The following is a 507,273-nucleotide window of genomic DNA, read 5'->3' as shown; positions in this document are numbered from 1 at the left end:
TTGCGTAGCGCAATTAAGGTAATGAGACGATCTTGTCCAGGTGTCGTTTTGTAGGCCTGCCACGCCCGGGTCTCATACACCCCCACCCGTGTAGCGGTACTTGTTCCACGGTCGAGAAATTACACTTTTGTTATTTGCCAAACATTCGGGCAACAAGGTATATTGACGTCCCTATCACTTTTTCTTCTGTGAGCACGTTCATGCAGGATGTGAAATTTCAGTGTGACAAGATGTTGCGTTCAAATGCAACTAATGTACACCTCAACGATAGCTCGATTCAAATTATTAGTTCCTTTACTGTCGTTAGTATATATACAAAATGTAAAAAATGTTATTCACCTCCCTCTATAATAATAGTCATTCAATTAAAAGAAATAATTTTACTCGTTTTAATCAAAGCAATGCCGACAGGAATCCCTAACTACTTGATTTCTATTGCAAAATAGGTACATTAGCATTATATTGTTGTATCCATAGATCATAATAACGTCCCTGCATCATTAAACATAATTACTGAAATGTATATGTCATGTACGTAGCTACACAAACACGCATGTATTCCGCCTGTACAGTGAGATGATCGATGCCCAAACCCTGGTCGTGCTGAAACTAACAGAGAATCAATCGAACATGCTTGTCAGTATCTATCTTACTCTCATCACTTATGGGCAGACGATGAGGATAAACGCGTATTATGATAGTGACGCGCTCGTGTTGCCAAGGTAACCAACAAATATTGTCGGCGCGTCACTATCATTTCAAATATAATTTTATAATTAAGGTGATGGACGTCATTGCAGTAACTATAGTTTTCGTCCTTTCAGAATCAAGGTATGTTATGAAGGCATGATTAAGGCTAAATGCGTGTTTTTACGGTAATTATTGACGTCGATATTCTGTCCATTTAAATACGACATATACAGGTGTGGGTGTGCAGAAAGCTTAATTGAAGGGCCTATAAATATCGCGGGTTTACACACCTGGATATCATGTCAGGGGTTTACACACCTGGATATCATGTCAGGGGTTTACACACCTGGATATGATGTTAGGGTTTACACACCTGGATATGATGCTAGGGTTTACACACCAGGATATGATATTAGGGGTTTACACACCTGGATATGATGTTAGGGGTTTACACACCTGGATATGATGTTAGGGGTTTACACACCAGGATATGATGTTAGGGTTTACACACCAGGATATGATATTAGGGGTTTACACACCTGGATATGATGTTAGGGGTTTACAAACCTGGATATGATGTTAGGGTTTACACACCTGGATATGATATTAGGGGTTTACACACCTGGATATGATGTTAGGGGTTTACACACCTGGATATGATGTTAGGGTTTACACACCAGGATATGATATTAAGGGTTTACACACCTGGATATGAGATTAGGGGTTTACACACCTGGATATGATGTTAGGGGTTTACACACCTGGATATGATGTTAGGGTTTACACACCAGGATATGATATTAGGGGTTTACACACCTTGATATGATGTTAGGGGTTTACACACCTGGATATGGGGTTAGGGGTTAACACACCTGGATATGAGGTTAGGAGTTTAGACACCTGGATATGAGGTTAGGGGTTCACACACCTGGATATGAGGTTAGGGGTTTACACACCTGGATATAATGTTAGCGGCTTATACACCAGGATATGAAGTTAGGGGTTTACACACCTGGATATGATGGTAGGGGGTTACACACCTGGATATGATGTTAGGGGTTTACACATCTTGATATGATGTTAGGGGTTTACACACCTGGATCTGAGGTTGGGGGTTTAAACCACATTGAAATGATGTTAGGGGTTTACACATCTGAATATGAGATTAGGGGTTTACACACCTGGATATGATGTTAGGGATTTACACACCTGGATATGATGTTAGGGTTTTACTCACCTGGATATGATGTAAGGGGTTTACACACCTGGATATGATGGTAGGGGGTTACACACCTGGATATGATGTTAGGGGTTTACACATCTTGATATGATGTTAGGGGTTTACACACCTGGATCTGAGGTTGGGGGTTTAAACCACATTGAAATGATGTTAGGGGTTTACACATCTGAATATGAGATTAGGGGTTTACACACCTGGATATGATGTTAGGGATTTACACACCTGGATATGATGTTAGGGTTTTACTCACCTGGATATGATGTTAGGGGTTTAAACACCTGGATATGAGGTTAGGGGTTTACACACCTGGATATGATGTTAGCGGCTTACACACCTGGATATGAAGTTAGGGGTTATCACACGTTGATATGATGGTAGGGGGTTACACACCTGGAAATGATGTTAGGGGTTTATACACCTGGATATGATGTTAGGGTTTACACACCTGGATACGATGTTAGGGGTTTACGCACCTGGATAGCGGGTTAGGGGTTTACACACCTGGATATGATGTTAGGGGTTTACACACCTGGATATGAGGTTAGGGGTTTACACACCTGGATAGCGGGTTAGGGGTTTACACACCAGGATATGATGTTAGGGGCTTACACACCTGGATATGATGTTAGGGGTGTACACACCTGGATATGAGGATAGGAGTTTAGACACCTGGATATGAGGTTAGGGGTTTACACACCTGGATATGAGGTTAGGGGTTTACACACCTGGATATGATGTTAATGGCTTACACACCAGGATATGAAGTTAGGGGTTTACACACCTGGATATGATGGTAGGGGGTTACACACCTGGATATGATGTTAGGGGTTTATACACCTGGATATGATTTTAGGGTTTACACACCTGGATATGAGGTTAGGGGTTCACACACCTGGATATGAGGTTAGGGGTTTACACACCTGGATATGATGGTAGCGGCTTACACACCAGGATATGAAGTTAGGGGTTTACACACCTGGATTTAATGGTTGGGGGTTACACACCTGGATATGATGTTAGGGGTTTATACACCTGGATATGATGTAAGGGTTTACATACCTGGATACGATGTTAGGGGTTTATGCACCTGGATAGCGGGTTAGGGGTTTACACACCTGGATAGCGGGTTAGGTGTTTACACACCTTGATATGAGGTTAGGGGTTTACACACCTGGATATGATGTTAGGGGCTTACACACCTGGATATGATGTAAGGGGTTTACACACCTGGATATGATGTCAGGGGTTTACACACCTGGATATGATGTCAGGGTTTTACACACCTGGATATGATGTCAGGGTTTTACACACCTGGAAATGATGTTAGAGGCTTACACACCTGGATATGAGATTAGGGGTTTACACACCTGGATATGATGTTAGGGGTTTACACACAAGGATATCATGTTAGGGGTTTACTACCTGTATATGATGTATGGGGTTTACACACCTGGATATGATGTCAGGGGTTTACACATCTGGATATGATGTTAGGGGTTTACACACCTGGAAATGATGTTAGGGGTTTACACATCTGGACCAGAGGTTAGGGGTTTACACACCTGGATATGAGGTTAGGGGTTTAGACACCTGGATATGTGGTTGGGGGTTTATACACCTTGATATGAGGTTAGGGGTTTATACACCTGGATATGATGTTAGGGCTTACACACCTGGATATGATGTTAGGGGTTTACTCACCTGGATATGAAGTTAGGGGCTTACACATCTGGATATGATGTTAGGGGTTTATACACCTGGATATGATGTTAGGGTTTACACACCTGGATATGAGATAAGGGGTTTCCACACCTTGATATGAGGTTAGGGGTTCACTTACCTGGATATGTGAGGTTAGGTTTTAGACACGTGGATATAATTTTTTAATTTGACGTTTACACGATATACGGCTTTTCCATTGGACGAGAGGTCGATCACATGATCGCGAAGTTGACGTTCATGAGTCAGACTCCGTCGCAGTGGTGACTCAGCATAACACCACTGCCACAGGCTAATTTGCATATCACGTGACCGGACTTTTCTCTTGTTTGTAAACAAACGCGCTTTTTCAGAAATCAGTATAGAACGGACTAATGCAAGTATTTGGGGCGCTTTACATATTGTTTTGCATAACTATATAGATATGCTACTACAACTGCGACAGTGAGTTGCATGACAATATATATTTATGCATCAAAGTGACCGTGTCGCTAGCTCTCCGTTGCGCTTCGATGACAGCACGTGGAGCCGTACAACCAATGTAAACATAGGATAACTACGCAAAAACAAGTAGATTTTTACGTATTTGCATACTTTCTCAATGAAAGTTAACCATTCTATGACATTTGCTTATGAAAATGTGTTGACTTGTCAAACATGAAACGGATGAAAAGCATATGCAATATCTTGAATGGACTGTGAAAGATGTGACGAATCGTCACATGGCGCTGGCCTGTGGCAGAGGTACTATGCTAGCTGGCTGCCGGCCGCATGGAACTCTGGGTAGGAGAGTGGTTCATGAGTGTATGAACGACACAATTTGACGTTCATACGTTTTTCACGAGACGGCGTTCTTGAAATGACGTAAACACTGACGGACTACTTCCACATTCCTGGGGAAACCCCTGGGAATTCCCTAGCACGAAAACATACATAAGCATTATTTCTGATCATTTAGAACCTTTAATCTTGGTCTCAGCATTTAAGTATACATTGAGAAACGTAAGAGAGCTTAACTGCATTATTGTTCAAGAATTTCCTCGCTACGGCCAATCCTAATGAACAAACGAAAAAATGCACATCCAAACTATCGTCAGTATCGACTCGATATGTGTCTAGGCTGACAGTGACCGTCTCCAGCAATCTACGAATTTACCTTGGTGTCTGTTTGACGCATCTTTAATCACCTTTCAGTAATCGGTCAGTTGATCAATTATGACTAACACGTGTAACCGCCACAGGTTCATTAACAACTTCGGAAATCCTAGGCTCCCGTCACGTTAATCGTGTCGGCCATTTTGACGTCTTGTACTTGATGTAAATGTATTACGACGCGCTGTCATTGTGACTGACTTACTGAGGTAGTTCATTACATACCTTTCTCATCTAATGGGGATATTATATGAACACATGTGTTGCGTAAGATGTTTCTGAAGAGCAAGTTCTGCATCCATACGCTCATGCCACCACCCTTTTTGGGGAACTATTTTATTCCGCAGTATAGCTGGTTGTTGTTTGGCTGTCGGTGTAAACATGAAGTCACACGTACTAAATAAAATTGTGTTTAGATCTTGGCCTACGTCCTTTGAGGAAAGAAATTGTGATAAAAAATTATAAGAATTGACTTTCACTTTGTGTGAGTTCATTGGAGTATGAACCTGCATAGAGTGAGGGCCAAACATTGTATGAACGTTGTCGCAAGCTCCGACGTTCATACAGTTTGGCCCTCACTCTATGCAGGTTCATACTCCAATGAACTCACACAAAGTGAAGGTCAATTCTTAAATGAGGTTAGGGGTTCACACACCTGTATATAAGGTTGGGGTTTAGACACCTGGATATGAGGTTAGGGGTTCACATAGCTGGATATGAGGTTAGGGGTTTACACACTTGGATATGAGATTAGGGGTTTAGACACCTGGATATGAGGTTAGGGGTTTACACACCTGTATATAAGGTTGGGGTTTAGACACCTGAAAATGAGGTTAGGGGTTTACACACCTGTATATAAGGTTTGGGTTTAGACACCTTGATATGAGGTGAGGGGTTCACATACCTGGATATGAGGCTAGGGGTTTGCATACATGGATATGATGACGGGGATTTACACACCTGGATATCATGTTAGGGCTTTACACACATGGATATGATGTTAGGGGTTTAAACACCTGGATTTGAGGTAAGGGGTTTATACACATGCATGGATATGAGGTTAGGGGTTTACACACCTGGATATGATGGTAGGGGTTTACAAACCTGGATATGGGGTTTGGAGTTTACAAACCTGCATGGATATGAGGTTTGGAGTTTACAAACCTGGATATGAGGTTTGGAGTTTACAAACCTGGATATGAGGTTTGGAGTTTACATACCTGAATGTGAGGTTAGGGGTTCACATACCTGGATATGAGGTTAGGGGTTCACATTCCTTGATATAATGGTAGGAGATTATAGCCTCTCTTAGATTATAATTAGACCATTCTTGAAAATACTCCATGCAGTGTCCTTTTGACAATTTTTACAGAGACTTTTATGATTCCGTCCAGAACTTTAAGGAAGCAAATCAGTTTTATAATATAAGCTAGACGTACGTGCAAATGTAGGTAAACCTGTGACAGTTCCTATGCTTCTAAATGAACTATTCCAAGTTTATCGCTGATTAAATCACGAAACACATGAGGACATTAAAACATGTGTTTCAAAAATGTATTTAATGTATCATATTTAGAATATATCCCCGATTTCTTATGCATATTTTAAATAGACCTAAAATATATAATTTTTGGAAACACATGTGATAATCTTCTCATGGGTGAAACTATTTTTTAAACTTTCTCTATAATAGAGGTTACATGGTTGGACCATTTGTGTTATCAACTAACAGTTTGTAAGAATTTACACGCTCTAACGGATCGCGATCGTAAACAAGATCAGGTGTTTGACAAATTTCGTTGTGACCGAAAGGGATAAGCTTAGATATCTTAGGATTAAACTTACCCAGCCACATTATCAGATATTTCAGATAACTGTATAAGATCATTGTTAATACTATCTACTGTAATTTGTGTAGCAATACAAATATATGTGTCATCCGGAAAAAAAGCCTATGCATATATTGCAGATTATCAGTTGAATCATTTACGTAAACAAGAAACAATAACGGTCCCAGCAAATACCCCTGAGGTACCCCGACGGTAACTGTACGTTTCGGTGAACAGCGTTAATTTACAAATACACAAGACTACACGTTGCTTCCTTTCTGAAAGATAAAGCTTCATCCGAGCCAAGAAATTACCATATTTTTTAAATTGTTTGATTGGCATTCTAGAAGTTGGTGAGTAAATAAGAAAACATACAATTGTATAGGGAAAAAATTCCGCTTTATTGCATTTAGCTACGTTTCGATGTACATTCTTACACCGTTATCAAGCTCTGATAAACGTGATGTGACATAAACGTGGCTGTATAAACACTTCGACACTATTCTTTAAAATACCTTGACAAACACAGAATTCAAATTGATAGATTGCACATTGTAATTTGCAGCATTTGATTTGTCGACTCCCTTAAAAGTAGGTAGAACATTAGATCTTATCCACTGAGCTGGAATAGCACACTCAGCTAATGACCGGTTAAATAACATTCATCAAGGAAAGAATTGCTAAGCTGTTTGAGTACTCTGAACCACTCTCCTACCCAGAGTTCCATGCGACCAGCATACTACCTCTGCCAAAGGCCAGCGCCATGTCAAGATTCATCACATCTTACACAGTCCATTCAAGATATTGCATATGTTTTTCATCTGTTTCATTTTTAACAAGTCTACAAATCTAGATAAACATATGTCATAGAATGGTTAACTTACATTGAGAAAATATCCAAAATCGTGGAAAACTATTTCCATTTGCGTAGTTATCCTATGTTTACATTAGTTGCTTCGGAGAGCTATCGATACGGTCGCTTTGATGCGTAAATATGTATTCTCATGCAACTCACTGTCGCATTTGTAGCAGCATATCTATATAATTATGCAATACAATATATAAAGCGCCCCTAAATATTTGCATTAGTCCGATTTCTGAAAAAGCGCGTTTGTTTACCAACAAGAGAAAAGTCCGGTCACGTGATATGCAAACTAGCCTGTGGCAGTGGTGTAATGCTAGAACATTGTATGGCTAAGTCACCACTGCGCCGGAGTGTGTCTTTGGACCACAGGATGTATTAGTTCAATTTAGTTGGTAATGAAATTATTACATCCATAATACCTTTTTTGGTTACCAATACCTGTGTGATACGATTCTTACAACTAGCATACACAGCACCATATTTCCCCAGGTGTGTGTTACTTTCAGTTACGCTTTACCCCCGGCGTTGATAATGATGGGGAGACATCCGTGCATAAAGCTACCCGGCGTGTAATCGGGCTTAACTAACCTTCTGGACATCTGTGAAAGCAGAAGGTATATTTGTTGAATCACTGACGTGATGGGCATAGATGCTGATAACTGGTATTATTGTGTCTGTCAGAGTCACTACTGTTTGGGTCGTGAAGTTCCCAAGGTGTGTCTTTCAATATCCCTAGAGTTTTAGTCACGACTACAACTGAGGGGATTTTGATAGATACACTTCTAAACGTGTGGGTACCGTATTTCCTTGACTAAACGCCAGGACTTAAATAAACGCCGGGGTCTCGAGTAAATGTCCAATAAACGTCTAGTAGTTTTTATGCACGGAATTATCTTAATAACTACCGTAAATCCTTGCATGAACGCCTGACACTAGTAAACGTCTGATACAGCAGAGCAACGGAGACATGGAGATATAATACGCTGGATAATAGAGGGTCCTCTAGGCTGGTCCTTCTTCAGACAATCAGGAAGTCTATACAACTGATACAAGCCATGTGATGTTATTTGGATGCAAGATTTCGACCTAGAAGATTAATTGTCATTATATGGCTATAAATTATATTTTGACGTGTCCCTGACAGGAATTGCATCAGTAATTCTAGCTGGAGGCATATTGAGGAAATCTTGTTATAATTCCTTCTGTGGCCCGGGGGGTTCTACGTACGTGATGGTGACTGCAATCTCTCTATTTATTATTTTTTTCGTGTGTTTCTCTGTACTAAATTTAGTTATTAACATATAGAGTCGTCAAAGTATGTGCGTTTGTTATAAATAGACTCACAATTAGTTTTTCTGATTCCAAAAATATTACAACTTTCATTTGAAATGATTTGTAAATAGAAACATTTTTCTGCATACAGCTTCACACTGATATTCTTATATTTTTAATATACTGAAATAATATAGCGGGAAGAGGGAAATCCATGGTACGTCTGCGAAAAACACGAAAAGGGGCATGGTAAACCACCCATCCCATTATTTTATCTAAAAGAATCTCTTTCATGGAAATGGTCAGGCTCGCTGACGTGTTTGATGCATGTCATCGTATCCCAAGTGCGTGGATCTATGCTCATGATGGTAATCACTGGATTGTCTGGTCCAGAGTCGATTATTTACAGACCACCGTCATATATCTGGAACATTGCTGAGAGCGGCGTTAAACAAAATAACCAAACCAACCTTTCGCGGAAACTGGTGGGATTTACCCTTCAGAAAGGAGCTTTTTCCATTGGTTACGATGGCGTCATTGGTTTATTTTTAGAAACATATATTCCCGTGACGTCATCACTTCGTGTGTGAATTCTCCTGACACAGCAAGGGACATAAGAACGAATTCGACAAAACAGACGAAGTGAAATATTCTGTCAGGACAATGTGTGCCTACAGACGGGACCCCGATAAATTCACAGTTACCGCCGGCAGAGATGGGTCTCGCTCGTTTGGAGGTATGAATGACTTTATTGTGTGATTCGTAGCTAAACACATGGATCAGTTCCTGTGGGTTACCTGCCGCCATTTGCAATCGTACTTGTCCGTATGTTTTTAGTAAACACTTAACAGTAATACCTTCGTCTCCTCTATTTGTTGTTCCAGTCCTTGACATGCGCAAAATTCACTAAATATAACTTGAAAACAACAACTAGACGTAACTAAAACCACAAATGGCAGCCACGAATCGAATATTTGAAGTCTATAGAACCACGGTGCATCAACCAAAGCAGCATATTGATGATTAGGTTCACAATCTAATGGGTGCACTTTCTAAATACGAAATGAGATATTACACAATTTTCATACCATTATTATGTTTAGAGCCCTAAAATAGAGTGAACACTTTAAACATTGATTTTGCTGAAGACGTCCAAACAAATAACAAAAAAAGACATGAAATTTGCATTTTCGTTATTTTGTCAACTTTTTTTCATACATCTTTATGTATCATCACCGTAATTTGAAACCAACATTTAGGATATATTGGATGACAGTAATTTACTGTCATCGAAAATAAATGGTTCTGAAACCCTGCATTTCAAACATTTATAACCATGATAAATAGGCCCGGTGCTAAGAAAGATTTCTGAAACGGGCCCTGCAGGAATAAATCCAGTAGATAGTTCTTACTGATAAATAATCACCTCAACAATTTGCCTGGTTGTTCACACGATCAACTACTGGTTTTCGGGACATGATATGTGTTTTTTTTCTGTCAATTCAGATCACGATGACAGATGGTCAGGTCCCCGATATGGTGGTGGCAACAAGTACAAAAATAAAAAATATGGGAAAGGTAAAAAAAATTCTTTTCAGCAATATTTAAATGATAAATAGCCATGCTTGATGTGATCAGTCATAACTAATAGCTTGCAGTAGTTGTTAATAATGGAAGGAGGAAATCCATACCTGTTGTACATTGTATGACAAAGAAGCCCATTTCAGTGCCTCCACCATAGTATTGCTGGAACAATGCTAAATGTGGAGTACTAACTCACTTTTTGTGAGAAAAGGTTTGAAGAATATGGTGAAATCGAGGATGCCCCAGGGTCCTTATCCCTGTAGGGATTCCGGGGTAGAACTGTCCCCAGTAACCTATGCTTGTCATAACAAGTGACTAAAGTAGATAGGTTAGTCAGGTTCTGTGACTTGGCTGTTTGCATCGCAAGCCCAGATGGCATTAATCATGCATTCAGTCAGCCTTATAAATTTGAAGTAGTAATGAGATGATTGCATCATTACTTAATCATATTCAAGATTATGATTTAAAATGCAATATCTACCTCCACAGGTCGAGGCTATGGTGGGTATAGTCGTGGTAGGGGGACGACAGGAGGTCGCCCAAACCCACGTTCCAGGTTTGAAGATGATGATGGTGACATCAACATGGATTCTGGTGGAAGTAAACCCCGATTGTAAGTAGAGACAATGGCAGTATCTTAAAAGCTAGAACCTAGAACTGCCACATATGTACAATGTGTGGAGCACATTTCTGGTGTTCCCTATTGTGATATTGATGGAATATTACCCAAATCATACTTACTCACTCCTTAGACTCGGGGACCATCTCTGTGATCTAGTGTTAGCGTGTCCACCGGGAGAGCAAAAGCCACGATCGATCCCCGGCTGCGTCACACCACAGACAGTAAAATGGTACTTGTTGTTACCCTGTCTGGCACTCGTTATTACGGGGCAAAAACAAGGTCTGGTTGGCTTGGAGTCAGTATTCTGTGTCTGATGTGGGTATTCATGTTAAACTGCAGCACGGTATCACACACGCACACAAGCATGCACGTTGCTATATAGTCGTGGATTTGACCAGTTGAGAGCTTGACATGTTACTGTTGATATTTCTTCTGATGATGGTGATGATTACATTGTAGCACTCCCTATAGCAGAGGAGGCAGGGGAAGCTCCAGCAGAGGAAGGTACAGCAGGACAAGAGACAGTGAGTAGACCAAGAGCTTTATAGACTAGTTGAACTTAAATTAGGATCTAGTGGCTACGGTGACCACAGCCTTTATTCTCAATGACCTTTTGGTGAAAAGGGGTCCTTTGCTGATGGTGTATATTATAACCCGACTGCCTCCTTGGTCTTGTGGTAGAGTGTCTGCCCGGAGAGTCGAAGGTCAGCAGTTCGATTTTTCTTTACGCTGTCTGGCACTCAGCATCAAGGGACTAAAACAAGGACTGGTCGGCTTGGAGTCTGTATACTGTGTCTGAGTCGGGGATGTTCATGTTAAAACTGCAACATGGTATCTCATGGGCTAGCACTATAAAATCGGCATTAGTCCGGACTAGTGCAAGCAGCCACACACACACACGTGCATGCACGCCGCTATGTAAGTGCAACAGTCTTAAACGCAACATTAAAGTCCATTTCACCTCACCCAGTATATCATAACCAGTGGCTTGTATCATTGCTTATGCAATGCTAATGTGCCTTGCCCCAATTTGATTGTTTACAAGCTGGCATGATGTAGCTTGAATATTGCTGGCTGCAGCTTTTAAAATTTTGCACAATTTCTTTTGTCTTATGATGTGTAAAGCTTAGGCTAAGAATACTGAACTATTTTGATGTGTGACAAATGATTTGCTGACCAATACACCACAAGAATACACCACTGGTTTTAGAAAAAAATTACTTGAATTTGGCAGCTGAAGATTTTGTTCAATTTAAACAACTTTAAATGGGTCAATGCCCATAATTGAGTGTTGGAATTCATGTAAATCATTTCAAACAGGCTTCTCATATTTTATCTTTTTCTCATATCAAAATAAGTGTAAAATCCCCACATGAAAGACATAAGTAACATATATTGATGTTATTATAAATGGCTTCTGAAGATCAACCTGGAGACCTGTCCAAACTGCCAAACTAACATACTATGATGTCTGTCTTGTTGCCTGTTGCTGTCATTGCTGTCATTTTTCAGGGGATAATAATACCCTACAGAGGTTAGGACTGCCTTTATCAGATGAGGCGAGATGGACCAAAGTCACAGTAAGTTACAGAAAACACTTTTAGAACTATGGAAAAAAATAGTTTGATACAAAACAATAATTTGGACTTTAGAAAAAAATATTTCCAAAACTAACGTAAGAGTTTTAACCATTAGCAATGTTAAGCGGAAATTATTCCAGTGTTGAACATGTATATATTTTATTCACAAGAACAAGTGAGCACACTTTTCTCCCTAAAAATAGTTTACAAGCCTGTTAACATCAAAACAGATTTGTCTACTTTAAAAGAATGATATTATATGGACTATTATTAGCTGAGCTTTCTGGACTGAACAGAAGTTTTACTTATCTCAGGCTTCAGAGTAGGGACAAGTTACTGACCCCTGGTGAACCAGGATGCTGTCCAACAGAATCTTCCTAGACCACTGTGTTTACACAAGAGTTAACAGAACTCATTTTTCTATCATGCCTTCTTTGGGACAGGGGAAAACGTAATATGTAATCTGTTTGTCTTACAGGTTCCACATGGTAAAAAATGTGAGAAAGATTTTCTATTGAAAACAATCAATGGTCAACTGACTGCACCCTTTGAGCCAGTTTATGTGAGTATACACATGTTCATTATCTTTCTCAGTAATGTTGTCAGCAAATTAATTTTGGCATTCTTCTTTGGATTTATCCATTATGACAATCTCCATCCTTATGTAAAATACTTGTCATTTTCATTAACCTTGTTAGCTGTACATGTGTGTTTAAGTGGTGTCTGTGTGATACTTCTCTAAGACCTACTTCACTTTGAGGAACTTCCCATGTCAAACTGACTAAAAATGCTTCACATTTGTTTACAATTTTTGACTTGTACGTAGATGAATACATGAAATGCATGAAACATGAAAAGCCATGTGTGGGTTCTAATCCCGGATGGGACTCAACCCCCAAAAGTAAGAGAATCTGTAATTTACTAAGAAAGTGTTATCACAAATATATCATTCGTTTTTGCCATTAAAAACACGAAGAGCCATCTAAAATTGCTATTTTATCCAATCTTTTGCCATTCTTTACCCTATATTATGTTCATGGCACAAGTTCTGGTTTTGTTACATCAATGCATGTGTTAGATCCGAATATGGCCCAGATGACAAGACATATACGTTCTCAAACTGCAACACTTTCAACCAGACTAATGACTAACTGTCATCCCCCAGCAACCTACCTCCCTTATCATGCTTATGTAACATATACTGTCACATAGAACATCACTTACCAGTTATATGTTATCCTGGTGACATCACTTGTTGACCGCCGCCATCTTGAATGAAGTCTTTTTCCTCGCGAGATCTTGTTAATCTATGGAGTAACTTTTAACATTTAACACATGTCATCTCATGCACAAGAATGCATGAAACCTTTCTTAGACAACATAAGTGAAAGGTCTTCATCACTTCACTTGAAATTCAGTGCAAATCTAATACCGTAACGAAGAGTTAATTGTCTTTACTTGTGAACATTTTCGTCCATGTTTAACAATCAATTTGCAGTTTCAGCAATTTCCTAAAAATTATCGGCATTCTGATAGGAAATCGCAGAGTGATCTATTTATAGAAATAATCAAGTGACCTGTAAAGGTCAACTAGAAATTTGAAAGTAGTTCCTACTTCAGGTAATATACCTGTTTAAGGTGTTGTTAAGCCCAACTCACTCACTCTACTAAGGCAGCTCCTTTGTTATAGTTTCACCATGAAGGGAAGAATGCAGTGTTCTATGTGAAAGACCCGGATGTAGGCAGTGCCATCAAGAGACTCTCCAACAGGATGACAATGCCAAATGGCTATAAGGTAGGCAGTACATATAGCAAAACATAGTTCAGAAGATAATAGATTCCCATGTTCTAATGTTTGGTTGAAGAAATAAAATCACTTGGTTCTCAGACACTGATTGTGGTGAAAAGCCTTTTCTACTTATTTAGGTAGGATTTTGTTGTGGAATATATGTCAGTGTCAATACTTCACAGGTTTGTATACTAGGGCTGGGACGAGTCCAAATTTACTACCTGGGTACCCACCTCCCTATTACCCGACCCTACTCGGGTACTCACTGTAGGTCTCAGGAGATGTCTCAAAATGTCCGATTGGGAACATTTTAGCATAGCCCTGGTAAAGCGTATTTAGATACATGTATTAAACAATCTGGTCATTCATGCACTGAAGTTGAATTAAGTTATATCTTTATTCAACCATATGAAAAATCAGAAGGAATGGGGGCCTAGTCAGAGAGAAATGCGAACATTAGTGACTTGTAGTTTAACCATAGAATTCTAGATAATTTTTGTCATTAAACATATCACGTGACTAAACATGGGTCTGGTTAGTCCTGTGGGTACCAGGGTCCTACTCAGTACCCACCCGGCCCGGGTACCCGAGTTATCCGTCCCAGCCCAATTGTAAACACTACATTCCTCCATCGCCCATGAATTCTTAAGTCTGGTTTGTGATGTTGTTTCTATTTTTCATTGTCAATTCAAATGACGATCCGGTTCGAACAAGAGGGAAAGTACTCAGACCAGACTGCAGAATTTGTCACTTGACATGCATGTGAACTATGTACCATGGTCTTGAGGTATCTGCTCCCCACATTGCTTCAGTGTCCAGCAATGTAGGGTTCACTTTGAGTTCATGTACAGAGTTATAAGCAGCAGCATTTCATTTGCTTACTACTGAAAATAGACATGTCACCATGACACCAAATATTAATCCAGTGAATTCACAGGTGATGAAGAACGTGGTCTATACTTACCCATGAAGTATTGACGAGGAAAAGAACCTAGATTCCATCTAAACAGTGTTTTGTTTGTTTGTTGTTTAATACCATGCTCAGTAATATTCCAGCAATATGAAATGGGTCTGTAAATAATAGTCTGGACCAGATAGTCCAGTGATTGACATCATGAGCATTGATCTACACCATGGAATACACTGACATGCATCAGCCAAGTCAGTGAGTCTGACAACCCGGTCCCATTAGTCGCCACTTACGACAAGCATGGGTTGCTGAAGACCAGTTCTAACCCGATATTCACATGCCTCAAGTGTGATATGACTATATTTAGATCATGAGAAGCTGCACTTTGTTGTGAACTTTCGGTGAAAGTGGTGATACATTGTTGTTGTAGATGGTCCTCCACGTCATGTACAGCAAACCGCCCATCATTCCCATGGACGAGTCGGCAATCAAGAAACTTCAGGTGTGTGAAACCTGATTTAGAGTTTGAATGTTACATCAGGAAACCTCCTTAGCCTGTTTTTGGTGAAGATAGAAAATCAATCAATTTGCTACCATGACCTCCGAATCAATTGCTTACATTACCAGATGAAATGAATCATATGTATAAAAAAATAAAAGAAACAAACATGTTTTCTATTGCAAATACAGCTGAAGATATGCTTGTTCTGTATCTACAAAATATTTGAATTTGTCCAAATGCATGCCGAGACCATCACACTGAAGATCATGAGTCAATATTTCTAAATTTGAATGTGCTGTTTTTCAGGAACGAATGAGTGACCGATATGATCCAACAACAAGATCTCTCAATTTGAGCTCAATGTTCAGTGATGAAGGTAATGGAACCAAACAATGTTTTTGTATAAAGGCAAAAGTGCCACAATTTACTGTGTAGAGTTACATCCCTTATTCATGTCCGGAGCTGATGATTATGTGTCTCCCTGATTATGACCCTTGGTTTCTCAGCACCATATCACACAGTTATATAACTGAAAAACTGTTACCAGCAGCATTCAACTTGAGACCCTCAATCACTAAGTCAGGTTTTCATTCTCATCATTGCAGCACAGTGATCCCTATGTGTCAATATACAGAACCAGCTGCAGTATGGCTTATCTCATTAAAGAGAATGCCCGCAGTAATGCAGCATCCATTCACAAGTACTGCAGTAATGCAGTATTTATTCACAAGAACCTCTTGTAAGAGATGACCAACATCAGATCTGTTCATTACTACGGTTTCTCCATAGCTCCTTCGGATTTTTAATAAAAACATGGTAATCAAATCTAGGTGGAAAAAATACAGATTTTAAGAATATCTTTTCAGTCAAGTTCTTAACTGATCCTTTAATATTACTTTGGAGTGAATTACAGTACATACAGTACATACCTTTGCTCAAATGGATACAAAACCTTTAACTAAATAAATTTTCAAATAGTTATTGATCATTATTGTTTTACCATGGGTGCTGCTTTCTTTGAACCAAGTGTGCATGACACAAATGTACCTATTAATATAGGGGTAATATATATTGAGCAGACACTTGGACTGGCCAAACGAAATGCGGATGGTCTATCAATGTCAACTAAAACTAAGCTATTGGAACTGCATTTTCAATCAACACAGCAATGCAAGGATTCATGTCATGAGATCTGTCTGTCTTACTCCTTCAAAGAGGGGACGGTCATTCATTGATTGTAGTTTGTGTGAGGTCAACTTCACCTGCTTGCACTGAGAGTAAGACGTTCCAGGAATGACTATCATTCAGCCGTGACCTGACTGATTGCCGGAGTCAAGCAATGTCACTAGCCCGAAAGTCCAAGACTAATGAAACTCTAGACAGACAATTTATTTATCCCCAATAGCTAATTATTTTACATAAGCCACTTGTCTGAAACATGAGCTGTGGGCTAGTTTATTTGACAATTGGTGTCTACCTCTGATTGTACTCCAGTATCTGCCAGTAGTTTGTCTGGGAGAAGCTTGTTTCTTGAAGGACATCCTTGATATGGCTGTAGTTGCTGACTGCATGTTTAGTTCATTCACTTTCATTGCTAATATCAGTATGTCTGTTATTCAAGGTACTGTTTACTATAGTAATCTGTTTGTTTACTGTTTTTGCCCTGGTGTTAACTTGAACCTCTGTGTTTGCAGTACTGAGAGCAGCTGGCATGTTCCTGGCTCTGAACAGAAGCAATGTTATGTCCAATGTCATCAAAGTCATAAAGGAAAACATACCGGAGGTAATGTAACACTGACATGAAAATAGGAATGTAGATGTTGTCTTATGCCCAAAAATGAATTGTTGTTTGGTCACTACGACCTCATGTGTGACCTGGTTTAGTTAATGTGACATCATGTGTGACCTGTTTAGTTAGGGTGACCTCATTTGTGACCTGGTTCAGGCAGATTTCCCTCATGTGTGACCTGGTTTGGCCAGGGTTACCTCATGTGTGACCTGGTTTGGCCAGGGTTACCTCATGTATGACCTGGTTTGGCCAGGGTTACCTCATGTGTGACCTGGTTTAGCCAGGGTTACCTCATGTGTGACCTGGTTTAGCCAGGGTTACCTCATGTGTGACCTGGTTTAGCCAGGGTTACCTCATGTGTGACCTGGTTTGGCCAGGGTTACCTCATGTATGACCTGGTTTGGCCAGGGTTACCTCATGTATGACCTGGTTTGGCCAGGGTTACCTCATGTGTGACCTGGTTTGGTCAGGGTTACCTCATTTGTGACCTGGTTCAGGCAGGGTTACCTCATGTGTGACCTGGTTTGGCCAGGGTTACCTCATGTGTGACCTGGTTTGGCCAGGGTTACCTCATGTATGACCTGGTTTGGCCAGGGTTACCTAATGCGTGACCTGGTTTGGCCAGGGTTACCTCATGTATGACCTGGTTTGGTCAGGGTTACCTCATGTATGACCTGGTTTGTTCAGGGTTACCTCATGTGTGACCTGGTTTGGCCAGGGTTACCTCATGTATGACCTGGTTTGGCCAGGGTTACCTCATGTATGACCTGATTTGGCCAGGGTTACCTAATGTGTGACCTGGTTTGGCCAGGGTTATCTCATGTATGACCTGGTTTGGCCAGGGTTACCTCATGTATGACCTGGTTTGGCCAGGGTTACCTCATGTATGACTTGGTTTGGCCAGGGTAACCTCATGTATGACCTGGTTTGGCCAGGGTAACTACCTCATTTGTGACCTGGTTTGGCCAGGGTTACCTCATGTATGACTTGGTTTGGCCAGGGTTACCTCATGTATTACCTGGTTTAGCCAGGGTTACCTCATGTGTGACATGGTTTGGTCAGTGTGACCTCATCTGCATTCAGGTTCAGTCTGGGTTCTGTTTATTGAGCTGCAGCGTTGAAAGAGTAGTCACTTGTTGTCCATGTATGTGATCATTAATTTCTAGCTCAACAGGACTTCTGAACAAAATAAATACTTTGCGTTTCAGCTTACAAGCCTGAACTTGAGCAACAATCGCCTGCTGTCATTAACACACATGTCGGACATGGTCTCTGCTGCATCTGGCATTACTTCACTAGACCTCGGCAAGAACCAAGTAAGGAGCATGACAGAACTTGTATAATTATTGCAGTTTCATGATCATGATATTGACAGGTTGAAAGATGAGTGACGTCACAAGCTAGAGGCATCAGCTACCCACCAAACCCACTAATGGATATGTTGTCACTATCAGCCACTGAGCTTGAAAAGTTAACACCTTCCCTCCCTCCTTCCCTGAAAATTATGTCTCTCATTTAACGTAAGACAACCTCATTCGAAACTACATTGTATCACTTTGGTTATCAATCAAGTGATTGATACTATGAGCGCCGATTCGCGCAGTTGGGCGATCAACCAAGTAATGGACCCGTGAAGAACCAGGTTAGAATGGGTCTTCAGCAGCACATGCTTGTCGTAAGAGGCGACCATCGGGATCGGGTGGTCAGGGCTGCTGCCTTAGTTGATGCATCTCGTATCCCAACTGAGTAGGTAAGAGGCGACTAAAGGGATCGGGTGGTCAGGCTCGCTGACTTGGTTGATGCATGTCATCAATCCCAATTGAGTGGATCGATGCTCATGATATCAGTCACTGGATTGTCTGGTCCAGACTCGATTATTTACAGACTGCCGTCACATAGCTGGAATATTGCTGAGTGCGGCGTTAAACTACAAACCAAACACAATTGAGTGGATCGATGTCCATGATATCAGTTACTGAATTGTCTGGTCCAGACTCGATTATTTACAGACCGCTGTCACATAGCTGGAATATTTATTGAGTGTGACGTTCAACAAACACACCAAGTCTACTGATCCATTAAGTCACATCTTCCAGTCGGGTTGCTGGGGACCTTGTCTCATCCAGAAACCTCTGTTTCAGCTGCGGAGCATCGAAGAGTTGGACAAGATCAGTGGATGGAAACTGGATCATATTCAGCTAGATGGCAACGATCTGTGTGACCGCTTCAAGGACCGTAATCAGTACATTAGGTAATGTATGGTAGCACCATTGTCTGACGGGATGCTGCACCATCGATCGGGATGACTCCTTGCCCCACCCATCCAGCCGAGGGACAGGTGACAAGTGAGACAACTCAACTGGTGGCAGCGGCGCCCCCTCAGCCTCCCTCAGTTGGTGGTGTCGGCAGCACGAGTGTGGCATGTGTTATACTACCTTACCCTAAAGCTGCAATACATGTCTCCTTACAATCATAGGAACATCATGTGACCATTAATATTGACCAACAGTACTGGTACAGTGACAAACAAGCATTTACTGTTAATAACCGCTGCTGTTCAAGTCTCCTTACAACGATAAGACCATTATGTTGACGTTAATGTTGGGTCAGTACTGGTAAAACTCTGCTTGTTAACTTGATATGGGGCATCTCTGTTTCACTGACAAATAATCATTTACTGTTGTTAAGTGTCAACAAGATAATAATTTGATGGAGTTGCTGTGGAACTGTTGTCTTCCCAGATATTACACAGCCTTGATGAATCCTCTCAGAGCCACTGAACAAATAACCTTCAATACATACTTTATAGGATAACAACAAAGTTGAACACATTCTCTGTGTCATTCCAAGCTTCAAAATTTGTTGTTGAAATAGGACTATGTTTGATTTTTTATGATTCCTATATTTGAAAAAGAGTCCATCCAAATTTCTGTGCCCTTTTTACTTTGCTATTGTTTGATGTTGTGGTGCCACTGGTCGTAATGTGCTACTTGGATGCAATAGTACTTTGTGCATCCTCATGAAGTTGTGGTCTGCAGACTGGGCAGAACTAACCTGGCGATGACCCCGACCATGAATACGCCTACATCCTTGCGTAGTGAGTAAGGAGGTCCTGTAGTGATGTATTTGTGGTATTATTTCAAGAGGAATATGGTCTGAAAACAAAAATATATATACAAGTCATTTATACATTGCATCAACTTGCAAGTCACAGTTAAAATAATCATGAGGAAGTTGTCCACACCCGAGCCAAAAAAGGAATACGACAAAATGATCACAACAGTGCCTGCGAGGTAGATAATGTTGCTCAATTTCAGTGAGCTCAAACTGAAGAAGTTTGATCACAATCCCTGAAATTGATATGGCATTATCCTAATAGATGAAGTCAGTAAACAGTGGCTGCTGCGTGACCCGAGTGATGCGATCAGCTCTGATGACGGGTAAGATCTCTCAGAAGGGGAGACAACCTAAGACAGGAGTGGTCGGGGCTCGGGATGGAGACGCTGCTTGCTATAACTGACAGGAAGTAGTCTAGATGCTGCTACACCTGGGATTTAAATATGTGTGAACATTGTAATATCATCACATTATCCTCATATTGTTGGTGCAGTATACAAATTCTTGCCACACTACACAATCAGATTTGAGCTGTTGTGGAGTGTTTACAGTGTTGAAGCATGTAAATGCATATCACAAATAGATATGTTTGAACTCTGGTTTGCCTGCAGACAACATTGTAACACAAACAACAGACACAATGTCATGGCAAAAACATGGAACATAGTAACCATTTCATATGTTTCAATTGACGTGTTCTTGCAAGAAGCATTGGACGAGAACTGATATCACCAGTTACAAACACAAATAAAGGAATCTCTTTTTAGTTTGGAACCTAAGATCATGATCATCTGGAAATTGAATTTGTATTGATTGGATGCAATTATTTGAATTTTTTCTTTTCTCTTTGACAAGAAAAATGGAATTTTCTTTTTAACTTAGGACCTTTAGGTCTGTCACGATCATCTGGGAATTGATATTTTGTTGATTGGATGTAATTATTGGAAATTAATTATGTTGTCTTCAAAGGAAGCAGCTTTGTTTTGTATAGAAGTGAATTACAATTAAAGACTTGTGATGTTGGTGTAATGCATCAACGACTTTTAATTTTTTTGGTATAGTTCCAAATTTGCATTAAAGTAAATGAGTTTTCTCATGCCAATTTAAAACAATGGCACCTCTCCCATGAATTTGGCTCCAAATGTGCCCTGTGGGGCAGGAGAATTCAGTTCCCTTATCCATCCTATTTACTTTAATCCACCATCTCTGTATTTCGTTGCCAGCTGCCATTCATCCCAGTCTGCAGACCACAGCTCAGGGAATGTTCAAAGATACTATTAACTGTCCTCCTGCAATTCGTTGTTGAAAAGTTGACATCTGTGTACCGGAAAAATTCAAACAATTTGTAACAAGAAGTATTTTTGCACAAAAGTGAAACATGATTTAATTCTGTACATGAAAGTCCCCACTTTTCTAGTAACAATATGTATGATAAATAAAGTACCGGTAAGCAGCTTTTCTTATGTTCAGAATATTCAGTGGAGAGATATAACTTACAGAAGTGTAATGAACATTAGGGCTCTGTTACTGTAAAGACAATTAACGAAAGTTCAGTAGTTCATTAATCTTATTGAGTAAAAATATTTGTCTGTGTAGCATATTCAGTATATTGAGAAAATTGACATGTGAAATTTTGCAGTGCCGTACGCAAGAGGTTCCCCAAGGTCATAAATCTGGTGAGTAGAGATGCACTGAAAATAGAACTTGGTTAGATTATTTGCATGTGTCATATCAATTTAATGAATTCACAGGCCTTCTCTTCACTCTTCTATCTACTCTCTTGCCCTCAATAGTTGTAGTTGTATTTCATTTTCACAAACCAACCCTAACCTGGAGCCCTTTTCACCATATTTATCCCCATCCATGCTAGTGAAAATTTGTCGTGCTTCACGATAGATAAACCAAGTGTTTCATCATTTGAAATAAGGCTTTTACTCGCATACCGTTAATTTTCATTATTCAAAGAATTTTGATAAATGCCAACAAACTACTCTATTCTTGGATGTGTGGAAATTGGAAGCACAAATTATTATCACATTTTTAAGCCTTATGGTTGTTTTGCTCACAATGTCAAAAGTCCTTTACTTAATTCATATGTGTAAGAAATACAATGCATATCTTATCACACAGAATGAGTTATGTTGCTTCTGTCGTAGGATGGTCACGTGCTGCCACCACCGATCACATTCGAGCTGGAAACCAGCACTGTGTTGCCCAGAACTAAGGTATTAAGCGTTACCATGGAGTTTGACTGTATAATACTGAAAAAAACTGTTGTTTTTTCCAAAATACTGCATCCCCAAAGGGGGTGCACATTATGCTTGAGTGTGCACTATGCTCTAGAAGTATGGTGGTCATTCGTCAACTATTACAAGTATGGGTTACTGGAAACCATTCCTACATGGGAATAAACTTGGGGTGAAGATGGTGGTTCAAATATTGAATGTTGCTTCGAACAGTAAACAAAGCTAGCTGTTGTATATCATGTGGTTGCAGTAAGGGCGGACTGTGGTAAGGGTGACACTGTCATGCTTGACATGAGATCTATCACACGCTGTAAACACAAGACAGGATGTAATTATCACGTACAGCGCTAGAAACTAACACTTTCAGACCACTAGTTCTTTAATGAAAAGATATAGTAAAGACTTTAAAAATGGCAAATTTCTACTTGTCCTTATGATACCGTAGTTATTGGGCAGTTTAGCAAGGATTACAGGACTAGTGCCAATTTCTAATGCTGATGTAATGATGTTTAGTGTAAGATTATAGAATTGTCTTAACCTTCGTTTCAGGAAAGTTACTTTCTCAATGAAGACATCCAAAACATTGTTGTGAAATTCCTGAGAGAGTACTACTCATTATATGATGCTGATAACAGGCAACCATTGCTGGATGCTTACCACGAACAGGTGAGTTGCAGGCACTTGTCTTTTACTCATAGGAATTCCATATATATGTGTTACTGAAGGCAATATGTTTTGTTTTTCTTGGGTTGCAAATTGTTTAGTGAAACATCCTGGTTGGTAGTTTTGAAAGATAATAAACTTAAAAAGATGTACTATTTGTTTGTTCTTCAAAATGCTATCATGGTTATCTGTAATGCCATCTGTTCAGTAGTTCTGTGTATTTGCAAAAGATTTCGATTGCAATATATTGCAATACAGGTATCTGTATTGTGATACATACAGTGATTGACACTGATTGTACGTGAAGATCCTATTTTCTACACACTGAAGTGAACATTAGAATGTCAAGGTCAACATGGTCAGTCGCCGCCATTTTGTAGTTGTACAGGGGAGATAACTTGAGAGAAAAATCATTTCTGCATTTCCTCTCTTTTGTCAATCAGTTTCGAAGAGAAACATCATTTGTGACTGAATACCTATGTAGATTTTAGGTTAAACAATTCAACTAACAATGTTTTTTTTGTTCCCAATATACAGGAACACGGACAAAATATTGTAATACGTATAGTTTGAAAAGTGTTTTGCAATATACCGATATACTGGTAATACCTTGGTGTTCAGTGTTGCTAAGGCTTGTTGTTTAACTTGTCATGCTTATTACAACATTGTCATGCAGTTTATACAATTATATACAATTGTCCTGTGTTGATCACATAAGTTTGCATTGATCACAAAAAAAGATTAGTTTTTACGGTCACTGAACCAATTGAAAGTCTTGCCTATACACATCATGCAGTGACGCATTTTTGCAGATTTTGATATGTTGTAATCCTCTTTCCAATCTGAAAGTATGGTGCAATGCACCTAATGAATGAAAATTTGCAATGCAGTTTTTCCTTTTCCTTTTTTGAAAGGGGTGGGTTTGGTAAAATTGAGATTATTTTGGTTCTGTTTATGTTCACATAGTATGTAGATATTTAGTATGTGTTTACTTTCAGGCTTTATTCTCTGTGACTGCTTCCTACAACCCTGCTAATGACTACAAGTAAGTCTAGCATTAGTTCACTCTGAAACCTTCTTTACATACACACTGTAACTTGTAGTGTCATGATACGACAGTACAGTATTGTATACGGGGCCCATGCTACAATACATTTACAAACCCCTGTTGTGATATGAAACATTACATTACAAGTTATATTAGTCTAAAAACATGAATAAAAACATAAACTGTTCACAACCAGATAACACAGATCATCTAGTATTTCCAGGTTGGCCCTCTAGCCAATATATATCTGCCCTACAATATCATGTCTTCGATCTGTGAATTTATAAACAAATGATTCAGGCTGTGATTCTCCTACAAAATGAAAGAATATCATCTTATGAAATAAAAGTACTGCATCGAGATATGAATCAGATCACACTCATAGTATAGTGGGGCACGGGTGGCCCAGTCGCCTAAAGCGCCACGATTCGCTGTGTAGAGTTGCGTCCCTTGGACACGCCAGAAACCTATGATTGTGGGTTCGAATCCCGGTTCACCCCGATTATGTTTCTAGGTTTGTCAGCACCATACCCGTGCTCGTGGGTTTCACCGAAGTGGTAAACGTCTGAGACCTGCATCCCCTCGGGCTTTCCTCCAAAATTAAGCTGACACGCCGTGATATAACTGGAATACTGTTAAAAGCGGCGTTAAACCCAACTCACTCACTCACGTTTGGTATAGCAACCTGACTGTAACGTTACACCTCTAATTCTCACATGTTGAGACACACTAGTCCCCAGCTGACCATGAGTGCGAGTGGACTAATAAGGTCAAGTGGTTACAGTGTGTGACATATTCATATTTAAATGCACTAACCAAATGAGATCATCAAATTACAAGTTTTGAAAATGTTCCATGGCAATACATGTTGTTATTTGTTTCCTTTGGCTCTTTATAGGATTTGAACCAGTACTTTCAGAATAATGTTTATTGTTCCTTTACCAATATTTCATCAGCATTCTGTATTTTTAGACGTTTATTAAAGTAAGATCACTCTCATATGTAAATGTGAGTAAAGCAAATGTGATTTGTATCTACTTATTTCCAGGCAAGCATCACTGAACGATTACATCTCTGAAAGCAGGAATCTTTTGAAGTGCAAAGACCCAGGTTTGTTGAAGATTCTAGTTATACCCCCCGACAAAATGTCGGGTTATATAGTTATACCAAGGTTCCATCCGTCCGTCCGAAACCTTTGTCCACGCGATTTCTCTTAAACTATTCAGTGGATTCGTCTCAAACTTAGTACATATAATCTGTGTCATATGGAGGGGTGCAGTCAAAAGAAAAAAATTGTTTTTATTAATTTTCCATTTTTTTATGAATTTTTCAAACCCTAACGTCTGTCTGAAAACTTTGTCCGCGCGATTTCTCTTAAACTATTCAGTGGATTCATCTCAAACTTAGTACATATAATCTGTGTCATATGGAGGGGTGCAGTCAAAAGAAAAAAATTGTTTTTATTAATTTTCCATTTTTGTATGAATTTTTCAAACCCTAACGTCCGTCTGAAAACTTTTTCCACGCGATTTCTCTTAAACTATTCAGTGGATTCATCTCAAACTTAGTACATATAATCTGTGTCATAAGGAGGGGTGCAGTCAAAAGAAAAAAAATGTTTTTATTAGTTTTCCATCTTTTTATGAATTTTTCAAACCCTAAGTTACCCTATCCTAGCTATTTAATTTGTAACTACTGACACACTAGGCGGGTCAGGGGTATTAGTGAGCCACGCTCACTTTTGCACTTGTTTAATTTAGTAATACTGTACACTGTATGTTCATGCCTTTGACATGTGTCTACGACATGAACACAATCTACTGTAGGGTTATTATGGAAACAAATGGTCCATCACGTTATCTGCTCATCAGGATTCCAGGTCACAGTTGGTGCCCAGCAACCTCTCAGTGACTTGGTTAGTTGCATGTTATCCTACCCTGACTGAGCTCACAATATCAATCACTGGTTTGTCTGGTCTAGGTGCAACTATTTACAGGACGTGTCATGTTGCTGAGTGCGGCGTTGAGCAACAAACAAAACATGTTTCCAATAATTTCTTTCTCATTTGCCCCTTGGGCTGGGACAATACACCAACTGCGATCAGATATGTATCATGATATCTTACTCACGATCTGATATGTATCACGATACGTGCATGTGCTCTTATCTGTGGTGCGTAAGCCATCATTTTCATAGACAGGATGGCAAAATATACCTGGCACACTGATGATTTACAGTTGGCAGTGTCAAGTATGGCGCAATGGATGAAAATATTTGTTTTCACTATTAACTTGCTTTCTGATTAGTGTTTAGTGGAACAGTTATTAAAGCAAACATTTAAGGTCAGAATCGATACTTTTTACTTAGTGTGTGACTGTGATCGATCCATATACATGTATCGAGAAGTAAAAAATCACGATCTACCGATGCATCAGTGTACCATCCCACTAGTATTTGCTTGCCCCCCCTCCGTCATTTGGATTCCAGTGGACAAACGAAACCGTGTATTCATGTGACGTTAAGAGTTGTCGTCTGTGGTGCTGCACACTATGCAGAGTTACATCACAACACAAACCAGATAAACTTGGCCTTTTAAAGTGTGAAAGATGTGCATTTGGCCGTCATCATTGTCATCTCGGTACAATAGTTGGGCCGATCAACCCTTGGATAACAGTGGAGATTCTGGGTTAGAATAGGCCTGCAGCATGTTATTCTGGTCGTAAGAGACGACTAAATGGATCAGGTTGTCAAATTCGGAGACTTGTTTGTTTGTGTTTTATCGTATCCCAACGGCATGGATTGCTTCTCACAATATGAGTCACTGGGTTGTCTTGTCCAAACTTGATTACTTACAGGATGCCATTATATAGTTTGAATATTCCCTAGTGTGGCGTTTAACAACAAACAAACATCATCCTTTAGTAGGGACCCTGTTTTATCTAATGTATCACAATGTATGAAGGGTTTGAAGTATATGATAAATACTCACACTAAGTACTTGCTTGGTACATTACTTGTCAAGTTGATTGTTGCAGCGAGGCGGGAGAAGTTGTTGCGGCAGGGGAAGCTGCCAGTGGTGTCACAGCTGTGCCTGTTGCCCAAGACAACCCATGACCCCAACTCCTTCATTGTGGACATAAGTCACGCCAGTGTAAGTACTCCCAGCCACCACCAGGTGCTGTATCTCTGTATAGAGTAGGACGTCTCACTGAAGGCGTCTCATATGTTGACAGAACTAAGCTTTTTTGTGCAATCTGGATGTGTTTGATGGCTAGTGTTGATCTTTTCATGTTGAAACTGATCAGCTGATTGAAATGTAGAATCAGTCTCATTCAGATCAGATCTTTTACTCCCTCATAATACCTCTCTGCATGATGATTTGTGACAAAAGGAGAGTCAGGTGAACTGAAGGATGCCAATCAACAGTCAGCTTCGTCTTCATTTCTGTACCTCCTCTATTTAAAAATTTGATATTGGCAACAGAAACACAAACATTTCTTCCATGGAACTCCCATTTGGGTGTAAATTCATGGCGCTCAGAAGTGACAGTGTATGAAATATCCATAAAGATTTAAAGGGGAACTTTTACATTCTTAACTGGTTTCTTTAAGTTCAAGATACTGAAATCAGATATGTTGGACTGAATGCTTCGCTTAGTATCCTAAGAATTGAGAACCCTTGGAAGTTCACCTGACACAACCTCCTATGGAGGTATAGTCAGATTGTCTCGCAGAGAGGTCCCATATTGGACTACCAATCTATTTACTCACTTGCTGTCATCCTGCACCAGATAATAGTCATCACTAAAGGGAAATGTTTCAAGCTGTTGAGGTACAAGGTTATGAGGTCGGTTAAAGGAGGAATTGCAAGCCACTGGCACTCAGATTTGAATTAAAATAAATAGTTTCTGTTTCTAGATGCCATACAGATGTATAGAAAACCAGTTTATACCATTTCTTTTTGTATTGCAGAACACACATCTCATCTTTGCACTGTCTGGTGTTTTCAAAGAAAGTAAGTCGTCAACTTAAAACATGTACATCACTGGTCATTGACCGACCTTGAACATAGGCCAACCTGCCAACAAAACCCTTCGAAACACCACCTTAAATAGTATACCCCGTTATATAAAAAAAACCAAAAAAACTGATGGACTATAATTATACATGCTGGCATTGTTTTGCTCATCTAGGCAATGACTCATCTGTACCATACAGTAGTCAGCTCAAAATCTTTCAGTGGCAAAGTCCTTGAGGTTGTATTGGTAATGCATTGACAATTTCCAAGTGTGTCTCTAATAAATTGGTGTGGATTCATTGTATTTTCAATGAATATTTTTGTAACCCATATATAAATGTCAGAAATATGTGGTAAGAGTTGAGAAACTGTATTATAAAATTTATTTGACAGGTGAGAGCAAGTCAGACAAGCCACCAATCCGAGCCTTCAACAGAGTCTTCTATACAGTGCCAGCAGGAAGCGGGTAGGTGTTCTCTGTCTTGGCTAATTAAGTGTTGCAGCAGTTTGGGATTTAGATTTAAATGTTAGCTGTTTGGATTCTATGAACAAAAATTCATCTGTCTGTAGGACTTTGCTTAAGTAATATGTTGTAATATGTTTGTGATACTGAGTTTGCTGTCTCTCTTCAGGATGGTGATTACCAATGACATGTTGACGGTCAGCAATGCCACGACAGAACAGATTCAGGTAGGGAATTGTCTGGCTTCCTGTTACATTTCAGAGGCATGTGGACTACCTAGTCGTATGGTGCCTTGATGTGTTGATTTGTTCAGAATTAGAATCCCAGATTCACCCTGATTATTATCCTAGGTTTGTCTGCGCCATACCCGTGTTCATGGGGTTCACTAAAGTAGTGACCATGCTACACTTTGGGCTTTCTTCCCACATTGCCGACATGCTGTTTTACCTTTAACTGAAATACTTTGAAATGTAATATTAAAGCCAGCTTACTCACTTACTACGGTAACGTTTCACTTACAAGGCCTCTTTCAATAAAATACAAAGAAGTACCATTTCAGTATTAATAATGTCTTCACTTTATATTCAAAATGATCCCAAATACACAACTGTCAACAATGCTGCCCTCTCATAGATCACTGCGTCATAATTTTTGTTTGTACATTTTCTGTCATTAGAGTAGTATGAACAAATAGTAAAAATCATGATTCTTCTTTGAAAGAGAATGCTGTGTATGTTATAGAATGCCTTCAAGAGTGCTGGCCCTACCCCCTCCTCTAGTCCAGTGACGGGTGTCCCCCCTGACCTGCCGTCCACAAGTTTGGGGGGGTCAGACCACCAGACTATGATCCAGAAGTTTTCATTACAGTCTGGGATGAACCTTGACTGGTCAGGAAAGTAAGTACCATTGTCAGCTGTACTTGCCCCTTAAGGGGTGTTTCATTAAGTTAACAGGTCCCATTAGGTGCTGCAATTCATTGTGCAGAGTTGCATGCCAGAAACCCTCCTCGTGCAGTGTTCGAAGTTACACATGAAAGTCAAGGGGAGCGGTCGGATAGCCTCGTGGTTAAAGCGTTTGCTCGTCATGCCAAAGACCCGGGTTCGATTCCCGACATGGGTACGATGTGTGAAGCCCATTTCTGGTGGCCCCGCCGTGATATTGCTGGAATATTGCTAACAATATTCCAACATAACTCCTTGTCATAAACCTAATGTTACAAGTTCAACCTTTCTAATATGGCAGAAAACCTCAAGTACCAGGACCCCCTTAATTACAAACACTGATTGTGTGTTTGGATCCAAAATGTGTTCCGAGTATGTTTTCGCAGTACAGTAACCATCTAAGACCTGCATCCCTTCAGGATTCCCTCCCACATCATGCTGCCCCACTGTAATATCACTGAAACACATTGATGGACAACCAAACTCACTCAAATCAACAGTTTTTGTAATGATGTGTCAGTGACAACATGAACATACAAACTGATTTCATATTGTTGGTGAATGTGAAACTATAGGTTGTCCTGTTGTAGGTATCTCAAGAAGAAGCAGAAATGATTATATCCACAATATGACGAACAAAAATACTCCACAGAAGCATTTTCCATGTTCTTATAGAAAATATAAGCATGTGATCTTTGTCTTTGTAGATGTCTGGAGGAAAATGGCTGGGACTATGACAAATCAGCTGCTGTCTTCACTCAACTCAATGTATGTATACAGGGAGCTGAAAAGATGCAATATCATATGTTTGTGTCGGAATTGATGTGGACAGGATCCATGTTTTTCCTCAAAAAAGGCCGCAATTTCCTGTGCAGTGTTGCTTCCCTTGGACACTCCAGAAACTTATGATCGTGGGTTCAAATCCCGGTTCACCCTGATTATGTTTCTAGGTTTATCAGCACCATACACGTGCTCGTAGGTTTCACCAAAGTTGTACACATCTAAGACTTGCATCACTTCAGGCTTTCCTCCAACTATAAGCTGACATGCCATGATATTACTGGAATACTGTTAAAAGCAGCATTAACCCCCATCTCACTCACTTAAATGGCATGTTTGCTCTGATAAGTTTGTTGGCATCATACCCTTGTTCGTAGGTTTCACCAAGGTGGTAAAAGTCTAAGACCTGCATCACTTCAGGATTTTCTCATAAAACTTGCTCACTCGCTACCTTTACTTTCTATTCTTGAGAAATCAGTAAAAACTTAAGATACAAATAAAGTTGATATGGTATGATGGAAAGATAATTTCATATTGCAGAGTGAAGGCAGGATTCCAGCTCAGGCTTTTGTGAAATGAGAGCCGCCAAGCCTCCATCTTCTTTGCTGCTGACTGTGACGCGTCTCAGCAACTAGTGACACACTGCCAGTAACACTCCATGCTTCTGTTGCCAGGAAGTGAGAGTGTAACATCTCCTCGACTGAAGGAGTATGTAGGAACATGTGTGGTTATCTACACAGTACACTGATGGAAATAACTCCAGAGCAGAATCAGAACCTGAAAGATAGATTTTGCTCATATCTACAGATCTCAACTCTCGCCAAATAAGAACTTACCCAATGAAAAATGTCCTTATCTGAAGTATATATGTATATGTGTACATTTTATTTTGTAAATAGCTGGTGGATGAGATGATTTTTTTCAGAAATTACAATCAAAAGTAAGAGCAAATTAATCTTGGGTTATACTGTTCATTTTGGACATCATTTCTGGGGAGACTTCCCCCTCCTTCATTTGAATTGTTGAAAGTGTTTTTAAGATGAAAAAATATTTTTTTATTCAAACATTTGTTGTATTTTGTTAATTATGTAAATGTTTTTATTTAAGTTGTGTGTTCTTGTGAGAGTAGTTTGGAAGGAGATCATGTTCTTTGAAACATAACTTAATTGGTCTGTGTTATGAAACAATAACAAGATTTTCATATAATTGCATTTGCAAGTGCTTGTTATTTGATTTGATTTATTTTTATTTTTTTCATAAAATCTTTAAATGATTCACAGGTGTGTTTAGGTTTAGAGAGAGCAAAGCCTTAGTCCTAAATGTGTAAAAACGTAAACACAAAAATAGTGCTATTTTGTTGACATTTCAGAAATAGATATTTATTTTCTTACAAACTTCACTCCGGGGAAACAAATGGCTCATTATTTTTCACAAATTTTGTTCTGTCAGTTACTTGGTTTACAGATTTATGGCATTCTATGTAAAGTTAGTTTTTACAATAACTAGATAGGACGAGGAACCATTTTGGCCTATTGGTAATGAAAAATATTTAAATTTTGAAAAACAAGTATTGGTATGAAAATTATCAGACATGTTTAAATGGCTCACCAGAAGCTTTTTTTGTCTTACACTTGGAAGTTTTTTGATCAAATACACAAATATCTAAAAGAGTGAAAAGGCAGATTTTTCAAATGTCTAAAGAAAATCTTACTTTGGGCAAGTCTATGACACAAAATGATTTTTTTTTTACTTTGTTTGTGTTGTCCTTGACCTCATGTAAGAAAATAATCTTGTAAAAATATCAGTAATCTTTCCTGAGAACTTCTACGATCAGCCATTTGGACACATCTGATAACTATCAACATAATTTTTTAAAGTCCTTAATTATACAGTTCCGGTTGGCAACTTTTTGTCGTCATACCTTGTCCTTTATTAAAACAATTATCTCCTAAATTTATTTTCGGAAGCATAAAATATAGAAAAATTTAAAGCAAAAGAAAAGTGGGTTACTTCCTGCCAACATAGACATAAACTAATGTTTTCGCATTGTTGAAGTAATTGACTCAGAGGGGGGAACAAAATAAGATTTGTTATCAAAATTGCATTATTTCTTTTACAAAGTTGGGATTGCTGATCCATTAACCAAGTAAAGAAACATACCTGAACAATGTATCATATCTTAATTTTAGAAGTTAGCTTTGTGTGGAAAACATGGACTTCAGTATTTAGTTAAAGATTTCAGTTTACTTGTTATGTAACAAGATGTGTGAAAGTGCAATGTTGTGTGTGTTGGATTCACAGTGACTTTATTACATGCCTTCTGACCATGCTGAGGCTTAGGTCCGCAGGCTTTCGTCCGGATGTTTTAGCATTATGATTCAACATTATGAAGATTGTGTAATTTTGTACAAATGTAAATAGTTTTATGTGATGCTTATGTGTAAGTATTATGTGTTCAACACATTACTCACAAAGTGAATGTACAGTATTATTGAAATGTGTAAATAAATAAATGCCATGACAACAAATCCAATATTCTCTTGTTAATTCCGCAATCACCTTCTACCAGTGAATGAATGTTGTTTAGTGTTGCAATAAGCCGTATTCAAGCTATATCACTGTATAAAATCCAAGTTGGGACCAGACAAACCAGTGATTGATATTAAGAGCAACACAATCAACCAGGCCTGATCACCTGATCATGTGTAGTCCCCACCTGCACTAAGTATAGGTTACTGGGGACCTATTCCAACCCAGGAATGTAGCTGTAGTGTAACGTCTGTGGAAACGTCTTGTCTCAGAAATGGGAATGTAGTTACTATCAGGGTATGAAACTCCCAAAAATTTTAGCCAGACCACAGGACTGGCTAGCTGAAATACTTGCCAGCCCTGACCAAAACCTGCCTGCCCACTATAATCATATGTTTCTCAGGATAATTTAATTAAAAATATGAAAACTGATTGCTTGTAGCATAAGCGCATCGCTAAATGTTAGGTTGTCTAAACGCTAACGGGGTTTCTTTTTGGTTACATTTTATCATTCATCTTTATATTTGAATTAATGCTTATCATCGGGAAATATTTAGAATATTTTCACCTATGAAATATACCCCGACCGTCGGGCAGGGGGATTTGAAAATCTTGCAGCCCGAGTTGAAATCAACCTGTCTCGGACAGTCGGGCAGGCAGGTATTTCGAACGCTGTTACTATAGACTAATGATTAAAGTCATGTCAAGTTCAATCCTCACTGTAATATTGGCAAAGGTGGCCTGACACCAAGTATCTCAATGTTTTTTAGACCAGGTCAGGTAGGTAAATTCCACATAATGAAACTTTCTAATTTAATTCTGAGGAGGTTTAGTCACTTAACTAGTAGACATTGTTGAATATGTGTAGGGGCCCTGCATGCTTACTTTGCATGTTATGGTTGGTCTTATAAATATTGATTCAAAGCATTTTGACTTGTAACAATGTTAATGTGAACATAAACAAGATACCTTGATGCAAGACATCAACGACGCCCAAAACACAGGTCTTGTGGCACACTACGATTGTGTGGTATCAGCATATTTTGATGTCTCACACACAGCTTAACTAGATAGTCACATGATAGGCATAGGCCTATAAAGTTGAGCAAACTAGTAAAACACTGCAATCAGCGCTGGATTAACAAATCACGTGAATGAGAGGGATTTTGGTTTTATGTGGCTTTTAGCAATATTCCAGCAATGTCATGGTGGGGAACACCAGAAATAGCTTCCACACATTGTATCCAGGTCTTGGCGTGACAAGCGAACGCTCTAACCACAAGGCTACCTGACCGCCCATCTGAATCAAGTCTCTCCCTTGTTATTATTGGGAAATGTCACAAAATACTGGAATTCAAGTAGTGTATAAATATCTTTTATTAATAGATTTAATGTATACAACACTTTTCCCATTAAACCAAAAGATAAAAAACACAATAAATTAACAAATGTATTCCCTAAAACAATAGCAAGAATCAACAGTGGGCGGTTAACATGGTTACAGGTATTTCTTAGACACTTTAGTGTCAATCTAACACATTTACATACACATTTTACATACAACTCCAAGACATACATGTATAGTGCAGATGATTGTTTTACTTTGGCTGAAAAAAATAATAGTCTTGGTTCTCAGGCACCACCCGCATCATCATAAAGCCACATGTTTCTTTCTTATTCCATTTTCAAACAAATATAAAAATCTAAATACTTAAAAACAATCCCATCCAATATAGCACACAGTTACTTCCTTTCGCATGTACACTGCTTTACTGCACATCTTGTGTTATGGTCATGGTGGCAATAGGAGTTTGTATGCTTGTTTATGTAGGGAGGCCCTTTCCCAGGTTGATGGTACACAACTGTCTATTTGGTTACTAGTTTGAACAAGAAAAATAAAGAACACCACCCACCCGCACTATATTTTCGAAAGTCATTGCCTGAGAACTAATTTTTTATTTCTTTTACGCCTTATGGAGACATTGTATTTAACATTTTTAATAAGAACACGTTGAATTTTTTTCCTTCAAATTACAACTTTTGGTGAGTGTAAGGACCCTGATAGGGATTCAGGATTAGAAAATGTCCCCAACAATCTATGCTTGTCATAACAGGTGACTAAATACATGAGGCGGTCACTCACTAACATGGTTGATCCCTTGTCATCTTACCTGAATGGAATGAGACAGTGCTCATAATAATAATCACCGGTTTGTCTGGTCAAGGCTGCTGTAATATTGCAGAGTGTGGCGTTAAAACAACAAACTGTAAGGACTGAACATGTCCGACTGCTTGGTCATGTCATACGAATAGTACTGGATAGCAGCTTGAAACGAAACATGCAAGTTGTTCTCACAGGTTTGTAACAGTATGAAGTATTGTCATATCCCTATTACTTGCTGAGTGGTGTGCTAGGTATCTGCATCAACAAGCATATCAACTGTTAAAGATATTAGATATAGAGAATTTCACCCTCGTGTTTTATTATATCAAAAGTGGAAAGAAAAAGTCCGAGGCTTGCTGAGGATCTTTTCCACTTTTATCAATGAGTGTTGATACATTTGATATCAAAAGACACGAGGTGAGATTTTATTTAGCATCCAACATCATTTGTCCAACTTTTTCAGTTTGTAGACAGTAATAAGCAGTTTCTTAAGTGTAAAAAGTACTGCTTACAGCTTCAGTAGCAGAGCTATTAGTGATGTCATTTGATTGTGACGTCATGGTAACCAATGATGTCACAATGGTCTCCAAAGCACTGTGATGCAATTTAATTGCAGCGATATCTACAATGTAGATATTGCTTGATCTCACCCAAGCAATATCTCCTGTTGGAGCCAGTTTTGGATGATAAAATATTTTAAATAATTTAGAAAAATGTGAAAACCAACAATATTGTTTGATACTTGTGACCATGTCTGTTTCTTGTCATCTTAGACCCATGATTGCAATACTTTAGTCAGGACCACAGCTAAGGCACTGTAGATGTGAGCGAGTTCGTTTTGCACAGTATTCCTGTTATATCATGGCATGTCAGCTTAATGTGGGAAGAAAGCCAAAAGTGATGCAGGTCTCAAATGTTGAAAACCTTTGTGAAACCCATGAGCCCGGGTAAGGTTCTGACAAACCTAGAAAAATAATCCGGGTGAACTGGGAATCGAACCCACGATCAATTGCAGCGCCTTTGACAGCTGAGCCATCCGTGGCCCCCTTAGTCCAAGCCTTCAGGGAGTCGGCATCCATTACTTTTGGGGATTCTCATCAACTCAATTTCACAATTATCATTAATAATAATATGGGCAATCTATCCGCTCTATCAGAGGGCAATTCAGGCGGATACTATTCCCCCTGCAAGTAATTTAACATTCATCTCTTTTTTGTTTTTTCATCATTCGTCTACTCTGCCAGGTACTCCTGGCGCTCGGGAGCAAGTCTTGGGGTGCGCGACTCCTACTTGTATTACTTGGCAGAGGTACAGCCCGCCGATCGGGTATATTTCTTCACCGTCCATTGTTCGTATACTCAGCCAAGTCTCAGTACGCTCAAACAGTATGGAGTGCGCTACTCCGATATTAGAGACTTGGCTGAAGTTAGTCTTCCATGTACTATGTTTATGTGTCATGTATATATGTATATACCGAGAATCCCCATATGCCAAAAATTTAATAAATGTTGTTCTTTTATATGTTGTCGTGTTGTTATTGACATTATAAACCATTCACTGTTCCTGGCCATCACAATCCCATGCTTGCAATGCCTCTCAGAAGACAGACTGATGCACCAAATATTATTTGTTTGTATTATCCTTGCTCCTAAACACGGTTTTGAATATTGATGAAATAGTATTAAATTTAGTACTATTCCAAAGCAAAACCAGATCAGAGAGCTGAGAGACAGCTTGATTTGTTCACAAAGTTTCATTCACATCAACACATGTGGGTACAACAGCAAAGCAGTGAAGAAGGAGGATGGCAGTCCTCAGATTTGATCGAAGAGATTAGGTCCATGCTGCACTCTCCCATACGGAACAAACACAGGATCAATGGCTGTCTCCACAAGGCTCTGTACCAGGCCAGACAACAGCTTCCTGAAATATACCACCATATATATACTAGACTTGCTACCAGGCCAGACAACAGCTTCCTGAAATATATCACCATGTATATATTCTAGACTTGGTACTAGGTCATACAACAGCTTCAACCAGTGTACACTCCAAAACTAACCAGGTTAGGAAGTGTATATTTTCCAATTTACCAAACAGTGAACACATCAAAACTAGCCAATAAGTGTACACCACCTACCTCACCTATTACCTAACTAGCCAATCAACATACACCACCTACCTAGCCAATCAGTGTATGCCACCTACCAAACCTATCACCTAACTAACCAATCAGTGTACACCACCTACCTAACCTATCACCTAACAAGCCAATCAACATACGCTCCTATCACTCACTGTGCACAGGCCGGTGCCCCATTCACTTCCAGCAGCCACACCTTGAGGTCACTGTCCACCATGAAGTCGAAGCCGAGCAACTGGAAGCTCCAGTAGTCAAGCCCTGTGGTGTTCAGACTCTGTGCAGTTATAACACATAAACCATAAATGTCCACCCAATTGATATTTATGATGACTGTAAAATCATTTAAGAATCAGTGATAAAAGGACTGTTATTCCTCACTCTTGAAGAGATCCCCCGTTTAATAACAATACATATGATATTTTTTAAAACAGTAAATATTTATTGTTGATGCCTTGAAGACTCTCCATGGTCTGGAGCCTACTGAAATATGACAGCTCAAAAAATTTTACAATGCTGACCATTCTCATTAAAATCAGATCTTTGTTCTCGCTTCCGCTAAACAAAGATCTGAGGACATCCCATCACGGGTCACGTCAGACCGACCTTGCGCGAACCTTGACCGACCAATGGAATGACCAATCAGAAGGCAGCTTTCTCATGCTTTACGGCACAAATTTCAAATTGGCGACTACGCTTCGAAACATATTTTGACAAATTCTCGATTACAAATTTGAAACCCGAACAAAAAATCATTCTTGAATGGCTAATAGATGTTCTAGATTGTAAGGATTCAGTCGTTAAACCCGTAACTATCGTTCGGAATACACCATGTTAAAGTTTTCAAGATTGTATGAGTAGAAATCACATTCCGACTGTCACTTTCATAACCTGGTAAGCGACGTACTGATTGGTCGGATGAAAGGTCGTTCTGACGTGATCCCTAATGGGATGTCCTCAGATCTTTGTTTAGCGGCAGCGAGAACTAAGGTCTGATTTTAATGAGATTGCAATGCTGACCATATGTCTGAAAGTGTTTAATACACAGTACGGCAATGTTTAATGTATGTAGTACTCACACTCTGGACAATACCCAGACAGCTCTTGATGATGGAGCGGATCTGTGGCAGGATGGCAGTGTCAAGGCCAACTCCATAATTGTCCTGGAGGAAGCTAAGATACAACACAGTTCAATACTTTGTTAGGGATTAATACATTTGACAAAACTAGTTTTCTTTTGTGCAGAGTTACGTCCCTTTGCTATGCCAGGATTTGTATCCAAAATTAGTCCTGATGATTATCCTTACTGGTAGTCTATCAGCACCATAATTGTGGGCTTTACCAAAGTGGTTGACTTCTCTGACCTATTTCCCTGTGAGTGTGACTCCCACATTAAGCTGAAATGCTGTGACATAAATGAAATAGTTTGACTAACTCACTCATTGTTCAAAGCAGCATTACTCACCAAATACAAAAGACCTAAGACTCGCATCATACCTGTCAAACTCGTCATAAAACATTTCATTCCCAATTTCGTATTTGCCAAAGTTTTCTGACAACTCCTGTTGCAGTGAGTGATTAGTGAGGTGAGCTGTGAGATGGTCCAGTCTGTCTGGGGCGTACTCCTCTGACGCCGTGCGCAGTACACCTTCTCTGTACAGGTAGATGGTGTATGTTGCGTCAAGCAGCACCCAGCACCTGCAGCAACATGTATTGATAGTGTAATCCCTGAAATGTAGCATGGAGTTCTGACGATCATACTGTATAGCCCTCACTATTTGAAGGTTCATACTCCAAACAACTCACACAAAGTTGAAGCATGAAATACTCATACCCCCCCTAATATGACATGTCCGGTTGTGTACGGTTTTCAAGATCTGATCCGGAAACAAGCACTATCTTCATTTTCAGTCTAAGTCAAAGTTGTTGCTATGGAAACTCGAAAAAAGTTCTATTTAAAATCCCAAACTACCAAAAGGCACCAGTTTACCACTATCTATGTGCCAAGTTTGGTGAAGAAATATTGTACGGTTTTCAAGATCTGATCCGTAAAGGAGCACTACCACCATTTTCAGACTAAGTCAAAGTCGTTGCCATGGAAACTCGAAAAAATTTTTTTTTTAAATCCCAAACTATCAAAAGGCACCAGTTCACCACTAGACCTATCTATGTGCCAAGTTTGGTAAAGATGTCTCTCATGGGTTTTTTAATCTGCTCCAGAAACAAAACATGATGGACGGTCGGACAGCACCCATTCCTATATCCCCCTTCCACTTCGTGGTGGGGGATAAAAATCTGCAGGCATTGTTACTATCCAATTTTAGTCACCCCCACCACCACCTTCACACAACATTCCTCTCCTAAGCTTGTAATAAGAGGCACCTTAATTGATCTGGTGGTCAGGCTCAGTGGTGCGCTGCGTGTCATCGTACCCCAAAAGTGGGGGCGGTTCTCATAATATGAACATCAATCACTGGTTTGTCTGGTTCAGACATGATTATTCCCAGGGAGACGTCGTAAAGTGCAATATAGCTGAGTGTGGCGTTGAACAACAACCAACCTGATGTCAAACTTGCGTCCGCCAGACAGCAGCAGCGGTGAGTCAATATACTGCTGTATAACATAGGCTTTCTTCTGACTGTCCACCATCTGGACCAGGCTCTCTACATCACTGGAGATCCGGATACCATCTCCTGGGACAGATGGAGGTGTGAGAGAGTTGGGTTGGAGCAGTATTTCAATTATCTCACAGCATGTCGGCTTGATAACGCGTACCTCCTCACACAGGTATTGTGTTCACAGACCATGGATCATACATGGTAAAAGTGGTAACCCACAAGGAAATGTACGTACGCCACACACAAAATTACTTGTTTGTTAGGCAACATGGACCAAACAGATAACGGTCAGAGTGATGGAGTGAGTGAGTATGGTTTTACGCCGCTTTCTCAATATGCCAGCAATATCACGTCCGGTAACACCAGAAAGGGCTTCTCACATTGTACCCATGTCGGGAATCGAACCCAGGTCTTCGGCATGAGGAGCGAACACTTCAACCACAAGGCTACCCCACTGCCCCAATAACGATCGGAAGGTAGGGTTGTCTTTTTTACTTTAATATTTTGTTCATGTTAAATACAGATGATTTATTTTGGACTGTTGTTAGTTGCAATATTTCACGAATTTGGAGGTCAAAATAGCAACAGCAACAATGATACATTATGTGGAAACATCTGATTTATTTATAAATGTTAAATATGAATTTCTTGCTGTGATAAGCATTGATAAAAACATTTGGGTCACACAGTCAGTTGGGCTACCTGAAACACACATGATTTTTTCACTGTACTCTGTTAAGCTGGAACCCGGACATAGTCGGCCTACAAGAAACACCCTAACCTTTAGCTCCACTGGAGCTCTTTGCAATCCATGTCACACGTGGCTTCCCCTCGGCAAATTTCTTCAGTTGGTCTCGCTCGTCACTCCGTGATCGTCTCCGGCGTACAAGGGTTTCATCACCAATGACCTTCACCTCCTCGTCGCATGGAGGGTAGATGACAAATGATGTCGTCATCCACTCAAACATCCGCAGTTTCTTCTTTTCGCAGTAGTCTTTTAGTGTTCTGGTGAAACAATTAGGACTACTGAATCTAAATGGCAGGAGCAAGTTGTTGTTTTATGCCTTAGTCGGCAATATTCCAACCACATCACAGCCAAGTTTAAAGGCATAACAGTGGTTGATAGCATGAGCAACAATCCTCACTGTCCACCACCCCTACCTCCCCTGACATAAAATGGAGGTGGCCAAAATTAAGAACAGATATGACCATAGGGATGACAGATCAAATTTAAAGAAGCATTAAATAGTTAAATTAATAATATTAGTAATATTTTAGGGCATCAGGTTGAAATTAAAAATATCTCATATGTATATTATTACTATGTCCATTTTGAATAAAACAACAACAAAATAGACCAAAGGCTGACAAATTGTGCCAGCAATGAAAGTTCTTTTTTCATGATCATGATGACAATTGTGGTATTATGATGATGATAATGTAATCTCAATACTTTACCTGACCAAAGATGCTTTTCGACAGATGATATCTGAGCCTCTGTAATAGTTCACAACTTGAGTAATACCTCGTATCTGACCTGTTGAGAACCAAGATATCTGGTGAAGCACATTCATGGTATTCAATTGATCTATCCCTTACTAAGCCCAAAAGTTATACATTGTCGAACCCCAGGGTATATATTACAATGAGTACTGTACTTCTGAACAGCCGCAGCCCGTGGAAATCATACCCAAACAATCATCACCCATGATTGAGGGAGGTGTATTAAAAAAAGAAGGGGCATTCATAACCAGTAATATTTTCCCAGCAACATGTCCTTTATGTCCTACAATAACAATTGTTTGCAAACTGTCATGGTTTACACCTTCAAGCTCATCTTTATTGGATTTATGGTAAAAAGGAGAAATGTTGTTAAGACGCATTCATCACCTATAGCATAAATCTTATTATCTGAAAAAAACAACCCAACTTATTACCTGTAAGTTGATTCAAAGAAGTATCTATGTACGTACATTGTATTTGATTGATTTTAATGAGTTAACAAACTTCAGTCCACCCTGGTTATAATGTCATGTTTTTCTCAGAACGGATTTCCGCAGTACAAAGGTCCCTGGTTATAATGCCAATGCCAATGTTTTTCAGAACAAACATTCCAATTCCTTGGTTCTGATGCTATTTTTTATAATTTTGACAAAAAATTGGTAATGAAGAAAATTATTTGGAGATCATTTCCTCTTCAAAATCAACAAACTAAGTGCATTGATCGCAGTTGTTTTCACAGCTAATCCTCACACAGAGAATCATTCACTTTCATTAAAATAACAAACAAATTAGTTTGATAATATCCTTGTATTGCCCCCATCTAATCTCTGAGCAATCACTTGTTACATGTTAAGATTCATTTCCTGCCACCAACAATAACAAACCACTGACGGCCCCCTGATGCTGGTATCATCCAATCGTTCAAGTCTCAATATCATAACCTCCAGCTTAATCATCTGATAGACGATCAGGTTATAATGCCACTCTTGGTGTAATGCTGGATGAAAAGTGGCATTATAAGCAGGGAGGACTGTAGTTTTATTACCTGCATTTTTCTCATGATAGGTTAGCAATGTTTAGGAATAGATTCTTACACTTTGTCATACATGCAGGAGATACAGTAAGTAAATGTTGTACAACCCCAAAGTTATCACGTTCCAGCTATATAATGGCATATGAAAACAATATAGTCTGGGCCAGACCACTGTGGGTTTATGTTGAAACACAGTCTCCCGGGTCACACAGTTTAGCCACATACACTCCCCACAAATCAGGAAGCATGGGGTACTGAAGACTTATCTTATGATGATTATTAATAAAATAGTTAGTATCTCCTGTATACTCTCCTTGCTTGCCAACAGTGTAAGAATTTGTACAAAAGTCAAAAGTCTCTTTGCTTAACAATGGCATAAGGATCTATACCGAAATGTTGCCTTTACAGTAAATAAGGAAGTTAACTTCTAAGTAATGCCTGTCAAACAATTGTACAAAAGTGTCCTCATTAAAAAGTCCATATAACATGTGTCTAGTACAAAGTTCAAAAATTCCAACAAACAGCTGACTTAAATTGGTTAAATTACCGTATTCAACGTAATAAGCGCCTAGGGCTCTCTCAAAATTTGAAATAGGGGGCTCTTATTAGAATATAATTTTGGTGAGAAAAAAAACAGAGTTGAAAGATTGTAAATTTCGTAGTTTATGCTGACAGCCTGAAATGATACAAAAGAAAAGTATGTGCGTATCATACATGACAGACATATTTTCAAGAATTTATTTGCCCATAATTAAGAGTGCATATAACACATGAGTGTGTATTATACGCGAATAAATAAGTCTTGTGTACTTTGATCAATCGGAAGGGGTGCTAATTGAGATTGTTCACTAGACAATATATTAGCAAATATTGCCGTGGGCGCTTATAAGAGCGGGGCACTTATTACGTCGAATAAGGTAATATTATCTCTGAATCCACATTTTAACCCTTGACATACAAGTCATTTTGAAAAGTCTGTATATTTCTGTTGTGAATGCAAATGTGTATTTCAAAATCATACAAAGTTATGAATTTGGGTTGAAATAGAATAATAATAAAATGTAAACTACCTACGTACTTTCTTCAAACGTGTTCTCTAACTTGTCCATCGAACGAGAATTGTGAATTACCTACCATCCCTAAAACATATTCACAAATACATAATAATGATTGGTATCCATCTGATCCAGCAATGCAGATGTTTACAGTACACTTCCCATATAATTACCAAGTTTGCTGTAGGGTAACTTGTTCCTGTCACCCAACATCAAATTGAACCTGGTCGAATCCTTCGCCACTTTCTTCCATGATTTATCTTCCCTTCTTTGCAGGTATTTTGCTACGGCTGCGTATACGCTGCTTTCAAGATCACGTTGTACAAATAAGTATGTAAGGTCTGCCATTTAGGAGCAACTACATAATGAAAGTGTCACCGATCACTGAACAGCTAAATCATATTGAGATATGCACACTACGTACATGGAACTAGGACAGGTGCGTGCTTAGAAACCAAGGGAGATAACTCTTTAGATATAAATTGCATACCACTAAAAATAACATTTTCCAAAAAATAAAACAAATTAGTTCGAATACTACGGGGGACTGCACGTTATTATGGACTGATCTAGATTACGGATTTTCCAAATTTTAATTGAGTAACACTGAACAGAAACTTAAGCCCAGGGCTTAAAAAACGAAAAAGGACAAAAACGTGAAGAATATGAAGAATATGAAGAATATGAAGAATGAATCTCCCAAGCTTAATGAAAACAATACACATAAATGAAATGAGAGAGCAACACTTTAAAATAAAGGATTTTCTTTTTTAAATTTAAAATTATGAGTCAAGAACACGTTCAAACATGAAATGACAGCAGTCAAAAGAGTAACAACCAACATCATTTTTATTTTGTGTATCTGTCATATGCGTCTAGTTTGTCACACTGAGGATGCAGGATGTCACCTACGTTGGGGGTCCAATGTGTTTTGGAAATGTAGAAATCTCTAACAGTGGTTAAGGTATAACATCAGTGCAATTGGCCATATAGAAGAGTGTTACAACAGAAGTCCTGGTAGTATCCTATACTGATGCATGATGACTGTTTTATGGTAGGAGCAGTGTGTGAGAAATAGCTCCCACCCACTAGCCTGTGGCCAGCAAAAATTCAGTCAGGCTCAAGGTTCTGAGATGTCTCAATATGGGAGATAATATTTTTTTTAGCCTAACAAACATGTTTTGATTGGTTGTAATTTGTAGTTTAACCAATCACAAGCTGTGTTACTAAACAAACCTTGACTACCCATGTCGAACATTGTAGGGACAAAAAATACGATAGCATTTTTAAGCTAGCGTCATTTAAAAATTGGCTTGGAACTTTTAAGGCTAGCTCACCCATCTGCCCAGCAATATTTTGTGACTATTTCACACACAGTATAGGAGCATATATACTGAAAGAATAATAATTCCATTTGTATTTCTTCAAATAATTGTTTTCCTAAATGTTCAGCACCAAATTTGAAATGGTGATCCTTGATTGCAAAGAAACAAACACAAACATACTTTTAATAAAAATCTATTTTTATTTTCTAAAGATGTTCGTAACTTGATTCATTACACATGTATGATTTATCCAGTATGCATAACATACACATTACAATATGCCATGATGATACACAAGAAATGGCATACATACTTATATTGGAGTATATGGCCACTGTCAGCTGTGAAGACCAAGTGCACACTGAAATTACATTGGTTAACAACTTGTAGAAACCTTTATACAATTATGATGTACTGTCATCTACCAGAAATCTAATGTTCTTCTGAAAGCATATCTTAGTTCTCACTTGGCCAAACATACTTAACATGCTTATTAAGAGCAGTGGGTCTGAAAACTTGAAATCTTGAAATATCTTGGAAAATGAGCAAGTTGGGTTTTAAGCCACTACAGCAGCATTATCCTGGCAGGGGATATCAGAATTGAGCTTTGCACTAGGAGCCATGTTGGAAATCAAACACAAGACTTCATTGCAACAAGTGAATGTGTTAAACTATGTATTGGTGAATTGGCAGTACAAACACATTTGATGAACATCCCTTAAATGACAGTTTCTTGGTCTGGTAGGTCTAAATAATAAACCAATTGAGCAGTTCATGACCCTACTTACACAATGTCCAAGCTCCACAGCTATCACAGAACATAGTCTCCCTCGGCTACCCCACCGCCCGTCCTGTGACGAACCCCATGCAACTGGTCTACACAGCGTACAGTGGATATTGATGTAATACTGATGTACATGATAGTGGTGGTGGTGGTGGTAATGCTGGGTGTCTGCATGGCCTGGATAACAACATGGCAGTGGAAACAGCAGGAAATGCAGGTATAGCTTCATAACCAGCAAGGAATGATTCCTCCGAGAAAAAACAGCCCATCTCAAACACTCACCCTACAGACATTCATCAAGTCATCACAAAAAATTAATAATAAATAATTATTTGAATTGAGAAAAAATTAAATAGGCTTTATTTTGAAATCTGTTAACAAAGGAGCTTTTGTATCTGCAGGGCAATGAAGATCTAGCTTGGTTTTCTTGGCTTGGAATGCTCAAGGCACTAGTTGGGATGTGTTGTGTCGTCAACAAACAGAATTCAGATGACAGTGCTAGAAATTAAGGGGGGTCCATGGGTCCTCAAGGATTTGGGCCAAAGAATTAAGCTTTCACATGAGGATTATGACAAGGACCCTTTGACTTCTTAATTTCAAACACTATAAAGAGAAAATTTTGTAAATGGTGAACATACAAATAACACAATACATGACTGACATCAACGATTCGTTTCAAGACATATGTTAATGGAAAAGCAGTTGCAGTTTGCAGAGGCACTTGTTTTATAATAGAAAGCTTGTGTTCATGTTTAAATGATCATGAAAATCATGTCAATGACAGAACTACGAGCCATGAAAATGTGACAAGATTGATTGTTCACATACAGGAGTTGGAACCTAGGACTACTTTGGCAAGTGGACAACATTGAGTCTAGGACAAAGCTTGAACTAATGAAACATTCAATATTTTAAATATCAAATATATACATTAAAAAGTAGCTGTTTTCCATCAAAATGGAGAGTTAACAAAAACAAATCACAAAAGTCTAAAAAGGTCCATTCCGAAATTTAGTTAAAAATTCAATTTAAAAGGGATTTTAAACATTATAACCAAATATGAGAAGATCAATTAAGTACCCACGCCATCCAGAGCAGAACTTATGTTTAAAAACTGGAACAAATACATTACGCACACTATACATGAAATATGTACAAATATGATAAACTATTTACATGGATTGCAATGATGGAGGTACGGAGCATGACTTATTAGACAGGTATTGCCATTATTTCAATGAATGGTAATGAAAATGTAAACTGTTTTAATGTTGTTACTCCCATTTAATACTTGAAATCAACAGTTGAGCAAAAGCAGCTGAAACAAAAGTCATTTGCATTTCATCCTCAATTATGAATAATTTACGCCATGACAGTATTTAATGTTACCAGTACACGCTGGCAGTGATGCGAGAAATTATTGCAATATCACCAGGATTGCCAATGGTGTATAATGATGTGATTAACATTCTAATAAAATTTCTATCAACTACCGATATATTCTAAGAAGTTAAAATTTTAAACAAGACAGAAACTTCATCAACAAATAGCACTCAGTGTATCATTTAAAATATCCCTATGGCAAATAAGCTCTAATCATCAATATTCAAGCATTTAAAATTATTTGCATTAAAAATAAAGTTTACTGTATATTGAATCTTATTTTTAAAAGTCATAAAATATCTGAAAATAGTGCTGCAATTAAAGATATTATCATCTCCATGTCCTTTGATTTTCCTCCCTGGTAAGCTGCAAATAGTTTTAAAAGAAATATTAATTGTGACAGTGTTGCATCCAGGAATTGCCAACTGAAGTTCTGATTTGATTTAACCATCACTAAACCATCTGATGTGATGCAAGCTTCAACCCTAACAGTTTGTTTTGTATTCCTATAATCTGTAATTAAATGCACTGAGGAAATGTTAATGTAGCATGTCAAAACTCAATCTGAAGCAATGGTTTAATTGTGTATCACTTTACAGTTGAGAATACAGGTGCTGATTTGTACCGAAAAAACATCAACCATGTCCTTCATATTTCTATGATGAATTTTTTTTTTAAAAATTCACATGTAATTTGACAGGCCATCCATGCCTGGGTGCAACACCACATTGAAGGTTAGGTTTGAGCATTATCAGACGGTGATGACTGGCTCAGTAGACGTATGGAATGATTCGGTAGGGGACCCGTTCACAGTAGCGGTTCCAGCTCGAGCCATACTTCTTCTGGCATTGGGCCCCGTCCCGCCGTTCACGATGCACCAGGAGGATCGCGAAGTACACAGGGTAGAAGTACGGGATGATGGACATACCTGGCAGGAATGGAAGAAAATAAATGGAAGTTAGATACATACTCAAGAGAAAAACAAAGTTTAAAATTCAAATAAATTCAAGCCAGACAGGCAAGTCCAAAAGATTGTCTAGGCCCCCTTGCAGTTACTGTAAATCTCTTAATTGTGACCAGTATCAAGGAAACTTCCATCAGAAATGAGGAAATAATTGTGTTTGATTATTAACATGTTGATGGCTTGAACTCACCACAAGGCAGGGACCAGGCCAGTGCCATCATCAGGTCTCCGAGGTAGTTTGGCTTTCTGCACATCCCCCATAGACCTCCAACCAGCAGGCGCTTCCCTGACGACGTGGGGATGGATTCCAAATCTGAAGTGTCATCATTTGTTATCAAACAGTGTCAAATCCTGAACATCATATGTGATTGTAGGACATTTTGATAACATTCCATAACTGTTCTTAAGGTCTGTGTTGGCCTGAACACATAAATCCGGACAAATGACTTAATGTTCTAAAGACAGAATTGTCTGAATCATTTATGTTCATCTCATTTGAAAAGCCATGTATTGAATCATACATACACTAAATAAGGTTGATGATATTCTTTTAATTTCAGCAAATAGGAAATCTTGAATATGATTTTGCTGTGATTAATTTAATCATAAAGTAATTATGGTGACAAATGTTCCTACAATGGGTGTTATCCAAGGGAAACAGCTCATTTCTTTGACCTTAGGATGAGTAACAAGACAAACCTGCAAGACTTGGATGGAATGGGTTTTTCCTGAATTCATTCTTCTGAGAGTTAGCCCGTCTGAAGGTCATGTAACCGAACACTAAAACAAGAGACAAACAAAAGGGTATTAAACAATATAGATGTACCATCGTATCAATCTTGGTAACACTGTCATTGCTGACGTAAGTTTATTTTACCTATTCATCAATGAGCAACAAGACAATTTGTAGTGTAAAAATAACAATTTATGTCATAAAGCTGATTTCAAAAGCCATGTTCCAAGATGCCACTTAATGACTGTGCAGTAAACCTATTTCCATCTGTCCTTCAAATTACAGGAAATGAATATTTGACACCAACAATATTATATTCAACCAGACATTTTGCATTTATCCAATGATCTTCCATTGGACGCCTTGCTGTTGGATCATTCTATTGAAGAGCTACAGCTTCCATCTTGGCTAGTTGCCTGTTTGAGTTATATGCAAGCTGTACACAACAGGATTAAGTGCACAGTGATTTTGATAGATACAAGTAGCATGACTTGTTAATTTATCAAAAAGATTTTTTGTCTATCGGAAACCTTAGCACATCTCCTGAATCTCACCATTGAGAAGAGCGATCCCGGCTAGAGAGTACCAGGCCAGCTTGGGGTCATTGTCCAGGAGGAAGCGGGGCTGGAGGCAGTAGAGGAAGGGTACCCAGGCCAGATCTCCAAACACCAACATGAAGCCAAACCCATCATGGATGATGTCCATCGTGGTTAGGATGGCATCCTGTATAGCAAGAAATACGGACCATTGCTTGTAGAAGTAGGAATTGGAGATGTTCATTGTGTTCTAATTCATTTAATATATGGGGATCAGCTGAGTGAATGTTGTTATATGCCACAGTCAGCAATCTTCTAGCTATAACAATGAACTCTGCAAATTACAGTAAACTATGGTTATAACCGGCTCGAAGGGACCATTAATTTTTGTTCATTAAAACCTTTGTTTGTTATAAGCATATATACAGCATATACACAGCAAATGGCTGAGACCAAAAAAAGAAAGAGAAGTTTTTAATATCCGTCGGTTCGTCATAAGTGTGTTTGTAATAAACGTAGTTACTGTATGTCTAAACCAGATACACCAGTGATTGACAATACGAGCACATGTTCCAGCATTGGCGTATTGACACTCAGCCTTGAATATAATCAGCCAGGTCACACCTTGGGACCACCTGATCTTCATTTTCATTGACTCTTTCATCAATCATCAGGAAATGGGAACCTATTCCAACCAGGAATCCCCACAATGTTTCCTGTTTTAAGACTGTTTCTCACCTCAAACCAGAGAGCATCAGCGACGTAGAGCGTCTGGAAAGCCACCACTAGAGTCAGTGCAGGGGGGAAAGCTCCGGTGTCCTGGTATGCCTTCAGCACGAAGATGAAGTTGAGAATAACCCAGCCGATCAGGCCTGGTCTCAGCTCACAGAAGAACTTGAGGTCGAAGCTGCCAATTCTGGGGTTTAGTTCATGACCGATGAAGAAGTCATACAGAGCATTTCCTGAAAGATAGAAATTTGGTTAAAACTGAAAAAAGATCATTATGGAACTGGGATTTGGAACTTTGTATTTCTATGTCAGGTACACAACCACCATGAACAGAGAATAAATCAAACTTATTGCCATGGAAACAGAAAAATTATGAATTCTAAAAATCCCTAAATAGCAAAAGGCACCAGTTGACAACCTGCACACACAGTTTCAAGAAAGAGTACCCATTAGAGATTTTAGAGATATGGTCCAGACAAACACAACACTATGAACAGAGGCAAAAGTCAAACTTGTTGCCAAGGAAACAGGAATAATTAATTCTTCTTCTTTAAGTCCTAATTAGCAAAAGGCACTACTTCAGCCCTTGGTTAATACATGTACCAGGTTTGGATGAAAAGTCTTTCACAGCTTTCAAGTTGTGCTCTGGAAACGACACCTACCCCCACCCTTTTGTCCAAATTGTCCAAATTGTTTCCATGAATATCCAGAAAAAGAAAAATGTAAAAAATCCCCAAATAGCAAAAGGCACCACTTCAGGATGTTTGATTTATCTGCCAAGTGTTGTTGAAAGATACTGAACGGTTTTGAGTTGTGCTCCAGAAGCAACACCTACCCCTACCCTTTTGAGACAAAGTCCAAATTGTTCCCATGAAAATCAAGAAAAAGAAAAATGCCAAAAATTTGTAAATAGCAAAAGGCACCACTTCAGGACCTGTTTGATAATATCGGCCAAATTTTGTTTAAAGGATATTGACATGTTTTCGAGTTAAGCTCCGGGGAAAAAATTATTACGGACGGACGAGGTGTCGACTATATCGCCCTCCCCCCACCCACCCCCACCATCATATGCTGGGGGGGATAATAAGGTTTGGGCCCTCACCACAACTGTGAATGGTGAATGGCATACCTGTATTTCCTCCTGGTGCTAGTTGGGTCACAGGTACAGCTCTTGCCTTGATGTACAGGAAGATGCTGAGGATGACACTGAACAGGATGGCGGACGTCATAATGCGGAAGAACTTGGCATGAACCATTTTCACAAGTGGCGCATCAAAGTACACACAAATACCAAATGCGATCAAACTTGCCACAAAGGCAAAGAAACCTGAAAACAAAACATCATTCGCATCATTGTCTGTGGGTTACTATCAAGGACATTGTTACTTTGAAGTTTGTAAAGTTTTTTGTTTGTTTTGTTTGTCGATTAATGCCACTCAGCAATATTCCAGCTATATGAAGGCGGTCTGTAAAGGGACCACTTTAGTTTAGTTCGTAATAACCATAGTTCATTATAAGCATATATACAGCATATATAGAACAAATGGCCAGGACTAAAAAATAAGTTCGATATATCGGTCAGTTCGTTATAAGCCACAGGCACAGCCAAAACACAGGTTTTCAAAAAAGATTTATGATGTTTATGTATTGCTTTGATATCAAATAGTGATGCTGTCAAGGCCTAACAAAAGTTGAAGCGAAAACCAACACAATGGTACTATTAACATTACTCTTTTTCACATGAAATTATGCCTTTTTACCCACTGATTACTCAAAAGCTTCAATTAGGGTTAACATATCTGCTTAAATCATGTGACAACAAATACACCACTTTGAATATCAAGAAATCAAACCCTGGTCGTGAAACAACAACTGGAATGTTGAACCTACCGTTACATCTGTACTTGAGACGCTTCCCAGAAGGTAATGGCTGCCCCTCTACGACTCGACCAACAGGAATCATGGCTAGGACAGCCTGGAATGCTAGCCAGCCGAAAAATATCAGTGTGGCCTCCATGTCAAACAGAATCCAGATGTTTTTAGGGAACTTTGGAAGTTCTAGGATGGTGCACTTGGTCTACAACACATATAAGAGAAACATGAGCAATATTAAAGCTAGCCAGCGTTTGAAATTATTCTTGAAAGTCAAGGGCTCCTTACGTTGAATGTTAGAGACTGAGGGAGTCCTAGGGAAAATACCATCGGAGCAAACCTCAGGGACCATGGGACACCCTTAAAATTGGAACACTTGTATCATTCAATATACAGCGTTAGAAACTGGCACTAGTCCTGTAGTCCTTGCCAAACTGCTCAATAGTTAAGGTATTAAGGACTTACAGACATTTACCATTATTAAGGGTTTTGCTAAATGTTATCATTATTAAGGACAAGTGGACTAAAACTGTTTCTATCGCTGATATACTGTATATTGCTGTGTATAACTAAAGGGAAGTTTTGCGTACCTACCATTAGGGGGGTTTCAAGGGGTGGGGGGGTTTCAAGGGGTGGGGGGGTTTCAAGGGGTGGGTGGGTGGGTCGCCCTATACACAGGGTAGAAGAGTTTTGATGTTTTTTACCTCCCAACAGAAAGACATTTCTGTGAGCAACATGTACCATGTCAACAAATCCTTAATGAAGTAGGCAAATTACTCTTGTAATATCCCTGTCTGGTTATTAAAAGTGTTCATTGTATATCTGGATTTATATTTGTAACCTATTTTACTAATGTTATTCAAAATTTCATTCAATATTGTTTACATTTATTTCTGCGACATCGTGTGTGAAGGGATCAGTAGATTGCATGCACAATCCACCATTTTTTACAGCAACCAGTCAAATTACTGCTATTGATGCCTTGAAACGAACTTTAGTAAATAGAGAATGGACATACATGTGATAAATGCAATACATTGACTCATTAAAAGTCATATTAGTTGTAGTTTGACTATTGTATGCCAACAAAGTTTTTGCAATCTTGAGCACAGGAGCATCGACGCTGATTGATCAAATTGTTCCATACAACAACAAAATATCCGAGAATAGCAATCAGCCTTACCAAAGTGACTATGCACATAGTCATTAATTTATTTCAAATATATATAGTAAAGCTGCAACTAAAATAACATGATATTGGAATGAATGAATATATTATTCCAAATAAAATAGTTTCAGATACAATTCTTCCGATCAAAATTCTTTACAATTATATTATTGGGTAATTTTTAACCCAATCACACTGACTGGAAATGATTTGCTTGAAGCATTAACCACATAACAATTAATGTCACAAACACACCGAATGAATGGATTTCACAATTACCTCTTTTACCCAAATCCCAAATCATTGAAGTGGAATATAATATATCCCATTGCCTAATTAATGGAAGGGAATTAGGCTAAACATCCAAATGCCCAATGCATGGAAGTGGAAGATATCCAAATGCCCAACAATATCCAGGTAAAAAATCATGGTAGGGGATTTGGCTATTTCTCTAATTTATCACCACCATGATAGCATCTGAACATCTAGTTCATAGTCTGCTACTTCGGCCACTAGTACGAAGCCCGAGGCTCGTAATAGTTGTTTAGCATGTTTAGTTCAAATGTTAGCACTAAAATCTCTCAAAAAATAATGCCAAGAGAGAATTTCAGGACAGTGGACTAAGATGTTTTGGGCACAAACTGAATGACCAAGGAGCCACTAAAATGTACAAATAAATAGACCAAAACATCTGACAGTCTCACATGCAAGATTACAGAAGTATATTCCATCTTGATGGTAAATGAAGGAAAGGTTGTGAACAGGGTTGTTGATTTGACATATTTTCAGGGGCAACAGTAGAAACTTGATCATTGTTGATAAACTTGATTTGACAAATTTTAGTGGAGGTGAAACTACAACCGATTGGTACTACCTTCAGCTCTTTTCTCTTACCTTAGTGCATGCCAAGTTGATGCAATACATGAAAAGTGGCAGAGACAGGGTGATGAATAGAGCCCCTACTGGGCCCCCAAACTCTGTTGCCCGTGTCTTGGCAGCAGGCTTTGCTTTTTCCTTCTTGTCGGCCATGTTGTTGCGGACTTCAGACTTTAACAGCTCAGAGGACCTTGTGGACACTCTTTTCTGGAGTAGAAGAGAGCCACATCAGTGGACTATGTTCATAACCACTAGTCTGAATATTACACAGTTGCAGATAATCAACCATGCTAGTTAACAAAGCTGGGACTGGCCAACAAATGAGAAAGCAAAAGGCTGGTCAGTTAGCTGGTAAATTGCAGGCTTTAAGATTAGTTCATTTTCCAGGACAGTGATTCCCAAACAAAATGCCCAAAAGACTGCAAAAACACTGAGGTTGACCCTTAGTGAGAATGTGCCACAGTTTAAATGCTATGTATCAGATATCTTAATATGAGAAGTGTTGGTGTTTAAATTAGGCCACTGGGACAATTTTCATTTCAATAATCTTTGCAATTAATTTATCTATTTTCCATGATAACTCTATAAACACTTTCTTCGTACTACAAAGTTAATCAGTCTACCTCGTGGTCAACAAGGTCAGCAATCCGTGTTGACTGCCTGGTAGGAGTGAGCACTATTTCCTTCTTGACGACAGTTGTTCTCTCTCGGGTCCGTGACGATCTAGACGGAGACTTGGACTGTGTCCTAGATGGGGACTTGGACTTTGTCCTGGCGGGGGACTTGGATGCTGAGCGTGACGTCTTCCCCGTGGATCGACCACGACTTCGGCTCCTACTTCGAGACTTGCCCCGGCTCTTTGAAGGCGGTGACTTAACCTGAATGCAGAGATCAGTTAATTTAGTGAGTGAGTGAGTATGGTTTTACGCAGCTTTTAGCAATATCACGGCAGGGGACACCAGAAATGGGCTTCACACATTGTACCAATGTCGGGAATCGAAACCAGGTCTTCGGCGTGATGAGCGAACGCTTTAACCACTAGGCTACCCGACCGCCCCAGATCAGTTAATAAATAATACAACATGACAATCATGTGTGATCTGACACATCTTTTGCGAATATAGGTAACCATGGTAATGTTAACCTTGAGTCAGATCTAAACATCATATCTAATTCTGTTTTCATCCGAGCCATGTATACATTTTCACTTAATAACGATAAACACAGTCACAATTTGATATAATAAAATATTGAATTAACCGATATTTCAGAATCAAAGACAAAAGTAACATACTCACGAATGAAAAATTGCATGATATACGAATTCAGAATTATATTCATACATCAATAAACATGATAAAAAATCAATGTTACCATGGACACCAGAAGTAATATGTTATGTGTGTAACATACAAGCAAAGGGACAAAATAACAATGTGTCAAAATCTTCACTTCCCCTGATAGGCCATGCTGGACACAAATTGACCTGGACACAGACAGACACAGACACACACACGATATGATGTAAGACTACCCCTATTAAACTACCTACCGACTTGCTAAGAAACTTAACTTATCCCAACTTGACTGAAAAACAAATATGCAGAAAAAATTACTTCTGACCTAAAGTAAATCTTGCACACCCTTATGATAGGAATGGAACATGTAAGGTGTTACGAAACATAAATCAAAGAGAAAGCACCTTCTCTCAGCTGATCAGACCACTCGAATGAGAAGCTACAAATAGACATGTGATACCACAATAACCTCCGACCCTTGATATTTGCATCAGTATCAGCTGGGGAAATAGTGAACTATTTATAGATCTGCCCAACCAGACTATAGTCTGTTTCAAGTTTCTTATACCAGGCAACACCAGACTGTTTTCTTCAGTTACCTGTTAATTTACTTATTTATTTAACAGCCACCATGCACTGCAATGAAAGGGGGCTTTCTTTCAATACACACATTGTTACCTTTCTGCGTGTTCATCACACAAACAACTTGGCAAAAATCCCATTGCACACGATTGCAAGTGGCTTTGTTTGTCATAGGACATTTTCATTATTTCAGCAAATAAAGACATTCAGTATCACCAAATTTGAAAAGTATCTTAGCCAAAATAAAAAAAATTAACCAGTCTGAATTTCTGAATATGACATTCTTTCATCCTCATGTTAACACAAAGTCTTCTTGCTCCACCAACAAAATTACTTTAATCTAACTTGCTTCTAATAGAAACTGTGATATTTTACCTTACTAGTGTTTTAATCAAGCATGCTCTTTCAATAATTTGTTCTTATTGCTATATGGCTGACTCCCTCAGTCAGACTCCACTGACTAAGGCCACATTAGCAATATTCCAGCTATATGATGGAGGTCTGTAAATAATCGAGTCTGGGCCAGACAATCCACTGATTGACATCATGAGCATCGATCCACGCAATTGGGATATGATGACATTCATCAATCAAGTCAGCAAGCCTGACCATCCAATCTTGTTAATCGCCTCTTACAACAACCATAGCCATTTACGGCAAGCATGGGTTGCTGAGGACTCATTCTAACACGTTCTAGCCCAGTATGTGCTAAATATGTATGAGTCTGATCGTAGCCTGATCTTGTATATCACACTGTTTCAGTAGATTTTAGTCTTAGTGTATTGACTAGAAGAAAGGATCTAGAAGAAATGTACTAGACTCAGGCTTCAGACTAGTGGCCAAAATCGCAGACTGCTCACCTGGAAGAAATTTTATTGAATTGTGCTATGTGTATTACCATATGTGCTCTAATAAGCACCCACTGCGATATTTGCTAATATATTGGCTAGTGAACAATCCCAATTACCATCCTTCTGATTGATCAATGTACACAGAACTTATTTATTCATGTATAATACGCACGTGTGTAATATGCACCCTTAAATAGGGGCAATTAAATTCTGGAAAAATATATCTGTCGTGTGTAATGGGCACAGACTTTTCTTTTGTATCATTTTAGGCTGTCAGCAGAAACCACGAAATTTACTATCTTTCAACTCTTTCACCAAAATTATATTCTAATAAGAGCCCCCTATTTCTAATTTTGGGAGCACCCTACGCGCTTATTACGTCAAATATGGTAGTGGTTAACGTGACAGACCGTAATCAAAATAATAAAATCCTAGAATAAGATTGTTAAACAAGTATAATGAAAACCTCATTCAACATGGTCAAAGCTAGGAAATGCAACTGCTCATCTCTGCTTCAACAGTGTTCAAGCACTAATAGTAACAATACATTATAAACCATACAACAGCATATATCATTCCACTGTTTTCAGTGTAGGGAATTTGATATGAGAGTGTACACAACAGGAATGCTGGACATTCAAGTTGGAGGCATGGACACAAGCATGTTTGTGACACTTGACATGAGGTCACCAAGTTGTCAACTTATCAGTTTACACGACCTGCTGGCCACTACCTTATTGATATTCAGGTCAGACGTTGACTAATCTCCGTTTAACTGGGATGGTGGATTAGAATCAGGGCACCAAGCCATCATGTTTTAAGGCATTTCTTAAACCTACTCCTTTCAAAATATTTTTTTTTTTGTACACATCTGTAAATCAGATAATGTTTGGTCCACAAAATTATTAATAAAAACTGTCTTAATGTGAAATTATTTGTGACAAAGCCATTTTCTTCTCATCAAGCCGATTCATGAGAACAATTAGTTCGTGAATCTAGAAATATGCTTTGTTTTCATTATAAAAAAACATTTTCCCCTATGTCTGCTTCACCTGACAGACAGCATGAACAGAATTGTTTTGTTAATGAGATTACTTTCCAAAACATTATCCATAGTTTTATTTCAACTAGTGTGACCACCAACCAGTATGGTTTGAAAATCAAATCTGCAAACCATGAGATTAAACAGAACAGGCCTAGGGGTGATCATATGCTAACCATTCTTACACGAGCCCCTGCCAGTGCGCTGTCAAAGGTATCCTAAGGGCCATTATGATATGTGATACATCTTCAAAGTCATAAAACTTTATTTATGAACATTACAGTAAACTTATCATCCAATTTCCCAGCAGCCCAATTTACCAGTCAATTCCATCTCTTATTTCGGAAGATTCAGCAACAAAAGCCCATGTCAGTGAAGAATGGGAGGTATTTGGCTTGCAGGTTCTGTCAAAAAGAGGCTATCACATTATCCACGCTTCACCATTCAACTGTACACCCCAGTGCACATTTACCTTGAAATTGAGGTCAAATTCACAAAACCCTTGTTGCCAGCTTATGATAAAGAATCTAACAACCTGAATATCTAACAGCAGTCAACAAAAACTGAAAAAGATTTTAAAAAACAACAAAAAACAGCTGTCAACTTTAACAGTTGACCTGAAAAGAAGACCACCTGCCTGAAAATCATCAGCTTAGAAAAATATTACAATAGAAAGAATGAAATCTGTGTGATTTAGAAATTCTAAACTAACATGTTATAGAGAAAAACACCATTTAATCAGCAGTGAACAAAGCCTCAACATTAAACCATTTGGCGCTACCAAAGCAAAAACTTGACAATACTTTCCATGCCTTATTAATATTGATAATACTTGATTGATAAGCAATGATGATCATTTTAACAAATTAGAAAAGTCATGTATTGTTTGCTGAATCAACATTATTTAAGGCAAGGTTACCACTAGTCCAGAACTACTTTACCTAGTTACATTATCATGATTACTGATACATACAAAAGTCCAAAATTAGCATGAGTGTGGACTTGTTACATTTTACTGATGGTGTTTACCGCTGCTAGGACTTATCAAGGACATAAAAATCCCAATTTGGATTTACAACTTCCCAGTACTTGTAATATATTATAAGTAATTTTATGGCTCTGTAGACATAACATTATTTCACATATACATGTATTACAGGACCAAAAAAACTAATTCTACTTGTCCAAACATGGCTCTCAACACTGTTTTCATTAGATTTTAGGGTTATATGGCAGGGTTAGAAATTGGCACTAGTCCTATAGTCCTTGCCAAACTGCCCAATAGTTAGGGTATCATAAGGACTAGTAGAAATTTGCCATTTTTAATGGTTTTGCTAAATATCATCATTATAAGGACTAGTGGACCAAAAATGTTAGTTTCTACCGCTGTATGGACTATTATTAGCGGAGCTTACTTGACCAAACAGAATTTTACTAGACTCTGGCTTCGGACTAGTGGCTAAAGTTGCAGACTGGTTTAGTGTTACATTCAGTGTTACATTTAATATTGCATTGAATGCAATGTGAAAAAAAACAATGATATAATACCAGTAAATTTAAGAAAGTAGGAATTACAATATGAACAAAATTAAATTTCCTCTCCTAATTTACCTGCCAAGGGCACTTAATTTAGAATTCTAAAATAATCCCAGTCCTGTTAAAGGCATTACCATTCCAGTCGCCATCTCTTCCCACTTGCAGTATATATATATAGGACAGTACTACACAAGACCTAGTCCCTGTTCCAAGTAGGTTGTGGGGGTGTAGCACAATGTCTCCTCTACCAGCTTTCACCACAGATTACATCATAAATATTGGGCACTAAGGATAGACCCTGTAAACCCCCCCCCCCCCCCCCCCCCCCCCCCCCCCTCTCTACATGTGTAAACATGTTGATGGCCACTCCATTATGTAATGGTCGGGACAATAAACAGGATTGGTCTCTTCATACAGCTTGCAAGGTCAGCCACTTATAAGGCAAGTTCACCCTACAGAACTGGCTTAAAATACATGTATGTGCTCAACAAATACGACCAAGTTTCGTCATGTTCATAGGCTTTGCAAACAAGTAGTCCACCCACACTGCTGAGATCATGATTATGTCAATACGAAAATGCACAATCATTTTCATTTGCTAGTTTATATTCAAGTTAGCAGGGATCTATCTAGGATTCTTAACTAAGTGACCCTGGTAGGCAAATTGGGAAATAGTCATTTTGTTCAAAACAGGGATTTTTTAAGAGTTCATATTTTCTTAAATTCAGAGGTATTTTGAGATTGCATGTAAACTAATAATATACAACAAAGCATTAAAACCTGTTCCTATTTATAAGTCTTGTCACAAAATCAGTAATTACAATATTAGTTACATATATTGTAACATGATTAGGGAAATGTTTACTTCCAAACTGGGAATTTTTAGTGACCTTCGCTGCAGACTTGGGGCGAAATATCGGCTTCTGAGCAGGTCGAGATAAATCCTTGGTTTGTTACGAGTGTCATGATCAGTGTTCCCCTTTTGCATTTCTGCTAATTAGTTTTACTTTAAGCGTAAATACATTGGACATTCAATATAGACCTAATTTTAAGGCTGATGGTAAATATACAAAACAAAGGAGTTGCGGATTAACAATTAGCATGCTTATTCGGGGATTAGCTTCTTGTAATTATAACAACTGAGTGACTGTAACATGTCATAGCAACATGGTAATGATTAATTAGCCTCTTGAATGAAATAATAATTTAGTCACAGGTTGTCATGAATATGTGGCTATGAACAATGATGAAAATGACACTCCACCACCCAGGGCCTTGTTCCACTAAGCGATCACAAGGCTATGTTAAAGAATGGGAGTAACAATCGTCTTAATGCTACAATCTCTTTGTGGAACGGGGCCCTGAACTTGATTGACCAAGAAAGGCATCCACATTGAGTCTATTCCACGTCTTCCTTCTAGCCATGATAAGAGTAGCATTGATTATTTTTATTAGCACATACGACCAACATCAATGTTTGGAATCCATATATGAAAGTCAAGGGGTCTTTGTTGTAACCTCAACATTTAAAGTTAAAGAACGAGGGAGGACCCAAGATTCACATACTACAGGAGCAAATCTCAACACCCCAATGACCACCTTAAATTCAAACTGAGCATTCTATCTAGAAATTGTGACTACCATACAAATTAGATGTACTGTTGTTAAAAATATGTCGGCAAATCCACAATTGTATTGGGTACCAGGTCACCACGTATCACTCGATAACTTATGAATATGAGCAGGTTAAAGACATAGCATCATTTTCTGATGTCTTGCTTACACATTAACCATGACAGCTTTTGCATCATGTTTGGTACATGCTCTCATCCTACTCACCCCAAACATTTTTTAAACAAATTCATTTGATAGCCAAAGAAAAAACAAAAATCAAAACCTAATGCTCTAAGTACAGTTTGAATTTTGTCGAAAAGTTACTTTTTCACAAATTTAGTAACAATTTACAAAATAAAAATCACCCTCAAATGTCATAATGATCTTTACATTTAAAACCAATCTTGAGAAATTTATGTGACTACCATCTCGAAAAATATGTTTGCCAACAACACAAAGTTCAAGCACAAAATAAACAATATGCATGAGTACATTGTGTTAAACACACATCTGTTACACTCACAAAGAGGGTGAATTCATTCATACACCTGTCAAATCGTTAAGTCATTTTATTCTTGAATGCATGGCTTCCAAAGAAATCGGGCATGCATGAAATAACTTAAGGCCAATAGCCATCACATGGGACATTACAACCAGCGGTCAGTCAAGTTACTTCAAGCATGGAACGTGGTATGCTGAAGCTGTCTTATACCTAATACACTGGGCTTTCATTGAAAACAGAAACATTGATGTCTACTTGATGCACATCAACACTTATAGAATATATGCTGAACTTAAGCATACACGCAACAAACAGGATTATCTTCGTGAAGACAAAGCATGTTTTTTTTTGTGTCAATTCAAAGATATAAAACAGATACTTCATATTCAACTTATTTTCTCACAATAATTAACCTGTTTACTAGGCTTGACAACCAAAACTCACAACTGTGCTGAATTAAAACAATGACATAAGCTCGATAAGATTTAGAGAGTAATCTTATCAATCGGTCAGAGATGAGAATGAAGAAACTTTTACAGTGATTGAAATCTTGAACAACTCTGGTAAATAAAATAAAAAGGGATGACGTAAATCCTGTTTGGGTACCACACAGGAAGACCAGGTACTGTAAGCCCACATGAACCCCAGTAGTGAGTGAGTGAGTGAGCATGGTTTTATGCCGCTTTTAGCAATACTCCAGCAATATCATGACGGGGGACACTAGAAATGGGCTTCACACATTGTACCCATGTCGGGAATTGAACCCGGGTCTTCGGCATGACGAGCGAAAGCTTTAACAACAAGGCTATCTGACCGCCCCTGATATCCAGTAAGGTGGCCGAGCTTTGGTTGCACACTTTCGACAGTGGTAGAAATTGGCACTAGTCCTGTAGTCCTTGCCAAATTGCCCAATAGTTAAAGTATCATAAGGACTAGTAGACATTTTCCATTTTTATGGGTTTTGCTATAGGTTATCATTATAAGGACCAGTTGACTAAAAATGTTTGTTTCTATCGCTTTTTCGATGCATTGTATTCAATTAACACCAGACACCAACCTTGCACAACGTTATGTTCAAGAATTCCCTTAAATAAGAACCAATTTGAGGAGTGCAAATGTTGTGAAACAGCACAACAAAAACATGCTAAACATAAAAGAATGTCACATAATTTCTAACATGTTCCAATTAGTCACAATACAAAAAAATTAACTAAAAAAATTCAGTGTTTCAGCTTTAGAGAACATTTTAAAAGACATACATGACCAACAGAAACTAATCCAAACTATCTCACCTTTCTAGCTGGAGTCGGCATCTTGATGGTTATTGAGTTGTCAACACGATCTGAAATGTCAGGACAACACAATAAGGTCATTTAATTCCAGGTGGGGGATGGGGGAGTACCAAAGGGACAATAAGGATTGCATCAGACTGGTATCCTTACACATATCACCATATTACACAAACAAGGCCCCTTCATTAACCGCTGTGGATGTTACAAGCAGGAAAAGACCACTGAATTGGCCAAAGACATTAGTATAGTTTGTTTGTTGATTAACGCTGCACTCAGCAATATTCCAGCTATATGACGGTGGTCTGTAAATAATCGAGGCTGGACCAGACAATCCAGTGATTGACATCATGAGCATCGATCTATGCAATAGGGATACGATGACATTAGTATAAAAAAATACATGAGGATGAGGTTAATCACAATGTTTGTTGAAGCTAAGAATTCAATGATTTATTGTCAAAATACCATAAGACCCAAAATACACGCATGTTTATGGTCACATGACTCGCAGTGTGGATGTGAACAATACGGAACAATCTGGGTGCTGTTGTACAAAGCAATCTTAGCGCTAAGGTGATAGTAGCTCCCATACCTTAACATAGACTTATGACAGTCGTAGCACGAAGGTTGTTTTGTAAAACGTGCCAGGACATTAGCAGCATACATTGTCAGATTCAGTATAAGCCCACAGTTCATTTCTCATATGAAATAAATAATAACACCATCTGATCACTTTATTATCAGCTGTTCTTAATGTCATTCCATGGGTCCTTATCAAATACACCAATAGAACAGCAGATAGGAAACCCTTTATTTTAGAAAATGGGAGCCTCCTGGGTACTTGTTCCTATAATATTGGAATATGCCATTAGTCCTAGTGGACTTACATTAATTTCTAACACAGCTCTTTGCCATATTTGTGCAAAGTGAAATAACAAAATGCACACCTAAACTTCTATGATCATGCCCTAAATCTACTAATGAAACCAATCTGTGACTTTAGCCACTAGCCCAAAGCGTGACTGTAGTAACTTTGTGTTGAGTTTAGTGAGCATAATAGCCCATAAAAAGCACTAAAATCTACTGAAATAATAATGCCAACAGACAAGTTTGGGCGAGCAGACTGAAATTGAAAAGGTTTCTACACAAACTCCTGAACAATTCTAGTATGTCAAAAAAATGGGTACAGTGTATGGTCTATTCAAGCAAAGAAATTTTTAACAGGGATACTTAGCAATAAAGATTCTAATTCTCTCACTTATATGGAAAGTTAGCTAACAGATTATTATTCACATCAATCCAGGGATTTATTTAGGATTCTTAACTAAGTGCCCTGGCAGGCAAATTTGGAACAAAATCATTATTTTCCTCAAAATTGGGATTTTTATAAGTTCACATTTTCTTAAATTTAGAGGTATTTTGAGATTGCAAGCAATAATATAAAAACAAAGCATTAAAACTAGTTCCTATTTATTGGTCTTGGGAATAAGTGAATACAGTTCATTTCTACAAAGCTATAAAATTAGTTATTAGTTATATATATTTTTACATTGTTAGATGAATTTGGAAGCTTTAATTGCAAATTGGGAATTTTTATCGCCAAATATCGCCCTCTGAGGTCTTGATAAATCCCAGCAATCATTACAACTCAACAAAGACCATGAATCATAATACATATCAGGGGTGCAACTAGGCACATTAAGGTACCCTGACATTCCTCAGGGCTAATAGAATTTCAGGGCTCTTATATAAGCATGTTAACATGGTTAAGGGTATCCTTATTTATCTAAATAGAATTATGTTCATTATCACTATTCAGAATGGAATTAAACTGTTTCAGGTTAATTTGTATCCTTGATCATAATAACCAAACGAATTTGAACTTAAAATCTATTGAAAACTCTATATGATGTTCACTGTACCCCTTTTAAAAGACTAGGCCTATATTAAATAACTGCTGTTTTTTCTAAAATAAATGCCCGCCCTGATAAACATTCCTTACACATCCTGTGAAATAAATTTATATAAGCCTGCAGACAAGGGGCAATTACTTAACCCTTCCCGATAAAGTAGGTCGCGTCACTGGCCTCAATTTAGCCGAAAATCAGCTGACAAGGGAAACACCGTTTTAGAAGAAGGATCTTGCAAATATTTCCTGCTCTTGGAAAGAGTACATTTAAATAAAGCATTCAAACATTACAACCATTTGTTCTGTCAAAAGTGTTTATTAACAAAGAGTGGAACTGAGGGCTAACGTCATTAGCATGGTCCGCATTTGGCCAATCCACTCGTTTGGGCATATCAACATTTTACAACCACTGTGCGCACGGCAAATACACACGCACCATGAAGTTGCACTGACCGACATTGTCAAGAGCGGAAGCCGGTGGTTAGAGATATTTTCATATTGAGGCTTTCGTTGTTATTGAATAATGTGGTAATTGTCTTCACCAAAAACATGGAACCTATATTTCGGAAATGGAGCGCATCCTTCTAAAACATGACAGAAGCCACAATCTTGACGCGCAACAAAGAGGTCAGTGACGCTTCACCCGAGACTTGAGAAAATGGAGTTGGCCTTGCGTGACATTTTGTCAGCATACTGATCGGAAAGAGTTGACACAAGAAATGTGTCATCCGCACATGACAACTGGACTTGCACATCAAAGTTTTAAAGAAAAAACATAAGATAAATCATGTTAAAAACAATATTAAATGGACACTTACGATAAGATTTCTTGACAGTAGCGGGAACCTGAGGACTGACGCTTGGCGGGCTAGCTTTTGATTGGTTGAACGGTATGAAAGGTCATGACGTAAGCGTTCCCACAAATTCGATTGGATTAGAAGGGGATACCCCGCGTGGACTTATAGCCTGTTTCAAAAGGTCGATGTTTACATCTATGTGTAGAATAAAAATGCAGAAAAGCATGGCATAACGGTATATATCATTGTTAAATGTTTATACCAAAATATACTACATATCTGGAACTCTAACACAAACAAAATACGTAACAATAAAATCTTAATGAAACGGTTTTAAAGTTTTTAACATTCTTCAAAACTACAATATAGCATCTCAAACAAACTGAAATATTTGTCTGTTTCTCGGCAACATTCCATCTATACCAGCCCATTAATTTGCTAGTTTTGTTATTTGTACACTTAACAACTCGCATGCACATAATACATGTGTTGGAAGACCTGTACACATTTCCTGATATAATCTGTAAGCCAAACCTGGCTGGCTGTATTAAGGTAGGATATGAGGCACATATTTGGCCCGTGTATTCTACACAAGTACGGGATCTGCATAATTTAAGATTTGAGCAAAACCTTTAGAAACTGAACTCTGAATGTTATCAGATATGTTCATATGAACATGAGAGAAAAGTTGTTCATTTCAACAATATAATGTATGGAACTTATGACAACAGTAAATGAATAGATTTGGACAATTTTCATAAAACTCTTTTTTTCTAATATGAGAAAGTTCCCAGCTGATTTTTATAGGATATGTACATAAAAGCATTACAAACATATGGTAAGAAATATTATTTTGATAACCGACTTGCTCATACTTGGATTTTTATTTGAGGTTTTCTCTCGATCATTTTAGCCATATTTGTGTAAATGACAGAAGTAGAAAACATGCTTGTGTATGTGTACGAAAGAAAATGGCAAGTTTTCAGCCATTGCAACACGTTTGATAATTACAATGCCATATTTCAAGTTTTCCGCAACTTTACAATTTGACATATCCAGTGGGCCTCCCCATCTTTTGAATTTTGAAGGGACACCGGTTGCCGAATGCTGATATGAGGCGTTGAATTATGTTGCTAGCCGGGCTAGCATGGGTTCGATATCTAGATTCCATAGGCGGACTTAGAGAGAAAATACTGGATCCGCCCTTGGATTCGCTACGGATATGATCCTTGGTCTGTCACACTCGTGCTTGAGAGATTCACCAACGTGGTATTTAAATTAAACGTCTTGGAACAACATCACTTTGGGCTTAATTTCCCTCGTCAAGTGAGTGAGTGAGTGAGTATGGTTTTACGCCGCTTTTAGCAATATTCCAGCAATATCACGGCGGGGGACACCAGAAAATGGGCTTCACACATTGCCCTCGTCAAGCTGACAGGCCGTGACCTAACTGAAATATACACTACATAAATTAGGTTTTACGGACATATAGGGGTGGAATGATGAATATCAGTTCAGTTGCTGGTATAAGCGAATCAGTCCAGTAAGTTGAGGACGCACTTCTCTTTCAGTGAAGGAAACAGGTATAGTTCCTCTAGTGCCGTTCAAGCCAACTAGACCCGTCGAAGATCCGGGATATAGAATAGGACTCCAGCAACCCATACTTGCCGTAAAGGGCGACTAACGGGATAGGGTGGTAAGTCTTGCTGACTTGGTTGACGCATGTCATCGATCCCAATTGCGTGGATCGATGCTCATGATGTCAATCACAGGATTGTCTGGTCCAGACTCCATTATTTACAGACCGCCATCAGTGCGGCGTTGAACAACAAACAAACAAAACAAACTCAAACAAACTAACTTTCAAGTGGTTTTATGTATAACCATGTCAAAATGAACCGGGTGAAACTGTTACCATGACTTGGTTATTTTTGTCGTTTTAACGGAGACACAGTCTCCCGTGCACGTGTACATGAAACTCACGCCTATCATACACGACATTGCATGCACGTGGGGTTCAAAGCGCAGTTACATGCATGTTGACTTTTTGTGTGGAGCACAGCCACATGACCTGTCCATGCATACTCCTGACACGTTGGAAGAATCCATAGGTCGTAGCGAATGCGAAATTGAAGCGCCCCATAAATGCCTATCTATGTCAATTACAACCATATTTATGTAAAGTTTGTTGGTTTGTTGTTTTACGCCGCACTCAACAATATTCCAGCTATATGACGGCGGTCTGTAAATAATCGAGTCTGGACCAGACATGCCAGTGATTGATATCATGAACATCGATCCACGCAATTCAATCGATTCAACCAAGTCAGCGAGTCTGACCACCCGATCCCGTTAGTCACCTCTTACGACAAACAAAGTCACCTTACATTTATATAAAGCCCGTTTAAGGTAAAAAAAAATAATACAAATGCGTATAAAAATTAACTGCTGCAAGGAATCTACGAATACAACGTAAACAAAACGATAAACAAACATATTTTATGAACGTAATTTTGTTAACGTGGGACCTCGACTTTTATAGTCAGTTGCCTCGGGAATATGGGCTAAGGGGTCCCTGTCAGCCGACAGGGTAACCGATTGGAGATACCTTTCACCCTAGCTGAAGATGCCGCTTCTGTTTTCAGTAGATCATTTATACATCAGCCAAACGCACAGGACGCAGACATGGAGAATGACCTCATCATTATGTAACAAATGTTATATTTGGAATAACACTTTCTTTGTAAAGTACAGATTCTCGTACCTTTTTGGGTTGAGTTGAACCCACACTGCCAAAGTGAGGCACCTAATCGCCAGCACAAGGGGCGGTCGGCTAGCTAAGTGGTTAAAGGGGAAGTGTACACGCAAAAATTACTTTCTTTCTTTTTCTAACAAAAACGCAATTTTAGAATTAGTTAGTATCTGTGTTTGAAAATATACACTCATTTTTTCACAGTGAAAGTAGGAAGCTCACAATAGTGTGAAAATGATATGCCGTTATGAGGCCTTCGTTTTTCGAGCTAAACAGGCCTGAGTTATCTCCCTTAGATTATGACGTAATTGGTGCCAATTCAACTGGGTCCCTGTCTATTCTGAACGCAAAAGATATCAAGTACAAGTTTTCGGTAAAACAACATGGCCTACGACACACTCCGGCGCAGTGGTGACTCAGCATAACACTATGCTGGCTGGCATCTGAGACGCTAGAATCACACACCTGTATCTACACCACGTGAAGCGGCTCTAACAAAGCATGATGACGTCATAATGTTTATCAATTGGCACCAATGACGTCATATTGCAAGGGGCATAAGCCATGGTGTTTTTGTTATGGAAATAGAACACTTGGTAAATGTGAAAAATATAAATCGTTTTAATGCAAAACATATGTTGATTAATTGTGATATTTTTATATTTTTGTCTATGACACTTCTAGGTTAACACTTTTAATGTGGAAAAAGTACAAGAAAATTAGGTTCATTTCGTCACGCTGAAGACCTGGGTTCGATTCCCGACATTGGTACAATGTGTAAAGCCCATTTCTGGTGTACCCCGCCATGAAATTGCTGGAATATTGCTTAATGCGGCGTAAAACTTCACTCAGGGGATCCCAATTGCGTGGATCGATGCTCATGATATTAATTACTGGATTTTCTGGTCCAGACTCGATTATTTACAGACCACCATCATATAGCTGTCATATAGTCTCGACAACAATATGGCCATTCTTATCAATACAGATTATTTCGTGAACAAACCCATAATCTTCGACAGAGGCATGACTATGAGAGACAGTATGCCTGTAACCCTTTTTTATTATTAATAATCATTTAAAATATTCCATTTCAAGACGCCATAACAGTTGTTGACTGTGATGGGAAATGACCATTTAGCATATTATACCCTTACTTGGAAACTGATGAGCAAAAGAAACGTTACCAATCAACATTGTTTCTTCCTAAAAACAGAATGGGAAGATCCTTGAATGGTCAAAAGACATGAATTAAAAACATCATTCCAAGTTACTCCATGAGAATTAAGTTGGCCTAAAATGTACCCTATTGCAGTTTGAGATGCATCAGTTGTGAGGATGAAGGGTTTGTTTTGGTCGAGATATGCAAGGATGGGGGCTGTTGTAAGGGCTTGCTTTAGCTTTTTGAATGACTGTTGGCAATTGTTGGACCTTTCGAAAGATGTGTCTTTTTTCAGAAGGTTGTATAGAGGGGAGCCGATGCCAGAAAGGTTTGCTACAAATTTGTGATGATAGGAAAAGAAATGAAAACATGCCATGGACATTTTTAGAGGGTGGGATCTGTGTGACTGAATCTATTTTTGAAGGATGACATGGATGCCATCTTGGCTGAAGATATGCCCTAAGTAGGTGACTAGTTTTGTCGTAAATTTACATTTGCTTGGTTTTAGAGTGAGTCCCGCTTCTTTGATCTTTTGGAATACAGCCTTGAGGTGACTCAAATGTTCCAAAAACGTTAACACGAATTCATTTCTTTATTGCCTCTGAAATGATTTGCAGAAATGCCATATATAGGAGCATTTGTGAGGCCAAAAGGGAGGTGATTCCATCCAAAAACACGTTCATGTGTAATTTAGGCAGACTTGTGTCTTGCATCTGGAAAAAAGTGGTATTTGCCAAAAGCCACTAAAAGAGGGAAAAACAGAGGTTTGGTAACTGCATTGAGGCGTCAATAATCTACGGCAAAGCGGTGAGATCTATCACGTTTTTTAACCATAACAATGAGAGAGTGCCATTCAGAACTGGGCTGAATCATATCGGCTTCAAACATTTCTTGCACATTGTAACATTATTTCCTAATGGGTGCGTTTTGCATATAGGAAGGGAGTCTAATTTTGTAATGATGTAAGTGAGTGTGTCCTAATTCTGACCAATCTGTGGTAAAAACAGATCTTTGCGATTGGAAAATGCATTTTACTGTGTACTTGGACTTTCAATATTTTTGTATTGCTTTTGGGGACAAAAGCGCCACGACGTTCAGGGGTATTGTTATGGTGCATGGAAAGTCGTGGCATCGGGAAGGCCGTCTCCTCACCAACAACATTGACGATGAAGTACAACGTTCCTTTTATATCCATATCTCTTGTAGGCTGGCATGCTGCAAGTGCAGCAAAAGTTTCACTTTGAACTCACGTTACACTGATCTGGGTAATGTAGCACATGCATTACTCAGCAAACTGGTTGTGGTTGTGTTTGTGGGATTGATTTTCTCAACCATTTTGTAACACTATTGGGGCTTGGACCCAAATTGTCCAACTTTCAGTTGAGTAACGTATCTTTTTTCGTCAGTTTACATCCAAAGGTATGCTACTTATGTCCATCATCCACATTATGTTTGTAATTGAAAAGTACATTCCCCCAGTAGTTGTGAGAAGAAAAAAAATCTCAGCCCCTAAAAATGAAGAAAAAAGCATAATTCTACCCCAAAAACCCCCCACTCCCCCTACCTAAATATCCAATAGCCCTTACTGGAAACCCTCTGTTGCCTGTTTGCAAGGTGTGTGGGTTGACGTTTTGTCTTTCAGAATGACCGCGTCCATGCTCAACGTGCTCGAATCGTCAATGCTCACTTCCAGCAGCACAACATTCCCCCCTCCTATTAACACGCCTGGGACATGATAGGGAGACCTGCGTCAACGTCATAGGCCACCAACCACTTGGCTGAACTTGACCAGGGTCTGCAAGAGGAGTGGGACAGATTCCCTCAAATCACTATTGGGAGACTCATAGGCAGAAAGCCTGGTCGAGTGAATAAATGTTTTGACAAATCGTGGCGGTATTACGCACTACTGATCCAAAAAATTCAACTATGACATTTCCCATTTTATCCCTATCTTCCTTCAAGATTGTTGGTGGTCATAACATCTACTGTTATGCTTCACTACCGATTATAATGTTTCCCCCAATTCGTTCATTATTATCATACAACTATTACTAGAAAGTAATATGTCTTACAATTTTGGAAATTTTAGGTTATTTCCAAGCATCCCCTATTATTTTTTTAAGTGTACACTTATGGATACTTGATAGTGAAGAGGACTTCTGTTGAAAATCTAAAGATTAGTATTGTGTGATGACAGCCAAAATATAGGATTTATGGCAAGGATGCAATAGAGGTTTTGTAGTTCCAGGATTGTTCTGGTTGCTGGGGTCCAAGTCTGACCTGGTATCCCAACTGGAGCCAAGATACCAACTGGTAGGGGTGAAACTTGTCATTCACGATCATCTTGCCATCACACAGAGAATGTCTACTCAGTTGAGTAACGTTTCTTTTTTCCGTCAGTTTACATCCAAAGGTATGCTACTTATGTCCATCATCCACATCATCTTTGTAATTGAAAAGTACATTCCTCCAGTAGACGTGAGAAGAAAAAAATATTTCAGCCCCTAAAAATGAAGAAAAAAACATGACTGTTCCCACAAAACCTGCCCCTCCCCCCTGCTAAATATCCAATGGCCCTTACTGTAAACCCTCTTTGTCTTTCAGAATGAGCACGTCCATGCTCAACGTGCTCGAATCGTCAGTGCTCACTTCCAGCAGCACAACATTCCCCCCATTAACACGCCTGGGACATGATAGGGAGACATGCGTCAACGTCATAGGTCACCAACCACTTGGCTGAACTTGACCAGGTTCTGCAAGAGGAGTGGGACAGACTCCCTCAAATCATCATTGGGAGACTCATAGGCAGAAAGCCTGGTCGGGTGAATGAATGTTTTGACAAATCATGGTGGTATTACTCACTACTGATTAAAAAAATTAATCTTTGACATTTCCAATTTTTTCCCATCTTCCTTCAAGATTGTTGGCGGTCATAACATCTACTGTAATGCTTCACTATGAATTATAACGTTTCCCCAAATTCATTCACTATTATCATACAACTATTACTAGAAAGTAATTTTAGAAATTTTAGGTTATCTGAGTACCCCAGACTTTTTTTAAGTGTACAGTTATGGATAGTTGTCAGTGAGGAGGACTTGTTGAAAATCTAAAGATTTGTATTGTGTGATGACAGCCAAAATACAGGATTTATCGCAAGGATGTAATAGAGGTTTTGTATTCCCAAACTCCTCTCAACCTGCCTCCCATCATACAGTCCATATCTACCACTGCCCAACTCTGCTACCATATGGTCCATATGTATCACTCCCATATAATAAATGCCCAGTTCCTTAGTGTATACAGTTGATTTTAAGTTTGATAAAAGAAAATCTCCTGCTGTGTCTTTCCAAACTGTCGAACCTGAACCATGCCACATATTACTCATGCATATTATAGGATAGTAATGTACATATAAGTTATGTACACAACACATGGTGATAATTGCTTCAGTCTTTCATTTTTGTCACAGTTAAGTTGATTGGTGTTTAATGTTGACCACAGTAGTGACTTAATGAGTTGCCTTTAAGCCTACCGTATTCGACGTAATAAGCGCCCAGGGCGCTCTCAAAATTAGAAATAGGGGGCTCTTATCAGAATATTATTTTGGTGTTAAAAGATCGTAGATTTCGTGGTTTATGCTGACTGCCTAAAATGATTATATATGCCAGATATATTTTTCCAGGACTAATGCCCATAATTAAGGGTAAATATAACACACGAGTGCGTATTATACACGAATAAATAAGTCTTGTGTACATTGATCAATCGGAAGGGGTGCTAATTTAGATTGTTCACTAGCCATTATATTAACAAATATCGCCGGGGGCGCTTAGAGCGGGACGCTTATTACATCGAATACGGTATTTTGAACTGTAGTTCATGCATGACGCTGGGTCAGCTCCATGTGGGAGCCCAGTGTGACACACATGATAGTTGGACAGGACAACTGGGCCACCTGTGCTTGTAAAATAACAGTATTCAGACAATAAGTCTCACACATGCAGATGTTGCATAGGTGATCTGTGACCATCACTTGGTGTCCTCCTATTGGACAGGTGTTGCGAGGCTAAAATCTGGTCTCTGAAATGAACATATTTAAAAAAAAAAAAAGTTGTTAAATTATCTTAATAAAACATAAAAAGAGCAGAGGCTCTCTTCATTTTAAGAAACTGCAGTAATCTAGACTTGCATGGGCTGTATTGGATATATGACTTTCAGGGTCTGTATGACAGACTAAGTCATTGTATGTGACTTTTATAGGGGAGTGTCTCAAAAGTCCACAGTCAACCATTGTATTAAAAAGATTAATCTAGACTAGTGAGACTTCTTTAACTGTTACCTCGCATTACAATTCACCTATCTGGCAGAACAATAGAAATATCCTTTAATAAGGGCCTGTCCACAGTAAGTGATAGATTAAACATGTTATATAGATCTTAAAGGAGAACACGAGAGAAATACAATAATTAACTGGGTTAAACATCAAGTCTTAATAAACATTAACATTAATTTCCAATGCAAAAATATTCTGATTTATGTTTTTCGTGAAGAAGTTTCAGTTTTCTCGGCTTCAGGCCATTATGCATATTCCAACCACCTAGGTCAATGCAGTGAATGGTGGACGTCTTTCACTGGTATATGACAATGAAGTTCACTTATCTGAAGTAATAATAGGAATAATCAGTTTTTAAGCTTGACGAAATTGATCACATTACCCGTTTCTGATTGGTTACTAAATGTGCAACTGTTTCCATGTACCCTTCCTGGGGATGAGGTTATAAACTTTATTGTCAAACTTCTAACCAATGTGAATACAATGATAATATTGTATTCTCTAAAAACTGAACACTGAACACCAAATGCAGTTTAGCAAACCCAACAAGCATATCTGATTGTAATGCAAGGGCTATCACTCTGGATATTCATGAACATTGAAAAATGAAAGTAGCATGTGGCTTAATGCAATTTAGTAAAGATCCCATTCAATACATTAGCATGAGGATGGACAGGTGTATCATAACTGTGATTCAAACCAGGATCATCTCATCCTGGCACTGCTAAGGGATGCAACTCTTGGTAGAACAAAGTCTTGGTATTATGAAAAAGAATCAGACAGAACAAACAAGCACACATCTCTTGAAATTTATTTGTACAGTAAAAATAAATACAAAATTAATAAAGTATATGTCCAGGCATATCACAAAAAATGTTTGGAAAATATTTCTGTATCAACTGTCTTTGCCGTATTTCATCATAAAGTCGAAGTCCCTATAGCTGATTCTGCCATCGCCATCCCTGTCCAGCTCCCTGCAACACAACGCAACACATGCTGACTGACACAGAGTTTGTGACTTGGTGGGAGAAGAAAGCGTTACAACATTCCATGGTTCAATAATAAACATCTGCATGGTAGTGAGTAGTTGTCCAATCTCATTAAAATCAGATCTTTGTTCTCGCTTCTGCTAAACAAACATCTGAGGACATCCCATTACGGGTCACGTCAGGCTGATCTTGAGCGAACTTTGACCGACCAATGAAATGACCAATCAGAAGGCAGCCTTCTCGTGCTTTTTCAAATTGGCGACTACGCTTCGAAACATATTTTGACAAATTCTCGATTACAAATTTGAAACCTGAACTAAAATACATTCTAGAATGGCTAATAGATGGTCTAGATTGTAAGGATTCAGTCGTTAAACCCGTAACTATCGTTCGGAATACACCATGTTAAAGTTTTCAAGATTGCATGACTAGAAATCACATTCCGACTGTCACTTTCATAATCTGGTAAGCGACGCACTGATTAGTCGGATGAAAGGTCGTGACATGACCCCTAATGGGATGTCTTCAGATCTTTGTTTAGCGGTAGCGAGGACTAAGGTCTGATTTTAATGAGATTGGTAGTTGTGCTGCATACAGCATTATGCAAGCCATGTCAGGGCACACCAGCAATGGCCTCACACATTGTACCAGTGTGGGGAATCTTCAAGTCTATAGATGGGACTAGGGAGGGAAGCTTTACAATTGCAATAACTATGGTAGGAAATTATGGCATCACTGACTGCAAGGCCACCTGTGCCCCCCCCTACATTGGGAGAACTGGTTTGCAGTTGATGATAGTCAGCAGGAGTGATGACTTACTTGAAGGCTGCTGCTACTGCGTGTATTGGAAGGTGGGGAGCGACCTGGCTGAAGGTCTTCTTCAGATCCTCAACAGTTAGGAACCCTCGACCTGAAGTTAGCAAGACCATAAGGGTTGTACTTTCATCATTCTCACATCCCACCACCATAACACAACACTGATACATGTTAGAAACACAGCAAGGTGCCCTTATACACTGCCTATTTCCCATCATGTTGGTGTCATTCACGATCATCTTGCCATCACACAGAGAATGTTTACCTCTTAACCCGCCTCCCACCATATGGTGCATATCTACCCCTGCCCATCCCTCATACAATACAGTCCATATCTACCACTTTCCCTCCCACCATATAGTCCATATCTACTGCTGCAAATGCCTCCAACCATATGGTCCACATCTCCCACTGCCCACCCCTCCCACCATATAGTCCATATCTACCACTGCCCAGCATATAGTCCATATCTACCAATGCCCACTCCTCCAGCAATAAAGTCCATATCTACCACTGCCCACTCCTCCAGCAATAAAGTCCATATCTACCACTGCCCACTCCTCCCACCATATAGTTCATATCTACCACTGCCCAGGATATGGTCCATATCTACCACTGCCCACCATATAGTCCATATCTACCACTGCCCACTCCTCTCACAATAAGGTCCAAAGATTTTATTGCCCATCTACAATTCATCACAAATTTCACCATGACAACCACTGTCCTTTCTCTACTACTGACATAAACCTACACTGCGTGTCGAAGGCCAGGAAAGTCTGTCTGATTTCTTCATTTTCATCTTGAGTGCTCAGTTTTGGTGCCATGGCATCTATGAACTTGGCCAATGTCAACACTGAATAAGAAAATCAGTTCATGGATAAAATTTGTAAGTCAAATGCTGACTCTACACAAGTAAAAGCTACATAACAAATTAGCAAAACATTAGTTCTGTGTCATCACTTGATAAACAGGTCTAAAACGATAGGGTCAGTTGTTAAAGTACTACTGATCGTCATGCAGAGAGCCCTTATATCGGAGTAAAAGATTTGAATTTTGAGGATATTGGAATAGGAAAGAACACGTGTATAAGTGTATCTTTCTCTAGGGGCCCTAACATGCAGTACAATGGTACCAAGCAACCCTACCCTGTCAGGCAAGTGGTTTCTTGGGAAATAAGTCAAACAGTGTGGCAAGTAAATATCAAAGGGTTACTTCCCTTCTCATATTCACCTCCATCAAAAGATGGAAATTAACAAGAGGTTGGCCAAGCAGGACAAAAAAGAAATTCAAGAAATGTTGGGTTGATCTATAAATCAAGTTACCATAAGAATAGATCTTCAAAGAGATATTTTCTGTAATTGGTTATCTTAACTTATGGAAAAATTGCACTTGGATAATGAACAAATTCTGATACGAAAAGTTAAAAACATATTTCAACATGATTACAAAAGAATAATGATTTCATCTGATCATACCTTTAACATCGTCTTGCAGAGATTCTCCGTATTTGTCCAAAAGTTGATTTACTTCATACTAAAGAAATAGAAGAGTGGGAATGTATGATTTACTCCAAAATACATATTTTCTGTTTACACATAAGGATTCATTATGGCTACAAAAAATACAAAACAAGGCTTATTATTATTTAATATTGTTGTGTGCAGGTGAATTGATTCAGTGTTACTATGATCTTTCTATAATGATAAATAACTTGGGCTCGTTTGTCATCAACCCTTCATCACAGAAATGTCATCCCTTTGTTCATCTCTTATCATTAGGGACCGCCTCTGTGGTCCAATGGTAGAGCGGGCGGCGGGTAGCCTAGTGGTTAAAGCGTTCGCTCGTCACGCCGAAGACCCGGGTTCGATTCCCGACATGGGTACAATGTGTGAAGCCCATTTCTGGTGTCCCCTGCCGTGATATTGCTGGAATATTGCTAAAAGCGGCGTAAAACCATAATCACTCACTCACTCCCCAATGGTAGAGCATCTGCCGGGAGAGCGGAAGGTCCGGGGTTCGATCCAGGGCCACGTCATACCAAAAGACATTAAAAGATGGTACTTGTTGTTACCCTATCTGGCACTCGGCATTAAGGGGCTAAAACAAGGACTGGTCGGCTCGGAGTCAGTATACTGTGTCTGAGTGGGGTATTCATGTTAAACTGCTGCAAGGTATCTCAGTGAGCTAGCACTATAAATTGGCATCAGTCCGGACTTGTACAAGCAGCCACACACACACACACACACACACACACACGTCGCTATATAACGGTAAGTGCAATAATCTTGGATGCAAAATTAAACACCATTTCACCTCACAACACCTCAGCTCTCATCATTAACTTCACTCTGGATTTTTCTTGCTCAGCATAATTGGATGGCTAATTTTAGTGGGTTGTCTGTTGAATACGGTTCAAAACAAAGCTATGGCAGCAAATGGGTTATTTTTAAGCAAGTACAAATAGGATATGTTTTAAAAAAAAGTTTAACGGTTCCCTATTGTATAAATATATTTGTTTTCACTTTCAGGCATTGTAAGTAATATCTCATTAAAATCAGATCTTAGTTCTCGCTACCGCTAAACAAAGATCTGAGGACATCGCATTAGGGGTCACGTCAGACCAACCTTGTGTGAACTTTGACCGACCAATGGAATGACCAATCAGAAGGCAGCTTTCTCGTGCTTTACGGCACAAATTTCAAACTGGAGACTACGCTTCGAAACATATTTTGACAAATTCTCGATTAAAAATTTGAAACCTGAACAAAAACATTCTTGAATGGTCTAGATTGTAAGGATTCAGTCGTTAAACCCGTAACTATCGTTCGGAATACCCCATGTTAAAGTTTTCGAGATTGCATGATGAGAAATCACATTCCGACTGTCACTTTCATAATCTGGTAAGCGAAGAACTGATTGGTCGGATAAAAGGTCGTTCTGACGTGACCCCTAATGGGATGTCTTCAGATCTTTGTTTAGCGGTAGCGAGAACTAAGATCTGATTTTAATGAGATTGGTAATACTTCCTGTGTGTCTTAGTCCAAACTTTGCATGTTGACATATCTATTGTTTGATGCAAATATATAGGTATTAATCTCTTGAAATGGTACCTTCAACACTAATGTATTTGTGACAGCTTCACATGGCCACGTATCAATTGCTATAAAGTATATTTATTACCCATAAAAGTGTGCATAAAAATTGTATGTGCACTAGTGCAAATATCCTTTCACGCGCACCAGTGTATTGCTACGTCATCTGGACATCATTGTTGACGTCAATCGAATTTTATTGTGGCTTGAAGTCAGAATAACGTCACACTAGGAATGAAGAATGTTGACGTCTTCTGCAATTGTGCTTTTCTAAGACGGCGGTCGTGATCAGTTAAATGTTTGAAAGGATAAAAAAATAATGGGTAATAAAGATATGATCACACTGGCATGTGTGCCAAACTGACTGTACAAAACTTGTGTAAGAATTAATGTATTACCCTCACTCTTGCTGGGGAAATAGAAGAATTCTGACACTTTTTTTGTAAAATCTGTATGACACACATGCTCATTTAAGAATTGACCTTCACTTTGTGTGAGTTCATTGGAGTATGAACCTGCATAGAGTGAGGGCCAAACTGTATGAACGTCGGAGCTTGCGACGACGTTCATACAATGTTTGGCCCTCACTCTATGCAGGTTCATACTCCAATGAACTCACACAAAGTGAAAGTCAATTCTTATAATTTTTTATCACAATTTCTTTCCTCAAAGGACGTAGGCCAAGATCTAAACACAATTTTATTTAGTACGTGTGACTTCATGTTTACACTGACAGACATACAACAACCAGCTATATTGCGGAGTAAAATAATTTCCCGAAAAGAGAGGTGACATGAGTGTATGGATGCACAGCTTGCTCTTCAGAAACATCTTACGCAACACATGTGTTCATATAATATCCCCATTAGATGAGAAAGGTCTGTAATGAACTACCTCAGTAAGTCAGTCACAATGACAGCGCGTCGTAATACATAAATTACATCAAGTACAAGACGTCGAAATGGCCGACACGATAAACGTGACGGGAGGATTTCCGAAGTTGTTAATGAACCTGTGGCGGTTACATGTGTTAGTCATAATTGATCAACTGACCGATTATTGAAAGGTGATTAAAGATGCGTCAAACAGACACCAAGGTAAATTCGTAGATTGCTGGAGACGGTCACTGTCAGCCTAGACACAGATCGAGTCGATACTGACGATAGTTTGGATGTGCATTTTTTCGTTTGTTCATTAGGATGGGCCGTAGCGAGGAAATTCTTGAACAATCATGCAGTCAAGCTCTCTTACGTTTCGCAATGTATACTGAAATGCTGAGACCAGGATAAAAGGTTCTAAATGATCAGATATAATGCTAATGTATGTTTTCGTGCTAGGGAATTCCAAGGGGTTTCCCCAGGAATGTGGAAGTAGTCCGTCAGTGTTTACGTCATTTCAAGAACACGGTCTCGTGAAAAACGTATGAATGTCAAATTGTGTCGTTCATACACTTATGAACGTCAACTTTGCGGTCATGTGACTGACCTCTTGTCCAATGGAAAAGCCGTATATCGTGTAAACGTCAAATTAAAAAATTATATAATAATGTTTAGTTCTTGTGGTTGGGCGACATGGACAGTATATTAGACCTAAATATGTCCTCAAGATGTTTGCTGACTACATGTAGAAGGTGATGAATAAAAACTTGGTTTTGTTGCATTCTGCATGGCACCGCTAATGTCAATGTTTGTGTGATAATGGCGAAGATGTGTTTAATATTGTCATTTATCGCAATACAGACCCGCATGTACTGTATTGAAGGCCACATAATACTGTGCATCAGTTTCGGTTTGTTTCAACCTTGGTATTTATCATGATATGTAAGATAGCTATGCGATAAAATGCAAAGAACAATGAAGAACAAAGCGTGTTTTTTTTCACGATAAAACATTGTTCTATCATGATGTAATTTCTGGAGATTTGAACATGCGCTTGCAACTTGATGATGTCATATATTGGATGACGTTATTTTTGAGAGAGAAGTGTCTAGAAAGTTGTTCCCAATAAAAGTAGCCACGCTATACAGATAAACGCAGTGGCCGAATGATCACATCCCAAAGTGGGAGAGATATGACAATCGGTATTAGGAGAAAAGGTACATTAATCGACATGGGGATTGTGAGAATATGTGGGAAATACCCAACTTAGCCTACATGTTCATAAAATAAACTTATCCGACATTTCCAAGGTCAGATTCTATTCAGTGAGTCATCATTATTAAACTTTGGGTAAACATTTTTAAAGCTTGTACATTTTATCAACATCCTTAAAGTGCCTGTACATGGTGTTGATATCTCATATAAAAAATAAAAGACTCGTGGTCATTGTTTATCGTACAATAAAACACTGCATGGAGAATAAACAACTCAAGGCTGTGCCCCTCATGGTTTATTCTCCCTACAGTGTTTTATTATACGATATACAACGACCATGAGACATAACACCCTGGATAATGGAGGATGTGTTCAAGTTACTGCAACAAATATATGTGTACCTTTGATGGTTTGTACCCGTACAGTGAGACAACAGCGATCTTGGTGTCTTCCCTCGTCAGGTAGCCCTTGTTGTTTGAGTCACAGTCATGAAATACCTGTCAGCAATGTAATGAGAGATGTATAGTATTCAGTGTTTCAATAATTCAAGAGAAGGAAAGATGAAGGGTCTCATTGTTATAAAACCGCAAATCACTCAAGGACCCCCTACACCCTCCATCACCTTAATTTCTAACATTTGTATACTTATTGAAGTGAAGTTATCGTTAGTCAGACATGATTTGAAAGTCAGAAACTGTTTCTAATGAAATCACTTATATAATATCTACTGGCTATATCAATGGTGAACAGAAAAGAAAGAATATTGCAAATTTAGTCAAATCTAAATATTTTTTCGGTTTGTATACGTATTCTGCATTACTGCTTAATGCATTTACTGCTTACTTTTCACAGAAACAAAGATGGTTGGGATCCAGCTGAAGAAAAAGTGGTTCCAACTAGTGTGAAGCAGGACCCATGTGACCATGGAAGTGATGACGTCACGTATAGTTCACCTTTACTGCTTACATGACCTTTACATGACATCTGACGAGATTGTGGGGAGGTAGGTCTGCTGCGGATGGGCCCTTAGACATAGTAATGCAGGATAGATTTACAAATGTAAACAATATTTAGATTTTACTACATGTTTTAACTTATCCTGCATGACTCCTTATTGCATCTGAATCGGATGAACAGTGGAGGGCATACCTTCACATGTGGTCCTCAGTAACAAAAACTCTCAAGTAGTTCGCAGCAGTTGTTGAGCGCTTAACTTGCGCAGATCTGCAACTACTCGACCATTCCTGTCCACGGAAGGTATGGGAGTATGGGGACGTCCCAGTAAAATACAGCAGGAATTAAAAGTGTGGGCTAAATTCTAGAAACTGGTTTACCAAGCCATCTGCTGGGTAGCAGAATAACGACCCTGTCGGGCATGCGAACACTGGGTAAGGCTGGCTCTGGACAAGATGAGCTCTTAATTGCAACAAGGATTGGTGACTTGCTGAGCTACCAATAGAGGGCCAAAACTATGAAGAGCAGTAACTATCCAGAGCCACCGCCCAGATCTCATGAGGACGGGAATAAACAGACGTTTCCGAGCACAATGCAGATTCTTGGAGCGACGGATAAAACTCACAGTGCATGCACAGGTTACAGTAGGAGTTCCTTATAATTTTCAGCGCCCACAATCAAGGAGAGAGGTGGGATGGCGAAGGATCGGTAGGGCTTTTCTGGTAGTTGATTCTTGGCAATAAAGTCTCGGCACAGCCCGAGATGAACAGCTCTGTGCTTACTACGCTCAAAGGGTACAGGGGTAATATCGAGCGTGTTAATCTCCCTAACCCTTGCTGCCACGGCCAGAGTCAAGAGGAAGATTGTCTTCTTGATGAGGTTATAAAAAGATGTTGCATGGAGAGGCTAAAAACGGAGGACCACGCAAACACCAAAGTACCACCTTCAAATCCCATGCGGGAGGGCAAAACTTGGCTATGGAAGGAGCATAGGAGGGCCTGCAGTTCCGGGATCTTGGTCATCCTCTGAACTGCCAACACCGAATGGAGAGCCACCAGATCTGTCGTTATGGTACCTCACTTTAGGTGACGCTTGGTACGCAGATAAAGGAGATAAAATTGAGGTGACGCTGCAGTCCTGATCCTTCTCCTTGCAAAAGGTTTCATAGGACGGCCACTTATCATCATAAAGGCCTCGGGTCGAGGGTCTGTGTGTCATAGCAATGGCTGCAGCTCCCTCTGCCAAATAGCCTTTTGTGTCTTGAGCTCTCTTAGGATGAACAAGGCGTGCAGATGAAACCTGCTTGGCGTTGGTTGGGTTTGGTAACCTGCTGTATGAATAGATGAGTAGGTTTGGCCACCCTGGTGGAGCTAGTGGAACCTTCCTACAGGACTTCTGAAGTTTATGAACCACCCTCTCGCCGGCCACAAAGGTGCGATCAAAATCAGACCGAGTCTCTTGGTTGCCCTGATTTTCTGCATCACCATATGAAGAAGTAGAGGGGTATGCATATGCTCTAAGTACTTACCAAGGGATGCTGAATGCGTCGACCGCCCATGCCTGTGGATCTGGAATTGGGGAGACATAAGTCTGGATCTGGTAGTTCTGGCAAGTGGCGAAAAGGTCAATGTTGGGATGACCGAGGTGCTGACACATGAGGTGAAAAGCCTCAGGATGGAGTTTCCATTCTGTGGGAGCCACCCTCTCTGGCCTGGAAAGAGCGTCTGCCAGAATGTTTTTACATCTGGAGACATGCTGGACCAGAAAGCGCAGGCCCAATCTCATTAAAATCAGATCTTAGTTCTTGCTACTGCTAAACAATAAGTGGTCGATTACAAATTTGAAACCTGAACAAAAGAACATTCTGGAATGGCTAATAGATGGTCTAGATTGTATGGATTCAGTTGTTAAACCTGTAACTATCGTTTGGAGTTAAAGTTTTCGAGGCTGCATGATTAGAAATCACATTCCGACTGTCACTTTCACGATTTGGTAAGCGACGCTCTGATTGGTCGGATGAAACGTCGTTCTGATGTGACCCCTAATGGGATGTCCTCAGATCTCTGTTTAGCGGTAGCGAGAACTGAGATTAAAAATGAGATTGGCACAGGCCAAGATAATCTACCAGATGAAAGAACCTGAACATTTGCTGAAGGAGGGAGTAAGAGTGTGTTGTCCCTTGGTTGCACAGGTACCAAACTACTGTGATGTGGTCAGTGGAGATGGCGAGTTGTGTGTACTGGAGGCGCTCCTGCCAGTGTGATATCGCCAAGAGAAGCGCCTCCAACTCCAGGATGTTGATATGCCATGTGCGCTGTGCACTGTGCATTGGACCACAGCCCTGAGATCCTCTGGTCCTCTTGATGAGTACCCAAACCCTGTAGAGAGGCATCTATGAACAGGTGTGACACTAGGGACAACTCTTTTAAGAAAACACCTCCAAAGACATTCAACTCTACCATCCACCAGATGAGATGACCCCTGAGGTGGTAGAAAAAGGATACGTAGGGGTCTTCACGTCTGATGTAAGGCGCCAGGTGAACTGTTGGATTGGGATAGGTATGGCGACCTCTGAGCGTCAGGTCCTGGTCCTGCAACTGGTGAAGTGTGAGAGGTTTTTGAAGGGCAGGCAACAGATGGTGCAGAATCTTGAGCCATCTGTCACATGGTACTGTTAGGAGATCCAGGTCTGTTTGGAGTAGGCCTCCTATGAATTGGAGTCGGTAAGATGGAATGAGTTCCGATTTCTCCTCGTTTACCATCACTGTTGATGGAGAAAGTGCCTTGTAATATCCCGGTGAAGGATCAGGGGCGAATGGTTCAGAAGAAAGTTGTCTTTGAACGACTTGAACCGAATGTCCCTCAGGTGCAGGTAGGCAGCTACTGGCTTGGTGAGGCGGGTAAATAACCACGGAGCCACTGAAATGCCAAGTAAGAGGAACGCACATTGATAGTGGACACAATTGAGCTGGAACCCGAGGAACTTCCGGTCCCTGGGATGGATCAGAGAATTGTAGGCGATGATTCTGGTTCTGAGCAGTCTCAAGGTAGTTAGGGGGAAGTATGGTGGACACTACAAGTAGCGCTTGTTGAACACGGAGTGATTGTTAATCATCCTCATCTTGTTGGGAATATTTCTTGGGTACAAGGAATATGGGATAGTAGAACCCTGCTGTTATGGTTGAGGTGTGCACAATCTCTATGGCTCTTTTTGCAACAGAATGTCTATGTTGGACACCAGAAACGAATGTAGCTTTCTCGGGTAGAGTGAGTATGCTTTTAGCAATATTCCAGCAAAATCACGGCGAGGGACACCAGATGGACTTCACATCCCAGGGTAGAGTCAATGGCAGGTCAGCAGCCAGGTTGAGGCAGTACCTGTAGCGTAGCATGTTCAAAATAAATGGGTCTGGAGTTGGGGTGGGAGTTCCCTGTCATGGTTGTCCAAAAATTCATTGTCTACCCCTCCTGGCCTAGGTCATGGTCAATAGCCCGAGCGAAGGAGGCCAAAGCTGACAAGGGTTTCAGTTAATGCCTGACCTCCGTCTTGATGAAGGCGAATGGAGAATCAGGAATCTTAAGGTTGAAGACACCATAACCCTATGAATTTCCTTGTCTAGGACATGAGCGTGGTCCGCCACCTCAAAGGCATGAATGGGGAAGTTGTCTTTCTTGAATCTGGGTGCCTTGAACACTGGAGAGAGTGAAGTCATCATCCAGCGCCTTAATCAAGCAGATAAGAGGTGGGATGCAACCAAATTAACAATCGTCCAGAAGAAGAGCATTATGATGTTGACCCATGTGATGACTGGGCCCAAGACGAGGATGGCGTACCCAAGCCAGGTGCTATGGTTGTCTGCGGCGCTGGAGGTGCCTAGGTAGGTGCAGGCGCTAGATACAGTTGAGGTGCAAACGTCTGCTGGAACATGGATTGCATAAAACTATACATCCAAGATGGGTCCATGTAAGATGCCGTGGTCCTTGGGTAAATGGGTGGTGCTGGCGGGAAACCGTGACCCCGGGAGACGGTCAGCGCAGGCATCATGGTGAAGCACAGATGGGCAGGCATTTCTGAGGTGGCCGGTGGCACAGGAGTCACCGTGGAGCCCAGAGGTGCAGGTATTGTAGAAGTGCCCGAAGGCTCAGATCTTGTAGAGGTGCCCATAGGCGCAAGTGGAGGTGCCTCTGAAGACGACTGTAGAGGTGCTGTCAGAGGAGCCTGGGATGTCATAACCGGAGTAGAAGATCTAAAGGTAAGTGGAGGAGGGAGGGGGAAGTCAGACATCCCAAGAGAGACGGTTAGCGCCCAACCCAACAGGTGGCTGGGAGGTTATCACCGCAGACTCCTGCTGAAATGATTCCTGGAGTCCGACATCCTCCTGGAGTGCTGCAGGTGCAGGGTCTTCTGAGCAAGGCACTTATGGGAGACCTGATGTTACCTGGTAAAGCTTGATTTGGAAAGAGGGGAACAAAATTCACACTTCAAATCCGTAGTACATATCTGCATAGAATCAAGACACTGTTAGTGGGGGTATTAGGTAGATTTCTTTCCACAGCAATGGATACAACGAGCAAGTATAAATTAAACAATTTAAGCTGAAGTCAGAATGATCCTAGATCACCCAAGTATAAAGAATAAAAAACCACTAAGTTTTAATTCAGAATAAAAGGGATAATTATATTACAATTAGAAAGTGAAAGCCAATTCGATACTTAATGTATTTAGCAGATAACAATACCAAGCCAAGGCTGAAAGACAAAACGTATGCCTTGAAAATACAAGACATGTCAGCAATTCAAAATGGCGGATTGAAACAACAACATGTATAGAACAAAGTTGTCACCTTCACCTACAAATATAGAATCAACTGCACAAATACATGTAATCTAAAGGATCCACTCGTCACAGGAAGGAGATAATTTATGTAGAAATGCAAGAAACAAGACCACAGATTTGACCAAAAGCTGGACAATTTATTGATACCACAAGTCTGTCTGGTGACAAGCAGTAATGTGAAGTACACGTGACGTCATCACTTCTGTGGTCACTTGGGTACTGTTGGAACCACTTTTTCTTCAGCTGGACCTCACACAGCTTCGTTTCATCGAAAGTAAGCTGTAAATGCATTATGGAGTAATTCAGGATAAGTTTAAAAATGATGTACCTGTGTACTTATGTAATTACGCAACTGGATAAATTTTGAATAAGGACAACAATAAAATCATCATTTATTTTGTACACAAAAATTAAAAGTGTTCAAGCACTTGAACTTGACATGAATATCAGTAATATTCTTCCAACATCATGGCTTGTTCATTGTAAGTTTCACATGCCAAATGACCATATCTGAAATTTTGTTCAAATCAGCTGTGAAAACATACCCCCTATTAACCATCCAAAATGAAAACAGGTTATTACATCAATGATCATACAAGAATATTATCTTTAACTATTCAACATATAAACTCAACAGAGTCGAATGTAATGGTGTGACAGTATAGTATTCTAATACAAGGCTAACAATACAACTACATCAATTTACAACCCCTGATTTATGATACATATATATATTACAAGTTATATTGGTGTTAAAACATACAAATAAAAACCCAAACTGTTTAACAACCACCTTACACTATTCTCTAGTATCTGCCAGTTTGCTATAAATAGCATAACATTCACAGTACCCTCTAACCTACGTGTTTCCGCCAAGCAAAATCCCATCTTTGGTCTCATAAATTTTAAAACAAATGATTGAGGGTTGTGAATCACCTGCAACAAGAAAGAATTTTAACTTATGAAATAAAGGTACTGTATGAGGGGCGGCTGGGCCGGGCAACTCAGGTACCACTCAGGTACCCGGGTCCTACTCAGTACCCGACCCGACCCGGGTACCCACAGGACTAACTGGACCCGTGGTTAGTCACGTGATATATTGTTTAATGACAAAAATAATGGTTACACTACAAGTCACTAATGTTCACATTTCTTTCTGACTATGCACCCATTCCTTCTGATTTTCCATATGGTTGAATAAAGATATAACTTAATTCAACTTCAGTGTATGAATGACCAGATTGTTTAATATGTGCATCTAAACACGTTTTGCCAGGGCTATGCTAAAAATGTTCCCAATCAGACATTTTGAGACATGTCCTGAGACCTACAGTGGGTACCCAGGTAGGATTGCGTAATAGGAGGGTGGGTACCCGGGTAGTAAATCTGGACTCGTCCCAGCCCTAGTATGAGGATACGAATTGCATCGAACCCACAGTATCGGGATGCGTATTATATCGCGGCCCCACCGTATCATGACACCTCTACAGAACTCCTTGCCAGAAACATTGAGTTACTACTACTAGTTCAGACCTGCAAAACTAGACCATAGCTGGCAGACTGACAGTCACTATCAACTTGTGATATGTAGGTCACAAAACTGAACTTTGAAACTTTGTGGACATTACTTCAAAAGTATCCATATTGACCCCACATGAAACGGTTGAGATAACTCTGGCACCATGCATGTTAAACCGAGAAACAGTACATGTAGTGTATTAGCATGATCAGACGATGGGCGGAGACTAGTCCTGCACCATGACCGTGGAATATATTTATTTTATGAAAAAATAATAATCTAGAAATGCATACAAAAGCAAGTCTAGCCATCTCAAGCTAGCTCTATTCCACTCTGAAATCAGCATAGAGAATTGTTTTTATTTTTAGAGTCAAGAAGGATATTGTGTAATATAAGATTTCAGAGACTAAATGTTAGTCTAGGCGGAGACTTGATCTCTCCTGCAACCATGATAGAGTTCATTGAAGATCAGTAGTAATTACTGCCATAAAGCTGTTATGTCATCACTAATTGTCATGTTTTTTTTATCATAAAAGCTAGATCCTGACCGAATTGATTGGTACAAAAAATGTCTGTACCATGTGGATATAGATCTATATTTCTTAATTTACGTTTTAGTCACAAGATATATATAGCGGGGTTTCTAGCAAAAGTCACAATTTTAGGTACGTAATAAGGAATCACAAAAATAAGTAAAATTCTGTAGTGAAGCATTGCCATGTAAATTATGTCAAAGACACGACTGTATCTTCGTGATTGACAAGGGTGGGGTTTGACAGATGAGTGATGATCGAAATCTGAACAACCTAATACCAACCGAAGACAGCAATTTTCTGTCCTCCGCTGTCATTGATTTAGGTATCACACTGTAGCCATAGCTTTTCAAATCAAATCCTGTGTATAATGACATCCTTAATCTGGTGTATATCGTATGCTATGTGTGCTTGTTTTTCAATGTTTGGTTTGACTCCGACCCAACAAATCAAGGGCGGCCATATTGGAATTCCTGGGCTATCCCAGTAGCGAAATTGTGATTGGACAACGGTATCACGTGGGCCCAACGGGTCGGTTTCATTCGCTTTCGGTCCAGTGTGATAAAATAGAACAATTCAATATGGCTTCTCATGGATGATTCTTTCTTTTCAACTGGAATCTATTTAAACAATATAAACTGTAAATCAGCTTATTATGTCCAACCCTTCGGTCCGTTCCACTAGGCTTAATGCCAGGAAGCGCCGAAAGAAGGCAAAATCGAAGCCAGTGCAACGGAAAAGGCGAAGTGCTGGTACGTAATGTTTGCTGTCTGAAAGTCATTGTCACAGTCTCGCATTTCTGAGTGTCTCCATGGACTTGTAGGCAGACGGCTTTATTGATGTTAGCTGTGTGTCTTTCCGCAACATTTGATGCACCTAGTTTCATTATAGGCCTATATGTATGATATTGGATATCTCGAATGGAAGTTTATCATATTACTTTGTATAACGAATTTAGCAGCATGTACACAAACGGTTTTACTCGGAAGGATCAACCTTTTGACCCCATCCATCCATTTGTGCATTTTGGATTACATGTACCGTTTTAGTTGCACAGCATAGTTTTAGTTTAGAATATTTATGGCACACACGATTTGCTTGTAGACACATTTTCCTGCAGTGCAGATAATAATCTATTTTGAAGAAAGGACTGGACTTTGCAAATTACTATGCGACCAGACCTATACCATGTATGTTGGATAAATAATAGTCATTGTGGAATATTATAAAACATCCTCTCTATATGGCATTAGAAGAATAGGAAAGAGGGACAGAGCGCTATGGATAATTCACCAGAAACCTCAATATTGATTATTACAACTAGTATGCATGGAGGGTCCATGATCTCGTCATTGTCTCTGCTGAGTTGGCAAATAGTTATGTGAGGGATTTTCTTATTTATTACCAATTTGCAGACACAGACATTCTGGAAGAAGCTCAGGTGATTCAAGCTGGACCAAGTGGTAGTAACAGCAATGGTGGCAAATACAACTTACGTCGAAGACGAGCTACTGATTTACAAACAAAGGAAGAAAAGAAGGAAACCAAGCCAGTAGTTCCCGTAAAACGACGGCGGAAACTAGCAGCTGTTAATCCTGCACTAGTTCCCACTGGTGAGTATTATTTTAATTAATCATAATGATCATCATGGGCAGTGGTCCACTTTACTTGACGTAGCTGCCAATAATCTTGTTGGATTCACCTGATCTAAGTAAGCTCACCTTTACAGCGTTAACCCTTGTGTCCTTTTCAATATCTTAGGGTTGTTTGTGTTTTACAAGTTTACAATATTTCATATTTACTATTTTAGCCCCATGATTCCCTTATTATATTGATGGGGAGGGGTGGGGCACTCATTATAAAGCATACAAATAGTGCACCTGCAGGATTAGAAATTGATTGGAAGTCTTCTAATCTGAGACCAGAACCATGAAGATCTGCAAATCTTTGCAAATTAGTAGAATAATAAATTAATTTCTAATCCCTATCTGGTCAATTGCATGATCCATGTTGTGCTTCAGACACCCTAACTGGCAATCTCATTAAAATCAGATCTTGGTTCTTGCTACTGCTAAACAAATATCTGAGGACATCCCATTACATGTCATATCAGAACGATCTTTCGCGAACTTTGACTGATCAGCAATCAGAAAGCCATTTTATGGAGCTACATGGCACTAGTTCAGGGTTCACTCCAGGAAATTTCTGACATGGGCCCTTATCTGTAAATTTTAAATATTCCAGAGGTACACCCATACTTTCCCATACAGAATGCTAAAATGACCCATTGCCTTTGAAAATTAGGGCCTTTTTTCAAATTTAGGGGCTAAAAGCAGAAGGCCCCATCCTAAAATTATCCCTGCTAGTTTCAAGCTGGCGACTTCCATTCCAGATGCCGTTTTGAAAACTAATTTGACAAAAAGCATTCTGGAATGTCTAATAGATGTTCAAAATGAAAGGTTGTTCTAACATGACCCATAATGACATGTCCTCAGATCATTGTTTAGGGGTAGCAAGAACTAACGTCTAATTTTAATGAGATTGCTGTCAATTGAGACTTGGCACAATTTCCTCATTGCACAAATCCATACAAAAACTACAATAGCTTTCAAATTTACTAAATGGTATTTTTATTATGTCCGTGATCCATGGGCATGATGTCATAGGTTCTATCATTGTTTTTAGCACTTGTATGCAGCATTTTACTAAGTTATTTAAGTTCTTCTCCATGATACCCTTGGGGGCGACCAGGTTAAGATAGGTATTCATCAACCATTGCTTGTTGTAGACTCATCATAATGGATCAGGTGATCAGACTTGGAGACTTGTTTGATTGTCAGACTCTGATGACATGGGACGTTCATAATATTTAAAACAATCACTTGTGTGCCTGATTTATACTCAATTATTTTTAAAATGTTCAAACCGAACATAAATTATTCCTCATGGCTGTTAATTTATTACCCTGTTGGGATTCCAGATCAGCATTAGTACCAAGTACCATGCTTATGTTAGTATAGTTAAGAGCTGACAGAAATGAAAAGGGGGTCAGACTGACTTTGTGTGTCAGTGTGACCCAGTGGCTTGATCTTTGTTCATGCAGTCAGCCACTGGTGAACATGGTCCAGATTCTATCATTGATAATCGATTGTGAGATTGCTGGAATGTTGCTGACTGCAGTGTCAACAACATTCACTTACTCAGCCGTAGCGATTTACAATATTGTATAAATATTTCACACTATTTGGTGCAGATAATACCTAAGACTTAAGTAGCAGAGGTTCCCTTTTCACCAAAGGATGAGTGTCATCATGCTGATCTATTATTAATGCTCTACTCATTTACCAAATATTTATACCCAATTCATATACACACACTGATACAGTGTTCAAAATTAAAGGCGGTCCTTGAGGTTTGCTGATATACTGTTTGAATCTTGGTATGCCTTCCATTTCTAAATTTGGCATTTGGGTTATGACAAGGACTCCTTGACATACATGCTTAATTTTGAACACTGATGTATAATTTGTCTCTCAATACTGTAGCATTACATTGTATGAACAACAGACACAAATACACATTAAGGTCCAGGTTAGAATTGATCTTCAGCAACCCATGCTTGTCTTAAGAGGCGACTAACAGGATTGGGCGGTCAGGTTCGGTGGATATCATCGTATCCCAATTGCGTATGTCGATGCTCATGTCAGTCACTGGATTGTCTTGTCCAGACTGGAGATATAAGCGGTATGGTGACATCACTGCCGAAGCTATGGTGAGGAATGGGTCCATGGTATTCATCAGTATAGAATGGTGATATGATACACTGGTACATCGACTAGATCTCACAAAGACCTTGTCCGAGGTAGTAAACACATTTGTGCTCTTTGTTCCGCTTGTTTAACACTGCACTCAGCAATATTCAAGCTATATGACGGCAGTCTGTAAATAACAAAACTTAGCACAAAATGTTTTATGCACATGGCATTAGTTTCAATGGTTTTCAGCATTGTGCTCAAACCAAAGTTATGGTGACAATAGTCCTAAGTATTTATCATATCAAAAGAGAGATATAATATACTGAATAATGGGGGATGTTGTAAGATATACACAGGCTATGGTATATGATAAAAATGAACTTAACCATTTAAACGGGTGATTGCAATGATTATGTTGTGATAATGTGATGATCATGTATTACTAGATGTAGTTGATTATTAAGCCTAATCGTTGTGTGCGCCAGGTGGTGTGGGAGCCAAATACCTCCAGGAGGACCTGCCTGATGAAGTGTTACTGAAGATATTTTCCTACCTGCTAGAGCTGGATCTCTGTGTTGCGGCACAGGTGTGTCGTCGCTTCAGGGACATTGCCAATGATCTGGAACTTTGGTAAGTAGCTTGGCCTACTGTAAGAGAGACAAAGGGATTTATTTAGGATTCCTTACTAAACATGCTAAATGTCCATGTTAGGGGATTTCAAATTGGGAATCTTTATTGTCATTTGCTTAAGACTTGTGGCTTCATACTGGCCTATGCCCAGGTCTAGATAAATCGCTAAGAGCCTGTCAGTTTACCTGTCGTACACTTTTTTCCTCATTAGGTTTGAATGGTTCAACAAAGTATTAGGTCTTTACTAAGCGTTCTTTACTAAACTGACTTGCTGTATTCTTTTTGTGTGTTTTCGTCAGTGTTATGGGAATACTGTTGAAGATAAACCCATGCATTTGTTTAGTTTGGACAATTATGAAGTACAGTAGAACACGGATATAGCGAACAAACGGATACAACGAACAAACGGATACAACGAACTGTTAAAAAATCCCCGATTTATCTCCTATGTAATATCATATAAAATTTACGTAAATAACAAACTCTCTACAGTGAAGTAACGGATACAGCGAACTGATATCTGATCACTGACAAGCCCATTTACCGCTAATTAGTGACGTGTATAGCGAACTGAGAAATTGGCTGTATGCAATCAGCGGTGACAATCGCCACGAATCAACACAATCAGTGGTGACGGATCAACCTTGCCAAACTTGCATTGTGTTAATCTTACCTGTACATGTAATCTTGTCTGTAAAACAAACATTAAACATATAAATTTTATGACATTGTGTCCAAGTGTCAGTTCACTTGCATATGCTATCATTGCAGGCAAAAGTAAGAGGAATTTCATAACAATGTTCGAAAAATTTATGAATTTAAAGTTTTTAAATGAATGTTATAAAATGTTATCAATTGAATGCTATGAAGTGATCACTGTTAATACAAATCAATGCTGCAATTACGTGTCTTGTGTTTTGTTTTATCCAAGATGGCGGACGTTTCCAAGCGAAAACGGATATAACGAACTGATTTCTCTTGTCCCTTAAAGTTTGTTGTATCCATGTTCTACTGTATTTGTTTTCCAAATATGTACATTTGAGTCCAATTGATAGAGTCGGATAAACTTTGCTTACCAACTGTCAACATCATCTTTGGTGGCACTTTATGTTGAATCTTTCTTACAGGAAAAATTTATACCAAGATGTCTTTGAGTATGATAATCCCTTGCTCAACCCTGAACCAAGAGTCTTCAAGTTTATCAACCCAACTGATTCCGAGTATGAGAACTCCTGGAGAGAGAGCTTTAAACAACTGGTCAGTATTCATCAGTTGCTAATGCTATATATATAACCTGTCAGTGTAATACTGTATACTGACGACCTGTGAAGATCCCCTGTAGATAGCTCATAGACAACCTATGCTGGCCGTAAAAGGTGACTATTCTTGTCGTAAGAGGCGACTAATGGGATAGGGTGGTCAGCTGACTTGGTTGATGCATGTCGTCGTATCCCAATTGCATGGATCGATGCTCGTGATGTCACCATTGGATTGTCAAGTCCAGACTCAATTATTTACAGACCGCCATCATATATTTGAAATATATCTGAGTGCGGCATTAAACAACAAACAAACAAAGTGTATACTGACATTTCTATACATTTATGATGTCAGTACTATTTATGTTATTATCATGAAAATGTAAGGTTGATTATTGTACTTTTTGTACATGTGTGTCTTCTTGCTCATACTTGTCCTTCCTCACCTTCATCAGTAGATTTCTCTCCTCACAGACTGTCCTTGTACAATGTTATGCTAGTACCACTCATGCTAATAGACTGATAGAAGTACAACTGGAGACACATGGCTAAAGCAGTGAGGATCTGTCATTTTATTTTGCTTTCACAGTATCGTGGCTTCCATGTACGACCTGGTTATGCGTCTCTCTACAACCCACGGGGGAAACGGTTAAAAGGAAGAAATCTCATGGTAGGTACACTCTGTCTGACATAATGAAGATGCTGATAACAAGTGAAGCATTGGGTGATTATTGTTTGCTGCTGAGTGTTAATCTGTCCCTGATCATGTTGATAGGGTAGTGGTTTTATGTTAAAAACATGATGACACGTATGGAAAATATTTAAGGCCTCACTAAGCATGTTAAAATGATGTACTTGTCTTTGAAATGTCATGGTCACGCTGCTGACAGTTGCACTGTTCATCTGTTTCAGTGTTTTGAATGTATAGAGCAGGCGTACAGTTACGTGGACACAGAGGAGGTGGAGAACCCTCTCATCTTTGTTCACTCTGGTCTGTACCAGGGGGAGTTCCTCCTCATCGATATCTCAGTGTCAATCATTGGAGCCGCTCCAGGGAACGTCATGGATCATGTGATAATTGAGCGGGAGAGTGAATCAACAGTCATGTTTGTTGACGGTGCTAAGGGAGCGTATCTTGGATACCTCACGTTGAAGGTTAGTGTGAGTCTGGAGATGCTGTGGAATCCTGTGTTCCAAATTAAGCAAGAAAGTCAAGGTGTTCTTGTCACCGCTCAAATGTTAATACTACAGGATTTAGTGGGGTAGCTGGATTAAAGAAACCACAATGACTGCCCTTACTTAACACTGCTGTTTATCTTTGTGCTTTGATATTTCAATCATCTAGACTAAGAACCTTCTCGACCAAATTATCTTAATGTTAACTTTCAACAGTATTGGTGCTAACATTGTTTGTGGGATAGGGTTGTGATAAAGAAGTAACAGATTTTGAAACAGATTAATGTAACAATGGGTCTGGTTTGGAACACAGAAGAAAACATGAACTAGTTTATATGCAAATTTCCAGCTGTAATCAGTCATGTGACTTTAAGGTCTGGATTAATAATGCTCCAGTTAAATGATGCAGGTAGTAAAGAAAGTGTCAATGGGTACCGTACATGTAGGAAAGAGCTGAACTTACTTTATGACTTTTGATGGCACAAAGAAGGCGGGACATTTTTGTTCAAGGGGAGGTAATTTGGATTATCTCCCCTTAGTAGTATCGAAACTGCCTCTGTAAATATCCAGAGTTATGACTACTGTGAATGCAAAATTCCCATTTGTAATTTGAATGAGATTATTTATTCCGATTCATGTACATTATCTTATTAAGGTGATAAAACTGTTGTAATTATTCACTTCAAGTTCACACCCGACATCACCTCATCCGTACCCCACCATCGGCATTACTCACTGGAGATAGCTGAGAACTGTACACCTACTGTCGACCACTGTCGCATCAAGAGCACATCTGTCGGTAAGATCAGTCATTATACGAATTTGTCAGAAGTGTCTACTTAGAGATGTGGAAAGCCGCTCTTCTGTTTGATAACAAACGTGGTGTTACAACTCGAAACATGTTGGAAGTATAATGTGCTGGTGTTACCTTTCAGTGGGAGCTGCAGTTTGTGTGTCTGGCTCTGGGTCGGACCCGACAATCAAACACTGTTTAATCAAGGACTGTGAGAATGTTGGCCTCTACATCACGGACTATGCTCAGGTGAGTGAGTGCATGTGAAGAGTAAGCCACCACCACTGATGAGGAGTGAGTGGTTACAATGTGTCATCTGAATTATAGTGCCCGTGTCATGTCCCTACAGCATTGCCTGGACTCCATGTACAGGATGGGATTATGTAAAACAACTCCTTCACGTTCACTCTCCCTGTGATTATTTGTGACAGTGCATTGATACATAAATGTCACGTTGCTATACAACGCTTTGCAGACAGAACTATTTGTGAGATCTAGCAAGTATTATGCTCAGTGAGAATCAGTTAAAGTTTTGGCGCTGCACTCAGCAATATTCCATCTGTATGATGGCAGTCTGTAAATGAGCAACTCGAGACCAGACAAACCAGTGATTGATATTATGAGCAATGATAAATGGGCTAGGATGATACACAAATTAATCAGGTCACCAAGCCTGATCACCAGATCCATTAAGTATCTACTCACCTGTTTAAACCTGGAACTCACTAGGGGAGCTTTCATACACTTTCATGTACACTTATATTGAAGAGACCCTTGAAGTTATTGTACGTTTTGACAAAAGGTATTAACAAGCCAATTAACAGTAACACCTCATGTATTGCAGGGTGTTTATGAGGACAATGAGATCAGTGGCAATGCTCTGGCTGGTATCTGGGTCAAGAACCATTCCAACCCCATCATGCGCAGAAACCACATACATCATGGACGGGATGTCGGAGTGTTCACCTTCGATAACGGCTTGGTAAGTACTAGCAGATGACTTCTTTCAGTCTTGGGTCCATGTGTCAAGATAAATATTTTTCATTTTGGCCTATTATAGTATTGATTATAGTATGAATTTGGAGGACCTTAGGTGATCAACACCAGCCAGTAGAGCTGTATTTTGCCTGACATCTCGCGATACGATATGTATGGCGATACCGACTGATGATACCACTGGTGGCATGATACACCACAATACATAGTAAGAAATGATGAAATCACTGAAATACAACTCGAAAACTCTTGCTTCATACTGAGATGTGTTGACTGCTCGCCACAATCTGCATACAATTTTTTTCCAAACCCCAAATTTGCCAGAACTGATGACTAATGTGGCAGATGCGTCCACTCTTACCACCACATCCTCATGTTCTGTCATGCTTATAGGCGGTGCTATGCTGATTCCGCCATTAAGGGAGCTAATCCCATCCGTTTCTTTTCCATTTATAGCATATCATGAGCTCAAAACTGACGATTCAAGTATCGTGTGTACCTAAGTATTGATTACGTCGTTGGTATTGGTGAATCGTTACAGCCCTGCCAGTTTCATTTGAATTTTCCTTTGTGGGACATAATGGGTACTTTTGACCTGTTAAGATCCGGGGTAGAATAGGTCTTCAGCAACCTATGCTTGCAGTAATAGGCGACTATGCTTGTCCTAAGAAGCGATAGCAGGATTTGCTGACTTGGTTGATGTAAGACAATTGTATCCCAATTGTCTTGATTGTCGCTCATGATGTCAATCACTGGCTTATCTTGTCCAGACTTGATTATTTGCAGACCGCCTTCATATAGCTTAAACATTGCTGAGTGGGGCATTAAACAACAAACAGACAAACAATAATTGGTACATTTCAGAATATCCTCAAAATGTTTTCTTTGTACATATTTGTTAGCTCTACAGTGGATACACACAATATGTTTATCTCCTAACTCACTCACTCACTCAAACTGGTCACCACATGAGGACTTTCTCTTTAGGGTTACTTTGATTCCTGTGATATCCACAACAACCGCATTGCTGGCTTTGAGGTGAAGGCAGGGGCCAACCCCACGGTTGTACGCTGTGAGATCCATCATGGCCAAACTGGGGGCATCTACGTACATGAAAATGGCAGGGGGCAGTTCATCGAGAACAAAATACACTCCAACAACTTCGCTGGAGTGTGGATCACATCCAACAGTGATCCTACAATAAGGTAAGGCTTCAAGGGAGAGTAAAAAGTCTAGTTTGAAATATCCACAAGTGTGTAATGGTAAATGTGATCGTAATGGAACTTTCCATGGCGTGTCATCCGTCTATGTTTGTGTCTTCATTTTACTTCTCCAAGTCTGAAGAAGAAACACACCTGAAACCGTCCCTAGATAATGGTCAGTTTGGTCAATTTTGTATTATGTTATTTGTGGCCATTAGTTTCCTTTCAATCAGGTATTTAAAAGAAATTTGGTGTGTGTCCACTGTGCAGTGTTTACCGTGGAGAGTTGTGTCCCTTAGGGCTGCCAGAATCCTGTGTTAAAATAGCAGATTTTCTTTGATTGTGATTCTTAATATGTGAGCCCCATATGGATAGCTATGATCTTAGGTTTTACCAGAGTGGTAATCATGTAAAACCTGCATCTCTTTGGTCTTTCTTCCCATTGTGGCACATTAAGCTGTGTGGGGAGCCAAACAGGAACTTTTCTACTAGGCTGCAGCTTTCCGATTTTTATTTGTTTCCCTTTTTTAACAAAACTAGTTTGGGGCGGGTGAGCTACAGAGCTCATAGCTGTATTCATGTTTTTTATCTTGTGTTAAATGAAGATCCTTGTGCAATAAGCTTCTTTCTTTTTTCAGAAAAAATGAAATCTACAATGGGCATCAGGGTGGTGTGTACATATTTGGGGATGGACGAGGGCTTATAGAACACAACAATATTTATGGTAAGTCGACAGAAAATAACATTTTAGCATGCACTTGGAAAAGAAATAACTAGAAAATACTGTATTGCTCTTTATGGTAATTAAGTAAATGATGCTGATAATTTTCTTCCAGGCAATGCTCTGGCTGGTATCCAGATTCGAACTAACAGCAACCCGATTGTAAGACACAACAAGATCCATCATGGCCAACATGGTGGAATATATGTGGTAAGTCTTCTGCTTGAACTGGGAGTGGAAAACGGATCTCGGTATCCAGGGCCCTGTTTCACAAAAGCTTTTTAGCACTAAGACCATTTTGTCAAACTGGGCCCTGTGTTTCAACACTTTAGTATATATACTCATTAAAGTTTATATAAACTACAACAATAAGTTGAATTGTTGAAATATAATTGGAGAAAAGAACAGCTTACTGCATTGTAGTTTGTGTTGTAGTGGTGCTTTGTTAAACAAAATATATGTAATATTGTTAAGAAATAAGGAAAATCTTTGAGTTTTTCTGCTGTTGTATCTTAAATAAAGAACCATTACATGTTGAAACATTAGTGCTAAGGGTCCCTTGACACTCATCCTTATTTTCCAACACTGTTTGTCTATCCATTTGTTGACGGTGGCTTGTTGTATTACCAGCATGAGAAAGGTCAAGGTCTGATTGAGGAGAATGAGGTGTATGCCAACACTTTGGCCGGTGTGTGGATCACGACAGGCAGTACCCCCGTGCTGCGCCGCAACAGAATACACAGCGGCAAACAGGTGCACTATTATTATTTCTGGCTGTTTTATTTCTGAAGGTTAATTTAAGAGGTTAAGGTTATGTTTGATAAGTATTTTCCAAAGGTTCAAACGTTATTAACAATCTGCTGGTCCGCGACTAGTAAAATTCATTAAGGACCAGTGACATTTCCCTAAGTACTACCCTTCACCATACGGTAGATGGAATTTTTATGGACCTCTGAAAATAATAAGTATTTCTAACCCTGTGTCCCAAACTTTGTTGCCATTTGATAAACATGATAAATGTGGCATAAATGGATGGTAGGTATGTTATGTCACATTGAAGTATATGTGTACTCTTGTATTACCATACACAAAATACGCTGGGAAAAACATATGATGAGGGTTGACAAAAAGACTCTGGTATTTAGATGTAGATGTTGACTTTAACCACCCCATGTTATCTGTTCCAGGTGGGAGTGTACTTCTATGACAATGGGCATGGTGTGTTAGAGGACAATGATATCTTCAACCATTTGTACTCAGGAGTACAGATAAGGTTTGTTCTTGCCTGTATATTACATCAGTCAATTTTCATTTGTCATACTCCATGGGGATGTAGGGTTAGAATAGGTCCCCACTGGGCTATGTTGTCATACAATGTGACTTGATGGATCAGTTGGTCATGTCCAGTTGACATGTTCTAGATGAAGACCAGTTAATTTTGACCCCAACCTTAAAGGGTGGGGGTATATAGTTGTACCAAGGAATTCCGTCTGTCCTTCCAAGGACATTTAATGTGTGCGACCTATAACTTGAAAACTACTGCATAGATTCTTTTCAAAATTGGTGGACATTTTTGTACCAATAGGAGAAATGCAATGTGAAGTTTGTTTTTAATATTTGGATTTTCAGAAAAATACAGCTATTTTCGTTTTTTAATTTAGAATGTTTTACTTTAACATTTGTGCGACCTATAACAAAAAAAAACTACCCCGTGTATTCTTTTCAAATTTAGAGAACAGTTTCCATACTAATAGAAGAGGTGCAGTGCAAAGTTTGGTTTTGATATGTAGATATTCTGAGCAAATATGAAATTTTTGCATGTTTTGAGCGTAGAAGTTTGTTTTACTTTACTTCAAAATTTGTGAAACCTATAACTTGAGAACTACTTCATGGCTTCTTTTCCAATAAGGAACACTTTCTTTACTAATGGGAGAGGTGCGGTGCAAAGGCTAATTTTGAATTATGATTATATTATGATCTACAAATTGTTGTGAATTATCTGTCTAGGACTGGGAGTAACCCACTGATTCGCCGCAACAAGATTTGGGGAGGCCAGAATGGTGGCATCTTGGTGTACAACAGCGGGCTGGGGATGATAGAGAACAACGAGATCTTTGACAATGCCATGGCAGGCATCTGGATCAAGACCGACAGCAACCCAGTGCTACGCCACAACAAGATACATGATGGTCGAGATGGAGGGATCTGTATCTTCAATGGCGGGAAAGGTGTGTTGGATAAGTCTGAGAATACTGAGATAATGTAACGTTTTTTATATTCCCTGGTAGATGTCGGGTTAGTAAAGGTCAACCGGGTGATGTCCCTAGCGATCTATGCTGGTTGTAAGAGGTGTCTTAGGGGATCAGGTGGTCAGACAACGTGACTTGCATGTCATTGTATCCCAATGAAATATATTGTTGCTCATGATTTCAATCACCGGATTGTGTGGCCCAGCTTTGTTTGAAGGCCACCGTCATAGCTGGTGTACAGCCGAGTGTGGCATTAAAAACAAACAATATCATGCACGTATCATAACTTCAAAAAAAGTCCAGATAGACTTTTATGAATACTAGTGCCCTAGAACATCTATTCAGTGCTTGTTGTGGTCCAGATTTCACTTGAGTGTATGCATCTGTCCTGTCCTTTGTGTATATGTCCAGGGAAGCATAGGTTCTTGTATTCCTCAAGCTGTCTGTGAATGGTGAATTGTTGGCACATGCTGATAGTGACCATCTGGTTAGACTAGGCAGTAGTCTTGGTGTTTCCTCATGCCCTCTTACTTATGTGGATCACCCCATGCTTGTCGACTATCACCTATTAATGAGAGTTGTATAGCCACAATGTGTAATCTGACTGATTGTGTATCCAGCCTGGCTTGTGTTTTCAGTCTCTGGTTTGCCTGGTCCAGACTTGATTATTTATAGGATACTGTGATGTGGCTGAAAAATGTGGACTGAGGCATAAAACGACACTCACACATATCCTATGATTTGGGTAGTAGGGTATGGTAGCTTTCTTGAGCATCACTTGAAGACCCAGGTTTTATTCCGTTAGGGTTTCAATGTGGCCATTCTGTGTGTCCACTTGATATTGCAGTAATATTTACAAAAGAGGCAAAAAAACACTTAAGATTATAAAATAATAAATAGAAGGCATGTCGATTCTAGAACCATGATGAATACCAACTTTCTGATGGCAGGGATCTTGGAAGAGAATGATATCTTCCGCAACGCCCAGGCTGGCGTCCTCATCAGTACACAGAGCCATCCTATCTTGCGAAGGAACCGTATCTTTGACGGGCAGGCAGCAGGTGTCGAAATAACAAATAATGCCACAGCCACACTAGAAGAGAACAAGATCTTTAACAATAAATTTGGAGGCCTGTGTCTTGCCAGTGGAGTCAACCCCAAACTGAAAGGTAAAGAAATCAGTGTTCAAATTAGGTACAGTGATACAACTGGGTGCTAGCCCACCTAGCTAGCTATGGTTAAGGGTACCGTATTCACCCTGTTAAGAGATCTTCTCAAGTAAGTGTTCTGTGACCAACTACTTGATGGATCTGTAAGTAGTCTTTAGAAGAACCCCTTAAATAAGACCGAAAATTTACTTGACAGTTCATATTTTCTTGGGTATATAACCAGGGCTTGATTTAGCTATATAAAACATGCATAAGTGCAACCTTTTATACACATATGGTAAATAAACCTTTGAGGAATTGAGTGTGTTCAAAGATCGATTTTGTGTGGACAAGTAAGGGTTAGTCAGACTTGCACTTGGTACATTTAGACATGAATACTAGGTAGCATTTTTCAAATTTGTCATGCTTTGTCAGGCTGTGGGTACTTCAAGAATGTTCCTATTACATTTTACAGCAATGCATCAATAATTTGTGACTCTGGCAGCAGACCGGCCTGTTTCAACTTATTTGATAATTTGATGGGAGCAGGGTGCAACCTGGTTTTGTTTGATGTCCTTGTATATGTTGACTGTTCTAGCTGGTAAACATGGTCAGTGTTTCAGGTTAAGTTGCAGCCCTGTAAGCATAAAAGTCAAAGTGTTCTTTCCATACCCAGGTGACAATTTAGTGGTCTCAGTTAATGCAATAACAGCAAAACTGAAGGGCCTCAGGTATCCAGTAATTTCAAATACTGTACTGCTGCCATTGCTGGGCTTGCCTTCAGAAGTATATGTTGGATAGTATCACAGTGTTTAAATCTTTCATTATATAGAGAGGCATGGTTTCTTGTGAAATTCAGAGGAATGATCAATATTATTACCATGTGTATTCCTGAATATTGTTAGCAGGATTCATGTATGCATTTACTTGTTTCATTGTTTTTCAATTGTTGGAAGTCATAGCTGTCTTCTTCACAGTGTAATACATGACTTGCATATGATTGGTCCCCTGCAACCTTACTTAGAGTCAACGGAATGGATGGGGTTGTTGATTCTGTGCCATGTTGCATATAACATCAATCATAGGTTTGTCTGGTCCAGACTCAATTACTTTCATGATCATTCCACCATATTTCTGGAAATATTGCTGAGAGTGGCCTTAAATAAAAAACTAAGAGAGGAATTACATTTGTTTAAACCTCTGGGGATGTGTCAACTGGGGAGTTACTTGGGATCAGATAATTACTTGAGAGTGAAGCTTCTTCATCTGTGGTATGTGCTTCAGACAACAACATCAGCGGCAACCACAACATGGTGGAGAAAGCTGTGGGTGCCGGCCAGTGTCTCTACAAGATCTCCAGCTATACAAGCTTTCCCATGCATGACTTCTACAGGTAAAGTAGTGCTGGTTTCAATAAACTCACTCAACTGAGCTGTATTGATCAGTATTAAGGTGTTCTGAGGACACCCTCATGACTTAGACTTGAACTACTATTGTTTCTTGATGTAACAGGCACCCACAGTTAAATGAAATCTTGAAATCTTCAAATGGTTTCTTTTGTGTAAGAACTGTATTTGCCAAGTCACACTCATTATTTCACCTCTGACCACCATTATGTGATGTTTGTCTTCAAGTGGACCCAGGGGTCGTGGGGTAGCCTAGTGCTTAAAGCATTCACTTGTCACGCTGAAGACCTGGGTTTGATTCTCCACATGGGTACAATGTGTGAAGCTCATTTATTAAATTGCTAAAGGTGGCGTGAAACCTTACTCAAGTGGACCAAATGTTTAAAATTAAATCACTTTATGTCAGCTTGGATGATGGGAGTAGTCAAATGTCAGGTTGATCGTTTACGGAATATTTCTCGTGTTTTGCAGATGTCGGACATGTAACACAACGGAGAGGAATGCTATTTGTGTGAACTGTATCAAAACCTGCCATGCCGGTCATGAGGTAGAGTTTATACGTCACGACCGTTTTTTCTGTGACTGTGGAGCAGGGACCCTGAATAACCAGTGTCAGCTTCAGGGGGAGCCCACGCAGGACACAGACACTCTCTACGACTCGGCTGCACCCATGGAGTCACACACACTCCGAGTCAATTGATGTGGGTCCCCTGCTGGGCTAGTTGTCGGTTTCCTGCAGCCACTGTGTGGCTGACTGGGTCCCATTCATGGGAGTCGCATCCAGGGTATCTCCTCACAAGCTTGGAAGTCTTCACAAGGATTATTGTCAAGATGATACCATGCCTTGAAGAGGTGTGTTGCTCGCCCTGTTTGGCCTTTTGAAGGTTTTGTGGGCATTACAGTGTAGGAGCATGATATGTGTCGACGTTGTTGAGGCAGCCGGTGTCTCACGGAGAACATTGTGAGGTGATCCTTGGTATGGCTAATGGAAGAGAGGGCATCTACTCTGTCCTAGCTAGAAGCTCAACATCTTCTCTGACTATGCAGTCAGATGTATCGTTGTATGAACCTACGCCTATATTCATGGCCTTTTTTATGATGTCCAAAACATATGCATCAAAATCTGCAACCAAAGACTTGTTTTGTATATATATCTACAATATTTATGCTTGAATGTGCTGTTTTATGTTACCGGATGACTGTACATACTGATCTGTAGAGTTTTGTTGTCCCCTCTGTTGTGATGAAACCAAGTCTGTTAAACATGACCGTTACCTCAGTTCTTCCACACAATTCAGGCCAGTCGAAAAGGATGGGGAGGGGGGGAGGAGAGGACGAAAGGGAAACAGGGGAAGGCCACCAGGAGGTAATACTATAGGATGGGGGTCTTAGTTAATTGGGGAGGGGAGGGGGGGGGGAGAGAGTATGGGGTGAGAGGGGCTGGTTGGTTATGGGTTTAAAAGTTGGTGCAAGAAATAAGTTGGGGAGAGATGGGGTCTTTCTTTGGAATTTGGGTGAGGGGGTGCGTGAGGGCATTGGGTTATGGGGTATTTACTTCATGCCGAAAAGGCATGCTATATTTATATGTTATACTCTGTTAGTTTTGCAGTTTTATATGCACATTTCTGAGGTCTGTTGGATGGGTTCACCGCCTTAATGTGTAGCAATGTTGATTCAATGTTCATTTCGGAAGCAATTCACCTCATATGAAGAATGAAAGATAGTTTGTTTGAATGAGTGTTGATATGTATGTTGATCAGGTAGACGTGGTCGTCACCGTGGCAGTGTATGTGTATATCAGTGTATTCACACACCGCACTGCCATAAGCACAGGCAATGTCCAAAGATGACAAGGAAATCAAATTCCACCAAACTCCCTAACATTAGCCATATGATGGATCAGCTCTTTACAAACACCATGCTCAACATGGTGCCAGGATGATCCTTATACCGCTAGCGCTACAGAGACACTTCACACTGGATGGAGATTGTGATTAGTCGGACACCAATGTGGGGCCTCAAGAGGGTAGGTGGGACAGAATAGTGCTATGACAGAGAGGACATAGTTAACAGGGGGCAGTGCATGCAGTGTTCAGAACCTTTCTGCCATAGAGATGACCTGTTTCAGATTCTTGATGGAAAGTGAGGATGTTTCCTGAGAAAGGTTTTACTGGAAGTTGCAGATCTTGGACTGGTGGGCTTAATTTCAAATGATTGTTGCCAAAGAGTTTGACAATTCTCCCTGGAATATAGAGATGTGTTTGTGTGTGCAGGCTACAAGAGGTCATATCTACATGCAGGGGAGTTGATAATGGACTCCCATGTTGTCCCACGGATTCTCTCAAGATGACAGATGGCGTGTCCAGGCGAAGATGGTCATGTCTACATTGATGCAAGTTCAGAAGATGGTGGACACCATGTGGTGTTAGTTCTCCCAAGATAACAGATACAGTGTGGTGTGTGCAGGCCACTAGAGGCCCTGCATCCCATCTCCATGCATGAGATACTGGTGTCACTTGTTTCAGCCAGTCACATGTCTGACTGATGATTGATGTCATGAGTCGGATTGATGTCATGTGTCTGATTGATGTCATGTGTCTGATTGATGTCATGAGTCTGATTGATGTCATGAGTCTGATTGATGTCATGAGTCTGATTGATATCATGAGTCTGATTGATGTAATGTGTCTGAATGATGTCAAGAGTCGGATTGATGTCATTAGTCTTTTGTTTCATGTTTGGCTGATGTCACATACAAATGTGATCTGACTGATTTTATGTGTGTTATTGATGTCACATGTAGCATGACAAGTGGCATGTTTAACTGATGACACCTGTCTGATGACTGATGACACAACTGACTGATACATGTCCGATGACACGTCTGACTGACTGATGACACATGTCTGATTACACATGTCTGACTGATACATGTCCGATGATACGTCTGACTGACTGATGACACGTGTCTGATTACACATGTCTGACTGATGACTGACAAGACATGTCTGACTGGTACGTGTCTATTTGATATGTCTGACTGATGACTGACATATGACTGACATATGACTGACAAGACATGTCTGACTGATGACTGACAAGACATGTCTGACTGACATGTGTCTATCTGATAATACGTCTGATGACTGACGAGAAGTCTGTTCCATGTTGTGGGTGATGTCACTCTGTAGCCTGTCTGTAGAACTTGACCTGAGGTTAAGTACAGTGTTCAGTGTGCTTAGATCTCCAACCGTTCATTCATTTCAGAAACAAATTATCATCACACCTACATTTTGTTTTCATAAATTCAGCTCAACAGTATTTCATTTGTGTTCATCCAATTATTTGTTTGATCAGTCCAGCGTATTTGATGTTACGGAGTACATGGTTTATATGTCCAATATGTTTATTGGTACACTGCAGTCAGATTCCTAGACCAATTTGTGTGGTGTGTTAGGTAACAGCCAAATTAAAATGAATTGCATCTATGGCTTATTCCAAACATCCGCAACCAAAGAATACCTTTAAGTCTTCCATAATTCCTATCAAATGTATGTGTTCGGAAGTGTATCTTCGCCTTGGGCCCATTGGACTTGATTTAGGCCATTCAACCTTGGGCCACTTGAGCTTGATTTGGGAAATGTGAGCTTGGGCCTGAGAACTGATTTGGGCCATGTGTGCTTGGGCCATATAGACCACCACTTTGAGAAGCTCCTCACAGTGTCTGTATGAATGCAGATTATGCACTGCTAAGGGCACCTTATTCTATACTTTTTCTATTGACCAGCGTGGTACCTGTGTATGTATGTGCTCTTTGGTTTTGGTCACAGTTATTGCCCATTTCAACATGTCGTATATATATTTTCTGATCAGCCGGTCTGAAAACTTTGTATCAGGTTACTGTTCGTCCTGCATTGAAGCAATGCTGTTGATGATGACATTGACACTGTATTTCGATATTTGGAAACTTATTCCAGCATACAGCCAAATCGCTCTGCTGGCCATACACATTTTTACTCATGTTTCAAAACATATGTATATAGATATATATATTATAAATGTAAATCAATATCATTATTATTTTTGGTGAAATTATATAAAGTTAGTGATATATAAGTAGTTGATTTGTGAATTACTTTTCCCGAAACTATTTGATCATAAACATCTAACTCTTTTTAAGCACTTGCTATATTACGCTATAACCAGTTTGAAGTATATGTTTTTGCTAATGCTCTCTTGTTGGTCCTACTGTTGAAGAAATGTGCGCAGTGTCTGCTGATTGCCACTGTAGGTCAGTGTACCATACGTACCTTACGTATCATCTATCAACACCTTTTGTATCCTGTACAAACCTCATGTATATATGAATGTACAAAAGACCGCGGGCCAAGTATTTATACGTAGCTTTCTGCTGTTAACCACTAGGCAGGTTACTGACCATGTATGTGCGTCTCGTTCACACAGCAGAAACAAATGTGCATGCTTGTTTCTACTATAACTGTTGACATTTTATGGTCAGAGTGAAACTTAATGTGCAGGTGACCTGGACAGAAAAGTTGAGGACAAAATTCAAGAACATATTGAAAATGAAAATATTTCTGTCTTCAAAGAATAAAAGTATTTATATTTCATGACAACTGAACTAAATGTTTGTTTTATTTTATGTTTTCATCGCCTAGAAATAATAATCATATTTCATTGGTAATACTAAAGATTTGTTTTATTGCATCATTTTATCATCACATACTGTTTCTGAGATGAAAGGTTTGTAAACAAGAACTGATCGTTCATCCATGAGGATGTATATATGGATGGACACAAATTTTACATAAAACTACTAACTGACCTTATGTATCGATCATTGTCATATTTGCTTCAACAAGTGTTTGGAACATTTTCAGTGCACCTGCATGTAGTTTTGTTCTGACCATGACATCGTGTTTCTGAAGGTTATTGGCTGCATGAACTATTGTGTTTTCATTTGTGTGTGTGTGACTGAGTGTGAGTGTGTGTGTGTGTGTGTGTGAGGCTGTTACCTCGTGGTTGTGAGCTGTGCAGAGCAATGTTACCCGTTGTTAGGTAGTTGATGTCTGTCGTTACCACTTGTCCATAAGTCACATTTTGTCAAAATACACACATTATCATTTATCATGTTTTATTTCATACCAAGGATGCAAGTGAGATTTTTGCCAAGAATGTCGATGTTTTTTTTTAATTTATCAAACTATTAAGAAGTGACTACTGGATTGATCCAGTTTTGTACTTGCTTTGAAGACATGGAATTTATTGGCATATAAATCTTAGTCCCCGTTTTCTTTTGATAAGATATCATGGCTGGTACCTTAGTTTTACAATGACACTTGAAGGTCCACATGGCTTTTACTTGGCCAAAGCAATACAGAGGCTGGACATCGCTGCCTTGAGGTTGGCAAAAATGTCACTGACATCCCCAGGTTGTATGATGTAAGGGGCTGGGAGATTGTTTTCTGTGATAAACTAGATTGTTGTTGCCTAGGATGGCAGACATTTGTTGTTCAGTCTTTGCCATGGTAACAGGGCATTTTTTTGTGCAAGTCTTATTCACCTTTATTTTGACAAGTTTCCTTTTAGACAATTCTTAAGTCAAAGAATCTGTAAATGTTACATTTCTATGTTATATGTTTGCATGTATTATTTACATAAAGGTACTTACACGAGGCTTGGTTACCTCCCAAAAATTGTCAAAATTTGTGATATTTTTCCCCCGAACCATTTATTTTCTTTCACAAAAATATGGTGTTGCATTCATGTCAAAAAAGGTATTACATATTTTATACACTGTAGACTTTTCTTATATAAATCCACCTAGCATCAGCTGCTTCATCGTCACATAATCTCAGCAGCTCACAGTCTGTTTTGCTTTCTGTCAGGCTTTTGGGAATGGATGGCAGCATGCATGGTAACAGGAACACGAGGTGATGTTATCACGGTTCAGCTCTCTTCACTAGGGAAGAGAAGTAGGTGTTGTATCTTTAGTGGCGTACATAGATCTCTCTGTTCTAGTTATCCTGTTTTTGAGCTCAGGACTCGCTGACCATTATCACTGTTGAAAATATTAAATTCTTATGCAATATAAAGTCATGAATATTTGAGTTATTCCTACGTAGTTATACTACATATTTTCAATAACTGGGGAAGGCTGTTTCAACTTGCTCTATTAATAAGCTAATGCAGTTAAGCTTAATACAGTTAAGGTATATATATTTTTGCTTTGTTAGTTATATTGTTATGAAGCCAGGTCAGAAATTATATTCCCACTGGGTTCCATTGCCTGTCTGAAGAGTCTATAGGTTTTAGAATCAATGAATTTTACCTTCCCAGTTCTGTTGGCCCTCTCTGTGTCTCACATTAACCCACATGTTCATGAAGTCACTGTTTTAAACATTTTTCAGGTTTGGTTGTTGTACATGTTGAACTTATTTTGTTCTGCACTGCCAGTGTTTGTTTTGTGTCTTGCGTTAGTGATGGACGCTTGTCATGTTGAGAACATATCCCCTATTTTATGAGGAAGACTGTACAACAGCGGTTCTCCCTGTCAGAGTGCTGTCTTGCTGTTTTATACATCCGTCAAGTAGGAGCGAGTGTGCAGCGTACACTGAAGTAGATGCAGTGTTTGTCAGATAATCTGTCCATGTCATTACTTCTCTACAATTGTGCATTTAACCTTTCATTATAGTCATAGCAGCTTGCTTGGGACTGAGTCATCTATAGATTAGAAACTTGTTTCAACAGTTTTGGAGATTTATCTACAATTTCAACAGCACCACTGTCAAGATTTTTATGTCCAAAATTACTCATTGTGGAAATATCTTTAATTTGATAATCAACATTTTTAGATGGGTGTAGATTATTTTATAAAGAGCATAAATCTGAAAAATCTTCCAGTGTTTCATCCTCAGTGCGAGTCCCATATTTCAATCTATCACAAATACCTCAACTATTGCCCAGAGTTTTCTCCTGATAAGTTCTCTGCTTTGATCTGTGTTAATTCTGACTCTGTGTGAGCAGAGTTGTCCCCTCCTGGTAGGGATGGGGGGTGTACACGTGATTACCGTCTGAATGGGTATGTTACTGTCAGTGTTATATGTATGTCAACCGTTGTCTGGGCAAGGTGTGTTGCTGCTGGTCCGTACAGTCCTCATGTGCAGTACTGCAGCATTGTTGAAAATGTCTACAATAAATGCATTTATGAACATACACATGATGCTTGCTTGTTTGTCTTCATGTACTGAATCTGCCACAGCGTTAACATTTAACTTGTGTATGCCAGACTATGGTCATGGTCCTTGTCAGCTCTAGACCAATGTTAGTGAGTTTCATCAAAATGGACCTGCATCACTTCTTCCAACAAGCTGACTTAGAAGTCGGTGCTCCCAGCTGTTGTTGTTTGTTTGTTGTTTAACGCCGCACTCAGCAATATTCCAGCTATATGACGGCGGTCTGTAAAATAATCAAGTCTGGACCAGACAATCCAGTGACTGACATCATGAGCATCAATCCACGCAATTGGGATCGATGACATGTATCAACCCCAGCTGTTGTAATTGGTTGGTGAGTGTGGGTAGGAAAGCAACTGATGAATGACCACCTTGACACCCAAGAGCCTACTCAGAGTCTGGGTGCTATCACAGTCGGAGGACGTCAAAAGCCGTTGCGAAATATCAGTTGACATTAAGAAGAGCAATGAATTCCAAATGTCCAGACAACAATGGCAATAGAAAAATACTGTTTATTACATTATGATACCCTGTCTAGAACAGTACAAACAAACCTATCAAGTATTTTCTGAGTGTATAAAGCAATCAGTCTCAAGGGCTCACCTGGCATGTGCCTGGAAATGTTGGGTTGTACAGAGCCACTATATTTATGCCTTGAGTTGATTTTCCATTCAGACCAGCAAAACTATGTACACTGGGTAATAAAATATGGCATCATGAAGTAAAAGGACAGCAGTCACCATATAATTAAAAAAAAGTGAAATAATATACATAGAAGATGAAGATAAAAAAATGCATAACAAGACATTCATAAAACAATACATGAACATTCAATACCTGCACACCCAATCTAGACAGTAGGGAGGTAGATGGCTTTGATCAATGCATTTTGGTTGTTGAGAGGAATGTAGATTATCAGCAAAAAAAGTAAAGTTTTCAAATAATATCCGAATTACAAACTGGATATGTACGACTTCGCAAATAACTATTCACAAATATCTTTTATCTGAGGACATGGTTCAAATATCAAGAGACACACAATATCAAAGGATCAGGCCTAATGACAATGATCAAAGCTACCTTCCCGTACCATTTGGCTGACAAAACCCTCTTTACATCAACAGAGCCTTTCTTTGAATATCCTGTTTCACTTTTCATGCACAGATACCAAAACTGTCCGGCAAGAAAACAAGAACTCGTTCTCAGGTGACTGCTGTTGTGGGCTACCTATCTATTTTGAAGTGTATCTCAAAAGCAGAAAGAAAATGCTCCCCGAGGATCAGTTTTACTGAGTGGCAAGACCATATTCCATCACATAATTTATTGCTGGGTGAATAGAGGCATAGTTTGAACAAAGTCAATACACCACATGTTACACGTGCTTCAGTGTTGGGGAGAACTGAAGCCCTTGAAACTCTCGGGAGTCAAGCCGCTGAACATGGCGACCCATCCACCTATTTTCCACGAACACTGCTTATTTGCCTGATTTGTGTGGACACACAGTATCGACAATGATCCACCATGGGAAGGTGTCTGTTCACAAATTGTGCAAATACAGGGCATTAACCATCTTAGTCCTTGCATCTGACTACATGAAACACGACCTGTGAAGATCTTGGTTGATGCATGTCATCGTATCCCAATTGCGTGGATCAATGCTCATGACATCACTCACTGGATTGTCTGGTCCAGCCTCGATTATCTACAGACTGCTGTCATATAGCTGGAATATTGCTAAGTGCAGCATTAAACAACAAACAAACAACAACATGTAACAAAACATAAAACACATGTTTGCAATTTTTCCTTGGATGCTGAAAACAAGAAGCAACCCTAGTCAAATAGTTTAGGCAAGAATAACTCTTCCATTAAGATCCCTATAATCTTGACATTCAGAGACTTTATATTAAAACTGTTGAGTCAATAAGTATGACATCTGACAATTATTGTCACAAGCAGATATCAGTGCATGGTCTACATCACTAACAGTGAACAAATAAATAGGTTAAACATCAGTAAAAAATATATATATATATTACAGGAAATTGGCCACACAGCATTAGTGCTGTCTGTGTGCTGTCACTAAGAAGGTAAGAAGCAGAGACCTGTACCTACCGTGGTTTTGGCTAGCAAGCCTTCTTTAGGAGATAAAAATGGAGTGTTTTCAGATCTTATGGTGTTATTGACTTTTCAATCACCAGACATTTCATTTGGAACCAATGGCATATACTGACATTGTTAATACATTGTTATCAGACATTTTCTGTAGCACTCCTTTCTACACACTCAACCAACTGTGAGTCATCACATATGTCACATGATACAATGGATGATAGCAGAATGAAAACAACAAACCTAAATCAATGTTTTTGTTAAAAATATGTTATACGATGAACACAATAGTCACATTCCCTGAGTCAAATGGTTTTTTTCACATTTGACACATGATAATTCCATCAAGGGAAATATTTTGTGAAGTTAAAAGAACATGTCCAAGCTTTGAATCCCATTTCATTTTTTCCCAACCAGTGTGACTGCACCACACACTCCCTCCCATTTGTATAACAAGGATATATTACAATGACATACTGCAATGACTGATGACAATGATTTATTAATCATTGTGGATGCCAAGGAGCCTTCTTGAATAATACTTCTTGTACTCCAGTACATGAGCCTGTACGAATGGCGCTGTCTGATAGGGATGCTGACTACTCCTGGTCTCCCTGGTGGGTTTGCCCAGAATTTAGAAGTCCAGAATTAGCAAGCCCCTGCAAACAAGAAAATACATGGTCCCTCTTCAACACTGACAGTACTGCACACATCTGGAAAAACGTCAAGCACCACATATTTCCATATAAACGTCATTTTTTAAAATCATAGCCAGTATCAATTATCTGACAGAATACATTTGTTTTCGAAACGAAAAGGTGACCTCTTTGAAAATAGTATTCTTAATTACTTTTCATAAAATGTCACTTCACTCCTAAAGATCTTTGTATCTTTTGTATCGATACAGGACATCACTATATGACATTTTTATAGCGGCACAGAATATCGTGAGGCACCAAATTTTGGTCAGTCACTACACCCCTACATTTCATCACCCTTTAATAGATTTTGTTATAATCAACTTGATTGGCTGTCAGAGTGACGCAAGAAGCAGTAGTGAATAGAATTACAACCAATCGGATGACACGATTCACAGCTTTACAGATATTTATCAGACATAAAGTTTATAAACAACATAAACGCACCTGAATTTTAGAAATTTTTGTAACATTATAGACAAGTTATTTGAAGTTATAGTAATGGTAGGTCCTAACTACAACGTTAGACTAGACTACCAGTTGTCGGACTTTCATTTTTGTGGAAGCCTCGGTGGCTAAGTGGGTTAGATCGCTGACTTTGTGTGCTGGCGATTAGGTGCCTCACTCTGGCAAGTGTGGGTTCGAATCCCGGACGGGACTCAACCCAAAAAAGTACGAGAATCTGTACTTTACTAAGAAAGTGTTATCCCAAATATAACATTTGTTACATTTGACCACTTTCTAAATGGCATTGTGTATTCATAGCTTTCGGCCATGGGAGCCGTGCAAATTTCAACTCGTCAGAGAAGAACTCAAAGTACGTGATCTAGACTACCATACATTCATTTTTGTGGAAGCCTCAGTGGGTTAGATCGCTGACGGTACTCAACCCAAAAAAGTACGAGAATCTGTACTTTACTAAGAAAGTGTTATCCCAAATATAACATTTGTTACCTAACTACAACCTTGCAAAAATCGGCACAACAATATCACAGTCTTGCTTCACATCAGTATAAGGATCTATACTGAAACGTCACCTTAAAAGTAATTAAAGAACTTGTTATCCATAAATTGTGTCTACTTAATATCACGAATTAGATCTTTTACTTTGGTTCTTGGGCAACATGGTGTATAAAATATCCACACCAACATAACGGCACAGCTTTAATTATTTACATTTAGAACTGGTTGTTCTTTTTCGAGATACATAAATCAGACATGCTGGTGTGCATGCTTTGTTCACTTGTACCAAGAAGTTAGAAGCTTCGAGGCTAAAAGGTTGATAACGTGTTGTCACTTCTTCATGCAGAGAGGAGGTATTAATTGTCTCAGGATGAAAAATATCAGTTTAAAGAAACGGCACCATCAGGGTAAGATGACATGCAGTGATTTTTTGGTTGGTTTGTTGTTTAACGCCGCACTCAGCAATATTCCAGCTATATGACGGCGGTCTGTAAATAATCGAGTCTGGACCAGACATGCCAGTGATTGACATCATGAGCATCGATCCACGCTATTGGGATCGATGACATACATCAACCAAGTCAGCGAGCCTGACCACCCGATCCCGTTAGTCGCCTTTTACGACAAGCATAGTCGCCTTTTATGGCAAGCATGGGTTGCTGAAGACCTATTTTACCCCGGAATCTTCACATGCAGTGAAGACATGCTAATACAAGCCAGTCCTACTTAATTCAGCCCTTATAAGAACCAATACTGAGGATCAATTCCTGCCCCGAAATAGTCACAGAATAGCCTCACTGTTATTTCAATAATGACAGCAACAAATAGGTTAAAACACTAACATTAATCTTCTCATCCTTACCCTTTTGCCATGATCGAAGCCCCTTTCTCTCATGGACGTGATCATATCTGTTGGCCGGTACGCTGTGACGAAGGCACGACGCTGGTTATCGGTGGTGTTGCCGCGGGTGTAGTGCAGTGTGCGGCCGTGGTGGAGAGTGCATGAACCCGCCTTGATCTCTGCAGGGAAGCCCTCTGCCTGACAACACATGGCAACCTTCTACATGTGTCATCCAGGTTGATCAATCCACTCTGTGTCTTAAAATCTTTACAGGTGGCAATTTGGTACATTTGATATAAATGTCAGATGAATTGGTGTTTTACTGTTGAAATTGTAAGTTTAAACTCCAAGGCTTAGAACTGATAAACCAAGTATGATTGAAGACAACATCATTTTGAGAATTGCATAAAGGTGTGTTAATTACGGTGCACAGCTATAAAATTCACACTAACCCCCTTATCTATTTATTTGAACAGTTAGATTAAATAATTATATTTTTAGAAATACCTTTATTTAAAAAAATTCAATAATCTTAATACAGACCTACGGACATCACAACAAAAGCAAATATTAAAAGTGAGTGAGTGAGTATGGTTTTACGCCGCTTTTAGCAATATTCCAGCAATATCACGGCAGGGGACACCAGAAATGGGCTTCACACAAATATTAAAAGTAATAATCGCATCAGTTGGTAATAAAGTATAAGTATGATACAAGATACAACTTAAAATCAATGACCAAGTATCATCGTGATTCAAGACAACCCTCGTGTCTACTACCCATGTGATCCTTGTGATACACAGCTGGCCAAATTAACACAACCATTACATAAGATGTATGCTGTAGCGTGAGTGAGTGAGTGACATCCCGATGGCGACACCGGAGATAGCCATCATACATTGTACCCTGTAAGGAATCGAACCCGGACCTTTGGTGTGATGAGTGAATGCCTTAACCACAAGGCTACCAGACTTGAAGGATATATCCTGCATAGTAAAACTTGCAAAACAAATCCTCCAGAAGTCCTTAAAAGATATACATGTATTAAAGTATGGCTTTCCCAATTTGACATGAGCTCCCTGTTGTCATGGCCTGGAATCATACCCACCTCACTGCCCTCACAGGTCAGAACATGGCATCCCTCTTTCTGGGGTCTGTGAGCTCGAAGACCTTTCTTGTGAGAGCCAGGCGAGAACCACATACATCCAGAATCTCGGAACACGTCATCCATTGCCGTCTGTGAAGGAATCATGGTCAGTTGGGATCAAGTTCTTATTTCATCATGCATCTCGCATTTCTAGGACTTCAATAATCTACCAAAGTACTGGTGCACCTAGATAAAATTAAGCTACATGTATTATAAAAGTTGCGGTAAAAATGTATAAGCATTGTGTGTCATGGGTATGTTTGTTTGTCTGTATGTTTAACACCGCATTCAGCAATATTCCAGCTATATGACAGTAGTCTGTAAATAATCGAGTCTGGACCAGACAATCCAGTGATTGACATCATGAGCATCGATCCATGCATTTGGGATACGATTTGAAATTGTGTATGCATCCCTTAATGGGTGCTTGTGTAGGTGGTATTACAGTTAAACCAGAAATACCTTGATTTACGACTGCAGGTGAGCTGAATATTTACTATTCCCTTACTTAAACCATGTCTCGAGCCTTTGTTTGTTCAATTCAAGTAATACAAAACCTGTTTACATTTTTTATGCACAAAAAATAACTATCAATTTATTAGAAAACTACTGTTACCATGGTTACAGACCTTTATACCGGCACACTATGCCTACCTCATGGGAAATTGTAACAACGACCATAACTGGATGACTACAGCATATTAATATAGAATTGTGGTAGATTGCAATACAGAGTGTAATGTATTGAGAACTGTGTATGCTGATACTTTACTTGTATTCCCTCCTCGTTGTGCAATTGTACCTTGTTTGTATGGATTACTGGGATCTACATTACATGCTCCTGACAATGTTCCCTTCAACAGTGAGAGTGTGGCAAGATCACATCGCTATGTATAGATCCCGACATAAGTAATGCAATCATTACACATAGTGACATACCCAGAAGCTGACAGAGCGCTTGTCATCGAGGGCTGGCCAGTAGGACTCGTCCTGGTGCCATGGTGTCTCTGTTCCGGTGTGAGGAGCCTGTTACACAAAATAGGTTAAATCAACACAAGTTTGAAAGGGCCCCTTGTTAAACTCGGTCGGGACAGCAGTACTCTAAGTCAAGGTGACCATTTACTTCACTATCTCTACAATATACAAACACGCTTTTTGGCCAACTCACACCTAGTACGCTTATGGAGCTGGTCATCTCCACTGACAATATGCAGTGTCCTCACAGCTACAGTTTTGTATTCATATTAACACTCCTGTCTACCTAAACGTGTAGACAGGAAGTGCCGGATGTCTTGGAGGCTGTGATTGGACAACGATAAACAGCATTTATTGGTACTCTTATCTGTATCCATTGAAAACACATAGCTTACTAGAAGAATCTTTTTGTTGTGGCAATGCAACATTAAACTTGCTGAAATCAGCAGAGAAGTTTGTTATCAGTTTTACCAACCAAAACAACTTTCCAACATGCCAACATTTGTTACGTCCTCCCATACCTTCACATATAATTACAATCGCTGAGATAGCATTGTCTTGTGGAACAGGGTCCAGAGGCAGACATGTTCCTCATGCGTGGTCAACCCAACCCCATCCCCATCCCCATCTCTCCCATATGACACAATCATATCCCTATCTCTCTAAAAATAACACCTAATCCAGTGTTCGAAATACCTGCCTGCCCGACCGTCCGAGACGGGTTGATTTCAACTCGGGCTGCCAGATTTTCAAATCCCCCTGCCCGACGGTCGGGTTATATTTCATATGTGAAAATATTCTAAATATTTCCCGATGATAAGCATTAATTCACATGTAAAGATGAATGATAAAATGTAACCCAAAAGAAACCCCGTTAGCTTATCCTGAGAAACATATGATTATAGTGGGCAGGCAGGTTTTGGTCAGGGCTGGCAAGTATTTCAACTAGCCAGTCCTGTGGTCTGGCTGAAATTTTTGGGAGTTTCATACCCTGCCTAATCACTTTACAATCACTTCTTACCAGCCTCCAGCATATCCTGTATTACAAATCTAATCACCTTAGACAGGACCATGTCAAAGTCAAACCCAGAATCGTCTCCAATGATGATTTTAGCCACGGCCATTGTTCGTGCATGGAGTGGACCCTATGGAGTGAAACAATGAAAACACTGTAGCATGAAATACCATATAATGAATCCAGGTAATTATCACTACCTGATTCTTAGACTTACAAACATCTAATGCATCATTGTTAAGAATGGAATTTCATATTTTTGCATACTGTGTAAATCTGCAAAATGGATTTACTGCGCCAAGTGTGCACATCGGTCTTCATGTGGATATCTCCGTAAATGCAAAAACATATTGAAGTCAGTTCTTATCAATAAATATATCAACAATAACAATGTAGTAGGCTAATCATCAACACAAAAATACACACAACAGTACGTCATCTGTGTCATTTTACAGCACTATAATGCAACACAAGTTCAGCCCATTCTATTATCAGGACACAGTACTCTGTTACCAGGAGTGGCCCAGTGTTTTGGGGGTTTATGGAATGCCACGTAATCACATGCAAACATATTAAATATGATATATATGGTATTGAACTAAACACCCCAGTTTTGATAAGTTGATTGTTATATTTCTGCTTCAGAGAGCAATTCCATGACATGGATAGTGAGGAAAAGAACAAAACATCAAAATAACAACAAGAATCTTTCTTTCTTTGGTGCTTCACAAAGATATATTGAATGGTTTTGAGAGACATTACAAAATATCAACTGTGTGCGACTATACCCATTAGCAAGAAGTCATGTTTGGTCTAGAAACATCAGATCATCAAATATATCACATCTACTGAAATTGTGATGAGAGCTAGTTCAGGCTAGTATACTCAAATGTTTTGGGCACAGACTTTCAACAGGATTAAAAATTCATTACCAAACAGGAAAAGGCTTCAGCTGACAATGAAGTTTATATGTGTGCACCATCACATGACTCCATATTTCAAAGATATTCAATAAAACGAGGGCACATGGGTCATCCAAGGCACACTCACTCACTCACTCACTCACTCACTCAATACAAATGCTTGAAACTAAAAGTCATCAAAAACAAACTTGTTTGTTTGTTTGTTTATTTATTTGTTATTTAATGCCGCACTCAGCAAGTTTCTAGCTATATGACGGCTGTCTGTAAATAATCAAGTCTGGGCCAGACAATCCAGTGATTGATATTATGAGCATCTATCAACGCTGTTAGGGAACCTGGACATGCCATCAACAAAGTTACCGACCCTGACAACCCAAACCATTTAGTCGACTCTTATAACCAGCCTAGGTTGCTTGGAACCAATACAAACCACTGTAGTTTAGCTTGCTGGTATTTTGGGAGGAAAGTCCACCAGTTTGTTCAAAGTGAACACGGTCATAACATTTACCATTTTGGTGAAGGTCATGAGCTGGGCTACAGTACTGACAAACCATGGTTCATAATCAGCAAAATCTAGGATCGAACCATGACCAGCAGATCCTGCTCACCCATTTGCAACACATACATAAAACATACTTCACAATATGCCATCTGATGATGGGAGTTGTCTGACAACTATAAACTACCCTGACACACTGAAGATGTCCCCTACCTCATTCAAGCGGTCCACAAAGAGACTAGGCCACATAATCTGGCAGATATTCTCCTTGTCACTTCTCTTCCTGTCCGCTGTCAGAAATATAACAGTCTGTTTCACATGCATTCTACAGTGTACTCAGTAACTCAGTGGGATGACATTATTATTATGATAAACAGTCTAGATCATGTATGACTTGGAAGAAATAAAGTCAGTTAATTTTATCCCTTGCATCATAAACTGCAACTTCACGATATATTTTCGAAATATGATAATATTACATATCACATCATGCCTTTAAATACTGGTTCAGTCCAACAACCAACCCAATCTCTCGTCAAGATCTGACAAACAGGGGGACTTTCTAATAAACCAATCAGGATAATCAGGGTATAGGCTTCCTACTATAAGCTCTTGCCCCCTGTGAATCAAGCAACTTGACGGACCAATCAGAAAGTCAAAAGCTGCCATTTTGTTCAACAACTTTAAACCTGTCTGACTTTTGTCAAAGTAACAGATGTTTTAAACATATATTTTGTCACTCAGAAACATCAGTATCTTTGGAAATGTAACATAACTCATTATGAGAAGTTTACAGATTTTAAAAAATACCCATACATGTTGATGACTAATTTGTCCCTATTGCTGGGGCAAGGTTAACTCCGCTCTGGCGATAGGTTAATTCTCAGTACAATTGAGCAAAGCATTCAAGCAGTATATCTGTTTTCTGTATCTCAAATATGAATGTGAACAGGCAGTTCTAAAAGAAGAATGATAATCTACACCGAAAAGAGCATACTGGCAAAAGACAATTTGTGTTTCGGGCTTTCTATTGTACAGACCAAACTTTTCAGAATCATGTACAAAGACGGTAAAGAAAAGTGACAAACAGGAAATATGTCTGACAATGGATCTTGTTGACTGAAGTGAAGCCAAAGATTTCAAAATGCTCTTATCTGATTGGCTCCGAAACCAAAGCATTGGCTCAGGGTTCACCAATCTTGATGGAAAGAAGTATTGAATTGGAACAAAAGATCTGGTTTTAAGGAGATTACAACCAACCAGGTCGCACAGGATATGATCCTCACTATGTCAACACTTATAACAATCAAAAGGATCATGTGACCCATTTCAGTCTTTTTTATTTCACATGTGTCAAATTGTGTATCAGCTGATCTGTAAACCCACTAAAATGGGGATAGACATTAGGAAAACTGAATCAAACCATGGAGTGGAAATCTTGTGTATGTGGTTACCATGGTTTCCGAGATCATGTCGGTGAGTTGACGTGTTTATCTCCCCTGACAGCATCTTCTCCACCAGGTCTGAAGGATAACAGATCATTGTTAAATGAAAGATGATATGTTCTAATCAAACAATTTAATTGATAATCGGATACTTTCAATTTTAAATCAATGAGTCAATTACTAAATTTGTGATAATCCTTTACACAAATAACATGATTAAAATTGTGAGTAACAGAGAGACTATTTCAGCATGAAAGGCTGAGTAGAATGAAGAGATGCTGGTCTTACACGCTTACAATTATTGTTAAATGTATGAGCGTGGGTATGGTGATGAGAAACCCTGAAACATAATCTGGGCAAATCAAGGATTCAAACCCACAATCATAGGTTTCTGGCACACCCAAGAGACGCAACTCTTCACATCAAATTGCTGTGCCTTCGATAAGTGGAGCACCTGTGGCCACCCTAATACATCTTCCGGAGGCAAGGGAGTTTACTGACTATAAAACTTGCCGAACTAGGCTGGTATTATGGAGTTACATTTTGCCTGGACTAACGAGTCTATGCATAGTCCAATCAAAATAGCGCACCGAAATCCGGTTCGTAATCTTTCGTGCACATTTCGGTCGATTGCAGGGTTTGCAAAGCATGTGCACCGCCAACTCGTTGTCAGCAGATATTTTCCAAATCTTTTCATGTTTTTAATCAAGGTGCTCGCGTGATTTGATACATTTTGCGATGTAAACCCGTTTTATCACAATATAGATCTTGATTATCGATCTGATCGCCCTGACTGGGCGCCACCATTTTGTGTGAAGCAAACACAAGTGATACGAGAGGTGGAATCTGATTGGTCCATAGGAGAGGCTTAGAGGGGACATAACTGGTGACGCTACAATCGAGCCCAGTAATTCCAGCCTAGTTCGGCAAGGCTGGAAACTGGACTTTTTTAGTTAGTTAACTCTCTTGCCTCGGGAAGATGCCCTAATATGGTTTGCTTCTGTTAATGATTTGGGAGGGATAATATAAAGGAGTTTTAACATGGGAAGAGCATCAAAAGGATACGACTTCAACACCTGTTAATATTAAAGAGAAACGTCAACATCTGAAACCTCTCCTGATATTGTCAATTCCAGAGTATCAAACACTCAATATCACCCAGGTATAGCTGAAGACAGAAAATGTTTATTGCCTAAATTGATCACTCGGCTGTAGAACAAGCATGTGTCTACACATAAACTGACGGGGTTTGTAGAACAATTACATTCTGTGACAAAGCAGGACTGAAAAGGCGATTATTAATTGTCTTACCTCGATAAACAGCCACTTCCTGTTTATCAAGAATACTCTCAATTATCTGAAACAAATGAAACATTCTTATGAGAGTAGAAGTCATAAATATTTATATTATTATTAATTTAACTCAATGAATTTCTTGGATTAAGCTGATCATCCTCTTAGAGGTTAGGTGAAATAAGGTTAACATCGCGTCCAAGGTTATTGCACTTATATAGCAACATGCATGTGTGCGTGCATGCTTACTAGTCCGGACTAATGCAGTTTATAGTGCTAGCTCACTGAGATACCATGCCGCAGTTTAACATGAATACCCCACTCAGACACAGTATACTGACTCTGAGCCGACCAGTCCTTGTTTTAGCCCCTTAAAGCCAAGTGCCAGACAGGGTAACAACAAGTACCATCTTTTAACGGCTTTTGGTATGACGTGGCCGGGGATCGAACCCCAGACCTTCTGCTCTCCGGGAGGTCGCTCTACCACTGGACCACGGAGGCAGTCCCACCCTGTCAGAAGGAATAAAGGGGGACTTCATCTAATGAAATAGTAGTGTACACCTGGTTGTTAAAGGCAGCTTCAATCACTCCTTTTATGTGCTGCTTAATCCTACTAGGAGGATTAACATGATTAATAAGACTATTTTAACACTGCATATGTTTTCTAATAAAGCATTAACAAACATACGACTAAAATGCTTCTAGTAAAACTTACACATGCAAGTCCACAGAGGAGGAATTTGCATGCATTCTTAACAATATCCGAAGTAGAACTAGTGGGGTACCATGGTAATAGAACACAAATAATACATGTACTTCAGTGTTTGCATCATGGTCTTAACGATGCTCATAGCTATGGTATTCTACCATCAGGGCTAACAACCCACAAGTGTGGGAAATGAGAATGAGCATTGCCACAAGAAAATGGAAATCTGCAAAAATAGGAGAATTGACTGTAATTTCAATTCAAACACTCTTTTTCATTTTAACTTTAAGACATACAAAGAAAAACAATCTGATTACACATCATAACTACCCAATCCTCTTTTTAGTCTGCAAGCTTGTGACAAGCATGGCGTACAAGGGATTTATTTGTCTAGAATTCTATAAAAAGTGACATTGGCAGATAAATTGGGCATTTTAAAAAAAAACAAGTGCAAAAGTGAGCTTGGCTCACTAATAACCCCGACCCGCCTAGTGTGTCAGTAGTTACAAATTAAATAGGATAGGGTAAGGGTTTGAAAATTTCATTAAAAAATGGAAAATTAATAAAAACAATATTTTTCTTTTGACTGCACCCCTCCATATGACACAGATTATATGTACTAAGTTTGAGATGAATCCACTGAATAGTTTAAGAGAAATCGCGCAGACAAAGTTTTCAGATGGACGTTCGGGTTTGAAAAATTCATAAAAAATGGAAAATTAATGAAAACATTTTTTTTCTTTTGACTGCACCCCTCCATATGACACAGATTATATGTACTAATTTTGAGATGAATCCACTGAATAGTTTAAGAGAAATCGCGCAGACAAAGTTTTCAGATGGACGTTAGGGTTTGAAAAATTCATAAAAAATGGAAAATTAATGAAAACATTTTTTTTCTTTTGACTGCACCCCTCCATATGACACAGATTATATGTACTAAGTTTGAGATGAATCCACTGAATAGTTTAAGAGTTTAAATTGAGCGGACAAAGTTTTCGGACGGACGGACAGACAGACGGACGGAACCTTGGTATAACTATACACCCCCGACATTTTGTCGGGGGTATAAAAAAAATGAAATTGGTAATTTTGCAATAGTTCTCATTTTCTTAATTTCAGTGGTGTTACAACACTGAATTCAATACAATAAATGTATAACAAAGCACGAGACAAGGCACGAGACAAAGCACGAGAGCTTCCTCATCACATGTTTATTGCTCCTGTTATCAGAGTTATCAGGGAAACACAAGTGGCCTGCTAAACTTTAACATTAGTTGTAACTAATTTGTAATTTCAGTTTGGGAAGGTTAACTTGAATTTGTTGAAGGCTTGGGCCCAAACACCAGCCTCTGAGTAGATCTAAATAAATCATGGCATTCTAATAACTTCTGCCTCGGATTCTCCACAGGGGAATAAAACCCTATTAGCTTTATTTTAGCCTGTTGCGTGATATGCTCATGTGATAAACACCAGAAATGTCCATATATCTTACCAAGTATCCATCATTGTTGAATTTTTCCTTAAATGTTTCCCATGGTTGTGTCTTCAGCCATTCATCAACACTGATGACATCTGTCCAAGGCACACATGGTAATTCTGAAAAACAAGGCTTTCACATTTTGTACGTTAAGCATGTTAAGCCTGAAACATGACTGCCGGCTATGTGATGCATCATAAAGACCGTTCAGTGTTCAGTGTCAAAGGATTCATCATAATCAGCTTCACTCCTAGTTTACATGAATCAATATAAGACATGAAAGGGTCTCTAATTATCACAAGTGATTATTGTTATCAACAAGATCAACAATGACCAATGTAAAACAGATATCTGTGACTAATGTTTATGGTTTGATTTTTAAATACAAGGGGTGATTGATAAGTTCTGAGCCACAAATAGAACACTTGTTTTAAGGACATTAAAATGAATTATTTTTCAGCATAATCAATGATGTTTGTAGGGATTTTCCCTCAGTTCTGTAGAAGTTCATCTCTTGGCTGCCGAAAAAGTTCTCTATAGTTGCTATGACGATATCGTTCGAGTCGAAAAGAGTTCTGGCTAGAGCTTTCTTCATGTTTTGGAAGAATGGAAGTCTGAAAGAGCCATATCAGGAGAATTAGGTGGGTCTGAAGGAGTTAAAAGCCACACTCATTGATTGTAGCTTTCAAGCAATGACTCATTTGTGCTCTGATGCTTTGTCCTGATGGAAGAGCACACATTTTCTCAGGTTCTCACATCTCTTAAGTCTTAATTTCATCCTGTCATAACCTTTCCAGCTGTCGGGACAGTCTTTGCCTCCTTTGGACTCAACCTGAAAGTGGTGAACGCAGGTTTCATACATAGTCACAAATCATTGCATGAACCTTTCTGGATCAGCTTCAAACAGAGCTGAATTTGTAACCCAACGAGCTGATACTGTATTCTCTCCTGGGAAATTTCTTCTGAACTAGCAATATGAAGCTGCGTCATTTGCCAGAAAGTCATCAGCACATCAGGGATTCTAGGGATCATGTTGAAACTGCTCCCACCTCTGTACGGTGGCAGAGGAAGGGGCATCCTTCCCGGTGTCCGACTTGTATGTTCATGGATGGCTTTTAGTGCTAAGCCCTTCTGCAAGTACTTGATCATTGCATGTTCTTCAAGTTTGTCCATTTTCCAAAGTCACAGGCCCCTGCTTATTTTATTGACTTGTCACAATGAAACAATTGGCTCAAGAGACTCAAGTTTTTCTGGAAACCCTCCATAACATCATGTAATGTCCTCAACAAAACATTTCACTATTACTCAATTCCTTCTATGTGAGGCTCAGAATTCATAAGTCAACCCTTGTATCGTTAGTAAATTGGCCTTTGACAACAAGAGATTCCTGATTGGAAATATAATGTCGGTAATGATTCCAAGTAATATAATGGAAGAAAAAATCTGATGTTACACCATCCTTTTTATATCACTTCACCCAAAAAGAGGGACGTCAAATATTATGTGGATTAAAACAGACTAATGCATATAAGTAGTACGGCTGGGACAGGTAACTCGGGTACCGGGGTCGGGTGGGTACTGAGGAGTAGGACCCATGTACCAACTACCCACAAGGCTACCCAGGCCCTTGGTTAGTCACATGATGTATTGTTTAATGACAATTCTCTATCCTTCCATGTTGACACTACAAGTCACTAATGTTTACTTTTCTTTCTGATTATACATATATTCCTTCTGACTTTTATGTTTGAACAAAAACTTCAATGCATGCATGACCAGATTGTTTTATATGTGTATCTGAATACTGTTTGCCAAGGCCCCAGTAAAACCATCAGACATTTGATACCCAACTCATGAGGCCCACAGCAGGTACCTGGGTAGGTTCGGGTAATTGGGGGATCAGGTAGTAGTAAATTTGGACTCACCCAGCCCTAATTAGTACCCCCATATGTTGTTGTAGTGAGATGTATAGTTCCTCATCTAACATATCTAAACAAAAACCATAAGTCAGTCAGTGTAAATTTGATATGATCTACATTTGTACGACAGAAATCAGTCTATCGGTTTCTTTTTTATTTCATTTCATATCCTGGTAGTTTCGTTACCCTCAGGTGGTCACGATATGGCTGAAATATTGCCGATGTGACCTTAAACTTTAACTCACTCACTCCCTCAGGTGGTTTTGTTACTCCAGTTGCTTATAGAAAGCTGTTCTTTAGATTTCACTTCCACCTTCTCTTCAAACAGGTCACAATACCCTACAACATAATTGTTGTATTTTGTTAAACAATGCCCAGTGACATCAGCCCAGCAACAGGCTTTTGGAACATTGAGTGTGCATAAGCTCCTCTCAGTGACCTATCATCTCTACATGTAATGTCACTGAATAAGCCCTGTGATGTTGAGAGTTTTCAATATTTGTAAACATTTTATCACAAGCACATTTTTTTAAGTATTTTTTTAAAATATATTATTTTGTGGTATTTTTAAAACTTAATTCATGAGGATTAAGGGATTATTAATTGGAACTGATATACTATTACATATCTTCATTTTCGTATTTGGTAGTTTTCACTTTTATGCATAGGAATGCAGTTTATGGTAAGGATATTTATTTATTGATGCTGCACTCTTCCAAATGTCTCTGGTCCAAAAACTACTTATGTACCCTGGGTCATCTTTTGAAATGAATCATGTAATGACAAGGATGGATAAAAGATGTGAACGGTGAGCTGGTACCCATTTATTCTCATGTATTTTTCAAGCACTTGTCAGGGTATTCTTGTTCATTTTATTGGGTTCACATTGTCAGCTGCATGTATTCTTGATACAAAAAACATCTAGAGAGCAGAGCATGTAATGGCTGGAGGAAACTCCTATTGAACTCATTGTGTCACTAGCAATCCTAAAGCCTTCCTCGTTTCATACTATGGTCTACTTTATCCATACACATCTTACCGAACTAGGCTGGCATTTATAGTTATATTTTGGCAAAATCGACATTCAGTTCGTAAACAACATGGCGACTGTCATGCAGATTTAGTTCGATTGCTGGATTTGCAAGAGTAATTGGTTTCTAGTGATTATGCGAGCTAATTAAAAGTTGGAGTGTTGTTTTTCTTTAAGGTGCTCCGTTCACTTTTTTATGTTTACTGGCCAGGCGAACAGTTGGCCGAGGACCAATTGTCACCAACTCCCCGTTATAGCACGCACGTGATTGCATCTCATTTTACTTTTGCTCGATTTCATTAGAAGAGAGAACTACTTTATCAGAAAATGATGAACAAAACGGACTCTTGTGAGGAAATATTTAAAAAACCCAACAAAATCACCTTGCTCAAATACAACTTTAGAAAAGACATGCGGGCGATGTCACGTGACTAAATCACGCGAAAATATAAGTCAAACAACACAATGATACACTTTCAGTTCTGTTTCTTCCACAAAATACAATTCTGATACCTATTTGAGACATACTCCAAAATTGCTTAACCTGTATATATCGCGAAATCCATAGTACATAGTGTTAAGGATAAGTATTCGAATTTGGGAATACTGACTTTCGTCAGTTTGCAAACGACAATTTTATGATAGTATTTCGTATTCATTTCGATAAATAATAAAATTGAGTGGGATACCCGAGATACTAAAAAATGTAAGTTGTCTAACTGAAGTGTTGCACGTGAATCACGTGGCACGAGCTGTTAAGACGATGGCGATAACTGGAATTGTAAATCGAAGGGAAAGTTCTATTTCCACTGTTTTGAGTCCCTATCGTTGCGTTATAACAGCAATCAACTGAACCTTATTCCACGGATAGAAATAAGCTCATATGCTCCGCCCGAGTTTCCCCAAAATTAAAGTTATTGGTACAGTCAACTCTGTACTTGGAATATGTCAGAAATAACATGAAAAAAAGGGTGACAACTGGTCAGTGACCAGTATTATGTTACTATTGTGTGAACTAAGGCTGGGATGAGTCTAAATTTACTTCCCAGGTACCAGACCCTACCCGGGTACCCACTGGAGGTCTCAAATTGGGTACAAAATGTTCAATTGGGATGTTTTATACTGGAGCCCGGGCAAAAAGTATTTAGATATAGTATAAAACGATATGATCGTGCATACACAGAAGTTGACTGAAGTTTTGTCTTTATTCAAACATCTAATAAGCAGAAAGAATGTGTGCACAGTCAGAAAGAAAGCGAACATTAGAGACTTGCACTTATATAAAGTGTAACCATGAATTGTTATTGTTAATGTCATAAAACATATATCACATGACTATAACCAAAGGCCCTGGTAGTCATGGGGGTACCCAGGTCCTAATCAGTACCCACCCGGGTCCTACTCAGTACCCACCCGACCCGAGTACCCGAGTTAACTGACTTTGAACTCAAACTGTAAGTTAAAGCCAGGTCAACATTAATTTTATTGTCAGTCTAACTGAAATTCCTCCTTGAAAATAACCTGGTGAAAAACATGGTTACAAAACGAACTAGACCTAATGGATATAAAAACTGGCAGTTTTCGAAATGACACAGGAGATACGGAAGTACTTGGTCACGAGACTACCGAGAGAATGCGTGCAATTACTGTTACAAATCTACCAATGTACGAACAGGTAGATCTAGCTACTAGTTGTCACTACAGTCTGTGTTGTATTAAGAACATGTCATGTCAAATGTTTAATAATTTCGGAATCGCAACACGACCTGCTCGATATAAATTGCGGTCAATCAATACATAGTACCTGCACATACCTGAAATTACGTTGTCATCCATCTCTTGCAGTGCTATTGTTGATGGTGGGTGGGGAGAAAGCAAGCTCCCCGCAGCGATAACTCGTTCCCGAAGCTCCAAGCTCCTCACAGCGATAGCCAGTTCGCGGAGCTTGCCGCCAATGGTGAGGGGTACTTGTGTCACAACTAATAATTTACAATTACTTGACAAACATGACATAAGATCTAAGTTCGAGATACCCTTCATACACATAAAACATATATTTATTTGCAATAGGTTTTATCAAGGGTTGAATGTAAGATCTATATCTGTGATGGCATACTGACGTTATATGGTGTAATGTGGACGTACGTTGAATTACTCATCAAGAAAATAATATCAAATATTTCGTCGGCGCAAGTTTAGCTCGATTTAGGGGTCGCGTCAGTTAGGTAGACAGGAGCCCAATCTACAAACTCCGCACACTCTGGCGCAGTGATGACATAATGTTTTTATGACGATTCCATGTTTGAAGTCAAATGTGCACCGAGATCATAACAGGTCCTTGCATAACGGAGACTGAAGTATTTTTGAATTTGTCAGTTAGATCTAAGAAACGACTGGACGACTTTGTTTCAAGAGGTCAGTTGATAGATCGGCCTAGATCTTGAATGCCTGCAATGAACACACATTAATCTTTTTCTTGTCCTAACAGTAACACCATTTGTGATATCAATTTTGTCTGGTTTCGTTTTGTTTAATTTCGAATACTTGGTAACTTTGCATTCTTTTGTTTCATTGTATCAACCCTGACAACAATTTTTACACTTCCTCTTACACCTCAGCACAAAACGGGACCAGGAGACAATGTTCCAATGCAAAAAGCACCAAATTTTGGACAAAATGGACCCGAAAACGGACCCAAATAAAATCTGGTTTTTAGTGTATACAGTTATTTAGTAAGGATAAGATATTTGGATGAACAACTTCTTTATTACAATTAGGAGCGATGTTTCAGTGTAGGTTCTAACATCATTATCAAGCAAGTGTTAGAACCTACACCGAAATGTACATGCAATTAGGAGCGACGTTTCGGTGTAGGTTCTAACACCATTATCAAGCAAGTGTTCGAACCTACACCGAAACGTAATAAAGAAGTTGTTCATCCATATATCTTATCCTTACATAGTACACCAACTTATAAATGCCTCTCAAAGAAGTTATGCAATTATTACATGAGAGTGTAGCCTCCAATTTGACATTATTAATTGTTATTTTGTTGGTTTAACAATTAGTAGATCTAATTTAATCTAACAATTGTCACCTCAAAAGCCAGATATGCCAGAGACAATGACACATACTGGAGAAGTGAGGTTTGGTTATGGCCCCAAATTGGTCACATACGTGTATTAACTGTTTTTGTTTGGTGTTTTCAATAACAATAATTTAGGAGAAGTGAGGATTATTGAGGATAATGGTTTAAACAATATTTATTTGAAAAAGAAATGGGTGTAATACAAGTGTAAATGCCTACATAAATACCTCTCCCGTACAAAATACAGCCTTGATATATATGCTGGAATTTCTTAATATACATTTTGTGAAAAAGACACATTTTGTAATATTGTCCACAATAATTTAAAGATGTATAACATGTTTCATCATGATAAATAAATGCATTGTTTACTTAACAGGATTGGGATTAATTAGCATGATTAATTACTTTGTTTATGCAGCATATGTGATCAGCTGGTTTGGATGGGGATAAAATGCCTTTACTCTGAAATGCATTTGAGAAGTTAATTGAAGTCAGACAGTGTTGATGGACCATGTGACACAATGATCATCCAAAATTGGCAATCGATAAATGAACTAAGTCATAAAACGAATTTGTGTTCGTTTTGTTTCTCCCAAATTTGGGTCTATTTTCTCCAAAACTTGTTGCCATTCTCACTTTTTTGTGGCTATTTTCTGGGACTGTTTTTGCATGGGGCCATAACTCACACAAAACACATGCTGGTAGATACCAACAAAAGAAATGAATTACACTGAGTTAGCTTGTTTGTATGTTTACATTGAGCTTGCACAATGACTAGTAGGTGGAAATATCTTGCTCCCAAAATAGCACAAATACTGCAAGCCTTGTCGTGGCAAACTACTTGCATAATACATGTAGCACACACTTGGTACCGTAAAGTTGATCCTGCCTCAGTTTCCATGCTATGTCATTACATTCCATGATCTTAGCTTCTAATCCAAAGCGTGAGTCCAGTAAAGTGTTTTCATGATGATATTGTAGATTTTACAACACTTTTGATGTAGAGGTGAGGTGAGGTGAAATCGGGTTTAATGCCGTGTCTAAGATTATTGCACTTACATAGCGACGTGCATGCACGTGTGTGTGTGGCTGCTTGAACTAGTCCGGACTGATGCCGATCTTTAGTGCTAGCCCACTGAGATACCATGCCGCAGTTTAACATGAATACCCCACTCAGACACACTATACTGACTCCGAGCCGACCAGTCCTTGTTTTAGCCCCTTAATGCTGAGCGCCAGACAGGGTAACAACAAGTACCATCTTTTAAAGTCTTTTGGTATGACGCGGCCGGGGCTCGAACCCCGGACCTTCCGCTCTCTGGGCGGACACTCTACCTCTAGACCACGGAGGCGGTCCTGATGTAGAGGATTTCATACCTGGGAGTAAAATGCCTTCCTGTTGAGTAATAAGGAAGAGAATTTAAGGATGTCAACTTCTTTATTATGAAACACAATGTTTCTGAGTATAAACTTACACCTTCTAAATGCCTTTCAAAGTCCTGTTAAGTAATGTTTCAGTAATAAATTTTATGAGCATGATGAGTTGTCGTTTGGTTTCAGTTGTCAATATTTTTTAAAACAAATATGGCCTGCAGTGGCACATTTTATAGCAAGGGCTACTTTATCATGTGTTTATGAAAGAACTTTTATTTTCAATATTTTTTATGTTTCATGGAGCAAAAAAGGATTATGAAAGGGAACTTATACATATATTATTTTCTTGATTCGGTAATTTTCATTATCATGCACAGAAATGCCGTTTATTGTGTAGGCTTATATAAATATTAATGCTGCACACATCCAAACGTTGCCAGTCCGAACACTATCTATCATGGGAGATCTTTTTGCAACCGATCAATAAGGTTTGAAGGCTCCATTTTTGTCATGAAGAGATGTGCTGCGAGTCTAAGGGGGTTCCCCTTCTCGTGCGTTTTAAAGGACGGAAACTGAAGCATTAACACATGCAAATAAATGCACTTGTTTGGAATTGTTTGTAAATTTTCAGTTGCATTTATGATATTCTTCTTCGGGGCAGTCAGGTAGCCTAGTGGTTAAAGCGTTCGCTCATCACGCCAAAGACCCGGGTTCGATTCCCGACATGGGTACAATGTGTGAAGCCCATTTCTGGTGTCCCCCTCCGTGATATTGCTGGAATATTGCTAAAAGCGGCGTAAAACCATACTCACTCACTCACTTATAATATTCTTCACACAATTATGTCGCGAGAAGGATGAAATGGTTTAGTATTGAATATTTTGGCTACAAGAAACTGTCCTGGCCGCATTCACTGGCCACATTTGTTCAGTAATGATTCAAAAGTCGACTCACCTTCGTGGAGTCACTAACCATGCCCATGGCTTCCTCGTTCCTTTCCATGAGGGCGGTCGGGTAGCCTAGTGGTTAAAGCGTTCGCACGTCACTCTAGGAATTTTCTGACATGGGACCTTTATGTGAAAATTTCAAATATTCCAGAGGTACACCCACACTTGCCCATACAGCACAATGCTAAAGTGCCCATTGTATTTGAAAAGGTGGGCCTTTTTTCAAATTTAGGGGCTAAAAGCACAAGGCCCAACCCTAGAATTATCCCTGCTAAATGTGCTCCCAACATTGAAACTGAGACCTTTTTAGAAAAGCAAGAAATAACTTTTTGTCTTTTTTTTTTCCTTTTTCAGAAGAGAGACCATATGATGTGTGACCTTGAAGAACTTAAAGAAGGTCATGCAGAACTTGCAGCTCAGTCAGGAATCCCCCCACCTGCCCCTCCTTGGCTTGATGTTGAAAAGTTTAACAGGGGCAGAAAATTCTTTCAGGAATATTTCTACAGCAATTTCCTCGCAATGTTTACATCTCTTGTCGGTGGTTTGAGTGTCATAAATCTCCTGGAACCTCTTGTTTTCACTAAAGCCTCGGATGATCCCAAGAAATCCTGGAAAAGGTACTTCAGCACATTTCGCCATGTCACATGTTGGCACTATGGAAATGTCTGGGATAATGAAAGTGATGCATATCGGTCTGTTGTTGATGTCAGGAAGATTCATAACAAAGTTGCGACGCAGATGAACAGTTCGCAGCAGCCTGAAAGACTGTATTTCTCCCAGTACGACATGGCATTGGTGCAGTGTGGATTCATGGGATGCATCGTCCTTTACCCAGAATACTTTGGAGTTCCTTTCCATCAAGCACAGATTGATGACTATGTATATTTCTGGAAAGGAATGGGATACTTGCTGGGTATGTCTGACAGATATAACATATGTAATGACGGCTATAGTAGTGCCTGGGAAAAGTGCAAAGCTATCGAACAGGAAGTTCTTATCCCTGCTTTGAAAAAGCCACCCAAGGACTTCCTTCGAATGGTGGAGGCATTCATAGGAGGAGCTAACCTCATGTGGAAATTCAAACTGTTGTCCTTTGAGTCTGTCCTAGCATTTGGTCTGGAGGCTATGGGAGAACCAAGGCCCAAGCTAGGCCTAACTGACACTTTAAGGCTTTATTTCCAGAAGATGATGGTGGTGTTAGTGCGTCATTGTTCTTTCTTTCGAAGGCAGATAAACAGAAATATGGAAATGATGATGGGATGTTCAAAAATGAAATGATGTCCATTTATATGTATTAAAATATTTGACAGAAAACATCTTTTATGTCGATATGAAAATTTTATTCTTCTAAAAGGCTGTGAAAACTGTTCCTATGTTATATATTTGTGTCACCATGACAGAAGGTCACCATGTACGACTGTGAAGCTGATTCTTTTCAAGGATGATTGCAGTTATCATGCATATAATAAATACCAAACCCATAGTTGATGTACATTTTTATTTTGTAGATACATCACGTTTATTCCATTCCTGTAGGTGTACACAGCGGTGCTGTCCCTTGAGCACACCAGAAACAATGTTCGTGGGATCGAAACCTGGTTTCCCTGATTATATTTCTAGGTTTGTCAGCACCATACCAATGCTCGTGTGTTTTGTCATAACGACTGATTTACGACACCCATTGTCTGAAGAATGTTTAATTGCAAAGGCTCATTACCCTGGAGCCATGACATCAATATGCCTTGAAACACTTAATTGCTGTTATTTATAAGATGCTAATCCTAATTGTTAATCCCCATTTTTGTGTACATCAACCGTCTGCCATCCTGCTGATGAATTACTGTTTACATTTATATTTATTACTTAGTAAATGTCAGGTGACCTTGGCTATATAAGCTTTGGTCCAGGAAGAGAGATTGAGAGAAAAAAAAGAAAGAAAGGTCTTACCCTTAGCCTAGCTAGGGTCAGGCTGGGTGCTCCGGGGCACCAAGACAACAAGCACTACCACTATGTGCTGACCTGGCACATAGTGTCTTTTGTATGTGTATATCTACATGTATAAGTAAAATTGTATATACCGCAAGCCATCGTCTCCAAGTTGTCACTTCCTACTGAGAACCATATGCCGACTCATTGCATATACGAGTATGCAAATTATTCATTAATCAACGTCAGACAGACACGCGTTGTTAGTTTCACCAAAGTGGTAAACATCGGAGACCTGCATCACTTTGGGCCCTCCTCCCACGGTAAGCCGACACATATTAATATAACTGGAATACTGTTAAGATCGGTGTAAAAAGCAACTCACTCACACAGCACAATCAGAAACACATTCTCAAAATATGTAAATATTAATAGTTTCGTAATAAATTCTCTATTAGAGAGACCCTCTTACATGGAAATGTCACCTATGCCGTGTTCTTTTGGGCAATGCATATTTCAATGTTATAAAAGTTTCAACTGACAATAAATGTATACATGGTATAGAAAGGTTTGGGTGTGGAACACCCGGACTGGATTTTATCATTCAGGCCTTGTGGTTTCATTCAATTCAATTCTATGGACCGGCATTTGTCTGTGCTTGACAGCCTCGCGTAGTCTGTCATACAGACCCTGAGACAAGTATATCCAATAAAGCCCATGCAAGTCTATAATATTTGGCAAGTCAAGATTACTGCAGTATCTGAACATGAAAATGAACCTTAACTATAAATTTAACAACTTTTTTTCTGTAAAATATGGTCATTTCAGAGACTAGATGTTAGCTTAATCCTCGGGGTCTGATTTCAACTGTTTATGGATCTGCTAGAGGAAATCCCTAGTAGCTAGTGACCATTTTGTTTGAAGTGATAAGCAGCTGGCATTTTTTCTGTTGTGTGTGAAACCACCATTGTGTTCCTTGATCCTTAACAAGAAGTTAAGCTTTGTTTTTGCCACATATATTTTTTTTAAGTTCCTAGTAAATTTGTTTTGACATTTTTTTATTGTTGTCTTTTTACACAGTTTGCACAGCTTCTTCTTCCACATATTGCTTGCCGCCTTTTCTCAGTTTAGGAAGGAGACAGCGTTTGTGATACAGGGCTCCAGCTAACTTTTTGAGCAATTGAGTATTTTACTCTAAGGTTTCTATTTTAATTGGGTTATTTCATTTTTCATTGGGTAACCAATATTTTTTCACTCACCTATTCAACATTCTATTGGGTTTTCCCCCCAGATTAGTGAACATTTTAAGATTTAAAAAAAATGAAAATAATGTTTTAGATGTTTATAACTGTTCGAAATATATAGGCTTGACTCGGAAAGTAAATTAGCTGGTAATTGTGTTACGGAAATTAGCTCCGTTCATTGGGTATTTACGAGTGCTGTTTTCATACATTTGAGTTTTTCATTTAATGCATGTGTTTCTGTACGCAAGTTAATTGAAAGTAATTGTGTTTTGACAATTTTGGGGGGTATTTTACTCAAATACGCTGTGTATCTGTAGATCTGTGATACGAGAGGAAACCTTTACAGCCCCAACCAGGGCCTTCATGGAAAATGATCGCACCATTAACAACTTTCCGAGTAGGAGAAAGACAACCTAGTTCAGAGGACTTGCACCTCCCTATGACATAAGTGAAACAAATAAAGAGTATTATCCTTTTCATGTTTTATTTTACCAATTAAATCACCATACATATCACATCCAAGTACAACAATACAGGGGAAGAAAAGCTCTTGTAGGTATTGTTCATACCTATAAAAAAAGTACATCACAATAAAAAGAGAAATATTCATGTTATAACTGCTTCTTGCCAGAAAAAACAACTTTCCATGGGAATTTATTCAGGCAAAACAAACATACAGAAAACATTCAAACAAAACCAATGTAACACAAACATGACATTATATATGACAATGGAATGTACAACATACCCATTTAAACAAAACATTGACAAAGCTGATCGTTGAGGAAGATAAAGAGAACACAATCATGGTTGTAAAACAATGATGCAGATGTAAATCACACTGTTTATCACCAGATGCACACACGTTCAAATGCAGATGTCATGTTGAGTCATGACTAGATTACCCAACAGAGATCTACACACACATTAATATGTACATGTGGTCTTGATGAGAAGTCTGTAAGAGAATAGGAATCAAATGCAAGTCTGCAATATTTCAATTACATGTACATGTATAAATATCATGGCATCCATGGCCAGGCAAACCACTCAAAGCTGTGGTTTATCCTGAGAAGACTGGGACTAGACGTGTGTAGATTGATCCAACTGTCAATTGTCTATGACCAGGGCCCACTTGCACAAAGCGATCTTAGCGCTAAGACTATTGTAAGCCTATGTTAAAGTATGGGAGTTACGATCATCTTAGCGCTAAGGTCGCTTTGTGCAAGTGGGCCCAGATGGCCGCACACTGATGACAAGTATCAAAAACATCCATAATTCCATAAAAATACTGTATTTGCTGTTTTAAGCGCTACTCCTATAAGCTCCCCTGACTAACTTCTACATCAATCTGTGTCACTGTTTTAAGCGCTACTCCTATAAGCTCCCCTTACTAACTTCAACATAAATCTGTATTCGCTGTTTTAAGCCCTGCTCTTATAAGCTCCCCTAACTAACTTCAACATAAATCTGTATTCGCTGTTTTAAGCCCTGCTCTTATAAGCTCCCCTAACTAACTTCTACAACTAACTTCTACATAAATCTGTATTCGCTGTTTTACGCCCTGCTCTTATAAGCTCCCCTTACTAACTTCTACATAAATCTGTATTCGCTGTTTTAAGCCCTGCTCTTATAAGCTCCCCTAACTAACTTCTACAACTAACTTCTACATAAATCTGTATTCGCTGTTTTAAGCCCTGCTCCTATAAGCTCCCCTAACTAACTTCAACATAAATCTGTATTCGCTGTTATAAGCCCTGCTCTTATAAGCTCCCCTAACTAACTTCTACAACTAACTTCTACATAAATCTGTATTCGCTGTTTTACGCCCTGCTCCTATAAGCTCCCCTAACTAACTTCAACATAAATCTGTATTCGCTGTTTTAAGCCCTGCTCCTATAAGCTCCCCTAACTAACTTCAACATAAATCTGTATTCGCTGTTTTAAGCCCTGCTCTTATAAGCTCCCCTAACTAACTTCTACATAAATCTGTATTCGCTGTTTTACGCCCTGCTCCTATAAGCTCCCCTAACTAACTTCAACATAAATCTGTATTCGCTGTTTTAAGCCCTGCTCTTATAAGCTCCCCTAACTAACTTCTACAACTAACTTCTACATAAATCTGTATTTGCTGTTTTAAGCCCTGCTCCTATAAGCTCCCCTTACTAACTTCAACATAAATCTGTATTCGCTGTTTTACGCCCTGCTCCTATAAGCTCCCCCGACTAACTTCAACATAAATCTGTATTTGCTGTTTTACGCCCTGCTCCTATAAGCTCCCCTAACTAACTTCAACATAAATCTGTATTTGCTGTTTTAAGCCCTGCTCCTATAAGCTCCCCCGACTAACTTCTATATAAATCATTTTTGCTGTTTGAAGCCCTGCTCCTATAAGCTCCCCTAACTAACTTAAACATAAATCTGTATTTGCTGTTTTAAGCCCTGCTCCTATAAGCTCCCCCGACTAACTTCTACATAAATCTCTGATTAATCTTTGTTCTGTTTCTGAAAATTTACACAACAATCCATATTAACTTTAGTTTATTACACATTGTTGAAAGAAAATTGCAGAGTAGAAGGGGTATAATAACCAAGTGACGTTTTAGTTTTATAGACGTTTGAAGGAAGTTTGTTCACTACTGCTCGATCTCTGAAAAGAACTTAACTTGTGTATCATTTTAATAATGCCCAGGGTGCTTTCAATGGCAAATATGGTACTGCTTATCATTTACCTTTCCGTTCATTTTAATTGAAAAACCCCCACCTTTCTTGAAGAGACGTGGGTATTCATGCAGAAAACGTCAAGTTCGTAATTATATCACACACCTCACTTGCTTAGCATCCTCCCAAACTGCAGAATCTTAGACTTCAAGAACATATAGGCCTGTCATCATGCTGAATAATGCCAGTAATTCTACACTGAAAGCTATCTCAATACTAAATCCCCTTGAATCATCATGTGACCTAGGACACATTAAACCTTGTGTTAAATGTTATTCAGTACTGATGTGTGATTTTTCTGAACAAAGATATTCATGAAATATTTTGAATATGTTTCTGTTTGTTGTTAAAAGCCGCACTCAGCAATATTCCAGCTATATGACGACAGTCTGTAAATAATCAGGTCTGGACAGGACAATCCAGCGATGAGCATCGAACCGCGCAATTGGGATCGATGACATGCATCAACCAAGTAAGCGAGCCTGACCACCCAATCCCATTAGTTGCCTCTTACGTTTTTTTCCGACAGTATGTGGGCAAACAACACGATTTTGACTGAACAAAGAGTGTCTGTGTGAGTGAGTGAGTGAATGTTTTCTCACTCTGCACTCCTATTCCCGTGTTTTTACAATGACCTGCAAATAATCATGTCTGGACCAGACAAACCAGTAGTTGATATTATAAACAACATCCCATTTCGCCAGGAACATGATAACCCGTGTACTACCATCCTCCCACATGCCCCATCTTAGGACAAGCAATAGCGCAGGGGGCCTATGTGTCTCAACTTTAAAGTATATTACTGGTACATCAACACAGTGACAGTGCCAACAAGTCCAAAAGAAGCACTGAAGGTAATTTCAACACCAACTATAAGTATATTACTGGTACATCAACACAGTGACAGTGCCAACAAGTCCAAAAGAAGCACTGAAGGTAATTTCAACACCAACTATAAGTCTTATCTTACTAGTCTGAAAAAGGCCAAATCTTTCTAGAATTTCTTTTCCTAAATTTTCTAGGTCATTATGATAAGAAATAGGAACAAACTTCATAAAGAATATTGTCAGGGTTGATTTGAGATCAACCACAAAGAAAAGTTGATGTTCAGTAATAACCTTTGAATTTCTTAGATAAACTGGGTCAGACAATCTTTAATGTTCAAAACAGCAAAACCTACTTTCCGAAACCTAGATAAACAGTCTTCAGAGATGATGTTCATAATAGAGTAAAGGAGTGCATGAGTATGATACAGCTATGTGATACAGATCTAATGTAGGTTATATAATATACATGTGTATATATCACCATTATAACACATCATCTCTGTGACAACAATGTACACAACTTACCAAAGTATCACAGACAGATCTAGGCACAAATGGCACACTACAAGAGATTACAGACACCAACTAACATGACATTCAATCAACATGGCCAGCCTTTACTGTGCATGTATGTTAATAACACAAAGATCAGGATAAACATGAGCTGTTTACAATGAGACTCATATTTATTTATTTTTTATTTACAAATATTTCCCCCGAAATAGATCAGGAATATAATTATGGGGGAAAAATGAATTCTTATTTGAGACCTGAAAGGTTTAAAAATGAACAATTATTTCAAGTTATTTTTATATTTAAAAACTCAAAGTTGGGAACATTAGTAAATATTGTTCTTATCTGGAAACCAAGATATAAATCTGATACCTGTCTTTGATATCCACAGACCTCTCACTTTTCCCCAACTAAACCTTTCTTTCACGTCTTCCACATTGTTTCAACATTTCCAAAGTGTATATATATCTCATCAAAGTATCCCTATCAATCTCATGAGATAATTTCCACAACTCAGTTGTCTGGATATCTCCTTGTAACTTGTGATCTATGGCAGATCAAGAGTGGGTTTCATGGGCTTTGACCCACCCCTCTGATAATGTCCCACCTCTGAAAAATCCTGGATCCGCCTCTCTATACACTTGGGCTCTACACACCTGCACATAGTAATATTAAACTCAACAATATCATACATGATATACTGATGTATTGGTTTTGTTCTGAATTAACACAAATAAAATGCCAATAAAAATGTTTTAGGTAGAAAAATCATCCTGTTATCCAGTTTATCAAAATCATAATATATTCACGCAATTTTATTCTGAATTAGCGTATTGCAATACATATAAACAAAACATCATGTTTATGAACCTCCCGACTTTGTCTTAGGCTGACTATATACACTCATGGAATCTCTTTCTAGTCATATGACAAGTTTTGAGTTGCTCTGTTTTTGTTCATTAGCAGTTGAGCATTTGAGCAATGACTTTATATAATGATGGAAATTTATTGGACGGATTTATCGAAAATAAACAGACAGCTATTGTAAGAGATTCACTTCGGTTATATATTCATCATGCATCCAGTCTTTTACATTCACCTGTAAATACTATTTGCATAGTAACTACACTGCAGCAGTAAAGCCTGATAACTATATCAAATATGAGGAATATCTCAACGTCAACTTCATTGGCTAAGTTCTGAAACAAGGAAGATATGATTCATAACGTCAACCTATAATCTAACATTCAGACACTCATGGGCAAATCATGGGACAGAAGTGCTTAGATTTATCTACCACATGACTAGACATAAATGTCCCGTTTTAACACGAACACTTTGAAGGTGCTTTGATTCAAGGTAAATAGGAAGTCTACAGGATCATGGTCCAGTCTATATTAAACGCTTATCCACACTTTACAGCTTGATAAAATAAACAAGGAAATAATACTTGGAAGGAATGCTGTGTTCTGCTTATTGGAGCTTCTTGAAGAATATCTGTAGGAGTTGAGTCGGGTTAAAAGCCATATAATATCTATCGGTATTTAACCATGGTAAAACTTACCGGTATTTGTTTTTCATACGTTTAACAGCAGCAGTAGAAGATGATAAAATGTTAAATTGTCATTCCGACCACCTCCAATGAATTTTAGGCCAAATAACAGAATAGTTTACACACATTAAACTGATGAACAACAATGATCACCATGGTCTTCAACCATGAAATGTGGTGATGTCAGCTTCATACTTGTGGTAGCCATGGTAACTACAACATTATCAACAGAATCTGTACATGACTGTGGTGTGTACAATACTAAACTGTGAGGCAAAAACATAAAATAGTAAACTTTTTATCCCTCACCATCTTTTTCTGTCGTATCACTGGGCCCCTTCCTCAAAGTAAAGATGATCAGAACTCCCATACTTTAACATATGCTTATGATAGTCGTAGCACTAAGATCGCACTATGGAACCGGGCCCAGTAATATGCACCAGTGGACTCGTATTACCAGACAAACACCTGGAAACTATACACTGTATTCTTACTGCTCACACAGCACTATGGTTGTTGAGGGTTATAGGGATTTGATTATCACTGGTTTCACAGTACATACAGGGACCTTGCAGGGGTGTCAACACCTTAAGTGAGCCCTTGTTTTACCCCCCAAATCTCAAACAACCAAACTTAATCCCAAAGTACCAATTAATAACAACATACAAAATGTTTGATTTTGAACGATGTTCAAACATAATAGACCACAGGCATTACATTACATGTTCAAATGAACACCACGGGTAAATGACCATTTGAGCTGAACCTGTTCTCAACAGGTAATTTTTATGGTATTTGAAAAACACATTTTCAGAGCAGAAAAAGTGACATTTTTCACATATTTGGCAGTTGACAAAAAAGATGGGTTGACTTCACCATATTGTATTCTGCCATAGGTATACAATGGCATTAAGTACTAGTTGTGATATGCGAAGACAAGAAATCAAAAGATGGAAGCAAATCACTGTGGTTTTATCATAAAGAAAACAAAAAATTCTGCAAATGTAAAATATCTAAAAGTCTGGTCCCAATTGTAAAAATACTCTCTAAAATCAGTGGAATGAAACAAATATATAAATGCAATTGAAGGCAACATCAACAAGTGCTTGATAAGGAAAACACTGTACTTGTTCACAGGACTCATATTACAAGATGAACACCTGGTCAACTTCTGACATAGTACTATGGCTGTAGAGGGTTATAGGGTTAACCACTGGGTTCACAGTATCTCTAATGGTTGACAACAGTGCTGTGACCCAAAGAAGCACTTGGTATGTGTCTATGTCAACAACACCCTTAGCAGGACATCCTTGGTGCAAGAACAAGTTGGTTTAGTGGATCAATCGAGCTTGACATTAAAGCTTCATTGGTCACACAGGCTGTTTAGCCTTACGTTTCTCTTGTAAACTGTTCAAGAGTTTCCTGTTGACTTCCGCTCAAATACAGCGTGATGTGAATAATAAATAAAGTATTTGAAGACCAGTCTGACTTGATACAGTAGGGCTGTCATGATACTTCTACCTATTTGTATCAATACTTATTGTGATACATGAGCCACAAAAGTATGTATCATGATACATAAATTTCACATTTGATTTTATGTTCATGTGGCTATGCCTAATAAGAATTTGTTCCAATCAAAGAGTGCATATTTAACTCGCATGACTAGTTAATTTAGGCGAATATTATTTGTATCATCCAATCAGATTTAGCAAATAAGGAGGAGGAGGAGTTATCCATCTGAAACTTAATTTTCAAAATTGATACAGGATCAAAATATGAATCAATATGTGTATCACATTGTCATTAACATTTGCGATTCATCAATACATCAGTGAATCATAACAGCCCTAAGAGACAGTCTTACATAATCCCACAGCTTAGCAATAGAGTCGTGTCACCATGGAAACTAGATCAGGTTCGGATTGGACGGGTTCTAGATGTGTTTTCTAGGTGAGTTTCTTAAACTGTTTTTGTGATAGGGTAACAATGGTTCTGCTAGCAAATTCAGATTTGCTTAAGTTGAATGTTTGTATGAATTGAACACTACTGAAGCAGATGGCTGCTTCCGCCTGGGATGAGATCCTAAGTACACGTGCTGGTCTCTTTAAATCGGTGGCGAGATCCAACTGTTTACTTCTGATGTGGTTCTCATGTCTCAATAAAAAAGTTGGAAGCTCAGAAAATATGTGGTGGTGAATAAATTGAAAATAAATATGTTCAGACTCACTGTTTTTGGTGGATGGGAAGAATTTGGAGCTATCTTGGTGTCAGGAAATGTGTAATGTACCTTTCTGGAGTCAAATTTGCTAAGCATATAACACTGTGGATGATTCCGTCTGTATCCCAGATCAACCCAGTTGACTGTCAGTTGACTTGGTCTCATGCAGATGTCTTACATAGTTGAGTGATTAAAATATACTTGCTAAATACATTCCATTAATACTCTTGTTTGTAACATAAAGTTGATTGATAGGGTGAGGTGAACATTTTCAAATCATTTCATAAAATTAAACTGTACAAACCAAAATATTTGGTATGTCAATTCATTTGAACCACAGCATCTTTAGGCTCTATTTGACAATTCCAGTGGTGAGAAATACCAATAGTTGACTAGGTTACTGAGCTGAACCAAATTTATCTGAGTACAAGAGTAATGCTGTTATTCCTAACCCGATGTTGAGATGCACTACGCTGCAGTACAGTACTGTTCTGCGCTAGAATCGTTCAAACAGTGCTAAGTTCCCACTCTTCTTCTGGTTGACTCTCCGATCCCACATCACGAACAGTCCCAGCAGAATCAACCCTACAATGATGCCCCCGAAGGCTGAGCCAATGGGGTTGGGTGGTACGAACTTTGACAGCTTTTGTTTCCTCCAAATGTCGTACAGTGAAACTCCACAGTCATCCAGATCTGCCGTTTGTGGGGCCACTGAAACAGGAAGATTTTAACATCTATAGTCTCTTCTTATGACAAGCATGGCTACTGGACACTAGGCCTGCACCCCTCAGGGTCAAGTGTATAGGATCAATCGAGTACAAGTTTATTTGCAACACTTCATGCTTTTGGTTCAAGCATACAATCATTGTAACCTTGGTATCTTTAGCCTAAAATTATGACCTATTTTCTAGATCATAAAATTTGGAAAGCTCAGGCCCATTAATAATTTTTTCAACACCTACCTCCTTGTACCACAGTGACCATGACCTTCACTGGGGGCGTGGCATTACAGTCCAGCTGAGATGCAAAGTACAATCGGCCAGCCTTCCTGAGCGGGTGCAGGTGATGCGTTGTGTTCTCAGCCGGCCCCTCCAGCATCGTGGCATCGCTGAAGTTGCAGCTGCTGTAGGCGGCCTGGAACACCAAACAATACTCAGCTACTGGTTTTGAAATTGCAGAGTTCAAAGTGTCAGTGTCTCTAGTATGTTTTGGCTTGTAACTGATCTCTGGTCTTCAATGATTGCCTCAAGCATGATGGACAATGTGTCCTTGTCATAACCATAATGTTAGCATGGAAAGATCTAGGGTGTTTCTTGATCAAAAGTAAGAGGAAAAGATCTTGAGAACCCATGACCCCTGTTAACTTCACCTCTATACATGATGTGTACATGTATCATTCATCCTGCACAAACTAAAAGGTGGTACTTGTTGTTACCCTGTCTGACGTTCAGCATTAAGGGGTTAAAACAAGGACTGGTTGGCTCGGAGTCAGTATACTGTGTCTGACGGGTATTCATTTTGAACCGTGGCATGGTTTCTCAGTGGGCTAGCACTATAAATCGGCATCAGTCCGGACTAGTTCAAGCAGCCACACACACACATGTGCATGCACGTTGCTTTATAAGTGCAATAATCTTGGATGCGTCATTAAACCCAATTTCACCCCACCTGTACCAACTATGAGCACTGAATAACACACTGCTAGTTTCTGAGATCGAGTGGCATTTAGAAGTTGGTGTGATGAACCAGGACAAGTTCTAAATATCTTCTTTTTACAACTGAGGCATTTTTTGGAGTAGATTGCAAGCTTACAGCCCAGAGTGAAGTTACAAGCTATCCGTGTTACATATTCTGGGATCAAACATGCAGATACTTTGTGAAACACTTTATATATTTCAGCATTTGAAAAGTGTGATTACTTACTTGAAAACATGTGTTATATAGTAAATTTAAGAAATGTGTGAAATAAAGAGACAGCAATGGAAATAAATGATTCTGAAACAAAGTAAATACTCAACCTTATTTCAACCTGGTGGCATATTAAGATTGGCATCAAATTGATTTCAATTTCCATACTATAAGCATGAGTTCCACATGGCCTAGATGTTACATGACTTGCAAACATTGTTAGTTACAAATAGAATGGCACATTCTGTGTGGAGCATTGTCAGCACACCAACCTACTTTGGATGCCATGAGGTAGACGGAGTGGTTGGAGGCGTATTTGAAGATGAGTCTGTCTCCGACAAGAGCATACACGCTGGGCAAATCTTTGTCCCCGACAGACCAGAAGTGGTCACTTTCACCAATGAAGAAGTCCTGAAAGAAGTGTTTTCTAAGTTGAAAGACCATATCTGAGTCACACACAATGGCTGGAAGATGAAAAGTACCAGGGTACCTGAAAACATCACAATGGAATTCTGCATACATCACAATGGAATTCTGCATACAACACAATGAAATTCTGCATACATCACAATGGAATTCTGCATACAACACAATGGAATTCTGCATACATCACAATGGAATTCTGCATACAACACAATGGAATTCTGCATACAACACAATGGAATTCTGCATATCACCAGTCTAGTAACTAAAGGTATATGTTGAGCAACTCTATCTCTCAAAACATTTCATTTATTGGAATAAACATTGAAGTATCCTGAACCTTGATTACTCAAACCCCACCAGATTGACTCAAGGGCTTGACTGCAGTGTCAACAAATAGCAAGTAATTTGTCATGGTATCAGGTTTTGTTGAGAATTCAATGATATTATGAGTTGAGTACCTTGCACTAAGACCCATGGGTAGGAAGAGAACACAAAGCAAACATAGGAATATGATGTTAACCTACCGTATTTGACATAATAAGCGCCCGGCTCTAATAAGCGCCAACGGCGATATTTGCTAATATACAGGCTAGTGAACAATCCCAATTAAAACCCCTTCCGATTGATCAATGTACACAAGACTTATTTATTCGCGTATAATATGCACTCGTGTGTTATATGCACCCTTAATTATGGGCAACAATTTCTGACAACAGATTGCAATACTGTGACTTTCAGCCCCCTTTTGATTTGCAGGAACTGGGGGTCAATTTAGAATGTATTCGGGACACCACAGTTTGGTAAGTGGGACTCAAATAAAATTATATTTTGTATGCAGATTCAACACTTAAAAAAATAGTAATGGTGACATACAGATTTCCTTTATATATTTTATCTTTTCAATAGTTTTTCAGTTCTATAACTTTGATTCGCACCCTTTTCTAAGTGCGTGTGAGATTTGTGTTATGTAGTATTCGGGGTTCAGGGGTTAGCAACAAGACTTGGAGTTAAACATTTGTTGATATTCAGGATTCAGGGAAAGGGGCGGTGTGTTGTTCTGCCATCTTCACTACTCGTTACATCTACCATCACTCAGTCCCTTGCAGTCCCTCCTTCATACATAGTTGTAGCTGTAGTGATTAGACAGTTTGTGGAAGAGGTTTCTGGACATTAACCTTGTCCTTGACTCCTACCTTGGGGCTTGTGCACAGATCCCTTGTGATGGTGGGCAGACTAACATTGAAGGGCTTCTTCCCGATGACAGGGCTGTGAATGACAAGCTTGAGGAGACCTGATGCCAGGGCCTGGATCATGGCCTGGGTGGACTCCGGAACCTTACCCTGGCACCACAAAATTTAAAAAGATCAATACTATACAAATAATTACTCTTGACAAGGTCAATATGTCAAAACAAGGACCTGAAGACCCGACCCCTGAGGTGGTCAAGTCAGACTTTAAAGTTTAGGAAGCCTTTCTACCGTCCTCTGTTTCATCACAATAACCTAGCTGCGAACTGTAAAATGTTAGTACCAGACGTCATCTTGTTTTCTAGCAGACGTGTCAATATCAACCACATGACAGGTCAATACTGATCATGTGATGAGTCAATATTCAAGAACAATGTCAGTCACATGATTTGGGGGTCTACATTGAAATGTATCGTTTCGTAACATGGTACGGATTAACCAATGGAATTGCAAGATTCTTAATAGGGGCATAACACAAATTTCAATTTAAGTTTACATAATATACAGCTTTTACATTCGATGAGAGGTCGTCACAGGACTGCGAAACCGACGTTTATAAGTTTATGAACGACACAATTTGACGTTCATACGTTTTTCATGCGACCGTATTCTTGAAACGATGTAAACACTGATGGACTACTTCCACATTCCTGGGGGAACCCCTGGTTGAAAGCTCCCCCGTTCATACAGTTTGGCCCTCACTCTATGAAGGTTCACACCTCAAATGAACTCACACAAAGTGAAAGTCAATTCTTAAATAATATGTGCATTTGATAAATAAACCTAGTAACTAAGCAGTTATCCTCACATGCAGTAGTACTATTCCCGATACTGAGAGTAACTCACATGAGCCTTGTATGCCTTGTCCCTGTCTAATGAAGGATGCAGCTCCAAGGTGATGGAAATGTTCGTTGTCAGGATGGTGAGGTTCGCAGTCACCGAACCCTCAGCTTTCCTGGGGATGTTCTCCACCAGGATACTACAGACAGACAAGCAGTGTGATTAACAGGGAGACCTTAACACAACACACATCAATTACCAGTGGGTCACTGACGTGGAAAGGGACATAGCATTGTACCACAGGGAAGTACCCTGGGTATGGTATTGTCGACATGAGGGCACCAGCTAACACACGAAGGGATCCACATTTCCAGTACAGTGCCTTGATTCAGTGACATTTACCCACTTGTTGCATATTAGTAAAATCTAAACATTTTTTCCATTTGTATACTTATCCTTCATTACTCCTTAATGCATTTACTGCTTACTTTTGACAGATACGAAGCTGTGTGGGATCCAGCTAAACAAAAAAGTTGTTCCAAACAAGTGTGAAGCACGACCTAAGCCACGTGATCAAGGTAGCAATGACGTCACATAAACTTCACATTACTGCTTTTGTCACCTAACAGACATGTCGCTTCAATAAATTGTCCAGCTTTTGGTCTAACCTGTGGTCTCGTTTCATATTCAATATTCGTTTGAGACTATCAAGCAAAGGAAAAGTACTGCCACTGTTATGCATGGTGATTTTTTCTGCAGGACTCTTTCAGCATGTACTGCAAGGCATTCAACCTGTCCAGTACAAAAGCCCTGTTATCCATGGAGGGTAGAATTAACCCTCATCCAGTTTGTATACTTGTATATTGCACACTAATCTACTGATTGTAGTTATTATTATTATTATATAATATTTATGTACAAACACTGTGTCATCAGTCACAAACTTGCACTAAAAAACATCAACCCAGACAAATGTCCCGAGCCCCATGGCGGGGACTATCTTTCCCCCTTCATCCACAAACACTGTGTCACAAGTCACTAACCTGTACTGTAGGACATCCACCCTGTCCAGGACAAACGCCCCGAGTCCCATGGCGGGGACTATCTTCCCCCCTTCATCCACAAACACTGTGTCACAAGTCACTAACCTGTACTGTAGGACATCCACCCTGTCCAGGACAAACGCCCCGAGCCCCATGGCTGGGACTATCTCTGGCCCCTCATCCACAAACACTGTGTCACAAGTCACTAACCTGTACTGTAGGACGTCCACCCTGTCCAGAACAAACGCCCCCAGCCCCGTGACGGGGACAATGTCTGGCCCCTCATCCACAAACACTGTGTCACAAGTCACTAACCTGTACTGTAGGACATCCACCCTGTCCAGGACAAACGCCCCGAGCCCCATGACGGGGACTATCTCTGGCCCCTCATCCACAACCACTGTGTCACAAGTCACTAACCTGTACTGTAGGACGTCCACCCTGTCCAGGACAAACGCCCAAAGCCCCATGGCGGGGACAATGTCTGCCCCCTCATCCACAAACACTGTGTCACAAGCCAATAACCTGTACTGTAGGACGTCCACCCTGTCAAGGACAAACGCCCTGAGCCCCATGACGGGGACTATCTCTGCACCCTCATCCACAAACACTGTGTCACAAGCCAATAACTTGTACTGTAGGACATCCACCCTGTCCAGGACAAACGCCCCGAGCCCCGTGACGGGGACAATGTCTGGCCCCTCATCCACAAACACTGTGTCACAAGTCACTAACCTGTACTGTAGGACGTCCACCCTGTCCAGGACAAACGCCCCGAGTCCCATGGCGGGGACTATCTCTGCCCCCTCATCCACAAACACTGTGTCACAAGTCACTAACCTGTACTGTAGGACGTCCACCCTGTCCAGGACAAACGCCCCGAGTCCCATGGCGGGGACTATCTCTGGCCCCTCATCCACAAACACTGTGTCACAAGTCACTAACCTGTACTGTAGAACGTCCACCCTGTCCAGGACAAACGCCCCGAGCCCCATGGCGGGGACTATCTCTGCCCCCTCATCCACAAACACTGTGTCACAAGTCACTAACCTGTACTGTAGGACATCCACCCTGTCCAGGACAAACGCCTTGAGCCCCATGGCCGGGACTATCTCTGCCCCTTCATCCACAAACACTGTGTCACAAGTCACTAACCTGTACTGTAGGACATCCACCCTGTCCAGGACAAACGCCCCGAGCCCCATGACGGGGACTATCTCTGGCCCCTCATCCACAAACACTGTGTCACAAGTCACTAACCTGTACTGTAGGACGTCCACCCTGTCCAGGACAAACGCCCAAAGCCCCATGGCGGGGACAATGTCTGCCCCCTCATCCACAAACACTGTGTCACAAGCCAATAACCTGTACTGTAGGACGTCCACCCTGTCAAGGACAAACGCCCCGAGCCCCATGACGGGGACAATGTCTGCCCCCTCATCCACAAACACTGTGTCACAAGCCAATAACTTGTACTGTAGGACGTCCAACCTGTCCAGGACAAATGCCCCGAGCCCCATGGCGGGGACTATCTCTGCCCCCTCATCCACAAACACTGTGTCACAAGTCACTAACCTGTACTGTAGGACATCCACCCTGTCCAGGACAAACGCCCCGAGCCCCATGGCGGGGACAATGTCTGGCCCCTCATCCACAAACACTGTGTCACAAGTCACTAACCTGTACTGTAGGACGTCCACCCTGTCCAGGACAAACGCCCTGAGCCCCATGGCGGGGACAATGTCGGACCCTCATCCACAAACACTGTGTCACAAGTCACTAACCTGTACTGTAGGACGTCCACCCTGTCCAGGACAAACGCCCTGAGCCCCATGACGGGGACTATCTCTGCACCCTCATCCACAAACACTGTGTCACAAGTCACTAACCTGTACTGTAGGACATCCACCCTGTCCAGGACAAACGCCCCGAGCCCCGTGACGGGGACAATGTCTGGCCCCTCATCCACAAACACTGTGTCACAAGTCACTAACCTGTACTGTAGGACATCCACCCTGTCCAGGACAAACGCCCTGAGCCCCATGGCGGGGACTATCTCTGGCCCCTCATCCACAAACACTGTGTCACAAGTCACTAACCTGTACTGTAGGACATCCACCCTGTCCAGGACAAACGCCCCGAGCCCCATGACGGGGACAATGTCTGGCCCCTCATCCACAAACACTGTGTCACAAGTCACTAACCTGTACTGTAGGACGTCCACCCTGTCCAGGACAAACGCCCTGAGCCCCATGGCGGGGACAATGTCGGACCCTCATCCACAAACACTGTGTCACAAGTCACTAACCTGTACTGTAGGACGTCCACCCTGTCCAGGACAAACGCCCTGAGCCCCATGACGGGGACTATCTCTGCACCCTCATCCACAAACACTGTGTCACAAGCCACTAACCTGTACTGTAGGACATCCACCCTGTCCAGGACAAACGCCCCGAACCCCATGGCGGGGACTATCTCTGCCCCCTCATCCACAAACACTGTGTCACAAGTCACTAACCTGTACTATAGGACGTCCACCCTGTCCAGGACAAACGCCCCGAGCCCCATGGCGGGGACCATCTCTGCCCCCTCATCCACAAACACTGTGTCACAAGTCACTAACCTGTACTGTAGGACGTCCACCCTGTCCAGGACAAACGCCCCAAGCCCCATGGCGGGGACTATCTCTGCACCCTCATCCACAAACACTGTGTCGATAGGCAGCATGTTCACCAACGGACCTGACAGAGATATAAGTAAGAGAAAGGTGGTGAAAAAAATTGGAAATTAACCTTATCCAACTTTAGTTATTCATTAGAGCTACGTCCAAACTTGAGTAAGTGCATGATGTTTTAGGCCTAGTCAGCACTACTACAGTTTATTTATGCTAGACTTACATGGTGCTCCCTCAAGCTGCGTACAGTACCAGATCCCCGGGGAGCTCAGCTGCAGACAAAAGACAGAAATCATACACAACAGCATAGACAGTGCATGGTACAGGGTCTGTAGAAATATTGGGAGTCACATTTTTGCAAGTGAAGCAATTACGTTGAACAAGATGAGGGAAAATCATAGTATTACAAATCATGCGATTATTTATTAGGTCTGTAAGCACTGATCCACCCATCAGAACACCATTGGTTGAGGGTGCTAAGCACTGATCCACCCAACAGGACACCATTGGTAGGGAGTGCTAAGCACTGATCCACCCAACAGGACACCATTGGTTGAGGGTGCTAAGCACTGATCCACCCAACAGGACACCATTGGTAGGGAGTGCTAAGCACTGATCCACCCAACAGGACACCATTGGTTGGGTCTGTAAGCACTGGTCCACCCAACAGGACACCATTGGTAGGGGGTGCTAAGCACCGATCCACCCAACAGGACACCATTGGTTGGGGGTGCTAAGCACTGATCCACCCAACAGGACACCACTGGTTGGGGTGCTAAGCACTGATCCACCCATCAGGACACCATTGGTTGGGGGTGCTAAGCACTGATCCACCGATCAGGACACCATTGGCGGGGGTTGCTAAGCACTTATCCACCCATCAGGACACCATTGGTTGGGGATGCAAAGCACTGATCCACCCATCAGGACACCATTGGTTGGGGATGCTAAGCACTGATCCACCCAACAGGACGCCATTGGTTGGGGTGCTAAGCACTGATCCACCCAACAGGACACCATTGGTTGGGGATGCTAAGCACTGATCCACCCATCAGGACACCATTGGTTGGGGATGCTAAGCACTGATCCACCCATCAGGACGCCATTGGTTGGGGATGCTAAGCACTGATCCACCCATCAGGACACCATTGGTTGGGGGTGCTGAGCACTGATCCACCCAACAGGACACCACTGGTTGGGGTGCTAAGCACTGATCCACCCATCAGGACACCATTGGTTGGGGGTGCTAAGCACTGATCCACCGATCAGGACACCATTGGCGGGGGTTGCTAAGCACTTATCCACCCATCAGGACACCATTGGTTGGGGATGCAAAGCACTGATCCACCCATCAGGACACCATTGGTTGGGGATGCTAAGCACTGATCCACCCAACAGGACGCCATTGGTTGGGGGTGCTAAGCACTGATCCACCCAACAGGACACCATTGGTTGAGGGTGCTAAGCACTGATCCACCCAACAGGACACCATTGGTAGGGGATGCTAAGCACTGATCCACCCAACAGGACACCATTGGTAGGGGGTGCTAGGCACTGATCCACCCATCAGAACACCATTGGTAGGGGGTGCTAAGCACTGATCCACCCAACAGGACACCATTGGTAGGGGGTGCTAAGCACTGATCCACCCATCAGAACACCATTGGTAGGGGATGCTAAGCACTGATCCACCCATCAGGACACCATTGGTTGGGTCTGTAAGCACTGATCCACCCAACAGGACACCATTGGTATGGGGTGCTAAGCACTGATCCACCCATCAGAACACCATTGGTAGGGGGTGCTAAGCACTGATCCACCCAACAGGACACCATTGGTAGGGGGTGCTAAGCACTGATCCACCCAACAGGACACCATTGGTTGGGGGTGCTAAGCACTGATCCACCCATCAGGACACCATTGGTTGGGGGTGCTAAGCACTGATCCACCCAACAGGACACCATTGGTAGGGGATGCTAAGCACTGATCCACCCATCAGGACACCATTGGTTGGGGGTGCTAAGCACTGATCCACCCAACAGGACACCACTGGTTGGAGAGCTAAGCACTGATCCACCCAACAGGACACGACTGGTTGGAGAGCTAAGTACTGATCCACCCAACAGGACACCATTGGTAGGGGGTGCTAAGCACTGAGCCACCCAACAGGACACCATTGGTAGGGGATGCTAAGCACTGATCCACCCATCAGGACACCATTGGTTGGGGGTGCTAAGCACTGATCCACCCAACAGGACACCATTGGTAGGGGGTGCTAAGCACTGATCCACCCATCAGAACACCATTGGTTGGGTCTGTAAGCACTGATCCACCCAACAGGACACCATTGGTAGGGGGTGCTAAGCACTGATCCACCCAACAGGACACCATTGGTAGGGGGTGCTAAGCACTGATCCACCCAACAGGACACCACTGGTTGGAGAACTAAGCACTGATCCACCCAACAGGACACCACTGGTTGGAGAGCTAAGCACTGATCCACCCAACAGGACACCACTGGTTGGAGAGCTAAGCACTGATCCACCCAACAGGACACCACTGATTGGAGTGCTAAGCACTGATCCACCCAACAGGACACCACTGGTTGGGGTGCTAAGCACTGATCCACCCAACAGGACACCACTGGTTGGAGAGCTAAGCACTGATCCACCCAACAGGACACCACTGGTTGGAGAGCTAAGCACTGATCCACCCAACAGGACACCACTGGTTGGGGTGCTAAGCACTGATCCACCCAACAGGACACCACTGGTTGGGGTGCTAAGCACTGATCCACCCAACAGGACACCACTGGTTGGGGTGCTAAGCACTGATCCACCCAACAGGACACCACTGGTTGGGGTGCTAAGCACTGATCCACCCAACAGGACACCACTGGTTGGGGTGCTAAGCACTGATCCACCTAACAGGACACCACTGGTTGGGGTGCTAAGCACACTCAGCCATGACTATGACCCATATGTTGCGATACCCTAACACATGCATTGTGACAGGGTTGGAAATATATGTTTACTTTCACTTGTCACAAAAAATGAACTGCTACAGAGCTGGCATCTAGGTAATGGTAAAAGACATGGTCAAGACAATGTCACAAGTACTTCTTGTATTTTACCAGTCTGTACCAGTGGACTTATTTTAACTTCTGACCCTGTAAGACCTGGATCACAACCTCGGGGAGCAGCACATTGTGGAAGAGTCAAGCGACTGCACCTACCCTGCCCTCGATGATGTTATCATCAGTTGTCTTGTCCAGGGTTTTCACCTTCACACTGACCCATCCCTTCCAGAGCGCCAGGAGGAACTCACTGCTCAGATCCTGTCAATAATACAATGACATTTGCATACACAATCAATTATGTATATTGTAAAAACATAGTATGTCCTCGTGTTATGGATTTTTGAGCCCTTAAGAAGTATTTTTGGGAGGTTTAACATACACAGACAATGGCCGATATTTGAGTTTTAGTGTTTCGACTGTCACTGACATATCACCAGAGAAAAACACTGGTTTAATAAAATAGTTTCCCATGACTTTATAACAATGTTCTATTTTCCAAAAAAATACCAGGCCTTGGAAACTCAAACAAAAATTCCAAGACTTTTCTCCATACGAACCCTGGTTAATTTGACATATCACAGTGAGTAAGTGAGTGAGTTTGGTTTTACGCCGCTTTTAGCACTATTCCAACAATATCATGGCAGGGGAAACCAGAAATGGGCACAGCACAGAGATGCAAGTATGCCCCAAAGCATTCAAATCTGTAAAGTTACTATGTTGAGTTTACTTGCAACAAAATGTATTTAGCCCACTTTGACAGAGACCAGATATGAAGCTTCCGCTTTATTTTCATTCAATCTTTGAAATTGATAGACAGGACTAAAGTGCAAATTAACCCATTTATGTGCCACTTTCAATGTTTTGAAAGTGATATGTTAACAATGTTATCATCTTCCCATTTCTGAAAGTTGCACCTACCATGGGACTTGCACTTGAAGGGATAAAATACAAACCCTTAGAGGTCACTGTATCAAGAGTTGGTTTGTATCAAAGAGCGTTCATTAAATTTTGTTTCGTATATACTGCAATGATCCCTTTAAATGGAACTGTTTCGATGAGAGACATATCGAAATACTGCGGTGAATTGTCCGTGTGTGCGTCTTTTAATTAATGGGTGAGGGTATTTCAGCAACTATTATTTCTTTGGTCTTCCTTCTCACTATCCAGTGCAACCACATCCTAACAAGTCATGACCGATGTTATAATCTGAATCAAATAATTGAATCTGTGCATAATATATGCACTGCTGTTAAACATTTTCTTTCTGAGACATATGATGGTAGCTTTAGCTGTATTACAGCAACCAAAGTCTACACAAACCGTGATTGTACTCCTTGTAATGCCTCCTTGCTAGTCCTACCTTTAGCATGCCTTTCACGAGGAAGTCCCCTGTCTTGTAGTTGATGACGTTGTCTGTGAGGCTGTACATGGTGGCACCACTCACCCCCCATGAAGCGGGGCCATCTAACGTCACAGATGAGATGTTGGTGTGAATGTTTTTCAACTGTAGAAACAATCATATGAGAAACTGATTTACAACATTAAATTCAAAGGCATAAATTTATTTTAAATACACACATAAAGAGAATAATATGGATGTAAGACCAGATGAAGCATGTAAGTAACAAGGTGCAGTATCTCCCATACATGACAGTATATAAAGTGGAGTATCTCCCATACATGACAGTATATAAAGTGCAGTATCTCCCATACATGACAGTATATAAAGTGGAGTATCTCCCATACATGACAGTATATAAAGTGCAGTATCTCCCATACATGACAGTATATAAAGTGGAGTATCTCCCATACATGACAGTATATAAAGTGGAGTATCTCCCATACATGACAGTATATAAAGTGCAGTATCTCCCATACATGACAGTATATAAAGTGCAGTATCTCCCATACATGACAGTATATAAAGTGCAGTATCTCCCATACATGACAGTATATAAAGTGCAGTATCTCCCATACATGACAGTATATAAAGTGCAGTATCTCCCATACATGACAGTATATAAAGTGCAGTATCTCCCATACATGACAAAATATAAAGTGCAGTATCTCCCATACATGACAGTATATAAAGTGCAGTATCTCCCATACATGACAGTATATAAAGTGCAGTATCTCCCATACATGACGGTATATGAAGTGCAGTGTCTACCATACATGACAGTATATAAAGTGCAGTATCTCCCATACATGACAGTATATAAAGTGCAGTATCTCCCATACATGACAAAATATAAAGTGCAGTATCTCCCATACATGACAGTATATAAAGTGCAGTATCTCCCATACATGACAGTATATAAAGTGCAGTATCTCCCATACATGACAGTATATAAAGTGAAGTATCTCCCATGCATGACAGTATATAAAGTGCAGTATCTCCCATACATGACAGTATATAAAGTGAAGTATCTCCCATACATGACAAAATATAAAGTGAAATATCTCCCATACATGACAGCATATAAAGTGCAGTATCTCTCTTACATGACAGTATATAAAGTGCAGTATCTCCCATACATGACGGTATATGAAGTGCAGTATCTCCCATACATGACAGTATATAAAGTGCAGTATCTCCCATACATGACAGTTTATAAAGCACAGTGTCTACCATTCATGGTAGTTTATTAAGCACAGTGTCTACCAAACATGACAGTTTATAAAGCACAGTATCTCCCATACATGACAGTAAAAAGTGCAGTATCTCCCATACATGACAGTTTATAAAGCACAGTATCTCCCATACATGACAGTTTATAAAGCACAGTGTCTACCATACATGACAGTTTATAAAGCACAGTGTCTACCATACATGACAGTTTATAAAGCACAGTGTCTCCCATACATGACAGTAAAAAAAGTGCAGTATCTCCCGTACATGACAGTTTATAAAGCACAGTGTCTACCATACATGGTAGTTTATAAAGCACAGTATCTCCCATACATGACAGTAAAAAGTGCAGTATCTCCCTTACATGGCAGTTTATAAAGCACAGTATCTCCCATACATGACAGTGTATAAAGTGCAGTATCTACCATACATGACAGTTATTGAAGCACATATCTCCCATACATGACAGTTTATAAAGCACAGATCTCCCATACATGATAGTTAAAAAGGTGGAGCATCTATCATATTTTCTTTATACAACATGTAATTATTTATTTATTCATCAAATAAAATGGTCTTACCAATATTTCATATGTCAACCATCTTCCTTTAGTGAACTGAAATCCTCCAACACCATAGACTTTGTTGTTCATCTTGAGAATACACTAGAGAAGGTATTGAAACAGTGAATCAGTGAATAAATACAACTTGCTACTTAAAAGCAAATTTGCAACCAAGTCATTCAGAAATCACAAGCAGACTACCATGTTGACAGATGAGACCACAGACCATGTGTAAATACTGATAAATTACATGCATGTGGGGGTTGTAGGATCTGGAGGGCATGGGGGCCCAGTTGTCTGAGGCGACAAAATTTGCTGTGCAGAGTTGCGTCCCTTAGACAAACCAGAAGCCTATGATTGAGGGTTTGAATCCCGGTTCACCCCAATGACGTTTCTACATTTGTCAGAACCATACCCATGCTTGTGGGTTTCACCAAATTTGTGAACATTGGAGAGATGCCTTACTTTGGGCTTTCCTCCCACATTAAGGTGACATGCCATGATGTAACTGGAATTCTGTTCAAAGCGGCATTAAACCCAACTCTCTCACTCGCTGTTGGTTTTGTGCACTATGCTCAAACTATAAGTCTTATATATCTGAAAATCTAGAACAACGCCTTCCTACATTCTTCCACAACTTACATGCATGGCCTGTTGTAGGTTGCCGTCTATTAGCATGTCCAAGGTACGTAGCACTACTGTCTTCAGGAATCTCACTGCAAGCAAAGGTAACATACATTGTAGCCACTAAGTGCTGGCAAATCTGTTGTTTTCACAAACATGGGATACTGGATACCTATTCAACTTGAAACAAAAATATTGCCCAAGCACTTTATCTCACATGAATATGTTGTCAATAGTTTAAAATGTTAACAAAGACATCCATATAACACATTTTGCTGTCACAAGGCTATTCAAATATATGCTGCATAAATATAGATGAAAAAATCATTAAAAAATATGAAATTAAGATATTCAAACAAATTATTTATAAATTTGTAACAGAATGTTGTCATATAAATATCAGCATTAAATACTTACAGAAATTGTTAATTGAAAATTAAGGTAATTAAGAAGTAGGGATTCTTAACAACTTAAATGGTGACATACATATATTCTGGCTTATTAAACCTGTAAGGGACTATGTTATTCCTACACAAAGTCTTCAGTTAAATACCAACTATACCAAAGCTGTTGTATTTTGTATCAAGCATGTAGTTTGTATTCAGCTAGATCTTTTCACTTGAGTACATAATTGTGACTTGACCAGCCAAAGCCAACCAGTATTTCATACTGTAAGCAACGATCCACGTCGTCGGGGTATGATGGCACGCAGTCAACCTGTTCGCCCAACCTCACCACCCCACCCATAACACCAAGCAAAGGCTACTTGGGAATCCCAACAGGGTTTGAATATTAAACTTGTCTTACTGTGTTGTTTGTATGTATTTTGAAATACTTCTATACATCTCTAGATACAGTGGATATGACATTCCTTATTAAAATAATTGTAATGAACCTCCCTTGTAGAAGTTTGTTTACACCGTTGGAGCCCTTCAGCTTCATTGGCCAAATGGTTTCCAAGGAGATGATATTTATGACACATACTGGATGACGGACGCTGCATGCCTGACGAAAAGGCCATGACATCAGATCACTTGGCTTTATTATCTGATGTAGACACTTGTATGTCCTGACAATGGTGTGACATTGAATGTGGTGCGTGTTCTCCCCTGATCCGATGTGCGGTATCTGAGGTATGATGTTGAACGATTGTGTGTGTTCTCACCTGAACCGATTTCCAGAAAATTATCTGATATAGACATTTGTGTGTCCTAACAATGGTGTGACATTGAAGATGGTGTGTGTTCTCACCTGATCCGATATACAGCATCTGAGATGTGACATTAACGATGGTGTGTGTTCTTACCTGACCCGATATACGGTATCTGAGATGTGACATTAACGATGGTGTGTGTTCTTACCTGACCCGATATACGGCATCTGAGATGTGACATTAACGATGGTGTGTGTTCTTACCTGACCTGATATACGGCATCTGAGATGTGACATTAACAATGGTGTGTGTTCTCACCTGATCCGATATACGGCATCTGAGATGTGACATTAACAATGGTGTGTGTTCTCACCTGATTTGATATACGGCATCTGAGAGGTGACATTAACAATGATGTGTGTTCTCACCTGACCCGATATACGGCATCTGAGATGTGACATTAACAATGATGTGTGTTCTCACCTGACCCGATATACGGCATCTGAGATGTGACATTAACAATGGTGTGTGTTCTCACCTGATCTGATATACGGCATCTGAGGTGTGACATTAACAATGGTGTGTGTTCTCACCTGACCCGATATACGGCATCTGAGATGTGACATTAACAATGGTTTTTACTCACCTGATCCGATATACGGCATCTGAGATGTGACATTAACGATGGTGTGTGTTCTCACCTGACCCGATATACGGCATCTGAGATGTGACATTAACAATGGTGTGTGTTCTCACCTGATCCGATATACGGCATCTGAGATGTGACATTAACTATGGTGTGGATGAATGGAGAATCACCATCTTGTTTTGCAACGAAGAAGGAAGGAGAACCTGCAAAACAGGAAATAATTCAGGTTTAATCATGTTGTGGCATGTACATGTTTACAACTTGAAACCGATGTGAAAAAAGCCAGGGTGTGAACCGAAAGATAGTTATCTAGGATTCCATACTATGTGACCTCGTCAATTTGGGCAATTGTCAGGCAAAATTACGGTAACATTTTGTTCAAAATTTGGATTCTTCTTTTCTTAAATGTTGAGGCATGTTAACATTGCAGTCAACATGATGCATTAAAGTCTCTTCTTGCTAATGGTTCTGTTATCAGCGAATTATCTGTTTAAAGCGAAATAAATAACATGAATTTGTAATTCCAATTTTGGATTTTTTTACTGACATTTGCTCCAGGCAAATATTAGCATCTGAGCAGACAAAAGATTAACTCCCTCATCTGGAGGCTCCAGGCACCTAATCTACACAGAGAACTGTGCTGCCTTCTGTCACCTACAGTAACTAACAGAGACAATGCAACAATTTGAAGATTAAAATATTTAATCGATAATACAAATTTTATTCTCCGATTTTGCACTCTTGTATTTCTTATGACAATTTCAGTCAATAGTCAATAACTGCTCTGTCTCTGTCCATACCCTGTTGGATATGGTGCTCCATGCCATCAATAAATTGTTGATGTCTAGATCATTCCATAGTAGACCTTTCACTCAAATTCTTTGGTTCCAGTTTTTTAAGACTAATCCTACCTCCTAGTTCAGGTCCTACAAACTTAATCTTATCCCCTAGTTCAGGTCCTACAGACTAAATCTTATCCCCTAGTTCAGGTCCTACAGACTAAATCTTATCCCCTAGTTCAGGTCCTACAGACTAAATCTTATCCCCTAGTTCAGGTCCTACAGACTAAATCTTATCCCCTAGTTCAGGTCCTACAGACTAAATCTTACCCCTAGTTCAGGTCCTACAGACTTATCTTACCCCCTAGTTCAGGTCCTACAGACTAAATCTTACCCCTAGTTCAGGTCCTACAGACTAAATCTTATCCCCTAGTTCAGGTCCTACAGACTAAATCTTACCCCTAGTTCAGGTCCTACAGACTTATCTTACCCCCTAGTTCAGGTCCTACAGACTAAATCTTACCCCTAGTTCAGGTCCTACAGACTAAATCTTACCCCCTAGTTCAGGTCCTACAGACTAAATCTTACCCCTAGTTCAGGTCCTACAGACTAAATCTTATCCCCTAGTTCAGGTCCTACAGACTAAATCTTATCCCCTAGTTCAGGTCCTACAGACTAAATCTTACCCCCTAGTTCAGGTCCTACAAACTAAATCTTACCCCCTAGTTCAGGTCCTACAAACTAAATCTTACCCCCTAGTTCAGGTCCTACAGACTAAATCTTATCCCCTAGTTCAGGTCCTACAGACTAAATCTTATCCCCTAGTTCAGGTCCTACAGACTAAATCTTATCCCCTAGTTCAGGTCCTACAGACTAAATCTTATCCCCTAGTTCAGGTCCTACAGGCTAAATCTTACTCCCTAGTTCAGGTCCTACAAGGTCCACAGACTAATCTTACCCCCGAGTTCAGGTCCTAGAAGATGCACTGACTCGATGGCTTTGTCTAGGCCATGAATGGCGGCTGTGATGTAAGCTCGATGGTCAAGAAACGACACAGCGACCACACCATGGAATTCTTGTTGTAGCTCATGAAGATGTAGGAAGGCCTGGAAACAGAAAGAGTTATGAACAGTGACAACAAAGCCTGTAATCTTAAGTCTAGAGAAGAAAAGACTCTACAATTACTGCATTTGGCCTCACAGAGTATTAATATTACAGCAAAGGCTACACTTTGTAAACTGCCATACCACAATTGGAGACAAATTCATCATGATTTGGCTTAATATCTCAGCACGCCCACTGGTCCCTGGAACTGATGGTTTTCAGATTCTTGTCCTCTGTGGCCAAATAATTAGTAAGGTGAACATTAACAAAATAATGATAACTGTACAAGTTCAAGTTGTCCATAATTTGCTATTTTAATAAAAGGTGTTGTGGTGTGTTCCACATTGTTCCACATGTTTAGCTTTCTAAAACGGCCTTGTGAAGTTGTTTTTTAAAGTTGAAGAAAGACTTAGAAAGAAAACAGCGTTATCACAATTCCCTGCCAAATGACACATTAGAATTTTGTTCGTTCATATAGTAGTGAATATAAAGTATAAAATAGAGTGCTATATAGCCTTAAGAAGAGACAAGCACTTGGGTTGCTTTATGTCATCAGTAAAATTGATTAAATCTGAAAGTAATACACACAAAAGGCCCCATCTCTCGCAGTTTCTTAAAAAACTTGTCCCCATTGCAGACACAATGCACAAAGTAAAATAACATGCATCAAGCGCCTTAACTCTGTCAAAAGATAACTTCATGACCAATTTTCGACTAAATCTTGATAAGTATCTCATAGATAACCATGCAAACTTTCATTCATGAAGCTTCAGTTGTTTCTGAGAAAACTTGTCCCATTTTCACACAGTATGTAACTGGTTGAAAAGCACGGAGTAAGAATCATAACTCTGTCAAAAGATAATTTCGCGACAAATTTTCGAACAAAATCTTGATAAGTAAAAACCATGCAAACTTTCATTCATGTAACTTCAGTTGTTTCTGAGAAAACTTGTCCAATTTTCACACAGTATGTAATTGAAAAGTTGAAAAGCACAGAGCAAATTTCCTTATTGTTTGTACTGTTTAACCTAACATCTACACAGAAATTCACAAGCTCCTCACAGCGATAGTCCGTTCGCAGAGCTATCTATACTATCGCTGCCACCAGTCAAAACTCCCCACTGTGATAGATGGCCCCAACCATGCTTGGATAAATTACTTTCTTTGTTTGTCAATTTGAATTTCTACTTCATTAAAAGTATCATCTTTAATTGATATAGTAAGAATGTAAGGGAGATGTTAGTTGATTTTCCGTTAGTCTGCAATTTCGAACCAATCTGATTATTAAAACAACCAAGTACATTCATCTGGAAAACATGGTCAGTCATAAACCTTTTCAAAATGAAATATGATGGCATTCCCAAAGACATAAACAAAAGTATAAACGTTACTACATATGGGGTTAGAGGGCAAATTTCAAGATTCTTGTCATGGCCACGCCCACACTGGTGGCAGCGAGGTTACTGAGAGTGTAACGAAGGTGTCACGCGCTGGGAAGGAGCTTGAGAAATTCATTCACAAATGATGTTTCCCTTCAAAATTGACTGACAAAACGTCAGACACATGGAAGTGATTTTTTTCTCATGTTTTTATCTCCCCTGCATCCATGACTACAAACTTACTTTAGTGAGTGAGTGAGTGAGGTTGGTTTAACACTGCTTTTAACAGTATTCCAGTTATATCACGACGTGACAGCTTAATGTGGGAGGAAAGCCCGTAGTGATGCAGGTCTCAGACGTTTACCACTTCCGTGAAACCCACAAGCACGGGTATGGTGCTGACAAACCTAGAAATATAATCGGGGCCAACCGGGATTCGAACCCACAATCATAGGTTTCTGGCGTGCCCAAGGGACACAACCTTGCACAGCTAATCACGGCGCCTTAGACGACTGGGCCACCCGTGCCCCCACTTACTTTTGTATGTAGGAAATCTGATCTGTATGTACAATCAGTGTCACTTTATCGCCCAATACATTGCAATACATACAGCAATACAGATACCTGAATTGCAATATATTGTAAAAGAACCTTCTGGTCAATCCACAGCCCTAGAAGTAAGGGATGTTAATCATCCATTTCCCAATGAAAACTCTGTACTGATGAAGACACTCGCAAGGCCTGAATTTCGACAGACAAGAGACAATATGTACATAGCTACAATTATGCAAATACTATCTCTCAGTTTTGAAAAGATTGCTAAATTGTAATGACAGAAAGCCAATTTCACAGCAGTGCCTGCTGTTGTGTCTGAAATGTGGCTGCTGGAATGGGGAGCACAGACTTATATGGCACACATTTTGTTTACAAATGATTTTCAGACTCCATGGGGGATTGGCACTTGACATGGCAGCTGATAACAGTGTGAAGGGAGGTTGTGGTGGGACTGATTAAACACTTCACATGTCCAACAACATCTCTAGCCATGGCTGATGGATGGAACATCAAACATATTTCCGACACAAGTACTTTTGTGATAAAATAAAAGAGATTAACTATTGATAGTTTAATTTTTTTAATGAGAAATTTATCTAAGATGCTATCACTTCGAACTGGCTCGAGTTGCTTTTAGTTTTGATCAACACTTACAAAAGGAGCATCAGGCAGGATGAATTTGAAGTGATGCATGTTCATGTACACTTACTTCTTTTCCAGCCAAGTGCAACAAGGTATTCACAATATCAAGCCATAAACACGAGATCTGCATCACAATAACTACTATTACTACTATACAAGGTACTTGACTTACTTCACAGTTGTGAGGTGATGGACCTGAGAGGCCTACATTTGTGTGGTGCCTGTATGATTTGATAGACAGCTGTGTGGTGCCCGTATGATTTGATAGACAGCTGTGTGGTGCCTGTATGATTTGATAGACAGCTGTGTGGTGCCTGTATGATTTGATAGACAGCTGTGTGGTGCCTGTATGATTTGATAGACAGCTGTGTGGTGCCTGTATGATTTGATAGACAGTTGTGTGGTGCCTGTATGATTTGATAGACAGCTGTGTGGTGCCTGTATAATTTGATAGACAGCTGTGTGGTGCCTGTATGATTTGATAGACAGCTGTGTGGTGCCTGTATGATTTGATAGACAGCTGTGTGGTGCCTGTATGATTTGATAGACAGCTGTGTGGTGCCTGTATGATTTGATAGACAGTTGTGTGGTGCCTGTATGATTTGATAGACAGTTGTGGGGTGCCTGTATGATTTGATAGACAGCTGTGTGGTGCCTGTATGATTTGATAGACAGTTGTGTGGTGCCTGTATGATTTGATAGACAGTTGTGGGGTGCCTGTATGATTTGATAGACAGCTGTGTGGTGCCTGTATGATTTGATAGACAGCTGTGTGGTGCCTGTATGATTTGATAGACAGTTGTGGGGTGCCTGTATGATTTGATAGACAGCTGTGTGGTGCCTGTATGATTTGATAGACAGCTGTGGGGTGCCTGTATGATTTGATAGACAGCTGTGGGGTGCCTTTATGATTTGATAGACAGTTGTGGGGTGCCTGTATGATTTGATAGACAGCTGTGTGGTGCCTGTATGATTTGATAGACAGCTGTGTGGTGCCTGTATGATTTGATAGACAGCTGTGTGGTGCCTGTATGATTTGATAGACAGTTGTGTGGTGCCTGTATGATTTGATAGACAGCTGTGTGGTGCCTGTATGATTTGATAGACAGCTGTGTGGTGCCTGTATGATTTGATAGACAGCTGTTGGGTGCCTGTATGATTTGATAGACAGCTGTGGGGTGCCTGTATGATTTGATAGACAGCTGTGGGGTGCCTGTATGATTTGATAGACAGCTGTGTGGTGCCTGTATGATTTGATAGACAGCTGTGTGGTGCCTGTATGATTTGATAGACAGCTGTGTGGTGCCTGTATGATTTGATAGACAGCTGTGGGGTGCCTGTATGATTTGATAGACAGCTGTGGGGTGCCTGTATGATTTGATAGACAGCTGTGGGGTGCCTGTATGATTTGATAGACAGCTGTTGGGTGCCTGTATGATTTGATAGACAGCTGTGGGGTGCCTGTATGATTTGATAGACAGTTGTGGGGTGCCTGTATGATTTGATAGACAGCTGTGTGGTGCTTGTATGATTTGATAGACAGCTGTGTGGTGCCTGTATGATTTGATAGACAGCTGTGTGGTGCCTGTATGATTTGATAGACAGCTGTGTGGTGCCTGTATGATTTGATAGACAGCTGTGTGGTGCCTGTATGATTTGATAGACAGCTGTGGGGTGCCTGTATGATTTGATAGACAGCTGTGGGGTGCCTGTATGATTTGATAGACAGCTGTGGGGTGCCTGTATGATTTGATAGACAGCTGTTGGGTGCCTGTATGATTTGATAGACAGCTGTGGGGTGCCTGTATGATTTGATAGACAGTTGTGGGGTGCCTGTATGATTTGATAGACAGCTGTGTGGTGCTTGTATGATTTGATAGACAGCTGTGTGGTGCCTGTATGATTTGATAGACAGCTGTGTGGTGCCTGTATGATTTGATAGACAGCTGTGGGGTGCCTGTATGATTTGATAGACAGCTGTGTGGTGCCTGTATGATTTGATAGACAGCTGTGTGGTGCCTGTATGATTTGATAGACAGCTGGGTTGTGCCTGTATGATTTGATAGACAGCTGTGTGGTGCCTGTATGATTTGATAGACAGCTGTGTGGTGCCTGTATGATTTGATAGACAGCTGGGTTGTGCCTGTATGATTTGATAGACAGTTGTGGGGTGCCTGTATGATTTGATAGACAGCTGTGTGGTGCCTGTATGATTTGATAGACAGTTGTGGGGTGCCTGTATGATTTGATAGACAGCTGTGTGGTGCCTGTATGATTTGATAGACAGCTGTGGGGTGCCTGTATGATTTGATAGACAGCTGTGGGGTGCCTGTATGATTTGATAGACAGCTGTTGGGTGCCTGTATGATTTGATAGACAGCTGTTGGGTGCCTGTATGATTTGATAGACAGCTGTGTGGTGCCTGTATGATTTGATAGACAGCTGTGGGGTGCCTGTATGATTTGATAGACAGTTGTGTGGTGCCTGTATGATTTGATAGACAGCTGTGGGGTGCCTGTATGATTTGATAGACAGCTGTGGGGTGCCTGTATGATTTGATAGACAGCTGTGGGTGCCTGTGTGATTTGATAGACAGTTGTGTGGTGCCTGTATGATTTGATAGACAGCTGTGTGGTGCCTGTATGATTTGGTAGACAGCTGGGTTGTGCCTGTATGATTTGATAGACAGCTGTGGGTGCCTGTGTGATTTGATAGACAGCTGTGGGTGCCTGTATGATTTGATAGACAGTTGTAGGGTGCCTGTATGAACTGATAAGACAGTTGTGAGGTTCCTGTATGATTTGATAGACAGCTGTGGGTGCCTGTATGATTTGATAGACAGTTGTGGGGTGCCTGTATGATGTGATAGACAGCTGTGGGTGCCTGTATGATTTGATAGACAGCTGTGGGTGCCTGTATGATTTGATAGATAGTTGTAGGGTGCCTGTATTAATTGATAAGACAGTTGTAAGGTTCCTGTATGATTTGATAGACAGCTGTTGGTGTCTGTATGGTTTGATAGACAGTTGTGTGGTGCCTGTATGGTTTGATAGACAGTTGTGTGGTGCCTGTATGGTTTGATAGACAGTTGTGGGGTGCATGACCTATGAGACTTACCACATAGTTGTGAGGCAGCTGTACACATGGGCCTGCCGGCTCCACATAATTGGGGTACTTGGTGGAGGGACCCAAAAACCCGCGTCCAGCCAGCCAACCCTCAGTGGTGTACGAACTGAACAACAGATTATAGTGTCTCAACTTGTTGTACTGAAATCAGAGAAGATTGAATATCAGGCTAAACTAATTGCAATGACCCACCTTGACAAGAAAAGAATATTCTAATTACAGATATATGGCTACAACATGTCAACAAAATGACTGAATATTTGCTGGAGGCCAAGATTATAGAAAACTAAACAGATTTCAGGGTCAGGGAGTGTCTAAACATGCAAACCAACACAGTAGAAATAATTACAACGTACAGAAAACAGTAAACACATTTGTTCTTTACAAATGACAATTCGGACAGCAGTACTAATCTATTTGTAAATCAAAGGAAAACGAGAAACCTGAGGAATCAGTTACATGCAAAGTAGCTTGATTCAATTAAGTATTTTTAGAGGACAGTGTATTAGTTCAGTTTTTATGGGTTCAGCTGATCATAAAGCCATTATGCTGACAGCATTCCCAATGGATTCGTTTAATGAGAACCATGACTGCAAAGGCGGAGAAACCTGTAATGAGGTAACCTTTGAATATTCACAATTTGTCAATAAAGAAGGCTTAAATACTGTGCCTTATATGGTGTTCCTGATACATTACATATCTGTCAATCACTCTACCCAGCTACCACTCCTATACAGTGTTCCTGATACATTACATATCTGTCAATCACTCTACCCAGCAACCACCCCTGTACAGTGTTCCTGGTACATCTTACACCTGTCAATAACACTACCCAGCATACACCCCTATACGGTGTTCCAGGTACATCTTACACCTGTCTGTACCTCTACCCAGCTACCATCCCCTATACAGTTGTCCTGGTACATCTTACACCTGTCTGTACCTCTACCCAGCAACCACCCCTATACAGTGTTCCTGGTACATCTTACACCTGTCTGTACCCCTACCCAGCTACCACCCCCTATACAGTGTTCCAGGTACATCTTACACCTGTCTGTACCCCTACCCAGCAACCATCCCTATACAGTGTTCCTGGTACATCTTACACCTGTCTGTACCCCTACCCAGCTACCACCCCCTATACAGTGTTCCAGGTACATCTTACACCTGTCTGTACCCCTACCCAGCAACCATCCCTATACAGTGTTCCTGGTACATCTTACACCTGTCTGTACCCCTACCCAGCTACCACCCCCTATACAGTGTTCCAGGTACATCTTACACCTGTCTGTACCCCTACCCAGCAACCACCCCCTATACAGTGTTCCTGGTACATCTTACACCTGTCTGTATCTCTACCCAGCATCCACCCCTATACAGTGTTCCTGGTACGTCTTACACCTGTCTGTACCCCTACCCAGCAACCACCCCCTATACAGTGTTCCTGGTACATCTTACACCTCTCTGTACCCCTACCCAGCAACCACCCCTATACAGTGTTCCTGGTACATCTTACACCTGTCTGTACCCCTACCCAGCAACCACCCCCTATACAGTGTTCCTGGTACATCTTACACCTGTCTATACTCCTACCCAGCAACCACCCCCTATACAGTGTTCCTGGTACATCTTGCACCTGTCTGTACCCCTACCCAGCAACCACCCCCTATACAGTGTTCCTGGTACATCTTACACCTGTCTGTACCTCTACCCGGCAACCACACCTATACAGTGTTCCTGGTACATCTTACACCTGTCTGTACCTCTACCTGGCAACCACCCCTATACAGTGTTCCTGGTACATTTTACACCTGTATGTACCCCTACCCAGCAACCACCCCCTATACAGTGTTCCTGGTACATCTTACACCTGTCTGTACCCCTACCTGGCAACCACCCCTATACAGTGTTCCTGGTACATCTTACACCTGTCTGTACCCCTACCTGGCAACCACCCCTATACAGTGTTCCTGGTACATCTTACACCTGTCTGTACCTCTACCCAGCCACCACCCCTTTACAGTGTTCCTGGTACATCTTACACCTGTCTGTACCCCTACCCAGCAACCACCCCCTATACAGTGTTCCTGGTACATCTTACACCTGTCTGTACCTCTACCCGGCAACCACCCCTATACAGTGTTCCTGGTACATCTTACACCTGTCTGTACCTCTACCTGGCAACCACCCCCTATACAGTGTTCCTGATACATCTTACACCTGTCAATAACTCTACCCAGCAACCACCCCTGTACAGTGTCCCAGGTACATCTTACACCTGTCAATAACTCTACCCAGCAACCACCCCTATACAGTGTTCCTGGTACATCTTACACCTGTCTGTACCTCTACCCAGCATCCACCCCTATACAGTGTTCCTGGTACATCTTACACCTGTATGTACCCCTACCCAGCAACCACCCCTATACAGTGTTCCTGGTACATCTTACACCTGTACAGAAATAAAGTTTGAAGGTAAATTATGTGGTTGAAAAAAATATAAAAAATATTGAAACACTCTTTTCAAGGATATGACCAGTGTAGTTCTTGGTACCATAGTGCCAAAGGCTAGCAGACTGATTCAAAGATACACTGATGCATCAACTACATGCATTTGTCTCGCCCTCATCAAAATCAGATTTCTTTCTTCGATTTGATACCACTCTCCATCATGATCTGAAAAAAACTTCCAACAAGTGTCACATCAAGTGAGTTTTCAATTTAGACAATCAGCATGGAGGCTTCGAAATTCTCAGTACAAGAAGCACGTCTGATTTCTGTATCTTAAAAAACAATACCTGAATGGGCAGCGGAATGGCATCTAAAAGGTTTTCTTTGGTTCAGACTAAATCTTGGATGTTAATGGTAAAGAAATGAAAGTGGGATCATTTAAGGAAGCTGACATCTTATTGGCTTAAAAATCTGTCAGCAACCATTCTGATTGGGTTGCCACAGTTTACACAGGCTTTACCAGATCTTCTGTGGAAGGTTTACCAGATTTAAGGAGAGAGTTATAAAATCAGGGTGAAAGATCTGATTTTGGTGAGCTTGTTACTAATCTCAATTAATCATGTTCAACATCTATCATTTAATTAATCCTAATCAACATCTAATATTAAATCATTCTTTTAATTATGTGAATATTTTGGTTTTATCCTGTAATGTCAATAATTCAATTTGATGATGAATTCTGTGGGCAGACATTCGGTCAAAAAATACAAAGTTGAAATAAAAGACAAAAGTACGCAATAATAGCCAAATGTTACAATTAAAGTGAGTGAGTCAGTGAGTTTGGTTTAGCAATATTCCAGCAATATCACGGAGGGGGACACCAGAAATGGGCTTCACACATTGTACCCATGTCGGGAATCGAACCTGGGTCTTCGCCGTGACGAGCGAACGCTTTAACCACTAGATTACCCGACCCTTCCGTTACAAATATAGAATGAGTGTTACAAATAATGATATTTATTTACAAACGAATAATGATTTCAAGATACAAAACAATACCAATGAACAACTCGCAAACTAAAGACGTCATATGTAAAGAAAAAGAACCTCAGTGCACAAAAAGGACACCAAAGGACAATATATATCTGGTATTCTTTATTGTTAACATTATCTTTTAGCAGTTCACTGCCTATAGTATATTCATAGCTTTATATATCATGCACATTTACTGTTAAAACTGTTATTATAAGAAATAAAATCAACAGATTTACCATTATGTACCAAAACAACGGTAAAAGGTTCTTCAAATATTGTGAAAAATATCATCACATTTGCACTGGTAGCACCAGCAGTATGTGTGATAATGGAAGACAGACAACATTACTCTGACTTAACACCCAGCAGGTGCTTCACTAGATCCAGGCAGCCTTCATCAGACTTCTTTGGTTAACATTTAATGTAAATCTGGAAAGTTTTGCACGATGAATTTAACAATAGCTAACAATAGCCTTAACTGTGTCTGGAAAGTTCTGCAACACTCTGTTAACATTACCAAATATGAAAACACTGAAAAGCTGCCTGATGAAACGGTAACTCAGTGTCAGTCAGTGATTTTTAAACTATAGATGTATGTGCTGTTGTAGTTGACAAGGGAGGTATACTTTCCACTTCGCAAACCTTTCCAGATTTACATAGATCTTTACAACAAACTGTATAGCTGCTTGTCTTTTAAGTAATATTTCAGCTTGGAATGTGAAATGGTTTTCTTCTAAGAAAATCATAAATTATTTGAAAATCCTACAATATTAAGAGTAAAATCGTAAAAGACATTGTTTTTTGACAATTACGCCGAAAAAAACATTTATCATGAAACATGCTACCATTCATCACCACTTACTTTCTAAAATAGCTATATTAGTTCTGAAAATCAGGATTATTTGCTGATCACTTTTGTGGCATAACTGACAAGTTGTAATTGGGAAAGTTCTTTGTTTTCAGTTCTGATACAGGAGTCCTAATTTTAAAATTGAAAATGATACCGAAGTGAATTCTGAATATTCTAGTTGTCATCTCTCCAAATGAAATATTGATTGAGACAACAATTTCAAGTCATATTGCAGCCCAGAGATTCGGGAACTCTTCTTGAATTTCAAAAGGACAAGTTGTAGTCAAATCATTTCGACTGGTATTCTTTGATAAAGGAACAGTATACATGTTCATGCATTTTAAAATCATTGGGTATCAGTAATTCTATCTGGGTATTCAAATTTCTGTTACCCACTAGTTTTTACACATGTGGGTATTTAAGTTAAATATTTAAAAACACTATTCATCTAGTCCCTGCAAACTGATGTCGTGTGGGTTCGAGAGCTTTATAGGACTCAAAAATCAAACAATACTTCCACAAGAAAGTGTGATGGCAAATGATCATGATGTAACTGTCATTGTGGAATGTTGATGGAATGCCCGTTTATAATTTCAAATAGGTTGCTGATTAGCTTATTGAATACGCAGGGTTACTTCACAACATTTTGATGATACGCACAAGTTTTATTTTTGTAGCCTATCTGTAATGTTTGTTGCATATTTGATACGCTTGGATTTTATTTTACTGCGTATTTCTGCATTTCTGATGTGTATTTTACACAGATACGCAGCTTATTTGGAGCTCTGCATGTTAGTAATTACAAATTTCAATGTATCACATGACACATGTCAATTTGCAAGAAGGTTTGTTGGTTTCATTAGGAAGGAGTACACTGGTTAGAATTATGATTACCTATACACTACAGGATATTCCTAATTAATTCTCAGGAAATAGCTTAGACTAAAACCAGCAGTCAAATAAATGAAAATATTAACATAAAAAACCAGTTGTTAAATTATCTTATTAGAATATATAAAAGGAGCCTAGAGACTCTCTTCATTTTCAGACAACAGTTAACTAGACTTACCAAGTATCACAGACTTGTATGGGCTGTATTGGATATATTTGTTTCATGGTCTGTGTGACAGACTAGAAATTGCCACCCCATAAAAGACATTCATCTCCAAGCTCTTAGGATCTATGTTAAAATGGCACCTCAAACCACTGGCCCACCCTATTGCTCCAGGATGCTTATACTATTGATCGTATTATTAGACCTGTTATTCCAGAGATTCAACTTCCTATCTGGATGGCTGTGGAAACCGGAGTACCACAGGTACTGAAGCTCACCTTTAGCAAACTTTGAGAGGTGAGGATGTGCAAAATGTTTCATTTTGGATGAAAACGCAAATACAATGGGGTTTTGCTATTTCTCAAGTTTTTAGAACATTTTGCAATACCCCTACATTGTAATATTTTGTTTATGCTGACAAAACAATAATGACTATTTAATCATATTCCACATTAATATTCAAATTTATTTCATGTTTTAGCACATTCAATAGTTAAATTAACTTTGCTGTAACCAGGGAAATGTAGAATATGTTATGTGACCATTAGATTGATATGTTCAGGAAATTAGGAGAAGAGTTATTAAGTTTCAGTGCTGATGGATGGAAGATGAACAAAGATGTATAACAAAAGCTCACATCGACAATGTCAAGGTAAGCGGAATAACGTTTCAGACAGATTTCTGGCCAGATTTATCACAGGCTTACTGCCTATTTTAAAGCGAGAACAATTTCTTGGGTAACATACAACAAGCATTTCAATGTAACAAAGGGAAAAATATATATCTTTTCTTTACACACACCTCTTTAGATAGCTTGAGAGTGCCATTCCGTTGTCCTTGTTTGAATGTTACCACCACTGTTAAACCAGCACCCTGAAAGAGAAATAATATGTACAGGTCAATACTTCAAAAGATGAATTGAACGTTATAAATAGGTGCATGATATTTAAGCAAAAATAGTGCCACAGCATCGTAGCTCACCTGGATATGTAGACAACAGTGTTAAAACACAAAGACAGTCATTCAACAAAATTGCTGTGAGCATTGATATTTAAATATATTCTGCACAAATATTAAAAACTAACACTAGAATCTTACAAACTGAACAAAGTCATCAAAAAGAGAGCCATGCATGCCAAAGCTCAGCTTCTTCAATCTGGCAATTTCAGAGGAGCAAAAGATTACAGAAGTAGATGTCCATTTTGGGGGAATTAAAGAGCATGTTTTAACAAGGTCAGGGCGGTGGGGTAGCCTAGTGGTTAAAGTGCTCGCTTGTCATGCCGAAGGCCCGGGTTCGATTCTACACATGGGTACAATGTGTGAAGCCCATTTCTAGTGTCTGCTGCTGTGATATTGCTGGAATATTGCTAAAAGTGGTGTAAAACAATACTCACTCACTTTAACAAGGTCAAAATTTAAATTCAACCCAGGTCATGTGTTGATCCCCACTACTAACTACACATGTACAGTTGGAAAGAAAATGGCCATAAGCGATTTCATCTCACAGTATGGTCAAAGTCCAAAGGCCAGATAAAGGTCAAAATTTAAAATACCCGTAATGCAAAATACCCCAAGAAAACATACATATTGAGTTCGACTAGTAACTACACATGTACCAAACTTAAACATATTTTAAACAAAAATAGTGGAGTAATGGCCATAAAGAGGTGTTTCAATATGGCTGCAGTTGGGGCTGAATTAAAATTTAGATTCCTACATCTTGAACAAATTGGGCTGTCATCATTGGTCGGAACAAGTATGTGAAGTTTCAGCAATGGTTTTTGAAGAGCAGATATTATGATTTATGGTGCACGCCAGACACAGGATAAAAAGGAATGAAACAAGTATTTGTCACAGAGTGACGAAATATCCCCCGCCATATACACCATAGTACCAAATATGAAGACAATCCAGCGATTAGTTCTTGAGATATTGTGGCAACACCGTTTTCCAACTCCAAAAACAGATTTGCCTGCTGTGACCTTGAAAATGGGGTCAAGGTCACCAAATCTGACAGGTGTATGCGGTGTCTGTATATACACTATAGTTCCAAATATGAAGACAATCCAGCGATTAGTTCTTGAGATATCGCGGCAACACCGTTTTCTAACTCCAAAAGCAGATTTGCCTGCTGTGACCTTGAAAATGGGATCAAGGTCACCAAAACCGACTGGTGTCTGCATATACACTATAGTTCCAAATATGAAGACAATCTAGTGTTTAGTTCTTGAGATATCGCGGCAACACCGTTTTCCAACTCCAAAAGCAGATTTGCCTGCTGTGACCTTGAAAATGGGGTCAAGGTCACCAAAACCGACTGGTGTCTGCGGTGTCTGTATATACACCATAGTTCCAAATATGAAGACAATCCAGTGTTTAGTTCTTGAGATATCGCGGCAACACCGTTTTCCAACTCTAAAAGCAGATTTGTCTGCTGTGACCTTGAAAATGGGATCAAGGTCACCAAAACCGACTGGTGTCTGCGGAGTCTGTATATACACCATAGTTCCAAATATGAAGACAATCCAGTGTTTAGTTCTTGAGATATCGCGGCAACACCGTTTTCCAACTCCAAAAGCAGATTTGTCTGCTGTGACCTTGAAAATGGGATCAAGGTCACCAAAACCGACTGGTGTCTGCGGAGTCTGTATATACACCATAGTTCCAAATATGAAGACAATCCAGTGTTTAGTTCTTGAGATATCGCGGCAACAAACAGGTGGGACGTACGGACGGACGTACGGACAGACGGACGTACGGACGGACGGACGTACGGACGGACGTACGGACGGTCGTGAATACTATATCCCCCGCTTCGCGCTTTCGCGCGGCGGGGGATAATAAGCTCACTTGCCTTTAAATCAGGTGAGGTAATTATGGCCCCACATCAAAAGTAGGTCACAGTGGCCCAGTCTCATAAGGAAGTTTCACTCATGATAAAATTTATCACATTTAATGTGGATGACTGACATCTTACAACACATTAGTTCAGCAATATCAAGTCAGGTTGAAAATAATGAAGTCTGGATCAGGCGACCCAATGGTTGATAACATTAGCAAAGCTCCATCGGGGGACAATGACACATAGTCCAGTCACACTTGACACCCACCCTGTCCTCCTCCTTTGAACAATCATGGACACTGGGAACCAGCTTACAGTGAGTGAGTGAGTGAGTGAGTGAGTGAGTGAGTGAGTGAGTGAGTGAGTGAGTGAGTGAGTGAGTGAGTGAGTGAGTGAGTGAGTGAGTGAGTGAGTGAGTGAGTGAGTGAGTGAGTGAGTGAGTGAGTATGGTTTTACGCCGCTTTTAGCAATATTCCAGCAATAACACGGCGGGGCACACCAGAAATGGGCTTCACACATTGTACCCATGTCGGGAATCGAACCCGGGTCTTCGGCGTGATAAGTGAACGCTTTAACCACTAGGCTATCTGAACTTGATTACATTTGACCTAATACAGCATGAATCAAGGTACTTCACCATTACTTGCGAGAATCTTCCTAGCTTATCAATCTCAGTTTTAAACAAGGGCAAAAGTGAGCGTGGCTCACTAATACCTAAAAGGTCGGGGGTAAAATACAGTGGGGTTAATAAAAGTCAAATCATTTCATAGAAGTCTGCTACTGTCAGTATAAAATTTACAGAGCAACACTTGCCTTGGTCAATAGTTTTGCCATCAATATTGCCATGTCAATATCATTTTTAGATACTAAGGGCTGATCTTGTGAGTACATTTGACATAAGAGTGGGACAATTTAACAGTTTTTTTAGTAATATCAAGTAACAAGGAGAGAAGCCTTACCAGAAATGTTCTGGTGTTAATAAAGTTGATTTCTGTTAATTGAATCAATTCTTTGTCCCCAAGATATACAAAGATATCATCATCACATGCGAAAATAGAACCAGTCCCATCACAATATTTTCATGTTTGTTTGTTGTTAAATGCCACCCTCAGCAATATTCCAGCTATACAACTACAATCTGTAAATAATCGAATCTATACCAGACGATCCAGTGATTGCCATCATGAACATCAATCTACGGAATTTGGATACAATGACATGCATCAACCATGTTAGTGAGTCTGACCACCCGATCCCGTTAGTCGCCTCTTACGACAAGCACAGTCGCCTCTTACAAGCATGGATTCTGGTCACATGTATAACTAGCAATGAATTATACAACTGCTTATCACAATGGTGCTATGATCTTGACTTTGACAGACATGCCAAGGCAAGGACCACTACAATATTAAGTTTCAGGCCTGATGATATAACCATGCCTTAGAAACTGAAAACAAAGTTTTAAAGAAAAGTAGATTTCTTATGTTGCATTGAAAGAAGATTCTGATTAATGAAAAAAAGAAAAACGACATACCATCTAATATCATCTAATCCAGAACTTAAGCAGTTCAATAACTATTGTAGTAAAGATTGACCTTACCTATAAGGAAATAACAACAATATATACAATGAACAAATGGTCGTGCTTACAATGAACTGTACAAATAATAGAAATATGCAATTTGAATACTGTACCTCTAATCTGGCAACATTTTCAGACGACATGTCTGACCACACCACAGCAACATTATTGTCGACATAATTTGCCTGTGTGATGTTGTAGGAAACCAGCTCCGTGACATTCCCCTGTTCCTCCACAAAGACGATATCAATCCTCTGTACCGAGTCTCTGAAACAAGAGTTCCACTTCAACATGAAAGCAAGTAATTGTCATTTCATTGATGCTACTCCATTGATAGATGTGACATATGGCTTTTAATGTAGTTCCATAAATTTGATGAAAAGTGGATTTGGCAAATATTTCTTCTCTTTTCTCTAATTAAATTAGCCGCTCAAAATGACTTTCATCAAGGAATTTCAAAGATCCTGATATTATTAAGTAAAGACATAAATAACTTGTGAATATTGCCGATACTTTCATCTTTTAATCTATGTTCTTGAGATCAATATTAGGAAGTGCAGCTTAGCAAGCATGAAAGCAACATCTGATCAACACAATACCTGGACACAAACACTGAGTGCAGTCATCAAATCGTGATTTATAAACCCTTTTCTCTGCCAAACTAGCATGTTCTGCCCTACAAGAATTTGAAGTGTTCCTCTTTCATACAGAATACATCAAAGTGAAGCTCTTTCATACAGAATACATCAAAGTGTAGCTCTTTCATACAGAATACATCAAAGTGTAACTCTTTCATACAGAATACATCAAAGTGTAGCTCTTTCATATAGAATACATCAAAGTGTAGCTCTTTCATACAGAATACATCAAAGAGTAGCTCTTTCACACAGAATACATCAAAGTGTAGCTCTTTCATACAGAATACATCAAAGTGTAGCTATTTCATACAGAATACATCAACGTGAAGCTCTTTCACACAGAATACATCAAAGTGTAGCTCTTTCATACAGAATACATCAAAGTGAAGCTATTTCATACAGAATACATCAAAGTGAAGCTCTTTCATTCAGAATACAACAAAGTGTAGCTCTTTCACACAGAATACATCAAAGTGTAACTCTTTCACACAGAATACAACAAAATGTAGCTCTTTCACACAGAATACATCAAAGTGTAGCTATTTCATACAGAATACATCAACATGTAGCTCCTTCATACAGAATACACCAAAGGGATACTTTCATAGATATTTCCGGTCACATTACTCACTGACTTACCTGTCATCTGTCTGTAAAGGTACATCAAGATTCAGTTCTTTCTTATAGGGGTCAAACTGCCCGAATACCAAGGGTTCATTTGTGTCATTTTGTTTGCTCGTCTGCAATAAATAAAAAAGTAATAAAGTACTCCATTTTGTTGAATACCCACTTCTAGCATTTCATAATGATATAGCTGGTCACATACAAAGTTATATGGCAAGTTTTGTCTTTAACTTTAGGTCATGGATGGCTATTTAATATTCAGCCTAGGATTGGTGTGAAGACATAATCCTTTTTCTGAAATATTTCATGATAATAAGTTGTGGATCCCAATGAAATAGTGAGGCTCCTTGAAAATAAACAACAGCACAAAGTCATCAACATCCCCCACAATGGAATATACTTGTGAATAAATGTATGAAACTTGTTGTCATGGAAACTCAAAATATATTTATTTAAAAAATCCCAAACTATCAAAAGGCACCAGTATCTATGTGTCAAGTTTGTAAGTAAATATTGAAATGTAAAGTTTTCAAGATCTGCACAAGTAAAAGCACTACCACCATTTTCAGCCTATTATAGTAAAACTAAAAAAAAATAAATTATTTTTTAAAATCCCAAACTATCAAAAGGCACCAGTTCACCACAAGGCCCATGTACCAAGTTTGGTGAAGAAATATTTACGGTTTTCAAGATCTGCTTCGGGCATGATATATTGTAACACCCTCTGCAAAATGCATTGTGGAAGATAATTGGGGATCATGAATATTTTCTTGTAGTGACAACTGAGCACACAATTTCATAAAAATATCCCCAAAATATCCCCAAAATATTCACTATCCCTAACTTTTTTGGTTCAGTATATATTAAAAAATGCTGACTGAAAAAACATTTTGTCTCAATCAAAAATCCCAGTCCCACCTCAGATTATTGAATGTCAATGCCTTAGCATGTGTGGTTCCCAAGTTCCCTTGCTCTGTAATTAAAGTCGCTATGGCATCCCCTACTGACAGACCCACTCAGTGACACAATATCTATAAGAGCTGTCCATTCATCAAGAGTCGCAGTCCCTGTCGGCAATTCTGTCGGCAATTCTGTCACTTCCCATCACACTAACAACTGAATGTGTCTCGAATTGAGACATGTTGTCTTGTACTAGTGAGACTTTTTAAACATGGTCCTCATGCATTGTTTATGATGTCATAACAATGTGGTGTCAGAATCCATATGCATACACTGCCAGTTTGAGGGAGCTCTCATCTCAGAGAAATCAGGCACTGGCAGCAGTGCTCATCACGTGAACGGTGAGGCTTGACAGTCTCAATATGTCACAGCTGGATTGAAACTTGGCAGTAATACATCTGTTGCATAGTGTTGCTATGCTAGGGGACAACCATTTCATATTCTTTGTATGTGTGTGATTTAAGTGAGTGAGTGAATGAGTTGGGTTTAACGCTGCTTTTAACAGTATTCCAGTTATATCATGGCGTGTCAGCTTAATGTCGGAGGAAAGCCCTAAGTGATGCAGGTCTCAGACGTTTACCACTTTGGTGTAACCCACGAACTCGAGTATGGTGCTGACAAACCTAGAAAAATAATCGGGGCGAACCGGGATTCGAACCCACAATCATAGGTTTCTGGCGTGCCCAAGGGACGCAACTCTGCACAGCGAATCTCGGCGCCTTAGACGGCTTGGCCGCCCGTGTCCCCTGTGTGATTTAAAAAACAAATCATCTGTTTCTGAAAATAATAATTTGTTCTCAAGTTTTACCAACACAAATATAATGTTCACTGGACATGATGGTTGTTCAGAACACTAATGTGATGTGGATCCGATTGAAAAGTTTTGCTTCTCCTTTCATAGAAAAGCAGTGAAGGACTGAAGCACTGATTGCAAAAATATTCCTCTCAAACAAAAATCCTTGCACAATATTAAATGGTCAGAATTTAAGTATTTGTATTCTCTACTTTTTTACTCCTACTCTAAGGCTTTGTCTAAATGTTGATGATCTCCTTTTAGAAACCACATATCAGCATTTAGTGCTCAGAACTAACTGTCTTTATATCAATCTTGACACCATATTGCTGGTTCCTATTCATTACTACAGCTTAATACCTTCATCCCAGCCGGTCTATTTCCAGGCTAGGTATTACATTATAAGTAAGCATGTCGTCCTGTGACGTAGCATCGGCTCACTGTTGCATTATCCATCATCCCATGCTGCCACGCAGGTTTTCATCTTCATCTTTCATTACACCTGCCTACCCACCCTGTTATCCTTTATTTCTTTATTTAATCAAGCTTTACTGGAGTGGTAAGTGTGTATATAATGATATCTTCACAAAGACAAAAAATGAAAAAGTTTTGCTTTTCCTTTCATAGAAAAGCACTTAAGCACTTTGCAAAAATATTCCTCTCAAACAAAAATCATGGATTGCAAAAATATTCTTCACAAATAAAATGTTGCAGACCGACAGGGTGCTGGTGGACTGCATTACAAGTTACATTTGACGTCTTGGGATCCATCCGAAGTTATAAATTGTATAGGATAGGGTTGCTTGCTTTACAACAGGAACCAATTTTATCCATTTTGTTTTACAGCAGGTGGCTTAGTGTCTGCCTTAACTCAGGCCCTCCTTTCTATTTGAATGAAAAGAAGCACTATCAGAATTAATGTAAGCAATATCATGTGTACAGCTACCAAGTGCGAAGGAATACTTTCAAATGCAGTATAACTATCGTTGTAACTATCGTTGTAGCAGCGGTTCTTATTGGAATCATCACACAGACGCTATTGGAACCGACAGCATCGGCAACCGAATACATTTGGTCATGTCCATTACATTCCGCCGAACTACAACAACACTTACTGACGCCACAGTGCGCGAAACATGGCTGACAGTAGCGGAGAAGACAAACGGGGAAGTGTGTTAATCAACGCTTGTTTTTAATAAGAATGTAATTATTACAATTCATTTTCAGCAAAAATGTATTTCGTTCACATTATCGATGTATTTTGATGGGAGTAGAATGGAAATCTTATCAGTCATAGAGCGAGATAAATTACTTCACCCATAATTTAATTCACTGTTTTAGAGCTAGATCTAGTATTTGCCCTATAACTGTTGAGTATATATATACATAAGGGCATATACAAAGTTCTGTCAGTCCAGTAAGGAATTCATCAGTGGCTGATTGGGACTTCAACAATAATAATTATTTATATGTATTTTATTAACATAATACCATAACCAGATCCTGATGTGAGTGTTTTGGCTACCACATAGTTGCCAAGATCGCTGGTATCTGGTGGGCAGATGTACAAGATGTCAGACATCTTCAGCTTGTTTGGCAACCATACCTGACTACTGACCATTTATTTGTGATAACTCTGATACAAGAAAACATGTCTCCAACTTTAGATAACAAATTCTGATACATATGAACACTGGCTGCTCAATGCCATAGATGTTATATGCTTAATTGTCAAGACTTTGAGTCAGACTAACCAAAAGAAATTACTTTGCTTGTTGCTTATTGCTGCCATTTCTTTTTCTTCCCGGAAACGGTGTTTTCAATTAGGAAGGTTCGTCTTTTGAAAGATACAGCCAAAGCTATTCCTCTACATTTGATTTTCCATTAGCGGGTGTGTCCGATAGTTTTTCTTTTCGTTCACATAATGAATGCATTCGGTTCCAATACGGAGCAATGCTACCAATACGCCTTCATTTTAAACCCATTCAACGCTTTTATTCAAATAGATAGGAGGGCCTGTAAATGGATGGTCAGCTTGGCAACAATAGTTGCCCTCGTTCACTATCTGGCAATAGTACTTGTCTGGAAGCGCTAGCTGCATAGCAGCATGGGTTGCTTAGCAACAGTAGTGTCAAGGCAGTGGTTGCTGTATTCGTAAGCAACATGGGTTGCTTGGCAGATTAGATGTTTGGGTGGCGTAACATGAGCTAAGGTCACATTCTGCTGTCCACGAGTACCTCCACATCCTGACTATTTCATCTGAATAACATCTCTCATGTCTAAATTTCACGTTTCGTAATCACGCAGGATAGCAGAGGTCGGCCGAATGGGGTCATTTCCTGATATATATCATATATATATTCCTTTCACAACAACACAGGAACATTAATCTAGCAAATTAAGTGCTATTCAGGATTGTTTATCTGCAATGTGAGAAATGTAAAACAACAGTTGTGTGGCTTTATGCCTGGACTTTATGTCTCTGTATCTGCAGTGCTGTCCTGCGAAATTTCAATAATCTACAGCGAACATATAATGGGCAAAATCTTGATCTACATGCAACAATTGATGGCTCCAAGGTTAAAGTGCACGAGTTGTAATTTCTTACTTTCATCCCTTTTTAACACAGGAAATTGATGACATTTTTACGTCAGGATAAAACGGCATGTATCTACCAGGTATATATCGCCCACTGTAGAACACAAACCTCCAATGAGCTTCATTTGGTTGATTCTCAGAATGACAATTATCATGTAAATAAAGGTTCAAATATTTTTGTGTGGCACATTTTGTGAATAGGGGGGGAAGATAAGTGTTGACACATTCTGATCAAATCAAATAGACATCAGCCATCAGCTTTCTCAATGCCAGCAATACGTCCCTGCCTTCATCAGCTGTCATAAGATTTTCAACTTTGGCTATGCCAGTTATACTTGTAATATAGTTGGCAGATAATCAGTATGAGGATTTGATAAATAATCTTATTTATTATGTATTTAGAGATGAAATACTGTATTTATCTGAAAACATAAAATGTATATCTCACTTGAGTGAAATATTACTTTATGTCAGAACTACCTTTCGTCCCATTAAACTATTTCGGAGCCAGATCATGAAGACCAGTAAGAAAATACATAATAAATAAAATATTTCTCCCCTCTGGTCAAATTACATGTTTATCTCTTTTTGTGACAAAGTTATCATTTTCACTAGTGCTTGCACCACTCAGATTGATTCCTCATACTAGTACACGTACAATGTTAGAAGATCACTCTTGCTTGTTGCCGCCATAAATGAGTTGCACCATTGCCAACATTAGCTCAAAAGGAGGCACGGTACTCAACAGTCAGGTGCCCACTCCAAGCCAAGATCAAGAACACTCTGATTAACATCAGATCGTTTCCTCTGATACGATACCTGTCTGCATCAAGATATTGGGACAGCTTCACAGGGGGTTGTGTTCAAAGTAAACACTGAGTGAACTTTGACCGCCCAATTTAAATGAAAGTTGCATGGGTTCTGAGACAATCAGACGTCGTCTTTCTAAAACGATTCAGTTTCATTTCTTCAACATGTTGAGTTGAAAATTTCGATCTCTACCAAAGAAACCCACCATAAACAAATATACCCTCCTCACCAACCGTTTTGGGTGTAGATGCCATGGCCCTCACAAATGACAGGATGTCTACAATACCCACAACAATATAAGCACAGAATTGTATTTTTTTCATTCGGATTGCCTTGATAACATACAATTTTAGGATACAGAATTCAGATAAGGTTGTCTGAATGCTTGTGCACTTGTACTGACAATTCAGTAGCCTCAGTGATGGAGTTGTGTACAGATGTTCACACAGAGGAATATCATATGAGAGTGAAAGATTTGATTTTAATTATATAGGGCCACAGAGTTGACAGAGTGCACATGATTCAATAAGCTCAACATACCAGTTGAGTTTCATATGACTGCACTGAGGAGAGGTCGTTAGAAATATGTTTGGTAATATCCAGAGAAGAGGAAACCAATTACCTCATCATTGTGAACGTGCTGAAGCTGTCCCGTTATCAAATACCTTCAGATAAAGAGCTTGCAACGTGGCAACCATGACAAGCTTGTAACACAAAAGGCAGTAGATATTCATTCTTGACATGTTGTTTTCGAATTCTACATGACCTGTTCATAAATAATTGAACCATAAATGTTAGTTGAAATCATCTAATTGTTTTCATGGAAATCGAGAAAAATAAAAATGCAAAATATCTGTAAATAGCAAAAGGCATCATTTCAGGAACTGTTTGACATATCTGCCAATTTATGATGAGTGAGTGAGTGAGTATGGTTTTACGCCGCTTTTAGCAATATTCAAGCAATATCACGGCGGGGGACAACAGAAATGGGCTTCACACACTGTACCCATGTCGGGAATCGAACCCGGGTCTTCGGCATGACGAGAGAACGCTTTAACCACTAGGCTACCCGACCGCCCCCAATTTATGATGAAAAAATGTTGACAGGCAGACGAGACACATTATAAGCATCACACCAGATTTAGTCAAGTGACCAATGTCCTTGAAGTTTGTTTGACTAACTACCCATATTCACCTTTCCTTCATACAGTACTGCTCATAACAAGATTGGTCAAAATCCATCCATGTTCATATAAACATCCTGCAACTAAACATGACAGTGATTGAAGCACAAACAGTGGCTGTCTAATACTTTGGAAGAAGTATCCACTTGCATCAGAGCCCTTGAACCTATTGTATACTCTTATTCATGATAAAGGCTGTTGAACAATCAAAATACAAGAGGTATTGGTCCTTGACAAACAAGAACATCCAAAATAGATGCCATTTATCTTGAGCATCAAAATGAGGCTTGATCACTGTCAATGCCATGAGGTCTCAAATGCGTCACAGTGATAGTATCCTGACAACTGATTGTCAGCTGCACAGCAGTAAAAGCTTATTCAATGTTATAAGGAGTTGTGAAATGGCAATTGTCAATACTTGGTCACAGTCGGGCCCACTGAAGACAATCAACGTGTATCTGTCATCAATTCCTCTTTATTCATTTGTAGTTCACCTCTGTTAGCCTAATCCAAGAAGTCAGATCAGCTTGCAGTTTTTTTCTGTTTCGACAGATGTTGTATACACCAGTAGGGGTTTGACTGTTAGCACTGATGCAGACGACAAGCATTCTTTAGGATTTCTGGGACAAGCAGCACAAACAAATGGCATAGAGCCACGTCAGCCCTGTGCATAGGAACACATTTGATGACCTATGTGATACATACATAAGTGATTCCTGACAGGGGTACAATGTGTGAAGCCCATTTCTGGTGTCCCCTGCCATGATATTGCTGGAATATTGCTAAAAGCGGCGTAAAACCATACTCACTCACTCACTCACTCACTCACTCACACATATGTAAACTTAAGATATTTTAACTTCAGAATGAGTGTACCGTATTCGACGTAATAAGCGCCCAGGGTGCTCTCAAAATTAGAAATAGGTGGCTCTTATTAGATTATTGACCTCGTGGTGTAGCGGTAGAGCGTCCGCCCGGAGAGGGGAAGGTCCGGGGTTCGATCCCCGGCCGCGTCATACCAAAAGACGTTAAAAGATGCTACTTGTTGTTACCCTGTCTGGCGCTCGGCTTTAAGGGGCTAAAACAAGGACTGGTAGGCTCGGAGTCAGTATACTGTGTCTGAGTGGGATATTCATGTTAAACTGCGGCATGGTATCTCAGTGGGCTAGCACTATAAATCGGCATCAGTCCGGACTAGTACAAGCAGCCACACAAACACACACACGTACATGCACGTCGCTATATAAGTGCAATAATCTTGAACGCGACGTTAAACCCCATTCCACCACCACCATTAGATTATTATTTTGGTGAAAAAAACAGAGTTGAAAGATAAATTTCCTGGTTTATGCTGACAGCCTGAAATGTTTATATACGAGAGATACATTTTTCCAGAATTTAATTGCCCATAATTAAGGGTGCATATAACACACGAGTACGTATTATACGCGAATAAATAAGTCTTGTGTACATCGATCAATCGGAAGGGGTACTAATTGGTATTGTTCACTAGCGAATATATTAGTAAATATCGCCGTGGGCGGTTATTAGAGCGGGGCGCTTATTACGTCGATTACGGTATGTGTTATCACACCAACTCTGTAATAAGCGACGTAACAGATTACCAAGGTGCCTTTAAGTAACTTGAACCAGGCAAATAAGTAGATTAGCAAGGTATTCAAGTACACGTATACCGATTTACTGCAATACAACTACAAAACAATATATAAAGCAGAACGCTTTTGGCATGACAGTTTTTTCTCTAAGTTTTGCATACGAGACGGCACCTAAAAACTACCAGTTAAAACAAAAATAGCTATTGATAGCTATTGTGAGCTACCAACAACACCATCTGGGTACGATGACATTGTAATAACCAAGTCAGTGAGCCTGGCCACTCAATCCATTAAGTATGACAAGCATAGATTCCTGGGAACCTATTCTAACAAGGAGTCACAAAGGAAACGTTATTGTATTGTTTCCACTTTACTGATAAGGGCATACCTAAAATCAAATTTACAGAGTAACTTATCTCGTTTCAGGCCGGCAAGAGAGCATGGCACAAATAACAATTTTTCATCATCTGTATTTCAATATACTGTGAAACAAAAGTGGCCAATACTTATCTCCACTAACCAGTGGTTGATAAAGTCAATAGTGACATATGCCACTGTGGTGGTCACAGCCGAGATGAACCTTCAAATGAGTCACTGGCTATCTACTTGTATCCTTATCAATTTTGAAAGAGGAAGAGCTCAAATATGCTTCCAACTTTGCTATCTTAAACATAAAATGTCAATGCATGAGAATAACCAGTCTCGTTTATCTGCTGAAACAGATTCCATTTGGCATAATGGGCAAAATAGCTGTGAACATTATATGAAGGAACCACTTAAAATCAGTAATGACACCAGGTGTTCACGGTGATGGTTGACATCTTAGAAAACGTGATTTAATATCGAAAAGTGTATAGTGCTTGGAGGTGGATGCTAGGGCTTCCACGAGTCCAAATTTTTGGACTCGAGTACCCGAGGGGTGAAACTCGACTCATACTCGAGTACCCGAAAATAGGACGTCCTTTAAGAATATTGGTTCATTAGATCAAAATTGCCATCTAAAAGTATTAAAACATGTTATAAGTATAATTGAACTGCACTGAAATGTAAATAGAGAGCGTCCACGGAACTTGTTTATCTGTCAAAGTGTATGGAAGTGTTCAGTGTTAATGTTTGCTTGTAACTGCACTAATCTTAATCACGACCTTCAAAAACATTACGTCACGTCTACAAATACTACAATACATATTGAACACAAACCAAGTTTTTTTCTGACGATCAGCGTTTCATTTGACACCAGCCAACAAGCACGAACAATAATTCGCAGGAAGAAAATCGATAATGTGCATCACGTGACATACACGTATACACAGCTGCTGGGCTGCAAGACGAAGGCTGCTAAATATGGAAATGAAGTACTATAAGTTCATTCATTCATGAGTTGGTCACGTTTTCAAACTGTACCAAACTGTTGACCTGTCGCTTGATTTGTAAGCACTGAAATAGCACATATATATCAGCTAATCAGTTGTTAATCTGTGTAAGGGAATACACTTGGCATTTGAGTCGGAGCAAAGAAGCAATAATCGCCTTGATACATTCAATTTCTTAAAGTCGGGAAGGAAAAACAATAATTATGTCTATTTTATGTGACATTCTCAATTGTTCTAATGTACATCTACTTTCTACAAAGAATACATTATTCAAACAATATTTTTTTAAGCTATAATCAATATATTGATGAACAATTGAACATTGAAACAGAGTGATCTGCCCTTATCGAGTACTCGAGTCCTTGATAACGGACTCGAGTCCAAGTAAAACCGACCCGGTCCCGAGTACTTGAGTACTCGTTGAAGCCCTAGTGGACGCCGACATTGTTGATGGCTTCAAAATGTGTTCACCTACCACTATTTTTCTCAGACATTCACCAGTGTCTCTTTCTTAAGAAGAAGAATCTGATTTCTGTCTAATTTGGACAGAAGTCTAAATTGGAATTAATTGTTCGTGCCAAGCAAGTACGGTGTCACCCGATTCCACTGTTCTGCTATCACTGTTTGAGGGATAGTGTGGAATACGACAAATAACTTCTAGCATGAGGTGGCGAAGTATTACAACCCATAAATCACACACACAATAAATAAATGACTGCATGAACAGGTGTTCCAAAACTTGCAACGAAGTTAAAGTTCTTATCTAACAATATTTTATTCTCTCTTTGTTTATGAAGTAATAGTGAGATTAAACTCCATCCCTGATTGAGCAATTCTTCATTGCTTCTGGTCAATATAGCCAAACATCACTTCCATCCATCTTTACATCAATTATGGTTACCGATGGCAACCAAGACCAGAAAGATGTTTGACAATGAAATGGAGTGTGCCTGATAATGTTGCTATAGAGACGTATAGTCCAACAGATTAGCTCTAATTAATGGATCATTTGTGTGTCTGCCCAAAGAACATGTCACAATGTGTTTGTTTTCAACCATAGTTGAAAAGAAACACTTCTTCCCGGATGTCGACCAGGTAATTGTAAGTGACTGCTTGACATCACAAAACTTTAATTATTACCTTAAAATCTAGATGCGTAACCATGGTAACTGTGTTAAATATTAGTTGGAAGCTTTTTATTTCACCTGTTGGTTGTTGTTTAATGCCACATCCAGTAATATTGCTCCTATATGGGGGAGATCTTTAAAGAATTGTGGCTGGACCAGACAAACCTCATCTTGAGCATCCATCTATACAATTGGGATATGATAGCATGCATCAACCAAGTCAGCGAGTCTGACCACCCGATCCTGTTAGTGGCCTCAATACGACAAGCATGGGTTGCTGAAGACCAATTCTAACCCGGATCTTCGTTACATCACTTGAATGTCTTACAACTGCAAATGTGAATGTGAGATCTTGTAAGTTTCCTTTTTTGTTGTTGATTAACGCTGCACTCAGGAACATCCCAGCTGTACTGTGGCACACTGTAAGAATAGAGTCTGGACCAGACAATACAGGAATTGATATTGTGAACCACAAGGTCGGGGTATGGTGATATGCAATCAACCAAGTCACCTTACGACCTGTATACTTTGCTACAGACCTATTTCAACCAAGAATCCCCATGGAGCCAGTGTGTAAAGGACCTTGAAGAAATATGTCACCTCAGCACACAGAGAATCTGTGAGGTCTGAAGAGAGTGAGGACAACTATCACAGCTTGAACATAATTCAGATTCCTTCCATTTAACTCCAAAAACAACACATACTCTTTTTAAATTCAATAACATTACAGATTCAAAGCAGCTCTAATCCAATCTGAGGTCAGGTTCCCATTGGCATTACCACTAACAATGAGGCAAATTAAATTTTTATAATTTAATCAATCTTTTTGGAAGACAATGAATGGCTGCAGGTATATTTATGTGTTTGACATCGAGGTTTGAAGGACATCTTGGAATACTGTAAAACCTTATTAACTCAGAGTCCTGGGGACTTGAAATAAAATAAATTTGTCCAACCTTCTAGAGCAGCTGAGGGACAATATTTGGTCAAAATGCTGAGAGCAAAAATGTCTGGACTACAAAATCACACCACTTTAAATGATATATTGATTTAATGCCTTACAAGTTTAAAGATTCATTCTGAGGATGCGAAGTATCTTTTTTCACCCAATAAATCAACAGCTGCCTGTTCAGGGTTACCAACATGCTCACTTCAGAGGGAGCAACATCGCATAATTATCCTTGTCTCCTAGACGATAATTTCATCACAAATCGTCACAATAATTGTTTCATTCTGAAAATAAAACATAGTCATCAAATAGATCTTTCATCACAAGAATCAATAATGCAGATGTTCAAATTCTATTGAATTACCAAAAACATTTTCTGCTCGCTGCCTACTAAAACTAATATCATTTCATGAATATCTTATTTCATTATATCCTGGTATTCTTTTTTATTATATGCTTGACTTTTGGTGAATAAATCCACATGCATAGAAGCCTTCCCTGATTATTTAACACTTGTGATTATGTACTGAACTGTTTGACCTCAATCAATAGTTCCACGCTACACTAATAGATCACAGAACGAGTGTAATTCAGCATCACACTCTGCGATGCTGCAGGTTTCTCTCTGCGCTCATACATCATCTTTCAAGATTCTAATATGGTTTAAATTATTTGTTGGTTTCATTGTTATTTAACGCCCCATGAAGCAATATTCCAGCTATATGACGGCGGTCTGTAAATAATCAAGTCTTGACCAGACAACCCAGTGATTGACATTATGACCAACCATCTATGCAATCAACCAAGTCAGCATGTCTGACCACCCGATCCCGTTAGTCACACTTTTTTTGCACCTATTTCAATAGGGAAGCTGTAATTGAGATCCACTTGGATCCAATTGGATCCCTCCGAGATTACCCCCATTGACGTAAATGGGCCAGATTTCTATTCAAATCCATTTAAAAGATTAAATGAAAAAACTGATCGAAGACATCACCACCAACCTTTACTGAAACATGTTTCATGAACCATTTGGAAATCACCATATGTATCTATTGAACTTTGATATTGCGTTTAGCTACTAAAACCGGTAAATAATATGCTCTACTGAGTTAATGGCATAGTGTCTCCTTTGTGAACACACATTTCCTTTTTTATTCTGTAAAACTCTATAACAGAAGGTCCCATGGCTCCAGTTACCTTAGCAAGACACTTATACTCAATTCCAGCCTTCTAGGCATGACCTGCCATATTCAAGTTGGCATGGTCACAAGGGTTTTGATGAAAGGTGTGACATTGACTTTTGCCAAGGTTTGCACATCACATGCAAGAAGATTTATAGTTGCGAACTTAGGTGGTGTCACAAATATGAGGTTTCCCTATTTACTCGCTGAATGACCTTAATGTGACCTTGACATTTGAGTAAAAGGTTAACTGCATTTAAACAATGAATATTGTACTTCAGTAAACTATATGAGAAGTACTGAGAATGTTTGGCTACTTAATAAGCAAACAGTAAGTGGACACCCTTCAAGAACAAACACACAACTTTCATGATATCACAATGATCATTGTGAAAAATTAAAACACACTCAACATTTTGAGCTTCATGTTGTCCCTAAAAATTGCAACAAACTCTTACTTGAATTCTAACTTGTTTTCCACCGCGCCTGACTCTCCAATCCAATAAGTTTCCTCTAAGGACCAGCACATGTTGCATGTGACCAGATCTAACCTGGATTCCCAATTTAGTCGCCTCTTACAACTAGCAATACGGTCTACCCTTGCCTACACTTTGAAACCTACATTTGACAATATGATTTATTTGGAATTCCCTACTGACTTTGATCAAGAAGGAAGTACGTTACTTTCCTAGAATGATTAGCTTCTCTGGTGATGTTGACATCAAACCGACTGTTTCATTCAGAGGGTGGAAATGTCACCCATATTTCAGTGTGTAGGGCACAAAGGTTGTCCAGAATTTATGTCACTTCCTTTGAAACAGGAAGTGTCCATTACTGAACATGCATCAGGGGATAATTTTCATCATGGTTTATATACAAATTTATAGATTTTTATTGAAAACAAGCCAGCGTTTGTAGAAAACACCTTGTAGGACTTATGACTATCAGTAAGTAAGGACTAAGATGTGTACAGAAGTCTTTGTACATATTTTTTCTTAAATAATTTGTTTGAAAGCTGTCTGATATGAGAATAACTTATTGAAGAATCAAAATAAACAGAGCGAGATGACACAGGTTCTTTTCTACGATTTGAAAGAAACCCAATTAATTGTAATGCATTTGGCAAAATTAAACTAGTGGTAAATAAATTTTTAAACAGTGCATGGGACATGGGATGGCCATGAATAAGCTATATTCAGGATTTGAAAAATCCACTCGTCCATTAGTTTTGATGCGTGGCAGAATGTGCAGGGTGAGAGAGAACTGAAGAAACGCTTGTCCTACCAGGCGAGTACATATTTCAATTGTCTCAATTCATCTTTAATCATTTTAAATAAAATATGCAGGATAATTTTGAACCTAAAACAGGTTTTCATATTTCATACATTCTTCGTAATAATAATGAAATACATGTCGATAATATCACAACATGAACAGAAAGTGTGTTTGTGCAACGGGTCTTGAAACTAGTTCTTAGAGGGAGGTAATATTATTTATGATTTTTGTTCAAATGGTTAAGGCAAACATGACTGATTTTGTGAGGGAAATGGCTGATGTGCAGACGTTTGTAATCAGGGATGGTGGTGGTTGACGAGAGAAAACATGATTTGATTATCAAAAAGGCCAATCAAAAAGTTGTTTTTTTTTAAAAACAGTACGACTGTAAAATATGAAAACGAACTGTGCAACATGCATGGTTGAGTGAGTTTGAATGGGCAGAGATGAACGTAGATGCCAGTGATTGTGAATTATTTTGCACTCTCAGTCGTAAATATCCTCTTTTCAAATTTCATTTTTAACAACAGAAAATGGTAATAACAGGAACATTTTGCTTTTTGAAAAGTGAAAATATTGCAGGACGAGTACAAAATAACATCACCTTGCCCTGCAGGACAAGTTGGGTTAAGAATTATTTGAGCCCCGTGTACTGTTCTCGAAACAACACATGTATCATGTTAATGTTAAAAAAGAAACATTGTCTGTTCACACATGCATATGCCAATAATGTAAAATGAATAGGCTCTGTAGCTCACCTAGCACAAAGATCAAATTATGTGAAATTATGGTCATAAACGTTACAGCATGTCTTAAATCAAATTACGCACACAAAAAAACTGACATCATTCTTGCACAACAGATCTACTTATATGGTAACCTACACATCTAATTACATCAATATTAGTCTCAATCATTGGTTGGTCGGTTGTTGTTTTTTTTGTTTAACACCACACTCAGCAATATTCCAGCTATATGACGGCGGTCAGTAAATAATCGAGACTGGACCCGATCACGTTAGTCGCCTTTTACAACAAGCATAGTCACCTTTTATGGCAAGCATGGGTTGCTGAAGACCTATTCTACTCCAGAATCTTCACGGGGCCTCAATCAGGGGACAAAGATACATTTTCAATATGGTTGCCATAGTAGCCATGTTCAAAATAGGTTTGGAAATCTGTGAGACATTTCAGAATTTGTACACTTGTTTCAGTAGAAATGACAAAAAGAAAAAGGATTCCAGCATAGGCAGGCAATACTGGTGGACAGGAGTGAGTAATTGACGGCAGGGGATACCAGAAATGGGCTTCACACATAGTACCCATGTAGGGAATCGAACCCGGGTCTTTGGTGTGACGAGTGAACGCATTAATCACTAGGCTACCCCACCGCATTGATAGACAGGAACAGAAAAATTGTCAATTATATAATCTTAGAGATGTAATCAAGTTTATGACACAAGTTTTGCTGCCAAGCCAACCATATTGTTGATGATGGATCAGCACTAAATCATTACTGGATGATAGCCAATAGCTTATGGGCAAGGCAGCAGCTCAATGACCACAGATGGTGTAGTGAAAATGGTGAAGAAGAATGAAAGGTAGAAAGTTTATATGAGATAGACGATGTCAAAGTCAGCTAAAAGTAATGGTGACAAAAGTAACCGGAAATATTGTTTTATATGCCAGTTGGCAATATTCCAACTCCATTACGACAAATCCTCGAAATGCAAACAAATGGCTGCTTGCATGAGAAATTGCATACAGCATAGGTGCACAAGAATACACGATCAGTCATGTCGTTCCATTCTTATTATAACTTACTCTTACGTCAAACATGAGGTGCCCATCCCATGGGGATCCAGATTGGGAACTGGTTGCGGATGTGGATACTAGATTGATGGGAACCTGCTGGGGAGATCTCATCTGATTTTGTATGCAACCACTTTTCCCATCACAGTGAGAATGGCTTTACAATTTTCTATAAGCAATATTCAAGCATGGGACAAGAGAGATAGGATTCATACATTGTACCCATCTGAGGAATTGAACCAAAGGCTGTGGCAGGACAAGATATCACTTTAACCACTTACCTCTTGTTACACCAAAGTAAGTACTGACTACAAAGCAAATCAGTGTAAACTGACTACGACCACTCACCTTGAAGATCTGCTGGGGAGTGTATGGCCATGGGCCTAACAGGTTGTCCAGGTAGTTGCTACAAGAAGACAAATCACGACTCTGGCCCACTGGAGTTGGTCTGAAGTGTAAAGAACACAAATGAATTCATACTCTAAACCTAAATCAAAATCTTTTCCACATTCATGAAAATTTTTAGCTAAAAGTAGAGTCCATTGTACGATTCCAACAATATCAAAGGCATGTGTATGAATCACTATCAGAAAGTTATGATACCAGGTTTTCGCCAAAAGGTCAGCGTATCCTGCCCCACAAGTGGCACCCTTCACAAATACATGCAAAGGCAAGACACTTGTTCACCTGAAGAAACATGGGAACATATGGTAAAAGTCAAAATATGGAGCTGCATCAGATATAATGTTGGTCACTGATGCACCGAAGTTGGAAATGTCCTCCACATGTCTACCCTAAAACATCATGAAAGCTTTACTGAGGATTTGAATGCTGTTGCATTATGTTCTTTGAAACCTTCCCAGCATGCTTGATTATACCTCAAAAGTTGTGAAATGTAGAAACCAAAAGCTGGCGCTGCTGGAATTTTGCTTGACTTAAGGGAAAAGTTGGAAGTTGAAGTCAATTTTATGCATAGATCTAAATATGAAACTGGTCTCTTTTATTTCTAGTTCGGGTGGTTATAACAGTGGAAGGGATATGGTTATTTCACCAATATTACACAGCATCAGATCATCAAAATATAAGAAGCTAATATACTTGGCCAAATTCCTGTGTTCAGATTTTGTCAAAAGAAACAGATCAGCAAGGAAGGGAGCACAATTTAAGTGCCCATGGCAATGCCTTCTTATTGCCTTAAAGTCTAATCCCCAAATTTCACATAGATGTTGTCAATGAAGAAGTCCACATTTCACAGTTAACTTCAGATGACATTTGCTTCTTTTTTGACAAATTTCCCTGAACATCTTAAGATTGCACAAGAAGAAGGCCAACATGACATTTTCAACATGGCTGCCATGACATGACAGACCAAGCAGTACATGAAAGTCAAGTGTCAAAGTTGTAACAAATATGAAAACATACAACTAAACATAAGGGGCCGGTCATTTATTATGGGGTCAGGAGGGTCAAAATAATACACAAATTTGGGAGGGTCTTGAAAATAACATTGCATAATAAAACATAAACATGATAAAGTGCTTTTACATTACGTTATTTCAGGGAGGGTGATCCAAACAATTTGACAAGCATTATTAGAGGAGGGTCATTGGTGCATCAAAAACCTCTGACCCTTACTGTAAAAAAATGACAGGTCCCTAATGTGATAATAAAGAGACGTTCAAAATGCAATACAACTGGTGTGTGAGTGAGTTGGGTTTATGGTAAGGTGAGGTGAAAAGGGGTTTAACATCGCGTCCAAGATTATTGCACTTATATAGCGACATGCATGTACGTGTGTGTGTTTGTGTGGCTGCTTGTACTAGTCCGGACTGATGCTGATTTATAGTGCTAGCTCACTGAGATACCATGCCGCAGTTTAACATGAATATCCCACTCAGACACCAGTCCTTGTTTTAGCCCCTTACTGTTTTAGCCCCTTATGCCGAGCGCCAGACAGGGTAACAACAAGTACCATCTTTTAACGTCTTTTGGTATGACGCGGCCGGGAATCGAACCCCGGACCTTCCGCTCTTTGGGCGGACGCTCTACCACTAGACCACGGAGGTGGTCCGAGTTGGGGCTATGACTTGGCCACCTGTGCCCCTACAGTACAACTAGATTTTGTAGGTGCTTGGAAAGGGTAAAAAAGCCAAGTATACCCCAAACTGAAATTTCATAGCACATACCACAAAGCTAGTGCATGTAATATTTCATCATGTTACATGCAAATATGGCCAAATATTACAAAAATGATGCAAAAAAATTAAGAGTATGCAAACATAACCAGTCAAATGTTTTGATACAAGAAACAGCATGAATATTTCACCTTCAATGTTCAGGTGAGCTAAACACAAAGGTGACAGAAAACTCTTCTATCCAGAGTTCCTTGTGGCCAGCCTAGTACCTGTGCAATTGGCCAGCAACAGTGGCGATTCATCACATACTACACAGTCCATTTATGACATTGCATATGTTTTTCATCTGTTTCATATTTCCTTTTTCGTAGTAATCCTTTGTTTAATTTGTTGTACAGCTCCATGTGCTGTCATTGAAGCCCTGCGGAGAGCTGGCGATATGTTCAATTTGATGTATAAAGATATATTGTCATGTTTCTCACTGTCGCAGTTGTAGTAGCACATCTATATACTTATTGAAACCAATACATAAAACACACTGAAAGACTTGCATTTGGCCAGTCTGTTCTGATTTCAGAATAAACGTGTTTGTTACAAACAAGCGAAACGTCTGGTCACATGACATGCAAAAAAGGCTGTGGCAGTGGTGTAATGCTAAGTCATCATTGCACTGGAGAGTGACGACAGAATTCTCTCAGCAATTTTCAAGGAACTATTTCTGAGATAAGGAAGAAAATTTATGGATATCAACTTCTTTATTATGAGGAACACGTCATCTGATGGAGAAGTAAGCATATACTCCAAAACGTTGCATTTCCTATGATAAAGAAGTTCACATTCATAAATTCTCTTCTTTATGTGTATCACTTCTAAATGCCTTTCAAAGACTTGTTATTTCTGAGATGATCATGCAAAGATTCTGCTTTGGGGCTTGTAGTTTCAGAGTGAGTGAGTTGGGCTTAACGCCGCTTTTAACAGTATTCCAGTTATATCGCAGCGTGTCAGCTTCTAGTGGGAGGAAAGCCCGAAGTGATGCACTGGTCTCAGACGTTTACCAACTCGGTGAAACCCACGAGCACGGGTATGGTGCTGACAAACCTAGAAACATATTCGGGGTGAACCAGGATTCGAACCCACAATCAAGGTACGCAACTCTGCATAGCGAATCGCGGCACCTTAGACGACTGGGCCTCACGTGCTCCTTGTAGTTTCAGAAGAGGATGGAAATGTATTTTGAACTTTCCACGTATCATAATCACAACACTGGGTTGTTCATCTAGGCGTAGAACATGACAATAAGACACAATACGCGACAATACCACAACAAAGTGACATCACTACATACAACCAGTGTCCTCACCTTATCTTGATGTTCGCACAGCTGTAGTATATCTTGCAGGTGCTGTTCTCCTCACCACACTGATCATCTGAAAGACAGAGGGAGACCGTCAGTCACCACATTCACTCAACTTTCTTTGTCTAAGATGGCCACCCGTCAAATATCTCTTCAAGCTGAGTAGCCAATATGACCAAATGATTTCCATGTTAGTTGCTTTGACAACAATGTTGGCCAGACCCAGCGTAACCTGTAATAGTCCCGAGAAACAGGAAAAAAACCAAACATTCTTCATGTCTATTAATTAACGTTTTACAAAACTTTTGAAAATTTTCCATTAGAAATGCAAATTCTGAATTTCAATAAATTTGTAAATCAGCCCGTGTTACTGCTAAGGGATACAACTCTGCACAGCAAGGTACGTGCCTTGGATCACTGCATCATCTGTGTCCCTGATAATTCTATGTATCTCGACTTGATTACAGACAGAACAAGCATGAAATACTCATATCCCCCGCCAATATGACATGTCCGGTTGTGTGCACTGCAATAGCTCCTGTGAACTATCTTCACTGGACCATTTTGTAATTGGCCTACCGGTAATTGCAGCATTAAAAAAGTTATTACTGGTGTTGTTTTGCCATCTGCAGTTTATGATAGAATACGTAACTATTAGTAATGAGTTGTGTTATTACTTTAAGAATAATAAGAGAAGTAAGGGAGTTCTCACTTTACTTAGAGATCATTAAGAGCAGGGGTCACCATGAGGTGTACTGAGAAGTACAGCACCAATCATCTGATGACCTGAGTAGTAGACTGGAGTCTGGAATGCTACAGCACTGACATGAACAGTAAACAACAAGTCCAATGTAGCTCCAAGACAGTGAGTTGGAGAGTGAATGAGTTGACACACCAACAAACTTATCCTTCTTCACATCTTTGAAATGAGCATTGAGGGATCGAACATTCAAGTGAGCAACCTTGAGTCCATCACCATGACTGTCCTCTACAGGGTGTGTCCAGGTGAACAGTCTTTCATTCCGCAATCTAGTCATCTCATCCAATGATTTTTTGTTTACTACAATTTATGCGCCAAGTTTGGTTAACAAATATTGCACGGTTTTCAAGATCTGCTCTGGAAACGAGAACTACCTCCATTTTCAGTCTAAGTCCAAGTCCTTGCCAGGGAACCTCGAAAAATTATTTTTTTAAAAATACTAAACTATCAAAAGGCACCAGTTCACCACTAGACCTATCTATGTGCCAAGTTTGTTATGGTTTCTCCCATGTTTTTTTGTGTTCTGCTCCGTAAACGAAATGTGACTGACGGACGGACGGACGGCACCCATTCCTATATCCCCCTTCCACATAGTGGCGGAGGATAATAATGTAAAGACACACTTGAGGAATAGTACAAAGCAGGACATTCTCTCTAAGAGATACTTGTCAAGACTGAGTTTGAAAATTGGTGTCATAAAATATTTTTTTACACAGTTACTGCCCTTGCTCCATGCTTTTCAACTTACGACAGTGCAGACAGAAACTCACAAACTACTGACATTACATGAATGAATCTTTGAATGCTCATCTATGAGATACTTGACAAAACTGTGATTGAAAATTGGTCTCATAAATTATTTCTCCCCAGAGTTACTTCCCTTGCTACATGTATTTAGATTTTGAGCATACACAGTTACAGCCCTTGGTCCATGTTATTTTACAAAGTACAAAGTGCAATGGGAACTAGTTTTCTCAAAAACTTCTGAAGTCAGCTTATAACAGAACCACTTATCAAGAGTTTGAGGATTTGTGGTTTAAACTATTTTTCCATTGAAGGGGCCTTTTTGTCTGTATTAAATTCACATTTAATCATTGATTTGGATGACACAAAGCAACCCTAGTGCCTATCTGCCTATAAAATTCTACTGTGTCCCATGGCGGGGGATAGTGATAACGCTGTTTTCTTGTTTATACATACAGAAGACCACTATGGTCTCTACTATTATCAAATATTTTAATATATTTCAATGTACAGAAACTTGTATTAACCAAATTCAGAAATACTTTGTGTTCCATTCCATTACATTACAAATGAGCCTAATCAAACCAACATATTCAAGTTTAGTATTCTAAAAGGTTTGACTTAAAAAAAACCCATAAAATAATAGAGACCAGGACACTACCGGGGTATTTCAGATTATTATTTATTATATTATTATTATTTATACATACATACAGATGACCACTATGTCTCTACTTGAAAATTCCATCTCATGTTCAGCAACGTTTTAGTCAGTGAAATACATATCTCAATGACTTTTTTACCAGCGGCCAGAAAATCCAGAATCAAACATGTCTTAGTCCAATTTACACACAGTACATTAAACTGCAAGCCATAAGATCTACTGAGCACTATCCTAAAAAAAAAATATGTGTTAAAGTTGTGTCTTTTCTCATCAGTAAAATCAATACATGCCCAATCCTTAAAATCTCTCATTTATAGCCTGAAGGAAGGCCTGTTACTTGTTATAGGTTACAAAACCAACCATGCACAGACACTGACATATGACCAAAATAAATCTTGATACATGGTCCATGAAGAAATTGTGTGTCGTTTGCACCGTGCAGGAGAAACTCGTTCTTTCAATTATCATCTAATGAGACAAAGCAACAGGCCACCTAAGGTATGTTATCTATGTCACCCATAATGCTTTGCCTCAAGGGGCTGGAAAGCAAGATGCTGATGTAGGGTAATCAGTTAAACAGCATAAAAATATGAACCAGATTAGGCTCATGTGTGTAGGAATCAGTGATGGAATGCTTACAAGTGTTAAAAAAATGGTGTTGTGAATAAATATAAAACCTCAATGCCTGAAAATTATCTGTCGAAACAGATTCCATTGGGCGTAAAAGGCAATATAGTGCGGAAAATCATATGATTGGATCTCTGAAAATCAGTGATGACACCAGGTGTTCACAGAAAGGGTAAGCAAAGTCTCAAGTTCCAATTATTCAATGGCCATTTCTCGTGAGAATTTAGTACACAATGTATTGACCTCTTCACCCCCTGTATGTTTTTCTGTGCACTTTTTAGCATTGAATATTGTTTTATTTGTCCTTTAACCATCAAACAATGGTTTGCTCCAATGAATCATTATGACACCAACCTAGCTTTGTGTCTCAAGCTGATCGGAAACGTCTTTATGTATCGTTACGTATTTGGGCCAAATTAGCCAAAAGGCATGAAAACAATATTTCCAAAATATGTTACTTTTTTAGCAATGTTTAGGACACAGGGAAACCAGGTATACGTGCAAAATGTAAACAGCCCTTTGCCACCTTTTTCTTTAATTCCCCACATTGTCTCTCAAGAAACATGAAATATTTGGGCTTAATGTCAGGCAACATTTAACCTCATCGATATAGATCTATCTACATCATAAGTAACATGCTTCAAACTTCTTTGATAAGAAGTTATAGGCACTGTAAAGTCTCTGCAGTATACTGTCAATACTCAATGAAAATATCAACTTTATAAACCCAAAAATTAACATAATCCAGATATAAACTGGTATGTGAAGGTCAAAGGCCGTAGCAGGGTAAAAAGTCAAACTATGCTCCATTACTTATCATATCTTTATCGACAGAAGTTTCATGATACATAACAATATTTAAAAGTTTTCTCAAACCTTAAAATATAACATTCGCTTTTCATATGTCATCCTTTGCATGAAAAAGCAACAAAACCCTTTCCACATCTATAAGACATCTCTTCTGAGAGCAGATCCTATTGTACGATTCCAACTACTGGGTATATCATAACATCAAAATAGTCAAAATCATAACGTCAAAATAGTGATGATACCCAGTGTTCTACCATAAAATGTTTAGAAAGCTTTACTGAGGCCTTGAATGTCCAAATCTAGGTTGGTTGGGAAGTAAAAAGAATTTCTAATTTCAAACAAGAAATGTATGGTTGGGGCAATGTTCCTAAGTGGAGTAATAAATGTGATTAGCTACCTGTTCAATATTCTTTTTTTAAAAATACTTATATTATTAAAAATATATTTAATTGGTGCAGTAAATTGTATTACCCAAATTCTGAAGTTTCAAAAGTAGTTCAAAATCTATTACAATGATTACTTTTGGAAACTATCCAAACCAACATGTTTTATTAAGTATTCTATAAGGTTTGACAAGTTGAAACAAACATAAAATAACAGAAACTCTTAAAAAGAGATCACTGTTAAATAATAACTGGACATGAAGTCTTTATTGCTTTATCAACTCCCCTGAAAATATTGTTGAAAAAACCCATTCCATTCAGCAGCCACTGAGTACAGGTTGAAAAATCAATTTTCAAATCAGTCTTCAATGTCCGAAGCCAAACCTTGAACTAACCATACACTTCCTTCTCTTGGGATCATTTATCAAATAATCAGCTTTCTTGGATATTACTTTCTGACAAAAAGTAGTCTTCACACTTGTTTGTATGTTTGATAACAAAACAAATAGTGCAACAGCACTGTAGCTCACCTGGATATGAGTTCAACAGTCAAATGTCAACAAAGATAGCTACTAAACAAAAGTTTCTGTCAGCATTGATATAACAATATTTTCGCCCACAGATATTGAGTAAGAAAAACTAAAATCTAACAATTTGAACAAAATATGATGTCATCAAAAGAAGAAACATGCCAAAGTTCAGAGGAGAGGAAGTTTTCTGAGCTAAATAATTATTTTGAGAAAATACAAGACCACAGTTATAACAAGGTCAAAATGTAAAATATTGCAAAAGTGGAAGATTTGTGTTGAGACCCACTATTAACTAAACAATTTCAAAATGTCATTACATTTTCAACGAAATGGCCAAGTAAAGACCATACAAAGACATTTTAATATGGCTCTCGTGGTGGCCATATTGAAAATCAGACTTGAACCTCTTGAACAAATTGGGGTGTCATCATTGGTGGGAGGAAATATGTGAAGTTTCAGTATTTGGGAAGTCAACGGAAACTGGACAAACAGCATTATAAAACTCTTGATTTTCAGTCAGGAGAGCTAAAACTGCATAGACAGTCTTAGCATGTTTCGGAAAACTGACTCCAATAGTGTTGGGAAACATCTTCCTGCAACATCATCAAGAATGGCTAAGGTTTAATGCCATGATGCCCTGTACCAAACAAAAATAACCAATTGGTTTCGATGGAATTAGAAAATATATATTGAAAAACTTCTAGTTTTAAAAGTCAACATTTGACTACTTGATTGATTAGTGAGGAAAAACAAATGGTTCATCAATTGTTCATTGATTGGAATGTCTTGTCATGAAAACAAGAAAACAATTTTTTTTAAAATAAATCCCAACATGGCTTGACTGTTTGATCAGGAAATATTGAACAGTCTTAAAAGTTAGACCCTAACCTAATTTTAACATAAAACCAATTTGTTGTCATGAAAACCAGAAAAAAATTAAAATTTCCAAAATTCCCAAATGGCAAAAGGCGCCAGTTCATGGCAAGACATATGTCTCTGCAGACATTGAAGATGAAATAGAGAACAATATTTGAGTTATGCTCTGGAAACAAAACATGATGGATGAAAGGATGGACGATGAGCACCCATTTTTGGTTCCCCCTCCCACAAAATATTAGTGTCATCACTGCTAGGAATGGTGTGAGCCTCGTTTCAGCTTTACCAGCCTTCAAGCATACAAAGTACAGTATGGATCAGAACCACTTGAACAAAAAATTGATGTCATTACATGTTTGAACACGTGTAAAGGTATTCATATCTGCCAAGTTTCCATTCCAGCAGAAAATTGGGGACATAAAAACAGGCCAGGACATAAGTAGTCTTGAATCAATAACCATTGTGAGCTAAAATCCATTAATATTTGTTTATGTAACCATTCAAATACCAAAAATGTCAACTTGCCCACAGAACAGAATTGTGTGATGGATCACGAATGACAGACGGTGTCATTGGATTAGCTCTATTGTCTATGACAAATTGAGTTTATGATGGTTATGAACCCAGAAATCAGAATCTTGCATTTTATTTCGTGAGAACAGGTATAACGCTGATTTCAACAGTTATATATTCTAGTTATATCATGGCAGGTCAGCTTGATGTGGGAGGAAAGCCTAAAGTGATGCAGGTCTTAGACAATAACAACTTCGTTCAAACCCACAAGCAAGGGTGTGGTGCTGACAAACCAAGAAACATAATCAAGGCAAACTGGGATTTGAACCTATGATCATAGGTTTCAGGCGTGGCCAAGTGATGCAACTCTGCACAATGAACCATAGACGACGGGGCCGCCCTGCATTGATAATGAGTCAAAAAACTAAATTATTCATCACAAAAAGCATGCCAATCGACATGAAATTCCAATTTCAAGACACTGGTGCAAAAGTCTGCAACTTCAGATTATTGAATCATTCTATATTCCTGTAATACTATAGTCACAAAAATATATCTATAGCTAAACCACTGTTTACTGACTGACGACATGTGCCTGGATTGCACTGAAGTTATATTTGACCCATGATCCCAAACACAATTTCCTAATTAATTGTGTTCCACATTCAGACTTTGACTTCCAAAAGTTGTTGACAAGACATTAACCATTTTTCAGTGATGCAATTACATAAATGTTTTAGCTTGATCCCCTGGACATTACAAATAAATGACATTTTGGAAATTGAAACTGCAGCACAGCGATGAGCTATTACCAGAATTACAAGAACAAGTAAAAATGCTATCTGACGATGCTATCTATGATATTTACTAGAGATGTTTCATCCTTAAAAAATTAAAAGTAACTCCAATCAAGAATAATGGCTTCATTTAATCTTACGAAAGTCTGCAGGCATGTTTATGCAAGTGATTGATAATATCAATTCTTTCACTTTCACATTGGTCCAGGGCAAGCCCACAACATAGAGATCATATATTAGAGTGCAAAACACTTCAGTAGCAACTGGCATAAACGCACCCACACCACATTGCTCTGGGTGTAAACACTCCTCTGGTTGTTTACTGATAACGGCAAAGACTAATTACAAGTGCCACTTCCCATTACCGATCTGAACATCAACAACATGGTGCTATTTCTGTAGGAATCAGGTTTGTTCACATCAGAACTGCTTGTTTGCATGTGGTAACTGTGTGCTAGGTTATGGTGGAACATATCAAAACAAACTTGGAGTCTCAATCACTGTGAGGTGAGGTGAAATGGGGTTTAACATCACATTTAGGATTATTGCACTTATACAGCAGCATGCATGCACGTGTGGCTTCTTGTACTAGTCCGGACTAATGCCGATTTTTCAGTGCTAGCCCCCTGAGATACCAGACCGCAGCTAACATGAATACGCCACTGAGACACAGAATACTGACTCTGAGCTGACCATTCCTTGTTTATGCCCCTTATACAGAATGCCAGGCAGGGTAACAACAAGTACCATTTTTAAACGTCTTTTGGTATGATGTGGCCACCGATTGAACCCTGGGCCTTCTGCTCTTTGGGTGGACACTCCAAAGCCAGAAATGAATTCAAAATTCTAACCCTGGCCTACAAATGCTACATGGAAACAGCCCCATTATATCTCACCGAACTACTGCCTAAATACAAGCCTTCCAGATCTCTCTGTTCTTAGAATAACCACCTGTTACAATTCCCTGAAACCTGTCTCAAAACCTTTGGTCAGAGATCTTTCCAGTTCTGTGCTTCCTCACAATGGAACAAACTACCTTAAGCTGTTGCCATCGCTTTCATCCTTTAAGGCTCATCTGAAAACACACCTTTTCAGACAACACTATCAACTCTACTGGAATCTGGCGCAGTATAAATGGACTTATAATTATTATTCAGTGCCGTAGCCAGCCGGGGGGGGGGGGGCCCTGGATTTCTTTTATAGAAAATAGTTTTAGTTGAATCAAGTTGGGGACAAGTGATACTTGTACAAATAGTTGCCCCCCCCTGTCACAAAAAGTTAACTACGGCCTTGTTATTATTATTCTGAAAGTGAAACAAGTGATCTGTAACTGTACATTGACTTGACTGTCAGGAACAAGGACAGAAAATATGCTTACAGCAGTGCCAAGATGAAGCAGTGATGTGTTGAATACCAGTCTATCTACAGTCAGTGGATACTTGTACACCAACAGCTGCCTTAAGCTTGTCCCTTCACAGTTCACAATTAATGCTTGAAAGTTTAATCACCTTCATAGTACTTCATCACAGACAGATTTTTAACTAAATCACAGTGGCATTGCTGGATCGTAGGTTTTCGGACATCATACGTTTTCGGACAGTATGTTTATCACGATTACTCTTGCTATAACAAGGGGTGTAGTATCATACAGACATTGTAAATACTCAGATTATGGTTTGTTTTTAAGAGAAAGTGAATGAAAACTCATAACATGGAGGTTAAAAAAATAATCTTTGGTAGCTAAAATGTATATAATTTTAACCTCATACCCCTCCCCCACCTTCCAAAAACATATATTCAGGCAAATCAAATTGTGGGCCACTGTAACTGAATAATGCCTTAATTTTCCATTATCAAAGTGACGTCACCATAGTCATAGCAAATGTAAACAAAGTTGACGTCGGACTGTTTTAAAATGGTTGTCGATATTCATTGAGCAGGTGAATCGGGAGTCAACCGATGATGACATATGATGCATATACTTAGAAGAAAGAAATTCGAAGAAGAAACAACCAGTTTGAAGATGGCGAGTAAATTGAACTATACAGTGAAGTGAAACGTTTATGATGTTGTCTGATACTCTGAACGTCTTCTGAAGGTGCCAGTATCAATCATCGCACTGTCAAATCATTTTAATATCAACTACAGTGTCAATGTCCAGTAAGAATCTAAAAACTGCTTTTCCAACAGCTCACAAAACTGTTTCCCTGCTTGGGCTGGGACAGGTAACTCGGGTACTTGGGTTGGGTGGGCACTGACTAGGATCAGGGTACCCACAGGACTACCTGGACCCGTGGTTAGTCACGTGATATATTGTTTAATGACAAAGATTATCTGGAACTCTATGGTTATAAGTGACTAATGTTTGCATTTCTTTCTGACTATGCACCCATTTCTTCTGACTTTATATGTTTAAATAAAGATAAAACTTCAGTCAACTTCAGTGTATGAATGACCGGATTGTTTTATACAAGTATTTTGGCAAGGCTACGGTCAAACTATTCCAAATCGGACATTTGGACTTATCCAGCGAGACTACAGCAGGAACTTGGGTAGGGTTGGGTAATAGGGGTTGGGTATCCGGGTAGTAAATTTGGCGTCATCCCAGCCCTATTCCCTGCTTATGTTCATGGAATCAGAGGCAAAGGTTGAATGATGTCACAGGACGCAATTAATTGTTGATGACATGTTTCCAGGACAGTATTATATTGACCTCTGTTGTGTTCATTGCATGGATAAAAACTGCTTACCATTCACTATTGTTTGATTTTGTTGGGTTGTTTTTGGGATATTATGATGCTAAGGGCAAATTCTATCCATTTTAGCTATACATATTAATAACTTTTCCCCAGGGCATTATTATTTGCAGAATCCTCAGATATTCATCATTACAGATTTTGGGCTTCTGCAAATAATAATTCCCTGAAAAGTCCCCCTAATATTATATATGGCTGGCAAGTAAATAGTTATGAGCGAGTTTTTAAAACATTGCTACAATGAATCTATAAGGGCAAATTCTATCCATTTAAGCTATACCGGGGTATATACATTGTATTAATAACTTTTTCCCTAGGGCATCATTATTTGCAGAATCCTCAGATATTCATCATGACATATCTTGGGCTTCTGCAAATAATAATTCCCTGAAAGTCCCCCTAATATATATATAGATGGCAAGAAAATAGTTATGAGCAAGTTATTGATAAATTGCTACAATGAATCTGGAAGGTTTTAGACATGCCATGATATCTTAAATTTAAATTGGAAGGTCTGAGCGCTGTTCACTCTGCAGCCAAACCCAGGATCCAATTATTGGAGAAAAGTGCTATCACTCAACTAAGCTTATATATCGGAGTTGACATACTATCATCAAGGTTTCTTTAAAAAAACTGGGCGGTCAGCTAGCCTAGTGGTTAAAGCGTTCGCTCGTCACGCCGAAGACCCGGGTTCGATTCTCAACAATGTGTGAAGCCCATTTCTGGTTTCCTCCGTCGTGATATTGCTTGAATATTGCTAAAAGCGGCGTAAAAACCATACTCACTCACTCTTTGGTAAATGTTTTTAAACCATGTCGTGATATACTTCCATACAGTTTCAGTGCCTGGCCTAGCCTCATGAATACCAGTCACCAAAATGTCAAACTTTCACCTTTGAATGTCAAAAACATTTCTAACTAGGATACACCTTTGCTAAAAGAATGAAAAAAGTAAGGCCTGGCACCACAAAAGAAATAAACTTATGTCAAAATATATGTTTAAGACCATACATTGATCCCTCCAGTAAAGATGCGACACATGCACTGACTAACTGATTTTTCCTCTGAGATTTCCTTGCAGACACGGCATAACTGCGCTGCCACTTTCAATGTCTGCCGTGTTGAGGGTGCATGCAAGTCAGAGCACCTGCTCGTCCTGGAGTCTCATTACAATCTCACGTTTCCTCTATAAATTTCAAAGCACGAGTTTTGACGCAAACAGACATGTAGACAAATGGCTTGTCCATTTTGAATTCAATTAGGTGGATTCAATAATTGTATTATCTGTTCAGTGTCATAATCGTCTGAACATTTAAAGATCATGATGTGGCTATCCGTAGGAAATACTTGGAAGGATCGTGGTCTAAATTTTTGTTATTCAACTTGATCAAAAGTGTTATCCTATTCTGACTGGAGTACACAGATTGTATTCAATGAGTTACGTGAAATGCCACTTTGAAGTATTTCAGTTATAACAGAGCACAGGGATTTATCTCGGCATTCCCAGAGGCTGATATTTTGCATGATATGTTGGTAAAAATTCCCAAACTAGAATTAAAGATATCTCAATTCAGGTTATCATAAATGTCAACTTAACCTGTACCAGCTTTGCAATTAAGGCTGGGACAGGTAACTCAGGTACTTGGGTCGGGTGGGTCCTGTGTAGGACCCTGATACCCACAGGACTACCCTGACCCATGGCTAGTCATGTGTTGTTTAATGACAATAGCAATAAAACTCCATGGTAACTAGGGCTGCAACGATACAGGAAGGTCACAATACGATACGCATCTCGATATTCTGGTCATGATGCGATACGTATCTCGATACGCAATGATAAAAAAAACAAGTCTTAAAGCATGTCAAGATTGAACCTTTCATGATTTTGGAACAGCCAAAATTATTTTATAATAACTAGACTACTGAAGTTGTTCAGGTTCAAAGTGGCACTTTCTCTAACTTTCCTTCAAAACAATTCAAAGTTCAAACACCAGAAAATGATTAATGTACTCCACCAGTGATACAACTTCAAAGAATTTTGATGCAATGGTCGAAGAAATTGTATCTGAAATTATTGTTTTATCAGGAATAATATATTCCAATATCGTGTTACCTTAGATGCAGTTTTTACTATATATATATTTAAAATTATAAGAACCACAAGTGTAGCATTTTGGTACTGGTGATTGCTGTTGCAGGATATTTTTACGTATGGAACAATTTGACCAGTCACCGTAGGGACTTCCTGCACTACATGTATTTCGATTGCGAAAACGTTATGTTGACATATATTAGCCAAATTGCCACAAATATGACTTTTAACGAGTCAAAGTATGGCATTTTTAATATTATATGTATCCATTCTCTAGCAACTAAAGTTCGTTTCAATGCGTTAAAAGCGGTAATCTGACTGTGGTTGCTGTATCTATTCACACACAATTTCACATAACTTAATGAAAACAATATTAAATGAAATTTTGAATAAAATTAATAAAATATATTACAAACACAAGTCCAGATATACAATGAACACGTTTTAATAACAAGATAGTATAATAATGGTATTGAATTGCGTACTTCAGTTCGGATTTGCTGACTGGTATTTCAGGTGTTATGTGCTTGCGGTGATCAGCTGATAATGTTTTTTGAGATGGGGAAAAACATCTGTCGGTGTAAAACCTGAGCTTATTAAAAATGTAAGTATGTTTTGGGGAGCCATGCGTTACCGCGAGCTATAACCAAGTTTATTGAAAGGCACAATAGCGAGGAAACGCTGTACTTGACATTTGCGTTCCGTATCGTAGCGTATCATTATATGGGCCCACGTTTATCGTATATCGTATTGTGGGTCAAGTATCGCGATGCATCGGAATATCGGTGTATCGTTTCACCCTTAATGGTAACACTAAAATTTGCTGACACTTTCTTTCTGATTATGCACATATTCCTTGTGACTTTTACATGTTTCAGTATAAAGTTTCAGTCACTTCTGTCCATGCATTATCAGATTGTTTTATACATGTTTTTGCCAGGTCTCCGGTAAACAATTCACAATCAGAAATATTATACTCAACTCTTGAGACCTCCAGTGGGCACACAAGTTGTAAATTTAAACTCCTTCCAGCACTCCTTCTCAAATGAGGTGAGGTGAGGTGAAATGGGGTTTAACGTCGCGTCAAAGATTATTGCACTTATATAGCGACGTGCATGTATTTGTGTGTGTTTGTGTGGCTGCTTGTACTAGTCCGGACTGATGCCGATTATAGTGCTAGCTCACTGAGATACCATGCCGCAGTTTAACATGATTACCCAACTCTGACACAGTATACTGACTCCGAGCCGACCAGTCCTTGTTTAAGCCCCTTAATGCTGAGCGCCAGACAGGGTAACAACAAGTACCATCTTTTAACGTCTTTTAGTATGACGGGATCGAACCCCGGACCTTCCGCTCAACCATTAGACCACGGAGGCGGTCCCCTTCTCAAATGTGATTTGGTTTGATAATATTGCAATAAAATCGGCATTTGAACACACCTGTTAATTTCTGAATTTTTCTGAATTTTTAAATATCTGAACCTTACAACAATTCAAAATTGTGGAAAAAAAAGAAACCTATTTCCAAATGTGCATGTCACATGTCACATGGAGTCTGATCCCAGGTAAATCCCTGAACAGTGCCACGTGAAAGTGAAAGTCCTGCCGGAAACGACACAGTCAGCAGATCTTAAGAAATTTGGAAAACCCATGAGCTCGGGTATGGTACTGACAAGCCAACATTATCTTAAAAACAAGCCATCTTCTGAGTATTTACAATTTCTGTGTGATGCCCCACCCCACATTATAGTGCAAGTATTTGTGATAGAAATCGTATGATGTCCGAAAATCTATGATGCTGAAAGCTCTGATTGAAAACAGGACAATCCGTGGTGGTTGTCCAGTTTTCGATAATATTTTTCGGAGTGTTTTTTTAAATCTTTGATGATATTTTTACACGGAAGATGATTTGTTTCCAGAGGACTACTGTTTTAAAAAACGCGATTTTCTGCGTTTCCACCGAGATTTCAAATCCCTGAATATTCCAGCAACATTAAAGCAGAGGACACCACAAATGGACTTCACACTTTGTACCCAGCTTGACAAACAAATGATTTAACCACTAGTCTAACCCATGCTTGCACAGAGATTGCGATTTTTAAAATCTGTGTTCTGGTACCATAGTGTTAAGGTCACATTGTGTTTGTGGACCCAGACAAGTAGGTCAAAAACATAAACAGAAGCAGCTTCATCATACGATCCCTTTTGTGCCAAATGTCTGTACCTGGTTGAATAAGACAGAAATAACAACAAAAATAAAAAATGTGAAAAAATTCATTTCAAAATTATAATCACCTATCAAAAGTGCCCTCTGGTTTTTTTTACTTTACTCTGACGTAGGCCTTTATAAACAATGACTGAAAATACATAAACATTCAAAGTGAGCGAAATGTGATACGCTGAAAACGCTAGCACTATTCCTTGAACTCAAAAGTACACTGGGAAGGTAACAAATGCCCATGTAAACCATCGCCACATTTGCTGAAGCAATTTCAGATATTTAATTTTTGCGACTTCGTCAACAATGGCTCAAGATGTTGTTTACATCTGAAGAAACTTATAATCATTATCAACTTCAAAAGGTTTCAGCTCGATCACTGTCACGATCTTAAAATATTTATTTTATTTTTAGAAAACAGGCTTAATTCTAACTCTAAACACTAAATGCCACAAGTAAATCTGAAACTCATTACATTGATAGCTACAAAAAAACAGCTCTCTGAGCCTTTGAGGTTTATGAGCAAGGATGAAAAGATGGTGTATGTTTTTTCCACAATGGAAGAAGACAATTGCAATTTTAAAATAATAACTTCAGTTCTATGCCATCACCAAATCCAAGTTACTTTAGGGATCTACACAGCTTCAGCTCTCGGGGCTTTGTGGTTTCAGAGAAGAAGACTGAATCAGATTTGCAAAACCTTTGGACTTTTACAAATCATTTCACCAGTAGAAACAGTTCACAATTTAATTCATCATATCAAAGTTTCAGATTCCTAGACCTTGCTGTCTCTAAGAAGATTCTTCAAGAATTTTCATGATAAGATTTTTTTTTATATCACAAGAGTCAACAGGAGATGACATATCCTTCCGGTCTGGTGCAATTCGGAAAAGGAGTTTGGCTACTTATTCCCCAACTTTGGTTCATTGCCATTGGATACATTCAGTTCAGTAAATAAAAAAATAATGCTGTTACCGTATTCGACGTAATAAGCGCCCCGCTCTAATAAGCGCCCACAGCGATATTTGCAAATAAATTGGCTAGTGAACAATCCCAATTAGCACCCCTTCCGATTGATTAATGTACATAAGACTTATTTATTCGCGTATAATACGCACTCGTGCGTTATATGCACACTTAATTATGGGCGCTTATTTATTTTTCAATCTACCAAATCAACAAAAGGCACCAGTTCACCACTAGACTGATCGGTATAGTAAGTTTCATCATGAAATATTCAACAGTTTTGATGTTCCGCTCCGGAAACGAGCACATTACCCCTATTTTAAATCAACTCCGATTTGTCATCAGGAAAACATTAAAAAAAAATTAAAAAAAAAAAAAAGTAAAGAAAAAAAAGGCACTTCACCACTAGACTGATCTGAAAAGCAAGTTTAAAAAAATCTTTTAGCAGTTTATGAGTTCTGCTCCGGAAGCAAAACAGACGGTTGACAGATGGACGGACAGATATTTTTCTAACTGGGGGGGAGGGGGGAGATAGAAAACAACAACAAACACCAAAAACCTTTTTTAAATGGCATAAACAGATCTGAAACCTTGATAAATCGAAAGTTAACATATTTTGGATATTCTGTTTAAAAGTTAAACTTTGTTAATAAGAACCTACTTGCAGTCTTCGTGACGACAGACAACACAATTGTCATGCTTGTGTTATTATCGTCTTTTCCAAATTTCAAAATTGAACACACATTAGGTTTATCTGCTAAAAGACAATTTGTCCAATTCACAAAATGCAGAGGCAGTTTGTCATAACCATCATACTAATAAGTTGATGGTGTTCTTGATACGATAACTGTAGCATATATAATCATATTAGTCTGTTTCAATACTGATATCATTCAATCAAATGTGAAATGGATTCCTAAGCCTTACAGCAGCAAACACATGGTCTCGAACAAAACTGTGCTAATCCAGGGAAATGTCAAGCACAGAACAGAGTGCCCACATCATAAGAAGAAAAGCAGTAACTTATATCCTGCAGACCATCTTATAAATAATGAGCTCAGACATGTTTTGTTGCTGTTTGTCTTATGCCATGGTCATCAATATTGCAGGTACCAGAATATTGTTGCACCCAGTGACTGCATCAGTGAGTGAGTGAGTGAGTATGGTTTTACGCCGCTTTTAGCAATATTCCAGCAATATCAAGGCGGGGGACACCAGAAATGGGCTTCACACATTGTACCCATGTCGGGAATCGAACCCAGGTCTTCGGCGTGACGAGTGAACGCTTTAACCACTAGGCTACCCGACCGCCCCGACTGCATCAGTAACAGTTCCGGTTATCAGGGTAAAACAGCACACAATGACCCAGGTCATACCCAATACATCTCCATTAGTCGGGATCATTTACACCAAACATGGGTACAGGGGTAAACACGTTCTACCAATACTTGGTGGTGACTGTTTTTAGCTTACAAGGCACGACATACATGTTTGTTTGTTTGTTTGTTTAACACTGCACTCAGCAAATTCCAGCTATAAAACTGCGGTCTGTAAATAATCAAGTCTGGACCAGACAATCCAGTGATTGACATCATGAGCATCTGTCCACGCAATTGGGATGCGATGACATGCATCAACCAAGTCAGCGAGCCTGACCACCCGATCCGTAATTGTTCTAATACAAGGTTGGAGAATTAACCCTTAGTGACTCATCACCATCTCAAAGTTGTTTCAGTTTTCTCTGGTTTCTGGTCTTGTAGAGTGTGAGTGAGTGAGTATGGTTATTACACTGCTTTTAGCAATATTCCAGCAATATCATCAGAAATGGTCTTCACACATTGTACCCATTGTCGGGAATCGAAACCGGGTCTTCGGTGTGACGAGACCACAAGGCTACCCGAGTGAGTGAGTGGTTATGGTGCTCACATAGTCAGGGCTGCATTTGAACCAACATTCAGGTTCCTGGCGTGCCCAAGGATTCTGCACATTGAATGTGATTGAGTAGGCTTGGTTGTATGACACGATGAAATAATGGCGGATTAAGTCAGAGGTGATGAAGGTCTACAAAGCAAAGGTATTAGACATTTTTGTAAAGCCCACGATGATCCAAACACCCAAGGGTCATGATCAGGACAATTTCAGATTCGAATCTAGTGGATCCTGACACAGCAAAAGGAGACAACTCTGCACAGTGAATTGAAGTGAGAGCACCTGCCATAGCTCTGAGACACACGTTTATTTGTAAGATGGTATAAAATACTGAAGTTGTAAGATGATATTGTTTAGTTATTTGATCCACAGTTTATTGCACAACAAAGAGAACCCAACAGTGTATCATAAATGATTCCCCTATTATTCTTTTTAAAAACAATTTCCCCCATCTTTATTGACAATAGAAAAAACATGATGTACACAATGCTTCAACTATTTGTGTGGTTTTTTCTTCTTAAAAAGAGCTTGGCATTTGAATACAACTTAAAATTACTGTTCTGGAAATAATTGATGCATTCACGATATCCCATATCCCTGATATTAGAGATTTGTAGTAGAGTGTCAGCATTAACTTTGAGTTCCCAGACATATGCACTGACATTTGTGGCCTTTCCAAACACTCTTGTTCCAGCATTTTGTTATATCTTATCTGTATCTCAACAAATGTCACAGAGTTACCAGTGTTACAAAATGTCAAACACATTAAATAGTTTTGTTGTATCTGAAAATGAATTTTGTTTTTGTGTGGATATTCTGTGGTTTGAAATGTCTTATCTATACCACAGCAACCAGCAGGCAGGCAACCAAGTGACAGGGGTATTATTGTATAACTTGATCTCCGGTGTTGGGTAGCCTTTAATTGATAATTCAATCTAAATATATAGTGCCAGTATGTAATATCTACGATTCTTCTGCAGCTATGTACATATCCTCCTTCATTGTAGACTTCTGAAAACTCTATCTATTTCAGTAGTTTTTAATATACTTTGCACAATAAGTAGGGGAAAGTGGGAATCTTCAAAAAATATCTTCTGTTCTATATCATATTAGCAAATTAAAACAATATGATCATATCTGCTGAGGAGTGAGTGATCAGATCGAATGGGTTCTACTGCTAGTTCTGATGAGATGGTGGCACACTAGGCCATTAAAGAGGTCGGGGTTTCAAATTTGAAATATGCATTTTGCAACCAACAACACTAATATCGGGTAAAACCACCTCTGTTGGCCAGACATACACAAATTCTTTGAGGCATGCTTCTGATGAGTCAGTCAAGGTCAGCTTGACTCATGTTGTTCCACTCATCAGTGAGAGCAACACTTAGTTCATTGATGGTGGTGGGTGGATTTTGACGTTGACGTACACGTCTGCCAATGACGTCCCAGACTTGTTCAATATGGGAAGGGTCATGGCCGAGTGCTGGCCATGGCATGACATGGATGATTTGCTGTTGAAGGAACTGGGTCACAATCCTGGCACGATAAGCATGTGTATTATCATCTTGAAAGATGAAACAATGCCCAACACGTTGTGCAAATAGCAACAGGAGTGGTGCAATGATGTTGTCCTGATAGTAGTATTGACCTGTGACTCTGCCATGGGCAGTATGGAGAGCAGTTCTGCCAGTCACTGTGATACCACCCCATACCATTATGGCCCCATCCGTTAATGCCGATAAAACGCTTGTTAGGATGTCTCTAAACTCCATTCCTTTGGTCATGGAAGTCGAGAGTGAACCATGATTTGTCAGAAAACATGACAGTAGCCTAACGGTGATTATCCACGTCCCCTCCACAAAAGACACGTCTGATTCAAATGACATGCAGTAAGATGTACGACGGCACGTGGGCGTCATGCACGCAAATGCGTCTGGGCATGTACTCTTACGCGAGTTGCCTGTTGCAACCGGTCCTATTATCTGAGTGGCAGTTTGCAACTGATTTTTTAAAGCCATTGTTTCGATTAATCTGTCCTCAGCTTGAGTTGTTACCCTTGGGCGTCCTGAACGGCATCGATCATCGACCTAATGTGTTTCTTGGTATTGGGCCCACAATCTGCTGATAACAGAAGGAAAAAACGTGCAGCCTCTGGGGAAAAAGATTCTTACTTGGCCCACCTGCAACATGGCTATGACACATAAGACGCTGCAAAAGTCACATGATCAATGCTGTTGCTTCCTTAATCTTTGTGCGTTTGGTTCCAAGAAAACAATGTTTGTCAGTTCACAACTGAGTCTGAGTGACAATGGCAAATCTGACATACAGCCCATGCATTAGTCCTGCACCATGACCGTGGAATATATTTATTTTAAGGAAAAATAATAATCTAGAAATGCATACAAAAGCAAGTCTAGCCAGCTCAAGCAAGCTCTATTCCACACTCTGAGTCAAGAAGGATATTGTGTAATATAAGATTTCAGAGACTAAATGTTAGTCTACCCATGCATGTGCTGTCCAAGGTCAAATACTTCATGACTGTCACAATGTTGTGAGCTTGATTTCTACGGATATGTTCTTGCCACACAACTCATTTCCTTTCACTGCCAGACATCGGTGTCTTTTCACCTCAAAACAGAATATACCTTACTGTTTTGCATGGTATACTATACTCAACAACAAAAGTTCCTGTGACACCAATATTTTAGTGTATTTTTCAAACAAGTAAAGTTTGGTTTTCAATATTGTAGTACATGTATGGAATCAAGTCACAAAAACGCAATCAAGACACATTCCATGCAAAAGTTGACTTTTATGCAAGCCCCATGCATTTCACTACCTAAGACAATTTAACGTCCACAGACCATTTGGTATTTATGGCAACGTTGGCAACAGACGAATGCAGTCAGAGACCATCCTCGGAGTGGCAGGCCGCTTGTAACCAATAATCCACAAGGCAACTGGATTCGAACAACACACCTACGAAATCGATTCCAGCCAGCAACAGTGACTGCAAGAAGCATCCCTGGCCTTTGACGAATATCTTCACAAACCATACGTCGCCGCCTCAGATGTGCAGGGATTGTCGCCAGAAGACCTGCCAGACGTCCCATTTTGACAGGAAATCACTGTCAAGCACGTCTACAGTGGTGCAGACAGCGTCTATGCTGGACGGCCATGCAGTGGGGACAAGTTCTATTCACTGACGAGTCTCGTTTTCACCTCAGCCACAGTGATGGACGGATACGACTGTACCGACGTCGAGGTGAACGTTACGTCGATCATTGTGTCATGGAAGAAGATCAGTTCGGGGGCGGCAGCGTTATGGTATGGGGTGGGATTACAGCAAGACAGAGGACCCATTTGATAGTGGTAGAGGGAAATCTCAATGGACAGCTCTATCGCGACGAGATCATCGGCCCTGTTGTTCTACCGTTTTTGTGTCGTCATGGCCCAGGCATTACCTTTCAACATGACAACGCCCATCCTCATATTGCTCGACTTCTTCAGGATTCTCTTCCCACAAAACAATGTGAATGTCATCCGCTGGCCGACTCGAGCACGTTGGATGAGATGGATTGGCGCCTTCGACATCAACCATGTGTTCCACAGACACTCCAGGAACTTCGAAACATGCTCCAGCAGATATGGACAGATATCCCACAGGACTTTGTGCGACGCCTGGTCCATTCCATGAGACGAAGATGTGTTGCTTGCATCGCAACCAGAGGTGGACACCGACGCTATTGATTTGTAAATTGACATTTTGGTATGTTCATGGTTTTTTTATGAAATCACACATTTTCTGAAGTCAGTATGGCAAATTAAACCATTTGAACACTTACAGGAGTCTTTTGTCTGTTGCAAATCGAAATTGTTTCAGATTTGGTGAACAACTTAACTTTGCATTAAATCTTATTCAATGTCACAGGAACTTTTGTGGTTCAGTATATATTAAGTGCAACATATGAAACACAATGTAAGTAGTGGTGTCCCAATAAAATCAAAAGTCAAATATTAAAACACACAGTCACAAGGCTCTGTAGCTCACCTGGCTTATGAAGTAACAATCTGATGACAGTGTACAGTGGTACACGCCAGGCAGTAGTCACGTAAAAATAAAATATAATTTATGAACCTACCTGTTATATCATTCATTTATTAAATCTATCACTTTTCACAATGTCTGAAAATATGTATTTCATTTCAATTTATCATTTTCATCAAAAGATTTAAATTTATTAACTATTTCCTGCAATGCTGTTGCAATAGAATTTCTGGGACACATGTTTTGACAACAGGTCACAATAAAACATGTCAAAGAGCAAAATAAAGATGTTTCAAGCAAATCATGAAATAAATTATAAAAGGCAATAAATAAAATTAACAAAAATACAGTTGTCGTCCATGAAGTTCCACATCTTAAATACAGGTTGTGATTTCCTGCTTAAAACATTCAGAAAAACATGATTTAACCAAAACCTTTTGTCTATATCATAAATTTATTATACATGAGGACAGTATCCATGGCTCTAATTTGATTGGCTGCCTTAGGTCAACTGCTTGAATCTGACTAAAAAATATACAGTCAATGCTTATAATTAAATTCGACAACGTAAAACATGTTTTATCTACAATAGTTTAACCCAAAACAGTTGCATATATCAAAACAGACAAAAATGACGACATTGATAAACATTCCAGGTGTAGGAATACATACAGTGGCGTGACATGGATCAGGTGATCGTTTAATTTATGCACATAACTTGACACGCCTACACAGTCAGTAGCCAATCAACGGAGAGTGGGATTAAAACAATGTTCATTGGACCTGTCAATTAAGGCAAGAGGCGAAAAGAACTGCAACAGTCAGACTGTAACAAACCGGAAGAAATATGTCCGAGAGAAGGCGGCTGTTTCAAATAACATGGTCATTTACTGCGTGATTAAAACATTACTTCCCTGATTACGGTAAAACACAGTTGGAGAAATGCTAGTAATAAATGAAACCAGAAGACATGAAAGTTGAACCGGGGCGAGCGGGAAAAAAACAGGCGAGCGAGCCTGCACGTTTGCTGTTTCATTCATTCTCGGCCTTCGGTTTCAAAGGGTAGTTTGGACAATGAATATGCATGAAAGTCGCTAAATGTCCTGTGCATGACGATACACTTGAGCAGAAAGGGAATTTCCTCGACTGTAATATTGGGATTCCCCGACATTCCGCAGTAATAAAAGTAGTGCGCCGCGGTGGGCGTGGCATAATTTTTTACATTTATTGGGAAATGAATGCAATAACACGTGACCAATTCAGCTAATCAGAATGCAGGAATTTCCATGAACTCAACGAAAATTTAGTCATAATCATAATACTATCCAGATATTATATATAATACAAGTACTTGCCAGATATTGTGCAGGTATTTCCAGGTTAAACCTAAGTACTATTCAAGTACTATCCTAGTACGATCCACATATTACACTCATGTCATACTGATCAACTGTTGGACGTACATCTGGGCCAACTTGCACAAAGCAAACTTAGCACTTAAACTATCGTTAGCCTATGTTAAAGTATGGGAGTTACGATCATCTTAGTGTTAAGATCGCTTTGTGCAAGTGGGCCCTGGTTTCTAACACCACTTGAAGATCCATGGTAGCATAGGTCTTCAGCAACCCATGCTTGCAGTGAAAGGCGACTATGCTTGTCGTAAGAGGCGACTAACAGGATCGGGTGGTCAGGCTCGCTGCCTTGGTTGATGCACGTCATCGTATCCCAAATGCGTGGATCGATGCTGGTCCAGACTCGATTATTTACAGATCGCTGTTAAATAGCTGGAATATTGCTGAGTGCGGCGTTAATCAACAAAGAAATCTAACACCAATGATTCTTGACTGAAAAAAATGGAACAAAGGAAATGTGAGACAGAGGCTCTTAGGACTTACGCTCTTTATCTATAACTGTGAATGCGAGTCGCAGGAAGCATGTCTCGCACTGAATGTCAGGAATCTTGACGGTGATGGAGTACTTGCTTCTGTCACAATGGCCAACTGGGTAGTCATTTGCCTGGCAGAAAAGAGAACACTGTATTGATTGCTATGTAGAAATACTGTGCAAACCACAACCAAACACTCACTCAAAACTGTGAAGAGAAATAACTCAACTTAATTCTGTGTGAAACAACACTTACAGAGTGCTTAATCATGTTGATGTTACCACAACGATCTGATGGCATCTCTTTGGGGACATTTAAGATACATTGTATGCAGACTATTTGGATCACCTCACCTGCTTACTTCAAGCATGCTTACATTTATATTTGCATTCATCAAGTAAATGGAACATGTTATGCATGATAATGATGAACAGTTATCTTTGTTGCGGCCATAGAGACAATATTAACACCAGAAATGATAACGGTGTATTGAATGAGTCTAAGTGAGTGAGTGAGTATGGTGTTATGCAGCTTTTTGCAATATTCCAGCAATATTATGGCAGTGAGTGAGTGAGTGAGTATGGTTTTACGCCGCTTTTAGCAATATTCCAGCAACATCACGGCGGGGGACACCAGAAATGGGCTTCACACATTGTACCCATGTCGGGAATCGAACCCGGGTCTTCGGCGTGACGAGCGAACGCTTTAACCACTAGGCTACCTGACCGCCTGTATGGCAGAGAACATCAGAAATGAGCTTCGCACATTGTACCCATGTGGGGAATCGAACCCGGGATTCTGTGTGACGAGCAAACCCTTCAACCACCCATCAATAAGTAAGGCTTCATCCACAGGAGTCAAACTTGGCATTTGTCGATAAACCATCGAGACAAACCCCTCAGAAACCTAGATATATAAGACATGATTGCAATTTTTCGTTCAATACATCTAACAGTGTGTCAGCAATGTATAACTGTTCTTCCTGCAATTTGTCCTTCAGGTGGAAATGCAGATTCCAAAGAAAGATTTATTAATATCTGGAACGGAAATTGCTTGTGAAACAATAGGTCGTCGGCAGAAGTTTCCTAATTACAAAGAATTGGGGTATGATGAGGTTATACGGCGTGGAAAAGAAATTGAGCCAGCTAATTGCCGTGGATTTTAATCACCCATTTTGTAAATACGGTACTAACAGGAAATCAGATCGCTGGGGAAGCTGTTGAACAATCAATTCCATCAGACATGGCAGCCATATAAGGTAGCTTGAGAACCGAAGCTCGTCATGCAGTGACGTTCAGTAGAAAACTAATTTGTCCAATTTTGGGATCAGTTATCGCATAGAAATGGAAGATAATGATTTGAATGGCTGGAATTGCGATGTGTGTTGAGACAGACGGTGGTCTGTGTCAGTTTCCTGTCACACACACACCACAGCCATTCACAATGCACAAGGCAAGTCACATACAGTCTAATTGGGGTCAACCAGTACTACTTCAAACTCCTAACTAGGAAAACTCACCTAACACTTCCCTAAAGTTTAAACAGTTCCCCAAAATGTTCAGGAGTTTCAAAAATGTAAATACAAATTCAAATTCTTTTCCAGATGCTGCAACAAAATGTACCTTGCAGTGGTCTGTGACAGTAGCTTTGTTGTTGTGGGGTATCTGATCCAGAAGTACACAAGACTGTCCAGCTTCCAAACTAGTGTTCTTCTTTACAAACTCATGTAAGCTGATGCGGAAAGGTGAATCTGAAAATACATGAGTTAATCAGTGAGAAGGGTTTGGGACCATTTGCACCACGGTGCAGCCATACCAATGCAATGAGTCTGGTTCATCACAAGCAAACACTTAAGCCACTGGGAGGCTCATTCATCTCAGAAAACTAAACATCCATTCTGTTCTGAGCTAAACTGTTTTAGTGTGTAGCAGGGGTCCGGAAACGGTCATATGCGCCGGACATGTGTACTGTGTAGTATCCACCATCGTGTGGCCTTTTACTCTGTTATTGCAGACATCAATTAAGCATTATTTCATTGAAGAAGAGCAAGTATAGTTCAAGTCCTGAGACTTTGATCAACAAGTTCAGCTAAATACCTGCTTTATCTGATTTTCAGAACAATAAGCTAATGTAAGTATTCCTAAGTGAGTTAGTTAAAGCAGTATTTCAGTTTGTGTGTTAACGTGAAGTTGGAGGACAGCCCCAAGAGATGCAGGTCTTAGAGTGAGTGAGTTGGTTGTAACACCACTCTGAACAGTATTCCTGTCATATCACAGCGGGTAAGCATACTTTGGGAGGAAAGCCTGAAGTGATGCAGGTCTTAGAGTGAGTGAGTTGGTTGTAACACCACTCTGAACAGTATTCCTGTCATATCACAGCAGGTAAGCATACTTTGGGAGGAAAGCTTGAAGTGAAGCAGGTCTTAGAGTGAGTGGGTTTTAACACAACTCTGAACAGTATTCCTGTCATATCACAGTGTGTCAGCATACTGTGGGAGGAAAGCTTGAAGTGAAGCAGGTCTTAGAGTGAGTTGGTTTTAACACCACTCTGAACAGTATTCCTGTCATATCACAGCGGGTAAGCATACTTTGGGAGGAAAGCCTGAAGTGAAGCAGGTCTTAGACGTTAACCACTAATGTCATGATTGTGAAGCCTACAACCAAGGCTGTGGCGCAGACCAACTTAGAAAAAATCAGGGCAAACATGGGATTCGAACCCATGGTCATAGGTTCCTGGAACACTGAGGCAACCTAAGTGATGCAAACTGTACCATCAACCACTTGGCCACCCGTGCCCACCAAAATGATTTACATAATGGTTTTCTTTTGTTAATGTGTGAATACTACACAAAACTGGATTACTTATTGTAATTCCTGAAATGGAGCATTTGGTCATATTCAGTGCACATGCACTGTTCCCATGGTTATATCACATATCATTGTCTCTTGGACAGATAATGAGCAGGATGGTGCTGTGATGTGAATGATGAGACTTGAAACGAAGGGACCTATGAATATTTTAAAGACAGGAACCCAGTGATAAATGTTTCAAATGTTTCCCAACTCATGAAAATAACATGAGTCATCAGAAGCTTACACAGCCATATATCGAAAATGTTCAAGTGTGAAGGAACTCACAATTGTCACATAACTATTTCTGCTAATAGAAGCTCACACCACATTCTAAAGTGTGACATCATTCTGTGTAGGTTTCAATGAGATACTAGTGAGAGTAATTGACAGGGCTTTCCAAGTTGTTGCAGTTTTCTCTGGTTTATGGTCTTATAGAGAATACTAGAGTGAGTGAGTGAATACGGTTTTACGCCGCTTTTAGCAATATTCCAGCAATATCACAGCGGGGGACACCAGAAATGGGCTTCACACATTGTACCCATGTTGGGAATCGAACCCGGGTCTTCGGCGTGACGAGGGAACGCTTTAACCACTAGGCTACCCGACCGCCCAGAGAATACTAGAACAAATCAAAGTATATTGTATCACTGACAAACAGTGACATGAACTGACTTATTCAAGTTATTGTAGCTTATCACTTAACTTGTCAGCACAGTGCCAGTCAATGGTATTAGCTCTCAGAAGATCCAGTACCAGACAAGACATCTTGTAAATCTCATTGCCATTTGAAAATAACTATTTTCACAATGAATTCATTTTTTGAGTCATTGTTCATTGCAGATGTTTGCTGGTCTTCATCAGAGGCTTTCAGTGAAACAATACCCATGATACAGCTGGGTCAACTGCTTCTGTACATGCTTGTGTTTGTTGTATATTTTCTGTTCATGCTTGTGTTTGTGTATTATCTGTACATGCTTGTGTTTGTTGTTTATTTTCGGTAAATGTTTTTGTTTGTGTATTATCTGTACATGCTTGTGTTTGTTGTATATTTTCTGTACATGCTTGTGTTTGTGTATTATCTGTACATGCTTGTGTTTGTTGTATATTTTCTGTATATGCTTGTATTTGTGTATTATCTGTACATGCTTGTGTTTGTCGTATATTTTCTGTACATGCTTGTGTTTGTGTATTATCTGTACATGCTTTTGTTTGTTGTTTATTTTCGGTAAATGTTTTTTTGCTGTTTATTTTCTGTACATGCTGTAGTTGTTCATTTTCTTTACATGCCTATGTTTATTGCTTTTTTTCTGTACATGATTTTGTTTCGTGTTTATTTTCTGTACATGCTCTTGTTTGTTGTTTATTTTCTGTACATGCTTTTGTTTGTTGTTTATTTTCTGTACATGCTTTTGTTTGTTGTTTATTTTCTGTAAATGTTTTTGTTTATTGTTTTTATTTCTGTAGATGCTTTTGTTTATTTTCTGTACATGCTTTTGTTTGGTGTTTACTATCGCATCAGCAATATTCAAGCTACATGACAGTGACCTGAAATATTCAGGTCTGGATCAGACAATCCAGTGATGATTGATATTATGAGCAATATATGAGCACAGCATTACCATGTATCACAATGTGTTTGCAAAATACTGGTAAATTCCTTTTTTCGAAATCAAACATATTTTCATCTTGTTGGCAAAGTTCAAATAAGTGACAAGTCGAAATGAAATTATGAAATTATGAAATTCAGAAGTTAGTAACTTGATTCCTGTGATCATAACAGCGAAACCTTTCGCGACCAACTTTCTGTATATATTGTGTCTATTAAACATGCGTTGTGACCATATCAACATCCAACAAAAAGGGGGGCACGGGTGGCCCAGTCGTCTAAGGTGCTGCAATTCGCTGGTCAGAGTTGCGTCCCTTCGGCATGCCAGAAACCTATGATTGTGGGTTCGAATCCCGTTCGCCCCGATTATGTTTCTAGGTTTGTCAGCACCATACCTGTGCTCGAGGGTTTCACCAAAGTAGTAAACATCTGAGACCTGCATCACTTTGGGCTTTCCTCCTACATCAAGCTGACACGCCGTGATATAACTGTTAAAAGCGGCCTTGAATACATCTCGCTCACTAATTCACTCCAACAAAATGGTTGACGAATTGTCTAAAATGTGCGGGGCAAGTTTTGTATGGGACCATTTTTATTCAGATTCATAACAAATTACAGATGAAAGAACACATAGAATATTGTAATATGAATCACAATACATGAACCATTAAATTGCAAAATGAAAGTCAGGACATACCCAACACTACTGAAGAACGATCCACAAGCACAAAGACATGCAATCAAACTGAGTCTCACCATCCGATCCACATAGTACCCTTTTACATAAGCATAGATTGCTAGGGACAAATTCTGGGGCTGAATACCCACACAGGTAGAAGCTGTAGAAAGATAGCACTGACTGAAGGTCAAACGCTGGGTCAGTTTTATTTGTTCAAAACGTTCAATTATGTCCCCCTGCTTACTTCACTTACTTGACACAGCAAAACAATTTGCTCAGTAACCTCAAGTTTTTGTGGATATACCTCATATAATGTCCAGAACAAAAGAATTCACTCTTAAACAATTCCTTTTGTGTGAGGCTCAGAACTCAACCCTTGCATGTCTACCTTAAAGTTTGGGAACAAAAATCTGTAAACCAATTGACAGAAATAAAGAGTCAAACATTTGTGAGGAATTAACACCATTCAATATCACTTCAGTGAAGTACCTAACTTGAAATCCAGCCACATAATCAATACAGAGTAGATTAATTCCATGTCAAAGCAGGTCTCATTCAGTTTCACACTGGCCGTGAGAAGTGTTGTCAATATTGTAAAGTGCAGCGCCACTTACTCCCCAGCACGTGACTCCTACATCGGAAACAAGTTTGTCTACAACATGTACAATAACAACGGTTCTGCAGGGAATACTTGTGGAGATTGTAGTTCATGTGTCACAATACTTCGGCACTGAAGTCGCCCATGGGATTCTATTCACCTAAATTACCAGGAAAACACTCTTATAGTGGATATCAATGTTTTGCAGCAATCCGCAACAGAATGCCCAATCCTCGTTTCCACTCACTGGTATCATTAATTTGGATGATCCCCATGGAGTTGAGTGCAACAAGTATGCAACTCATCCCGGTCAGTCACCGCTTTCCAGCATCCTGCAGTCATGAGAAGGATGGGGAGTGGTCCTGTTATTACCGACTGTCATCATTTCCAGGCAGAATGTCCTGGCATTTGACACTAGTGTGACCCTATGGAAATGTCTTGACCAATCGCGACCCAGAACATAATCATTTACAACACATTAACTGTATCGAAATTAAAGGGGTCTTAGGGTCTTTGAGGTATCCTATAAATTTTTAATCAGAGGGGCCCATAAAACTATAATTATTGACATAAACTGTGACAAGGATTCCTGGAAACGTGCTCCATTTAGAACAGTATTGTGTGCTGTGTCCAGCGAGTTTGCTGACAAATGAGAGTCAGCAAGAGCATACGTGGCAGGCACACATGTTTATTCACGGTTTCACATGACGAAGGAATCCTGTGTACATGATTTTGGGAGAATGGATGCCAATGTGTGCTATTTTCCAGTGATACAGCTGACCAATGAGAGACAGCAAGAGTGTAAATGGCAGGCATACATGTTCAGATCACTCTTACAGATTTCACATGATGTTAGAATCCCGAATAATTGAAGTGAGTTTCAACCAGAATAATCCTAATTTTCAAGGAGTCATATTTGAAGCACCATATTTCACATATGTTTGTTATATGAAATGAGTGAAAACTAAAAAGTGGATGCAGTATTCTATTGCACAGTTAGAATGACGAGAGAATAACTCTGAAAAAAGGATATATTTATAATCCTAAAATATATGCCATATAATTTCACATATAAAGCCATTGGTATTTGAGATGTATGGTGTACGAAAGTTGAAGATAGAGACAATTAAACAATACATATGGTTATACATATCTTCAGCCTGTGATATCGTCAGAATCATCCAATGGACACTGCTCTCAGAAGGGATTTCTTATGATTGAGGAAATAGCATTTAATTTATCTGCTTACGGTTCACTTAGACCACTTTTAGATTCTTGCTGTTTGTAAGCTGATATTTAATTATCATAAAATATACCACAAAATCAATGCTTGAAATGTTTGTGTTTGGTCTCTGATTATTCTCCTCATAACCGTCTGAATGGCATTTAGAAGTGATACACATAAGAGAGAGAATTTATGAGTGTCAACTACTTTGGAACTAATAATGAGGAACACAACGTTTCGGAGTAGATGCTTACTCCAGGTGTATGAGCATATACGCTGAATTGTGTTCCTCATAATAAAGAAGTTGACATCCATAAAGACCCTCTCTTATGCATAAAATACAACAACAAAATAACCAAACCAAATTACTTTCAATTAAAGGAAAAACTCAAATGTATAAAAACAGCTCATGTAAATACCCAATGAAGCTTTTTCAGCATGCTTACAATTGAGCTAATTTCGGAAACACAATTACGAGCTAATTTACTTTCTGAGTCAACCCTATATTTAGAACCATTATATACATCTATATAAGATTTCTCCTTTTTTTTAATCTCAAAATTTTACTCATTTGGGGAAAAACCCAATAGAGTGATGAATAGATAAGTGTAAAAATATTCGTTACCCAAACAAAAATATAATAACCCAATTAAAATTGAATAAAAATTCAATTACTTAAAAAGTTATCTGGAGCTCTGATACATTCAAGTAGTATTTTGCTACGTTTTTTATTTGTTTGTTGTTTTACGCCACACTCAGCAATATTCCAGCTATATGACGGCAGTCTGTAAATAATCAAGTCTGGACAAGACAATCCAGTGACTTACATCATGAACATCCATCCACGCAATTGGGATTGATGACATGCATCAACCAAGTCAGCCAGCCTGACCACCCGATCCCGTTAGTCGCCTTTTACGACAAGCATGGGTTGCTGAAGACCTATTCTAACCCGGATCTTCACGGGTCTTTTGCTACGTACAAGGGGAAGTGACTGTTCCCTCACAACAATCTCATGATGTTTGGCACTTTTTTATGCAATTTCTTCACACAAGTATAACCATAATAACTTTGAAACTGACTTAATCCTTGTTCAAATGAACCTCTATACATATGTGTGTATATTTGAGTATGTGTGTAAATATACATACGTGAGTATACTTGTCATGAGAACACGTTTATTCATGTGTACATATTTACACCAGGAGCATGTCTGGAGTAGCTGCAAACGTAAAAGTAAATTTGCACTATATATATGTTGTCATGTGAATGTTTATGCCAACGTCAGAGGATGAATATATCTATTAATTTGCCAACATCAAACTAATTGTCAACAGTCCTGGCTTCTGAAGTAGATGCTATTTAGTATACAGCCATACCAACTTTTATGTGGACATCCAGAGTTGAGTGGATAGTGTTTTCTTTGGGTCAAAGAATTGTTTACAGATTACATCAAACACATGTTGCTTGTGCAAAGATTTCTCTAAGGCAACTCTCATTCAACTTTGATAAGAAAACAACTTTTTCATGTTGTCAAAAAATGTTGTGATTAGATACACAACAGTCATTTGTATACACGTCCACTTTCCTTGTTTCACTAGTTTTGTTATTTTATGCCGCAATAAGCACTGTTACAGTCATCTTTTCCCCCTATAGCGGATTTAGTATTTTGGAAAATCTTTCTTGAATATTATGCGCAGAAAAAAATTACACTGTACCCCTTTAGTGAATTCCGGTAAACGAACGGTTGATAAGAGTGAGTGAGTGAGTGAGTGTGGTTTTACGCCGCTTTTAGCAATATTCCAGCAATATCACGGCGGGGGACACCTGAAATGGGCTTCACACATTGTACCCATGTCGGGAATCGAACCCGGGTCTTCGGCGTGACGAGCGAACGCTTTAACCACTAGGCTACCCGACCGCCCCACGGTTGATAAGAAACTTTGTCAATACAAATTTGAAATAAAAAAATCACCAGACACGTTGTTTTACCATTTAAATTGTATTTTCTGTTCTGCCAGGCATTGTTTTACATCCAGTGATTAAGATTACTTTGTTTATTTTCTTCTAAACTAAGCCAGAAACAGCAAACAGCTGTACACACGTTTTCTTGGAATCTACCGGTGATTCGGTCAAGACACACTAAATGATATAACTTTACAGGATTTTAATGCAAGGATCGGAAAAAATTGTATCTGAAAGTATTTTCTTATCAGGAATAATATATTCCAATATCTTGTTATGTTAGTTGCAGCTTTTACTAAATATATTTGAAATAATAATAACCCTAAGCATAGTAGCTGGTCCCTATTGCCGGTTATTTTTTTTCACATGGAACAATTTGACCATTCATTGTCGAGGCTCCTGCGCACATGATCGCGAGAACTATATGTTGACATAGAATCGTCAAACTATAACAAATATAACTTTTAACGAGTCAAAGTATGGCATTTATGATATATGTATTCATTCTCTGTCAACTAAAGTTCGTTTCAAGGCGTCAATATCGGTAATCTGACCATGGTTGCTGTTAATAACAGTGAGTTCTGAGATCTTCCGATCGCTTCACACACAATTTTGCCAAAATTAATTAAAACAATATTAAAAGGAATTTTGAATAATATTTATGAAATAAGTTACAAACATAAGTCCAGATATACAATAAACACTTTTTATAGCCAGACAGTGTTATGACATGATTAATTTGCGTACTTCAGTATGGATTTGTTGACATGGTATTTACGGTGTTATGTGCTCATGGTAATGTCTTTGCGTTGGGGAAAAAACATCAAAACTCATTATGGCGTGTATAATGTGCTACCCCTTTGCACTATAAGCACTGTTTACATGCCAATACCGTATTCGACGTAATAAGCGCACAGGGCGCTCTCAAAATTAGAAATAGGGGGCTCTTATTAGAATATAATTTTGGTGAGATTAAAAACGAGGTTGAAAGATTGTAAATTTTGTGGTCAGCCTGAAATGATATAAAAGAAGAATCTGTGTGTATTATACAAGATAGATATATTTTCGAGAATTTAATTGCCCATAATTAAGGGTGCATATAACACACGAGTGCGTATTACACACGAATAAATAAGTCTTGTGTACATTGATCAATCGGAAGGGGTGCTAACTGGGATTGTTCACTTGCCAATATATTAGCAAATAACGCCGTGGGCGCTTATTAGAGCGGGGCGCTTATTACGTCGAATACGGTATATTTTTTCTGCTATTTCTGACAAAGAAGTTATTGTACCTATAATGATATTTTTCTGTATTTTTGTACAAGTGACAGAGTCTGACTGATGTTGATCAATAATTCAGCTCCATCATATTTCTATAAATTTTACAATGGAGAGCCCTGGTAACTGTGTTCCATAATCCCTACATTTTCATCTGGAATGGTTATAGAACTATTCTGGACATTGCTTCTAAGCTTTGTGGTAGCTTTTGTATCTGTTGCCACATGAAACATATTTTTATACTGTCCGACTGGCTTCCCTGTATTTCACTCAATATATGTATCTTTCAGGTGTATTGACTTTCTCGTCAAAACCGGTTACCATCTTTAGTAATTTTAGCTACCTACCAAATATTGGCTTGCAAAAAATGAGTGGCTACATTCGAATATAATGAAATACAAACAACTTGCAAGAGTAAGTATATAATAGTCTTTCCGTATCTACAAAAAAATTAATAATGACAATATATTTTCAGCCAAGCCATACATTTGTGGCATGAACACGATGACCCCTATCCTGTTCCTTCACCATTGTTCACATAATACCAATGTATGAAATTCCTAGATCATATTGCTTCTTAGTAGATTGTTCATATTTCGATTTCTCAACATAAAACCCCCCCCGATCTTCTGTATAATGTCAAATAAAATCCGAGACCTGTTATGGTATCATGCATCCTCAGGCTCATCACCTTACTGGTTTGGACAAGGAGTCAAATTGCAAGTGACAGACAAACAGATATTTTTTTGTGAGCATAAGATACTTAAAGGAGGTCTCCGAACAAATAACATCAACTGTACCTGTTACTCCTCTGACATTCAATTGAATAAGTGCAGTCTTATCAATATAATACAATTCCAAAAAAGAAACATTTAAGAAGTACCGTATTCGACGTAATAAGCGCCCCGCTCTAATAAGCGCCCACGGCAGTATTTGCTAATATATTGGCTAGTGAACAATCCAAATTAGCACCCCTTACGATTGATCAATGTTCACAAGACTTATTTATTCGTGTATAATACACACTCGTGTGTTATATGCACCCTTAATTATGGGCAATTAAATTCTAGAAAAATATATCTGTCATACACAAACATTTCAGGCTGTCAGCATAAACCACGAAATTTATCTTTCAACTCTGTTTTTTTCTCACCAAAATAATATTCTATTCTAGCCCCTTTTTCTAATTTTGAGAGCGCCCTCGGTGCTTATTACGTCGAATACGGTATTTGAATTTCACCTCAGTTCGTGAGTGAGTTGGGTTTTACACCACTTTTAGCAAAACATGTATTCCTGCAATATCATGGTGTCGGACAACAGAAATGGGCTTTACACACTGTACCTATACACAGAACCACTGTACCATTTTTCACAAAGAAATCTTTGTCTATTGGCATATCTGGATAAGCCAATGACTATTGTCATGTTTGTTGTTGCTTCAACAAGATGAAAGCTAAGCTTATAGGTTCAACTTCAATAGAGCAATATCTGTTTGTTTGTTTGTTGTTTAACGCCACACTTAGCAATATTCCAGCTATATGACGACAGTCTTTAAATAATCAAATCAGACAGACAATCCAGTGATTGATGTCATGAGCATCAATCCACGCAATTGGGACATGATGACATGCATCAATCAAGTCAGTGAGCCTGACCACCTGATCCTGTTAGTCGCCTCTTACGACGAGCACAGTCACCTTTTACGGCAGGCATGGGTTGCTGAAGACCTGTTCTACCCCAGATCTTCATGGGTCATCTGAGTTAGTGAGTGTGTTGGGTTTTATGCCACTTATAGCAATATTCCAGCAATATCATGGCAGGGGACACCTGAAAAGGGCTTCACACACTGTACCCATTCACAAAGAAATCTTTGCCTTTTGCCATATCTGGATAAGCCAATGACAGTCGTTGCTTCAACAAGATGAAAGCTAAGCTTATAGGTCAAATAGAGCAGTGAGACATGAGACATGAGACATATTCAATCATATATCAATCAGTTCAGCTTATTGTATTCAAGGCCAAAGGCCCACATACATATTTGTTACATAATATAAAGGTTACAGTGAGTAATGGATATACATGTGCAGTGTATATGACATTAACAAGAATCTTTTCGGATCAAAATAGCTCTTTTACAGAATTTGGATGATTTTTTTCACATTTATGGTATTAGTATTGTTCAAAATTACAATTTCCTCTGTATTTGGGAGCTACAAATAGCTTTCTTATATTATCATACAGTAGACATTTTAGAGTAACATGAAACTCATCTTCAAACTATTCAAATTACAAAATCTTATAAAAACTGTAGCCTTATATGTACTACACAACATGTATCTCCTGTTTATGACCAAATGCCGTGTGACATTTGGGGTGGAGATGTGACAGCTTCCATATGGAATGGATTGTAAGAAATCAACCATTTTGTACCCCATGACTTGAAGGTTGGTACACAGAGGTTTGTTTTCTAAACATAAAAGTGATCAGCTGAGGATATTCTTAGAGATATACTGTCTGCAAATAATACTGTTACACAATCCAGCTTTTCCATCAAACGACATATGTGAAACCCCTGTGCCTTGAGCTGAGAGTCTCAGGTGATTCTAAATACCCAGGTCATATGCACCTTTATACATATGTGTGTATACTTGCATACATGCGTAAATAGAGAATCTCACCCGAGTTTCTTTTGATATCAAATATATCAACATAAGTTGATAAAAGTGGGAAAACTCCGAGGCTGGCGGAGGATTTTTTCCACTTTTATCAACGAGTGAGGATATATTTGATATCAAAAGACACGAGGGCGAGATTTTATTTATCATCCAACATAATTCTTCCAACTTTTTCAGTTTGTTGACAGTAATAAGTGAGTGAGTGAGTATGGTTTTACGCCGCTTTTAGCAATATTCCAGCAATATCACGGCGGGGGACACCAGAAATGGGCTTCACACATTGTACCCATGTCGGGAATCGAACCCGGGTCTTCGGCGTGACGAGCGAACGCTTTAACCACTAGGCTACCCGACCGCCCCTGAGGACAGTAATAAGCAATGTCTCCAGTGTAAAAAGTACTTCAAACAGCTTCAGTAGCAGAGCCATTAGTGATGTCATTTGAATGTGACGTCATGGTAACCAATGAAGTCACAATGGCCTGCAAAGCATTGTGATGCAATTTCATTGCAGCGATATCTACAGTGTAGATATTGCTTGATCTCACCCAAGCCATATCTCCTGTTGCAGCCAGTTTTGGATGATAAATGTACACACAGTATACTTGTCATGTGAATGTGTGTATATTAACACCAGGAGCAAATTTGCCCCATGTCTAGAGCAGGTGCAAATGTAAATTTACACAGTGCAAATTTGCACTGAAGGTATATGTTGTCAAGTGAACATTTACGCCAATGCCAGAGGATGATCTGTGTAATATATCTGTAGAAAAACAAACAAATTGGCAACAGTTCATGATTCTGAAGCTGATGGTACACAGCATACAGTAATACCAACTCTAATGCTGACATCCAGAAGTGGGCAGACTGTTGCCTTTGGGTTTTAAGGAGTCAAAAAGTTGTGTACTTATTAATTCAAACACATGTTGGTTCATGCATTCAACATTGATATGAAACCAAAGTTTCCATGTTGAAAGTCGTGAACAGATTGATGAATATGTGTGTCTTCGCTATTTACATACTTTACCTAGACACATGTTAACTTTCATGTGAACACATAGTAAATTTACATATACACACGTATGTAAGGTTACACATGTGCAAAATAACTTTTGTGAGATAATGTTGTGCATGTGAAGGGGTATCAGATAAACAACGCAGTCACTTGTGTACACATATCCAATTTGCTTGCTTTCCATTTTTTTTGTTATTTAACACAGCACTCAGAAATATTACAGTTCAATGCCATCACAAGGAGAGGTTGTTCGTAAAGGGACACAACCCTGCACTGCACATTCTAGTGCCTTGAACCACTTGGACATTTGTGCCCCAAAGTGTGAGTTGTGTTTAACGCCGCTTTTAACAGTATTACAGTTATATCACGGCGTGTCAGCTTAATGTGGGAGGAAAGCCCAAAGTGATGCAGGTCTCAGACGTTTACCACTTCGGTAAACCCACGAGCACAGGTATGGTGCTGACAAACCTAGAAACATAATTGGGCCGAATCGGGATTCGAACCCACAATCATAGGTTTCTGGCGCGCCCAAGGGACGCAACTCTGCACAGCGAATCGCGGCGCCTTAAACGACTGGGTCACCCATGCCCCCTTGTGCCCAAAAGGATTAGTTTGTTTGTTTGTTGTTTAACACCGCAATCAGCAATATTCCAGCTATATGCTGGCTGTAAATAATCGAGGCTGGACCAGACAATCCAGTGATTGACATCATGAGCATCAATCCATGCAACTGGGATATGATGACATGCATCAACCAAATGAGCGAGCCTGACCACCTAATCCCATTAGTCGCCTCTTACGACAAGCATAGTCGCCTTTTACGGCTAGCATGGGTAGCTGAAGACCTTTCTACCCCTGATCTTCATGGGTCTGCCCAAAAGTAAAGCAAGTTTATGGGGATTATGTAAAATAGAGCAAAATAGAATTAATTAACACAATGGAAGGTCTTGGTATTATATTGATTAAAAACTTGAAACAGGTATACAGAGTAGACAACCACAAGGGAGTGAGATTTAACTTTGCTGGGGACCAGGGCACAGTGCTTGTTGGGTGTCAGTAGAAAACAGCTTTGGAAAAAATATAATAAATGGCAGACCCATGAGGTTTTGTCTAAGTGCATGAGTTGACCGCTAATGTCTCACACAATATGCATGCAAATTGACAAAAGTTATCATCGTGTATAATTGTACGAGTACCACCTCTATTACATCTTAGCCATAAATTCCTGTTTGGGGCTGTGGAAATAATATCCTTGGCAAAATTTTCCACTGGATATTTTTACCTAGGATATTACTTTCTCCTGGAAAGAATCTCCAGGGGGAATAATACCTATTACATAATCACACTATAAAATATTTAGTTCTTTCAACAGACGTCTTCTTCATTGCCAAAATATCTAATAGTTGTGAGGCAAACCCTATCCTCCGCATCAATGCAACTGCTCTGGCGTGATGGGGCAAAACATCATCTCTTTTATCCAATAAACCTCATCAACTAGCTAGGGACACGGGAGGGGCTAATTTCTGATGTAATAGAGGCAGTATTCTTAGAGTTAACTTATACACAATGATGACTATTGTTTGATAATTCCTTTGTACACCTTACCCCAATAACATCAAAGCCAGTAATCACCAGACACATCTGGCATCTACTATACCCTAAGAGTTTGGGCATTTTAAGATGTCACCTCCCTTTGTATGGCGTCAGTTTTGTTGTCTTTGTATGGTATTCCATGTACATGTACTTCTAATATCACTTTCAGTTCTGAGCGCACTTGTGATGTCACTTCCAGTAGATATTACTTGTTGCACCTTTAGGTACTGACATCTCCAGTGACATAATTTCCCAGTGTCTTGCAGAATGTTACATGTGAGAATAACATGTATAAAGTTCATACCACCAAGGACTATGATTTGAGAATTAGGTTCACTTGTTGGGGGAACCAGGAAGCCTTGATACAACAGTAGTTGAATGAAGGTTGAAGAACTGTGGAGCTTGGCTGGGCTGCAACAGCATGCTTCTCTTCAGTGGCTCCGGGATGTCCAGATGTGTCTGCTGCCTGAGATGGTTGTGTAGACTAACATTTAGTCTCTGAAATCTTATATTGCACAATATCCTTCTTGACTCTAAAAATATAAAAAAACTCCCTGTGGAATAGAGCTAGCTTGAGCTGGTTAGACTTGCTCTTGTATGCATTTCTAGATTTTGTTTTTTTCATAAAATGAATATATTCCATGGTCATGGTGCAGGGCTAATGGTTGTGCTGTGCGAGTAGACACTCATTCTAAAGCTGACTGGGGACTGGACTTGCATATGGAAAATATGGTCTAGGGGCCTGTGGATGAAACCCAACTGTTCCAAGGGCATGTTAACTTTGTTGTCCAAGGGTTGACCTGCTTGATGATCGACCGAGGGAATGACATGTCCGACATCTGGCAGTAAACCAGTTGATGTAGGAAGTGGTATTTAACATCTGCTTGTTAACAAAGTCAAGATCTTTGAACCTGGCCATCTCGACTAGCATCAACACAAGCTCATGATGATCTTTGTCGACAGTAGGATGCTGCGACAAAGGACAAGTGTGGCTCTTGTAGTCGCTCCGACTGATGGAAGAAAGTCTGAATCTTACATTGTTGCCTCTGGATGAGTTTAGTGAGATATCTACAGGACTCGAAATATCCACTCGTCTGCTCAACCCTCCCAATCAGTCTTGGTTGGCTGTTCTTCCTTATTGGTAGGCTACAATGCAGTGATAAGGTGGTACAATTCCTGGATTATATCCCAGAATACTTAAAAACTGCTTCGGGAATAGTTACAGTATCGTAGGAAGAGCTGCGTATGTAGCAGAGTCGCACCTTGAATATTCTGGGGTGAGCTATGTAGACGAGGTGGTGTACTGTCTCTGTAATCTGACCTGTGGCTTGAGCTAACCTAACATCATCTAAGCTTGCCTGTCCTGCGTGACAGTATGTGAAAGGACACATCTTGTAGGCTTTCTGGACAACATCTGGACAAGATTTTTCTACTCGTCTGGAGTTAAGTTGTTGATAACTCGGAGGAGATTGATATCTGTCCTCAAACCCTCTATGACGTGAGGCACAGCTTTTCTCATGTGACATGGTATTATGGAGATTTGCAAGACTCGTGATGCTTGTTAGTGACCTTTCTTTAATCATGAGTGCCTACTGACTCGGCCTGACAAGAGGCATGATAAGCCCTGGTTGAGGATGCCTTGTCATATCCTTCAATTTTGATCCACCAGTATCTATTTGTTATGTTGCAAGATCTCCCGGGATGTGGATGCAAGACTTTTGGCGATTTGTGCCGACATGAATAAAGTTATGGTTTTTAACTACTTGTTCAGGTTAAATGGGATGTATCAAATAGGAAGGGTCTCTGAGGCCTCCTCTTTCAAACCTGGAGTGCCCATCCCTCCCATCAGGCCCAGAAACATGTCAGTGGATCGGCATCCAATGAGGTATGCCTGCTTCTTTTTATCCAGGGAAGGGTGGGAGGGGCAATGAGATGTCCCCTCGCCAGGGTACACGGCACCCCCTTGTGTCACTGTCTTGTCACCTAAGTGTCTCTCAGTGGAGGAATACCTTCCAGGAAGAGACACTTTCTCCAACTTCATCCTATTCCCTGTTGTAGTTAGTATGGTAGACATTTTTACAGACAATTTAGCACCCAAAACCTCGAAAAATCTATTAAACAGCTCCTTAGATAGATATCCTCATGGATATGTGGCTTGTCTTGATAATGAAAAAACACCATGTTAATAAAATGAAAAGTAGAGTGGACTATGTGTAGTTTATCAACACAACTGGATACAATCTAGCTAAATTCCATTTCTTTTGGCTCATACATTGCATTAAGAACATGAAAAGTTACAGAAAAGGCAGTCAGCTCAACAACCAATTGAAAAAAAACCCCACACAAACAAAACCCTGAGGTATTTTTAGGTAACTGACAAAAGAGATAATAAAATTGTGGCCAACACAAATGAGGTTAAGTTAGGAAATTGGAACAACAGCATGTTTTCTTCAACATGTGCAAGGCCTAACAAAGATGTTATTTTAAACCTGTTAAAGGGAGTGATGAAAGTCGTCAACAGTAGAAGTATGTTACCGAATGAATGGCCACATACAGCCGCCAGCTGGTCACAGAGAAAGGGAGGAGACTGGTCCAGTCTGCTGCAGAATGTCGGCCTACTCACATGCTTCACACTTACATCAAGGATTGGGACTCAATTGAGGAACTAACTACTCAACACTTGTTTCATCGTTTGTAGGAGTGGGATCGTCACGCGGTGGCTTGGATTTCATTGTGTTTCCATTGGGTGACAGGTTTGATCTTTTGCATCTCCTACATACTAGAATAGGTCTTCAGCAACCTGTACTTGCCGTGAAAGGCGACCATACTTGTCGTAACAGGTGACTAACGGGATCAGGTAGTCAGGCTCACTGACTTGGTTGATGCATGTCATCGTATCCCAATTGTGTGGACCGATGCTCATGATGTCAATCACTGGATTCCCTGGTCCAGACTCGATTATTTACAGCCAGCTGTAAATAGCTGGAATATTGCTGGGTGTGGCGTTTAACAACAAACAAACAAACAAATCCTACACGACCATTGAGCAGGTACAAAACTACAAACTTGATGAATAAGTATCATGATTATACACATGCTGATTTACATGGATTAATGGTTATTCTCATCACATTTTCCCCTTTCCAAAATGTCTTTGTTCTGACCACAATTCTTTCATTTTTTAATGTTATGATTAATCACACACTAGTTTTACCATGTGTACCTTCTGTTACAAAACTTTTTAAGGTAAGTAACATTGTTTACTGTCATGTAGCAGGGATTTACCTGGGTCTACATCTATTTGTGAGCACTTGGAATTTCAGTTATACAATTTTGGGGTCCTAGGCATGAAATTGGGGTCTACGGGTCAACCAAAAAATGTATGTTTTTAAAGTCCTTTTGCTTGTTGTTCAATGTTGCACTCAGCAATATTCCAGCTATATGACGGTGGTGTGTAAAAATTCGAGTCTGGACGAAACAACCCAGTGATTGACACCATCACAATGACATGCATCAACCACATAAGCGAGCCTGACCACCCAATACCTTACCCAGCCTTCCTACAGATCATCTGCTCCCGATTGATAGGAACAACCAGACTAGCCAGACTAATAAGGTTACGGTGTTCCATTTCATAACCGAAATAGAAATGTCAGTTAAATTCAACACGAATGTTACTGCAAATGAAATAGTTAGAAACCAATTGAAACAACCATGTCTGATTGAGGCCCAAAGGTATCACGCTGCATATTATTTGCATCCATTGTCAATATTTATGCATGTGGGAATACACATATTGCACATCCATTAAACAGTGGTAAAATCCTATCCATGCTCAACCGGTTCCTCTGACATGTCTGAAATACTGCTTACTTTATGGAATATTGATTTACCAGCATGCAAATGCATCACATTTTGAATAAACATCTAAAGTTCAGTGCTCAACACTCATGCTATTCTGTTGGCTTCAGTCCAGTAAACTTTCATTAATGATCAGTGGGCAAACTAGAGAAGTTCATACAAATAATTGCACCTTTGATCACCATTTTTAGAAGATTTCAGAAATCACTACATCATCACCATGCACTTCCATGTCCCCAGCCACTAACAGGACAGAATAATTTGTCAGGATGGATGCACTCAACTTGTCATTTTTCTGAAAAGATAGTTTGATCACGGACTTGTATAGGTCCGTGGTTTGATCTAACATGATTTGTGATGAAATCTTATGAAGTAACTGGAAGTTTTTTGCAAGTCCTTGCAACACCATGAGGAAATAAATGAATGCTGACCTTGACCTTTGACTAATTTTAACAAAAATCTTTAAAAATAAGGCACCAATCCTAGAGAAGGTATATACCAAGTTTAATGACAAACACATTATAACTTTTGAGAAAGTGTAACTAAAACATATATTCATAAACACTTGGAAGAAGAACATAGAAGAATAATATCAAAAGCCAATAATCTTTTCTACAGTTGGCCTTAAACAAATCACCAGTGGCAACAGTCAAATTCTGACAAAGCCTTAAAGTGCTTCAAGGGGCCGCTATTTATTAGTAATTAAACTAGACATCTAGATTTATCTAGACCTTCCAGAAAGGCTGATATTCGGTTCCAAGTTTGCAGCAAAGGTCAGTAAAAATTTACAATGGGGCTCATGTTAATATAGCTATAACTAATATGATGGCTTGGTTTAGTGAGTGAGTGAGTGAGTGAGTGAGTGAGTATGGTTTTACACCGCTTTTAGCAATATTCCAGCAATATCACGGTGGAGGACACCAGAAATGGGTTTCGCACATTTTACCAATGTGGGGAATCAAACCCGGGTCTTCGGCGTGACGAGCGAACGCTTTAACCACTAGGCCACCCCACCGCCCCTGGCTTGGTTGAGCTGACTTGAATTACACTGATAACAATATAGAGGAAGAGGCCAAGTTTGCATCTTGCAGACACTCCTAAATGACCTTTCAACCTAAACATGAATACAATCTGGGAAATACATCTTGAGGCATTTCACTTACAAACAGCAAAAGGGAACGAACCGCTATCATTGACCTTGAAGTATAAGGTCAAGGTCATAACATTCATCGATTGTTTGGAAACTTCCAAAGGTACTCCATACAGTGTTTATTGAGAGATATGGCAAACAATTAGATCAAATGCTTCCCATGGCCTTGAAAAAATTGTCAAGGTCACCATTATCAACTGGCATCTGCAAACACACATGACACCACTGCCTCAAATTTGAACCAATTCATGAAGAGGTTCTGGAGATATCTCGCTAAGGAACAAAAAGGCCAAATGCTCTCTAACCTTTAAATAGAGGTCAAGGTTACCTTTATCAATTTTGGTTTGCAAGCAGTTCTATGACACCTTGGCACCAAATATGGACCATATCCATGAGGCGGTTCTGGACATATATCACTAACAAGAACTATCGGAGCGTATGGATGGACATACAGACAGAACCTAAAGGCACTTCTAGTAACAAATAACTGAGACAAAAAGACCAACAACCCATCAGTTTGAATAGTTATTTGAAATTGGTGTCATAAGACTTCACTTACGGATTGGAAAAAAATAGGCCATGTGAAGTGTGAGTTTAAATCACCATATGTATTAGCTGCCTCACCCCTGAACATCAGGGTTACAATAGGTCTTCAGCAACCCATGCTTGTTGTAAAAGGCGACTATGCATGTTGTAAGAAGCTACTAACAGGGTCATGATGTAAATCACTAGATTGTGATTATTTACAGACTGTCAAGTGCAGCATTAAACAACAAACAAAAAAATCTACAAATTAGCTACCTTCATATGAATGTTATATGCACTTCCCTGAAATTATTTTTGATAAATAAATATCAGTTGACAAAATTCGAAATTCTTGCCTACACATGTTACCATATATCCCTCAAGCTAAAGTGTGAACAAGAAAAAGTCTTTCTTTAATGGATCCACCAGTTCAAGTTCTTACTGTGGGCAAAAAGTTAATTATCATTACATAACCTGGAGTCATGTCAATGCCTTGTTCATCTTGTGTGGTGTTTTCTTGGCCTGGTAGTCTCACATCGCGCTAATGTAATCCAAAAATACCCAGTGTCATCATGAACTAAAACAACACAATCATTGCCATTCAGACAGCCCTTTTTTAGGGTGGCCAATTCACATCACATTTACATAGCCCAAGGTTTGAAACAAAAAACATACATAAGCTTACATACACATTGGCACAACACAATAATAAAAAGTGACTTTTGCTGGGAAAATCGATCCCAAGTTTATATATGGCCCTTGAGGTTCATGAATTGGCTTTGAAGGAGATTCCACAATTGAATAAAACCAGTTATCCCATGACAGGTTTCAGAATGTTCTTTGAAAGCCCTACTAACCTAAAATAGCTCAATATGGCTGTAATATTGCCGATGCAATGTAAAATTTTAACTCACTCACTCACTATGAACCTGAGATGGTGCTGTTCCCAGTGAAATGAGTGAGTGAGTGAGTGAGTGAGTGAGTATGGTTTTACGCGGCTTTTAAGAATATTCCAGCAATATCACGGCGGGGGACACCAGAAATGGGCTTCACACATTGTACTCTTGTCGGGAATCAAATCCGGGTCTTCGGCGTGACGAGCAAGCGCTTTAACCACTAGGCTACCCGACCGCCCCCCAGTGAAATGAAAAGGATTAACAAATTCCAGGATGTACAAATCAGCAATGTTTATGATAATGACCTTTTGTACATATGTTTGTTGTTTAACACATAGTCCATTCAGTACTTTTCCTTTTCTCTGATGGTCCCGGCTGTATCATACCAAAAGACGTTAAAAGATGGTACTTGTTGTTACACTGTCTGGCTCATAAATTAATGGGCTAAAACAAGGACTGGTAGGGTCAGAGTTGGTATACTGTGTCTGAGTTGGGTATTCATGTTAAACTGCGGCATGGTACCTCAGTGTGCTAGCACTATAAATCGGCATCAGTCCGGACTCGTTCACACAACCACACACACGTGCTACTATATAAGTGCAATAATCTTGGACGCGACGTTAAACCCCATTTCACCTCAACTCACTTCACCTACCTGATGGCAACCTGTAAATAATCATGACTGGATATGACAAACCAGTGATTGATATTGTCCCATGACATCAGTGTAGGGTCACACACTATGAACCAAGCCTGACATCCCACCCTACCCCACTATCTTGATTCATTAATTGCCTCCTACAACAAACATTGCTTTGGGACCAATTCTAACCGGAATCCCCATGCGGTTGTATTAATGCAGACATACCTAGGAACCATGTTCTTGAAGGGATGGGTCTCCTGACTATATTGATCCATACTAAACATTACAAAAAGGCTTCACATAATTCAGTATTGTGGATTCGCATATGAATTTGGTTATCAATTGTATTCTTAGTACTCTACTCAAAGAGATCATATCTATTGAAAAATTTACAATAATTTTGCTAAATATCAAATATGTAGAAATGTCTGCTTTTGTTAACTTTATACAATATGTCTGCCCATTTCTGCATCATCTGTATCATGAAGAAAACAGGACTATACCATGTATATGATGTACAAAAACACAACTCTGAAATAAATGATTTAGTGAATGTTGTTTAACGTCCGAGTCAGCAACATTCCACCTCCACAATTGTGATTGAGCTAGTGAAAATGAGTGAAAGCATGTGCGGCAAGCCACGCCATGAGGTCACGATGACACACAATCGGCTGAGTCAGTGAGCCTGACCATCTGATCTTACAACTTCTACTAAAAGTTTACCAATTCCACACTAGAATCCCTGGGAATTTCCTTAATCAAACACAGGAGGTATACGCTATAATTACACATTCATATCTATTTACTGCCATAAATACGACAAAAGAACCACCTTGTTATATTCCAAGCGTATATTCTCACGTCATTGCTTAAATTCAAGGGCTCTTGACCATAGATACTAAATCGATGTGGCTTAACAATTTAAGGCTGATGTCAAGAGCATCCATTTTTTGTGAAGTATATAGATCTTTGATATGCATTTAGAAGTTGGAAGAACATGAATACACGATACATTTTATTGATATAGATCAGGTGAAAAATGTCCAAGTTAAAGTGAGACTAATTGGGAGAATGTTGAGGAAACACTTTTTCTTCCACTGCTGCAAGCTATAATTTCAAACAAAGAAGTTATATCAAACTGAAAAAAGACAGATCTCTCTGACAATCCAACCAAGGTTGCTGTGACACATTCTATCCTAATATAACTTGAAAAATGAATTGTAGATTGACTGCAAAGCAAAACATTGGACATGTCAAAGTACCCCTGTCATGGAAGGCCTTGATCAGGTGGCAGCATCATAGACACATCTGGGCAGTCTCTGAGATGTGACCTATGTAGACACACACAGCACTGTTAAATTGAACATGCCAACTTTTTGGACTTGACATCGCTGACAGCCAATTTAGAGCACAAATGCCAGACAACCTTGAACCAAACCCAAGTGCTGTTCCTTTAGTGTTCTGTGACTGAAAGGTTGAAGAATAACAAGGATCCTTCATCCATACTTTGCATCAACTAGTTCTGGTTAAACTTCTGTGCCCACATGAAATTAGGACTTTTTTGTTTTCATTTAAACATTGGAAAGTTTTGGTCTCTTGACAACCAACCAATGTACCATAGGTTCAAAAGCTTATTTTACTCAGTGATGTTACATTTAAGGGGGGAGGATGAGCCAAAATAGTTATTTTGTACAAAAGACAAAATGCCCCAAAACTGGATGTCTTATTTGTATGTTTGTTTGTTGTTTTATGCCGCACTCAACAATATTCCAGCTATATGACAGCGGTCTGTAAATAATCGATTGGACAGACAATCCAGTGATTGATGTCATGAGCCTCGATCCACGCAATTTGGATATGATGACATGCATCAACCAAGTCAGCAAGCCTGACCACCAGATCCTGTTAGTCGCCTGTTACGATAAGCATGGGTTGCTGAAGACCTATTCTACCCTGGATAATAAATATTTTATTTACTCACGATGCCCAGAACACTTTATGATACCCTTTGAATAACCTCATAACTATTGGTAAGCCAGGATAAGTTGAGTTGTGACCTAACAATTAACCTTGAATGACTATGTATGAGGTCCGCGCATTGGTGGATACCACTGTGAAGACGGGTAGCAGGTGATCCGGTACAAGTACTACAATGAATATGTGCATGTCTCGGCTAAGAATTCTAGAATCGACTTGTCACAAGTCACCAACAGTCTTATGAGCAACACGTGTGTTCATGGGAGCCGGGTAAAGGGAACGCTACGCTAAAGGCTACCCCACTGCCCACATGTTCACTTATTGATAGTGATGCTAGATACAAGCAGTTTGTTGACAAACTAGATTCGAGGTTGCATGATTAGAAAACACATTACGACTGTCACTTTCATGATCTGGTAAGCGACGTTCTGATTGGTTGGATGAAAGGTCGTTCTGATGTGACCCGTAATGGGATGTCCTCAGATCTATGTTTTGTGATAGAGAGAACTAAGATCTGATTTTAATGAGATTGAAGTTGTAGATTAATACAGTATTCCGTCTAAAACATATTTATATAATCAGATGTTTATTATTATGATCATCATACAAGATGTTTATAAAACATACCAAAACAAATCCATACTGAAGTACGCAAATTAATCATGTCATAACACTGTCTGGCTATAAAAAGTGTTCTTTGTATATCTGGACTTATGTTTGTAACTTATTTCATTAATTTTATTCAAAATTCCTTTTTAATTGTTTTTATTAATTTCGGCGAAATCGTGTGTGAAGCGATCGGAAGATCGCACAACTCACCGTTATTAACAGCAACCACGGTCAGAATACCGCTATTGACGCCTTGAAATGAACTTTAGTTGACAGAGAATGGATACATATATCATAAATGACATATACTTTGACTCGTTAAAAGTCATATTTGTTTTTGTTTGACGATTCTATGTCAACATGAAATTGTCGCGATCACGCGATCACGTGCGCGTGAGCCTTGACGTTGACTGGTCAGACTGGTTCCATGTAAAAAATAATACCCGGCAATAGCGATCAGCTGCTTCGCTTAGGGTTATTATTATTTTAAATATGTTTAGTAAAGGCTGCATATAATTAAGAAAATAATGGAATATATTATTCCTGATAAAAAAATAGTTTCAGATACAATTGTTGCCGATCCTTGCATTAAAAATCCTATAAAGTTATATCATTGGGTGTGTCTTGACCGAATCACGGGTCGATTCCAAGAAAACGTGTGTACAGCTGATTGCTGTTTCCGGCTTAGTTTACGAGAAAATACACAAGGTAATCTTTATCCCTAGATACAAAACAATGCCTAGCAGAACAATAAATACTATTTAAACGGTAAATAAACATGTCTGGTGATTTTTTATCTCAAATTTCGAATTTGTACTGACGAAGTTTCTCAGCACCTGTTCGTTTGCCGGACTTCGCTGAAAGGGTACGGTGTAAATTTTTTCTGCGCATAATATTCAAATTTCTTTTTTTCCAAAATATTGAACCCGCTAGAGGGGGGTGCGCATTAAACATGGGTGCGCACTATACTCAAGAAAATACGGTAATAAAAGGGTAAATATAGTCAAACAGTCTAGCAATAAAAACATCTGCAATATTTACTTCATCTGACAAAATGAATATCAGATTGGGATTATCCATGTCAGGATCGGCATGCATCTCCAGATAGCAGTACCTCTCATTCTTTTTGCAAAAAAATATTTTCAAATATTAAACATTGTGAATGTGAATATAGAAGGTTAACTAAATTTAGATGTGGACAAAATCCTCTTGGTATTCAACCTGTGTTGCTAATATTGAGGATGATGCTTTCTTCTGTAAACACTGTCATGATATAATCATTATCATGATGACGCGTGATGATTCCAGGGTAGAATAGGTCTTAAGCAACCCATACTTGCCGTAAGGCGACTATGCTTGTCGTAAAAGGCAACCAACTGGTCAGGCTCGCTGACTTGGTTCATACATGTCATCAATCCCAATTGCATGGATTGATGCTCATGATGTCAATCACTGGATTGTCTGGTCCAGATTCGATAATTTTACAGACCACCGTCATATAGCTGGAATACTGCTGAGTGCAGTGTTAAACAACAAACAAACAAACATTATCATGATTATACATACAATTGTTCTCTTTATACACCATGTACAAGTTGGAGGGAAACATTAATTTCAAAGACCTTTAACCCGACATCATTTTTGTTTAGAAAGACTTTAATGTACATATTCTCAACAAAAATATTAATTAGGTAACTTTTATACAAAATATATTAATATATGATGCAAATGTATTTTGTACAATGGTTCAATTGGCCTTTAAACAAATAAAGTCTATCTGACGGTCTGAAACATTTCCCATACACACAATAATCAAATGATGGAATTAACGTTAACAGAATGGACTTGACTTCAGTGTCCAATATTGCCTTTATACACCATGATATACCCCATGTGCCTTGTGTTTGTTGTAACAGGGTCGGATGGTCAGCCTCGCTGACTTGGTTGATGCATGTCATTGTATCCCAATTGGGTGGATCGATGCTCATGATTTCAATCACTGGAATGTCTGGTCCAGACTCGATTATTTACAGACCGCCGTCATATAGCTGGAATATTGCTGAGTACGGCGTTAAACAACAAACAAACAAACAAGATAATGGTATACCATAGTATCATGTTATAACTGTCTTATCTAATGGTTACTGGATCTCATGCTAAGACAATGAAGACACAAACAAATGAGAAAAATATTCAACATACAATATAAATTTTCATCTCAACACGATCAAGATGTTATTGTAAATAGGGTTGTCATTAACAGGAACGTTTAGTATCGATACATCGACTCAGAAGTATAGTATCATGGTCTATCGATGTTCCTGTGGCAGTGAATGATTAATTTTGTATAGATATTCAAAAATTTACATTGATACAGAACTGACATTAAAAATATACCGATCATCGACAAAGCAATAAATGACGACATCCCATATTGTAAAACAGTTTGTCCAAGATGACTGTGCATCAACTGACTAGTCCTTCAGGAAGGGCAGGCTTCCACCATGCACATCATGCAGCATGTTGTGCCTACGTTACAAAGCTATAGATAAGCTTTTGGTTATTTGGGTATTTTACCCAGGGGTTGGATTTTGATTTGGTATCCACAAATTTTAGAGGGTATATGTGGGTATTTAACTTAAAAGCTGTTTCATAACAATCCTTGTAATTCATTAATACTATGTGAATAGTAGTATACCCGTCTGCGTCTGATTGCGGCTCCCTCTCCGAGAAGCCATTTTTTTGTTAATTTGATTATTTCTTTAATCACCAATCAGCGACTAATTAAGATACAAAATGTATATTGACTAGGCATGATTTGCTTTTCAATTGGTGTCTATCAGTATGTTTGTCGCAGAAGCTTTTCCGAATGTAACTGTCGGTAAGTGAATTTGGTGATTGACTGATACACAACCATGTTATCTAACATTTGTAATATTCGCAATCGTTTTATCTAATGGATATAATGAAAGCAATCGTTTTAACTAATAGTTATAATGTACACAATCGTTTTATCTAATGGTTATAATGTACGCAATCATTTTATCTAATAGTTATAATGTACGCATTAATTTTATTTCAATAGTGTATTCATAGTTCTTGTTGCGTATTTGATACACAAGGATTTGATTTGTCTGTGTATTTCAGTTTATTTTATGCCAATTTTATGCAAATACGCAGCTTATCTCGAGCTTTGACTTTTCCTAACATATTAGTTTGGGCAATGTTCACAACCTAACTGGTGAGAAGGGTCCCATTAGAAAAGATGAGAAGGGGCCTTCTGAAAGTGAAAGTAATATATTTTATCCCAGTTCATACTTAATCAATTTTATTTCATGCTGTAATACATTCAATAGGTAAGTTTTAAAATGGGGTTCAACCTAGCGTTCTAGATTATTGCACCTATGTAGCGACACCCATGCATGTATGTATGTGAGTGATTGAGTGCGTGAGTGAGTGCGTGAGTAAGTTCAATGTAGCGTAGATTATTGCACCTATGTAGCGACGCCCATGCATGTGTGTGTGAGTGAGTGTGTGTGAGTGAGTTAGTGAGTGAGCGAGAGTGTGTGTGTGCTGGCTGCTTGTATTAGTCTGGACTTATGCCGGTTTATGGTGACATGTCACAGTTTAGCATGGATACCCCACTGACATACAGTACACTGATTCAGAGCCCACCAGTCGTTTTTGATCCCCTTAATGCCAAGCACCAGGCAGGATAACAACAAGTACCATTTTTCAACGTCTTCTGGTATGACATGGCCAGGGGTCGGACCACCAACCTTCTGCTCTCCAATAACAATAAAACTTCATGGTCACACAAGTCGCTAATGTTCACATTTCTTTCTGATTATGCACCATTCCTTCTGACTTTTGCATGTTTTGAATAAAGGTTAAGCTTCAGTAAACTGCAGTGTTTTCATGATCTGGCCCTTTTAAACCTGTGTCAAAATAGTTTATGCCAGGGACCTGGTAAAACATTTCCCAAATGAACATTTGGTACCCATCTCTCGAGAACTACAGCGGGTACCTGGGTTGGGTCGGGAAATAGAGGTCAGGTACCTGGGTAGTACATTTAGACTCATCCCAGCCCTTAAAGAAACAAGCAGGATTTCAAATGCCAGACACCCTGTCTCTAATAGCTCAAAAACAATTCACAATTAATTATGGTGTATTTCTAGACTTTGTTAGGACGTTACCTTTAGTGAACACTGTTTCTTCAAAGACGACTGTGAAGGGTCCAGGTTCCACCTCCATATATTCTGCATCAAAATTGACATCGTTGCCGAGTCCACATGGTCCGTCTAACTCCTTCGTAGGCCACTGAAACACATAGCGTGAGTGAGTGAATTGGGTTTAATGCCACTTTCAACAGAATTCCAGTTATATCACGGTGTGTCAGTTTGATGTCTGAGTTGATACAGATAAAAAAATCAGGTGTTGATCCAAACAATCAGGTGTTGATCAGGTGTTGATCAGATGTTGATCCCATCAATCATTGTCAATCAAGTATTGATCGTAATATGATGCTGATCTTAACAATCAGGTTTGTTTATTTGTTTTTGTTTAATGCCACACTCAGCAATATTCCAGCTATATGACAGCAGTCTGTAAATAATCGAGTCTGGACCAGACAATCCAGAGATTGATCATTACCAATGATCCACGCAATTGGGATACGATAACATGCATCAGCTGAGACAATGTCTCTGTATAAGTAGGTAATCATTAGGAATGTCACAAATCACCAATACATAGATGCATCAATAATGTTCTCAGATGATACGATATGCAACACACACTTGCCCGTATCAATTTATCTTTTAACTTGTATATCATAATGCATGTTCTCTATAATCTGCCTCTAATAATACAAGACTGTAGCCAGCTTACTCTGCGCAGTGCTTGCGTAGTTGGTTTCACTGAGGAGATCTATTGTTTTGGTTTGAGAACTGAATCGGGCATGTGACGTCACACTCAAAAATTATTTAATTATTTCAACACACAGAATCATTGATGTACTGTCCCTTTAAAAAGACTCGCATTTTCAGATGCATCTCGAATGAACCAGTTTATACCCGCATTGGCTGTTACCTGTCATGAATTGCACAGGCATGGGCTGAACACTGGCTGTGTCCAGGCAGGTGTGTTTTGCGGAAGCCTTTTCCAACACCTTTAATCTCACACTTGTTGTATATATATATATAGTCATTGTCCATTATTCCAGTTTCATAAACACATCCAATCAGTGTGATAAATGTATAAACAACATGTTCTTCAACTGTATAACACACTGTCAACATACTCAGATCTAATAGTGCTTGTACTGTAGGCATATGTTCATGTTTGACACCCAAAATATATATCTAGGTGGCCCTTCAACATATGATATTGTATATATATATAAACATTTTTATAAGTTATGTCTTTTCTAAAAATTATTGTTTGAAATGCATATTCGGTAATAAAAAAATAAGGCAAAAAGACAAAGACACACTTGAAGCTTCTCCTGCTTATATCTTATGCACAGGGCCTTGTTAGGATATATATTGATGTATCACGTTTAGTCATTTAATATTATTACTACAGTTATGTGATAATTTTATTAATATCAACAAATGCATAAGGAGAGCACGTGATAATTTCAGTTGTTTTCATTTATAAATAATCATTTTTTCAACACGTAATTATCATACATGTGTAAAACCTACCTGTTCATAAATGTCAGTTCGCGGACTTTGGGGCCGAGGACAAACAAAACGTGCATGCCCCTGCACCGAGCGCACTAATATTAGGAGAAAATAAACCAAAATAACACATGCCACACAGTAATTCATCTTGTGTCAACATCGACCGGCAAAGGTAGCAAGACAAAATTTACAGCATCAGGTATTCTTTCAATTTATCTGCTTCCGGAAGTTTATAGTAATAACTGCTGCGCATGCGTAGCATCAGTATTGATCATGTGACCCGGCATACATTCTCTAGCAGACGACATTCATTCACTCTGAGCGTGACAAGAGCCAGTCCAATCGTTTGTACGCGCTCTCAAATCTCTCAGATGCGGTTTCTATTGAAATCGGGATGGAATAAACGACCATGGTTAAATATTGCATATCTGTCTAAGGTGAGGTTATATATGCTATATTTGACGTCACATTGAGAGTTGTGTACAGTGTATTACAATAATACAACAATTTAAAACTTTCGCAGAAATTGTCTGTTTGGATTTGTCTGTTTAAGATTCACACGTCAAATCGTATTTTGGGGAAATTAATCAAATGAGAAATATCGACAAGCCATTAATCTCTTAATACCTACTTCTGACGTGGATCTACAGCTGTCATTGTCTAAGGCCAGAAACGGATCTTTCTTGAACGATTCCATTTTTCTTCCAGGGGTTTAAACAGTATGAAGTGAGTCCTCCGGAGACCTACCACAGCCATTCTTAAGATACTCGCTGAAGGAAAACCCCCGTTTATGAATGGGATATTTCATTCTATCATCCGTGGTATAAATCCTTAGAACTGTACATGTTACCGACAGGAAGATAATGAAAGTTACTGTTTGGTAGAGATAACAGAAGAGGCGTGAATATCATCATGTTGGGCCTTTTTCTTCTGTTTGAATTGCTGAGACTGACCATTGCAGAGGAAACATTTTGTTGGAAAGTTGCTGATAATGCGGAGAGTGTCACTTGCAAAGGGGAGAATATTACGGAAATTCCTAACAACTTATCAGTCAACATCACGAAACTGTAAGTATGATTCGTCTCTTGTTAATTACGTTGCAGAATACTTTATCTCTTTGTGGATACTTCACATTGATACTTTGTAACTATTGTAATCCTGATATAAGTAAATCCTGATAAATAATTCATGACGATAAGGATTCAAATCAACTCTAAATATGTTAACAGGATACAGGGATCAGAGGCTAGTGGACATCAAGAGAGACTAGTTATTATACATAAACCACTAGTCCGAAATGAGCTGCTTACTAAACTGCCGGGAAAAAGAAAGCATAATTTGAAAAATGGATTTGACCAAAACGTGACAAACGTTATCAAAATGTTACTAGTAGGCTGAAAACAGTCGCTGTAACACTGAGGTCCTAAACACAACTATGAAACCCGTATCACCATCGAAAAACCATGTCTTATTTGTTTCATTTTTAGCCATCATCAAACATGGGTGCATGTATATACTTTCTTTTGCCCAGCAGTTGAGTGTGATATGACCAATGTACCCCTGTGATATACTCAACATACCCACTGAACCTGAGAGTGTGAACGCTTTGATATGTTTGTAAACGAAACTACGTCATCATGACTTGATCTGTCATGACAGATCTCAGTATTGAAGATAAATGTTTTAAACAGTGGAGATTAATCAATTCGTTTATCGTTATCTTCCCCGCTGATCATTTTGTTGTATAGTATGTGTTATTGATTCACTTGGGGGTGTATTTAATCCGTGCGATATATCGACATAACACACCCCGGGTGACCTTTTACCTATCAGCGATTTGTTTAAATAAAATATTTAATCCCAGTGGGTAAAGAAAACAATACAATTTTGCCATCGAATACCGTCTGACGTGTGAACAACCCCAGGGGAAAGGAACTTGACTGAACCCATAAGTAGATTCCCGTATGTGTTACAAAAAACTGTGTACATCTGAATAGCACAGCCCCCAATACATGTCCCCAATACATTTCTGGTGTCCCCCGCCGTGATATTGCTGGAATATTGCTAAAAGCGGCGTAAAACCATACTCACTCACTCACTTACTCTTAAGTTTGGATTTATATGTTAAACACCGCACTCAGCAATATTCCAGCTATATGCCTGCGGTCTGTAAATAATCGAGTCTGGACCAGACAATCCAGTGATTGACATTATAAGCACCGAACGACGCAATGGGGATATGCATCAACCAAGTCAGCGAGACTGACCACCCGATCCCGTTAGTCGCCTCTTACGACAAGCATAGTCGTCTCTTAGGCCGAGCATGGGTTGCAGGCTGCAGACGGGTCTTATATAATGTAACAAGGTGGTTGAACATAATCATTGAATATACCATGTGTGTTTTCATTATCGTATGCAACGAAGTCATAAATGTGGGTGGAAATATATCAATAACAACTTTTAACCTTAACATGCTTCATGGTTGTTAAGCGTTGTTTGTGTTATAGAAATACGAGACTTAACCCATGGGATAGTTCATATGTAGTGTATTCATTTTGTTTTATAAAAGTAAATATACTATAAAACGTCAACGCCAGAGAATAAAAGGAGAATTATACTCCAAAGGAGATTCCATTGGATGTAGAAGGCAAACAAGCTCTGAAAATGAAGACCCGTGAAGATTCCGGGGTAGAATAGGTCTTCAGCAACCCATGCTTGCCGTAAAAGGCGACTATGCTTGTCGTAAAAGGCGACAATGCTTGTCGTAAAAGGCGACTAACGGGATCGGGTGGCCAGGCTTGCTGACTTGGTTGATACATGTCATCGATCCCAATTGCGTGGATCGATGCTCATGCTGTCAATCACTGGATTGTCTGGTCCAGACTCGATTATTTACAGACCATGAGCTGGAATATAGCTGAGTGCGGCGTTAAACAACAAACAAACAAACAGAAAATGAAATGAAGGAATCACTGCAAATCAGTGATGGCTCCAGGCGTCATTCACACTTGTTCATAGCTATCGTCACTTTGAACACAGGTGCAATACAGTATACAACACCGTGTTCGTGAGTGAGATGAGTTTTGCGCCGCTTTTAACAAAATCCCAGCAATATGACGTTTGTAACCCCGATACTACTTCTAAGTGCCCCCTGAAGATCCGGATTAGAATTGATCTGCAGCAACTCATGCCTGTTTAAGAGGAGACTAACGGGATCGGGTGGTCAGGCCAGCTGACTTGATTGATGCATGTCATCGTATCTCTTTGCGTAGATGGTTGCTCATGATGTCAATCAGTGGATTGTCTGGTCCAGACTATTATTTACAGACCGTCGTCATATAGCTGGAATGTTGCTTAGTGCGGTGTAAAACAAACAAATTTCTTAGTGTAAAGTCCATACGCTCGTGCACTTGTGCAAAAGGTAAGAAAAATAAAACAAAAAATAAGAAGGAAAGGCGCTATAGGTAAGATACAGCTCTTTGATGGGGACACCCAATCAGCAGCTTGCAATGCATGTTATTTGTGAATGGAAAGATTTCCCCACAGGCTAATGAATTTTGTGACATATGATTTACAAAACCCCAAAACAATAACGACAAAGTGTCTATTGTCGACGAGGAGTGGCAGCTGTTACTACAATAGAGCCGCGTTAGTAGGTAGGGATTCAGAATGAACGTTTGTCAGTGTTCATATATGACTTACGTATGACGTATGTACACGGTTTGGGATTTTTCAATCCAATCCATATAGGTGGCAAACACTTTCTCCGTAACAAAGACAAGTGATGATAGAGAATTGAATTTAGAATAACGCATATCACTTAGCAATATAGATGCTTCTATAAGGGCAAGGATAACCTATTAAGGTTGGATGTATTGCAGGCTGACAATACCTGGATACCAGTATGCACGAATATCAAAGGAGTTTCTGTCCACCCCCGATTCGGTTGCCCGTCTTAAGACAATTTGTCACCGACCGCTCATGGCAGCCGGAATTGTGGAGTACAACTCTCTGTCGGTATACGAGTGAGTGAGTCGTTGTTGAACAGTGTTTTCCTCAAATAACGGCGTGTCAGCTTTACGTTGAGCAAAAATGCCAACATAGGTCGAATAGACTTTCATGCCAATATTGTGGAACCCAGGTACTTATGACTCTAGCAGACCATCCAAGGACGACCTCAGGTAAATGTGCGTTAAGAACGTAGTTTAATACGCCACCCGAATGTTTAGGGCGCCACAAATTAAGTTAGTGAGACGTTACGCCTACAGTTGAAGAACAACCAAAAAAACAATTGTATTCACACCAGTATCAATACTAGTTTGTTTGTTTGTTGTTTTACGCCGCACTAACCAATATTCCAGCAATATGACGGCGGTCTGTAAATAATCGAGTCTGGACCATACAATCGAGTGATTGACATCATGAGGATCGATCCACGCAATTTGGACCGATGACTTGCATCAACCAAGTCAGCGAGCCTGACCACCCGATCAATACTAGTATTTGACATATTCTGAAAATGACACCAGAATCGGCTTAACACATTGTACCCATGGGGGGGGGGGGGGGGGGGCTTCGTCGTGGCGAGAGGACGCCTTAACCACTAGGCTACCCCACCATCGGGTGGTCACTTGGTTGATTGCTTGTCATCCTGGCGTGATGGCGTGGGATTGTGCTCATAATATCAATCACCTGATTGTCCGACCCAGACTCGATAAATTACGGGCAGCCGTCATATACATGTGTTTGAAAATCTGTTGAATGCAGCGTTAAACAAGAAACAATCGAAAGATAGACTGTGTCACATGTGATCTGAGGATTGCAAAAGCGAAGACTATGTCCTCGTTTTTGACAAAGCAATCATCAATAATCACTGTAATTATACCTTGTGTCTTTACAACAACCAGGAAGGCGTTACACATATTTACCACATTCAATGTGAATGATATGTATACATTGCGCAATTTGAAGATGGGTGGACTAGTTCTTACTCAAGTGGTCGTCATCTCGATACGACAGCGCCGTTAAGCATAATCCAGATGATGGACTTATGTACCCGAATTATATACAACTCTTGGCGAACACATCATTATGTATGTGTGGCTATTTCATTTCATGGAATTGTTAGGTACTCTGCTTACAAGCTGTTAAGTGTAAATACATTACTATAAATGCGCCACGTTTGCTATCCCATTGACCAGACCCTGACTATAGGGGAACGCTCCCACCCAGATACCTGATTGCATTGATTGGGGATAAGGTTTATGGCGGGGCACGACAACTCCGTGAATGGTACTTTGATGTGGTCTTTCAGCAACGATGCTACTAAATATGATAAGCAGAGAAATCGATGCACATGACCTTTTGTCACATTCGTGGTACATCAGTTTGATTACATTGCAGTTGGGATGGGAAGGTTGTGTGTTTTCCCAAGTGAGTTTCCGCCAGATGAAACAACCAAGATGGATAAACGCGCTGGATGACGTCACATTACCGTCACGTGTTCATTGTACACGCGTACGGCGTCAGTTGCAACGTTATTTTTCTAATGGACTCCAAACAATATTCGGGCCAGTTTTGAAGTGGCGACAGCTATTTGGCTGATGAATATATGTAATGTAGTGTTGGTGGTCTTCTAAATGATTAGATTGACAATTAAGTTTATTCCCGTGGGGATCTAGGTTGGAATAGATCCCAATTTGATTGTAGATCCCTGATTGTAACAGAGCAGATCGTGTCCCGATTGCGATGATTATTACTATTGGTTTCAATCACTTGTTTGACGGGTCCAGACTGGATTATTTACAAACCGCCGTGATATTGCTATGATTTGAACAATATTCATTTGCGCACACAATCAAGAACATATGTTTGTACTAACTGTTTTCTAACGTCTGACCAGACGACTCGTATGTGCGGTATATGTTTGATTCTGAAAAAATCTAAATCGTTCTATCGTGCTATATATGAGATATTACATATACGTTTGACGAGAAAGAGGCACTGGGCTCGGGCCAATTTGCTGAGTCTGATTTAAGTTATTCGGTACCTCTCTTGGTTGTCTGCCAACGTAAATGTCCTGATCTGTAGGAAACTAACAGTTAATGTAAAAACTATATTACACATAGACACTGTCTCCGTTTCACACTTGACACCACTGCGACTGTCACCGAACCAATCTGAGTGAGTGAGTTGGGTTAATGGCCGCTTATTACAGTTTATATCAGGGTGTGTCAGCCTAAGGTGGGAGAAAAGCACGTCACATACGTTTACCACTTCGTTGAAATTTATGAGCACTTACAAACCTAGAAACATAATCGGGGCGAACCGGGATTCGAACCCACGATCATAGGTTGCCGACGTGCCCAAGGGACGCAACTCTGCACAGCGAATTGCGTCGCCTAAGAAGACTGGGCGACCCATGCCCCCGAACATCTGAAACATAGTTTCGGCATGCATTAGATGACGGCTTGCTAACGCCACTCCCTTTGTTGTTGTACTGATTGATTCGAGTAATTAAAATCACTGAGCCAGTTAGGACTTTAAACTATGCAGAACCTGTTATCGATATCTCAACGTCATTCGAAGAGCTTTGTTAACTGCCAGAACTGAATAATCAGTTTTGACAAGGCATATGACGCAGAAGATTTCTAAATGCTTGTCAACTTTTGAAATAATGGCCTTTAAAAGATAAGGGAGGCCACCGTAGTCTACTTTCTATGTATATTCCTTTGGCAGAATAATGTTTAATTTGGAATTACTGGTTGAAAAATAGTTTTTACTGTTGTATACATAGCGTATGGGCTTCTTGAATCCATTCCTCGAACTTATTAAGATTTTGTTTGTTTACTTGTTGTTTAATGCCGCACTCAGCAATATTACAGCCCTGTGACGGAGGTCTGTAAATAATCGAGTCTGGACCAGACAATCCAGTAATTGACATCGTGAGCATCGATCCACGCAATTGGGATACGATGACATGCATCAAGCAAGTCAGCGAGCCTGACCACCCGATCCCGTTAGCCTTTTAAGGCAAGCATGGGTTGGTGACGACCTGTTCTACCCCGGATCTTCAAGGGTCCGAACTGATAACAGCTGAAAGTGTAAGGGTGCTAGGTTCCTAGGCCTTACGTGGAAACTCAACAGTAGGTGAATGCCAATCGATTTTGTACTGTTTTATAATGCCATTACTGATGCGAGCCGTTTTGGAACGACCTCTTGAGACTTGGGATGAAACGGTTATTAGAGTATAGAACCATTTCTCGAATTGTTAAATGTTGCTGGTGTAGTATAGCGTTACTCCCGTACTACCGACACTACTGACTGTGCATCTATAGCTGTCTAGCCCCGAAACGTCCATTATCTCCAAACTACGGACCTTCAATGCATTCAGTCTAATAGAAGGCGAAAGTGATTTGGATTCCGCAGTCTGTCCGTACTTCTCTTTGAATGGTTACCTCACATGATGTATAAGTTCAAATCAAAGTTACACATTTCCATTTCCAAATCACCTATATCAGCTGCATTGGCATGTCGTTATCTTCGAACTGCGGTTGGACCATAACTCAGGTTCCATTATATACACCTAGAAAATATATTAAGCACTTCTTACTACATAATCTTCTAAAAAGACTGAGAGCCAGAGGCCTGTAACTTGATGGGTGAGATGGTCGCCTTGTTTAGTATCAAGTTTATTCTTGATCGGAAATCCATTATGTCTGGCAGTGGCCACATTGCAAAATCAAAAGTAACCCGTTGTCATCTTCCTGAGGCAAGGGAGTTAACTGACTTTACAAGTCCAGTTTCCAGTTCCGGTGAAAACTGGACTTGTTAAGTCAATTAACTCCCTTACCTCGGGAAGGTGTCCGTCGTAAATGTTTTCTCCGAATTACTGGACCCATGAAGCTGAAACTTCACATGCTTGTTCCCACTAATGAAGGCACCTAAGTTTGTTCAAGATGTTCGAATTCGAGTTTCAATATGGCCGCCACGGGAGCCATTCTGATAAAACTAGAATGTCATGAAATTTGATGCATGCGTTGTGTGGGGCTCAATACATGTGATTTTTGTTTGGCTATATTTATATTTTGCCCTAGATCAGACCTTTGCACTTCTACCAGATGAAAGCTGAATCTTCTTATGGCTATTACGCAGCCATTTTTGTTCAAAATGTAAAGAAAGTTGGTATTTGTGCAGTTTGTAGTTGGTCTCCACATAAGTGTTTTTGGTTTGTCTTTTTCCGTCTGCGATAAATCAAACTTTGATCTTTCCGTGATTGCTGAAACGTCACAACAACATAAAAAACATATTTCTTTTTCACATTACTGTAAAAAGGAATGAGTTGCAATGTTTTGGTCTAACAATTCGAAAAAGGGTATGGAATTCGACAAATTATTCACCATGGAAGGTTTATGAGGCTCAGAGTTAAAACTCTGTGTAAAGAAAAATTAACTGTTGTGTAATGCAAATTTAGAAACATTGCGGACAGTTACTTGTTTCATACATGTTACTATATTTGTCCTCGGTATTTCTTCGGAAAATATTTAAATAGCAATGCTGACATCTGACATTTGCAGTGCCTTGGCATTTGAAATCCTATCCTATTTTTGACAAAACACATGTGTTATTGTTTTCAAAGTGACTTGATCATATAGACATACAAAAACCGAAATAAGTTATCTGTCGATAAGCTTTGTAACTGTTCCATTGCTACATTCATTTGAATACCCCTTCAATTGCTTTATCTGCTCTTTTGAATCATATGGTATGATCCAGTTGTTGCAGTTATTTGGAGAACCACCTACCGTGTTTTTGTAACAACTTCCAGCAGGTGCGCGGTGGTATCTTAGATATTTCATTTAAAAATGAAATGTATATATTTATAAAAGATACCAGGAAGTTCGCACTACGGGATAGTTCACGACGCCTAGAATAGCCATATGAATACGGCCAGGTAGTTCATACTTGATAGTGATAATCATTCCTTAGCTACAAATGTGTGAACAATAATACAAGTTTTAGAATGTGATGTTTGCCCCGTCTCTTAAAATGAAATTGCTTGCTGGTGTGATTTTGTTTGCTAATGACAACTACAACAGGACATTTCATGCAAAACATAAACCAGGGATATATATTTGAAAAGGTTATTAGACCCTGTTTCCCACAATATGTATACTGCGCCAAATGTCATGCCCAGTTTTTTTTAAAGGCGAACACAAACAGAAAGACAGCAGTGTTTACCTACTGCTTCGTGGCGTGGAACACGTTATATGGACACTGTCTGCACACGCAGATTATAAATATCACCAAGGGAGAAACGCAAAATGATGACCTCAGCCATCATGTATCAAAGTAAATGAGAACAAAAATCCGAATTTTATTAGACGCTGCAAGCACAGTTTTAGTAAATTTCTAAGAAGTTGACGAATGACAAAGTAGAAACAATTTATTGATAACAACTGCTTAACTTTACTGTGATAGCGACGTTTCGGTATAGATCCTTATGCAGTTGTCAAGCAGGACATACTACGCTTAACCAATTAGAAAGCTGTTGGTCCTCCATGAAAGAGTCACTAAGGTAACTTAAGTAAAGTAACCGCTGCCAGTATCATGTACGCAAGTACGCAATCTCTCTCTTGCAACGAAGACCCAACACACTCACGTTCTCGACTACGTTATATGTAAATGTGAGAGATGACGCCGTTCGGTGATTGCGTTTTTCCAGTAATGTAATTGGTAAACTAATAGAACAACAGACATTCAAACCAGACGTCTTGCCAAGGCTTCTTCGCACTGCAGTAAGTAACACTGGACGTAGTGTGGTGCATGGCGCGTCGGCGTGATATGGGTCCGTGTCATTAAATATGTTATTATGTAGGCTGTTGGCCGTATAGCCATGAAGTAAAATCAGTCAATGTTTTCTGTGGAATTTGTGACAATGTCGACGGAATGTCGAGAGATAATGACATTTTCCGTTCTTGCTGGAACTTCAGATGAAAACATTCAAAATTATTTTTCACATTACAGTAACAAGTCATGACCTTTTTTTCATTTTTATGCTTACGATTTTCATGTTCAAAGCTTGTACAAGTCTGGCTGCCCTTTATGAAAAGTTTGTACTTTATCCCACTGACCTTGCCTAAAAAAATACTACCATTATTTGTAAGCATCAGTACATTAATTGTTTGATCAAAGGACGTGATATAAGTAACATTTCAAACTATTCCACATGTAAACCCATGATGTTAACTGAGGAAAAAAATCTGCCAAAACCATGCACCAGTACTATGACCTTTTGACTTGACTCATTCCAAAGCTACATAACACTCCACACATAGAGAGATGTATTGCTGGGTCCAGCACATGTACCACCAAATCCCCGTCTTAAAGACTAACAATAATTAGGATCAATACAACCAAGGAAGGACTGTCTTTATAGTCTTTGTATTTGAGACAAGTGGAATCAATACCATGTGGATTGTGAAAATCGCAAAGGATTTCCTTGAATTGTCGCAATCTCAGAAAAGAACCAAGTTCAATTATGTCAAAACATGTGCTTTTTCAACTTTGTACACGAAAATTTGTGAAAACATAAAAGCAAAAGTCATATGGAATTTACTGAAAAATCAATATGTGAAATGCTGGACTTCCTACTTGGCAACATTGATGTGAAAGTTGTGGGTAAGACGTTTAGGCAAGAAGTAGGCATTGCCACGGATACCACCGGTGCGCCCTTCTTGCTGATCTGTTTCTTTAGGCAAATAAATCAGAATGTTTGCTCGGATTGGCAAAATTAAAGCTGAGGTATTTGGCCAAGAAGTTAACCTAAGCTACATGTAAATCGATGATTCGATATGGTTCAATAAAGGTCAAACAGCCAATTCCCTTTCACTGATTTACCAACTTGAGCGAGAAATAGAAAAAGCTATTGAAATTGCCTTATCTGTTTTACATCTATGCGTAAAGATTCAGAGTGAAAAAACACCACCCACACGACTTACGTATGGAAAGAGGAGTCACTTCAACTTTCCATAGTCAACGTTCCCTTTATGTCAAGCAATATTCCAGCAGCTCCAGCCTTTGGTGTTTACATTTCACAACTTTTGAGGTATTATCGAGCATGCTCTTTCTACGAAGACAGTCATACGACCCCTGCTCATAAAATTGTTTTGATCGAGGTTACAACATTCAAGACCTAAGAAAAGCTTTCAAAATGTTATATAGTAGACATGAGGGGGACATATCCAAATTTGACGCATCAGTGACAAAAATAATGTCCGTGTGTATCACTATAAACTTCAACTTGAACCCGTACACTACTTCACATGGAACACATTTTATTTAATGTTCACTTTTGAAACATTTATAATCAGAACAATATCACTTATAAGCATATGACTGAACAGTTTAAAAGTGATTTCGCCATCATGAAAACCTGATTGCGGCTATCGAACCACCATCGATCGCAGAACGGGCACCTGTCGCGTACCTTTAGCTAATGTCAACAGCTAATGGTTCCATCCAAAGTACGCCCAGCAATATCATGTACCTCATACCCAGGTGTTCTACAAGCATCACTAAAACCTTTATTATTTAGTTTCATATTCATGTTACAATTAGTACAACCGTACTAACTTGCACATTACCAACAATGGACACGCACCTGTGTTAATATATAACCGATACACGTAGTCCAGTCAAAATAACGGGGTAATGGAGTGTCATGTATTTTTTGCCTTTTGCTTCAAGGAAGTTTGCAACATCACAGCTGTCACTCCACTCAAGGTCACCATCGAGGATCGAGTTGGTTCACAATTAGTAAACAGCCGTGAGCATGATACAAATAGATGCGAAAAAAATCATTCCATAATCACAAAAAATCTCTGCTAAAACAACATTCCATATTGATACTACCTTATACATGTGTACGAAAGACACATTCGCGGATACTTACGATGTTCGTTACAACACACGTTAATTTGTGCATTGTAAGCCTTAAACATGCGAATTGTTTTGACGCTTTACTTAATATGCGAACTCTCTGAAGCATTCGGGAGCTGGGGTACCCTAGTGGTTTAAGCGTTCGCTCGTCACGCCGAAGGTCGGGTTTTTGATTCGTTACATCGGTACAATGTGTGAAGCTCATTTCTTTGTCCTCCCACCGTGATATTGCTGGAATAATGTTAAAAGGGGCTCAAAAGACTTACTCACTCACTCACTCACTCACTCTGAAAATTTACGCGGACCACACAAAGTAGATTGATAGTGCTGGTCCCAATGCCATACAAGTCCAGGACGACATGTTATTCTACAGCTATGTGTTTTTATCTTCAGGCAATCAACGTTTAATGTGAGTAAACAGGTCTGTGTTTGACTTTGGTAAACAGGAATAGAAAGAAGTTAACACTGTTTGTCAGTAAATGAGCGGCATTACTGAGAATCCTGGTTGCTGTTACCCTATCTCCATACACGATACACGCCTAGAACACCGCGGTACCAGAACGTCTTAGGGAGTAATAAGAATTGTGCCAGAATTGGGAGAGTGTGTACGTGCCTACACTTTCAACCCTTAATGTAAAACTTACGGCATTTTCACGTGCATATGACAATGTCGACGTCACACATATAGCCCCACTGTACCTACTGCACGGCATAGAACCGCCGGCGTCCACAAAGACGGGTCAACGGTGTCGATCGGGATGTATGCTGGCTGCCAAAGACGCCCTACAAATTACATCACAGCGTTGGTTTGTGAATAAGGCACTGTTATCTACCCTTTAACCTTAAATAATCAAAAGGATAACGGTGCCTACTACAATAAACTGCCTCCTATCAACTACCTATCCTGAACTGCCTACTATCAACTGCCTGCTCTGAACTGTCTACTATCAACTGCCTACTACTATCAACTGCCTACTGCTCTCAGCTGCCTACTATCAACTGCCTATTGCTCTCAGATGCCTACTATCAACTGCCTGCCCTGAACTGCCTACTATCAACTGCCTGCTCTGAACTGTCTACTATCAACTGCCTACTACTATCAACTGCCTACTATCAACTGCCTACTGCTCTCAACTGCCTGCTACAAGCTGCCATTGCTCTCAAATGCCTACTATCAACTGCCTGCCCTGAACTGCCTGCTCTGAACTGTCTACTATCAACTGCCTACTACTATCAACTGCCTACTATCAACTGCCTACTGCTCTGAACTGCCTACTATCAACTGCCTACGGCTCTCAAATGCCTACTATCAACTGCCTGCCCTGAACTGCCTACTATCAACTGCCCGCTCTGAACTGTCTACTATCAACTGCCTACTACTATCAACGGCCTACTGCTCTCAACTGTCTACTACTATCAACTGCCTACTATCAACTGCCTGCTCCAAATGCCTGCTCTCAAATGCCTACTATCAAATGCCTGCCCTGAACTGCCTACTATCAACTGCCTGCTCTGAACTGTCTTCTATCAACTGCCTACTACTATCAACTGCCTGCTCTCAACCGCCTACTACTATCAACTGCCTACTGCTCTCAACTGTCTACTTCTATCAACTGCCTGCTCTCAACTGCCTACTGCTCTCAACTGCCTACTACTATCAACTGCCTACTGCTCTCAACTGCCTACTACTATCAACTGCCTACTGCTCTCAATTGCCTACTATCAACTGCCTACTGCTCTCAAATGCCTACTATCAACTGCCTACAACTTTATCTGCCTACAACTCTGAACTGCCTACAACCCAAAACGCCCTCTACACTCAACTCAGTCGAAACCAGACAATGAGGTCATTTGATGATAGCTCTCATGCAGTGCTCTGATGTTGATATCTGTGCAATTAAAGAAATATCAATTGATAAAGGTTCATGTTAATTCTTCAGTTGGCTGTAAAATATCTCAGCTTGTAAACGTTGTAATTACCAATGAACATGTATGATGAAAGTATGATAATAAGCACAGTTTCAAGTCGCTCTGTTCATCAGTGCCGAACAGGGAGAACCTACACGATGAACCCAACTGTCATCAGAATCCTGCGCCTTCTATATTCAGCTTTAATACCTCGTACCTTTAATTACGAACAGTACAGTTTGAATATATTCATCTGAAATGCCGACTGAAATAACAGAGCATGATAAAAGAGGGCTGACTCCAGCATTGGGGCGCCTGCAAGCTGCCTTGCTCAATTTTGTATTAACCGCTATGTGGAGGCTTAATAGGTTACCCGCGCCTGTCAGCTCCCAATTGTTTTGCTAACATTTGCTTTTAACGGCCGAGTGAACTATAATGAATATTCGTGCGATGTCCGATGGGTAACAATGGATCAACCGTTCACCAACCTATAAATAACACATGAACTGTGATGAAAATGCAACATACATGCATCGTTGAGGCAGTGAACGTAACTACAATGTACATTATGCACATGTCAAGTTATTTACACTGTTATAACGCTCTAGCTGGTTAACATATCACTACAGCCAAGCTACCCATTTAAATTTTCACACAGAAATTTTTCCAATATCTGAAACCAGAGCATTAGGATGTGCACTTGCTTTATAGGACTGTTTGCAAAAACCGCAATGTAATAACGAAACCTTTTGGTGCGTTACTGTATTCCGAAATTGTTTTAAAAATTTAGAGATGAATTTATCAATGATATTGAGTGAAAACTGAATCTTCATCGTGGCCTTTGTGATATCGCTGCGTATTTGCCGAGTATGACGAAATTGTCGCAAGTTCCAGTTACCTGGGGAAGCGGGCATAATGAATTTTCAGGATGGAATAACTCCGCGAGTAACTTTGGCTGAATTGTAAAATCAGAGTAGTATCGCGAGTACAATCGGGTTCCCTTGAGGTGATTTGATCGATTATATGATAGTAAAAGCACGCTATCGTGTCATTCTCTTGATATTCTCATTTAGTTGCACAAAATGGTTTGGAAAGGGTCATGTACATCTGCCATATGAAATCGGAAAAAGCGTAACCACAGCGTTACATTTAACGCTTTCGGTAAATCATTACTGAACGATGTGTGTAGGAGTTCTACATAAAGCAGCAATTATTCTTTCAAGGAAAGTGAATTAGTAAACAGTTTTACGTTACCACAAGCAAAATATTTTTTCAGGAAAACATTTATTGCCATTTGAATGTTTTCTTCAAAGTTAGTAACTGTTTTGTTGCCTGCAGTCGGATATTAAATGGTTAGCGTGGTATAAACATCCAAAGTCATGTTCGTCTGTACGTGTAGTTCCATAGAATACGTCATTTCCATCTAAATCCTACTGCCAATACTCTCTCTCCTGAAATACAACATGATGTAACACCGGCTGTGGTATTAGTCGAATCAAGTGTGAAAAGGACATGCACCTGAAAATCCTGGGTTGAGGAACCACTAAATCTTATAAATTTTGCTCTCCAGCCCCGTACCGACATAAATTATCTTCGAGAGGCTATGTGTCCGGGGCTATAACGCAGGAATAATTCGTTGATTTACCCCGTTTTTTTATAGAATGTTGTACACAACACTGCATGCTAATCAAATAACAGATGACGAAAGATGTTGATATTAATATTTTGGTCATTTTCAACCTAGGAATACTAACTTCGAGCAGTAAGGTCATGGTTTTCTTTCATTATTTTTTTTCTGGCGCATGATTTGGGTTCGCGAATGTGTTGTACGCAGGTGGCGATATATGTTGTAATAAAAAAACAACATGCAAATTACTTGTACATGTCTGACAATTTAAATACCATTATTACAAAGTTCTCCGTAACTCTGACGTTTTTGAAAGGCAAGATGGACCCTCATCCTACCTTCTCCTTTATCTCGGTGTAGGCTATGTGTATTAATTACACACCGCTAAACAATGTATTTTACAGGACTTAAGAATTGAGTTTTGGATTTTCGTATTGCATCCTGGGGTCACACAATAAACTCTGTAGGAGATGGGGAGCGAATTTATTAATGACCCACCGATGTGGCAGAATTCTCTCACTTGGCATCATCACTATTTGATAATGATTCATATGCTAGACACATGCTCATGATATAGTCGGAATCGTCTTCAACCCTTTTCTATAATCGTAAGTAATTTCTACTAAAAGCAGAGGCCATTGCGCGGTTCCGACTCTATCCTAAGCACGTGTTTATCAATCGCTATCAAATAGTGGTCATACCAGGTGTTCGTGAAAGGGTGAGCGTATCCATGCCTCACCGGTGGCGCTCGTGACAAACACATGCAAAGGCAAGTCAATTCACCGACAAATCAGGGGAACATATGGGAAGGCACGGGACAGAAATTCAAAATAATGATGTATTGATGAACTCAATGTGATGCTCTGTCTGCTGTATTTCGTATATTAACAATGATCTGTACTCAAACACATTGACTGTGTGTGTCACACGGAAGCCAGCGATGTCACGACGGCCTGTAAGCTATTGTGTTTCGGCCAGACAAACCAGTGATGGTCGCATTATCTCAGGAAGCCCACCCAAATCCTATATTAATAATTTCTTACGACAACTTAAAAGTACTGGGAACATATTATGGTCGCCAATCTCTACCAGTTGTGAGCAAGTTATTAAAGGACTAAGTATCAGGGCCCCGTTCCAGAAGGCGATCTTAGTGCTGAGGTGACTCCCTTACTATAATATTGGCTTACGGTCATCTTTGAAGAACCTGTTTCTGGTTTTAAAAGACATTTCGTCCGGCTCCAGTTCTATGATCGAGCCGATCTGATTGCAACATTACATAGGCATCGGTGCAGACCGAACCTGTTTCTTCTTGACAGAAAAAAATGAACCAATTAACCGATGCGTGTCAAAAATATGAATTTTTTCCGCCGAAAGTGATTTCTTTTCATGATTTTGTGGATTGTATGTTGTTTATTTGTGTATAATAGAGTCTGGACCAGACAATCCTGTGATTGACATCATGAACCTCGATCAACGCAATTGGAATAGGATGACATGCATCAGCCAAGTCACTGAGCCTGACCACCAGATCCCGTTAGTCGCCTCTAAAGACAAGCATGTTTGATTTCATGAACTACAGTAGCTAGAGCACCACGAATTTCGATGGGATCATTTATCATTTCAAGGTCACCTTCTGAAAGGTCACTTCACAAATTATATAGCAACATGGAATTCTTCATTTTAATACGACTTCAAACGGAGATGAGTTGACTCATGCATTAGCCTGATCTGATGTCATTGTCAATACAGTGGAAATATTTTTCCGCTCTTGTTATTCCCAAAGGTCCAAAACATGCTTATTTTATAATTGCTTCATTTATTATCAAGAGGTATATATGACAACGCAAACATCGAGTGCCTCTGAAGGTTTTACTGCCTACATTTTCACAACTAATTGTGCAATATGGCGATCGGAACACTAATGCTGCTCTCCCATGCCCTGTAATAGGACATTACTGAGTCCCTCGCGCAGCATCGGGGTTTCCAAATAACATGAACTATACTTGATTTCCCATGGTAACCGTTGCGATACACACAGAGATAACTCACAAGCCGCCAAGTACCGATACAGGGTAATAAAACCATTACGTTCATTCATTTTATGAAATAACTAACAAATGTTTAAGAATTGGCTGTAGTGATGTTGTTGCTTTTAAGATCAGTTAAAATGCTGAAGCACTATATCTTGACGATTCATTTAAACGGTAATGTAGGTCTTTTTATGAAATAGATATCTGTAAAATATCTTCTCGGTGCTTGAGTATATGAGTGCTCCCTTTATTTACCCGTTCAAACATATGGAGACAATACATACAGGCGACTTGTGTACATATATAAACTTGTGGTTGTATATGTAATGATAGTATATCCATGATAGCTTGATCTCTAAAAAACACCGAAGTAGCAGCTATGAATTTTAAGCAAACCAGGTCCGAAGGTCCAAATAACATGTTGTCCGTCGTCGAATTACTTTGATATTATATTTTTTTAAAATCCTTTATAATGTTTAAGAATCCTCTCTCCAGAAATCACACGATCCCTGAAGCTGAAAACATAAACAGAACGACGCAAAGAGCTTTGGTGGGGCATGTAGAAGTATACTGGATATGACACTGAATTTGTATTCTTTAATTAGTCTTGTCTTTAAAAAAAGTCTCAAGACATGGAGAGATTAACCGCTTTGTAACGCATGACCGTATGAATCATCGTCAGCATCCACTTAATGTGGATGGTGTAAAAATAACGTTATATATTTTCTTAGATATTGCTGTACCAACTAATGATTATGATGATGATGATAACAACACCCCTCACTTACCTTCTTTACATGGATGACCTTGAACTTCTTGCCAAAGGAGAATACACACTTAAAAACAGATTGGGGGGAGGTCAGGCCTAAAGAGTACTTAGGGACAAACTCCAGAATGCCCATATTAAGGAAAAACTCCGGACAGAGTACAACTGTAGACTTAAGAAAATCTGGAGTTCAGAGGTGAACTCTCGTAATAAAATCAAAGCCACAAACACCTATGCTGTACCCGTTCTTTCGTATTCTTTTTGTCGTGTTGATTTGACGAAACAAGAAATTCAGGGTATTGACACCCTCACACGAAGAATCGTGTCATACAGTAGATCCCACCACCCTAGCTCTTCCCTCAATCGTTGATTTTGTTGATGTACTACTGGACGCTACAGAAATGAGTGTGAACCAAGCGAAGTGCCTTATCAAATCGGCCCAGGCCATTAGAACGACCACTTCTTCGTTTTCATGTGCAGTGTATTGAGAAGTGCAGCAACCCTGCAGAGTCCTTCGCTTGGATGAAGTCGGCTGGCCTGAAAAGTGAAACTTAAGGTTTCCTGTTTCCTGCTCATGACCAGTCACTTCCCACTCGAATGTGTGATTTTGCATTAAAATGTAAACATGAAATGTAGATTATGCGATGAATTTAATGAGACTGTCCAACACATTGTCCTTGGATGCTCAGCTTTGGCACAAACACAGTATCTTAAGCGACATGATGGAGTGGCTCGATATTCTTATTACCGCCTTCGCCATGCTTGTGATTTTGACACATGGGTCCATCCATGGAATAACCCATAATATGTAGAGGGGGTCATGGACAATTATAAATAGAACATTCTTTGGAATAGGCCCGTGTACAGCCTCAGACCTATCCAGGCCAACAAACCTGATCTTGTCGTTTTTGATAAATCTAATGAAATCATTTATGCATTATTGAATTTTCTGTCCCTTTTGACACTAATGTTATTGACAAAATTCAGGAAAAACATGGCAAATATGCAGACCTCGCTTTCGAAATGTCACTCTTGCATCCCAAGTACCAAGTTGCCCGAACCCCCATTGTTCTCGGTGCCTTAGGTTTGGTACCTCCCAGTCTGTTGACTGACATTGGCAGAGTACCAGGGTTTGCTGCCAGGAATACAGCCCTTCTGACAATCTGGGTAATGCAGAAGGCTGGAGTGTTGGGGAGTCTTCACATTCTCCGAAACGTTCTCGACGGGTTTGACTTGGCACCGCTTCCTGGGAGAAGTCCCATTCGCTGTCTGGGCTGCGTGTAGAGCTGATGATGAGCCTAACCAGTCTGACTGTGCCAAGATCACACAAACCGTCTTTGCTGCATTTTTTATATTGATCTCTAATTAATAATAGTCTATTCATACAGCGCCATAATCCATGCATAAGCATGCTCTAAGCGCACTTGCAGGCTTGGAGAATCTATTTCCAGATGTGGTGCACGTGGGGTTTCTGTTACCCATACATTAATACCTTGCTGTACATCCACTTTGTGCAGAACGACCAAATTAATGTCACACGTGTACTTCATTGACTGAAAGTATCAATGCAAAAAACCTTCAACTTCATGCAAGCGTATGCAGATACTGATATCTCTACCAGGTAAGCAACTGCCTTGGTGCTAACATGTACGGCTTTGTTTAATTTAGTTACTTTTTAACGCCACACTAAGCTATATCCCAGCTGTATGACGTCGGTCTGTAGATATTCGTGTCTGGACCAGACAATCCCGTGATTGACATCGTTAGCATGAATCTTGTTGGGATACGATGGCATGCCTCAACCAAGTCAGTGAGCCTGACCCGCGATCCCGTTAGTCGCCTCTTACAACAAGCACAGTCGCCTCTTACGACAAGCACAGTCGCCTCTTACGACAAGCATAGTCGACACTCATGACAGGCATGGGTTGCTGAAGACCAGTTCTAACCGGATCGTTAAGGGTTAATGTACATTGTTACATGTATGACTGAAGAATCCTTCTTGATCAGCATATTTTGAATAAATCAAGCACTAACCACATAGAAAAGATAGTGATTCATAGACACATGTATATGATATTGTCGGAATCGTACAATGGACCCTTGCTTTGAAAAGAGTTTAGTCAGGTGTATTGACTCCTCTTGTCAGTCAATTCAACCTATTGGTGTTGCAAAGCGAGGCATGATAGCAGGTAAACAAAGTTACCGAAATACGGTTGGCGTTTCTTTAAATGAAACGGGAATGGGCGCGACGTGAGACACTTCCTCAAAATGCGATTGAGCATGTAGCGAGACCCCTCTACGTCGACGAAGAATTCGAAGTATAGTACTTTCAAGTGTGATTCTGTAAGTGGTCTGTAACATTTAGAGAGATTGGGGGATTTTTAAAAAATCGACTCTGAAGCGTTTAGTTTTGGAGCTACGAGCTAAGGCGTCCCTACCGAGAAAGCGAAAGTAAAATAATACGCACCAGGCAGCGAGTATCAGTCCTTAATTACGGAATCGAAATCATTTACATGTGTTTTGTCTGGATTACTGGAGATTAACTGGAATCTTGTGTAATGTACAGTTCACGGCACTGTACTTTAAAGCATAGTTTCATTGACACATCGACTCTGCCTAAATGTCTGACTAGGATTATAAGAATTACAAGTCCCATTGGTCTGGTTGGCAACAGTGAATTAAGGATTAAGCAAATTCGCACGTTGATTTTTAAATTACAAAATAGAACCTCAGGAAATTCAGAACATCTCTTTTACGTCGATATGAAATTGCAATTCCTTATCTGAATTGAGTCTTATTCGATCCTCACTACATGTGAAAAGAGCACTCCCATGTTTAATTTGTCAACTTGAGGCTATTCCCCATTATTGTTAATCTGAGCTTCCCCACGATAAGTAAATTGAAGTAATTTTCCTGTACAAAATTACCAATACAATAAATTTACTAATAAGAAACTGTCTATTCGTTTATTTCATAAAATCACGCATGAGAATGTTGGTTTAGGTGCAGTGAAGATGGCCGATATCAGTGTATTGACATGTTCGCATCAGGTAGCAAGGGTAGTATCGGCCATTGCTCTCTCAGAGAAAAAAACATAACATAGGGCTTTTGAGTAGCCTAGTTATCATAAAGCTCCTTTTACCAAAGACACCGGTTTCGATTCTCCAAACAAGTGCTATGTGAAGACCGGCAGACAAGTATATTTTTGTCTCTCTCGTAGATTACAGTTACAATATATCGCTGGACGACTTACGAGAGACAACATGTCATTGAAATAAACAGTAACATACAGCGATAAGATACATACGTATGTACATATGTACATCAATGCTATAAAATGGAACGTCGATTTGCTAAAATGTTATGGCAGGTTTTGGCAACGCAAGAAATAACTTTTCACTATAAGAGTAGTGATTAAAATTAGTAAATTTAAGACTACAGCGAAAAAGAATGTGTAATGCAAATATGCATTGTAGCGATTCCCTGATTGGTCAGTTGAAGTAAACTGGTGTCTCATTGGTGCGTTGTTGAAGTCAACTGTGACCTCAACTGTTACACACTGAGGAGCTGTCATGAGACAGTGAAAGTACAATGTCTGAAACTGATATAAAGAAGATGTCGGACAAAGGTGGTCTTTATTGTTTTATTATATATATAGTTTTGACAAGCACGAATAACTGGACTGTTTTTTTTCTATATTTAATACTTATACACCCGATTAAATCACTTGTGTGTATATATATATCTTCTTTATATCAGTTTCAGACATATATATATATGAACTATCGTTTATCGTGGAGAAATTGTGTAAGTGCCGAACCTTTGGTCTTTAACATGATCCATACACTTCTACACACTGCTTTCACTTGTGGAAAAGTGAAATGTAACACAGTGAATACAGTTCTACGCTGAAAATACTGTAGGTATCTCTTATAAAGTGGTTAATAAATAGATGTTCGATGAGGATCCGTATCGTTTTGTGGTGTCATGTTCTCTTTAAATATAACTGACAAAGTGATTTATTGAACATCAATTTTGTTATCTACACTACGGAGGCGGTCCAATTGAAAAAGACCGCCTGGGGTATCGGTATGGGTTAAACTATTACTCCAAGCAAAGATACTAACGTGGTGGTTGCAGTACCATCATTGCCGAATAGTCCGTTGTGCTTATGATAGGTACATTAGGATATATCCCCACACGAGACGCATGTACTTCACAGATAGCACTACACTTCCCCACAAACTGCCTGAATGCGAAACCTAAACGGAACCTGTCCCGATTTGGCCCTTAGCAGCAAAGAGTGATGATGTTTTCACAAGAAATAACCTGACTCTTTGGCAAACAGGAAGTAGTCGATAGAAAAAGAACCGCTTCACGAGCTGGTATGTTATAATGCATTTATTGAATATTTCTTTCGGGATCGCATTATCTTTACTCTGTGACTGTAGTCTATTTGCACATGGCACTCGTTCTGGTTCATCAATATATTAACGGTAGACCACTGAAACACTACATAATGGCGACAAAACCCTTTTCATAAGTATAACAAGTATTGTCAAGGGCATGTGTGTATGAATCACTATCAAATAATGATGACACCAGGTGGTCGTGAAAAGGTGAGCGTATCCTGGGTCAAACCGTCGCAAACACATTCAAAGGCAAGTCAATTGTTCACCTGACAAAAACACGATAACACGTAGCGCAAGTCAAATCAGTGAATTGCATCGGACATCATTTTGGTCATTGATGTTATAATGCATTTATTGAATATTTCTTTCGGGATCGCATTATCTTTACTCTGTGACTGTAGTCTATTTGCACATGGCACTCGTTCTGGTTCATCAATATATTAACGGTAGACCACTGAAACACTACATAATGGCGACAAAACCCTTTTCATAAGTATAACAAGTATTGTCAAGGGCATGTGTGTATGAATCACTATCAAATAATGATGACACCAGGTGGTCGTGAAAAGGTGAGCGTATCCTGGGTCAAACCGTCGCAAACACATTCAAAGGCAAGTCAATTGTTCACCTGACAAAAACACGATAACACGTAGCGCAAGTCAAATCAGTGAATTGCATCGGACATCATTTTGGTCATTGATGCGCCCGATTCGAAAATGTCCTCCACATATATACCACTTATCGTTTTTAAAGGTTATTTTCTAAGGCTTTGAATATTGTAACCGTGATCAAAACACTTTATGACGGTCTTTGAAGTTTCCGTAGAAAGAGCATGCTCGGTTGTAACTGGACATTTGTAAAATGTAGACACCAAGGACTGGAGCCGCTGAATATTGCTCGACATATAGGGAACAGAGATTATTGGAAAGTTGAAGTCATCCCTCGTGCCCTCTTCCCTCATCCGTCTTGTGGATGGTGTTCTGTCACTCTGAATCTTTACGCAAAGATATAAATTTGTAACAGATAAGGCGGTTTCACTAGCCTATTCTATATCTAGCTCATGTGGGTAAATTTGTGGAAGGAAATGGGCTATTTTAGATACCCATTTCCATCTCCAACTGACATCCACATACCGTAAATCCTTGAGTAATCGCCCGAAGTTTATTTATTGCGGACAATTAATATAATGATGCTACCATATAATGCAAACGTTTATCATAAGGCGGAAGATATTCGGTTATTCGAGGATTTACGGTTTGCTTATTTAGTTAACAGCAAGGGCTTTGTAATTCCAAGATCATATTTACATGTGATAATCCAAATGACAACACCAGTTGCCTCGGTGTTATAGATCTCTGTTGCAATCTCGGTAAGAAATAGTGTAACCAAAACGCGTATCGCGAGATTTCCGTCCACAAACATAAGCTGCCCGACTTTCGTAAAACTATTCCATAACTTTGACACGGACATCGGCGACTTTATTTGCCGCTGGTGCGATATTCTTCCAATGACGATAGTCGTGGCACTGATACACGCTGTAACGGCACGTACTATACATTGCAGTTGGTTGTTTGTCTTACCACTTGTAATAACAACGTCAGTGCGTCTGTACGTATTGGAGGCAAGGCGCGATAAGACCTATCACCCTGTGAGAAATAATTAAAATTGTATATGTAATGTCCAAAACTACTCTTGGTACAAATACGCAGAAGGTAAACTATTCTAACGTTTATCCTAGGATCAACACATAGAGAACCTCCACAACATCAGATGCTGTTGTTTAAAACGGGATCTCCTCACTTTGCCACCACCTATTGTTCCAAGTATGAAAATCAGTCAGGCATGCTAATTGGTTAAACAATGGAAGGCAACAGGGGTCATCTCAAATTTTTGATATATGATATGCACAAAAATTTCATTATTTTATTCTATATAGCACTTCATATCATAGTATTAAATAACATTACATTTAGCATTTTGATACATTCATACACATATTTACAGTGTATTTCATTATTTCATTATTTTATTCTATATAGCACTTCATTTCATAGCATTAAATAACATTACATTTAGCATTGAGAAAATCAGCATATTGTCGTCGGATGGAGTAGGAAGTTGTCGCCACCGGAGGTCTTGGTATAGATGTCTGGAAGGTCGATCTCCGAGCGTTGACGTGGTAGGGGCGGAAGTTCCTTGGCCCTGGCACGGTAGAGACTGGATTGGACGCTGTCGAAGGTTGGCGCCTCTGCTATCACATCTGCTTCATCTCTCCGCCGTTCTAAAATCAGACAAAACCCAGATTAAGTTAAATAAGACAATAATTTTCAAGACACAAATACACATTACAAGCGTTTGAAATCTTTGAAATATTTAGTAAATAAAATTATGGACATTATAATAAGAGGTTAGCTCAACTCATGCATACCATTTAACTCTGAGAGGTAAATTGAAGGAATGGATCTGCTGTCCTTCTTAACCATGTTCTTCACTGAGGCGACAAACTTATCAACAGAAATTTTGGTATGGTTTGCGTCATGGTTGTGGATGTTGTTGACTGTGGTGATGAAGTCGTTCGATGTGTTGATGGTAGCTGGGCATGTTGATAAGCAACACTTCCAGTGGATACTGGTACCTCTGGTCCTCTTCACACGATGCTTATAACCTTGATATACAAGGCTTCTGCCACCACGACTGTTGGGAATGAACTGAATATCCACCTGTGCATTTGCCATTTTGCAGTGAATGAACTGAAAATTAACCTTCTTATATAGCAGGATCTACAAACTGAACGTTGATCGTTAATCAGTAATTAATCAACAAATAAGAAAATTCGCTCACAAATATTGCCAGTGAACACTTTTGACATTAATTGAGGGGGTGAGTGAGTGAGTGAGTGAGTGAGTGAGTGAGTATGGTTTTACGCCGCTTTTAGCAATATTCCAGCAATATCACAATTGAGGGGGTGAACTCAGTTCAGTATTTGCTGACTTTGATATGGCCCCCATGCTTGTATAAACATTGCTACTGTTAATCCCTGGTGGCCTGGTGGCAAAGTGAGGATAACCCTTCCTACCTTTAAAACGAATCACAGATGTACATGTAGCTTAGTAAATTGCAAGTGATTCCGTGGCATTTGATTGGCTAAAGAAGCATATTGACCGCTCCCACTTACCGAGTACTGTTTCCTGATTGGCTGATTAAAAAAATGGGAGGTTGATTGAGAACGATGTTACAGATTTTGTACTGATGTCTACAGGTTTTTTTGTGTTGTAATGATTAATCAAACAGTTATTATTGTTGACGTATATAATTTTATGAATTGACTTCAATATCTTCTTGCGTTAATGGAGTTCTAGCGTAATATCCGGTGTGCACATTTTGGGTCAACCCACTACACGGATGTACACACTATGCACGCAGGTTTTTAAGTTTATACTTCCATAAACACAAAGTGGTAATGAGGTCAGTTCTCGAGTATTGCTATAACCCGTTATGTAAAATACCGTGAAACCTCGTTAACCCAATGGTCGTGAGAAACACATCGCGTTATCCGTAGTTCGAGACGGAGTGCCGGTGTTGGATCTTAATGTCATTAAGCCTTCTACCGGACTCATAAAGTTGGTTTGTCTTAAACGACATGTCTAGTGAACGAGGCTTCACTGTAATTGTTCAAAATCGATCTTGGCTTTTTCCCAGTCGAGTTGCCATGAGGCAGTACGAAACCTTAAAAAATAAAGAACAGTAATTTAAAAGATGTTCACCCCAACTGGAACAAGACCCAGTTAAGGTACATCCTCATTGTTGCAATACGCGGATGTCCATTTATCGTGTCCTCTACAAAGACTTCTTTGAGAGGCATTTGGAAGTTGGAGTACTAAGTAAGGTAGAGTATATGGATGAACAACTTCTTTATTACAATTAAGATCTACGTTTCTGTATAGTTTCTAACACCGTTATCAAGCAAGTGAAGGGCAGTGTATGGATGATAAGCATATTCTAGTATACAAGTATGAAGTAGAGTTTATACAGTTGAATGGATTGGTGTATGGTTATAATGGAATCGATAAGCTTGTTACGTACACAAAGCGTGTGAAACAAGGTGATTTGACTCTGCAGGTTTCTCAAAACCACAGCCAACACTACTTGTTGCGCTATGGTGTGCTTGAAAAAAGTGTCTAATATAATTACTCTCACCAACGTACTCGTTCAACGTATTTTTGCTGGTGACATTTAATATCGTATAACGTTGTGCCAAGGTCACTCTATGAGGGAAATATAAGTGAGCCAGTACAGCCATTTAGTTCCGTTTTACATTCTGTGTACGCTTAACGTTATATAGTAAACCCGTTTTATAACCTTCTAAGAAGCTTTTTACGCAACTAACGTCTTGCTATTGATCCTACACCCACACACAACGCGCATTGGGGTCCATTCATGTTCTTTGTAGTACAATGTTCACAAAGTTAACTTTCTATAGGCTGATTGATGGATGCCAAGATCCTTACTCAGGATGTACTGTGCTATTGTTAGATGCAGAGGTATTGGCGCAGTGATTTCGATCTTCAGTTGTTGTCATAGATTTTGGGATCACTAGGACTTTGACGAATAGAAAATATAGGACAATTGGGCTTAATTACCCTTGTACGCTTGCGCTGTACCGTCGATCACACAACAATGAAGGCGATGCTAACAGTGCTACCGTCATGTACATCGTCTTAGAAGATCGCACTCGCAGACTTCCGAAAGTTCGACGTGAGGAAGGGATGTTAAACCGATTTACTATCAACAATCACGTTGTTGTAAACGCTCGAAGGAACATGAATGTACCGCATTAACTCTTCGTTTCACTCTGATGGTTAGTGTATGTTGTGTTACAGGCACCGACGGAAGGGATATTTAATGCACTGTGTAACATGATAATCTGATCTTTTATATTTGACCCATTTGTGTAAATGTATTGCATATTGTCTTGATTGTTTTCACGTTATGTATTTAGTTGACTGGATCGCAGAACCGAAGGGTGAATACGTTTTCCGGGGTAGTACAGGTTTGTTTGATACTACAGTTCAACTCGGATATAACGAAAAATAAGCGACATCGAAAATCAGTTCGTTATATCCGTAGTTTGTTACTCACGAACCTAGAGAGTATGTCTCCCATCTTTGATTGATTGAGAATGATAAACGTGAACCAAACCAACACGAATGCTTTCAATCTGTTTATTTCATTAATTTTATTGAAATGTTTTTCAATAGTGTTAACATCGATTCCGGGGAAATCGTGTAAGCCTGCGTAGATGTTCATTTTATTTACAGCAACCGTAAAATTGACGCCTTAGCTGCCACAGATTGTAATGTTATAGTTTACATACCCGCAGGTGAATATTTTCAAAAGAAATTTAAGAACAGCACTGTAATTATTACACCTTAACCAACGTAACGATCAACAGTACATCCACTTTGTAACCTCAATCGTCTCTAAGGATTAACCCTTATGATGACGTCGCGCTATTGTTCTTCACTGGGCATTTTGACCGTGTATTCTAAAAAAACCTACGCTATTGTTGGTGATTATGCAAAAAATATTTGAAATTATACATTAATCATAAAGTGGTTTATGAGAAAGTTTTTTTCGTAAGTCAGAGAATGACTCGAATGTGTTGATTCCGAAAGCAGAAAATTCTCGTGATTTCTCCATTACCCCAGCTTTTCTCGGAATTCTACATGGTTGAGATGCCTAGCATGAATCACATAGCTAGGTTACATAATATCGTAAGAAATATTAATCAATATTGCAGAAGTATCACTGCTACTCGTATATTCAATCAAAATGTGTATTTGAAACACAGTGATAGATGTTTCTTCAACACTTTCAGAAATGTTGCAGATGTCAACGTCGCACATATTTGGGACGTTAATCTATTAATCTATACACATATTCTTGGGTCACTTTGTGAAAATAACATTCTTACCATTGGTTCTATCTCGTGACATTCCCAAAGATAGAAAGCGACCTTTATAACTCGTGTTTTTGTTAAAGAAGAATGGCATAATTTTATTAAGATCCAATAAAAGGTTGCGATGAGCGTGTTGTAGATCTACGTTCTGGTTCCTGTGATACATTAAGACTATTTCGGTAACCTGTTACTGTAACCTAACGCACTTAGACAGTCACTTTGCCATTATAGACCTAGAAGAAAAGGTCAACAAGGATGTTATTATAGAAAATCCGACGCGTCTACAGAGTGAGTATTCATTGCCTCCATTGATGCCATTGAAACCAGCTGATAGTAAGGCTAAATGGTATTATGGTCAGTTAATGTAGATTCATCAGACCACAACTCATGCACACACAACTACATATGGACAGTATGTACCCAACTATTATTATGTTAGACCATAAGTATTTAAATATATGCAACTTGGGTCTTGTATAAAAAGAACACTTAGAGACTTATCAACATTTGGTTACAAGGCAGTCCTTGTTATAGATAAACAATTATAATAAATTCATATCATTAGTAACCATTTGCCAACATAATTTTTTATGTTTAACAACTATATTGGTTCATAGTAATACAGTTTCGCACTGGGTTTCTTTGGTATACATGCAGACAAACATCCTCTCCATCAGCGTTATTATAACTAGCTTACTTTGGTATACATGCAGACAAACATCCTCTCCATCAGCGTTATTATAACTAGCTTTCTTTGGTATACATGCAGAGAAACAACCTCTCCATCAGCGTTATTATAACTCGCTTACTTTGGTATACATGCAGAGAAATAACCTATCCATCAGCGTCATTATAACTAGCTTACTTTGGTATACATGCAGAGAAACAACCTCTCCATCAGCGTTATTATAACTAGCTTACTTTGGTATACATGCAGAGAAACAACCTCTCCATCAGCGTTATTATAACTAGCTTACTTTGGTATATATGCAGAGAAACAACCTCCCATCAGCGTTATTATAACTAGCTTACTTTGGTATACATGCAGAGAAACAACCGCTCCATCATCGTTATCATAACTAGCTTACTTTGGTATACATGCAGAGAAACAACCTCTCTATCAGCGTTATTATAACTAGCTTACTTTGGTATATATGCAGAGAAACAACCTCCCATCAGCGTTATTATAACTAGCTTACTTTGGTATACATGCAGAGAAACAACCGCTCCATCATCGTTATCATAACTAGCTTACTTTGGTATACATGCAGAGAAACAACCTCTCTATCAGCGTTATTATAACTAGCTTACTTTGGTTTATGTGCAGAGAAACAACCTCTCCATCAGCGTTATTATAACTAGCTTACTTTGGTATACATGCAGAGAAACAACCTCTCCATCAGCGTTATTATAACTAGCTTACTTTCGTATACATGCAGAGAAACAACCTCTCCATCAGCGTTATTATAACTAGCTTACTTTCGTATACATGCAGAGAAACAACCTCTACATCATCGTTATTATAACTTGGTTACTATGGTATACACGCAGAGAAACAACCTCTACATCATCGTTATTATAACTGGGTTACTATGGTATAAGTGCAGATAAAAATACCCTCTGCGTCAGCGTTATCATAACTTGGTTACTTTGGTATACATGCAGAGAAACAACCTCTACGTCAGCGTTATCATAACTAGCTTACTTTGGTATACATGCAGAGAAACAATCTCTACGTCAGCGTTATTATAACTGGGTTGCTTTGGTATGCATGCAGAGCAACAACCTCTCAATCAGCGTCATTATAACTATGTAAAGGCCAGACGCCAACATAAGGCCTGAGTCTGTCTATCTGTCTGTCTGTCTGTCTGTCTCTGTGTATCAATGAAGAATGCACGGATCAACCGCTTTTGGCGTGGCGTGTGACTATAGGTACCATTGTCGGAAGTCGTTTGAGTAGTGTGAGTAATCCATTCTGCTAGATTTATAAGATATTTAAGCAAACTATGCTGTTCTCACAAGTCCAATTCAGGTATCACTGAACATTTAAGTTTCATAACATTAAAAACTGATATGATAGTCCAATCCAAATGTTTTGTGTGGTATTGAGTTCTCATTCCACCACGTATAATGACCATCTTGGCCAAATTCACGTCCTTCTTAATTCCGTTGTAATGAAACATGAAAGTTCTGGAGATATTTTTTTAAGGTAATATTACCTTCTCGACATCAGTTTGAATTATTTTTTACCTGAATGAGCGATTACAGGATTTTATTGAAAAACATAAATCTGGCGCATATGAATATATATAAAATGATTAACCACCAGGTTTTATAAGAGCATATTCGAACGTCTGTGGTTATAATGCCGTAAATGGAATGGAAAATTCCCTAATCGACCATTTGAGCATTCCGTTGCCTTTACTGTCCATAGAAATGCAAAATGATGGAAGCTTGTACCAAGCTGTACGAGAAGTATTTCCTGTTCCTATCGTGAATTACCCCTTCAATTCGAGCGAAATACCACCAGCTCAAGCTTATTTCGGCTACATGTCTCTATCGCTTAGATACTTTAGAGCTTGTACAGTTTATTCAAATTATACGGAAAGACACATTTTTAGTACAACTAAGCGTTCAAGCACGGTTTCACACTCAAAGGTGTCATTCCAGAAAAGTTATGGTAGACATTCAGAAGAAAAATATGCTGGTCGTTTGCTAGCCCAGACTTTGACCTTCACATGGTATTTTCACAAATCCTTACTCACTGGTACTTACCTTCTTAATGAACATGGTATTACTGACGGGTGCTACCGTGGAGCAGAATATGCTTACCCTATTCGCGAACACCTGGTGTCATTACTGATTTTCAGTGATTAACATAAGTGTCATCACTATTTTGCCATTTACACCCTGTGGATTTGTTTCGGCAGATATTCGAGACTGAATATTCTCTGACATTAACGGTTGGAATTTACAATGGTAGGACATCCACCAATGTAAATATTTGTTGTATCAGGGGCCGACCATTTGATATTCCGGGGGAGGGGGAGGGTGGTCCTCGAAATTTAAAAAAACAACCCAACTAATTATGCTTCAGACTGTTGAAAAGAAAAGTAATAGCGACAAGAAATACGGTGTTGCAAGGTGTTTTTCTTTAAAACATCTGGCTCATAGTTTTAAATAATAACTAAATCTGGTTTTGTAGCTTTAGCTGAAAATAATATCTAATGTCAATACAGAATCATCTTTCATAATATTTTCACGTTTTAGTGAGTGAGTGAGTATGGTTTTACGCCGCTTTTAGCAATATCACGGCGCTGGACACCAGACATGGGCTTCACACATTTTACCCATGTCAGGAATCGAACCCGGGTCTTTGGCGTGACAAGCGAATGCTTTAACCACTAGGCTAGCCGACCGCCCCTTCACGTTTTAAATTTATTGACAGACACCGTATCACGAATTTCGACATATGCTAAACCTTGAAAACTAAATTAGCTATCTGTAACAACATCGAATGGTTCGGGTCCCTCTGCATGTCCTGCTGACTTAGGGGTTCTTAGGGGTTTATTATGAAAGTCACACGAATACTACATAACATATACGTAATCTTAAATTAGCATTTATTGCGTTTACTTATTAATAAAATCTCAGCTATATGAGACCATCCATTTCTATTAGATGCAACAGCATTAGGTATATTTTTGTCACACGAATGATTGATACAGATACCATTGTTTCACGCTGATTTATTATGCAGAAATATACGCGTAGACACGAACGCTATCTCGGGCGTCGACAGGAATAGGTTGTTAAATATATTCACCACCGCCATACATTCTATGTCCACTCGAGCAATGCTGTGTTTAATACATAAGATGATAATATTCAAAACTGCGAAGGGAAGTAATCAAATATTGAATTCTAATATCATTTGATCTCTGAGGTCTGTGGCAGATTCATGGGACTTTTTCTGGACAGATACCTCTAAAAAATACATAATTTATTTATGCTTAAATATATCTTGAATTTGACATTCGTGAAGCTCGTTCGCTCGCGTCTTACTCCACGCAACATGAGTGTCACTGAATACTGTTCACAGGGCAAGTATGTAGTAAACCTTAGACATAGGTTGTAATATTGGCATTCTTTTATTTTCTTTTTTTAATTTCGTTTTTTGTCTCTTCTGTTTTATTGGCTTAAAGATATAGCATTACTATATCCTTGACACAGTTATCGACCACAACGTTTCCACGTGTTGTCAATGTGTTTGTTAATTCCAGATATGGAAATCTACGCATGATAAAAACACGTTTACATTTATTTGCAATAGATGGCTTCAGAATTAACAGTTGACTCTTGGTACACAAATATTTTGATAATTATTGGTATGAGGTACCCTTGCTTTCTGATGTCACTTCTGTGTCACAAAAACGTTCATAGGTAGTGGATATCCATTGAGCACTGCTCAATATTTTCATCCACTGTATTCAATTTGTGCTTTGGATGATCTTTCAGCTGCTAACCATAAACGTTAGAATCCAACAGTATATGTCGTCGTGATATCTTTTATTTGAACTCTGCAACAGTAAATGTCGTCGTGATATATTTTATTTAAACTCTGCATCAACCTACATGTGAACATAAATTGTTTGATAGGCATAACTTGAAGTTGACGGATGACAAAGTAGACACAATTTATGGATAACAACTTCTTTATTTACTCTAAAGGCGACCTTTCGGTATAGGCGCTTATACCGTTGTCAATCAAGGAAACGTCGCCTTTACGGTAAATAAAGAAGATGTTATCCATAGATTGTGTCTACTTTGTCATGTAAACATCATTGGAATATTCGCATGTCGAATGCCCGAGGACATTGCCTGGTCTAATTAGGATTTCATGTTCCAGTTAGTTCTTCACACAAAATGGGGCTACGTCTGTAAGGTCGAAACTCCTGATGAACAAAAGATGAATCATTTGACTTTTTTCAAAACGGGTTGATTCCATTTCTCTGGCCACCCACAAGGAGTTCATTGGCGTCCGTTTTGTTTTTTTGTATATTTTCTGTTTTCAAGAAGATGTACAATGTTACTAACAACGACTCCAGTTGACATCCCGGCTGCGCCGGCCTGTTTGTCACGGCCAGCGCTTATTCCTACTTATTACATCACACTTCCAGTCTCAGCCTGTAGGAAATAGATGTATCTGGTTTTTATCCCGCTTTAAATGCCTAGTAATTGGATTTTGGCCACCGAGCACTGATGTATACACTTTCCACTGGCATACATTGTATGTCCTGTAAGTGGCACGACAGATACCACAGATGCAGTCATGTCACGTAATGCTCCTAAAGTGAGTGAGTGAGGTTTTACGCCGTTTTAGCAATATTCCAGCAATATCACGGCGGGGGACACCAGAAATGGGCTTCACACATTGTACCCATGACGGGAATCGAACCAGGGTCTTCGGCGTGACGAGCAAACACTTTAACCACTAGGCTACCTAAAGCATAATGCCGGACTTCTGACGGGGATTTGGACATGTGACTCTTTTGTACCGGTGACCCCTTTGTATTATAAAATGTTTTGGTTTACAAACAATGAAGTATGAAACTTAACGGAATTGAAATGATATTGAAGCATATCCAGCAGCTACTGTCGTGCCCCCAAATTGGGTTGGCTTCGATTTCCTACATGTACATCAGTGTACATCAGCCGCTGATCAAGAAGGGTTGGGGGGTTGTCCTGGGGTGCCATCTTTTAACATCTGATAACATCATGCATGCCAACCGTGATAACTTGTGATAATAATTTACATAAAGTGAAAGCTCCAGATAACCTTTTGAGCAATTGAGTTTTTACTCTAGGGTTTCTATTTTGAATGCGTTATAACATTTTTCATTCGGTAACCATTATTATTTCACTCATCCATTCATCACTCTATTGGGGTTTTCCCAAAATTAGTGAACATTGTAAGATTTAGATTTTTTAGATGTATATAACTGTTCTAAATATATAGGCTTGACTCAGAAAGTAAATTAGCGCATAATTGTGTTTCGGAAATTAGCTCCGTTGTACGCATCCTAAAAAATCTTCATTTGGTATTTACGCGTGCTGTTTTTATACATTTGAGTTTTTCCTTTAATGCACGCGTTTTGTACGCAAGATGATTGAAAGTAATTGGGTTCTGAATATTTTGGGGAATATTTTGGGGGAGTATTTTACGCAAATACGCAACTTATCTGTAGCTCTGAAAGTGTTTGTGATTTTCTTGTTCGTTCTCGGGGCACAACAGTGTTTGAGATTTATTTTGTTCGCTCTTCGGTACCTCCCCACCAGTGAAGTTACGAATGGCTCAAATTTCAAAATGACACCCCCTCCCCCGCCCCCCATTTTGTTTAAATCCTTGATCCGACCCTGTTATATGAAGCTGATTCGTGGACGAGACCCGTTCTGATATAGCTGGAATGTTGTTACAATGACGTCAGACGTGTTCACGCGTTCAATGCTCTATGGCATAACGCTTAAAATAATAAAAATATTATAGAATCTCATGCATAATACGTTTTACAAACACTTACTTTGTTATGCAAATTGTTAGTGATAGATGCTACCGATAGGGCAGGACATGCGAACAACTGGTGTCATCACTGAGTTTCAGTGATCCATTCATATATTTTTCACCACTATTTTGCCTTATATGCCCAATTGAATCAGTTTCGTCAGATAATCGAGACCTGTTATTTCCTGGCGTTGAGGTTATATATTTCAATACAAGTCATAGACGATTGGAACTGCCAAAATGGGGGTGTAAAACATAAATCTACTCGTGTCAGTATTGCTTTGTATGAAATGTAAAGATAGGATATATCAGGCGATCGGCGTTGAATGAGAACTGTATAAAAATAGACTTGATTAATGCAACAACCAACGTATCCAAATGGATACATACCGCAAAAAAGTCATAAATCTCAAATATAGCAATGTACAAGATTATTCATGGCGTAATTGCTTGAAGAGACGCTGACGATAGTTTCAGGTTTTGACCCTTTTCTCAGTGACACTATAATTAGGATATGTCGTTAATCGTGCAGCCTTGTGTCAGACACGCATTGGTTTATGAGAATATTTCATGACCTGCGCTGTAGGTCGAAAGAACGTTTTTAGACATCGTTTTTTATAAAAATTGCGCTTCGGTTTACCGATTGAAACGTATTTCCTTGAAAGTTGAACGTCATTCAAACTAAAAGCCTTAATTATGCAATTTGATTGCATATTACTGAAAGGGTGACTACTTTGTAAATGATGATTATCATAGTAACACGTAACAGTGAACGTAGAACACACCTGAATGCAGCATTGCTTCATACTATGGTGCGAACTTCACTTGTGTATTAAGACCGCCTCCGTGGTCTAGTGGTAGAGCGTCCGCCCGGGCAGCGGAAGGTCCGGGGTTCGATCCCCAGCCGCGTCATACCAAAAGACGTTAAAAGATGGCACTTGTTGTTACCCTGTCTGGCGTTCGGCATTAAGGGGCTAAAACAAGGACTGGTCGGCTCGGAGTCTACTGTGTCTGAGTGGGGTATTGTTAAACTCCGGCATGGTATCTCAGTGAGCTAGCACTATAAATCGGCATCAGTCCGGACTGGTACAAGCAGCCACACAAACACACACAAGTACATGCACGTCGCTATATAAATGCAATAATCTTGGACGCGACGTTAAACCCCTTTTCACCTCACCTCACCTCATTGGTGCATTAAACACTTATAGAACATAAACGTGCAAAATACAAAAAAATGGGCTAATGAAAAGAAATAAGTTCATGAGAACCATTTGGTTTATCTCAGTTCAATCTTGAGATCTTTTCTTGTCTGAAGCTGCTTATACCTGGACACATATATAGTATTAAATTGTCCGGACGGATCCAACACGTACGCCCCAGAGACTGAGAAAGTAGACGCATTATTTCTCTCAAGCAGATATTGCAACTGAATCTAACCACGGACTTGTATATACGTCCGTGATATAACCTCCTCTTTAAAATTAGCACCGGATTGATGAACGCTGTAAAGTGAGTATGCGCCACAAGCTGGCTGGTTGAAAAACGTGGTATTCGAGGTCCGGAAGCCTTTGGGACTTTTCACAGCGTCTGAATAATTTTCTTTATTTGTCTTTTTACCCAATCCCAAATATAAAACTATTCATGATAATTGGTGTTTATTTTTATCAATAATGACCATAGCAACTTCATTGACTTGTCTCTGCGTTCTGCTAACCAGACGATTCAGAGACACGTGATCTAGTGTATCATGACACGGTATCGTGTCACACCAGACATAAACATAATTGAGTATTCCATACGCGGAAATGTTGACATTTGATTTGATATAATTTCCGGGACTCAATTACTCGATAGGACTCGCAAATCCGACAACATTAAATGTTTATGATCCTAAAACAAATCCGGGCAAATTCTGTTTGGCTGCACATTCGTACAGAGCACTAAATCTGACGAAATGATTACAGGCCATTTCACACTACCAGGGCTAAAGGCTGATTCGCCAATCCCTAAGTAAACAACACCTTACCCTCCCCTATATTTTTGTCACAAATAATGTGTCACTTGACTACACTATTAATATCCAAAATCAGTCTCAAGATCTGCATAACCTTTTGCTATTGAACAACTACAGGGCAACACGTGATCAAGGTGAACTTGGTGAAAGGTACTCGCACTTCCAAACCTAACGACACGATTATTTATCTTTGTGATTCTCACAAAGATGCGAACAACAAAAGCGTGTCGGAATCTAGACCTAGTAGCTGCTATAACCGTCGTCCTTCAAAGCGACATTTCTTGAAAATAGCATCACATAAATCATCATCATCGGTTATCATCCGGGTTTGAATCGGTCTTCAGCAACCCATGCTTGTAAGAGGCGACTGACGGGATCGGGTGATCCGGTTCGCTGACTTGGGTGATGCATGTCATCGTATCCCAACTGCGTGGATCGATGCTCATGATATCAATCACAAGATTGTCTGGTCAAGACTCGATTATTTACAGACTACCGTCATAGCATTGGAATATTGCCGAGTGCGGTGTTATACAAGAAATAAACGTATCCACAAACGTGTATAAAAACCCAAACATACCAGGCCTTGATGTACGTTTATTGGTTAGGGTGTGCTATTATTGTTTTTACTTCAGATTACGTTGAGATTATTATCATATATATATGCGCACGGTCTCAGAGGAAGATCAATTTTAATCTACAAATCATGATTAATGTTACGTCAGTTTAACCTGTCTTTCCCTTTGACAATTTGCTATGTTACAAACCGTTATACATACACCTTGGTAATGAAAGCCAAGTCCCCAGTCTCTGGAGTGTTTCACTCACATTCAGACTCGCCAAAGGAATATTGCCCGTAAGTGCAAGGAGGCTTTCTCAGGCGTGTGCTCGACGTGAGCGTCGGGTTGCAGAGGGGACTCCCTTGACAATCTGACACCATCACGCTAGGGCGACCCTACTTTGGAAGTAATAGTCGTAGTAGATGATAGATAGATACCTCACCTTAGTTCAGACAATGTGCGTGTTTGGAGCCCGGAAAATGGAATAATGCCGCAGTACCAACACGGACTGTCCTATGAGGAGGGGCATACTAAAGTTCATGTTCATTTGTGACGCTCGTTCTGTGGATCAATCATTTAGTTAAATGTCGCGATGAATAGGCATAATTCGTACAGGACTGAACGTTCTGTACAAGTATGTATCCCAGTTGTTGCTTTACTGGTATGCACTCTTTACTGGAGATATAGGCCTTAGCACTGCCTTAAACAACTTAAGGTTGGTCGTTTGCTACTTTTGTGAAACATAGCGTGGACAAACTGATGACAAAGCATGTCATCAGGGTGAATGTGGGATTCGAACCGCCATTAGCGAATTCTGGAAGCTTGTTGATTCAAATCTGCACAGCGAGTAGTTGTAAATATGGTAGCAATGTTTAAAGTTGGTAATAGTGTGGTGAATGTGGCTGTACTAATGAATTATTAACAGCATGTTGGTTTCCATACTGGTTATTTTGTATTCACTTTGTATCCAAATGGTTAACAACCAGACTTTGGAATGACAAGTAATTTGGTGAGGGTAAAGTCGACGATGCAAATGTACAGGACAAAGCAAATGTAAAATGTAATCATAGCCCCTGATTGTTGTACATTCTCTTGGGTAGTATAAATACATGGACGTACAGACCACCAATTAAGCGGAGAGCGTAGTGAATTGACCATGAACGGCATGCCGTGTAGTCTGTGATGGACACCACGTTAACGAAAACTATCCCCAAGGGTGTGGTATAAAGGGGGTTATTTCCCACACAGATAATATCAACTACCAACATGCATGCATTTCAATAAATAAGCTACAACAGTTATGATATGTCTGCTGCTCTCAATTCAACATTACCATGTCTATTAAGTTGTTTGGGAACACATGCGGCTGAAAATGTATCCGATTTATCCGTGGGTATATAAATGTATATCGACGTCATCCCGTCAGAACGAGAGATAGTTATACATTAATAATAAAAATAACCAACATCTTTATCAAAAAGAAACAAAAATAACCTGCTGGTGTCTCAGAAGATGCCTTAGAAGATCGTGAAAATCTCTACATTGGATTATTCCAACCAAAGTGTCCACATCGTTTTCACCCCTGAACACTGCAGTCCCGTTCGGTAATCCTATTTGAAAGGACACGACTCGTGAGAAGGCAGCCTTACTGGCTGGCGTCTGTCTTTCCATGCAACAATGATATCTAATACGCGGAAATATTGTGAGATGGAGAGAAGACCCTTGATTAAGTGTTAGATTTTATAACTGAATTATTTAGAACCGACTGACAGAAAACGACAACACGAAAGATCAACCTCAGGTGGTTAGGTTTGTTTATCGCAAAAGTATATCTTTATTTAAATATTTGTTGAACACCGAGTTTCAAGACATCCTTTAAATTCTGTTGATGGTGCGGACGCGAAAAGGGCATTGTTAAAACTGAGATCAGGAATGAACTCATGTGGTATTCAAAAAATTGAGATAGATGATGTGTCAGTTCCACAGTGTGTTCTGTTGTGCAAGACGAATCGCATGTCTATTCCAATGTCCCTATTAAACGACAAAGCAGACCATGTTCTTGTCGGAGAATAGAAATAGTTATAACCACTCTCCATGTACCGGGAGCCATAAGAAACAATGAACGTCATATGCTGTCAAAGTTGTCACTGGAAATTGGGCTCAGGATCAGTTGGCCTAATATGCAGAATATACAAAAATAATCATTAATAGCATTCTAAGTTCGTTTTATATTGTCGAATATATTCGTACGATGGACTCTGCTTTCTGCAGAAAGACAAAAAATGGATACTATTGATTTCTTATTAGTTGTTGGAACCAAAGTTAGTAAGATACGTCGACATAAGGCCACGCATTATTAGTGGTGTGATTAGCGTAAAATGATGATAATGGATAACGAGTATACACGTCTTACTATGGAAAGGTTCATTACCAAGAAATGTTATCTCGCCTACATTCCAGGATCGACCATTCACACTATGTATTCATGTATGGCGAGGAGCCAGCACTAATCTGGCTTCATGGCGTCGTTTGAATCAACGGCTTGAGTTTACTTGTCTTCTGTAGGAGTGGATTTATATTGTCCGTGTTTTTAAATTGTCGTTATTGATATACTTAACAGTTCAATTTATATCTGATCAAAAGGCCTGCTTAGCTTTCACAAAGTTTATGGTAGATATGTGGACGACATTTCAAAATTCGACGAAGTTTGATGAAAATCTCTGGGTTTTTTAAGCAGCGTATTATTGCCACAGTCTAATTTATTTTTTATCTTCTACGTAGACAATACTTTCATGTACGTAGCATCATCTACATAAATGTAAGTATCATCTAGGTAGATGTAAGTATCTTCTACGTAGAAAATACTTTCATGTACGTAGCATCATCTACATAAATGTAAGTATCATCTAGGTAGATGTAAGTATCTTCTACGTAGACGGTACTTTCATCTTCGTAGATGATACTTTATTTTAGACTGTGGCACTAGTACGCTTCCATATATTTTGACTTGTACTATGTGTTCATATGTTTTCTCAGGTGAACAATTGAATTGGCTTTTCCGTGTGTTTGGCGGATGCCACCGGAGGGGTAGGATACGCTCATCTTTTCACGAACACCTGGAATCATCACCATTTGGTAGAGATTCATAAACACGTACTTCTGATATAGTCGGAATCGTACAATTGCCTCTGCTTTTAGAAGACATATCTTGTGATTATGGAAAGGTTTGATCGACCAGTTCTTCTCGCCGCTCTATTGCTGAAATATGTCAACCGTACACGTCTCACCTTCACTTACTCCGATTGTCCCAGGCGTGATATTGCTGGACTATTGTTAATATCGGTGTAAAACCAAAGTCACTCACTCACTCTAAATGGGGACTACAGAAGATATTTTTATATCCACTGAGAAACTGTTTACATGTGGAACATGCAGCGCAATCATACCCTTGTTGCACTCTTATTTCACTTGGATCATGTGGACATGATGTTATCCATGTATTGAAAGTAGTAAGAGTAATGAAATTCATAGCCAATGTTCGAAGTACATAGGTTTTCTGTTCTAAACTGAAAGAAGCAGAGGATATAAACATGTCTTACAGTGGCACTGGAATCAGTAATTCTGTTGAAGTGATTGATTTAAAAATATGCTTTGCCTAAAATGCTTTGAAAATGTCGTTTCCTTTGGTCAACCTAACTGGGTTTCTTATATAAAACTATTCAATTATTGTTTCAAACTGGGTTTTCATATGTGTGTTTGTCTCAGGATTGCGGCGATATGAAATACTTCAGTGTTATATTCAAACAACGACGTAAAGATATAGAACTCCAGAACTGGCATTACAAAATCACCAATTCTTCTTTCCTTGATGTTTATTCATCTTATAAATCACTACTCGAACCAGAAAATTATCTGTCTACTTTAGCCTATGAAAGAGATCTTCTTAGAGCTTTATGTAAATTCCGTTGTTTAAGCTATAATCTAAATGTGCAGAAAACTAGATTCAATACAACCACAGAGTCAGCGTTTAGTTTAGGTATGAAATGTAACCGGTATGAAAAAGAAAATGAATACAATTTGTTTTGGTTAATTTATCCTTTTTATAAAAGTAGTAGAGAAAATTTAATTCCAAAATGTTACCATGTACAACCATCTGTTCCAAGATTTATGTCTTCTTCTATCTACCAGAAATGATTGTGTAATTAAAATTAAAAACCTGTCCATATATTTAAAAAGACATTTACCTATGTAAATACAAATGTAAAAAATATGAACGTTTATTGTAAGAAACTTTGTGCATGTGCATAGCATATATTATTCCTGTAAATGAACTCTGGGTCATGTGGCCTTCATTCAGGAATAAACTTCTTCTTCTTCATGGTATAAATATATATAGACTTCACATAGTGAAATCAAATGTGCCATTTTGCCTGTTCCGTAACACATGTTTTGCTTGTTTGTGACATTTATGACATATTCCAGCAATCTGACGATAATCTTAACAACATATGCATAAAACGTCAACTCCAAAGAAAAACCAGTCTCGATTATCCACCGAAAAGGGTTCCATTGCGCGTAAAGGGCATAATAGCGGTGAAAAGTATATGAATGGATCACTGAAAATCCGTGATGGAAAGACATGGACGTGTTGTTGACTAAGCTGACAAAACGTATACATGGGAGTATTCATTTTCACTGAAACTGTGTTCTGATATGAACTATGTATTCTTCTATTATTAAGTTGTTTGTTTTATAATACCATAAGTGATTATCTGCTGCGTCAGCATCAGTTAAAGTCACTTATATGTAGAAATTTGCGTTTCTGAGATTCGGGTTATCAATTCCGGCTAACCACATAAAAGATGAATAAACGCTTTGATTTTTGCTTATATTTGTTTCATTCTTAAAATACTTGGATTGTCTTACTAGCCAGGACCAACGGGCTTTTTTTAATGATTATTTCTAACAACAAAGATGCACTTGGATCTGGATATTTTTGGGACAGCAGCTTACTTGCTCATAATCAAGAAACAGAAGCAAACCGAAGGAATTGTCATAAATAGGCAAGACTCAAAGCGAGGAACCCACTGATGCAGAAAGTAGCATTCACTTCCACTGCTGTTCTATGTCTTTACGTAGCACTGGATGTGTTATCAGCAGTTGATTTGTTAGTGCAATTTATATTATTAATGACTTCTTGGGAGGGTGATTAATGTGTAACGTAAACGGCAGTCCCAACATTTATCACGAACCTTTGATTCCGTGCATGCACATCACTAACCACCACTGAAGGGTGTGTAATTATGTGTGCTCCTCACATGGCAAGTCATTTGTCACGAATTTGTTGTCTCCAGCGGTTGTTTAAGTTGGTTGAAGACAATTACAAGTTGGTGACTTGAAAACAAATGTGAAAAGACAATCGGACAAATTTAGAGGTGAGGGTTATGAAATAGTATGCTGAATACTCGATACATTTGTCATTATTCTTAAAACTGATTTCGGGTTTAAGCCTTTCCTCAGACAATGTTTCTTTTAGGACAAACAACAAGCAACATTGGAGTCGGTAAGACTCGGTAAGATATAAAAGTGTGATACTTCAAGCTGGAAAATGTCTCCAATGGTCCAGTATACAATATATTCTCTCCAAAAAGGTAGGGAATATTCGTAAATGACAGATGATTACAGAAAGACAAAGAGGTATCGAGTAGTGGTAATGGATTGCAACATGACAATCAACTGAACATATTGAAGACGTAAAGGTGCCATCAACCAATAAAGACCAGGAATGTGTTGTATAAAAGTGAGAGTTTGAGATAACTTGATAAATAATGGTTCATGTCCACACAATTGGTCAAACATTCGTTTATACAGCGTGACATGGTCCGAATCAATCTCCCAGTGACAAGCCAAGTTCGGCTACCGTAGCGGGTTGCCTTTCACGTCGGTGTACACGTCTCCCGAACATTTCCCAGACGTACTCTAAGGGGAAAGGTTAGGATTCATGATACGATACGTGCACGATGGACACAAGCGCTATCGTTTTAAAAGACCAGCATGGCGCGCGAGTCATGGACAATATGCAGTGGCGTTCTGGCAGTCATTGTGATCCAGACCCATATAATTAAAGACCCACCCCGAAATCTGTCATGTTGCCTTACGTTGACGTTAGCATGACGTTTGTGATGACGCTCACGCCTTTCCAGACAATCAAGAGGAGAATCTAGACTCATTTGAAAATATTACACGAGAACATAGGGATTCCTCCGGGTTTTACGCTCTGTGCACATTAATGTGTCAATTCGTTTAAGGTAGTACAACACGTGGTCAACGTACAGACGATTTCTGTTTTGTAACTTGAACTCCGGTTGCCTGGTGAACAATGCTTTGATTGGCTGTTTTGGCTTGATTTCTTAAAGCCTGGTTTCTGACTAATCGATCCGAGACTTGTGTTGTTGACCTATGTGGGGACGACTATTAACATTTTGCGGCTGCAGAAACCTGTTCTAATGTCTGCAAATCACAGTCTGAGACACATTGAACATAGAGGCTACCTCTCGCTGAATTGTAACAGCGTGACGCATGCCAATGATACTTATGCGTTCATCGCGTTGTGGACGACGCATTCCCAATCTGATCGCAAATACTGCATTAAAGCAAGAGAAGAGGGCTTATGTGTTACTGCGGATAATACAACCCAACAATACTTATAGCTCAGCTATTAGAGTGAGTGAGTGAGTGAGTAAGGTTTAACGCCGCATTTAACATTATTCCAGTTATATCACGGCGTGTCAGCTTAATGTGGGAGGAAAGCGCGAGGAGATGCAGGTCTCAGACGTTTACCACTTCGGTATAACCCACGAGCACGGGTATGGTGCTGACAGACCTAGGAACATAATCGGGGCGAACCGGGATTCGAACCCACAATCATATGTTTCTGGCATGTCCAAGGGACGCAACTCTGCACAGCGAATCGCGGCGCCTTAGACGACTGGGCCACCCGTGCCCCCCTCAGCTATTTGACGACCTTTCAGTGAAGTGTGAAAATCAAGAATGATCCCCCTATCCACGTACACGGAACAACTGCCTGGTCCACGTGCATTGTTTCGGGTGTGTTGAGGCATTACTTTTTGGTTCCGAAAACGTTCTATCTCTGGCAGTAATATTTTCATTTATAGTTGATGATCCCCTGCTTGTTTTCGAGAGTATATTTAATTATATATTTCAATTAACCTATCCGTTGGCAATAAGGACACGACATTGACGCTGATGTTAAATTATTGTTCTATCAGAATTCAAAGGTGGTCCAAGTGGCGTTATTACTATTTCTCAAATCCATTAAGGTTCCCGTTACTGCACGATATGAGGACGTTTTATGACTAAAGATCCCAGATACAGCGGATCTCCGTATATTTTCACGGCTTAGGTACTCCCTTACAGCGCCAGCTTTATGTAACAGCGCTGCCATAGATAAGGTGTGAAGAGACCCATTTCCTATCAATTTGCTTAGTGCCAGATTAACATGTCCGATGTTGACTCGGAGGGATGAGGAGGCGTATGACAACTCGACAAATGTGATAGACCAGACATTCTAGAGAACTAAATAAATGAAGGTTTTATTAATGTAATGGGAGAGCATGCGTCCCTGTGAAGAAAATATGTTCTACGGCTAGATATAGGCGAGGATATCTCAGTGGGCTAGCACTATTAACTCGGCATTAGTCAAGACTGGTACACGCAGCCACACACACATACACGTGCATGCACGTCGCTACATAAGTGCAATGATCTGGACGCGACGCTAAACCCCATTTCACATCTCGTACACGCGGACACCTTGTATCATCTCCTTTCGATAGACATAATGCTCATCATAGTAAACGGAATCGTACACTCGCCTTACTTTCAGAGATTTCTTATAAATATTAGTATGTATTATTAATACATACACAAGCTTTTAACCATGTGCACACCCTGACACACACTTTATAATGCAGATCACTGTAGTATCATTTACAAACGTTTTCGAACACATACACATAACACACAAACAATATTCTTGCAAAACCATTTATCACTCTCACACAACCACACACACCATCACACAGTCATACACGGACAAATACATACACAGACGGACGGACAATCACAGACGCCTTGTATAATATCTGCCCCATGTCGTCACTCCTCTCATAAGCGCTCTGCAGTTCTCATATCTGTAATTGTTTCGTTGCGACGGGCCTGTAGAATGTGGTATTATCCTATTCTTCTAGTCATAATTTTGTCTGAAGCATTTCAGGAATTTCCGCTCATTTTGTCTTGAGTGTATAGGCGGCTTTGTGAATAGCGTCTTGACCAGACCAATACACATGGCGTGGTTACCTTCCACATGCCTGGTGCGTGCTTCGTGGATACAGGCCTGGATGACGCCTATTACTGACGGATCAGAACCGGAAGGGGGCGACAATAAGTGCTTGTTATAGCACTAAGGCAACGCCACTCAAGTGAATTTATTATAGAGCATGTCGGTGAAGGCATGATTAAGCCAGAATACAGTGGTGATGTGTAACATGTGTAACTTGAATTTTGATTTTCATATGATACCTTGAAATAGTACATACGCTACATATATATAGTATGTATTATACACATTTAATACAGTATATGCACTTCATACAGTATATACATCATATATCGTCTATACCTAATACAATTAATTCACAATTTTACAATAACCTTACCCCTTTATACACTCAAAGAGTGATTTTCGTTTTATTCGAAGGAAAGCCTCGGAGTTTTAAACTTTTATCGATCCTGTTGATATATTTGATATTAAAAGACAATCAGGTCAGATTCTCTGTTTGCAACCTAAAAATGTAAGAAAATTGACTTTGGATGATAAACAGAATCTCACCGACATGTGTCTCGCGAGTCGATAAAAGTTTAAAACCTGCTTCGAGACACATATTCTATACATATTAAATAAGGATATTACACACCAACATCACATACATATAAACAATTCATACATGACCAAACTTGACTTTTGATGTTTAAACAAGGTTAATTCTCTTTAATTGATTGGTTGATTTAGCTATATTGAAATATAAAGGTGTACTTTAGCTGTAATATCATCGTTAACGATAAAAAGCATTCATTCAAAGATATTCACTTTCAGGAATAAGAAAACACTATTGATTGACTGACTCCAGCAAACTGAGTGTTGGTTAAATAAACATAATCAAATTTAACAACATTTATCTGAATTTTCAATTACATGAAAAACAAACTCGATATACTTTGTTTTGCCTCTCAGAAGAGGAAACATAACGACATTGTGCAATACCAACGATTGTCTGATGTTTGAACAACAATTACATCTGGCTTGATAAAATGTCAGAAGTATTAATGGAAAGAACAAGATGGTCTAATCCTATGAAATAGTGTCTAAGTATAGGGAGTTCTTTGTAGATCTTTTGGCAAATAGTACCGTTGCTCGTTACTTTTGTCATCTGTTTGTTTAAATGATCTTGTGACTTCTGACACCATGATAGAAAAAAACACACACCTGTTTTGCAATGAATTTATTATTAGGAAAATGCAAGTGGTGTGAAATTCAGTTGGAAAATAGGCAAGATATATGCGAAGCTGTTAATTTTCATATTTTAGAACAATGTTATGTTAGCAAATAACAAGTACATAATTCATCAGCGTATTTTCTAATTCAAATAGTATCGACTGAGACACAAAGTCTGTTAGGGGAAATCGCATTCATATTGTTTTGTACAATTCAGGATGAAATGGTTGGTTGGTTGGTTTGTTGTTTAACGCCGCACTCAGCAATGTTCCAGCTATATGACGTCGGTCTGTAAATAATGGAGGCTAGACCAGACAATCCAATGATTGACATCATGAGCATCGACCCACGCAACTGGGATCGATGACATGCATCAACCAAGTCAGCGAGCCTGACCACCCGATCCCGTTAATCGCATTTTACGACAAGCATAGTTGCCTTTTCCGGCAAGCATGGGTTGCTGAAGACCTATTCTACCCCGGATCTTCACGGGTCTCTGGATGATATGAATGCAAACGTATTTGATTACGTAATGGAGAAATCGTGAGACTCATGACTCTGGAAGTAGAATCATCAAGCTCCGAAGACTTAGGTTGATTTTACTTTCGGAATCAACAGATTCGAGTGATTTCTCTGACTTAAATCATGTTACCTTTACTTGTTTAAAATGTAATGGCAATTCGATTCCTAGCTCAGAATCAACCACAAGAACAGTAGCGTGACGTCATCATAATGGTTTAAAATATTCGGAAATTGTTATATTGGAAATGTCAGAAGAAGATATACTTGGTTTCAATCCATCTTATTTCAATCGCACAGTGTCTCAAAAATGAATAAACGCCATGACATATACATCTGCCGTGCTATAAAGTCATTGATTGTTTTTCAGTTTAACCTTGTGGTATATTTGCCATGAGTTTTAGATCTTTAGCAAGTACGAGTTTTGACTGAATTTCTTTCTCATAATGCAGTCGGTTTTAATCTACCAATTCATCCCCAAACTCACCCCTGCAACCCACGCCCCGTTATGTTAAACATGCTTAACAATATACAGCGTACTCACTATGTATATGCTTGGTGAACAGTGTTGACAATTGTGGAGTATATATACTGAATGTACTATTTCATCCACCCTAATGGCAGTCTTAACAGTGACAATGCTGCAAAAGGTGTAGATTCTAGGTCTTGTCGCCACACGATACACTGATATATTCAGACTTCCAAAGAAGAAACCGTGTCCTCTAATGAAGGGCCTGGAATCGCCATCGACGATATTTCCAGCTAACCAACGATGTTTCTGGGGACAGGTCTGTCTTTTGAGAACAAACTGCATTTCTGTAAGGGTCTGGTGTCAGAGCTGCAGTTTTGGCTTGGGCGGAATTAACTTGTCGCTACGAATTTGTCACTTGTATCTTTCTTGACAAAGAGATCACTGCAATGTTCTTCATGATCGCAAAAAACGGGAAGCTGGAAAACAGATCAGAGTTTTTGGTTGGTGCTAATCAATGCCATTAACAGATGTTATTTGCCTATAAGGAGAACGTTGTCATGATGACGGCCTTAACTACTGACGCAAATATGTCGAGCTTCATTAACAAGAAGTGATCTGGTCTTATGGATTGAATCATATTCAATATCTTATTGTGATGATATATGATATGTCCTTATTTTGATGAAGTAGTTACACATTGTTACGAAACATATTTGACGTGGGGTTCACTGTACTTCAGTGTAGATCGTTTGTCATCAATTTCGCGATTTTTTTAGAAAAGGATGGGTGCGATTTTTATTTGGCAATTCTTGTTGAGTAGTCGTGTCATTTTGATGAAAACATATCGCCAAATAAGTTAAAGTAATACCTTTACACTTTAAAGTTAGTATAACCGACCACTATAAAACCACCGAATGTATAAATGTATCGAACCAATGGTTCGCCTTGTGTACGAGTTTGTACCTGGGACTAAAGAATTGCTAGTTTTTTTGTTCGACCTCTATGCTGTCGATGACTTGGAAAATGGAAGTTGGACTTGAGATAAAAGACGAAAATTGTAATGCATTTTGTTCTATGTCAAGCTTTCAGCACCCTTCGTGTAACTGATAAATATATGCTTTGATAGTGTTACTAATCTATTAACACTTCCCAAGCTAAAGACCATGTTGATAAGCCTTGCCACACGCTGAACCCAATTTTTGTTTTATTTAAGGACAGCTCTATAGGGTTATAATTAGAAATGACGTCAAATAACTGTGACGCACGTTACCACGTGATAGATAAAGAGGGGATACCGGACTATTAAGATACCAGGTCAAGGGTGTATACAAGGAAACTCCCCCACCACCACCACCCACCCCCACTCCCCAAACATACAATGCTTATAATAAACTGATTAGTTATTTTGAAATAGAAATGTTTAATGTAAATACTTTTTACCTCAGTACACCGTTTACGTTTACAGGTATTCACAATCTTGAAACGGGCGTTGGATTTTTAGATGGAGGTTCTGATTATTTTCTCCTCTTTTGTAATGATATACGATAGTTACCTATCCCGAGAGATCGGGCACGGTCGTTAAAGTCGATATTGTTCCCGTGTTTCAGATTCTATGACACGGCAGCAGATGGTTCCCTCTTTTAGAGCTGTGTAATTACCTCTCCGACCTTGTACAACAAGACAGCGCCTGGCATGTCACATTTCTTTCGATCTCTAGGATTTCTACCCCCGTATGATGTGAACGGAACTATTGAATTCATGTATGGAGACTCTTGATAATCGTATAGAAACATCTTGTGTTCTTCCTGGCCCTGACATATTGTTGAAACGAGTTATAAGAGCTGGGCTCAGGTTTCAGTTTGAAGTGTTTCGTCGTCAGTTTACATTGAAAATGAATGAACATTAGATATGTTTTACTACAGGTGTGTTAAGTTAATGAATGCTTATTGACTCGTAGATACACCAACTGCAAGTCTTTAATCACATTTGATTTGAAACCGACAGTGTTATCTGATAAATTACTTTTTTTTACGGTACTACCGTTTCTCGAATAAAATGTTTGATGGCAATGAGAATCGCGTCATGTGAAGTGAAGGAATACAACTTGAGGAACAAAAAGTGATAATTATTCTTCGCGCCCTTTTATATATATGCCTCGACTAGATTATTTATAGAGTGCAGTGATATATCTGGACTATTGCTGACTGTGGCGTTAAATAAATTCGCAAACTGACCAAATTTCCCCTGTAGCTCCCAAATCACCATTGACACGTTCTAACTTTCTTATAAATATATCGCAATTATGAATTCTCATATACTTGACGCACTCAGAAAATGAAAAGTCGACGATATGTGAACACCTATAATTGCAGTGCCCAGCTTTAACGTGAAATCACACGAACATCTTAGATCAAATATATATCTTCATTACTTCAAGGGTTTTAGAATACTAAATGTGTCATTACACACACCATAAGCATCCTCATTCATGAATAATGCCTCCCTACACGAAGCCTGTCTGTGAGTCATTTTCAGGCTGCCTGTATTCAAGGGCATACACTTCTTGGTGATGTAACCACATTTTGAAACTGGTAGTGTTAATACAAGTATCTTGAAATACTGCAGTAATTACCAACCGAATATATTCACCCTACGAATCATTGAGCTCACTTTATTGCTGTGATCCGTAAACTGTTACGTGTTTGGATGTAATCACCCATAATAACCGGAACCATTTTGAATCTTGCACTACAGTATTATCTCTCGCCTGATGTGCAGGGAGCAGCACGAGGGGTAAGGTCAGACGTTGAGTCAAAGTTGAGTGTCTGAGAAGCACGTAGACAGAAGAGCATGTACCAGGGGGGTGAAGTTGCTGAGGCTCCTGATCCTTGTAGGAAGGGGGGGGGGGGGGGGGGGGGGGGGGGGGGGGCACGTGTGGCCCAGTCGTCTAGGACGTCGCGATTCGCAGTGCAGAGTTGCGTCCCTTGCGCCAGAAACCTATAAATGTGGGTTCGAATCCTGGTTCGCCCCGATTATGTTTCTAGGTTTGTCAGCACCATACTCGTGCTCATGGGTTTCACCGAAGTGGTAAACGTCTGAGACCTGCATCACTTCGTGCTTTCCTCCCACATTAAGCTGACACGTCGCGATATAACTGAAATACTCTTAAAAGCGGCGTTAAACCCAACTCACTCCTTGAAGGAAGCCCACTAAAGCAACTAATTCATCTCTGAATGGCAGGCTGGTTGTTTGAAAGTTGCAACTTCGTATTTGTAACATTGGTTCACAAGGAAAAATCAGGATCCATGTAGTTCATGTGATATGGAACGTAAGCTGGTTATGTTGCTTTACTTTATTCGTGTATATGACCACGTACAATAAACAGTCATGTTTCACGCTTTCTTCCATGGTGGCCTTTTCCAGACAAGAAGTGGAACAGATGCTTCGTGACTTGTGTGACAATATATCTGTTTGCTTTCCATCATAAACATTAAGTTGACAAATAGAAGAAGGAATATTTAAATGACTTGAACCAAACGTCTTCGGATTGATTGACCCGAATGTAGTTTGCTTAATAATGCGGTTAGCGAGTGTAGTTTTGATGTATTAAGAAATAACTATATTTTTGTATTATTGTCATAAGAGTGAGTGAGTAGGATTTTACGCCGCTTTTAGCAAAATTCCAGCAAAATCACGGCGGGGGAAACCAGATATGGGCTTCACACATTGTACCCATGTGAGGAATCGAACCTGGGTCTTCGGCGTGACGAGCAAACGCTTTAACCACTTGGCTACCCCTCCGCCCCTATGAGCTAATTAAAATGAATGAGTGAGTGAGTTTGGTTTAACGCCGCTTTTAACAGTATTCCAGTTATATCGAGGCGTGTCAGCTTAATGTGGGAGAAAAGCTCAAAGTGATGCAGGCCGTAGACGCTACCAGTTCTGTGAAACCCACGAGAATGGTGCTGACAAGCCTGGAAACATAATCGGGGCGAACCGGGACTCGAACCCGCAACCATAGGTTGCTGGCGTGCCCAAGGGACGCAACTCTGCACAGCGAATCGCGGCGTCTTAGACGATTGGGCCACCCGTGCCCCCTAATTAACATGAAGATAGGGTGGTAACGTGGATCGACTGCTCAGAATATCAGGGTTAAGCTTTTCCAGGGCATCAGGACTTAATCATTGACTATGTTAACAGTTTGTTGCTTGATTAGTGCTCACTGCAACGTCAATAAAAGCGAGAAGACCATTTCCATAAGCTTAAGAAATCTCTGCTGAATAACAGTGTCCGTTGAACGATTCCGAACATATCATAAGCATGTGTTTCTTAATCACTAACGACCGCCTCCGTGGTCTTGTGGTAGAGCGTCCGCCCGGAGAGCGGAAGGTCCAGGGTTCGATCCCGGGCCGCGTCATACAAAAAGACGTTAAAAGATTGTACTTGTTGTTACCCTGTCTGGCGCTCGGCATTAAGGGGCTAAAACAAGGACTGGTCGGCTCGGAGTCAGTATACTGTGTCTGAGTGGGGTATTCATGTTAAACTGCGGCATGGTATCTCAGTGAGCTAGCACTATAAATCGGCATCAGTCCGGACTAGTACAAGCAGCCACACACACACATACACGTGCATGCACGTCGCTATATAAGTGCAATAATCTTGGACGCGACGTTAAACCCAATTTCACCTCACCTCACCTTAATCACTATCACATAGTTATGATACCACCCATAGCACCGTCACAAATACATGCAAAGAAAAATCAGATGTTCACCTGAACGAATGATACATACAATCATGGTACAATTCAAACTGGGAAATTACATCTGACATCATTTTGTTCAAATGTTGATCAGCTTGGATATGGTATCCACATGTCTGTCATACACTTTTGAAACCATAAGCCTTGAATATTGCAAACCTGATCAAACTATTTTTGAGCATCATTCACTTCACTAAACATTTAGTCAGGCAATAAATCCATACTTTTTTATGAAGCTTGTGTTAACGGCGATGCTACCGGCATGATATACGTACCTTTTTCCCGAACACGTGGTGTCGTCACTGATTTTCAGTCGTCCATATATATAGTTTTCACAGGTATATTGCCCTTTGGGCCAAATGGAATCTGTTTCGGCGGATAATCAAGCCTGGTTATTCTCTTGCATTGACGTTCTATATTTGCAGTTCATGCTTGTGTATAAAGATATTTCAGTATTGTTCTATTTTGTTGATTTTGTTGTATAAATCTTGTTGAATTGTTTGAATTATTTTACATACATGTGATTTTAAAAAAATTGGAGTTTATAACAATCTAGCCATTTAGTTCTTGTTATCTGCCTCTAATTATTAAATAGAATACTTCTTACCGTTCGCTTAACACACATTTCGACAAACCACGCTCGTGCGCACTGTTTACACTCACTTACAGCTTACCCATGTGCAATTTCCGCGCCAGCTTTATATGCACACAGGCTACACAGAGAGCCGTGTGGATGCCTGCTGTTAAACATCAGAAATGTTAGAGAGTGCTTTGTGCAATATCATGGAACTTACACCCTATGATCTTTGATCTGAGGACAAACACTGTCTTCAAGGGCGAAGTCTAGTTCTTAATTGGTTGGGAGCGAAATAGCTTTCATTTGGCTCAGTAAACGTCCCTTACGATGACAGGAAACGAGGTTGAGGAAATGCGTTTTTGTGCTGGACACACAAAGGTCACGCATATAGTTTGAAGACTGTTATCTCGGCGTTACTCTTCACTCCAGTGGTGTGTGTATGTACAAAGGAGGGTTCATTACTTGCATACAGCCTATCAAAGTGACGCCAGGCTTTTTCACTTGCACGGTGCCTATCAATGCGAAGGAGTGAGTGAGTGAATATGGTTTACGCCGCCTTTAGCAATATTCCAGCAATATCACGGCGGGGGACACCAGAAATGGGCTTCACACATTGTCCCATGTCGGGAATCGAACCCGGATCTTCGGCGTGACGAGCGAACGCTTTAACCACTAGACTAACCGACCGCCCCAAACGTGAAGGAAGGTTCATTACATATAGTGCCTTTCGATGGTTTTACTTACGTAGTGCCTATCGATACGAAGGCGAGTTTATTTTCGTAGTGCCTATCGATGATTTTACATAGTGCCCATCAAAGCGAGTGAGTGAGTTGGGTTTAACGCCGCTTTTAACATTATTCCAGTTATATCACGGCGTGTCAGCTCAATGTGGAAGGAAAGCCCGAAATGATGCATGTCGCAGACGTTTACCACTTCGGTGAAACCCACGAGCACGGGTCTGGTGGTAATCGGGGCGAACCGGGATTCGAACCCACAATCATAGGTTGCTGGCGTGCCCAAGGGACGCAACTCTGCACAGCAAATCGCGACGCCTTAGACGACTTGGCCACCCGTGCCCCCTAATTAACATGAAGATAGGGTGGTAACGTGGATCGTCTGCTCAGAATATCAGGGTTAAGCTTTTCCAGGGCATCAGGACTTAATCATTGACTATGTTAACAGTTTTTTGCTTGATTAGTGTTCACTGCAACGTCAATAAAAGCGAGAAGACCATTTCCAAAAGCATAAGGTTAGGTGCTCCCCGTGGTACAAGTATAAATTGTGACTCTGATGCGTCAAATTTGGAAATTTCCGCCTCATGTCTACAATAAAACTTTTTTAAAAGCTTTGCTGAGGCCTTGGATGTTGTAACCTTGATCAAACAACTTTTGAGCAAGAGTCGTATGACGCTTTTTGTCATCTTGGTAGAAAGAGCATGCTCGGTTGAACCTCAAAAGCTGTGAAATGTAGACACCAAAGGCTGAAGCTGCTGAAATATTGCTCGACATAAAGTGAGTGAGTGAGTGAGTGAGTGAGTGAGTATGGTTTCATGCCGTATTCCAGCAATTTCACTGCGGCTGACAGCAGAAATGGATTTCACACATTGTACCCATGTCGGGAAACGAACCCGGGTCTTCGGCGTGACGAGCGAACGCTTTAACCACTAGAATACCCGACCGCCCCTGCTCGATATAAAGGGAAAGCTGACAATTGGAAAGTCACCCCTCTTGTCACAAAGTCTTGTGGAGAGTGTTTGGTCACACTAAATCTTTATGTAGGGATCTAAGCTATGAAACAAATGAGCGGTCTCACTGGTCTCCTTTATTTGTAGTTCAGGTGGGTAAAAAGAGGAACATTCTATAGACGAAAATGCGTCCAACATAGTAATTTAAGTTGAAGGGTCCAACTGGGTCCAACATATGAGACTGTTCTTTAGATCACCCACATATGAGTGCCGACGATTAAATATGCCACAAATATATGTGTTTATAAAAAAACACCACAACAGATTACAAATGCAAAGAAAGCAAACATTTTGTACTGACAAAGTTTGTCTACCGTGATTGCCGTCGGGAATGTGTAGCAGCTATGTGGTGCGTAGAATCGGAATACGCTACATCCAATCAGTTTAGGGTCAAGAATGTAAGGCCGGTAAAATTGTTATTTTGTACCAGTATAGGCATAGCCAGTGTGTGAAACAGCTGCACCCGTCTAACGAAAAGCTGTTTGTGGACAGTGAACCCAATATTTGCATTATCGCTGTGAGGATCAGATATCGCAAGTTGTAGCAGGGGCATGGCCGAGATTCGTTTCATCATAAATGACAGCTTCCCATTTTAAAATACAATAAAACAACCAAAGGCTAAAGAGTATAACCGACTCATTAGGCAATGATGAAAAGTTGGCGACCACTGATGACGTAGAGAAATTGTTCTATCTCATGGATGGATGCGAGGAATAACTGTAATGGGTAGGATTCAAGTGTGCATGTGAGGTAACCTCCGTGTGTGTGTGTGTGTGTGTGTGTGTGTGTGTGTGTGTGTGTGTGTGTGTGTGTGTGTGTGTGTGTGTGTGTGTGTGTGTGTGTGTGTGTGTGTGTGTGTTGTTGTTGTTGCTTGTTGATGGCTTCCAGAAATCTTTCCTTTCGTACAAGACATCCTTCGTATCACTCGGGTGTCACTGTGTGATCCCGTCCGGAATTCGATTAGCCAATGATAATACAGCTTTTTCATGTTCAAAATGGCCTGAGCTTAGCGCCACCGAAGCAACAACCAAAAGAAACAGCAAGCTGTCCCGAGTAATCAGACTCGACGACTCCCAAGATCGACTACAGATTCTCCGAGGCTCAGGCTGCGGTCAGATTGACAGATCCGTAAATCAAATTACACAATCTTTTCTCGAGAGCTCACGGATCGCCCATAAAAACATAAGCAAGAAACATGTTTGTTTTTTACAGTGTCGTTCCGTATCTCTTTATTTAGTGCCTGGAAATCTACTTGTTTGGCAAACTATAAAGTGTCTACCGCTATGTAAGTTAATTGACAGTCACTCTATACACAAGAGATGTGAACCTTTGATACCAACAAATGACATTTATTTGGGGCAGACACTGTGCCAAATGGTAATATGTTTATACCTCAGCGAGTAGGTTTTGGTAGAGTGTGTGGAATCACAAACAAGTCTCACAAACCTTGCAGCTTGAGTCGGTGTTTGATATACGCATGCCAGGTCTCGCATACACTTTACCTTTTAGCTTGTTCAGTGTGAGTGAGTAAGTATGGTTTTACGCCGCTTTTAGCAATATTCCAGCAATATCACGGCGGGGGACACCGGAAATGGGCTTCACACATTGTACCCATGTCGGGAATCGAACCCGGGTCTTCGGCGTGACGAGCGAACGCTTTAACCACTAGGCTACCCTACCGCCCCTTGTTCAGTGTGTATGTTGAATGTCATGTCTCACAAACATAAGCATACTAAGGCTATAACGGACTCAACGGGACCACTAATTCTAGTTCGTTATAACCGCAGTTCGTTATACGCATATATATAGCACATATTTAGCAAATGGCCGGGACCAAAAATTAAGTTCGTTATATCTGTCAGTTCGTTATAAGTGTGTTCGTAATAAACGTAGTTTACTGTACTAACTGGTTGCTACTTCAGTTGCAGATGATCGCATGATCACTTGTCTCTTAAACATGCTACCTCGCTGCTTGATTCGGTGTTTGATGTGCGCATACAAAGCCACAGAACCCTTTCTATAATCATAAAAAATCGTGTGCTAAAAACACAATTTCGATTCAAACTAAATTGCCGGGCTAACGATAGTATACACTTCCAAATTCACACTTATACTTTCAAATACTGTGAAATTACGACCCCCGTGTGTCCCTTGAGCCGTCACCCGTTGTAAGTGAGTGAGTGAGTATGGTTTTACGCCGCTTTTAGCAATATTCCAGCAATATCACGGCGGGGGACACCAGAAATGGGCTTCACACAATGTACCCACGTCGGGAATCACCCGTTGTAAGATACTCATTGATATGATGCATGCAATATCGTCTATGATACCCGTACCAGATACATCACCATAGAACGACCATTTCTTGTTTATTTCATTTTAGTCACCCTCAATCATGGGTGCATATTTCCTTTTTCGCTGCAGTTTATCTTTTATGCGTTTTAGCGTTTGGTGTCAGATGTTGACATGCCCTGGCCCGCCTCCCATACAAACTATCTAGCAGTTTGATTTGGTTACTTGTTCATCAATTATCCTTTTGACGGCCCGTGTTTCCCAAAATACTTGTATTTGATATCGAAAGTGATGTGTTGGATTTCAAGACTTTAAACGACTTGGAGGAAATGAAAATTTGCATTCTGTTGGTTCCCATTCTGCTGCACTTGACACTTAACCAGACTGAGACAAAACCGCTGGTAAACTGAACATGACAAGCGCTAGCACAGGGCCAAGTCTCAAAGCACATGTCCATTCTTCGCACCATTACCACTAGGAGCGAGCGTGATAGCCAAATCGATCGAGAATAAATGAGTAATGCAGAGTTTTATTCCATAGGAATAATTTCTCAATCCTTTCTCTTGGTCTCTGGATTGATGTGCTTCTAGTTACGAATTCGCTAAGGACTGACTGGCTATACGTACTTCTCTCTCCATTTAACATATGATCATATATGAAGGTATTGAACACATACTATATGTACTCCCATTCGAACAATAAACACGTGAATCACAATACAAATTAACATGAAAATAGAAGATAATAGATATTTGTAACTACGTACGAATTTCGTTGACGAATGAGCATGCAAACTTCAAATATACAATACTTGTGACAAAGAGGTTGCGTCATTGACCAAAGAGGTACTTAATATATAATGTAAGAACCTGAATTCACCATAACGATAAGTAGATTGTGCAGAAAATGTTTGAATTTGTTAGAAAAATTGTATATAAGAACCCATATTTGTGACAAAATGCTGTAATTAGCTCAGCTGGTCAAAGGCCGATAGAATGGCTGAGTGAATGTTGTTTAACACTGCAGTCAAACTTATTCCAGCTTTACCAGGGCGGCTATAGACCAGTAAAAAATATACAATGGCGTTGTCCATTGTTCTACTGTATGTTTATGGATAACCCTTCATAAACAGACATGTCCAGCTAAATTGGTATATATCGAGTAGTTCCAAAGTCACATGACCAGTCAATGATCTGCATTGGTAGTGGTTTCAGGGTGATAACTTGGACAGTGTTGATGAAATATGACCAAATCTGACATTTAGATATTTAGTCTTTCCTACACGACACGCAATGTTCTAACACCAGCCCACAATGCCAGTATTCAGCAGGTCAGAGGTCAAAAGACAATGACTCAAGCTGTTCAGGGATTTGTTTTCGCATGCTCGCCTTGAGAAAATAGTGATTTATTGTGGCCGTAATTGATCATGACTATGTCCCCTAATAACCAGACGGTTTCTTTTAAAAGTCAGGTCAAATTCGATAAAGATACAGATTGTCAGATTTGTAGACATTTCATATGTAAATATAAGTCAAATGAGATAATATGTCAAAAGAAACATGGTCAAGGTTCTATGATAATAACTAAACTGATTTGGTAAACGTAATACGTCAACGTCAAGTCTTGATTATCCGGCGTAAAGAGCAAAATATTGGTGACAATTATTTGAATGGATCACTGAAAATCGGTGATGACACCGAGTTCTCTCCAAGTATTCACCAGGTGTACTCATTTCCAGCAGTAGACATTTCCGGGGTAGAATAGGTCTTCAGAAACCCACGCTTGCCGTAAAAGGCGTCTGTGCTTGTCGTAAGAGGCGACTATAGGATCGGAGGGTCAGGCTCGCTGACTTGGTTGACGCATGTCATCGTATAATGCTTATGATGTCAGTCAGTGGATTGTCTGGCCCAGCCTCGATTATTTACACACCGCTGCCATATAGCTGCGGCGTTAGACAAAGAAACAAAAACATTTCCAGCAGTACGACATATATGTATGGGGTGAACTTTATGTGTTTTCAGATTTGCCAATGAAGCTCAGAATTTTCATTTGGTACTGACCGCGTTAGCACTTTTATGACTCACCAACAGCCTATTGTAGCATTAGGTGTTTGGAGGACATTTAGGTATTTGTATTTAACAGTTTGTCTAAAGGTGATATTTGTTTAATGCGTAAGCGTGCAAGGGACACTCGCATTTTTTTCATTTATCTAATGATTTACAGTACAAGTTTTGCCACGAATAGTTAGGAATAGAATGTACGCTGCATAGATGCTCTGATATTATGCAGTGTTTAAGAAAACGATTTGGAAAGAAACCGGTCGGATATTTTTGTTTCAGTATTTAGTACAAGCGAAAGTTCGCATGTAAGTATTTATTTATTTCCACGAGCTGAAAGAATCATATTGATTCCACAGCAACTCTTAAGAAAGTTTGACTTTTATGACTCACTTACTTATGACGTTTTGACAGCACTGCTTGGTGTTTGTGTGACAGCACGGCGTGGTCTTTGTGTTACAACATCGTATGGTGTTTGTATGACAGCACCGTATGGTGTTTATGTGACAGCACTGCTTGGTGTTTGTGTGACAGCACGGCATGGTGTTTGTGTTACAGCACCGTATGGCGTTTGTGTGACAGCACTGCATGGTGTTTGTGTGACAGCACGGCATGATCTTTGTGTGACAGCACCGTATGGTGTTTGTGTGACAGCACCGCATGGTATTTGTGTGACAGCACCGTATGGTGTTTGTGTGACAACACAACATGGTGTTTGTGTGACAGCACTGGATGGTGTTTGTGTGACAGCACTGCATGGTGTTTGTGTGACAACACAACATGGTGTTTGTGTGACAGCACTGCATGGTGTTTGTGTGACAACACAACGTGGTGTTTGTGTGACAGCACCGCATGGTATTTGTGTGACAGCACTGGATGGTGTTTGTTTGATAGAACTGCATGGTGTTTGTGTGACAACACAACATGGTGTTTGTGTGACAGCACCGCATGGTATCTGTGTGACAGTACTGGATGGTGTTTGTGTGACAGAACTGCATGGTGTTTGTGTGACATCACTGCATGGTGTTTGTGTGACAGCACTGCATGGTGTTTGTGTGACAGTATCGTGTGGTGTTTGTTTGACAATACAACATGGTGTTTGTGTGACAGAACTGTATGGTGTTTGTGTGACAGTATCGTGTGGTGTTTGTTTGACAATACAACATGGTGTTTGTGTGACAGCACTGTATGGTGTTTGTGAAACAGCACCGCATGGTGTTGGTGTGACAGCACTGCATGTTGTTTGTGTGACAGCACTGCATGGTGTTTGTGTGACAAGACAACATGGTGTTTGTGTGACAGGACTGCATGGTGTTTGTGTGACAGCACTGCATGGTGTTTGTGTGACAGCACTGCATGGTGTTTGTGTGACAGCACAACATGGTGTTTGTGTGACAGAGCTGTATGGTGTTTGTGTGACAGTATCGTGTGGTGTTTGTATGACAAGACAACATAGTGTTTGTGTGATAGAGCTGTATGGTGTTTGTGTGACAGCACTGCATGGTGTTTGTGTGACAGCACAAAATGGTGTTTGTGTGATAGAGCTGTACGGTGTTTGTGTGACAGCACAACATGGTGTTTGTGTGACAGCACTGCATGGTGTTTGTGTGACAGCTCTGCATGGTGTTTGTGTGACAGCACAACATGGTGTTTGTGTGACAGAACTGTACGGTGTTTGTGTGACAGTATCGTGTGGTGTTTGTGTGACAAGACAACATAGTGTTTTTGTGACAGGACTGCATTTTAACTAACCAATAGCCACAGTGTACAATCAAATCAGACGCATAAGATTTCCAGCATGGTGTTTATGTGACAGGGGAGATGGTTTCGGACATTTAGGCCGTAAAAACAGACCACATGAATTGTAAAAAAATAATTTCTTATTAACATATTGCTCCCGGCAATAGTTAATCACGTGGTAGTGCAGATGTTCGAAATCTTATGTTTGAGTGACAGGGGAGATTGTTTCGGACGTAGAGGCCGTAAAAACAGACCATATAAATTGTATAAAAAATCATTTCTGATTGATATATTGCCCCGGGCAATAGTTAATCACGTGGCAGTGCAGATGTTCGAAATCTTATGCGTCTGATTTGATTGTACACTGTGACTATTGGCCAGTTAAAATAACAAACAAACAACATACTGAAAAGCAATTTCTCTCATGTTTGCAATTGTGTTTGTATATTATCCAAAGTAAAACTATCACACTGTTTGTGGTTACAAGGATAACATATGCGTTGGGCTCTGTCTGGAGAAATTATGAATTACGTCAGATTTAAGCACAGAATGTACAGAAAGGCCATAGCAGAGTGCCTGGCCTCTCTCACCATTACGGCATAATAGGGCCGTGATCAGGGCTGAATCCCATTGTCTAGGATTGGGGCCTAGATGCTTCGACGTGATGACAAAGTTATTCGGTCTTAACCACTAAAACCACGTACACTAGCCTCAAAAGACGGTTCCCAAGACCACGCCGCACGTGTTTGCCAATTAGCACAGTGAGCACTGATTTGTTCCCTTTGCGCTGAACGAGGAAGATCTCGAACGAGTTAGTCAGACCAAAAATTAACCAATTCTGTTCTAATCAGCACAGCCATTGGGCAAACTACGCGAGGCCTCAGTGTAGATGTGGAGATTGGCATGAAAATATGCATCGGAAGCTGCCTTGGTGAACTGTCAAATGTCAAGTACCGAACCCTGAAAGACAATGCGAGGGTTATGAAGATTCACGGCCTAACGCCAATGGCGCTGGCTCTATTAGTGAAGGCATGTTAATTCCGGGTCTGGTTGATGCCACCGGTATCTAGTGGCAAGAAATGAGCTCAAGGACTGTTAGAATTAACACGTCCAAAGGCGAAAGTGAGTTGATTGGAACAAACTTTCTGGCTTCTTCATTGTGATATGTACGTAAGTAATTGAGGTGGTGTATAATATGAATGTTTGGAATACAAACCCCAAATTAATATATACATCTTTAATAAAATGGGGCAAGGGAAAATAGGAATGTAGCGACTGACAAGAACAGTTACAATTGCCCTGTGTAAGGTAAACTTTTGACATCACCTCTGACACACACTGAAAATTCGTTTGTACTGAGACGAGTGAATAAGGACCTATTTGTTTTTGCAATGAACTTTACTGAGGCTGCCCATCTTTAATCGACGAGACGCCGTGATATTGCTGGAATATTACTAAAACCGGCGTAAAACCATACTCACTCACTCACTAATCGACGAGAGGACCGTCAACCAAAATTGGCCATACCTTTCAGAGACAACACAATAGGAACACGTGACCATGTCGGGTCAGCTGCCTTCGAAGTTTCGCCACCTAATGATTTCTGTATGTACAGTACATTTCAGGTTCTAATTTTGCTAACACGCTCAAATCATTATGTTACGAATATCCTCACCTACACGTTTTTAGAGTGAATGCCTCCTCGCGCACACCATATGAGCATGTATCGTTTATAACGACAGATTTACAGACCAAAGACACGATACGATCCTGATATCAAATCCGTCATCTTGATACTGGAGGGCGATAAACTGACACTTTCAGGACTAACCGACGAGGAACCTGTTTTAAATGAGTTACTTATATGGGAATTGAATCGAAGCCTTGTGTACCTTCTCAACCGTTTGGTAGTATATACATCATTCTGAGTTTATCTAGAGGTTGATTTGGGACGAATTGTCCGTCATAATTATGTTCATGTCGCTTTCTAAATGGAATCTCTATATAACGCATAAGCATTGAACATTAAGTTTTGTCAAATGGTACACCAATCATTTTTGTTATAAATCTGAACTAAGAGCTTCCCCTCCGAAACCTCAAGATTTGAATACATGGTAATGACCGTACATAGCTGCAAATTGTGACCTCATGTATATTTAAGTGACAGCCATGTCACACTGATTTTTTTATTCCTTGGTGACCATAGATACAGTTATGTAACTATCCTCTGAGGTTAAGGACTATTCATCAAACATGAGACCATCTAAAAGTTACTGAAAAAATATAAATATATGTGAAATACTGGACTTTCTCAAAGGTAACATCCATGTAAAATTTGGGGGTAAGACATTTAGGCAAGAAAAAGGCATCTCATTGGGCACCAATTGTGCTATCGTTCAATAATTGTCAAACTTATATGGAGCCCTTCGAATGTTCCTAATATCACGATACCGAAACCGATAAAAAAAAACACAGAAGGAAACAAAATCAAATGCAATGTTTATGTATGCCGGTCAGATTATTACTATTTTCCATGTTGTTTTCTCTTCTATGCTTACCGAGAAGACATAACTGTCGTTATTATTCCCTCTGTATTGTAACCTTGACTACACGTATAAAACCATTGCAGCCAGTGAGTGACCTTGATGTTCTCGACCTTCCGATTAGAAAAAAACTACTCCTCATGTAATAACAGGTTTTCAAGCGCGGAACCTGTAGCCTTCTTTGGCTATATTAATGTTTGTGAAGTAGTTTAAATGTGATATTCTCAGAGAAGTGCGCTTCCACGGCGAGATGAGGAAGAATATATATATATATTAAACTAACGTTTAGTTAACCTGGACCGAAGACATATCATATCAACAGTGCAAAATAAAGGTGAAAGATGTTACACTTTGCTGTTTACAAATTAGACATTTAGAAGTGAATAGTGAGTGAGTGAGTATGGTTTTACGCTGCTTTTAGCAATATTCCAGCAATATCACCCAGGTCTTCGGCGTGACGAGCTAACGCTTTAACCACTAGGCTACCCGACCGCCCCTATAAGTGAATATGAAATACTCCAAGAATACTAATGTGAGTTTGTAAATGAATGGAACCAATCACATTAAAAGTAAAAAGTGTGAATGGAACCTAGAAAGCTGCTTGTCAACGTTTGTAAAATAAATGCTAAACAATAAGCCTGCTTAAATTGAATTCTGCAAAGTATTGGGAAAACAAATCCTTCACAAATCTGCACATTGCCTTTGCTTTGGGATAGTTTCTAACTACCGCTGAAGCGCGAACACCCAACACGTGTAGCATTATGTTACTTCTATATTTAGTCTAAGAAACATTGTACACGTTGTCACAATATGAAGTCTTTGATGGGCATTTGCACCATATGTTTAGGTAACACCAAATACGCACTGAATGTTCAGATCTATGTTGGGCGGTCGGGTAGCCTGGTGGTTAAAGCGTTCGCTCGTCACGCCGAAAACCCGGGTTCGATTCCCGACATGGGTACAATGTGTAAAGCCCATTTCTGGTGTCCCCCGCCGTGATATTGCTGGAATATTGCTAAAAGCGGCGTAAAACCATACTCACTCACTCACTCAGATCTATGTTACGACTGGTTTCACACCGCGGTCTTTGGGTTAGATTTAGTATTCCTTACGCCATTTTATATCGCGAGATATATTTTTGGAGACTATATCTGAAATGTACTCTTATCACAATTTATAAGAACATGTAAGGCGAAAAAATAAAAAGGAAATGTTTCTTGGGGCAAATTTCCCGTGTCATATGAACCATAGATATGTTATAAAAACGCATCATAATTCACAACTGACTTTGCAGTAAGGAGTCGAGTTCAATGTGTGTTTGTTGGTATTTTTGGTGTTACTACTTTTATTTTCAATTAACAATAAACGGGTACGGTAGATATAAAGAACGGGTACTTGTAATATATATATTTTTTCAAATTCATGGTGATGACAGTGAACAGGTGGAGACATCATTTCAGAAGGAGGCAATTCCTGATTCTTGTCTGTTTTGTATTTATCATAATCGATTCTTTGATGTCACATAGGCCTGAGTAAGTCGATGATAAGTGGTTTGGCATTAAATGTGCGATCGGTGTGAGAAAAGAGGTGTTGTTTGATGTATAATTGGTTCATTACATTCTCCAGTAAAGTTTTCAATGAATCAATGCGTTGTGTATAACACATAAACGTACATTTATTGATCGTCTTATGGACATGACTGTAAGAATACTAATGTGGCATTATATAAAGACATTAAATGAATTCTCTTAGCGTAGGCACGCAGTACGATTCGGTGATTTTACATGTCTGTCGCGTGTGCCGGCTGATATTTCTCAGGATTTCTATTTTCTCGCAGTGTGATCCAATTTCGCGATCAAATGATTGTGCATAAAGCAGCGAATTAACTGCTGAGGCCGTTCATTTCGGATGGTCAGCCGTATACTCTTGGCTTATTTGCCTCCCAATTCCGTCACCGACATACATTGTTACCATAGTTAGCACGGAAAACAGGTCTTAGGAAAATATCCAAAGCTGATTACGTTGGTGATCTCACGTGAGCTTTCATTTGACCCAGTAATTGCATGTTACTGCACAAGAATGAAGCGTTTCTTTTAATCGTTCAGAAAACTTGAATGATGAGATGTTGCCGAGGTTCGTTGTACCTTGTAGTTGCGGCGCACCATATGGCTTTCCACTTCAACTTGTTCTATGTACCTTTGCTCTTTGTGCCATTACTTAACTCCAGTAGACACATATTTTCTTGTGGAATCTACCAAGTTGATTCGTAAAGACGTTTAAGTTCTTTGCCAAATACACATAGATCGGCACACTAGAGTACTACATGGTCATTAGACCCGTCAAGATCCGGGATAGAATAGGCCTTCAGCAATCCATACCTACCATACAAGGCGTCTATGCTTTAGGCGACAAACGGGATCGGGTATTCAGGATCGCTGAGTTGGTTGATGAATGTTATCGTATCCCAATTGCGTGGATCGATGCTCATGATGTCAGTCACCTGATTGTCTGGTCCAGACTCGGATTATTTAAGGACCGTCATCATATAGCTGGAATATGGCTGAGTGCGGCGTTAAACAACATATGTTTATGTGTCATATGTTTCCGTATTTTTCCAGATGAACTTGCCTCTGTGTGTGTTCGTCAGGTTCCACCGGTGGGGCAGTATACGCTCGCCTTTTCGCGAACACCTGGTATCATCACCATTTGATAGTAATTCATATACTCATGATACAGTCGGAATCGTACTATCGATTCTGCTTGATGCAGAGATTTCTATTGGATATTAAAAGGGTTTTTTCGCTTCTTTTGTTGTATCAGATAGTGCAGACCACAAAGCGCACCTGTACATATGTTTTAAGCATTTGATTTTACTGCGACGTTGTGCCCATAAGTCGTATAGCATTGCCTTTCAATGCACATTGTTTCTTGCTATTGAAGACACTCGCAACGTCTATTGTAGACATGAGTTTAAGTGTGGGAGCTAGTATATCTGCAAGAGAGAGAGAGAGAAAGAGAGAGAGGCATATAGAAAACATCTAGCTCCTCTGATTAAACAGTGCATTATCACAAACATAGAATTGTACAAAGGACCCACACCCTAAAGCATCTCTTTCAATCGCTTCTACCTCGTCACGAACGGTTGACTGAAATAAAGATGGCGGTACCAACCCAAACACACAACAAACAATCGAAATAAATGTATGAGAGTTTGTGTTATATTTTCTGCCTGTGGTCCAGCAAAAATCGTTTATGATCAGTTGAACAACGATCACAATATATTCATCCTTTAACCGCTTCACGAGAATGAGTGATTACAATGTTTATTTAACGTGATAACCATGACAGGAGATTCGCTTAGTGAAGCTTGACGTTCATGTCAGAGCAGTCTTCCGTTTAACCTTGTCATCAAAGGTGATAAGACGCACGTTTTTGATCACGACGTATGATCGGAAATGATCTCAACTGTCGATACCATTTTGTCCTCACAGTGGTATATTTCCTTTTTTAACAACAATGGGCGCTATTTTATGTTGGAGGTTATGATATTTATAGTCGTCGATGTAGACAGTCTATCTGTCTTTGCCAGAGAAGGGCGTGCCAAGACGTAAAACATCTTCAAGAGGCCAAGATTGCATTTTGCAGAACAAATCAAAACATCAATCACAAATACGAATTGCTCTGTATAACTACAAGGAATTCTATCAAGGACATGTCAGTAGTCTTATGTAAATTGCCTAGACCAGGAATGAATGCCACTATTACCCGGTGGCATAGCAGTGTAATTTTTCAGTAGTTGGCTAGGTTCCAGCAGTGCGTTCAAATGCACACTTTTCAATTTATTAGAAAATTTCATGTACAGTAAACTACGGTCATAACGAACACGCTTATAACGAACTGACGGATATATACTTTTTGGTCCCGACTACTTGCTGTAGTCATGCTGTATATGTACATATAACGAACTACGGTTATAACGAACTAAAATTAGTAGTCCCTTTGAGTTCGTTATAACCGAAGTTTACTGTACTAGTATTTGAATGACTCTGGAGTGAGATTCTAAAATATTACTTTATTTTTGTGTGTGAAATTATATATGTTTTTAAAGTAAGGCAAGTATAACGTTACCGATGAAAAAAATCATATTGATGTTTTCTTTTATATTTTATAAATAGAATGTTCTTTTGTCCGCTTTGGTTTTTTTTAGGTTAGTGATTATTTGAAGTCACTGTAGCTTAATATCTCACCTGACCCGAGAGCTTAGACGAGCAATTTGAATTGAAGTTGGTGTGAATAGATACTGCTCACGGAATTTCAATATGCTCTATACAATGATCGGGGTCGCAAAGACAGACATATAGGAATAAGGTTTATATCAATGTGTATACTGTCAGGAAACGGATCTTTGTACATTGTGTCTTTAACAAAATCATCATGCATATTATTATGATGTTTTATTTGTTTCTTATGTATTCACTCGACAGTGTACTGGTAGTGTTCGACGTCTTCTTTATTATTCCAACAACGGTGTCATGGTGTGTCATGACAAGGATTTCTGAATTAATTGTTCAGTTACCACTAATGTTGCATAACGTTGCTGGTGAGCTTCAGAGACGGGCCACTTTATTTTACACTAAACAAAGAATGACTTGACTTAATGATTGCGTACATAATCCTGTGTAGGTTGAATATTCAGTATGGGTTTTGTTACAATGTAGTTTTTCAATCCGTACATTTTAATTATATTTACACTTTGATTTAAACATTTTCATTTTCTACAGACACTTAAGCAACACAAGGATTGGATTCATTCCGGCACGAGCATTTGAAAGATACAAGAAAATCCGAGAACTGTAAGTACTGCATATAAGGTTTTGAATGCCCAAGTTAGATGTATTTCCATGGGTTCGTTTTTTATATGCATTGGAAATTTTGCTCCTATTTCATTTCCAAAGAGCGAAAACTAACATCTTATCATAATACTAGTTAAACAATCATATCACATTTAGATCATCATATCTTTTCAGATCATATCACATTGATATATATGCCATTATGGCAAAGCTTTTGGAAATACGAAATTGGGTTCCGTTTGGATACTTTTACATGTGAGGTCACGTGGCTATATCCACATATGTCGTTAGTGGCAACGATAGACACTCAAACCTAATATGTTCTATGAAACAAAAATCCCGCATTTTTTTAATATATAAAGTACTTCGTTCACAATATTCTTTACCAGATATTTTTGTTAGTCATCCGATCTTTTATCATCCGACGGTTCCAATGAAAATTTTGGCATCAAATACTCAATAACATCTACAGATCTGCAAACACATGTTATCTCCTACATATAATCGGACGCGTGAAGATCCGGGCTAGAATAGGTTTTCAGCAACCCATGCTTGCCGTAAATGGCGACTATGCTTGTCGTAAGAGGAGACTAACGGGATCGGGTGGTCAGGCTCGCTGACTTGGTTGATGCATGTCATCGTAGCTCATTTGCTCATGGCATCAATCACTGGATTGTCTTGTCCAGACTCGATTATTTACAGACCACCGTCATACAGCTGCGGCGTTAAACAGCAAACAAACAAAAACATATAATCCATATTGCAGAAACATTGCTAAAAGCAACGTTAATTTAAGCGATAAAACCCTTTCCATACTCAATAGAAATTTGCTTAAAGCAGAGTCGATTGTACGATTCCGACTACATCTCGAGCATGTGTTTATGAATCACTGTCAAAGCGAAAAGGTGAGCGTATCCAGCCCCATCGGTGGCATCCGTCACAAACACATGCAAAGGCTGGTCAGTTGTTCACCTGAATAAAACACGGGAAAATATGATAATTCTTTCCATAATCATAACAAATCTCTGCAAAGAGTCTATTGTATGATTCCGACTAGATCTGAAGCGTGTGTTTATGAATTATTATCAAATCATTCCCATATTTCACACTCATATATAATAATTATGGGAATAATAACCCGACTTGGGTAAAGAATCTATGATGTAGAGTTGAACGTTATATAGTAATCAATATCATAATCACACCTACTTTGGTGGATTTCAGACACTTTCAGGTGACTATTTGTGATTCCGTTGAGCAGATAAGAGTGTGTTACAGACTAACGATCAGAAACGAATCACAAGAGGCGGAATATGGTTCTTTCATTACTCTTAGTTATAACCAGCATATCAAAGACATCTAACAGACACATGGGAAGCAAACATCCATTGTCGCCTCTTTGAAGCCATATATGAACATCATTTACACTTATCCGAGTTGTCACGTTCTTGAACATGGATACCATTGTTATATATGGATTATATGTTCAGATAAATGATATCATATACATGGACGATTTCACCAGTCATGAACTTAAACATAATGACACACGTTGCTGGTATCCTTGCCACTTCTTTAAACCCTGGTTTAATAGCGAAATTTGAGAAAACGGCTTTGTTTTCACTTTTGAGATTGGTATGTAATAATGTCAACGTGTCAAACGCAAATGAGAAGATAATATGAAAGCACTTTAATAAGCATACGTATAGCATTAGTGGGAATTATTGAAACATTTAACGTATACTGAACCACAAAAGTAACGTGAACCATGGATAGATATATTTGAAACCTTATTTGTCTAAACACTGTAAACATACTTTGAGACATATTTAAGATATGAAACTTGGCAAAACTGGTAATCAAGGTTGAAATTAAAGTGTCAAATGTTCTTCAAGTGAAACACAACATTAGTCTCTGAGAAAATGGAATCACAAGTCAGTATCTCGTGTGTCCGCCATGTGCATTGATGACTGCCGTGCAACGTCGATACATGAAATGGATGAGACTGTTGATGAAGGCCATAGGCACTTGAGCCCCCACTCCGAGGAACGCCTGACGCAGTTGAGCTGCAGTTGTCGGCCTTGGTCGGACGTCATTCTTTGAATCTCGTCCAACAGATGCTCAATGGGATTTGAATCTGGACTGAGGGCAGGCAACTGCATGGTTCTGCTGCCATTCTGCTGGAGGAAGTCTCTTGTTGCTCTCGCAGTATGGGCACGGGCGTTATTATGCTAAAACTCGTGGTTGCGGCGACGTGCCAAATGAGGTATGGCGTGTGGTCTCAAGACTTGAGCAATGTACCGAGCTGCTGTGACTCAATTGCCTCTCCCTGGACCGATGTTCTGGAAGACCACAGGGCCGACCCTCTGTGCAAGAACAAATCCACCCCACAGCATGATGCTCGGACCACCCCAAGAGTGTCTCTCAACAACACAAGCATCCGAATAACGTTCCCCACGGCGTCGCCAGACTCTCGGTCTGACATCTGCTGTTGAGATACAGTAACGGCTCTCGTCTGAAAAGAGGACTCTTCTCCACTGCTGGTGGCGCCAATGGTGGTGCTGTGGTGCCCCACAGTCCGACGGTCCCGGCGATGACGTGGTGTCAGAATAGTGTGGCCTGTGACAGTGGAGGTGTCTGCTCGTCAGTCGTCGACGCACGGTGTCCGCACTAATGTGTCGCCGCAGCAGTAACAAAGCGATCCTGAAGATGCTGTCGCACAATCTGACGATCCTGATGTCGGGTGTTGACCCTTGGTCTTCCACTACGTGGACGGTCATCTTTAGTGTTGGTGGTCTGGTGCCGTTGGTGGAGCCTGTATATGGTCCTTACGTGGACTTGAAATGCACTGGCTACTTGCCGGGTGGTTTGTCCAGCTTACAATCGTCCAAGGGCTTGGTGTCGCTGATTTCTTGTCAATCTTGGCATGTGGTAGCAATTCATTAACGAATGAATGTTATCCTATCTGGGTGGGTTTATATAGGGCAAGAAATGGGGGAACGCATGTGCATTTCAATTTGCACGGAACTCATGGGCATCGGGTTACCATGGCCGTTGCCGTGATGCGTTTGGGCGATCGGTTTTATTGTCATCTGCTTTCCTTTTTTATCAGCAAATTTCATTTTTCCGGGTAAGGTAATGTTAAATTTGAGAAACTTGTGACTGTGAAACTAAATGACAACTTTTCACGCAATGTTACTTGGGGTGACGTTTCTTTTGCGGTTCAGTATATTATTATTGCAATGGACTGAATTATCTGAAGGCCAATGTTAGACTATGTGTAGTCAAGATGTACCTGCTTAATCTTATTGTGTGTTTTAATCCCTTCATTTATGACTAGAAATATGTCTCGATTATTATAAAAACGCCATTCCTTTGTTCACTTCACAAGCGATTTGCAAATTTGCCGATTTCCCTTATCGTCTTTAGATTTATTTTCTAGTGCCATGCACTTAAGAAACATCATTTAATGTTCATTCTGGATTCTATCACAACGGACTTTCACGGTAATCGTATCGGGATTTATCTTAAAAGCACCATTTGTAGGTTCGTGTGGGAATATTGACATTGCTGTGATTGTATGAGATGCGTTCTTTAGGGTGTAAGAGTATTTCGAATCTTTGATCAGTTTATCAAAATAACTTTTAATCCTGAAAGAAAACGCCTTTCAGATTTAATCTGAAACAACCCATTAACAATTAAGTTTCACATTCAGCAAAAGGACACGCGTATAGTGAGTCTGATGGCCTTAGAATCTATTGTAGCGGATATAGTGACAGATAACGCGGTTGGCAAAGTGCATTGTGCAATCTGTCGCCAGTGTTGAAGTACTCAGAAGCTGTGCATCCCGATTTACCTAAGCAATGTTTTGTGAAAATTTCTGTCAAAAATATATTTGTCTCCTAAGTATTTGTTTTAGATGGCAGGATACAAAAAATCGTTGCAGTCGACCATTCATCAATTCTTATCAGTCCTGAAGATATCCGTTTTTTCATCTGTCTATATTTTCGATAATATTTACAAAATAAAGCTATTTCTTCATTCAAATATAACTTAGAAACTGACCTTATATTATTGCAACGCCGCACTCAGCAAAATTTGACGGCGATCTGTAAAAAAATCGAGTCTTGACCGGACAATCCAGTGATTGATCATGACATACATGAGCATCGAGCAACGCAATTGGGGCACGATGGCCTCGTATGACAAGCATATGTTGCTGGAGACGTACTGTCTTACCCAAAATCATCGCCGAAGTGTCTTCAATTACCATCTTGTGTCTTCAATTACCATATTGATCAATGTTTCATGACAGTACCGACAATTATTTTATAACCTTGGGCTGGCGAGGTATAAGCAGAAGGGGATGATCATACATATGCTTTAAGGCACAACGTCAACTACGCTAATAAGTTTGAACACCAAAACAGTCTTTGAACATTGGTCCGTTGTTCGTGCATAGCCATTGCAAACCTCAAAAGTGGGGATCATTAATTGTTTTCTTGTGCCTTATTATTTATGTAAAATCAATACTCATCAATACCGACAAAATTCTTTCGGCGTTTCGACCTTCTACTAAAATAAATGTTTCTTAAGGATAAAATTGAATGAATCTTTTCCAGCATCTTTGTTAATTTTGTCTGGCGCATATATTTCGTAATAGGTTGCGGCTGCGCCATTATTGCCTGAATATGTGCTGACCACCGTAAACTTACTAATATACGACATTTGTTTCACACATTTTTAGCAGAGGACAACGAATCCTATAAACACATGCATACATATACATGTGTATGTGTGGAGATTTATGGAGATAAAACATACAATCGCATTCTGTCATATTCAACACTGCACTGTGGTTGTTTCATAGTGTGTGGGGTTGGGGGTGGGGGGTTGGGGGGTTGGTATTTGGTGGAGACCAGAAATGGGCTTCACACTTTGCACCCGGGTCTTCGGCGTGATGAGCGACCGATTAAAACATTAAAACACTAGGCTCACACACATACACATACCACTGACAAGGCCCTATTCTTATGAATATGGAGGGGTTTTGTCGCTTATATTTATTATTCACCTACCAATTTGTGCAATTTGTAAATGTATTAGAAAATATTTAAAAAACGTGGTCACACAAAACCCGTTTCAAATAGTGCTGCCCTTTTGTTGGCGGAAGAAAGCTCAAGATCAGATATGTGTTTGCAGTTTTTTCATGACTGACATTTTGTCATGAATCATCAGCGTTTGTTGGGGAAAATCAATCCAATATACATTTAAGTTCTTCAGCATTATGATTATGTACGTGGTACGTGGTAACTTAAATAAGCACTGGTGCTGTTCAAAATACTCTTCACCCAAGATACTTAGATAAAAGCGATAAAACCATAATCATCAGAAATCTCTGATTGAACTACAAGGTCTAGGATGTTTCTCACATTCATTGGATGTGAAGCAACACAGGAAAATTCAGATTCCAGTTAAATATAAAATACTCTTCTTTTCTTTTGTAAAACTTCAAAATCAGAAGAAAAAAAATTAAGCTCAAAGAGCTGAAACGTTAAAAATATGTTAAGAGCACTGTGTACAGCTGGGATTGTTCATGGCATGGAGCTGAAAACAATGAGTTGCTGTGTGGTTATATCAACACACGTGAGAATATTCACTGAAGGTGGAGCATACGTGTGCATAGATACTCTGCCCGTAAGTCTGCATGACCAAACCATTTCATGCCAAAGTGAATTTGCTCATAAGTAGAATATAAGTTTCAAGTCCATCAAGCAAATTCATCCCTGTGTTCGTGTCCAGGGTATGTACATGTGTAATATGGAAATGCTCTCATCTTTGCCCCCGTGCAGATTCCTTGGGAGAATTGGTCTGGAGTAATTAATATGCTTGTAAGAGGCGACTAAAATGGATCGGACGTCAGGATCTGTAACTTAGAAGATTGCGTGCCATCGTGCTGCGACGACGTGGGTCGTTGGTCTGCCTGTTCCAGACTGGCCGCTGTGATATAACTAGAATTCTGACTGTACTGTTTAAACTTTCACTCACTTACTCGTTCCTCCCATTAGTAGTGTGTTCGTGTTACTGTTTCGCCGCGAACTTCCTGGCTGCAAAATTGCTGATTCGGCGTTGAGCAATAATTACCCACTCACTAATGATACTGCTGTAAAGAAACTGATGTTTATAACAGAACCTTGTTTTCATATGACAATTACACAAATGAATTGTTTCACATGTGAACACAAAGTACGTATTATTTTGCTCACATGTATATTTATACTACATATATTAAAATAACTGCATGTAAATAGGGCTACTGATGACTTCGTCTGCTCGTTCACATTTACATAGGTTGTCCGTGATTTGAACCACTGAATTTGATTTTAAAACGAACATTGTGTCTCCTTAATCTCGATCTGACGGAAATACAGTGTCTGGTGGTCACAGGTTACTTCTGCTTGTGCCCTGATAATTTCGATCAATGGCGGTAAGGAAATGCCATTCAACTTGTAATGCACCTGTCGAACTATCGATGAACATGACTGGTAAGTCACAAAGACGTTCTACTGAGGACTAATCAGAGGCTCTGGTGGGCATGATAGGGTTGGAACATCCTTTGACGACAAGTAGTCGAAACACTATGTTGCCTTGAGCTGTGACACAACTCCTCCAAATCAAGCTACTTGTTGGACCCACACTTCGTATGTTCATGCCAACGTCTGTACACTAGCACACGTCCATTAGCCTTTTCAACAGAACGTGACACTTCGCAGAAGGGTCATGTCCTGTATGTGCACCAGACTACGATCAATGCTGAAGGCACTGAATGAAATATTCGGCAATAACGTTGGGTTAATGTGTGACGCTGTAAAGGTATTTGGGGTCTTAGATCCGTCTGAGCTGCTTATCCGTCATGCTAATAGAACCCCAATCTGATGGACCCAGATACTCCTATCCTGTCCTGCCATTGTCACTTAAGACCGTCCTTTCCTTGTTCTGCCAGGGCCTACGTACGAACACTGAGGTGACTTGCTTTTGCATGTGTTTGTGACGGGTGCCACTGGTAGGGCAGGAAACGCCTACCTATTTTCGAACACCTGGTATAATCACTGTTTGATGCTTATGAGTCGGAGTCGTACACTGGATTTTAGCAGATATTGCTAAGGTTTGGTTTGGTTTGGTCAGCAATATTCCAGCTATAAGACGGCGGTCTGTAAATAATCGAGTCTAGACCAGACAACCCAGTGATTGACATCATGAACATTGATCCACGCAATTGGGATCGATGACATGCATCAACAAAGTCAGCGAGCCTGACCACCCGATCCCGTTAGTCGCCTTTTACGACAAGCATAGTCGCCTTTTACGGCAAGCATGTGTTGCTGAAGACCTATTCTAACCCGGATCTTCATTGCTAAGGAATATGGAAATGAAAAAAAATTATGACTATGGAAAGGGTTTTGTCGCTTTATTTAAACGGGCAACGTTAATCTAAGTAACTATGACACCTGCGTAAAACAGCACTTTACATCTTTTATGAATAGTTTGTTATTAATTATCGCACGCTGCAATATTCCAGCTATATGACGGCGGCCTGTTGATAATCAAGTCTGGACCGGCAATCCAGTGATCGATATTGTAAGCAACGATCCACGCCGTCGTGACAAGATGACATGCAATCGACCAAGTCACTGACATGACCACCCGATCCATTTGGTCGTCTCTTAGAACCGGCATAGGTTGCTATTAGGACTTGGGCGGTGGGGTAGCCAAGTGGTTAAAGCGTTCGCTCGTCACGCCGAAGGCTCGTATTCGATTTCCCACGTGGGCACAATGTGCGAAGCCCATTTCTGGTGTCACCGGCCGTGGTATTACTGGGATATTGCTAAAAGTGGCGTTAACAATACTCACTCACTGCTTGGGATCTTTCAGAATTGTATGTACATGTATGTACACATTAACTAGTGTTCAATAGCACCGTAAGTAATCAGAGAATGATCTAATGAGCTCTACCCATAAGAGATATAACTGAATTACAACATTTTCTTATTTCTGATTAAATATCCGTAATTAAGAAGAATATGCAATATTCAATGTCTATCTAAGACCTACCTCATCCATTCATATTGATTTAAAGGAAAAAGCACATATCAGTTAAAGAGTGACCTCAATCCCTATGTTTCTACTATAACAAGGCACTGGTGGCCCCAGCGACCTAATGGACTGCAAATGGTTGTGCAGGGTCGCGCACCTGAAACGTGTTAGAAGCTCAGATTTGCCCTTAATTGTCAGGACTATACCCGTTGTCGCTGGTAAACGCACACCATCCAAACACTTCGGACTTTACTGATGTGGGTATGCCGTGATATAACTGAAATATTTTGTTGAAAGCGGCTTTAAACCCAACTCACCCACTCGTCCTATGTATTTAATTCCATCCGTTAAACGTCTCTTCTCGTCAAACCAACTAACCTTTTACCTTGTAACCCCTTACAAGATTTAGTACATTAGCTCTACGTGCAGTTCACCTAGCCTAGATCTGTGTAGGAGAAACAGCGAATTACAAAATAATTACTCCAGCTACCACTTTACCCAGTGTCTGGTCTTATTCCATCGTTGTAAAGCAGCACATATCCCTAAGATTAATGAACCAACACAAGCAATTCCTCCTGTTCCATATCTAACGTTAAAGCTTTTCTTCATAACACCCTGTTTTAAGTTTGAACGTGCTAAGGTGTAATAGTCAGTAGAGCAATTCTGAAAAACGTCAGCGAACAAAATATCCTGTAGTCCAACATGATCTCTAGTGGTTGTGTGGTCTCAGCTGATCGGAGCACGTGTTGGGCCAAGGACGTCATCGACGAGGACGTTGACATCACGTAGACAATTAATGCCAAGCTAAAGATGGGATGTTCAGTGGCGTCGTGTATTGTCAAGATCACGATGTCGTACATTTGCACAACTCCTCTCGATTTCTCTTCCTGTTACAAGGGCCAAGGGAATTAAACTGTCCGCAGCCTTACGAGAACCACCCAGGTGGAGGCTGTCCCAACCGCATTATTTTAGATGTATTTATACTGTCCTGGAGAATATATTGTCTTATCGGTACATAGACAGCAGATAAGCGATGGAAACTCTCATTTTATCAGTTTGTCCTGAGGAAGGTATATTTAAGAAAACCTAATCGTATACATTACTCATAGTCTGGTGCCAGTTTCTAGCGTTTGCGAAAATCTAAAGAGAAAAACATTTTCTGATAAAACTGTTATCCGAAGTAAATTAGTCATATTTTCAAAAGCACGCGATCGAAAGAATTTTGTTGTTGTAATTTTAAAAGACTGTCTTTAAAATACTTAAAGCGATTTCACATTCAGCCTTTAATGTCAGTCCAACTTAGCAAATAACTGATATTGTTTCAGTTAAAAATCTGAAACACGACACATTTATGCCTCAACAAGGATCTGTCGTTGGTTCTTTTGTTCCAAAGACCTGTATTTGAAGATCCATCTTGGAAATCGCTATTGGGTTTTGTCTCAGTTTGATCAAGTAGCCTTCACGAGTGTGACTGAGAAGTCGTTTCGCTGGTTTAATTGTCCAGACTAAGCCCTATATTCTTGCTTTAAATTAGAAGTCAAGCCAGTAAGAATCTCTTTCCATCAACATTAACATATTACTTCTTTTGCTGCATTATACAGTTCAGAACAGAAAACGTCGCATCCAAGATTATTCATGAACTGAGTTCTCAAACTTAACTTAAATCATACAAATATCAAATTTCTATATTTCATATGGTAAATACACATCTAATAAAGCATCGTTATCAAACTGATTAAAATGGACAAAGAAATGGAATTATAGTTATAAAACCAATTCTTCTCATCCCATTTATACATCAAACAGCTGTTGAACATTTATTTCATTTTTATGATGATTCGTATTGTTTCCAGTATTAGCACATAAACACTGAACTGATGAAAAACATGTCGTTTTGATTTGGGAATTATGGCATTTAATGTTTTACATAAATCACCGAGTTTATGTTCTATGACCTTCTACGAAACAGTTCTCAATGACATTGTTAACATTTGAATGTGGCATCTTAAAGATCCTGATTAATTGGTTCATTTCTTCTTGGTTTATTACAGTTTCAAAGGCCTTCTATTCTGTTTTACAAGCCATCGATTTAAAATGCGATTGACTTGAGGAGTTGCTCTTGTTCAGGAAGTATGTGGCCGGGGCTCATGCTAATCACTTCATCTTGAAACTACATCAAAAGAATGCACATACTTTTAAACTAATCATTCAGACTTATTTTTATCAATCCCATGTCCCAGGAGGTAACTTCCTTGACAAGCGATCCTACGGCTTGAGTGTAATTGTCTATACTTAACTGATTCGTCTTTGAGTTGATGGTAAAAGATCGCTGTTAGATACGTCCCTTATCTCATAGAGTTTTCACAAGCGTAAAGAAAACCAGCTTCTTAAGTAGTACATTGACCTTTATGCAATAATCGGCTTATTTGTGAACAAGCTTCTTAATGTGGCGTATTTAGGGAATAACTAAGTGGATACAGTAAATACTCTGAATGGGCCAAGCGATTGACCGGATGTGTACTGAAATTGCCCTCGCCGATATCGTGGTTAGATTGCACGAGTAAATCCACTGATTAATATTATTTTGCCTTTCATCTAGATATGTAACGCATATATCATGATTATATTTACTCAAAAGAAGTGTTGTCACATTATTTAACATTTATGTCGTTCATGTACCAATGACACCACTTCTGTCTGTATTTATACTTAGGCTGCTGTTTTAGTTTTAACTTGGCTAACAATTGAGGAATAAACTATGATCACACGAAAACAGATTTGCAGTAACAATAAATATAGATGAAGAATGGCTAAAGATATTGTTTCTTAATTTGACTTTAGGTCAAATTGAGTTTCGGAAACCAAGTAAACTTAGAGATGGACATGAGCAGTGAAACAAAAGCTTGTTCGTTGATTAGACAATGATACATATTGATGTGGCACTACAATTCCAAACAAATGTGGCCTCGTCATGTTGCATTTGTGATTTAAGGCTGTAGGTGCCTTCCATAAACCTCTGTAATCTGACATGTACTACTAAAATACATTATTCATATATGCTAATTGCTACGCTTTTCAATCAAGGTTTCACCATCAAAGCAAGGGGCTGTAGTTAACTTTTTTCGACGGGGGGCGGGGGCAAATATTTGTACAAGTATCACTTGTCCCCAACTTGTATTTTCATGATTCAAATAAAATTGTTTTCTATATTGCAACACTTAGTTTTTGTGTTCTCTTCGGAATTTCGTCAAATTCTTAACTCGTTGCATCAACGCATAACCAACCTATTTTACTTCGCTCGATCATGCTTGATGTTCGACCCTAACGACGTGGATCATCGTTCATGATACTTACTGTTCACTGGATTGTCTGGCCCAGTCTTGACTAGATTTTTTACAGGCAACCCCCGTATGGCAGGAATATTGCTGGGTGCGACGCTGGGCACCGAAAAATACTTACTTTTTATGAAAATTGTGAGTGGCGGGTGCTACCGATAGAGCAGGACATGCTTTCCCTTTTCGCGGACACCTGGTGTCATCACAGATTTTCAATTATCCACTCCTGTAATTTCCTTCACTATTTTGCTTTGCAAGTCTTATGGAATCTGCCAAGATAATGAAACGTTTTGAATTTAAGCTATTACACTTTACAAAGCTGACAGCGTCACTTAGTTTCGGTGTTCTCTTCGGAATTTCGTCAAATTCTTAACTCATTGCATCAACGCATAACCTATTTTACTTGATCAATTATGGCTGAATTGTCGGCGGATTAGTGAACGATTACAGGTCTGTGTATTGCGAAGTCTGTCACGGGTCGCACATTGTAGCCACATCTCACGGTTGATAATAGCCCCCAGACAATTTCCAATGACGTGATTACAGAGAGTTCTTTGTCTGACATTTAGAAAAAGCATACGTACCTGTCCAATTTGTCCCCCTTGTGTCCAAGCGGTTGCATTGTGATAACGTCTTCGAGATTTTGGGGGATCGTCAAGTAACATGGCAATTAATTTACAACTAGATATTCAACGTCAACGCCACAGAACAACCAATCTCAAGTATCCGTCGAAACAGATTCCGTTGGCCGTAAGAGACAAAATAGCGATGACAATTATATGAAGGGATCACGGAAAATCAGTGATAACACCAGGTGTTCGCGAAAACGGAAATAGTGGCCTGCCATACCGGAAGCGCCCGCCACTCGCACAATTTGCATAGAAAGTAAGTGTTTGTTTGTTGCCTGGCGCCCCACAGCAGTACTCCTGCCATGCAACAACGGCCTGTAAAAACACCCCGACAGTTAGGTGATGATGTACCCAGAAAATCCATTGACACCATATCGAATTGATTTTGTTGAAACCAAAACCGCTATGCTAAATTTTAATTACACCTGCTGTGTACAAGTGCAGAGATTCTGCTGTTTGCAAGTAAAGAATAACGTTTCAGAACGATGTTCGTTTTGTAAACACAGTTTGGGGCAGTTTTAATGTCTCGGCCCAAACATTTCTTTTGTTGTTGACTCAGCAGTATTGATATATGCTACTGAGCTTATGATGAAACTCGAGGATTTCAGACCACTAGCAGAAACGTCGACCCCGTTCAAGTAAACAAAACGTCAACGCCCGAGAATAACCAGTTCGAAAAGGCAAAATAGCGATGCAAAAATGCATTCATATTGTAAATTAAAAAAAATCACAAAGGACATCTCATCAATATATCCCCCACCCGCAACCACCCTGATCTTTTTCACGGGTCATTTGTCCTTAGTAGGAATTGCCCTTGTGTAAAAGGCATTCTACCGGGATAATAAAATGTCGTTTTCCACATGAACCACAGTGGATCTCAAGTTTGTGTGTTTGTTTGTTGTTGAACGCCGCACTGAGCACTATTCCAGTTTTATGACGGCGGTCTGTAAATAATCGGGTCTTGACCAGACAATCCAGTGATTGACATCATGAACATCGGTCTACGCATCTGGTATACGATGCGATTCATCAACTAAGTCAGCGAACCTGATCACCCGATCCCGTTAGTCGCCTCTTACGACAAGCATAGTCGCCTTGTATCTTAAGTAAATGCCAACAAATATATTCATATTCACAAACAGACACCTACTATGACCCGCCAGTTAGAGTAGAACGACCACAATTTAGAAAATGACACGGTAAAAGGACAACACCGGTTTTGTTGATCCCTTTTGATTTAAAGGGCTAGTTTCTTCCAATAGTATACAAGGGGCGGTCGGGTAGCCTAGTGGTTAAAGCTTTCGCTCGTCACGCCGAAAACTCTGAGCCTACCAGTCCTTGTTTTAGCTCATTAATTTACGAGCCAGACAGGGTAACAACAAGTACCATCTTTTAACGTCTTTTGGTATGATACAGCCAGGGCCATCAGAGAAAAGGAACAGTACTGACTGGACTATGTGTTAAACAACATACATTTGTACAAAAGGTCATTATTATAAACATTGCTGATTTGTACATCCTGGAATTTGTTAACCCTTCTGATTTCACTGGGGGGCGGTCGGGTAGCCTAGTGGTTAAAGCGCTTGCTCGTCACGCCGAAGACCCGGGTTTGATTCCCAACATGAGTACAATGTGTGAAGCCCATTTCTGGTGTCCCCCGCCGTGATATTGCTGGAATATTCCTAAAAGCGGCGTAAAACTCACTCACTCACTCACTCAATAGTATACAACAACAGCCTAATTACTGAAAGCATACATAAAGCTAAACATGTCACTCCCTGAAAGAATGATTTATCATAAAATACGGGGGCAACTTACCACACGCCATGGCGGTATTTACAGCTGAGTGTCGACGGTATCATTGACTTGAAATTGCTTTCGAAAGCAATTTTCTTTGGAAGCTCGAGGGAATGATTAAATATTTAAAAACAACATTTTGCCTTGGGGTTGACACATTTATGTCAATAAATGAAATAGACGCTCCGTTAGAAAGTGAGAGCCTGAGCAGAGACACAACATGGGAATAACGAATGATGATTAATAAGGGGTATGGGCAAGGAAAGTACGGGAATGTGTATTACTGACGCTGTCAACTGAGAAATGAACCAATACGTATTTACACAAACACTTAACATAAATATAAAAAAATTATAAATATTTCGAACACAATCAACACATTATTTATTGATTATTTGTGTGATCTTATTTCCCTTTACATTCCTTACAGTTGGGGTGGTAATACATCCTTAAATGAACCCCAAATGCGTGACCATGACCTGCGAACCGTGGAGCTATTTAATTTTTAGGATAAAAGATACCATACGATATTTCAAAATAACCACTGCGGCAGTGATATTGAAAAGAAGAAAAAAAACACCGAGGATCTAAAGACACTATCACTCTCGATTGATTTTAACTTATGTGTTTGATTTTCAATTGAAAATATCTTAAGTTGGCGATATTATATCCACAAAATGAACTGTGCTGCAACTTAGTCAGCACGCAAAGAATACTTCTACGTGGTTTTATTTTTGAACATATTATTTGATATAATCATTTAAAAAAGTGAAACAAAATCGTATACTGCACAACTGCTGATGGGCATCTTATCTTTGAAAATACATAAATTTGCTTTATTCGGTACAAATCTACAACATTTCAAACATGGCGGGGGTCATGTTGTTACAAATTCATTTCTTACCCCATTCTTCATTGAGCGAAATTATATTACACAAAATTACCCAGCCACAGATTACCTCCACTGTAATCTAATCCAATGAGATCGCTTCATCTGTTTCATATTTAAATCTATGCATAAAGATTCAGAGTGACAAAACACTCTCAACATAACTGTATGACAAGAGGGGTGACTTCAACTTTCAACAGTCCCCTTCCTGTCGAGCAATATCCCTGCAGCTCAAGCCTTTGGTGTCTACATTTCACAGCTAATGAGGTTCAATCGAGAATGCTCTTTCTACCAAGATTTCAAAGAGCGTCATACAACTCTTGTTCAGAAGTTGTTTGATCAAGGTTGCAACATGTAAGGCCTGAGTAAAGCTTTCAAAATGTTTTATGGTAGACATGTGGAGTACTTTCCCAAATTTGACGCATCAGTGATGTCCGATTCAGTTCGATATTTTGACTTGTACCATATGCTCCCGTGTTTTTTAACTTGCCTTTGCATGTGTTTGTGAGGGATGCCACCAGCGGAGAAGGATACGCTCACCTTTTTGCGAACACCTGGTATCATCACCTTTTGATAGTGAAACATAAACACTTGCTCATGACACAGTCGGAATCGTACAATAGACTTTCGCAGAGATTTCTTATGAATATGGAAAGGGTTTGGTCGCTTTTATTTTTTCAACGAACTCTTGCAGGAATGAGTGATGGTTAAATAGATATAATCAAATTTCTACAAAACGGCGTTTTCAATTTTCATTTACATAAAAAATCCAACTCGGTATACTTTCTTTTGCCTCTCATTTTACTTTATATAATCTCTAAAAATGCATTCTGGGCTCTGCACTAATTTTCTCCTCAGTGACTGCTGGAGTGATAACGCTGAAATTATGCAGGCATGTTTTGGGAAATTAATTATAGGCATGTGTCTGTTTAAATATCGTAATTCATGTTCATGAAGTCAATCTCTGGTTACATGTTAATAAATCTTCTTTCCCCGACAGGTTACATAATAACATATTATTAGTGTGTGCCTGGCATTAATAATTTTCAATATGCCCTCGTTTATAAATGCCAAACTAAGCTTGTGCAAACAATACCCTCACATCTCTCGTATTAACAGCTTATCAATGTTAATAATGTTTTCTTCAAGATAATTATAATTAATATCTCAATAGTCAGAATTTATGCCAGTTATTTACCATCTGCTTGATAACACTGGTTGCTGGCTGTTTAACAATCGTCATCAAGATCACATGCATGCCCCTTGCTTTTCCTCATTTATATAAATGATACTGTTTATAAACATTCGACACTTTTCTGTACGCGACTGTGCAGAGAAGACTGAAACTTTCACAAATTCACACAAGACTTGCTCAGTTCTCAAAATAAATTTATTTGTGGGCCCAACAGTAGATGAATACATTGACGCTATTTACAAGGGGGGGTTTATTTATAATGAAGGCGATTGGAATGTCCATAAAATTCACTATTTGAAAACATTCAACTGTTTAACAATCCTTTGCAAATATAATCAGTAAAAAGTCACAGAAACCTAACAATTCAAATGAACTGTAGGGAAGAGAATTTATGGATGTCAACTTCTTTGCTATGAGGAACACAACGTTTCAGAGTATATGGTTACTTCTTAATAACCTGATCAGGTGATGAAGGAGTAAGCATACACTCTTCAAAAAAGAAACGCACAGGTTGTATGTAGTTCATTGTATATAACTACACAAAAAATCCGGTATGTAAATCGGATATATGTTTTGGAAAATGTTGGTGGCCAGATATTCGACAAACGGTGCGTCAAAACGCAGCCATTGTCGATTTGCAATGTCTTAAACGGCATTGTTTTCACACTTGTTATAAAATGTCATGGAGGAAGACAGTAAGGCAAAATGCACTTGCAAGTTATGGCATTCGTAACTCGTGGTAGTGGCTCTAAAAAGGCAAGCATAAGCCAATAATTTGTCATTCAATTGTCAACATTTTTCAAGTTCGAAAATGCCGAGTCTCAGCGCTGTCGATCGGAACATCGCCATAGGGTGTATCAAAAGAGGGGACTCGCAGTCTTCTGTTGCACGCCACTTCAAAGTCCACCACAGCACCATTTCCCGCCTTTGTGACCGATACACACAGTTCAAGAGTTACCGTCCCCTGCACAGAAACGGTACATTCGACTGTTCCACCTACGTAATCGCAATGCCACAGCTACGAAGACTCCAGGACGCATCCCTGGTTTGAGGAGGATATCGGACCGGACTGTCAGGAACCATCTTCGCGAGGCTGGAATCCGACCCAGAAGACCAGTTATCGTCCCTGTTTTGCACAGATCCATCGACAGCGACGCTCGCGTTGGTGCCATACCTTACAGGCTTGGAATTTGAGAAACTGGAGACCAGTTTGGTTAAGCGATGAATCAGGCTTTCTTCTACACCTGCGAGATGGAAGACAACGTGTTTATCGTCGTCGAAATGAGCATTTTGCCCAACATTGTGTACGGGAATTCGGGGGCCATATCCTACACCACGAGGTCTGATTTGGTTGTGGTTCAGGGATATTTGACAGCAAATTGCTACATGAATCAAATTCTTCAACCTCACCTTCTTCCAATCATTGACAGCCAGAGGGAGCTGTTTGAACAAGACAACGCTCCACCGCACACAGCTCGTGTCACGGTAGACTACGTTCATAATTCCAACATCAACCGCTTGCCCTGGCCGTCGAGATCTCCAGATCTCAACCCAGATTGAACACCTCGAAATGGGACGAACTCGATCGACGTGTACGTCAATGGCAGAACACGCCACATACACTCCCACAACTGGCCAACGCGTTATCTGCAGAATGGCGCAGAATTCCACAGGACAGAATTCGTACACTTATCTCGTCAGTGCCGAGGAGATGCAGAGCCGTGATTGGCGGTCACACGAGATACTGAGTTCAGCGCTACCTTGTGGCCTCACGTGACATGACAATGAACAGTTGTCACTGCCTTTGTACAACGACATCATGTGACTATCGAGCTCCAAAACTTCATATTTGTATCTATGATATTAAATCAAATATATCGACTTTATTAGGTACAATAAATCTATTAAAAATCTACCTGTGCGTTTCTTGTTTTGAAGAGTATACTCCGATACGTTGTGTTCCACATAATAAAGAAGTTGACGTCCATATATTCTCTTCCTTATGTGTATCACTGCTAAATGTCATTCAAGGACTTCATATTAACTTTATTTGAATAGTTTGATATGAATTGAAGTGATCTAGCGTTCAAAATGGTCACAGTAGTTGCCATAAGGACCATTTCTACGATAAAGTCGTCTACGACTAATCTGTTCTGATCCATAACTTCATAGACTCGTCGCAATCGACCCGTCATGCTTGTTCATGTGTCACCCTTATGGAATTGAACATCACGTTGTTATAGAATGTACACGGTATAATATCGAAAGTGCTGCTACTTCAACGCGTCTCGTGGCCTTAAAGATTTAGAGAATAACCAATGAGCTGCAAGAAATCGCGGACCACCTGTCCCATATGAATGTGTGGTGTTAATCCGTAATTCCCAGGAGTTTCGAGAAGGGTATTTTATACATTACTCATTTTCGACATTTTAATAGAGAATATTAGAAAAAAACATCTGCAAAGTTAACCCTACAGAGAACCTCTCTAAATGATGCCTATTGTTCAGATAATGTAATGTAATCAATTTGTCATGAACAATGGATGACATCATATCGTATTTTCTCAACAATGAGTGAGTGAGTATGGTTTTACGCCGCTTTTAGCAATATTCCAGCAATATCACGTCGAGGGTCACCCGAAATGGGCTTCATACATTGTACCTATGTCCGGAATCGAACCCGGGTCTTCGGCGTGACTAACGAACGCTTAACCACTAGGCTACCCGATCGCACCTGCTCCACAAAGAAGCAGTGTGATGTCATATGACTTTAATTGACCAATCAGCATTGAGAATCGCTTAAATGCACATATGCAACTATCGGAAAGTTATTACACACGATCAGTTATTATGATTATTATAACATTGTATTTGAAACAACCAAATTTAATCGGTTTCTCGTTCTTTTAATCTACGGTTAAATATCTCGATATATACCATAACAGTGCTGTTGTAAAATGTAGTTTTAAGAAATTTAGGCTTTACTTTCAACCATAAAATAACAGGAGGTTCTTTAGTTCAATAGAATGAAAAACTTGGAGGTTCAATTTACGTAAGTTTGCAACAAATTAGTATTAAATATATTTTTAATTTATTCTGACATTTTAAACAAATCATACTTCAAAGAAAGCAATTTTGAAACAGGAGCGGTCGGGTAGCCTAGTGGTTAAAGCGTTGGCTCATCACGCCGAAAATCCGGGTTCGATTTCCGACATGGGTACAATGTGTGAAGCCCATTTCTGGTGTCCCCCGCCGTGATATTGCTGGAATATTGCTAAAACGGCGTAAAATCAAACTCACTCACTATTTTGAAACAAATTAAAGGTAGTTTACTGAAACATTGTTATACTTGGTTAACTTATTTTTAATTTAAAAGTTGGCAAGGTGTCAGGGAAAAGGGAGCGTATCCTAAAAATAATCACTAGTGGTAGTTGTTAATTAGTTAGAAATACAAGGTCGCCATGCAATGTATTACAAGTTGTCTGAGCAATGGCATTTTGGCTTAGCTGTCTACTCATGATGATGACTATTTCACTGCAGCAATGTGTCAGATTGGCACACGTAACATGGTTTACCTTCATCACCGTCTCTGGCTAAACATAGATCCATTAGTTTCAGTAGCGTTTGTAATGTTCCTAAGCATACTATGTCATTTGTGGTGGTATGTTTTGCAGTAGCAATACATCCTTCCCATCTTCATATAAAAGACGACAGAATATCGCAAGCTTAGCAAACTTTGTAGTGTTGACGTGTTAGAGATGTTGATCAAGAGAAATAGAAAACTAATTAATGAAGAAGTGTGCAGAACCTCTTGGAACACATTCAAGATACCTTGACCACAACGAAATCCCCACATCCCTACACACTGATGCAAACTTTTATATTCTGATCAAACACAATCTCACTCCTTAATATTCCGACCACAAGACAATCCCTACATCATGTCCGCAACACAACCCCTACGTCCTCTCAGGCTGACCATACTACAACCCCTCGTATTTTGGCCACAAGACAAAAACTGTACAGCCAGCGATCTTCACCCCGGCCAGAACACATTCCAATGAAATGCAAGTGGTGATACCATACAAATGTAGTTGTCTATAAGTAAGAAAAGCCTTCAACATTTCTATTAACATCTTAACATGCCTCAACCAGAAAACTTGTGTCAAAGGCAGAATATTAATCATTGACAACCTCTTACACAGAGCGATAGCTACGATGTTTTAACCGATTTCTCCCGAAGGTACAATATCTCTCCGTGTATTTATCTTTGAAATATAACTGATAGGATTTCACTTTTGAGTAGTCTCTACGTGAAAGGTTAACAATAAAAGCATCGGTGTCTTGTTTTCTAGTCTCCACAAAACGAACTTTGGTGTTAAAATATTTCTATTTTTTTTCAACAGTTGACCATTTTAGTTATGAGCTTACAGTAATCACAGCGTAGAAAAATACAATATACTGTGTATTATTTTAGTACCTTTTCATTTATATTTAAGTTATTTGAAGTATAACGTAGCAAATGTCCAAATTTGTTAATATTTTTATCTTTTAACGTTACTGAGCATAGTATAGCTGCATTATCTGCATATTTCATTGTTAGTTAATGTTAGACTTGTTTAGCATTGTTTCATGATCGCGGGTTATCTTTTCAATTTTCTTTTCAAAGCGGCGTTAAACCAAACAAACTCACTATTTTCAATTTTAGACATATACGGAACTTCACTGAGTTGGAGACGATTGCACCAGGCGCTTTCAAGGGAATGTCGGAGTTGAGAATATTGTGAGTAAATTCCATTCAAGCGAATCATAACTTGAAATTTAGTTCTTTTTTTCAACGCTGTTTTCAACAGCCACAGGTGTTGCCAGGTTAGCTGCGACTGTTGCAACATGGGTAATGCACATTTTGAATTAAACTTCGCTATAAAAACCAGTTATCACAATGATGAGGCGCAAGGAAGATTCGAACCAGCGACCGGTTGATCCTAACGCCTAACGGAAGCGCCCCTCAAACCACTGGGCCATCCGAGCCCCCTGAAAGAAAACATATCGGGGAAACTGCGCATTGTAAAACATTACAGTGTTCTGGTTCAACTGCTGCCTGTAAAATATGAGTTGAATATTTCAGCTCGAATACGTCTCTATAGTAATAGGGCACAGGTGGTCAGGTCGTATGAAGGCGCCATAAGTCGCCGCTGCGCCCCTTAACCCTTGTGTCAGAAATTTATGATCTCGCGTTAGAATCCTAGATTAAGCCTAATTATGATTCTTGGTTTGTCAACATCCGATGCTCGTGGTTTTCACCAAAGTAGCAAACCTGTAAGACCTGCATCACTTTAGGCTTTCCTTCCACACTAACTTGGAAGGCCGTGAGGCGATGAGGTAGCCTAGAGGTTAAAGCGATCTCTCGTCAGGCTGAAGGCCTGGGTTCGATTCCCCACATGGGTACAATGTTTGAAGCCCGTTTCTGGTGTTTCCCGCCGTGATATTACTGGAACATTGCTAAAAGCATCGTAAAACCATATTCAATCAATCAATGAAAGGCCGTAATAAGACCTGAAATATGTTCAAAGCGGACTTACACCCAACTCATACACACATTTCGAGATTTTCGAAAATTGGGTGTCCTACAAAACAATAATCATGAGCGGGATTCGAAACAATACTGATTTGGGTGTGTAACTGTCTGAAAGACAAATACAAACAGGAAATGATTTTAATGTTTAATCTTCACCGATCATTCTTCAGAAGGTACCATTATCGAGTAGCCTTTGCATTGCCAATATGATCATGTTTGATAGCAAACTAATATATACATATATATACATACACACACACACACACACACTCACACACACACACACACACACACACACACACACACACACACACACACACACACATACATACATACATTTATATGTTTTACATTCTAGGTGGATAATCGACTGTGAAAAATTACACAGAATTAACAAAGGCGTCCTTGGGGGTTTCAAAGAATTAAACACGCTGTGAGTATAACCTCCTTAATTATTTGCATTCTCTGATATACTTTACACCTTATGTTTGTATATTCGTATGTGTATGTGTTTGTGTCGGGTGCACCCGACAGGGCAGGGTACGCTCTAACATCGAGTGGCTTTCAAGAGAGTTATAATAGTTAACTAGCAATTAAGAAACCGCCAAAGGTTGTCTTTTGCATTTGGAACATTTGTGTGTGGCTGGTATGGCGTGTATCTGCTATATCTACACTCTTCAAAAAGTAACGCACGGGTAGTATGTAGTTCATTGAACCTGACAACATAAAAAAATCCGGTATATAAATTTGATATGTTATTGGAAAATGTTGGTGGCCTAATATGCCATTGTCGATTTGCAAAATCTGAAACGGCATTGTTTTCAGACTTGTTAAAAAATGTCATGGAGGGAAACAGTAAAGCAAAATGCACGTGCAAATTATGGCATTCGTAACTCGTGGTAGTGGCTATAAAAAGGCAAGCATAAGCCAATAATTTGTCATTCAAGTGTCAACATTTGTCAAGTTCGAAAATGCCGAGACTCAGCGCTGCCGATCGGAACATCGCCATAGGACGTATCCAAAGAGGGGAATCGCAGTCTTCTGTTGCACGCCACTTCAACGTCCACAACAGCGCTATTTGCCGCCTCTGTGACCGATACACACAGTTCAATTCCACTGCAGACCGCCCGAGAACCGACCGACCAAGAGTTACCACCCCGCTACATTCGACTGTTCCACCTACGTCATCACAACGCCACAGCTACGGATACTGCAGGACGCATCCCTGGTTTGAGGAGGATATCGGACCAGACTGTCAGGAACCATCTTCGCGAGACTGGAATCCGACCCAGAAGACCAGTTATCGTCCCTGTTTTGCAAAAGATCCATCGACAGCGACGCTTGCGATGGTGCCATACCTTACAGGCTTGGAATTTGAGAAACTGGAGACGAGTGTGGTTTAGCGATGAATCACGATTTCTTCTTGACCAGCGAGATGGAAGGCAACGTGTTTATCGATACATGAATCAAATTCTTCAACCTCACCTTCTTTTAATCATTGACAATGCTCCACCGCACTCAGCTCGTGTCACGGTGGAGTACCCTATAAAGCCAATGCCGACATCAACGTCTTGCCCTGGCCGTCGAGATCTCCAGATGTCAACCCAATGGAACACTTCTGGGATGAAGTTGATCGACGTGTACGTCAACGTCAGAACACGCCGCACACACTCCCACAACTGGCCAACGTGTTACCAGTCCGTGCCGAGGAGATGCAGAGCCGTGATCGGAGTTCAGCGCAACCTTGTGGCCTTATGTGACATGACAATGAACAGTTTTCAATGCCTTTGTACAACGACATCATGTGACTATCTAGCTCCAAGATTTCATATTTGTATCTATGACATTAAATAAAATATATCGACTTTATTTGGTACAATAAATTTACTAAAAATCTACCTGTGCGTTTCTTTTTTGGAAGAGTGTATATAGTTCTGATGATATTTCGAAACTATTTTTTTTATTTCGTAATCATTTCACTTGACATGATATACTTAACTCAAGGGAATGACGTTGTGTGAAATAATTTGATCTCGTCAGGTTGTGGCTCACCTGGTTCCAAGTCATATTTGTAATTGAGATCAGTTTTCCAATTGTCACTAATCATCGTTTCTTGAAAAATTCCTAGAAGCTACCAAAGAGTAATCAGCTCGACATATATACAGCTAGATCTCGCCATTTCCTCTAAATATGTTTCAATTCGTGTAATTGCTTTATAAGTGAATAGTTTGGGGGTATTTATTTGATTAATGTGCAGGTAATAAAATTGTATATTTGTATATAGGACATTTGCTCCAAACTGTGCAGGACTATATTATGGTGTATGCAATTGCCAGTGATTACCATGTACGTTTGGTGAAACGACACGACTATCCTTTGCTGTGTGGTTTGGTAGGAACGAAGGTGGCCAGAGGTTACGGTTAGGTGTCAGGCTCTTATGACCAAACGTATCGAACAAGTGACTGCGTGGACATGTTGGCGTGCTCTGCTAAAAACGGTACCTTTTGCCGAGCCGCGTGTGTATGAAGGCTTGCCAGTCGACTTTGGACTGTATCACCTGTCTGGAATAGATAGTTTATTCACTTACTCCCACATACCGGTTTCTTAAGTCACTGTCGTTTCTTGTGGAGCAGGCAGTTTAATATGAAATATAATAAAGAACACATTCTTTGAAGAACGGCTTAAAGAGATTTACCTGCAGAATTTTACTTCTCGGAGTTTGACGGTTTTTCAAGTAAACTGTTAGTTAATCCATTTATGTTTAATAAAGCACCACGATGATGGAATAAGGGTTGTTATTTTGTGTTTAACAGGTTCCTTTTCTCATGCTGAACGTTGGAAAAACCAACGTTACTACCGTTTACCTTTGAACAATTCGTATGTATTGTTTTTCACACTCCCTCTGGTGGACATGTGGTAGTTCCGTTTCTCACAGGCGTATGCATTCATGTTGTAAGATACTGTTGCAGAATACGTTATTTTTATATTTCAGTAAAATAATGAAAAGCGGTTTGCAGGAAGTTCCTGACTTTTCCAGATTCAACACAAGTTCCAAAGATTCCAACGGAACAATGTATGAGATGTAAGTATGATTACACATAGCACATGGCGGTGGGATTCTGTTCGATTCCCATAAAATACGTTAAACCATTCTCAGTGTCTTTTGCCGTGGTATGGCGAATAGTGCTAAATGTGTCTTAAACCATACTCACTAACTCGAAAATCCGTGAAGAACCGGGGTAGATTTAGGTCTTCAGCAACCCATGCTTGCCGTAGGAGGCGACTGTGCTTGTCATAAGAGGCGACTAACGGGATCGAGTAGTCAGGCTCCCTGACTTGGTTGATGCATATCATCGTATCCCAATTGCGTGGATCGATGCTCATGATGTCAATCACTGGATTGTCTGGTCAAGACTCGATTATTTACAGATCACCGTCATATAGCTGGAATATTGCCAAGTGCAGCGTTAAACATCAAACAAACAAACAAAACACTCAAACAAACAAAACACTCATTCACAAATAAGACATATTGTTTAACTATTTACGACGTAACGTATTGTAATATAGGAAACCTCCATCGGAAAGAATTACATATTTGATCGGTAAGAATTACATTCTTTCTCGTATTAATGCACCAAACTTCCACGGCTTTGTAGAAAACAATAAACATGCCACCCTTGTCGTCTAAGGACATATAATGTCTAGATGGTATAAATATCTCAGTTAATGTTACCTAATACCACCAGGTTACAAAGGATGCCCAGAAGTAGGGTTATTTAAGGGACAAGTAATTACTTTACATCCAGTCCCGTCAGTGATCATTACATTTGTAAATATATTTGGTATGAGTGTCTGGCTTCTGAGACATCAAAGACGCATGACATATTGGACAAATGAAGTTTTCTATCAGTTTCGCTGTGTCTGTTTTTTATAGCCCGTTCGTGTCATTTATTCTGCTAACAGATAAAGCAAAGTAAATGCCCTTGTCAAAGATAGAGGAATCAGTGACAGATGCAGTTTACTACTATAGCAAACAATTATGCTATTATCTTTTCGCGGTAATTCTGAACCAGTTGTAATCATGTGTGTCTAAATTGCCTAAATTTGATATCAAGACGCCTCGTTTTAAATGTTCAGGTGACACTTTAATTAAAGGTATACTTGTATCTACACTGAGACTTCCGCTCTCCGGGTGGACGTTCTACCACTAGACCACGGAGGCGGTCCTACAATCCAGATAAGATATGTTGAGGCGTTATTGGTAGAAAGACATGGGCAATATACAGAGTTGACAAATGTTACAATTGACAGTTACTCTTCATGTATCTATGTTCAGTTAGGAACCCGTATTTTATCAACCAAGGATGCACGAGTTTCATATGAGTAAGAGTTTTGTATAAAGTGTAAAATCAGTCTGTTTCGGGTCTTATATATTTATTAATTTCTGATAGGGAAAAATGATTGTAATAAGGCCTATACTAGATTAAGCCATTCCGAGATTAACACAACCTACATTGGATGTATGTAAATTAACAGGAAGATTACCCATGACAGTGTCATCTCAGTGGAACACAGCATATAAGCAATTCAATTTTCAGGCTAGGATACAACGTATGCACTAGTTATAAAGTCACGGTATTCTATTTTCGTGAAACAGAGGGCATTTTGAGAATGTGAAAGAGGCAACAGTTCCTTTAAAAAATTGTAAGAATTACTTTTACGACTAAAAATGGCAAACTACGCATCTTTCAGACATTTGCGGGAGGTTTTAGATTAATATATTTTAACCGTCAAACCCATACTTCAGTGTTCAGTGTTGGATGATTTAGGTTTATCTTCTCCGTCCAGAATCCTTTAAGAAGGAAACGCCCACAATTTACCTCACCGGGATTGAGTAGGCTGCGGTATCCTTTGACTGCCCTTTCGATTGAAGGGATGACCCCTGAAATTAGGCTTGACGTCTAGCCCCTTAAACTCAGAACTCAGATTTTGCTTCATTGTGTAAACTCAGAATGTTTCCATTTGCTATAAATATAAAACGTCGACACCTGTGAATAACCAGTCTCGATTATCCGACCAAACAGATTCCATTGTGCGAAAAAAAGCAAATAAAGGTGAAACGTACATTTTACATGAATGGGTCACTAAAAATCAGTTATGACACATTAAAAAAATTTTAAAAACGCCAAGTCTTTCAGGATCTGCTTCTCAGTCACCACAAGGTAGGAATATGAAACATTGACACGATGTGTAGCAACTTGGTGTCTTACGATTTTACAACACATAACTTTAAACCTACTTCCACTGTAGTTGGAGAACAACGGTGCATAACAAAGATGGTCCTCCGTCTGGGTACGATGACACACTATCAACCAGGTCATACATCCTGACTACTTGGTCCACTATTTTGTCGGCACTTGAGTGGCTAGGCCTCACTTTGAATGTTTGATGCATGGTTGTAAGCTTTACGAGAGTCACGTGTATTTCAGAAAATCTTTCTTACATCGAAAGCTAATATACCGCAAAAAAAATGTTTGTCTCGAAAATGAATGACGATGTCACTATAAATGTAGGTTTATCGATCTTTCCCGAAGCGAGTGTGATCAAGGTCCTTCTTGCAATATAGACGATTTCTAGATCTAGACGATTTCAAGAAAATCTGCTAAGAACTCCACAAAGCCAGACTTCAGTTCGAATGTGTGTCGAGTATTAATTTAGAAACAGTAAGATGTCACTTCACTGTGGTTCTGGAGAAGTAATTACAAATTACGGTACAAAAGCTTGGCTGCTTAAAATAATCCTCATTAAATCCCATTCAATTATTTATGTCTGTGTCTATTGTTAAGACATTTACAAGGATATACGTCATCCGCTGGCACTTCACACCCTGGCGTCGAGCGATAACAGTACATATACCACGTCCATATCAAAGATGTGTGTGGTATTCACAAAGTTACCATTCAGCCGACGGTGACGCAAAATAAATCATTTTTGATTGTCAAACTGTTTCGTTTCTCTTAACAATAACATGTTACATGGCACATATATGTCAGAAAGTAACCAAAGCAGTTTGATGCGAGGCAGTTTACGATTGATTTTTGCCGAATAGGTTTGACCTTAACACCTTGCACCATTTACTACTGGTATCATCATTGATTTTCTTTTGAAGTGATGACATGAAACACTCTCCGTACTTTATAGTTTTGCACATACGCATTCAGTATAGCATTGTGCCGTTGAGATGTGATAACGTCTGTTTTGTTTGTTTGTTGTTTAACGCCGCACTTAGCAATATTCCAGCTATATGACGGCAGTCAGTAAATAATCGAGTCTGGACCAGACAATCCAGTGATTGATATCATGCACATCGATCTACGCAATTAGGATATGATAACATCAACCAAGACAGCGAGCCTGACCACCAGATCCCGTTAGTCGACTCTTACGACAAGCAAAGGTTGCTGAAGACCAATTCTAACCCAGATCTTCACGGGTCTGATAACGTCTGTAGAGCCCTTAAACTGACAGTGGGCATAGGTGTACTAAAATTCATTAGTGGGTGGAGCTGATGTGACCACGTGACACCTGTTTCGTAAGCACTGCTTCTCACCTAAACACGGAAGTGCAACCAAATATTGCAGTCACGAGTGAGGTATACATTTAATCAATGATGACGTCGACAAAGTTGTCAACGTTTAGAGCATTCTTCTAGTCCCAGTGTTTAACAAAGGCCTAATGTTACAGACCGCCTCCGTGGTCTTGTGGTAAAGCGTTCGCCCGGAAAGCGGAAGGTCCGGGGTTCGATCCCCGGCCGCGTCATACCAAAACACGTTTAAAGATGGTACTTGTTGTTACCCTGTCTGGGGCTTGGCATTAAGGGGCTAAAACAAGGACTGGTCGGCTCGGAGTCAGTATACTGTGACTGAGAGGGGTATTCATGTTAAACTGCGGCATGGTATCTCAGTGAGCTAGCACTATAAATCGGCATCAGTCCGGACTAGTACAAGCAGCCACACACACACACGTGCATGCACGTCGCTATATAAGTGCAATAGTCTTGGACGCGACATTAAACCCAATTTCATCTCATCTAATGTTACACGTACCGTTGACGTTTTAGAATTAATACGGGTAGGCCATTTGGAACTACAGTTAAAGGGGCACTCATCGCAGGCAGAAGAGAGACACCTTCTCACCACATGGCAAGTCCATTTATCAGTAGGCTTCGATGCTAATAACGTTTCAATCAAACTAAATCGCTAAACTTATTATTTCATTAGATGTTAAATATGAGTGTTAAAACGTTGATTCGTCACGCTAAATGCCCTGGTTCGATTCCCCTTTTGGGTAGAATTTGTGAGCCCTGTTTATTGTTGGAATGTGGCTAAAAGCGGCGTTAAACCATACTCAGTCACTCTGACTGTGGCCTCGAGATGTTAACGTTGTATTCCCCTAGTCTACAACACTGCACATCGCGTAAAGATGTCCTTTATCCATGAAGAGGTCGACAATATCGAATGATGAAGCTGTTGAAAAGGTTAACATTGATGATAGTAGGACTCTCTGGCAGAAATGTCTGTTATGAAGACACATAGGTCTGGTGACAATATGTCTTGTTCTGTTTCAGAGATCTATCAACCAACAGAATAAAGTCTATACCAACACGCAGCTTTTCCAAAGTCAAGTCGTATGTTCTGTGAGTCAGTTTATCTTATCTGTGTCACGGATATATTTCTGTGTATAGCTCTGGCCTACATGGCAACCCCTTATAAATCATTTACTTATCTTTTCATCCTTTGTTCCCTACTTTATGTTGATTGTATGAACTCATTTCCGATCTTGCTTTTAGGATTCTGCTTAAAATGTATAGACGTTTATGATGCTATTGTTTCAACTGTGTACATATTTTTCCGTTATAGGCTTTACCGAATGTCTATCTAATTTCTGACTTGCTACGTTAAACTGGTACCCTACCACTATGAATATTTCCAAATGTCCTATCTTAGTGTTTATATCCTCAAATGGGCCACTGGCTGTGTCAGTTGCTAAACGCTTATATAATGTGTTTGTCGGTGTACTATGTGCTCTTTTGTTTGGCTAAGATACGAATACGTATCATTGTATAAATATTGCATAAGATATGTATTCATGTAAAGAGCAGACCTGGCCATAACCCTGTAAAATAGTTTGGGAAAGGATTCAGTTCTCCTCGAACAGTCTGACTTCACTTTTGGACATGCTGCCATACTGTCAAGGTCACACTGACGCATTGTTGGCTTAGAATTTTTATTTTTTTTATTCACTCGATCTGGCTGCCTTTCTGGTATTATCTTTCGCCCCGGCACAGGTAAGCCTCGATTAAAGAAATTGTTTCTGAAGCCCAAGGACTTGTCGAATGTTTGTAGAAAGAATAATGCTTTTGGAGATAAGCATTATTTGCTTTCAGATAAAGACATAATGTTTATCCACATTGTCAATACAAAACGTTATCAAAGTTTTCCGTAATAATCTCTTTCTACTCATGCGGCCTCGCTGTGCAGTATTGCGTCTCTTGGACCAGAAACCTATGATCGCTTATTCAAATCTCTTATTATCCTTTTAGGTTTGTCAGCAGCATACCCGTGCTCGTTGCTTTCACCGAAGTGGTAAACGTCCAAGTCGTCTTCTAGCTTTCCTCCCACGTTAAGCGTTATATAACTGAAATAAAGTTCAAAGCGGCTTAAAGCCAACCTCACTCGCGCAATCAGCCATACGACATACAAGACGTCACTCTGTAATGTCATGACGTCATGCTAGAGTGGATGCTTCCATGATAAGCTAACCATATGCGTAGATAAATCAACGATGTTACGTTTTTCTCATGTGGGATAAGATACTTAACAAGAAAATTATCCAATCATTCGATCCGAGCATTTCGTGGAAAAAGCAATGTCCAAGCTAATTACAAATTGGTCAACTGGCGTCTCCAGGCACCGAAACCTATCCGCTATGGATAACTTCGGGCCTGACGCGTGGGTCTTCAATGGCGATTCTGTTGACAGGACCATGTTAATGACATGCAAATCGCATTTGATAAAGTTTTTCGAACCAATCAGATTGCGACAGACACTACAAATCGTTAATAAAATGGTAACACTATGAGCAAATGTATTTATGTTATCTCAGATACAACACAAACTCCATACGAAACTGTATGTTACATTGGTCTCTTCGACCTACGTGTTAAGCGAGCGCGTAAGGATGAACCAGTAACCGTCACCGCTCCACATTGTCTTGAGTTATTTATTTTAGAACATATTATTTTGACCTTGTTCGTGATTAGATGTTTTATGTGCACGAATATTGGTGTCGAGTAAACATAAAACGTCAGCGCCAGAGAATACTCATTGATGAAACGAGGTGTTCCCGAAAATGGTGAGCATGTTCCGCTGTACCAGTATATCATGTCCGTCCGCCTTCAGATTGCACTACAGCCGCGATGGCCTGTATCTCTCTGAAAACATACACGTACCATAACAAGACGTTGTTTTATGGATTATATTAAGTGTTTTCTTCTTTTCAGTCGACTTGAAAACAACGAGCTCGAAACAGTCGAGGACAGTGCTTTTTCTGGAGCTCAGATCGCAAAACTGTAAGTCCACCAGGGGTGGTAATATATTATATAAGTTGATATTAGCACATGCAGTGTGTTCTGTATTATTGTCATGTTACCACAGAAACAGATATATCACCCATTGTTGTGGGCGTATCACACAGTTACATTGTAAGAAGTTCCATTACTACTAAATGGAAACATAAAAAACAAAACATCTAGTGTGATCTGTTATATCTATTCAATTGTTGCCTGTGTTATGGTAGTTGATCATTTACAGACTTTCGTGATGCAAGTATAAATGTATTATTACATGACAAGTTTATATGTATTATTACATTTATGGATAGCAATTTCTTTTATTCTTTGTCACGACGTTTCAGGGCTACTTCTTGCTCCTTCATCAGGTGAATGCACAGTAGGTACTCAGAGTTAATATATATATAGTCATGATATGTTTACACAGCAAAAGGTGGGATGAATGTTCAAAGATAACAATATAATGGCGAAGCCGTTGAGATAGGATTTATGTACAAAGATAACAATAGTGTGACGACGCCAATGGGATTAACAGGAGAGGATTTAATGAAGTACACTGCAGGTGTAGTGATGGCAAGGTGCTGGCTATTGTGACACATGCAACAAGGTAATCAAGATGTCCATAGTGGTTGATAATGTGATTATACCACAGTGGAGTACACACTGGGTAGGTTGATACCTTGGTTAATGGCTGGCTTCTTTCTTTGGATTTCGATTTTTTTCTTGAAGTTTCCTCTTTTTCCAATGACTGATGTTGGTGTGGAGAATCTTGGTTTGTGACCAGGAAATATGGCGATCAGAATTTTTTTTTATGAGATGTTCAAAATGGCAGATTTCATGTCAGAATTTTCAACAGAGGCCTTATGTTCTTTATTCTGGTGGCTATGGGGCGCTTAGTCTGTCATATGTATTTGTGTCCACAAGTGCATGATATCTCATACACACATCCCCTGAAGTTTGGGGTGGACTGGCTGGGACCTTTACCGTGGGCGTGTAACATGTTTTTCAGTGTGCTGTCGGAAGTGAAAGTCACGTCCTTGTTGGCGGTTGGTATGCCTTGGTATGGGATGCTGACGAGGATTGGTGATGGGATCTCTTGGATTTGGGAACGGGTTCTTTTTGCTGGGTTTCTTGGGTTCCTTTATCGCTCTCAAAGAATAAAAGAAGTTGCTGTCCATAAAAAGTGTCATATATTTATTTTCTTCCAACTAATGCCAATCAAAGACTTTGTATTGGACATTCTGACTTCGGCGTTAAATACACATATAACGTTTTTTAAGGTTTAGATGGTAATTATACCAATGCCTTTAGTGATTTTGTATTACATTAAACTACGGTTATAACGAACTCAAATGGACCACTAATTTTAGTTTGTCATAACCGTAATTCGTTATAAACATATATACAGCAAATTACTGGGACCAAAACAGTTCGTTATAAGCGTGTTTACTGTATTCACATTATTGTTTCTAGGGAGTTTAGAAACAATCCGCACTTGTCCCACATGGGGGAGAGGGCGTTCGTTGGCATCAGAGACCTGATCTCACTGTAAGTACTTGATATATTAATATTACGTGAAAATGATCACATTTCTCATTCAAGTGCTTAGTAAACAATTCAACAGATATGTTTATTAAAGACGTGGTGAAAGAATTCTTTCAAGAACTCGTGATTTCACATGCAACAAAACAAGGTATCATTAGTTCGACCCAAGTGGGTCGACGCTATTATAACATAGTGCCATAAAGGACTCGGTTTGTGCATCCATACGGACTTAACAGAAAGCATTGTTCTATATACCAAATGCCTTTGTGAAAATATTTATGTTCAACCATACTCAACTGCATTTGAGATCACATGTTCGATCATATCAGTATGTTTAAATACTCTATTACTTATTGTGGGAATCTATATCTGGCAACGTTCGATTTTGAAATTTGTATTCTCGAAGATGGAAGTGATTCATGCAAAAAGTATAATTACACACGTTTCACTCAAACCCGTGATTTTATAGAAGATTCGTGATTAAAAGGGCAAAAGGAAAAGAAATTGAAAGTATAAAGACACAGTCGACGTTTTCATAGATTGACGATACCCAGTGCCACAGTTTAAATATAAAATCAATTCAAGGATTATTCAGCTTCTTTCAGATAATGTCAGAAGTGTTTGTCAATTGTAATTTTTTACTTTAAACAAGGTTACAAATATAACAATATTTATTATACTAAACGACCGTCTCTCACGTTAAATGACAATCGTTCTTCGTGACTTTATAAAGAAGGTACTGTAGTTTATTGAAACACAAGAAAAAGGAAGAACAAACTCTCTTGATGAGAAAGAACCACAACATCATGGTTTGTACTGATATTTTCAGGAAAATACAAATGTGTTATGTTACATACAGCTTACAGCCCCGAATGTCAAAATATGGCCCCTGTTCTCGATCTGAGGACATCCCATTACTGGTCACATGAAAACGACCTTTTATCCGACCAATCAGAGCGTCGCTTGCCAGATCAGGAACTTGACATTCGGAATGCGTCATGCAACCTCGAAATGGTAAACACGGGGTATTCCGAACGACAGTTACGTGCTGTACCTGATTCCGTCAAAATCATCGTCCTTCTCGCTTCAGTTGGATAAACATCTGAAACGGAAGAGACTTTACATAGCCCGTGGGAAGTACTGCTGCACTGTCTCAGCCATCTATTATACATTCAAGAATTTTCTTTTGTTCAGTTTTAAAATTTTGAATCTTATCAGTATTTTTCAAAGCTTAGTCAGGAATGGAACTTTACAGTTTGAAACTAGTACCTTAAAGGTGCTTTCTGATAGCATAATATCGACTTCTTATTTGTCATCTTATTCTTTGGTCAAAGTTCGCGAAAGACTACCTGACGTGACCTGTAATGAGATATCCTCAGATCTTTGTGTAGCGGTTTCGAGAACTAAGATCTGATTTTAATGAAATAGTATTTAGTTATTTGCATGAAACAAGGCAAAAATGATCTAAAAACACAAGATAATTGCAAATATCTGTCAAGAGTTGACAATGTAAGATTTTGATCTCGATAAAGTTGTCTTAAAGTTTCACAATGGAACCTATTTTTTTACAGAAACCTTTCCAAAACGAGTATTACCAACTTGCCGACGGAGGGCTTAGAGAACATTGAGGAGATTAACGTGGAGGATACGCCCACACTAAAGACGTTTCCTCCAGTCTTAACCTTTTCCAGTATGAAGGTGGCGAGACTGTACTACGCCCATCACTGCTGTGCCTTCCAGCATCCAGAAAAGCAGGACCCGGAGCTTTGGAGGAGAGTAAAGGAGTTCCAGGAGAAACTCAAGAAGGAGTGTTCCATGACACCTTCCTCCACTCCAGCTTGGCCATCCAGTTCCTCGTCTTCTCAGATCCCGCGTGATCTTGGTGCAGAGAAGAGAAGCAAAAGATTCGCGACAAATGATGGCTTCTGGGGCAGTATAGAGGATCTCAGTGATGATACACCCGACAATGACGGTTTCGGGTCTTTTGGTTTAGAAGACCCTTTCGGGAAGATTTTACCTGAAGGTTCAACGGTGGCGTCAAGAACTACGAAGAAAAACGTGTTTTTGAAATTAGGATATTATGTAAATGTGACTCTCCCAGAAAATGAAACTATTCTCAAAGAGGTCCAGTGCGGGAATGTGTCCATCAATTACAGAAAGGTTTTATGTACTCCCCAGCCTAATGCCCTGAACCCGTGCGAAGATGTCATGGGATATGAATGGTTGCGTGTGTTTGTATGGTTTGTTCTCTTGGCAACGCTGTGTGGGAACGTCATAGTGATAATTGTGATAATTAATGGTAGGAGCAAGATGACTGTCCCGAAGTTCCTCATGTGTAATTTATCATTTGCTGACTTCATCATGGGGCTCTACCTGCTCCTTCTTGCCTCAATAGACGCGCACTCTTTGGGTGAATACTTCAACCACGCGGTTTACTGGCAGAACGACGGAGGGTGTCAAGTGGCAGGATTCCTTACCGTGTTTTCAAGCGAGTTGTCGGTGTTCGTCCTAATGGTGATCACTATGGAGAGATGGTACGCCATCAGCTATGCCATCCACCTCACGAAGAGACTACGACTGAGACAGGCGTCCTGCCTGATGGTGTGCGGGTGGATGTACGCTGTGATCATGGCTTCGCTCCCCCTCCTAGGAGTCAGCAGCTACGGGACCGTCAGCATTTGCCTTCCAATGCAGGTGGAAGGAGTACTGGACAAGAGCTACATCTTCTCCATCTTGCTCCTAAATGGAACGGCCTTTATTGTTATTTGTGGGTGTTACGTTAGCATGTACTTCAAGGTTAAAGACAGTGACTCGGCAGCACGAAGTAATGATGCTACAATTGCCAAGAGGATGTCTCTACTTGTGTTCACAAATTTTGCTTGTTGGGCACCAATAGCCTTCTTTGGATTAACTGCGGGGGCAGGATTCCCCCTGATCGACATTACTAAATCAAAAATATTACTAGTGTTCTTTTACCCTCTTAATTCTTGTGCTAATCCGTTTTTGTATGTAATATTAACCAAACAATTCAGAAAGGATGTGTTCATTCTGTTGGGCAGATACGGCATATGCACTGAACGTGCTAACCAATACAAAGGTACTTATATGAGCAGATCCATGTCTCAGTCGAAGAACAACGGTCTCGTCCTTCATAACGTCCAACATCCATCCAGCATGTCAATGTTATCTCATCTAACGCAGAGTCACAAGGGGTCGAAGATGTCTCTGAATGGAAGTACGCCCAAAGCCACGCCTCAGAGTACCCCTGCTACAACACCCGTGATTACACCGAAGGTGTCACCTATCTCGTCTGGTGGGGCAAGTCCAAATACCTACAGTTCTCCAGTGTTACTGTCGCCAGGAGATAAGCCTAAAGAGAGGAAGCTCAGCACTGTTCCTGAGACATCTCAAATTCTTGACGATTTTGATGGTCAGGATTTCAACACAGAGGTCCCAGAGGTGTATACTGAATTCGTTGATGATGATGACAACGATCAAGGCGAAAAGCGTGTCAGAAGCGCTAGTGAATATGTAATTCTTTATCCGGCCAATCAACGAGACGCCAGACGTCGTAGTGGTAGATTGTCATGTGACAAACAGTCAAGCCTGGACACAAACCTGAGTAGTAATACAGAGACATCTTTCCTGAGTGATTCGTCTTACGCCCGACAAGATAGTACCGACGGAGAAGCTGTCAAACTGTACTGTAGTGAAAAACGACCTTCAAGCTTAGAGGATAAAAACAAAATAATCTGGCACAAAGTCGAAGCTGATCAGAATTCTCTTTACAAAAGACAAAATTCGGAAAACTGTCGGCGGAGCAATAAGCTAGAACACAGTGCCCATGTAGAGGAGGACGAATATGTGAGTGATGAGGATCAGACAGAAGCTGACCTAACACAGTCATTGTTGTGATCGGTCTCCCGCCCTTCACTGAGCAGCTTGGGTGTTAGATGTCGTAGAAGTCGTTTACGTCTCACTCAGTAACGGCATGGTTAAATGCTCTAGTCAAGTGATGTGGGTTTCAGATTTATGTTGCAGTTATTTCTTTGGTCAGGTACCAAAGGCGAATTCAGTTGTCCTTAACTCAAAATGTGGTACAGTGTTAACGTTTTCGCGATTTGTTTTCGGTCAGGTCCCTGTGGCAGACTGTTTATCGGGCCCACCTTATTAAACCTTATCATTCATCGGATTTTGCGAGCAAGCGTTAACATGCATGTACGAAGCATTAATTAGAAGTTGTCACCTTCTGGTTATGTTCTCGACCATGTAATTGTAGTGCTTGGAACTCCTCTACCCCTACACAGGTGAACAGGCTTTTATACCTAATATGAGTACTGTAATTTAAAAACACAGTAATATATATAATATTTTTATGTGAATATTATCATAAAGAATTCATTTTCTGTAGATCACATGTCAATTAAAAAGCATCACGTTATAATAACCTTGTTGGTGCCCAAATCCTACTGCTTTTAAACCACAGCCTCTTTTAATCCTCAATCGTCGTCATTGTCCGTTGTCTGCAATATCGGCTTCTCCTCAACTGCTAGGTATGGGAACTTTAACTTGACATTGACGTTACTACCAGGGTTCCCAAATTGAATTGTGCCATCCAATTTTATGCTTGTTATACTAATGTGGTACGATCGATTTCCATAACGTAATTTTACGATTGTAAGATTTCACGACTATTTCAAAGAAAAATTGCTTAGACGTAAAACGGATGTCAAATAATGCACTTATACAGCAAACACGTGGGATAGATGATACAGTCGTTAACTAAGCTAGGACACTATTAATATGATTACCTGTTTTCACAAGGAGCATCCGCGGAGGCCATTGTAAAGGTCCTGGGATCTGGTTTATAGAAATAGAAGCTCTCAGTAGCAACAAGTTATCATGAGAAACAGATGCATCCACCCGTACTGACGCTGATAGTCAAGGGTAGATATATACAGAGGAGGGATAGCCTTTTTTTATTGACTGTACTAGTCTCAACATTTAGGGCTTTATTGTCAAACATTGTTTACAGCTACATTTGGTTGGTTTATGGAATTGTGAATAGTAGCATAACACCCTATTTGGTGTTATTTAGATACCTCAGCTTTGATCACATTCACAAATATACATGGATGCTCTTAGATGTGATATATTAATTTCTAAAATACCACATTTTTTCATCTTTTGATTTAAGGAAGTCATAATCGTTATGAAATTCTGTTTCTAGTTGTCATCAAACTGAATTTTCAGCGCCAATTACATTTATATATCAGTTGATGTTCGTTTCATTTGTAAGTGTGAAACCGCTGAACGAAGTGTAGATGCATCAACATGGCGTGACAAGCGAAAAGCATATATGCGCATTTGTCTTGAAATAATTTATTGCGATGGATTCGCGCGGGGAACATTGTCGTCTTGTCACATGCAGAAACAAGAGTAAACGCCACTGATTCAGTTATGACAGCATCGAGTACAGCATATACGCGATGTTCATATACTGAACCGCAAAAGAAACATCACCATGGATAGATATATGAGAAACCTTATTTGTCCAAACGCCGAAAACATACTTTGAGACATATTAGAAAGATGAAACTTGTCAAAACTGATCATCAAAGTTGAAATTAAAGTGTCAAATGTTCATAAAGTGACACTAGTCTCTGAGATAATGGCATCACAAGTCAGTATCTCGTGTGTCCGCCATGTGCATTGATGACTGCCGTGCAACGTCGATACATGGAACGGGTGAGACGGTTGATGAAGGCATAGGCACTTGAGCCAAGTTCAGCTGCAGTTGTTGGCCTTGATCGGACGTCATTCAGCCGTTTTTGAATCTCGTCCCACAGGTGCTCAATGGGATTTAAATCGGGAATGAGGGCAGGCCACGGCATGGTTCTGATGCCATTCTGCTGGAGGAAGGCTCTTGTTGCTCTCGCAGTGTGGGCACGGGCACGGGCACGGGCACTCGTGGTTGCGGCGACGTGCCAAATGAGGTATGGCGTGTGGTCTCAAGACTTGATCATTGTACCGAGTTGCTGTGACAACATTGCCTCTCCCTGGACCGATATTCTCGAAGACCACAGGGCCGACACTCTGTGCAAGACCAATTCCACCCCACACCATGATGCTCGGACCACCCCACGCGTCTCTCAACAACACAAGCATCCGAATAACGTTCCCCACGGCGTCGCCAGATTCTCTGTCTGCCATCTGCTGTTGAGATACAGTAACGACTCTGAGAAGAGGACTCTTCTCCACTGCTGGTGGCGCCAATGGTGGTGCTGTGTTGCCCACTGAAGACGGTCCCGGCAATGACGTGGTGCCAGAATGGGTCCTCGGTGTGGCCTGTGACAGTGGAGGTGTCTGTTCGTCAATCGTCGACGCACGGTGTCCGCACTAATGTGTCGCTGGTGTGTCCCCATGGTCTGTCGAGCAGTTTCCGCAGCAGTAGCAAAGTGATCTTGCAGATGCTGTCGCACAATCTGGCGATCCTGACGACAGGTGGTGACCCTTGGTCTTCCACTACGTGGTCGGTCATCTGTAATGTTGGTGGTCTGGTACCGTTGCTGGAGCCTGTATATGGTCCTTACGTGGACTTGAAATGCATTGGCTACTTGCCGAAAGGTTTGTCCAACTTGCAATCGTCCAAGCGCTGGCTGTCGCTAATTTCTTGTCAATCTTGGCATGTGGTAGCAATTCAATAACGAATGAATGTTATCCGATCTGGGTGGATTTTTATAGGGCAAGAAATGGGTGAACTGCTTTGTCGTCTGCTTTGTTTTGTATCACCAAATTTTATTTTTCCGGACAAGATAATGTCAAATTTTAGAAACTTTGACAAAAATTACCCAGATATCTAAATGACAACTTTTCATGCAATGTTACTTGGGGTGACGTTTCTTTTGCGGTTCAGTATATTTGTGTTTTGATTTTCTTACAGTCGAATTCCCTGATGCATTTGGATTTATCACCATACATTTTATGTTAACTGGAATTTTGTTGTCATTTGACGACCATTATCTACAAAGACCGATTAAATGTCGATAAAACCCATAAAATGACATTCTCAGTAAAAAATAATTACTTGGTCTTTGGTAAATTTCACATTGCTTTTTATGAAGTTTACATTTGGCTTTTTTATATCCTTGATTCACGTACTTTTTTCAAAATCATGTGACGTTTGGTCGAAACAAAAATGAGTGGCAAAAAACAAAGTGTCTCTTAAAGTATATAAAAGGTCGCTGCAGTAAATTATTTCATAAAAAAATACAGCTTGGAGAGCTTTTGGAATGACATGTCGAAGACTTACTTCCCGTCTATTTTTTCTTAAGCTGCTGGTACTTAACTTCGTTAACTGATCTTTAATTTCTAATTTTCCTTCGCCCATGTCAGATTGAGGGTCGGCAGATCTGTTTACCAAGTAGTAACAAAATTACTATCCATTTCTTACACTAGGGTCAATGAAGACAACGAAAATTCCCAACGACCAGTAGAACGCATAGTACCATGAAACCTATGCTGCCATGAAAACTTCAGATGGCCACCTTTCTGGGGGTGACTTTTCATCTGGCAACTTGAAACGTTGATCTGGCTACTTTGGGTGGTTGTGTCTAGTCATTGCTGTCTAGTCATTGCTGTGCGACCAGATTAACCAGATTAATCATTTAACATAATTACATTGGAATTTCTGCCCGGTTACTGTTGGTCCCTAATGATAGTTCCTGATGTCGCCGACGTGTCCGTCGATATGTATTTTTTGTGAGAGTGTAAATTCTGGAGTTGACATGACTTGTATGTGCTGTGTGCTGACAGTGTTGTTGGGTCACAGACGTGACCGCCTTATCATGATAAGCAACACGGTTTTATAGTCAGATTGTAACGGCAAAGGTATGTTTATTGGTATCTGGTGGTTAGTTAGACAATCGGTTCAGCACATTAAAATAGAAATAACTGCTTTAGGTGATTCAGTTTGTTTCTGAATCAAGTTCTAAATCACAAAATATACCTCTCTTGAGGCAGTTACTGTTAGCAATGGCATATTTCACGGATATATCTATTCCATGACCCAGGTTATTTATCAGCTTATTGTATTTTCATGCATTTTTACAGTATTACATTCCCGTGTTGCCCCTCATCTGTGGCATTTGCATTTGTTTACTATTTTATTAATGTGAAGATTGATATGTGGAGTGTCCTCAACATTGTGATGCTCATTTTAGGACTCGAATGGATGAGTGAGTATGGTTTTACGCCGCTTTGAGCAATATTTCAGCAATATCTCGACAGAAGAAACCAGACTCATTTGGAGAACGAACCTGGGCCTTCGGCGTGACGAGCGAACGCTTTAACCACTAGGCTACACCAAAGCCTACTTCTGTGATAATTTCTAAAGATGTTTAGGTGGATAACTTTTTAGAAACCAATTTCTTTAACATTATGTAGGCTCGACATTCCGTTTTACAAATGCATTGTGCAGATAATTATGTACTTTATGATTATGACTGTGGAGTAGAAAAGACTGCTGTGGCAGCTTAGGATTTTTTTCTTGTTTGAGTTGGAAAGTGCAGTTTTTATCCCAAGGGGTTGATTAGCATTAAGGCAAATGGTTGAACATGTTGCATTCCTCCATGAATAGAAAAAGCATTGATAAATTAGGGTTACTAACCTAGTTTGTCAGTGAATGATTATTTGTTTTACACTTTATATAACCATTACCGGGACATAGCGCGTGATGACGCAATTATCATTTGGTTGTTGCTTAGAGGTTAACTTTTTCAATTAGAATTGGTACGTGATAACACTGAAGCCACAGTTTAAGGTTTTTACTCTTATGACATAGAGAATGCCGTGATAGATAAGAATATTTGAACAAAGACACATTATTGAAGTATTGCGTTTGCAAATAATCATTAGCCTATGGTTTCCACGGAGATGTAGTCCCCCCACCAGCACTGCATCGTCAATATTGTATTTTTCTTAATGTCTTTCTCTCTTTATTGGAATGCTTACGTCTGTACGTTTTTACTGTTCGACAAATCTATATCACAGCAGTAACTTTAGTGTCGTGAAACTACCAGACATCTTTCTCTTCCAAACTTAAATTAGATCAATATGTCATTTAAACATCCTTTGACAGTGATAATTGAGCATAATGGCGCGGAGCATAATTCCCGACATGGGAAACCGATCAATGTTCCCAACTTTATAAGTTCTTCAAAACCTTTTAAAACGTTTTGATTTGTTGATATTGCCCAGATACATCATAGTATCACATGTGTAATGTGTATGGATGGCATTCACAATTGTGAGAAGACTTGTGGATGACAAACGCTGCCACGTTGTGATGCTCATTAAGTACACGATGGGACGTTTACCACAGGTTAGAGTTCATTTCGACTACATAAGGGTCAGGTGCACCTCTGTTGCAAGGACACTCGATCCCGATGCTAGTACAGCCCAACGCGCAATACACTCTATACCCGCGGGATTCGGGCTGATAGATAATGTGATATTTCACAATTGACAGCAGCGTCGGTATGAAATCGATAGCATTTGGTCAGAAACTATATATGTGCAATCGGCTCTAATAGCGAAGAGGTGAATCCGACCTACATTGAAAGTTGATTAATAGTTTACGGTTTGATAGGCAAAAAAGTGTTTGAAAGATAATTACTGTAAGTGTTATCAGTTTGTTCAAGGTCAGTATTCATCTTGGGCTGTTGTAGACAATGTTAATGTTATGTTTTCTTCCTTCTCCAAAAATAAATCATCGCCCGCAAATGCTCCTTTGCAACCATTTTGGTTACTTAAATGTGTTCCAAACTCAAACATGTTATTATTTTTTTATTTAGAACATAATTGGTAAAAACTTTCAAACTATTCTTCTGGGAAAGTAAATAGCCCAGATAATTGAAACTGTGCGTGATTGATACTGACAATACGTAGTTTTGTGGTTTTGCAGGGCATAATGATCGGTATACACCTCCGGTTGTTGTTGTACTTGCTAAAGAACTGGTAAGTTGTTTTTAATCTTTCCTCAGAAGCTGTTGGACCAAAGGTGACAGAACTGTATATGGATATTTGTTTTACAGTTGATTCGTTAGTTCTTGATTACAATGTAAACAATGGGACGTGGCAATATTCCAGCTATGTGACGGCGGTCTGAAAGAAATCGAGTCTGGACCAGACAATCGAGTGATTGACATGAGCATCGATCTACGTAATTAGGATACGATGACATCCCGTCAGTCACCTCTTACGACGAACACGGGTTGCTGGAGACCAGTTTTAACGCGGATCTTCACGGGTCACGTTATATATATTAACAGTGTTGCATTTGGGTTTGCTATTTGGTCGTTAGTGAGAAAAAAGTATTGCAGCTCAACATTGTGCTAGGTGTCTTGCTGTAATTTGATTTTTTTTGTCGACCTATCCTCACATAATCCAGCCGTCACATTTTCTTTATCTGCAGCTAACATTCTAGACTGAATCTTTGTGCAATGGCGGAAATTGTCGAATGTATTAGTTGGTAAATTGTGTCCTGATTAGTAATTCTGTTAAACAGTTAACAAAAGTTACACTTCTGCAACTGTAAAGCTTGAACTGATATTAAATACATACATATTAGATCGTTTGCTCGTTTGCTGTTGACAACTGTGTTTGGTATATGCTTGTTCTACCCTAATATTCTTTTGACAACCATGTGAGTGAGTGAGTGAGGTTTTACGCCGCTTTTAGCAATATTCCAGCAATATCACGGCGGGGGACACCAGAAATGGGCTTCACACATTGTATCCATGTCGGGAATCGAACCCGGGTCTTCGGCATGACGAGCGAACGCTTTAACCACTAGGCTACCCGACCGCCCCTTGACAACCATGTACCACAGAGCTCTATACTCTTATTCAAACAAAGTCATTGTTACACCGCTATGTTGATATCTTTGGACTGGATGAGTGTTCGTTTGTTGTTTAACGCCGCACTCAGCCATATTCCAGCTATATGACGGCGGTCTGTAAATAATCGAGTCTGGACCAGACAATCCAGTGATTGACATCATGAGCCTCGATCCACGCAATTGGGATCGATAACATGCTTCAACCAAGTCAGCGAGCTTGACCACCCGATCCCGTTAGTCGCCTCATACGACAAGCATAGTGGTCTTTTGCGGCAAGCATGGTTTGCTGAAGACCTATTCAACCCCGGATCTTCACGGGTCAGTCAGTGGGGTACGGATCACTACCACCTAATCCAGGATGGGCATTAAACTTGAACTCATGAGAAAATTTGATTCAAAAGCATTAATCTTAGAAGTTTGCATATTTTTATTTACAACCTATTTTTCTGTGCGAAAGAAAACGACAAACGGGGAAATTTTCGTTATTGGTAAATGTTGGATATACGAAGTTCCTAAAGAAACGCTTATTTCATGTGGCAAATTCCGTTCTCATTGATATAAGATCAATGTGAAGTGTTTGTACAACAAAAGACACAGAGTAATAGAATAACATGTCTGAACACGTTCCATGTACCGTTTTGGGATTCGAACACTGAACAGACTGTTCACATCCATGAGGGTTGGAGGTCCCGACACCTCTGGATCCGCCTATGGTTTGATATAGCCTGTTTGTGCCGTAATGCAAGTCGATGTGTACTTAATGTCCATACTGTTACGGGTATGTTGTCAATATACGCGTGTCCTGTTATACGTAAGGATTTGTAAATGGAGGCGCTCACATAGATTGGCTGATCACCTCCAAAATCGAAACATTAAGTTTCAGAGCTGCATAGGTTCATTTAATCAAATCAACTATGGCTGCCGCAACAATATTCAATGATTTGCATATACCAAATCACAATTGTTATTGCAATAGAGACCAGTGCCATCAGCTTTGCAAAGTTTCAGCTCCAATGACAACTGCAGTGCTTTATCAAAGTGAAAATGCGACGACGCACTTGCCACGGGAAAAAGCTTTGGTCAGAGCTTTGGTAAGAGTTAAAAACTAGGAATAGTGTGGCACGGAAATTTCAACGAAAACTCAAACCAAGGTAGAATTGGGAGTTGTAAGCTCAGTCAGCCCTCAAAAATAATGTTTTGTAGCCGTGGTGTCGGTAATGGTTTCTTTTAATCCACTGCTGCCGTCTGCTTCCGATTATTTTGGTCCATGCTCTAGATGTCCTGTTCTGCTGCCCTGCAATGTATTTGATTCTCTGAATAAAGTATATATTTTAATTGGTGTGTCAGTGTCACATTCCGCACACAGGGCCTTGACAGCAGTCCCGGCGGATGTTCAACCCCGCCTCACCACTATGTATATAGGTATAAACGTGTCTGGACCGGACAAACCAGTGATTGATATTATGAGCAACGTCAGTATCAGACAAGTCCAAGTTGTTGCCGACAGTTGTTTGACACAAACAAAATATTTTTTCCTGGCCAAATGCCCTTCAACCGGATTCCTATAAATGACACCCATCTTCATTAAAGTAACTATTTCATTTGTCTTGGGTACTTAATGTCCGAAATAGCTGGTCAGTTTGGATCAATCGGTGAGCATCATTTGAAATTAAATCAGGCTTCAAAAACAGAAAAAAAACAATTCTTATAAATCATATTTAATTTCATATAAATACTTTACAACATCCAGTTTGGGTTCTTAAGGGAGGTATTAAATGACATGTATTGATGATATAGACAAAATGATAATGAATGACTTAGAAATAAACTGAGACACAAACTCAGATAAATAACCTGTACTCTGTAGACTACTGACTGTTCTAACAAAATTCTGAAAGGGAATAAATCTGGCAAAGATCTGAACATATTTATTTAAATATTCTTGAGAGGGAGTCAATCTTGCCAGGGTTGCAATCATTCTACTTAATCTGGACAAGAGCTAGAAATATATTTGAAAAATACTACTCAAAAACAGTCAAATGACCACCCGATTCTTTCAAATTACAATTGATCATGTCATGCCATGACAGATGAACTCTAGTTATTATATGAAAGTATCAGGTGGTGCTCAACTATTTTATTTGTATTTATTTGCCATATACATTGCCACACCTGTGCCACACTACTACCTACTTCCCTTGAAGTCGCTGTTTAATTACCGGTGTAGCCATGCTCAGGTAATGGATGTCCCATATTGCAGGGACAAGCTGAATATATGGATAACAACTTCTTTAATGTACTATCATAGCAACGATAATACATTATACCATTGTCAAGCAACATGAATTGTGTCAACTTTGCAGGGACAAGACTAGTCCAATGAACAGAATGGTGAGAGTTATGCTGTCGTCAGAACTATAACACTGTATCACCATGACATATAGTAATTAATATCACACTACATCACAGCAGCATGTAGATAGAAAGGTTATACACCTATGTCACTGTGCCCTGAAGCGGGCATTTTACAGCTATAACGCTGCTGTTTGTAGTGGACAATATTACAGCCATAATAGTGTGGCCTGTAGTGGGCAATATCAGTCACATAACCAAGAATGTGGTGAGCATTATCATACATCACAGTGGTAAATAATCAACAATATCATACTGCATCCTAGCTGGTTGTTGTCAGCAATATTACACTAAATCACAGTGGACTACGAACTGTTATGGACTCCCCATAGGGTACAAAACAAGTTTCAGCTGAGGTGGGTTGTGCTTATGGCCCCGTAATGTCCAGGTTTTCAACAGAACATTTGGTTGTTGCTTAAACACCACTCGGCAATATCCAGCTATGACTGAGGCCTGTAAATAATCGAGGGCACCACATCTTGATTGTTGCATCAACAAGGATGAGTTGGGATCCAATACAACCAAAACGTCCCCCAAAATGGCACAAGGCAAAGATTACAATCATGTAAACGTCATATTTCTTGCTTTCAGTGGCATTTCTTTTGCCAGAAAAAAAAACATTGGATTACATTCTACCGGTCTTGGAAGTTATTGCATAAGCTTCAGATGAACGCATGAAACAGGAAAGAAATGAAAAATTGCATTATTATGAAAGGGCTCTAGAATAGAGCATACCCATAAAACACCCACTTCATTAATCAGATCATATTCCTACACCATGCCTCATACATTCTGGGTTTTTAATATTATGACCTCCTAGGAATTTTTAACTATAAATCATCAAGATATCTGATATCAGTAGCAAACTCGCACATAAACATTTCACTTGAACTTCCAAAGCAAATAATGCTGATGCTTTGTTACCACTCTTAACTTTCACCATGCAGTGAGGAAAAAAGACATCACACATTGATTAAGGAGAGGGTTGATTAGCATATTGTACACTATGCCCTATAGCCATTCTGCAATCATCCATAGACAAAGTAGGCTCATTCAAAGTTAGATGACAAAACCTTGCATACAGAAACATAAGGGAGGTAAGTCAAGATTATTTCCCCCTACTATCTCAGAGGAAAAATCCATGCACTAAGAAAACTTCTGTCCTACACATTAAGAATCGTAACATTCTGACCAATTACCCGCTCTCACACGCCAGTATCTTAACTTGTAATCTGGGAATCCTGAAAATGCTAGACTTGGTCAAAAAGGGGACTAATTGTGTTCCCCAACATCTTGTCAAGTTACCCACCCCATTAGTATGGACTGACCTGTGGGTTAGATGGATTTAACTCATGGTGTCTATCCCTGCCCTGCACACATTCAACACAAATGTTTCCTGGAGATATAAAATGTATTCACAAGAAACAAAAAACAAGTTGTCCATATTTTGACAGAATGTATATCCTTCTTTATCCAACTGTTAGCATTGTCTAGTATTTCAAACATGATTGTGATTGTTGAACATGTTTAGACTTAGACAATACCATAAAAAACAGTAGCCAAACTTTATCCTTGGTGTATTATGCAAGTTACACTGGTTGATAAAGGACTGACTTGTAAGGAAATATTACCAAACTATGACTCTGAACAAGTAAACGGAGAAATGGAGTTAACAAATCAAGCAAAAGCTACCGACACCCCAACATGACACTAGGAGCGTTATCATCTTCACCCAAGAGAACAGGCTTTGTCATCATGACCCAGATTGGAAAGTATCAGATGGATATTCACATGGCAGAAACACAATCCAAAGCCCTACCAAGAAATGTTTGAGAATGTGTTTTGTTTGTTTGTTGTTTAACACCGCACACAGCAATATTCCAACTATATGACAGTGGTCTCTAAATAATCAAATCTGGACCAGACTATCCAGTGATTGACATCATGAGCATCGATCTTCGCAATTTGGATATGATGACATGCATCAACCGGTGAGCGAGCCTGACCACCCAAACCCCTTAGTCGTCTTTTACGACAAGCATAGTCGCCTCTTATGACAAGCATGGGTTGCTGAAGACCTCTTCTCTACCGGGATATTCACAGGTTTCGGAGAATGTGAATGCAGTGAAGACATGTACAAGTGTAAAGATTATCAGGTGAAATACACTGCCTATGCCATGCATACATACAAACTTCAATGGTAATGTATATCTATATCATGAATATTTACACAGTGACAATGTACACCTACACATGGAGTCAGACCTGTAATTACAAACCTGTCTGAACATAACATAGCATATCAGAGCCCCTATCTACAAAGTGATCTTAACGCTAAAGTGATCGTAACTTCCATACCTTATGATTGCTTTGTGGAATGGGACCTGAGAGAGAGATGACAAGCTTCACTTTTCAACAGACCTACTTAGTTATAATTTGCCTATAGTTTAGAGTTAGTGAGTTGTGCTTGTTTGTTGCTAAACGCCACACTAAGCAATATCCCAAGTATATGACGGCAGTCTGTAAATAATCGAGTCTGGACCAGACAATCCAGTGATTGAAAACATGAGCATCGATTCACGCAATTGGGATATTTTGCGTCAATGTATCCAAAACAGTCTGTATTTACAATTTGCCAAATTTCCAATAGGAATCCCTTCCCGCGCTACAGCAAGTACGAGACATAAACATACATCCTATCCCTGCACGGACATTGCCTTCATGTAGTTACTCAGCATGAGCGAGTTAGGTTGATGCCACCTCACTAATATGACAGATGTTGACAGATTGCCTATTGCGGTGAAAGGATAATAATTTCGGTTGAATCTGCAATTTGAACCCTGGGTCTGCGCACAACTAAGGGGCAACTCTGCCCTGTACAGACAATAGCCATTTTCCACTGACCGTATGGATTACTGCTAACCTACTGAATAAAGTCAAGGCAACTGACTTCATCTTAAACCCAGCCCAATAAATTTCCTGTGTGGGAGTGACTGGACTGTGAAACTAAACTGATTAGCTTGACTTCCAAGTCTGGAGCCAGTAAACCATACAGGTTGCACAAATACTAAAGGATGATGCTCGTGCAGTCAGGTGGCAAGTCATCACAGACTGTGCCGCCTCCAACACAGCGACAAGTTTGTAATGATCCGTTTTAGGACCAATCCTTGGATGTGTGATGCAAATAGATATAAAAATATGCCAACAAATCAAATAAACTGAAAAAGACGAACAAATAAAATTTTAATCGAAGGCAACCATAACCTTATACAAGGTTATCAGTTAGCTAGTCTGAAACTAGTGAACAGGACTTTCTCACAGAATGTTGTCCTGAGTGCCATTGTACAAAGCGATCTTAGCGCTAAGGGGATCGTAACTCCCATACCTTAACATAGACTTACGACAGGCGTAGTGCTAAGGTTGTTTTGTACAACGGCACCCTGGTACATAAATAACTCGATGTAAATCCCTGTTTGAATGGTATATGGTATGGCAATACTGACTACATATGGCCAAAATACCAAATGTACAGGCTATTACACTAGTAGCAACATTCACTTGACTTACAAACTTAGACAACATACATTCTTTGTGATTGGATTGATCGTAAACATTCATAAAACGTTTATACAAAAGGCCTTCTTTGGACAACCTCTCCTGCAACTGCAGAAAGTGCTACAACTTCAGAGATCCTTTCACCAACAAAATGATAGGGACATGACAACACTCATCTCCCAACACTTTTCATTAAATAAAATCATTGCAATATACATTTCTCTACCTTTACTTTATACAAACAAACCCATCTACCATTTTGATTTAAACCATGCACCGTTTCAAGTGTTCTTTCATACCATTAAACCCCTTCAAATGTAACCGATAATTTGATTTAATAGCCATTCTCGCACATTCAGAATGATTACCATGATAAATGGACTAATTATGTAACTGAAGTACAATGGAAGAGAGATTTGCAAATGTTGACCACTAATGTTACAGTCATGTTTACTGCTGTCATTACTCTCCTGTCATTCCTATGCACACAAACACACATAAGGGTTGGACATACAACACCTGTCTGCATGTCCAAGCTGCGGGAAAACAATATGGACTAGAAGTTTTTCTCGACGATACCAGCTCAATTACTGGGAGAACTAGTCCAAAATGAATCATGGATTTCACGCCAAGGCTTTCTTGATAATTCTTACCCTGACTCAAGGAACACATACAGGAGTGAGTGAAGGTTGTTTTATGCAATGTTTCCCGAAAATATATGGCTGGCTGTACACAAGGCTGTATTTCTTATTCTTTCAATAATCTATTCATATTTGTCCCACCACTCAAAATTTGGATCAGAAAATAAATAATACAAAACTATTTATTAACTTTGATTTTTGTTTTGGATCAAATGCATCTTATGAAGCCTCTGGCCCGTACAAACACCTTACAAAGAGTACAAAGCCTTTTCGAAATAAATATATGTTTTGTATAAATACCAATCTTCACGACTGAAATTAAATTTTTTTAAACCAAAAACACCTGACAAACCCAAACGTAAGATATTTACAATCCACACAAATTCAGGCTGACCGGTTAGATAAATCTGTAAACAGTAATACAATAGCCTGGCATAAGAGACTCTGATCCAGAGAAATCAGTGACCAATTGCAAGAGCATTCATCCACACTGTGTAGGTAGGATGACACACAACCATCTAAGTGACACTGTGATCCTCATTCACGTTGGCTCCTATGACAAGCAAGGGGTACCATGGGGACCTATTCTTCCCATGGAGGACACAGGCAAATGGAACTGAGTGTGGTCTAATTCTTCCCAAATGGTACAAAAGCTTGGTGTACTGCATCTTCCAGAGGCAAGCGTGTCCACTAGCCTATATCAAAGCCTACTGTAGTTTCTAACCTTGCCACATCAAGGCGTGTCCACTAGCCCATATCAAGGCCTAGTTTCTAACCTTGCCACATCAAGGCGTGTCCACTAGCCCATATCAAGGCCTAGTTTCTAACCTTGCCACATCAAGGCGTGTCCACTAGCCCATATCAAGGCCTAGTTTCTAACCTTGCCACATCAAGGCGTGTCCACTAGCCTATATCAAGGCCTAGTTTCTAACCTTGCCACATCAAGGCGTGTCCACTAGCCTATATCAAGGCCTAGTTTCTAACCTTGCCACATCAAGGCGTGTCCACTAGCCCATATCAAGGCCTAGTTTCTAACCTTGCCACATCAAGGCGTGTCCACTAGCCCATATCAAGGCCTAGTTTCTAACCTTGCCACATCAAGGCGTGTCCACTAGCCTATATCAAGGCCTAGTTTCTAACCTTGCCACATCAAGGCGTGTCCACTAGCCTATATCAAGGCCTAGTTTCTAACCTTGCCGCATCAAGGCCACTTTTCTTGGCTCGCATTGGTCACGAGTTGTGCCCCTTGTAATGAAAACACGATATCCAATCAGGAGCTGGTCTTATCATGTATAGCTTCATAAACATGGCAACTACCATAGGCGATGATCTAGTCCATCAGATAACAAAAACATCCGTGATTTCACGCGACACAAAAACATAGGCAATTGTTGGGGGGTTCAAAAGATGATATTTGTGTTAACGAAGACAGGCAGCAGTAATTCACTTTCATACAAAGGTGTACCAGTCGTGGATGTTGATTTTGCCAAACGTTCTGTGATTGGACTATCGATAGGTACGACAGTTGAATCATATCAAGCACAGGAAATGAGGGCTGAAAGTGGCAAGGGTGGAAACAGGACTTTGATAAAAAGGCAAGTGGACACTCTGGCCTCAGGAGGGTTTACACTGGGAACCTACTCTGCCCTGGGATCTCCACAGGGGTCACAGATACAGGAACATTTTATCATTGTGTCATTAAGCATTGAATTCAATTACAACAACACCAGCACGTTGTGCATCCTGCATTGAACAAATACTATTAGCACAGTCTCATTGGAACTCCATAGTACAAAAATATCAGTCTGTTTTGTATCAAGGCATCAAATCATTACAAACTGAATATATCTTCAATCATTAATTGTAACATCACATCAAATCTGTGCTGTGATAGTAGCACTGGGGATCAGAACAGAACAGAACAGAAGCGTTCTGTAAAGTCAATAAAATAACTTGTATCATTTATGGCCCAAAAACAAACATGGTAGAAATATTGCAGATCCTGACGACCATTTGACTCCCTCCAGCCACCTCCACTGACTTCTTCTGTAATCTGTGTGAGGAGTCCGGTGTGATATGTACACTGTATATACAGTCGCTGTACAAATGAGGAATCACAAGCTCTCACTACCACTCAGCATCACCTGTTGCTTTTTGGAACACAAAGTCACGACCATTGAGATTCATTATGCCATCCTTTAAATGAAACTTCCACTTGTTTTTGTTGCGGTTTATCTGAAAACAGACGAGGAATTAATAAATATCTGTATAACATAGGGAGTAAATTTCCAGTAATTTTAATTATCTGTCATTAATGACCTAAGCAACCTAGCCATCCAAGCAAGTACGTCTTCATAATCACAAGCAAGAGAGAAAGTTGGAAACAAGTTTTTAGCTGTGCAAAAGTGAGTGAGTTGGGTTTAATAAAAACAATAACAGTATTTCAGTTCTTTCACGGCATGAGGGAGGAAAGCCCAAAGTGATGCAGGTCTCAGACGTTTATACTTTCGTGAAACCAATGAGCACATGTGTGGTGCTGACAAACCCAGAAACATAATTGGGGTGCACCGGGATTCGAACCAAAAATCATAGATTTGTGGTGTGCCAAAGGGCTGCAACTCTGTGCAGCAAATTGTGACGCCTTGGATGTATTAATCTAGTGCAGTGTTAGAAACTAACAGTTTTAGTCCACTAGTCCTTATAATCACATATATAGCAAAAAATGGCAAATTACTAATATTTTTTATGATACACCTAACTACTGGGGAGTGTGGCTAGGTGAGTGAGTGAGTTGGGTTTAACGCCGCTTTAAACAGTATTCCAGTTATATCACAGCGTGTCAGCTTAATGTGGGAGGAAAGCCCGAAGTGATGCAGGTCTCAGACGTTTACCACTTCGGTGAAACCCACGAGCACGGGTATGGTGTTGACAAACCTAGAAACATAATCGGGGCGAACCGGGATTCGAACCCACAATCATAGGTTTCTGGCGTGCCTAAGGGACGCAACTCTGCACAGCGAATCACGGTGCCTTAGACGACTGGGCCACCCGTGCCCCCGGAGTGTGGCTAGGACTACAGGACTAGTGCCAATTTCTAACTCTGTAGTGGACCAGCATACTTGTCTAACCCATGCCGATCTTGTGCCATCCTGTACTAATCTCCATTCTATTTTCATTAAAAGCCTCGACTCAATCCCCACCATAGCACTGTTTTTAGTCCAGTTCAAATGACAACACTTAAAATAGACATCCAGAAAAGCAGTTCTTTCATGAATGAAACGGGGCGTTCGGGTAGCCTAGTGGTTAAAGCGTTGGCACGTCACGCCGATGACCCGGGTTCGATTCCCGACATAGGTTCAAAGTGTGAAGCCTATTTCTAGTGTCCCCCTGCCGTGATATTGCTTGAATATTGCTAAAGGCGGCGTAAAACCAAACTCACTCATGAATGAATGAATGAAACAAGCCATGCTGTGACAATGTACAGTGAACAGAGTGCACAGGGAACACAAGAACATACCAGCCAACATCTGTAAATGCCTTAGCTTGACAGTACTCTGCCTCTAACTTACCTTGTCATACTGACAGACAACCACATTGTCTGTGTCAAACAACTCGTCAGGGTCCTGCTCACTCACGTCATCCTCGGAGTTCAATGGTTCCTGTAGAGAGATAGACAATGTCAGCAACACAACAACAGCGGTCAATGACGGGTGCCGAGACAATTATCACAAACATCATGCCAGGTGGGTGTGTGAATGAATGAGTATGGTCTAACACTGCTTTGAACAGTAGTTGTATCACCCTGATGTGGTAGAAATGCTAGGTGAATCCCAAAAGGCTCTGACAAACAGAATATAATCAGGGTGAAATGTGGGATTCAACCAACAATCAAAGGTTCCTGGATGTAACTCAGCCACAATTGCCACATGATTGAGTGAGTTAGGTTAAATGCCAATATTGGTTTGCACAATATTCCACTTATATCACAGCTTGTCAGTGTAATGTGGGAGGATAAACCAAAAGTAATGCAGGTCTCAGATGTTTACCACTTTGGAGGAACCCACGAGCACGGGTATGATGCTGGCAAACCTACAAACATAGTCGGAGTGAACCCGGACTTTAACCCAAGATCATAGGTTTCTGGCATTTCCAAGGGATGCAACTCTGCACAGCAAACTGCAGCACCTTAGACATATTAATCTAGAGAACCACCATACTTGTTGAACCCAATCTAGCATTTATTGATTAAATCAATGCATCAATTCACATTTCTTCCTCACATAAATCAGTAATATGAATAAATAGAGGTTATCACGCGAGTGTGTTTGGGGATGGTAAATATCCTGTATTAGGAATAAACATTGTATTTAGCGAGCCTTGGCGAGCTAAATACATAGTGTTTATTCCTAATACAGGATATTTACCATCCCCAAACACACAAGCGTGATAACCTCTTTATCATATAATGTCATTCTTTAATTCTGTGCTTCAAAATCGTTTTCCCTCTCTCACAAACATTACCGAAACATTGCGAGTTTTCCTGGAATGCGCGCATTAATATTTATTACGTCACAGGGTAAGTGATGTGTCAGTCGGACAGTGACAGAAACCAATATAGTTCCAACTGAAATCTGTTTCTTATACAGTAACGAAGCAACATATACGCAAAACAACAATTGTTTTTAATTGCCTTTCGCGGCAATCCATCGGTCTGTCCGCTAGAGTAACTGCCCTTTGTCAAAGGGAAGCTACTCTAACCCTAGTCAATGAGACGTCACGGCCACGGTCAGACGTTGTTGACAATCGGTCGGTCCTGTCATAACGTTAAGAAGTGTAGTCAGATGTACACACAGCGACAAAACATACAAGGTAACAATTCAAACATATTTCGGCCAAATCCAACTATTTTAATTTGTGGAGAAGGTTTCAAGCTGCAGATATGGTTACTGATCCCGCTTGGCTAGGCTTCGTGCCCTCGCAAAATTGTTTCGAAATTTATATCGCCAAAGTTGCCAAAACTTATAAAATGCCTTAGCTACGTCACAGTTAGACACTGATTTTCAGTTTATATGACTGTTCTTTTGATAATGATAGCAATTATCCCTGTAGTTTATCCATATTCCCGATGGTTAATTCTGACTCGATCGCCGAATGACAAGGGCGACGCCATGTTTGTTTATAAACAGTAAAAGTAGTCCCTACTTGACCTTTGATATTTGCATCTTTATCCGCATATGACCCCAACGGATATCGTTTTTATCCATTGGCTTTATCCTGCCGAGAAACCTACCCATTATATGATAATATCAGATACATGCAACTAGATTTGACATATTCATCATGTTCAAATAGAAAATGACATTCTTAAAATTTCAAATCATGGTCAAGTAGATATCTTGGAAACACACTGGATCGCAATGACTGACCATAATGATGAGGCAGGACATTCCAGTAGAATCCAATCAATGACACGAGTTTGTTAGTTGCTTAGCGGGACAACAACATACCTCTTCTTCCCCCTGCTCTTCCTCCTCATTGTTCTCGTCATCATTGTCATCATTGTCGTCATCGTCGTTGTACTCATCATCCTCAGATGAACTTGTGTCACCAGCCCCATCCAGCTGTACCATCCCCTGGCCATTCTGAAATACACACCTTTTCATAACCAACATGAATTTATCAACGTGTCTTTTATTACCAATGTGTGTTTTTAATACTAATTTGTTTTTACTGTGTTTATTGAAACTGTCTTTTAACACCATGTGTTTTATCAAGTGTATATTAATGCCAACATAGTTTTTATTACCAACATAGAAAATGCTAATGTCGTCTTCCTGGTCGGTCATTTCATTGGTCAAAGTTCACGAAAGGTTATTCTGACGTGACCTGTAATTGGATGTCCTCATATATGGGTATAGCACTAGCAAGCACTAATATCTGATTTTATGAGAATGTATCATTATCGAACAGGAGTTTTATTGTTAGAATTATTATTTCTATTCACCAAAAGAAACATTCCTATATCTTTTGGTCCCCTAACCTCTTACGGTTATGCATTGCGAAATAGGTTAGACCGAGTTTTACAAAGAATATAGCAATGACAACTCACAGGATTTTGTGCTCGTATCTGCTGTCCTGGCGCAAGCTGAACGTTCTGTATGTTGGTCATCTGTGGGACCTGTGCTTGCATCTGCCCACTCTGGAGGATAGTTTGATGGGGGAGAGTTGTGATGGTTGTGGCTTGAGGAGCCTGCTGGAGATGCTGTGATAACACCTGGATGTACTGCCCGTTACCTAGGATACATCAACAGTTCAGTGTCTGCACAAAACTAGTCACACACGTTCCACTGACATGAAACTCTATGATGCTGTTTACTGATACAACTGAATACATCTGTAAGTCAGTTGTAACCCATGTACAATAATATAGTGTATGCCATTTGTAACTTCCCTGTTCAAATAGCACATGTACGGTAGTCGTAATTTCTGTGAGTGAGTGAGCGAGTGAGTATGGTTTTACGCCGCTTTTAGCAATATTCCAGCAATATCACGGCAGGAGACACCAGAAATGGGCTTTTCACATTGTACCCATGTCGGGAGTCAAACCCGGGTCTTCGGCGTGACGAGCAAATACCGTACTTGAATAAAACTTTTACGCTTTTCCTAACTCTGTACAGATGCGCAACAGGCATATCTTTCATGCCTGAATATGGTCATGCAAAAGTCGTTGCCCTCATACTTGTATACAGACAGATGATAGTGTAACTATTGTACTTGTATACAGACAGATGATAGTGTAACTATCGTACTTGTATACAGACAGTGAGTGAGTGAGTGAGTATAGTTTTACGCCGCTTTTAGCAATATTCCAGCAATATCACGGCGGGGGACACCATAAATGGGCTTCACACATTGTACCCATGTCGGGATTTGAACCAGGGTCTTCGACGTGACGGGCGAACGCTTTAACCACTACGCTACAAGACCGTCCCGTATACAGACTGATGATAGTGTAACTATCGTACTTGTATACAGACAGATGATAGTGTAACTATCGTATTTGAATAAAGACAGATGAGAGTGTAACTATCGTACTTGAATACAGACAGATGATAGTGTAACTATCGTACTTGTATACAGACAGATGATAGTGTAACTATCGTACTTGTATACAGACAGATGATAGTGTAACTATCGTACTTGAATACAGACAGATGATAGTGTAACTATCGTACTTGTATACAGACAGATGAGAGTGTAACTATCGTACTTGTATACAGACAGATGATAGTGTAACTATCGTACTTGTATACAGACAGATGATAGTGTAACTACCGTACTTGTATACAGACAGATGAGAGTGTAACTATCGTACTTGTATACAGACAGATGAGAGTGTAACTACCGTACTTGTATACAGACAGATGATAGTGTAACTATCGTACTTGTATACAGACAGATGATAGCGTAACTATCGTACTTGTATACAGACAGATGATAGTGTAACTATCGTACTTGTATACAGACAGATGATAGTGTAACTATCGTACTTGTATACAGACAGATGAGAGTGTAACTATCGTACTTGTATACAGACTGATGATAGTGTAACTATCGTACTTGTATACAGACAGATGATAGTGTAACTATCGTACTTGTATACAGACAGATGATAGTGTAACTATCGTACTTGTATACAGACAGATGATAGTGTAACTATCGTACTTGTATACAGACAGATGAGAGTGTAACTACCGTACTTGTATACAGACAGATGATAGTGTAACTATCGTACTTGTATACAGACAGATGAGAGTGTAACTACCGTACTTGTATACAGACAGATGATAGTGTAACTATCGTACTTGTATACAGACAGATGATAGTGTAACTATCATACTTGTATACAGACAGATGATAGTGTAACTATCGTACTTGTATACAGACAGATGATAGTGTAACTATCGTACTTGTATACAGACATACACAATTGTAACTTCAGCTCTTGAACAGAGACTAAGGAAGTGGGCTTCACACCTTGTAACCATGTGGGGAATCAAACCCGGGTCTTCAGCGTGACAAGCTAACACTTAACCACTTTGATGCATACAGATACCGACATACTGTCATTGTCATCACTGTCGCAGTTGTAGTAGCATTTTTATATATTATGATACATTGGTTGGTTATTTGTTGTTTAATGCTGCACTCAGCCATATCCCAGCTATATGACGGCGGTCTGTAAATGGTCTGACAATCCAGTGATAGACATCATGAGCATCGATCCACGCAATTGGGATCGATGACATGCATCAACCAAGTCAGCGAGCCTGACCACCCGATCCCATTAGTCGCCTTTTACGACAAGCATAGTCACCTTTTACGGCAAGCATGGGTTGCTGAAGACCTATTCTACCCCGGAATCTTCACGGGTCATATATATACAAAATAATCTTCTTTAGGCCTGTCTGCTGATTTCAGAATAAGCATGTTTGTTTACAAACAAGAGTCTGATCATATGATATGCAAATTAGCTTGTGGCAGTGGTGTAATGCTAAGTCATCACTGTGCCGGAGCATGCTAAGTCTCCATGACACAACTTGGTATGTTGTTTAATAACTCCATACAAGAGTCTCATACCAGTCACAGAATGGTGGCAGTGTTTAAATTAAATACATGCCTGCCTGACAGTCAGTTTTGTAAAGTTGCACACCCGATGGTCGGAAGTTAAATTTACTGAGTTGACAATCCACCAAACTTCTGAGAACTAACATTAAACAGTACCATTCTTATGTTTACCCTGTTACTTTTGTTTGTTAGTCCAGAACATTTTGGACCGGCAACATTTTGTCTGGTCTGGTATTTTGCAAAGTTGCCAGCCTGGTTGCCTGACTGAAATTTTGGGGGAATTTTACACACTGATGGAGATAATCCTAAAACAAACTATTTACAAAACTAATGTAAGCAAAGCGAAGCACAAGGCATAGTCCTCTTGCCAAATGAATACCTCCTGTAAGTAGTAAGTTACCAGCCCTGGTTGAAAGACCTTTCTGAGCTCTGCACAGTGGTGTTTAGTAGTTTACCTGTATGCAGAATGGTGTTTCCAGCTGTGTTGAGAGCTGCTAGTTGGTGCTGGAACAGACCCTGCGGCAGAGCCATGGTGGCTGTCGCTGCTGCACCCTGGGAACACAACAGCAAAAGCAGGGTAAGCCTCTTGCAGCGCAGATCAGTTCTAAAGGTCTTGCCTATATCTGGACCATTAAGCAAGCTAGATGATGTAAAGAAGATCCTAAAAACTGGTCAGTGGTTGTTTTTAAAACAAACTACCAGAATACTGGGACTAAATACAAGTTACAGTGCTAAGCAGACTCAGTAGTAACACGATCTACTGTCACAGACTCAATGGTAACACGATCTACTGTCACAGACTCAATGGTAACACAATCTACTGTCACAGACTCAATGGTAACACTATTTACTGTCACATGGACTCAATGGTAACACAATCTACTGTCACAGACTCAATGGTTACATGATCTACTGTCACACAGACTCAATGGTAACACAATCTACTGTCACAGACTCAATGGTAACACTATTTACTGTCACATGGACTCAATGGTAACACAATCTACTGTCACAGACTCAATGGTTACATGATCTACTGTCACACAGACTCAATGGTAACACAATCTACTGTCACAGACTCAATGGTAACACGATTTACTGTCACATGGTCCCAATGGTAACACAATCTACTGTCACAGACTCAATGGTAACACAATCTACTGTCACAAAGACTCAATGGTAACACAATCTAGTCACACAGACTCAATGGTAACATAATCTACTGTTACCATGGTTACACAATGACTCAACAGTAAGCCAATCTACTGTTACCACGACTACATGGGAACTGAATGGCAACAATCTACTGTTACCATGGGACTCAATGGTAACACAATCTACTGTTACCATGGTTACACGGTGACTCAACAGTAAGCCAATCTACTGTTACCATGGGACTCAATGGTAACATAATCCAATCTACAGCTATGGTGAGTGAGTGATTATTTCAGCCACATAGCGATGAGAATAACTTGATATATACAATTGAGTCATGAATACAAAGTAGTACTTTGTCAAACATATTTGGGCTACAAACAACAACTCAATGGTAACACTATCTACAGTTACACAGGGACTCAATGGTAAAAGAAACTACAGTTTCCATAGTTACACAGGGACTCATTGGTAACACAATCTACTACAACACACATACAGTAACAGAAGACAAATGAATATGTCAAATTACATTTTCCCAGTCAGGTTCGCCTACAATGGTAATACCAAAATTCAGACTCTTTTCACCAGTTTTAATGGATGACTAAGGATTCTTCTGCATTGTGATAGAAACAAAGGGCTTTGCTAACATTCAATTCAATTCTATCTGAAAGGTCTTCAGCATATCAAGTTAAAATCAAAACAGAAAATGTTTAATACATCAGGCGAAATGGCATTTCAATTTGTGCAGTTAGATCTACTGAGAAGAGTAGAGAGTCATCACAATGACTGTCACCACCTGGCCATGCACAGAGTAATGTAAGTAGGGTGGTGGATCTGTAGTTCCCCGGCACTGTATTTGTCAAATTCTTTGCAAGTAGTTTAATAAGTACCGGGTAATCATTTTCTAAAATCTAACTATTGATTATGTGCAGAAAATTTCAATAGCCATCTGGTGACAAATATTTTAGCGACCTGCTGGCCAGCAGCAGTCAGGAGTAGAAGAAAAACAACAGATGGATGTGAGACCACATGTAAAGACAAAACCATGCATGAATCATCAGTCCAGGTGTAAAAAGGCGAGTGTTTCGGTGTGAATGGTTAGCTCGTGTGACATTTACGATGTTAGGTCAAAACATTGTTAATTACTACTGACCATCAAATTCATGACTCTGGTTTTGGAGAGTGTTGTAAGAAAAAGAAAGAAGTCAGCCTCTCCAAGAAACAAATGAATCCAAATTTATACACACTATTCTTCAAAATAACCAAAAGCATCATTCTCAGAATCACAATCTGCTGGTATTGAGTAATCCAGTGCTTAGAAGTAATCAGCTACAGGGAATGCAACACTGTGCATAAAACTCCAACACAAATAAATAGGGGCTAACATAGGACAATAAGATATCACTGTCACACTATTCATGGGAGTCGATCCATTAAAGAACTTTCTTGGGGTGGGTGGGGTGGGTGCTGTGTACAAATTTATATCAGCACATCACATTGCATTAGAAACTGGCACTAGTCCTATAGTCCTTGCCAAATTGCCCAATAGTTTAGGTATCTTAAGGACTAGTAGAAATTTGCCAGTTTTAAGGGTATTGCTATATGTTATTATGAGGACTAGTCGACTGAAAACTGTTAGTTTCTAGGGCTGCATGATTGGCATTTTATTTCAGCCATATTGCGACTAGGAGAGTTTATACCTTTTTTTTAAAAGAGTTGGTTTTAGATCAATGCTTCAAGGCATACAAAACAATTCCTCTGATTGAAGGAACTGAAACATTTTGGGTATCTGAACTTTTTCAGGACATCCAGTGAATATTTTTTTCTTCAGAATATATCCACCCCCATCCACCCCTGGTTGGTACAATGGTCGTAGCCAAACCCTCGTGAGGTAGAACAGATATAAACAGTAAACTTAAAAGAGGATGATGCTTTTCATTAAAATAGTGTTCACATGATATTATCATAGTTTCTTTGATCAGCCGGTGCACTGATTAGTGGAGAGTTTGGTGCAGTTGAAGAAAGGGGATCATGTCAAACTGAAACTCACTTGGGGTCTAATCGAAATTCTCTTTAGCTGCAACATAACAACAGAAAGGTTGAATACATCTTCATCATTCCACAGTAACCATGGTAACATGACAACGCTTATAACATGCACTGTCTCTAAAGTCACTTTGTTATAGACTTGCCTCTGTTCACCCTGCAATGAATGGGTACCCGGTAGGAGAGTGGTTGTGAATGCAAAAGTCTTCTTGCACTTAACAAGTAGCATGGGTTGTATACTCCCCAGGGTGCTGAGAATTTAATATTCTGAATGCTCACTGATTATCGGCCTAGGTAGTGGTTTAGGGATTTATGCTGAGTTTACACTAGGTCATGTTGCTGTATAAGTACAATAATCTTGAACGCGATGCTAAACCCCATTTCACCTCAACTCACCTTTAACCTAGGTGCCTGTGACAGGTAAATGGGAACAAGGGAAAAGTGGGAAAAGTATCATTTCCACGATTGAGAATTTATATGTTCCTAAATTCAGAAGTACCTCATATTGTGACCCTAAGTTCCAACACTTTTTATTGGACACTTTAGCAGAGACATTTGTCATCTTACAAAGTAAAGCTATTAGTAATTATCATAAAAGCCTGAATTAGGAGTTTCTCAATTCCTATGTGGGAATATTTCGATATTTGCTGTAGGCCTGAGTCTTAATATCCTCCCCTGTGATGCCCAAATAAATCTTGAATTTTATACACTCGTGTATACGGAGTGTTAAACCATGGCCTTCATAACTAAGGCCTCTTATTCTCAAAATTATTTCACACACATGCTTCTTGCATATAGTTCTAGCTCTGCGTGTGAGGCTTGTCACAACAAGTGTGATTATAGCCAGTAGCTGAAGCCTGAATCTAGTGAAATTATGCCGGCACTAGTAAGCTCAGATAATAATAACCCACATAATAACAAAAATATCAACTGAAAAAGACTCTACGAGGCAAGTGTGGGTTCTTCTAATAAATGTGATACCGGACTGAGACTGAGCTGTATGTTATCTTTAATTTATAGTGAGTAGTGAACTAAATAATACTAAAAACTATATAAATCTCAATAGCATGAGTGGTCTCCATTGTACCCTATTGTCTATCCGTATCACCCCCAATGTCTCAATACACATATTGCAGGCATTTATCTAGACTACTGAAAGGCCGACATTGGATGAATTTGGGCCCAAAGTCTGCAGCAAATGATAGTAAATATTCCCAATTTGATTTTTAAAATTCCCAATTTCTCAGAATTTATGAAAATAACAACTACAAAATAATCAAATTTGGGACAATATCACGATTTTCTCCTACTTAGCTTGCCAAGGGTACTTAGTTTGGAATTCCAGATAAATCCCTGCCTTGGTATTCGGGTGCTTATCTTATAGAGGCAACTAGGCAGAATATTGCATTAGCCAAAAGAACACAATAAGCATTATGGTGTTAGCTAGACAGACGAAGCTGGGCAACAGGCAAGCAGCTGTTTCACACAATGACACACTGTAACTGTGGCATGCCCCACTCTACATCACATACACAGTGATTCCATGCATCAGTGGGAAACATTTCACTTGTCAGGTAACAGGACAGGCATTACAATATATCAGGATACACACATGCTGAACAAAAGGAATCTTTTCTGATGGGTTCAATGTATGTTACGCAACCACAAACGACTGAAAAGTGTTTTTGTTGGCACTAAGAAATATTTACCAAATGGCTCCACATTTGCAATACTGGTAGCTTAGCTGACTGACTTTAAGGGATACATAATAATTTTTGTTTTGTTTGTTATTTAGCACTGCACTCAGCAATGTTCCAACCATATCACAGCGGTCTGTAAATAATCGAGCCTGGACCTACAATCCAGTGATTGACATCATCAGCATCATTCCACGCAATTGGGAAACGATGACAAGCATCAACCAAGTCAGAGAGCCTGACCACCCGATCCCGTAAGTTGCCTCTTACAACAAGCATAGTCGCTTTTTACAGAAAGCATGGGTTGCTGAAGACCAATTCTAACCCAGATCTTCATGGGTTTGATACAATAAGGACCAAAACAGTATTACACATATGGCATGAACGAGTACAGGGATTGACGAAAGCTTGTTCATGACCCATCATACCACATGGAATTTTTCAAAACAATTAAGTGCATGTTGTTCTCTGTTTACCAATAGCATTTGTTTCTGTACCCTGCATTTCTTTTTTCCACATTTGATACATGAATGATTACGTTATCACAGTTAAAACAGACAGAATAACAACGTATATGTTTAGCCAGGTAAAGCAACCACCGGAAAGCTTTCACATTTCACGAATCTACACGGATTATAGTGTTAATCAACATGACATGCCCTGCCTCTGTGAGGAGAACAAGGTCAAGTGACAGCCAACTCACCATGTCCTGGCCAGCTCCTGCTGCTATCTGGATGGGGACAGGGATGGCCTGCGGCACCGCCGTCGTGCCAGTCACCATCACTGAAATATACATGGACAGTCACTATAGCAACAGTCACCATCACTGAAATATACATGTACAGTTACTATAGCAACAGTCACCATCACTGAAATATACATGGACAGTTACTATAGCAACAGTCACCATCACTGAAATATACATGTACATTTACTATAGCAACAGTCACCATCACTGAAATATACATGTACAGTTACTATAGCAACAGTCACCATCACTGAAATATACATGGACAGTCACTATAGCAACAGTCACCATCACTGAAATATACATGTACAGTTACTATAGCAACAGTCACCATCATTGAAATATACATGGACAGTCACTATAGCAACAGTCACCATCACTGAAATATACATGTACAGTTACTATAGCAACAGTCACCATCACTGAAATATACATGGACAGTCACTATAGCAACAGTCACCATCACTGAAATATACATGTAGTTACTATAGCAACAGTCACCATCACTGAAATATACATGTACAGTCACTATAGCAACAGTCACCATCACTGAAATATACATGTACAGTTACTATAGCGACAGTCACCATCACTGAAATATACATGTACAGTTACTATAGCCAGTGTTCGAAATACCTGCCTGCCCGACCGTCCGAGACGGGTTGATTTCAACTCGGGCTGCCAGATTTTCAAATCCCCCTGCCCGACGGTCGGGTTATATTTCATATGTGACATTATTCTAAATATTTCCCGATGATAATCATTAATTCACATGTAAAGATGAATGATAAAATGTAACCAAAAAGAAACCCCGTTAGCTTATCCTGAGAAACATATGATTATAGTGGGCAGGCAGGTTTTGGTCAGGGCTGGCAAGTATTTCAGCTAGCCAGTCCTGTGGTCTGGCTGAAATTTTTGGGAGTTTCATATGCTGCTATAGCATGAGTCACCATCACTGAAATATACATGTACAGTTACCATGGCTACAGTCAGTATTGCTGAAATATACAGGTACAGTTACCATAGCTATAGTCACCATTACTAAAAATATATATGTTCAGTTACCATAGCTAGTCACCATTACTGAAATATACATGTACAGTTACTATAGCAACAGTCACTATAGGCTACAGTTGCAATAAAGTTAGCTGCATCACTACATATGCAATCACTACATATACCATGTTTTTGTTTGTTTGTTGTTTAACGCCGCACTCAGCAATATTCCAGCTATATGACGGTGGTCTGTAAATTAATCGAGTCTGGACCAGACAATCCAGTGATTGACATCATGAGCATCGATCCACGCAATTGGGATCGATGACATGTATCAACCAAGTCAGCGAGCCTGACCACCCGATCCCTTTAGTCCCCTCTTACAACAAGCATAGTCGGCTTTTACAGCAAGCATGGGTAGCTGAAGACCTATTTTACCCTGGATCTTCAGCTATTTTCAGAAGAACTCAGTCATATGAGACAGTTTGGCATGCCTCCTGGGCCATTACACGTAGCTTACCTTGTGGCTGCTGATGAGGTACAAAGATTTTGGGAATCATGTCTTGGTCTGCAGTCTGTGCATCTAGAGCCTTGGAGGATGTCAACTTGGTATCCCATAGCTGAAACAACACATGGTCACAGAAACAGCTCTACAGGGATTCACACTGGCTCAATGGACATTAGCTTATTGTTATCAAAATTGTTATTTCAAAAAGATGTTTGTTGTTTCTTTATGAAACTCTCAGCAATATACCAGCCATATGACATTGGCCTATAAACAATCAAGTCTGGACCAGACAATTCAGTGACTGACATCATGAGCATCAATCTTTGTTTGTGTGTTGGTTGTTTAATGCCGCACTCAGCAATATTACAGTGGTCTGTAAATCTGGAAGTCTGGACCTGACTACCCAGTGGTTGACATCATGAACATCAATCCACACAATTGGGATAGGATGTCAAGCATCGACCAAGTCAGAGAGCCTGACCACCCGATCCCATTAGTCGCCTCTTACGACAAGCATAGTCACCTTTTACAGCAAACATGGGTTGCTGAAGACATATTCTCCCCTGGATCTTCACGGGTAGAGCATCAATCTACGCAATTAGAACATGATAACCGTATTCAACATAATAAGCGGCCAGGGCGCTCTCAAAATTAGAAATAGGGGGCGCTTATTAGACTAAAGAAAGATCGTAAATTTCGTGGTTTATGCCAACAGCCTGAAATGTTTACATACGACAAATATATTTTTCAAGAATATAATTGCCTATAATTAGGATGATATAACACACGAGTGCGTATTATACACGAGTGGGCGCTTATTAGAGCGGGGCGCTTATTACGTCGAATACGGTACATGCTTCAACCAAGTCTGTATGCCTGACCACCCAAGCCCGTCAGTGGCTTCTTACGACGGGCATAACCCGTCTTTTGACAAGCATGGGTTGCTGATCCTAACCCAGATCTGCACGGGTCATATGAAGGAATGAGCAATTTATAGTACAAGCAACAATCCGCACCATCAGCCTACGATGACAAGTAATCAACCAAGCTTCCAAGCCTTAACACCCAACAATCCATGAAATGACTCATAATTACAGGTAATTTAAACATAAATGTACTGAACAGCTGTGAGGGTCTTGCTGCATACCTGTCTTAACTCTGTGAGCACTTGTTCATCTACTCCCTCGTCGAGGAAGGCTTCCTTTACGTTGCTGATTACATCCTCTACTACAGTTTTATACAGCTGGCTCTGCAACACAAACAGTAGTGGTTAGGACAGCAAAGTAAAATCAATAAATCAGTAAACTCGGAGCCAAATGCAAAACTTCTAATAAAACCAGAGTACCCTGGCAGAGAAGCTCACCTCTGTTCAAGTTAATCGGTGTCTAACATTTCCGAGGTGTGAATGTGCTAATAAAGTTGCATAAAAGTTATAAGCTCAATTATTGGTAACAATAGGTCTTTTATTAATCTTTTAAGTTCCAAATTGGTGAAGCATAGTTTTTAAATTTCTCATTCTGTTTTGTTTTTTAGACTCCACAATTTTTTCCTGATAAGTTATATCTATGTATATGACTATCTCAATTCAAGTAAAAGGACCATTTCTTTCTTATTGATAGTGACGATAGATAATGATAATAATGAGCCAAACTTGAAAGACCTGGTCGGCCTTTAAAGCAGTTGTTGCACACCTTGCCCAGATTACATTGTCATTTTGACAATGTTGCACAACTATACAAGGCATTCAAAAAATCCTGTGACTGAGCATCAAGAAATGCAAATGGGATACGTGCATTAAGTCAGTGAGTGAGTGAGTTTGGTTTAACGCCGCTTTTAACAGTATTCCAGTCATATTGCGGCGTGTTAGCTTAATGTGGGAGGAAAGCCTGAAGTGATGCAGGTTTCAGACGTTTACCACTTCAGTGAAACCCAAGAGCACGGGTATGGAGCTGACAAACCTAGAAACATAATTGTGGCGAACCGGGATTCGAACCCACAATCATAGGTTTCTGGCGTGCCCAAGTGTCGCAACTCTGCACAGCGAACCGCGGCGCCTTAGACAACTGGGCCACCCGTGCCCCACATCAAGTCAGTGAGCTGGACCACCCAATCCATTAGTTGCCTCTTACAACAAGCATGAAATACCAGTTCTAACCTAGAACGTCACTGGGCTTTTCATTGGAGAAATGTAACAAATGTTGGTAAAGTACAGATTCTCATACTTTTTGGGGCCGAGTCCTGTCCGGGACCCACTAACCCACTCAGCCACCAAGGCTTCCGCAAAAATGAAAGTCTGACAACTTTGTTACATTTGACCACTTTCTAAATGGCATTGTGTGTCCATAACTTTCGCCATTTGTTACATGATATATGTCATTTAAAACAACAATAATACCAGTATCATAACATATTTTCTTAAAAAATAGTCATAACGGCAACAGGTGAAGGTCAGTATCCGTGGGTTCCTCAAAATGAGTTTATGTCTAATCTCTGTAACAGACTATGTGGCTGTATTCAAAAGCTGTCTTTGACTACTATCCCATCCACCATCAGTTAAGTCCATTGTCATGGATTTTGAGGCAGCAAACATCCTCTCCTTTGAGATTGCTTCCCAATGTGAAACTTAGTGAAAGTCACTTCCGTTTTACAAGAGTCATCAGCAGAGTCCGAAATAGCTGCCTGCGTGTGGAGGGAAAATTTTCTGTCGGACGGTGTGAAACTTTCCTCCGCCTACCGGACAGATAATATGAAGACGTATTCAGTTTTGTCATAACTTCCCGTAGATTTTCAAATAATTGTTTGCATTATTTCAACTGAATCAAGATGTGATTTACTTCTTATTTTTCAATATTTAAAATGTCTGTATGCAGGCAGGTAAATTTGAAGATGGGCAGGCAACATTTATGGGTCACCTGCCCAACTGTCTTGTTGGGTTTCAAAATTATTTTAAAGCACTGGTCTTCAAACAAATGCATAACCTTGGTCTCACTGAATTATTTAGCATATATACTGTAATGAAGAGATTTTTCAAACATTTATTAAACAGACATTTAACTTGTTAAAAGAGACCGTTTTTTTAATTTTTTTTGTTAAAGCCCCTTGACTTTTTAGGGGGCCCTTTTGACTGTGGGTTGTGGCCTGCCTCCTTTCAAACAAGTGTGGTTACAACATATTATACTGTTTGTTTGTTGTTTAATGCCATACCCCACAATATTCTGGCTATATGACGGGTGTCTGTAAATAATCGAGTCTAGATATCAAGTGAATGATATCATGAGCATCGATCTACACAATTTGGGATACAATAACATGCATCAATCAAGTCATCGAGCCTGAGATTTGTTGAAGGCTGTTTGTTTCTTCGACTAAAATGAGCTGGTGCAACAGCCATTTTTATTTTTTTATAAAAGAAAAGTTTACATGATTGCAGCTAGGGACATGTAGAAGAGAGTATGTGAAAATACTGCTGATATGTTCAGTAGATTCGGAGAAGAAAAGATTAGAAGTTTCAGTTCTAAAACCATAACATAAGCTCACATACTGACAAAGCCAAGGTGAGTTAAAAAGGCTGAATAGGGGTAGGACACCATTGGTCAAATCCAGCTCGTCCACAGCTCACTACACGTTACAGACTAATTCCAGTGCTTTATGTAATATAACTCGATTTGGGGTGAAAACTAGTCCCTTAAGATCTTTACTAGTCTCGGACTAATAAACTATCTATTTCTGCTGAAGTCTATTTTTTTAATTCATAAAAAGAGAATTTCAATGTACATGCTAGATCTATGTGTGCTTGTGAAAACTTCGTGTAATTGCCTTTACTGGTCACTAATGGTTATCAGTTGTTATTTTGGGGGTAAACAAAGGACAAAAGAATTAATGATGAACCATTCTATCTGGCTCCTAAAACGGTGTACTCTCAAAACTCAAATAATTGACTCCAGGGTTTAAACAGACTACACCATATTTCCTTTGTGATATGATCAGCTGTGGTACAGTATTGCGGACTACGATTGGCTAGGTTCATGCACCTGTCGCACGTGAATATAGCCACGACCTGTTCTACCTCGTATCAGTCAGGAACATTAAATCTGTACAGAATAATATGGACCCAAACAAATCAATGTACTGCCGGAATTGCCTTCAAACGTATACTTTTTACAATATTAAGTTGGTCATGTCATGTTTCACAAATCAGTCATTTGGGCTTTTAATGGCCTTTTGACACCGATTTATAGCGGTATCAAAAACTGTTTTCTGAATCAAACTTATAACCATGGTGTTGGTTAAATACTACGAAGTAAGCATACGTGGATTTGATAAAATTTCAGCAGTACGTCTGAAGGGAATGAAACATATTTTCAGAATGCTTGGTTCATGTTCGCCCGACATCTTGAGCCGTCCCGGGAAATCCAGCTCTCTCGTGCTCTCAGATAGGAAAATTTCATCTGTACATTAAATTGCAAACAAATAATATATATTACCTCCCCCAATAACTAAACTCACCACTGAACTCGATGTAGCCATGCTGTATGAAAGAAAAATTTGGATAAATGTTTCAAACAGCACAGATTTGAGAGGCAAGCGGGCTCCGAGGAAGCCAGCGAAATCTGCCACAGCCTCACTTTTATACTCGATAATAAACCCACTGTCTCTAGAGGGGGGTCGAGCAATTGCTTAAATTGATATTCTGCCGAGGCAATGCTCAAATCACGCGAGAGGGTTTGAGATAACGCGAGAAGTAAACAAAGACATGTGATACCCACGTGGTAAAGCCTAACCGCGCTGTTTGAGTATAGTAATATTGAGCTTAATACCAAACGAGAGCGTCAAAATATTCATTACTTGTAAGTAAAGTGGATTTTTAACGATTTTTATGGCGGTTCAAAGCGTAATGAAGACTAAGTGAGTCTGGGATGACTATTACACATAGAAGTGACTGAATCAGGGATTTTACGAAACGACTGTCATATTTTTGTAATTTCCAGAAAATTGGTGTTATGTATTATCTTTTTGATTTTAGAATAAGGGCATAGCCGGGTTCGCCATAACCTTACTATTTTCCGTCTAGCTATCTGATTGGTTAGTCTAGATCTATAAAGACATTATGACGTCATAACATTGAACTGTGACGTAACTTGCTTGTCATAGTACAATTTGATTCTGTTGTAGCCTTGACCTGTACAAAAATATATATCATCTTAATATATCACATGAAGTAGCAAACGGCGCTTCTGACATCTACATACTAAGAAACTGTTATTTCAAATTGTGGCGAAATTCGCGTTCCGTCTTTCATAAATTGTAATATGTAATGGGTTATGGTTCCTCTTTCAGCGCATGACAGCTTGGCTGTGTTTATGAAATGAAACCAGTGATAAATGTACTTTCGCTGAAGTAAACAATAAGGTGCATAAGGAACAGGACCATACACGTCGATGAAGAGTATTGAGTGAAGGATGGAGGGTGGTACTCGATATGGGGTATTGTGGAGGAAGGGCCCGGGAGTTGTACTGCCTGTGGGGTGCGGTGAAGGATGGAGGGTGGTACTAGATGTGGGGTAGTGTGAAGGATGGAGGGTGGTACTCGATATGGGGTATTGTGAAGGAAGGAGGGTTGTACTGCCTGTGGGGTGCGGTGAAGGATGGAGGGTGGTACTAGATGAGGGGTAGTGTGAAGGATGGAGGGTGGTACTAGATATGGGGTATTGCGAAGGATGGAGGGTGGTACTAGATGTGGGGTAGTGTGAAGGATGGAGGGTTGTACTAGATGTTGGATAGTGTGAAGGATGGAGGGTGGTACTAGATGTTGGGTAGTGTGAAGGATGGAGGGTGGTACTAGATGTGGGGTAGTGTGAAAGATGGAGGGTGGTACTAGATGTGGGGTAGTGTGAAGGATGGAGGGTGGTACTAGATGTGGGGTAGTGTGAAGGATGGAGGGTGGTACTAGATGTGGGGTAGTGTGAAGGATGGAGGGTGGTACTCGATATGGGGTATTGTGAAGGAAGGGCCCGGGAGTTGTACTGCCTGTGGGGTGCGGTGAAGGATGGAGGGTGGTACTAGATGTGGGGTAGTGGGACGGATGGAGGGTGGTACTAGATGTGGGGTGCGGTGAAGGATGGAGGGTGGTACTAGATATGGGGTAGTGTGAAGGAAGGGCCCGGGAGTTGTACTGCCTGTGGGGTGCGGTGAAGAATGGAGGGTGGTACTAGATGAGGGGTAGTGTGAAGGATGGAGGGTGGTACTAGATATGGGGTATTGCGAAGGATGGAGGGTGGTACTAGATGTTGGGTAGTGTGAAGGATGGAGGGTGGTACTAGATGTGGGGTAGTGTGAAAGATGGAGGGTGGTACTAGATGGAGGGTAGTGTGAAGGATGGAGGGTGGTACTAGATGTGGGGTAGTGTGAAGGATGGAGGTTGGTACTAGATGTGGGGTAGTATGAAGGATGGAGGTGGTACTAGATGTGGGGTAGTGTGAAGGATGGAGGGTGGTACTAGATATGGGGTAGTGTGAAGGATGGAGGGTGGTACTAGATATGGGGTAGTGTGAAGGATGGAGGGCGGTACTAGATATGGGGTAGTGTGAAAGATGGAGGGTGGTACTAGATATGGGGTAGTGTGGAAGATGGAGGGTGGTACTAGATGTGGGGAAGTGTGAAGGATGGAGGGTGGTACTACATGTCGGGTGCGCCAAAGGATGGAGGGTGGTACTAGATGTGGGGTAGTGTGAAGGATGGAGGGCCGTACTAGATGTGGGGTAGTGTGAAGGATGGAGGGTGGTACTAGATGTGGGGTAGTGTGAAAGATGGAGGGTGGTACTAGATGTGGGGTAGTGTGAAGGATGGAGGGTGGTACTGGATGTGGGGTAGTGTGAAGGATGGAGGGTGGTACTAGATATGGGGTAGTGTGAAGGACTGAGGTGGTACTAGATGTTGTGTCGGGTGAAGGATGGAGGGTGGTACTAGATGTGGGGTAATGTGAAGAATGGAGGGTGGTACTAGATGTGGGGTAGTGTGAAGGATGGAGGGTGGTACTAGATGTGGGGTAGTGTGAAGGATGGAGGGTGGTACTAGATGTGGGGTAGTGTGAAGGATGGAGGGTGGCACTAGATGTGGGGTAGTGTGAAGGATGGAGGGCCGTACTAGATGTGGGGTAGTGTGAAGGATGGAGGGTGGTACTAGATGTGGGGTAGTGTGAAAGATGGAGGGTTGTACTAGATGTGGGGTAGTGTGAAGGATGGAGGGTTGTACTGGATGTGGGGTAGTGTGAAGGATGGAGGGTGGTACTAGATTTTTGGGTAGTGTGAAGGACTGAGGGTGGTACTAGATGTTGTGTCGGGTGAAGGATGGAGGGTGGTACTAGATGTGGGGTAGTGGGAAGGATGGAGGGTGGTACTAGATGTGGGGTAGTGTGAAGGATGGAGGGTGGTACTAGATGTGGGGTAGTGTGAAGGATGGAGGGTGGTACTAGATGTGGGGTAGTGTGAAGGATGGAGGGCCGTACTAGATGTGGGGTAGTGTGAAGGATGGAGGGTGGTACTAGATGTGGGGTAGTGTGAAAGATGGAGGGTTGTACTAGATGTGGGGTAGTGTGAAGGATGGAGGGTTGTACTGGATGTGGGGTAGTGTGAAGGATGGAGGGTGGTACTAGATTTTTGGGTAGTGTGAAGGACTGAGGGTGGTACTAGATGTTGTGTCGGGTGAAGGATGGAGGGTGGTACTAGATGTGGGGTAGTGGGAAGGATGGAGGGTGGTACTAGATGTGGGGTAGTGTGAAGGATGGAGGGTGGTACTAGATATGGGGTAGTGTGAAGGATGGAGGGTGGTACTAGATATGGGGTAGTGTAAAGGATGGAGGGTGGTACTAGATGTGGGGTAGTGTGAAGGATGGAGGGTTGTACTAGATATGGGGTAGTGTGAAGGATGGAGGGCGGTACTAGATGTGGGGTAGTGTGAAGGATGGAGGGCGGTACTAGATATGGGGTAGTGTGAAGGATGGAGGGTGGTACTAGATATGGGGTAGTGTGAAGGATGGAGGGCGGTACTAGATATGGGGTAGTGTGAAGGATGGAGGGTGGTACTAGATGTGGCGTAGTGTGAAGGATGGAGGGTTGTACTGGATGTGGGATGGGGTTGAGGGTGGTACTAGGTGGAACTACAATCTTCAACTGGTAGTTAACTGGACTTATGGTTGTATGACTCACGTCAGAGCGTTATACGTTGTTGGCCAGGGTTGCAACATTTAAGGCCTCATTAGGTCTTTCGGGGAGTTTTGTGGTGGTCATGTGGGGGGATATTTCCAAATTTGACACTTCGTTGACAACAATGATGTCGAATGCAATTCCATATTTTCACTTGTATCATATATTCCCGTGTTTTTTTAGGTGAACAATTGACTTGCCTTTGTATGTGTTTGTGACGGTTGCCACCAGTTGGACGAACCTTTTCGCGAAACCTGGTATCATGACTATTTGACAGTGATACATGAACACAGTCTCATGATATAGTCGGAGTCGTACTATTGGCTCTGACTTTCGCAGAGATTTCTTGGTTTTGTCACATTATTTTATGGACGAAGCTGTAGATCATTTATGGCACAAATTGTTCACTGCTCACGTTTCGAGTACAGATTATTACGCTACCATGGCCTCGAGTGAAGGTCATCTAAACAAGGCCTCGACTGGTGGTATTTAATCCTTCAGATGATAAAAGCAGGTGACCTTATTTTCCGAAAAAATAATATGCCTGTTTTCCACATGTAAACTTAACTGAGGGGCAAAAGAAAGTGTAGCGAGATTGTTTTTATGAAATTGAAAATTGAACTGTTTTTAAATTTTATCATGTTTAATTTCCTATATATTTAACCAATACGGATTTCTGCAACATTTTGTGAAAAGTAATCTGTGGCTGGGTAATTTTGTGTCAAAATACAATCTTACTGGTGTAAGAAATGAATTTGCAACAACATGACCCCTACCCTGTTTGAAATATTATAAATATGTGCCGGAAAAGTGCATATTTGTTGATTTTCAAAGATAGGTTGTCTAAGATTCCCATCAGCAGTTGTGTATTATGCGAATTTCAAATAATCAAATCAAATAATATTTTAAAAAATAAAACCATTTGGAAGTACTCTTTGAGTTCTGACTAAGGGTCAGTACAGTTCATCTTATGGATATACTATCCATAACTTATATTAATAATATAGAAATGAATATTCGAATACTGCCCCTTTTTCAGTAAACGTTCTGAATTCGCATTTCGACACAATAAATTAAATACTGAAATAACTACCTGAAATACTGTTAAAAGCACTGTTAAACCAAACTTTATCACTCTTAGCAATTGCATATAAACTGGGCGGCAAAAGAAAGTATAGGTCGAGTTCGATGATCGATAAAAAAATAACAAGAAGAGGTTTTGTTGTGAATTATAATATAATCTAGGGAGGGGTAACAAATGATTGATCCACCACAGTTTGAATTAAATTGTGCAATCACAGGTTATGTAAGCTCAAGGTAAACAATGGTGCGGTAAGAAATTTCATTTTAAAAAGTTGTCTGAAATGTCACCAAAAAATTGTCAGACACACTACAAGTTCATTGTCGACACAGTTGCCTTCAATAGCGTGTATGACCTCCAGCTGCCTCAATGCAGGCTGTGATGACGTCAGTCTTCTGATGACGTGGGCTGGAATCCGTTGCCACTCGTCCCTCAGGGCCTGCTGCAATTCTTGTCTGTTGACGGGAGGCTGATGGCGTGCTCTAATCTGTCTGTGAAGATGGTCCAACAGATGTTCAATAGGATTCATATCGGGTGAGTGGGCAGGCCAGGGCAAAACGTCAACGTTCTGCTGGTTTAGAAAGTTTCGAGTCAGTCTTGCAGTATGGGTCCTGGCATTGTCGTGTTGAAACAATGTCCCCTGCTGTTGGTTTTGTAAGAACGGAAGCACATCTGGCTGCACAGCGTTCAGGTTTCCCTGTATAATCACCAAATCAGTCTTCTGATCTCCACAAATACCGCCCCACACCATGACTTCTTCCCCGCCGAATGGATGGACCTCTCGAATACACACGGAGCCAAACGTTCCCCTCTGCGTCGATAAACTCGTTCTCTGCCGTCATTTCGAAACAAGTTAAACCGACTTTCATCAGTGAACAGCACTCGACGCCAATTTCTTACTTGCCAGCGTCGAACCTGCCTCGCCCATCGCAGTCTCAGGCGTCGATGTTGAGCAGTCAGTACCATTCCTCGGAAAGGACGATACGCTCGGATTCCTGCAGCACGAAGTCGTCGTTGTACTGTACGTTGGCTAATGGGAGGTCCCAACGCTGTTGCTGCCGTCGCCGTTCCGAATCTGTTTCGCAGGTAAATGAGCCGTATCTGACCGTCTTCCAGTGGTGTTGTCACTTGGGATCGTCCGGTTCTAGACCTGTCCTGTGTCCTCCCTGTCTGCCTGTACCGTTGAATCAGCCTGGCTACTGTCAATGGTGTACAACTAAACCTTCTGGCAATTTGGACCTTTGTTGCCCCCATTTCGGCCATGCCGATGGCTCTCTCTCTCTCTGCTCCTGTGTCAGTCGTGCCATTTCTTTTGTGTGCTTTCATCACGTGTGGTTATACCCTGCAGACGAACGCATTTATACAGCTAACATGCACGTGCAGTTTATGCCATAGGCGGGAAACCTGTTTCACCATTTTTTGTCACCGTCAAAGGTGGCGCGTTCGGGTGAGGTGTTTTTCGGTACCTGTTCCTGGGCAGTCATATTCCCAATACCCACTTTCCACTAGTTATCGCTGTTTTTAGGAAAATTACAAATTGCCAACCTATACTTTGCGCTTAGTTTAGACGGAGATATGTCAGTGGGCAAAATTGCTTCTTCTTGAGAGCAGAGAGACAGGGATACGTACAGAAGCTGTGCATGTGTCACCCACTAAACCGCCATTATAAACCATTGGTAAAGAGAGTGGAACTATCCCACTCAGAACCATTACAGCACAGACTATACAATCTCTTAATTATCCAAGTGCTCCCCTTAACAAAATAGTATATCCAACTATCTTCATACCAGTGTCATAGATGCGTGAAGATCCGGGGTAGAATAGGTCTTCAGCAACCCATGCTTGCCGTAAAAGGCGACTATGCTTGTCGTAAAAGGCGACTAACGGGATCGGGTAGTCAGCTCGCCGATTTGGTTGATGCATGTCATCGTATCCAAATTGCATGGATCGATGCTCAACCACTGGATTGTCTGGCCCCCACTCGATTATTTACAGACCGCTGTCATATAACTGTAATAATGCTGAGCGCGGCGTTAAACAACAAACAAACAACAAAACCAATGTCATAGTCTGGAATCAGCTGTGATTGTATGAAGTGATTCTTCAAGTTCACTATTTTATGTTTGTGGGGCTACGGGTGGCGATTCGCTGTGCAGTGTTGCGTCTCCTGGACACGCCAGAAACCTATGATTGTGGGTTCGAATCCCGGTTCACCCCGATTATGTTTCTAGGTTTGTCAGCACCATACCCGTGCTCGTGGGTTTCACCAAAGTGGTAAACGTATGAGACCTGTATCACTTCGGGCTTTCCTCCCACATTAAGACGACACGCCGTGATATAATTAGAATAATGTTAAAAGCGGCGTTAAACACAACTCACTCACTCACTATTTTATGTTTGTGCCGCGACACACACACAGTTTTATCCCTTTCATCTTCAGGTAATAAACAAACATTAAGACTATAAGTTAATGTACTAGGGCGCCAGCCTTTGACGTAGAATTAAGTAGAATGGTCGCAGTCACTGCGAGAGATGTTCTCACCCAGTCTTGACATCATTGAGATGGAAGTGGAAGTCCATGTGCCCCCCAGATATAGTAGCACATACATGAAGTACATCTAACCCAGAGAGGAGTGTAGTACACATTGCTGGACAGAGTGACTTACTGCACTATTGAGGTAACAAGACGTGACAACGCAAAACTCTATCTGTTGTCTCAGATGATGTGTGTGACCTTTGATCTCGCCCCCAAACATGACAAAACTAGTTATTGACGACAACAGTTGAAGACCAACACGTGACCTGCTTCCGATATATTATCTTATGTCGACAGGCTTCATGTAACCTTGATCTATGGAGAAACATTCTTGAGTTTGCAATTCTGAATTGTTATTATACCTACATCACATTGTTGTCATGCTTGACAAATAGTATGTACATGTTTGTCATTAGTCAATGAATACGTTACTGAATAACTACGTTGAACGTAACATCGCAGTGGGATTGGATCTGTACTGTAATTTACTATCCTTAACTTTCGTTTGAGTTCATGGTCAAAACGTTCAGTATCTGCGACGTCGTAGCACAATAGCAGGAAAACTGCTACTATTCAACAATGGCGATTTCAACTTGAATGACAATTGACATATAGCGACATCTAATGTAGAAGCATTGTCCCATCTCAGAATGCAATTTTGACTGATCCACGTGACATAAATTGCCAAACCCAAATAGGACCTTATTTGTTCTTCATTACAAGTGCAGATACAACGCAACTAACAGCACATACATATACGCACGCACACACGCACGAATATAAAACTCTATGACATTGACCTTGTTATCTCCAGCTGAATCTTCCCTAACTTGCTATCGGAGGTGTTTGTTAATAATTAGACAGAACGCCCGGGCAAAGGAAAGTATACACCCATGTTTGGTGAAGGCTGAAAATGAACCAATTGGTTATTCGAGGTGATGTATTTGATAAGGCTACCATATAGTGTGTTTTGCACCTTATGTTCCAGTGTTTCGGCCACTGTTGTCAGTTTTGATGACGTTTGCAATCTTACGGTCCAATGTGGAAGTGTGAACTTTCTCTTTCCCGGCAATATATAATCCTTAAGGGCCTGCCTTTGTCAAGGGGTGGCAATATAATCACATATGCCAAGCTTGTACTGTTTGGATAAACGTAATTAATTGCTCTTGTCATCACCAGGATACCGTTTGTGACAAAATTCCAATACTCTGGACCTTTATCTATATATCTGTATACATATTTGACGATAAAACATACGTGTATATAGTAATTAAACAAACCAGGTCACACAATGTTCATGATATCTACTCTGACATCGTTGAATCGAACACAATCAAGGTTTCAGGAAAGTTTGTGATTAAAAGAACATATGTCACGGAATGTGTAGGGCGATTTATCAAATCATGGGACTAATTATTTCTGTCATTATATTAATTTTCCACTTTATGATTATATTTAAGTTTATATTTCAACTGTTCATACTTCTCTTGCTTCAGAACAAAATCCTTATGACAATGTGTTAATGAAGAAATCATTTATTGTCCACGTTACTAAAACAAGGTGATCAGAGAAATAGCCCTGGGTGCTTTGTGTGAACTGATCAGGACTCCCTGTCCTTTTGAGATTTACAGCTAATAAGCAAAGCACAACTGTGTCAACACGCACCCTACAGGGCATACATAAATCTCAACTCGCTTAACTACTACCGTTGTTCACATGAGGTCAAACTAACTACTCTGGCAGTTTGGGCACCTACTTTTGGGTGTCTTCATAGATAGCTTGTCGGAAGTGATTGTGTTCCTTCTATCAAGCAACACTTGTCTGTTTCCTTGAGAGGAGATCAGTTAAAAATGAATTGTCCTCAGCCAGTTGATCATGACTGCTCAGAAGCGCTTTGGAGCACTGAATTGTCCTGAGTATGGCTAAAGACAAACGTTAAGGAATCGAGTCTGGCCCAGACATATCAGTGATTGATATTATGAGCCACGTACCAAGCCACCAGGGTAGAATGACACGCAGTAAACCAGGTCACCGAGCCTGACCAGCATTTCATTTAGTCGCCTCTTACGACATTTCTCTTGGACCCGGAATCCCTTCGGGTAAATTGAGAATAACATATATAATAAATATACAAACGACCATCCTGTTTTCATAAAGATAGTGAAACCCCGTTTATCCGGGCACAGTTGCCAGAGCTATCGTCCGGATAAACACGAATCTTGGATGAAGAATAATGTTCTTTATATATAGGCAGACATTCAGTCATCGTCCTGATTTAGGATTGACTTGCCTTTGCATGTGTTTGTGACGGGTGCCACCCGTAAATGAACACCTGGTATTTGATAGTGATTGATAAACGCATGCTCATGATACAAGGGTTTTGTCGCTTTAATCCTGGACTGACAGGGTTTCACTATGTGAGGATGTTGGACAGGCTCTCTCTGTGCAGTGAACTGTTCGTGGTACATCCTCTTCTATGGTTGTCTATGACAACTGTGTCTGAACGAGGCTGCAATGGTCAGCATTTTCAGCCGAAACCGTAGTCGAAAAAACAATAAGGAATCAAGTTCCAATCTCTAAACAGGGATCATTCAACTTATTTTCATGTGAAAGATTGTGTTCACTGTGCTCCCGTTTAAGGATAAGGGTACAAACAGGATGATGCCTTCCTACTCTATTTTGGTCCTGAAGGGTCTTACAATTCGCTCTACAGATACCTATGGTTGTGGGTTTGCATCCCAGTTCGTCCTGGTTATGTTTCTAGGTTTCTCAGCACCATATTCATGCTCGTGGGTTTCACCAAAGTGATAAAAGTCTAAGGCCTGCATTACTTCAGGCTTACTTCCCACATAAAGCTGACACGCCTTGATGTAACTGGAATACTGTTCAAAGCGGCGCTAAAATGCACTCACTCATTCACTCAATCATCCTAAAGTTATTATTAACATATATTTTCTTCAGTATCCATATATGTATATGACTCAACGTCTACATATGTAAATGACTGTTCAGTGTTCATCTATGTAAATGACTGTTCAGTGTTCATATATGTAAATGACTGTTCAGTGTTCATATATGTAAATGACTGTTCAGTGTTCATATAAGTAAATGACTCTCCAGTGTTCATATAAGTAAATGACTCTTCAGTGTTCATATAAGTAAATGACTCTTCAGTGTTCATATATGTAAATGACTGTTCAGTGTTCATATAAGTAAATGACTCTTCAGTGTTCATATAAGTAAATGACTCTTCAGTGTTCATATAAGTAAATGACTCTTCAGTGTTCATATAAGTAAATGACTCTTCAGTGTTCATATAAGTAAATGACTCTTCAGTGTTCTTATATTTAAATGACTCTTCAGTGTTCATATTTAAATGACTCCTCAGTGTTCATATTTAAATAACTATTCAGTGTTAAAACAACAACAACAAACAAACAAAACGAGACATAGTGAAAACATAGGTGAATAAATGACTGACTGGTTTACTGGATTAATGAATAAAGAAGCAAACAGAAACAAATAAATGAAAAAGAAGACTCTATAGGTGTAAAATAAAGTAGTTGCGAGAAACGAATACAGATTCCTATGAACATATTTGACGAACACAGAAGAGACAATGCCGACCATTTCGATTTTACCCCCTAATCTTTGCAGATTACGCCCCATAATCCACTGTAATTACATACAAGCACAGATGCTGTACTGACGTCTCACACTGACAATCAAATGTGTGTGAATGACAGTGCGTGCCAATCCATAAATATAAGAGTCTCATAACGATCGTGCTTATCGTCCTATGCTATAAATCAGAGAGCTGGATTGATTGATGCACTGTGATTTTTTTGTAACGAAATCACTCAAAGAATTTTCTTTGTGGTACATGAAAAACTGACATGTGATAAGCGTCAGATAGCCCATGTATTTATCTATATTGGATACGGACGAAGTACCTATCAATCTGGTGTAGAGTATTCCGTGATAGCCGTCAGGGAGATGATGTCCTCAACGATTACTGCAAAGGTGAGTGTCCATTTCTGAATTACACAACTACATTGTTTTTAAGGTGCAAGCTTGTTTTTTTTCAAATGATTTTTCTGCATGCAGCAAAACAAGGGTATATTTTTTATTTCTTATGGTCATCGTATGGTCATCTGCTGTCGATTGATCCATGCCGCACAACAAGGGTATATTAATAAATATGTAATTGTAGGGTCATACAAACGTTCAGCACAGTCAACTATATGATGATTGTTTTATGCAGCAGTTCTAGATACAAAACCCCTATCCCTTTTTTATTTATAAGAAATATCTGCTAAAGGCAGAAACGATTGTACGATTCCGACTATATCATGAGCATTTGATTATCAGTCACTATTGAATCGTGATGATACGAGTGGCTGGTCTAAACATTCTAAGCCTGACTAACTTTCAACTATGGGCCATAACGAAGTGAACTCGTCAATGTAATACATTGTTTGAATAGTTCATTGCAAGTGTATTTGATCTGTTGAGGCCGTTTATACATAAATGACAACCAGTTGAACGTGATAGGGGTCCAAATGGACACAGAAATGGAAAGGAACGAGTACCCAGCAGTCATCAAGTTTTTGACTTTAGAGAAAAGTACTCCCCAAGAAATTCATGACTGCATGTCACATGTGTATGGGAATAAGTGCCCTAGCTATTCCACTGTTGGGCAGCTATTTTAAGGAGGGGGACAAACCTTGATGATGACTCTAGGTCTGGACGCCCCTCAATTTCCATCAATGAAGATTCAATCAAGGAGATAGAAAAACTTATACTGTCAGATGGACGCATTACCATCGCTGAACTTGTGAAAGACACAGGTCTAAGCCATGGATCTATTAAAACTATTATCCATGAACATTTACAAATGAATAAGATATCTGCTTGTTGGGTGCCAAAGTTTCTAAATACTGATCTTAAGGAAAAAGAACTGACATTACCAGAGCTAATTTAGAGCAAATGAAAACAGAAACTAGTAGCGGGTGATGAAACATGGGTCTGTTTTGTGTTCAACTATACACTAAAAAAACCCGAAGGGGATACTCGGACATAACTTTAACATTTCCAACATTGTAGTGAGTGAGTATGATTTTACGCCGCTTTTAGCAATATTCCAGCAATATCACGGCGGGGGACACCAGAAATGGGCTTCACACATTGTACCCATGTCGGGACTCTAACCCGGGTCTTCGGCGTGACGAGCGAACGCTTTAACCACTAGGCTACCCGACCGCCCCTCCAACATTGTAAGAAATTTTACTTTCTAGTAATAGTTGTATGACAATAATGAAATAATTGGGAACACATTTCAACCGGTAGTGAAGTATGACAGTAGACGTTATGACCGCCAACGATCGTAAAGGACGATTGGGGCAAGATGGGAAATTTCATTGTTGACGGTTTGGGATCAGTAGTGCGAAATACAGCCACGAGTTGTCAAACGTGCATTCACTTGACGAAGCATACAACGTATGCGTCTTCTTATGGAGATTTGAGGGAGCTTGTCCCACTCCCCTTGCAGCCTGGCCAAGCTCATTCAACGTGGCCGGTGGCCTTTTGACGTTGACGCACACGTCTCCCTATCATGTCACAGACGTGTTCAAAGGGGGAAAGGTCTGGGCTCATTGTTCGCCAAGTCAATCTGTGGATGTGCTGCTGGAGGTGACCATTGACGATTTGTGGACGGTGGACACGGGCATTGTCGTCCTGAAAGGCAAAACCTCAAACTACGCCCCCCCCCCACACACACACACACACACACACACACACACACACACACGGAGGTTACCTCACATGCACACTTGAATCCTACCCATTACAGTTATTCCTCGCATCCATCCATGCGATAAAACAATTTCTCTACGTCATCAGTGGTCGCCAACTTTTCATCATTGCCTAATGAGTCGGTTATACTCTTTAGCCTTTGGTTGTTTTATTCTATTTTAAAATGGGAAGCTGTCATTTATGATGAAACGAATCTCGGCCATGCCCCTGCTACAACTTGCGATATCTGATCCTCACAACGATAATGCAAATATTGGGTTCACTGTCCACAAACAGCTTTTCGTTAGACGGGTGCAGTATTTCACACACTGGCTATGCCTATACTGATACAAAATAAATGTTTTACCGGCCTTACATTCTTGACTCTAAACTCACACACAAACACACACAGACACAAACACACACAAACACACACAAACACACACACACACACACACACACACACACACACACACACACACACACAAACACACAAACACATAGACACACTTGTTCATACACAGACAGGATTGAAATCATGTCAATCACAACTGTATGATAAGTAGAATCAATAAGATCTTCAATCGATCTTCCTTGTAAGTATCAAGATCAGGAAGGACACCCTATGCACGTATGTGGCGCTACTGCGTGAGGCTTGTGCAAATATAGGATATGTTTTGGTGTTACGTTTTGCAGACATAAACATTCTTGCAAAGGATGTTTGTCGTCAAAACTTTCATGATCCCCTACTGTTTTAAAGATTCAATAAGCAAAGTAATGAAACAAATGTTTTGGAAATGAATATCAGTTGAACATAAACCTAAGCATCAAACTGATGTAGTCTTGAAAGTAGTATTTAAGGCATTAGAGTTTGAAGTCTACACTCTACGTCCTTATGGTAACTTCCTGTATCTTCTAAGCAATCCCGCCGTGATGTTTCTGGAATATTGCTAAAAGCAGCGTAAAACCAAACTCTCTCTTGTAAGCAAAGGGCACATGTACGTATTTCGTAGGATCTGTTTGAAGCATAGGTTACTTTCTCATACATCTTTAAGATTCACAGACTGACAGTCGATGATGAGACACTGATTCCCGGGTGAAAGTTTAATGAATGTTGTGTTTCAACAAACCGACATTGATGGATCAACGGGTTGAAGGGTAAATCTCCTCATCATATCGTCACGGCAAGAAGGCTGCTGCAGAATTGGCAGATACTCTGTCAATCACAAACAACCACTTATAGCATGCTAAATGATATGTCAACATTTATAATGTTGTATCGTACACAATGTGTCAGTAAGACCCAGTGACATACACCGGGACGTCAATGGAAACAAATGACATTTGGACATTTTCATGATTTTAGCAAAATTTGATTTATCAACACCAAACTTGAAAGATATCTTTAGGACATTTCGATGACAATCAGTCAATGTTCAAGAATATTAACCAATCTGAAACACTGCATTGATTATACAATAGTAAGTAATGAAATACTTGCTGATCGTTTGCAATATGAACATTTAGTTTGAATTTTCTTTTTCAACTTGTCTTATTTCATAAAATGAGTGAGTGATTTGGGCTTAACGTTGCTTTGAACAGTGTTCCAGTTATATCACCTGAATTCAGCCTAGTGTGGGAGGAAAGCCCGAAGCGAAGCAGGTCTCAGACGTTTACCCCATTGATGAAACCTTTAGAGCATGAATATGGTACTGATAAACCTAGAAACATAATCGGGCTAACCGAGATTCGAACCCAAGATCATAGGTTCCCGGTGTGCCCAAGGGACACAACAGGTAAATGCGGTGCCTTAGACGACTGTAATATTTTTATAAAGCAGGTCTTTGGCATCATAGGATAGAAGCGTGAAAAAACTATCTCACCTTTGTGCTAGATATTATTGTCTTGTTTGTGATCTATCCTCCTCTGGAGATTTGTATACAATGCAATAAATGAAATGCAAAAGTGAATTTAGATATATATGTTATATAATCATATAAATAACAACAGATGGTAATCGATTGTTCAAAATTTGCGCACATCATTCTCTTGCACATATGGAACAGTGCAATGTTCACCCACTCTTCCTGCAGTACTTGTGCCAAATGTCGGATGTTCTGTGGTTGTTGCTGACGTGCTCGCAGTCGTTGGTCAAGTGCATCCCCTAAATGTTTGATTGTGTTTAAATCTGGAGACCCGGAGGGCCATGGCAGGACCTGGATGTTGTGATTCCTCGAAAGGCTGTTGTCAGTCTTGCCGTGTTAGGTCGGGCGTTGTCTTGTTGGAAAATGACGTTCCCTTGTTGCATAATTGGAAGGACGTGCTGCCGAAGATTCTCATCCGTATAACGTTATGCGGTTATCGCCCTTGAATTTGAACCAATTATGTTCTACCAGTGTAGGAGATTTCCGACCACATCATTACACTACCACCGACAAATCTGCCCACTTCCTGTATGCAGAGTATGGATGAGAAGCATACTTCATACTTGTATATATGCTTTTCATCTGTACCTCACTTGCTTGATAACTGTGTTAGAACCTACACTGAAACGTCACTCCTAATTGTAATAAAAGAAGTTGTAAATGCACATATCTTATCCTTAGTGCTCACACTTTTAAATGCTTCTCAAAAAGGTAAGGTTTTTTTACATGTTGAAATATTCATCCTAATTGAAATGATGTCCCAAGTATTAATCAGATTTGATAGCATATATTTCATCGAAATAGTTACAATCTTTCTCTGGTGACTTTCTTTGATCATATACAGAGGTATCATTAATCATGAGAAATCACTGAAACATTCCTTATAGTGATTGATATACATTGTATGGCGCCAGAAGCAGTCAGTGTGAATGACACAGCCACTCACGCAAGATAGGTGGGAAAATATAATTAGTGCTCTCTTTGCCATACCAATGTCTGTTGTAGAAGCCAAGAACATTTGTAGCTTTCTGTAAGTTACACAACTACATTTTGCTTTATGTCAAATATATTCTATATGCCGGATCTCCATTTTTCAGAGAACCTTGGCGCCTAGTGAGCTGTCATAGAACTTCTATTTTGCTAATAATAGTATCTGAGAACAGAGAAAGGCTTTCCTTAATATCTTTTCAATTTGTGAAAGATCATATTTGTGTGACTTCCATATGTGTATGTATACAAAACGTCAACGCAAATATGTCATGATTCATTGTAATGAGGGCGACACAAATTGTCTTAAGAATGCAACACAATTATTTTGTCCATTTATATGGTCCAGCAAATATTAATGCCAGCAACCATTCATTTGAAATCCAGATACATTCATTACCCTGCTACGTGGCTGTCTAGGAATCATGTGTCTTCTGAAGATTTTATCAATAGAACCACTGCATTAATTTTAATGAGAACCCAAACAAAACAAATTTTGGCTCATGATGTCATGCGGAAAATCCAATGTTCTCTCATAATTAACAGGATGAATGACTTCAATACTTGTAGTACTTTCACTTCATGTCGAGCAATATTCCATCAGCTCCAGCCTTTGGTATCGACATGTCAGAACGTTTGAGGTGCAACACAGTACGGTCTTTCTACGAAGATTTCAAAGAGAGTCATGCGAGTTCATGGATCAGGGATGCAGCATTTAATGCCCCAGTGAAGCTTTCGAAACGTGTTATGTTTGTTGTTTTACGCTGCACTCAGCAATGTTCCAACTATATGACGGCGGTCTGTAAATAATCGAGTTTGGACCAGACAATACAATAATTAATATCATCAGTATCGATTCACGCAATTTGGACACGATGACATGCATCAACCAAGTCAGCGAACCTGAGCACAAATCCCGTTAGTCGCCTCTTACGACAAACGCTTTGCTGAAGACCAATTCTAACCAGGGTTTTCAGGGGTCACGTTTTAAGGTAGAAAGGTGGAGGGCATTTGCGTATTTGAAGCCTCAATGACAAAATTATGTCAGACATAATTACCATATACCTTTTACCAGATACTGAGGCGGACACTTAATTAGGGTAAAAGTATAATATATTATGAGCCTTATGCCTTATGAGATTCGCAACCGCATTACCATTTCATCCTGATGAAAGATTGTTGTCGCTTTTATTTAAGAACTGATTTTTCTTACTAATGCCTTGTAGAAAGATAAATGATTCGCTGTGGTTTGATATTTATGACACCATATATATATTTATCAATTAAAACTGGCTCCCACAGGATATATCGCTTGGATGAGATCAAGCGATATCTACACTGTAAATATCGCTGCAATGAAATTACATCACAATGCTTTGCAGACCATTGTGACGTCATTGGTTACCATGACGTCACAATCAAATTATATCACTAATGGCTCTGCTACTGAAGCTGTTAGCAGTACTTTTTACATTGAAGATACTGCTAATTACTGACTACAAATTGAAAAAGTTGGAAGAATGATGTTGGATGATAAATAAAATCTCACCCTCGTGTCTTTTGATATCAAATATATCAACACTCGTTGATAAAAGTGGCAAAAATCCTCGGCAAGGCTCGGACTTTTTCCACTTTCATCAACTCGTGTTGATAACCTTTGATATCAAAAGACACGAGGGTGAGATGATATATATATATATATATATATATATATATATATATATATATATATATATATATACAAAAATGAGGTAAATGTTCACTCGGTGTAATATATAATAAAATAATAAAGTCCACGTATATATATGGAGAAAGATGAGCCTAAGGGGGCAGCGCTTTTTGTGATCATGAATGTATGTATCTGACAAGTGTCAAGAATTGTATTATCCTTCCACTGTCAATCATTGGCATGACTTAACCTAAGATCGACGTGTCCTCTGACGGTTAAGAAATCAACTTAAAGTCTGATGAAGCAGTTCAGTGACATAGACACATTTGTGAGTGAGCGAAGAGAACATTTTTTATGACACAGTATTGGGGGGGGGGGGGGGGGGGGGGGGGGGGGGGGTGTCTAACCAACAGTTCTGAAAGCTTTACGCGAATGAGCTTAATTTTTTTCCTATTAGTTGCACATATTCTGCTACTCAATGGCTTAACACTGAATGGGTTGGGTGTTATACAACTGCTACATGAGTTGTACTCAACATTATTACATTTGGGATAAGAGGATAGCAGTTTTAAAGTTCAGACAACTGCGTCTCAACGCTAATAAGTTGAGGTAACGTTATTACTTTTGAAATACCGCGGTCTCAACAGGATTGCAAGTGAAATATCGCGGTCTCAACAGAATTGCAAGTGAAATATCGCGGTCTCAACATAATTGCAAGTGAAATATCGCGGTCTCAACAGAATTGTAAGTAAAATATCGCGGTCTCAACAGAATTGCAAGTGAAGTATCGCGGTCTCAACAGAAATACAGTTGAGATGACGAGGTCTGAACTGGAATACAATCGAGACAACGCGGTCTCAACAATATTACAATGAGACATTATGGTCTTAATAGATATGAAGTTGAGATGACGAGGTCTTAACATAATTACAGTCGAGATGACAAAGTCTCTTCAGGAATACAGTACAGATGACGAGGTCTCAACAGAATTGCAGTCGCGATGACGAGTTCTAAACAGAGTTACAGCCGTTATGACGAGGTCTCAACAGAATTACAGTCGCGATGACGAGTTTTAAACAGAGTTACAGCCGTTATGACGAGGTCTCAACAGAATTACAGTCGAGATAACGAGGTCTCAACAGAATTACAGTCGAGATGACGAGGTCTGAACAGGAATACAGTTGAGATGACGAGGTCTGAACTGGAATATTGTCGAGGTCTCAACAATATTACATTGAGACATTATGGTCTTAAGAGATTTACAGTCGAGATGACGGGGTCTGAACAGAACTACAGTCTAGATTGCGAGGTCTTAACAGGAATACAGTTGAGATGACGAGGCCTGAACAGGAATACAGTTGACATGACGAGGTCTGAACTGGAATACAGTCGAGATGACGAGGTCTAAACAGGAATACAGTCGAGATGACGAGGTCGGAAGAGGAATACAGTCGAGATGACGAAATCTGAACAGGAATACAGTCGAGATTGCGAGGTCTGGACTGGATTACGGTCGGGATAACGAGGTTTGAACTGGAATACAGTCGAGAGAACGAGGTTTGAACTGGAATACAGTCGAGATGATGAGGTTTGAACTGGAATACAGTCGAGAGAACGAGGTTTGAACTGGAATACAGTCGAGATGATGAGGTTTGAATTGGAATACGGTTGAGATGACGAGGTCTGAACAAGAATACAGTCGAGACCGCGAGGTCTGAACAAGAATACTACTACTACCACTACTACTACTACTACTACTACTACTACTACTACTATTATTATTATTATTATTTCGACCACAAACAACCACTATTACCACTACTACCATTATTTCTTTCCCCACTACAACCAATACCACCATACTACTACTACTACTACTACGACTAATACTACTACTACTTCTCCTCCTCCACCTACTACTACTACTACTACGACGACGACGACGACGACGACGACGACGACGACGACTAATATTACTACGACTAATATTACTACGACTAGTGCTTCTGCTCCTGCTGCTATTACGTCTTCTTCTACTTGGACCCCCAATTACTACAACAGTCAAACATCATTGTGTCGAACTTTGATGTGTCTAACTTACGGTTATCTCGAAGTAAAATCTTGGTTCCTGTGTATTCCTTCTTTATTCATCATTTTTGTTGTGTCGAGCCTCGGATAACTCAACTTCACACAACGGTGTTTGTAATAACAACAACTACAACAACCACTGCAAGTATGTTTCCCATATGGCATTCGCAGTCACGTTACTAGCTTGTCTATATATTTCAGAAGGACGCCATGGCGTATCTCGCTGGGGTCCTTGTGCTGGTAGCGTTGGTCGGATGTAACTCGGACGTTCACGGTGTATTGAAGATAAATGAAGGTACAGACATGTATACTATTAACTTGATTTTAATTAAGTTATTTATACAATCACTTTTTAAAAGGAAATGTTACCTGTCAGTTTTATTAAAGATGTCTTCACGTTTCCAACCTAACAGATAATATCGTAAATATGCAAACATAATTGTTCTGGTCACGTGTTTCCTCCTTTATGCCTGCCAATTAATGACAAAAGTAACAATCAGTCAAGTGTTACCACGGAACGACTTTATTCTTGTCACAATATGCTGCACGTGATTTACAAAATTTACAGGCTAATCCTGCTCGAATCAAATGATGCATCTCGAATCATGGATCTATGACGTCACATCCGATGCGTTCATGAGCATCGGTTAACACAACATACCAGTTTGTGCATCGAACCAATCTAATAGCTCTTGAATATGAGTAAGTCTTTATACATTAACCAATATGTATGGCATTCGCGTTTCTTTTGGCGCTGAGTAAATATGTAAATGATTCAAAGTCAAAGTCAAAGAGGTTTATTGTACAAAAGGCCACCGGCCCATATGCATGAAAGAGTTACGCATGTAGATACAATTAAATTTGTTACACATTGGGATATACACGTTGTTTGATTAATTCATTTCTTTTGGCTAATGCATGCTTAATATAAAGAGAAAGATTTAATATATTTGATCCGTTCTTTGTCGTCAGCATAACTACAAAGGCGTTTATCGGTGACATTGCTATTAAATAATCTTTTATATATTTCTTTCGGAGATCATTGTAAAATGGACAGACAAACACAAAATGAATTTCATTTTCTATCTCTAGCTTACACAATGGACAAATTCTTTTCATTTTTTCAATGGACAGTTTTCTTCCTTCATTTACAAATAGGTCTAGCAAACCAAGTCGATATTTAATTAACTGTTTTCTTAAGTTTTCCGTAGTGAGTACTGATAAATACATTTCTGGTTGAAGTAAAGTCTTGAAAGTTTTGTAATATTCATAACGTGAACTATCCTCTAAAGTGGAGTGCCATTCTTGGTAGAACATATTTATAGACCGATTCCGAAATTCATTAAGAAACATATTTACATTTCCAACTGACTGACATAGCCATATAAAACCAAAACCATGCGAAAATAAAAGATTTCTTATATGCGATGTCCAAGTATTCTTTCCCATGTTATCTAAATGTAGAAGCATGTTATAAGATAATTTGGGGAGACGTTGTTCATGCATATGAAGAATTTTAAACCAGTATTTTAAACATCTGATCTAAGAATTAATATATAATTGGTATCTACCACATTCACCATAAACCATGCAATTTGGTGTAGAAGATCCGACACAAAGAAACTTTTTACATGCTAATAAATGAACCTTCTCTAAACAGTCAAAACGTTGAAATCCCCATACTTCAGAACCATACAATAAAATTGGTTGTATCTGGGTATCGAAAAGCTTAAAGAAGATATTAGGTGACATCGATCCCACTTTATGAGAAATAGACATTACACTTATTAAAGCTTTCTTTGCACGCAAGGACAAGTCAAGGGCACATTTTTTCCAATTCATTGTGTGTGAGAACCAGATTCCTAAATATGAGTAGTGATCTACTATATTGACTAACTGACCATCGAATGACCATCTCTCTTTCGACGCTATTGGACCACCTTTTCTGAAGATCACAATTTTAGTTTTTTCCAAGTTTACTGATAATTTCCATTCTTTGGTGTACGTAATTAAATATTTAATTGCCTTTGAAGACCAACAACAGTATCTGACACTAGAATGACATAATCTGCGAAAAGTAGCATTAATATTTCTATCCAATCTGGGAACATTTGGATACCATGTTTACCACTGGCAGCTATTTCGTAATATAATTCATTAATGAAAAATGAAAATAAGATCGGACTCAAAATATAGCCTTGTCTTAGGCCCAAAGGACAATCAAAGAAATATGTTAAACTATCCCCACAACGAATACATGATCTCACATTAGAATACATTGATTTTAGAATAGTATAGTAAACATTTTCCCACGTAAACCAGATTCTAAGTACCTAAGCAACTGTGGCATGTAGCTGATGGTATATTGCTCACAAGTCACGTTCAGGAAATCAAAATCATCCCTCCTGTCTCACATCTTGGTACACCTTTGCCATCCTTTTGAATTTCTATGAACAGATCAAGACACTGAATACACGTTCTCGGTTGTTTCTTTGATTTCTAGATGAAAATACATTATATTATGGTCATAACGAACTCAAGGGTACTGCTAATTTTAGTTCGTTATAACCGAAGTTCGTTATAAGCATGCACAACGAATATATACTATACAGCAAATGTCCTGGACATAAGAACAGTTCGTTATATGCGTGTTCGTTATAAACGTAGTTTACTGTTTACTTAGTGTACTGTATCTTCATTGGCATTGTTGAGGTTTCACGTTTTGGTAAAGTTTCCTTTCTTTGATGTAACTAAAGTTGTAAAATACCCGATTCGGATACAAAGAGAAACATATTAGATAGGAGAGGGGCACAGTTAGTACCTATGTGAATATGTAATATAAAAGCACTCACATATTTTAATACCTGAATATTGCTTAGTTACCTTCAGCCTCAGCACATTTACCACATCCATTGAATATTATTATTGATAATAACATATTCTGAACCCATTTCTTGAAAAAAGCCCTATTGATTAGATAATGTAATTCTCTTTAAATATATCATAAGAAATAGATGTGTATAAGGTGGAAAAATTTGTAGCTTGTTTTCCTTGTCTCGGATTGTATAACCTCAAGTAAATTATTTGTTCAAGATCCACGTGTGAACTCCCATTTGTAGCATATATCTCGGACAGTATTTAATTACCTGTTTTCGAAAACAAGGACTCGAGAGCCATAATACACCCTCAGTTTTAAGAACCCAGTAATCCATAAAGCGCTCGGCCTCGGATAGTGAGTGAGTGAATGTTGTATAATGCCGCTATGAGTGAAATAAGGCTGTGATGATGGGGAGGTAACAGTCGCAACGCCGACTTATGCTTTGAAGCAGTCATAAAATGGTAGCGCGTGAAAGGTGAATGTGCTTGTTTGACTTCAGGTATTTTCTGTTTGATGTTAATCAGCGTTACACGCGAACTATAACGAAACTGTCATGTTTGCGAGGCTGTGTTCTGATGCATCTATCGCAACTGTTTCATAAGGCACTAATAAAAGTATCGTAAAATATTTTTTTACTTTTGATCACTTTATTATAACTCATAGGCGGATCCAGAGGGGATGTCAAGGGGGTCCGGACCCCGCCCCCCACCCCTTTTAAATCCAAATGTAGTATGTTGTTGTAGGCAGTAAAATTTTAATATTTTGGGCCCCTCCCTTTTAAAAATGCTGTATCCGCCCTTGTGGCCATTCTCTCTTATTCGGATCAACTCGGCTTATTCCGTTACCCATTGGATGAGAGTGGCTGTATGATTTCACTGTGACCGAAGTGACTGCCGATTGACACAGTGGTCGATTATATACCCTGTCCACTATGTACTGCTGAAATCCTTATTGAGTGTGTGAGATTGGTTGGTTGGTTTGTTGTTTAACCCCGCACTCAGCAATATTCCAGCTATATGACGGCGGTCTGTAAATATTCAAGTCTGGATCAGACAATCCAGCGATCGACATCATGAGCAATTGGGATCGATGACAAGCATTAACCAGGTCAGCGAGCCTGATCACCTAATCCCGTTAGTCACCTCTTACGACAATCATAGTCGCCTTTTAAGGCAAGCATGGGTTGCTGAAGATCTATTCTACCCCGGATCTTCACGGGTCCATAGTATTAGAAACATCGTGTATGATGAACCTTTGTTCAAGTTGTACGTGATTTGAAGCAGGGCCCCGTTCCACAAAGCGATCGTAGCGCATGGACAGTCGTAAGTCTTTGTTAAAGTATGGTAGTTACGATAACCTTAGCGCTGCATTAGCCCTGTGGAGCGGACCCGAGAGGTATATATAGTGACCAATCAGTTTGAAAGTACAAGATAGTACGAGCATTAACGTAAGGCTGACAAGACGCCAGTAATGAACAACACATTCAGTATATATTTTGTTTCATTATGCACATATAAACCCGTGGACTTTCTGGGTTAGAATGGCTCACCAGCAACTTTTGTTTGTCGGAAGAGGTTCAGTGGCTTGGCTGATTTTGTGTCATCACTCACATCCCGATGACGTTGTTTATAATGTCAATGACAAGATTGCCTGGGGATGACTCGATTATTGACAGTGAGTGAGTGAGTATGGTTTTACGCCGCTTTTAGCAATATTCCAGCAATATCACGGCGGGGGACACCAGAAATGGGCTTCACATATTGTACCCATGTCGGGAATCGAACCCGGGTCTTCGGCGTGACGAGCGAACGCTTCAACCACTAGGCTACCCGACTATAGATTATTTACAGGCCACCGTCATATAACTATGACACAGTTAAACACTGTTGACTCACTGACACGTAGATAGATCCCTGCAAATACTCTGGCGCTAAACAACAAACAAACAAGGTGTAAAGTCGTGGAAATGATATAAGCACATCAATATTTATCCAGATTCTGTGGATCGTTATTTGTTGAAATAATCACACCAGAAAAATAAATGTTTTAACTTTCAATGCCGTCCGACTTCAGATATGCTTCGTAAAGTTGGATCCCCGAAGGCCCAGAAGGAAGCTATCTGCCGATACCTGTGCGGCCGAGGCCCAGTCAGGACGGATGTATGCTTCTGTCGAGTGAGCATACCCTGCATGGTGAGTCGTCTACATCGCTACAGGGCATCTGCCCCATACAGTTTGTTTCCCTTTATCTTGGCTTCCGTGTGTCTTCCTGGCCTGAGTGGGCAGTCGGGTAGCCTAGTGGTTAAAGCGTTCGCTCGTCACGCCGAAGACCCGGGTTCGAATCCCGACATGGGTACAATGTGTGAAGCCCATTTCTGGTGTTCCCCGCCGTGATATTGCTGGAATATTGCTACAAGCGGCGTAAAACGAAACTCACTCACTCACTCCTGGCCTGGGTGTAAAGCCTGAAGTGATGCCGTACTAGAATAAGGTGAAACATAGATTGGGAAATATCATAGGATCCTTGCGTGCCTAAGGGATGCAACTCTGCATATCAAATAACGGCTTCTTAGATAGTTATATTAAAAGAATTCCTCCAGGAACCTTGTAACATTTTATTTCATACAGTATTGTAAAAAATCAAAATTATTTTCACAGTACCCCCGTTTGTTTTATTACGCAGCTGTAACCTATCTGTATTTACATTCATCAAGGAGCTCCTTTAACCCTGCGTACTCTATTGCATTGTCGTATTATTTCAGGACTCGTTCTGTCCGGCAGGAAAACGATGCAAGCGAATAGAGGGCGAGAAGGAGAAACTATATGCCTGTTGTCCATCTGGCAAAGTCGACATACCTCCAGGTGAGCTACCTTTCTAATTTATGAGCTAATTATATGTATGGACTAATACTACTACTACTACTACTACTACTACTGCTGCTGCTGCTGCTGCTGCTGCTGCTGCTGCTGCTGCTACTGCTACTGCTACTGCTACTACTACTAATAATAATAATAATATTAGAGGAAGAATAAGAGTAAGTTAAATACATGCCAAAGGTGTCGTAATATAAAGACTTTTTCAAACTAAAAATATATTCCGACCACCCCAGCGTGTTACTATGTGCAATGCCATACTGCGCTTGGTGTACATACACACATACTGGTACAATGTTAAGACGTTCCTCTATTGCCAATTACACATAATTATAAAGAAAATGACGTTATTCTTCACCTTTGGTACGACCATTTTTGTAGCATATGGTCGTGATTTAAGACCAAACTATTTGAAATTATAGTTGCTACGGGATCATGATGCTATGCTACCTAATGCACCAAATGATGCCGTAAAAGAGCTCCACCTCTCCTTTACAATGAGCTGGCATTATTAGTAGGATGTATCGACTAATGATACGTCGATCCTTCGCCATTGTCTGCCAGAGCTCCATTTAACTTTTTGAGCAATTGAGTTTTTACTCACAGGTTTCTATTTTATTTTATTTTTAATGGGTAACAAATACTTTTTCACTCATCTATTCATCACTTTATTGGGTTTCCCCAAAATGTGAGATTTAAAATGAAATAAAATAGTGCTTGAGATGTATATAACGGTTCTAAATACAGGATTGACTCGGAAAGTACATTAAATCATAATTGTGTTTCGGAAATTAGGTCTGTTGTACGCATGCTGAAAAAGCTTCATTGGGTATTTACGCATGGTGTTTTTATACATTTGAGTTTTTCCTTTAATGCATGCGTTTCTGTACGCAAGTTAATTGAAAGTAATTGGGTTTTGAACATTTTTAGGGGTATTTTACGCACATACGCAGCGTATCCGCAGCTCTGTTCTATGGGTCGATTGGTAGAAGTTGAAATATCGACGGTTTGCATCGAGACCATGTGTGACCTTTAAACGGTTCGAAATGAATTTAAAAAATGAAACTTATGTATAATCGCCACCCCTATTTAATACGCAACCCTTCAACTTTAGTCAGAATATATACAGTTTACATTCACACAAAACTATAATAACAGTTAATTCCCTTACATTTTCTCGATCAGTCTGAGGAATCTAACACGTTTGGCCAGGTACTGTGTTGAATTGAGGTCGAATTGAGGTTGTTGGGAGGTGTGAATGCTCGAAATACTACTGCAACAGTCAAGATGTTCCTAACGGCCTCCCGTAGCAAATGACCCTTTGAAACTTAGACTTTGAATGACTTGACTTGACTTTGCACGGGTGCCACGGGTGCCACCGGTGGGGCAGGATATGTTCACTTTAACAGCTGGTATTAAGCCTTTTTATTTATAAACATTGAAAGGGTTTTGTCGCTTTTTTATTGTACCAAACCACTTCAGAAATATCTACATATGACATGGGCCTCATTTAATAAATATCTAAGTAATCTTATGAAAAATGTTTATAAGAACACTGTATGTTTCTCCTGTATGCTTTAAGTGTACATATGGGATTAGAGTGTTTACCAAATATTTACATAATCCTTATTTCTCTTCCCAGATTGCAAACGATCACCTCGAGTTCTGCAGGTGCGGCCTCACCTCTCCTATTACCGCTACAACGTCGGCAACCGCCGTTGCGAACCATCTTACCTCTTTACTAAAGAAATAAAATGGCAGAAAATACCGGGCTATTTAAACGCCCACATGTGCAAGATCTGTACACTGTTTTCTTTCTGTGAACAAAGTGGGGACAGTTTGGACGCCCTCGAGTCTATTTTCAATTTCGAGGAGACAGTGCTAAAGGACTTTCAACTTCCTGAAGGAGAAAATAAAGTTGTCTAACGAACTTTGAAAGACATTGATTCTCTTGATCACCATGGCAACCCGAAATTGATAAAATGTTTGAGGTAATATGCACATGTTGTCATGTTATCATTAACATCATCATATTAGGCAACAGTGGGTATTTTGGACAATTAACCAGAGTTGAGAATTAGTCATCCACTCACGTGTATTTTTTTTTTGAAAAATCTTCTAATGACGTGACAAGCTGCATTTCTCTACCAAGAGTGACGATGTGGAATTATTTTATCCAGTATTGCGTGTGTCATTTATATTAATTTTTACCTTAGGGTTTTCCCTTGCTGGGATTAATAACAGATTTGGTGCAATATGTGAGATCGCAAGCAATGCACTTTCTACTGTCCGATTTCCAGTTCATCCCCGTCAGTAAAACCTTTCAGCATCTCTGAAGACGACCCTTGCCTCTATCAAAGCGGAAATGTGATGATAATTGAAATAAATTACTCATTATTATCATTAATCAATACGTCTTGGTTAAATGAAATTACCAAAGAGAATGAAAATGTATTCAAACTATAAAAAAAACCAATAAATCAATTAAAACAACATTTTCGAAACTATTTGTTTCAATGTAAATATGAATATGGTACGCTATCTTATTTTCTGTATCATATTCTACATAAGGTTCCCATATCTTCTCTTTCCCTGTTTCCGTCATCCAAACAATAACACCCAATTTGTGGTATGAGCGTATCCAAATAGTATTATACAGCAGCGTTACCAGTTCCTGACAGTCAGCCAGTTAGTCAAAAACCCTCCACAAAACTTTGTGACAAAGGGATGACTTCAACCCTCCCTTTAAATCGAGCAATAATCCCAGCAGCTCCATTCTTTGGTTTCTACATTTCACAACTTGTGAGATACAATCGATCACGCTCTTTCAACGAAAATAGTGTCATACAACTTTTGCTCAAAGGTTGTTTCATCAAGAGGACACCATTCAATGCCCCAGTAAAGCTTGCAAAACGTAGACATGTTTTTTTTTCAGGTGAAGAATTGACTTGCCCTTGCATGTGTTTATGATGTTTCGCGAACACCTGGAATCATCACTGTTTGATGTTGATTCCGAACACACAAAATTACATATAACACATTATACTGATATAGTCAGAATCGCACAATGGACAGGTTGGTCAGTAGAGTAAAACTACTTGTAACATTACACTTAAACTGTGTGATGTCCAACTGGTGTACAACAATTATTTATTCACATATTTTTAATCATAAGTTTGTCTTTTAAACCCAAGCTATTCGGCAGATAATTGAGAGGCCGATTTTTCTCTGGTGATGACGGTTTATATCTTATTAATTGAAAATCAATCATAAAAACAATCATAATAGATGCTGGTATTTGAAGCGACATGCAAGAAATCGTAACCCAAGTCAAGAGAATCCGTGACTGTCGGAGTATTTTGTGCAGACAAGGGAGACAAATCATGCACACCTATCTACATGCTGGAGTACTGTCAATTATGAAGGGGTGCCATTTTGTATCGATTATTTGTTTGATCTGTTTGAAATACAACATCTATAATTGCAGATTGTATATTTGGAGTTTGGATGTTTAGGGTGGTATATTAATCAATTAACCAATTTAATCTCATTGTATTGGGATAATAACAAATTTGAATGTTAATTCACTGAAATTAATGTTCACCGTACCTGATGTAAAGGGTTAACACAGGAATAGTTCTACTGCGATTGCCTGCATTCCTTATCACAAACTGTATATCATCTGAGCATAACACAGGCAGTGTTAGATTATCAAGGCACAGTCAGATAGCTCGATTTGTTGACAAATACCTTGCCGTCATTAATGACGAAAGATCTTGTTTGACATGTCAATAACATGTCCGGCATCCACTGAGTACATCGTGTAGCCCCACACACTATAAGCTGTCGCCTACAAGGAAGTCTGATTCACTCACAAGTTGGACAGTCAGCAAAGACGGGTATTATACAGCTTATTGTCCCAAGTGTGTTTAGTTCTACATGATACGCATGAGTCAACCGAATGCTGTGCATAGACACAGCGCGGGTTTTGTTTGCCTAGAGGCAACGCAGTCATACTTCAGTGATCTGAATTATCCTGTATGTCTGTGATAACCGGGTTGGCTGTCTCGTGATCATGCAATCCTATATAGGCGACGTTGAGATGTCGCGATGCTCTGTACCATCGATGTTACCACCCTATGCATGATATTTCAATGCGACGTTGTGATGGAAGTGTGAAATCAAGGATCGTTTACCTGTTGAAGAACAATATATTTAAGCTCACCATGTGCTAATACCAGTGAGTAAGTGAGTGAGTGTGGTTTTACGCCTCTTTTAACAATATTCCAACAATATCACGGCGGGGGACAACAGAAATGGGCTTCACATATTGTACCCATCGAACCCGGGTCTTCGGCGCGACGAGCGAACGCTTAAACCACTAGGCTACCCGGACCGCCCCTGCTAATACCAAGATTACCTTGAACATATTCAGTACCCAACTGAACCTACAGGTCATTCTGTACAGCCCCACCAGGCCCACATCCTGGCACCTGTATCAGCTACCACTGGCGAGATTTGTCGACATCATCACCAATCTACAAATAGTTAATAACTGAACAAGAAATGAATATTTTGTTTTTAACTAGATGTTTTCATCCTCAGGATGATGTTGTATTTGGTTTAAACTGGTGTGTAAACTTCTCTTGTTGTTTCTCTTCAAAAAGTCTTATACTTTAAAAACTCTTTATGACGCATGCTGCTTAAAACACACAAATGCACGCAAAGCAGGTGCGGTTTAAATTGCTAGATTGGGTAGGAATACAAATATATCAGTTCAAGGCTCAGAGAAGAAATCACAGATGTGACGTTCGTTTTTTTATGTTTGCGAAGTGGAAGTCACAGCCCATCTCTGTTACTTGAACAATGTAACACTTAGCTGCTTATTTAAGGATAACAGTACATGGCGATCAACGGAAACACGTTGCGCAACAATATTTAGTTTCTCACTTATACATACAAGGTATGTATAGGTAAGATAGGTAAAAATGTTGGTCATCTCATATTGCTCTTGCTAATGCTCAGATACAGGCCACTTTCACTAAATAAAGCACCATCTGAAAAGATCACAGGAGAACATGTGGCATTACTATTTCTTTAATGGATAAGTGATATTTTTTATGAAGCATTCGTGCATAAATGACATAACTGTATATGGATCACGTTATTAACTGATCATGGGTTTCTCGTTCATTTAATACGTCGGCAAAACACAAATACGATAGAGTATCGAACCTTTTAATATTGAGCTTAGCATACATAGACCTGAAATAAAGTAAACATACCTTATATGTATGTTTAATCATATTTTAAATCGTATTTACATCAGCGGGTATATAAATAATAATAATGATAATAATAATAATATATATATATATATATATATATCTTAGTTATTTTCATTCGTGTTGTTGTTCATTCGGACATGTCACTTATGGCAGGTCGAGTTTAAGTACACACTTCGGTGAAACGTCCTGATTCCTTCTGAGACGCGAGTGAACAAAATATGACAACTGAAGACAACGTGTGTATCGGGAAGCTGTGCGTGTTTATAGCAGATATTCCACTTTACAGTTGTGAATATAACCACACATGTTGTATAAGAAAACCTAGACGGACAAAACGGTAATGTACATCAACCAATTGCACGGGAACTTCAGTTAAACAAATATCAGAAAAGGACATCTGTAAATATGGATATAGTGAAGGATGGTGTAATATATGAAGCATTTAGAAAGACTTTTAAGTGAAATAAAATACAAAAAAACCCATCTGGTGTGGTTAGTGAAAAGACAAATGTGCAACCAAAACATTATTCAAAATTATGAAAAAGTCCATGAACAAAACGGAGTTATGGTGACTTAGAAAACAAAAATAAAAAAACCAATAAATTATATACAAATATTGAAAAATATGATTCATTTGTCTTGTCATACATGGGCATTAACCAACGTTCTTGCTACTCTTGCTAAGTTCAGCTGTCATGTGATGCAATGAACCTATTTGAAACCGATTATGCTGTGAGACAAAAAATGCAGTTTCAGGTTTACCCTTTCAGCCGTTTTCGGCATATAATGGACATACGATCACATACGGCCACATACCATAAACTAATTGAAACTTTAGTTTTCATGAGTTAATGGTGATACTTAAACTTTAAAACAGGAAACTGTTTCGTAAAAGTTTAGGATATCCTCATGCATTAGAAATTCCTTTTGCAACACTGTAAACATCCGTGTTTTCAGGTGTGTCACCTTGTCGACCAAGACCCACGTTGTTGTCTCCGTCAAGAGACCTTGTGTTGTAGCAGTCAGTGGTATCTCCTGCATTCTCGTTAACCGTAGCAGTGTGGTTGTAGGTATCGTCACGCCTGTCCTCCGCCTGCCTTGTACTTGCAACATCATAAGCGTCTTCTTCAAAGACCTTGTTGGTCCTACCAATGTGACTGTAGGAGTCATCCACTTTTCTTGGAGTCATTCCCTGATGTGTTATAACATTATAATCCCCGTCATCCTCATTATTTACCCGAGAGGTGTTTTCAGTTTGAACTCTGGGTCGTACTGTCGCCATGGGAACAGTGGGAGACACTGGCTTGTCACCAATTGTATCTGATGGCACGATGACAGTGTACAAATTGTCTGTTTGTGCAGGCACATCAAGCTGATCATACGTGGCGTTTCTTGTGACCGTGTTAAAGTGCACTGGCTGATCCCTGTCTTTCCTCTTAAAACAGAGTTTATTTTGTCTGAAACACATAGTTACAATATATGTCATGATGTACACATTTTATCTGTATTCTGTGCACACTTCGTACGGTCCAATCTATGTCAGGGATAAAAGCCGTCTGTGAGTACGGAACAGGCGTCTACGTACGAATCTGTGTTTTGTTGTAATCGTTTGTGTTTTGTTTGTTTGTTGTTTAACGCCGCACTCGGCAATATTCCAGCTGTATGACGGCGGTCTGTAAATAATCGAGTCTGGTCCAGACAATTCAGTCAGCATCATGAGTATCGATCCACGCAATTGAGATACGATGACATTCATCAACCAAACCACCGAGCCTGAACACCCGATCCCGTTAGTCGCCTCTTACGACAAGCATAGTAGCTTTTTAGGGCAAGCATGGGTTGCTGAAGACCTATTCTACCCCGGATCTTCATGGGTCTAATCGTATGTGCTTACTCGTAAATGAATTGGGTTTGAACAGTATGTCAGTTTCATAACACCGTGTCAGCTTGATTTGTAGAGGAAAAACCGAAACGGCGCAGGTCTTCGTCAAAGAGCACGTGTGTAATGCTGATAAATCAAGAGACATAATCGGGCGAATCTTGGAATAGAACCATGCGATCACTGGCTACTGGCAAGCCAAGGGGCGCAACACTGCACAGCGAACTGCGGCAACTTACACGACTGTGTCACCCTTGTCCCCTGGGTCAAACAGATGCCTTATTAAACCATTTTCCTTACTTTCATAAATTTCCCGTTCTTCGTCCGGAATACCAATAAGCAAATATAACCATTGATACGACACAAAAGAGGGAAATGCCAACGTTTGTTTCGTCCCATGAAAACAAGTACTAGTATTAAATCATAATATTTCTAATGGTATACTATGATTTTTGACTGCTTTATCATTTGATTAGAATGATTAGCCATGAACACTTAAAAACAAATATAAAAACAACAATCCTGAATATACTGACTGTATATATCTCACCTCATCAACAGGAGCACTACAATGATGGCAGCCAGTATAAGCACAACGCATCCCAAACCAAGTCCCACGAACACACCTGGAGAAAGAGAGAATGATATGTCAGGAATATATGTGGTCTCCTACTGACGCCATTGAACATAGTAGTTTGTGTGTCTGTTTGTGTACTGCGTTCATTGTGAAGTAATGGTTGAAAATGCTAATGTGAAAATGGTCAATTATGCAATAACAGTGAGTGAGTGAGTTTGGATTAAGGCCGCTTTGAACAGTATTCCATTTATATCACAACGTGGCAGCTTGATATGGGAGGAAAGCCCGATGTGAAGCCGGTCTCAGACATTTACAACTTTGGTAAATTCCGCGAGCACGGGTATGGTGCTGTCAAACCTAAAACCATAATCAGGGCGAACCAGGATTCGAACCCACGACCATAGGTTTCTGGCATGTCCAAGGAACGCAACTCTGCACAACGCATTGCGGCGCCTTAGACGACTGGGCCACCAGTGCCCCTTTATGCAGTAATAAGTAAGTATCAATATTGCTTGTTGAATATACAAGTAAATAATAACCGATAACTATATGAAATGCGTCGACTAAAACAACACTTAGCCCACTTGCACCAAGTATACAGGAAGTAGTGTTACCCACCTATCTGTTTTTCCTCTGAAGCTGTGATTGTTTGTGTAGGTCCTACTGCAGGACTGTTGGTAGAGGTAGACGTGTACCTCTCAGATATAGGAACATTTGCTGTTGTCGGTTGTGGTGTTGGTGTTTCTGTTTCTGCTTTAGTTATGTTTGTTGTTGTTGCTGGTGTTGATGTGTCTGGCGGTGTCGAGGTCACGGTGGTTGCTGATCCTTTTGATCTAACTGGAGAGTTAGAGAGTTATACAATATTAAGATCGGTCACCAATTGAATCATTATACAACTTGGCATCGTCAAGGCTCTGCAGTTAGTTCGTTTTATGCAGCTTAAGTCTGCGAATGCCTGAATACACTTCCCGAAACACATACTTCTTTATTACTCATTAAGGTGTTGTGCTATTTGTTTGACTCACAATCATCCCACTCATAGTTGTACTCCCATTTCACACATTAACCACTCTCTCCATTGCAACGGATGTCTGGTACGGCGTTCGAAGGTTATCATGTAAAAGGGAGCAAACGTCGACACCACACACACATCCTTTTTGACCCACCTACCTCATCACGTGCCCGTCTCCTTCTTTCATAACAAATGCTCACCTTCTTCACATATTGACGCGTAAGGAGAAGAGCATGGCATACATACTCCTTTATAACTCATGTTAAAGATGCTTTGCTATTTTATTGGCATCTCATTCACCCCACTCAATACTCTTATTTCCCTCATGAACAACTGTCTCCAAAACAACGGATATTTGGTACGGCGTTCAGAGGTTATCTTGTAAAAAACACACACACACATCCTGTTTGTGCTACCCACCCCATCACGTGCCCATCTTCTTCTTTCATAATAAATACTCACCAACTTCACAAATGGAGGCATGGTGAGAAGAGCATGGCTCCCAAGACAAATCACCGTATGATTCGGTAAAGTACACTGCAAGGCAGTGAGGTTCTGATGAACTTGTGAATGAAAAGTCCATATCAGGTACATTTGCTTCCTGTCCTAGAAATGGAAATACAATACCTCACTTACGACTACAAACATGCATCTTTACTCACTGTGAAGACCGGATAACATCGACAGTGACTGATACATAACGTAGAAGAGTGCTTTGCTTGTAATCCTGTTACAGTTTACTCTATTACCATACAACTGTCACTTAATAATCAAGATTTCAAAAGGCAAACTGAGCTCTCCAATTCCAGCCTTTCAACTCTTGTTTTGGAAGCTCAGGAATCTTGACTTTACTTCATTAACCCAAAAATATACCGTGCGCGTGTCCCAGATTATCTAAAGCGATATATTTGAGACATAAAATACGATAAACAACGACTTAAGAGAAGTCATAAACCCCAACAGAAACTGACATTTTCCGCTTGTCTGTGACGTCATGTTTTGGCGTCAGAATGCCTGCCTTTTGACCATAAAAAATGTGCGCGCTTTAGAACTAACGTTGCCCTGTGGCTTCATTTTCTCCATTTAGCACAGTTCCATTGTAACGATGTGCCAACTGGTAAAGATATCAATGGTCAGATATTGAAGTGATTTAAATACCATGATGAAGTTACGTTTTAAATGTATGAATGCATACATACATGGAATTATAACTGATCGATATTGATCCTTGTTTTGGACCATTCATCCAGCTGACTATACTGATGCCATGTGAATTGTTACTTCCGGCATTAGCAAAGGGTTCGCGTTCATTTTGTCATTTAGCAGATATACAATAACTTTCAATCAAGGACGAAGGAGCGGGGTTTAAGCTAGAAAGATAGGAGAGATAGGAGAGATATGGGTAATATGGGTAATTCCTCGTATCTTCTAGTATCTTCTCCGGGTGTGACCCTACGAATGGACGTATCCTGCCTTTTGTCTACTTTCTAGGACATTTTGCAAAGTTCCATAGTTTTCAGAGTTAGAGTACGGAGTTAGAGTTTGGAGTGAGAGCACATAATCTGCAATGGGGGACCTACTTCATCCTACCTAATATTCCAGTGAGATATGGTGTTTAATGATTACATTACTATGGAGGCTTCTATCTGCCATGGTTGTTCAAAAGCGGTTGCTCGCAATATAGTTTCGCGCTTTATGTTGATCAAGCACTGGAAATGCATTGAGTACAAGACTGACAGTAAGTGTTATTTTTTAGATATCTTATTGAGGGCAACGTGTTTAGTATCTACTAACGTAATAGATTTACGAATGATTAAAGTTTGATACATTTATTTTGCCCTAGTGGCATTGGTCATTCTCAATTGTAGATGTTAGCTAAGGGTACACGATTCAGACAATCGACACTCTTCCATATACTTTCTGATATAGCGTCTGAGACCACGCAATGATGCTTTGACTGAACAATCAGCAGTAGGCACATTGATGTCAGACATATTTATTGGGTAGACTCGACAACACACTGTAATATAATCTATATAATCAAGCAACTTTTTCCCCACACCTAACACCGCTGTAAATGTTCAGTGCAGTTAAATAGACTGTTCAACAAAGTAGTTATGTTTAAATCCAATTGTAATGGTAATCTTTAATGATACGTGAGTAGACGTGTAAAAACATGGCGGCACTTCCTGGTTGCAAATCCAAGTCGGATCAAAGTAATCAAAAGCCTGACGCTACACACAATATCCAAGCTGAGATTTAACAAGCATGGCGCAGAGTGGCACTTTGCTGTTTTGTCAAGTGGACAGAATCATACTGATTGCTGCTATGCCTATTAAAGTGCATATTTCTTTTAATTGAATAGGCAGACCTGTCCACACTAGCACGTTTGAAGGTCTGTGCTTGTTGTCGACATGCTCGAAGTCGTTGATCAAGTGCATCCAATAAATGTTCGAATGGGTTTACATCTGGAATACTGGAGGGCTATGGCAGGACGTTGATTTTGTGATTCCTCAAAACACTGTTGACAATCTTGCCGTATCTCACTAGAAATTTGATACTGGTGAAGCAGAGGGTCAGTGGTAAGTTTGTTCTATGTTTTATAGGATGCTATAATTCCTGACCAGTGTCAACTGTTTAAACAAAGATAGGTATATTAAGCCATCAAGGATTTTGTTAATATTTTAAATGTGTAAACAGCAACCCAACTGCAGCTCCAGGTTTCAAACAAATCACTGGCAATATAAGTATCCAAATCAATATATCTACTTTCGTTTCATTCAGAAGCAGAAGATAGAGGACCGTAAAAGGGTTGGACATACATAATTTTATTATCATATCAATTACAAAAACAATATCTATATATTTAAAAATATGTATGCCCCTGATTATCTATTGCGCTCTACAAATATGTGTGCCAGTTCAGGATATCCGAAGAATTTTGGATGATGCTACACAGGGCGACTATATCTGGGGCAAACTGAACATCATTTCACTCGGCACATACAATTGATATTAAATTGAAGCTTGTGTAATATATTATAGATATTGACCAAATGATAGAAGGTATACCCACCTGTGATCCATTTTTTAGTGGACCCATAAAGAAGCCCGAGCCAACATTTTTCGTTTCGTGGCATTCTGGACTTTAGATATTCCTCAGTCGAACTCTCAAGTTTCACCAAATTGCAGCTTTCATTAGCCTTCGTCCACGACTGTCCTCTTTTGGAAATGCACATTCTATTGTTGCAGTTGAAATGGAGCCACCGACTAAAAAAACTAGTACCTAAAACATCATGTCAACGATGATTAATAGTTCAGAATTACACGATAATACGATAATAACACGACATTCAATGAATGAGGTTTTGATGACATCAAAAATCATCCAACAAATACAGGTTGAAATATCACGGTACACATGTATTGGGTTACCCCTATAGGATCTCAGTTTCATGATTAACGGACAGAGGCATGCAGTCATGGGCACGATGTGCACGAGGTCCTTGAAAACCTCTGGTTCGAATGTATCGTGACAGAATCGTTGCACATCATTGTCAGAGAGCACAACCATATTTGCTACAGAGGATTGCAACAACTGAAAGCCTTTATGTCCCCTCAGCGTGAAAGACGTTGTTTGACGACCGAAGCATAAGGAAGATGCATACTTAGGTATGCTTGACATTCGTTGCAAACGTCTTTGGTGTCAGCGAAAGGGTGATCAGCAGAGCATGGAATCGATATCAGACCTTTGGAAGTTTGGTCGACAGCGTTCGACCACACAGCGGGAAGACAGCTTACTCCTGATTGCAGCAAGACTCCCACCGCACTCAGAAATGACCTGCGGAAGGCCAGTGACCTTAACGTTTCTACGCAGACGGTGTGTAATCGTCCTCGTGAGGCTAGTCTCCGGTCTCCGGCATCTGCACATTTGGATTGGAATCAAGATCACGTCAAGTGGACAGAGCAGGAGTAGGCTACAGTACGTTTAACTGATGAATAGAGATACTGTCAAGACTTGTGGCGTTGACTAAGAGATTTCAGGATTCCAATGTAGCCGAACATGACCGCCATGACGGGGGGTGGGGGTGGGGGTGGGGGTGGGGGTGGGGTGTCAATCATGGTTTTGGGTGGGATTAGTAGAGCTGGAAGAACCGATCTCCATGTCCTACAGCAGGGCACTAGGACAGGTGCGCGCTACAGGGATGACATTCTGGCTGTGTACATGAGACCGAATGTTTGGTGCAATCGGACAGGTCTTCATCCTCATAGACGACAACACACTTCACCGTGCCAGGTCGCAGCAGGATACCGTTTTTGGCATAGAGAAGCCAGCCCGGTCACCAGACCTCAATCCTGTCTAACACATGTGGAACACACCCCGTCATTCCCACATCTCTACGAGAACTCGGCAAGGATCTCACTGAAGAGTGCAACACCCTTCCATTGGCAATCATCGAAACACTTATTTGGAGCATGTAACGAAGGTGCCAGGCTGTGATCGGACCACGTGGGTCATATATGTGTTACTGAGAGTTTGGTTTTCTTACAATAAATTTGCTTTCAGTTTTTGGTCAGATAATCTCATTTTGAAGGGTGATCTCAAAGATTATTGGTCATATATTGTTTGTTGGCATTGCTTGGCACATGACATGGACTTTTATTTCACCTTTCAAAGTGAAGATCCTCAGCAAACTTTGAGTTGTATGAGACCAACTCACACCAACATGTTTATCAATCGCCTAAATATTACTTGCCCATGTTGATTGGCTAATTGTGACCAAACACAGTTCTGATCAACAAATAGTAATTGGGGAGAGTGAGATGTTAGTAAACATGTCATTCCTAATTTCGCTGTGACTGAAGACTACTTCATGTAGCCTACGGTGTGGACACACGTTTTTCTTCGTGAAATTGTTCTATCAAGGTAAAGGAAAAGGGAATGAAACAATCAATTCAGTCAGTTACTGCACGGTCAAAGACAACGGAGCCAGGGTTTGTAAAGTACATACTCTGGCTTCTTAACCAGTGGTTTGATAATATTACAAACATATCTCACAAGTTTTCCTTATCTCAACTAGGCAACAAGACATTCATGAAATAGGAAGTTTTCGTGAGTGCCAATTCTAAAATCAGAAAATGTACACTTACCAGGACCAGCATACATACATTCAAGGTAGGGGGCACGGGTGGCCCAGTCGTCTAGGGCGCCGCGATTCGCGTCCCTTGGGCACGCCAGAAACCTATGATTGTGGGTTCGAATCCCGGTTCGCCCCGATAATGTTTCTAGGTTTGTCAGCACCATACCCGTGCTCGTGGGTTTCACCGAAGTGGTAAACGTCTGAGACCTGCATAACTTCGGGCTTTCCTCCCACATTAAGCTGACACGCCGCGATATGACTGGAATACTGTTAAAAGCGGCGTTAAACCCAACTCACTCACTCACTCACATTCAAGGTATTTATAATTATTGGAAAGGTAAACGTGTTTCTATTCTAAGCAATCAAAAATTGACAGAATTATAGATTTACCTCTCTTTCATGAACAAAGAACTTTTCAGTAATATGCTTAAATATGTAATCATGTCAATTGTGAAAACGAGTTGTTGACCGAATACGCTGCTGATAAAGACTATTAATAGAAACATTGGTGATTCTGTACCAAATACAAGTGTGATTTCAATATTTTGCACTTAAAACTGGAGTTCTTCTTTGTCTGTATATCTTAGTCTTCTATGGTATATATTGAAGTACATTGTATTAATGCTCATTTTGAGATTAAGAACTATGTTGTCCGCTGAATTTAATTGTTATTATCAGGTCACTAAAACAACAGATTTGTAAATTACATAGAATTAACAGTTACTCACTGTTTCTATAACATGCGTATCTTCTGTCTTTTTCTTCACATTCGTCACCATTATCAAGCGATACGGTTAGCCGGTCGTTCGTCCATTTTGCATAAGCACATTTCCCATTTTTTGTCGGTGTGAACGGTAAGTCTGTTGGTATTTAAATGGTATTATTTATGTTTCATCTATAAAAGCGACAAACACCATTTCCATAATGTTTGCTAAAAGCAAAGTCTGTTGTTCGATTCCGGCTATACCATTAACATGCGTTTATGAATTTGTGATGATACTAGGTGTTCGCCCCACCGGTAGCATCCGTCACAAACACATACCAACTTTAGTATTCAACTGAACAAAAAATGGGATCAAATGGTACAAGTAATAACAGGGAATAGTATCGGACATCGTCAAAACTTTCCACTTCGTATCTAACACAAAGCGTTTTGAAAGCCTCACAAAGTCAAACCACGCTCTCAGCCTAAAAATAGTCAAGTATTAAATTTAGTGAAATAGATTCCTGTAACATGAAAATTCAAGGAAAACAACTAACTTTTAAACTGATGTCATCAGTGATCACTACATATCCTAGCTGACATTGACTGCCACAGACAAAACGTATCATTTAGTAACAAAAAAAATACAGACAGTAGTAATACCAAGGTTATAGACCGACATCCGGTTGGCGTCCCCGCACACTTCGTCTTGGTTCCCTGAACATGGTTCTCCTTGTGTGTTGCTGCTTGTAACGTTATGGTCGTCACCAAGACAATAACACCTGTCTCTCTACCAACAATAACACATTCAACAAACATTTGAACAGCAGTCTAATATGGAAGCAATGAACGCGGTGTAATGTATCTGGAATGCATCATGTGTCTGCTAGAAGTTAACGTCATAATATTTTCAAACATATAGTTTTAGTATATACAACAATTAACCTGCCTTTATTCCGAGAGTAGATATGACATTAATATTTGTAATAGCACATGTGCATACACTTCGACATTCATCTTACACTCAAACCTAGTGGAGTTTGACACCCGGAATGACTGAGGGTGTCTGAATGCATCAAAGTGCGGATGTCTGGTGGACATTGACGTTATACTGATTGCATACAATTGTTATTCTGTCAACGAAACAGGAGAAATACTTGCGTGTTAGACTTCATTGTAAACTGTAATGAACCTGTTTTAGAATTAAGATCAATATTTACGTAATCTGACATAAATCTTACACTCAAGCCGAATATTTGGGTATCCTTTCCACAATGACGGTGACATCGGTAAACGGAGGTGCCAGAAGAGCTACTGTTGGCTTGTAGATTTTCAGTAAGAAAACTGAACCCTTGGCTTCTGTACAAGGGACTACCGTCTCCTACAATATCATAAACAAACAATATTCATTAATAACACCATCTGAAAATTAAATGGCAATGTATATGTTTTCCAAACATTCCATGTTCTTCCCTGAAAAAACCCCAACTCCCCCAACCTCCGAGATTATGCCATCATTATCAATCCTCGTGGACAACACTAATGCTTATTTAGATGAGAATACAAACTGATTTAGTCGACAGTGATAATACTGGCATGCCTCTCTAAGTATTTCGGTTTTTTTAGTTTCATTTGATTATGTACCAAACCAGATAAGGTGTTTATGTTAAATGTTGACTAAATATTTGCATAAATTCATATTGTATAAAATTAATGTAAAGCCACGTTGTGAATTGTCAAAGACAGATCAAGCAATAGTATCATTCACCTGTCCATCTCCATGTTGAATACCTCATCGCCCCCAGCCAGTAGTATGTTTCGTCCTCAAGGTAAGGGTCGGGTCCTGTCACTAGAACAAACAGGTCATCATATTTTTCCTGGCAGTTGGCCCGTGCAGCCCACCAGTTGAGTTCCTCATTGTTGAGGTAGATATGTTTTCCTTCATCGGCTGTAAATGAATGAGAAATATGTTTGTCACACAGGTACCATGATTTACGATGTGCATCATAGCTGTTCTGAATAGCTGTAAGGCTTCTTCTCTGCACTTGTACACAGCAAACGTCATTCAAAATTAACATCTTTCTCAGTTTCAACAACATTAGTAAATGCGCTATCATGCCGCTTGATTTTCGGGTCCATCCATCACTTGATTGTCTGGTTTGCTTTCAGGCCACTCTCGCATGACAAGAGAACTGCTGTGCGGCGTCAGGCAACAAACACTTACTTTTTTTATGGAAATTGTGTGAGTGGCGGGTGATATCGGTGGGGCAGGACATGCTTACCCTTATCGCGAACACCTGGTGTCATCACTGAATTCCAGTGTTCCATTCAAATTATTCTCACTGTTATTTTGTCTTACACTCCCACTGGAATCTGTTACGACGGATAATCGAGACGCTGACGTTAAATATTATCATGGTGAAACCTGTATACGACGTTATAATCTAAAACCGCAGGTATCAGGTGACGAGATTGATATTTTTCAGGCTCACAGAGCAAACGCGAAAGCGGACTGCCTCTCTGTGATCAGCTGAGCCGGATAAAATACATCACCTTCATATGACATTTGTCGTGTCATCCACACACAATTACAAGAGCATGGAGCTAGCCCCCTTCCTACAAAGTCGTCGTTTGTGGCACACCAACTTATGTCATTTATATTTCAGCTTCGAAACGTTACCCCTATCCCGGCTCAGAGGGAGCCGACAGATTACAGTAAGGACACGGTAAATCTTTAATACAAAAATCAATAATACACTTCCCCTAACGAGGATTTGGACAATACGTTGGCTCGAGTTCTCTTAAACACATTCCGAAAAAAACTCCACTCCAACCAGGCTCCTCCTCTGATTCTTGCTTATAGGATTTATGGGGAGTTTGGAACGACATTTGTAGCTGAAAACGATGGCTTGTCGCTTTCAGATTCCATTGAATTTTCGAAATTAAGGGAAGTCATTAAGTCAGACATTCTGTCAATTCATATGCACCGATTGAACCCGTTGCTAGGTCTGTGTCCATGGACGCCCTCTCTACTCTTTATAACTCTAACATGGTACCCGTATCTTTATCAGTACAAAAACATGACGTATCTCTGTCATCCAATTCACAAAACACAAATGCAGATATGATGCACTCCCTCTTTTCCGTTTCATTTTACTGCGGTGTATTCAAAATAAACATGTGCAAGTCGAGTCTGCCGTTGAAGACAATCCTCCCAAACGTCGCCAAGGCTCGTGACAGATAAACCGCCATCCCTTGTCAATCGTAAATTATTGTCTGCATGCTCAAACTGCATTGCCAGACCGAGTTCAATTCTCTTTTGCCAAATAGTCTGCCAAGTTTGTCGTGCCACCTTCCTTGGCCAGATCCATCTGATCAGCAATTTGGTTCGTGAATACTAGTTGTTAGATAATAGGGTGGTCGAGATCTGCAGAGTCTTTGGCCCATGGTTTTATTCCAACGTTGTCTCACGAGGGATAGCTTCTAGACCTGTCAATGCTCAACAGAGGCCTATCTCAACATAACAATGCACTTATGATCCAGGGAAGACAATTCGCTTTCGGACCAGCAGTATCAATGTCTGTCCTCTCTCGTTTGACGAAATGGGTGGTACGTGGTCATTATCTTAGGAGGAATTTTCACTCTCTCATTATGCTATAGGTTTTATAGTGACCCCTTGTTCCAGTCCCGGTGCAACAGTTCCCTGCTACAGTTTCATTTAGTAGAATTTAATATAGAAAAGGCCACAGTGACCCAGGTCAGCCGTCGTTTAGACATCCACCATCACTCGACTACATTGTCTGTTTACTCAGATGGTCCAGCATTCATTCTCTCTGTGGAAGAAGCCGAAGACCTATTTGCAAACAGGATCAATGAAAGCAAACAACATTTTTCTTAATCATAAGAAATCTCTGCTAAAAGCAGATTCCACTGAATGATTCTGTATATATCTGTATAGTGTAGTGTATCTGTAGTGTCCCTAATATTTATTTCAACTTTCTTATATAATACCCTACTCATGGAAATGCAAGGTACACCCAAGGTCCGATCTCTCACACAGCATTTTCTTGAGTGTTGTTATGTAAGTGAGTGTATGTTATGAGTGAGTGTAGTCAGTAATATTCCATGGCGGTTTGTTCATAATCAAGTGTAGACCAAAGACACCCAGCTTGACAACCCGATCCATGTGGTCGCCTCTTATGATACCATACTACGACGCAGAATAGAATACTGGTTTTAACCGTCGGCGATATTCATTCATCTGATTACAAGGCACGTGTTGACAGTTAAGGCTGACTCATCATCATCAACACATATCATATACGTCAGTTTGCCCCTATTGTCCTAGTACTGACTGTACTGTTGATTCATTGCCAAAATATAGCGACAAAACCCTTTCCATATTCATCCCTGTCGAAGTGAAAGAAATCCCTATCAAAACAGAGTCGATTGTACGATTCCGACTATATCATGAGCATAGGTTTATGAATCACTATCAAATAGGGATGATACCAGGTGTTCGCGAAAATAGTGAGTGTATACTGCCACACCGGTGGCACCAGTCACAAACACATACAAAGGCAAGTCAACTGTTCACCTGAAAAAACACGGGAACTTAGGGCACAAGTCAAAATAGGAAATTGCATCGGACATCATTTTCGTCACTGATGCGTGAAAAATTATTATCAACTACATTACCTGACAATATTTCTGAGATTGAATTAATACATGAGTAGAGGGTAGAATGATGCTTCTGATGATGCTTTTTCAATGCGTTTACTACAACAAACACATTGTGGAGGAATATATCATTTAATCACAACACGTCTTCCCAAAGTGGTCAAAAATACAAATTTCTCGTCACTCTGAGAACATTTTTCTGTAGAAACTTACTTCTTGTTACAACGGTAATTATCTCCAAAAAGTGACTATGTACCATACAAAGTCAGTCAAAATAAAATACTGATATCTATTAATAAATGGGCCGAATTTTATCAATCAAATACACCAATCCATTATAATTTAGCAGTCGAACACAACATGGAGTAGTTGTCTGGTTGTGTAGTAATCATGCGTTGCTTTCTTATTACATCCGGGTTAGAATACGTCCGCACCATGGTGGCCCTGTGCGCGTGCATTGGTGTGTATCAAAGTTCATACGTGAAGAACCTGGCAGAAATGTAAGTCGCGGCACTAATAATTTCCGCATAAAATTAATAGCAGAAAAGACTCTTTAAGTTTCTTGATGTGTGCACATGTTGCTGACACCTTCAGTGAGTGAGTTGAATTTAACTCCTCCTATTTCAGTTATATCAAGGCTGTCATATATATATATGCAGGTCTACGACGTTTACCACTTTGATAAAGCCTGCGACCACAGGGATGGAGCTGACACACCAGTACGTACTTTCATAAGGTTATGGCACCTGTGCCCCTGACACTGTCAGAAGAAACACGAACATACATGGGACATCTTTTTCCAATGCCAGAACATCAGTCACACATGAACACAACTATCCACCATGGTTGAGGGAAGGGAGTATCAAGATCTCTAGATGTATGTGCGAAGGTCCAGGTCATGTCCCTGTTGAAAGCGATATAAAAGTTTGTACAGTGTTCTACTTACTTATGTTCCAAGTAGCTGTACATCCAAATAGCAGGTAACAGGCAAACAACCACACGAATGACTTCCCTAGCACCTGGTGTGTAGATCCAGGTCCGCTGTACGCAGCCATGTTTGCTTCAACCAGGAAGTTCATTTCACGTAAACAGGTAAGTGATCACCCGCGTGTACAAATACCATCCTTTGTTAATCCTTTGTGTTGATTGAAAAAACATTTCAAAGGCTCGCATGTCTAGTGAACGCTTTATATTACAAATGCAGTTGCATCACTATGTAAAAATAGGGAATATCTTGTTTTGAGGTGGAAATACAACAAAAGACACCAATGTCTGGTAATGAAAGTAAGTGAATTTTGTGGCAAGACTATTTCCAAGAAAGCTCCCAGACACAAGATTGTGACAGTCATGAAGCATGTGACTTCGGAAAGCAATTATTATTCTGCAGATAAAGGAAGATAAAATATATATATATATATATTAATTTTGCCAATAATTGACTACTGGTAAGGTAGAATGAGTGAGTGAGTATGGTTTTACGCCGCTTTTAGTAACATTCCAGCAATATCACGTCAAGAGACACCAAAAATGGGCTTCACACATTGTACCCAAGTCGGGAATCGAACCCGGATCTTCGGCGTGAAGGTAGAATGAGACAAAGAACAATAAACAATCACTAGCTATTATGAGTGAATGAGTGAGTGAGTATGGTTTAACGCCTCTTTTAGCAATATTCCCGCAATATCACGGCGGGGGACACCAGCAATGGGCTTAGCTGTTATGAGAACTGATATAGTTGCTGTACGTCAGCAGCAGTGTAGTCACAGTCTATATTCAATGAAGACAATAGTGCAAGTTGTTTAGGAACTTGTCATTAGCCGTTGTTCTACTTAGTTCTAAGATACTTTTGTTTGTCTCTGTTGCACAATGAAAACATTTTTGTGAATTATTCACACGGTTTATCCTTTTCCTTGACACCCACTGGTGTAATCTATATGTTAAATGATGCAGCAAATGCCTGTACAGTGATATCGTATTGTCAACATCCTGCTGCCTGCATTCGGACGTCCTCGTGTGTGTCCATGGTGAAGCGTGTTTTTTCCTGTGTTTGTGTCCTGTATTTAAACATAACAAATGTTCATATATAGTCACAAAATTTACGGAAGTTATATCCCTTTCTTCAAATGAAAATATGCCAGCTGCGTTGTACGTTTAAGGACATTTATTACAATCCATTTCTAGGTTATATATACTCACTTGTGTTCATATGTTTGGCATAGTAAATAATAACTCACGTTTTCTTGAAACCGTGTAAGTGTAATGTTCGATTTTTAACAGTATTTCATTTTATCACAGCTCTCAAATTAAAGACCTACTGTGCAAAACACAGAAGATTAAATCCCTTAAAACATGTATCAATGGAAATCATGACAAGAACAAAGAACAGAATAAAAGTGACAACGATTTAGAACCTCGGTATAATTTTATTAATTTCATTTGAAAATTAACAACTTGGCAGGTTTCTGGAAACACAATGGCCACTATGTTATTAATCTGATCCATAGATATTGGTCCATTGTACCGGACAAAAACACGGAAACATGTGGTACAAGTCACAAGAGGGAATTTTTCTACTTCACCAATCCATGGAGAAATTCCGATTCATGTATAAACAACCAGATCAGCAAGAAGGGGAGCACAACTGGACGGCATATTTTGATTAAGGAACACCCTCAAAGTGTTCTGGCCAACGATTTATCAGTAGAAGGAGGCTGCTTGCCTCTGGGACTAACGTCATGCCACGTTTATAGCTGTACAACGTTGCTATTGTGACGTCATAATTGTAGTTCATGTTTTTGCAATATACGAGGGGCGTTCAATAAGTTTTGCAACTTCAATATATGACCAAGTCTCAAAATAATTGCGGATTTCTATAAAAGTGGTATTAAAAGCTTAAAGGACAAATGGAATAAGTGTATTAAGGTGAATGGAGATTATATTGAAAAATAAAAGTGCAACTTGGTCTTATTTTGAAGTTGCAAAACTTATTCAAAGCCCCTCGTAAGATTACGAACAGGTGGATATTATGTCGTAAGGAAATAACCGTTTCAATAAGAAACCTACATTTAAACAGTTAACTAATTTCGAACTTTCACCAAAGATAGCACAGATTATTTTATATAAATTTATCTTTAACGCAATTATTCAAATCATAATCACAAACATTTTGTTTAGGTGCAGTCAACCAGGATGCAGAACATCGGGTTGAAAGCTGACCAACACAACACGCGAACTTTATTATCTGTGTTTCCTTTTAACCCTAGACAAAAACGATGTTATGGCAACAAAGGGTTAACATTATTTAACCACAAAAGTATGGAGATATAATATACTGGATAAACAAATATCACAAGTGCATGTCTTAAATATTACAACCAGAAGTAGAATTTAAGAGGACCAGTATATCGTACGGTATGATCAGTATGACCCTTCACACAAATGCCTTTTTTTACACAAATTGTGTGAGTGGCGGGTGTCACCGGTAGAGCAGGGCGTGGTTACCCTTTCGCGAACACCTGGTGTCATCATTCATTTTCAGTGATCCACTCATATAATTCCCACCACTAATTTCGTTTTTACGCCCTGGAATCTATTAAATGGATGTTGTATGATAAATCTCATAGATAGAGTGTCATGTCGCCTAAAATGCTGCATCTGGGAGTTCAGATGTGTATCTCTGCGCAACTAGGTCCCACTAGTTTTGGGAATAATTAGCTCTTCCACCCCGACATTTTTGGAGTTTTACTATTCTAAAATGGATGTCTGATGTACTTGTATTTATTTCACCTAGTTGCCGCCACTCTCACTCGTCTGTTTGTTCTACCTGAGTGACCAAAAGGTTAATTCGTGCATTTGCCATTATGACACATGGCAATGTCGGACATTAAGGACCTCGTAAATTCTAAACGTATTTGTGAATTACACACATATATTTACGATTCTATTGATGATAATGGCGTTGGTAACCTATTTGGGATTTTCATTTCATTTCGAACGGATTTACACACATAACCATAATTCAACCAAGTTGATGAACTTGTATTGTAGAAATATTTTATCCATACGGCATGCGATAACTTTTCATTAGCTACATGTCTACATGTTTACACGCTATACAGCTTTTCCATTGGACGAGAGGTCGGTCACATGACCGCGAAATTGTCGTTCATCAATGTATGAACGACATATTTTGACGTTCATACCTTTTTCACGAGACCATGTTCTTGAAATGACGTAAACACTGACTGACTCCTGGGAATTCCTAGCACGAATACATGCAGAAGCGTTCTTTCTGAACATTTAGACCCTTTAATCTTAATCTCGGCATTTCGGTGTACATTGAGAAACGTCAGAGAGTTTGACTTCATGATTGTTCACGAATATCCTTGCTACAACGCATCCTAATGAACAAAACGAAGAAATGCACTTCTAAACTATCGTAGCATCGACTCGTTCCGTGTCCAGGCTGACAGTGACAGTCTACAGCAATCTATGAATTTACCTTATTGTCAATTTGACACATCTTTAATCACCTTTCAATGATCGGCCAGTTGATCAATGATGACTAAAACATGTAAACGCCACAGGTTCATTCACAACTTCCGAAATCTCTCCCGTCACGTTCGGCTATTTTGACGTCTTGTACTTGATGTAAATGTATTACGACGCGCTGTCATTGTGACTGACTTACCGAGGAAGTATTATATATATTTTAGTACATTGGATTACAGAAACTACAAAAGTTTTCACTGTTGAGCATACAAAAGCACATGTCACCTCTCGTTTTGAGGAACTATTGTATTCCGCGATACAGCTGGTTGTTGTATGGCTGTCAGTGTAAACATGAAGTCACACATACTAAATATACTCTTAAAAAAAAAGAAACTTGACACTGACTTTCAAAATATAATATAATGCGATTGTTTCAAAATAGGACACAGAAACCATAATTGAAACACTGTTTGAAGATCAATGTACACAATGTTCAAAACATTAATCGTGTCACCGAGACAGACACACGTACACGATACAGTTAATGTCACAGGGGTACAGAAAATGTCAGTATCGGTTGTGCCCACAACGTGCATCAATCACCGCTTGACACCGGCGACCCATAGATGCAATCAAGTTGTCAATAACACGCTGTTGGATGTGCTGCCATTCATGCTGAAGTGCATCAAGAAGCGCCGGAAGTGTTTGGGGCGGTGGATTCCTTCTGCGAACGCGTCGATCCAACTCGTCCCACAGATGTAATGTCTGGATGTTGTTGTGCTGTAAGAAGTCCTGACAAACACGTGCAATATGCGGTCGAGCGTTGTCCGGCTGGAACTGTCCGCCATGAACGTTGACGTGAGGGAGAACGTAAGGCTGTAGGTTCAAGTCTCTGTAACGCACACCTGTCAATGCACCTGCCACATGCACGAGAGGCATCCTACCACCGTGATGAATTCCGGCCCATACCATGACACTCCCGCCGCCAAATGGGACAACCTGCTGCACACAGTTGGGGGCCTAACGTTCACCCCGACGTCTGTAGACACGTGAGCGCCTATCAGCACGTGTGATTAGGAAACGGGACTCGTCAGTAAACAGTACATTTTTCCACCTTGCACGTGCCCATCTAACCCTCTATTGGCACCAAAGCAGACGGTCCGCCAGATGACGTGGGGTCAATATATGACGTCGAACAGGTCTTCGTGCAAAAAGTCCAGCCTCCCTCAGTCTTTTGCGTACCGTTTGATCTGATATTCTGCGTACCCCAGGGATCTGTGTGGTTGTAGACGTGGCTGTGGTAGTGCGGTCTCGGAGGTGTCGCAGCCGGATGTAGCCGATCTTGTGCTTGGGTTGTCACCCTTGGTCTTCCTGACTTTGGTCTGTCGTCAACTCTGTTGGTGTTGTTGTATCGGGTCCACAGTGCGGAGATTGTCTGTCTGGATACGCCAAAGTGCCTGGCCACTTCTTGCTGAGTTGCTCCAGCTTGTAATCTCAATGGCGTTGTTCCGTTGAGCTGCATTCAGTCTTGGCATTCTGTCACCGCCTCTACTGCCGTTATAAGGACTGTATGAACAGCCGTTGATGTGGATTTTTATACCCATTCAGCAGGGGGACCTGCATGCCTAAATGCAGGATCCTGTGCTGCACGTTTTTTACAGGCGGTTGCGTTTGGATGAAGCTGAAAGATTTATCCCCAAACGGTACGTTTATGTGCTTTGCATTTGTTTTCGCGAATTATAGATACATCATCTTTCTGTTTGACTTATTTGGTTCTCATTTAATGTAATTATTTTAGATATTTGTCAAAAAGTGGTTTTACATCTATGTCAAGTTTCTTTTATTGAAGAGTATATAATTGTGTATAGATCAAGGTCTACGTCAATTGAGGTAAAAATAGTGATATAAAAAAGTATAAGAATAATTGACTTTCACTTTGTGTGAGTATGAACCTTCATAGTGTGAGGGCCAAACTGTGTGAACGTGGGAGCTTGCGAAGTCAATTCTTAAGCAAGTATATATCATTCAATTCATAAACGACAGAAACTCGTGCAATTAATTCATTTTATTAAATACACATCCCTACAGATGTTTAAATATCTCAAAACTAAGTTTAATCATTTTTTTTCACAAAACTTTGCATGAACGGACCATATAATCAACTGCAAGGAAATTATGATTGAAATGAAATTCAAATATATAAATATGATAGTTCTTCTATATTTGAAATTTGAACTTTTCATTCCACACACACTGTTCCTTTGTGATACTCTATATATTTCCTTCCTCCGTCTCGTTTAACTAGGTTTGTTCAACATTATTAACAAGACCCCATGATCTGTCGACTTTAACCATTATTTAAATGACAGAGATTGCTGGCATTCAACCGACGTGGTTATGGGTACCATCATGTGTGTTTTCCATTTGCCCTGTACTTGCAACGTCGTAGTGCCCGTCCTCCAAACACGTGTAAGGCCTACTGATGTGACTGTACGATTCTGCTTCTCTGGCATTTTTCCCCTGTAATGTAACGTCATAATGTCCCTCGTCTGTACCTATGTGGTCGTACACACCAGCATGACTACAACCCTTTCGTGACGAGACGAACTTGCCGAGAACGTTGTACTTCTCCTCCTCAGAGCCTTCTGACAGGACACAACCGTGTTCACCTTTCTGCTCGCCGTCAGAATGAATTGTCCTGTACCCTCCTATAGCCCCACCACCCCTGTCCCCTGCATGCTGCACAGACTCCGCCGTGTCGTAGTCTCCTCTGTACTTAAGATGTTTTCCAGATCCGGAGAGGTGACTGTAGGAGTGTCCACGTGTCCTCAGACTCTTCTGTTTAGTCTTTAGCGACAAGACGTTATAATCTTCTTTTGTCTGCGCAGATGATGTTGTAAGCCTTGGTTCATGTTTGTCTATGACACAGTATTCTGAGTTTTCAGGCTTAATGTCAGTATCTACACCGTTAGTCGTCCTTCCCGTCGCTGAGTGGTAATGCACTCGTTGACCCCCATCTTGACACTTAAAACACAGCATTCTCTGTCTGAAATATAAATCTCAGATGTTAATGTATTGGTATTTACATTTATTATTCATATGGTTCATGATAAAGTTAATTCAAATCCATAAGAATCACACGTATTATACTGATTTCAACTACAGCATTGTTAACGTCATGTTTTATAACGTCACAGCGTTTACGTTTTGACGACATGTTGACTCTACAAGTTACCGGCACGGTTTTAATGTCTTCTTTTGCCATAGTTTGTCCATCTCACAGGAAGCTCGTGCAAAATCAACAAATACTGTTTTCGGGAATTTTCGAAACTTTAAGTTTAACTTTATGCACCGACAGTTTGTTATAAGCATGTTATATTGTGTAGCTTTACCAGCATGTACAACACAAGAAGATGTGTGACAAAAGACAAATATTTAATTCCATGTCTTTGTATGTAACAGATGATTGCTTATCCTCAACACACAGTTACAAGCCCGCATTGAGGGCCTGCTCAAACAATGTCACAATGCATTGCATGATGATATACACTTGTTTAATATTCAAGAATATCTAACCTTCTCATGACGACCAGAAGAAGGATGGCTGTCCCAATGAAGACACACCCAATGCTAATTCCAACGTACATTCCTATACAGAGAGAAGGTTATTAAAGTACATAATTTCATGATGATATGCCAGTGTGATCATAATTACATAAGATAACATACTAGTTACACTAGGCGAAGGCATATACTTTTACTGTTCTTTTACAACAGTGAAGCATAAGGAAGAGAATTTATGGATGTCAACATCTTTATTATAAGGAACACAACGTTTCGGAGTATATATGCTTACTCCTTCACCCGATGAAGGAGTATAAAGCATATACTCAGAAACGTGTTCCTGATAATAAAGAAACTGACATCCATAAATTCTCTTCCTTATGTGTATCACTTCTAAATGCCTTTCAAAGACTTGATAGTGAAGCAAACGCCAAATCCATGGCAAAGCACACATAATCCTCAAGATCAGAGTTTTCCTAGTTCGCCTTTTGCGTGTGTTAGTCATTTTGACAACGTAAACGTTTCTATGTGAACTGATATACTCATGTTAAAAGCTCTATTTCACCGCCACTGAAGTTTACTTCAAACTTAACACTGGGACATTTGTGTTTTAAGATACGCACCATTTCCACTTGCACCTGTGATTCCAAAGTTTTCCGTCAGTCCTTTCATATAAAATAAACAATATATCATTCATGATGTGATGCTGCTATTTATCCCATTTGAAGATAACTATCTTGAGAGGTAGATGAGTACTTATCCTAATATTTGACAAAAAACATGCACTAGGGATGGTGACTAAAAATTACCATGTTCATTCCATTGTTAACATTAGCTTTCTGTCTAACAACTGAAGCAGCAGGCGTTTACTAAATGTTCGCATTTTGAGTTTTCTCACATGCAAGAAGCTTGGCTGTCCCTTAGTATTGATAAACGGCACTCTTACCAACTTTACAAATGTATCTTTGAGGCAGGGAACACGATAGCCACTCGAATCTCATGATATCAGACGACGGATCTTTAATAACCGCTAGACATGTTGGCAGGGCGCTGGAGGGTTCAGTTCCTTCTTTAGGTGCGCCACTGACCACATCGCTCCCTTAAAGAAAACACACATCAAATTTGGAAATAAATACATTTACAACAATACTGGTACTGATATAGTTACCCGTTAAAGTCCGGGGTCTTCAGCAACCCATGATTGCCTTAAGAGGCGACTATGCGTGTAGTAAGAGGCGACTAACGGGATCGGGTGGTCAGACTCGCTGACTTGGTTGATACATGTCATCGTATCCCAGTTTTGTAAATCGATGCTCATGATGTCAAACTCTGGATTGTCTGGTCCAGATTCGATTACTTAAGGACCGCCGTCATATAGCTGGAATTATCTGAGTGTGGCAACAAACAACAAACAAAGAAACTGATATAGTTCTACCGCACTTAACTATACACTGTAGAAGTATCAATATCATTCGCCCAATTTCTACTGTAAACAAAACGTCCGATGAAACGGAATCATGTTATCTCGTGAAAGAATATATACTTTCATCACACACAAGATAGATCAAATACAATTCTTGTAGAGAGATATACAGAGAGAGACAGAGAGGGGTGGGCTGGTAAGGCCTTAATGAAGCCAATATTTTGCCGTATGAAGACTTGCCATTTAGCCATGTTATTGACGTCGCCATACGCAAACCAATCCAAAAGTCCGAGGGATCCGTTAGTAGATCTTTGAGGTTTGGACAATTTGTAGTTAATTTGAGTAGATTGCAGCTGTCATTCGACTCTGTCCATTGTAGAGTGTTATGTTTTACATCAAAACTGCATCCGTAGCCCGGAGTCCCATCTACAAAAACATGAAATCGTATACCAACAACTACCTAAACGCCACCAAGGATAAATGATAAACATATCAGTGGTTTGTTATGAACATTTAGGATATTTAAATGCATAATGGTGTTGCTATGGTCACTTACTTGTAAAAGAGCATACAAATTTTTTCGATTCTGCACATGCAGTTGTCGTTATGTAAATGTGTCCTGCATAGTTTTTATAAACATATGCACATTTTCCGGTCGTTTTAGGGATGAACGGCGTTTCTCCTGAAAGAGAACCAACATTTTCAAGTCAAATTATTCTTTTCATGGACAACTTGAAGCTATCTTAAAGCAACTTAATTTTGCCATCTAAAATCTCTAGTCAAGACAATCAGATAGCTTGTTAGATAACGGTGTTAGTATCTACACCAAATGAGTGAGTGAGTGAGTTTGATTTTACGCCGCTTTTAGCAATATTCCAGCAATATCACGGCGGGGGACACCAGAAATGGGCTTCACACATTGTACCCATGTCGGGAATCGAACCCGGATCTTCAGCGTGACGAGCGAACGCTTTAACCACCAGGCTACCCGACCGCCCATCTACACCAAAACGTAGCATTCATTGTAAAACAGAAGTTGTATATCCAAGGAACTATCTCCCTTGTCTAGAAAAGTAGATGCCTATACATTTCACAAAGCCTACGTGAGAAGCATTATTTAGTTATACTTGTTTTAAGTCTTTTTTGCGTGTGTCAGTGAATGTTACTCAGCCTAAATTGCATATTATTTGTTTATTCTCGTTAGTTTGCTACCATTCACGTCCGTCTGTTCCTTGTTATAACAACTGTTGTCAGCTGATGTTATGACATACCCAGGACATAAACGGACATTCCATCCATGTCGCCACAACTTTCATCCAAGTTACCAGCACACTGGGCCTCGGCACCACGTATCTTCGATGCATCTTCGGGGACGTCTTGAAGACAGTAGCATGTGTTGTCCTGGCAATAAACAAATAAAATACTTTGGGTTCGGTCTACCCATGCCTGTATGCAATTAGCCGAAGGCAAACCTAGAATCGCACCAATGATTCTTCAGTTGGGATGTTTTTTATCGGAAATATAGTGTCGCGCATTTCGTCTTGTATGTTCGTCTCTCTACCTTCACAGAAAAGTGTTCAAAAACCACACTCAATCTCAAATCTACATCAGAACAGGCTTGGGAATATCCTGCTATCAGCTCACAAGACAGGTCACAGAACAGAAACAACCTTGCTTCGTGTGCCAAACGACCCACTTCATGCTGCTGATTCCAAGGGAGCGTCGGTTCATGTCCTCTTGCATCGATCAGCAGCATTTGACACAACAGACCACAAAACTCTCTTCAGAACGCTGAAGTCAGATGGTTTTCACTGGTGCGGCTCTATCGTGGTCCACATCATATCTCACAGGACGCCACCAGTCAGTGATTATTGATGAGTGAGATCAGATAGAAACGAACTGAAATTTGGAGTGCACAGGGACCTGCCCAATACTTTTCACAGTGTACACCCTACCAGTTGCAAGAATTGCAAGATCTCACTATTTTAGTTTTCATCTGTATGCTGATGATACACAGCTCTATCTCGGATTCAAACCATTGTCACCATCATTCCAGAGAATCACAGCCTACATTGACATCCAACGTTGGTCGACTTCCCAATATATGGGTTGGGGACAGTATCGTTCAACCAAGCAGTCTCGCAAGAAATCTAGGCGTGATCATTAATTCATTATTCAGTTTGAGAAACTATGTGAATAATATCTGAAAAAGTGCATACCATCAGACAAATCTGTAGATGTGTGGACAAGACTCTGTTAAATGCTTTGACCGTGCATTTGTCACTACAAGGTTAGACTATAGGTTAGTCTTCGCATAGGATTCAGCAAAAAGCATCTTTACAAGCTATAGCGTGTTCTAAATACATGTACATATGGCTCATTATACGATATCTAATGCACGGCCACATAACACCTATCCTCAAAGAACTGCACGGGCTACCTATGAGACAGAGAATCATGGTCAATCAGCCGGTATGTGTCTACAAATCACTCCATGGTCTGGCTCCGGCGTACCTACAAGAACTTACAAGGTTTTACCAATCAGATTCCACCTCTCATATCACTTGCATTTCCCTCAAACAAACTGTCGGCGCCCAGTCAAAACGTTCTGATCGATAATCAAGATCTCTTTTTTAATAACATAGGTCTAACCTCGCGAAGTGCTTAGAACCTTGATCACTTGAGCACCTCAATTAGAAACATGAAAGGGTATGACGGTACACGCGCTTTGCTAATCCTGCAGTCGACCGAAATCTGCTCGTTGAAATCTATGTTTTATACGAACCGGATGTCTATTTCGTAACGCATCCATTGGACTGTGCATAGACTCGTTAGTCCAGCCAAAACGTAACTCCGGAATTCCAGCCAAGTTTGGCAAGGGTGGAAACTGGACTTCTATAGTCAGTTAACTCTCTTGTCTTGGGAAGATTATGGATGTCAGGAAATGATATAAACATATTTATTTCCATAAAGTGGAGGGATTGGCAAACAAGCAAATTTTGCTTATCTGAATGCCTCTCCCAATATGACTGAGCGTTCTTGAGCAGGGAGTATCTGGATAAGATGCGCTATACATTTACAATTTATTATTATTTGTTTGTTTCGTTGTTTGTTATTCATACTTTCATTATTTCAAATGCATACATACACTAAGGCCAAACACCGAGTAGTCCTCCTTGCAGTGAAGATTGCACCGGAACACTGAGTTGTCAACAAAAGTCCTATTCCCTGTGGGTACAGCTGGTAGCTGTCTGTAGCCAGCGTACTGATACAGCGCCGTGTTGTCAACTGGAAATACAGGTACAAAATACATGCTTGGGTAATTAAACGTACTTAACAGAAGTGTCACGCTGTAGTAATATAACATCTAAAAGATCCATGTTGGCCTTATATATTCTACAACACCAAGTTTATACACAGACTAGTATATAACGATCTTAAGGACTGCTACTTGCGTACCTAATTGTAAATGACACCAATAAATTAGCATTTGCACTACCGTGTGTAAATTGGATTGTCCTGTATTAGGACGATGAATAATACCGTTGTAGGTGTATACTCACATTTAACTGTTTGGTGGGCATTCTAGAAGTCGGTGAGTAAATATGAAAACACAACTAAATGGATAGCATTTTGCATTTTGGCGACGTTTCGATGTAGACTCTTCTATCGTTATCAAGCTTGATAACGTCACTCCAGGTTGATAACGGTGTAAGAATCTTCATCAAAACATCGCTAAATACATTAAACCAGAAGTTGTTATCCATAAAGTTGCATGTTTTCTTATATATTCAAATTTATTGGAAGAAAGAAGGAAATACGTACTTGTCCATTTCCATGTTCCATACGTCATAGCTCCGATCCAGTAATAGGCTGAACGATTTAGCTGATCAGCTGCGTCTTGAGGAATGTCTTCAGATTGCAATAAATCGCCTTGGAAATCTTCGCGACATCTATACCGAGATTCCCACCAGTTTGTTTTAGCGTTGATGATATGGAGTGTCCCATGTGTTTGTACTGCAGTAAAAGCGAAAAAGACCATATTCATAGGATACCTCGAAAAGACGATTCTTTAATATGTGGCTGTTCTGTCGTTATCTACGTATCCTAAGAAATTCAGCCTTGATTAATGAAAGTTACAAAACATTAACCATCCCTCATAATAAGAAATCCAGAGTCAACTGTATTATTATGAATCACTATCAAATAGTGACAATACCAGGTGTTTCCAAATAGGTATGCCCCATCGTTGGTACCCATCACAAACACACACAAAGGCAAGTCAAGTGCTCACTTGTTCTTAAACCTCAATTTGGCAGTACTATTTCAGGGAAGTATCAGAAGGTAATAACGAAGTTTATATGTCCTTTTGGTGAATGTTTTCCAAATGCATGAAACGCCACTAAGAGTTCTCGAAGTGTCACGCCAGTTCGTTTCATCATTACTCATATAGGGCGTCTCACACAAATCCTCGATGTTAAGTTTCTCTACGCATGCATGTAAGTACTGTTTCAGATAAAGTGTACAAAATCCATCCATATGTATCATTACGTTAAAATCCATAAATAATGGAATAACTGGGGGACATGCAATGTATTAGTTAAAATTTGTTTTTAATAATTAACTATTTTTACGTGTTATTATATAAACCACGACTGATAAACGAATCATAATTTTAAACTATATAAATAATCACCTAATAAGTAATGTTAGTGGTACTATGCTGCATAGTCTGTTGTCCATTTTCAATACAGATCAAGACGTTTAAATCTGATAATTGTGTGAACCTGAAACATGGTCTATATGTGGAGTAATCATTTACTGTAAGATTGATTCCCATTATAAAATTCAGTAGGCAAACATCGTGATGTTTGAACGAGTTGAATACAAAACTTGCCAGACCTAACAATTCCCTTAGCATAGTGCCCCTTGTAAAATTGTAAAGTTGTAAAAGTACGAAACTCGTCAACTTACCTATCTGTTCACCGTCAACGTGCATCAGCCGTATACAACAAACAAAAAGCCATATCATAAGCATTATGTCGGCAACTCAGTCTGTCCTTTCATCTTCTGTGCACACCATGTTGACCCTACCAAGGAAGTGAAATGGCGTGGGACGGAAATCAGTACACAGATAACAGCGGAGGTACTTACTGGATTGAATGCTAAAGTCGGGGGCCTTGTCATACAATGCGATCGTTTGTGTTTACAAGTACTTCTAGCATGATGATTTAAAGAATGAAATGCTCGCTTGGGAGTAAATTGTCCGTTTTAAAACTAATATATTCTATCCAAATGCTCGTTTGGGATATAATCGTCTTTTTAAAAAAACACATTATTTTAATGTTCATTTCTTTTTATAATCAATCATACTTTCAATCAGTATCACAGCTTCAGCACCATGGGGTATTTCTCAAATACCAACATTGTTAGTTTAAATTTGCGTACTCTTAAACGGAAATAGGTAGAGATAAATCAGTCAGAAAGACAGAAATCCCTTTTTTTCTTTGTTGTTGATTTCGATCTAAAAATAGATTTTTTAAAATTGCTTAAAGACATATAATACATAAACATTTATGAATCTTTGTATTTACAATGAGCATTACATCTGTATGTCACAGCTTTTTAATCATTGGTTGAATTAAAAGGACTGTACATGAAGCAGTGTTCAAATTTCCGATGTTGAGTATTTGGTGTCAGGACAATGCATACATGACGTCACTTTGAAATGCTATGACGTCACACGGACATGAGAAAACGACACGATACAAAGAATGACGTCATGTACGTCCGTGATAAGTGATTACAGAATTTTAACGTATTTCACATTTGGGATTAAGAAAAGTATTCACACCTAATGAAAATTTCGAAAGATATCCGGGATCCACTCTCATTTAACAACGTATCAAAGCAACCAGCCACATTCATATTCGTTTTTAAAGGTCAATACAATTTTGCAAAATGTGCATCTCACACAGTTGTGATTGTTGGTGTTACCAGTAGAGATTGTCATTCTTACCTTTTGTCGAGCACCTTGTGTCATCACCGATTTCATATATTTCATATAAGTTTCACTACTATTTGAATATCGAAAGATTCTCTGGTGTTGACGTTTTATGTTTACAAACAAGTGTGAAAGTGTGTCTTTAAATTATTAAAAAAATATATTTTAAACAAGGAAATTATATCCCTCACTGTACCGTGGACATTTATTCAGGCTATTTCATATAGGTCATGTACTAAAAGCCATGTCACCGCATACTATATACTGACGTTACCGTACTACCCAGAAAACTGTTGAAACAACAGTATCCTTGTTTAGATATTATGCTCATTATTGACAAATTGGTTCTGCGATTTTAAACATAAGTCAATGATCATGTACACAAATTAAATCTAAACTCCAAGTTCTCGTCATAAATATATAACTGAAATGTAATTGAGCCTATAGCCCCCCATACATGAATAACACATTCACGTGTTAATATGGTCGGATATCAAAGTGCCAAAGTGATTATTTTGTCGAGTCTCCTCATAAACCTCTCACTTTTGTTACCTCACTTAATGTTCTGACAGGACTGAATGAAAACGACAGTCCGACATATAACTTCCTTGTACATGTGATCCAACAAGGAACAAAGCTCGTGTACCAGGATGCATGATAGCAAGGAGTAAGTATGGCCGGCTATACGCTTCATCCGGCAATGGAGGCTGCTGGCTGAATCACGCCAGTACGCCTTTATGATAGCATTCAGAACATCGTGTAACAAACAAGAATGAATAGAAATGAAAATAATTCAAGTAATCTGAAATAGTCGTATTTTGGAACTGTACTTTTTAACCTCCACATATGTGATTCTATTGTCTTAACAAGAAAACGTCAGCCTAGTTCCGTAAACAACGCTAAACAGGAAGACAAATAATACAATGAGCCTGTAATCATAACTATATTTTGGGACTTAACATTTACACATCTTTGGACGTGATTCCATTGTCCTCTCAACGCCTCTTTTTGGAGAATATCCTGCTGGCTTGAACTTTCTATTGAATATGCCATGGGATTCTTCAGTCTATCCATCTACATAATACACCCTTCTTTCTTGCAATATCATCAATTCAATCATTTCAGTGTATTCCAAAAATACTCATTATTTGTTTATTTTTATAAATGATCATAAACTGGTATCGACCAGTTCGGTCTCAATTATTCTCTTAAAAGTATAGTTTATATATTATTTCTAATTGTCCGTTGCAATTCCCTATTTTGACTTGTGAGTGAAGAGTTGTCCGCGGGATTTCCCCTTACCATCATGTGAGGATCACTCTTGAATCAGCGGGTGTTTTTCAAGTATCCCGTCGCTGCTATTTCAACAAAACCATTTCTATAACCATAATAAGTCTATGGTCCATTGTACGATTTAGACTACGTCATTACCATATGAATCACGATTAATTAGTATTGATACCAGGTGTTCTGCCTCACCGATGGCACCCGTCACAAACACATGCAAAGGCAAGTGTTCACCTGAACAAACACTGGCACATGTGGTACAGGTCATAATAGGTAATTGCATCAGACATCACTTTGGTCACTGATGCCTCAAATTTGAAAATGTCTTCCGCATGACTGTCACAAAACTTTTTAAAAGCCTTGCTATGGCCTTGCTAGCTGAAACCCTGATTAATAACTTTTGAGTCATATTAAGCACTTTGTATGTCATGTTTTTATTTGGATTTTCAAATTGACCTACTACGCGTGTGACGTGTCTGGCAGATGTGGTGGCGGGTTAGTTACACTGTTGATATTTCACACTGATGCATCAAATCTGTGGGATAGCCTAGAATCTGAAGCGTTATCCTAAGCAAGAAACACTAAGCTACACTATGTGAAGCCTTATCTATACTGCTGATGTTAACTGATTCATTATACACAGCTGCATTATATTTCCTGAACCTGTTAGAAATGTATTTTTTATAATTAACAACATCCCTTTGAATATTGTGTTTCTGGTTATAAACATTACACATAATATTATTTCAATTTAAAAACGTTTATTTGTGCATTCAAAAAATGAAATAGAGTAAACTACGTTTGTAACGAACACGCTTATAACGAACTGGCCGATATAGCGAACTTATTGTTTAGTCTCAGCCGGTTGTTGTACATATGCTGTATATACGCTTATAACGAACTACGATTATTACGAACTAAAATTAGTGGTCCCTTTGAGTTCGTTATAATCGTAGTTTACTGTATATTGTATATCATGAAATTGAAAAGGAACTATTCCTGCAAGGAGGAAAATCATATAACACTTATCGATGTCCAATCATATTACAAATCATGCATTATTCTCAGTTATCAAGACATAAGCTGCCATCAAATATCATAACACACCAGGAACAAATAAATCTTAAAGAATCAGATTCATATGTGCACATAATAGGTTGTCAAAACGGAGCCATTACACCAATCAATAAGAGCTAACTGGTGTTTAGTAAAGAGTATAAATTGTGTACAAGTGCTACATAATTACATTTCTATATTTTGTCAATACTTAGGCATAAGAAATGTCCTTGGCAAGACTGTAAACGTTTTCTTGATCATTTTCATCAGACCGATCATCACCTCCGGGATGGCCATCAAGATTCCCATCGTCTTGAAGAAGACACTTTGTGTTGTAGTAGTCGGCCGTGTCTCTGTCTTCCTCATCGATCTTAGTGGCGTGGTCGTAAGTGTCATCAGAACATCCTTCTGGTTGCCGTTTACTTGCAACATCATAAGCATCCTCTTCACATTCTGTGTTTGTCCTCTGAATGTGACTGTAAGTATCATCCACTTTGCTGGGATTCTTACCCTGCAGTGCAGTGTCATAATCCCCCTCGTCCGCTGCCACGTGGTCATACACCCCCGCATCGGCATCAGCTGTTCTGGGAGAGTCGTGCTGACCGAGCACATTGTACTGACCCTCCTCTAAGTTCTGACCACTCGCTGCATCAGAGAGTCGTGTATCTGCGGCCATGTGTTTCATCCCAGTGGTCGCCTCTCCTGCCTGTGGAACACAGTTTGCAGTGTCGTAGTCTCCTTTGGACTTGTTACCTCTGTCAGGTCCCGAGAGGTGATTGTAGGGATTCCCGTGTGGCATAACCTTCTTGGAGTTGTCGGATTCTGACAACACACTGTACTCATCTTCATCATTAATCTGAGAGGTGTTGATGTAGATGTTGTCATTGTGAGCATTGGGTCGGACTATCGCCGTTGGAACCGTGGATGACGTGGATGTTCTATCTATGTCAGGAGGTGTTATGACTGAATATGCTTCATTTCCTGCCTGAACGGCTAATCCATAGGTGGTGTTTTCTGCGCCAGAAGTAAAGTGAATTGGTTGATTCCCATCTCTTCTCTCAAAACAGAGCTTCTCTTGCCTGAAACACCGAATTCCAAACCTTTAATTTAGCTACGAAATAACACCTGAGCTTTCACTGTGTCTCTGATCGATTTACATTTATTGAAAGCATACCGAATGGGAGAAAGGAGTAAAACAGTGTGTGTGCTATATTACCGTCTAACACTTGCTACACAGATTCACAGTTTCAGCCGCAATTTCAAATGTAAATGTGTGTGCTGACATAAATACAAAATATATATTATTCTCATATTTATCATACAGCAACAAGTGTTCATTTTAAATCATAGTAATATGGAATTTAGTTTGTATCCTGTCACAAAATTGTCATTCTAACCAAAACATATCTGACCCCTAATATGATTCTACACAAAGAACGTGTTATGGAAAACAGGCGTTATATTTTTCCTATAGGGATATTTCGATGGGAAGTTTACTCAGTTTTACAGTTTATGTCAAGTGAGTATCTTCTCACCTTCTCAGCAGGAAGACGACAATAAGGACTGCCAGAACAACAAGGACCACGCTCCCAACACCAAGTCCTATGTAACCACCTGCATCTGAAAATAAAATAAATAAAATTTGTTCTACACATCTATCTCTTGTTTCACAAGCAAATAGAGCATTAATGTCTATTTTCAACTACTCCTAGCGATTTCGAGGTATTCCGTCTAACACATTGTTCAGAATGATTTGCCCAATGGGCGTACCTATAGTGTCTTTATGGGTCGGAAATATGTGGAGTTAATAATTGAAAGTGTACAAGTAAAATTATGTTAGTGGATTCTTAGCTTGGGAGAAGTACAACAAATAATATGTTTCTGGGTTCAACTTTTGCATGACTAGAGCAGTAAAGTTACTAACTTCTGTCGCCGGAAAAAGGGGAAACTTCAAGAAACTATTGAAATCAAAAGAAGGAAGCCAGCCTTTAACAGAGAGAAAGGCATCTACCTACCAAGCGTGTTCTCCGCTGTGTTTTAATCATATTATCAACCACAAATGGACATCTTGATTGCTTTATTATTAATGAAACCATAGTTTTTACGAAGAAAATGAAGTTATCTATCTATAAAACAAGTGTCATGTATTCATGCTCTTCCAACTTCTATATGCCTATTAAAGAGTTGAAATAAATCCGTGCGTCTGTCAATTTGCCGTAAAATCAAACTGATTAACATAAATCTCATCTCATTTCATCTCATCTTAATGACATAAGCAAACTAAGTACAGACGAGGAAGACATCAGTAACAATAAGCCGAACACATCAGTCTGAGGATTGTATGGAGTTTTCTTTACAACAGAAGTACCTGCTGGCGATGACCTGTTACTAGAGTGGTTACCCGGCACAGTCGAAACATCTTCGGACAGAGTGGATGCTGATGAAGGGTGACTTGATGATGACGTTGGCGTCATTTTTGTGGAAGTTATACTTTCTTTAACTGAAAATAGTAATTAACACATAACAAAATCAACATTCCTTTCAAAATGAAATTCTCATCTCTGGTGACACCACATAATTTTTCAATGCAATAGATGGTAGTACATGTACCATGGGTATTGCCTTCATGATGACGTTTACTGTGCGTGTGTGACTCGATTATCTCAAACAAGTGATTTTTATTGTAGATTTAAACGACTTTGTCATAACATTTACAAAGCTATATATTTACAATGGAGACACACGGTGTTAGCAACATATTGTTTAAGTAGTAGCTCGCCATTCGTTTGTGTGTTTTTGGCGGGTGCGGCGGTAGGCCGGGATTGGCACACCTTTCCGCGAGCGCCAGGTGTCGTTGCTGTTTGATAAGGATTCATTGACAACACGTGCTTATTGCATGGTCGGAGTAGTGCAGGTGACTCTTTTGGATGGGGTTTATCACTTACATTACCATTTCACGTGACATGATCACATGCTGACAAATGTTAAGTAATATCCAGGCCAATTTTGACTCATTGTCATTGTGACTCTCTTCTCCATGACACACTTGACTGCCAACCAAATTTAGGAAGCGTTAGGTTTGAATCCATCACATTTGATGATATTATCATAGGTTAACAGTCACACACAAGTTTCAGACTGATCATGAAGTGAATGCCTAGCCTACTATAGCGGTATACAGATGGAAGTTACAAACTAGTCACCCAGTGTCATCAACTGCTCACAGATATAAAACCAGTGTAGGGGGACTGAAACGGGAATGTTTATCGTGGTTTAGATAAATAATCATACCATTTTCGCATATCCATCTTTGGTCTAAGTCGCATGCTATCCAGTATAAGCGTGTGCTTCCGTTGTTCAGTCTGTATATAGTAAGACACAGAGTGTCTGTGTCTGTATCAGGAAAGTGCATGTAGCCATCGTATATCAGAGCCCTTTGTCCTGCAAACAAACATAAAAAAAACTATATAACAAAGCACCATTAGTATCACGAATCTATTTCTATGCATACTATTTTTTCGTGCTATTTTTAAGAGAATGGATTCAATGTTACCGTTGTCTGAATATGTCTGACTACAGCGTGTGCGTATGTGTGGAGATACTTTAATGTTATTATATATGAATTCCAATCACATAAATCTCGTCAAAGTAGAAAGGGAAAGTCAAATATTCCTCTACTTTGAGCACAAAACTTACTTACTGCACATCATAGACTGACACTTATCAGTTTGTTTAAACAAAGTCACATCAGGTCACTTTCATACGAAGTACGAAATGTATGTATTCAAGACTAACTAAACCTCTTCTGACGAAACAGTTTAGACATAAAGCCCACTTTTTTCAATTAGGGGTGGACTAACTGTAGAATAGATACATTGTATTCTAATTTGGTACTGAGCGCTTCAGTGCGAAGTATCAAATGTTGATTATTTGCTGTACTTTCGTTGGTGCTAACACACAGTTGAGACGTAACTTTTATACAACATTCGCACACATTAAGTTTTGGGAAAGGTCATTATCTCTAGTCAGTTTTAATTTCACTGAGAAATGTTGAAATTGTATAGGTCATCTCGAAGTATAGCGAGGTGTTACGCGTGTTTGAGCAATATTCCTGCCACATCACGTCGGGGGACACAAGAAATAGGTTTTACACAGAACTGAACTATTGTCTTCTGAGTGACGAATCAAAGTTGTCACCCATGGGACTCCCCAACATCCCCTGATTACTGCGGGATGATTGAAAGCGAGTAATATTAATTGTGTGTTATAAAAAAATAACTCACTCGACGCCCGGAAAAATGGATTATAAGTAATTCTAACTTAGCTTGTTCCTTATTCTCCAATACATGGTCTTATTGACGTAGTTTAATTTAATGTGTGAAGATTTAGAAAGAAATATCTATACTTATCCTTACCATGTAACCATTTCCTGTGTACAAGTTTATACAAACCGATCCAGTATTTCTTGTTAATCGGCATGATCGTCAGAAGATTATTCTGAACAGGAGCATTAAGTTTAACCAAGGAGCAGTCAGTGCTGGCGCCATACCATTTTTTCTTGTGTCTTAATCTCAGTGAAACGCAACCAGAACCACCACATTCATCATGACCCAAGTCTGTGCAAAGCAGAAAAGAAGTGCAGTTGTTAGAAGCGCATTGTGAGAAATGTAGGTCCTTGTTTAATTGCAAAATAGGTTGTACAAACATGTACTCGAGTGTTCATGTCAAAAACACCATGGCTGCACTGCAATAGTATTTACGAAAATAAAACTGGTGTAAGCAACCCCTAGACAAATCCGTTTGTGCACACAGACAGTTAAGGGTACCACACGTGTGGGTCTACAGTTGATTTTGTACAAATACTGGATACATACCACACAAAAGACGTCAAAGGACACCCTATTTTTTATATGACTTCTTTTGAATAGTATATATATTTGAAGATATAAACACTCATCAACTTTATATTTTGCTCAGGGGCATCCTAATCGGGTCAGTGTGTTCAGAAAGTGTCATTAGTAAATATATTGTTCGCTCATAGAAAACATCAAAGCGTGCGTTTCTTTCTGTGGACAGACATCTCCTTGTGTTACGGGTCAGATATAGCCATCAATTAGTGGTAATTAGTTTATAATTTTAGAAGTTTCAAACGTCAATTCGATACTTAGAAAAATAACACGTGAATAAAAGAAGCAATGCAATCATCTTAGGCATATGTCAACGTTATTTACAGGGATCCAACGTATCAAATATACCTTGCAATCTTTTGTACGAATCACATTTGTGACGTTGTAACCTTCTACACACGGGAGGTTTCTGACGAAGAAATCATTACATCACAAAACATCATCTGTGTATTACTCTGGTTTTACTATATGTTTGTACAGTTCACTCTTTGCAGTCGATGTCTGTCGGGTTTCTCGTCTAATATATAAAAATAATACATCAACATGATAATGATACTAACCACAACGGTATATCAAAATGTTTGTAGCGTTGATATAGTGTTATCTTCTTACCAGTGAGTATAGAGGAAGAAGTGCTCTCAAATAACAACGAATATATTGCGGTAATGATGTTATCAACAAATAATAGCCCAATGTAGACTCGATACTGCTGGCTGACGTTCAGAATGTACGCTTCTAAAATGGCATTGAGGAATTGACGTTATTGTTCATAACATGGCACCAAAGATCGTTGTTGCTTTCTTTGAATAAGTGAGTGTACTGCTTAACGTCAGTTCTATTCAGTATTATATGTTTTATATCAAGGCGTGACAGCTTAATGTTTCAGGAAAGCCTAATTCAACGCAGGTTCTAAATATTCTCTACTCTGGTGAAACCCACGAACATGTTAGCTTCCGACAGACCATGTATCAGAACTAATGCAAGCCAGTCCTGCCTGTAGAGGGACACAAGTCTACACAGAGAGTTGCAGTGCTTTACCACTGGACCATCCGTGCCACTAAAATACATCAGGAGTTGATCTATGTAATGTATTTCAAATTGGGACATTGCGGTTCTACCATTTCTATTTCCACGGTAGAATCCGAGGTAGATGTGTTCTTGGACAGTTGATTTATCAATGTAAAAAGGATTTACCAATGCAATTAAAGAAAGATCCCGTTAGAGAACGACATCACAACCGGAATGCGATCAGGCTTATGAATGACACGCGGAACATACCATCTACATAGCAGGCATATCTTCTAGTTTTACTGTCGCAATCTCCATAACTGCTGGAGTAGGTAGTCAGGTCCGCATAATTTCTCACCACGTACGCACATTTTCCACTTTGTTGTTGTGTAAATCTAATGTTTTCTACAACACAAAAATCTAAATGATAGTACATACATTTGAAAATATGATAAGTCTTTACTTTAATAATCGAGCAATTTTCATCACGAACGTTAAAATTTGCCCTCGAACCCTAAATGTTGTGACAGTTATATTTTGCGTACATCTTAGTAAATGCTATGCTAGTCAGTTGGGAAAAGGTTTACGACAAGCTTACTGTTTCCGATGAATTTACGTTTGTTTGATTACTCAGATTGGTTCGAGATTGCTAGATAAGGAACAACTCCCAACTTCCCCCTTACATTCTTACCACGCCATTTACATGAGAGTTTGAATGAAATAGAAATTCAAATTGACAAATAAAGAAAATAAATAGGCTGGGGGGATATTATTTGGCGTCAGTCATGACAGTCATCACTTTTTTTGTTAGTCAACATAATGGTCAATTGGTTGTGGGTTTAACCTCAAGCATGGTTGCGGCAGCCGAGCACAGTGGGGAGCTGTGACCAGTGGCAGAGAAAGTACAGAGAGCTCCGCGAACGGGCTATCGCTGTAAGGAGCTTGACATCAGGGAATAAAATGTATGATCAACTCTTCATACTCAAGTGTTGTTATGTCAAAAAAACAGAAGAATAATATCATGACAAAAAACATTTACATATTAAAGAATACAGCTATACAATGGCAGACAACGTATACTACTCAAAAGAAGTTAAAGAACATCCGATTCCTTCATATTACTGGTAATAGAGAATCGGGTGGTCTTTAAGATTGAAGATTCGTTCACATTCCTGGTAATATGTAAGAATCAGGTGTTCTTTAACCCGAGCAGTGTATAATCGAGAACTGATGATATGAACGAGATCCACGCCATCCGGTCGGATACAAAAATGTACAACCAATCCGCACACTCCAAGTCCCCCCCCCCCCCCCCCCCCCCCCCCCCAAACACAACTTAACATTCCATATTAATCGTTCCCTTGGTTCTGCCACTGTGCTGGATTCAACAATAAAGAGAGACGTTGGCATAGTAGGTACCTAGTTTATAGACGGACATTCCATCTACGTTGCCACACAGTTCGTCAATGTTTCCTCGACACCTGTTTTCAGTTGTGCTTGAACCTACAGTTCCATACCCTTCATTTAGACAGTAACACGTGTTTCCCTGTAAAAAAAAGTATCTACAGTCTTCTACAGACGAGATTTGCTCTGGAAATGATCACGTCTAACTCGTTTACATATAGAAACAATAATAGAAATAGAAGTTTATTTCGGTCGTTACAAATAAGACTGATGCCATGTTAAGTCAACTAGATAAAGTGTGTATAGTTGTATAGAGCCAATGGCGCGGTATAAGTATCATATACAGATCTGACATTTAAAAAGATGCATGTACGAAGTGTTATGCACTAACAACTTACCTGCATGCCCATTGAAGAGTATGAGCTGCAGTAAAGATGGCATTTCCATACCGAGTTATCAAGATAGTCCACTGTCCATGTATATGTCACATCGCCCAGTGGAAGGAAGCCAGCATACCTGTACAGTGGACTGCCGTCTACTGTTTGTGCACAATATAAACAGGCTTGTTCATTCTGGTTGGTTTAAAAGTATTGGAGTGAGTGAGTGAGTATGGTTTTACGCCGCTTTTAGCAATATTCCAGCAATATCACGGCGGGGGACACCAGAAATGGGCTTCACACATTGTACCCATGTCGGGAATCGAACCCGGGTCTTCGGCGTGACGAGCGAACGCTTTAACCACTAGGCTACCCGACCGCCCCTAAAAGTATTGGATGGCAACATGGTACTTGGTAATGACATATAATAATAAAGATTATCTTAATGTGTTTGAGGTAAACTTTCCATTAAGTGTATTGGCGCAGTATGTTAAATGTTATAAACGGAAATGAAAAAGAATATCTTTACCTTACTTTATTTAAGTATAAAGTATAACCAGCAGACAATGGTTCGGTGGTTTGTTTCCATTCTAGTATTAGTACCTGTCCATATCCAGGCTAAGTAGGTCATGGCGCCTATCCAGTAATATGTGTCAGGCTGTAGATGCCCCAGAATGTCTGTTTGAATGTCATCTGACCCAGGCGTGTACATGCTGCCTTCTTTGTGACTGCAACGGCTGTGAGCATCCCACCAGTTGCTTGTTGCATCGCCGACACTTATCTGATCCGTTTCTACAAAAATGAATTTTCAGCTATTGAATATTAAGTATACCAATATATATATATATATCGTTTATTTGTCTGATACAAGGCATTCCGCAGATTTCTTAAAAGAGCCAATATAATTTCAATGTCAGTGTTGATGGAGTTGCTCGATCGCTATATTACCGTCTTCGCCTTACCTGTGGTTTTGACACAGAGGTCCATTCATGGTACAACCCAGGATATTAAAGGGCGTAATGGACAATAATATATACAAAATACTTTGGAATGGGCCGGTATAGAGCCTCAGACCTACCCAGGCCAACAACCCTCATATTTTTCTTTCTAAGGAAATAATTTAGATTATTGAATTTTCTGTCCCCTTTGACACTAATGTGATTAATTAAGATTTAAGATATTTTATTCGGTATTTGAGGCCACATGGCCCATTGTACAGTTGAAATGTTCAGTTTCATTTGATAAGTCACGTGATATCTGACAGAGAATATATGTTTCAACAATATGGCTAAATAAATATTAATAAGATTCAGGAAAAACATGGCAAATATGCGGACCTCTCCTTCGAAATGGGCACTCGTGAAGAGCAACCTCCTCGTGGTGAATGCTGGGTAGCGCTAACAGCTCTTCCCCCGTGTGGACTCGGGGTAGAATTTGTCCACAGCACCCCATTGCTGGTCGTAGAAGGCGACCGAATTGGGCAACCCGTTTGCCGTGGGTTGCGCCCCTGTGTCGGTGGAGGAAGGGATTCTGGTGGTTGAGGGCACTGGAGCCATGAACCGGTGTTCCATTTGCCCAACACACCACTTTGACCCTAACTTCACCTAGACGGGTGGTAGAATGGGCCCGATTCTATCAATCAGCTGGTCACGCCATGCCCTGAACATGGACTACCTGATTAATTACATGTATCACATGATACAATCTTGTTTCAGGATTACATGATGACCTTGAATATTTATATTATATTTTGCCTAGAGTCGATGCCAGAAGGCGGTGGCTCATGGGCCAATCTGGCTATATATCAACCTCTGGGTTCTATTTGACTTCAGATTACTGTCAAGGGCCGAACCAGCCTGACTTTAATTTCTGTTTGTCAATAATAGCTACCTATGTTTATATTGCTTGAGTATAACACCTTTGTAACCCTGGTGTTGGAGATTGGTTTCCTGGTTTCCTGGTTTCCTGGTTTCCTGGTTTCGAGGTATCGTGCGCGATCAAATGTGCTAACTGCAGCGGTGAGCACTTGTCTTCATCCAAATCATGCCCAATTTTCGATAATGAATCGAAAATACTAAAAATCAAATATACTAATAACATGTCCTACCCTGATGCCAAAAAACTCCTTGTACCCTCTCAGACAACTTCAAATAAATCATATTCAGCTACAGTCTCTTCTCTGAGTCAAGGTCACAAAATCACCATGTGATCCACTCAATGTCAAAATGATATATCTTGGGTCCACAATGACCAGATCATCATTGATGAAGCACCTACATTGTCTCCAGATAAGCCATCAACAATTACGTCTTCATCTCAAACGGAAAGCCTGCCACCTTCACATATTCAACCAACTGAACCAGAAGTTATAACGGAAATTGAAACAGTTCAGGGCGAAGCCCATCTCTCTAAAAAAAACAAACCCAAAAAGCAATTGAGGAGAAAGGCCAGAGCACTCCAGCACTTGGAGGAGCCTTCTCCTGCTGGGTGCCCTGTATCGGTTCATAATGCATTTGAACCATTGGACATGGAGGTCACTCCTTCCCTCCCAGTACATGGGAATGTCCCTCCCACTCGTTCACGTGTCCCCGTTGAACCTCCATGAGTGGAACTACTAATTTAATACAATAGAATTGCAGAGGACTTAGGAGCAATTTTAATGATCTACAGTTATTATCACAGGATTTTAAACCGTCAGCTTTTAGCTTACAGGAAACATACCTGAAAAATACAGATAAATTTGATTTTCGTCAGTACAATTCGTTTTCACCTCCAGGTGACAAAGCCACTGGTGGAGCTTCCATTTTGGTGAGGCGGGATGTCATCCATAGCCCGTCCCTCTTAAATGCAACCTTCAAGCTGTTGCTGTCCGTATGTCTTTACATATAACTTTCACACTTTGCTCTTTATACATTTCACCATCGTCTACTCTTCAGCAGTCTGATCTTCAGGATTTGTTTGATCAGCTCCCAAGACCCTGTGTCATTATGGGCGACCTAAATGGACATAACCCTCTTTGGGGAAGTACAGATACCAACAACAAAGGGAAAATCCTGGAAGACTTCATTTCAAATAACAATTTATGCATATATAATGATGGATCCGACACATATTTACATCCCGCTACTGGAACTTATTCTGCTCTTGATTTGTCACTCGCAGATCCAAATATATATAACGAATTTGACTGGTCAGTCCACAACGATCTCTGTGGAAGCGACCATTTCCCCACAATACTTTCTGCTATCAAACCGAATGATAAACCACCTGTGTCAAGGTGGAATTTTAAAAGGGCCAACTGGCCATTATTTCAGACACTTTGTACTGACAAACTGACATCTGACATTTTCATTAACGTCCCTGATCCTATTCAGTTGTTCACGGACACACTGAATAAAAATGCTGATGTAACTATACCTAAGTCCTCTGTTAAACCACACATTCGTAAACCATGGTTTACAGATGATTGCAAACAGGCTAGGAAGAGTAGGAGGATGGCTGAAAAATACTTTCGCCGTCATCCTACAGTTCACAATTTAAATAATGTAAAGATAAATGGTGCCAAGGCTCGACGTACGTTTAAACAAAATCGGCGACAGTCTTGGAGAAACTTTGTATCAAAGATTAATTCCCGTACACCAATGACAAAGGTGTGGAACATGGTACAAAGAATCAAAGGGAAGGGTTCAAATTCTGGCGTTCATCATCTTAAAGATGATCATGGTCTACTTACTGATAAAGTAGACATCGCAAATAAGTTGGGTGAAACTTTAGCCAAACACTCTTCATCTTCCAATTATAATCCCAAATTTCAGAATTATAAAAATCAACAAGAAAAGAAAGCTATTAATTTTAATTCAGATAATGGTGAAGATTACAATGAAGTCTTTTCACTACATGAGCTCAATACTGCCCTAGCGCAAGCCCATGATACCGCAACAGGAGCTGATAATATCCACTATCAGCTCCTTAAACATTTACCCAATCCATGTCTCGAAACACTTCGAAATATTATTGATCATATTTGGACCACTGGACACTTTCCTCCTTCCTGGCACAATGCCATTGTTATCCCTATACCAAAACCTGGTCGGGATCATACTGATCCATCTAATTATCGACCTATTTCATTAACTAACTGCGTTTGTAAAACCATGGAACGCATGGTCAATAACCGATTAGTATGGTTTTTAGAAACAAATAATCTTATTACCAATATTCAATGTGGTTTTCGCAAAAATCGCAGTACTATTGACCATCTGGTTCGTTTAGAATCATTCATTAAAAATTCCATTGTAAATAACCAGCATGCTGTATCAATCTTTTTCGATCTCGAAAAAGCTTATGATACAACATGGAAACATGGTATTTTAAAAGATTTACACGACTTCGGTTTAAGAGGCCGTTTACCTCATTTTATATCTCAATTTTTAACAGACAGACAATTTCAAGTTCGTGTTGGATCAACCTTGTCTGATCATTATAATCAGGATCAGGGAGTTCCACAAGGCAGTATTTTACCTGTCACATTGTTCAGTATAAAAATAAATAGTCTATCAAAAGTGTTAAAAGACTCAATTGATGCGTCATTGTTTGTGAATGATTTTAATATTTCATGTCGTGGTAAAAATATGCGTACTATTGAACAATTACAGTTGTGTCTTAATAAAATTCATAAATGGTGTCTTGAAAATGGCTTTAAGTTTTCACAGACCAAGACCAATTGTATCCATTTTTTGTCGGAAATATAAACCTCATAAAGATCCTTAACTCTTTTTAGATGGCACTCCAATCAAGATTGTAAAAGAAGCCAAATTTTTTGGGTTAATTTTCGACCATCATCTAACTTTTTTGCCACATATTAAATATCTAAAGACAAAATGCCCGAAGGCCATAGATTTGTTAAAAGTCGTCTTAAATTCAAAGTGGGGAGGGGATCAGAAAACCCTTCTTCACCTCTATCGATCATTGATCCGTTCTAAATTGGACTATAGCTCCATTGTGTATGCTGTAGCTTGCAAGAGCAATTTAAAAACGCTGGATTCAATCCACCATCAAGGATTAAGACTTTGTCTTGGTGCTTTTCGGACTTCCCCAGTTGACAGCCTCTATTAAATTGTCTCTCCAGTATATTACTAAATTACGTTCCAATCCCTCAAATCCTGCTTATGACTCCGTTTTTAATCCCCTATATGAAGAATTGTTTCAGAAGAAACCAAAGATGGTTCCTCCACTTGGAATTCGGCTCAAATCTCATATTAATGCTACAAATCTAGATCTGGACATCATCTCTCCTTACCGACTTTTGTCTTCTCCTCCCTGGCAGTTGGTGAGGCCAGAAGTCGACATTTCCCTCACACGTTATCTTAAGTCTGACACTAACCAGCTATTCTATCAACAGGAATATTTACAATTAAGAAATAAATATGACACTCACCATTCAATCTAAACTGATGGGCCCAAGGATGGTGGCAAAGTAGCAAGTGCCACTGTCGTTGGATCAAAAATAATATCCTCCAGAATACCAGACAATAGCTCTATTTTCACTGCTGAGGCCAATGCTATTCTTACAGCATTGATATACATTCAACAACAGTCTGCATGTAAACAATTTATCGTCTTTCTGATTCTCTTTCTTGCCTTCAGGGACTAAATAATGTGTCTTCGACTCATCCACTGATTTTAGATATTATAAAACTGTACAATGATCTTTCCACTGGCCAATTTGACATCGTCTTTTGTTGGTTGCCTAGTCATATGGGCATAAAAGGTAACACAATGGCTGCTGCTGCTGCAAAGGCAGCACTCAACAAATCTGTGACACTACTTCTTATCCCATACAGTGATCACAAACCTGTGATTCGATGTTGCATCCGAGATCTGATGCAAAAAAAGTGGGACACCCAAGTAGGTATCAATAAATTACATCAAATTAAACCAAATATCAGTTACATCTACTTGGGTTGTCAGTCCAGATTTGAGGAGGTCATTTTACGACGATGTCGTATTGGACATAGTAGATATTCTTATGAATATTTATTAAAAGGTGAGGATCCTCCGTTTTGTATCCCTTGTGATGAGATAATCACAGTCAAGCATCTCCTGCTTGACTGTATTGATTTTTCCATCACAAGAGAAAAATATTTTACTGTCAAAACAGTGAAGGACCTTTTTAGCAATGTTAATTCACATTTAATCATTTAATTTTTAAAAGATATAGATCTAATTCACAAATTTTGATGTAAAAAGTTATGTATTTTATAAATCGGTAGTGTATAATTAGTAACTGCGACTGTTCGTGGCTATACCCTCGAAGGGGGTTGAAGTCCCCCCTGAGAGGGTACGTCAGACCACCTCTTTCAAAGCATATTTATATCTACCTCTATTTTAACTGCAGAATATTTGTTAACTTTTAATATATGGCTAAACTCGCAATAATCACCAGTAACTTGGGGAAGTGTAAATTTTCCTGGGGAACCATGCAGGTAGCAGATGTACCGTAAGTCCCCTTGGTCCCCAGTATGGTGATCTTAACCTTGTTGCTGGCGATATATAGCCCCATTTTTATATTGTGTCGTACCTTAATAATCAGATATTTTTAGTGTTCTACAACTAGTTTTAACTTAATATGTGATATATTGCTAGTTATTATACTGTCCCTCGTCGACAGTTTTTATACCTATTGTATAACTTGTTCAAGTCACATTATGGCTGAAATATTGCCGACGTGACTTTAATTAAACTCACTCACTCACTCTTTCGAAATGTCACGCTTGGATCCCAAGTACCAAGTTGTCTGACTCCCAATTGTCCTCGGTACCTGGCATAGGAGAATACCCGGGTTTGCTGCCAGGAATCTTGGTAATGCAGAAGGCTGCAGTGTTGGGGAGTCTCCACATTCTCCGAAAGGTTCTGGGTGGGTTCGACTTGGCAGCGCTTCCTGGGAGAAGTCCCGTTCGCTGTATGGCATGCGTGTAGAGAGGGCAAGGGACTTGGGCTGATATTGAACCTAACCATCGTGTCTGTGTCAGGATAACCCAACCCCTATTTGCTGCATTTATTTATTTTCATCTGTAAATAATAATAACAATCTGTGAACATTGCGGAAAGTGCTGCACACGTGCTTTATACGGCCGCTTTGCAGTAGTTCCCCGGTCAATGGATCAGTGTACACTCGATTTGTATTCTCAGTTCCTTGGGGAGTATACAACCCAAGCTTCCAGTTAGGCACTGGAAGGATAACATGCACAGCGTCATCTCATCCTCACGGGTACCCATTCACTGCTGTGTGAACAGGGCATATTTCGAACAAAGTCGCTTTGCTATGGGAGACCACATGTGTTACATGTGCTTCAGTTTGGGGTAGAGCCGACTTCCTAGAAACTCTCTGGAGTCAAACTCTCAGGTTTAGCTGAAGAAACGTTCCTTTGCATATATACGTAGAAACAAGCATATTGTAGATTGCTAATTGTAATATTGCACCAGGTTAGTCAACCCCACACGGTACATATACGTAGAAACAAGCATATTGTAGATGGCTAATTGTAATATCGCACCAGGTTAGTAAACCCCACACGGTACATATACGTCTAATAACAACATCAGTGAATAAGTGTTCTATGTAACATTGTCTTGTCCTGATTATGTTCGACCCTCTTCCGTTTCTTCAAATCAATTACATTCCAAAAAACTATTCACGCGTTGAAACATATTTCCATAACCATAAGAAATATCTACTTAAAGCAGTCCATTTTTGGAATCCACGTTTATCATGAGCATGTGTTTATAAATCACTATAAAATAGTGATGATCCAGGCGTTCTCAAGAAAAGGAGCATTTCTTTCCCCACCTGTGGTACCGTCACAAATACATGCAAAGGGAAGTTAATTGTTCACCTGACAAAAAACGGCAACATACTTGCCACTGACGCGTCAAATTTGAATATGTCCCCCACATGATGCTCTTAGAATTCTTCGTAGAAAGGATATGCTCGATTGTGCCTCAAAAGTTGTGAAATGTAGATCCCAGAAGTTGGAGCTCCTGGAATATGGCTCGAAGTATACGGAATGTTGAATACAAAACGTCATCACCAGAAACGTCCCCCCTCTTGTCATACAGTCATCATGTGATCACTATCAAGTAAGTGAACCTATTTGTGACATTAAACGTAGGAAATACAAATTAAGCATATCAACAAACAGAGTGGACGTGACTGCGAATATTATGTTCAGACTAGGGAGATAAATCATGCATATCTATCTTCAGTAGTGTAGTGTAAATTTCGAAGTGTTGTCATTTTGGCATCGATGCATACAGCATGCATAATTACAACTTGCAGCATTCGCTTGATGGGGTGGTATAAACCAAGAGAGTATCATCTTATAGTGATTACAATACTTGTCAAAACTCTCATTGTTAACTTCATTGAAAATAATGTTCAAGTGTCAACACGACCAGTCTAACCCCTTTACGTGTTATACGTTCTGCTTACACCGAGGGGGAACGAGCAATCGTTGATCACACAATACACATGTAGTTCTAAATGTTCATCTGGGCATAGCAGAAGCAGTGTTAGATTATCTAGGTAAAGAAAACTTACGTATTCCCCGGCATATGACAGCTCCCCAACAGACGAACAGCCATGTCAACAACATATCCGACACCCACTGCGTACATGGAGCAACTGCATACAGTTGTCTGTCGCCTACAAGGAAGTATAATTTACTCACAACTATCGTCGTCAACAAAGCCAGGCAAAAAAAAAAAGACAGATTGTGTTAAAGACTGCATGTCAAGCATGATTCAGCGGAATTCTGAACACAGGCAACCAAATACTGCACACAGGCAACTAAATACTCCACACAGGCAACCACATCCCGCAGACTGGCAACCAAATAATCCACACCGGCGGCCATATAATCCACACAGGCATCCAAATACTGCACACAGTCAACCAAATACTGCACACAGGCATCCAAATACTGCACACATGCATCCAAATAATCCACACTGGCAACCAAATAATCCACACAGGCGACCAAATACTGCACACAGGCAACCAAATACTCCACACAGGCAACCACATCCCTCAGACTGGCAACAAATAATCCACACTGGCAACCAAACACTCACCACAGGCAAACAGATACTGCACACAGGCAACCAAATACTCCACACAGGAAACCAAGTACTGCACACAGGTAACCAAATACTCCACACAGGCAACCAAATTCTGCACACAGGCAACCTAATACTCCACACAGGCAACCAAATACTCGACAAGCAGCCAAATACTGCACACAGGCAACCAAATACTCCACACAGGTAACCAAATACTCCACACAGGTAACCAAATACTGCACACAGGCAACCAAATACTCCACACATGTAACCAAATACTGCACACAGGCAACCAAATACTGAATACAGGCATCCAAATACTGCACACAGGCATCCAAATACTCCACACAGGCAACCAAATACTGCACACAGGTAACCAAATACTGCACACAGGCAACCAAATACTGCACACAAGCAACCAAATACTGCACACACGCAACCAAATACTCCACACAGGTAACCAAATACTCCACACAGGTAACCAAATACTGCACACAGGCAACCAAATACTCCACACATGTAACCAAACACTGCACACAGGTAACCAAATACTCCACACAGGTAACCAAATACTCCACATAGGCAACCAAATACTCCACACATGTAACCAAATACTGCACACAGGCATCCAAATACTGCACACAGGCAACCAAATACTGCACACAGGTAACCAAATACTGCACACAGGCATCCAAATACTGCACGCAGGCATCCAAATACTCCACACAGGTAACCAAATACCCCACAAAGGCATCCAAATACTGCACACAAGCATCCAAATACTGCACACAGGCAACCAAATACTGCACACAGGCAACCAAATACTGCACACAGGTAACCAAATACTGCACGCAGGCATCCAAATACTCCACACCCACAATATGTCAGTTCAATCTCCTTAGATACAAAACAAATACACTTTGTCGTCGCTTCATTACCCCATCCTACGATGCGATGAGTGCTGTAATGGACGATGTTGCCATCCGATGCAGGATGTTGCGATGCGATATAAACGTGTTGAGGTGAGATTTGTCGATAGAAGTGTTAATCGAGACTATCTTGCCTACTGAAGAAAGCTATGTTTCAGTTCATGAGTTTTGTTTGTTGTTTCAGATATTTTGTTCTGTCAAATGTCTCAGTTAGGACACACAAGGTTACAGTACTGTCTTGGAAATATATTAAAATGGTTGCAGGAGAAAATAACCATCAAATTCGTATTTACCCAGATCTCTTCCAGGTTAACTATCCAAACCCCTAAATTACGATACTCCTCGCTAGGCCTTCCTTAAGCAATCTTGAAAGACAATTGGATGTTCGCGCTATGTCTGTAAGATGTAATGTGGATGAAACTATTTGGGTGATGTGGCCACTTCTGTTTGTGGTACATAATATTTATAACGTCATTATTGAAGCTAATATAGCCATTGGTAGCTATCGGTATATAAAGATATATCGACATGATATATTTTTGAAATAGGAGACCGACCTGGGTAATGCAGACAACTGTTGATCACACAACAGCGACATACTTCTTCATTGGCAATATGGAGCTTATATCCAAGTGGTTTAAGCGTTCGCTCGTCACCCTGGCGGTTCGTGTTCGATTCCCAACATGGGTACAATGTGTGAAACCCATTTCTGGTTCCCATGCTCATTTTTAAACCTTGCTTGACCGAAACGTCGCCTTTACAGTTAAAATGGAAGTTATATTATCCACAAATTCTCTCTACTTTGTAATCCGTCAACTTTAAGTAATGCCTATCAAACAATTCAAATCAAAGAACCCAAAACATATAACTGTCATTTTCAATTTATACATTGTAGAATTCCTATACAATCGTGTTTGGGAGGGTGACCAATGTGGGATTATTTGTATTAAGTTCCAAAAATGTGTATCACAGGGGCTCAGGTTGTACCGTTTTCCGTACAATGAGCCGACTGCTGTTCATGGGAATACGAAAAAACGGCAAAAGACTCACACAGGAAAAGTGTATGGTTGAACATGGCAGTGAAAGCATCACAATGTAAATATGTGCTGATGTAGACAGCTCGTTCCCGCATGCATGTAACAAGGAAGACATTATACATATGTGTGTTTGTGTCTACCTGCCTGTGTTTGTCTATGTCTATGTCCCGAATGTCTGTGTCTCTGTCTGTGCCTGAGTGGCTGTGTCTGTGCCTGAGTGACCGTGTCTATGTCTGAGTGGCTTTGTCTATGTCTGAGTGGCTGTGTTTATGTCTGTCTGTGCTTAATTGGCTGTGTCTGTGCCTGTGCCTGAGTGTCTGTGCCTGTGTCTGTGCCTGAGTAGCTGTGTCTGTGCCTGAATGACAGTGTCTGTCTGTGCCTGAATGGGTGTGTCGGTGTCTGTACCTGAGTGGCTGTGGCTGTGTCTGTGGTTGTGCCTGAGTGGTTTAGTTTCTGTCTCTGTCTGTGCCTGAGTGACTGTGTCTGTGGTTGTGTCTGTGCCTTTGTCTGTGCCTTTGCCTGAGTGGTTGTGACTGTGTCCATGTCTGTGCCATGGCTGTGTCTGTACTTCAGAATGTAGTCGTTCAGTCGGGTGATGATATTCATGTAGGGCTCGGTGTAAAATTCAGCAAAGTTGTTTTGTCCACATGTGACTCAACCAGGAACAGATATGAGAATAGTTGAAAACAAGAAGCACAGTAAATACAACTCTATATGGGAAACTTATCTCTTCAATGACGCACATGACCCTTTGTTAATCATACATAAATGTTCTGTTACGCCACAGTCAGCGATAACCTCGCTATATCACAGCTACCTGTAAATAATTGAGTCTGGATCAGACAAACCGGTTGTAAATATTATGAGCAACGTTAAACGCCGTCCAGTACGATGACACACAATCTCCCAGGCGACCAAATCTAACTAACCAATCATTTGAGCCGCCTCTTACAGCAAACATAACTACCATGGGCCAGTTGCACCCCGGATGTCACACGGGTTATGTTTAATCACGATCAGTGTTATCTGAATGCCTTGTATCAGTATAAAGAGAAAGCATTGTTTGTTTAGTGGACCGACTGCAATATGGCAAAATGTATCTGAGGGTGGTTAAGACGTCGCAATAGCTTTACAGAGTTGCATCCTTTTACCGTGCCAGGATCCGCTGGTCGGTGATGAGATTCGCTCAAATTATGACCCATGTACTGCATCACTATGGGTTGGGGCACGGTTAGCCCAACGTCTAAGGTGTTTTGGTGTGGATAAGTGTTTCTAAAAGTAGTTAGTTGTGTTTTGGTATGGATACGAGTTTCTCCGAGTCGTTGGAATCTGTCTTCTCTGGATCAAATCCCAGATACGCATCGATTGTGTTCCGTGGTTTTCAGCACCTGGGTTTCACTGGAGTGGTAATCGTCTACGATCTGCATCACAGCCATGTCGTCATATAACTGAAACACTGTTCAAAGCGGCGTCAAATAAAGATCACTGAGTATTGTTCATGCCAAGTCTCGTCATAGTCACACACTTCTCTGTACGATCACAGAATTCAACTGTAGTTAAGAATTCGAAAATGTTATTTGTGTGGCAAATCGTCTTGATATTGTTTAGTAATTTGCGAATATCTTTGAATCAGTTACAGGTTCCTTTAATTCAACTATTCAGCTTGTCAAACGCAGCAGAAGTATATTTGTAGCGTGCGTGATGTCTCAACGGCAAGTGAAGGTAATGCAAGATTGTAGTGCGCTTCCATCACCATCTTCGTGGTCTGTCTTCGTAGAACCAGAGACTATATAATAGACAGCCGTCATATTTTCATTTCCTATCTTTTTCTTTGAGTGAAACTTTTGGGGAGATATTACCGACGGCTTGGTAGCGGTAACATCACTGTCATTCTATTCAGACCAAGAGTTATCCGAAACCAACCCCTGGTCGTTGAGTGGGAATTCTTCAAGTGGTATATCTTGGTCCAAGACGAAATCGTCCCAGTGAATGAAGTCGTCCATGGCTGTGGCGAATGTAAATTGAAATAAATGTCGCGGAAGACACACATGTTCAGCGATTAACTTGCAGGCAAATGACATGTGCTAATGAGAGATATTATAAAACAATCTTTGTGATCCGCTAAGAGATGTCCTTTTATTGGACCGTCGCTGGTCGTTATCTAAGGGCTAAGGGAATTAACTCTAGCCCCGGATATTATGTAATATTGTTTACGTGGTTACCAGACTGGTCAGTTGTGAATCTGACCATCTACTGCGCATCTACTGCGCATCTGCAGCGGTACAGGGAGGCTAACAGCAGGGTGTCGGGGTGTATCAGTTACATGCCAGACCGTAGCGCTGATGGTTAGTGATAAACTGTTGGTGATGGCCGTCCCTCTAGTATATGGTCTCTGGTAGAGCGAATCTTCTTTATACGAAGCAGTTTCATCAAAATTGCAATATTCACTCACTCATTCATTCATTCATTACTTCTTAAGATGTTCGGTTAACTTTTTTGCCACAATCCTAAACGCTGATACGCTCCTGTTTACAACTGGTGACTACTATACAAGTCTACATTATATCCTGTTCAAGGGTGTATCTTGTGTATATGAAAAAGATGGGTCGATACCGGATTAAAGGCAACTGTTTCCAGACATGTTGGTTTCAGTTCATTCCTGAGTTCGATGCTGAATTATTGTTCCCAGCTTGTCATGATGACAGTACTGCTGCAAGCGCCGCAAACTAAAACTCACTCACTCACTCCACGATAAACGTTAGGCAGCAGATGAAGGGCATTCGACGTCCGTGTGGGGATCTAATCCTTGCCATATTTTTGTGATGGGAGAACGTACTAACCATTGTGCTATCACATGTGAGTAGAGGTCTTTGAACAATTAAGTCTAGTGTCATTGTTCTTAAAAACATCAATAACAATTTCGCAATATTGACTATTTATTGAATATCAAGGTATGTACAAACGTTAGGAAGGAGATAAAGGACACCTAACGTCCGTGTAGGGAATCGAATCCTCGCCGAATTCGTGAAGGGAGAATGTTCTAACCATTGTCCTATCAATTGTGAGAAGTGGTCTTTAAAACATTAGGTCTGGTGTCATTGTACAGAAAAACAACATCAATAACAATTCCGCAATTAATGTCAAGGAACACCAACAATGCCACGACAACAATGACGCCGATGGAGCTATGCGAGAATGATTATTCTTTTAAACTTCAGTATATATGAAACATGTCATGGTTTACCAATTACGCTGATCGATGCTCATAATGTCAGTCACTGGATTGTCTGGTCCAGACTTAAAACAAACTACGGTTATTACGAACTAAAATTTAAGTTCGTTATAGCCGTAGTTTACTGTATATTGAATAAAATGAAATTTAAAAAAAGCTATTCCTGCAAGGAGGAAAATCATATAACACTTATCGATGTCCAATGATATTACAAATCATGCATTATTCTCAGTTATCAAGACATAAGCTGCCATCAAATATCATAACACACCAGGAACAAATAAATCTTAAAGAATCAGATTCATATGTGCACATAATAGATTGTCCATTAGATTACACCAATCAATAAGAGCTAACTGGTGTTTTGTAAAGCGTATAAATTGTGTACAAGTGCTATAAAATAACATGAAAACTTTATTTTGTCAATACTTAGGCATCAGAAATGCCCTTGGCAAGACTGTAAACGTTTTCTTGATCATTTTCATCAGACCGATCATCACCTCCGGGATGGCCATCAAGATTCCCATCGTCTCGAAGAAGACGCTTTGTGTTGTGGTAGTCGGCCGTGTCTCTGTCTTCCTCATCGATCTTAGTGGCGTGGTCGTAGGTGTCATCAGAACATCCTTCCGGTTGCCGTTTACTTGCAACATCATAAGCATCCTCTTCACATTCTGTGTTTGTCCTCTGAATGTGACTGTTAGTATCATCCACTTTGCTGGGATTCTTACCCTGCTGTGCAGTGTCACAACCCCCCTCGTCCGCTGCCACGTGGTCGTACACCCCCGCGTCGGCATCAGCTGTTCTGGGAGAGTCGTGCTGACCGAGCACATTGTACTGACCCTCTTCTAAGTTCTGACCACTCGCTACATCAGAGAGTCGTGTATCTGCGGCCATGTGTTTCAGCCCAGTGGTCTCTTCTCCTGCCTGTGGAACACAGTTTGCAGTGTCGTAGTCTCCTGTGGACTTGTTACCTCTGTCAGGCCCTGAGAGGTGATTGTAGGGATTCCCGTGTGGCATAACCTTCTTGGAGTTGTCGGATTCTGACAACACATTGTACTCATCCTCATCATTAATCTGAGAGGTGTTGATGTAGATGTTGTCATTGTGAGCATTGGGTCGGACTATCGCCGTTCGAACCGTGGGTGACGTGGATGTTCTATCTATGTCAGGAGGTGTTATGACTGAATATGCTCCATTTGCTGTTTGTGCCTGAACGGCTAATCCATAGGTGGTGTTTTCTGCGCCAGAAGTGAAGTGTATTGGTTGATTCCCATCTCTTCTCTCAAAACAGAGCTTCTCTTGCCTGAAACACCGAATTCCAAACCTTTAATTTAGCTACGAAATAACACCTGAGCTTTCACTGTGTCTCTGATCGATTTACATTTATTGAAAGCACACCGAATGGGAGAAAGGAGTAAATAAAGTGTGTGTGCTATATTACCGTCTAACACTTGCTACACATACCAAACAGATTCACAGTTTCAGCCACAATTTCAAATGTAAATGTGTGTGCTGACATGAACAAAATATATATTATTCTCATATTTATCATACAGCAACAAGTGTCCATTTCAAACCATAGTGATATTGAATTTAGTTTGTATCCTGTCACAAAATTGTCATTCTAACCAAAACATATCTGACCCCTAATATGATTCTACACAAAGAACGTGTTATGGGAAGCAGGCGTAATTATTTTTCCTATAGGGATATTTCGATGGGAAGTTTACTCAGTTTTACAGTTTATATCAAGTGAGTATCTTCTCACCTTCTCAGCAGGAAGACGACAATAAGGACTGCCAGAACAACAAGGACCACGCTCCCAACACCAAGTCCTATGTAACCACCTGCATCTGAATAGAAAATAAATGAATGAGCAGGATATTATTTCCAATCAATTTATGTATTTCCTTCTTTTGCGAGTATGTTTGCTTCTATGATAGATACATCGTTAACAGTCAAAGATAAATAGTCTTTTGGTTCTATTTTTTTGGTGAATGTACATGTATGTATACTCAAAGAAAACAAAGACATTGGGTTTTTTCCTTAATGTAGGTCCATTTCGTAATTATGAGAAATGGTACTTTAAAGGATAAAAGATTGAGGTGGTACCATCCTACAGATATTTTGCGTTTGTTTTATCGCCAAAATTTGTTTGTTGCAAAGGACATCTATCTCTTGTCTCACAGGCAAATAGAGTATTAATGTCCATTTTCAACTACTCCTAGCGATTTCGAGGCATTCCGTCTAACACATTGTTCAGAATGTTTTGCCCCCTGGTCGTACCTATAGGGTGTTTATGGGTCGAAAAAATGTGGAGTTAATCAATGTAAGTGTACAAGTGTAATTATGTAAGTGGATTCTTAGCGTTGGCAGAAGTACAATAAATAATATGTTTCTGGATTCTGAAAGGATTCCACTCTTGCATGACCAGGGCAGTAAAGTTACTAACTTCAGTCGCTGGAAAAAGAGGAAACTTCAAGAAACTATTGAAATCCAAAGAAAGAAGCCAGCCTTTAACAGAGACCAAGGCATCTACCTACCCAGTGTAATGACATAAGCCAGCTAAGTACAGACGAGGAAGATATCAGTAACATTCAACAGTACACACCAGTCTGAGGATTGTATGGAGTTTTCTTTGCATCAGAAGTACCTGCTGGCGATGACCTGTTGCTAGAGTGGCTTCCCGGCACAGTTGAAACATCTTCGGACACAGTGGATGCTGATGATGGATGACTTGATAATGACGTTGGCGTAATTTTTGTTGAAGTTATACTTTCTTTAACTGAAAATAGTAATTAACACATAACAGAAACAAACATTCCTTTCAAAATGAAATTTTCATCATAATTTTTCAATGCAATGGTTGGTAGTACCATGGGTATTACCTTCATGATGACGTTTATTGTGAGTGTATGACACGATTACCTCAAACAAGTGATTTTTATTGTAGATTTAAACGATTTTGTCATTACATTTACAAAGCTATATATTTACAATGTAGACACACGGTGTTAGCAAAATATTGTTTCAGTAGTAGCTCTCAATTCGTTTGTGTGTTTTTGGCGGGTGCGCCGGTGGGCTGGGATTGGCACACCTTTCCGCGAACGCCAGGTGTCATTGCTGTATGATTGTGCTTTACGAGATAAACCTACTGTGTTTTAAAACTTGATGTAGTTCCACTGTAGAGTGGATATCGCTTTATTTTAATTTGGAACCTCGGGACTACATAAAATTTCAAAACACATTAGGTTTATCTCCATTCTACCATGACGGCAACAACGCTTTGAAAACCGTGCTCTCTTGTAACGCAACAACACAGGGTACAAAGGGCTGCAGTCTTAGAACATTCTGAACAGTAGTCACAGGTAGTCATATACATAACAAATATTACTAAAGTTCAAGATTAAAAACACCACAGTCTTGATTACTTCAAAATAAGTGTTCAAAACGAACAAACCATTATCATTGTAGGGGTGACAGGTTGTAAAAAATGCTCAAAGAATATATTTCTACAACAAACTTTATGGATTAACATTCTACAATGTATTTAACATGTGTATGTTTGTTTGTTAGCAATTAGCCCAGTAGATAATTGAAAAAATCAAAATAAATGCCTCTCCACCCTGAACTTGGATGTGGCAAAACTTGACCTACATCACGGTTACTCACACCTCACAACTGTCAATGGCTGACAGTGTTGTGTTTACATTTTGTGCCTCAGACAAGTTACACAAGCAACATGACAACCCTGATCTATGATATGGTTCAACATTAACCTGTAGATTTACTGGAATCAGCCTGCTGGTACAGTGCATATTCCCGAGGCAAGGCAGTTAACTATAAAAATCCAGTTTCCACCCTTGCCGAAGGAGGCTGGAATTCCTTGCCTCGATTGTAGCGCCATCAGTGGCTATTACAAGTTATGTCCCTTCTAAGCCTCTGCTATGGACCAATCAGATTCCACCTTTCTTACCACTTGCATTTGCTTCAAACAAAATGGCGTCGCCTAGTCATGTCGATCTGATCAATAATCTTAGATCTATATTGTAATATAATGGGTCTTACATCACACAGTGTATCAAATCCCGTGAGCACGTTGATAAAAAACATAAAGAAATTTGGAAAATATCTGTTAACAACGACTTGGCGGTGCAAATGCTTTGCAAATCCTACGATCGACCGAAATCTGCACGACAATTTAAGAACTGGATTTCGATTTCGTTCGCATGATTTTGCCAAAATGTAACTCCATATTAACAGTCTAGTTTGGCAAGGGTGGAAACTGGACTTTTACAGTCAGTTAACTCACTTGCCTCGGATTTCGATTTCGTTGCGTGATTTTGCCAAAATGTAACTCCATATTAACAGTCTAGTTTGGCAAGGGTGGAAACTGGACTTTTACAGTCAGTTAACTCACTTGCCTCCGGGTGATAGTAAATGCGATTGCCAAAAACTGACTTGTCCCCAAAAACATCCGATATGAAACTACCGTATTTGCTCTATTAGACGCTATGCCGTCCATCAGTTTCGCGAGAGACCTGGCCTGCATTAGAGACCCAGCGTGTAATAGAGACAATACATATACGTTTTACAGTTCATATGGGGGTGATCGAAAGGCAGCAATTTTTTTTATGAATCGATATATAGGCTATCGATGTATTCATGCACACTTTTGTTTTGGTAAAAAGGCTGAATATATTTGAAAGGGGTTTCCGTAGCTGAAAGAAAACCTCTTTTTAACCAATCAGAATCAAGCACTCATCAATGTCATGGCAGAATAATTGACATTGACAATACATGCTTATTGCATGGTCGGAGTAGAGCAGTGGACTCTTTTGGAAGGGGTTTATCGCTTACATTACCATTTCACCTGATATGATCACATGTTTATAAATGTAAAGTAATATACAGGCCAATTGTGACCCATTGTTATTTGTGAAACGGGAACGTTTATCGTGGTATTGGATAAATAATCATACCGTTTTCGCATATCCATCTTTGGCCTAAGCCACATGCTATCCAGTATAAGCGTGTGCTTCCGTCCCTCAGTTTGTATACAGTAAGACACAGAGTATCTGGATCTGTACCAGAAAATTTCTTGTATCCATTGAATTTCGGAGCCCTTTGTCCTGGAAACAAGAAAAAGGTTATACGCATAATTGAACTGTGGGCTTCTGAGTGACGAATCAATGCTGTCACTACTGGGCCTCCCCTACATCCCCTGATTACTGAGGGAGGATTGGTGGCCAGTGATAACAATTGTGTGTAGTAACAAAAATTAACCCACTCGACGCACGGAAAAATGGATTATGATACTCTTGAAATTAACAATTGAATGTAATTGTAACGTAGCTCGTTCCTTATTCTCTAATTACTAGCGGTCTTAATTTAATTTAATGTGTAAAGATATAGATTGGAAACTCTTCCCTTATTCTTACCGTTGATCCATTTCCTGTGTACAGGTTTATACAAACCGATCCAGTATCCATAGTTATTCTGCATCTTCTGAAGATTATTCTGAACAGGAGTTGTAAGTTTTACCAAGTTGAATTTTTTGTCGGCGCCCGTCCATGTATACGTGTCATAGCTCAGTAAAACGCAACCAGAGCCACCACAGTCATCAGAATTCATGTCTGAAACAAGAGCAATAATTAAAGCGCATTGTGAGAAATGTTGGTCCTAGTTTCATTGCAAACATATGTTCTACAAACATGTACTCGAGTGTTCATGTCAAAAACATCTTGGCTGCACTGCAATAGTCTTTACGAAAATACAACTGGTGTAAGCAACCCCTAGACGAATCCATTTGTGCACAGAGACAATATGGCCTTGATTGATTTCGGTGTTGTTTCCCATGGTCACTTTATTTCAATATGAGCTTTTGTGGATACCTTACACGCGGGTCTACTGTTGATTTTGTACAAATACTACATAAGAGAAGTTAAAGAACACCCTATTTTTATATGACTTCTTTTGAGTTGTACATATATTTGTAGATATACATACTCATCAACTTTATATTTTGCTCAGGGGCATCCTAACTGGGTCAGTGTGTTCAGAAATGTGTTACGCGTCGGATGTAGCCATCAATTAGTGATAATTAGTTTGTAATTTTAGAAGTTTCAAACGTCTATTCGATACTTAAAAAAATAACACGTCAATAAAAGAAGCAACGCAATTATCTTTGGCATATGTCAACGTTATTTACAGGGATCCAACGTAACGAATATGACGAGAACCTTGCAATGTTGTGTACGCATCATATTTGTGACGTCATAACCTTAGACACACGGGAGGTTTTTGACGAGGGAAACATTACATCACCAAACATCATCTGTGTATTACTCTGGTTTTACTAGATGATTTACAGTTCACTCTTTGCAGTCGATGTCTGTTGGGTTTCTCGTCATATATATAAAATTAATACATCAACATTATAATGATACGAACCACAACGGTATATCAAAATGTGTGTAGCGTTGATATAGTGTTATCTTCTTACCACTGAGTATAGAGGAAGAAGTGCTCTCAAATAACAACAAAAATATTGTGGTAATGATGTTATCAACAAATAATAGCCCAACGTGAGTCGATACTGCTGGCGGGCGTTCAGAATGTACAATTCTAAAATGTCATTTTGGAAATCACGTTACTGTTCATAGACATAGCACCAAAGGTCGTTGTTGGATTATTTGAATGAGTGAGTATTACGCTTAACGGCAGTTCTATTCAGTATTATATGTTTTATATCAAGGCGCGACAGCTTAATGTTTTAGGAAAGCCTTATTCAACGCAGGTTCTAAATATTTACTACTTTGGTGAAACCCACGAACATGTAAACCAAAAGCCAGTCCTGCCTGTAGAGGGACACAAGTCTACACAGAGAGTTGCAGTGTTTCAATCCACTGGACCATCCGTGCCTCTAATATATATCAGGAGTTGACCAAAGTAATGTATTTCAAATTGGGCATGGCAATTCTGCCATTTCTATTTCCAACGTAGAACCCGAGGTAGATGTGTTCTTGGATAGTTGATTTATCAATGTAAAAAGGGTTTACCAAAGCAATTAAAGAAAGATCACGTTAGAGAACGACATTTCAACCGGAATGTGATGAGACTTATGAATGACACGAGAAACATACCATCAAAGTAGTAGGCATATCTTCTAAGTTGAATGCCGCAAGCTCTATAACTGCTGGTGTAGGTAGTGAGACGGGCATAAGTTCTCACTACATACGCACATCGACCACCTCGTTGTTGTGTAAATCTAATATTTTCTACAAAACAAAAATCTGAATGACAGAATATACATTTGAAAATATAAGGAGTCTTTAATAATCGAGCAAATTTCATCGCGAACGCTAAAATTTACCCTCGAACCGTAAATGTTGTGACAGTTATATTTTGCGTACATCTTTGTAAATGCCATTCTAGTCAGTTGGGAAAGGTTTACGACTAGCTTACTGTTTCTGATGAATTCACGTTTGTTTGATTACTCAGATTGGTTCGAGATTGCTAGATAAGGAACAACTCCCAACTTCTCCCTTACATTCTTACTACGCCATTTACATGATAGTTTTAATGAAATAGAAATTCAAATTGACAAAATATAATGTAGAGAAAAAATCAGCTGGAAGATTATTTGGCTTTACGACAGTCATCGCTTTTTTGTTAGTCAACAAAATGGTCAATTGGTTGCGGGTTCAACTCCATGCATGGTGGTGGCCGCCGAGCACATTTGGGAGCTAGGACTGGTGGCAGAGATAGCATACAGAGGAGCTCCGAGAACGGGCTTTCGATGTAAGGATCGTGACATCAGGGAATAAAATATATAAACAACTCCACATACTCATGTGTTATGTCCAAAAACAGAAGATTAATATTATGACAAAAAGCATGTACATATTACAGAAAACAGCTATACAATGGCAGCCAACGTATACTACTCAAAAGAAGTCAAAGAACATCCGATTCCTTCATATTACTGGTAATATTAGAGAATCAGGTGTTCTTTGATATGGATGATTCTTCCAGTTACTCGTAATATTGGAGAATCAGGTGCTCTTTAACCCTTTTTGAGTAGTGTATTATCGAGTCCAGACAGGTTGATAATATTGACACTATCCACGCCATCCGGTTGGATACAAAAATGTACAATCGAATCCGCTCGCTCCCATAGCCCCTTTCCAAACTGTCTTAACATTACACATTAATCATTCCCTGGTTCTGTGCTGGATTATGATTCAACAATAAATAGAGACGTTGGCATAGTAGGTACCTAGTTTATAGACGGATATTCCATCGACGTTGCCACACAGTTCGTCAAAGTTTCCTGGACACCTGTTCTCAGTTGTGCTTGAACTTCCAGTTCCATACCCTTCATGTAGACAGTAACACGTGTTTCCCTGTACAAATCAGAAATTATATGTCATTATACATACCAGTCATGTCTTATTTATGTACAAAGAGTACATGCATATGAGAAAGCCTGCTCAAATTCGTTAATTCGATACATTTATATTTGAAAGAAATGTACAGAATATGGCATAAAACGTCAATCCTAATGGAACTGACGTCGTGTTTACGTACATTCATGTCTGTCCAGTTGGTGCGTTAGAACCAAAGACGTAATACAAGCTCACATGACCACAAAAAAGTATCTACAGACTGTACAGTCTTCTACAGACCAGTTTTGCTCTGGAAATGATCACGTCGTTTACATATAGAAACAATTCCGAGAAATAGAAGTTTATTTCGGTCGTTTCAAAGTAGATTGATGACATGTTCAGTCAACGGGGTAAAGCGGGTATAGCTGTTTCTTCAGATTGTTTGATATGTCACAGCCAATGGCGCGGTATATATAAGTATCATTTACAGATCTGACATTTAAAAAGATACATGTACGAAGCGTTATGCACGAACAACTTACCTGCATGCCCATTGAAGAGTATGAGCTGCAGTAAAGATGGCATTTCCATACCGAGTTATCAAGATAGTCCACTGCCCATGTATATGTCACATCTGCAGTGGAAGGAAGCCAGCATACTTGTACAGTGGACTGCCGTCTTCTGTTTGTGCACAATAAAAACAGGCTTGTTCATTCTGATTGGTTTCAAAGTATTGGATGGCAACTTGGTACTTGATAATGACATATAATGTTAAAGATTTCTTAATGGAAAGTTTACCTCAAATATATTAAGTGTATTGGCGCAGTATGTTAATGTTATAAACGGAAATGAAAAAGAATATCTCAGATCAATCAAACTCAAGACCTTACTTTATTACTTAGTATAAAGTATAACCAGTAGACAATGGTACGGTGGTTTGTTTCCCTTCTAGTACTAGTACCTGTCCATCTCCAGGCCATGTAGGCCATGGCGCCTATCCAGTAATATGTGTCAGGCTGTAGACGCCCCAGAATGTCTGGTGGAATGTCATCTGACCCAGGCGTGTACATGTTGCCTTCTTCGAGACTGCAACGGCTGTGAGCGTCCCACCAGTTGCTTGTTGCATCGCCGACACTTATCTGATCCGTTTCTACAAAAATGAATTTTCAGATATTGAATATTAAGTATACCAATATATAGATATCGTTTATTTGTCTGATACAAGGCATTCCGCAGATTTCTTACACTAGCCAAGGATGTAGGACATAATTTCAATGTCAGTGTTGATTTTGTTGATGGTTCTGTACTTCTGTACAGAAATGAGTGCCAACCATGCGAAGTGCTGTATCAAATTGGCTCTCTGAGCGACTACTTCATTTATATGCAGTGTGTTGTGCGTGTGCAGAAGAACAGCACCCTGCAGTGTTCTTCCCTAGGGTGAAGGCGGCTGACCTGAAAAGTGAGCTGCTCGGGACCAGTGTCTTCCCACTAGAAACCGTCAATGTATGGTTTTACATCAAAATGTAGATATGAAATGTAGATTAAGCAATGAATTTAATGAGTATGCACAACACATTGTCAGTGGATGCCCAGCCTTGGCCATGCTTGTGTTTTTGACACAGAGGTCCATCCATGGTACGACCAGGAATATGTAGAGGGCGTCATTGAAAATGACAAATACAAAATTCTTTGGGACAGGCCCGTTTACAGCCTCAGGCGTATCGAGGCCAACAAACCTGATCTTGTCCTTTTTGATGAATCCAAGAAAATCGTTTATATCATTGAACGTTCTCTCCCTTTTGACACTAATGTGATTTATAAGATTCAGGATAAACATGGCAAATATGCGGACCTGTCTTTCGAAATGTCACGCTTGCATCACACATACCAAGTTGTCCGACTCCCCATTGTTCTCGCTGCCTTAGGTTTGGTACCTCCCAATCTGTTGACTGACATTGGGAGAGTACCCGGGTTTGCTACCATGAACTCAGCCCTTCTGACAATCTGGGTAATGCAGGAGGCTGCAGTGTTGGGGAGTCTTCACATTCTCCAAAAAGTTCTGGGTGGATTCGACGAGGCAGATTATCCTGGGAGAAATCCCATTCGCTGTCTGTGCTGCATGTAGAGGGCCTTGAGCTGATGGTGAGCCTAACCAGCCTGACTGTGCCAGGATCACCCAACCCCTCTTGTCTGCCTTTATATATTTTAATCTGTAAATAATACAGGCGCTTTGCTTTAGTTCCCCGGTCAATGGATCAGTGTACACTCGATTTGTTTTCTCAGTTCCCTGGGGAGTATACAACCCAATCTTCCAGTGAGGCGCTAGGAGGATAACAGGCACAGCATCATCTCATCCTAACGGGTACCCATACACTGCGAAGTCATTTGGCTATGGAGACACCACTTGTGTTACATGTACTCCAGATTGGAGTAGAGGCGTAAGCCCTAGAAACTGTCAAACTGCCAAACTGCCAAACTCTGTCACCCATACAACTACTCTCCGCGACCGAGGTGGGGCTGGACATACGTTCCTTTGCACTTATAACATATAGTAGATGGCTAATGATTGTAATAAAATTGTAAGTAAAACCCCAGATGACACATCAGTGAATAAGTGTTCTGTGTAAAACTCTGACTTGTCCTGATTATTTGCGACTTACTTCCTTTTCCTCAAATCAATTACGTTCCAAAAACTATTCACACGACAAAATTTCTAGAACCATAAGAAATATCTACTTAAAGCAGAGTCCATTGTAGGATTCCGAGTATATCATGAGCATGTGTTTATAAATCACTGTCAAATAGTGATGATACCAGGTGTCCGCGAAAAGGTGAGCGTATCCTGCCCCACCTAGGGTACCGTCACAAACACATGCAAAAGCAGGTCAAATGTTCACCTGACAAAACACGGCAACATATGGTAAAAGTTAAAAATAGGAAATTACACACGACATCATTCTTGCCACTGATGCGTCAAATTTAAAGATGTCCTCCACATGATGCACTTTGAATTCTTCGTGGAAAGGTAATGCTCGATTGTTCCTCAAAGTTGTGAAATGTGGACCCCAGTTGGAACTCCTGGAATATTGCTCGAAATATACGGAATGTTGAGTATAAAACGTCAACGCCTTAAACGTCCCCCCTCTTGTCATACAGTCACCATGTGATCACTATCAAGTGAGTGAACCTACTTGTGACATTAAACGTAGGAAATACAAATTAAGCATATCAACAATCAGAGTTGCGCTGCGATTATTATGTTCAGACTAGGGAGACAAATCATGCATATCTATCTTCAGTAGTGTAGTGTAAATTTCGAAGTGTTGTCATTTTGGTATCGATGCATACAGCATGCATAATTACAACTTGCAGCATTCGCTTGGTGGGGTGGTATAAACCAAGAAAATATCACCATATAGTGATTACAATAAATGTCAAAACTTTCATTGTTAACTTCATTGAAAATAATGTTCAAGGGTCAACACGACCAGGCTAACTCCTTTACGAGTTATACGTTCTGCTTACACCGAGGGGGAACGAGCAATCGTTGATCACCAATAATACATGTAGTTCTAAATGTTCATCTGGGCATAACAGAAGCAGTGTAAGATTATCTAGGTAAAGAGTATTTACGTATTCCCCGGCATGTGACAGCTCCCCAACAGATGAACAGCCATGTCAACAACATATCCGACATCCACCGAGTACACGGAGTTACTGCATACAGTAGTCTGTCGCCTACAAGGAAGTTTAATTAACTCACAACTATCGTAGTCAACAAAGCCCGGGAAAATGAAAAAAACAGATTGTGTTTATGACTTCATGTCACGCATGATTCAGCGGAATTCTGCACGCAGGCAACCAGATACTCCACACAGGCAACCAGATACTGCACACAGGCAAGCAACTACTGCACTCAGGCAAGCAAATAATCCACACGGGCAACCACATACTCCACTCAGGCAACCAAATATTCCACAAAGGCAACCAAATACTGCACACAGGCAACCAAATACTGCGCACAAGCAACCTAATACTCCACACAGGCAACCAGATACTCCACACAGGCAAACAGATAGTGCAGTCAGGCAACCAAATACCCTACTCGGGCAACCTAATACTCAACACAGGCAACCAAATACTCAACACAGGCAACCAAATACTCCACACAGGTAACCAAATACTCCACACAGGCAACCAAATACTCCACACAGGCAACCTAATACTCCACACAGGCAACCTAATACTCCACACAGGCAACCAAATACTCAACACAGGCAACCAAATACTCCACACAGGCATCCAAATACTCCACACAGGCAACCAAATGCTTCACACAGGCAACCAAATACTGCACACAGGCAACCAAATACTCCACACAGGCAACCAAATACTGCACACAGGCAACCAAATACTGCGCACAGGCAACTAAATACTGCACACAGGCAACCAAATACTCCACACAGGCAACCAAATAATCCACACAGGCAACCAAATACTCCACACAGGCATCCAAATACTCCACACAGGCAACCAAATACTCCACACAGGCAACCAAATACTCCACACAGGCATCCAAATACTCCACACAGGCAACCAAATACTCCACACAGGCAACCAAATGCTTCACACAGGCAACCAAATACTGCACACAGGCAACCTAATACTCCACACAGGCAACCAAATACTCCACACAGGCAACCAAATACTGCACACTGACATCCAAATACTCCACACGGACAAAATGTCAGTTAAATCTCCTTAGATACAAATCAAATACACTTTGTCGTCGCTTCATATTCTTACGATGCTGCAATGGACGATGTTGCCATCCGATGCGGGATGTTGCGATGCGATATAAACGTGTTGAGGTGTGATTTGTCGATAGAAGTGAAAATCGAGACTATCTTGCCTACTGAAGAAAGCAATGTTTCAGTTCATGAGTAGTGTTTGTTGTTTCAGATATTTGGTTCTGACAAACGTCTCAATAAGGACACAAAATTTGACAGTTTTGTCTTGGAAATATATTAAAATGGTTACAGGAGAAAATATCAATCAAATTCGTTGTTACCCAGATCTATTCCAGGTTAACTATCTAAACTCCTAAATTACGATACTCTTCTTTAGACCTTCCTCGTGAAAGAAAATTGAATGTCTACGCTATGTCTGTAACATGTAATTTGGTAAATGTAAATGAAACTATTTGGGTGAGATGGCCACTTCTTTTGTAGTACATGATATTAAATACTAGTACGTCATTATTGGAAGCTAATATAGCTATTGGTAGCTATCGGAATATAAAGATATATCGACATGCTATATTGTTGAAATAGAAGACCGACCTGGGTAATGCGGACAACCGTTGATTACCCCCCTGAGACTTTACACCTAACACAGGTTCTAAAATTAGGCCAGGCCAATGTGTCAGCTGTTATTCATATAGTTCCAAACTGTACATTTTCCTCCTTCCTTAATACGATATATCACCAATACAGGAAAAGTGTAGGGTTGAACATGGTAGTGACAACATCACAATGTAAATATGTTTTGATGTCGATAGCTTGTTCCCGCATGGATGGAAGAAGGAAGACATTATACATATGTGTGTGTTTATGTCTGTGTTTGTCTATGTCTATGTCCCGAATGTCAGTGTCTTTATCTGTTTCTGTGCCAGAGCAGCTTTGTCTGTGTCTGTGCCTGAGTGTCTGTGTCTATGTCTGTGCCTGAGTGTCTGTGTCTATGTCATGTGACTGAGTGTCTGTGTCTGTACTTGAGCAGCCGTGTCTGTGCTTGTGCCTGAGTGGCTGTGTCTATGTCTGTGCCTGAGTGACTGTGTCTATGTCTGTGCCTGAGTGGCTGTGTCTATGTCTGTGCCTGAGTGGCTGTGTCTATGTCTGTGCCTGAGTGGCTGTGTCTATGTCTGTGCCTGAGTGGCTGTGTCTATGTCTGTGCCTGAGTGGCTGTGTCTATGTCTGTGCCTGAGTGCCTGTGTCTATGTCTTTGCCTGAGTGTCTGTGTCTATGTCTGTGCCTGAGTGGATGTGTCTATGTCTGTGCCTGAGTGGATGTGTCTATGTCTGTGCCTGAGTGTCTGTATCTATTTCTGTGCCTGAGTTGTTATGCCCTTTGCCTGAGTGTCTGTGTCTGTGTCTGTGCCTGAGTGGCTGTGTCTATGTCTTTGCCTGAGTGGCTATGCCATGTGCCTGAGTGGCTGTATCTATGTCTGTGCCTGAGTGGTTGTGTCTATGTCTGTGCCTGAGTGCCTGTGTCTATGTCTGTGCCTGAGTGGCTGTGTCTATGTCTGTGCCTGAGTGGCTGTGTCTGTGTCTGTGCCTGAGTGGCGGTGTCTGTGTCTGTGCCTGAGTGGCTGTGTCTATGTCTGTGCCTGAGTGGCTATGCCATGTGCCTGAGTGCCTGTGTCTATGTCTGTGCCTGAGTGGCTGTGTCTATGTCTGTGCCTGAGTGGCTGTGTCTGTGTCTGTGCCTGAGTGGCGGTGTCTTTGTCTGTGCCTGAGTGGATGTGTCTATGTCTGTGCCTGAGTGACTGTGTCTATGTCTGTGTCTGAGTGGCTGTGGCTGTGTCTGTGCCTGTGCCTGAGTGGTTGTGTCTGTGCCTTTGTCTGTGCCTGAGTGTCTCTGTCTGTGGATGTGCCTGAGTGACTATGTCTGTGTCTATGTCTGTGCCTGAGTGGTTGTGTCTATGTCTGTGCCTGAGTGGCTGTGTCTGTGCGTCAGTGGTTGTGCGTATGTCTGTGTCTATGTCTATGCCTGAGTGGCTGTGTCTGTGCTTCAGTATGTAGTCGTTCAGTCGTGTGATGATATTCATGTAGGGCTCGTTGTAAAATTCAGCAAAGTTATTTTGTCCACTTGTGACTCAACCGGGAACAGATATGAGAATGGTTGCAATGACGCACATGACCCTTTGTTAATCATACGTGACGGTTCTGTTACGCCGCAGTCAGCGATAACCTCGTTATATCACAGCTACCTGAAAATAATTGTGTCTGGATCAAACCGGTGGTAAATATTATGAGCAACGTTAAACGCCGTCCAGTACGATGACACACAATCATTCAGGCAACCAAATCTAATTAACCAATCATTTGAGCCGTCTCTTACAGCAAACATAACTACCAAGGGCCAGTTGCACCCCGGATGTCACACGGGGTTATGTTTAGTCACGATCAGTGTTATCTGAATGCCTTGTATCAGTACAAAGAGAAAGCATTGTTTGTTTAGTGGACCGACTGCAATATGGCCAAATGTATCTGAGGGTGGTTAAGACGTCGCAATAGCTTTACAGAGTTGCATCCTTTTACCGTGCCAGGATCCGCTGGTCGGTGATCAGATTCGCTCAAATTATGACCCTTGTACTGCATCACTGTGGGTTGGGGCACGGTTAGCCCAACGTCTAAGGTGTTTTGGTGTGGATAAGCGTTTCTCTAAGTAGTTAGTTGTGTTTTGGTATGGATACGAGTTTCACCGAGTAGTTGGAATCTGTCTTCCCTGGATCAAATCCCAGATACGCATCGATTGTGTTCCGTGGTTTACAGCACGCGGGTTTCACTGGAGTTGTATTCGTCTACGATCTGCATCACAGCCGTGTCGTTATATAACTGAAATACTGTTCAAAGTGGCGTTAAATAAAGATCACTGAGTATTGTTCATGCCAAGTCTCGTCACAGTCACACACTTCGTGCGATCACAGAATTCAACTGTCATTAAGAATTCGAAAATGTTATTTGTGTGGCAAATCGTCTTGAGATTGTTTAGTAATTTGCGAATATCATTGAATCAGTTACAGGTTCCTTTAATTCAACTATTCAGCTTGTCAAACGCAGCAGAAGTATATATGTTCAATCTTTATTTCACATACTGAAGAGGCCACAGGCCTCTAGTACAATTTGAAGAATATACAATTTTATACAATTTATGTACATATCTCACCAAATCACCTTACGTCATTCCACCTCGCATCTCAACGCAGTCACATAATTTCACACATACAGTACAATACCATACCCTGTATTTTCATCATTTCTATTTTACCATATCACAACTTGTTATATCATTCAACATATTCTATAACATCATATCATATTGTATCGTTATTATAAGATCATACTATATAGTATTATTTCATATACCATTATCATATCATAACATACGGGGCGGTCGGGTAGCCCAGTGGTTAAAGCGTTCGCTCGTCACGCCGAAGACCCGGGTTCGATTCCCGACATGGGTACAATGTGTGAAGCCCATTTCTGGTGTCCCCCGCCGTGATATTGCTGGAATATTGCTAAAAGCGGCGTAAAACCATACTCAGTCAGTCAGTATCATAACATACCATACATACCATTGTACCATATATCACACCTATATTATATCACATTTCAACATGTCATATCACACAACACATTAGCAATTTCATAGCTTGTCCCATCATATCTTATCATATCATACCATATAATGCCATGTCAATACATGCTAATTTATTTCATATATATCAATCAATATTTATTCAACACTGGAAGACCGCAAGCCTTATAAAATGTACACTTAAAAACAGTATTTACACAATTTCTATAATACACATTACATATTGCATCATATCCCCTCATGTATCATATCACACCACAACACTTATCAAATCATATCACATCATGTCATGTCACATCATATCATTTCATATACATATAACTATACTAAACCATTTGTAATATCACGTCCCACAATATCATATGACAGCCTAGTAGTTAAATACCATTTCTAACTCTTTTTTTTGTAGTTTATTCAGATGGCAAATATCTTTAAATATGTACTTAATGTATATACACAATAGTTTCCTAATACCAAGCAGATAAGATTATTCTTTCATAAGGTTATATGTAGTATATTTGAAGTATATATGTAGCGTGCGTGATCTCTCAACGGCAAGTGAAGGTAATGCAAGATTGTAGTGCGCTTCCATCACCATCTTCGTCGTTTGTTTCGTAGAACGCATCTTCTTTATACGAAGCAGTTTCATCAAAATTGCAATATTCACTCACTCATACACTCATTCATTGCTTCCTAAGATGATCGGTTTTCCTCTTTTTCATAATCCTAAACGCTGACACGCTCCTGTTTACATCTGGTGACTACTATACAAGTCTACATTATATCCCGTTCAAGGGTGTATCTTGTGTATATCAAAAAGATGGGTCGATACCTGATTAAAGGCAACTGTTTCCAGACATGTTGGTTTCAGTTCATTCCTGAGTTCGATGCTGAATTATTGTTCCCAGCTTGTCATGATGACAGTACTGCTGCAAGCGCCGCAAACTAAAACTCACTCACTCACTCCACGATAAACGTTAGGCAGCAGATGAAGGGCATTCAACGTCCGTGTGGGGATCTAATCCTTGCCATATTTTTGTGATGGGAGAACGTACTAACCATTGTGCTATCACATGTGAGTAGATGTCTTTGAACAATTAAGTCTAGTGTCATTGTTCTTAAAAACATCAATAACAATTTCGCAATAGTGACTATTTATTGAATATCATGGTATGTACAAACGTTAGGAAGGAGATAAAGGACATCAACGTCCGTGTAGGGAATCAAATCCTCGCAGAATTCGTGAAGGGAGAACGTTCTAACCATTTTCCTATCAATTGTGAGAAGTGTTCTTTAAAACATTAGGTCTGGTGTCATTGTACAGAAAAACAACATCAATAACAATTCCGCAATTAATGTCAAGGAACACCAACGTTACCACGACAACAATGACGCCGATGGAGCTATGCGAGTATGATTATTCTTTTAAACTTCAGTATATATGAAACATGTCATGGTATCCCAATTACGCTGATCGATGCTCATAATGTCAGTCACTGGATTGTCTGGTCCAGACTTAAAACAAACTACGGTTAGTACGAACTAAAATTTGAGTTCGTTATAGCCGTAGTTTACTGTATATTGAATAAAATGAAATTAAAAAGAAGCTATTCCTGCAAGGAGGAAAATCAAATAACACTTATCGATGTCCAATGATATTACAAATCATGCATTATTCTCAGTTATCAAGACATAAGCTGCCATCAAATATCATAACACACCAGGAACAAATAAATCTTAAAGAATCAGATTCATATGTGCACATAATAGATTGTCCATTAGATTACACCAATCAATAAGAGGAAACTGGTGTTTTGTAAAGCGTATAAATTGTGTACAAGTGCTATAAAATAACATGAAAACTTTATTTTGTCAATACTTAGGCATCAGAAATGTCCTTGGCAAGACTGTAAACGTTTTCTTGATCATTTTCATCAGACCGATCATCACCTCCGGGATGTCCATCAAGATTCCCATCGTCTCGAAGAAGACACTTTGTGTTGTAGTAGTCGGCCGTGTCTCTGTCTTCCTCATCGATCTTAGCGGCGTGGTCGTAGGTGTCATCAGAACATCCTTCCGGTTGCCGCTTACTTGCAACATCATAAGCATCCTCTTCACATTCAGTGCTTGTCCTCTGAATGTGACTGTAAGTATCATCCACTTTGCTGGGATTCTTACCCTGCAGTGCAGTGTCATAATCCCCCTCGTCCGCTGCCACGTGGTCGTACACCCCCGCGTCGGCATCAGCTGTTCTGGGAGAGTCGTGCTGACCGAGCACATTGTACTGACCCTCCTCTAAGTTCTGACCACTCGCTACATCAGAGAGTCGTGTATCTGCGGCCATGTGTTTCAGCCCAGTGGTCGCCTCTCCTGCCTGTGGAACACAGTTTGCAGTGTCGTAGTCTCCTTTGGACTTGTTACCTCTGTCAGGTCCCGAGAGGTGATTGTAGGGATTCCCGTGTGGGATAACCTTCTTGGAGTTGTCGGATTCTGACAACACATTGTACTCATCCTCATCATTAATCTGAGAGGTGTTGATGTAGATGTTGTCATTGTGAGCATTTGGTCGGACTATCGCCGTTCGAACCGTGGATGACGTGGATGTTCTATCTATGTCAGGAGGTGTTATGACTGAATATGCTTCATTTCCTGTTTGTGCCTGAACGGCTAATCCATAGGTGGTGTTTTCTGTGACTGAAGTGAAGTGTATTGGTTGATTCCCACTTTTTGTCTTAAAGCACAGTTTCTTTTGCCTGAAACACCGAAGTTCTGGGTGGTTAAATTTAGTTTCCTTGAACAACAATGGTGTTGCTATGAAGTCATTTCTAATTTCCGTTTCGAGACGCCAAACATCCCATGCAAGTTGAGATGAATACTTTTGGATTCCCTTTAGTATATAGTACTTTTTCATATAATAAAGTCTTTTTCGTCCTTGATATTTTACAGATGAGGTATGTTTTCATGAAGCACGCCTCTCTTCTTACCTTCTCAACACGACGACTACAATGAGGATTGCCAGCACAAGCAGCACACATCCTATACCTAGTCCTATGAAGCCACCTTAAGGAAGATAAATACTACATATGTACTCTGAATACATATTATATTGTCATCAAATCAAAGATACATTTGGTATGTCATCATGGAGATGATTACATTAAAAAGGGTAAATATAACATTAAAAATGGTAAAAGTTTCACACTTTAAGATCAAAAACACAACTCTGGCAAGTTCTGAAATGTTAATGAACGTTAATGATATGTTCAAAAACAACTTCTAGAGCTGCAATAATTCCCTATTTGGGCTTTAGATATCTTGTATTGTTATATCTATCCAATACAAGACCCAGTTAAAATTGCGGTCTACGTAAATAGTACAGCTTTCTCGACACTTGACGCTGAGTAAGAGCGATGGGTTGAACGCTGCACTATTTTAAAGATATCCTTCCGTGCATGCACACGTGATGCCATGTTAGCACGATAATGGTGCTGAAAAGTCATAATCCCTGTAATCCCTGTACAGCAATTTGAGGTGCCTTAGACGACTTGGTCACACATACTCCTTACTTGCCGTTGATTGTTTTGAAGTTTCGTGAGCTTTCTAGATCATAGGTATTCTTCGCACATTATTTCTAAAGTACTTGTCAGCCTGAAAGTGAACATTTCGACTGTCTTATACTATTGTATATATCATATGATGAAACATATTTATGATTATATGCAAGCGTTTGATACACACCTGCCTGGGGATTGCTCGAAGAGTTCATGGCATCTTTCCGTCCTGCAAGTGGCGTCGTTACTTCGGTAGAGTGGACGCCATCGGTTGTACCAACACCTCCTTGTGGCTTCGATTTTGTTTCTGATGATGAGGGATGTGTTAAAGATGTTGGAGTCGTTGTTGGTGATATGGTTGATAATGATGAGGATTGCGGTAATGATGTTGGTGTCATTGTGGTTGACGCTGTAGATATTTTTACTGGAGTGATCAAAATGGACGATTAATAGATAACGAATCACAGTTTGATTTCAAATGAGGAAGGGCGTTGATATCAAGGCTGCTTTTACCATTATTACAGATATATTACAGCGAGAGACACCACATTTGAGCGTCATATATTCATTTTATTATGCCTCAGAGTGAGATTGACCAATCAGAGAGCAGAACTACTGACCCCACATGAGCCCGTATACCGTCAGTAAAAATCCAAGATGAATGATACTGACCTTATATCGTCAGCAACAGTCATCTTGGATTTTTCAACACCCACCTCACATATTTCACATGAAAATTCTGGTACAGAAATTCGTTATTCGACACTGTTTTGTGTTTTAATATCATTAATTTTGATGTGCAATAGGGTTCATGTTTTTGGATCACGTTCGTGACTTTAATAAGATTATATAAAGTTAAAATTATCAACAAGGTTTCGCTTCTGAGGTTTGAAGGGTAGTCTCGCTTTGACCTTAACGTCTTAGGTTGTAAGTGGTAAGTTTTGAGTTTTAGGTTTTGACATGACATGTGCGACAAAGATACCAATTAGTTTCTACATAATAAATTCGTTATGTCGTCTTTAGTTGCCGTATACTGTGTCATATTAGGTTAGCCTCGTCCAATATGTTTCTGCTAGCCTAATATGACACCGTATACGGCAACTAAAGACACCATAACTAAGAGTATCCCTTTGGGAAATCGAAGCTTGGCATTCGGTGTGACCAACCAACCACTAGGACACCCCTCCGCCGTCTTGTTTAAAAAATTATGAAAATAATAATTATTGAAAGTTGACAGTCAGTTATGATGAAACTAAAGGCAGATATTACTCATGATAGCGAGAAGAAATAAACCTACTCAAGGCATTGAGGTTGTGTGTTAATGAGGCATTATTATAGCTGTGGCTATCTTAATTATCTGAGACTACAGTCTGTTTCTAATTCATAATTACAGTTTCATGGTCACTTAACTTCAAAGTTTATAAACAACAACCAAAGTACACATCAGTTTGATGATGATGAGTTTTAAAATGACAAGCACGCTTTCACATAAGTACTAAGCATCTATGATCCGTGTCACTGCCGTTTTCGTCCCACGTTACAGAAAGTAACATTCATTAAAAAGTGTTATGCTTAATGACCTTGAGTCTACCAAAATTCATCCAACTACAGCATACACTTATTTGGTTATCGTGACTATAATTTAGGAGTGAATTAGACCTTCAATATACAACACAAGTATTTCAAGGTTATGTTCAAAGGCTATACAGCATATAAACAAACTATGATATCCTGTGCTGGTACTTCCAAACACTAGATTTTGAGTGAGTGAGTATGGTTTTACGCCGCTTTTAGCAATATTCCAGCAATATCACAGCGGTGATTTTGAGTAATCATTCGAGAATGCCAAAATGTTTACATATGTTCAAAAATTTCGTTGGCTTTTTAGATCAGAATTATTTTCAGTGCATTATTTCTAACAGCACTTGTAGGCCTGAAAGTGAAAATGCGTCAACTTCGATTAAAGATTAAATAAGTCAGACTAGCTCAACTGGTTTCTGATAGCCGCAAACTGGCACGTGCTTGTCTGCTTTCAGAGCCATAATTGCAGAATGACAAGAAGAGAAGAGAACTAAGACCCGTACCATCTTCACATATGAACCTCCTTTGTTCTGAACATGGCCTCCAGTATAAACGCTTTCTTCCATTCGACTGCTTGTATACACTCAGGCACTTTGTGTCTGAAGAGGCACTACCGTGATACCCATCGTACTTCAAAGCCTCCTTTCCTGAAAAGAATATTGAATAGGGTATCGGCACATGTAGTAACACAACCTTTCAGGCAGATACAATGCGATACATTTTACTTCCTGTAAAGGTAGTGTCGCTGACGAAATGAATAGCATCTTACTATTTATGAAACTAAATATAAGGGTAATATAATTAATTTAATTAAAGGTTCTGTAAGACACAAACAATAATCGCAAATGTAAAAACACCGTATTAGTACCAGGTCTATCTCCATTCTCCCGAGACAAGTTGCTTTGTTAACGTTGTGAAAGGACATGAAGACATATAACCATTTGACGGGAGTAACAAATTTGTAAGGAAAGCACTTGTTTTTTTTGGCCCAGACTGTCACAAAAAGCCGAGGCTTGTTATGTAATTATACATATTCGATACACAAACTTTATAGTTTATAGTCTGGATGTCGTATAGTTTGCTACTGATATAAACGGAGGTTGCAATCATCTCTCTTGAGCATAACCTCTTGGTAAACCTTTTGATTCTTGAAAAACAGGTGAATGTTTCCATGTTAGAGAGGCAAGGATATAAAGCCAAAGTCACACGAACTTTCAAATTTAATTGATAATGACAACTCAAGTTGTGTTTTTATAACTCAACTCGCAATTAAAGTAAACTAAAATATACCAATTGTATATTTGAATAACAATCTTATCATTGTCATTGTTTCATGCATTAAACTTGGACATGTGTACAATATGCAACAGATTGACAGAGAAAGTATTTATCAACCACTGCTGTAAACCTCCTTGAAATGATTTTAATTTTAATACTTATTAGTCAGCAGCGACAGAGAAATGTAAAATGTGAAAAGGAACCTAAAGGAACGTATGAAGTATTGAGTGATTTGAAGTGATTCACTGTAGTATTTAAGCTAGATAAAAACAAATAACGATAACCTATCGTGTTGTACTATCCCTTGTCGTTGCATTATAGTTATTTCGTTTTTGGCTGTATCGCAATATTGCTATATCATATCGCAATATCGTACCGTGCTATTGTTTTGTCGCGATATCGCCTGGATACCTCAGGGCGTTCTAGTGATGGCCCCTCTTAGCTACCATACGGTAGACACCATACCTGCTTTAAGTAACGAGTTATCGTGTTTCCGTGAAAGGTAAGAAAACAGAAAGCCTTATATTATTCGAAATTCCAAAGACGCCAGTTATGTGTGCAGCATGTAATAAATGTATCTTGGATGTTTTGTAAGTCACAATTTAAAAAGAAGCTACAACTATGCTCAGTTGACTCTTGAAAACATATAATGAAAACACGATGAATGATATTGATTCACTGGAAATGACATTGAAAACTTTAAAATTGTTTGAAAGTATCCGGTATGTTCATTTGACTGACATCAATCATTTTCTCTTTCTTTCATCGGGTTTATGGTACGACCAAGTACAGGGGTATTAGCAAGGACATGAACAAAGGTGATACTTGTTTCTACTAAATGTTCCATTGTGTGTAAAACTTTCTCATGCCATATCTCTTCAATTTGTGTTCTTCACTTTCATAAAGATTTCACTCATTTATGAAATTATGCAGATCTTATAGCTTAGAAAGACTTCTTAATATACCAATCTATTCTGAAAATTCTAGATGCCATATGTATCACTGGCACACAGGCTAAATGTCTATTCAAAGTTGCACGAATGGGTTTTGAGTTCTGATCCAGAAAGGTAAAGAACCACCAACGCCATTGGCCTCGTGTTAGATATGATATGAAAGAAAAATCTCTTTTAATAACCACCCTATGTGGCTTCGTATGTATTCATATAATTTTAAAATCAGTTGTGAAATGACCACTACTTTATGTGAAAAGCTATTGCAATATCCTTACCGTTGATCCATTTCTTGTGTAGATATTTGTATAAACCTATCCAATATGTTTTGAAGTCTCTCCTGATGCGAAGAAGACTGCTCTGAACAGGTATATTAAGCTTAACCAAGTTGCAAGTCCTGTTGGCAGCATACCATGACTTCTGACGTGGACAACTTACATATACATATGTACGTGCAACTAAAAACAAAGAAACAGAAGTTGAAGGCGCGTGACATAATAGTGTAAGTACTGCTGTGCAGCATCAGGCAAGAAAACAAACACTTCCTTATTTAGTCAAATTGTAGTGGTGCCAGTAGACCAGTACATGCTTACCCTTTTCGAGACCGTTTAATCATCCTTCGTGTCTGAATATGAAACAGGGGCGACAAGGAGAGGAGCATAATTGGTGGCCATATGGACGCTTACTTTTGTGTAAATGTCATATGCCAAAAGATTCACATTGGTGTTATCGATAAGAAAGTCCAGCATTTCACATATTGTTTTCTCAGTAAATTTTTAAACCCTTAAATTTGCTGTGTGGGACAGTGCTGTACAAAGTTTATAAATCAAATGTTTGAAGGAATTGAACTTTTTTCTTCTGAGATTGAAAAAATGCAAGCAAATGCTTAATTGTGTTTGAGAATCCGCATTGTAATAATTCCACTTGCCTCAAATACCTTCCGTTGAATATAATTTAAGAAAATCCTTCCTTAACTGTACCAAGGATCGTCGAGACAGGGAAATTGTGGTACATGTGTTTGACTTTGCAATCTATCTCTTTTTAAGCTTTGAGATCCAATACAAAATAGAAGGTTTTAGAGTCATGCCATGTCTACATGGTAGTAGTAATTGTAAAAGGTGTCATGTATTCATGGTAGTGGTAATTCAGACAATGGTCTTTAGGAAAAGGTCGCAATGACAATATAACAGACACATGAAACGGAAATAGAATTTTTTACTTATCCTGTTTGATCAGTTTCTCCACATCTCTGTCTTTGCCGTATGTGAAACATCCTCTGAGCATGTATAGAATACGAAACGAGCTCCCGTGTAATACCAATTTCATGAAGCGAGTGAATAGTTCTGGTATCTGACGAGCGAAATACTATTCACGAGTTTCATAAAAATGGTATTACACAGGAGCGAGTTTAGTAATAATTTTATGACTTGCCGCTGATAACGTTTTATAACCTCATTTGATAGAACGCGACCCACGGTATAATCCAATTGAGCTTAACAGAATAATACAACTTCAAACATATGTTGAATCATATGAATTAAATACCATACAACGGCCTTCCTTTAGAATTTAGCATCAAAAAGTTTACAAACACGTCACAAATCCCTATGACGTAATTTGTGAAATTGTGATGCAAGTTACTCAATGTCCTGTGACGTCAGACTAGCAACAGGATTGCTGGGGTCATCGAGCGTGCATACTTTCCTCCCGGGGATTATCTATACAAGCAATGTATGGAATAACATGTTGTGAGTTTTCAATAGTTGTAAGTGAAACTAGGTCCGGCTGCACCTAAGCCGTTTGGTATTAAACACTGTGTAATACCAGCTTATTGTTATTAAACAGTGGTATTTTCAATGGGCGAGACATAAACACTGCAAAACATATTTCATAGTTAACATATTTGTTCATACGAATGGCGAATATATGTTAAAAGTCCTTTTATGTGTTATCATCCAGAAAGTGATATACATAACATAAGGATTCTGAAAATTTATTTCTACCATGACGAATATCAACGGAGATTAATCTTATTGTGGAGGAAACGTAATGCAACTTGCCATTCACAACAAAGCAGGCATAACAGTCTTCGATTTCCTTGCAATCGTCAGAAGTGCTGGTGTGGATGGAGAGGTCCGTGTTCCCACGTATCACATACGCACAGTAAGTGTCTTCCTCTTGATGAAATGACATGTTTTCTAAAAAATTCAAACATAAATAATCCGCACTCTCATTTTGAATTAAGACTGACAGTGTACCATGCTGGTGATAATGACACGCATTGAAAGAGCGACTATTTAAACACTGATCAAGTCTTTCAGTTTGTCACCATTGGCTTTTGAGCAACATGGAACTGAAGTGTGGAAGGAATGAACAATGAAAGATGTCCAACCAGTCCTGTGCCTCGTGCCACAAAGCGTCCTCAACGCTACGACTACCGTATGTCTATGTTGAATTGTGGGTGTTATGAGAGAAGCAGGGCTCAGGTGTTTTAGTGACATTGTGATCCCATTTGCATTATTTCAACAAATGCATGTACAGTATGACATTAACGCCGATCGTACCTAGCGTATATACTGACATTCCATGAACGTTGCCACACTTTTCGTCCAAGTTTCCTGGACACGTGTTCTCAGGTGTCATCGAAGTTGTAGTGCTGTATCTTACTTTTAGACAGTAGCACGTGGTTCCCTGTAAATGCGCACAAAGGTAGATATGACGTCATAATCAATTAGTGTTGACATTGATATTTACGCAACACTTGCCTGACATCACAATAGATCTCAAAACAATACTCTATCGTGAATGAACAATTACCAACAGGTACATGTTGAGCGGTCTCTTCGTCTCTAAACATAACAGATTAAACAATGCAAACTCATTGTTTTACATATCTATATTTTCAGCGGGCTCTGGAAATGCTTAAAACTTGGAAAGAATTGGGTTGCAGTGATCCTTGAGGCCTAAAATTACTGTTTTATCTTTATAGTACGTTTATGAATGAGTGAGTTTGGTTAACGCCGCTTCGAACAGCAATCCACTTATATCACGGCGTTCTTTAATGGAATATAGTGGTTTTTGCATTTAATGAGAGTGTTTGTCTTTTGTTTAACGTCGCACTCGGCAATATTCAAGCTATATGACGGCGATATGCAATTAATCGAGTCTAGACCACACAATCCAGTGATTGATATCATGAGCATCGATTGGAAAACGATGACATATATCAACCTTGTCAGCGAGCCTGACCACCCGATCCCGTTAGTCGTCTCTTGCGCTAAGCCTGGATTGCTGAAGACATATTCTAACCCGGATTTTCACGGGCCTAAATGAGAGTTAGTCTGGTCATATCACAGTGCTTAATGTGTGAGATAAATCTAAACAGATGACGGCTTTAGAACTTTACTACTTCATCTCAGACGGATACGGTGTTGACAACCAAAGGATCAAATCGGATTCCAATCCTGCAAGCATGCGAGACGCTTCTCTGCAAAGAAAACCGCGGCGTCTTGGACGACAGGGCTACCACTCACATCGCACTTTGAATTAAATTAATAAATATTCCGAACAGTGGTATATCCAGTATCACTGCAGTTGCCATACTGCATGTTGCATATCTTTCAAATGATGAATTTGATGAACCCACCTTCATGCCTACTGAATCTTCTGGGCTGCAGTGAAGATGGCACTTCCATACCGAGTTATCAAGGAATTCTACCATTGATTCTGCTGTCACACTCCCCAGGGGAAGGAAGCCAGCATAGGTGTACAGGGGACTGAAGTCTTCTGTATGTGAACAATTCAAGGTAATGAACGTGTGAGAAGGCTACTTCTACTACTTTAGGTGTATTGCTATGATAAATGATGTACTTCTATTAAGGACATTAACACCATGTATGCTTGTGTGTAATTGTCTTTAACCAATCAAAATTAAAACGTGTTTGTAATAGTGTAAGGTGTGGCCAGTAGGCCGATATTTTCAATTGCCCTTATTGTACCTGTCCAAAGCCAGGCTAAGTACTGCATGGCACCTATCCAGTAGTAGGTGCCGGACTGTAGACGGTCCAGAAGGTCTAGTGGAATGTCATCTGAGCCTGGTGTGTACAACCTGCCTTCTCTCACATTGCATCGGCTTTGTGCCTCCCACCAGTTGCTTGGTTCATCCATAACGTGTATTCGAGAAGTTTCTACAAATTGATTTTCAGAAAGTGAATTGTTTGATAGGCATTACTAAGAAGTTGACGGATGACAAAGTAGACACAGTTTATGGATAACAATTTCTTTAATTACTGTAAAGGCGGCTTTTTGATTAGATCCTTATTGTCGCCTTTACAGTAAATAAAGAAGTTGTTATCCATAAATTATCTCTACTTTGTCATTCGTCAACTTCTAAGTAATGCCTATCAAACAATTCAAATCAAAGGACCCAAAATATGTGACTTTCATTTTGACCTTACATATTGTAGAATTCATATACAATCGCGTTTGACAGTAAAAAAAGAAGTTGTTATCCATAAATTGTGTCTACTTTGTTTCAGAAAGTGATTAAGTATAGCAGCATAATTCGGATATCAGTTTTAACTAGCACTCCTTGTATGTCTCTTCCAAATATGTTTAGATTTCGTCAATTATGTCTCACTTATGAAAAGTGAAATTAAGATGAAAGTGTTTGTACATCTTCATCCATTGTTCAAACCATTAGTTTCTACCGTGCATTGTGACACCACACGCATGACGTCATGATAACACCAAGTGCCCTCAGTAGGTGTTCACATAACTGTAACATGTGATAGCTTTACACAAGTATACGTAGAGATGCACATGTACCTGGTTGCCGCTGATGACTAACGGCTGTGTGATTATATAAGAAGCACAGGGTTAGTAAAACACGCGTGATACAAAAACGCCATGTAGCGACAAGAGCGAATATATGTCCTATGTATCATATTCACTTTTCAGGAGTATTTGTCATATATATCCTCGAACCCAGACCAAAGACGTTACGATTAATCTGTTAATACCTTCTAAAGCCTGCCATCGTAGCTTTATAGAGAACACAAATTCGAACGCCATCACAATCAAGAGTCCATCATTATACCCTGAAATCTGCACGATTTGTCTCTAAAATAGTTACCGATTGATCTCGCGAAACATCAAGTATAACATAGTTATTGTGGACGTCAATGTTTGAAGCCTCAGGTAAGACATAGTACCTTTAAACAAGTGAGCCCATGTCTGTAGACATAATATCATACCATGTTTTATACATATGGGACAGTTTGTCAGGATCTTAATGGAACGAGAACTTACGTATTCCCCGGCATATGACAGCTCCCCAACAGACGAACAGCCATGTAAACAACGTATCTGACACCTACTGAGTACATGGAGCAACTGCATACAGTTGTCTGTCGCCTACAAGGAAGTTTAATTCACTCACAACTAGGGCAGTCAACAAAGCCAGGCAAAATAAAAATAGATTGTGTTTGTGTCTGCATGTCACGCATGATTCAGCGGAATTCTGCACACAGGCAACCCAATGCTCCACACAGACAACAAATTATTCCACACAGGCAACCAAACACTCCACACGGGCAACCAAATACTGCACACAGGCAACCAGATACTGCACACAGGCAACCAAATACTGCACACAGGCAACCAGATACTGCACACAGGCAACCCAATGCTGCACACAGACAACAAATTATTCCACACAGGCAACCAAACACTCCACACAGGCAACCGAATACTGCACCCAGGCAACCAAATACTACCAACAGGCAACCAAATACTCAACACAGGCAACCAAATACTACCCACGGGTAACCAAATACTACCCACGGGTTACCAAGTACTCAACACAGGCAACCAAATACTCAACACAGGCAACCAAATACTCAACACAGGCAACCAAATACTACCCACGGGTTACCAAGTACTCAACACAGGCAACCAAATACTCAACACAGGCAACCAAATACTCAACACAGGCAACCAAATACTACCCACGGGTAACCACGGGTACTCAACACAGGCAACCAAATACTCAACACAGGCAACCAAATACTCAACACAGGCAACCAAATACTACCCACTGGTAACCAAGTACTCAACACAGGCAACCAAATACTCAACACAGGCAACCAAATACTACCCACGGGTAACCAAGTTCTCAACACAGGCAACCAAATACTCAACACAGGCAACCAAATACTACCCACGGGTAACCACGGGTACTCATCACAGGCAACCAAATACTCAAC

At 39.6% G+C, this 507,273-nt stretch overlaps 16 protein-coding genes across 30 annotated transcripts; 5 read left to right on the top strand and 11 right to left on the bottom strand.

The window, feature by feature from the left end:
* The first annotated feature begins 9,336 nt into the window (after positions 1–9,336).
* On the top strand, positions 9,337–33,346 carry LOC124111962 (nuclear RNA export factor 1-like). The gene is made up of 24 exons (XM_046471886.2): positions 9,337–9,503; positions 10,274–10,345; positions 10,841–10,964; positions 11,433–11,497; positions 12,486–12,553; positions 13,032–13,115; positions 14,244–14,348; positions 15,683–15,754; positions 16,061–16,130; positions 17,449–17,537; positions 18,752–18,859; positions 19,685–19,794; positions 22,300–22,336; positions 22,817–22,885; positions 23,456–23,572; positions 24,568–24,614; positions 25,666–25,727; positions 27,653–27,768; positions 28,589–28,631; positions 29,028–29,100; positions 29,267–29,324; positions 29,839–29,993; positions 30,746–30,806; positions 31,359–33,346. Exons 1-24 carry the CDS (start codon positions 9,431–9,433, stop codon positions 31,395–31,397), a joined length of 1,917 nt encoding a protein of 638 aa, XP_046327842.1. The 5' UTR covers positions 9,337–9,430; the 3' UTR covers positions 31,398–33,346.
* Positions 33,347–37,062: 3,716 nt separating this feature from the next.
* Positions 37,063–44,336, bottom strand: LOC124129909 (tubulin--tyrosine ligase-like). The gene is made up of 8 exons (XM_046493262.2): positions 44,034–44,336; positions 41,728–41,806; positions 41,051–41,274; positions 40,212–40,344; positions 39,149–39,349; positions 38,731–38,824; positions 37,810–37,928; positions 37,063–37,434 (listed from the first exon to the last, which is right to left on the bottom strand). The coding sequence occupies exons 1-8, from the start codon at positions 44,206–44,208 to the stop codon at positions 37,326–37,328; spliced, it is 1,134 nt and encodes a 377-aa protein (XP_046349218.2). The 5' UTR covers positions 44,209–44,336; the 3' UTR covers positions 37,063–37,325.
* A 1,026-nt stretch (positions 44,337–45,362) lies between these two features.
* On the bottom strand, positions 45,363–65,733 carry LOC124111959 (delta(14)-sterol reductase TM7SF2-like). Of its 2 annotated transcripts, XM_046471883.2 has the most exons (11): positions 65,675–65,733; positions 62,948–62,997; positions 54,854–55,108; positions 54,249–54,437; positions 52,205–52,391; positions 51,444–51,641; positions 50,324–50,547; positions 49,604–49,772; positions 49,016–49,096; positions 48,507–48,629; positions 45,363–48,280 (listed from the first exon to the last, which is right to left on the bottom strand). In XM_046471883.2, the coding sequence occupies exons 2-11, from the start codon at positions 62,966–62,968 to the stop codon at positions 48,123–48,125; spliced, it is 1,605 nt and encodes a 534-aa protein (XP_046327839.1). In that variant the 5' UTR covers positions 62,969–62,997; positions 65,675–65,733; the 3' UTR covers positions 45,363–48,122. The 2 variants fall into 2 exon arrangements, with proteins under 2 accessions (XP_046327839.1, XP_046327840.1); XM_046471884.2 differs by lacking the exons at positions 62,948–62,997; positions 65,675–65,733 and adding an exon at positions 59,674–59,773.
* An 8,963-nt stretch (positions 65,734–74,696) lies between these two features.
* LOC124111958 (EF-hand calcium-binding domain-containing protein 11-like) lies at positions 74,697–89,218 on the bottom strand. Of its 2 annotated transcripts, XM_046471881.2 has the most exons (6): positions 89,024–89,218; positions 81,298–81,393; positions 77,187–77,244; positions 76,463–76,564; positions 75,712–75,802; positions 74,697–74,877 (listed from the first exon to the last, which is right to left on the bottom strand). In XM_046471881.2, the coding sequence occupies exons 1-6, from the start codon at positions 89,114–89,116 to the stop codon at positions 74,799–74,801; spliced, it is 519 nt and encodes a 172-aa protein (XP_046327837.1). In that variant the 5' UTR covers positions 89,117–89,218; the 3' UTR covers positions 74,697–74,798. The 2 variants fall into 2 exon arrangements, with proteins under 2 accessions (XP_046327837.1, XP_046327838.1); XM_046471882.2 differs by lacking the exon at positions 76,463–76,564.
* A 68-nt stretch (positions 89,219–89,286) lies between these two features.
* Positions 89,287–105,454, top strand: LOC124111957 (F-box only protein 11-like). Its single transcript, XM_046471880.2, has 18 exons — positions 89,287–89,491; positions 90,155–90,352; positions 92,980–93,124; positions 94,252–94,381; positions 94,973–95,053; positions 95,296–95,538; positions 96,247–96,358; positions 96,495–96,601; positions 97,197–97,334; positions 98,336–98,553; positions 99,189–99,274; positions 99,387–99,481; positions 99,902–100,024; positions 100,459–100,544; positions 101,279–101,499; positions 102,471–102,689; positions 103,953–104,061; positions 104,546–105,454. The coding sequence occupies exons 1-18, from the start codon at positions 89,395–89,397 to the stop codon at positions 104,772–104,774; spliced, it is 2,637 nt and encodes an 878-aa protein (XP_046327836.1). The 5' UTR covers positions 89,287–89,394; the 3' UTR covers positions 104,775–105,454.
* Positions 105,455–111,822: 6,368 nt separating this feature from the next.
* LOC124111933 (probable alpha-ketoglutarate-dependent hypophosphite dioxygenase) lies at positions 111,823–133,843 on the bottom strand. Its single transcript, XM_048403355.1, has 12 exons — positions 133,796–133,843; positions 132,845–132,863; positions 130,191–130,355; positions 125,443–125,546; positions 123,260–123,305; positions 121,958–122,026; positions 120,717–120,793; positions 119,125–119,211; positions 118,031–118,117; positions 117,053–117,181; positions 115,966–116,142; positions 111,823–114,101 (listed from the first exon to the last, which is right to left on the bottom strand). Exons 1-12 carry the CDS (start codon positions 133,841–133,843, stop codon positions 114,042–114,044), a joined length of 1,068 nt encoding a protein of 355 aa, XP_048259312.1. The 3' UTR covers positions 111,823–114,041.
* Positions 130,571–135,534, top strand: LOC124111956. The gene is made up of 2 exons (XM_046471878.2): positions 130,571–130,791; positions 134,143–135,534. The coding sequence occupies exon 2, from the start codon at positions 134,155–134,157 to the stop codon at positions 135,064–135,066; it is 912 nt and encodes a 303-aa protein (XP_046327834.2). The 5' UTR covers positions 130,571–130,791; positions 134,143–134,154; the 3' UTR covers positions 135,067–135,534.
* A 3,748-nt stretch (positions 135,535–139,282) lies between these two features.
* Positions 139,283–253,056, bottom strand: LOC124111931. Of its 2 annotated transcripts, XM_048403827.1 has the most exons (23): positions 252,854–253,056; positions 251,342–251,465; positions 223,622–223,749; positions 222,010–222,130; positions 199,407–199,473; positions 196,260–196,359; positions 180,247–180,347; positions 179,083–179,236; positions 175,347–175,418; positions 169,147–169,296; positions 163,308–163,455; positions 161,678–161,773; positions 159,787–159,860; positions 159,163–159,246; positions 157,310–157,453; positions 156,106–156,207; positions 153,094–153,142; positions 152,820–152,937; positions 149,220–149,352; positions 148,320–148,466; positions 146,977–147,111; positions 145,755–145,926; positions 139,283–145,503 (listed from the first exon to the last, which is right to left on the bottom strand). In XM_048403827.1, the coding sequence occupies exons 1-23, from the start codon at positions 252,977–252,979 to the stop codon at positions 145,289–145,291; spliced, it is 2,760 nt and encodes a 919-aa protein (XP_048259784.1). In that variant the 5' UTR covers positions 252,980–253,056; the 3' UTR covers positions 139,283–145,288. The 2 variants fall into 2 exon arrangements, with proteins under 2 accessions (XP_048259784.1, XP_048259785.1); XM_048403828.1 differs by lacking the exons at positions 139,283–145,503; positions 145,755–145,926 and having other exon boundaries at positions 147,056–147,190.
* A 113-nt stretch (positions 253,057–253,169) lies between these two features.
* LOC124111929 (thyrotropin receptor-like) lies at positions 253,170–359,999 on the top strand. Its single transcript, XM_048402860.1, has 10 exons — positions 253,170–253,269; positions 253,541–253,899; positions 321,675–321,746; positions 342,393–342,467; positions 343,621–343,695; positions 346,255–346,344; positions 350,893–350,961; positions 352,828–352,896; positions 354,370–354,444; positions 356,013–359,999. Exons 2-10 carry the CDS (start codon positions 253,745–253,747, stop codon positions 358,354–358,356), a joined length of 3,024 nt encoding a protein of 1,007 aa, XP_048258817.1. The 5' UTR covers positions 253,170–253,269; positions 253,541–253,744; the 3' UTR covers positions 358,357–359,999.
* Positions 360,000–370,979: 10,980 nt separating this feature from the next.
* LOC124111955 (transcription initiation factor IIA subunit 1-like) lies at positions 370,980–392,384 on the bottom strand. Of its 4 annotated transcripts, none has more exons than XR_007223278.1 (11): positions 392,237–392,384; positions 388,878–388,979; positions 387,743–387,842; positions 386,182–386,261; positions 383,786–383,812; positions 381,033–381,129; positions 378,059–378,243; positions 377,457–377,591; positions 375,519–375,608; positions 372,726–374,184; positions 370,980–372,673 (listed from the first exon to the last, which is right to left on the bottom strand). XR_007223278.1 is itself a non-coding variant. In XM_046471876.2 (10 exons), the coding sequence occupies exons 1-10, from the start codon at positions 392,255–392,257 to the stop codon at positions 374,077–374,079; spliced, it is 945 nt and encodes a 314-aa protein (XP_046327832.1). In that variant the 5' UTR covers positions 392,258–392,384; the 3' UTR covers positions 370,980–374,076. The 4 variants fall into 4 exon arrangements, 2 of the variants coding, with proteins under 2 accessions (XP_046327832.1, XP_046327833.1); XR_007223279.1 differs by having other exon boundaries at positions 372,778–374,184; XM_046471876.2 differs by having other exon boundaries at positions 370,980–374,184.
* An 11,117-nt stretch (positions 392,385–403,501) lies between these two features.
* On the top strand, positions 403,502–419,698 carry LOC124111944. Of its 2 annotated transcripts, none has more exons than XM_046471859.2 (5): positions 403,502–403,570; positions 412,211–412,304; positions 416,961–417,079; positions 417,649–417,748; positions 419,403–419,698. In XM_046471859.2, the coding sequence occupies exons 1-5, from the start codon at positions 403,544–403,546 to the stop codon at positions 419,684–419,686; spliced, it is 624 nt and encodes a 207-aa protein (XP_046327815.2). In that variant the 5' UTR covers positions 403,502–403,543; the 3' UTR covers positions 419,687–419,698. The 2 variants fall into 2 exon arrangements, with proteins under 2 accessions (XP_046327815.2, XP_046327816.2); XM_046471860.2 differs by having other exon boundaries at positions 403,541–403,570; positions 412,214–412,304.
* Positions 419,699–422,841: 3,143 nt separating this feature from the next.
* On the bottom strand, positions 422,842–438,136 carry LOC124134890. The gene is made up of 10 exons (XM_046499984.2): positions 437,987–438,136; positions 434,129–434,308; positions 433,602–433,741; positions 433,024–433,150; positions 432,386–432,517; positions 429,593–429,802; positions 426,979–427,122; positions 426,123–426,341; positions 425,478–425,553; positions 422,842–424,505 (listed from the first exon to the last, which is right to left on the bottom strand). Exons 1-10 carry the CDS (start codon positions 438,117–438,119, stop codon positions 423,956–423,958), a joined length of 1,911 nt encoding a protein of 636 aa, XP_046355940.2. The 5' UTR covers positions 438,120–438,136; the 3' UTR covers positions 422,842–423,955.
* A 5,445-nt stretch (positions 438,137–443,581) lies between these two features.
* Positions 443,582–452,332, bottom strand: LOC124134891. The gene is made up of 10 exons (XM_046499985.2): positions 451,493–452,332; positions 450,344–450,535; positions 449,667–449,806; positions 447,790–447,919; positions 447,075–447,200; positions 446,759–446,944; positions 446,042–446,194; positions 445,719–445,760; positions 445,108–445,180; positions 443,582–444,577 (listed from the first exon to the last, which is right to left on the bottom strand). The coding sequence occupies exons 1-10, from the start codon at positions 451,554–451,556 to the stop codon at positions 443,914–443,916; spliced, it is 1,770 nt and encodes a 589-aa protein (XP_046355941.2). The 5' UTR covers positions 451,557–452,332; the 3' UTR covers positions 443,582–443,913.
* A 2,221-nt stretch (positions 452,333–454,553) lies between these two features.
* On the bottom strand, positions 454,554–471,287 carry LOC124111983. 4 transcript variants are annotated; one of them, XM_048403823.1, is made up of 10 exons: positions 471,161–471,287; positions 463,165–463,353; positions 462,583–462,722; positions 462,200–462,326; positions 461,051–461,185; positions 459,281–459,481; positions 458,157–458,306; positions 457,234–457,365; positions 456,401–456,485; positions 454,554–455,944 (listed from the first exon to the last, which is right to left on the bottom strand). In XM_048403823.1, the coding sequence occupies exons 1-10, from the start codon at positions 471,213–471,215 to the stop codon at positions 455,077–455,079; spliced, it is 2,082 nt and encodes a 693-aa protein (XP_048259780.1). In that variant the 5' UTR covers positions 471,216–471,287; the 3' UTR covers positions 454,554–455,076. The 4 variants fall into 4 exon arrangements, with proteins under 4 accessions (XP_048259780.1, XP_048259782.1, XP_048259781.1 ...); XM_048403825.1 differs by lacking the exon at positions 459,281–459,481; XM_048403824.1 differs by lacking the exon at positions 461,051–461,185.
* A 5,283-nt stretch (positions 471,288–476,570) lies between these two features.
* Positions 476,571–506,406, bottom strand: LOC125384463. Of its 3 annotated transcripts, none has more exons than XM_048403815.1 (10): positions 506,318–506,406; positions 486,231–486,419; positions 485,812–485,950; positions 485,161–485,287; positions 484,025–484,159; positions 482,321–482,515; positions 481,862–482,011; positions 479,491–479,664; positions 478,648–478,732; positions 476,571–478,182 (listed from the first exon to the last, which is right to left on the bottom strand). In XM_048403815.1, exons 2-10 carry the CDS (start codon positions 486,236–486,238, stop codon positions 477,309–477,311), a joined length of 1,887 nt encoding a protein of 628 aa, XP_048259772.1. In that variant the 5' UTR covers positions 486,239–486,419; positions 506,318–506,406; the 3' UTR covers positions 476,571–477,308. The 3 variants fall into 3 exon arrangements, with proteins under 3 accessions (XP_048259772.1, XP_048259774.1, XP_048259773.1); XM_048403817.1 differs by having other exon boundaries at positions 479,533–479,664; XM_048403816.1 differs by lacking the exon at positions 506,318–506,406 and adding an exon at positions 488,903–489,011.
* Positions 493,609–502,346, bottom strand: LOC125384464. 3 transcript variants are annotated; one of them, XM_048403819.1, is made up of 5 exons: positions 501,286–502,346; positions 499,283–499,426; positions 497,386–497,607; positions 496,632–496,707; positions 493,609–496,400 (listed from the first exon to the last, which is right to left on the bottom strand). In XM_048403819.1, the coding sequence occupies exons 3-5, from the start codon at positions 497,594–497,596 to the stop codon at positions 495,527–495,529; spliced, it is 1,161 nt and encodes a 386-aa protein (XP_048259776.1). In that variant the 5' UTR covers positions 497,597–497,607; positions 499,283–499,426; positions 501,286–502,346; the 3' UTR covers positions 493,609–495,526. The 3 variants fall into 3 exon arrangements, with proteins under 3 accessions (XP_048259776.1, XP_048259775.1, XP_048259777.1); XM_048403818.1 differs by having other exon boundaries at positions 497,386–497,622; positions 501,286–502,345; XM_048403820.1 differs by having other exon boundaries at positions 497,386–497,505; positions 501,286–502,343.
* Positions 506,407–507,273: the final 867 nt, after the last annotated feature.

This window comes from Haliotis rufescens, unplaced genomic scaffold (genome assembly GCF_023055435.1).
Source record: "Haliotis rufescens isolate VD_foot unplaced genomic scaffold, xgHalRufe1.0.p SCAF_3, whole genome shotgun sequence".
Lineage (NCBI taxonomy): Eukaryota > Metazoa > Mollusca > Gastropoda > Lepetellida > Haliotidae > Haliotis > Haliotis rufescens.
The sequence above is the reverse complement of the archived record's forward strand: the minus strand, read 5'-3'. Positions and strand labels throughout refer to the sequence as shown.

What these genes read in the sequence shown, in the direction of transcription:
- LOC125384464 (XM_048403819.1), bottom strand. Translation starts at nt 497,596, where the DNA reads ATGACACCAACATCATTACCGCAATCCTCATCATTATCAACCATATCA. An exon ending in TTCGAGCAATCCCCAGGCAG is followed by an intron (nt 496,708 to 497,385) that starts GTGTGTATCAAA and finishes ATCTTCCTTAAG; the next exon opens with GTGGCTTCATAGGACTAGGT. An exon ending in GTAGTCGTCGTGTTGAGAAG is followed by an intron (nt 496,401 to 496,631) that starts GTAAGAAGAGAG and finishes TCGGTGTTTCAG; the next exon opens with GCAAAAGAAACTGTGCTTTA.
- LOC124111933 (XM_048403355.1), bottom strand. Translation starts at nt 133,843, where the DNA reads ATGGAAAGGAACGAGGAAGCCATGGGCATGGTTAGTGACTCCACGAAG. An exon ending in GGAAGTGGCTGTTTATCGAG is followed by an intron (nt 122,027 to 123,259) that starts GTAAGACAATTA and finishes GTTATCCTTCAG; the next exon opens with ACCTGGTGGAGAAGATGCTG. An exon ending in ACATGATCTCGGAAACCATG is followed by an intron (nt 120,794 to 121,957) that starts GTAACCACATAC and finishes TATTTCTGACAG; the next exon opens with CGGACAGGAAGAGAAGTGAC.
- LOC124111929 (XM_048402860.1), top strand. Translation starts at nt 253,745, where the DNA reads ATGTTGGGCCTTTTTCTTCTGTTTGAATTGCTGAGACTGACCATTGCA. An exon ending in TCAGTCAACATCACGAAACT is followed by an intron (nt 253,900 to 321,674) that starts GTAAGTATGATT and finishes CATTTTCTACAG; the next exon opens with ACACTTAAGCAACACAAGGA. An exon ending in TACAAGAAAATCCGAGAACT is followed by an intron (nt 321,747 to 342,392) that starts GTAAGTACTGCA and finishes TTTCAATTTTAG; the next exon opens with ACATATACGGAACTTCACTG.
- LOC124134891 (XM_046499985.2), bottom strand. Translation starts at nt 451,556, where the DNA reads ATGCTTATGATATGGCTTTTTGTTTGTTGTATACGGCTGATGCACGTT. An exon ending in TGGAACATGGAAATGGACAA is followed by an intron (nt 449,807 to 450,343) that starts GTACGTATTTCC and finishes CTGTATTTCCAG; the next exon opens with TTGACAACACGGCGCTGTAT. An exon ending in CACAGGTGCAAGTGGAAATG is followed by an intron (nt 445,181 to 445,718) that starts GTGCGTATCTTA and finishes CTCTCTGTATAG; the next exon opens with GAATGTACGTTGGAATTAGC.
- LOC124111957 (XM_046471880.2), top strand. Translation starts at nt 89,395, where the DNA reads ATGTCCAACCCTTCGGTCCGTTCCACTAGGCTTAATGCCAGGAAGCGC. An exon ending in AACAGTGATCCTACAATAAG is followed by an intron (nt 98,554 to 99,188) that starts GTAAGGCTTCAA and finishes TTCTTTTTTCAG; the next exon opens with AAAAAATGAAATCTACAATG. An exon ending in AACATGGTGGAATATATGTG is followed by an intron (nt 99,482 to 99,901) that starts GTAAGTCTTCTG and finishes TTGTATTACCAG; the next exon opens with CATGAGAAAGGTCAAGGTCT.
- LOC124111962 (XM_046471886.2), top strand. Translation starts at nt 9,431, where the DNA reads ATGTGTGCCTACAGACGGGACCCCGATAAATTCACAGTTACCGCCGGC. An exon ending in TGGACATAAGTCACGCCAGT is followed by an intron (nt 27,769 to 28,588) that starts GTAAGTACTCCC and finishes TTTGTATTGCAG; the next exon opens with AACACACATCTCATCTTTGC. An exon ending in CTGTCTTCACTCAACTCAAT is followed by an intron (nt 30,807 to 31,358) that starts GTATGTATACAG and finishes TTCATATTGCAG; the next exon opens with AGTGAAGGCAGGATTCCAGC.
- LOC124111931 (XM_048403827.1), bottom strand. Translation starts at nt 252,979, where the DNA reads ATGAATTACTGTGTGGCATGTGTTATTTTGGTTTATTTTCTCCTAATA. An exon ending in CCTTTACAGACAGATGACAG is followed by an intron (nt 179,237 to 180,246) that starts GTAAGTCAGTGA and finishes CTCTTGTTTCAG; the next exon opens with AGACTCGGTACAGAGGATTG. An exon ending in ACCTACAACAGGCCATGCAT is followed by an intron (nt 159,247 to 159,786) that starts GTAAGTTGTGGA and finishes TACCTTCTCTAG; the next exon opens with TGTATTCTCAAGATGAACAA.
- LOC124134890 (XM_046499984.2), bottom strand. Translation starts at nt 438,119, where the DNA reads ATGAACTTCCTGGTTGAAGCAAACATGGCTGCGTACAGCGGACCTGGA. An exon ending in GATGTCGGTCTATAACCTTG is followed by an intron (nt 432,518 to 433,023) that starts GTATTACTACTG and finishes AAATACCAACAG; the next exon opens with ACTTACCGTTCACACCGACA. An exon ending in CACTAAAAAATGGATCACAG is followed by an intron (nt 427,123 to 429,592) that starts GTGGGTATACCT and finishes TTCCATTTCTAG; the next exon opens with GACAGGAAGCAAATGTACCT.
- LOC124111958 (XM_046471881.2), bottom strand. Translation starts at nt 89,116, where the DNA reads ATGTCATTATACACAGGATTTGATTTGAAAAGCTATGGCTACAGTGTG. An exon ending in ACGGGTACAAACCATCAAAG is followed by an intron (nt 77,245 to 81,297) that starts GTACACATATAT and finishes CTATTTCTTTAG; the next exon opens with TATGAAGTAAATCAACTTTT. An exon ending in CCTGGCCTTCGACACGCAGT is followed by an intron (nt 75,803 to 76,462) that starts GTAGGTTTATGT and finishes TGCTAACTTCAG; the next exon opens with GTCGAGGGTTCCTAACTGTT.
- LOC124111983 (XM_048403823.1), bottom strand. Translation starts at nt 471,215, where the DNA reads ATGTTGTTGACATGGCTGTTCGTCTGTTGGGGAGCTGTCATATGCCGG. An exon ending in AATGTCCGTCTATAAACTAG is followed by an intron (nt 461,186 to 462,199) that starts GTACCTACTATG and finishes TTTGTGTTGTAG; the next exon opens with AAAACATTAGATTTACACAA. An exon ending in ATATGCCTGCTATGTAGATG is followed by an intron (nt 459,482 to 461,050) that starts GTATGTTCCGCG and finishes TGCTTTGCACAG; the next exon opens with ACTTGGGTCATGATGAATGT.
- LOC124111956 (XM_046471878.2), top strand. Translation starts at nt 134,155, where the DNA reads ATGATGTGTGACCTTGAAGAACTTAAAGAAGGTCATGCAGAACTTGCA.
- LOC124111955 (XM_046471876.2), bottom strand. Translation starts at nt 392,257, where the DNA reads ATGGCTACATCGAGTTCAGTG. An exon ending in AAACACCATTCTGCATACAG is followed by an intron (nt 378,244 to 381,032) that starts GTAAACTACTAA and finishes GATGTATCCTAG; the next exon opens with GTAACGGGCAGTACATCCAG. An exon ending in AAGAGCAGGGGGAAGAAGAG is followed by an intron (nt 375,609 to 377,456) that starts GTATGTTGTTGT and finishes ATCTCTCTACAG; the next exon opens with GAACCATTGAACTCCGAGGA.
- LOC124129909 (XM_046493262.2), bottom strand. Translation starts at nt 44,208, where the DNA reads ATGGCAGACCTTACATACTTATTTGTACAACGTGATCTTGAAAGCAGC. An exon ending in CGAAAAGCATCTTTGGTCAG is followed by an intron (nt 41,275 to 41,727) that starts GTAAAGTATTGA and finishes TTGTTTCACCAG; the next exon opens with AACACTAAAAGACTACTGCG. An exon ending in GAGCTCCAGTGGAGCTAAAG is followed by an intron (nt 40,345 to 41,050) that starts GTTAGGGTGTTT and finishes CATCTGTCCCAG; the next exon opens with GAGATGGTATCCGGATCTCC.
- LOC124111959 (XM_046471883.2), bottom strand. Translation starts at nt 62,968, where the DNA reads ATGCCGACTCCAGCTAGAAAG. An exon ending in TCAACTTGGCATGCACTAAG is followed by an intron (nt 52,392 to 54,248) that starts GTAAGAGAAAAG and finishes TATGTGTTGTAG; the next exon opens with ACCAAGTGCACCATCCTAGA. An exon ending in ATTCCATCCAAGTCTTGCAG is followed by an intron (nt 48,630 to 49,015) that starts GTTTGTCTTGTT and finishes ATGACACTTCAG; the next exon opens with ATTTGGAATCCATCCCCACG.
- LOC125384463 (XM_048403815.1), bottom strand. An exon ending in ATATGCCTACTACTTTGATG is followed by an intron (nt 482,516 to 484,024) that starts GTATGTTTCTCG and finishes CTCTTGTTTCAG; the next exon opens with ACATGAATTCTGATGACTGT. An exon ending in AAGATGGATATGCGAAAACG is followed by an intron (nt 479,665 to 481,861) that starts GTATGATTATTT and finishes TACTATTTTCAG; the next exon opens with TTAAAGAAAGTATAACTTCA.
- LOC124111944 (XM_046471859.2), top strand. Translation starts at nt 403,544, where the DNA reads ATGATGTCCTCAACGATTACTGCAAAG. An exon ending in CCTCAACGATTACTGCAAAG is followed by an intron (nt 403,571 to 412,210) that starts GTGAGTGTCCAT and finishes TATATATTTCAG; the next exon opens with AAGGACGCCATGGCGTATCT. An exon ending in GAGTGAGCATACCCTGCATG is followed by an intron (nt 417,080 to 417,648) that starts GTGAGTCGTCTA and finishes GTATTATTTCAG; the next exon opens with GACTCGTTCTGTCCGGCAGG.